Genomic DNA, 576,716 nt, shown 5'->3' on the forward strand with positions numbered 1-576,716 from the left:
GGTGCTGGAATTGCACTAGTTCCATGTGTCACGGATGTTGGCCCATTATCCTGTCATGCATGAGGACAGTGCAACACCCCCATTCAGTCCCGGCATCAGCGCTTAGTCTCTCAAACAGAGAATTCCACCCTCCATCTGAGGAACTTCAGGGTGCTTTCTGCTCCGAAGGATGAAAGGCATGTCTTCCCAGGGCATTCACTGACCCATCACAATGACCCACAGCCGAAGAGCTGCTGAGTCATGGTCACCTTTGTGACTTACAGCTCCTAATGCACAGGAACAGATGGCAATGTACAACATTGTCGGAGAAATAGGTGCGCAGAGTGAGGGAAGGGTCCAGCAGGAGAAAGTGTGCCTTACTTTTACTGGATTACCTCAAGAGGGAAAGTAGCAATGGGGATACCAGAATAATGGAAGAAGGGGTATTCTGTCCTGTCAAAACTGGAGCTCTTTCTGAAACTAGGAACAAGATTAAACCATTCAGTCCCCGGAGCCTGCTCCACCATTGAACTCGACATCAATGCCATTTTCCAGCACTACCCCATATCTCTTGATATCTTTAGTATCTAGAAATCTATCAATCGCTATGTTGAATATACTCAATGACTGAACATTCACAATCCTCTGGGGTAGATTATTCCAAAGATTCACCACCCTCTGACTGAAGAAACCCCTTCTCATCTCAGTCCTAAATGACCAGCCAAGGTCAAGACTGTGTTCTCAACCCCAGCCAAGGGAACATCTTTCCTACATCAAGCCCGTTAAGAGTTTTCTATGTTTCAATGAGATCGCCTCTCATGCTTCTAAACTCGAGAGAATAAAGGCCCAGTCTCCTGAATCTCTCCTCATAGGACAATCATGTCATCCCAGGAATCAATCTGGTGAACTTTGTTTGCATTCCATCTGTGGCAAGTATTTCCAACCTTAGGTAAGGACAACAAAACAGCACAAAATACTCGAGGTGAGGTTTCACCAAAGCATTATACAATTGTTGCAAACCTATTGATTCCTGTGCTCAGATCCTCTTGCATTAAAGGCCAAGATACCATTTGCCTTCCCAAATGCTTGCTGCAGCTGCATATTAAATTGAAATAACTCATAAACAAGGACAACTTCTACGCCACGGGTTCTTTAGAGTCGCTGAGTGGGGACCTGTCCAGCATCTCCCAGACATCGGCGCACAAGTGCATCCGTGCCTTGACGGACGCCCTGTATGCACTTGTGGACCGGTACATCCAGTGCCCAGTGGACTGTGCTCATCAGGTAACCGGGCAGCAGAGTTTGCTGCCATCGCCAGGATGCCCCGGATCCAGGGGGTACTAGTGGTGTGCCTCAGGGGTCTGTGCTGGGACCACAACTTTTTACAATATACATTAATGATCTGGAAGAAGGTACTGAAGGCACTGTTGCTAAGTTTGCAGATGATACAAAGATCTGTAGAGGGACAGGTAGTATTGAGGAAGCAAGGGGGCTGCAGAAGGACTTGGACAAGCTAGGAGAGGGGGCAATGAAGTGGCAAATGAAATACAATGTGGAAAAGTGTGAGGTTATGCACTTTGGAAGGAGGAATTTAGACATAGACTATTTTCTAAATGGGGAAATGCTTCGGAAAGCAGAAGCACAAAGGGACTTGGAGTCCTTGTTCATGATTCTCTTAATGCTAACGTGCAGGTTCAGTAGGCAGTTAAGAAGGCAAATGCAATATTAGCATTCATGTCAAGAGGGCTAGAATACAAGACCAGGGATGTACTTTTGAGGCTGTATAAGGCTCTGCTCAGACCCCATTTGGAGTATTGTGAGCAGTTTTGGGCTCCGTATCTAAGGAAGGATGTGCTGGCCTTGGAAAGGGTCCAGAGGAGGTTCACAAGAATGATCCCTCGAATGAAGAACTTGTCATATGAGGAAGGTTTGAGGACTCTGGGTCTGTACCCATTGGAGTTTAGAAGGATGAGGAGGGTATCTTATTGAAACTTACAGGATACTGCGAGGCATGGACAGAGTGGATGTGGAGACGATGTTTCCACTTGCAGGAAAAACTAGAAGCAGAGGACACCATCTCAGATTAAAGGGACGATCCTTTAAAACAGGGATGAGGAGGAATTTTTTCAGCCAGACGGTGGTGAATCTGTGGAACTCTTTGCCGCAGAAGACTGTGGAGACCAATTCACTGAGTGTCTTTAAGACAGAGATAGATAGGTTTTTGATTAATAAAGGGATCAGGGGATATGGGGAGAAAGCAGGAGAATGGGGATGAGAAATATCAGCCATGATTGAATGGCGGAGCAGACTCGATAGGCTAAGTGCTCTAATTCTGCTCCTATGTCTTCTGGTCTTATGCCCATGGCACCAACCCCCCAACCCCCTCCACACATGTGGCACTGCGTCCCCCCACTCCGCATGATGGGCGGTACAGGGCTGCACCCACCCATGCACGTTGCATTGGCAGGATGGCCTCTGAACCTATGCCAACATACACCCAGCCGCTGGACTACAAGTATATGTCCGCCTAATAATGATCTTTCTCTCCTCACCACCCCCCACCTCCCCAGGAGAAGCGCATCTATAACAACCGGGAGCGTGCCAGGACCGGAGGGGATCCACCTGAATTGCGAACGCTCATCATTCATGAAGAGAGGGCCCTGGACCCCGCAGGCAGACCTGAGGACCAGGACGTTGTGGATGCAGAGATCGGGGGCGCACCACCAAGTGAGATACCCCCTTCCCCCCTGCCCTCATCCCCTCTTCCCCCCTGCCCTCATTGGCACTGCCCTCATCCCTTCATCCCCACTGCCCTCATCCCCCTTCCCCCCTGCCCTCATCCCCCTTCTCCCCTGCCCTCATCCCCACTGCCCTCATCCCCCTTCCCCCCTGCACTCATCCCCCCTGCCTTCACCCCCCCCTTCCGCCAGTGGGTATAAAGAGCAGAGCAGAGCGAGACCAGACGCAGGCACACAATGAGGGCAGCGAGTGTAAAGAGCATATTGAGACCAGCAGCAGGAACACAATGAGTGCTGTGGGTATAAAGAACAGAGTGAGACCAGCAGCAGGAACACAATGAGGGCTGTGGGTATAAAGAGCAGAGTGAGACCAGCAGTCAGAACACAATGAGAGCTGTGGGTACAAAGAGTAGAGCACAGTGAGACCAGCAGCAGGAACACAATGAGTGCTGTGGGTATAAAGAGCAGAGTGAGACCAGCAGTCAGAACACAATGAGAGCTGTGGGTACAAAGAGTACAGCACAGTGAGACCAGCAGCAGGAACACAATGAGAGCTGTGGGTACAAAGAATAGAGAGAGACCAGCAGCAGGAACACAATGAGAGCAGTGGGTATAAAGAGTAGAGCAGAGTGAGACCAGCAGCAGGAACACAATGAGAGCTGTGGGTATAAAGAGCAGAGAGAGACCAGCATCAGGAACACAATGAGAGCTGTGGGTATAAAGAGTGTCGTGTTGGGTGTTCCGATACACAAACGAACGAACATGGTTGTAGATGGTACAACTCTGTTTTATTATTCTGTACAATAATAACTATTAACTTCTGGCTGTGGTTCGTACTTCACCAGTTAACCTGTGGACCCAGCCCTAGCACTATCTTAGAGAGGCACTCAGCACATAGTGTATGTCTGAGTGGCACGCTGTGAGCTCTGTGCTCTGAGCTCTCTCCTGGTGGAATGAGCGGGAACTGTGGTGTCCCTGTTTTATAGTGCGTGTGCTCTCACTGGTGATTGGCTGTGATGTGTGTGTGTTGATTGGTCAATCTACCTGTCCATCAGTGTGTGCGTGTGATTGCACCATGATATGTTAATATGGATATCATGACAACCCCCCTTTTCACAAGGATATGTGCCGACATGGTAATAAATATTGGTGTGTACTGAGTGCGGCTGAGCATGTGTGTGCAATATTTACAACATGTACATGAGGCTAAACTATATACATAGGAAGGTGTCAGGTGCAACATAGCAACGAGGTTGTACCATAAACAAAACAAGTGCAATCACCAAATATCGAAAGAGAACTCCTGGAACGACAAAAAAAGACACACGTTAACATTATTGCATATGTTTTAATGCAAGAAGTATTACGGGTAAGGCAGATTAACTTAGAGCTTGGATTAGTATTTGGAACTATGATGTTGTTGCCATTACAGAGACCTGGTTGAGGGAAGGGCAGGATTGGCAGCTAAACGTTCCAGGATTTAGATGTTTCAGGCGGGTTAGAGGGGGATGTAAAAGGGGTGGCGGAGTTGCGCTACTGGTTAGGGATAATATCACAGCTGTACTGCGGGAGGACATCTCAGAGGGCAGTGAGGCTATATGGGTAGAGATCAGGAATAAGAAGGGTGCAGTCACAATGTTGGGGGTTTACTACAGGCCTCCCAACAGCCAGCGGGAGATAGAGGAGCAGATAGGTAGACAGATTTTGGAAAAGAGCAAAAACAACAGAGTTGTGGTGATGGGAGACTTCAACTTCCTGAACTGAAGAACATAGATTGGGGGCGGATGTTTGAGGCCAAATCTGACATGTGGGAGGCTTTCAAGTGTCAGTTGAAAGGAATTCAGGACCGGCATGTTCCTGTGAGGAAGAAGGATAAATACGGCAATTTTCGGGAACCTTGGAGAACAAGAGATATTGTAGGCCTCGTCAAAAAGAAAAAGGAGGCATTTGTCAGGGCTAAAAGGCTGGGAACAGACGAAGCCTGTGTGGAATATAAGGAAAGTAGGAAGGAACTTAAGCAAGGAGTCAGGAGGGCTAGAAGGGGTCACGAAAAGTCATTGGTAAATAGGGTTAAGGAAAATCCCAAGGCTTTTTACATGTACATAAAAAGCAAGAGGGTAGCCAGGGAAAGGGTTGGCCCACTGAAGGATAGGCAAGGGAATCTATGTGTGGAGCCAGAGGAAATGGGCGAGGTACTAAATGAATACTTTGCATCAGTATTCACCAAAGAGAAGAAATTGGTAGATGTTGAGTCTGGAGAAGGGTGTGTAGATAGCCTGGGTCACATTGAGATCCAAAAAGACGAGGTGTTGGGTGTCTTAAAAAATATTAAGGTAGATAAGTCCCCAGGGCCTGATGGGATCTACCCCAGAATACTGAAGGAGGCTGGAGAGGAAATTGCTGAGGCCTTGACAGAAATCTTTGGATCCTCACTGTCTTCAGGTGATGTCCCGGAGGACTGGAGAATAGCCAATGTTGTTCCTCTGTTTAAGAAGGGTAGCAAGGATAATCCAGGGAACTACAGGCCGGTGAGCCTTACTTCAGTGGTAGGGAAATTACTGGAGAGAATTCTTCGAGACAGGATCTACTCCCATTTGGAAGCAAATGGACGTATTAGTGAGAGGCAGCATGGTTTTGTGAAGGGGAGGTCGTGTCTCACTAACTTGATAGAGTTTTTCGAGGAGGTCACTAAGATGATTGATGCAGGTAGGGCAGTGGATGTTGTCTATATGGACTTCAGTAAGGCCTTTGACAAGGTCCCTCATGGTAGACTAGTACAAAAGGTGAAGTCACACGGGATCAGGGGTGAGCTGGCAAGGTGGATACAGAACTGGCTAGGTCATAGAAGGCAGAGAGTAGCAATGGAAGGATGCTTTTCTAATTGGAGGGCTGTGACCAGTGGTGTTCCACAGGGATCAGTGCTGGGACCTTTGCTGTTTGTAGTATATATAAATGATTTGGAGGAAAATGTAACTGGTCTGATTAGTAAGTTTGCAGACGATACAAAGGTTGGTGGAATTGCGGATAGCGATGAGGACTGTCAGAGGATACAGCAGGATTTAGATTGTTTGGAGACTTTGGCGGAGAGATGGCAGATGGAATTTAATCCGGACAAATGTGAGGTAATGCATTTTGGAATGTCTAATGCAGGTAGGGAATATACAGTGAATGGTAGAACCCTCAAGAGTATTGAAAGTCAACGAGATCTAGGAGTACAGGTCCACAGGTCATTGAAAGGGGCAACACAGGTGGAGAAGGTAGTCAAGAAGGCATACGGCATGCTTGCCTTCATTGGCTGGGGCATTGAGTATAAGAATTGGCAAGTCATGTTGCAGCTGTACAGAACCTTAGTTAGGCCACACTTGGAGTATAGTGTTCAATTCTGGTCGCCACACTACCAGAAGGATGTGGAGGCTTTAGAGAGGGTGCAGAAGAGATTTACCAGAATGTTGCCTGGTATGGAGGGCATTAGCTATGAGGAGCGGTTGAATAAACTCGGTTTGTTCTCACTGGAACGAAGGAGGTTGAGGGGAGACCTGATAGAGGTCTACAAAATTATGAGGGGCATAGACAGAGTGGATAGTCAGAGGCTTTTCCCCAGGTTAGAGGGGTCAATTACTAGGGGGCATAGGTTTAAGGTGAGAGGGGCAAAGTTTAGAGTAGATGTACGAGGCAAGTTTTTTACGCAGAGGGTAGTGGGTGCCTGAACTCTCTACCGGAGGGGGTGGTGGAAGCAGGGACGATAGTGACATTTAAGGGGCATCTTGACAAATACATGAATAGGATGGGAATAGAGGGATACGTACCCAGGAAGTGTAGAAGATTGTAGTTTAGTCGGGCAGCATGGTCGGCACGGGCTTGGAGGGCCGAAGGGCCTGTTCCTGTGCTGTACATTTCTTTGTTCTTTGTTCTTTGCACAACAATTCAGTGAGTCCAATGTGCAAACAGGCTCATAAGTCCAGTCTAGTAGGTGGGCGATGAATTCGGGTTGACCGCCTCAAGGGTGGGTCAGGATCCACAGGCTGAGGAATGGGCCTGGCCACGGGTGATAGAGGAATAGGCAGAGTGGCAGGAAGCTCCATGAAGTCGACATCAGGGACAACAGGAGGGCGTGGCATGGTGCTTGATCACGTAGCGAGCGTGGAAGCAGCCGAAGGGCCTGCCGATTACGCCGGCGAATGGAGCCAATAGGCATGCGAACCAGGAACGAGCGGGGAGCCATGCGGCGGAGAACCTCGGCAGTTGCCGACCAGCCACCCTCTGGTAGGTGTATGCGGATGTTGTCTCCAGGCGCCAGGGCAGGAAGATCAGTTGCCCGAGTGTCATGTGCCACCTTCTGCTGAGCACGCTGCTGTCGCATCCTTTGCAGTACTGGAGCGTGGTCGGGTTTAGGAACATGAATGGAGGGCACAGTGGTCCTGAGGGTGCAACCCATCAACAGCTGGGCTGGTGAGAAGCCTGTGGACAGTGGGGCCGAGCGATAGGCCAGCAGGTCTAAACAGAAGTCAGATCCGGCATCAGCAGCCTTGCAGAGGAGCCGCTTCACGATATCGACGCGTATTTCTGCCTTGCCATTCGACTGGGGATGCAAAGGGCTGGACGTCACGTGTGTGAAGCCATATGAAGCGGCAAAAGAAGACCATTCCTGGCTCGCAAAACAGGGCCCATTGTCCAACATGACGGTAAGCGGAATGCCATGGCGAGCGAAGGTTTCTTTACATGCTCTGATTACAGCTGATGATGTCAAGTCGTGCAGGCGTATGACCTCCGGATAATTGGAAAAATAGTCAATTATAATGACGTAGTCCCTGCCGAACGCATGAAAAAGGTCCACACCCACATTTGCCCAGATGGACATTACCAACTCATGGGGCAGAAATGTCTCAGGGGGTTGCGCCGGCTGAAACCTTTGGCAGGTGGGGCAGTTGAGCACCATGTTGGCGATGTCGTCGCTGATGTCCGGCCAGTACACAGCTTCTCGGGCCCTCCGCCTGCACTTTTCAACCCCGAGATGGCCTTCGTGCAATTGTTTGAGGACAAGCCGGTGCATGCTGTGTGGGATCACAATCCAGTCCAACTTTAGGAGGATGCCATCAATGACGACCAAGTCGTCCCGGACATTGTAGAATTGTGGGCACTGCCCCTTGAGCCACCCTTCTGTCATGTGGTGCATCACACGTTGTAGAAAGGGGTCAGCCGCAGTCTCACGGCGAATGTGGGCCAGACGTGCATCAGTATCGGCTTATTGGCCGATGTGAAGGCTACTTGTGCGTTGACCTGACAAACGAACCCCCCCGATTCGGGCGGTGTGCTCACTGCTCTGGACAGGGCATCCACGATGATGAGGTCCTTTCCCGGGGTGTAGACAAGTTGGAAGTCGTACCTCCGGAGCTTGAGCAGAATGCGCTGGAGGTGACGAGTCATCTCGTTGAGGTCCTTGTGTATGATGCCGACCAGGGGGCGATGGTCGGTCTCCACGGTGAACTGCGGAAGACCATACACATAGTCGTGGAATATATCGATGCCGGTTAACAAAACCAGGCACTCCTTTTCAACCTGCGCATAGCGCTGTTCTGTGGGGGTCATGGCCCGCGAGGCATAGGCGACCGGGGCCCATGATGCAGTGTTGTCCCGTTGCAGGAGTACCGCCCCAATGTCGGATTGGCTGGTATCAGTCGAGATCTTTGTGTCTCGAGTAGTGTCGAAGAACGCTAATACTGGGGCGGTGGTGAGCTTGATCTTGAGCTCCTCCCATTCCTTCTGGTGTGCGGGCAGCCACTGGAATTCCATAGTCTTCTTTAACAGGTGGCGAAGAGCCGTTGTGTGCGAGGCAAGGTTGGGAATAAACTTCCCCAGGAAGTTGACCATCCCGAGAAAGCGTAGCACTGCCTTCTTGTCTGCCGGCTGCAGCATGGCTGCAATAGCTGCCACATTGTCGGCATCCGGACGCACCCCTGACCGGGATATGTGGCCCCCCCAGAAACTTTAGCTCAGATTGGCCAAAAGAACACATGGCTCGGTTGAGGCGCAGGCCGTGATCTCGTATCCGTGCAAAGACACGCTGGAGACGACTGATGTTCTTCTGTGGTGTGGTGGACCAGATGATGTCGTCATCAACATAGACGCGCACCCCTTCGATGCCCTCCATCATCTGTTCCATGATTCGATGAAACACCTCGGATGCCGAGATGATGCCAAACGGCATCCTATTGTAGCAGTACCTGCCAAAGGGAGTGTTGAAGGTGCACAGCTTCCTGCTGGACTGATCCAGCTGAATCTGCCAAAAACCCTTTGAGGCATCAAGCTTGTTATAAATTTTAGCCCGGGCCATTTCGATCGTGATCTCTTCCCGTTTGGGTATGGGGTAGTGTTCCCTCATGATGTTATTGTTCAGGTCTTTCAGGTCGATGCAGATCCGGAGCTCGCCAGAGGGCTTTTTTACGCACACCATGGAGCTGACCCATGGCGTTGGCACCATGACCCGGGAAAGCACTCCTTGGTCCTGCAGATCCTGCAGCTGCTGCTTGAGGCAGTCCTTGAGTGGTGCTGGGACTCTACGACGTGCGTGAATGACCGGGGTGGCGTCCGGTTTGAGCCGTGTTCTCTAAGTGTAGGGCAGTGTGCCCATGCCCTCGAAAACCTCCTGGTTGTGGGCGAGGAATGAGTGGAGCTGCGCCCTAAAGTCTGCATCCGGGAAATCGGACGTGCCTTCTGGAGACAGAGTGTGTACCCGCTGAACGAGGTGGAGGATCTTGCACGCCTGTGCGCCTAACAGAGAGTCCTTCGAGGATCCAACTATCTCAAAAGACAGTGTGGCTGTGTATGAATTGTGTGCAACTTCGAGCTGGCAGGACCCCATGGCCGGGATAACATTACCGTTGTAATCGATCAACTGACAGTGGGATGGCCGAATCGGTGGTTTGACCTTCAAGGTGTGGAAGGCTGACCATGCAGTGAAATTGGCGGAGGCACCAGTGTCTAAGCGGAATGTGATTGGTGATCGGTTGACCGTTAGGGTGGCACACCATTCATCGCCCGGATTAACGCTGTGCACTGGCATCGGCTGGTGGGTCCTACTTGGGGACATCCGATTTCTGTCTATTACCGCAACGCGGAAGGGTTCCCGGTCGTCGGTATCACCGGTCTGTACGTCGTCAGGGTATGACTCGGTGTATGGAGGCTGAATGGCCCGCATGTCCCTGCGAGGCTGGCGGAATTGCGGAGCGTTGGCAGGTTGAGCTGCACGACAGCAGGCAGCGTAGTGGCCCATCCTGCCACAGCGGAGGCATTGTCGAGTTTTGGCTGGACATTGCCGCTTTAAGTGTGCGGATCCACAGTTGCCGCACGTCGTGACGTCATGGCATTCTTTGCGCCACCGCGCATGCGTGGTGCGGTCCGGCGTAGAGCGGCCTGCGCATCACGTCCCTCTGCGTCGACGTCCCCTCTTTTGGCGCGTACAAGCGCGGGAGGCCTCGGAAAGCGCGCGAAATGGCCGCCCTTGTCCGTGCTGCGGGCTGGGAGGAACTCGATCGACTGGACCCGCTTGGCCTCGTAGGACCCCTGCCATGCCGATTCGGCCGCCTGGAATTGGGAGTACGGGGTTGGTCGCGTTTTCGTGGAGGACGCAGGTTTCGATGGCGGTGGCTAGGGTGAGTAGCTTTATTTTGAGGTGCTGCTGGCGTAGGGTGTCCGAGGTGACCCCAAAAACTGTCTGATCCCGAATCATGGAATCGGAGATGGCCTCATAGCCGCAGGATTGCGCGAGGATACGGAGGTGTGTCAAATAAGATTGAAAAGGCTCATCCTTACCCTGCAGGCGCTCCTGGAAGAGGTACCTCTCGAAGCTCTCATTCACTTTGATGCTGAAGTGTTCCTCAAATTTTAGAAGGACCGTCTTGTACTTTGTCTTGTCCTCGCCTTCCGCGAATGCCAGGGATTTGTAGATGAGGATGGCGTGTTGCCCTGCCGTGGAGAGGAGGAGGGCGATCTTCCTGATGCATTCTCCCTGTCTGTTGCTTCTAAAAAGAGCTGGAAGCGCTGTTTAAACAGCTTCCGGTTGACGCCGAGATTTCCAGCGATTTGGAGCGGCTACGGCGGGCTGATGGTGTCCATGGCGCAGGATGGCGGATCTCTGAAGAGGTGCAGGCAGGTCTTACAGTCGCTGGTGAGTTTCCAGACCTGGTATCATGTCGTGTTGGGTGTTCCGATACACAAACGAACCAACACGGTTGTAGATGGTACAACTCTGTTTTATTATTCTGTACAATAATAACTATTAACTTTTGGCTGTGGTTCGCACTTCACCAGTTAACCTGTGGACCCAGCCCTAGCACTATCTTAGAGAGGCACTCAGCACATGGTGTATGTCTGAGTGGCACGCTGTGAGCTCTGAGCTATCTCCTGGTAGAATGAGCGGGAACTGTGGTGTTCCCTGTTTTATAGTGCGTGTGCTCTCACTGGTGATTGGCTGTGATGTGTGTGTTGATTGGTCCATCTACCTGTCCATCGGTGTATTTGTGATTGCACCATGATATGTTAATATGGATATCATGACAAAGAGCAGAGCAGAGTGAGACCAGAATCAGGAACACAATGAGGTCAGTGAGTGTAAAGAGCAGAGCGAGAATAGCAGCAGGAACATAAAGAAGATAGTGGGTATAAAGCACAGAGCGAGACCAGCATTAGGAAGACGATGAGCTCAGTGGGTATAAAGAGCAGAGGGAGACCACAGCAGGAACACAATGAGATCAGTGAGTGTAAAGAGCAGAGAGAGACCAGCAGCAGGGACATAATGAGAGCAGTGGGTATAAACAGCAGAGCAGAGCGAGACCAGCACCAGGAACACAATGAGTGCTGTCGGTATAAAGAGCAGAGCGAGACCAGCACCAGGAACACAATGAGAGCTGTGGGTATAAAAAACAGAGTGAGACCTGCAGCAGGGACACCTGTCACTGGCAACCCAGCTTGTTGCGACGCAGGTGTATATAGAATAGAGGGGTGATATGCATGCGGGTGGTTCGGTGGTGGGAGAGGTGAGTGTGTTTGGTCGTGTGGGAAGTGAAGGTGGTCGGTGATGAGGGGGTGCGGTTTTGTGGTGTCCGTGCCCCCCCCCCCCCAGTTGGTGAAACGTGTGTCAACAAAGGCGTCCCATGCCCGTTGGTCCTGCCAGTGGCGTAGTGCAGGCTCCCGTGCATGTACAGCCCCCATGTCCCGCCCATATTCCCTCTCCCCCTCCTCATCTGACGAGGCCTGCTCTTGCTCCTCATCCTCCTCCAGCACATCGCCCCTCTGCTGTGCGATGTTGTGGAGGACGCAGCAGACCACAACGATGTGGCCGATCCTCCTGGCCTTGTACTGGAGGGCCCCTCCAGAGCGGTCCAGGCTCCTGTTCGTGAACATCGGCCTCTGATCCACCGCTGCCCTTAGGGGACATGCACCTCATCGATGACCCTGTGGACCAGGGGCATCCTGGAGATGGCAGCGAACCCCGCTGCCCGGGCATCGGTCCACAGGGAACTGAATGTACCGATCTACAAGGGCATACAGGGCATCAGTGTTGGCGCTGATGCACCTGCGCACTGATGCCTGCGAGATGCCGGACAGGTCCCCACTCGGTGACTGGAAATACCCCGTAGTGTAGACGTTGAGGGTGACCGTCACCTTGACGGCCACCGGTAGCATGTGTCCTCCCTCACTTCCACGCGGTGCCAGGTGTGCCATCAGGTGGCATCTATGGGAGACGGTTTTCCGGCTCATCCGCAGCCTCCTCCTGCATGCCCAGTCTGGGAGGTCCTCGAAGGACATGCGGCGCCGGTACACACGAGGCCTCATCGGGCGCCTCCTTGGCAGCACCACCTGATCCTCGTCTAGTTCCTCCTCCTCGGCCTGTCAGGAAGGCGACCCTCCAGCCTGAGCGGCTGCCACCTGCCCCTCTGCAGCCCGTTCCCCTGCTGCAGCCTCCGCCTCCTCTCTGAGCCTCCCGCGCTGATGCTGCCACAGTGCTGCATGCAGGGCAGCGGCCCCTGCCACGGCGGCCAGCATCGCTGGATGGTTCCCAAACATTATGATCTGCAGGGGGTGAGGGGACACAATGTTATCATGGCGCATACACCCGTGCACAACCAGGTACCATGGGCTACATGGTGGCTCAGTTGGCACTGCGCACCCCGGCCACGCATATCCCCCACCCGCGCCCTGTTGGTGTCCCCGCTCCTGGCGCCCGTCCCTGCTGTCAGGGCCACTGTTTGATGGCACTGGGGGCTGCCGTCAGTGTGGCCCTGGGTGGTCCCTGGTGGGTGTCGCCAGTTGGGTGGGGTGGCCGTGGAGGGGGTCGGCAACCACCCATATGGCTGTTAACCCTGCGTTGACCCAGCACCCGATGTGGGTGGCCAACAAGATGGCTGCCGTAATGGCACCTGTTACGTGAGCACCGCCCTATCATGTCTGGGGCTCCCGACTGCCCGGCCTGGTTCCCCCCTCACCCCCCGCAGACAGCATGGCCAGTGTCCGTTTCGGGAGCCCGCAGTCACTCATGCCAACCCATAACTCCTCCCGCAGCTGCTTCAGCCAGCACGCCAGTATCACGATTTTTTAATAGGTGGTTAGCACCATGCCGACGGGACTTCGGCCCATCCAGGTCGCAGAGGCACTCATGCATCGGAGAATCGGGCACCTAATGTGATTTTCCGGGCCGCGGGGCGGGCGCCGCAATTCTGTTGTGTTGGGGGTCCAGAGAATCGGAAATCGGCACGAAACCGGCGTCAAAGCCGATTTTGGCATCGGAGCCGATTCTCCGGCCGACCGCCGATTTCGGCATCGGAGCCAATTCTCCGGCCGACCGCCGATTTCGGCATCGGAGCTGCGGAGAATCCAGTCCAATATGTTGAAAGGGGAAACGGAGATAAACAACTTTAACTAATTTGTCAACTATGATTTTCTTTTCACAAAACCATGCCAGAGATTGCCTAGGGAGCTTTGGGCCAAGTACCGGCAAATGGGATTAGGTAAATCAGGTATTTTTCATGTGTCGGTGCAGACTTAATGGGTTTAAAGGCCTCTTCTGCACTGTATTTTCTGTGATTCTGTGATCCATCTGTCAAGTCACCATTTTGACTGGGCGTCCCGTTAGAGAGGTCCCACCCCTTCCTGCTACACAATTCTGCCCCCCACCCCCATGTTTTGTGGGTTTCCCCCTGCAGGGGTCCCTTTATTTAGAGGGTCTCTGGGAGGGGTCTCTTTTTTGGGGGGGGTTCTGAGGGGTTCCCTTTATCATAGAATTTACAGTGCAGGAGGAGGCCATTTGGCCCATCGAGTCTGCACTGGCCCTCGGAAAGAGCACCCTACCCAAGCCCACACCTCCACCCCATCCGCACACCTCCTCCCTATCCCCATAACCCCACCTGCCCTTTCTTGGACACTAAGGGCAATTTAGCATGGCCAATCCACCTAACCTGCACATCGTTGGACTGTGGGAGGAAACTGGAGCACCCGGAGGAAACCCATGCAATCACGGGGAGAACGTGCAGACTCCACACAGACAGTGACCCAAGCCGGGAATCGACCTTGGGACCTTGGAGCTGTGAAGCAACTGTTCTAACCACTGTGCTACCATGCTGCCTACAATGGGGGTGGGGGGTGGGGCAGCACGGTAGCACAATACTCTCAGGGGGTCCCTTTGGGGTGGGAGTGGAAGTTAGGTGGTGAGAGCTGGTTGGGTCTGGAGTAGTGGGAGTTGGATGGTCAAGGGAGGAATCGGAGGGTTGTGTGATCAGCTGGTGGGGGATAATCTGGTCAGTTGGGGGATTCGGAAGGAGTTGGAGGGTGGGTGTTGTGAGGGGGAGTTGGTACGTGCTAGACGAGGTTTCAATCAGATTAGCATTTCCTGGATAAGTTAGTAAGTTGAAACCGTCCAAAGTTTCCAACTCAAAATAGAAAATCGTGGGAGCAGGGGGATTGGCCATCAAAAATTCAAAATTCCCAGAACATTCCCACAGGGTCATTGCATTGGGACTTCTGAGGGGCCCCAATGTGAATCTCGGGACTGGTATATCTTATCTCCGATTATGCAAAGACTGGAGATTCTGGGTTAATGTTTTCCTTAGTCACCACACCGCCCTTCTTCCTACCAACACCTGCAGCATCTTGCTCTAGAATATTGGTCGCAATGCTGAGTTTCTCTTTTAGAAAACCAACATTGAATTCAATCGTATTATGGTCACTTTCAGGTCAATGTTTCCTTACTGTTAAACAATTAACTAAGTCCAGCTCATTAGTCATTAATAAATCTAGTCTGACTGGCTCTCTTGTTTCTTCTGGAACATATTGCTCCAAAAAAAATCATCCTTCAAAGAACTGCCATTGCACCAATGGACCAATGGCATCCTTCTGGCATGGATCATCCTCTGATTCTCCAACTGCTACAAATTACTTAATTATTAATCTCACCTTCTGTGTCTATTCGCTCAGGGATTTGAATTTACCAGTTCCACTGTGAACTGATTATTTGTGCTTAGGTGCTGTCTTGGCCAGCAGTTCTGTAGAGAGGAAAACAATCTGTCCCTCATAGTGACATGTCTATGTAGTCACAATAAACCAGTGACATCGCCTCAAAAAGCCCCGTTTTCGAATCTTCAGAATTAATTCATGTGTAACAAAAAATTATGAAATATTTTCAGCTATAATTGGCTTAATTTTTCCAATTGCATGATTTATAAAGGATTAAAACACATTTACTATTAGGTTGCTGCATTTCTCTTCAGAAGAAAGAAAGTGAACTCCTCAAGAGCCCTGGAATGCTTCACAACTCCTCTGGAGAGCGTAGTATTACTGTCGAAAGATTGCAGGTTCTGTCAGAGTTGTTCAGGCTATATGATCTTAGCTTTGACCTGGTGGGTTGTGGTGGAACAAAGAGATGGGTACATGAGACATCCGATACAGGGAAACGGGGCAAGGACAAAGCAATGCTCCAAGATCCTGAAACTGCCCTCACATTGTTGTCAGATCCCTGGCCGAGAAATGGGAGAAAGATTCAACATATATTTTGGTCTGTCTTCACAAAAAAGGGCACAAATAACCTCCCAGAAATGTTAGGGAGCCACGGGTCTAGTGATAAAGTAGAATTGAAGGAAATCAATATTACTAAGAAAATGTGGGACAAGAATGCTGCAAAATTAGGCTAACAAATCACCTGTCAATCTATATCCTAGAGTATTAGAGCAAGTGTCCCAGAAAACATTGGATGGATTAGTGGGCATCGTCCAAAATTCAATAGACTCTGGAGCAATCCCTACAGATTGGAGGATGGCAAATGTAGGGCGGGATTCTCCGTCCCGGAACGCCCAGATTGGGTTCCCGGATGGGATGGAAAATGGGGCGTTGAGAAAAAAAATCGGGATTGAGGCCGGGCGCCCACCCCGATTGTGATGCTCCAACAACCGCCCCACCCCCACGCTGGCGGCAGGAACGAGGTTCACACTGCAAGCCAGCGGGGATCATGGCCGATTTGCATCCATAGGCCCAGCGCCCTATGCTTTGGACTTCCAGAATTCTCTGATCCCGGGAATCACGTGGGCACAGATCACTTGTGTCTCTCCCAGCATGACCCTGGCGTGGTGGACCTCACAGTGGGTCAAGGGGGAAACAGTTGCCCCATTGGCCCACCGTGAAGTGCACCATGCCAGGGCCTGGTTGATAGAGACCATCCAAGCCCATCCGAGGGCAAATCCCCCCAACTGCCTGCCCACCCCTCCTCGACCAGACTGCCCCCCCCGAACCCCCCCCCCCCACTGGGACTTCTGCGAACCCCTATAATAGGGAGACTGCCCACAGGGACCCCTGTAATAGGGGGGCCCTTAAAAGGGACCCCTGTAATAGGGGGACCCCCCCACAGGGACCAATGTAATAGGGAGACTCCCCCACAAATATCCCCCCACCGACTCTACCCCCCCCACACAGACCTCCCCCTCCACCCCCTGCAAAAAGGAGACACCCAGTCCCCTGTCTACAAGCTAGAGAGCAGTCCAGACAGGGCAGTATGAGGAAGTACAGCTGTAATACTTACCTTGCAGCACCACATGTCCATTCCACAGGGAGAGCAACTGTGACCTCTGCCTGGTTCCCACAGATCCATTAGCTGCAAGCCATTCGGGCCGCATGGGTGGGTTGGTACTGGACCCCCCCTCCACAAGAATGCGCCTGGCACCTCCCTCTTCGCCCCCCCCCACAAGAATCTGGCCCACCCATGTCCATGCTGCCACCCACTTCCCATTTCCCCCACAAATGGCCCATCACCCCAACCCCCCTGCCAAAACCCCCCCTCCACCCCCATGATGAATGACGCATGTGGCCCACGAGAGAAGATGGCCCACAACAGATGGAGGGAGCCCAGACGGGCAGTGGGGTGCCGGACATCAGAGTCTTCACCCCCTAGGAAGAACGGGCCTGGAGGTCGCGGGGGTGGCCAAGGGCAGATCAGTCACCAAGGGAGAGGTCGGTGTACGGCACAGAGGGGAAGATCCACCTGCCCCCATCCAGATGACCTGTCATGAGTTGTTAATGCCATACAGAAGGACTCATCCCTCCCACTGACCACATGTCCATTCACCCGCAGAAACCTCATCCGTCAATGCTGAACAATCCAGGCTGATCCCTCCGACTGCCTCGCATAAGAACACCTCACAGGAGAGCTTCAAGAATGTCACCATCCATGCGCACAGCTATCATCCCCACTCTCCACCAGCGTAGAGGCACATACATCTAGTGGACCTGCAGTGGACAGGCTTCTGGGGCAGATTCTGGTGAGCACCACACAGTTGCTGGTGCACATCAGGTGGAGGCAGAATGCCCAGGTAAGACAGCAGTTAGAGGTTTGCTGGATCCCGGAACCATTTGGATCCCAGACAGATGCTGAGCCTCTGAACCAGGTTTACTCACGGCTGATGCAGCCATGTGATTCTCCAGCATCCAGATTAGCGACCCTCCAGCAGGTCCATAGCTGACTGGAGGAGTCCCAGAGGCTATGGGCACGGAAAATGCCGATGGCAATGTATGGAACCGAGGCTAAAACTGTTGGAATGGCGACCGCAGTGGAGAGCCTGGTGCACAATGTCAGCAGCATGAGTGAGGTGTCCAAGGCCAGGCTCAGTCAGTGACGACCATGGCTGAGCTCCTCGACAGCATGTCCCAGTCACTGGGGGACTTGACCCAGTACCAGCTGGACCTTGATAAGGCACTGCATGACCCAGTCTCAGGTCGGCATTGCCAAGACCCTCCAGAGCACACTCCGGTTGCATGTGGGCATAGCTGAAGCGCTGCGGGTCATGTCACAGTCTCTGGTCTTGGTCGAGGCACTGCAGAGCGTGTCCTGGTTGCTGGGGAATGTGTCCCAGTCACAGGTGGACATTATCAGGGACTCTAGAGCATATCCCAGTCACTGAGGCGCATTGCTGAGGGTGTCGACACTGAGGTGCAGACATTGGTTGGGGAGCCGCCAGGGCTGGCAGAGCTAGATATCGCAGGGGAAACCGGAGCTCGATCCAGCTGCCCCTGCATCCCGAGGTAAACCCCTGGGCCCTATGGGATCTGACTGGGAGGAGGGGGCGCTGAGTGCAAACCTGGAGCCACCTGACAGAGTGGTGATGGTGGCTACATGCTCCCCCAAGACCCACCCCACTGACAATGGCATGTCTTGGAGTCAGCACCCGAAACAGGATGGCACTGCGAGGCATGTGCTGCCGGCAAATGCACAAGGGCCCTCCAGCCCCAGATGCTAGTTGCATCGAAGGCCACAGAAAGCGATGGGCAGCAGGCTGCTTCCACCTCTGATGTGCATTCTGGGGACACAGTTAGACGCAGTGGTTGAGCACGGAAGGCTCAGCACATCGGGGATCACCTAGAGGGCACTGGGGGTGGGGGGTGGGGGTGGGGGTGGAGGGGTAAGATAGGTTTGGGAATGTTGTGGAGGGGGATAGGGGTGGGGCGAGGGTCTGGGAGTTGTGGGGAGAGTGGCGTGGCATCATAAGGGGATTGGGACAGTTGTGGACATGTGTAAATTATTAAAAATTGTTGACCACAACCAATATGACACCTCTGGCACTCGCTTTCCTCCGCAATGCGGGCTGAGGACTAATCCCATGCCCATATCCCCGGACAAGGAGTTCCTGGTCCCCCCATTCCACCCCCCCCCCCACACCATGTGCAGCAGTTGGGTGTAAGCGAGCACTCAGGGGTAAGACTATGGCATTAAATTACGAGTACCAGTGCTCAGGTCTCAGCGGGTTATCAATCCCGCTGCCCTCGATAATGACCCTCTGACAGTGCCGACACAGTCCCATCATCATGGAGTGATGGTACACAGATCCTTGGAGGGTGAGGAATGATGGGGGAAGGTGAAGGGGGAGTGGGCAATAGGGGAGGAGGAGGAAGGTTGAGGGATAGGGGTGGGGAGTGAGAAGGAGGGGTTGGGGAGAGAGGGAGTGACGAATGAGGTCACGTCCTATGTGAAATGGGTGAGGATGAGGAGTTCCCTGGCACTCCGGGCTTGCTGGACCCTCACCGCTGTCGCCTGTCCTCCATCCTCTGGCTGATCCTGCGCGCCCACCCTGGCCTTGTCCTCCATCCCCTCCTGGTCCGGCACCTTCTCATTCTCCTGGGAGTGGCCACATGTTCCTCCCCCTCCACCTCCAGTACGTTGCCCCACTGCAATGCCAGGTTGTGGAGGACACATCAGACCAGCCCAAAGCAGGCGACCCTCTGGGGGGTGTACTGCAGTGCACCACCAGGGTGGAACCGCATCTTGAGGAGTCCGATGCACCGCCTCATGACACATCCGATGCACTGCCTCATGACACACTATGTGGCCTCATGGGCCTTGCTGTATTGGGTCTCCGCTTTGGTCACTGGGCTCCATACTGGCGTCATTCGCCAGGTCCTCAGCAGATACCCCTTATCCACCATGAGCCGACTGGCCATCTTGGGATGGTCCTCGAAGAGGCCGGGGATGTCCAACTACCCCAGGATGTAGCTGTCGTGCACACTACCTGGGAATCGATGACACATGTGCATGATCTTCATGTGGTGGTCACACACAAGCTGAATGTTCAGGGTGTGGAATCTCTTCCTGTTAATGTTGGGCCCTACCTGACGGTCTGGTGCGCGCAAAGCGTCTTGCTTGCCATCTATTAGCCCCATGACCTGGGGCATCCTGTTAATGGAGGAGAATCCTGCTTTCCGGGCATCTTGTTGGGCTTGGTCCAGGCCAAAGTTTATATAGTCTGCTGCCCAGGTAAACAAGGCATCCATGACTTCACAGATGCACTTGTGAGCTGTAGCTCGTGAGATGCCGCACAAGTCCTCGCTTGAGCCCTTGAATGACCCTGAGGCGTAGACGTTCAGGGCTTGCCAGCCCTCAGGAGCGGGTATTCTTCTCCTCCATGTGGTGCCAAGTTCACAAGGACATGGCCCAGGTGCCGCACCATTCCCTTGTTGAGGCGGAGCCTTCTGCAGCACATAGGTCTTCCCGGCAGTCTTAACTTCTCATCAGATCTGGGTAGATCTCGCGAGGCATTGGAATCAGAATCCTGCCCAAAATGGGCATGACCCAAGTACAAGGGTGCCTGGGTGGCATTGCCTTGGGTCAGGGCCCTAGGTGGCACAGGGTAGGTAAGAAGGGGCCTCTGGGAGTTTGAGGGAGGCGGCGACGGGTTGGGGTCCTGGATGGGAGGGTCTGAAGAGGGGGGGGGACTCCCAGGGACATAGCAGAGGCGCCGCACTGTCTCCTCGTGGAAACCCAGCTGGTTTCACACATCTTTTCTCGCCTGATTTTGGGAGAATTGCACCCTTTGATAGTAACCCCCGAAGTAACCCCCAGGATATTGGCAATGGGGGATTCAGCAATGGCAAAGCTATCAAATGTCACTCTCTCATGTTGGAGATGGTCATTACCTGGCACTTATGTGGTGCAAATTCACACAACGCTGCAAAGACTAAAACCGTAGCCATTTCAGGGCGGCATGTGGCACAGTGGTTAGCACTGCTGCTTATAGCGGTGAGGACCCGGGTTGGAGAATCCCGGCCCTGGGTTACTGTCCGTGTGGAGTTTGCACATTCGCCTCGAGTCTGCATGGGTTTCACCCCCACAACCCAAAGATGTGCAGGGTAAGTAGATTGGCCAAGCTAATTTGCCCTTTAATTGGAAAAGAAATAATTGGGTATTCTAAATTTATTTTTAAAAAACCTCAGCCAATGTTTTCCCAAGCTCAGTGAGATAACCAACACTAGTCAATTGTGTAAAGATTAGCCCGGCGAAGGATCTTGCTAATGTGGAAGGAGGCGAAGCCCCCCAGCCTGGGGAGGCCTGGATAAATTATATAGCTGGGTTCACAAAGTTGGAGAGGATTAAGTTCGCCTTGAGAGGGTCTGCGCAGGGGTTCTACAGGCGGTGGCAACCGTTCCTAGACTATCTCGCGGAGCGTTAGAGGAAGGTCGGTCAGCAGCAGCAGCAACCTTGGGGTGGTGGGGGGGGGGGGTGGGGGGGGGGGGTGGAGGGGACGTCCTGGGAGGGGGGGGGAGGGGGGAAAGGGGGGACTGCCTGGGAGGGTGGATGAGCAAGAGATAACATGAAGGGTTGGGGAAACTGGCACGTACGGGTGAGGGCCAGTGTACAAATTTGTGTAAATATATCATTTTGCCATGTATATATCTTGCTCTGCGCGATTTCTCGTTTTTTTTTTGTTACGAGGGGGGGGGGGGGGGTTATTGTTTGTAAGGGAGAAAAATTGTGTTAAAAAACTTTAATAAATATATATTTTTTAAAAATTGTTTAAAGATTTAACATTTTATTAAATTAAACAAATAGAAGGACATATCAATGGCACTGCAGCATCCAAGCTGTCATCTTTATTTATTGAACTGCTAAAAATTACATTATAATGTACACAAATGAGTAAGTAAACCAGTCTCTCAAAGCATAAAATAACTTTACCTTTCTTCCAATCACATGATCAGTATAATGCACTTGCTTATATTATGAAGACACTTTATATGCACTATATCTGATATCATTCTGCAAGGATCTGAGGCAGTTGTTAATACGGGTAAGGCACCCAGGCTTACATATACAATACTCATTATTAGGCCTTCTGATCAAAAGAACTGTTTATACAACATAGTTAACAGAAGTAAAGGATTTAACACAAGCTCTGGGTTCAGGTAACCTGCATAAGACTCTTCAGCCAAGGATAGCACAATGAATCAGCAATTACCCGTTCAGCCCTGGGTCTGGATTTGAATTTAATCCAGATAACAGCTAGGAGAGGTTCATGTAAAATAATTTTAGGCTGTTTCACTTCCAACTCTGAGTAGATTCCAGGTTCCTGCGTGTGATTTCTCATAATTTCACCTTGATCATCACACTAAATTGTTCACCTGACTCAAAAAGAGAACAAAAGATATGTTTGGGAATAGAAAATGTCAAAAGCTGCGCTAAAATCAGGTTTAAGGCATATTGTTAAGACAGTGTAGTGTGAGCTTTACCCTGCATCTACCCCTCGCCAGTGCCTCACCTCAGAATGGGAACTTTGAATACCAATTTTGAATCTGAAAAAACAGGACATTTTTCCATTTTCTAACATTGGTTTCTCTAATGAGTACAACATTTTCCAAATTTAAGCAATAGTATTTGGGAAACAAACCATTTAAATTTCACTCTGATTTGTCACTGCTTGGTAACTGGTCCCTATTTTTTTATTCAAAGCATGTTATTCAGTTATGATTTTGCAAGAAACTTTGTGGAATCTTTTCAAAGTAATATTTTTGAATTTTGAAGTCTGGATTCAAACATATGGGGTGGGATTCTCCACGAACCGGCGGAGCGGACATCCGGCGCCGAGGAGTGGCGTGAACCACTCCGGTTTCAGGCCGCCCCAATGGTGCGGATTCGTCTGGATCTTCAGGAGCTAGGCCGGCGCCGGAGTGCTTGGCGTCACGCCAGCCAGCGGGGAAGGGTTTGGCGCCACCCCAACGGGCGCCGAAGCGCCTCTGCCGGCCGGCGCGAGTTGGCGCATGCACGTGTGCTGGCGTCATCCCAGCTCATGCGCAGGGGGGTTCAGTGGGCCCCGATCGCGGGCCAGGCGAATGTGGGGGCACCCCCCGGGGCCAGATCCCCTACGCCCCGCTGAGGACTCTGCACACTGCCCGTGGAGCCAGCTCATGCGCAGGGGGGTTCTTCTCCGCACCAGCCATGGCGGAGGTTGACAGCGGCCGGTGCGGAGGGAAAGAGTGCCCCACGGCACAGGCCCGCCCGCGGGTCGTTGGCCCTGATCGCAGGCCAGGCCACCGTGGGGGCAACCCCCGGGGCCAGATCCCCCGCGCCCCCCTGAGGACTCTGCCCACCGCCTGTGGAGCCAGGTCCCGCCGGTAAGGACCTGTTATGATTTACGCCGGCAGAACACGCTGAAAACGGGCAGCCACTCAGCCCATCGCGGGTCGGAGAATCGCCAGGGAGGCCGCTGCTAGCGGCCGCCGACTGGCGCGGCGCGATTCCCGCCTCCGCCAAAACCCCGGCACCGGAGAATTCGGCAGCCGGCGGGGGCGGGATTCACGCCAGCCCCCTGCGATTCTCCGACCTGGCGGGGGGTCGGAGAATCCAGCCCATTACTTTTAAGTAAGGTATTTTGGCAATGTATTTTTGAAAGCTATTAATTGCAGTACACATGAAATACATTTGCATAAATTATTAAGCTACAAACAAAAATCAACTGACATTCAATGTCTTAAAAATATATATTTATATATATATTACAGTAGCAATCAAGTAAGCACCATATCAAAAGTGCATGCATTTTATAAAAGTATTTTAAATATATTACATTTATTTACCCTGTATATTTGTTTGATCTTACAGCACAAATGTAGGAATAACCATTGCCCAGTCATTAGGTTGTGAGGAATATATTTTCATACTGTTGTTACCCTCATTACTACCTCAGCAGAACTGTTGTCATCATACTCCTCGTCATGTGGTCTGAATCGTGTGAGTAAATGTAACAAAGTGTAGCTGCAGTGAAATCCTTCAGACATTAACCGTGTAGAACCAACAGATCTTTGTGTTCTGAATTGATTCAGAGAGGCCCAAAAGGTCGGAATGGCAGAGCTTCCAGCATTGCCGCTATTGATTTCTACATCCTTTGCTTTGTCATAATTTAAAACGGTCCAGTGTAGATTAACAGCTCTCCAGCGTTTAAATACTCGATATATTGCTGCTCCTTCATGAACAATTAAGCCTGTTAAAAGAGTATGAAGTAAAAAGTATGAAATTATCATCAGGAATGTGATTACAGTTCATCTTTGCTTTACAAGTGTAGCACCACGGCTCTATTAATAACGAACACCCTCATTTACCTAAATGGAAATTATCTGTAGAGCACCTCTAATCAAATAAATAAATGTGAACATTACAGAGAGATACCAAGATCTATATAGCACATTGTGGTTACCTGCAATTCAATCAGCAAATGAGCAGATTGTGTAACAAAAACAGAAAATTCTGGACAATCTCAGCAGATCTGACAGCATCTGTGGGGAGACAACAGTTTTTAAAAAAATTTAGAATACCCAATTATTTTTTTCCAATTAAGGGGCAATTTAACATGGCCAATTAACCTACCCTGCACATCTTTGGTTTGTGGGGGTGAGACCCACGCAAACACGGGGAGAATGTGAAAACTCCACACGGACAGTGACCCAGAACCGGGATCGAACCTGGGACGTCGGCGCCGTGAGACAGCAATGCTAACCACTGCACCACCGTGCTGTCCAGGGAGACAACAGAGTTAACAAAGAACAAAGAACAAAGAAATGTACAGCACAGGAACAGGCCCTTCGGCCCTCCAAGCCCGTGCCGACCATACTGCCCGACTAAACTACAATCTTCTACACTTCCTGGGTCCGTATCCTTCTATTCCCATCCTATTCATATATTTGTCAAGATGCCCCTTAAATGTCCCTATCGTCCCTGCTTCCACTACCTCCTCCGGTAGCGAGTTCCAGGCACCCACTACCCTCTGCGTAAAAAACTTGCCTCGTACATCCACTCTAAACCTTGCCCCTCTCACCTTAAACCTATGCCCCCTAGTAATTGACCCCTCTACCCTGGGGAAAAGCCTCTGACTATTCACTCTGTCTATGCCCCTCATAATTTTGTATACCTCTATCAGGTCGCCCCTCAACCTCCTTCGTTCCAGTGAGAACAAACCGAGTTTATTCAATCGCTCCTCATAGCTTATGCCCTCCATACCAGGCAACATTCTGGTAAATCTCTTCTGCACCCTCTCTAAAGCCTCCACATCCTTCTGATAGTGTGGCGACCAGAATTGAACACTATACTCCAAGTGTGGCCTAACTAAGGTTCTATACAGCTGCAACATGACTTGCCAATTCTTATACTCAATGCCCCGGCCAATGAAGGCAAGCATGCCGTATGCCTTCTTGACTACCTTCTCCACCTGTGTTGCCCCTTTCAATGACTTGTGGACCTGTACTCCTAGATCTCTTTGACTTTCAATACTCTTGAGGGTTCTACCATTCACTGTATATTCCCTACCTGCATTAGCCCTTCCAAAATGCATTACCTCACATTTGTCCGGATTAAACTCCATCTGCCATCTCTCCACCCAAGTCTTCAGACAATCTAAATCCTGCTGTATCCTCAGACAGTCCTCATCGCTATCCGCAATTCCACCAACCTTTGTGTCGTCTGCAAACTTACTAATCAGACCAGTTACATTTTCCTCCAAATCATTTATATATACTACAAACAGCAAAGGTCCCAACACTGATCCCTGTAGAACACCACTGGTCACAGCCCTCCAATTAGAAAAGCATCCCTCCATTGCTAACGATTCGAGTCTGGATGACTCTTTGTCAAAGCAAGAGATAACTGAAAATAAGATGAGATTTATACTATTGTGGTGGTGGGGGCGGGGGGGGGGGGGGGGGGGGGGGGGGGGGGGGGGAGTTGGATTGAGGGCCAGCGATAGGTGAAGATTGCAAAAAAAACAAAGGGAATATAAATTAGTGGTGGTAATTACCAAGAAGAGAGCTGATAATAGCACATTAAGAGATCAGAATGTGTTAATGGAAGAACAGGGGTAAGCAGTGTGTCAAAAGACAACTTGGAACAGGAGATTGATGGCCTAAGTGGAGTGGGGTTGGGGGAGGGGAGACAATGGTGAGGGACAAAATTCACAAAAACAAAAATGGGGTGAAGGTGGAGGACAGTTCACAGTCTGGAGTTGTAGAGCTCAATGTTATGTCCGGAAGGCTGTAACGTGCCCAATCGGATGATGAGTTGCTGTTCCTTCAGTCTGCGCAGGCTTCACTGCAACATTGCAGCAGGCCAAGGACGGACATGTGGACAGGAGAGCAGGACAGTGAGCTGAAATGGCAAACGACAGGAACGTCTAGGTCCTGTTTGCAGACTGATGGTGTTGGGCAAATCGGTCACCCAGTCTGCGTTTAGTCTCTCCAATATAGAGTTGACCGCATTGGGAGCAGTAAATGTAATAGACTAGATTGAAGGAGATGCACCTGAAATGCTGCCTCACTTGAAAAGAGTGTTTAGGTCCTTGGATGGTGAGCAGCGAGGAGGTAAAGGTGCAGGTGCTGCACCTTCTGCGACTGCAATGGAAGGTGCCATGGGAAGAGGGTGAGGAGTGAACCAGGGTATTCGAGAGGGAACGGTCCCTGTGGAATTCTGAAAGGGGGAGTGAGGGGAAGATGTTTTGGTGGTGGAATCATGCTGGAGTTGTCGGAACTAATGAGAGGATGATCCTTTGAATGCGGAGGCTGGTGGGGTGAAACGTGAGGACAAGTGGGACCCTATCCTGGATCTGGGAAGGAGGGGAAGGGGTGAGAGCAGAGGTACGGGAGATGGGTTGGACACGGTTGAGATCCCTGTCAATCACAGTGGGTGGGAAACCAGAAATTAAGGAAGAAGGAAAACATGTCAGTAGCACCTTTTTGGAAAGTGGCATCATCAGAACAGATGCGACGGAGGCAAAGGAACTGGGAGAATGGGATGGAGTCCTTACAAGATGTGGGGTGTGAAGAGCTGCAGTCGAGGTAGCTGTGGGAGTCGGTGGATACTAGTGGACAGTCTATCCCCAGAAATGGAGATAGAGAGGTCAAGGAAGGGAAGGGCAGTGTCAGGCATGGAACATGTGAAGGTGATAGAGGGGTAGGAATTGGAAGCAAAATTGATAAATTTTTCCAGATCCAAGTGGGAACATGAAGTGGCACCGAAATAATTTGATGTACCGATAAAAGAGTTGTGGGATGGGGTCGGAGTAGGACTGGAAAAAGAAATGTTCTACATACCCTGTAAAGAGACAGGAAAAAGTGAGACCCATACGCGTACCATAGCCATGCATTTTGTTTGGAGGAAGTGAGACAACTTGACAGATTGTGGAAGTGGATGTGCGACAAATTGTGAAAACTGAATCTGCAATCTCTCAGTCTATCGGTTACACATCAATAAGAACATCATTCTGTCTATCTGATCCTTTTAATAATCTAAATATACTGGTTCCAATTACTTTTCACAGAAGAATGTAGTTAAGTATTCTTATTTTTATCAACGTCAATCTGTATATTACTTTCCCCAAGCAGTCACCTTATCACCGTATCACATTATTGATGACTTCCCCAATTGGTCATTCCTGTAACCTTTTAAACGGAGCAGAAAAATGCACCAAATTGGGACGACACAGATTTTATCAAAAATGTGTTGGCAACCATCCCTGATCTGGACTCACATCAGTTGATTATAGAATGAGATTTCAATTGTGTATTAGACCCAAGGAATGGCAGGTCAAATCCCAGGTCTCAGGTTACTTCTGGTAAGGCAAAAGAGTTGGCTGTGTTCGTGGAACAGATGGAGGGCAGGAATGGATCCATGGAGATTTAGTCACTCAAGGGAGAGGGAGTTTTCCTTCTTCTCTCATGTGCACCAGGCCCACTCCAGAATAGATTTTTTAATAGTGGGAAAGGTGTTACTCCCAGAGGTGGTGGGAGCTGGGCACTTGGCGATAGTAACATCAGACCATGCTCCACACTATGTGGATTTGCAATTAGAGATGGGCCGAGCAAGGTGCCCACCATGGACATTGAACACATCACTCCTGGCAGATAAGGGGTTTTGTGAAAGGGTGACTTCGGCCATAGGGAATTACGTAGATTCCAACCAGAATGGGGAGGTCTGGCCTTCCACGTTCTGGGAAGTGTTGAAGGCGGTGATCAGAGGAGAAATAATTTTGTAGAGGGCCCACAAGGTTAAGGCTGGCAGGGCTGAAAGACAAAGGTTGGTAGACTTAATCTTGGAGTTGGATCAATAATACTCCACGGTCCCTACGGCAGAGTTGTTGGCAGAGAGAATGAGGCTACAAATGATGGTTGAGCTTGAATCGATGGGGAATGCGGTGAGCCAGCTTCGCCGTTTGTAAGGGACATTTATGAGTACAAGGATACAGCTAGTTGATATTGGCCCACCAATTGAGACGGCAGGAAGCCACATAGGAAATAGCTCAGGTTAAAGATGAGGGAGGGAGAGCTGGTTACTGCACTGGATAAGATTAATGGAACTTTTGAGGTTTTTTATCGAGGGCTGTACAAGTCTGAGCTGCCGGAGGATTTGGACAGATTGGACTTCTCAGTGGTAGAAAGGGTGAACAAGGAGGGGTTAGAGGCACCGTTGGGGTTGGAGGAAGTTATACACTGCATTGGTTCCATGCAATCGTGGAAAACACTGGGGCCAGATGGTTTTCTGCCCGGATTTTACAAACAGTTCGCGGCCTTGTTGGCATCGCACTTACTGGGAATGTTCAACAACTCTCTGTCGAGAGGTTTTAGAATTATAGAATTTACAGTGCAGTGCAGGTGTGCTGTCTGCCATGCTAACGCAGGCCTCGATTTCTCTAACCCCCAAAAAAGATAAAGATCTCCTTGAGTGTGGGTCTGATAGGACTATTTCATTATTAAACACTGACGTGAAAATACTAGCTAAGGTTCTGGTGAAATGTTTTGGGGGGTGCCAACCAGAAGTGATCTCTGAGGACCAGACAGGATTTGTCAGGATTTGTCCAACTGGGTTGGACAGTTGTCATCCAACATCAGGAGGCTTTTGAATGTGGTCATGTCACCCTCTGTGGAGCAGGTGCGGGAGGTAATCATCTCCATGGATGCAGAGAAGGCATTTGACCGTGTGGAATGGAGCTACCGCTTCGAGATCTTGGGGTGATTTGGGTTTGGTCCCACTTTTATTTCCTGGGTGAAACTGCCATATAATGCCCCCTCGGCTAGTGACCGGCCAATGCTGCGAGCTCAGGATATTTCTGGCTACACAGGGGCACGAGACAGGAATGCCCGCTGTCTCCACTATTGTTCGCGCTAATGATTTGTACCATTGGCCAATGCGCTTAGATCATGAAATGAAATGAAAATCGCTTATTGTCACAAGGAGGCTTCAATGAAGCTACTGTGAAAAGCCCCTAGTCGCCACATTCCGACGCCTGTTCGGGAAGGCTGGCACGGGAATTGAACCGTGTTGCTGGTCTGCCTTGGTCGTCTTTAAAAGCCAGCGATTTAGCTCAGTGTGCTAAACCAGCCTCATCAGAGGAATGGAAGGGTATTGAGAGAGGGAGGGGAACATAGAGTGTCCCTTTTCGTGGATGATTTGTTGTTGTATTTTTCTGATCCTCTAACAGGTATGGGAGAAATTATGGAACTGTCGAAAAAATTTGGATCCTTTTCAGGGTATAGATTGAACATGAGCAAGAACAAGATGTTTTCGGTAAATTCCCTGGGGAAGAGGACAGATCTGGGGAGGTTGACTTTTAAGCTGGCCAAGGCGAAGATTAGGTATTTAGGGATTCAGGTGGCTCATGATTGGACACTGTTACATGAATTGAGCTTGACCAGTCTGGTGGAGGAGGTGAAGGGGGACCTGAGGAGATGGGATGCCCTCCCACTAACCTTGGCTGGGAGAGTACACATGGTCTAAATTAATGTTTTACCGAGGTTTCTATTTGTGTTCCAGAGTCTTCCGATCTTCCTCCCTAAATCTTTTCTCACATAGAGTAATCTCTCCTTTTGTTTGGACGGGAAAGACTCCTAGGATTAGAAGAGCTTTCCTGCAGAGAGGGTGACAATCAAGTGGATTGGCGCTGCCGAACCTGATGCTCTATTACTGGGCAGTGAACATTAGGAAATTGCGAAGGTAGTTTGAGGAGTCTGGTGCGAGGTGGGGTCGGATGAGGAGGCCTCTTGCATAGGGTCGTGTCTAAGGGCGTTGGTTATGGCCCCTCTTCTATTCTCCCTGGCCAAATTCTCGATGAGCCCGGCAGTAGTGGCATCTTTAAGAATTTGGAACCAGTTTAGACAACATTTTGGACTGGGGGACATGTCTTTATTGTCGACAATCTGTGATAATCATGGGTTTGCACCATCAAGGCTGGATGCAATGTACAGGATATGGAGGAGAAGAGGGGTTGAGAGGTTCAGGGATTTATTTGTGGAAGGTAGGTTTGCAAATCTAGAGGAGATGGAGGATAAGTTTCAACTCCAAAGGCGAGTTGCAGGTAAGGCCCTTCATTCATAAAGAGTTGCTCTCAGTCCCCCAGTTTCTGAGACCCACACTGATAGATAGGATGCTGTCACAGGATGAGATGGAGCAAGGGAAGGTCTCCGATATATATGACTGTTTGCTGGAGACAGGGAAACCATCACGAGAAGAGGTGAGGGAGAAGTGGGAATTAGAGCTGGGCCTCAGGATAGAGGAAGGGGTATGGAGTGAGATCCTGCATAGCGTGAACTTTACCTCCTCCTGCGCGCGGTTGATCCTGCCCAAGTTAGTTGGGTTCTGGGTCTCATTTTTTAAAATCATGTCGGAGATCGTTGGGGTCAAACTAGAGCCATGTCCACTGGTGGCGATCTTTAGGGTGTCCAGATTCCCCGGAGCTCCTTGAGGGAGAGGAAAGGCTGACGTCTTGGCCTTTGTCTCCTTGGTGGCTTGGAGGCGGGTCCTGCTTGGGTGGAGATCGAAGGCACCACCAAGGGCCTCGGCATGGTTGAGTGACCTGGCAGAATTCCTGCGATTGTAAAAGATTAAATATACCCTGAGAGGGTCGGAGGAAAAGTTCTATTCCAGGTGAATGCTGTTCATCACTTTCTTTAAGGACCTGCCCGTGGCCAGCAGTTAGAGGGTTAGGAAGAGAGGGGATAATGGAGAGAGGCCAGTGGGGCTGAGGGGGGATAGGAGATTTAGGGTTGATACTGTTACTTTGTTGAAATAAAAATGACCAATTGTTTGTATGATATAGCTAAGCCTTTTTCTGCGAATCTTTTTGTGAATCTTTTTCTGCTCTACTTTGTTTTAAAGATATATTTTATTGAAAACATTAAAAAATTCTTACATACAAAGGCTTAGCTATATCATCATAGAATTATTCTATGATAATTCTATGATGATATAGCTAAGCCTTTGTATGTAAGAATTTTTTAATGTTTTCAATAAAATATATCTTTAAAACAAAGTAGAGCAGAAAAAGATTCACAATATCTACATTATTTTCAGTTTAAGTCAGACGAAATCCCATTTTAAAAACTTGATCACAAATAACTACTTTTTAAATTACTCAGAAGGAGATAAATGGTGCTTAAATAATATTGTATACAGAAGAAAAGCTGGGTAAAATCAGTATATACTGTGAGTGATCGGTTTGCACATCTAACATTTAATGGTACAGCTAAAGGTACAAATAATTAATGTTAATAATATAGATCTGTCAGTTCAAGTTCCAAATTATTTATACAGGTACAGTACTTTAAATCTAGAAAATCAGACATTTTCATAAACTGCCTTGCATCAATTTTAATTGTTATTAAATGAGTAAAATAACTTTCCAGCACAATTTGGCTAGGTGCTGCATGCAAATGGTGGCGCGATGAACTAGTTATGCATGCTGGGTTTTTCTGAATGGGCTGAACAACTCTTGACCCCCAACTCAATCACCTCGACCTGATCCGCCCGACCTGACTCAGCCCAAACTGCCCAATTTGGCCACCATGGTTAATTAAACAGATAAGTCTTGATAGTGAAAGTAATGCACTGTATTTTGAACTCCGCACAGCCTGCAAATCAGTCTTACTTACCTCATTATTAAAAAAAATTTCAGGTGTTATTTCTTCACTTTTATGTATTTTTCTCAAACTTTAATAAAAAGAAACTTATTACTTATTATCTCCTATTTAATTAAGGTTCTAATTTTATTCCCCTAAAACTGGCAAGATCCAAAATCCAGCACAGACTAGGTCCCAAGGTTGTACCTGTACAAGTTTGAAGGCCTCAACAGAGCTGAGGGATTTTCAAAAGCTAACAGAAACGAGTATTATAATAATCAAGGAAGCTGACAAGAGAACATCTAGGCACACATACAAGGAAGGAGACCATCAAGAAAATGAGTAAAATTACCAAACAGTCAGGTGCAACAAGTGGATCGTGCAAGAGCCCCAAATCGCACTCCGCGCCAGGTGCTGGGCCAATCGCGAGTCACCCAACTCACTCCGCTTGGTGAACCATAAAGCTCATTTGGCACCAGGGAGTCAACGGCCAGGGCACCGTTTAGTACTGGTCTACACAAACCTGAAGCAGGCTGAATGGCACCGTGGAGGGTCTCGCAGGGCATTAGAGACCCCAAGGTGGTCGGGGAAAGGGCAGGGTGGTATGCTAGCACTCCTCCTGGCACCCAGGCACCTTGACACTGCCAGCCAGGCACCCTGGCAGTGCCACCTGGACATCCTGGCAGTGTCACCTGGCAGAGTTTTGGATTAGCTTAAGTTTATGTAAGATACAAAATGGAAGGCTGGTCAGTAGAGCATTAGAATAGTCATGTCCAGAAGCAATAAAGGCATGGTTGAGGTTTACAGCAGATGAGCTGAGGCTGGAGTGGAAATATGCGACTTCTCGGAAGTGAAAGTGGTAGGTGACTGAGAGGGTATGGGGTGTGAGTTTAGCTCTGAGTCAAATAGAATATGAAGGCCTAGATTTTTGCAAAGTCATGGAGATTCTGGGCACCTTCCAAATTGGCGGAGGTACCCAGATCTGGAAGTCCCATCCCTATTTCTGATAGATCCTCTTTTCGTCAGGGGCAACATAGGACATGGGAGCAACTCGTGGACCATCCGACCCTTCAACCTACTCTGCCATTCGATAAGATCATGATTGATCCGGTCGTGGTCTCAACTCTATTTTCCTGTATTCCCCATAACCCCCAACTCCTTTATCAAAAATATGTCTAACTGAGCCTTGAATAAATTCAATAATTCTCCTCATCGCTGTCTTCAAAGGGGGTCATCTTATTATTAAACTGTGTTCCCTAGTTTTAGTCTTTCCCATAAGGGGAACCATCCTCTCAGCATCTACCCTGTCAAGTTTCCTTAAGATCTTAAATATTTCAATAAGATCACCTCTCTTTTTCCAAACTCCAAGGAGCATAAGCCCAAACTGTTCAAGCTTTCTCCTTAAGGCCAACTTTTCATCCCAGGAATGAATCAAGTGAACCTTCTCTAAACTGTTCTAAAACAATAGCACGCAAACGGTGACATGGACGCAAAATATCTCAAGACTCAAAAAACGAGATTCTCGCCGGAGAGATTGCAATTTCATATCCCCCCACCAGTGATGTAATGGGATAACTGCTCAGGAAGGTCAGGAATCTCATTTTAATGTATTAATATCGTACAGCAGTCCAGCTGTGATCTCACCCCTGATTTCATATTCGAGCCTCGCCAGCATGATGTCACAATGGCACAATTTATAACTGGTTTATGGGAGAGTTCGGTGGTGAGCATGCAGGTCACCATTATCCACCAGAAAATTCCATGAGAGGGAGGGCACCGGAGAGCACAGGGGTAGGGGATCCAGTTAAGAGGGTTGCGGGTCCAGGGGGTCTTGCCGAAGCAGCGGCCTGAGAGGCCAAGGCCTTTCCAGAGGAGTTGAGTGGAGGTCTGAGGGGGATTCCCATCCCTGGGGAGGATTTCTGGTTCCGGGATTGGCACCTACAGGGCAGTAGAGAGGGTGAAGGCTATGTTGCTAGGTGAAGGTGGGAGGAAATTTTGGCAGGGGTGGGGTTGCACTTTAGGCATGACTTTGAGGGGTCTGGCCCCACAAGGGAGGAAGGATATTTTCAATGAAAGGGCAACAAAACAACTAACAGGTCTTACCCATCCTGAGGCTGGAATCCATAGCTGAAGGGCCTGTGTAATCTCGAGGGGCCCTGGCATTGGGCCGAGTAACCTGGGAAGAACTGATAGAAATCAGTATTAGTAAGGAAATGGTGTTGGGGAAATTAATGGGATTAAAGGCCGATAAATCTTTACGGCCTGATAATCTGCATCCCAGAATACTTAAGGAAGTGGCCCTAGAAATAGTGGATGCATTGAAGGTAATCTTTCAAGATTCTATAGGCTGTAGGTCAGATTGGAGAGTAGCTAATGTAACCGTACAATTTAAAAAGGGAGGTAGAGGGAAAACAAGGAATAGACCAGTAAACCTGATGTTGGTAGTGTGAAAAATGCCAGAGTCCAATATAAAAGATTTAATTGCAGAGCACTTGGAAAACAGTGGCAGGATTGGACAGAGTCAGCATGGATTTATGAAAGGAATTAATTAATGACAAGTCTACTGGAATTCTTCAAGGATGTAATTCGTAGAGTCAACAAGGGGGAACCAGTGGATGTGGTTTATGTGGACTTTCAGAAGGCTTTCAACAAAGTTCGACGTAAGAGATTAACGTGTAAAATTAAAGCGCATGGGATGGGTGGTGTGTTGAGTTGGATAGAACACTGGTTGGCAGAAAGGAAACAAAGAACATAAGGACGTAAGAACTAGGAGCCGGAGTAGGCCATCCGGCCCCTCTTGCCTGCTCCACCATTCAATGAGATCATGGATGATCTTTTGTGGACTCAGCTCCACTTTCCGGCCCGAACACCATAACCCTTAATCGCTTTATTCTTCAAAAAACTATCTATCTTTATCTTAAAAACATTTAATGAAGGAGCCTCAATTGCTTCACAGGGCAAGGAATTCCATAGATTCACAACCCTTTGGGTGAAGAAGTTCCTCCTAAGCTCAGTCCTAAATCTACTTCCCCTTATTTTGAGGCTATGCCCCCTGGTTCTGCTTTCACCCACCAGTGGAAACAACCTGCCCACATCTATTCTATCTATTCCCTTCATATTTTATATGTTTCTATAAGATCCCCCCCCCCGCATCCTTCTAAATTCCAACGAGTACAGTCCCAGTCTACTCAACCTCTCCTCATAATCCAACCCCTTCAGCTCTGGGATTAACCTAGTGAATTTCCTCTGAACATAGAACATAGAGTGCAGAAGGAGGCCATTCGGCCCATCGAGTCTGTACCGACCCATTTAAGTCCTCACTTCCACCCAATCCCCGTAACCCAGTAACCCTTCCTAACCTTTTTGGTCACTAAGGGCAATTTATCATGGCCAATCCACCTAACCTGCACGTCTTTGGACTGTGGGAGGAAACCGGAGCACCCGGAGGAAACCCACGCAGACACGGGGAGAACGTGCAGACTCCGCACAGACAGTGACCCAGCAGGGAATTGAAACTGGGACCCTGGCGCTGTGAAGCCACAGTGTTAATCACTTGTGCTACCGTGCTGCCCTCTGCACACCCTCCAGCACCAGTACGTCCTTTCTCAGGTAAGGAGACCAAAACTGAACACAATACTCCAGGTGTGGCCTCACTAACACCTTATCCAATTGCAGCATAACCGCCCTAATCTTAAACTCCATCCCTCTAGCAATGAAGGACAAAACTCCATTTGCCTTCTTAATCACCTGTTGCACCTGTAAACCAACTTTTTGTGACTCATGCACTAGCACACCCAGGTCTCTCTGCACAGCGGCATGTTTTAATATTTTATCATTTAAATAATAATCCCTTTTGCTGTTATTTCTACCAAAATGGATAACCTCACATTTATCAAAATTGTATTCCATCTGCCAGGCCCTAGTCCATTCACTTAACCTATCCAAATCCCACTGCAAACTTTCGATACCCTCTGCACTTTTTGCTTTACCACTCATCTTAGTGTCATCTGCAAACTTGAACACATTGTACTTGGTCCCCAACTCCAAATCATCTATGTAAATTGTGAACAATTGTGGGCCCAACACTGATCCCTGAGGGACACCACTAGTTACTGATTGCCTACCAGAGAAACACCCATTAATCCCCACTCTTTGCTTTCTATTAATTAACCAATCCTCTATCCATGCTACTACTTTACCCTTAATGCCATGCATCTTTATCTTATGCAGCAACCTTTGTGTGGTACCTTGTCAAAAGCTTTCTGGAAATCCAGATATACCACATCAATTGGCTCCCCGTTATTTACTGCACTGGTAATGTCCTCAAAAGATTCCACTAAATTAGTTGGCACGACCTGCCCTTTATGAACCCATGCTGCGACTGCCCAATGGGACAATTTCCATCCAGATGCCTCGCTATTTCTTTCTTGATGATAGATTCCAACATCTTCCCGACTACCGAAGTTAAGCTAACTGGCCTATAATTACCCGCTTTCTACCAACCTACTTTTTAAAACAGTGGTGTCACGTTTGCTAATTTCCAATCCGCCGGGACAACCCCAGAGTCTAGTGAATTTTGGTTAATTATCACTAGTGCATTTGCAATTTCCCTAGCCATTTCTTTTAGCACTCTGGGATGCATTCCATCAGGGCCAGGAGACTTGTCTCCCTTTAGCCCCATTAGCTTGCCCATCACTACCTCCTTAGTGATAACAACCATCTCAAGGTCCTCATCTGTCATAGCCTCATTTCCATCAGTCACTGGCATGTTATTTGTGTCTTCCACTGTGAAGACCGACCCAAAAAACCTGTTCAGTTCCTCAGCCATTTCCTCATCTCCCATTATTAAATCTCCCTTCTCATCCTCTAAAGGGCCAATATTTACCTTAGCCACTCTTTTTTGTTTTATATATTTGTAGAAACTTTTACTATCTGTTTTCATATTCTGAGCAAGTTTACTCTCATAATCTATAATCTAAAGAGTAGAAAGAAATTAGGTTTTTTTCCTGAGTGGCAGGCAGTGACTAATGGGGTACCGCAGGGATCAATGCTAGGACCCCAGCTATTCACAATATATATTCATGATTTGGATGAGGGATCACAAAGTAATATCTTCAAATTTGCAGATGACACAAAACTGAGTGTGAAGATGAATTATGAGGAATATTCAGAGATGCTTCAGTGTGATTTGGACTAGTTGATTGTGTGGGGAGATGCAGTATAATGTGGATAAATGTGAGGTTATCCACTTTGGTAGCAAAAACAGGAAGGCAGATTATTATCTGAACGGATATAGATTAAGAAAGGGGAATATGCAAAGAGACCTGGGTGTCCATGTACACCAGTTTCTGAAAGTGCAGCAGGTGGTAAAGAAGGCAAATGGTATGTTGGCCTTCATAGCAGGAGGATTCAACTACAGGAGCAGGGGTGTCTTGCTGCAATTATACAGGGCCTTGGTGAGAGCACACCTGCACTTTTGTGTGCAGTTTTGGTCTCCTTATCTGAGGTAGGATGTTTTTGCTCCAGAGGGAGTGCAACGCACGTTTACCAGACTGATTCCTGGGATGGTCACACTGACATGAGGATGGCTTGAGTTGGTTAGGATTATACTCGCTAGAGTTTAGAAGAATGAGGGGGGATCTCATAGAAATCTATAAAATTCTAACAGAACTAGACACGGTAGATGCAAAGAACAAAGAAAGGTACAGCACAGGAACAGGCCCTTTGGCCCTCCAAGCCTGCATCCACCAGGCTGCCCATCTAACCTGGTTTAGCACACTGGGCTAAATAGCTGGCTTTTAAAGCAAACCAAGGCAGGCCAGCAACACGGTTCAATTCCCATACCAGCCTCCCGAACAGGCGCTGTAAAGTGGCGACTAGGTGCTTTTTACAGTAACTTCATTGAAGCCTACTTGTGCCAATAAGCGATTTTCATTTCATCTAACCTAAACCTTCTACACTTCCGGGGTCCATATCCCACTGTACCCATCCTATTCATGTATTTGTCAAGATGCCGCTTAAGCGTCACCACCGTACCTGCTTCCACCACCTCCTCCGGCAGTAAGTTCCAGGCACCCACTAACCTCTGTGTAAAAAACTTCCCTCGCACATCTTCTTTAAACCTTGCCCCTAGCACCTTAAACCTGTGTCTCCTAATAATTGACTCTTCCACCCTGGGAAAAAGCTTCTGACTATCCACTTTGTCCATGCCCCTCATAGTTTTGCAGGAAGGATGTTTGAGGTCGCAGGGAAGTCCGGAACCAGGGCTCACAGTCTAAGGATACAGGGTAATCCATTTAGGACTGAGATGAGGGGAAATCTCTTCATCCAGAGAGTGGTGGGCCTGTGGAATTCACTACCACAGAAAGCGGTTTGAGGCCAAAACACAATGGGCGGGATTTAACAGAAAAATGGACACGTTTGTATTTCTTGATGGCCGCGTTGCTGAAATCGAGGCCCATATTCAATGGCACTTAGTGCCAAAAATGAGCCACCACGAGATTCTCGACATTGCTGGCTCCCTTGCCATCTGATTTGCTTGACTCTCGCCTCAGTGTATTGCCGCTAACACGGGGTAGCTGCTTTTAAACGCTCACTCATTGCTCACTCCCAGTCAACACACAAACATGGCAGCATACAGGCCTGCTCCTCGCTTTGGCTCCTGGCCAGGCTTCTCAACACTGTGGATGAGAGATGGGCCAACCTGTCCCCACATGGGAGTCGGAGGACGAGCAGCAGGGTCAGCAATGCAGCCTGGGAAGCAGTGGCAGCAACTGTCAGTTCCGCAGCATGACAAGGACTGCCGTCCAATGTCGGAAGAAGACCAACTACCTGCACAAGAGCTGCAAGGGTAAGTTACCACCTCTCTTCTGGCATCAGTTCCATCTGCCACCCAACAAATTTCCAAACCGCTCCCTTCCCAAATCACTGGCTGATACCTCGCACCCTCCCCACATCCAATCTTCTTGTTTGTTCCTCAGCACCCGCTGGAACCACCAACAAGCACAACCCATTCATGTACAGGTGTGGTGCCCACACATGCCATCTGCTACACACCCCCTGATTCACCAAAGGTGCAGTTCACAATACCCTCTCTTTGTCCCCGCAGGTGAAGATAGCCCATAATAAATGGAAAAGGGCCAGACAGGGGACAGAATCCCAGAGATTCGGACTCCTCACCCCTCATGAGGAACGGGCCCTGGAAATTGTGGGGTTGTCCGAGGAGAAAGTAGTCACTGACATGAGGCTGGCCTTTGCCGCAGAGGTAAGGATCCACTGCCCCTTCATCCAGATGACCTGTCTCAAGTATGTTGGTCATGTCAGACAAAATTATCCTTCCCTCTCACTGACCACATGTCCGTTGTTTTGCAGGAGCTACATCTGGTGAGGCCGCACCATCTGGAGCCGTTACTCCCCCCCCGGGGCAACCAAAAGACCACCTTGGAGGAGAGCTCTGAGGAGACCACCATTGAGGCGTCACAGCTATCACCTGCATATTCCACCAGCGTAGAGACGCACACCTCGGTGGGCGATATCAGAGCAAAGGCTTTTGGGGCACAATCTGGTGAGCAGCACTCAGCTGCTGATGCACATCAGGAAGAGGTAGGAACATCCAAGGGAGACACCAGTCGGTGGCTTCTGGATGCCAGAACTCAGCTGGATCCAAGTCAGATGACGAGGCTCTGAACAAGATTATGCCGGAGCTGATGCAGACGATAGGCCAGAGCCATGAGATTCAGGAGGGGATGTCAGTGGCATTCTAGTGAGTACATAGCCATTTGGAGGACTGCAGGAGATGGTGCCGGCAATGCATGGCATCTAGACCAACACTACTAGGGTAGCGACTGCAGTGGAAAACTAGAACACGATGTTCACATCGAGTGGTAGTGCCCAATGTGACCATGGCTGAGGGCCTGGACATCATGTTCCAGTCGATGAGGGAGATCTCCCAGACGCAGGTGGACATTGTTGAGGCACTGCAGAGCATGGCCCAATCACTGAGGACCATCGCTGAGGGTGTCGAAACCATGGTGCAGACAATGGGGAGCCTCCAGGATTGGCACACCAGATGATTCAGAGATCTTTGGAGCTCACTCCAGCTCCCCGTCATCTCATGGAGTGTCCTAGGGCTCTAAGGGCACCGTCAGGGAGGAGGAAGTGTTGGAGGCCACCACAGGGCCTGCCACCAAGGAGGCGAAGGCGGTCTCCAGTTCTTCTGAAATCCCCCCTCCTGATACTGGTGCATCTCAAGGGCTGCGGATAGAATAGGGTGGCACGGCGACGCCTGTGAAACCAATATGTCGGCTGGGGCACTCCGGCCCCAGGCCCTCCAGAGGATGTCCGCCAAGGACATTAAATGCCACAGGGCACGGAAACCAACAGGCTGCCTAAACCTCTGATATCCATTTTGGGGACCTAGACGTAGCACTGGACCACAAAAGATCAAGACGATGAGTGGGCTCTGGGGGTTCACTATCTTAGCTAGGGAGAATGGAAATGTAAAAATGTTCACTATTAAAACATGTAACACCTGATACATGTGAAGCCTCCGTAGCGTTAGTCTTCAAAGCAGACCTGCCTGTACCCCCACCTCTTGATGACCTTCGCTCCCTCACCCACGCCCCCCGCCCGATACCGTTCAGAGGATGGGTGTGAGTCCGCTGTCAGCAGGAAGACAGGAGTCAGACATTTGCAGAAACAAGAGGAGCACCAGAGCTTTCATCACAGCGAGTTATTATCACTCTCCTGTCTTGTCCAGCGACCTGCTGGCAATGCCATCACAGGCCCATTGGGGAGAGGGAGGGAAATGGGGGTGGAAGGGTTTTGGAGGGAGGGAGGGATATGGGTGGGTGGAAATGGGGGGCTGGGGGGGGGGTTTGAGCTGATGGACCCAACTTCGTCCCATGGGAATATGGAGACAACAAAGGCCTCCCTGGTCCTGGCATGTCGGAATCTTGCCGCCGCCTGTCCTCCATCTCCGGCTTATCCTCCAGCTCCTCTTAATCCGGCTCCTCCTTCTCCTCCTCAGATCAGGCCACATGTTCCTCCTCCTCCAGCATGTTGCCCCTCTGTTGTGCCAAGTTTGGAGGGCACAGCAGATCACTACAAAGCGGGAGACCCTTGTAGGCTGTGGTGCAGGGCACCACCAGAGTGATCCAGGCACCTGTTGGACTTTAACCTGGTATTGTAAGACTTCTTCCGGTTTTAAAACCGGCATTGATCAATCCACAAAATGCAGGGCCTGATGATACCCCTGATAATATCCAGTCGACTAAGTTCAGTTTCTACTTTTTCCAACAATGCATATAAACACTGAGGCTGGGCTCCAAAATTGACATGAATGCGAACTATGGCCTCTTTTATCTTCGGGGTACTCGCTTAAGTCCCAGACCTCATCTGGAGGACAATGTGCCAATTTAGCTGTAAATGGCTCAACCAATCATGGCCCAATAAGCTGAGGCCTTGTCGCCTGACCGCGACAGGCAGGAGGCACTCCGACTGGTGACCAGAAACCATCAGAGTCATGGTGGTACCTGCAATGTCCAATGGCTCAAGAGTGTAGGGGGCCTTGGTATTGTTATGTCCAAATTCTGTATGACCTGTTTAATGCATTCAAACTTACTCTGTCCCACAAGGGAAACCGCCATGCCAGTGTCCAGTTCCATGTCCATGTCCAGCAAATGACTGTTTACCTTCACCGCAATCGTTATGAGGGCCACCTGGGGCACCGCCACGCAATTTAACTGCACGCAGTCATCTCCTTCAGCCTCTTCCAGGTGGAAGGTACGGGCTCTAGGATTACACCTATCTCTACTGGGCCACCTAGTTCTCTGGTTGGTCTGCAGTCTGCACTCTCGCCTGGCTGGTGACTACATGCCCTGCAATGATCCGGCTCACAGTGGATTTCGGGGAAGTTTCCCATTGGGACAGAACAAAAAATTGCATGGACAATTCACCCCCCAAACCCAAATGCAATTTCATGCCTGGGTAGGCAGTGTCTCAGGCAGGAAACCCACCCTTTCACCTATTCAGGACCTTAAGTGGCCACCTATTTGCCATTTAAGAGCCTTAACCCACCCAGCCTCAATTTGTAGGTGGGAGCATGTGGGAGGGAGGGGGGGGTGGGGAAGAGTGACATTAAATCGTTTCCCCAACTCGGGTGGGGTGAGTGCCTCATTCTTAAGGCCTCCTCAATGTCGGGGCATCCTCCCACTGGGATTTTGGAGCTCTGGGACACCTTTGCTGGCCTACCCTCAGATGTTGAAATCGCCCCTCTCCCAAGGTATCTTGGGTTCAGGCAGAGGGCCGCAGTACCACTTCAGACCACTGCCGCGCGGTTCCTGGCCAGGTTGTAGAGCTGTCCAAAAAATCGGATTGGCCAACAGTTTTCATGGGCGGGACTTCCTTCCAGGGACCTTTCAAGTGAGTGTCAAATGGAAGTGGGAGTTCGAATGTCTGGCTGCATTTTAGGTGACGAGTTTTGGGATGGAGAGCACCGATCGCTCGCCATCCAGAAAGCTTTTGACAAGGTGCCACACAAAAGGTTGCTGCATAAACTAAAGATGCATGGCATTGAGGGTAAAGTGGTGGCATGGGTAGAGGATTGGTTAACAAACAGAAAGCAGAGAGTGGGGATAAATGGGTGTTTCTCTGGTTGGCAACCTGTAACTAGTGGGGTCCCTCAAGGATCAGTGTTGGGCCTGCAGTTGTTCACAATTTACATAGACGATTTGGAGTTGGGGACCAAGTGTAATGTGTCAAAGTTTGCAGACGACACTAAGATGAGTGGTAAAGCAAAAAGGGCAGAGGATACCGGAAGTCTGCAGAAGGATTTGGATAGGTTAGGTGAATGGGCTAGGGTCCGGCAGATGGAATTCAATGTTGCCAAGTGTGAGGCTATCCATTTTGGGAGGAATAACAGCAGAATGGATTATTATTTAAACGGTAAGATGTTAAAACATGCTGCTGTGCAGAGGGACCTGGGTGTGCTGGTGCACGAGTCGCAAAAAGTTGGTGTGCAGGTGCAACAGGTGATTAAGAAGGCTAATCGAGTTTTGTCTTTCATTGCTAGAGGGATGGAGTTCAAGACTAGTGAGGTTGTGCTGCAATTGTATAGGGTGTTGGTGAGGCCGCATCTGGAGTATTGTGTTCAGTTTTGGTCTCCTTACCTGAAAAAGGACATATTGGCACTGGAGGGAGTGCAGAGGAGATTCACTAGGTTGATCCCAGAGTTGAGGGGATTAGATTATGACGAGAGGTTGAGTAGACTGGGACTGTACTCATTGGAGTTTAGAAGGATGCGGGGGGATCTTATTGAGACATATAAAATTATGAAGGGAATAGATAGGATAGATGCGGGCAGGTTGTTTCCACTGGTCGGGGAAAGCAGAACTAGGGGGCATAGCCTCAAAATAAGGGGAGGTAGATTTAGGATGGAGTGTAGGAGGAACTTCTTCACCCAAAGGGTTGTGAATCTCTGGAATTCCTTGCCCAGTGAAGCAGTTGAGGCTCCTTCTTTAAATGTTTTTAAGAAAAAGATAGATGCCTTTCTAAAGAATAAAGGGATTCGGGGATATGGTGTACGGGCCGGAGAGTGGAGCTGAGTCCACAAAGATCAGCCATGATCTCATTAAATGGCGGAGCAGGCTCGAGGGGCCAGATGGCCTACTCCTGTTCCTAGTTCTTATGTTCTTAAAATCTTACCTACTGGGGAAGAGTGATTGTAATATAAGAATTGTACATTAAGCTGAGAGTGGTGAACAATAGCTCAAAACTGGAGTACTTTTGATTTGATTTTTTAAAATTTGATTTGATTTATTGTCACATGTACCGAAGTACAGTGAAAAGTACTTTTCTGCGACCGAGGGAACGTACACAGTACATACATGAAAAATGAAAATCACTTATTGTCACAAGTAGGCTTCAAATGAAGTTACTGTGAAAAGCCCCTAGTCGCCACATTCCGGCGCCTGTTCGGGGAGGCTGTTACGGGAATTGAACCGTGCTGCTGGCCTGCCTTGGTCTGCTTTCAAAACCAGCGATTTAGCCCTGTGCTAAACAGCCCCTGGTACATAGTAGACAAAAAGAATAATCAACAGAGTACATTGACAAATGGTACATCAACAAACAGTGATTGGTTACAGTGTGGAACAAGGGGCCAAACAAAGCAAATACACGAGCAAGAGCAGCATAGAGGGCGTGGTGAATAGTGTTTTTACAGGGAACAGATCAGTCCGAGGGGGAGTTGTTGAGGAGTCTTGTAGCTGTGGGGAAGAAGCTGTTCCTATGTCTGGATGTGCGGGTCTTCAGACTTCTGTACCTTCTGCCTGATGGAAGGGTCTGGAAGAAGGCAATGCCTGGGTGGGAGGGGTCTCTGATAATGCTGTCTGCCTTCCTCAGGCAGCAGGAGGTGTATACAGAATCAATGTGAGGGTGGCATGCTTGTGTGATGCGTTAGGCTGAGTTCACCACTCTGCAGTTTCTTGCGATCTTAGACCGAGCAGTTGCCATACCAAGCTGTGATGCAGCCAGATAGGATGCTCTCTATCGCATATCTGTAGAAGTTTGTGAGAGTCGATGCAGACATGCCGAATTTCTTTAGCTTCCGTAGGAAGGAGAGACGTTGTTGGGATTTCTTGACTGTTGCATCAATGTGAGTGGACCAGGACAGACTGTTGGTGATGGTGACCCCCAGGAACTTAAAGCTATCGACCATCTCCACTTCGGAGCCATTGATGCAGACGGGAGTGTGTGTCCGCCTACCTAACTTAAATAAAACCAATTGCAAAGGTTGAGTTGGCCACGGTAGATTTGACAGATTACAAATTATAATGGTAGATGAGAAATTAACTTTTTATTGAGAAATGAACATTCTATGGGAGAAGAGATCTCTCTGTGGTTAACAGAAGAGTCTAAGGGTAGTATTAAATTAAAAATGAGAATTATAATATTGCTAGGATTTGGTAAGCTGGGGATTTGGTAAGTTTTAGCTACTAGCAAAAGATGACCAATAAAGTTGATAGAGGTAGAAAATAGAATATAAGAGTAAACTAGCCAAAAATATCAAAATAGACAGCTAGAGTTCCAGGCGTGTGTAAAAAGGGAGAAATAGCAAAAATAAATACTGGTATCTTAGAGGCTGAGACAAGAGATTATAAAGGATAATAAGGAAATGACAGGGACGTCTTACAAATATTATGGGATGAATTTTCAGAGCCCCTGAAATCAGGAATGGATGCATGGAAGCTATAAAAACAACACCAGGCTGTTGCAGGACTCCATTCCCAGCACTGAAAATTTTGAAAGGGAAGAGTTCAAAGTCTGGAAAGGTCACTATTCCCCACAAATGGGGCAAAAATTAGGCTCATTAAGAATCTTGTTAAAGATGAGTTTAGGAGGCCAACTTCGATTTTCCATTTGACCTTGGGATTCCCGCACAGTGGGGGGCAGGTGTAAGATCCATTGTCTGGAGATTGGCATCCAACAGCAGGTGAGAGTGTCAGTGCTCCACGCAGGGCTACAGGCCCTCCCTGCCTGCTTAGATGGAGGTGCAACAAAAGCCACCCTTTAGAAAGGTTTCCATAGACCCCCCCACTCCATTCTTCCCCGGTGATTGCCTGGTTGATTTCTCTATTTTTATTGATGTTTTTAAATGGCTAGGATGGCATCTTCTTGTTCGTACATTGGACTGCAGCCAGATGCTCTTCTGAAGCGGGGAGGTCTCTCATTGGTCCTCCAGCTTCAAGAGGTTGCCAGCTATCCTTAATTGGTCAGGAAACCGCGCTCCATGCAAATAGGGGCTCACCCATGTGAAAATATTGAATTTAAACAGGTTGCCCCTGGCAGGTTTCTGACCTGAAAACAAACCCAGCTGCTGATTCCTACCTCTGTGGTGAAAATTCAGCCCTTAATGTCTATCTTCATAGTAGAGACATAAATAACAAAGCAGAAATAGTGCAGAGTGAAGAACTTAAAATAATTATTATCAACAAAGAGTGTTTACTGGAGTGTAAGGATCCTTCTTGTTGATTTCTTATTTCCTCTTTCTTTGTTTTTGCCGTTATCTTTTTTGATCCATGGATGCTGAATGGACACATATCTTTAAGTCAAGAAGCAGAAAGAATGAAGAATTCAAGAAGTTGCAACATAGTATATGGTGCTGCTAGCTTTGGACAATAGAACTCGACTTTGTGGCACCCAAGAGATGGGGTGGGACTGAGTTCCATTGGTTGGCTGGTGGCCAATGAATTAAACAAAAGGCCATATTCTGCCTGGTAACAGGTGGTAATTGGATCCTGTCTAAGTGGGATGATTTCCAGAGACCTACAGAAAGCAGATTTGAGACCTGGCCACACAGGAAGAAGGACTTTCTCGCTTTATTTTTTTCCCTCTCTCTCTCTCTCTCCAGAAAGGCTGTGAGCCTCACCTCAATCATCGAACATCCATTGTTATAGAAGTGAAAACAGAGCATTGAGGAAATCGCAACAGGATTAGCTTTCTGAAAGAGAAATCATTTAAATTAGTTTTCTGAGAATGTAACTAGTAGGGTAGATTTAGGGGAAGCGATGTTCATAGTATTCATAGAGTCAGTAGTGCAGAGAAGAAAAGTCCATGCTGTAGAGCAATCTCGTCAGTCCCATTCCCCTGTATCCCTGAAACTTCATTTCACTCAAGTTCCCATCTAATTTTCTTTTGAAATTATAAATCATCTCCGGTTCCACCACCCTCGTAGGCAGCAGGTTCCATGCCATTCACACTCCTTTCTTGCCCAAAACCATAAAGGGCAGCATTGTAACACAGTAGTTAGCTGCTTCGCAGCACCAGGGACCCGGGTTCGATTCCCGGCTTGGGTCACTGTGCAGAGTCTGCACATTCTCCCCATGTCTGCATGGGTTTCCTCCGGGTGCCCTGGTTTCCTCCCACAAGTCCCAAAAGATGTGCTGTTAGCTGAATTGGACATTCTGAATTCTCCCTCAGTGTACCCGAACAGGCGCCGGAGTATGGCGACGCGGGATTTTCGGAGAACTTCACTGGAGTGTTAATGTAAGCCTACTTGTTACACTAATAAAGATTTAAAAAAAGATAAAATCTGTGTCACCCAGTCCTTGTATAATCAGTTAATGGGAATAGCTTCTCTTTGACCACCATACCTAAATATTTTGTTGTTGAGTACACCTATAAAATCAACTTCAGTTTTCTTTGCTTAAGAGAAGCAGTAGCGACTCCTTCATTAAATGTTTTTAAGATAAAGATAGATAGTTTTTTGAAGAATAAAGGGATTAAGGGTTATGGTGTTCGGGCCGGAAAGTGGAGCTGAGTCCACAAAAGATCAGCCATGATCTCATTGAATGGTGGACAGGCTCGAGGGGCCAGATGGCCTACTCCTGCTCCTAGTTCTTATGTTCTTATTAACAGGAGCAAAACACCAGCTTTCCCAATCTAACCTTGTAACTAAGGGGCGGGATTCACACCTACCCAGTGGGGCGGGAGGTCCTGGCAGGATGGAGTGGCGTGAACCACTCCGACGTCGGGCCGCCCCAAAGGTGCGGATTCCTCAGCACCTTTAGGGGCTAGGCCTGCCCCGGAGTGGTTGGCGCCCCGCTGGCTGGCGTGGAAGGCCTTTGGCACCACGCCAGCTGGCGGGAGTCCGCGCATGCGCGGGAGCGTCAGCGGCTGCTGGCATCATCCCCGCGCATGCGCATGCACAGGGGGGGGGGGGGGTCACCTACGCGTCGACCATTGCGGAGACCTACACGGCCTACGCACAGTAAAAGACTGCCCCCATGGCACAGGCTCGCCCGCGGATCGGTGGGCCCCATTCAAAAGTCTGATGGCAGTGGGGAAGAAGCTGTTCTTGAGTCGGTTGGTGTGTGACCTCAAACTTTTGTATCTTTTTCCTGATGGAAGAAGGTGGAAGAGAGTATATCCAGGATGCATGGGGTCCTTAATTATGCTGGTTGCCTTTCTGAACCAGCAGGAATTGTAGACAGAGTCAATGGATGGGAGGCTGGTTTGCGTGATGTACTGAGTTACATTCACCACCTTTTGTAGTTTCCTATGGTCTTGGGCAGAGCAGGAACCATACCAAGCTGTGATACAACCAGAAAGAATGCTTGGTACATCTGTAAAAGTTGGTGAGAGTCGTAGCTGACATGCCAAATTTCCTTAATCTTCTGAGAAAGTAGTCGTTGGTGGGCTTTCTTAACTACAGTGTCGGCATGGGGGACAGGACAGGTTGTTGGTAATCTGGACACCTAAAAACTTGAAGCTTTCGACCCTTTCTACTTTGTTCCTATTGATGTAGACAGGGCATGTTCTCCTCTATGCCTACTGAAGTCGATGACAATCTCCTTCAATTTGTTGACATTGAGGGAGAGATTATTGTCGTTGCACCAGTTCACCAGATTCTCTATCTCATTCCTGTACTCTGTCTCGTCATTGTTTGAGATCCAACCCACTACTGTGGTGTCATCAGCAAATTTGAAAATCGAGTTGGAGGGGAATTGTGCCACACAGTCATATGTGTATAAGGAGTATAGTAGGGGGCTGAGGACACAGCCTTGTGGGGCACCGGTGTTGAGGATGATCGTGGAGGAGGTGTTGTTGCCTATCCTTACTAATTGTGGTCTGTAGGTTAGGAAGTTCAGGATCCAGTCGCAGAGGGAGGAGCCGAGGCCCAGGCCACTGAGTTTGGAGATGAGTTTCGTAGGGATAATGGTGTTGACGGCTGAGCTGTAGTCAATAAATAGGAGTCTGACATAGGTGTCTTTGTTATCTAGGAGTTTCAGTGTTGAGTGCAGGGTCAGGGAGTTGGCGTCTGCTGTGGACCTGTTGCAGCGGTAAGTGAACTGCAGTGGATCAAGACAATCCGTCAGGCTGGAGTTGATTCGTGCCATGTCTAACCTTTCGAAGCACTTCATAATGATGGATGTCAGAGCCACTGGACAATTGTCATTGAGGCACGCTGCTTGGCTTTTCTTTGGTACAGGGTTAATGGTTGCCTTCTTGAAGCAGATAGGGACCTCAGATTATTGTAAAGAGAGGTTGAAGATGTCTGCGAATACCCCGCCAGCTGATCCGCACAAGACCTGAGTGCTCTTCCGGATACCCCATCTGGGCCAGTGGCTATCCGTGGGTTGACCTTCGAGAAGGCTGCTCTGACATCTGCAATGGTGACTTCAGATACAAGTTCAGCTGAGGCTTCCAGGGTGGAGGGCGTGCTGTCGCTGACCTCTTGCTCAAAGGGGGCATAGAATGTATTGAGCTCATCAGGGAGGGGTGCGTTGGTGATTTTACATGCCTTCATTTTGTAGCCCATTATGTCTTGCAGACCTTGCAATAGACGGCGGGGGTCCTTGTGGCTAGCCTGGGACTCGATTGGGAACAATACCCTAATTTGTGGCCTAACCAGAGCTTTTTAAAGGTTTATCATAGCTTCCCTCCTTTTGTACACAATACCTTTATTTGTGAAGCCCCAAATCACATATACTTTGCTAATTATGTCCTGTCACCTTCAACAATCAATGCCTATGACTTCCCAGATGCCTCTGTCCGTCTGTGGAACACATTATTACATATATATTGCCTGTACCAATCCTTCTGCCAAAATGTATTAAATTTCACCTGCCACTTGTCGGCTAGTTTATCGCTGTCTTGGTTGCAGTCTATTGGTATCATCCTCACCGTTTGTCACACCTCCAAGGTTAGTATCATTAGCAAATATTTAAATTTTAGGGAAATGCAACTATCTATGTTTTCTGTCCTCCAGCCATTGTTTTTATCCACTATTGATCCTCCTATTCCATAAGCCCCTGTTTGGTACTTTGACAAATGATTCTTCAAATCCATTTAGACAACAATCATCACCTTCATCAGAATTCTCCACTACTTAATCAAAACATTTAATTAAATTAGCTGCCTTTTACAAATCCCTAATTAATCCCAGCATGGGCTCTCCCTAATTAACTCAAACCTCTCCAAATGTCTGCTAATTTGATTCTTTTCCCATTCTTCTCTTTACTTTAACATTATCCAATCAATGTTTAGGTAATTAAACTTCCCCAATATCATTATACTTCAGTTCTTGCACATGTTTGTTACTTGTCTGCAGATTTGCTCCTATCTCTCTCTCACCATCTGGAGGTCTATGATAACACCTTTCTTGCTTCTCAACTCTAACCAAATTGATTCTGTCCTTCCTTGCCTCTTCAAGGACATACTCTCTTTCCAAAACTACAATCTCTTCCCTCACCCCTCCCTGATGAGCTCAATGCATTTTATGCCCCCTTTGAGCAAGAGGTCAGCGACAGCACGTCCTCCACCCTGGAAGCCTCAGATGAACTTGTATCTGAGGTCACCATTGCAGAGCAGCCTTCTCGAAGGTCAACCCACGGAAAGCCACTGGCCCAGATGGGGTACCGGAAGAGCACTCAGTTCTTGCGCGGATCAGCTGGCGGGGGTATTCGCAGACATCTCATCCACCATCTTTGCTTCCTATCTTTACTGAACACTTTGTATCCTTGAATATTAAGTAGCCAGTTCTCACCATTTTTTTTCACTTTTATTTTATTAAAATTTATCATACAAAATTTAATAACAGATTTCCATAGCAATCACTGAATCTCGCCACTCTGCAAGGTAAAAGGGAAATCAGATTGGAAAGGGGAGAAAACCCACCGAGAGTTAGGAATGAATAAAACGGTTCACAAAATAAAAATAAATTCATCACACCTTTCTCCCAGCTTTGGAAAGCAGCAAAGAAGCTCTTTTCACTCACTCACACACGTACACGTGAAAAGAAAAATCTTCAGACTGAGTTGTGCACTGGGTATTAAACAGTGTACAATAAACAGATCGGAGATGAGGGTGGAACTGGGGCATGTTCCCTTTCTAAGGTGGGATGGTGGGGTGTCTCGAATGCAATTAGCCAGACTCCTCGTTGCAGTAAAAATGAGAAGCTCACCAGTTTATTCAACATAGGCTCATTTATGCAAAGCTTTTCATCTTGGGGAAGGGGCTCAGAGTGTACTCAAGAATGGGTGGGGGGGGGGGGGGCTGCGTGAGAGGGCTGAAATTAAATACAGTTAATGCCACAAGAAAAAAGCTAGTCTCATTCATCTCAACAAGCCTGTAGTGCGGCAGGGTCATGGAAATCAATTCACCATCTCCTCTCCCTCTCAGGAATTTGATCACAATCTCAGCAACCAGAGAGAGTGAAAGGAAGAGAAAAGAACAACTCTGAGGGTGAATCTTATGGAAGTCAAGCACATCAGTTTTAATGCACTCTTCTGTCACTGCCACTACATTGTATTCCGTAATGGCAATTTACACTTCTAACTCACCAACCATATTCACCACATCTGTGCATTACATGCATTCAGAACATGTGTTTGTATTCCTTACAATCCTTCTTAGTCTGCTCTTATCCAATATATTACTTGTTTCTTTAGTACTATCAAGTAGATGTGCTATGCAAAAGGTTGCTGCACCAAATGTACATTGGAGCTGATACAAAGAAATAAAGAGTTGCAATTATATCGCACTTTTCATGACCAGAGAGGGTGTTTCACGACTGTAGTCACTGTTGTACTGTACGTAAAATATCTGTCAAGCAGAATAGTAAAGTATCACAAACAGCAACGTGATAAGGAGCAGATCATCTGTTCACTTATTGGACACGATGTATTGACCGCATTACACCTAAAAGGCAGCGCGGCGAGGAGCGACTCAACGCAGCCGGTAGATGCCGGGAGATCCGTCTTCCAGGATCTGCCGGCTCGCCACGCCTCGCGAGACCTAACGTGATTGGCCACACTAAATTGTCCCTTAGTGTCCAAAAGGTTAGGTGGGGTTACTGGGTTATCGGGATAGGATGGGGGCCTAGATAGGGTGCCCTTTCTGAGGGTCAGTGAGACTCGATAGGTCGGATAACCTCCTTCTGCACTGTAAGGATTCTATTCTATTCTATTCTATTGTTCTGACATAAAGACTGTTCATTTAGGTAAGGCATTTGACATTATTTGTCAACTAAGATTAGGCAGTACTGTCAGAGATTTGAACATCGACTATTCCCTCATCAACAATCCAGGAGTAACTGCTTTTAAATCTCAGGAGGAGGAAGTAGAAAATGAGTTTGAGCTCAGTTTTTGAGTAAGCACACACACACGTGTATCATCTGCATACTGAAACTCATGGCTTAGCTTGGAATAGCTTTGGTTTTTGATTGAAGGCCAAGTAGGTTGAACAGTTCCCCATCTGTTCTGGAGATGGATACGGACCCAGGAAGTGTAGAAGATTGTAGTTTAGTTGGGCAGCATGGTCAGCACGGGCTTGGAGGGCCGAAGGGCCTGTTCCTGTGCTGTGCATTTCTTTGTTCTTTGTTCTTAACCCCTGCACATGCACTGTCGGAGGAAACTCGAGCACCTGCAGGAAACCCATGCAGACTCTGGTTTCCTCCTGCAAGTCCCGAAAGAATGTACAAACTCCACACAAATCACCCAAGACTGGAATTAAACCCGGGTCCCTGGTGCTGCGAGGCAGCAGTGCTAACCGTGCTGAACAAACTCATCTGTAATGGGTCCTCGCACGCACCCTCTCCCCCCTGCAGCACCCCGCTATTGCGCAGGGCATCCCCAGGCCCGACCCCGTCACGTACAAATTGCCTGCCTGGCACCTTGGCAGTGCCGGCCTGCTACCCTGGCAGTACCCCTGCCAGCTGGCAGTGCCACCTGGGCATTGCCAGGCTGACAGCCAGATGCAAGTGCCAGGTTGCCAGGCTGGCAGTGCCAGGTGGCATCAGCTATGCCAGGATGCCACCCTGCCTAGAGGGCAAGCACCTGGGGGCCTCTGATCCCCTGGGAGACCCCCACAAGTGCCAGTCCATATGATCCCTGTTTGTGGAGACCAGCACTGAATGGTGCTCTCCCGAGGTATCCAAGGCCTCGATAGTCAGCGTTTGATCATTGGAAAGACAAACCTAATATTTGTTGTCCTCATCCAGTGTCCACAAACACATCCATATAATAATCTTTATTAGTGTCACCAATAGGCTTACATTAACACTGTAATTAAGTTACTGTGAAAAGTCCCTAGTTGCCACACTCTGGCGCCTGTTCGGGTACACAGAGGGAGAATTTAGAATGTCCAATTCACCTAACAGCATGTCTTTCGGGACTTGTTGGAAGAAACCGGAGTACCTGGAGGAAACCCACGTAGACACGGGGAGAATGTGCAGACTCCACACAGATAATAACCCAAGCTGGGAATCAAACCCAGATCCCTGGCGCTATGAAGCAACAGTGCTAACCACTGTGCTACCATGCCGCCATATACCTAGGAATCAGTAGGAGAATGTTTGGTTGTTTTCTCCCCTTGCTAGCCCAGGACACTGAGACTAATTATAATATTCTCTCAACAAACACAGCGCAAGTCAGTGTGAAAATCTGGGGGTCATACAGTTTTGGTTTGCTTTACAAACAGTTCCTGCTAGCAAGGTTGAGCCATTCGGGTAGTCTCAATTAACGCTGTTATTCATTTATACTGATGAAGCTTGGAAACTAGTGAGCATGGTAGGTGGTTTGTAGATACCATGTAGAGGCCATCCTTTAAGAAGTATTTCCAAAACTGTTGGAAACACAATGCAATTTACAGTTTGAAACAATTGTTTACCTATAGTAATGTGGTTCTATCTTCAACTTGTACAATAGTACAAATGGATTAAATGGGTGCAAACAAAGGGATAAACCCTGGTTCAACTCTTAATTTTTAAGAAAAGAACGATGGAAATATCGCAGGCCCAGCATTAATATTTCGTCACCATCTTCCTAAGGGCTCATTTAAATATGTTGATCTGGGTCATGCCCAATGAGGGCGAGATCCAGGACGCAACTTCTCACGAGACCGTTTAATCTGGCGAGGTGTTTCGAGCGTCGCAAATCTCACCGGAGGCCTTTCGCGAGCTTCAATGGCCTCATCCCAATACCAAGTCAGGTGCGATGAGGCCGTTAAATTGCACCCATTTTTCAGTTTTAAGATGATGTAGTTAAGGGAGGGAGTCGGGGGTTGAAGCAGTCAGGTGTTAAGGTTTTCAGTTTTAGTTTTTTGGTTGGAAGGCAAGCTGAGAGGGTTTCTGAAAAAATACAGCCAACTATTCGGCATTATTCTGACAGGGTGTCAGATCTTCTTCTTTAAGCACTCTCTTTCCCAAAGTGGAGTATTCAAGACATCTCTATACAGCAAGTATTCCTGTGTGCTAACTGTATTTAAAGTGGGTTGAGATCCAAGATGGTTTTGTTGTTTGAGTGGAAATAAAGATAGCAGTTAAGGGTTAATTATCATTGTTTAAGGGGTAAGTTATTTTCTTGTGGATGTTAAAGATATTTTAATACTTTGTTAGTAATAAAGTTTGTTTTAATACACCACATTCCAATTTTGTGTGAAATTGCTCCTGGAGTGATGTACCCTTTCTTTACCGTCTTACAAAATTAAAATAAAATACTGGGGTTTCTGTCCAGTATCCTAGCCACTTTTGGGGTCTGGTTCAGGATCGTAATAGTACCTTTTCATGGCATTTTTGCGATCTATGTACCTGGAGCCCAAGTCTCTTTGGGCTTCCACTATTTATAACTTTTTACCATTTATTAAGCACTCCTTTTTCGGTCCAAAGTGGATGACCTCACATTTGCCTTCACTGAAATCCATTTACCACAATCTTGTCTATTCTGTTAATATATAGATATTTTTTGTAATTCTATGCTTTCATTTACGCGGCTTACAATTTTGGCTATCTTTGTGACATTACCAAATTTATATGTATGATTTTCTATTCTATTATCCAAGTCATTAATAAATATAGAAGGGTGGCACGGTGGTGCAGTGGTTAGCACTGCTGCCTCATGGCACCGAGGACCCAAGTTCAATCCCGGCCCCGGGTCACTGTCCATGTGGAGTTTGCACATTCTCCCTGTGTCTGCGTGGATCTCACCCCCACAACCCAAAGATGTGCAGGGTAGGTGGATTAGCCATGTTAAATTGCCCCTTCATTGGAAAAAGAGAATTGGGTACTCTAAATTTATATTTTAAAAAATTAATAAGTATGTTGAATAGTTGAGGCCCCAGTACAGATCCTTGCGGGCGTCAATCATCACATCCTACCAATTAGAAGGCTGCCCACTCTTACTATTCTCTGTCTCTTATCGTTCAGCCAATTCCTAAGCAGGTCTATAAATTGTCTCCAGTTCCAGGAGCTTTCACTTCAGCTCACAATTCTTTTGGGGGACTTTATCAAACATCTTCGGGAAGCACATATAAAACAACATCCAAAAACACTGCCCTGTTCACTACCTTAATCACCTCCGCAAAATATTGTAAAACATCTCAAATTTTTGACATTAATAAATCTGCTGTAGAGGCAACTTAAAATATCTTATATCCAATAAATTATTAGTTAACAGGACAGGACTCCCACTGTGTCAATTTAATGCCACACAATAAAAATATTTTTAAAATTCCATCCAGGTTTATACCATCCTACACTGTTTTTCCACATTTCAGAGAGGAATGCTCTGGCAGAAAGCATACTGATATACTACGTGTGCCTTTCTAATGAGACAGAAAATGGCTACTGTGAACTATAACTACTTTCACAAACATGGAGCCCTATTGCCCACCGATCTCAAAATTTGGTCTCTCGTACTCAACAAAACCAGTTAATACCTCATACTGAGAAACTGATGCTTATGCCTTTAATGGATGAATGCCTAATATGCTTGACATTTCACTGTTATTTTAAAACAAACATTAATCCATTTACCACATATACCTAAATAAAAGTCAATCTCATTTAAAAGTTGACCTTTGTTTTTCAGGGATCAAAGTTCCTTGGCTGCCCCACTCCCCTTCCTGCTGCCCTGGGACCCCTTCACATACATTACAAAAGAAAGACGGCAGTTAGTATGCGCAGTCCAGGAAGTTCTGGTGCTGGTCTGCTTGCCCACAGAGTTGCTTGGACATTTTCTCTGCTAACACTGGCAAAATCACAGCACTTGACGTGGAATCACACCTGCGACCAAACAAAGCGCCATTCTCACCCTGTTGCACTGGGGCTCAGAACTAAACAGCACAATCTGTCCAACATGTATCATCATAAGAGACTAATCAGTGGGCTAATCTAGATAGGCCAGTCAATCCATGTACAGGATGCTGCGTGGGCCCAAATCAAGCATGCATGGCAACCCCTTGAAAATATTATTCATGTAAAAGGCAACTCTTACATTTTTGCCTGAAAGGATTGGTTTCAAAAATGTGACTTTTATGTGGGTACATATGGTATCTTGAACAGATTAACAATTCTCATCCTATCATCATCAGAAATGTTATGGCTTTAATGTGTTAACAGAAATAGAAATTTGACTCATGCATTCAACATACCTATGCAAACAAGGTCCATAAAGCCATACATTCCATAGCAGATTTGAAATAAGATGTCTCTTCGCTGCCAAATTGCAGCAGGACTGAAGGCTGACCATAAGAGCCAGGTCACACTTGCTATCAGAAAAAGGCAACCAAGGATCACTGCTATTATTTGAACCTTCTCAACCAAGGTCACTGTGATAGGTTCCCACTGCAGGAGGAAAAAATAATAATTTAAACTAGAGAATATTAATAATTTTTTTTTGTAGAGAATGTCAGTAAATACTTTTTTACAAAGCAAACAGTTCGCACCATTCATACAGATTGTTTTCTGGAAAAACAATATTACTTTGCATTTGCAACAAATTGCAAACTTATGCTTTCTACAGTGCTGTGCAGATTATTGTGTGGATATGGTAAGCACTATCCCCCACAAAGAAAGACAAATTATTGTCAACATTCTTCCTTCCCCCACCCACCGTCCCCCACCACCCAATACCACTTAGTTTGTGACTTGAATTGTTGTTTCCCCTCAATAGTGATATATTACAAGTAAGTCTGGTGATGTTCAGCAGTAGCAGCAGGTCCTCCTGCTTCCAAAGCAAATCAGGCCGGAATGCATTCTAAAGTCCAAAACTTTGATAACGCCAGATTTATTTTTAATTTTATTTCCATTGCTTCATTGGTACTTTTAAAGCTTAGAAGCTTTTTTAAAAAATGAGATTAAACAATTTCATTGATCATAGAATGGTTGCAGCACAGAAGAAAGTAATTCAGCCCATGGAGTCTGTGATTGCACTCTGGAGGAACAATTCACTTATTTCAATTCCCCTCCCTCTCCCCAGAGCCCTATATATTCTTCCTTTTCAGATAATAATCCAATTTTCTCTTGAATGCCTCGATTGAACCTGCCTCCACCACGCTCTCAGGCAGTGCATTCCAGATTCAAACTCGTCTCTGTATAAAAAGGCCTTTTCTCAGATCGTTATTAACTTAAGTCTATGCCATCTGGTTCTCAATGCTTCCACCATAGGGAACAGTTTCAGACTATTCATTCTTTCCAGGCCCCTCGTCAGTTTAAGTGCCTCTATTAAATCTAACTTTCTTGCAAATAGGAAATTATATATTTTTATTATTCATTAATTTCAGTTGCACTTGTAGACTGCATTGTGCCAGGTACTTCCATTGTTAAAGGTGTAAAGCTTTGTTACAGCTTGTATTATACACAATAGCTTTTTATAATTGTGAGAACATTTTCCCCTTTTATTAGACAATCTGGTCACAGAATTTTCCCACAAATCATTCAAAATGCTTCTGTAAAATGTTTTTAACCTGTATTTTTTCCTCAAGAACTAAAATTTCAATTGGCTGAAATAAGAATTTGGACAAAAACAAAAAATAAAATCGAAAATATCACAAAATCATGATTATTTTATCCTTTGTAATATATTTTGCATCCTTTGATGCATTCAACACCTAAAACATTTAAAGGAAAAGCCTAGGATCGGACCTCAAAGTATTTTTGCAGACTCTGGAGGCATTTAAACATGGCAGGCAGGACCCAATTCCAGCAATCACAGAACTGACAATGTTCATCAGCGCAGGATAAGGGTGCAGTTTGCGCACTCCCAACCTGACTGGTTCCATTGAAAGATAGGTATCCCAGACACACACCCTACCCACTCTTCCCATACCTCTATCCCTACCCATCATGTTCTGCCGATTCTGCATGCGTCTGGGAAACATCTCCTCCATGCATGCTAATACTCTCACCCAGCTTCTTCCCCGCTAATACCAGACTCCTGAATTACTCTTATGGACTGAACTGATCTCTTTACAAATCTTCTCTACTGAGTAGTATAGCACTCCATATACTCACCTGTTGCTTGTGCTTATGTATTTACTTGTATATTTATGTGTGTCCTTTTTTTTCATGTATGGAATGATCTGTCTGGACTGTACGCAGAACAATACTTTTCACAACCTCGGCACGTGTGACAATAAAACAAATCCAATCCAATCCAAATGCCGTACAGTGTGGTCAGTATCAGAAGCATGCTGGTACACTTCAGAGACCATTTTGAAGGTTACGTGTGCCATTGCACTGAAAAACGTGGGCGCTACACATGGAATCTGGTGGCTATAGAGTCGAAACCAAGATGTTTGAAGTAGGAAATAACAATTAGCTTCACATGTTGTGCAAAAAGTGAAACAAAATTTGGAAAAGACAGATTGGATTAAGGAAGAGAGATAAAAGAGACAGACGTGAACAGAAAAGAAAATGTAATTCTCCATTAATAATCTCTCTCTGCGGTAATGAGAATCCAGACTTGAAGCGTTATCAAACAAATTTGACATCAAGTCGCAAAAGGCAATATTGTGGCAGATGAGCAAAAGGTTGGTAAAAGACAGAGAGGTAGATACAAAGAGGTAGAGACAGAGAGGTAGAGACAGAGACAGAAAGATAGAGACAGAGAGATAGAGACAGATAGATAGTGACAGAGAGATAGAGACAGACTCAGAGAGGTGGAGATAGATTCAGAGAGGTAGAGAGAGAGGAAGAGACAGAGACATAGAGACAGAGAGACAGAGACAGAGAGGTAGAGACAGAGACAGAGCGGTAGAGACAGAGAGGTAGAGGTAGAGACAGAGACAGAGAGACAGAAATAGAGAGACACAGACAGAGAGGTAGAGACAGAGAGGTAGAGACGGAGACACAGAGACAGAGATGTAGAGACAGAGACAGAGAGATAGAGACAGAGACAGAGAGGTAGAGACAGAGACAGAGAGATAGAGACAGAGAGGTAGAGACGGAGTCAGAGAGACAGAGACAGAGATGTAGCGACAGCGATATAGAGATAGAGACAGAGACAGAGAGGTAGAGACAGAGACAGAGAGATAGAGACAGAGACACAGAGATAGAGACAGAGAGGTAGAGACAGAGACAGAAGTAGAGATAGAGACAGAGAGGTAGCAACAGAGACAGTGAGGTAGAGACAGGGACAGAGAGGTAGAGACAGGGACAGAGAGGTAGCAACAGAGACAGAGGTAGAGACAGAGAGATTTGGGAGGTGAATTTCAGAGCATGGGGTCTCAGCAGCTGAAGGGACAGCCACCAATGGTGGAGCAATTAAAATCAGGAATGTACAAGAAGTCAGTTGAGAAGAGTAGAGATAACACTTTACTGTCGGATTTGAAAACAGGAGTGAGAATTTTAAAATTAAGGCGATACTTAACTAGGAGCCAATATAGTTAAGTAAGTAGAGAGATTATGTGTGAGCAGGATGGTGTATGAGTTAGGATATGGGTAGCAGAGTTTTGTATGACCTAAAGTTTATGAGGATGGGAATGTCGTTGAGGGTAACAAAGGTGTGGTGACACCAGCAGATGAGTTGAGTCGGGGTAGGGTTAGGCAATGTACAGAGGTAGGAGTTAGTCTTAGTGACGGAGCAGATATGTATTCAAAAGCTCATCTCAGAAGCAGTTTTGCCACCAAGATTGTGAATTGTTTGTTTCAGCCTCTGAAAATTACCAGTGAAAGTAACAGTAATGGGGGCTAAGGAATGGAGTTTATGACTGGAGCCAAAGACAATGGATTCTTTCTGCCCAATTTTAGTTCTATTTGAAGATATGGCTATCTCGCAGCTTTTGGTACAGCAGGGTTCCTGCTTCCTCATTTCACGCTTAACTCTGCATGTTTGGAAGCTGCTATCCAATTTCCACATAAATAATGATTAACACTATTAACCTGTTGCCTTTTTTCCAGCTATAAATATGGCAATCAATAAGGTTGCCCTTCTTTCTTTAGATATCGATATTATATTGCTTTCAAAGTCGCCAGATATCAAATGATACCACCACAAGGTTCAACCGGGTATCGATCAAAGAGCCAAACACCAGTTAGTTAGTTCAAGATCAATGGTACTTTATTTACACACAAGATTAACTTACACATGCAACATAAACACTACGAGTTAAACTACACCTAACAACTATGACAACTTGTACTTAACTACAGGCACCCGGCTTAGGTCAGAGGAACAGTGGCCTTTGTTTGAATCTGGATCTGCTGGGTCTGGAGAAGTAACTGCTGCTCAGCTGGGCTCATCCGTCTGGTAGCGGGCGTTGAACTTGAATTTGCTTCTGGCAGTGCTACGATTGTAGATGGACGTTGCCGGAGCACCAGGTCCAAAAGAGATCGAACACATGGCAGTGTCTCTCTTTATCCTTGGGGACTGTCGCGCTCTTTTGGGCTGTCCTTAGGTTTGGACCCCATTAATTGGGCAGTTCTCGATCACTGTCTTCGATCTGAGCCAATAAAGGGGCGGGTGCTTTGATGGCTGGGCATGGCTGGGCGTGTCCTAAGCAGTCATTGACCCTGTTGTTTATGCTTCCTGAGTAAAGGGAGTGGCGCCGAAATGTCTGGACTTGTATCGGTTACGAGTATCAATCCTTTGTCTTACGGAGATGGGCCATCAAAATACTAATCAGTTGGGATGCTGTCTGGATTCTTTGCTCACAAATATACATTCAGGCTCTGTGCCTGTCTGAATCTTACATTGTCCACATTTCCCTTTAGGCTTTGCAAACATCCATGTTTCTTGTTGTAAGTGGCCATCCCAGATGGCTACAGTCCGTCCTCTTGATCCTAAACGCGAAGCGTGATGGAGTACACTACTGAATCTTCTCCTGTTCTCTGGTATGCCGGGTACCCTCAATCAAGGACAGGTTCTATCCTACTCTGTCCTATCGGTCGGAACATTTACCTAAGTTTTCCTTAATACAACACACATCTATAGAAATTCTAAGGGGGCACTATAACATTCAATCATGCATTTCAATTTCTTTACACAAAAAGTGAGACCTCTAACTGTCCTTATCTAAACTACACTTATGCTGCTATCTAATAAGCAAAGGAACTTATGCTGCATCAATGCTGATGCTGCATCACATTTCTCCTGAACACTTATGTCAATTTACAGAGAAAGTAATTTTATTTTAAAAAACACGGCATTTATTAGGAAGAAAAGGGTTCAAAAAGAGTGTGGTGTCTGTTGAAGTCTGAGAAAAGGGGCTCTGAGTGTGTATACTGGAGGGCGGGGGGCTCTCCTTCGCCATTTCCGAAGTCTGAGTGTCTGGGTAACATTGCAAAGTATAGCTATAATCAATAGGGCTTCTATTGTGTACGAAAGGGAATACCACTTTATGATATTATCACACCATGTGGGGTATCAGTGGCTGTGTCTATGTGTGGTGTAGTGTCCGGGCTAGGGGTATCAAGTTGGGTGGTCATGCTTGGGGCCTGTATGGCGAGGGGTATAGGGGCAGATAACCCGCGCAAATGTAGTGACCCAACGACGATCATGATTCAGGTCATCAGGTCCGTCTTCATTTTGTCTTTGTCTCCTGGTATATTCGTATCTTCCTGGGGGTACAAGCATAATATCTGTTATTATCTTGTTGTTTAATATCTCGTTTGTCTGTCTGTTTTTCCTTAACATCAATTTCCCGTTTAGAATTGTCACCATATGTGACTCCCTCATTTTTTCTTTTTTTTAACCAACCATTTGGGAGACAAGACATCCGAGAAAAGAGTTCTGTCGCAGTGCGAGCACTCTCGCAACCTGTGTTTGATGGGCTAAGTGGGCGGGCAATTTCTCCGTCCAGTGCAAATTTGTTTCAACCAAGTGTTTTCACATGTAAATAGCAGGTGGGGATTAGCAACCGAAGGGTCGGCGGAAAGGAAACAAAAGTTGTGGCAAAGTGCATTCTTTAAACCACATTTTTAAAAGAACAGTAAAAGAGTTTCGAAAAGAACTTTCCGAATGGGGTGTGTATGAATGCGGCAGGGCAACAATGGGTGGAATCCTCGGGTAGGGTGGTGATCAGTGTCGTTGCTCCACTACCCGAGCTTGGCTGACCAAATACATAGGGGGTTCTCAGGCAGGGCGGGGATAAGAGCCGTTACTCCACTGCCTGAGTGACCTTACAAGAACGGTAAGATTTTGAGTATTTATGGACTTTCGACAAACTTGTTCCTTTAACTATCATGTGGCGTCAAAGGAGTAGTCATAACTGTATCAAGAAATTTTGCATGAGATTGTCACACAAAGTCGTGCAAGAGAGAAATATTCAACATTAAAAAAACAAACTAAAGAAGAAGCGGGCAGGCTCCATCAGGGAATAGGACACCGTAAATCTCAATCGGTTCCTTTCTCTCATCATCTGGACACCTCAGGGTTCCATTCCAAAAAGGGTCATAAAGGGGTTAGCATGGTGGGAGTCAGACTCTGAGTCATCACCATCTCCCGGTTGCCAAACTCGTGACTGGAGTTTCTGTGCCAAAGCGGCGTGGGCCGATGTGGGATCCATCTCGTTGTTTCTTATCAGTCGATAAGAATTGTCGCGGTACCATTGTTTCTTATCCTGTAGGGCGGTAGGGGCAAGGTGGTGTCGCTATCGTTGGGCGGTGGGTCACGTTCTGGTAATGGCAACAAAATGGTCTCTGAAGGGGCCGAACATATCGTGGTCGGTGTCATTGGGGCTGTAGTGACTTGGGCCTGGTCTGTTTTTCCATTGGTCGGGAATATCATGGGCATTCGTCGTGCTTTCGCTGTCGCTATCGCTCGCAGCCGAATCAAGTGTGAGGGTGAAATTCGACTCTGGGGGCGGAGTCAAGGTCGTGTCTGTGGACGTGCTGTCCTGGTTGGGGGAGGGCTCGATTGGGTTGCCAGTGGGCGGGTCTTCGTTGTCTGCCATTACCAGTGAAATGTGGTGTGAGTGGCTGTACTGCGTTCCATAAACCTTAAGCTGGTTTATATGGAACCATCCTGATTTTCCATTTGGATACGTAATCTTGTAAACTGCGGGGCTTACTTTTTTTTAAAATAATATTTTATTGAAAATTTTTGGTCAACCAACACAGTACATTGTGCATCCTTTACACAACATTGTAACAATACAGATAATAATGACCTTTTTTAAATTTAAACAAAAACAACAACAAATAAATAAATATTAAATAACAAAAAATAAAAACTAGCCCTAATTGGCAACTGCCTTGTCTCAGGCCACCCCCCCCCCATCCCTCCCCCCCCCCCCAAGTCCTGGGCCGCTGCTGCTGCCTTCTTTGTTCTCCCCTATCTATCTTTCCGCAAGATATTCGACGAACGGTTGCCACCGCCGAGTAAACCCTTGAGCCGACCCCCTTAGGACGAACTTAATCCGCTCTAACTTTATGAACCCCGCCATATCATTTATCCAGGTCTCCACCCCCGGGGGCTTGGCTTCTTTCCACATTAGCAATATTCTGCGCCGGGCTACTAGGGACGCAAAGGCCAAAACATCGGCCTCTTTCGCCTCCTGCACTCCCGGCTCTTGTGCAACCCCAAATATAGCCAACCCCCAGCTTGGTTCGACCCGGACTCCTACTACTTTCGAAAGCACCTTTGTCACCCCCATCCAAAACCCCTGTAGTGCCGGGCATGACCAAAACATATGGGTATGATTCGCTGGGCTTCTCGAGCACCTCGCACACCTATCCTCCACCCCAAAAAATTTACTGAGCCGTGTTCCAGTCATATGTGCCCTGTGTAATACCTTAAATTGAATCAGGCTTAGCCTGGCGCACGAGGACGACGAGTTTACCCTGTTTAGGGCATCTGCCCACATCCCCTCCTCAATCTCCTCCCCTAGCTCTTCTTCCCATTTCCCTTTTAGTTCGTCCATCATAGTCTCCCCTTCGTCTCTCATTTCCCTATATATATCCGACACCTTACCGTCCCCCACCCATTTCTTTGAGATGACTCTGTCCTGCACCTCTTGTGTCGGGAGCTGCGGGAATTCCCTCACCTGCTGCCTCGCAAAAGCCCTCAATTGCATGTACCTGAATGCATTCCCTTGGGGCAACCCATATTTCTCGGTCAGCGCTCCCAGACTCGCAAACTTCCCATCCACAAATAGATCTTTCAATTGCGTTATACCTGCTCTTTGCCACATTCCATATCCCCCATCCATTCCCCCCGGGGCAAACCTATGGTTGTTTCTTATCGGGGACCCCCCCAGTGCTCCGGTCTTTCCCCTATGTCGTCTCCACTGTCCCCAAATCTTCAGTGTAGCTACCACCACCGGACTCGTGGTATAGTTCCTTGGTGAGAACGGCAATGGGGCTGTCACCATAGCCTGCAGGCTGGTCCCCCTACAGGACGCCCTCTCTAATCTCTTCCACGCCGCTCCTTCCTCCTCTCCCATCCACTTACTCACCATTGAAATATTAGCGGCCCAATAATACTCACTTAGGCTCGGTAGTGCCAGCCCCCCCCTATCCCTACTACGCTGTAAGAATCCCTTCCTCACTCTCGGAGTCTTCCCGGCCCAAACAAAACCCATAATACTCTTTTCTATCCTTTTGAAAAAAGCCTTCGTGATCACCACCGGGAGACACTGAAACACCAAAAGGAATCTCGGGAGGACCACCATCTTAACTGCCTGCACCCTCCCTGCCATTGACAATGCTACCATGTCCCATCTCTTGAAATCTTCCTCCATCTGTTCCACCAACCGCGTCAAATTTAGCCTGTGCAATGTGCCCCAATTCTTAGCTATCTGGATCCCCAGGTAACGAAAGTCTCTTGTTACCTTCCTCAACGGTAGGTCTTCTATTTCTCTACTCTGCTCCCCTGGATGCACCACAAACAGCTCACTCTTTCCCATATTCAATTTATACCCTGAAAAATCCCCAAACTCCCCAAGTATCCGCATTATTTCTGGCATCCCCTCCGCTGGATCTGCCACATATAGTAGCAGATCATCCGCATATAAAGATACCCGGTGTTCTTCTCCTCCCCTAAGTATTCCCCTCCATCCCTTGGAACCTCTCAGCGCTATCGCCAGGGGCTCAATCGCCAGTGCAAACAGTAATGGGGACAGAGGACATCCCTGCCTTGTCCCTCTATGGAGCCGAAAATATGCCGATCCCCGTCCATTCGTGACCACACTCGCCACTGGGGCCCTATACAACAGCTGCACCCATCTAACATACCCCTCTCCGAACCCAAATCTCCTCAACACCTCCCACAGATAATCCCACTCCACTCTATCAAATGCTTTCTCGGCATCCATCGCCACTACTATCTCCGTTTCACCCTCTGGTGGGGCCGTCATCATTACCCCTAACAACCTCCGTATGTTCGTGTTCAGCTGTCTCCCCTTCACAAACCCAGTTTGGTCCTCATGAACCACCCCCGGGACACATTCCTCTATTCTCATTGCCATTACCTTGGCCAAGACCTTGGCATCTACATTGAGGAGGGAGATTGGTCTGTAGGACCCGCATTGTAGCGGATCCTTTTCCTTCTTTAAAAGAAGCGATATCGTTGCTTCTGACATAGTCGGGGGCAGTTGTCCCCTTTCCTTTGCCTCGTTGAAGGTCCTCGTCAGTAGCGGGGCGAGCAAGTCCAAATATTTTCTGTAAAATTCAACTGGGAATCCGTCCGGTCCCGGGGCCTTTCCCGTCTGCATGTTCCTAATTCCTTTCACCACTTCTTCTACCGTGATCTGTGCTCCCAATCCCATCCTTTCCTGCTCTTCCACCTTGGGAATTTCCAGCCGATCCAAAAACTCCATCATTCTCTCCCTCCCATCCGGGGGTTGAGCTTCATACAATTTTTTATAAAATGTCTTAAACACTTCATTCACTCTCTCCGCTCCCCGCTCCGTCTCTCCATCTTCGTCTCTCACCCCCCCTATTTCCCTCGCTGCTCCCCTTTTCCTCAATTGGTGTGCCAGCAATCTGCTCGCCTTCTCTCCATATTCATACTGTACACCCTGCGCCTTCCTCCATTGTGCCTCTGCAGTGCCTGTGGTCAGCAAGTCAAATTCCACATGCAGCCTTTGCCTTTCCCTATACAGTCCCTCCTCCGGTGCTTCCGCATACTGTCTGTCCACCCTCAAAAGTTCTTGCAACAACATCTCCCGTTCCTTACTCTCCTGCTTCCCTTTATGTGTCCTTATTGATATCAGCTCCCCCCTAACCACCGCCTTCAACGCCTCCCAGACCACTCCCACCTGAACCTCCCCATTGTCATTGAGTTCCAAGTACTTTTCAATGCATCCCCTCACCCTTAAGCACACCCCCTCATCCGCCATTAGTCCCATATCCATTCTCCAGCGTGGACGCCCTCTTGTTTCCTCCCCTATCTCCAAGTCTACCCAGTGTGGGGCATGATCCGAAATGGCTATAGCCGTATATTCCGTTCCCCTCACCCTCGGGATCAATGCCCTACCCAACACAAAAAAGTCTATGCGTGAATAGACTTTATGGACATAGGAGAAAAACGAGAACTCCTTACTCCTAGGTCTACTGAATCTCCACGGGTCCACCCCTCCCATCTGCTCCATAAAATCCTTAAGCACCTTGGCTGCTGCCGGCCTCCTACCAGTCCTGGACTTCGACCTATCCAGCCTTGGTTCCAACACCGTGTTAAAGTCTCCCCCCATTATCAGCTTTCCGGTCTCTAGGTCTGGGATGCGTCCTAGCATTCGCCTCATAAAATTGGCATCGTCCCAATTCGGGGCATACACGTTTACCAACACCACCATCTCTCCCTGTAATTTGCCACTCACCATCACGTATCTGCCCCCGTTATCCGCCACTATAGTCTTTGCCTCGAACATTACCCGCTTCCCCACTAATATAGCCACCCCCCTGTTTTTCGCATCCAGCCCCGAATGGAACACCTGCCCTACCCATCCTTTGCGCAACCTAACCTGATCTATCAGTTTCAGGTGCGTTTCCTGTAACATGACCACATCTGCTTTAAGTTTCTTAAGGTGTGCGAGTACTCGTGCCCTCTTTATCGGCCCGTGAAGCCCCCTCACGTTCCACGTGATCAGCCGAGTTGGGGGGCTTCCCACCCCCCCCCCCCCCCCTTGCCGGTTAGCCATCATCTTTTTCCAGCTTCTCGCCCAGTTCCCACGCGGCTGTATTTCTCCCAGACGGTGCCCCCCCGCCCATCCTTTCCCGCACCCACTCCCCCCTTTCCCCAGCAGCAGCAACCCAGTAATTCCCCCCTCCCCCCCCCCCCCCCCCGCTAGACCCCCCGCTAGCGTAATTACTCCCCCCATGTTGCTCCCAGAAGTCAGCAAACTCTGGCTGACCTCGGCTTCCCCCCGTGATCACGGCTCGCCCCGTGCGGCGCCCCCTCCTTCCTGCTTCTCTATTCCCGCCATAATTATCATAGCGCGGGAACCAAGCCCGCGCCTCTCCCTCGGCCCCGCCTCCCATGGCCAACGCCCCATCTCCTCTCCCTCCCCACCTCCCCCATCACCACCTGTGGGAGAAAGAAAAGTTACCATACCGCAGGATTAATCATACAATCCCTCTTCGCCCCCCCCCCCCCACCACTCGTCCCACCACTTTGTCCAAACGTTCATTTTCGTAGTCCAATCATTCCAATTTTTCTTCTACAATAAAAGTCCACGCTTCATCCGCCGTCTCAAAGTAGTGGTGCCTCCCTTGATATGTGACCCACAGTCTTGCCGGTTGCAGCATTCCAAACTTTATCTTTTTTTTGTGAAGTACCGCTTTGGCCCGATTAAAGCTCGCCCTCCTTCTCGCCACCTCCGCACTCCAATCTTGATAGACGCGGATCACCGCGTTCTCCCATTTACTACACCGAGTTTTCTTCGCCCATCTAAGGACCATTTCTCTATCCTTAAAACGGAGAAATCTCACCACTATGGCTCTGGGAGATTCTCCTGCTCTCGGTCCTCGCACCATAACTCGGTATGCTCCCTCCACCTCCAACGGACCCGTCGGGGCCTCCACTCCCATTAACGAGTGCAGCATCGTGCTCACATATGCCCCGACGTCCGCCCCCTCCACACCTTCAGGAAGGCCAAGAATCCTCAAGTTGTTCCTCCTTGCGTTATTTTCCAGTGCCTCCAACCTCTCCACAGATCGTTTCTGGTGTGCCTCCTGTATCTCCGACTTCACCACCAGGCCCTGTATGTCGTTTTCATTCTCTGCTGCTTTCGCCTTCACGACCCGAAGCTCCTGCTCCTGGGTCTTTTGTTCCTCTTTCAGCCCTTCAATCGCCTGTAGTATCGGGGCCAACAACTCTTTCTTCATTTCCTTTTTTATCTCCTCCACGCAGCGTTTCAAAAACTCTTGTTGTTCAGGGCCCCATATGAAACTGCCACCTTCCGACGCCATCTTGGTTTCTGCTTGCCTTCCTTGCCGTTGTTCCAAAGGATCCGCTGCAATCCGGCCACTTTCCTCTCCTTTTTCCATCCGTGTCCAGGGGGAACACCCTTCTGGTTTACCGCACGGTGTTTTCAGCCGTTAAAATTGCCGTTGGGGCTCCTATCAAGAGCCCAAAAGTCCGTTTCACAGGGAGCTGCCGAAACGTGCGACTCAGCTGGTCATCGCCGCACCCGAAAGTCCAACTGCGGGGCTTACTTTATCGGAAATTGAGTAGGGTCCTGCAAATTTGGGGGAGAGGAATGCACTAGGAATGTACAAGGAGACCATGACTTGCTATCCGACTGTATATTCTATCGGGTGTACAGTTTTATCAAAGCAGCCCTTACTCTGCTTTTTCCTAGTGTCTCGTCAAACAGTTGCAGCGAGCTGTGCTGCTTTAATATTCGCCAATATTTGTTGGACCGCTTTTTCGTGGGTAAGGGAGGTGACTGTGGGGCTGGCCAAATCAAGTCCAAATAAATACTCGGTACCCTTCATGGGTCGTCCGGTCATGAGGGTGTGGGGGGTGTATCCTGTCGAACTCGACAGATGTGCGAATGGGAGCACTGTGTCCCATGTCGTATTGTGCTGTTGTACCATCTTCCTCAGTGTTGCCTTTAGGGTTCTGTTCATGCGTTCCACAATGCCGCTGGACTGTGGGTGATAGGCAATGTGAAACTTCTGTTTAATTCCAAAAATTGTTGGGACGCTTTTCAGTATTCTGCCTGTGAAGTGCGAACCTTGGTCTGACTCAATACTACGGGGTAGTCCCCATCTAGTAAAAATCTGCTGGGTTAGAATTTTTGCTGTTGCTTTGGCTGTGTTTGTTCAGGAAGGGACTGCTTCCACCCATTTTATGAAGGTGTCAGATGACGACCAACACGTATTTAAATCAATTTCTGCAGGGGGATAGGGGACCAATGTAATCTAACTGCAAGTTCGTCCATGGGCCATTAACAGGACGGGAGTGTCTTAGCTGACCTTTCTTTGCATATCTGTCTGGGTTGTTCTGGGCGCAAATCAAACAATTCTCAATGTAGTGGGTTACGTCAGTTTTCAAATCAGGCCACCAGCAGAGAGGTCTGAGGTGGGCAAGGGTGGATTCTATCCCTTGGTGTCCGTGTCCGTCATGGAATTGACAAATAATCTGGTTCCTGTCGTGGGTGGGGACCACATAAATACCATCCTTTAATATGATTCCCTCGTGTATCGTTAAAGTGTCTTTGAGCCTATCATAGGGAGCTGGGAAGTCTCCTTTTAAAATTTCCTTTAGCGTGTCGTCTTCCTTTTGTGCCTGCGCCAAATCTTGAATATTGGTCTGTGAGACCTGGACCTTGTGTGCTGGGGCACTCTCGGGGGGTTGCCAAAAGTGGCCATGTTGTGAGCCTGCTTTTGCTCGGGCGTCTGCTTTTACGCTACCGGGTGGGGAGGAACAGTGGTGGCTTCTAACTTTTATGATTCCATATTTGCGACCTTTAGCTTCTTTGAGAATGTGTTTTAGTAATGGCGCTGAGGGTAGGGGTTTTCCGTCGGCGGATATAAATCCTCTAGATTCCCACAGGGGCAGGAATTCTGTCAAGCTGTTGCAAACATACAAACTGTCCGAATATATGTCTGCTGGGGACGGGAACGAATCTGGGTGCTGCACAATGTATGCAATGGCTGCTAACTCGGCTGCCTGCGAACCTAAATGTCCAGGCAACTTTAACGAGATTTCCTCTAATGCGCGTCCCTGCGCCTCCTCTACATAAATGCCACATCCTGTAATCCTTTTTCCATTCAGAATTGTGGAGGAGCCATCTACATAAATTTTTAGCGAATTATCTGTGGGCTGGGTTCTCTGTGGTGGGCTGCCTATCTTTTTCGGCACCGATTTGGGAACAAAGGGTCCTGTGTTGTGCTTGGCTTCAATGATTTCACATGTGGGGTTCCTGCATATTGTAAATTGTCGGCCAGAAACGTGTGCGTCTTTGTCCTCTTTACCGTAATGTCGCGTCCTTGTAGGAGTAGGGTCCAGCGCGCTGCTCAGATTTGGCTTACGGTGCCGTCTTTTAGCCTACCGTCTAACAGTAGCTGTGTTGGGGTGTGCTCGGTCAAAATGGTTACAGGGTTGAGTCCTGTTATGTACGAGAAGTACTGAACAGCCAAAAAAACTGCGAGCAAGTGCCTTTCGCAGGCTGAAAATCCTTGCTCTACGGGATCTAAAACTCGTGAGGCATAGGCTACGGGTCCTAAACGATTGTGCCTTTCCTGGAGAAGTACGGCCGAAAGGGTTCGGTCGGTGGTTGCTACCTCTATTGCATATGGGGAGTGTGGGTCTGGTGCCTGCAAAGCGGGGGCTGTACTTAGGGCGTGTTTCAATGTATCTACGGCACCCGTGTGCTGTGGAAGCCAGTTCCATGGGACCTGTTTCTTAAGGAGCTCGGAAAGTGGGGCCGCTTTCATGGCGAAACTGTCTATATGTTCCTGCAGTAACCGACCAGTCCTAAAATGACTGTAACATTATGGGGCAAGGGAAATTTTACAACTGAATCGATCCGTTTCTGTTCTATCTCACGCTCACCATGCGTTATGACTGTACCTAAATAAGTGACCTTTTCTTGGAGAATTTGGGCTTTCTTTGGGGTTGATTGTACATCCAATTTCTTTTAGGAGTCCTAATAGTTCAGAAAGAAGCAAAATGTGCTCTTCCCTGGTGTCAGTCTGTGGGAGCAAGTCGTCCACATACTGAATGAGGCATTCGGGTCGGGGAAATTTTGGCAATTGTCTGTGAAAAATGGAGGGGGAGTTGTGGAAGCCTTGTGGAAGGCATGTCCATGTGTACTGCTGTCCCTGGAAGGTGAACGCAAATTTGTACTGGCACGTTTTGTCCAATGGAATGGACCAAAAGACATGGGTAATGTCCAGAACCGTGAAAAGTTTTGACTGTGATCCCTGCTTTAACATGGTCTCGGGACTCGTGGCAACGATGGGGGCTGCTAATGGAGTTACTTTGTTTAATTCTCTATAATCGATGGTCAGTCACCATGAACCATCTGGTTTTCTTACGGGCCAAATCGAGGCATTGTTCGTTGAGGCTACAGGCCGAATTACGCCTTGGTCCAATAAACTCTGAATTACTTTACTATCTCTCCCTTGGCTTGCTGTGGAAAACCGTATTGTTTCTGGGGCTTAGGATCGGGACCTGTAATGGTGACCATTCCTGGAATTTTACCGCAATCGTGTTTGTGCTGGGCAAACGATGCTTTGCGTTTCTTCAAGACTTTCCTAACTGTTTTGTCCATGGTAATGGTTTGTGGATCAAACCAGTACTCTCCCACTGAGCTAATCCTGTGTGCGTAGTCTCCTACTGTGAGCTGTGCTGGGGGCTTGTGCTTGTGCTGCTCCTGCCATTTTCCACACACACATATTTACGGGGTCGAAAGAAAGGTTCTGTGAGCTCATAAAATCTATCCCCAAGAGGTGTTATGCTGTCTGGGGTAAATCCACCAAAACGACTGAGTGCTTGGTTTTAATGTTACCGATCTGGATATCCATAGGGGCCGTAATGTGTCCCTGCTGGAGGTGTCCTGTTAAGCCACTAAGAGCGATAGTGTCTATAGTGGGCCATATATCTCGCTGGTACATCGTGGACGGGTTTAACGTGGTTCGGGACCCTCCCAAAGGAACTCTACGGGGTGTCCCCGGACTGTGCCTGCAACTACCAGTCTTCCGGACTTGTCCCAAAGAGTGTCGCAGACCCAAGTTGGGGAGTCCGAACACCGTCAATCAGTGCCATTTATGGCCAAATTATCTGCACGGGCACTAACGCTGTGGATAGGTCTGGCATTGTTCCGAGGTGGTGCGTTTGTGGGCTGATTCGTTGCTGTTTTGGGGGGGCATTGCATTCTCGGGCGTAATGTCCCTCGTGTCCACAATTGTAGCATCCCTGCGCTTTAGGGTGCTGCGTGTTATTTCTACCTTCATTTACCCATGCGGGGTCTTGGTGTATCCTTACGGGGTTCATGTTGGCATCTACTTTCTCCTGCTCTGCCTTTTTCTGTAGGGATTGTTCCCAAGCTCTAGATAGTCGCTTCAGTACCCACACTTCATTGTGTGCCGGGTCTGAGGGGTTGTAATTCGCACATGCCTTTTGTCCTGCCTCCGTGGCGTGGGAGACTAAAATACGGGTCCATTTGGCCGTATTGTCTGCAGATAGATGGGCACGTGTTAAATCACCAAATACTGCTGTGAAGTGTATCCAGAGGCGTCCAGCAAATGTTGTTGGATGCTCTCCTTTTTTCTGCCTACATCGGTTGAGTCCTTTCTACTGGATCTCCTCTGTTATAGCCAATTGCATCTAGAATGGCTGTTTTCATATCTTGGAGGCTACCGCCTCTTACATTTTGTGGGTCGGGAAGGGCTGAACTAACAGATGGGTCAAGGCTCATTACAATGAGTTTTACTTCTTCCTGCTCGTCCAGACCGTACACGACGGTCTGTTGCCTAACTCGCTCAAAAAAGTGGTGTGGGTCTGATGTGGGGTGAAAAGTCTCAATTTTATCACGGGCAACCCTTAACTGGGTGATGGTTAGTGGGGTGGTATACACAAAATCGGGTTGGTCTTCTTTCAGTACTCTGCGCTGCATGGTGACTGGATTCATAGGGTTGGGTGCTACCTGTGCAGTTGGCGGTGCGGGTGCTTTCCTTTTCGGGGTCTGGGGGGCTCTATTCTGACTTTCTGTTTCGTTTACATATTATCGATGGGCCGTTTCATTAAGTACCTGCCAATCGGGGCCATCTTCCTGATCTAACTGTGGGCCAAAGGTATCTCTGAACCCATTCTGAACGGATAGCAGTGATTGCAATCTTGCAATTTGCTGCCTGCACTTGGCATGGTCTGCCAAACTCTGCCTCTATTCTGTGGTGGAACTGTGGAGTGCTCGTAGAGCTGCCTTTAAGTCCTCGCATTTTGTTTTTTCAACTGTTCTGCTTGGTGTTCTGTTTCCTCTCTTACCAAAACCGCATGTTGCGTGTCTTGGTAGGCCTTATCATATTGGATCTGAAAGCTACTTAGGTGAGCGAGACAAGATTGGTGTGCCTGTTTGACATCAGCCATCTCCTTGTCCTTCGCCGCTAGCTGCTCTCGGAGTTGCTCATTTACTTTCTCACACTCGCTAACATTTCCCTCACTACTCTTCTCTTTCTCCTCAAGCTGTCTGCAGAGCATCCTCACGACCTCCTCTGTGCCTCGCAGGAGTGCCAAGCAGGACACGATTGCCATCGGCTTACGAACTCTACTTAAATTCGTCTTATGGATCTCGGTCAGGTTATCCTACCAAGTTTGTCCTATATGAACAGGACCTGTTTCCTCATTCGCACAAAATTCAGACCATAGGGGCCATCCTTTACCCTTTCGGTACTTCCTAATTTCCTCTTCCCATATGGGACACTGTTCTGCTCTGTTGGTCGCTGCGACCTTGGGTTCTTGTGGGTGCATAAGGCGTTCCATTGCCTTCATTGCCATCTCTACGATTATCTCTGTATCTCTACCGGGAATTTGGAACAAGAGGGAATAAAGCAGTGGTGCAAACAGTGGGTACGGCTCAAGCTATTTTCCGGTTTACACAACTCCGGAAAGTTTCCGCAACAAAATCTATCGAGGTTACCTGATATCCCTTGTTAGTACGCATGCAAATTACACACTTGCGAATCTTGGCGGTTTGATCGATACTGATCTTACACTTGTGGTTTGTTTAACTTTTCCAATTTGGATTTCTAATTCAACCATTTTATGGGTTCTCTCGGAGTGACACTTCTGGGTCGAGTCCCGTCAGATGTCGCCAATAACTGTTGCCTTTTTTACCTGCTATAAATATGGCAATCAATAAGGTTGCCCTTCTTTCTTTAGATATCGATATTATATTGCTTTCAGAGTCGCCAGGTATCAAATGATACCGCCACAAGGTTCAACCGGGTATCGATCAAAGAGCCAAACACCAGTAGTTAGTTCAAGATAAATGGTACTTTATTTACACACAAGATTAACTTACACATGCAACATAAACACTACGAGCTAAACTACACCTAACAACTATGACAACATGTACTTAACTTCAGGCACCCGGCTTAGGTCAGAGGAACAGTGGCCTTTGTTCGAATCTGGATCTACTGGGGCAGGAGAAGTAACTGCTGCTCAGCTGGGCTCATCCGTTTGGTAGCGGGCGTTGAACTTGAACTTGCTTCTGGCGGTGCTCCGATTGGAGATGGACATTGCCGGAGCACCAGGTCCAAAAGAGATCGAACACATGGCAGTGTCTCTCTTTATCCTTGGGGAGTTTTGTGCTCTTTTGGGCGGTCCTTAGGTTTGGACCCCATTAATTGGGCAGTTCTCGATCACTGTCTTCGATCTGAGCCAATAAAGGGGCGGGTTCCTTGATGGCTGGGCGTGTCCTAAGCCGTCAGTGACCCTGTTGTTTATGCTTCCTGAGTAAAGGGAGTGGCGCCGAAATGTCTGGACTTGTATCGGTTACCTGAGTATCAATCCTTTGTCTTACGGAGCTGGGCCATCAAAATGCTCATCGGTTGGGGTTTTGATGCAGTCTGCATTCTTTGCTCACAAATATACATTCAAGCTCTGTGCCTGCCTGAATCTTACATTGTCCACATTTCCCTTTAGGCTTTGCAAACGCCATGTTTCTTGTTGTAAGTGGCCATCCCAGATGGCTACAAACCATACAACAGATCTCAGCAATGGACTTCTTGAGTGTATAATTCCTCATCTCAATTTGTAAGGCTTCTATCTTGCCTGTACTGAATTTGGATTTACCTATTCCCCTCAAAATCAAAATTTTACTTCACATAAAATTTGTAAAACAAATCAGATGCAACTGAATGGAGAAACTGTCCTTCCCCTATAATTAAATATCCCCTGTTATTCCATCTGGAACTTATGCGCATATCATGTTGGTAGAATTAGCCAAGTACCCAAATTATTATCTTAAAACTGCAAGAAGTAATTTTGAGGTATCCCAAGTAAACCAACCCTTAAACCCTTTGGATTATATATTAAAACAGCATTCTTCATTTATATCTCGCAATCAAAGTAGAACACAGAACAAGCATTACATTCATGATAATAGGGGAACCAAATGCTCAGTTACAACTTTTCAAACAATAGCATACTCTGACATTATCAGTTTCAATTTCAATTGTAACAACTCATTGCAATATTGTTATATTACTTATTCATGTATTATTATTCAAACCTGAACAGATGTGAATATCAAAAAAGTCAATATCACTTGTATCCATACAGATATATTAATAAATACACAGTTGCGTTGAGAAAAAGACAAGTTACACCATTTTATCTATTGTGCAAAGGTGATGTCATAACAAATGTTTAGCATGAATGAAGCTACTACTTGAATATTCCTTGTGTGAATTTCAGTTTGTGCAACTGAATGTTTTCAGTTTTTATGAAAGTTTATTTCATTATGAGAGAATCTTAATCAAGGAAGTTCATCATTATATAACATGATGGGGCGGCACGTGGCACAATGGTTAGCATTGCTGCCTAAGGCACTGAGGAAGCGGGTTCGAATCCCGCCCCTGGGTCACTGTCGGTGCAGAGTTTGCACATTCTCCCGTGGCTGCGTGGGTTTCACTTCCACAACCCAAAGATGTGCAGGTTAGGTGGATTGGCCATGCTAAATTATGCCTTAATTGGAAAAAAATATAATTGGGTACTCTAAATTTATTTTTAAAAAATTATATAACATGATGGAATTACTCACACAGATTTTTGTAATAACAAAAACATCCAATTTCAGTATGTAAATCTAAAAGCAACCAACCAATGTGTTACCAATATTGAAATATCATTGTTAGCGTATTTGTTAAAATAATAGACAAAGGTTATGAATCTGTTCACACTCTTCTATTAATGTCAAACACTGCAGTTTTAATATATTTTTAATATTCTATAAAAAGCAGCATTTGTTTCTTGTCTAAAAAGAAAGCTATCATTGCAAAGGGGATAAATGTTACAGCAGTACATAGTGAAGTATTTATCACATTCCTTTTGGATCGAATGGTCACATTCTCATGCTGAGATCTTACTGTGTCTGGGCATTAAAGCATGCATTAGTTTGAGGCGTAACTGCAAACTTACTCTCAATTGGCACGATTCTCCGGCCTCGTTCTGCTCTCGATTGAGCGCAACGCGGCTGGAGAATGCCGTGAGAGGCTCCCGACAGGCTCTGCGCCTCCCGGGATTCTCCGAAATCCCGTGAGATGTCGGATCAGAGCCCCGCCCCAAAGGGGCAGGACCAAATGCCGCTCGTGGAATTAGGTTGTAAACCTGCATATGACCTACCTGACCAGGATCCACTGGCCTCCCTCGAATCTTCGGTCTCCCCAAGGAGGCTTCAGCCGGGCGCCGATCAGTGCTGGTCTACACAAATGTGGACCAGGTGGAATTCCACCCGGGGGTCTCCTGGGCCACCGGAGACCCCAGGGTGGTCAGGGTAAGTGGAGGGGGATCCCAGGCTCTCCCCCTGGAATGTGGGCACCTTGGCACTACCCAGCTGGCACCTTGGCACTGCCACTCTGGCATTGCCAAGGTGCCCAAATGGCACTGCCAGGCCAGCAGGAGCACTGCCTGGGTTTCAGGGTGGCAGTGCAAGGGTGCCAGGGTGGCAGAGCCAAGGGCCAGGGGGCAAGGGGAGCTATGCCCATGAAATGAGGGGGGTGTTGAAAGTGGGGGGAGGGGGTGAAGTGCTGGAGTGCAGGGCAGGTAAGTAGAGACGTCTGGGATGTTGGGTGGGTATCCTAGAAGGAATAGGGTGTTTTAAGACAGGATAGGGGGCCTGAAAAGGGGGGAACCTGAGGGACCCCATAACGGGGTGTCTTCACTTGGGGCTGAGATGTTTACACCTCAGGAAGGCTTTTATATTACAATGATAGACTTTGGGCGCGATGTGGGTGTGGGATAGTGTCCATGTGTGTAGGGGGGGATGTCATTGCCCATGGGTGTGGGGAACCCATAAACTCACTTAGAGACCAGGGCACCCTTTCAAAATGGCAGCCCGATCTCGGAGTTCAGCTCCCCAGTGTTAAAAATAATTCTCAGTGTGGGCTAAACCGGTGAGAAACGCCCCAGGGCCCAAAAAAGTGACAAAACGTCATCGAATAGCGGTTGGGAATTCACCGGCAGAGCCAGCGGGAAACTCCCTGAAAAACTCACCACAAATTAACTTTGACATTTTTGGGGAGATCGCGCCCAAAGTCTATCATTGTAATATAAAAGCCTTCCTGAGGTGTAAACATCTCAGCCTGTAGTTTCAAATAGACTTTCTTAATGGATAATTCATATAATGATTCTTTACCTGGCATGGTTTTTTCATCCTTATTGCCACAACATGGTATCTGTAACAGCAAATCTCACAGCTCCATGACCCTCTTTCACTAATCCACTTCAAAAGACATGGCTGGTGTGAGTAGCGTACTGAGCCATCACATCGACAAGGACTCAGCAATTCACCCTTGAGGAGGCACAAAGGGAGAGCAAAATACAAAAGATTTAACAAACTGCATGACAGTTACCACAAGCTTGTGCAAATGTGCTTAGTTCAGATATTCTCTCATGAAACACATCCTCAAGTACCATATGATTCTCAAAGTATTCAAGTTAATATGGTGCATTTTAAAACCTTCTATAATTGATCTGGCAATTTCATTGCGTTCCCTTTTCACTCGTCTTAAAGGAAAAGTTGGGGCTGGATTCTCCGCCCCGCCACGCCACATTTCTGCCCCGACCCACTGGCGGGATTCTCCGTTACGCCGGCCGGTCAATGGGGTTTCCCATTGTGGGGAAGCCCCACGCCGTCGGGAAACCCCCAGGCGCGGGCAAAACGGAGAATCACGCCGGCGGAGAATCCCGCCCCTAATAATTGATTAGAAAGCCTCTAACCTGAAGTTTAGATAAATCCGTCCAAATATAATGCTTTCAGAAGCCTCTTTTCTTTGACACACAAATCTGAAGTACTTTTTGAGTTCCTGATCTCAAACATGCAGTTAGTAAAGATCTTGGGACTTCCGGGTACGGCTATGTGGAGCTGAGCCGCACGATTCGGCAGCTCCCGCTACCACGGACTTTCGGGCTCGCTAGAAGAGCCCCAACGGAACTTTATTTGATACTAACCCGTGGGGAAGGTAAGAGGGAGGTCCCCCTCCAACTTGTATGAAACGGACTCGAAGCGTAACGGCCACAAAAGTGGCATTGGAGCGACGGGAAAAACTGGGGAAAAAAGACAAAATGGCGGCGGCCAGAGACAAAGTGGAGCTGCAGGAGTTTATCAAGTACTGCTTCGAGGAGCAGTGCGAGGAGATGCCTAAGGAAATGCTGGCGCCTATGCTTTCGGCAATCGAAGGACTAGGGATCACCCAGAAGGCCCACGAGGTTCAGATCCAGGAGGTACAAAAAAGAGTTGGTCAGAACGAGGACGAGATCTCGGGCCTGGTGGTGAGAGTGGAGCAGAACGAGGAGCTACACAGGAGGTGGGCAGGAAGACTCAAAGACCTGGAGAACAGGTCGAGGAGAAAGAATCTGCGGATCCTGGGTCTCCCTGAAGGAGCGGAGGGGGCCGATGCCGGGGCATACGTGTGCATGATGCTCGGGGCGATGATGGGCAAGAAGGCCCCTTCGCGGCCGCTGGAGTTGGACGGGGCACACCGGGTGCTGGCGAGGAGGCCCCGGGCAAATGAGCCGCCAAGGGCGATGGTGGTGAGGTTCCACCGGTTCACGGACAGAGAGTGGGTCCTGAAATTGGCCAAGAAGGAGCGGAGCAGTAAGTGGGACAATGCAGAGATCCGAATATACCCGGACTGGAGCACGGAGGTTGCAAAGCGGAGAGCGGGTTTCAACCGGGCCAAAGCAGTGTTGCACCGGAAAGAAGTGAAATTTGGAATGATGCAGCCAGCGCGACTGTGGGTCACATACAAGGGCCAACACTACTACTTTGAAACGCCTGAAGAGGCGTGGACATTTATACAAACCGAAAAGTTGGACTCTAACTGAGGGTTTGTGAGGGTGGGTGGGATATTTGAGGTTTGATGTGTGATGGTTGTTGTGTATAGGGGGTCAATCACAATCACGTGCAGGAAATGTTACATGGGCTGGGGGAGAGAGACAAGGCCACGACAGGAGCTGCGCCAGAGGGAGCGGAGCGGGCTTTGGAAAGCGCGGGGTTTCTTGTTTTTCCCACGTGCGGGAAGAAAGGTGGGAGGGGAACTCCCACACGGGGAGGTCAATGGGATAGCGGGGGTAGCCGGGGTCAGCAGGTGTCAGCTGACTTACGGGAGTGACATGGGGGGAGCAAAAAAGCTAGACAGGGATCTAGCGGGGGGGAGGGAAGGGGGGGGGGGTGGGGGGGAAAGGGTTGCTGCTGCACTGGCCGAAAGGGAATGGGACATAGAAGAGGTGGTCGGGACGGGGGTCCCCCGTCTGGGGGACTGGAGGGTGAGGGAGGCGTGGACACGGGACTGGCCCAGAAAAGGAGATGGCTAGTCGGCAGGGGGTGGCGGGGTGAGAGCCCCTCCAATCCGGCTGATAACGTGGAACGTGAGGGGCCTGAATGGGCCGGTGAAGAGGGCTCGAGTGTTCACGCACTTAAAGGGACTGATGGCAGACGTGGTCATGCTCCAAGAGACACACCTGAAGGTGGCGGACCAGGTCAGGTTAAGAAAGGGATGGGTGAGACTGAAGGCGGACGTAGTCATGCTCCAGGAGATGCACCTGAAGGTGGCGGATCAGGCTAGATTAAGAAAAGGATGGGTGGGACAGGTATTCCACTCAGGGTTGGACTCGAAAAACAGAGGGGTGGCAATATTGGTGGGGAAACGTGTATCATTCGAGGCTAAGAATATAGTGGTGGACAGTGGGGGCAGATATGTGATGGCGAGTGGCAGACTGCAGGGAGAGGCGTTTGTGCTGGTGAATGTATATGCCCCGAACTGGGATGACGCGGGATTCATGAAGCGAATGCTGGGACCTATCCCGGACCTGGAGGTGGGAAGCTTGGTAATGGGGGGGGGATTTTAACACCGTGCTGGATCCAGGGCTAGACCGGTCCAGATCCAGGACCGGGAGAAGGCCGGCAGCGGCCAAGGTGCTTAAGGGATTTATGGAACAAATGGGGGGAGTGAATCCGTGGAGATTCGCCAGGCCGATGGCTAAAGAGTTCTCTTTCTTCTCCCACGTCCATAAGGTATGCTCCCGGATAGACTTTTTCGTTTTGGGAAGGGCACTGATCCCGAAAGTGGCAGGAACGGAGGAGTACTCGGCCATAGCTGTTTCAGACCACGCCCCGCATTGGGTGGATTTGGAACTAGGAGAGGAAAGGGAGCAGTGCCCACTCTGGCGACTAGATATGGGACTATTGGCGGACGAGGGGTCTGCGGAAGGGTGAGGGGGTGTATTGAGCGATACCTGGAGGTCAACGACGATGGGGAGGTTCAGGTGGGGGTAGTATGGGAAGCGCTGAAGGCGGTGGTTAGAGGAGAGCTGATCTCCATCAGAGCCCACAAGGGGAAACAAGAGGGCAAAGAAAGAGAGATATGAGTGGGGGAAATTTTGAGGGTGGATAAAAAATATGCGGAGGCCCCAGACGAAGGGCTATACAGAGAAAGACGAAGACTACAGACGGAGTTTGACCTGTTGACCACGGGAAAGGCAGAGGCACAGTGGAGGAAGGCACAGGGGATGCAATATGAGTATGGGGAAAAGGCGAGCCGGCAGTTGGCCCACCAACTTCGGAAGAGGATGGTGGCGAGAGAGATCGGGGGAGTTAGGGACGAAACGGGAAATATGGAGCAGAGAGCAGGGAAAGTGAACGAGGTGTTCAAGACCTTTTATGAGAGGCTATATAAGTCCCAACCTCTTTTTTTTTTTTTTTTTTTTTTTTTTTTTTTTTTTTTTAAAGTACTGGTGGACAAGGATAAGAGTGGTCCGAGGATGAATGTGCTAAATTGGGGGAAGGCTAATTATAACAATATTAGGCGGGACCTGAAGAACATAGATTGGGGGCGGATGTTTGAGGGCAAATCAACATCTGACATGTGGGAGGCTTTCAAGTGTCAGTTGAAAGGAATACAGGACAGGCATGTTCCTGTGAGGAAGAAAGATAAATACGGCAATTTTCGGGAACCTTGGATGACGAATGATATTGTAGGCCTCGTCAAAAAGAAAAAGGAGGCATTTGTCAGGGCTAAAAGGCTGGGAACAGACGAAGCCTGTGTGGCATATAAGGAAAGTAGGAAGGAACTTAAGCAAGGAGTCAGGAGGGCTAGAAGGGGTCATGAAAAGTCATTGGCAAATAGGGTTAAGGAAAATCCCAAGGCTTTTTACACTTACATAAAAAGCAAGAGGGTAGCCAGGGAAAGGGTTGGCCCACTGAAGGATAGGCAAGGGAATCTATGTGTGGAGCCAGAGGAAATGGGCGAGGTACTAAATGAATACTTTGCATCAGTATTCACCAAAGAGAAGGAATTGGTAGATGTTGAGTCTGGAGAAGGGGGTGTAGATAGCCTGGGTCACATTGTGATCCAAAAAGACGAGGTGTTGGGTGTCTTAAAAAATATTAAGGTAGATAAGTCCCCAGGGCCGGATGGGATCTACCCCAGAATACTGAAGGAGGCTGGAGAGGAAATTGCTGAGGCCTTGACAGAAATCTTTGGATCCTCGCTGTCTTCAGGGGATGTCCCGGAGGACTGGAGAATAGCCAATGTTGTTCCTCTGTTTAAGAAGGGTGGCAGGGATAATCCCGGGAACTACAGGCCGGTGAGCCTTACTTCAGTGGTAGGGAAATTACTGGAGAGAATTCTTCGAGACAGGATCTACTCCCATTTGGAAGCAAATGGACGTATTAGTGAGAGGCAGCACGGTTTTGTGAAGGGGAGGTCGTGTCTCACTAACTTGATCGAGTTTTTCGAGGAGGTCACTAAGATGATTGATGCAGGTAGGGCAGTAGATGTTGTCTATATGGACTTCAGTAAGGCCTTTGACAAGGTCCCTCATGGTAGACTAGTACAAAAGGTGAAGTCACACGGGATCAGGGGTGAACTGGCAAGGTGGATACAGAACTGGCTAGGCCATAGAAGGCAGAGGGTAGCAATGGAGGGATGCTTTTCTAATTGGAGGGCTGTGACCAGTGGTGTTCCACAGGGATCAGTGCTGGGACCTTTGCTCTTTGTAGTATATATAAATGATTTGGAGGAAAATGTAACTGGTCTGATTAGTAAGTTTGCAGACGACACAAAGGTTGGTGGAATTGCGGATAGCGATGAGGACTGTCTGAGGATACAGCAGGATTTAGATTGTCTGGAGACTTGGGCGGAGAGATGGCAGATGGAGTTTAACCTGGACAAATGTGAGGTAATGCATTTTGGAAGGGCTAATGCAGGTAGGGAATATACAGTGAATGGTAGAACCCTCAGGAGTATTGAAAGTCAAAGAGATCTAGGAGTACAGGTCCACAGATCACTGAAAGGGGCTACACAGGTGGAGAAGGTAGTCAAGAAGGCATACGGCATGCTTGCCTTCATTGGCCGGGGCATTGAGTATAAGAATTGGCAAGTCATGTTGCAGCTGTATAGAACCTTAGTTAGGCCACACTTGGAGTATAGTGTTCAATTCTGGTCGCCACACTACCAGAAGGATGTGGAGGCTTTAGAGAGGGTGCAGAAGAGATTTACCAGAATGTTGCCTGGTATGGAGGGCATAAGCTATGAGGAGCGATTGAATAAACTCGGTTTGTTCTCACTGGAACGAAGGAGGTTGAGGGGCGACCTGATAGAGGTATACAAAATTATGAGGGGCATAGACAGAGTGGATAGTCAGAGGCTTTTCCCCAGGGTAGAGGGGTCAATTACTAGGGGGCATAGGTTTAAGGTGAGAGGGGCAAAGTTTAGAGTAGATGTACGAGGCAAGTTTTTTACGCAGAGGGTAGTGGGTGCCTGGAACTCACTACCGGAGGAGGTAGTGGAGGCAGGGACGATAGGGACATTTAAGGGGCATCTTGACAAATATATGAATAGGATGGGAATAGAAGGATACGGACCCAGGAAGTGTAGAAGATTGTAGTTTAGTCGGGCAGTATGGTCGGCACGGGCTTGGAGGGCCGAAGGGCCTGTTCCTGTGCTGTACAGTTCTTTGTTCTTTGTTCTTTGTTCAACCCCCGGGGGGAAAAGAAGGAATGTTACACTTTCTGGACCAGCTAAGGTTCCCGAAGGTGAAGGGGCAGGAGGTGGCAGGTCTGGGGGAGCCAATCGAGGTGGATGAGGTGATTAAAGGACTGGGGAACATGCAGGCAGGGAAGGCCCTGGGACCAGACGGGTTTCCGGTGGAATTCTACAGGAAGTATGTGGATCTGTTGGCCTCGCTCTTGGCAAGAACCTTTAATGAGGCTAAGGAAAGGGGGATGCTACCCCCGACAATGTCGGAGGCAACGATATCGCTAATCCTGAAACGAGATAAAGACCCGCTGCAATGCGGGTCATACAGGCCTATCTCACTCCTAAATGTAGATGGCAAACTGCTGGCAAAAGTGATGGCAGCAAGGATAGAGGATTGCGTCCCAGGGGTGGTGCATGACGACCAGACAGGGTTTGTAAAGGGGAGACAACTGAATGTTAATGTACGAAGGTTGCTGGGGGTGATGATGACGCCCCCACCGGAGGGGGAGGCAGAGATAGTGGCGGCGATGGGTGCAGAGAAGGCATTCGATAGGGTGGAGTGGGACTATCTGTGCTGAAGAGGTTTGGGTTCGTTGAGGGGTTTATTAGATGGGTCAGACTCTTATATGGGGCCCCGGTGGCAAACGTAGTCACAAACCGGCAAAGATTGGGGTATTTTCGGCTACATAGGGGTACAAGACAGGGGTGTCCCCTGTCCCCGTTACTGTTCGCGTTGGCAATTGAACCACTGGCCATAGCACTGAGGGATTCTAAGAAGTGGAGGGGGGTGCTTAGAGGGGGAGAGGAGCACCGAGTGTCGCTCTACGCAGATGATCTACTGCTATACGTTGCGGACCCCGTAGAGGGGATGCCAGAAGTATTGCAGATACTTAGGGAGTTTGGAGAGTTCTCGGGATACAAGCTAAATTTGGGGAAGAGCGAGCTTTTTGTAATGCACCCCGGGGAACAGGGAAGGGGGATAGATGCTCTGCCGCTGAGGAGAGTGGAAAGGAACTTCCGATACCTGGGGACCCAGGTGGCCAGGAACTGGGGAACCCTGCATAGACTTGACCTGACGCGACTGGTGGAGCAGATGGAGGAGGACTTTAAGAGGTGGGATATGGTGCCGCTATCGCTGGCGGGCAGAGTGCAGGCAGTTAAAATGGTGGTCCTCCTGAGGTTTCTTTTCGTGTTTCAGTGCCTCCCCATTCTGATCACAAAGGCCTTTTTAAAAAAAATAGACAGGAGCATTACGAGCTTTGTGTGGGCAGGAAAGACACCGAGAGTAAAGAGGGGGTTCTTGCAGCGTAGTAGGGACAGAGGGGGACTGGCGCTGCCGGGTTTGAGCGACTACTACTGGGCCGCCAATGTGTCGATGGTCTGTAAGTGGGTGAGGGAGGAAGAGGGAGCAGCGTGGAAGAAGCTGGAGATGGCATCCCGTAAGTGAACGAGCCTAAAAGCGCTGGTGACGGCGCCGCTGCCGTTCTCCCCGAAAAGGTACACCACAAACCCAGTGGTGGTGGCAACCTTGAGGATCTGGGGGCAGTGGAGGCGACACAGGGGAGTGACGGGTGCCTCGGTGTGGTCCCCGATAAGGAATAACCACAGGTTTGTCCCAGGGAGGATGGATGGGGGGGTTCCAGTGTTGGCAACGAGCAGGAATTAGGAAGCTGAGGGACCTGTTTATAGACGGGACGTTTGCAAGTCTGGGAGCACTAGAAGAAAAATATAAGTTGCCTCCGGGGAACGCCTTCCGGTATATGCAAGTGAGGGCATTTGCGAGGCAACAGGTGAGGGAATTTCCGCAGCTCCCGACGCAGGGGATCCAAGATAGAGTGATTTCTGGGGCATGGGTCGGAGAGGGCAAAGTGTCCGAAATATACCGGGAGATGAGGGACGATGATAGAGGAGCTGAAGGGAAAATGGAAAGAAGAGCTGGGGGAAGAGATTGAGGAGGGGCTATGGGCTGATGCCCTAAGTAGGGTAAATTCCTCGTCCTCGTGTGCCAGGCTTAGCCTGATTCAATTTAAGGTTCTACATAGAGCACACATGACCGGAGCAAGACTGAGCAGGTTTTTCGGGGTGGAGGACAGGTGTAGGAGGTGCTCGGGAAGCTCGGCGAACCACACACACATGTTCTGGTCGTGTCCGGCACTGCGTGAGTTCTGGGGGGGGCGTGGCAAGGGTAATTTCAAAGGTGGTGAAGGTCCGGGTCAAACCAGGCTGGGGGTTGGCTATATTTGGGGTTGCGGAAGAGCCGGGAGTGCGGGAGGCAAAAGAGGCCGATATTTTGGCCTTTGCGTCCCTAGTAGCCCGGCGTAGGATTCTACTCATGTGGAAGGAAGCGAAACCCCCAGGCATGGAGGCCTGGATAAACGACATGGCAGGGTTCATAAGATTGGAACGAATAAAATTTGCGTTGAGAGGATCGGCTCAGGGGTTCTCCAGGCGGTGGCAACCGTTCCTTGACTATGTCGCGGAACGATAATGAAAAGATAGAAATGACAGCAGCAGCAACACGGGGGGGTGGGGGGGGGGGGGGGGGGCACTATTTTGTGTTTTTGCTGTTTGTTTTTTCTTTTTTTTAATTTAGATGTTGTTGTTAGTTCACTATATTATTTAAATAATGTTATTTACCAGTTAATGCATAATCCCTTGTTGAGTTGTAAAAACGGAAAAAATTTTGTTTGAAAAATTTTAATAAAATATATTTTTTTTTAAAAGAAAGGGATGGGTAGGACAGATATTCCACTCGGGACTGGACGCGAAGAATAGAGGGGTGGCAATATTGGTGGGAAAACGGGTGTTATTTGAGGCCAAGACTATTGTAGTGGACAATGGAGGGCGATATGTAATGGTGAATGGTAGGTTGCAAGGGACGCGGGTGGTGTTGGTAAACGTATACACCCCGAACTGGGATGATGCAGGATTCATGAAGCGCATGTTGAGGCGCATTCCGGACCTGGAGATAGGAGGCCTGATAATGGGAGGGGACTTCAATACAGTGTTGAATCCAGCACTGGACTGCTCCAAATCAAGGACTGGGAAGAGGCCAAGGTGCTCAGGGGGTTTATGGATCAGATGGGGGGAGTGGACCCATGGCGGTTTGCAAGGCCACAGGCCAGGGAATTTTCTTTCTTCTCCCATGTACACAAAGCCTACTCCCGGATAGATTTTTTTGTTCTGGGCAGGGCGCTCATCCCGAGGGTGGAGGGGACGGAGTATTCAGACATAGCCGTTTCGGACCATGCCCCGCACTGGGTGGAACTGGCGCTGGGAGAGGAGAGGGACCAATGCCCGCTGTGGTGGCTGGATGTGGGACTGCTGGCGGACGAGGTGGTGTGTGGGAAGGTGAGGGGGTGTATCGAAAGGTACTTGGAGGCCAATGACAACCGGGAGGTGCGGGTGGGGGTGGTATGGGAGGCGTTGAAGGCGGTGATCAGGGGAGAGCTAATCTCCATTAGGGCTCATAGGGAGAAGATAGAGGGCATGGAAAGGGAGAGGTTAGTGGGGGAGATTTTGAGAGTGGACAGGAGATACGCAGAGGCCCCGGAGGAAAGATTACTTGGGGAAAGACGACGGCTACAGAAGGAGTTTGACCTGTTGACCACAGGGAAGGCGGAGGCACAGTGGAGGAAAATGCAGGGGGCGATCTACGAGCATGGGGAAAAGGCTAGTCGGATGCTGGCACACCAGCTCCGTAAGAGGATGGCAGCGAGGGAAATAGGGGGAGTCAAGGATGGAAGGGGAGCCATGGTTCGGAGTGCGATGAAAATAAACGAGGTATTTAAGGCCTTCTATGAAGAGCTGTACAGATCCCAGCCCCCAGCGGGGGAAGAGGGGATGAGACGATTCCTAGACCAACTGAGATTCCCGAGGGTGGAAGAGCAGGAGGTGGCTGGCTTGGGGGCACCAATTGGGTTGGAGGAGCTGAGCAAGGGTTTGGGGAGTATGCAGGCGGGGAAGGCCCCGGGACCGGACGGGTTCCTGGTGGAGTTCTACAGGAAGTATGTAGACCTGTTGGCCCCGTTACTAGTGAGGACCTTTAACGAGGCAAGAGAGGAGGGGACCCTGCCCCCGACAATGTCGGAAGCGACAATTTATTTGATCTTAAAGCGGGACAATGACCCACTGCAATGTGGATCGTACAGGCCGATCTCGCTCCTCAATGTGGATGCAAAGTTGCTGGAAAAAGTGCTGGCCACGAGGATCGAGGACTGTGTCCCGGGGGTGATCCACGAGGACCAGACGGGATTTGTAAAGGGCAGGCAATTAAACACAAACGTGCGGAGGCTTTTAAACGTGATGATGATGCCATCGGAGGAGGGGGAGGCGGAGATAGTGGCAGCTATGGTCGCGGAGAAGGCCTTTGACCGAGTAGAGTGGGAGTACCTCTGGGAGGCGCTGCGTAGGTTTGGGTTCGGGGGAGGGTTTATTAGTTGGGTTAAGCTCCTTTACAGAGCCCCGGTGGCGAGTGTAGTGACGAACCGGCGGAGGTCGGAGTACTTTCGACTGTACCGAGGGACGAAACAGGGGTGCCCCCTGTCCCCCCTGCTGTTCGCATTGCCGATCAAACCATTGGCCATGTCATTGAGGGAGTCTAATAAATGGAGGGGGGTGGTCCGAGGGGGAGAAGAGCATCGGGTGTCGCTATATGCGGATTACCTGTTGCTGTACGTGGTGGAACCAATGAAGGGGATGGTGGAGGTCATGCAGGCTCTGAGGGAGTTTGGGGAGTTTTCGGGCAATAAGCTCAATGTAGGGAAGAGTGAGCTCTTCGTATTACAGGCAGGGGACCAGGAAAGAGGGATAGGGGGCCTACTGCTGAGGAGGGCGGAGGGGAGCTTTCGGTACCTGGGGATCCAGATAGCCAGGAGTTGCGGGGCCCTACATAAACTGAACCTGACGAGATTGGTGGAGCAAATGGAGGGGGACTTCAAAAGATGGGACATGTTACCGCTCTCGCTGGCGGGTAGAGTGAAGTCGGTCAAAATGGTGGTCCTCCCGAGGTTTCTGTTTGTGTTTCAGTGCGTTCCCATCGTGATCACCAAGTCCATTTTTTAAGAGAGTAGGTAGGAGTATTATGGGGTTTGTGTGGGCGAATAAGACTCCGAGGGTAAGGAGAAGGTTCCTGGAACGCAGTAGGGACTGAGGAGGGTTGGCGCTGCCAAATCTAGGGAGCTACTACTGGGCAGCAAATGTGGCGATGATCCGCAAATGGGTTATGGAGGGAGAGGGGGCGGCATAGAAGAGGATGGAGATTGCGTCCTGCAAAGGGACGAGCCTGGGGGCGTTGGTGACGGCACCGCTGCCGCTCTCGCCGACAAAGTATACCATGAGCCCGGTGGTGGCTGCAACGATAAGGATCTGGGGCCAGTGGAGACGGCACCGGGGCACAATGGGAGCATCGGTATGGTCCCCAATCAGCGGTAACCACCGTTTTGCTCCGGGGAAGATGGACGGGGGGTTCCAGAGCTGGCATCGGGCGGGGATTAGAAGAATGGGGGACCTGTTCATTGACGGGACAAGAACAAAGAGCAAAGAAATGTACAGCACAGGAACAGGCCCTCCAAGCCCGTGCCGACCATGCTGCCTGACTAAACTACAATCTTCTACACTTCCTGGGACGGTATCCCTCTAATCCCATCCTATTCATGTATTTGTCAAGATGCCCCTTAAATGTCACTATTGTCCCTGCTTCCATCACCTCCTCCGGTAGCGAGTTCCAGGCACCCACTACCCTCTGCGTAAAAAACTTGCCTCGTACATCTACTCTAAACCTTGCCCCTCTCACCTTAAACCTATGCCCCCTAGTAATTGACCCCTCTACCCCGGGGAAAAGCCTCTGACTGTCCACTCTGTCTATGCCCCTCATAATTTTGTAGACCTCTATCAGGTCGCCCCTCAACCTCCTTCGTTCCAGTGAGAACAAACCGAGTTTATTCAACCGCTCCTCATAGCTAATGCCCTCCATACCAGGCAACATTCTGGTAAATCTCTTCTGCACCCTCTCTAAAGCCTCCACATCCTTCTGGTAGTGTGGCGACCAGAATTGAACACTATACTCCAAGTGTGGCCTAACTAAGGTTCTATACAGCTGCAACATGACTTGCCAATTCTTATACTCAATGCCCCGGCCAATGAAGGCAAGCATGCCGTATGCCTTCTTGACTACCTTCTCCACCTCTGTTGCCCCTTTCAGTGACCTGTCGACCTGTACTCCTAGATCTCTTTGACTTTCAATACTCTTGAGGGTTCTACCATTCACTGTATATTCCCTACCTGCATTTGACCTTCCAAAATGCATTACCTCACATTTGTCCGGATTAAGCTCCATCTGCCATCTCTCCGCCCAAGTCTCCAAACAATCTAAATCCTGCTGTATCCTCTGACAGTCCTCATCGCTATCCGCAATTCCACCAACCTTTGTGTCGTCTGCAAACTTACTAATCAGACCAGTTACATTTTCCTCCAAATCATTTATATATACTACAAACAGCAAAGGTCCCAGCACTGATCCCTGTGGAATACCACTGGTCACAGCCCTCCAATTAGAAAAGCATCCTTCCATTGCTACTCTCTGCCTTCTATGACCTAGCCAGTTCTGTATCCACCTTGCCAGCTCACCCCTGATCCCGTGTGACTTCACCTTTTGTACTAGTCTCCCATGAGGGACCTTGTCAAAGGCCTTACTGAAGTCCATATAGACAACATCCACTGCCCTACCTGCATCAATCATCTTAGTGATCTCCTCGAAAAACTCTATCAAGTTAGTGAGCCAGGACCTCCCCTTCACAAAACCATGCTGCCTCTCACGAATACGTCCATTTGCTTCCAAGTGAGAGTATGAAATTAGATCCTGTCTCGAAGAATTCTCTCCAGTAATTTCTCTACCACTGAAGTAAGGCTCACCGGCCTGTAGTTCCCGGGATTATCCTTGCTACCCTTCTTAAACAGAGGAACAACATTGGCTATTCTCCAGTCCTCCGGGACATCACCTGAAGATAGTGAGGATCCAAAGATTTCTGTCAAGGCCTCAGCAATTTCCTCTCCAGCCTCCTTTAGTATTCTGGGGTAGATCCCATCAGGCCCTGGGGACTTATCTACCTTAATATTTTTTAAGACACCCAACACCTCGTCTTTTTGGATCTCAATGTGACCCAGGCTATCGACACACCCTTCTCCAGACTCAACATCTACCAATTTCTTCTCTTTGGTGAATACTGATGCAAAGTATTCATTTAGTACCGTGCCCATTTCCTCTGGCTCCACACATAGATTCCCTTGCCTATCCTTCAGTGGGCCAACCCTTTCCCTGGCAATCCTCTTGCTTTTTATGTACATGTAAAAAGCCTTGGGATTTTCCTTAACCCTATTTGCCAATGGCTTTTCGTGACCCCTTCTAGCCCTCCTGACTCCTTGCTTAAGTTCCTTCCTACTTTCCTTATATTGCACACAGGCTTCGTCTGTTCCCAGCCTTTTAGCCCTGACAAATGCCTCCTTTTTCTTTTTGACGAGGCCTACAATATCTCTCGTTATCCAAGGTTCCCGAAAATTGCCGTATTTATCCTTCTTCCTCACAGGAACATGCCGGTCCTGAATTCCTTTCAACTGACACTTGAAAGCCTCCCACATGTCAGATGTTGATTTGCCCTCAAACATCCGCCCCCAATCTATGTTCTTCAGTTCCCGCCTAATATTGTTATAATTAGCCTTCCCCCAATTTAGCACATTCATCCTAGGACCACTCTTATCCTTGTCCACCAGTACTTTAAAACTTACTGAATTGTGGTCACTGTTCCCGAAATGCTCCCCTACTGAAACATCTACCACCTGGCCAGGCTCATTCCCCAATACCAGGTCCAGTACCTCCCCTTCCCTAGTTGGACTGTCTACATATTGTTTTAAGAAGCCCTCCTTACAAACTCCGCCCCGTCTAAGCCCCTGGCACTAAGTGAGTCCCAGTCAATATTGGGGAAGTTGAAGTCTCCCATCACCACAACCCTGTTGTTTTTACTCTTTTCCAAAATCTGTCTACCTATCTGCTCCTCTATCTCCCGCTGGCTGTTGGGAGGCCTGTAGTAAACCCCCAACATTGTGACTGCACCCTTCTTATTCCTGATCTCTACCCATATAGCCTCACTGCCCTCGGAGGTGTCCTCCTATAGTACAGCTGTGATATTCTCCCTAACCAGTAGGGCAACTCCGCCTCCCCTTTTACATCCCCCTCTATCCTGCCTGAAACATCTAAATCCTGGAACGTTTAGCTGCCAATCCTGCCCTTCCCTCAACCAGATCTCTGTAATGGCAACAACATCATAGTTTCAAGTACTAATCCAAGCTCTAAGTTCATCTGCCTTACCCGTAATACTTCTTGCATTAAAACATATGCACTTCAGGCAACCAGACCCGCTGTGTTCAGCAATTTCTCCCTGTCTGCTCTGCCTCAGAGCCCCACTGTCCCTATTCCCTAGTTCTCCCTCAATGCACTCACCTTCTGACCTATTGCTCCCGTGCCCACCCCCCTGCCATACTAGTTTAAACCCTCCCGTGTGACACTAGCAAACCTCGCGGCAAGGATATTTATGCCTCTCCAGTTTAGATGCAACCCGTCCTTCTTATATAGGTCACACCTGCCCCGGAAGAGCTCCCAGTGGTCCAGATAACGGAAACCCTCCCTCCTACACCAGCTGTTTAGCCACGTGTTTAGCTGCTCCATCTTCCTATTTCTAGCCTCACAGGCACGTGGCACAGGGAGTAATCCCGAGATTACAACCCTAGAGGTCCTGTCTTTTAACTTTCTGCCTAGCTCCCTGAACTCGTGCTGCAGGACCTCATGCCCCTTCCTGCCTATGTCGTTAGTACCAATATGTACAACGACCTCTGCCTGTTTGCCCTCCCCCTTCAGGATGCCCTCTACCCATTCGGAGACATCCTGGACCCTGGCACCAGGGAGGCAACATACCATCCTGGAGTCTCACGTGCACAGAAGCGCCTATCTGTGCCCTTGACTATAGAGTCCCCTATTACGATTGCTCTTCTGCGCTTTGATCCTCCCTTCTGAACATCAGAGCCAGCCGTGGTGCCGCTGCTCTGGCTGCTGCTGGGACGTTTGCGAGCTTAGGGGCACTGGAGGAGAAGTTCGAGTTACCCCCGGGAAATGCCTTTAGATATATGCAGGTGAGGGCTATTGTGAGGAGACAGGTGAGGGAATTCCCGTTGCTCCCGGCACAAGAAATTCAAGATAGGGTGATCTCGGGTGCATGGGTCGGGGAGGGCAAGGTTTCGGCAATACACCAGGAGATGAAAGAAGAGGGGGAAGCGCTGGTAGAAGAGTTGAAGGGTAAATGGGAGGAGGAGCTGGGGGAGGAGATCGAGGAAGGTCTGTGGGCTGATGCCCTGGGTAGGGTTGATTCCTCCTCCTCGTGTGCCAGGCTCAGCCTGATACAATTTAAGGTGGTTCACAGAGCTCACTTGACGGGGCGAGGTTGAGCAGGTTCTTTGGGGTAGAGGACAGATGTGGAAGGTGCTCAGGGATCCTGGCGAACCATGTCCATATGTTTTGCTCATGCCCGGCACTGGAGAGGTGCTGGAGAGGAGTGGCGGGAGCAATATCTCAGGTGGTGAAAGTCCGGGTCAAGCCAAGCTGGGGGCTAGCAATATTCGGAGTAGTGGACGAACCGGGAGTGCAGGAGGCGAAAGAGGCCGGTATTCTGGCCTTTGCGTCTCTAGTAGCGCGGTGAAGGATCTTGCTAATGTGGAAGGAGGCGAAGCCCCCCAGCGTGGAGGCCTGGATAAACGATATGGCTGGGTTCATAAAGTTGGAGAGGATTAAGTTCGCCTTGAGAGGGTCTGCGCAGGGGTTCTACAGGCGGTGGCAACCGTTCCTAGACTATCTCGTGGAGCGTTAGAGGAAGGTCGGTCAGCAGCAGCAACCTGGGGGGGGGGGGGGGGGGGGGGGGGGGGGGGGGCATGACGACCGGGGAGGGGGGGAGGGGGAGCTGCCTGGGGGGGTGGATGAGCAAGAGATAACATGAAGAGTCGGGGAAACTGGCACATACGGGAGAGAGCCAGTGTACAAAGCTATGTAAATATACTATTTTGCCATGTGTACTGCGCTGTATCGTTCTATATATCTTGCTCCGCGCAATTTCTCGTTTCTTTTTTTTTGTTATGGGGGGGGGGGGGTTATTGTTTGTAAGGGAGAAAAACTGTGTTAAAAACTTTAATAAATATATTTTTTTTTAAAAGTAAAGATCTTGGACTAGATCACAAAGAAGAAGAAAATAATAGGGACAGACGCCATACCTGACTCCACCATCACCATCCATCATTTAGAGTAGATGTACGAGGCAAGTTTTTTACGCAGAGGGTAGTGGGTGCCTGGAACTCGCTACCGGAGGAGGTGGTGGAAGCAGGGATGATAGTGACATTTAAGGGGCATCTTGACAAATGCATGAATAGGATGGGAATAGAGGGATACGGACCCAGGAAGTGTAGAAGATTGTAGTTTAGTCGGGCAGCATGGTCGGCACGGGCTTGGAGGACCGAAGGGCCTGTTCCTGTGCTGTACATTTCTTTCTTCTTTGTCCTTTGTTTATCACCTGCCAAATAGTCTCTGAATAACATTGGCTGAGGCTTCGGAACAAATCGCCTATTCTGTTGGTCATGGATCATGTATAATGTGCATTAAACAAATGAGCATGAAATTAGTTTCTTGAAAATATGAGCCTCATTCATTCATAACAAGGAAAAATCCCAGCTACAAACAAAGGCTTTCAAGTTAGGTAGCTGCCTGGCTAGAACATAAAAGTGAGCAATTAACAATTTGCAATTGATTGGATATATATCAGTGGCAAACTTCACTGGATCTTGAATACATTATGCCAAAACCAAGTCCAGAATGTCTACCATCCTAACAAGATCATTGATATAAAATACGTAGGCCTGCTACTCAAAGGCAAAAAAGCACTACAAAATCAAACAGTCTTATACCTTAATCTTGTTTCACCACACAATGCATTAGGTATGCACCAAATGTCATATACCTCAGTAGAAGATGTCTTTGTGTGGTTCTTCATTCTCCTTGCTGTCATTTTCTTCAGAATCACTTATGCCAATTACCTCAATTTCAACTTCTCAAAATGACTCTTACTCTTCAACCATACTTTCTACAGCCACAGCTCATTCCTTTTTGCGGATCACAATATGCTGTGTTGTGAATGGATGGTTGCTTTCATAGAATCTCTGCAGTGCAGAAGGAGGCCATTCAGCCCATAAAGTCTGCACTGACCCTTCGAAAGACCACACTACCTAGACCCTACTCCCACCCTATTCCTGCAACTCCATCCTAAGGGGCAATTTAGCATGGCCAATCCACCGGGCATCTTTGGACTGTGGGAGGAAACTGGAAGCACCCAGAGGAACCCCATGTAGACACGGGGAGAACATACAAATTCCACACGTACAGTTACCCAAGGTCGGAATCGAACCCGGGTCCCTGGCATGTGAGGTAGCAGTGCTAACCACTGTGCCACCTACTCATAACTTTTCACCCAAGATTTTATTTGTTTCCTTTCTTTATCTCTAACCTTTAAATGCTGTTTCATCTGTCCACCTTTTTTCTTCATTCATTTTTTACGGGATGTGGGCTTTGCTGGCGAAGCCAACATTTGTTACCCATCCTTAATTGCCCTCGAGTAAGCTGCCTTTTTGAACCGCTGCAGTCCATGTGGTGTAGGTACACCCATTGTGCTATTAGGAAGGGAGTTCCAGGATTTTGACACAGTGGCAGTGAAGGATTGGCAACATATTTCCAAGTCAGGATGGTGAGTGCTTTGGAGGGAAACTTCCAGGTGGTGGGTGATCCCATGCATCTGCTGCCCTTGTCCTTCTAGATGGGTTTGGAAAGTGCTGCCTAAGGAACCTTGGCGAGTTCCTGCAGTGCATCTTGTAGATGGTATACACCGCTGCTACTGTGCATCAGTGGTAGAGGGTGTTAATGTTTGTCGAAGGGGTAGCAATCAAGCGATCTGCTTTGGCCTGGATGGTGTCAAGCTTGAGTGTTGTTGGAGCTGCACTCTTCCAGGCAAGTGGAGAGTATTCATCACACGCCTGACTTGTGCCTTGTAGGTGGTGGACAGGCTTTGGGGAGTCAGCAGGTGAGTTACTTGCCGCAGGATGCCTAGCTTGTGAACTGCTCTTGTAGCCATTGTATTAATGTGGCTAGTCCAGTTCAGTTTCTAATCAATGGTAACCCCCCAGGATGTTTATTGTGGGGGTTCAGTGATGGTAATACCATTCAATAATCATAAGCTTTATTAGTGTCACAAGTAAGCTTACATTAACACTGCAATGAAGTTACTGTAAAAATCCCCTAGTCGCCACACTACAGCGCCTGTTCAGATACTCTGAGGGAGAATTCAGAATGTACAATTCACCTAACAAGCACGTCTTTCAGGACTTGTGGGAGGAAACCAGAGCGCCCAGAGGAAACCCACGCAAACACGGGAGAACATGCAGATTCCGTAGTGACCCAAGCTGGGAATCGAACCCAGGTCCCTGGCGCTGTGAAGCAACATTGCTAACCACTGTGCTACACTGCCGCCCATTTCAAGAGGGTGATGGTTTGATTCCTTTTATTTGAGTTGGTCATTACCTGGCACTTTTGTGGCACGAATGTAACTTGCCACTTGTCAGCCCAAGCCTGAATATTGTTCAGGTCTTGTTATATTTGCACATCATAGATCATAGTTAATCATAGAATTTACAATGCAGAAGGAGGCCATTCGGCCCACCGAGTCTGCACCGGCCCTTACAAAGCGCACCCTACTCAAGTCCACGTATATACCCTATCTCCGTAACCCAGTAATCCTCACTTAAACTTTTCTGGACACTAAGGGCAATTTAGCATGGCCAATCCACCTTACCTGCACATCTTTGGACTGTGGGAGGAAACCGGAGCACCCGGAGGAAACCCACGCAGTCACAGGGAGGACATGCAGACGCCACACAGACAGTGACCCAGCCGGGAATTAAACCTGGAATCCTGGAGCTGTGAAGCAACTATGCTAACCACTATGCCACTGTGCTGCCCTCTATGCTACCGTGCTGCCCTGACATGGACTGCTTCATTATTTCAGGAGTCGCAAATGGTGCTGAACATTGTGCAGTCATCCGCAAACATCCCCATTTCTGACCTTATGTTGGAAGGAAGGTCATTTATGAGGCAGCTGAAGATGGTTGAGCATAGGAAACTGCTCTGAGGAACTCCTACAGTGATATCCTGGGACTGAGGTGACTGACCTCCAATAACCATCTTCCTTTGTGCTAGGTATGACTCCAACCAGTGGAGAGTTTTCCCCGATTCCCATTGACTCCAGTTTTACTTGGGCTCCGTGATTCTATACTCAATCAAATGCTGCCTTGATGTCAAAGGCAGTCACTCTCACCGCACCTCTGGAGTTCAGCTCTTCTGTCCATGTTTGAACCAAGGCTGAAATTAGGTCAGGAGCTGAGTGGCCCTGGCAGAACTTAAATTAAGCATCAATATGCAGGTTATCGCTGAGCAAGTGCCGCACTGTTGATGATCCCTTCCATCACTTTACTGATGATGGAGAGTAAACTGATAGGGTGGTAATTGGCTGGGTTGGATTTGACCTGCTTTTTGTGTACAGGACATACCTGGGAAATTTCCCACATTGCCGGGTAGATGGTAGTGTTGTAGTTGTACTTGAACAGCTTGGCTAGGGGTGTTGCAACTTCTGGAGCACAAGTCTTCAGTACTATTGCCAGAATATTGTCATGGCCCATAGCCTTTGCAGTATCCAATGACCTCAGCTATGATACCACATGGGGTGAATTGAATTGGCTGAAGACTGGCCTCTGTGATGCTGGGAACCTCTGGAGGAGACCAAGGTGGATCATCCACTCAGCACTTCTGGCTGAAGATCATTGCGAATGTCTTGTCTTTTGCACAGATTTGCATCATTGAGGATGGGAATATTTGTGGAGCCTCCTCCTCCAGTGAGATGTTTAATTGTCCACCCCCATTCATGACTGAATGTGACAGGACTGCCTAGCCTAGATCTGATCCATTGGTTGTGGTGTCACTTAGCCCCATCTCGCACTTGCTGCTAATGCTGTTTGGCACACAAGTAGTCCTGTGTTGTAGCTGATCCTGGCATGCTCTCCTGCACTGTTCATTGAACCAGGGTTGAACTCTGGCTTGGTGGTAATGGTAGAGAGGGGAATATGAGTTTACAGATTATGGCTGAGTCCAATTTTGCTGCTGCTGGCCAGTCTTGAGTTGCTAGGTCTGTTCTGAATCTATCCCATTTAGCATGATGGTAGTCTTTATCACTCGGTCAGCTCAGTTAGTAGTGGTGCTACTGAGCGACTCTTGGTGATGCCTAGAGTACACCCTCCGTGCTTCCACCAAGCGGTGTTCAACATGGAGCATGGATTTATCAGCTCAGGGTGGACATTATGTGGTGATCAGCAGGAGGTTTTCACATTTAACCTGAAGCCAAGAGCCTTCATGGGTTCCAGAGTCGATGTTCAGGACTCCCTTCCGACTGTATACCAGTGTGTTGCCAGTGCAGACTGTCGATGTGCCCAGGGATGGTATGGGACGTTATAAGGTAAGATTCTTTGAGTATGACTATGTCAGACTGTGGCTTGGCACTAGCCCCCGATGTTAGTAAGGAGGACTTTGCAGGGTCGACATGTAGGTAAGGACTGCAGATTTTCTTGTCTAAACCAGCTGGGTTTTTTACGACAATGGTTTCATGGTCATTATTAGACAGGGGTCCCCAGAGTATTACCCTAAGTCTCTGGATCACCAGTCCAGTGACAATACCATTATCCCACCACCTGCCTGACTGAATCACATCATTCTGCTTTATTATGCTCATATGTATTGATGTGCTCTACATTTTTTGATTCAATAAGGCAGTTGCAGATGATTTATGTGTGTTCTCTTGAGAGTGGCAATCATAGTTTCTCATAAATTTATTCAAATCTTAAGCTCTGAAATTGTGTTTGTTAAATCCCATAAAGCTTCCTATTTTTCCATCATCATTTCTGTGTGTATCAAGATGAAGGATTGTAGTGCTGAAGAAACACTTTCCGTTTCAGCTAACATTGTCAGTATCAATCACTCTTAAATCTACTTTAGCATAGTCCAGTGTTGTCCTTTAGAAATTGCATTGGTGAAAGTTTTAGCTACGCAGATTATTTTAGTCAAAATTATTTAAATATTCTCAACACTGCACTTTGTATGTTCATTTTTACTTCAAACATCAACTATCCTTCAATATTCAAGAAACTAAAGAACTCACAATGATCAAATAATACTCATATACTCTGATTTTTGTCATACGATTTCACCAATAAATGCACAAAAAGGTTAACAACATAGACATCTGGCATGCTATTAAATAAGTTTTCAACAACACTGTTATTCATTTTTATTCAATAATCATAAATGCAATAAGCCACAAGTGGTTAGTAGTCAACATATTGGCAACACTGAGATAAAAAAAAGCAAAGTATAGCTCCGTTTGTTTTGCCAATGTACATCAGCCTATCTTCAATGCGCCAATGTAACATTTTCTCCCATGTATGACCATGCATGTGCCCATGTTGTAGAATCAGAGAATCCCATTCGGCCTATTGAGTCTGCACCGATCCTCTGGGAGAGCACCCTACCTAGGCCCATGCCCCTACCCTATCTCCGTAACCTTGACGAATGAGATATAAAACTTTAGAGATATTAGTTACTGTAATGTAGATATAGGCCGGTCTAATTCTGTTAGTTCACAGACAAAGGATTTCAGAACGCATGGCAAGAAAAGGGGGACGGGGTCCAGTCGATGAGGAGAAAAGGATGCTGGGTAATCGGAGGCCAGAGGAAGGGATGAGAAGTGAGCCAATTAGGATGTATGGCCAGGTCAGGAGGGGTATAGGATGACCTATAGGAATCGTGTATGTGAAACTTGATGCCATTTGAATGTATTGGTAGAGATTTCTTTGTTCCACAGACTCACTCGATTCGGGGACTCGGGAGGCAGCTGGTCTCCTGTGTTTGTGTGAAACGAGTCAGACTTGCAAGTCAAATAAAATTAACTAATGCTATGCCTGCAAATCCATATCGAGTTTTATTGAGGCCAGACTGACGGGTAAAGAATTAAGATTTCTCATTTGGTGCCGGAAACCCGGGATTTCTCCAGATGGTCATCGGCCAGCTGCGAAATCAGAATTAGACTGATTTTGGACAAAGGTGAGTGGAAAAAGGGCCCACAATGTATAGCTGGAAAATTACCGCGCATTGATTTTCCCCCTCTTCCTATCGTCTGATTAGTCTGGTCACTCGCGGTTGGTACGGAAAGATCGTCTCGGCAAAATCAAAGGTCAGTCTGGGGATTAGAAATTTAATTGATGGGATTTCATAATTGTTGATTCGGTTTTGGGTGAGGTTTTCGGATTGATGAGACATCTAAAAAAGATGGTTTAATTCCATGTGTGAGTGTTTTAAATCTATAGTTGATTAAGCTAAAATTGTACCCTTGGACTGAAGTGGCGAAAAACGCAGTCTTGAGGACTAGTTGAGATAAGACCATAAGACATAGGAGCGGAAGTAAGGCCATTCGGCCCATCGAGTCCACTCCACCATTCAATCATGGCTAATTTCAACTCCATTCACCCGCTCTCTCTCCATAGCCCTTAATTCCTTAGAAATCAAGAATTTATCAACTTCTGTCTTAAAGACACTCAACGTCCCGGCCTCCACTGCCCTCTGTGGCAATGAATTCCACAGACCCACCACTCTCTGGCTAGAAATTTCTCCTCATCTCTGTTCTAAAGCCTTTTATTCTAAGGCTGTGCCCCCGGGTCCTAGTCTCCCCTGCTAATGGAAACAACTTCCCTACGTCCACCCTATCTAAGCCATTCATTATCTTGTAAGTTTCTATTAGATCTCCCCTCAATCTTAAACTCCAATGAATATAATCCCAGGATCCTCAGACGTTCATCGTATGTTAGGCCTACCTTTCCTGGGATCATCCGTGTGAATCTCCGCTGGACCCGCTCCAGTGCCAGTATGTCCTTCCTGAGGTGTGTGGCCCAAAATTGCTCACAGTATTCTAAATGGGGCCTAACTAAAGCTTTATAAAGCTTCAGAAGTACATCCCTGCTTTTATATTCCAAGCCTCTTGAGATGAATGACAACATTGCATTTGCTTTCTTAATTACGGACTCAACCTGCAAGTTTACCTTTAGAGAATCCTGGACTAGGACTCCCAAGTCCCTTTGCACTTCAGCATTATGAATTTTGTCACCGTTTAGAAAATAGTCCATGCCTCTATTCTTTTTTCCAAAGTGCAAGACCTCGTACTTGCCCACGTTGAATTTCAACAGCCATTTCTTGGACCACTCTCCTAAACTGTCTAAATCTTTCTGCAGCCTCCCCACCTCCTCCATACTACCTGCCCCTCCACCTATCTTTGTATCATCGGCAAACCTAGCCAGAATGCCCCCAGTCCCGTCATCTAGATCGTTAATATAGAACATAGAACGATACAGCGTAGTACAGGCCCTTCGGCCCACGATGTTGCACCGAAACAAAAGCCATCTAACCTACACTATGCCATTATCATCCATATGCTTATCCAATAAACTTTTAAATGCCCTCAATGTTGGCGAGTTCACTACTATTGCAGGCAGGGCATTCCACGGCCTCACCACTCTTTGCGTAAACAACCTACCTCTGACCTCTGTCCGATATCTATTACCCCCTCAGTTTAAAGCTATGTCCCCTCGTGCTAGCCATTTCCATCCGCGGGAGAAGGCTCTCACTGTCCACCCTATCTAACCCCCTGATCATTTTGTATGCCTCTATTAAGTCTCCTCTTAACCTTCTTCTCTCTAACGAAAACAAAATATATAAAGAGAACAGCTTTCAATGTGGCCCTAACATTGAACCCTGCGGGACACCACTCGTCACCGGTTGCTATTCCGAAAAAGAACCTTTTATCCCAACTCTCTGCCTTCTGCCTGACAGCCAATCGTCAATCCATGTTAGTACCTTGCCTCGAATACCATGGGCCCTTATTTTCCTCAGCAGTCTCCCGTGAGGCACTTTATCAAAGGCCTTTTGGAAGTCAAGATAGGTAACATCCATTGGCTCTCCTTGGTCTAACCTATTTGTTATCTCTTCAAAGAACTCTAACAGGTTTGTCAGGCACGACCTCCCCTTACTAAATCCATGCTGACTTGTCCTAATCCGACCCTGCACTTCCAGGAATTTAGAAATCTCATCCTTAACAATGGATTCTAGAATCTTGCCAACAACCGAGGTTAGGCTAATTGGCCTATAATTTTCCATCTTTTTCCTTGTTCCCTTCTTGAACAGGGGGGTTACAACAGCGATTTTCCAATCCTCTGGGACTTTCCCTGACTCCAGTGACTTTTGAAAGATCATAACTAACGCCTCCACTATTTCTTCAGCTATCTCCTTTAGAACTCTAGGATGTAGCCCATCTGGGCCTGGAGATTTATCAATTTTTAGACCTCTTAGTTTCTCTAGCACTTTCTCCTTTGTGATGGCTACCATATTCAACTCTGCCCCCTGACTCTCCTGAATTGTTGGGATATTACTCATGTCTTCTACTGTGAAGACTGACGCAAAGTACTTATTTAGTTCCTCAGCTATTTCCTTGTCTCCCATCACTAGATTACCAGCGTCATTTTGGAGCGACCCAATGTCTACTTTTGCCTCCCGTTTGTTTTTAATGTATTCAAAGAAACTTTTACTATCATTCCTAATGTTACTGGCTAGCCTACTTTCATATTTGATCCTCTCTTTCCTTATTTCTCTCTTTGTTATCCTCTGTTTGTTTTTGTAGCCTTCCCAATCTTCTGACTTCCCACTACTCTTTGCCACATTATAGGCTTTCTCTTTTGCTTTGATGCATTCCCTAACTTCCTTTGTCAGCCATGGCTGCCTAATCCCCCCTCTGATAACCTTTCTTTTCTTTGGGATGAACCTCTGCACTGTGTCCTCAATTACTCCCAGAAACTCCTGCCATTGCTGTTCTACTGTCCTTCCCACTAGGCTCTGCTCCCAGTCAATTTTCGTCAGTTCCTCCCTCATGCCCCTGTAGTTACCTTTATTTAACTGTAACACCTTTACATCTGATTCTACCTTCTTTCTTTCAAATTGGAGATTGAATTCTACCATATTATGATCACTACCTCCTAAGTGCTCCCTTACTTTAAGATCTTTAATCAAGTCTGGCTCATTACATAACACTAAGTCCAGAATGGCCTGTTCCCTCGTGGGCTCCATCACAAGCTGTTCCAAAAAGCCCTCCTGTAAACATTCAATGAATTCCCTTTCCTTGGGTCCACTGGCAGCATTATTTACCCAGTCCACCTGCATATTGAAGTCCCCCATGATCACTGTGACCTTGCCTTTCTGACATTCACTTTCTATTTTGTGGTGCATTTTGTGCCCCCGGTCCTGACCACTGTTCGGAGGCCTGTACATAACTCCCATTATGGTTTTTTTGCCTTTGTGGTTCCTCAACTCTACCCACACAGACTCCACATCATCTGACCCTATGTCATTTAGTGCTATTGATTTAATTTCATTCCTAATTAACAAGGCAACCTCGCCCCCTCTGCCCACCTCTCTGTCTTTTCGATAGGTTGTGAATCCCTGGATGTTTAAATGCCAGTCCTGAACCCCCTGCAACCACGTCTCTGTGATGCCTACCACATCATACCTGCCAGTCACAATCTGGGCCACAAGCTTATCTACCTTGTTCCGTACACTGCGCGCATTTAAATATAGCACCTTTAATTCTCTATTGACCGTCCCTTTTTGTTTTCTTAGTGTGGTGGACCTTGGTTTACTGAACCTTTCCATACACTGTGTCATATTTTGTGGGATTGGGACTATCGTAACCTCTCCTGAGTTTTGTCTCTCTGTGCTTTTTTGTATTCCTAAGCAGCTACGCTTCCCACTGATTACTTCACCTATTGGTTCCCTGACTTTCCCTTCCCCCCCAATCTCTAGTTTAAAGTCCGATTGACCACCCTATTTACTCTTTTCGCCAGAACACTGGTCCCAGCTCGGTTCAGGTGGAGACCATCCCAACGGTATAGGTCCCCCCTGTCCCAAAACTGATGCCAGTGTCCCATGAAAAGGAACCCCTCTTTCCCACACCACTCTTTCAGCCACGTGTTAACTTCCCTTATTCTTGCCTCCCTATGCCAATTTGCACGTGGCTCGGGCAGTAATCTGGAGATTATGACCCTTGAGGACCTGTTTTTTTAATTTGAATCCTAGCTCTTTATAATCTCTAAACAGGTCCTCTTTTCTAGACTTGCCTATGTTGTTGGTACCGACATGGACCACAACAACTGGATCCTCCCCCTCCCTCTCCAGTATCCTTTCAAGCTGGTCAGAGATGTCCCGCACCCTAGCACCGGGCAGGCAACATACCATGCGGGACTCTTTATCCTGCTCACAAAGGATACTATCTATCCCCCTGAAAATAAATCCCCTAAAACTACAACTTTCCTATTTACTCCCTCCCCTTGAATGGCCTGCTGAACCATGGTGCCTTGGTCAGCTGACTCATCCTTCCTGCAGCCCTGTTCACCATCCACACAGGGAGCAAGTGCCTCATACCTGTTGGACAGGGTCAAGGGCTGAGGCTCCTGAGTTCCTGACTGCTGGTTCCCTTTACCTGCCTGACTTGCAGTCACACCCTGCTGTCCCTGGCCACTGGCAGGATTTAAACTACTTACTCTGACAGGTGTGACTGCCTCCTGAAACACAGTGTCCAGGTAAGTCTCCCCCTCCAGGATGTGCCTCAGTGTTTGAAGCTCAGACTCCAGCTCACCAACTCTGAGCTGGAGCTCTTCGAGCAGCCAACACTTACTGCAGATGTGGTCGCTGCAGCTCGCAATGGGATCTGCCAGCTCCCACATCAAGCAGCTCAAGCACATCACCTGACCAGCCATCACTAATTAATTAATTCGTTTAATTTAAGTTTACGAGTTTAGCTGTGTTTTTTTTAAATTTGGGGCAGATTTGCTATCAACCAATCAGATCACAGCTTCCCTCTGATGTCACTTTTGGGGGAAAAAACTGGAAAACGAAGTTACCGTTAGGTTTTTATACTCACAGAGACTGCTCCTCCTCCTCCGATTATGGGGAATTGCTTGGATAACACAAATGATCCAGGCATGCTACTGCAAATATTATGTGATATTTCTCCAGATAAAGCGAAAGATTTTAGGAAAATGTCAGCAACCTTAAGGAACAAATTGGGTGATGAATGGCCACTAGGGGGCACCAAAGACCTTGACATCATTAAGAAAATTCAGGGAAAAATCTGGAAAAAGAGCCAAAGTATGAAAGCAAAAGAATTAATTGGATGATGGAGACAATATTGTCAAGAGGAAAGAGATAAGATCATGTTATCAAGTTGGCAAGACAAAGCCCTTAAAATGGGAATTCCAATTAGTGAAGGGGGAAACTAGAAAACGTTAGAGGTCTTGAAAAAGGAGTGTGCATTCAAAAAACGCGCAAGTAAAGACAGGGAAGGCTCGGGCCAAATAAAAAATGGGCTACGTAGTTCAATGGCTGGCCTTGCATTGACAGAAGGTGAAGAATTAGACAATTTGACCAGGTCGGCTAGGGGTCCGACTGCACCTGTAGCATTGTCTGCACTAATTCCGGAACCACCAGAGTATCATAATTTATATCCAGTCACTGTTCCCCAGATTCAAATCATCCCAGTCTCTCCAGCCCCTTCGGTTGATAGCGTGGGTCCTATTTTACCATCTTCACTATCTAAGAGAGAAGGGGAGATCTGTTCCACAAGCCCAGTTAGCTCTAGGACCCGATCTCGGACAGCGAGAGAAGGACCTGATCCTATCCAGAAACAATCATGCATACCACCTAAATCCCTTCAGACCGATAAGGGGGGACAGAAAAGTCCGAGAACAAAGGGAGAGGAAAGGGATGGTTCTGAGGAGAAGGAGCTCCCTCTAGTGACAGGGAGGGACGTCGAAGTCTTGGAAGAGCCAGAGGAAATAGCTAGAGTGCCCCCTGGTGAGACTCGGAGACAGTTGCCGATTAGGAAAATACCAAACCCTGTCGCTGTGACGGCGGCGGCCCAGCCCACGATAGATGTTTATTTCCCATGGAGACCCAGTGAGATGATGGCTATTATGGCTGCAATGCCAGACAGAAAAAAATCTCCTGCTGCTTTCGTGGATCATCAGAGAACTACCATCTCAGTTTATCAAGCTGATTCTAGGGACCTCTGAGCCCTAGTCCAGCAGGTTTTAACCCTAGCAGAGTACCGCAATCATCTCAATCACTTGAATTATGCTAGCCACGATGCACTCCAGCAGGCCCATGCGTTGGACGATGATAGACGGACACAAATCCTGAATGTGTTGAATAACACATTTCAAAAGTCCATAAATATTTCTGCTATCATAGACCTCAAACCTAAAAAGACTGAAGAGCCATAGGAATTTCTGGAACGTTTTAATGAAATCTACCGTGGGCAGTCAGGTGACTTGCCATATCAAAATGGTCAGAGAATTCCCCTCAATATTGTGCTATGTTAATGCATTGCCTACCACCTTCCGCGGCTACTGCCATGAAATGTAACAACATGAATTGGACAGAGAACGGCCCTTCCCAGATGGCCAGGGCAGTCAAATTTTATTGGAAGGAGGGTGCAGGCCAGGAAGGAGGCTCAATTACAAAGATTAAGACTGAGTATGTAATGAAAAAGGATGATCTGAGACCCCAACCAGCGGCCGAAACGGTGGCTTACCAGCTGGAACCCCAATATTGTGACTTTGGGTGGGTGGATCAGCGAGGGGGAGGATATCAAACCCACCCAAATGGACCCTCAGCTCCTCTTTATGGCCCACCGTATGTACCAACAGCTTTACAACCGCCGCTCCCTCTACTGGGAGAAGAGGACAGGGCAGATATAGAGGGAACAATGCATGTTTTAATTGCGGCCGTGCAGATCACTGGCAACAGGAATGCCCCTTTAAAAGACAGGCAGCAGAAGGAGACTACCCGACTCAAAGGAGGGGGTACCCACCAAGGGGAGGACAGATGAGATACACTGACTTCTCCCAGGCAAACCCTTTCAGAACACAGAATTGACTGGCTAATTTAGTCATAAGGACTCTCCAATTGGACAGGGAACCTATTATTTCTCTGCAGATAGGAGATCAACATCACCCATTTGTAATCGACACTGGAGCAGCCATGTCTTCAGTGCAATCAGAACTTCGACTACCACTATCTGACCACACGCAGCATTTGTCGGGGTTCCAAGGACAGGTGTGTGAGTATCCTATTTTTGAACCTGTGACAGTCACTTACGAGAATAAGTCTGCAGATCATCAGTTTGTAGTGACTACTGGATTGGACTGTAACTTGTTGGCCCGGGATTTACTGTGTATCTTCCAGCTACAGCTAGAGTGCGGAGACAAAGGGGTAACGGTTCAATCATGGAGGATGAGACAACAGTGCTATATTTCTATCACCCCCCTAGTGGTGGACGTTAGACATTGAACATTCACTGCATCACGTTACCCTGGCCTGTGACAGAACCGGACAAAACAGGGAGTTGGAGGACAAATACCGGCCGTTAATTGGGACCGAATGGCCAGTCAAGGTTACAGCCACAGTCACGGGAAAAGAAGCTGTGGAGCATGATGGGGTGGCTACGCACCGCCTGTGTGATCTTTGGCCTCACCTCGCTTGGAGTGTTATCGGCGACGGACATGGAAAAGGGAAATATTATCTACATTTGTAACCCCAACCAAACTACAAGGACATTTCGTTTATGCAGAGGTGATGTTCTTCGCTGCCCCCATATACGAGGACATGGTATCGACTCATGGAAGGTCATCAAATTAACGGACAATGCAGGACTCATGAAGCAATTGCACCGGCCCCGGCGATGGGAAGGGAACATTACATGGACAATGCCTTGTTTTTGGAGTACATGTAAATTTGATTTTGGATGTGTTAAGATCGGTGCGATAAAGGTAAAATCAGACCGTCAGGAGAGAGTAGGAAGAGGTTGTGGAAGAGACAGGGGGACTAGAGAGGACGGGGCGTGTAAGGAGGTGAGTACAACTAGAACGTAGGTTATCAGGAGATACACTTAATTCATTTAGAGGCCAAACTGAGAAAAACCCGGGTAGTATGAATCTCTTCTCCCAGATTTACCACCGCTTGTATGGCCAGGGACGGGTTGTCTGCTACCCGAACCCCGCAGCGGTGTCTAGGTTATTTTCTGTTTCACCGCTTTGGGGCACTCCTCAAACGATGGTTCATTGTCAGCGTTCCGAGCCACCGCCCGAGCAAGTCACGCTTCCTTACGATCCGGGTTCAGCACCACCGGCTATTTGCCTTCCCCTTCCTCGGGATAATTCCCACTCACAGTATGATAGGCTGCAACGGTGGAGGGCGTACATACCTAGCCACTTCACTCCCAATAGGGACTCCCAGTCGTACGAGAATTGTTTCAGCAGTGAAGGATACAGCTGTTTGCTGGTAGAGGTGGAAACGAATATAACATGTCTGTTCCCCACCTGTACGGACAGGAGGTGTCATATCACCCAGGCGTCTGGCCAATGCGTTTGTTACAACACCACCTGTGTTCCATTGAACGGCAGCCTCCAGCTCCTTTCTGGTTGGGCGAATGTCTCTCATATCACTGTTGGGACTAGGGCTTTCCGCATTGCTAGGCAGCCCGAATGGGCGTTTCAAAGCTGGATAAACTGGGCTACTGGGGGATCCCTACGCAACCGATATACTGATGTGATGCTAGCCTGTACACGGAGCAAGGATACTACTTTTTATTTAATGGCACAGCGACCAATGTTTTGACACCCCCATTTCCCCGCCAAATTGCTATTGGGACTCTAGTCCCTACCACAGTCCCCTGCCCCTCGGCGTGGATGCTGCATAATCAGTTAGCACGCCGGGCAGTCTCAGCTGAATTCTGCGAGAACTGGAAAAAACCTCAGGTTCTCGCACCCAACCGGGGCCACTCAGCCGGGTGGGGAATTCTGAGCGTCTTGACACTGAGAGGTGTGGGGGGTTCCTTAGCGGTCAGCGATAGGAATTATTTTATTTGTGGCCTTACCATCTTGGCAATGAAACCTTGGGAGCCCATGGGGCAATAACCAAGGAATTGTCTCAGCTGCGGCTGTTTGCAATGCAGAACCGGTATGCTCTTGACTATCTTCTGGCCCGTGAGGGTGGGGTATGTGCCATAGTACAGGGCAAGTGTATCATGGGAGTTCAAGACTTAACCGCTAACATCACTAAATTTATGGATCGCATACAGGATCACCTGGACGGAATGCAGGATCCTGGCTCTTGGGGTAACTGGGGATTTGGAGGTTGGAAGGATTGGTTGATAAATATGGCCATGTATTTAGCGGTGGGTATTGGCTGCATCTTTGTGGGCCTGGCCATCCTTAAATGCGTGATGGGTAGAATGCGGGGTGCACTGGAACAGATCAACACCCCTAGAATCTTGGCTGTTAAAATCCACGAGGGTGCAGCGGATGGGGGGGGCCTACTACAGGAATTGGAAATGCAGCGACAAATCTTTTTAGATGAGGGACCGTAGCTATGGATTGAATAGTTCGGTTATCATGAAATGATAAAAGGAGGGAATGACAAATGTGATATAAAATAGTTACTTTAGAGATATTAGTTACTGTAATGTAGATAGAGGCCGGTCTAATTCTGTTAGTTCACAGACAAAGGATTTCAGAACGCATGGCAAGGGAAGGGGGAGGGGTGTCCAGTCGATGAGGAGAAAAGGATGCTGGGTAATAGGAGGCCAGAGGAAGGGATGAGAAGTGAGCCAATTAGGATGTATGGCCAGGTCAGGAGGGGTATAGGATGCCCTATAGGAATTGTGTGTGTGAAACTTGATGCCATTTGAATGTATTGGTAGAAATGTCTTTGTTCTACAGACTCACTCGATTCGGGGACTCGGGAGGCAGCTGGTCTCCTGTGTTTGTGTGAAACAAGTCAGACTTGCAAGTCAAATAAAATTAACTAATGCTATGCCTGCAAATCCACCTCGAGTTTTATTGAGGCCAGACTGACGGGTAAAGAATTAAGATTTCTTAACCTCACCTATCTTTTTGACACGAAGGGGCAATTTAGCATGTCCAATCCACTTAACCTGCATATCTTTGGACGGGGGAGGAATCCGGAGGACCCGGCGGAAACCCACACAGACATGAGGAGAACATACAAACAACCTTGGACATGCCCAGAACACGCGGAACATTCGTGAGCCTCCTCACACACCGCCCACACCTACCCTCAATCCCCTCAAAGAACCTACTCATGCTTGCTACCGTCATAAGCGCCCTATGTATTACTTTAAACTGGATGAGGCTTAATCTCGCACACGACGAGGACGAGTTCACCCTCCGCAGGGCCTCTGCCTATGTCTCCCCTCCCAGCTCCTCATTCCACTTGCGTTTTATGTCCCCCACCAGGACCCCCTCCCAGTCCATCAACTCCCTGTAGACATCGGACACCTTCCCCTCTCCATCTCGTCTCTCGACAGCACCTTGTCTTGTAACCCCAGGGGCGGCAGCCCAGGAAAGGACGGCACTTTTCTCCTTACAAAATCCCGGACCGGCAGACACCTAAAACCGTTTGCCGTGGGCACCTCATACACTTCTTCCAGTTCCTCTAAGCTCAAATCGTTGCCCCCGATGAACAGATCCCCAATTCGTTCAGTCCCTGCTTACCACCACTCCCAAAACCTTGCATCCAAACCCTCGGCACAAACCTATGGTTGTCGCAGATTGGTGCCCATACCAAGGCACCCTCCAATCCCAAATGCTGCCTTAACTGCCCCCACACCCTTAAGGCCAACACAACCTTTGGGCTCACAGAGTATCTGGCCGGCAAGAATGGCAAAGGCGCTGACAAAAAAGTCCTCAAACTTGTTCCCCTACACGATGCTGCCTCCATCCGACCTCACGCCGACCCCTCCCCCACAGCCCATTTCTTAACCTACCAATATTTGCCACCCAGTAGAAGTTCATCACCCTGCCCATGCAAACCCAGAAATCAGTCCATTAACTTTCTTAAAACATGACTTTGGGATGAGAATTGGGAGGTTCTGAAACACAAACAGAAACCTTGGCAGCACTGTCATTTTTACTGTCTGTACCGCCCCGCCAGCGACAGCACATCCCACCTCTTGAAATCCACTTTCAGTTGCTCCATCTGCTGAGCCAGGTTCAACTTGTGCAGCTGCACCCAGCCCCGAGTAACCTGGATGCCCAAGTATCTAAAACCCACTCCCACCACCCTAAACGACAATTCCCCTAACTTCCTCTCCTGTCCTCTAGTTTCAATCGGGAACACCTCACTCTTTCCCATATTCAACTTGTACCCCGAAAACCGGCCAAATTCCTCTAAAATCCTTACGTTGTTCCCGATACTGCCCAATGGGTCTGAAATATACAACAGGTCGTCCGCATACACTGAGACCCTGTGCTCGATGCCCCCCCCGCCCTCGCCTCTCTAGTCTCTCGACACCCTAAGCGGCTCTATTGCCAAAGCGAAAAGCACCCCTGCTTCATCCCCCGATGCAGCCCAAAATACCACAAACTCACTTGGTTCGTCTGCACACTTGCAATCGACGCCTTCTACAGCACCTGGACCCAGTCCTCAAACCCCTGTCCAAACCCAAACCGCCCCTACACCTCCAGGAGATACTCCCCTTCCAACCAGTCAAACGCCTTCTCCCTGTCCATCGCCAACATTACCAGCTCCTCCGGAGGCGTCATGATTACATTAAGTAGCCTCCTCACGCTCGCTGTCAATTGCCGCCCCTTAAAAGACCAATTTGTTCCTCGCCTATCAGCCCTTGAACACAGTCCTCAATTCACGAGGCCAACACCTTCGCCAACAACTTGCCGTCTACATTCAGCAATGATATCGGGCGGTACGAACCATTCTGCTCCGGGTCCTTATCCTTTTGTAATATCTGGGAGATGGAAACCTGCAACAATGTAGGGGGGTGTTTCCCTCTCTCCCTTGCCTCATTATATGCTCTCACCAGCAGTGGCCACATGTCTGCCCCAAACGTTTTATAAAACTCCCCTGAGAACTCATTCAGTCCCAGGGTCTTCCCTGCCTGGATCGCCCCCATACTGTCCATCACATCCCTCAACTCAATTGGGGCCCCCAGTCCCTGCACCAGTTCCTCCTCTACTTTGGGAAACTCCAGTCTGTCAAAAACTGCCGCATACCCTCCCCCCAGCCGGGGACTAAAGACTCGTTTGGTCTTCTTTAGAATGCCTCAAACACGCCATTCACCCCCTCTGGGTCCATCACCACCTTACCCTTATTGTCCCTCACTCTGCCAATCTCCCTCACCACCTCTTGATTCCTTAACTGAAGGGCCAATATCCTGTTTGTCTTCTCCCTGTACTCCATATATTGGCCCTTCGTAATTACACCACCGCCTTCCCCATAGACACTAGCCCAAACTCCATCTGGAGCCTCTGCCTCTCCTTCAGCAGGCCTTCCTTTGGGGCATCCGAATACCTCCGTCTACCCTAAAAATCTCATCTACCAGCTTTGCTATCTCCACCCGCTCTGCTTTCTCCCTGTGCGCCCAAATTGAGATAAATGCCTCCCTAACCACCGTTTTGAGTGCCTCCCACAACGTGGCGGTTGTGACTTCCCCCGTGTCATTTAGCTCCACGTAGCCCCAAATGGCAGCCCTCACCCACTCACATGCTTCCCGTCAGCAACGCCTTGCCTAACACAATAAAATCAATCCGGAAGTACATCCGTTGCATGTGGGAGAAGTATGAAAATTCCTTCGTTCATGACCTCCCAAATCTCAACGGCCACGCCCCCCCACACTCCTGTGCTCCATAAGCCCCTTCAGCTCTTTCGCCACTGCCAACACCTTCGATACAGTAAGGAGTCTTACAACACCAGGTTAAAGTCCAACAGGTTTGTTTCGATGTCACTAGCTTTCGGAGCGCTGTTCCTTCCTCAGGTGAATTCACCTGAGGAAGGGGCAGCGCTCCGAAAGCTAGTAACATCGAAACAAACCTGTTGGACTTTAACCTGGTGTTGTAAGAATTCTTACTGTGCTCACCCCAGTCCAACGCCGGCGCCTCCACATCATGGACACCTTCGATGACTTAGGACTCGACTGGTCCAAGGTCTGTTTTATAACCGTATTAAACCCCACCCACAAAATAAACCAGTGCGAGTCCAAGTCAGTAATCCTCCCCAGCACCTGCCTCATAAAATCTGCATTATCCCAATTTGGGGCATGAACATTTACTAGAACCCTCCAACTTTCCACTAACCATTACAAATCATCCTCCTGAATTGGCACAATGTTCCCCACCTCGAACGCCACCCCCTTGTCTTCATATCCAGTCCCTAAAGAAACACCTGCCCCACTCATCCTTTCCTCAACCTTGTCTGGTCCCCTATCTTTAAGTGTGTCTCCTGCAAAAAGGCCATGTCCACCTTCAGACTCAAATGCGCATAAACATGTGACTGACTGGCCCATTCAGCCCCCTCACGTTCCACGTGATCAGCCTGGTCGGGCGGCTCCCCGCCACCCCTGCCTCCCTGCCGATCAGCCATATCCCTTCTTGGGCTTGCCCTGGTCCATGTCACGCGACCCTCCAGGCCCACCCTCAGATGTCCACCGTCACTGATCCTTTTCCATCTGTGTCACACCAACCACAACCTTGTCAGCAACCCTTTCCCCCCTCCCCCTCGATCGAAACACCAACCCCCCTCCCGCCTGCCTCCTGGTAACTCACCACTTCAATCCCGTTAACTAGCCCGCCCAGTTAACATGGTGCCTCCACCCAAGGCCTCCAACATCCCCCAGTTCCCCTTCTCCCCCAACCACACACTATCGTTGTTCCCCCATGAAAAACCTACCCCCCAAAGAACCCACCTCTCAAACATTAAAGAATACACCAACTGCTCGGACGTTCAATGTCCTCACTCTCCTCCCACTCCATTGTCCCTCATACACTCCATCGCCTCTTTGGCATGCCAAAATAGTACTCTAGCTTCTGGAAAGTCGCCCACAGGTTGGCCGGGTACAATACTGCAAACTTCACCCCCCTTTTAAGGAGGGAAGCCTTGACTCAGTTCTGCTCCCAGGTATACTTCCTGGTCTGCTTCGCCCATCGAAAATCTTCTTGTCCAGAAAGTGCTGAAACTGTACCACCATCGTCATACACCTCCTCATCAGCGGCCTGTGGGCCCGGTCGACCTTCAGCGGCCGGTCAAGCCCCCCTTCCGCATCGGTTTCTCCAGCATCTTACCCACATACACACTGGCCTCCACATCTTCGGGCATCCCAACAATCCAGAGGTTTTGTCTTCTGAAACGCTTCTCCAGATCCTCCACCTTCTCTCTCAGCCTCTTTTGGGTCTCCCGCATCACTCCCATCTCAGCCACCAACGAGGCCAACTGCTCCTCATGCTCCCCCACCACCTCCTCCACTTTCTGGGTCGTCCGGCCCTGAGACTCCAGCCTCTGCTCCACTCTCTCAATCCCTGACTTGATTGGCTCCACCACCTTGGCTCGGTCTTCCGGGGCCTCTTTCTTCTGCTAGCAAAACGTTTCATTAAGGAACTCAATTAACTGCTCTGTTAACCAGTGGGCAGGCAAAACAGCCCCCTTGCCCTCCGCCATCTTATCATGTGGCACACCACCAAGACGTTCATTCTGTAGCAGCTCTTTCCTTCTTGTCCCACTCCTAGCCCATGGATCCATCCACTGGCCACACCAGAGGAGTAAAACCTTCCCCTGGCACTTTTGCACCTGTTGCACTCATATGCTTCGCTCTTCGGATGAGAAAAAAGACCAAAACAATCCATCTTGAGCGGGAGCCACCAAATATGCTACCGCGCACTCCATGGCTGCCACCTGAAGTGTGACAGGAGTTAAACCAGCAGAAACTGAGGAGCACGAGAGCTTTCTTCACAGTGGGTTATCATCACTCTCTTGCCTTGTATATTTATCCGCTGACAGTGCCAACACAAGCCCATCACCCTGGAGTGATGTTACACAGACCATTGGAGGGGGAACAGGGTGATGGGGAAGAGGGAAGTTTGTGGGGGAGGTGGTTTATGAGCTGACAGACACATCCTCATCCTTGGATATTCTGGACATGATGAAGACCTCCTGGTCATCCTGGCATGTCGGACCCTTTCTGCCACCTGTCCATTCTTTGGCTCCTTCTTGGGCTTGTCCTCCAGCCCCTCGTGGTCTGCCTTATCCTCCTCCTCAGATGAGGCCGCAAGACCTTCTGCCTATTCCTGACCATCCTCCTCCTTCAGCATGTTACCCGTGCTGTGCCAAATTGTGGAGGGCACAGCAGACCACCATGAAGTGGGAGACCCTTTGGGGGGGAGGGGGGTACTGTAAGGCACTGCCAGAGCAATCAAGGCATCAGAAGTGCATTTTGAGCAGCCCGATACATCGCTCAATGACAGCATGGGTGGTGGCGTGGCGTTCGTTATAATGGGTATCCGCCTCGGTCTCAGGCCTTCGCACCGGCGTCATCAGCCATGACCCCAGCAGATATTCCTTGTCCCACACGAGCCAACCTGTCATCCTGGGGTGTTCCTCGAAGACACCGGGGATCTTCAAGTGCCCCAGGATGTAGCTGTTATGCAAGCTCCTAAGGCAGTGGTTGCATACAATCTGAACATTCAGAGAGTGGAACCCCTTCCTGTTAATATAGGGTACTCTCTGATGCCCCGGTGCTCACAAGGTGACATGCATGCCATCTATCGCTCTCTGGACCTGGTGTAAGGATCCTTCCTGGTTTTTCCCTTATTTCCCCTTTCTTTTATTTTTGCAGTTACATTTTTGATTCATGGATGATTTATAGACATATGTCTTTAAGGCAACCAGTGTTTTCAGTTCAAGCAGAAGCCTGTGCTGCTTTGGACTGGAGCTGTAGACTGACCGGCACCAATGACAGAGATTGGCTGGGTCTCGGTTTGATTGATTTGGCTGGTGGCCAATGAATTGGCCCAAAAGGCTGTGCTCTGTCCTGTAGTAGGTGATGGTTGGATCTGATCCCACTGGAATGTTTTCAGAGTCACAACATTTTCATTTTAGTTTCAGTCTGACTCCTGGTACCTTAGTGAGAAGACCCATTCCGTTCTTCTCCAGAAATGCTGTGTTTCTGAACTGGCAGAAAGGCTGAATGAATCGCTTTACAGGAAAACCATTACAGGCTGTGGAGGCAAAGTCCAGAATTTGCTAACTCCCCAAGAAAAGCTGGTGTGAATCGACTATCTTTCTCCACTATCTTTTTACACTACAGAAGCCTGAAGATAAACCACAAACCGAAATCAAGGCTTGAGGAAACAACGTATCTGCCTCCAGGAAAGGTGTGAATAAGGTGCTTTTAAAAAGTGAAAGAAAACTAGAATGTGCATCACACACTGTAATCTACAAGCTTACTGTAAAGAATACATGCAAGGAACCATCATCTGAAGCAAAGACTTTTTTCTCTTTCACTTACCGTTTCACCCTTTTCCACTCCTTTGTGTTTATCTCTCTTATGTGTGTGTGCAAAGAACAAAGAACAATACAGCACAACTTACCAGCTCTCCTCTGATCCCATGTGACCTCACCTTTTGTACCAGTGAGGTACATTGTCAAAGGCTTTACTGAAGTCCATATAGACAACATTTACTGCTTTTCCCTCAGCTATCATCTTTGTCACTTACTCAAAAAACCTGATCAAATTAATGAGGCACAACCTCCCCTTCACAAAACTATGCTGTCCACCACTAATAAGTCCATTTGTTTCCAAATCTGAGTAAATCCTATCTCTAAGAATCTTTTCTAATAATTTCCCTACCACTGACGTAAGACTCGCCGGCCTATAATTTCCTGGATTATCCCTGCTGCCCTTCTTAAACAATGGAACAACATTGGCTACTCTCCAGTCCTCTGGAACATCACCTGTAGCCAATGAGGATACAAAGATTACTGTCAAGGCCCCAGCAATTTCCTCCCTTGCCTCCCGCAGTATTCTGGGGTAGATCCCATTAGGCCCTGGAGACTTATCTATTTTAATGCTTTTTAAGATGCGCAATACCTCCTCTTTATTAACATCAACATGACTCAGAATATCTACACACTCTACCCTATACTCCTCATCCACCAAGTCCTCTTTGGTGAATAGTGAGGAAAAGTATTAATTTAGTATCTCGCCCATTTCCTCTCGTACCATACATAGAGTCCCTCCAATATCCTTGAATGGACCAACCCTTTCTCTGGCTACCCTCTTGCTCTTTACATATGAATAAAATGCCTTTGGATTTCCCTGTTTGCCAACGATATTTCATGACCCCATTTAGCCTTCTTAATGGGGTCCTTCTTACGTTCCTTCCTATTTTCTTTTTATTGTTCACGGGTTTCATCTGTCCTAAGCCTTTTAGACCTTACGAATGCTTCCTTTTTCTTTTTGACAAGGTTCATAATATCCCTCGTTATCCAGGGTTCTCTATACATGCCACCCTTATCTTTCGTCCTCAAAGGTACTTGCCGGTCCAGAATTCTAATCAACTGACATTTGAAAGCCTCCTACATGCCTGATGTTGATTTTCCCTCAAACAGCCTCGCCCAGTCAACACTCGCCAGATCCTGCTAATGCTGTTGGAATTAGCCTTTCCCCAGTCTAACACTTTCACCTGAGGACCACTCTTGTCCTTATCCATAAGCAGCTCTGGAATGACCCAGTAGCGGAAAGGTTTAGGGCTGCGGCGACCTTCATGGCCACCAGCGATGCTGGCTTCCTCCTCCACGGGATGCCATGTCCGCGAGGAGGTGCCGCATTGTATCTTTGTTGAAACAAAATCTTCTGTGGCATATGGACCGGATTCTCCGATCCCACAGCGGAGAATCGCCAGGGGAGTATGTGAATCCTGCCACACCGCTCCAACTCCGGGCTGCTGATTCTCCGACGACCGGAGAATCGGCGGCAATTGTGCCGTCGCTGTCACCGCAGCGCCGATCGGGGGCCGTTGAAAGCGGCCCCTCGGGGATTCTTCGCGCTCAAATGGCCGAGTGCCCGCCGAGTTCCGCCAGCGTCGTTTGCGTATGGTCCTACCCGGCAGGACCTTGGCGTTCTGGCTGCGGGGGCCATCCTGGTGAGGGCGGCAGGTGGAGCCAACTCCGGGAGGGGGAGGGGGGCCTCCACGGTGGCCGGGCCCGATCGGCCCAGTCGGGGCAACCGATCGGCAGGCGGGCTCATTCCGGGGGGTCTATATTCCTCCGCGCCGGGCCCCTGTAGGGCTCCGCCATATTGCCTGGGGGCCGGAGCGGAGACGGCCGTGGTGCGCATGCGCGGACCCGTGCCGGCTGTGGTGAGCGCATCCAGCGCTGAAGCAGCGCACAGCACTCCGCCGCCGCTCTAGCCCCCGAGGAAGGGGTGAATGCCTGGGCCCGGAGGCCCGTTGACCCTGGCGTTGCTCACGCCGGTTTTGACGCTGGCGTCAACACTTGGCCGGGATTTCGGAGAATCCCGGCCATGGTGTCTGTCAGCTCATGGAATGACCAACGATACCTGTACACATTGGGCTGTCACTGGCCTCCCCTTCTGAGTCCCTCCTCAGCCTGATGAGTGGCCAGGTCTTCAGGATGCACAGCTTCCCCCTGAACATGGGGTGTCGCCTGCAGCCTGAGTTGGCGTTGCTGCCTTCTACAGCGTCTGCCCCTCTCAGCTGCCACAAGCAACATGAGGGCAGCCTCTATGGGATCAACACCAGGAAACATTGTTCTATCTGGAAGGGATTGACGAACAGAGACCAACAATCAGTTAGGGCTTCCATCCCGCGACACTCAAATTCTCCCTTACCGTAATTGTTCCATCTTCTCTCAGAGTACCATCCAGTGAGCCAGCTGTGCTTGCAAACCTTGCTCTGCATACTCATCCATGGCCACATCATGAGCCCCTAGACCCCAGGCCTCTATCGGGAACATTAGAGAGGCCGTGCTCAACTACCCTCCACTCAATGACACACTTACCTTTTGGTCGCTAGAGGATCCTCAATGGTGAAGCCTGCTCTTTAGTGTTTGATTGTTGGCAGCTGCTTTCATGGTGCTGACGCTCCTAGAGTTCAAACATCCTGTTTAGGCATCAACGCTTGCTGGACATGCATTGCGCTAATCATCCTCTGAAGCATGGCACATGCCCTCGTGGAGGCACTTGAGAGTGAGAATACTTTGTTTATTAAATGGCCCACAGTAACAAAGATGTGAAAATCAACTACGAAACATGTCACGTCACACTAACCATTAAACAACAAGGAAAGATGCCAACACAAACAGTTAATTTTCACAAAAAAAACAAACACACGGAATCACTCCTTACAGGTTCCTCAACAGAAATGGAGGATAAAGCCTGAGAATGTGTTACCATGTCCAGTAGAAATGATCTGTCCATTAATGTGTTACTTGTTCCACGTATCAGTGCCATTCTCTGTCCAGGAGATGCAGTTGTGCAGGCCCTCCCACAAAGCCCAATCTCACCGGAATCAAATCCACTGGCGTCCAAGGTGCAGTTGAACATTCTTCACTTCCAGCATGTTTAACCCGCAGTAATAGAACAGTACAGCACAGAACAGGCCCTTCGGCCCTCGATGTTGTGCCAAGCATTGTCCGAAACTAAGATCAAGCTATCCCATTCCCGGTCATTCTGGTGTGCTCCATGTGCCTATCCAATAACCACTTGAAAGTTCCTCAAGTGTCCGACTCCACTATCACAGCAGGCAGTCCATTTCACACCCTAACCACTCGCTGAATAAAGAACCTACCTCGGATATCCCTCCTATATCTATGAATCTTATAGTTATGTCCCCTTGTAACAGCTACATCCACCCGAGGAAATAGTCTGTGAACGTCCACTCTATCTATCCTCCTCATTATCTTATAAACCTTTGTGCCAGTTATATGCAACACTCACCACACCAGCAACAAAAGCATCAGCAATCTGTAAAAGCATTTCTTCAACGGCGTCACCAGGTGGCCCATTTGGATTAATGTCGTGCACCAGATCCCACAGCGCCTTCTTGCTTCAAGCTGGATTGTCTTCTGGGCTCATGCTTCCCCCTGAACCCTCTGTTCCAGGTCCCAGTTTTCTTAGAAAAAAATGTCCTTCTTTTCGGCTACAGAAAAGGAAGGAAACAGCAACAGCAGCCTCCAGGAATTGCATCCACCGGCAGGAGCAAGCAGCTATGAAGTTCTCTCACAACTAATCAGGCTACTCCCTCATTTCAAATAGCCTTCAGTTGAGAAGCCAGAGGCTGCTCACAGTCAAAGGGAGTGAAATTGACTTTCAGGACAGAAGCTTCAGCATGGCTCTATCCTGGGAGAGTTTGGTAGAACAGACAGTCTTTTAGCCATCTCAGATGCCCACCTGCAAATGACCATGGGAATTATGGCCAACCGAGGACTCAGACACACTCAGAGCTTGTGTGTGTATTTGCATCCCAGATAGCTAGACGCGATCGAAACCCCGCTCGTTTGCATTCTAATGGCCCAATTCCCCAGAACAAAAGCACTGTACTCAGGTAACCGACACAGATGCAGACTAACCGGCGCCACTCCCTTTGCGAAAAAAGTCCAAACAGCCAATGACCGCTCAGGACACACCCAGCCATCAAGGCACCCGCCCCTTTATTGGCCAAAATGGAAGGCAGTGATCAAAACCTGTCAAATTATTGGGTCCAAAGCTAAGGACCGCCCCAAAGAGCGCAAAATCCCAGAGGGATAAAATGAGACACAGCCATGTGTTCGGTCTCTCTTGGCCCCGGCCTACGCCTAAAAGAGTAGCATTACGACCAGAAGACAAGTTCAAGGCCAACTATCGCTACCAGACGGATGAGCCCAGCAGAAACGAAGCCACTTCTTCTGCCCAGCCACGCAAGATCTGAACAAAGGCCTTGTTCATCTCCAAAGAGCCGGTTGCAATGAAGATAAGTATAGATTATTGTAGTTGTTAGGTGTAGTTTAACTTGTAGTGTTTTATGTTGCACGTCAAAGTAATCCTTGTGTGTAAATAAACTATCTTTGAACTTGAACTGACTAACTGGTTGTTTGGTCTTTGATCGATATCCAGTCAAGCCTTGTGGTGGTATCATTTGATACCTGGCGACTCTGAAAAGCAATATTATCATTAATAACTGCCGTTGGCAACATTATTGGTGACACTGGTGGGATAGTATTCCACTCATTAAAAAGAGCAACATTATTGGTGACTCTGGTACCGATTGGCAATAGTCTGCAGCTGTGGTATCCCTTGTTAGGAGTGTAGCCATCTGGGATAGCCACGTCCCGACTACAAAATGGACACCTGCAAAGAATGCAGGGAAAATTGGACAATGCTAAGAAACAAGCAGATGCAAGCTCTGTCTGTTGATTAGAACCTTAAACGCTCAGACAGGACAGAAACTACCAATACTAATGAGCCATCTCCGGGGACAAAAGGGAAACATTTAGATACACAATGTTAGGACAGACTCCCCGGCGCCAGAAGAAGCTAGGACAAAACGGACTGACAGTCACCAGGACACGCCCAGCGACCAGGGAACCACCCCTCTATTGGAGGAAAATCGATACAACTGATTGAGAAAGACCCAATTATTTGAGGCCAAGTTCAAGGCCCGCCCAAAAGAGCGCAAAGCCCTTTTCAGTGTAAGAGGTATCACCCAAGGGAGAATCTTCCTCCTTTGGCTTTGGCTCTCACCGAAGAGAGAGACCTGCCTAGCAACTGCATCAGACCAAGTAAGTCCCAAGTCAACGCCGCTACGAGATAGACGCTCCTAGTTGCTACCCTGTAAACAACTCAACCCAGCCGCCTCAGAAACGAGCAACTGCCATTGTTCCTCTGACTGAGTGGGCGCCCGAAGCTAAGTATAGGCTTTAGTAATAGTGGTAGTTTAGTTTGTAGAGTTTATGCATGAGCAGATTTGACTGTGTGTAAATAAACGAGCATTGCTTTTGAACTTACTAACTGGTGTATCGAGTCATTGATCAGTATTCGGTTCTGAACGTTGTGGCGGTGTCGAAAGATACCTGCCGACTCTTGAGCAAACATGATTAAATAGAGCCAAATTAAGAAGTTTTGTGAGGGCCACGAAGAATCCAGCACGAGTTTCAAGGATACAAGAAATAACATTTATTTACATTAACATATATACATAGCAGCAGCAACCTCACTTGCTGCTTACTCCTTCCTGCTAGTTCCAAACTGGCCAGCTTTATTTATACAGGGAGTCTGCTAATGATTTCTCCGCCCCCCTCATTGGGGAAGCTCATACTCCCACAGGATTGTGGGATTGGCATTAGTCCCCAGCCAATGGTAAGCAGGCAGGTTATAACATCCCTCCCCCCGCCGAAGTCCAAGGAATCCACCGAAGACCCTGGCGAAGGAGGGCGTCGGATTCATTTTGCCGCAGGCCGGACACCATTTGCACGAGGCGCTGGATCGGGCGGTGTGTAACGAGATGGAGACCGGCGCTTCCGTGATGAACGGCGTAACGGTTGTACATCCACGGCCCGTGGGCCCGAGGATTCCCCCTCTGATGCGTCCTGTGTCTCCATCTCGGAGTCAGAGTCTGCTGCCTCTGTCATCTCGGCATCTCTATCTCCGCGTGGTTCTGTAACCAGAGGAAGATTGTGAGGACTACTTTCCATGGTCTCTGGTCTCTGCGGCTGTAGAAATGATCTCCGGGGGCGGGGAATCTTTGGAAGGGATAGCCTTCTGGACCGAACGTGGTCTACATGTTTGCGCTGGAGATGACCCTGGGCTTGCACTGGTAAGATATAGGGCCCGTTTGGCGAAAGATTACGCCAGGGACCCACTGGGCACCCCCAGCAAAATTTTGAACGACCACTGGGTCACCGGGTGCAAACTGCCGAATTGGCCGATGCAGAGAAAAACACTGTCCCTGCCGTTCTTGTGTGCGGCGTACTTTTGCGCCAATGTCCGGGAAAACCATACTAAGGCGGGTGCGAAGTCTCCCGCCCATTAGGAGTTCTGTGGGAGCTACCCCAGTCACCGCATGGGGGGTGGTTCTACACGAACACAAAAAGCGAGCCAGTCTTGTGTCCATTGACCCGGAAGACTGCTTTTTTAGGCCTCGTTTGAATGTCTGCACTGCACGCTCCGGCAACCCATTTGAAGCCGGGTGGTACGGGGCAGTGCGGATATGGCGTATGTCGTTCATCTTCATGAACCTCGCAAACTCCTCACTGGTGAATGGAGTGCCGTTATCCATGACCAGCACCTCGGGGAGGCCATGTGTACTAAAAGACAAACGCATCTTCTCAATTGTTGCGCAGGACGTTGTGCCTAGCATCTTATGCACCTCTAGCCATTTAGACTGGGTGCGATTAATAAAAGGAACATGGATCCTTGAAAAGGGCCGGCGAAATCCGCATGCAAGCACGCCCAAGGCCGCCCTGGCCATTCCCAGTGATGTAGGGGCGCGGCCGGCGGAAGCTTCTGATGCTCCTGACAAATGGAGCAGCTTTGGGCCACCTTCTCAATGTTGGCGTCGTGGCCTGGCCACCAAACATAATTCCGGGCCAACATTTTCATTTTGGGCATACCTGGATGCCCATTGTGCAAGTCTCTTAGTATTAGCTCCTGTCCTTTTTCCGGGACAATCACACGCGTCCCCCATAAGAGGATGCAGTCTTCCACGCTGAATTCTGACAGCTTGGAGGAAAATGCCCGCAACTCGCCTGGGAGCTGTCTATGCTGCCCACCATACAGGACTATGTGTCGAACCTTTGACAGGACTGGCTCCGTCTGGGTCCACGCACGGATCTGTGATGCCGTGACAGGCAAAATGTCCATAAAATTTAGGGTTGCAACCACCTCACCGGTCGTGGGGGTCGACTTGGGGCCGGTCGATAAAGGCAATCGGCTCAGTGCGTCGGCATTCGCTATCTGCGTTCCTGATTTGTGCTCCAGAGAATACTCGTATGCAGCGAGCAACAAAGCCCAGCGCTGGATCCGTGCGGAAGCAAAGGGCGGTATTGGCTTATCCTCTCTGAAAAGTCCCAGCAGAGGCTTATGATCAGTCACGATAGTGAAGTGGCGGCCATACATGTACTGGTGGAAACGTTTCACCGCAAAGACCACTGCCAGGCCCTCCTTCTCGATTTGCGCGTACTTTTTTCCCGCTGCAGTCAATGTGCGGGAGGCGAAAGTTATCGGCCGCTCGGCCCCGTTCTCACCTTGTGGGACAGGACGGCCCCAATACCATACGGGGATGCATCACATAGAACATAGAACGATACAGCGCAGTACAGGCCCTTCGGCCCACGATGTTGCACCGACATGGGAAGTCAAAAAACAAAAGCAATCTAACCTACACTATGCCATTATCATCCATATGCTTATCCAATAAACTTTTAAATGCCCTCAATGTTGGCGAGTTCACTACTGTTGCAGGTAGGGCATTCCACGGCCTCACCACTCTTGGCGTAAAGAACCTACCTCTGACCTCCATACCAGGCAACGTCCTGGTAAATCTCCTCTGCACCCGCTCCAAAGCTTCCACGTCCTTCCGATAATGCGGTGACCAGAACTGTACGCAATACTCCAAATGCGGCCGTACCAGAGTTTTGTACAGCTGCAACATGACCTCATGACTCCGGAACTCAATCCCTCTACCAATAAAGGCCAACATTCCATAGGCCTTCTTCACAACCCTATCAACCTGGGTGGCAACTTTCAGGGATCTATGTACATGGACACCTAGATCCCTCTGCTCATCCACACTTCCAAGAACTTTACAATTTGCCAATTATTCCGCGTTCCTGTTATTCCTTCCAAAGTGAATCACCTCACACTTCTCTACATTAAACTCCATTTGCCACCTCTCAGCCCAGCTCTGCAGCTTATCTATGTCCGTCTGTAACCTGCTACATCCTTCTGCACTGTCGACAACACCACCGACTTTAGTGTCGTCTGCAAATTTACTCACCCACCCTTCTGCGCCCTCCTCTAGGTCATTGATAAAAATGACAAACAGCAACGGCACCAGAACAGATCCTTGTGGTACGCCACTTGTAACTGAACTCCATTCTGAACATTTCCCATCAACCACCACCCTCTGTCTTCTTTCAGCTAGCCAATTTCTGATCCACATCTCTAAATCACCCTCAATCCCCAGCCTCCGTATTTTCTGCAATAGCCTACCGTGGGGAACCTTATCAAACGCTTTACTGAAATCCATATACACCACATCAACTGCTCTACCCTCGTCTACCTGTTCAGTCACCTTCTCAAAGAACTCGATAAGGTTTGTGAGGCATGAGCTACCCTTCACAAAGCCATGCTGACTATCCCTAATCATATTATTCCTATCTAAATGATTATAAATCTTGTCTCTTATAATCCCCTCCAAGACTTTACCCACAACAGACGTGAGGCTCATCGGTCTATAGTTGCCGGGGTTGTCTCTACCCCCCTTCTTGAACAAAGGGACCACATTTGCTATCCTCCAGTCCTCTGGCACTATTCCTGTAGCCAATGATGACATAAAAATCAAAGCCAAAGGCTCAGCAATCTCTTCCCTGGCTTCCCAGAGAATCCTAGGATAAATCCCACCAGGCCCCGGGGACTTATCTATTTTCAGCCTGTCCAGAATTGCCAACACCTCTTCCCTACATACCTCAATGCCATCTATTCTAATAGCCTGGGTCTCAGCATTCTCCTCCACAACATTCTCTTTTTCCTGAGTGAATACTGATGAAAAATATTCATTTAGTATCTCGCCTATCTCTTCAGACTCCACACACAACTTCCCATCCCTGTCCTTGACTGGCCATACTCTTACCCTAGTCATTCTTTTATTACTGACATACCTATAGAAAGCTTTTGGGTTTTCCTTGATCCTACCTGCCAAATACTTCTCATGTCCCCTCCTTGCTCGTCTTAGCTCTCTCTTTAGATCCTTCCTCGTTACCTTGTAACTATCAAGCGCCCCAACTGAAACTTCACACCTCATCTTCACATACGCATCCTTCTTCCTCTTAACAAGAGATTCCACTTCTTTGGTAAACCACGGTTCCCTCGCTCGACGCCTTCCTCCCTGCCTGACCGGTACGTACTTATCAAGAACACGCAGTAGCTGTTCCTTGAACAAGCTCCACATATCCAGTGTGCCCAACACTTGCAGCCTACCTCTCCAACCTATCCCCCCCAAGTCATGTCTAATGGCATCATAATTGCCCTTCCCCCAGCTATAACTCTTGCCCTGCGGGGTACACTTATCCCTTTCCATCACTAACGTAAACGTCACCGAATTGTGGTCACTGTCCCCAAAGTGCTCACCTACCTCCAAATCTAACACCTGGCCTGGTTCATTACCCATAACCAAATCCAATGTGGCCTCTCCTCTTGTTGGCCTGTCAACATATTGTGTCAGGAAACTCTCCTGCACACATTGTACAAAAAACGACCCATCTAATGTACTCGAACTATATCTTTTCCAGTCAATATTTGGAAAGTAAAAGTCTCCCAGAATAACTACCCTGTTACTTTCGCTCTTATCCAGAATCATCTTCGCCATCCTTTCCTCTACATCCCTAGAACTATTTGGAGGCCTATAGAAAACTCCCAATAGGGTGACCTCTCCTTTCCTGTTTCTAACCTCAGTCCATACTATCTCGGAAGAAGAGTCCCCATTTGGCATCCTCTCCGCCACCGTAATACTGTTTTTGACTAGCAGCGCCACACCTCCCCCTCTTTTGCCTCCTTCTCTGAGCTTACTAAAACACCTAAACCCCGGAACCTGCAACATCCATTCCTGTCCCTGCTCTATCCATGTCTCCGAAATGGCCACAACATCGAAGTCCCAGGTACCAACCCATGCTGCCAGTTCCCCTACCTTATTTCGTATACTCGGCATTGAAGTAGACACACTTCAAACCACCTACCTGAACACTGGCCCCCTCCTGCGAAGTCAAATCTGTGCTCCTGACCTCTATACTCTCAATCTCTCGTACCCTAAAACTACAATCCAGGTTCCCATGCATTAGTTTAAACCCCCCCAAAGAGCACTAACAAATCTCCGCATGTGGCGAGCAAAGGCTTTCCAGGATCATAGTGGGTTAGTAACCCAGACGACGACAATTGTTGTTTTACCCGCCGGAAAGCGGTTTCTTGAGGCTGACCCCAAACCCAGGTGTGATTTTTCTTTAGCAGAAGATGCAACGGGGCCAGCGTAGTTGCCAGATTGGGGAGGAACTTCCCGTAATAGTTTACGAGGCCAAGAAACGAACGAAGATGCGAAGTGTCAGTCAGGGCAGGGGCCCGTTGAATCGCGGGCACCTTCTCTGCGACAGGGTGCAAACGTTTGCGGTCCACCCGATAACCCAGGTAGACTACTTCCTTCGCCTGAAAGACGGACTTTGTGCGACGTAAACGGACTCCAGCCGCCGAAAAGCGTTTAAGGACAGCCTCCAGGCTTTCCAAATGTTCCTGCTCCGACGTCCCTGTGATCAAAACGTCATCTAAGTAGACAGCGACACATGGTAAACTTTTCAAAATGCCCTCCATAACACGCTGAAAAACAGCGCAGGCAGCGGATACTCCAAAGGGCAAACGTATATATTCATACAGGCCCCGGTGTGTATTAATCATTACATATTGTCGGGAGGCAGGGTCCAGCTCCAACTGTAGGTAGGCGTGACTCATATCTAATTTTGTGAATGAGAGTCCACCTGCAAGTTTTGCGTAGAGATCATCTATGCGAGGCATTGGATATCGGTCGAGTCGGAAAGCCGTATTCACTGTAAGTTTATAGTCGCCGCAAAAGCAAACTGTGGCATCTGGCTTCATTACAGGTACAATTGGTGCTGCCCAGTCAGCAAAGCGGGCGGGCCTGATAATACACAAAGTTTCCAAACGAGTGAGCTCCCCTTCTACCTTCTCAAGCAAGGCGTAAGGCACCGGGCGCGCCCGGAAATAGCGCGGCGTGGCTCCTGGTTCGACTTGGATACGGGCTATGGCCCCTTTTATTTTCCCCAAACCGGGCTGAAATACATCTGGGTATCGTCCTAGCACCTCAGTCAACCCTCCAGAAACTGTTTGGAGGATGTGCTGCCACTGCAAGCGCAAATGGCGCAACCAGTCCCGACCCAACAAGCTGTGCCCATGGCCGCGCACCACAATAAGTGGGAAACACCCCTCCTGGCGTCCATAAATAACAGGGGTCATCGTAGTTCCTGCGATGTCCAATAGTTCCCACGTGTAGGTGGCCAACCTGGCCTGTGAGTCGGTTAATGTAAGGGTCTGTATACCCTGCTTGATGCGGTCGAATGTCCTCTGGGCGATCACGGAGACCGCTGCGCCAGTGTCCAACTCCATCTCAAGCGGGTGGCCATTGACCCGTACTGTCACCTTAATGGGGGCCACACAGGGAGCTGCCATACAATGCAGCTGCAGGCAGTCGTCCTCCGTCTCCACGTCCTCAGGAGTAGTTGCCGTAGGTTCATCCACATGGTAGGTACGGCCCCTGGGCTGGTCCCAGTTTCGGTCGGAGCGACGGTGCCTCTGGCGGCTCCAGGACCGGCGTCCGCGACGGGCTCGGCGCCTACAAGTCTGACATGGACATGGCTCCTCATCCATTAGTTCTGGAGAAGGCTCCCTTCGGGGAGGAATGTCCGATGGCCACTGGCGTCGATCCGGACTTCGTCTCGCCCAAGGTACCGCAGGAATGTGGGGGGACATTTTCGGACAGAAGGGGTTGCGCCCCAAGGCATGCCCTTCCCTGTATCTCCTGCATTCTTCGTTCTGCACTCTCTTGGGACAATACTATTTGAATGGCCTGTTGAAAAGTCAATGTTAGCTCAGCTAACAACTTTCTCTGGGTGGCCGCATTGTTAATACCGCTAACCAAACGGTCGCTTAACATTTCTGACAAGGTCTCACCATAGGCACAGTACTCCGCAATCCTGCGTAGCCTGGATAGAAAATCCACAAGGGATTCTCCTGGAATCCTCTCAGCGGTATTAAACTGGTAATGTTGGACTATCGTGGACGGGGCTGGGTTAAAATGCTGCCCCACTAAATTCTCAAGTTCCTCAAACGTTTTGGTGTCCGGCGCAGCTGGGTACGTAAGGCTCCTAATCACCCCAAACGTATGCGGGCCGCAGGCGGTGAGCAATATGACCACCTGCCGCTCGTTTTCAGTGATATTGTTTGCCCAGAAATAGTAACGCATCCGTTGTGCATACTGGTTCCAGCTTTCCAGCGCAGCATCAAAAACATCCAAACGTCCGTACAGAGGCATGGTGTAATAGAAAACAACTTCCAACCTGTATCCAACAAAAATCCAGGGAGGTGGCTTCAGCAGTGTAGACAGCTATTCACTTTAACCCTCGTCGCCAGTTTTGTGAGTGCCACGAAGAATCCAGCACGAGTTTCAAGGATACAAGAAATAACATTTATTTACAATAACATGTATATACAATACAGTAGCAACCTCACTTGCTGCTTACTCCTTCCTGCTAGTTCCAAGCTGGCCAGCTGTATTTATACAGGGAATCTGCTAATGATTTCTCCGCCCCCCTCATTGGGGAAGCTCATACTCCCACAGGATTGTGGGATTGTCATTAGTCCCCAGCCAATGGTAAGCAGGCAGGTTATTACAAGAACCAACCAAACGTTCGCAACATTTACTGACGACCCAGATGGGACTCGATTTAGAAGTGGCTAAAACACTCCGAGCGAACCCAAAATTTGAATTGAGAATCCAATTGGGAACAGAAAGAAAAACCACAAGCGTCAAAACAGTACTGATTAAGCTTCTGAGATTTGGAAGTGTGTTAATGCATGCGTATTAACAGGGATATAAGGTGGCTTCCGGGTGCGGCTATGCAGAGCTAGGTCGCATATTCGGCAGCTCCTGCTTGGAACGGACTTTTGGGCTCTTTTACAGGGCCCCCACGGCATTTGTTTGACATTTCCCGGTGTGGGAAGAAGGCTGCAATATTCCCCTGACAGTGTCCCCCAGGAAGGGTATGTCTCTGGGTTGCCAGACACGGCAGAAACAGTAAAAGATTTGGCTGCAACTGCAGGATAAACAAGGCCTCTTCCAGCATGCAGGAAGAAGGGCAAAGGGAAGAAGGGGGAAGGGCAAGCTTAAAGCTGCAAGCTGACCTGAGGGCCTGTATCAAAGGTGAATTCTAGCAGCACAGGGAACAACTGTGAAAAGACCTCATCAAGGCCACTGAACGGACTTCCGGTTGCGGTGATGCCGAGCTAGCCGCACGCTTCGGCGGCTCCAGCTCCGACAGACCTTCGGGCTCTTTTAAGAGCCCCAACGGGGAATTTTTCGACGACGCAACCCGGTGTGGGGTGTGTGAGAAGGGAGTCCCCCCCAAACGAAGGAGGAGAAAACCGGCGGCGGCGGCTGCAGCGCGAGGAATCGTCGACCAAAGGGTCAGAAAGAGAGAAGTACAAGATGGCGGCGGAGAAAGCGCAGGCGACATGGGGGCCTGAGCAGGATGAAATTGTGAGACGGTGCGTGGAGCTGCTGAAGAGGGAGGTGCTGACCCCGTTGCTACAGGCAATTGAGGGGCTCAAGGAGACATTAAAGACCCAGGAGACAGAGCTCCGCTGGTGGAGCAGAAGGTGACAGATATTGAGGACGAGATCCTGGGCCTGGCGGTTAAGACACAGACGCACGAGGCACTTCATAAAAAGTGCACTGAAAGGATCGAAGCCCTAGAAAATGGAGCGCGAAGGAAGAACCTTCGGATACTGGGTCTCCCTGAGGGTGTGGAAGGAGTGGACTGTGGAGCGTACGCAAGTACGATGCTGAGCTCACTGATGGGTGCTGAGGCCCCTACGGGCCCCTTGGAGGTGGAGTGGGCAAATCGGATTCCGGCGAGAAGACCAAAAGCGGGAGAACCACCCAGGGCGATAATCGTGCGATTTTAGCGCCTTAAGGATAGAGAAGAGGTCCTGAGATGGGCTAAAAAGGTGCGGAGTAGCAGATGGGAGAATGCAGTGGTACGGGTATACCAGGATTGGAGTGCGGAGGTGGCGAGAAGGAGGGCGAGCTTCAACCGAGCCAAAGAGGTGTTGCATAAAAGGAAGGTGAAGTTCGGGATGCTGCAGCCAGCAAGACTATGGGTCACGTATCAGGAGAGACACCATTATTTCGAGACGGCGGAGGAAGCATGGACCTTCATCAAAGAAGAGAAATTGGATCGGAGCTGAGGGACTGATGCTGCAGGAAATGTTATTGTTAATGTTATGGTTGAAGTTAATTGAGAAGTAAAAAAAAAAGTAAATTGGCAAGGGGGGAGACATTGGGGAAATGTGGGCGCCGGTGAGGGGGGAAAGACGGGACATAGTTGGAGAATGGGGAAGGGGAGTGGGAGGGGAAAGGGAGCTGCGCCATAAGAGGCGGGTCAGGTAAAGGGATGTTCCCGCGCCAGAAAGAATAAGGCGGGAAGACAGGCGCAAGGCGGATGGGAGTTCCCCACACGGGGGGGTCGAGGAGTGAGCAGGAGTAGCCGGGGTCAGTTGAAGTCAGCTGACTTACGGAAGTAATATGGGGGGAGCAGTCATGCTAGAAAGAGATCTAGCGGGGAGGGGGGGAGGGAGGGGGAGGGGGGAGGTTGGGGGGACAACTGGGTTGCTGCTGCGGAAATCCAAAAGAAAATGGCTAAAGAGTGGGTGGGCGGGGATGGTGTGCGACGCTGGGGGAGCGAGCGGGAGCGCGGAGGCGGGATATGGGACTGGCCTAGAGAAGGTAATGGCTAGTCGACACGGGAGCCCCCTAGTGAGGCTGATCACGTGGAACGTGAGAGGCCTGAACGGACTGATAAAAAGGGCCCGAGTGCTCGCGCATTTGAAAGGACTAAGGGCAGACGTGGTTATGCTCCAAGAGACGCACCTAAAGGTGGCGGACCAAGTTAGGCTAAGGAAAGGATGGGTGGGACAGGTGTTCCACTCAGGACTGGACGCAAAGAATAGAGGGGTGGCCATTTTGGTGGGGAAACGGGTAGCATTTGAAGCAAAGAACATCGTAGCAGATAGCGGAGGTAGATATGTAATGGTGAGTGGCAGGCTGGAGGGAATGGAGGTCGTGTTGGTTAATGTGTATGCCCCAAACTGGGACGATGCGGGATTTATGAGACGGATGCAGGGGCGTATACCGGACCTGGAGGTAGGAAACTTGATTTTAGGAGGGGACTTTAATACGGTGCTGGACCCGGGGCTAGATAGATCCAGCTCAAGGACCGGAAGACGGCCGGCAGCGGCCGAGGTACTTAAGGGGTTTATGGACCAAATGGAGGGAGTGGATCCATGGCGATTTCTTAGACCTAGGGCTAGGGAGTTTTTCTTCTTCTCCCATGTCCATAATGTGTACTCCCGGATAGATTTTTTTGTTTTGGGAAGGTCGTTGATCTCTAGGGTGGAAGAAGCTGAGTACTCAGCCATAGCGGTTTCGGATCATGCCCCACATTGGGTGGACCTGGAATTAGGAGAGGAAAGGGAGCAGAGAACACTCTGGCGATTAGATGTGGGACTGATGGCGGATGAGGGAGTGTGTGCAAGAGTGCGGGGGTGTATTGAGAGATACCTGGAGGTCAATGACGACGGCGAGGTCCCTGTGGGAGTGGTATGGGAAGCACTAAAAGCGGTGGTCAGAGGAGAGCTGATCTCCATTGGGGCCCACAAAAGGAAAACAGAGGCCAAGGAAAGGGAAAGATTACTGGGGGAGATTTTAAGGGTGGATAGGGAATTTGCAGAGACCCCGGAGGAGGAATTGTACAGGGAGAAGAGACGACTCCAGACGGAATTTGACCTTCTGACCACCAGAAAGGCGGAGGTACTGTGGAGGAAGGCACAGGGGAGGAGGTATGAATATGGGGAAAAGGCTAGTCGCCTGTTGGCTCATCAATTGCGAAAGAGGGCAGCAGCGAGGGAGATAGGAGGAATTAGAGACGAAAGGGGAGACACGGTGCGAAGGGCAGGAAAGATAAATGAGGTGTTCAAGACCTTCTATGAGGAACTGTATAGGTCTCAACCCCCAGAAGGAGAGGAGGGGATGTGGCAGTTCCTGGACCAATTGAGGTTCCCGAAAGTGGAGGAGCGGGGGGTGGTAGGCCTGGGGGCACCGATTGGGGTGGACGAGGTTATTAAGGGACTGGGAAGCATGCAAGCAGGGAAGGCCCCAGGACCAGACGGGTTCCCGGTGGAGTATTACAGAAAATCTGTGGACTTGTTGGCCCCGTTGATGGTGAGGACGTTCAATGAGGCCAGGAAAGGGGGGACTCTACCCCCGACGATGTCGGAGGCGACGATATCGTTAATTTTGAAGAGGGATAAAGATCCGTTGCAGTGCGGGTCCTATAGACCCATTTCATTATTGAACGCGGACGCCAAATTGTTGGCAAAGGTACTGGCATCGAGGATAGAGGACTGTGTCCCAGGGGTGGTGCACGAAGACCAGACAGGGTTCGTAAAAGGGAGACAACTGAATGTTAACGTGCGACGACTATTAGGGGTGATAAGGATGCCCCCAGTGGAGGGGGAGGCAGAGATAGTGGAGGCAATGGACGCAGAGAAGGCATTTGATAGGGTGGAGTGGGAGTATTTATGGGAAGTGTTAAGGAGGTTTGGGTTTGGGAACGGGTTTATTAGCTGGGTTAGACTTCTTTATGGGGCTCCAACGGCAAGCGTAGTTACAGGTCGACATAGATCGGAGTATTTCCGACTATATAGGGGAACAAGACAGGGATGCCCGCTGTCTCCATTGTTGTTCGCGTTGGCAATTGAACCTCTGGCCATGGCGTTGAGAGACTCCAGGAAATGGAGAGGGGTGATTAGAGGGGGAGAAGAACACCGAGTCTCGTTATACGCAGATGACCTATTGTTATACGTGTCGGACCCAGCAGGGGGATGATAGAGGTTATGCGAATTTTGAGGGGGTTCCGGGATTTCTCGGGGTATAGGCTAAACATGGGGAAGAGTGAATTATTTGTGATACATCCAGGGGACCAGAGTAGAGAGATAGAAGGCTTGCCTCTAAGGAAAGTGGAAAGAAACTTCAGATACCTGGGGATTCAGATCGTTAGGAGCTGGGGAACCTTGCACAGACTTAATCTGACACGGTTGGTAGAACAAATGGAGGAGGACTTCAAGAGATGGGACATGCAGCCTCTATCGCTGGCGGGCAGGGTGCAAGCAATGAAGATGATGGTCCTCCCGAGGTTCTTATTTGTATTTCAATGTCTCCCTATACTAATCACCAAGACCTTTTTTAATAAAATAGACAGGAGCATCACGAGCTTCGTGTGGGCAGGGAAAGTTCCGAGAGTAAGGAGGGGGTTCCTTCAGCGTAGTAGGGACAGAGGAGGATTGGCACTACCGAACTTGGGCGATTACTATTGGGCCGCCAATGTGGCAATGATACGTAAATGGATGATGGAGGGTGAGGGAGCGGCGTGGAAAAGACTGGAGAGAAAGTCCTGTAAAGGGACGAGTTTAGAGGCGCTGGTGACGGCGCCGCTACCGATCTCACCTAAAAAGTTTACCACGAACCCGGTGGTGGCGGCAACATTGAATATCTGGGGACAGTGGAGGCGACAGAGAGGGGTGCGGGGAGCCCTGGTGGGGTCCCCAATCAGGAACAACCATAGGTTCGCCCCAGGAAGAATGGATGGAGGATTTCAGAGCTGGTACCAGTTGGGAATTAGGAGGGTGGGAGATTTATTTATAGATGGGACTTTTGCGAGCTTGGGAGCATTGGAGGAAAAGTATAAGTTGCCCCGGGGAAATTTCTTGAGATATATGCAGGTGAGGGCGTTTACTAGACAACAGGTGAGGGAATTTCCGTTGCTCCCGACACAGGGGATACAGGACAGGGTGCTTTCAGGGGTGTGGGTCGGAGAGGGCAAGGTGTCAGAGATTTACCGAGAGATGAGGGAAGAGGGGGAGGAGTCGGTGGGCGAACTAAAAGGAAAGTGGGAAGAAGAACTAGGGGAGGAGATAGAGGAGGGTATGTGGGCTGATGCCCTAAGCAGGGTAAATTCCTCTTCCTCATGCGCCAGGCTTAGCCTGATTCAATTTAAGGTGCTACATAGAGCACACATAACGGGAGCAAGATTGAGCAGGTTCTTTGGAGTGGAGGACAAATGTGGGAGGTGTGGCGGGAGCCCGGCAAACCACGCACATATGTTTTGGGCGTGCCCGGCACTGGAAGGGTATTGGAAGGGAGTGACGGGAGTGATTTCGCGGGTGGTGAAGGCCCGGGTCAAACCAGGCTGGGGGTTAGCTCTATTTGGAGTTGCGGAAGAGCCAGGAGTGCAGGAGGCGAAAGAGGCCGACGTTGTGGCCTTTGCGTCCCTAGTAGCCCGGCGCAGGATCCTACTCATGTGGAAGGAGGCGAAACCCCCCGGACTGGAGGCCTGGGTAAATGATATGGCGGGGTTCATTAAACTGGAGCAGATAAAGTTTGCCCTGAGAGGATCGGCTCAAGGGTTCACCAGGCGGTGGCAGCCATTTCTCGACTACCTAGGGGAACGTTAGAGGGAAGACAGATGACCAGCAGCAGCAACCCAGGGGGAAGGGGGGGGGGGGGGGGGAGTGTTTAGTTTAGTTTAGGTCAAAGATAAAGGGGTTTTGTTACTTGTGTATTGTTAAAAATTTCTGTATTGTTATTGCTGCGTTTGCTTTGTAAGAGGGGAAAAATTGTTGTTTGGGAAAAAAATTTCAATAAAACATATTTAAAAAAACAAAAACAAAACAGGGATATAAGGTAAACATGAGGGATTTTGTTGAGTAAAACTGTCGGGAGTTTTGTAGGCGGAAAATAGCGTAAGCTGTACCATGTTTACATCACTGCTTTATCACCCACTGTTCCAAATTCGGTAGAGATCCTTGCAGAGAGAATGGCAATGAAGGCAATGGAACGCCTTATGAACCCCCAGGAATTCGAGGTCACAGCGACCAGTAGAGTAGGACAGTGTCCCGTTTGGGAAGAAGAGATCAGAAAATGTCTCAAAGGGAAAGGATGGCCGTTTTGGAGTGAGTTCTGTGATAATGAGGAAACAGACCCGGGAGTATAGGACCTACTTGGTGGGAGAACCTGTCAGAGATCCACAAGAAGAGCTTGGGAAAAGCTTGCAAGCCGATGGCAATCGTGTCCTGTTTGGCACAATTGTGAGGCACAGAGGAAGTCATTAGGACGCTCCGTAGAGAGATAGAGGAGAGAGACAGAACCAGTGAGATAGACGTGAGTGAGCGCAACGTGCGGTCTTGGTAAGACAAGAAACAGAACAGCAAGTTGAGAAATTGCCGAAACAGTGCAACGATTTAAAAGCAGCCCTACAAGCTCTCCATACTTCCACAACGGAACAAAGGCAGTGCACAGTAGACCATGCAAAGTGCCAGAAGCAAATTGCAGAATTGCAATCTCTGCTGTCCTTGCAAAATGGATTTCAGAGTACATTCGGACCCCAATTAGATCAAGAAAACGGCCCCGATTGGCAGGAAGTGAACGAGACTGCCCATAGATATGTACATAGGACATGTACGCAGGAAAAACCCAGAAAAGGAAAGCGCCCCAACCCCCAACCGAACAGGCAGAACATGAATCCTGTGACCACACACCGCAGGGCCGCAGGAGAAGGAGAAGCAGATTTCCTTTACACAACACCGTTAACTGTGACCCAATTACGGGACGCGTATGGAAAAATTACGCCGTTCCTTCCCACTTCAGACCCCCACCAATTTTTCGCGAAAGTCAGACAACAGGCAACCATGTACAGCCTGGACGAAAAGGAGCAAGTGAAGCTCACAGTTTTAAGCCTCGACCCTTCAGTTGTAACAGCCCATCCCGACCCATAGAATGTAGCAGGAGACACACTCCAAGAGATGCACACAGCGATCCTTGATGCGATCAGCTTTAACAGAGGAGACCCCATAGAAGGCCTAAATAAGTGTAGGCAGAAGAAGACAGAGCACCCCACAGCGTTTGCTGGACGGTTGTGGATTCACTTTACAGCAGTTTTCAGAGTTAGCCCATGCCCATTTGTCCCCAGATAATATGGCTAAATGGACCAGAATTCTAGTCTCCCATGCCACAGAAGCAGGATGAAAAGCTTGCGCAAATTATGACCCCTCAGATGAGGCCCACAATGAAAAATGGGTTTTGAAGAGATTGTCCCATGCTTGGGAGCAATCAATTGCAGGCAAAACCACATTTATAACCCCCGATGAAGAGCAGGCAGAAATGAACCCAGTTAAAGCACACCAGAACCCCGCATGGGTAAATGAGGGCAGGAACAGGCAACCCCAGCCAAAACCTCAAGAATGTTATAGTTGTGGACAGCTAGGACACTTTGCACGAGAGTGCAATGCGCCCCAGAAGCAGCAGAGAAACCAACAGACAGGCACCCTAAACAAGAATAGGGCAAAGCCGATCCATAGCGTTAGCGCCCGTTCAGAGAGTACACACATGAACGGCACCGACTGACGGTGTTCCGGCTCCCCAACTTGGGTCTGCGACACCCTTTGGGACAAGTCCGGTAGACCGGTAGTAGCAGGCAAAGTCCGGGGACAACCCGTGGAATTTCTTTGGGACACAGGAGGGTCCCGCATCACACTCAATTCCTCCACGATGTTCCAGCAAGACACGTGGCCCACAACAGACAGCATTACACTCAGCGGCTTTACAGGCCATTTACAACAGGGACACATCACAGACCCTATAGCAATACAGATAGGGAACATCGCAACCAAGCACCCCGTAGTTTTAGTTGATCTGCCCCAGACAGCAGAAAATATCCTTGGGATCGATTTCATGAGCTCCCATAACCTTTCCTTTGATCCAGTTAACTAGTGTGTATGGAAAATGGCAAAGGCAGCACGAGCCCCCACCACACTCACAGTAGGAGAATACGTAAATAGGATTAGCTCAGTCGGAGACTTCTGGTTCGACCCTCGAGCTATTAGTGCAGACAAACAGGTTAGGGCAGTCCTGCAGGAACATAAAGCAGCATTTGCACAGCACAAGCACGACTGTGGCAGTTTGGCTGGCTTTGTGAACATTACAGGTCCCGACCCTAAACCCCAGAAGCAGTACGGATTTCCCCAGGAAGCAGAGGGAGAAATCTCCAAAGTAATAGAGAGTTTGTTGGATCAAGGCGTACTCAGATCAGTAGCCTCCACAAACAACGCACCGATTTGGCCCATCAGGAAACCGGATGGATCATGGCGACTGACCATTGATTACCGGGAACTGAACAAAGTAACCCCACCAGCAGCCCCCACCGTAGCCACGAGTCCCGAGACCATGCTCAAACAGGGACTCCAGTCAAAATCTTTTGCGGTTTTGCACATTAGTAATGGCTTCTGGTCCATTCCATTGGCAAAAGCGTGCCAGTACAAATTCGCCGTTACATTCCAAGGGCAACAGTACACGTGGACGTGCCTTCCACAAGGCTTCCACAACTCCCCCTCCATTTTCCACCGACAGCTGGCAAATGGATTAGCAAAACTTTCTTGCCCCGATTGTCTGGCCAAGTATGTAGACAACTTGTTACTACAGACAGACACAAAGGGAGAGCCCATTTCGCTTCTCGCCCAACTCCTAGCACTCCTAAAAGAAATTGGTTGTAAAGTCAACCCCAAGAAGGCCCAAATTCTGAAAGAAAAAGTGATTTACTTGGGAACAGTGATCACTCATGGTAAACGCGAGATCGAGTACAAGAGAATTGACTCGATCGTCAAATTGCACCTTCCGCACAATGTCTCAGCCCTCCGGTCATTTTTAGGACTGGTTGGCTACTGTCGAAACCATATTGACGGTTTTGCCACTAAATCAGTGCCCCTTTCCGAACTTCTCAAGAAGCAGGCACCTTGGGAATGGCTTCCACAGCATACAGATGCTGTGGACGCTTTAAAAAGAGCACTCAGCACAGCCCCCGCACTACAGGTCCCAGATCCACATTCCCCGTACGCTATCGAGGTAGCAAGCACCGACCGAACCCTTTCGGCCGTGCGCCTCCAGGAACGCCACGACCCGTAGCATATGCCTCACGCATGTTAGACCCCGTAGAGCAAGGATTTTCTGCCTGTGAAAGGCACCTGCTCGCAGTTTTTTGGGCAGTCCAATACTTCGCCTACATTACAGGCCTCAACCCCATCACCATCCTCACAGAACATACAGCGACACAGCTATTGTTAGACGGCCGACTTAAAGATGGCACAGTCAGCCAAATTCACGCAGCCCGTTGGACCCTTCTTTTACAGGGACGGGACATCACGGTAAAGAGAACCAAAACCCACACATTCCTTGCCGATAATTTGCAATATGCAGGCACCCCTCATGAATGTGAGATCATCACCACTAAACAGAACACAGGCCCATTTATTCCCAAAACACCCCCCAAGAAAACAGGTAGTACACCCCAGAGACCCCAGCCCACAGACACATGCGCACCCCTGAAAATATATGTGGATGGTTCATCCACAGTGTGAAATGGAGAGAGAATTACCGGTTGCGGTATATATGTAGAGGACACGCAGGGACGCGCCCTAGATGAAATTTCTTTAAAGTTGCCAGGACACTTAGGCTCCAGGCGCAGAGCTGGCAGCAATTGCATATATTGTAGACCACCCAGATTTGTTCCCGACCCTAGCAGACATCTACTCAGACAGCTTGTATGTCTGCAATAGTTTGACAGAGTTCCTACCACTCTGGGAAACAAGAGGATTTGTTTCCGCGGACGGTAAACCCCTACCCTCAGCCCCATTACTCCGCCATATCTTAGAGACACATAGAGACACATAAGGGCAGCATGGTAGCATTGTGGATAGCACAATTGCTTCACAGCTCCAGGGTCCCAGGTTCGATTCCGGCTTGGGTCACTGTCTGTGCGGAGTCTGCACATCCTCCCCGTGTGTGCGTGGGTTTCCTCCGGGTGCTCCGGTTTCCTCCCACAGTCCAAAGATGTGCAGGTTAGGTGGATTGGGCATGATAAATTGCCCTTAGTGTCCAAAATTGCCCTTAGTGTTGGGTGGGGTTACTGGGTTATGGGGATAGGGTGGAGTTGTCGACCTTGGGTGGGGTGCTCTTTCCAAGAGCCGGTGCAGACTCGAAGGGCCGAATGGCCTCCTTCTGCACTGTAAATTCTGTAAATAATAATTAAGGTTTGCAGTCATCATCGTTCTTCCCCCCCCCCCCTGGTAACGTTAAAGCAGACGCCCTAGCGAAGACAGGCTTGAGGCATGGTTATTTTTGGAACCCTCCGAAAGCACCCCAGTACACGCAGTTCAGGTCTCACAGACCAACATTCAGGATTTAGCGAAGGTCCAGAAAGAGGACGAGAAACTTAGGGAAGTTCTAAAGGGAACCTTCCCAGCCCCGTGCGACAAGTTTAAAAACGCAATCACCACACACGACAGTGTGATTTTAAAGAATGGCCTTTATATAGTTCCCAGCCAGGACAGGAACCAGATCATTTGTCAGTTTCATGACAATCATGGAGACCAAGGAATTGAACCCACCCTAGCCCACTTCGGATCGCTTTGCTGGTGGCCTGATTTAAAAATCGATGTCACACACTACGTAGAGAATTGTTTAATCTGTGCCCAGAACAATCCGGACAGATATGCTAAACAGGCTCAACTTAGCCATACCCGCCCCCTTAATGGACCCTGGACAAATCTCCAGATACATTGCATAGGACCCCTACCCCCGTGCAGAAATGGTTACAAGTATGTGTTGGTGGTCATAGACACCTTCTCAAAATGGGAGAAGCATTTCCGTCAAGAGCTAATACAATCATTAAGGCAACGGCCGAAATATTAACACACCACATCTTTACAAGATGGGGCCTCCCACGCAGTATAGAGTCCGACCAAGGCTCCCATTTCACCGGACTTGTAATGACAAACGTCCTCACGATTTTCGGCATTAGACAAAAGTTTCACATTGCATACCACCCAGTCAAATGGTATTGTAGAACGAATGAATAGGACATTGAAAGCCACCCTCAGGAAAATGGTACAGCAGAATAACAGTACCTGGGATTCAGTACTCCCATTTGCTTTAATGTTTTTAAGAAACACGGTATCTACATCCACCGGATACACCCCCCACACCCTCATGACCGGACGCCCCATGAAAGGCACTGAGTACTTATTAGGACTGGATTTGGCCAGCCTCGCAGTTACAGCCCTCACGCATGAAAATGCAGTTACACAACTAGTACAGAACATAAAGGCAGCCCAACTCGCCGCAGCTGTGAGACTTGGAACCAGGAAGAAACAGAGCAAGGCTTGTTTCGACAAAACAGTACACACCACTGAGTTTACAGTAGGGCAACAAGTTATGCTTTCCCTTTACAACCCCAGTTCATTCCTCTCCCCAAAAGTTTCCGGACCGTACTCCATTTCGGACAAAGTCAGCCCCTCAGTATACAAAATAACCCGTCCCAATTGGTAAGTCTGCGTGGTTTCATATAAACCAGCTCAAGGCTTACGGCTCACAGAATAGCCACACACACCACATCCTGCTCACAGCAGCAGACGAGCACGCCCCGCCCACAGATGACGTATTCCTACCCTCCCCCAACCACTCCAGCCCGTCTCCCAGCGAATCTGAGCATGATTCTACCGACCCATTTGAGATCACTTACATCAAAGCCCCTGACCCAGACCCACCGCTTGACGATTATAGATTGAAGCATAGTGGCTCCAACCTCGACACATGATTCTGGCACCGAGACAATTCGTTCAGGCTCATCCGGAATGATGAGATGGACCCCAATTCGCCCCAAGCAGCTTTAGCACAGTTACTACAGACAAGAGTTTGGCAGCCGGGAGAAGATGATGACTTTGAGTCTGACCCCGACCAATGGACAATTGTCAATTGTCCATTGACAATTGCGACCCTGTTCGCTATTGAGCAGTGAGGTGTCCAGATGATGGAGAAAAAAGGAACCGATGAAGAGATACGGTGTCCTTTCTGATGGAACCTGCACCATGTTTGTTGAATGTTTGTTCGTTAGTGTTATCGTTAAGTGTTGTGTGTAAATTTCACGGCCCTACGGCACCACTCGTTTAACGCCCCCCCCGGCTGTTAATGGAACAAGTTTGTTCCAGACAATAGTTCAGAGGAACTAGTTTGTCTACAGAACACGACTCATAGTTGCTCTCCTAATTCGAGAGGCAACCCCCCCACGACGACCACATTCTTGCCCGTTGTTGCCGGTTGTTCAGGCAGTGGGGAAACGGCATTGGTCCCCGCCCTGCCTGAGGACCCCTCATCTGGTCAGCTACCCTCGGGTAGAGCACAGATGGCATTGATTACCGTCCTACCCGGGGATTCCACCCATTTCCTACCCGCCCATACGCACCCCATTTTGGCTCGTTATGTTCAAAATTCTTTTGTTTGGTTTTGGCAACCCTTAGGTTGCTTCCCTATGCTATTTACATCCTCAAACACTGGGATGGTACAGCACACATGCTGCGAGATGGCTCGCAGTATGGCAGTATTTTTCTTAGATGTCTTGTCCAAATATTCGGTATGAAAAAAAAAATGAGGGAGTCACAGATGGTGACCAATTATAAAGGGAAATTGACAATAAAGGACAGACAGACAGACATACGAGATCTTAAGCAAGATAATAACAGAAATTATGCTTGTGTTAACAGAACTCCAGAACCCCAGAGGAAGACAAAGAAGAAGTCCGACAAAGGTGAAGACAGCCTTCGTGTTCACATGGATCTTAGCGGGATCCCTTCAGTTGCGCGCGGACGCTACCCCCCCTGACCCCTCCCACACAAACCGTAAATGACTGCAATATCCCTGCAATACACGGAACCCCGAGATAACTAGCCCGGCGACAGCTCGCAATACCCAGACCTGGTGTGATAAGTTTATCACCTGGTACTCACTCTCATATGTAGTCGAAGCACTCTTTGTGCTGGCAATACTTTGCAGTGTCGTGCAAACGTTTAGAGTCAGGAAATGGCGAAACAGAGCATATCGCTCTCGCACCCCGGTATACAGATTTAGGCCCCCCATTTTCGGATTTCACCAGACCCCCGAACCCATTGGGACGGGTTAAAGAACATCCATTTTGTTTAATGTATTCTATGGAATAAAGAGATGTAAACCTCTGTGTCTGACTGCCAGGCCAGAGAAATTTGTGTGCTGCTATTTTGTACAGTTTACGATATATAGATTATTTTTGGATTGTTTGTATTTTTGGATTGTTTAAATGAGGATAGTTTATTGAGAATAGTTAGAGGTTCCAGTTTTTTTATTTTTCTGTAATGCATGTATTAATGTCATAGCGCCCCGTAGAATTTTATGATAATGAATGTATTTAAAATGGTTTTGGTAAAATTGTGTTGCATAGGATAGGACAGTGTAGAGCCTAAGCATGGGTGCCCCGGGGATCAGAGGATGAAGACGCCATAGTAATGTGATTCTTCACGCTTCGCGTTGAGGATCACAAGGAGGGTGTGTAGCCATCTGAGCTGGCCACGTCCCAACTACAAAATGGACACCCGCAAAGAATGCAGGGAAAATTGGGCAATGCTCTGTCTGTTGATTAGAACCTTAAACGCTCAGACAGGACAGAAACTACCAAACGATCTACATACTAATGAGCCATCTCCGGGGACAAAAGGAAAACATTTAGATACACAATGTTAGGACAGACCTCCGGCGCTAGAAGCTAAGACAAAGCAGATTGACAGTCTGGACACGCCCAGCGATCAGGGAACCACCCCTCTATTGGAAGAAAATCGATACAACTGATTGAGAAAGACCCAATTAGTTGAGGCCAAGTTCAAGGCCCGCCCAAAAGAGCGTGAAGCCCTTTTCAGTATAAGAGGTATTACCCAAGGGAGAATCTTCCTCCTTTGGCTTTGACCAAAGAGAGAGACCTGCCTAGCAACTGCATCAGACCAAGTAAGTCCCAAGTCAACGCACGATACGAGATAGACGCTCCTAGTTGCTACCCTGTAAAAAGCTCAACCCAGCAGCCTCAGAACCGAGCAACGGCCATTGTTCCTCTGACTGCGTGGGCGCCTGAAGCTAAGTATAGGCTTTAGTAATAGTGGTAGTTTGGTTTGCAGAGTTTATGCATGAGTAGATTTGACTGTGTGTAAATAAATGAGCATTGCTTTTGAACTTACTAACTGGTGTATCGTGTCATTGATCAGTATTTGGTTCTGAACTTTGTGGCGGTGTCGAAAGATACCTGGTGACTCTTGAGCAAACGTGATCAAATAGAGCCAAATTAAGAACCAACCAAAAGTTAGCAACAGGAGTCGCCATATTTAAAGATGGCTTGAAGGCCTCACAGACGCAAAGCCCCATACACCACCACCTCCCGACCAAGGGGTGAACCACAATCTGGAATGCTTCAGCCCCCTGATTAAGCCCAACCATGCCCCTATCCACCCCTCACCCCCCGCCCTCCCTCCCACCCTCACAAGCACTCGGCCAATAGCTCCGATGCCCTTGAGCTGCATGCCTCTAAATGACGACTGAACTCCTCAGCAGCCATTGCACCAGTTTCACGTTTTTAAAAAGCACTAGACGATGCCCACGTGACCTCCCGCTGGTAAGTCGGGTAATTCCCGGGAGGCAGCTGCATTCGAGTTCAATCGCGTCAATAATATTTAAATGCATGCAAATTAGGGTCAATGATACTGTCACTATCTTTGGGCGAGATACGGAACTCGTCATCGGGAGCGGGCCAGATGAATTGCAAAATGGTTTGTGCCCGGATCGCACTCAATTTTGCTCTATCCCTCTATTCACTCGATCCATGCCAGGCCCAATGCGATCGCTGAATTTCACCCAGTGTGTCAAATTTTCACTATTGTGTCTAATTTTCAGTATTGACAGTATCTTGATCGCCCACCTAATATAGAACGCAACAGATTTTGAAAACATTAATTTGAATAGAATGAAGATTGGACTTGTAGGCAATGTATTCTTAACAGATTACTGTCCATTTTGCAACGGGAGAAAGTGCCCTATTGTGTATTACTTAAAATTAGACTTTAATTATGTAGAATACAAGTACCTTTGGAACATAGCTATTCATCCAGCTTGATTGCATGGATAAAAAAGCTTCTCTTGGAAGGATCCATAAGTCATAAAAAATGCATTTAGTAAGCCTAAAAATCATTTCCAGATAAATGAGAATACACAACAAAAGCTGGTGATAATTTAACACTTAATTATTAGAAATTGCCTTGGAAAAAGTATTAGAAAGGTCCTTTAATGAGTTTGTCCTCCCAACAAAAGCTGCATGCAAAAGCAAAATGCTGAGAATCGGAAACAAAAAGCAGGAAATGCTGAGAATGTTCAGCAGATCTAATAGTACTTGCGGAGAGAGAAACAGAGATAACGTTTCAAGTCAATGTAAGGTCATCATAAGATCACAAGATTATATGAAATAGGGGCAGGAGTTGGCCATTTGGCTCCATGAGCTGGCTCTGCCATTCAATTTGATCATGGCAAAGATGCACTCAGTGGAATGGTTTAAAGTGTGTTTGTTTCAATGCAAGGAGCGTCAGGAATAAGGGAGATGAGCTTAGAGCATGGATCAGTACTTGGAAGTACGATGCTGTGGCCACTACGGAGACATGGATTTCACAGGGGCAGGAATGGTTGTTAGATGTTCCGGTTCCGGAAGAAGGAAGCTTAAATAAGGTTGAGGAAGCAAAGATCTGGCATGGTTCTAGAGGGTTACAAGGTAGCCAGGAAGGAACTCAAAAATGGACTGAGGAGAGCTAGAAGGGAGCATGAAAAAGCCCTGGTGGGAAGGATTAGGGAAAACCCCAAGGCGTTCTACACTTTTGTGAGAAATAAGAGGATGAGGGACTGCAGCGAAGGATTCCCAGGCTGATTCCAGGGATGGCGGGACTGTGATATGAGGAGAGATTGACTAGGTTGAGATTGTTCTCGCTGGAGTTCAGAAGAATGAGGGGGGATCTCATAGAGACTTATAAAATTCTAACAGGACTAGACAGGGTAGATGCAGGGAAGATGTTACCAATGATAGGTGTGTCCAGAACCAGGGGTCACAGCCTGAGGATTCAGGGTAAACTATTTTGGACAGAGATGAGGAGACACTTCTTCACACAAAGAGTGGTGAGCCTGTGGAATTCATTACCACAGGAAGTAATTGATGCTAAAACTTTGAATATATTCAAGATGCGGCTGGATATAGCACTTGGGGAGAATGGGATCAAAGGCTATGGGGAGAAAGCAGGATTAGGCTATTGAGTTGGATGATCAGCCTTGATCGTGATGAATGGCGGAGCAGGCTCAAAGGGCCAAAAGACCATAAGATCATAGGACATAGGAGCGGAAGTAAGGCCATTCAGCCCATCGAGTCCACTCCACCATTCAATCATGGCTGATTGAAGGCCTCCTCCTGCTCCTATCTTCTATGTATCGATATATATCATAATGAGAGTAGGGCCGATCAGGGATAGTGGAGGGAACTTGTGCCTAGAGTTTGAGGAGGTAGGGGAGGCCCAAAATGAATATTTTGCTTCAGTATTCACTAGAGAGAGAGGGACCGTGTTGCTCGTGAGAACAGCGTGAACCAGGTTGATAGATTCGAACAGGTTGATATTAAGAAGGAGGATGTGCTGGAAATATTGAAAAGCATCAGGATAGATAATTCCCCTGGGCCTGACGGGATATACCCAAGGTTACTACGGGAAGCGAGCGAGGAGATTGCTGCGCCGTTGGTGATGATCTTTGCGTCCTCACTCTCCACTGGAGTAGTGCCAGATGATTCGAGGGAGGCGAATGTTGTTCCCCTGTTCAAGAAAGGCAATAGGGAAATCTCTGGGAATTACAGACCCATCAATCTTATAGTTGTGGTGAGCAAAATATTGGAAAGGATTCTGAGAGATAGGATTTATGATTATTTCGAAAAACATAGTTTGATTAAAGATAGTCAGCATGGTTTTGTGAGGGGCAGGTCATGTCTCACAAGCCTCATTGAATTCTTTGAGGATGTGACGAGACACATTGATGAAGGTCAGGCAATGGATGTGGTGTATATGGATTTCAGTAAGGCATTTGATAAGGTTCCCCGTGGTAGGCTCATTCAGAAAGTTAGGGGGCATGGGATACAGGGAAATCTGGCTGTCTGGATACAGAATTGGCTGGCTGAAAGAAGACAGCAAGTGGTAGTGAATGGAAAGTAATCTGCCTGGAGGTCAGTGACCAGTGGTGACCCACAGGGATCTGTTCTGGGACTTCTGCTCTTTGTGGTTTTTATAAATGACTTGGATGAGGAAATGGAAGGGTGGGTTAGTAAGTTTGCCGATGACACAAAAGTTGGTGGAGTTGTAGATAGTGTTGAGGGTTGTTGCAGGTTACAACAGGGCATTGACAGCATGCAGAGCTGGGCTGAGAAGTGGCAGATGGAGTTCAACCCAGATAAATGTGAAGTGATTCATTTTGGAAGGTCGAATTTGAATGCTGAATACAGGATAAAAGGCAGGATTCTTGGAAGTGTGGAGGAACAGAGGAATCTTGGGGTCCACGTACTTAGATCCCTCAAAGTTGCCACCCAGGTTGATAGGGTTGTTAAGAAGGCATATGGTGCTTTGGCTTTCATTAACAGGGGGATTGAGTTTAAGAGCCGCGAGGTTTTGCTGCAGCTTTATAAAACCCTGGTTAGACCACACTTGGTATATTGTGTCCAGTTCTGGTCGCCTCATTTTTGGAAAGATGGGGATGCTTTGGAGAGGGTACAGAGGAGATTTATCAGGATGCTGCCTGGACTGGAGGGCATGTCTTATGAAGAAAGGTTGAGGGAGCTAGGACTTTTCTCACTGGTGCGAAGAAGGAAGAGAGGTGACATGATAGAGGTGTACAAGGTGATGAGAGGCAGGGATAGAGTGGATAGCCAAAGACTTTTCCCCAGGGTGGAAATGGCTGTCACGAGGGCACAATTCTAAGGGGTTGGAGGAAGGTATAGGGGAGCTATCAGAGGTAAGTTCTTTACACAGAGAGTGGTGGGTGCGTGGAATGCACTGCCAGCGGAGGTTGTGGAGTCAGAGTTATTAGGGACATTTAAGCGAATCTTGGACAGCACATGGACAGCAGTAAATTGAAGGGGTGTAGTTTAGGTTGATCTTAGATTAGGATAAATGGTTGGCACAACATTGTTTGCCGAAGGGCCTGTACTGTGCTGTAATGTTCTATGGCTGATCTGATTGTGGCCTTAGCTCCACCTTTCTGCCTGCCCTCCATAATTCGGACTCCCTTCAAGACCAAACATCTTTCTAACTCAGCCTTGAATTACCCAGCCTCCACTCCACTGACCCACAAAGGGAGCAATCCACTCAGCATTTACCCTGCCAACCCCCTCAGAGGCTTATGGCTGGAATTTTCCCACTGTTCCCTCCTTCATCCGATTACAAGTAATTGAAGCACCAGCACTGATCCCTGTGGCAGTGAATTAAAATCCATACAATCCCCATAGCACAGAAGGAAGCCACTCATTCCATCGAGTCTGCACCAAACTTCTGAAAGAGCACCACGCTACCTAGGCCCAAATCCACACCCTATCCCCATAATCCCACCTAACCTGAACATCGTTGGACACTAAGAAGCAATTTCAGCATGGCCAACCCACCTCACCTTTAGTTACATACATTAGCTACGATTAGCGGCGATTCTCCGTGCGCGATGGGCCAAGTGGTCGCCGAGATAGGCTGAGTCCCGCCAGCTCCATTCACGCGTGGTCCTACCCGGCGGGACCTCGGCGTTTATCCTGCGGGGGGTGGCCTGGTTGGGGGGGGAGGGGGGGGAAGAGGGGATCCGATGCCGGGAGGGGCCTCCACCATAACCTGGCCCATGATCGGGGCCTACCGATCGGCGTGCAGGCTTCTCTTGGTGGGGGCCTATGTTCCTCTGTGCCGGGCCCCTGTAGCTCTCTGCCATGTTGCGTCGAGGCCGGTGTGGAGAAGACAACTAGCGTACAAGCACGAGTTCGTATCTGCCGTAGCGCGTACGCGCAGACCCGCGGCTCCTGTTCTGACGCCGGTATCGGCAGCTGGAGCTGCGTGAAGCGTTCCAGTGCCGTGCTGGCTCCTGTTGCTCTTATTAACCTTAGTTTTATAAGCTCTAATTCTGTCACCTTTGCTCACAAGTCGCCAGGTATCTTTCTGATACCGCCACGTAGTTCAAGCTCAAGTAATGATTAATAATGCAGCACACCGCTTAGTAAAAGTTAAATCAACGATCATTTATTATATACAGCAATAAATACTTATACAATAATCCTACTTCTAGACTATTACCTACCACTAAAGGCCAATACTTAACTTTGGTGATGGCCCACCAGGTCAGGGAAACGAATGGTCTATTGAATTGGGTCTGGCCTGCGGGATTCAAAAAGGCTGGTATGGGTCGATAGTCTGGAGCACCTATCTGGTAGCAATCGCTGGAGTAAGACTTGCTTGGTTCTTCGTCGCAGGGTCTCGAAGGTTGCGAGCAGGAGAAGAAGGGTCGATCTGAACTTGGCCCCTATTTTTATAGTCCCTAGGGGCTTTCCGCCTCTCGGGGCGGACCTTGACCCTGGTTCCAAGTGATTGGACTTGGTCCCAATCACTGGGTTCGATATGTTCCAATAATGGGGCGATTCCTTGATCGGAGGGTGGTCGTCCACCTTTCTTTGTCTCAGCCACTGCTGGCGCCGAAAAGTCTGGATCGGCTTTATGTTGCTAATGTGTAGCAATTGTTCCCGGGGATGGCTGCTTAGTATGCAGATGGCTGGGTTGTTGTGCTGTTAATGGTTGCAGGTATCGGTCTGGGCCGACTTCCTCAGAGCCGAATACACTATTTTGCCTGCAGCCGTCCGTTTGAGTCCTGTTGGCTGATTTTCCCATCAGCCTCTTTCATTCGCCATTTTAGATCGGGGTTTGACCATTTTACTCGGGAATCAGCCATTTTAGGTGGCTACACTCCGTATGCGACACAGGATCGCTGCTCCTAGGGGCCTGTTGGCGCCGTCGTAAAACACAACGCCGTTTACGACGTCGTCAACACTTAGCCTCAGGATCAGAGAATCCCACCCCTGACCTTTGGCAGGGTCTTCCAGAGCCTTTGCCGATTGACTGAGTCAAAAACTTTGGTCAGATCGATGAAGGTCATGTGGAGTGGTTGATGTTACTCTTGGCATTTCTCTTGAAGTTGCCAAGGAGTGAAGATCATGTGCACTGTTCCACAGTTTGGTCGGAAGCCACACTGGCTTTCCAGAAGAATATCTTCAGAGACTGGGAGAAGGCGACTAGCGAAGATTCAGGTGATGATCTTTCCAGTAATGGAGAGTAGGGAGATTCCTTGGTATTCCCACAGCCTGCTTTGTCTCCTTTCTTGAAGATGATGGTGATGCCAGCATCCCTGAGATCAGCAGGAATTTCTTCTCTGTCCCAGATTTTCAGCAATAGCTGATGGAGATGATGGATGATCTCTTCTCCTCCAAGTTTGAACATCTGGGATCCATCCACTACTGCAGTTTTTACATTCTTCATGTGTTTAAAGGCGGCTTCGACTTCGTCCACACTTGGTGGGGATTTGGGGGATCTCCTCAAACATGTACTCATCTATTGTTGTATCACAGTTTAGAAATTCTTTTAAGTATTTTCCTCATCGAAAGCCGATAATTTCTGTCTCAAAAGAGGGTTCATTTGGCCCTTACTCTGCACTGGTTTAAGGCCTAGAATATTGGGTCCATATATTGCCCTGATGGCACTGAAGAAGCCACAGGTGTTATGCTTGTCAGTGAGGAGTTGCAGCTCCTTAGCTTCCTCAGTCCACCATTGGTTCTTGATTTCCTTAGTTCTTCTTTGGTACCTCCACCTTGGCTCATTGATGAGCTCTCCACTTTGTCTTGCTAGTTATGTTGTTTTGCCACACTTGGAAATCTTTCCTCTTCTTGTCGATGAGATCTTGGATGGTGTGGTTGTTCTCGTCGAACTAGTCTTGTAGCCGATGGTTTCATCACAGCTTTGAGATGGTGGCTGTCTTCAGCTCTTTCCACTTTTACTCAATTCCAGTAGAATGGACATTTTGGAGATTTCTACTCCAGTAGAATGGATATTTTGGAGAAGGCCTTGTTGAAAATTCATTAGCATGTTTGGCTCTTGAAACATTGATCTTTTTTCTGAGCTATTTCTTCATCTTCCACTGCTTCTGGTGGAGGTTGATAGGCACAGAGGAGTGGATGAGCTGGTGGTCTGTTCAGCAGTCATCTGCTTTGGGCATCGCTTTGGTGATGAGAGCATCCTTTTGGTCTTGGGATCGGATGATGACGAAGTAGATCATGTGCCAGTGCTTTGACTGTGGACATCTCCAAGAAGTCTTGAACTTGTCTTTTTGGCAGAACGTGTTTGTGATGACAAGCAGGTGTTCTGCGCATTTGGCAAGCTGGAGAACTCCATTGGAGTTGCAATTCCCAACTCCTCCCTTTCCGATAGTTCCTTTCCAGATTTGGGAGTCATTTGCAACCCTGGCATTGAAGTCCCCAAGGAGGATAATCATATCTTCCTTATGAATGTTGGAGAGTATGGTTGGAGTAGAAGTCTTATTTGGACTCATCATTGGCATCAAGGGTTGTGGTATAGGCACTCACGACTGTTGCCTGCCGGTTCTTGGCAAGTTATAGATGGGGAGTCATGAGGCGCGCATTGATGCCGTCAGGAAGCTCCGAGAGTCGTTTGACGAGTTTGATCTTGATGGCGAAACCAATTTGATGCATCCTGGGCTGATGGTTTTCCTCTCCAGAAGAAGGTGTAACCACCGTCATTTTCCCTCAGCTGCCCTTTGCCTGCTCTTTGGGTGTCTTGTAGGGCAACGACGTCAACGTTGAAATGCCTGTGTTCACGGGCAGCAAGGGCAGTTCTCCGTTCCGGTCGATTATTTTGCTCATTATCCATGAGGGTTCGTAAATTCCAGGTTCCAAAATACAGTCTAACTTTGATTTTCTGACTGCAGGTAGATGAGCCTACAGGGTGAGCAGAATGGATCTTCAAGAGGGCTGCTCAGTTGTGAAGAAAGCTGCTGAAACACTCTCCTGTTCCTATTCCAAGAGTGAGACAACTGAATCAAACTGCACTACCTATGTACTAGTTCAACGAGAACAACCACGCCATCCAGATCTCAAGGTCCTGTCCCTGTCTCCTCTCGCTGATCGCCACAGAGCTTGTCTGTGTGGGGGTTGTGCTGGTTTCCTCTAGGTAAACATCTGGTGCAGGACATCTTTTAACGTGAACATGCCGTTGCACATCAGCTGACACACGGTCCTTGATAGAGGGGAGATGCAGTCCCTGTGGTAAGGGAACCTCAATGACTGGGAGCTCCATACTCCAACAGAATAAGGATCAGCTGGCTTGGGGGACCAATTGGGATTCAGAGCGGGTAATCACCCCGGGGGGTGGAGTCCCCTCTTAGACAGGAGATACGTTGGGAGCTAGGTGCAGCCACAATGCTGCTGTTTTCTTCTTAATTAATCCTTTTTTTATTCACAAAGTCTGTGAAAGTGCATCTTTACACAGTCCATTAATTTTAGTGGGATAAAGTTTCCATCCAACTCTCATCTCCATCCTCTCCAAGTCACAATCACCAATGGAAATTTCACTGCCAATGTCTCTCAAGTCTCTGTTGGCTCTTCGAAGCAACATCATTGTTTTTGATGAGCAGGGTATAGAGGTGAGTTTGTCCACTTATTTCACTGAACCCACCAATGGCATACATCAGCAATTGCTTGCAGTCAGCAGAAAGACATCCAAGGAGAATGAGATGCGTAACTCCAAGTTGGATCAAACCAATAGAGGAAGTTCAGAGCTTATTCATTTGTCTGAACGTAAGTCGTAGCTCACACTTGGATTTCACCAGCATGTCATCTTCTTTCGGTAAAGAAGCAGAGGCCCAAACTACAGAGCTTCTACAGCGCAAGAATATTACGCAGGAATTTCATCCAGGTCCAGAGATTTATTCCATTGCTGAAGATCTGTAGTCAAAAACAATGATGTTGCTTAGAAGAGACAACAGAGACTTGAGAGACATTGGCAGTGGAATCAAAGACTGTAGTAAGATCTAGGACCTTTTCTTCCAACAGATCTTTTGCTTCTGCGATAACTTCTTTCTCTTGAACTGTGCCTGGACAGAACCAACGAAGGTCAAGAAGCACCTCTAGCAAATGACCACAGTTTTGTATCATGCTTCCTATTTCCCTCTCTTCTAATCTATCTTCAAAGAGAAATCAGAGATCTGGGTCGGGATTCTCTGAAGCCCAATGCCAAAATCGTGATCGGCAATTGGGTGGAGAATGGATTGCAATGCCAGAATTGGGGCTGGCGCCATGCTCCGCTCCCTCCAAACAGGCGTCATCATGACCAGTGCCGCTTCGACGCCATTAGTGAGTCATCGGCTGGCCCACTGGCGATGCTCCGCCCCAAATGGGCCGGGTTCCCAACGGCGCAGGCCACGTGTGGTCCCTAGCGTGCGGGATCCTGGCGTGCCGGCTGCGGACTGTGTCCAATGGCGCCACACTCGGCTGGGATCGTGCCGCTGGCCGTTGGGGCTTCTGCTAGGGTTGGTTGGGGGTAGCCAGCGGATGGGCTGTGGGGTTGCAATTGGCGAGTTTGGTTCGCACACGGCCAGCGCCATGTTGCACGGTGAAGGTCGTCAGCCATGCATATGCGCAGCCCGTGACCTGCCCATTCTCCTGCCATTTTTGGCATGGTCCGAGTTTCAGTCGCCGCCAGTACTAGCCCCTCACCGAAATCGGTAAGGGTTTTGTGCCGATTTTTCAGTCGTGGAAGTCCGCACATGCACCGATGGCTCCAGCACTTAATCTTCCAAATGGAGAATCCAGTCCCTGGTATCTCCTCTTGTGGTCCAATGGATGGCATCTCACTGCTCACTTCCATTCCCGGTCCTTTCAACAACTTTGTAAATTCATCCCTGAGTGTTGCTCTGCTAATCTGTACTTTGACCTCATTGATATGTTGTGGAAAATACAAAGAATTTAAATAATTTATTTATCTTAATCCTAAGGATTGTAGTGAACTGACCCTTCATTTTGAGGTCTGTGGCTCCAGGCCTTTTAAGTTAGATGGTTTTGAAGCCAGTCCAACTTGTCCGATAAGACTGTAACTCCTGCCCCGCGGTCCACTTTAAATTTTGTTCTGTATCTTTTGGACTTGCAAATATAAGACCAGAATTGCTTCTTAGAATCTTTCATTTCTCTTCGGAAATCTTGAGGTTGGAATCCTGAATTTCCTATTTCCTGGATTTGAAAATGTTTGGAGGCAGGTTCCAGCTTCCTTCCTGTTAACTGTGTTTTAGATTTGCAAAATTGTTTAAAATCTCCAGGTTTGCCACAGTGAAAGCATTCGGCTCCTCTTGCTAGGCAATTTTCATGGCGGTGTGGTCTTCTGGCGCAACATCTGGAATATTTAACATAAGTGGGAGGGTTTTCCCAACCCCTTTGGTGATTTTGACAGGCTTTTTTTAACAACGATTTCAAGATTTTTGGGCCTACATACTGGATCAACCTCTCCTGGGTCTCTAAGTCTCCCTGAAGTATACCCTGATTCTACTGTCATAGCTTTGCCTGCCTTGCAAACTGTTCTGCCTTCTTTCCGGTAAAGTTCTTTTTGGGCAGCATAAAGTCTAATAGTGCGTTATTGAGCACACTGGCTATAACGTTGTCACAATTTAACTCTTGTTTTAAAGCTCGGTATGTGTCACTGCTGGCCAATCAATATAAGTCATGAATGAATCAATCAATGGATTCACCTGGGCTTTGGGCCATGTGGTTGAAACTGGCACATTCTTAGTGTTAATGTACTTAGCGAAGGCCCTCATAACCTCTTTGTAGGACACCAAGGTCTTCTCAACCCCTTGTCATGCCAGGTCAACATCAGCTACGGCTCAAATTGCATTTAAAAGCACACTGATCTACAGTTTTTTCTGAGGCTGGACAATACCTTCCAAATGCTCTCCTCCAGAGTTCCCATCATTGTTCTTGCTGTGAACCCACAATATGTTTAAAGGGCTTTGGAAGGGGTAGTGGCTATTCTTTTTTATTTAGAAAATATTTTATTGAAGCATTTGTAATTTTCACAGTTTAACACATTAACATTTCTTAAACAACCGCGCGGACCGACACATGTAAAAAAAAACACAGGGGGCGATTCACCGAGTCCCGTGCCAGGCCGGAGAATCGGAGCAACCGCACCATGATGCCAGCGCGTGATTCTCTTTGTAATATATATAAATGATTTGGAGGAAAATGTAACTGGTCTGATTAGTAAGTTTGCAGATGACACAAAGGTTGGTGGAATTGCGAACAGTGGCAAGGATTGTCAGAGGATACAGCAGGATATAGATTGGTTGTAGACTTGGACGGAGAGATGGCAGATGGAGTTTAATTCGAACAAATGTGAGGTAATGCATTTTGGAAGGTCTACTACAGGTGGGAAATGTACAGAAAATGGCAGAACCTTTAAGAGCATTGACAGATAGAGGGACTGCATGTACAGGTCCACAGGTCACTGAAAGTGGCAATGCAGATGGAGAAGGTAGTCACGAAGGCAAACAACATGCTTGCTTTCATCTGCCAGGGCACTGAGTATGAAAATTGGCAAGTCATGCTGCAGCTGAATAGAACCTTAGTTAGCCCGCACTTGGAATATAATATTCAATTCTGGCCACCACACTACCAGAAGGATGTGGAGATTTTGAGAAGGAATACACAACACCACAGCCAATCACAGGCAAGAGCATACACACTATAAAACGGGGATTGGGGCGGTACTCCTACAGCGGGATGACACTGCGTCATGGGCCCCGGTCGCCTATGCCTAGCTTCGCCCGGCCATGACCCCCACAGAACAGTGCTACGTGCAGATCGAAAAGGAGTGCCTGGGTTTGCGAACCAGAATAGACAAGTTCCATGACTACGTGTATGGTCTCCCCCAGTTTACCATTGAGACTGACCATCGACCCCTGGTCAGCATCATGCATAAGGACCTGAACGAGATGACCCCTCGCCTCCAGCGCATCCTACTCAAACTCAGGAGGTACGGCTTCCAACTGGTCTACTCCCCGGGAAAGGACCTTATCATTGCGGATGCACTATCTAGCAGTGAGCACACCGCCTGACTCAGAGGGGTTTGTCTGTCAGGTCGAAGCGCAGGTGGCCTTCACATCGGCAAATCTGCCAGCCGATGACTCCAGTCTGGCCCGTGTTCGCCGGGAGACTGCGGCTGACCCCCTTCTACAACGTGTGATGCGCCACATGACGGGAGGGTGGCCCAAAGGACAACGTCCGAAGTTCTACAATGTCCGGGACGACTTGGCCGTCATTGATGGTGTCCTCCTAAAGCTGGACCGGATTGTGATTCCACACAGCATGCACAAGCTGGTCCTCGACCAACTACACGAAGGCCATCTGGGGGTCAAGAAGTGCAGACGGAGGGCCCGAGAGGCGGTATAATGGCCGGGCATCAGTGATGACATTGCCAATCTGGTGCTCAACTGCCCCACCTGCCAAAGGTTTCAGCCGGCGCAACCTCCTGAGACCCTTCAGCCCCATGAGCTGGTGACGTCCCCCTGGGCGAAGGTGGGTGTGGACCTTTTTCACACGCTCGGCAGGGACTATGTAATCGTCATAGATTACTTTTCAAACTATCCAGAGGTCATACGCCTGCACGATTTGACATCATCCGCTGTCATAAGGGCCTGCAAAGACACCTTCGCACGCCACGGCATTCCGATTACTGTCATGTCGGACAATGGGCCCTATTTTGCCAGCCAGACATGGTCTTCCTTTGCTGCTTCGTATGGCTTCACACACGTGACGTCCAGCCCTCTGCATCCCCAGTCCAATGGAAAGGCGGAGAAGGGTGTTCACATCGTCAAGCGGCTCCTCTGCAAGGCTGCTGCTGCCGGATCGGACTTCTGCTTAGCCCTGCTAGCCTATCGCTCGACCCCACTAGCCACTGGCCTCTTACCAGCCCAGCTGTTGATGGGTCGCGCCTTCAGGACCATTGTGCCATCCATTCTGGTCCCCACAACCAACCATGCTCCAGTACTGCACAGGATGCGACAGCAGCGCGTTCGCCAGAAGGTGGCACATGACACACGGGCAACTGATCTTCCCGCCCTGGCGCCTGGGGGCGATGTCCGCATCCACCTACCAGACGCTGGCTGGTCAGCACCTGCCGAAGTTCTCCGACGCGTGGCTCCCAGCTCGTTCCTGGTTCGCATGCCTGATGGCTCCACTCGCAGGCGCAATTGCCGGGCTCTACGCCTGCTTCCACGCTCGCTACGGGAAATTACACCGGTGCCACGCCCTCCTGTTGTTCCTGATGTCGACTTTGTGGAGCTTCCTGCCACCATGCCCATTCCGTCGTCGCCCGTGGCCAGGCCCATTCCTCAGCCGGTGAATCCTGACCCACCCTTGAGGCGGTCAACCCGAATTCGTCGCCCACCTACTAGGCTGGACTTATGAGCCTGTTTGAACGTTGAACTCACTGATGTATCATACCACTGTGTTAATATGTTTCTCTTTTTCCTTGTCGTTACAGGAGTTCGTTTTGACGTTTAACATTTCCACGTGTTTTGTTTATGGTACAACCTCATTGCTATGTCGCACCTGACATCGCCCCATGTATATAGTTTAGCCTCATGTACATGCTGTAGATATTGCACACACACACACACATTCAGCTGCACTCAGTACACATCTCTATTTATAACCACATAGGCACATGTTCTTGTAAAAAAGGGGGGATGTCATGATATTCAGGTAAACATCATGGTGCAAACATACATACATACTGATGGACAGATCAATGGACCAATCAATACACACACAATACCACAGCCAATCACAGGCAAGAGCATACACACTATAAAACGGGAAACACGACACTTCCCGTTCATTCCAGCGGGAGACAGCTCAGGGCACAGAGCTCACAGCAAGCCACTCAGACTTCCACCATGTGCTGAGTGCCACTCCAAGATAGTGTTGGGGATAGGTCCACAGATTCAAGGGTAATGAATGAACCACAGTAACCAGTTTACCATTGTAAATATTGTTAGCAATAAAACTGATTTGTACCATCCGCAACCGTGTTGGCTCGTCTGTGTAGCAGAGCACCCAACACGACATAGAAGAGGTTTAACAGATTTTGCCTGGTAATGGAGAGCATTAGCTATAAGGAGAGGTTGGATAAACGTGGTTTGTTCTCACTGCAACGATGGAGGTTGACCTGATAAAAGTCTACAAAATCATGAGGACAGAGTGGATAGTCAGAACCTTTTTCCCAGAGCAGAGGAGTCAATTACTGGGGGACACAGTGTGAGGGAAGTTTTTTTTACACAGAGGATAGTGGGTCCTGGAACTCACTGCCAGAGGAAGTGGTGGAAGTAGGTACGATAGTGATGTTTAAGGGGCATCTTGACAAATACATGAATAGGATGGGAATAGAGGAATATAAACCTCATAAGTGTACAAGGTTTTAGATTAATTGGGCAGCACGGTCATCACAGGTTTGGAGGCCGAAGAGCCTGTGTTGTACTTTTTTTGTTCTTTCTATTATTTGAGATACCTGAAACATGAAGAGCGGGATTTTGAAAATGGCATTAAGATCCACAAATAGGTGTATTTGTTTTCTGCTTGAATGCGTTGATTTGTTCAGTGTGCCGATGCTTCCATCCTTTCATGAAAGAAATGGAGGTGTCAAGTGGATGATGTGCACAGGACTTGGCTGGTTCTGAACAGGGAGAGAACATTAAGGTGGCGCTGGCCAGCGTGCTGAAACTTAACACCCGCCAAGAATGTCTCCATCCAGTTTGTGGTGCAATGTGCATCCAGTCGGACAGCAAATATTTAAATACCAAAGTTGTGATAGTTGCACATGTTTCTTTTTAGGATATAAGAGGATAGGATATATGTAGTGAGTTGAGTGTTGGAGGAGCAGTTAGTGCTGTGTGTGTTCTTACCTGTTCTGAGCCCTGGAAGCAAATTCTGCAGGTGGGGGTGATGCCGCCATTGTGGAAGCTGTTGCTGCCGCTGCTGCTGACAGACTCGCCGTCGTTGGAGCAGGACAGCGGCCCGCTCTGGTAACCTTCCTGCTCGGGGGACCGCCTCTCGAGCTTGCCCGGGGGACCCGGGCCACCGCCGCCGCCTCTCCTGCCCGAGATCAGCCTGTCTCTCTCCCCGGCCTCCGCCTCCTCCTCCTCCCGGGGCCTTCTGTCAGCGGGCGCCAGCGGTCCTCCGCCCAGAGCGCCCCCGTCCGGGATCCCGCCGCCACTGCCTGCCGGGGCCCCGCCACTGCCGCCGCCGCCGCTCTCCCTCAGCGCGTCCTGGCGCGGCAGCAGCTGCCGCTCGCTCATCGCGCCGGGCTGAGGAGGAGGGCGGGGGGAGACTGACCGGGGAGGGGGGACAGCAGGAGGAACGGGTGAGGGGGGGGAAAGCGGTTAAAATGCAGTGAGAAAGAGACAGAGCATTTAAAACAGCATGGCGGGTGGGGGTGAAGAGAGCCCCCCTCCCTCAGGGCAGTGGCAGCTGGAAGGTAGTGAGGGATGAGCCACTCCAGCACACTCACCCTCACTCACTCAGAGAGCAGGAGCCGTTTGACAGGACAGTTCGGTTCACCGGGAAACACCCGATTCAGATCATCACAGCTCTGGAAGGCGGAATCGGAGACTCGCCGCCGCCCCGCGACCTCGAACCCGGCACCACAAATAATCAGAAAACTGCCCCAGGCCGCCCGGCGACCATTGTTCCCTCACAGAGCAGCGGGACGGGGCTGCAGAGCGGGAGGCACCTTTACAACTGGCACATCCCCCCACACACAACAGCAGCAGCAGCGCTCCCTCCTCTCACTGAGGGAGGGGATGGCGGGCATTTATTCATTTCTCTCCTCTCTGTCCTGCTCCTTCACCCTCCGGTCCCCCGCTGCCAGCCGCACAGTGCAGACAGCATCATTATACTGGCATCAGAAAAGATTAGGACATCAACGGGATTAATGCGAGAACATGTTGATCCTTCTTACTCCTGCATAATTACAGGGATTATTCTTCTCTTCATGAATGGGATGGTCATTAATCCTGGGGGAATGGAACGTGTTTTCCATTTCACTCTCAGATGTTCATGTGGCGGACGGAGTGTTCGGCTCTCCCCTGCCCCAACATTGTGCCCCAGTCCCAAACCTCACTATATGCCCTGCACCGCGTGAGTTTTCCATCATCTTTAAAGCTTTGGTGAGTAACTTTGCCAGCAGCACAAAATTTGAACCGACCCAGTTTCCAGGGATTAAAGTAGTGTCGTGCCCGCTGCAACACCAGAAAGGTATATCCTGTGCAAAATTATAATTAACGAATTTAAAGGATTCTTTTTACCACAGTAACTGGCACTGATATTTAACAGAAAAAAAACGGAAGCATAATTACAAACTTGAATATCAAAGGCGATGTTAGGAAGGATGGCTTAAAGGTTAGTCAAAGATTTGGGTTTAAGGAGGATTGGAGAGGAAAGGACAGGTGTAGAGAGGCTGAAGAATTACATTTTAGAGCTGAGAGCCTAAATGGTTAAATGAATGGATTGCGGAAAGTGCAAGAGGCCAGAGTCTGAATTCTCTTATTAGGGCTGGAGGAGATTACAGAGATAGGAGGGAGCCATTTCAATGTGAGGCTGAGAATTTTAAATTGAAGATGATCTCTTTCTACACACAATGCCAAGTCTGCTGGATAGTTCCAGCATTTTCTGTTTTCATTTCAGATTTTCAGCATCTGCAGTATTTTATTTTTGTTTCAGTAATAATGATGAACCTTTCTTTAAAAAAAAAAGTGTTTTTATAGGTGTTTCATTATTTACATTAGTGTAGACAGAAAATCACCAGAAAATTGTAAAACACATGAAATAAGTTAACAACGAACTCACATACCAATACAAATACTACAGAAAAAACCTGAGGAAGGAGCAGCGCTCCGAAAGCAAGTGACATCGAAACAAACCTGTTGGACTTTAACCTGGTGTTGTAAAACTTCTTACTGTGCTCACCCCAGTCCAACGCCGGCATCTCCACATCACAGAAAAAGTAACCAGTGGTCTATTTACATTGCATCGATTGGCTTCAGTGCAAGTGTAGCAGATAGCTTTATTCTCTGAGCCCCCTTTCATTTCTTTGTGTTTCCTGGGCCTACTTACAATTTACATGTTGCCTGGGCCTTGCATGTGCGGGCACCTGCGCCCAACAGTATGTCGGGCCTTTTTCCCTTTTTCCTCTCTATGGTGTAGGTAATCCCTCCTCCCCCCCTCCCTTTCTCTGGTTTCTGATCCCCCCCACCTCCTGTGAGGGCAGCCATACTTACTTTGTGGATGTGCCCCTGCACGTTTCCCTTTGTTCATGGGGCACCCAAGATGTCCACTGTTACCTTCCTCTTTCCAGCCATCTCTACCTGTGACTTGTGGTAACCAGCATTCTGCCCTCCTCTCTCCCAAACTCCCTTGAGCCCTTTTACCCATGTACTTCCCTTTCCCCATTACCCCCTTGCCTTCCGCCTCCTTCCTCCCCCCCCCCCCCAGTCCCTCTTGCCTGTCATCTTTGTCACCTTGGTTTATTGCTCTACCATCCCACCCCCTTGCCAGTTGCTCCCTCACTCCTTTTACTTCCGCACACCAGCTTGTTCACTAGTCATGCGGCTCCCCTCCGAATTGAATTTCCATTTTCACCTTACGCCTGGTCCACCTCTAGGGGCTTGGTGAAACTTTCCTCCCTGACCAACGTTCCGAATATCAACGCTATGTACTCTGTTGGGTTCCTCCCCTCTGAGCCCTCTGGTAGCCCAACGATCCGCAGATTCTGCCAGCGGGACATGTTCTCTTGGTCGTTGACCATTCCTCTCAGTACCTTCTCGGTCATGACCTAGCCTCACCACCTTGGCTTTGAGTGAGGCAATCTGCTCTCCCTGGACCGAAGCGGCTTTTTCGAGGTCCTGCACGGTTGCCTCTTGGGCCTCCAGTCTCCGCTCCACTTTGCCCAATGCCTCCTTTATGCAGGCCATCACTGCCTCTACTGCTGACCCCACCACCACCATGAGATCCTCTTTCATCGCTTTCATGTGACTCAGGAGTTCCGTTGTGATGAATTGTGGTAATGTGGCAGATGAGATTTAACACAGAGAAGTCTGAGGTCATACATTTAAGAAGGTCAAACAGTTATAGGGAGTACACAATAAATGGGAATATACTAAGAGGGGTAGATGAAATGAGAGATCTTAGCGTACAAATATATAGGTCCCTAAAGGCAGCAGTTCAAAAAGACAAGGTTGTTAAAAAAGCATATGGAATGCTCTTCATTGACAGAGGTATAGAACATAAAAGTAAGGATATAATGTTGGAATTGTTTAAAGCACTGGTGAGGCCACATCGAATACTGTGTGCCGTTCTGTTCGCCACATTACAGGTGGGACGTTATTCCTCTGGAGAGAGTGCAGAGGAGGTTTACAAGAATGCTGCCAGGGCTAGAAAAGTGTACCTACGAGGAGAGATTGGATAGGTTGGGGTTATTTTCCTTGAAACAAAGGCAGCTGAGGAGTGACTTAATTGAAGTGTGCAAAATTATGAAGGGAAGAGATAGGGTGGACAGGATTGTAAAAAATTCCTTGGTGGAGAATTCTAGAACCAGGGGACATAGATTCAAGATAAGTCGCAGAAGGTGTAGAGGGAACATGAGGAAGAACTTTTATACGCAGAGGGTAGTGGGATCTGGAATTCACTGCTCGATTTGGTGGTGGAGGCAGAGACCTGAAACTCTTGTAAAAAGTACTTGGATCTGCTGTAAGATAAGGGCTATGGACCGGGTGCAGCAAGGTGGGATTAGAAAAGGCACCTAAAACCATAAGACATAGGAGCAGAATTAGGTCATTCAGCCCATCGATTCTTCTCTGCTATTCAATCATGGCTGATATGTTTCTCATCCCCATTCTCCTACCTTCTTCCCAAAACCACTGATCCCCTTATTAATCAAGAACCTATCTATCTATGTCTTAAAGACACTCAGTGATTTGGCCTCCACAGCCTTCTGCTCTTTCGGCAAAGAGTTCCACAAATTCACCACCCTCTGGCTGAAGAAATTGGAGCAGTAGTGATGAAAATGGGAGCTTGGCTGGTAGGAAAATGGGGAGTTGTAAGTCGAAAGGTGTCCTCTCGGGATGTGCTTGTCATGCTAAAAGCAATCTTCACATGAATCAGCTGTGCATCGTCATGATGTCAGTGAATGGGTGGAGTTTAAGGCATTCAGCCTGTGTAATGTATGATTCATAATGACATCGATTTGACAGTTCAATGAAAATGCTGATAATCAATTCCATTATTTTGTATGGAACAAAAGTTAAATTAATGTTTGTTGCTTTTGAAGTCAGTCACCCACACCCTCCAGGGTGTTAAATACTCAGGGTGCATCAGAGAGGACGTGAGGGATACTGATAGGTTCAATTCAGGATGGGGGTGGGGTTCAGGCTGTCAACCTCTGGAGGAGCAGTTGCTCACAGACCTAATTTTCCCTTCATTTCGGGGAGCCCGTTGCATTAGGGGGGCCGGAAGGCTGATATGCAGTCATCATTTCCCGTGCCATCCATGTTGTGCTTGTGACCAAATCACGATTGAGGGAGTGCCCTTCCTGAGTGGGAGCTGAAAAGTTGGTGAGAAGCGGTGAATACAGAGGATCAGCTCTGGGGTGACTGTGCGGTACCTTGGTGGGGTTCCATGAGAGACTGTTGCTCTTTTTAACCTTAGTCTATTTGCTCTGATTACATCACCTTTGCTCATGAGTTGCCAGGTATCTTTATGATACCGCCACGTGGTTCAAGTTCAGGTTATGATTAATAATACAGCACACTGCTTAGTAAGGATTAAAACAACGGTCATTTATTATATACAAGCAATATTAATACCCTAATACTACTATCTATAGAATAAACCTATCACTACTGGCCAATACTTAACTTAGGAAGAGCCCACCAGGCCAGGGAAACGAATGGCTTGTCCAATCAGATCTGGCCCGCGGGATTCAAAAAGCTGCTACAGGTCGGTGGCTAGGTGTCTTTACCGGATAGCGATCGCTGGATTCAAACTTACTGTTGCCGGTTGCTGTTCTTGCGAAGGTCTCGAGCAGGCGAAGAGGAGAGAGAGAGAGAGATTTGAACTTGGCCCCTCACTTTTATAGGGCCCAGGGGCTTCCCGCCTCCCGGGGCGGCCCTTGACCCTGAGTCCCCAGTGATTGGATTTGTTCCCAATCCCTGGGGTCGATGTGTCCAATGGTGAGGCGATTCCTCGATGGGGGGGGTGGTCGCTCACCTGTCTTTGTTTCGGCCACTGCAGGCGCCGACAGGTCTGGCCCGGTATTCAATTGCTAATATGTTGCAATTGTTCCCGGGGATAGCCGATTTAACTGTGGATGTCTGAATAGATGGGCTGCAAACAGTCCTGAATGCAACTGCAAATACCTGGGTTGATGGGCTGTTGATAGCCCTGAGTATTGATCTGGGCTAACTTCCCAGAGCCGAATATGCAATACTGTCTGCAGCTGCCTGCTTGTGTCTTCTTCGCTGCTTTTCCCAGCAGTCTTTCGGGTTAGCCATTTTAAACTGGGTTTTGGCCAGATTAATCAGAACGCAGCCATTTTACGTGGCTACAAGACCCAGCAGTAAGGGCACAGTGGGGGAATCAGGAATGGGTTGAATTCTTGCCTCATGAGGCCTGAAGACCCTATCACTGGGGGAAGATGATTGCAGTGTGAGTTGAACCCCACACTCAGGCAGCAGTGTGAGGATAAAGGAGAAAAGCTGCCTGGAAATTCAAATCCATTTGTCAGGGAGATTTAAGTGAGTTGCCTGATCAACCCCTCACTCTTCCTTGACTGGTCAATTGTGCCAATTAAATCAGGAGAGCAAAACATGAGTGCCAGTGATTGAAGCCAAGTTCTTAACCCTTTGGAAACATTCATAGAATAAGAGAATCCCTAGTGCAGAAGGAGGCCATTCAGCCCATCGCATCTGCACCAACCCTCTGAAAGAGCACTCTGCACCAGCCCACTCCCCCATTCTATCACCAAAACCCTAGACATTAAGGGCAATTTTAGCATGGCCAATCCATCTAATCTTTGGACTGTGGGAGGAAACTGGAGCACCAGGATGAAACCCACACTTTTGGGGAGAATGTGCAAACTCCACACAGTCACCCAAGGCCAGAATTGAACCCGGATCCCTGGCACAGTGAGGCAGCAGTGCTAACCACTGTGCTACATTGCCACCCGAAACATTAACCCCAAGAATTGAACTCCAAAGCTCATGCAAGCATTAATGGGATACAGATAACACTGATATGTATCCCTATGCAAGCTGATAGAGTATTGATTTAGGGGCTGGTTTAGCACAGTGGGCTAAATAGCTGGCTTGTAATGCAGAACAATGCCAGCAGCACGGGTTCAATTCCTGTACCCGCCTCCCCGAACAGGCGCCAGAATGTGGCGACTAGGGGCTTTTCACGGTAACTTCATTGAAGCCGACTTGTGAAAATAAGTGATTATTATTATTCCGTTTTATTCATGTAGGTGCTAGTTGAATGCATGTGGCTGAGAGGTAAAATTATTAAAAGTGTCTTGACTGTGGAAATCCAGTTATTGTTTCACATAATGAATTAACCATTGCATTCCAGTGTATTCAGCACTAAGAATGTATTGTTCTCGGTCTAATCAACTAATCAGTTCCAGCAAGGTCTTTGCCGAGCTGTGTAACATGGCAAGTGTGGGAAACATATCCAGTAATTTTCCTAAGTCTGCACACACAGACCTGAGTGAGTTTTGACAGATACCAGTCAATCTTAAGTAATGTCCAATGTTTGATTGACGTTTATGTTTTGTTTCTATTCTAACACTTTCAGCTTGTTTCTGCATTTAGTATATTAGACACAGTGAAATCTTGCTGCTTTCCTTTTGCTGGATTTGTAGAAATCATTTTTCTTCGCCAATCACTTGTTAATACACTGGAGTCAGATATATTTAGCTTGAGTTGTTGATTTTTGGTATGTTTTACTCTTGCATACTCAGCATTATACTTTAAAGCTCTTCAAATTGTCATTGACATGTTGTTGAACAATTGCCAACAATCTATTTCTTTTATTTACTTTCAACAATTTTTATAAATTCTGTACTTGACTCTTTGTCTGAAATATTTCTGGATCCTAGATCATATTAAAATTCCATTGAAGGAGATTCACAGAATTTGAGGTTCATCTTCACAATTCAAATACACGTGTTCTACTCCATCACTCTTCATTTGCATGCAGGACTTTTGGACATCATCAATAAATCTATAGAATTCTTGGCATGGAGGGTGATTTGGGATAAATGGAGTCTCTCCTTTCCAATGTTTCCCTTTCAATGAAATTATTTGACCTTCTGATTAAACGTACTGCTTGCGAATTCAGCTCAATCTTGGTATAACTAAATGAAGGAGACAAAATCTTCCCAATTAAATAATCTAGGTAAATAGTATGTGCCTCCTTTTAGGAGCTAAACTGGAGTAAAAGCAATTTGTAGGAATATTGTGCGGGATTCTCTGTTTATAAGACTCTGTGTTGACTCAACACAGAATCAGTGGATTTTTACGACAGAAAAACTGCCGCCGCACCTGGACCGATTCCGCCAAGGTTACGGGACTAGCACTGGTGCCGTGTGGAACACAATCGATTCCAATGGAAAATGTTGTTGGATTCACCGGGTCCGTGATTGACACTCGGGAGGTTGATAAGCTTCAGCCGCATATGCAGATTACACTCCCCACACACATTCATCCCAGTCAACAAGATGGGACTAGTTGTGCTGGAGTGCACCCAAACAGCTGATAGGTCGGCTGGGGCCAGAGGACACCTACTGGGGTGGCCTGAGTGGACACCTATGTTTACGTTTGGCATTCAGCGGTGTGAGCAGCTGCATGGCCATTTTGCTGGCTGCGGCAATGGTGTTCCGTGTCCGTCCACCCCAACCCCACAGACCACCTTCTGGCCACCCCCTGCTACTTCCCCCGGCCCTGGCAGAAGCCACCTGGCCAGCAGCACAACAGCCAGGAAACTATGGTGATGTTGGACAATTTCTATACCCCCACCCACTCCCTCAGCAGCCACCATGCCGGTTTCACGATTTTTAAAAGCACAAGTGAACTCAGCCCATCAGAGGTGGAGCATCTCGGAGCCCCTAAAGAATACCGGGTCAGGTCCGCTAATGATATGCAAACGGTGTTTACTGTACATGTGTTCCGGTACGCATTGATGCTGCTGTTAAGGTGATGGAGAATTGCGATTTGGCATCAAATCGGCACCCACCGAGATTTTGCTGTCGGAACCTATTCTCTGCCCAATCGCGTTTTGCGATTTTGGCGTCAGCAAATGGAGAATCCCGCCCCATGTCTCTGCACCATATAGGAGGGTGGCTATTACTACTGCTCTGTAGACCATGAGCTTGATACAGGGTCATTCAAACACTCTCTTCCTCAGGCAACTAAAGGCTGAGCTGGCACACTGAAAGCAGTGTTGACCCTTCCATCAATGTCTGCCTTTGTTGACAGTAGGCTCCTAAGTTATGGAAAATGGTCCACATTGTCCAAGGATTTTGAGAACTGGGGACAGTGCTGTGTGGTGGCGGAAGGTTGGAAGAGGACATTTGTCTTACTGATGGTCTGTGTAAGGCTTATGCTCTCATATCCTCGGTGAAGTGATTGACAAGGGTTGGAGCTCAGCCTCTGTTATGGGCCAGGGTTTAGAGAACCCCAAAGTGTGTCATGGAATTCACCTGACCCACAACTTTTAATAGATTGTGGTATGGGGAGCGCATTGCCCACTCTACAGGTGTGGTACAGCAGAAATGGAAAAGTAATTTTTAAAGCAAAACAATGTTTATTCTATGACCTCAAGTTAACCTTTTTGAAACATACAGTGAACACCTTAGCAACCATCAATTCAAATAGAACCCCCAAATAATACAACACTAAGTAATCCTTAATAACTTCCCAAACAACATCCAGAAGACAGAAGAAACACCTTTTAACAGAAGCACATCAGGTTTACATTCACTACTGAGAACATTTATAATTCTGAATCCACCAAATGGTCAAGAGATAGTCTTTTCATGGCAGAGAGATCAACAGTACACCTGCTCTAATAAAAGCAAATTACTGCGGATGCTGGAATCTGAAACGAAAGAGTAAATGCTGGAAAATCTCAGCAAGTCTGGCAGCATCTGTAGGGAGAGAGAAGAGCTAACGTTTCTGTTATAACCTGCCTACTTACCATTGGCTGGGGACTAATGACTATCCCACAATCCTGTGGGAGTATGAGCTTCCCCAATGAGGTGGGCGGAGAAACCACTAGTAAACTCCTAGTATAACTCCCTGGGGGGGGGAGATTTGTTAGTGCTCTTTGGGGGGGTTTAAACTAATGCAGCAGGGGCATGGGAACCTGGATTGCAGTTTTAGGGTAAGGGAGAATGAGAGTATAAGGTCAGGAGCACAGATTTGACGTCGCAGGAGGGGGCCAGTGTTCAGGTAGGTGGTTTGAAGTGTGTCAACTTCAATGCCAGGAGTATACGAAATAAGGTAGGGGAACTGGCAGCATGGGTTGGTACCTGGGACTTCGATGTTGTGGCCATTTCGGAGACATGGATAGAGCAGGGACAGGAATGGATGGTGCAGGTTCCGGGGTTTAGGTGTTTTAGTAAGCTCAGAGAAGGAGGCAAAAGAGGGGGAGGTGTGGCGCTGCTAGTCAAGAGCAGTATTACGGTGGCGGAGAGGATGCTAGATGGGGACTCATCTTCCGAGGTAGTATGGGCTGAGGTTAGAAACATGAAAGGAGAGGTCACACTGTTGGGAGTCTTCCATAGGCCTCCAAATAGTTCTAGGGATGTAGAGGAAAGGATGGCGAAGATGATCCTGGATAAGAGCGAAAGTAACAGGGTAGTTATTATGGGAGACTTTAACTTTCCAAATATTGACTGGAAAAGATATAGTTCGAGTACATTAGATGGGTTGTTTTTTGTACAGTGTGTGCAGGAGGGTTTCCTGACACAATATGTTGACAGGCCAACAAGAGGCGAGGCCACGTTGGATTTGGTTTTGGGTAATGAACCAGGCCAGGTGTTGGATTTGGAGGTAGGAGAGCACTTTGGGGACAGTGACCACAATTCGGTGACGTTTACGTTAATGATGGAAAGGGATACACCGCAGGGCAAGAGTTATAGCTGGGGGAAGGGCAATTATGATGCCATTAGACGTGACTTGGGGGGGGATAAGGTGGAGAAGTAGGCTGCAAGTGTTGGGCACACTGGATAAGTGGAGCTTGTTCAAGGATCAGCTACTGCGTGTTCTTGATAAGTATGTACCGGTCAGGCAGGGAGGAAGGCGCCGAGCGAGGGAACCGTGGTTTACCAAAGAAGTGGAATCTCTTGTTAAGAGGAAGAAGGAGGCCGATGTGAAGATGAGGTGTGAAGTTTCAGTTGGGGCGATGGATAGTTACAAGGTAGCGAGGAAGGATCTAAAGAGAGAGCGAAGACGAGCAAGGAGGGGACATGAGAAGTATTTGGCAGGTAGGATCAAGGAAAAACCAAAAGCTTTCTATAGGTATGTCAGGAATAAGCGAATGACTAGGGAAAGAGTAGGACCAATCAAGGACAGGGATGGGAAGTTGTGTGTGGAGTCTGAAGAGATAGGCGAGATACTAAATGAATATTTTTCGTCAGTATTCACTCAGGAAAAAGATAATGTTGTGGAGGAGAATGCGGAGACCCAGGCTAATAGAATAGATGGCATTGAGGTACGTAGGGAAGAGGTGTTGGCAATTCTGGACAGGCTGAAAATAGATAAGTCCCCGGGTCCTGATGGGATTTATCCTAGGATTCTCTGGGAGGCCAGGGAAGAGATTGCTGGGCCTTTGGCTTTGATTTTTATGTCATCATTGGCTACAGAAATAGTGCCAGTGGACTGGAGGATAGCAAATGTGGTCCCTTTGTTCAAAAAGGGGAGCAGAGACAACCCCGGCAACTATAGACCGGTGAGCCTCACGTCTGTAGTGGGTAAAGTCTTGGAGGGGATTATAAGAGACAAGATTTATAATCATCTAGATAGGAATAATATGATCAGGGATAGTCAGCATGGCTTTGTGAAGGGTAGGTCATGCCTCACAAACCTTATTGAGTTCTTTGAGAAGGTGACTGAACAGGTAGGCGAGGGTAGAGCAGTTGATGTGGTGTATATGGATTTCAGCAAAGCGTTTGATAAGGTTCCCCACGGTAGGCTATTGCAGAAAATACGGAGGCTGGGGATTGAGGGCGATTTAGAGATGTGGATCAGAAATTGGCTAGCTGAAAGAAGACAGAGGGTGGTGGTTGATGGGAAATGTTCAGAATGGAGTTCAGTTCAGTTGTTCGCAGCACGGTAGCATTGTGGTTAGCACAATTGCTTCACGGCTCCAGGGTCCCAGGTTCGATTCCGGCTTGGGTCACTGTCTGTGCGGAGTCTGCACATCCTCCCCGTGTGTGCGTGGGTTTCCTCCGGGTGCTCCGGTTTCCTCCCACAGTCCAAAGATGTGCAAGTTAGGTGGATTGGCCATGATAAATTGCCCTTAGTGTCCAAAGTTGCCCTTAGTATTGGGTGGGGATACTGGGTTATGGGGATAGGGTGGAGGTGTTGACCTTGGGTAGGGTGCTCTTTCCAAGAGCCGGTGCAGACTCGATGGGCCGAATGGCCTCCTTCTGCACTGTGAATTCAGGGGCAGCACGGTAGCCTTGTGGATAGCACAATTGCTTCACAGCTCCAGGGTCCCAGGTTCAATTCTGGCTTGAGTCACTGTCTGTGCGGAGTCTGCACATCTTCCCCGTGTGTGCGTGGGTTTCCTCCGGGTGCTCCGGTTTCCTCCCACAGTCCAAAGATGTGCGGGTTAGGTGGATTGGCCATGATAAATTGCCCTTAGTGTCCAAAATTGCCCTTAGTGTTGGGTGGGGTTACTGGGTTATGGGGATAAGGTGGCGGTGTTGACCTTCGGTAGGGTGCTCTTTCCAAGAGCCGGTGCAGACTCGATGGGCTGAATGGCCTCTTTCTGCTCTGTAAATTCTATGATAATAAAAAGTTACAAGTGGAGTACCACAAGGATCTGTTCTGGGGCCGTTGCTGTTTGTCATTTTTATCAATGACCTAGAGGAAGGCGCAGAAGGGTGGGTGAGTAAATTTGCAGACGATACTAAAGTCGGTGGTGTTGTCGATAGTGTGGAAGGATGTAGCAGGTTACAGAGGGGTATAGATAGGCTGCAGAGCTGGGCTGAGAGGTGGCAAATGGAGTTTAATGTAGAGAAGTGCGAGGTGATTCACTTTGGAAGGAATAACAGGAATGCGGAATATTTGGCTAATGGTAAAGTTCTTGGAAGTGTGGATGAGCAGAGGGATCTAGGTGTCCATGTACATAGATCCCTGAAAGTTGCCACCCAGGTTGATAGGGTTGTGAAGAAGGCCTATGGAGTGTTGGCCTTTATTGGTAGAGGGATTGAGTTCCGGAGTCAGGAGGTCATGTTGCAGCTGTACAGAACTCTGGTACGGCCGCATTTGGAGTATTGCGTACAGTTCTGGTCACCGCATTATAGGAAGGACGTGGAGGCTTTGGAGCGGGTGCAGAGGAGATTTACCAGGATGTTGCCTGGTATGGAGGGAAAATCTTATGAGGAAAGGCTGATGGACTTGAGGTTGTTTTCGTTGGAGAGAAGAAGGTTAAGAGGAGACTTAATAGAGGCATACAAAATGATCAGGGGGTTGGATAGGGTGGACAGTGAGAGCCTTCTCCCGCGGATGGAAATGGCTGGCACGAGGGGACATAACTTTAAACTGAGGGGTAATAGATATAAGACAGAGGTCAGAGGTAGGTTCTTTACTCAAAGAGTAGTGAGGCCGTGGAATGCCCTACCTGCTACAGTAGTGAACTCGCCAACATTGAGGGCATTTAAAAGTTTATTGGATAAACATATGGATGATAATGGCATAGTGTAGGTTAGATGGCTTTTGTTTCGGTGCAACATCGTGGGCCGAAGGGCCTGTACTGTGCTGTATCGTTCTATGTTCTATAAATAAAGCTGGCCAGTTCAGGAACCAGCAGGAAGGAGTATGTAGCAAGGGAAGTTACTGCTACTGTTATGTATATATGTTATAGTAAATAAATGTTATTACTTTGTATCCTTAAAACTCGTGCTGGATTCTTCGTGGCCCTTACAAAACTGGCGACGAAGGTTAAAGTGAATAGCTGTCTACACTGCTGAAGCCACCTCCCTGGATTTTTGTTGGATACAGGTTGGAAGTTGTTTTCTCTTATACCATGCCTCTGTACGGACGTTTGGATGTTTTTGATGCTGCGCTGGAAAGCTGGAACCAGTACACACAACTGATGCGTTACTATTTCCGGGCAAACGATATCACCGAAAACGAGCGCCAGGTGGTCATATTGCTCACCGCCTGCGGCCCGCATATGTTTGGGGTGATTAGGAGCCTTACGTACCCAGCTGCGCCGGACACCAAAACGTTTGATGAACTTGTGAATATAGTGGGGCAACATTTTTACCCAACCCCGTCCACGATAGTCCAGCGTTACCGGTTTAATACCGCTGAGAGGACCCCTGGAGAATCCCTTGCCGATTTTCTATCCAGGCTACGCAGGATTGCGGAGTACTGTGACTATGGTGAGACCTTGTCAGAAATGTTACGCGACCGTTTGGTTTGCGGTATTAACAATGCGGCCACCCAGAGAAAGTTGTTAGCGGAGCCAACATTGACTTTTCAACAGGCCATTCAAATAGTATTGTCCCGAGAGAGCGCAGAGCGAGGAGTACAGGAGCTACAGGGAATGGAAGTGCATGCCTTGGGGCACAACCCCTTCCGTCCGAAAACGCCCCCCCGCACTCCTGCGGTACCTTGGGCGAGGCAACGTCCGGACCGACGCCAGTGGCCGTCGGACATTCCTCCCCGAAGGGAGCCTTCTCCAGAGCCAATGGATGAGGAGCCGTGTCCGTGTCAGACTTGTAGGCGCCGACCCCGTCGCGGACGGCGGTCCTGGGGCGCCAGAGGCGCCGTCGTTCCGACCGAAACTGGGACCAGCCCAGGGGCCGTAACTGGGACCAGCCCAGGGGCCGTACCTTCCATGTGGATGAACCTGCGGCGACTACCCTGAGGAACCTTAGTTAGGCCACACTTGGAGTATAGTGTTCAATTCTGGTCGCCACACTACCAGAAGGATGTGGAGGCTTTAGAGAGGGTGCAGAAGAGATTTACCAGAATGTTGCCTGGTATGGAGGGCATAAGCTATGAGGAGCGATTGAATAAACTCGGTTTGTTCTCACTGGAACGAAGGAGGTTGAGGGGCGACCTGATAGAGGTATACAAAATTATGAGGGGCATAGACAGAGTCGATAGTCAGAGGCTTTTCTCCAGGGTAGAGGGGTCAATTACTAGGGGGCATAGGTTTAAGGTGAGAGGGGCAAGGTTTAGAGTAGATGTACGAGGCAAGTTTTTTACGCAGAGGGTAGTGGGTGCCTGGAACTCACTACCGGAGGAGGTAGTGGAAGCAGGGAAGATAGGGACATTTAAGGGGCATCTTGACAAATATATGAATAGGATGGGAATAGAAGGATACGGACCCAGGAAGTGTAGAAGATTGTAGTTTAGTCGGGCAGTATGGTCGGCACGGGCTTGGAGGGCCGAAGGGCCTGTTCCTGTGCTGTACATTTCTTTGTTCTTTGTTTGTTGACGTGGAGACGGAGGACGACTGCCTGCAGCTGCATTGTGTGGCAGCTCCCCGTGTGGCCCCCATTAAGGTGACAGTATGGGTCAGTGGCCACCCGCTTGAGATGGAGTTGGATACTGGCGCAGCGGTCTCCGTGATCGCCCAGAGGACATTCGACCGCATCAAGCAGGGTATACAGACCCTTACATTAATTGACTCACAGGCCAGGTTGGCCACCTACACGGGGGAACCACTGGACACTGCAGGAACTACAATGACCCCTGTTGTCTATGGACGCCAGGAGGGGAGTTTCCCACTTATCGTGGTGCGCGGCCATGGGCCCAGCCTGTTGGGTCGGAACTGGTTGCGCCGTTTGCGGTTGCAATGGCAGCACATCCTCCAAACAGTTTCTGAAGGGTTGACTGAGGTGCTAGGATGATACCCAGATGTATTCCAGCCTGGTTTGGGGAAAATAAAAGGGGCCGTAGCCCATATCCAAGTTGAACCAGGAGCCACGCCGCGCTATTTCCGGGCCCGCCCAGTGCCTTACGCCTTGCTTGAGAAGGTAGAAGGGGAGCTCACTTGTTTGGAGAATTTGGGTATTATCAGGCCCATCCGTTTTGCTGACTGGGCAGCACCAATTGTCCTGTAATGAAGCCAGATGCCACAGTTTGCTTTTGCGGCGACTATAAACTTACAGTGAATACGGTTTCCCGACTCGACCGATATCCAATGCCTCGCATACAGGATCTCTACGCGAAACTTGCAGGTGGACTCTCGTTCACAAAATTAGATATGAATCACGCCTATCTGCAGTTCGAGCTGGACCCTGCCTCCCGACCATATGTAACGATTAATACACACCGGGACCTGTATGAATATACACGGTTGCCCTTTGGAGTATCCTCTGCCTGCGCAATTTTTCAACGTGTTATGGAGGGCATTTTGAGAGGTTTACCACGTGTGGCTGTCTACCTAGATGACGTTTTGATTACAGGGACGTCGGAGCAGGAACAGTTGGAAAATCTGGAGGCTGTCCTTAGACGCCTTTCGGAGGCTGGAGTCCGTTTACGTCGCACAAAGTGCGTACTTCAGGCAAAGGAATTAGTCTGCCTAGTTTATCGGGTGGACCGCGAAGGTCTGCACCCCGTCGCAGAGAAGGTGCGTGCAATTCAACATGCCCCCGCCCCGACTGACACTTCGCATCTTCGTTCTTTTCTCGGTCTCGTAAACTATTACGGGAAGTTCCTCCCCAATCTGGCAACTACGCTGGCACCTTTGCACCTTCTGCTAAAGAAAAATCACACCTGGGTTTGGGATCAGCCGCAAGAAACCGCTTTCCGGCGGGTAAAGCAACAATTGTCGTCGTCTGGGTTACTAACCCACTATGATCCTGGAAAGCCTTTGCTCGTCACATGTGATGCATCCCCGTATGGTATTGGGGCTGTCCTGTCCCACAAGATGGAGAACAGGGCCGAACGACCGATAGCTTTCGCCTCCCGCACATTGACTGCAGCGGAGAAAAAGTACGCGCAGATCGAGAAGGAGGGCCTGTCAGTGGTTTTTGCGGTGAAACGCTTCCACCAGTACGTGTACGGCCACCATTTCACTGTCGTGACTGATCATAAGCCCCTGTTGGGACCTTTCAGAGAGGATAAGCCAATACCGCCCATTGCTTCTGCACAGATCCAGCGCTGGGCTTTGTTGCTTGCTGCATACGAGTATTCTCCGGAGCACAAACCAGGTACGCAGATAGCAAATGCCGACGCACTGAGCTGATTGCCTTTATCGACCGGCCCCATGTCGACCCCCACGACCGGTGAGGTGATTGCAACCCTAAATTTTATGGACACCTTGCCTGTCACGGCATCGCAGATCCGTGAGTGGACCCAGACGGAGCCAGTCCTGTCAAAGGTTCGGCACATAGTCCTGTATGGTGGGCAGCATAGACAGCTCCCAGGCGAGTTGCGGGCATTTTCCTCCAAGCTGTCAGAATTCAGCGTGGAAGACGGCATCCTCTTGTGGGGGACGCGTGTGATTGTCCCGGAAAAAGGCCAGGAGCTGATACTATCAGACTTGCACAATGGGCATCCAGGTGTGACCAAAATGAAAATGTTGGCCCGGAGTTATGTCTGGTGGCCAGGCCTCGACACCGACATTGAGAAGGTGGCCCAAAACTGCTCCATTTGCCAGGAACATCAGAAGCTTCCGCTGGCCGCGCCCCTACATCACTGGGAATGGCCAGGGCGGCCTTGGGCACGCTTGCATGCAGATTTCGCAGGCCCTTTTCAAGGATCCATGTTCCTTCTACTAATTGACGCCCAGTCCAAATGGCTAGAGGTGCATAAGATGCAGGGGACAACGTCCTGCGCAACAATTGAAAAGATGCGTTTATCGTTTAGTACGCATGGCCTCCCTGAGGTGCTGGTCATGGATAACGGCACTCCATTCACGAGTGAGGAGTTTGAGAGGTTCACGAAGATGAACGGCATCCGCCATATCCGCACTGCCCCTTACCACCCGGCTTCAAATGGGTTGGCAGAGCGCGCAGTGCAGACATTCAAAAGAGGCCTAAAGAAGCAGTCTTCCGGATCAATGGACACGAGACTGGCTCGCTTTTTGTTTACGTACAGGACCACCCCCCATGCAGTGACTGGGGTAGCTCCCGCAGAACTCCTAATGGGCCGGAGACTTCGCACCCGCCTTAGTATGGTTTTCCCGGACATTGGCGCAAAAGTACGCCGCACATAAGAACGGCAGGGAAGGGATTTTCTTGGCATCGGCCGATTCGGCAGTTTGCGCCCGGTGACCCAGTGTTCATTCGGAATTTTGCTGGTGGTGTTCAATGGGTTCCTGGTATAATCTTTCGCCAAACGGGCCCTATATCTTACTAAGTGCAAGCCCAGGGTCGTCTCCAGCGAAAACATGTAGACCACATTCGGTCCAGAAGTCCATCCCCTCAAAAGATTCCCCGCCCCCGGAGTTCATTTCAACAGCCGCAGAGACCAGAGACAAGGGAAGGTAGTCCTCACAATCTTCCACTGGTGCCTCTCTCGAAGCCTGCGCAGGTCGTTACAGGACCGAATGGAGATAGAGACGCTGACATGACGGAGGCAGCAGACTCTGACTCAGAGATGGAGACACAGGATGCATCAGAGGGGGAATCCTCGGGTCCACGGGCCGTGGATGTACAACTGCGCCGTTCATCACGGAAGCGCCGGTCTCCGTCTCGTTACACGCCGCCTGATCCAGCGCCGCATGCAAATGGTGTCCGGCCTGCGGCCAAATGAGTCCAACGCCCTCCTTCGCCAGGGTCTTCGGTGGATTCCTTGGACTTTGGGGGGGAGGGATGTTATAACCTGCCTACTTACCATTGGCTGGGGACTAATGACTATCCCACAATCCTGTGGGAGTATGAGCTTCCCCAATGAGGGGGGCGGAGAAACCACGAGTAAACTCTTAGTATAAATAAAGCTGGCCAGTTCAGGAACCAGCAGGAAGGAGTATGTAGCAAGGGAAGTTACTGCTACTGTTATTGTATATATGTTACAGTAAATAAATGTTATTACTTTGTATCCTTAAAACTCGTGCTGGATTCTTCGTGGCCCTTACAAAAGTTTCATAAGAACATAAAAACTAGGAGCAGGAGTAGGCCATCTGCCCCTCGAGCCTGCTCCGCCATTCAATGAGATCATGGCTGATCTTTTGTGGACTCAGCGCCACTTTCCGGCCCAAACACCATAACCCTTAATTCCTTTATTCTTCAAAAAACTATCTATCTTTATCTTGAAAACATTTAATGAAGGAGCCTCAACTGCTTCATTGGGCAAGGAATTCCATAGATTCACAACCTTTTGGGTGAAGAAGTTCCTCCTAAACTCAGTCCTAAATGTACTTCCCCTTATTATGAGGCTATGCCACCTAGTTCTGCTTTCACTCGCCAGTGGAAACAACCTGCCCGCATCTATCCTATCTATTCCCTTCATAATCTTATATGTTTCTATAAGATCCCCCCATATCCTTCTAAATTCCAATGAGTACTGTCCCAGTCTACTCAACTTCTCCTCGTAATCCAACCCCTTCAGCTCTGGGATTAACCTCGTGAATCTCCTCTGCATACCCTCCAGCGCCAATACGTCCTTTCTCAGGTACGGAGACCAAAACTGAACACAATACTCCATGTGTGGCCTCACTAACACCTTATACAATTGCAGCATAACCTCCCTAGTCTTAAACTACATCCCTCTAGCAATGAAGGACAAAATTCCATTTGCCTTCTTAATCACCTGTTGCACCTGTAAACCAAGTTTTTGCGACTCATGCACTAGCACACCCAGGTCTCTCTGCACAGCAGCATGTTTTAATATTTTATCATTTAAATAATAATCCCTTTTGCTGTTATTCCTACCTCACATTTGTCAACATTATATTCCATCTGCCAGACCCTAGCCCATTCACTTAACCTATCCAAATCCTCTTCAGAATTCCAGTATCCTCTGCACTCTTTGCTTTACCACTCATCTTAGTGTCGTCTGCAAACTTGGACAAATTGCCCTTGGTCCCCAACTCCAAATCATCTATGTAAATTGTGAACAATTGTGGGCCCAACACTGATCCCTGAGGGACACCACTAGCTACTGATTGCCAACCAGAGAAACACCCATTAATCCCCACTCTTTGCTTTCTATTAATTGACCAATCTTCTATCCATGTTACTACTTTACCCTTAATGCCATGCATCTTTATCTTATGCAGCAACCTTTTGTGAGGCACCTTGTCAAAGGCTTTCTGGAAATTCAGATATACCACATCCATTGGCTCCCCGTTATCTACCACACTGGTAATGTCCTCAAAAAATTCCACTGAATTAGTTAGGCACGACCTGCCCTTTATGAACCCATGCTGCGTCTGCCCAATGGGACAATTTCTATCCAGATGCCTCGCTATTTCTTCCTTGATGATAGATTCCAGCATCTTCCCTACTACCGAAGTTAAGCTCACTGGCCTCTAATTATCCGCTTTCTGCCTACCTCCGTTTTTAAACAGTGGTGTCACGTTTGCAAATTTCCAATCCGCCGGGACCACCCCAGAGTCTAGTGAATTTTGGTACATTATCACTAGTGCATTTGCAATTTCCCCAGCCATCTCTTTTAGCACTCTGGGATGCATTCCATCAGGGCCAGGAGACTTGTCTACCTTTAGCCCCATTAGCTTGCCCATCACTTCCTCCTTGGTGATAACAATCATCTCAAGATCCTCACCTGTCATAGCCTCATTTCTATCAGTCACCGGCATGTTATTTGTGTCTTCCACTGCAAAGACCGACCCAAAAAACCTGTTCAGTTCCTCAGCCATTTCCTCATCTCCCATTATTAAATCTCCCTTCTCATCCTCTAAAGGACCAAAGCTGGACCAAAGAGCTTTGACAAAGAGTCATCGGACTCGAAACGTTAGCTCTTTTCTCTCCCTACAGATGCTGCCAGACTTGCTGAGATTTTCCAACATTTTCTCTTTCGTTTCAGTACACCTGCTCTGTCTGGCTTCAGCTCCAACAATGAAAACAAAACTAAAACACACCCTGCAGCAAACAGCCTAAAACAAAAGTAAAAAGCTGACAAACAGCCCAGCTCCACCTACACTCTGACATCACTGAGAAACACACATTCCTTAAAGGTACGTTTCTTAAACACCCATTTCACATTACTCTCACATTACACCTCCCTCCAAGAAAAAAATTAATAAACCATCAACGTCAAGATGGTTTCATTTTTCACCTTATCACTATCCCTCAAGAAATGCGCACAGTAAATATACTTTTTCGCTTCAAAAAACAACACACGCAAACAGGTATAATAATATAGTCCATTTTTTTTTTGTTCTTCATCCTCCAACTGAAATCCGTCTCGATTGACAGTCTCTTTGAACAAGAAGGTCTCTGTACGATCCATCCATTTCTCTGCACCTCGGCATGTCTCTTTAAAGTCAGATACTTTAGTTCAATCTGACCACAAAGTCCCTTGTAATTCTACAACACATGAGCATTGATTATCACAGCTTTCAGGCAGTCAGATGCCTGTTGAAACTTCGTTGTCCATGGAAATGTTCGACATTTCTTCAGCAAGTCCATCAGTGGAGCAATCACGCTACAAAACCTTTGCACAAATGTTCGATCAAATCCACTCATGCCAAGAAATCGCATAATTTCCCTTCATCTTGAGGATATTGAAAACTCCTCAATAACTGTTGCTTTCACATCACATTCGACCCTGTCCGACTGTATGGCCAAGGAAAGTGACTTGGGCTTTTCCAAATTCACTTTTGGCTAGGTTTATCACCAGACCCGCCTCCTGAAGTCGATCGAATAACTCCATCAGATGTTTTAAATGTTCTTTCCATGTCTGGCTGAAAATTACCAGTTCGTCAATGTATACCGCACAATTGGGTAACCCTGAAACAACTTTGTTAGTTAACCGTTGAAATGTGGCTGGGGTGTTTTTCATGCCAAATGGCATAACTTTGAATTGGTATCTACCATCTGGAGTCACAAAAGCTGAAATCTCCTTCGCCCTTTCGGATCAAGGTACCTGCCAGTAACCTTTAAGTAAATCCAGTTTAGAAATAAAAGCTGATTGTCCCACTTTCTCAATGCAATCCTCCAAACATGGGATAGTATAAGAGTCTGTTCTTGTAACTGCATTAACCTTTCTATAGTCCATTCACAACCGTTGGGTACCATCTGGTTTTGTTACCATCACTATGGGTGAGCTCCATTGGCTGCAACCCACTTCAATTATGCCATTTTTAAGCATACTCTCAATCTCTTTGTTAACCTTTGCCAATTTTAAAGGGTTAAGTCTAAATGGATGTTGTTTGATTGGAACTGCCTTTCCCACATCTACATCATGTATAGCCATTTTAGTACTTCCCAATTTATCTCCTCAAACTTGCCCATGTGATATCAATACTCTTTCAGGTCAGTCCGTTTTTCCTCTGGAAGGTAACTCAACAATTTATCCTAATTTTTAAGAACATCCTCGTTTTCCAATATAATTTGAGGTATGTCAAATTCACAGTCATCTGGATTTGGTTCGTCACTTTGAGGTAGAATCATTAAAACCGCCTCCTTTTTCTCTCCTTCCCTTTCAAAGTACGTTTTAAGCATATTGACATGGCACACTCGATGAGTCTTCCTTCTATCTGATGTTTTGAACCACATAATTCACCTCACTTAATTTCCTTTCAATCTGATAAGGTCCACAAAACCTTGATTTTAAAGGCTCAACTACCACTGGTAACAACACTAAAACTTTATCTCCACAGGCAAAACTACGAACTTTAGATTTCTTGTCCGCTACCCGTTTCATCACATTTTGTGCAACTTTTAAATGTTGTCGAGCAAATTCACCTGCTCTATTTAATCGTTCCCTAAAATTTGACATGTAATCCAATAATGTAATTTCCGATTTCTCAGTCACCAATTTTTCCTTCATCAATTTAAGCGGTCCTCTTACCTCATGACCAAATATTAGTTCAAAAGGACTGAATTTACTTGACTCATCAGGTGCAACCCTAATTGCATCAGTACGAATGGAATTCCTTTATCCCAATCCTCTGGATAATCATGACAATAAGCCATCAACATTGTCTTTAATGTCTGATGCCACCTTTCTAACACTCCCTGCGATTCTGGATATTACACAGTTGATTTAAATTGTTTTATTCCTAAGTTATCCATAACTTCTTTGAATAACCTTGAGGTAAAATTTGATCCTTGATCCAATTGTATTTCTGTGGGTAGTCCATATCTAGTAAAGAATTTAAGTAACCCCTCCACAATCTTTTTCGCTGTAATATTACGTACTGGAATGGCATCTGGAAACCTAGTAGACACATCCATTATCGTCAAAAGATATTGATTCGCACTCTTCATTTTCGGAAGTGATCCTATGCAATCAATTAGGACCCTTGTAAAAGGTTCCTCAAATGCTGGAATGGGTATTAAGGGCGCTGGTTTATCACTGCTTGAGGTTTCCCTATCATTTGATATGTGTGACATGATTGACAGAATTTAACTACATCTTTATGTAGTCCAGGCCAATAAAAATATTTTTGGATTTCAGCTTGAGTTTTCCTTATTCCTAAATGACCTCCCACTGGTACCTCATGTGCAACTCGCAACACCTCCTTTCTATACCCTACCGGCAATACTACTTGATGAATTTCTGCCCACTTTTCTTCCGCCTGCATATGTAAAGGTCTCCATTTTCTCAGCAAAACATCACTTTAATGATAATAACACTCTGGTATACACTCAGATTCCTCTTCCGTACATGCTTTCTGATACATCTGTTTTATTTCTATATCTTTCTGTTGTAACTCCGCCAATTTTCCTGAAATAAAAATATCCGCCTCATCCTCCACCTGTTCTTGTTCTTTTTCAACCATCTGATCAAAAATTGTTTCTGATAAATGCACTTCAACGTCATCTTCACTCTTTGATTTCTCCTCTTGTCTTAACCTATGACTTTGTGACCTTGTTACGACACAATCCAGAAAAATCTCAGGATATTCGTCCTTCAACACTTCAGTTGTCTGATTTTCCACTGGCTTATCAACCACAGTAGGCATCACCCCCACCTGCGATCCAGCTATATCATTACCCAAGATAAACTGTATTCCTGGACAAGATACTTTCTCTATTACTCCTACTACCACTTCACCACCCTTCAATGGACTTTCCAACCTTACCTTATATAATGGAACACTACTCCTCTCACCCTGAATTCCACATATTACCACCTTTTCTGGCAACATTCTTCCCATACTACATAACTCCTCATCTCTTACCATTCAAGATTGACTAGCTCCCGTATCTCTTAAAATTGTGACTGCTTTACCTGCTCCTCCTGATACAAAGAACAAAGAAAAGTACAGCACAAGAACAGGCCCTACGGCCCTCCAAGCCTGCACCGACCATGCTGTCCATCTAAACTAAAATCGTCTACACTTCTGGGGTCCCTATCCCTCGATTCCAATCCTATTCATGTATTTGTCAAGATGCCCCTTGAACGTCACTGTCGTCCCTGCTTCCACCACCTCCTCCGGCAGCGAGTTCCAGGCACCCACTACCCTCCGTGTAAAAAACTTGCCTCGCACATGAGTAAACTTTACCCACAAAAGTAAATTCTTCAAAGAGATCTGGCACCTTCTTGTCAATCACCTCTAGACCAGGCTGTACAATCTTTTGCACCTCCTTCGCTTCACTTGGGCTTTCCTTTACCACTTTAACAAACCCCACTGTCTTATCCTGTTTTACCACATCAGCCTTCCCAGTGCTTTTCTTCAACCACCAACACTATAACTTTACATGGCCTAGTTTATTACAGTGAAAACATTTGAAACTTCATGTCTCTTCAACCCTATTGGATTTCTTTTTTAATCTGAGGTACACGCTCCTTATTATCTCCCATCAAATCACCTTTACTTTTACCACTTGAGTATTTCTCATGTCCCCAGTTTCTATCCCTCACAGGCTGAAACTGATGTCTGAAACCAAGCTTTGATTTATGAACTAATTCATAATCATCTGCCATTTCTGCTGCTAACCTTGCAGTTTTAACCCTCTGCTCTTCCACATGAGTTCTCACTATATCAGGAATTGAATTTTTAAACTCCTCCAATACCATAATTTCTCTGAGAGCTTCATACATTTGGTCTATTTTCAAAGCCCTTGTCCACCTATCAAAATTACTCTGTTTGAGCCTTTCAATCTCCATGTATGTTTGACCAAATTCTTCCCTTAAATTTCTAAATCTTTGTAGGCTTCAGGCACTCGTTCATATGCACCTCAGATAGATTTTTTCACCTCCTCACATGTCCCAGCTACCTCCTCCGGTAGTGATGCAAACACTTCACTAGCCCTACCTATCAGCTTTGTTTGAATCAGTAATACCCACATGTCCCGTGGCCATTTCATTTGTTTAGCTACCTTCTCAAAATGAAATGAAAAAGGCTTCTACCTCCTTCTCGTCAAACCTTGGCAATGCTTGGACATATTTAAATAGATTCCCACCAAGCCGTCGACTTTGACGCCCTTTCTCACTATCTTCATCACTATCATCGAATTGTACGTTTTCCTTTACGTCTGCCAATTTTAACTGACTGTCATGTTTCATGACCATTTTCTGAAGTTCAAACTCTCTCTCTTTATCTTTTTCCCTGATCTGTATCTCCCTTTCTCTTTCTTTTGTTCTGCTAGGGCTAGTGGTTCTTTTCTTCTTTCTTCTCTCTGTCTTTCGTATTCAAGCTGCTTTAATTCTGTCTCATGTTCCATTTGTTTAATTTGTAACTGAATTTTTGCCATTTCCAATGAATCAAACTGTATCTCAGGCAACTTTAAATGCTTAGCCACTGTCATAATTACCACATCTTTTCGCATTTTGTCAGGTAATGTTAACTGCAATGTTTTTGCCAAATCTAACAGTCTGCTTTTAGTCTCTGTCCGTAAGGTAGTGTGTGTGACCATCTCCACCCCCAAAAACTTCAGAGCCTCTGAAAGGGCCATTGTCCACAACACACTCTCCACTTAAACTAAAATACCACACCTGAAAAGCAACCACAATATGCTCACCCCTCACTGTCTTTAAGTTCACAAAGCCAATCCAATAGATAGACTTTTATCCCCCTCGAGCCCCCAATTTGTTAGGGACCAGGGTTTAGAGAACCCCAAAGTGTATCATGGAGTTCACCTGACCCACAACTTTTAATAGATTGTCGTATGGGGAGCACACGGCCCACTCTACAGTAGTGGTACAGCAGAAATGGAAAAATAATTTTTAAAGCAGAACAATGTTTATTCTATGAACTGAAGTTAACCTTTTTGAAACATACAGTGAACATCTTACCAACCATCAATTCAAATACAACCCCCAAAGAATACAACAGTAAGTAATCCTTAATAACTTCCCAAACAACATCCAGAAGACAGAAGAAACACCTTTTAACAGAAGCACATCAGGTTTACATTCACTACTGAGAACATTTATAATTCTGAATTCACCAAATGATTAAGAGATAGTCTTTTCATGGCAGAGAGATCAACAGTACACCTGCTCTGTCTGGCTTCAGCTCCAACACTGAAAATGAAACTAAAACACACCCTGCAGCAAACAGCCTAAAACGAAAGTACAAAGCTGGCAGACAGCTCAGCTCCACCCACACTCTGACATCACTGATAAACACCCATTTCTTAAAGGTACATTTCTTAAACACCCATTTCTTAAAGGTACTCTCACATGACACCTCTGAGTTTGCGCAGATGCAAGCATCATCTGCATACATTAATTCAATGACAGCGGCTGGGATAACGTTGGGTCTGGCCTGTAGGCTGCGGAGGTTGAACAGATTCCCGTTTGTTCTATAATTTAGCTGCATTTGTTAGGACCAGCCCAAGGTGAGGTTCCCCAAAAATTGATGACTCACGAGATCACTCGATTTGTCGTCATCCACCTCGGATCCCCCAGATTGTATGGGTTAAGAGGGATGACGGGCTTTGTGGGGGCGATTTTGAGCCCACATTTTCCACGCATGAGAAACTCGGCATGGGCTCAAAATTCAGAGAGAAACAAAAAACCTAATTCTCTCCAGGGTGTTTGGGTTTTGGAATTTTCGTTAGCGAGCACTCATTCCAGACCATCCCCCTCATGGAATATTCATGCCTACGTCATTTACAACAGGTCTACAAAAGGGTCAATCTGGCGGCCTTACCTCTAAGGGTGACCGGAGATGAGCGCTCAGGCAGCCATGGTTCTCCAGACTCTCCACTGCTCTAGGTGCACCGGAGAAAATCTTTTAAAAAATAAATTTAGAATACCCAATTCAGTTTTTCCAATTAAGGGGCAATGTAGCATGGCCAATCCACCTACCCTGCACATCTTTGGGTTGTGGGGGCGAAATCCACGTAAACACGGTGAGAATGTGCAAACTCCACACAGACAGTGACCCAGAGCCGGGATCAAACCTGGGACCTCGGCGCCGTGAGGCAGCAATGCCAACCACTGCGTCACCGTGCTGCCCTGTGCACCGGAGAAAACCTGGACGGCAAAGGTAAGTTCAATGTGGGGCCAGGGCTGGGGTTCAGTCACTCAATCTCGGGATGCGGGGTCGTGAGCTGGCCTTACCTTCCATTCACTTCGGGGCATCCCTTGATGTAAGGGGGTCTGGCGGCTAGCATGCAGGTATCACTTCTTGTGTCCTCCTTTCTGGCCTTGTGACCAAATGACTGCTGAGGGAGTGACCATCCTTAGTGGGAGCTGGAAATGGGGTGGAAGCAGGTGATTACTGAAGATCAACAGGCAGTACTGAGGTCACTGGTGGGGTCCCATGAGAGGCCAGACTGCAATGGCAGAGTGGGATTCTCAGGAATGGTTGCATCCCTGCCTAATGAGGAATGAAGACCTTCTCACTTGGGGAAGAACAAATGAACTGTGAGTAGAACTCCACACTCAGGCAGATCTCTGAAGACCACGGCGCTATGCTCTATTAAATATCAACGTTGCTTGTCTCGGAGGTTTGTCTCCAGGGAATATGTGTGTCAGGCTGTGAAATGGGAGAATGAGGGGCCCTCTAGATGTGTGCTTGTCATGTCCATTCTGGATGAGATGGAAGCTGTTTTTGTCTCTACTTAGATCTGTTTGTTGTCAGCGGGTAAAGGGAGGGGGGTTGGGGAGATCGGATTCAGGGGAGGGAAAAAGGGAAAGGTTTAATGGAAATAAGAGAAAAAATCTCAAATTAGGAGAATTGTATTTTGTTATTTATTGATTGTTTATATATTGTTAGGTGTATCCTAATTTGAATATGAAGTTATTTTTTAAAGTTTTAAAGTTCCTCCTCCGGAGGAATGCTTCCGTGTCCTAAACAAGCCTGTTCCTGAATAGGTTTGCTTTGACCCTATTAAACCCGGCCTGCTGCTTGGCCAGCTCCACTCCCTCGTCTTGGGAAAGACGGACTGTATGGTTGTATGCCTTCCCAGATGCACTCATGCTCCTCCTTCACTCACCTCACGATCTTCTCCTTGTCCAAGTACTGAGGCAGCCTCACGATGATTGCCCTCAACAGCTCCCTCGCTTTCGGCTTCCTCCTCAACGACCTGTGCGCCTGATCCGCTTCAGGAGGACGGTCAAAGATCTCCCCTCCCCCCACCAACCTCTCCAACATCTTAGACACGTATTCCGTGGCCTGCGCTCCCGCAATCCCTTCAGGCAGTCCATGATCTCAGGTTCTGCCTCCTCGAATGGTTCTCCAAGTCATTGATCTTCTCCCTCAACGCTTTCTCACCCTCCGCCATCATCAGAATTTCTGCCTCCAATGAGGCAATCCGATCCTAATGGTCAGCCACCAACCTCTCCACCTTCTGGATCGACACATTCTGCGTCTCCAGCCTCTGCTCCACTCTCTTCTGGGCAGCCCAAATCGGTTCTTCCACCTTTGCCAGATCCTTTTCTGCTTAAACTCTGCTCTAAGGAATGCAACCAACATCTCCCTCGACCATTGTGGAGCAATGACGCCTTGGTCCCTCCACCACCTTTTCCCCTACTGTAGCACACGAGTCCTCTTGGTCCGAATGTTGCCCTTTGTTCATCACACTCCTCGTCTGATAATTCTTCAACATTATCCACCAAAGGAGAATAACGTATTCTTTAATATTCCCTCTTTTCCCACTTGCAAAAACCCTGCAAAACGAGTAGAAGGGGCCAAAGAATCCAACCTCAGACAGGAGCCACCTTTTGTGCGACTACTCACTTCATAGCTGCCACTGGAAGTCACCGACACCCCACAAGTTGACGTATTGCGCGGCAGTGGATATCCAGCTCAAGGCTAATGCCATCCATGACATCAAAATGGTCATGCTTGGACCCAATGGCACTCGTGACCTTTAGGAGGCGCAAGTGTGCGGTGGTCTCCTATCCAATTGGACCCCTGCTCGGGCGGAATTTCACTTTGGCCCCAAGCCCTGAACCCCCTCTCGGGAACCGAAGTCCCGCAGCCTGAGCCGCCTCTCAGAAATACCCTCTGTGTCTTTCTGCACAGTGTGGAAGAGTTTCCTGTATAGGCTGCTGCTGCACACCTTGAACCCATCACCTGGACAAGACTTGACGTCCCTTGTTGTCCGGTGGTGGAAGCCCCCAATGGAGGGCCCTCTACGGAGGAGTCCTCCCTCTTAACATTGGGTACCTGGGGTGGAGGATGTTGCGTGCAGCAGTCCCATACAACCGTAGGCTGAATCCTATCCTGCTCAGGGTCAGAGGAGGGCAATACATCTGACATGTACCAGCGAAGAACGAGGGAGAAGCCGAGTTCGATGGGGGGGTGAAGGCGAAATGGGTGGAGGAGTTGGGGCCTATACTGGAGGAAGCAATGTGGAATGAGGAGGAATGCAACATCATTTTGTGCAAGACTGAGCCTTATTCAGTTGAAGGTGGTATTTTGGGCGCACCTCACTAACGCAAGGATGGACTGCGTTTTCCAAGGGGTGGAAGACTAGTGTGAACGCTGCTTGAGGGGCTCCAGACTCCACACATACATATTCTGGTCATGTCCCAATCTGGTGGGGTTCTGGAGGTCTGTTTTTTAAATGTTTTTATTGAGGACTTTTCATATTATACAGAATAAATGTGAGAGTGAACACACATCGAAAACAAAAATATATATACATCGTGTTGCCTTCCATTGTTTACATTGGTTGTCTTTCGTTATTTCCAATGATTACAGCTTCTTGTTTTTAATAATCTTTATTGTCACAAGTAGGTTTACATTAACACTGAAATGAAGTTACTGTAGGCATTTCATTCTAGCTGGTTCCCCTGCTTCACTCTTCCCCTTTTCTTCCTGACCCCCATCCCCTTCTGGTCATCTCCCCTCATCTGTTCTTTTATCCTGTTCCTATTGGGTTGACGAGAGGCCGTGTATTTTGTTATGTGTTGGGCATGGTTGGGCTCCATCTTCTTTTACTCCCACCCCTTCTTTGTTTTGGGTTTGTTGTTTTACCGAGGCTTCCCCCTCCCTTCCTTTGGCTTATTTGCTGTTGGCTACAAACAGGTCTTGGGTGAATGGCTCCCATGTTTTGTGGAAGCCCTCTTCTGACCACCGGATGTTGAATTTAATTTTCTCCATCTGGAGAAATTCCGATAAGTCGGACAGCCAGTCTGCAGCTTTGGTTGGTGCTGCTGATCGCCAGCCGAGCAGGATTCTCCGGCGGGCGATTAGGGAGGCAAAGGCAAGGGTGCCGGCCTTCCTCCCCATAAAGATATCTGGCTGTTCTGATACACTGAAGACATGTCATGGCTCCACCGTCATCTCCACAACCTTGACATCGCCTCGAAGAAGGCTGTCCAGTACCCGACTAGTCTGGGGTAAGACCAGAAGATGTGGGTGGCTGGGCCCCCTTGGCATCATTTGCATTTGTCCTCTACCTCCGGGAAGAACCTGCTCATTCGGATTCTGGTTAAGTGGGCTCTGTGTACCACATTCAGCTGCATTAGGCTCAGCCTTGCGCATGTGGAGGTGGAGTTGACCCTGTGCAGTGCTTCACTCCAGAATCCCCACTCTATTTCAAACCTTAGGTTTTCCTCCCACTTTTCTCTTGTCTCGTCCAGTGGTGTGCATGTCCTTTCTAGTGGTCGCCCATAAAGGTTGCCGTAGTTCCCCCTCCCTAAGATGTCATGTCCAGTAGGTCCTCTAACAGTGATTGCTGCAGTGGTCATGGGAACATCTTTGTTTCCCTACATAAGAAGTTTTTGACCTGCATTTATCTTAGCTCATTTCCCCCTGCACCCCCCCCCCCCCATTGTTCTCATTCTCTGCAGGACCTTTTGGGAGATCCTAGGGTTTTTCCTCCCTCACACAAACAAAGAACAACAAAGAACAAAGAAATGTACAGCACAGGAACAGGCCCTTCGGCCCTCCAAGCCCGCGCCGACCATACTGCCCGACTAAACTACAATCTTCTACACTTCCTGGGTCCGTATCCTTCTATTCCCATCCTATTCATATATTTGTCAAGATGCCCCTTAAATGTCCCTATCGTCCCTGCTTCCACTACCTCCTCCGGTAGCGAGTTCCAGGCACCCACTACCCTCTGCGTAAAAAACTTGCCTCGTACATCTACTCTAAACCTTGCCCCTCTCACCTTAAACCTATGCCCCCTAGTAATTGACCCCTCTACCCTGGGGAAAAGCCTCTGACTATCCACTCTGTCTATGCCCCTCATAATTTTGTAGACCTCTATCAGGTCGCCCCTCAACCTCCTTCGTTCCAGAGAGAACAAACCGAGTTTATTCAATCGCTCCTCATAGCTTATGCCCTCCATACCAGGCAACATTCTGGTAAATCTAATTAAATAAAACACCATGATCAGTTTTTCTAATGAGTTGAAAAAGGCGTTGGGGATGTTGTAGATCGGTATGGATCTGAACAGGAAGAGGAACCTGGGCATCTTGAGCGTCTGCACTCTCCCTGCCAGGGAGAGTGGGAGTGTATCCCAACTCTGCAGGTCCTGTTTAACTTCCTCCGTCAGACTGGTCAGGTTCCATTTGTGGAACCGTGTCCAGCCATGGACGATTTGAATCCCCAGATACCCGACTTTGTGTCGGGCCTGTTTAAATGGCAGTCCCTCGAGCTCTGCCCCTCCCCCTTGCAGGTTCACCGGGAAGATCTTAGTTTTGCTCAGGTTGAGTTTGTAGCTCGAGAAGGTTCCAAACTCTTTCAAGAGCACCATGATTCCTTCCATTCTGCTTTGCGGATCCGAGATGTAGAGGAGCAGGTCATCAATACAGAGCGAGACTCTGTGCTCTCTGTTTCCTCTCCAGACCCCTTCCAATTCTTTGCCACCCTGAGTGCGATCGCTAGTGGTTCGATCGCTAGGACGAACAGCAGCGGGGACAACGGGCATCATTGCTTTGTGCTTCTGTGCAGCTGGAAGTAATTAGAGCTGGTGGTATTTGTCCGTATGCTCGTTGAGAGCACTTTACAGGAGTTTCGCCTGAACCCTGGTCCAAGCCCAAACTGCTCCAGTACCTCTATGCGGTTCCAGTGACTACCCTGATAGGGCTTTTTGTCTCCACTCCCCCCTCGTGCAGGATCAACCATAATTAACTGGTGGATGTGCCCCTGCACTCCGGGGTTTTCCTTTGTTAGGGGGCCGTCCAAAATAGCCGTGGTCACCGTTCTCGCCACGAGGCCGGGCCCCTCCGCTCCGGGGTTTCACTTTGTTCAGGGACCCTCCAAAGTAGTTGCTTGCAGTGCCTTTGTGTTCCAAGTCACCACATATGGCCTGTTATAGACAGTCTAATGTTCCTATATTTCCCTTCAGATACTTCTCCCCCACCCCTCCCCTGTACTACTCCCTTCCTGTTGATGTCCCCCTCCCATGTTTCCTTTCCCCCTTTTCTTCCCCTGGTTGTCCCCGTTACTGATGTGTACCTCATACCCTTTACCAGGTGCTCTCTCCCTTGCTGGAGATGCGCCGCGGCCCCACTCTCGCTCATGCTTCCTAGCGCAAGCTTTCCAGGTAGTGTGGTGACCCCCCTCCCATGGTTTTGTGTCCACGTGTCAGCCGCTATCTGTCCTCCCTAACTGCCATTCTCCACACCCTTTCCTGCGCTCCGCTACACACGTTATTTCCTCAATCTGTTGCAACTCCCATCCTCAGAATGAGGCAATGCTGTCCCACGCAGAGTATCCTTCAAGTCGGTTAAATAAATTAATCAAGTCTCTTCGGGTTCGCTTTTCATCGCTGTCCGTGCTGCCGTTTCTCCAGTCCATTCTCCAGGACAAATTTATCTGTGTCCGCAGGGGCTGTGAAGAAATGCTCCCTACCCTGGAATATGACCCAGTGTTTGGCCGGGTGCGCCATCCCTAATTTTACGTAGTTTTTGACAGGGTTGCCTTCCCGCTGTTGAACTCTGCCCGACATTTGGCCAAGTCAGCCCCAATGTCCTGGTACATCCTGATCCGGTGACCTTCCCAGTTACAGTTTCTTGTCTGTCTTGCCCAGCGCAGGATTCTTTCCCGGTCTTGATACCGATGCAGTTTGACGATTATCGCCCTCGGCTGACCTCCAGGTCTTCTGTCTTGCGCAGAGCGACCAGTGGGCTCTGTCTATTTCTGGTGGGTTGGGGAAGCTATCCCTTCCCATCAGATTGCCGAGCATTTGGGCCACATAGTCTGTGGGGTCCCTGCCTTCAATCCCCTCCGGCTGGCCCACAATCCGCAGGTTTTGGTGCCATGATCGGTTTTCCTGGTCTTCTATCTTTCCTCTCAGACTCCCCTGCGTCGTGACCAACCATATTACTTCCATTTCCACGGCGGCGATCCAGTCACTCTGGTCAGTTGAGACCTTTTCTAGCTCCATTATGGTGTTCCCCTGGGTCTCCAATCGCCTCTCCGCCTTGTCCAGAGCCATCTGCATGGTTTCCAGAGGGTCCTCGGCCGCCACCCTGACCGCAGCCTGAATACCGGTCTTAATCTCCTCGCTATGATCTCTTAGTTACCTTGAGAGAAACATCCTCTGTAGCCATGTAAAATGGCTGATTCCCGATTAAAATGGTCAAACCCGGATCTAAAATGGCGAGCGAAAAAGGCTGATGGGAAAATCAGCCAACAGGACCTCAAACGGACAGCTGCAGGTAAAACAGTGTATTCGCCTCTGGGGAAGACGGCTCAGACCGATACCTGCAGCCATCAACATCACAACAACCCAGCCATCTGCATATTAAGCAGCCATCCCCGGGAACAATTGCTACACATTAGCAACATAAAGCCGATCCAGACCTTTCGGCGCCAGCAGCGGCTGTGACAAAGGAATGTAGACAACCACCCCCCGATCAAGGAATCGCCCCATTATTGGAGCATATCGAACCAAGTGATTGGGTCCAAGTCCAATCACTTGGAACCAGGTACGAGGTTCGCTCCGAGAGGCGGGAAAGCCCCTGGGGACGAGAAGAATAGGGGCCAAGTTCAGCTTGACCCTTCTCTTCCTGATCGCAACCTTCGAGACCCTTCGACAAAGAAAACAGTAAGTCTTACTCCAGCGATCGCTACCAGATAGGTGCTCCTGACTATCGACTTGTACCAGCCTTTGATTCCCGCAGGCTCAGACCCAATTCGAAAGACCATTCATTTCCCTGACCTGGTGGGCCATTTCCAAAGTTAAGTATTGGCCTTTAGTGGTAGGTAGTAGTCTAGAAGTAGGATTATTGTATAAGTATTAATTGCTGTATATAATAAATGAGCGTTGATTTAACTCTTACTAAGCGTTGTGTTGCATTATTAATCATTACTTGAGCTTGAACCACGTGGCGGTATCAGAAAGATACCTGGTGACTCGTGAGCAAAGGTGACAGAATTAGAGCTAATAAAACATTTTGGCGACTCCGCCGGGACCCGATCTAGAAGTGGAAAACTACTCCGGGAGAACCCAAGAAATTTTGAATTAGAATCCAATTGGAAACAAAAAACCACAAGTGTTCAAGCAGTTCTGATTAATAAGTCATAATTCGGAAGTGTGTGTATGCATGCGTAACTAACAGGGCTATAAGGTAAAACTGATAGATTTTGTTGCGCCAAAACTGTCGGAAGTCTGTATTTTGGAAATTAGCGCAAGCCGTACCCGCATCTACGACACCACCTTAGCCCCCTGTTCCAAATTTAAACGAAGCAAGCGGATAGGAAAGATGGCCATGCAGGCAATGCAATGCCTCATGAACCCCGAGGAATTTGCGGTCGCAGCGACCAGCAGCAGTAGAGTGGGACAGTGTCCCACTTGGGAAGAGGAAATTCGGAAATATCTCAAGGGCAAAGGATGGCCCATGTGGAATGATTTCTGCAATAATGACGAATCAGGTCCCGGAACTATAGGGCATACTTGGTGGGAGAACATGAGTGAGATCCATAAAAAGAACTTAGCAAAAGCTCGCAAGCCGATGGCAATCGTGTCCTGTCTGGCACAATTGCGAGGCACAGAGGAGGTCGTCAAGACGCTCCGCAAAGAAGTAGAGGGCATACATCGTATGAGTAAAGTCGATGTATGCGAGGTTGAGAAAGAGAATCTGGAATTAAGGAGGAAATTAGCAGCAAAGGACGAAGAGGTGGCTGACGCCAAACGGGGTCACCAGTTTTGTCTGGCGCATTTGAGTAGTTTCCAGTCCCAGTATGAAAAGGCTTATCAGGACACGCAGCGTGCAGTCCAGGTAAGGAAAGAAACAGAGAAGCAGGTGGAGACGCTACAGAAACAATGTAGTGATCTCAAGGCAGCCTTGAGAGCGCTCCACGTCGCAACCACAGAACAAAGACAGAGCACCATAGACCATGCAAAGTGCCGGAAGCAAATTGCAGACCTGCAGTCACTGCTTTCTGTCCAGAAGGGATTTCAAGAAACCTTTGGGGAAAAGTTAAACCAGGAAGACGGCCCTGATTGGGAAGAATTACGGGAAACAGCACAGAGATATGTTCAGGGAACATGTGCGCAGGGAAAGCCCCAAAGGAGAAAAGCACCCTCACCCCCCACACAGCAGGTAGTTCAGGCTCCAATGAACCCTGTAACAACCCACCGCACAGCCACATCGGACGAGGCGGAATTCCTATATTCCACCCCCCTAACAGTGACCCAATTACGGGACGTATGCAAAAATCACACCGTTCCTCCCCGCCGCAGACACCCACCATTTCTTTGCCACCGTCAAACATCAGGCGACCATGTACGGCCTGGATGAGAGAGAGCATGTAAAGCTCATGGTTCTAAGTTTGGATCCATCGGTAGCAGCAGCCCTTCCCGACCCACAGAATGTAGGAGGAGGCACCCTTGCAGAAATGCATACCGCGATCCTGGATGCGATCGGGTATAACCGGGGTGACCCCATAGATGACCTAAATAAGTGTAGGCAGAAGAAGTTTGAGCACCCCACAGCGTTTGCAGGACGCCTGTGGATTCACTTTGAAGCCGTTTTTGGAGACGTAGACCGTGCCCATTTGTCCCCAGACAATATGGCCAAATAGACACGTACCCTTATCTCCCATGCCACAGACGCAGGACAGAATGCCTGTCATAGTTATGATCCCTCAGAAGAGGCCCACAACGAGAAGTGGGTGGTTAAAAGATTGTCCCGCGTTTGGGAGCAGTCTGTTCACAATAAACCCGCCGCTAAAACCACCGAGGAAAAGCAAGCCGCCGCAGACATGCAGGCAGTAAAAGCCACACCTCACAACCCCGCCTGGGTAAATGAGGGAAAGAACAGCCCCCCACCCAAATCACAAGAATGTTACAAGTGTGGACAGTTGGGACATTTTGCAAAAGAGTGCAATGGCCCCAAAAAGCCACAGAAAGCCCAACAGACAGGCACTCTGATTAAGAAAAAGGCAGAGCCCATCCATAGCGTTAGCGCCCGTTCGGATCAGACGGACTTGACCGAAACAGACTGACGGTGTACGGGCTCCCCCAGTTGGGTCTGCGATACCCTTTGGGACAGGTCAGGACGACCCGTAGTCGCAGCGAAAATTCGGGGACAGCCTATCGAGTTTCTTTGGGACACAGGAGGGTCCCGCACCACCATAAATTCCTCCACCCTTTTTCAAAAGGACACGTGGCCCACTACAGCCACTATCAACCCTCAGCGGCTTTACAGGCCACTCACAGCAGGGACACATCACAGCCCCTGTACCCATTCAAATCGGAACCATAACCACAAAACACCCCGTAGTTTTAGTAAACCTGCCCCACACAGCAGAACACATCCTAGAGATTGATTTTATGAATTCCCACCACCTATCCTTCGATCCAGTCAACCAGTGTGTCTGGAAGGTGGTGAAATCCGCTAGAGCCCCCGCAACGCTCAACATAGGGGACTACATGAACAAAATTAGCGCAGTAGGCGAGTTTTGGTTCAACCCCACCACGCTTAGCACGGACAAGCAGGTTAGGGCAGTCCTGCAAAAGAACAGGGCAGCATTCGCGACCCACAAGCACGACTGTGGATGGATGACTGGCTCCGTACAAGTAACAGGACCGGACCCTAGACCCCCAAAACAGTACAGATTCCCCTTGGAAGCAGAGGGAGAAATCCTAAAAGTTATAGAGAGCTTATTAGAGCAGGGCGTACTAAGATTGGTAGCCTCTACTAATAATGTCCCGATTTGGCCAGTGAGAAAGCCCGACGGATCATGGCGCCTGACCATTGATTATCGGGCACTCAATAAAGTCACCCCCGCAGCAGCCCCCACCATAGCAACAAGTCCCGAGATCATGCTCAAACAGGGACTCAATTCCCGCTATTTCACAGTTTTGGACATCAGTAATGGATTCTGGTCCATTCCATTGGCAAAGGCGTGCCAGTATAAATTTGCCTTCACTTTTAAAGCGCAGCAGTACACGTGGACATGCCTGCCACAAGGCTTCCACAACTCCCCCTCCTTTTTCCACCGACAGCTGGCAAATGGACTAGCAAAATTTTCTCGCCCCGAATGTCTTGTACAGTATGTAGATGACCTACTACTGCAGACAGACACGAAGGAAGAGCACATTGAGCTTCTGTCCGAACTCCTGGAATTATTACATTCCATTGGCTGTAAAGTCAATCCCAAAAAGGCCCAGATATTGGAAGAAAAAGTGGTATATTTGGGTACAATTATCACACACGGCAAACGCGAGATCGAGCATAAAGAATTGACTTGATCGTTAAATTGCCCCTTCCCCAGAACGTTTCAGCCCTCCGGTCGTTTTTAGGACTGGTTGGCTACTGCCGAAACCACATTGACGGTTTCGCCAGCAAGGCAGCGCCCCTCTCAGACCTCCTAAAGAAGGGAGCCCCCTGGAATGGCTTCCGCAGCATACGGATGCTGTGGAATCATTAAAACAGGCGCTCATAGCCGCCCCCGCACTACAAGTTCCAGACCCGCTTTCCCCTTACGCAATAGAGGTAGAGACCACAGACCGCACCCTTTCAGCCGTGCTCCTGCAGGAACGGCACGACCAGTTAAGACCCGTAGCATATGCTTCCCGACTTTTAGATGCTGTGGAGCAGGGATTTTCAGCCTGTGAGAGGCACATGCTCGCAGTTTTCTGGGCAGTCCAGTACTTTTCATACATTACCGGATTGAACCCCATCACCATTCTGACCGAGCACACCCCCACCCAACTTTTACTGGACGGACGACTTAAAGACGGTACCGTCAGCCAAATACGCGCAGCTAGGTGGACCCTTCTCTTGCAAGGACGGGACATCACAGTAAAACGGACAAAGACTCACACATACTCAGCGCACAATTTGCAGTACCCCGGAACCCCCCATGAATGTGAAATCATCTCTCCACATCATAACACAGGCCCCTTTATAGCAAAAACACCCCCCAGAAAAATAGGAAATTCATTTCAGAGCCCCCCTCACCCGGACACATGTGAACCCATTAAGATCTATGTGGATGGATCTTCCACAGTCTTAGATGGGCAACGCATAACAGGTTGCGGGATTTATGTTGAGGACGCGCAGGGACGCGCCCTCGTGGAAATAGCATTAAAACTCCCCGGGCACTTGGGTGCGCAGGTAGCAGAGCTTGCGGCCATCGCGTACAGAGTAGACCACCCAGATTCCTTCCCCAGCCCAGCAGACATATACTCAGACAGTCTCTATGTCTGTAACAGCCTTACAGAATTTCTGCCCCTGTGGGAAGCAAGAGGATTTGTTTCCGCGGATGGGAAACCTCAGCCCCATTACTCCGTCATATTTTACAAAAAGCCCAGAACAGGACTTTTGGCATCATAAAAGTCCGCAGCCACCATCGTTCCTCTCCCCCCTGGCAATGTAAAAGCCGACGCACTGGCTAAGGCAGGATCCAGGCATGGGTACTTTTGGAAACCCCCCGAAAGCGCACCAGTGAGTGCAGTTCAGGTCACGCAGACTAGGATTGAGGATCTAGTAGAGGCCCAGAAGCAGGATAGCGCTCTCACTGAGATTGTGAAAGGGAAGTTTCCAGCCTCCTACGAGAGGTTCAGAAATACACTAACCACACATGATGGTGTGGTGTTAAAGGACACCCTTTATGTAGTTCCTGAGCAGGATAGGAACCAATTCATTTGTTTATTCCATGATGGTCATGGACACCAGGGAATTGATTCCACTACAGCCCACCTCAAACAGCTTTGTTGGTGGCCAAATCTCAAGGAAGATGTAAGCCATTACATTGAGAATTGCCTTATCTGTGCAACCCCGATAGATATGCCAAAAAGGTCCAACTCAGCCACACCCGACCCGTTAACGGCCCCTGGACTAACCTCCAGATTGATTTTATAGGTCCATTGCCCCCTTGCAGGAATGGCTATAAATATGTTCTGGTGGTCATAGACACTTTTACAAAGTGGGTGGAAGCATTTCCAGCCCGCACCAACACCGCGAAAACCACAGCCAAGATCCTAACCCACCACATCTTTACAAGATGGGGACTCCCCCGCAGTATTGAATCGGACCAAGGTTCTCACTTTACGGGACGGGTCATGCAGAACGTCCTCACGATATTTGGCATCACCCAAAAATTCCACATTGCGTACCACCCACAGTCGAGTGGTATAGTGGAGCGCATGAATCGGACCCTAAAAACCACCCTCAGAAAAATGGTCCACCAGAACAACACCACTTGGGACTCAGTCCTCCCTTTTGCGCTGATATTTTTGTGTAACACTGTTTCCACCTCCACAGGTTACACCCCACACATTCTCATGACCGGACGCCCCATGAAAGGGACAGAATACTTGTTAGGTTTAGACCTGACCAGCCCTGAAGTAACGGCCCTCACCCACGAGAAAGCTGTGGAGCAATTAGTTGCTAATGTAAAAACGGCTCAGTTAGCAGCCGCTGTAAAACTGGGCACCAAAAAGAAACAGAGCAAGGCCTGTTTCGATAAGGCAGTGCATGCAACGAAGTATGATATCGGACAGCAAGTGATGTTGTCTGTATATAACCCCAGCACATTCCTGTTTCCAAAATACTCGGGTCCGTACTCCATTTCGGATAAAGTAAGCCCATCAGTTTACAAAATAAAATACCCAAATGGTAAGACTGCGTGGTTTCATATAAACCATGTTGTGGAGATGCCGGCGTTGCACTGGGGTGAGCACAGTACGAAGTCTTACAACACCAGGTTAAAGTCCAACAGGTTTGTTTCGATGTCACTAGCTTTCAGAGCGCTGCTCCTTCCTCAGGTGAATGAACCTGAGGAAGGAGCAGCGCTCCGAAAGCTAGTGACATCAAAACAAACCTGTTGGACTTTAACCTGGTGTTGTAAGACTTCGTACTGTCATATAAACCAGTTAAAGGCTTATGGAACACAGTCAAACCACACACACCACGTCATGCTTGACGCAGCAGACCACACCCCGCCCACAGCCAACGTAACCCGACCAACCCCCACCACGTCCAGCCCAGCCACGGACTCGACCTCGACTCCACCCCCAAAATACACACTCCGCCCTGGAACGCCCAGAGACTGCAGCAGCAGAGACAGCGACTGTGACTCGGACGATAGCCACAGCACGCCTACCTACTATCCCCATGCAATCGGACCCACACCCAGCGACTCCGACTCCGATCCCAGTGATCCCTTCTTGATCACTTTTCTAAATAAATCCCACCACCGACCACCGAACCACACGGACGACCCCGACTTTGTCCCCACACAACTCGACACAACTCATTGGCACCGCGACAACTCCTACAGACTCGTCCGCAACGACGAGAGCAACCCCAACTCACACCAAGCAGCCCTTTCAGCCCTAATTCACTCCAGAGTTTGGCACCCGGGAGAAGGGGATGACCTCGAGTCTGACTCCCAAGCCGCCAACCCCTTTGCGACCCTGTTCGCAACAGAGAACTGAGGTGTCCACATGATGTTTCAAGGAAACGCTTGGGAGAAGTGTTGTCCTTCCTGATGGAACCTGATGGATGTTTTATGTTGTTCGTACGTTTGTTTTGTGTTGTTCGTCCGACAGGATAATTTTTTTCCAGACGCTTGTTCAACGGAACTAGCTTATCTGCAGATACCTGGTCAACAGACCACACGCTTGTTCAGAGGAACTAGCTTTTCAGCTGATACTTGTTCGGGTATCAGATGCCCGATCGTAACTGCCCTTCTGATTCACGGATAGAATCACAATGACTACATTTTTGCCCGTTCTTGTCGGTTGCTCAGGCAGTGGAGAAACGGCGTGAGACCCGCCCTGCCTGGGGACCCCCCCCCGTTGGTCAAACACACTCGGGTAGGGGAGATACGGCATTGGTAGCCGTCCTACCCGGGGACTCCATCCAAATCTTACCCGTCGCGGCCCTTACGGACCTCATTTGACATTCTTTCATTTCAAAAAGTTTTTATTTGTTTAGGCGACCTTTAGGTTGCTGCCATCTGGTATTTATATCCTGGAACATTTGGATGGTAAATAAGCACTGGTCCGTCATTGGGAAGTGTGCCGTGTCCGAACATTTGTTTTGAAAAAAAAATGAGGGAGTCACACATAGTGACCAATTATAAGGGAATAATTGGCCCCAAAGGACAGACACACTAACATACCGGATATTAAACCAAGGTAGTTACAGATACTATGCTTGTTTTTACAGAACTCCAGAAGCTCCAGGACCGGAGAAAATACAAGAGAACACACAGAAAGAAAAGGAAAGAGGACAGCCATGAGGACCCCCTTCATCGTGCTCAACATGATTTTTGTGGACATTTGGTTGCGCGGGAATGCGAACCCCATTACTTCAAACCTCCCTGCCGTTAATGTTTCACTGCCCCGCAGTACCCAGAGCCCAGTCACCAGCGACACTGCATCTTCCTGGTGTGCCAGGTTCATAACCTGGTACTCCCTGTCCTACGTGATCGAAGCACTGCTAACGTTGGTGATACTCTGCTGTGTAGTGCAGACTATGTGCCTACGTAAATGGAGAAGGAGAGCGTACCGCGCTCGAACCCCGGTATATCGGATCCGATCCCCTATATTCGGTTATGACCAGACCCCCGACCCCCGCAACCTATAACACAATAATAAAGAGCATTCACTTGCGTTATTACTGTGAATAAAGAAATGTACAAATTTTTCATGAAAAACACTGTATGATCCTGAGCTTGACTGCCAAGCCAGGAAAGATTATGGAATAATGTGATTTTTGTTGTGTGTTTTAGGAAGATAGGATAATGCAATGTTTAGTGAGTATAGTGTAATAAGGTTAAAATAGAGGTTCCAAGTTTGTTATTTTGTAAATGCATGTCCCTGTCTGACATAGCGCCCTTAGAATTGGTAGGTAAAAATTTTTGTGCATAGCTAGGGTCAGAGCAGAGACCATGTAGGAGGTGTCCCCCCCGGTCAGGGAATGGAAAGAACAAAATTTATGTGATCCTTCACGCTTCGCGTCAGGATCACAAGGAGGGGGTGCAGCCTCCTAAAATGGCTGATTCCCGATTAGAATGGTCAAACCCCGATCTAAAATGGCGAACGAAAGAGGCTGATGGGAAAATCAGCCAACAGGACTCAAACGGACAGCTGCAGGTAAAACAGTGTATTCGCCTCTGGGGAAGTCGGCCCAGACCGATACCTGCAGCCATCAACATCACAACAACCCAGCCATCTGCATATTAAGCAGCCATCCCCGGGAACAATTGCTACACATTAGCAACATAAAGCCGATCCAGACTTTTCGGCGCCAGCAGGGGCTGTGACAAAGGAAGGTAGACGACCACCCCCCCCGATCAAGGAATCGCCCCATTATTGGAGCATATCGAACCAAGTGATTGGGACCCAGTCCAATCACTTGGAACCAGGTACGAGGTCCGCCCCGAGAGCGGGAAGCCCCTGGGGACTATAAGAATAGGGGCCAAGTTCAGCTCGACCCTTCTCTTCCTGCTCGCAACCTTCGAGACCCTTCAACAAAGAAAACAGTAAGTCTTACTCCAGCGATCGCTACCAGATAGGTGCTCCTGACTATCGACTTGTACCAGCCTTTGAATCCCGCAGGCTCAGACCCAATACGAAAGACCATTCGTTTCCCTGACCTGGTGGGCCATTTCCAAAGTTAAGTATTGGCCTTTAGTGGTAGGTAGTAGTCTAGAAGTAGGATTATTGTATAAGTATTAATTGCTGTATATAATAAATGAGCGTTGATTTAACTCTTACTAAGCGTTGTGTTGCATTATTAATCATTACTTGAGCTTGAACCACGTGGCGGTATCAGAAAGATACCTGGCGACTCGTGAGCAAAGGTGACAGAATTAGAGCTAATAAAACTAAGGCTAATAAGAGCAACACCTCCATCCACCCTCTCATGAGGGGAGGCTCCTCGTCCTTCTCGTTCTGGCGTGGCCCGAGCTTCGTTGCCTCGTACGTCCGTTGGCTCAGCCACTTGCTCCTCCTGGCTTTTCCCTTTCTTTGTCTCTTTGCAGCCTCTGGAGTTTCTGTTGCTCAGTATCTCCGTTCATGTTGATATTAGTTGGGGTGCGGCAACACCTTTTTCCCTGTATTAGGGGTGATTTTCAGTAAAGGAGCCTATTTTCTGGTTTGTAGGAAGAGAGCCACCTGATATGCAACTACTCCGCATAGCTCCAGCATTGGAAGTTCCAGGATGTCCTTTTTTTGACACCATATCAGCGAATTGGAATGTGGAGTTGGACACCCGCCCAGCGGTGGCAATATTTGGGGTCTCTGATGTGCCAGAACTGTGGGCGATGCAGGGGCAGATGTTCTGGCCTTCGCTTCATTGGCGGCACAGAGGTGGATCCTATTGAGCTGGAGGTCGGCGACACCGCCAAGTGCCTCGGCATGGCTAGGAGACTTGAGGGGTTTTGACCTTGAAGGTTAAATACACCATGACGGGGTCAGTTGTGGAGCTCTATCGAAGATGGCAGCCGTTTATATTGTACTTTAGAGAATTGGTCACTGTATTCTGTTGGGGAGGGGGCAGTTATTTGCCTTTTGTGGGGTCAGTTTTGTTGGTTTGGGGAGAGGGGTGGGGGGAGTGGGGTTGGGGTTGGTATTTTGTAAAAAGTGTGAAAAAATTTAATAAAAATCATTTCCAAACAAATGGAATTTGACAGACTGTGTGCAAGGCTGCAAAAATTCAGTCTAGAAATTCCTCAATCCGTGCTGGCATTCAAGATATTGGACTGTGCTAAAGTTACAAATATGGATTGCTTCTGGTTTTGACACGAGTTAAATTTACAGAGACATACCTTGTTAGAATAAATGTCTGAGGCTCTAAAAAAGCTTCTTCCTTCTCAGCAGCCTTCTGGGGTGATCGGCAATCAGACAGATTATGGAAGACACAATGGTGAGGGCTCCACGGTGGCGCAGTGGGTTAGCCCTGCTGCCTCATGGCGCCGAGATCCCAGGTTCGATCCCGGCTCTGGGTCATTGTCCGTGTGGACTTTGCACATTCTCCCCGTGTTTGCGTGGGTTTCACCCCCACAACCCAAAGATGTGCAGGATAGGTGGATTAACCATGATGAATTGCACCTTAATTGGAGAAAAAAAATGAATTGGTACACTAAACCTTTAAGAAAAAAAAAATGGAAGACACAATGTTAATGGGATGGCGAGGTGCTCTAGGAACAGGCTCCATGCATCAATATGAAATAAGATTTCTGACAAAAAAAATAATAAGAACAGAAACACTTTTAACAATTATTGCAGCAGGAATGAATTGGGCATTGAGCCGCTGAGGGGCCCCCTTTTCAGGCCTTCCCACACCTCCTTTTGGGCTCCTCCCTGGAACTTTCCAGAGGCCAGTTCATATCTGCTCTTCATACTCATATACCCCCTTCAACCCTCCTTTCATGGACATGGCCTTCTCAGGCCCTGACTCTTGGCAGTGCCACTCTGGCACTGAGAACCCTGGCACTGTCACTCTGGCACCCTAGCAGTGCCTGGGTGCCAGTGTGCCACCCCACGCTGTCCTTGACCCCCCCAGGTGCTGTTCCGCCTGGACCAGTACTAATCGGGGCCCGGCTGAGGTCTCCTTGGGGAGGTTGATAGTTGCCGTGAGCCGGATAGATCCAGCATCAGCACAGTTAAGTGGACTGTGCAAGACTGGGTCTCACCCATTGTGGACGGAACCCAGATCTCGCGAGATCTGGTTACATCTCACGAGGCGTAATGGCCATTGGGAATCCTGGGGGACGCCTCTCCCAGCATTTACCAGTCATGTTCGCCTTGGATTACAGCAGGACATGGCCAGTAGATCACGCCCCATATCTTTTGGTTTTAGGGAGAAATGCCAAAATTCCTTCAGTCATGAATGATCATCCTCCAGCTTGGAAAAGGGTTACAATTAGCTCTAACTTTTCTAAGCATTATGTTACGGGCCATATAGAGTCATAGAGAAAGAACCCCAAAGTGTATCATGGAGTTCACCTGACCCACAACTTTTAATAGATTGTGATATGGGGAGTACACGGCCCACTCTACAAGTGTGGTACAGCAGAAATCGAAAAGTATTTTTTAAAGCAAAACAATGTTTATTCTATGAACTCAAGTTAACCTTTTTAAAATATACAGTGAACATCTTCGCAACTATTAATTCAAATACAACCCCCAAAGAATACAACACCAAGTAATCCTTTAAACTTTCCTTTAAACATCCATAAGACTTAAAGCACCTTTCACCATCAGCACATCAGGTTAAAGTCACTACTGTTATTAGTTTTAAATCACCAGGATCAATTTAGTCTTTAGATTACAGAGAGAAATGCATACACCTTCTGGCTATGACTGCAGCTATCCAGCTCTGAAAACGAAACGAAAACACACCCTGCAGCAAACAGCCTAAAACGAAAGTAAAAATCTGACAGACAGCCCAGCTCCGCCCACTCTCTTACATCACTGCAGTAATAAACACCCATTTCTTAAAGGTACTCTCACATGACACCTCCCCCCAAGAAAAGAAAATGAACCATCAATTTCAAAATGGTTTCATTTTTCACCTTTTCACTATCCTTTAAGAAATGCACACAGTAAATATACTTTTTCGTTTCAAAAAACAACACACGCAAACAGGTATAATGATATAGTCCATTTCTTTTTTTTTCTTGTTCCTCCAACTGAAATTGTTTTCGTTCATCACATTCGAGACAAAGCATCGGCTATCACGTTTTCTCATCCTGCCACATGTATTATTATTAAATGAAATGGCTGTAACAATAAACTCCAGCGAAGCTACCTTGCATTGTCATTCCGGAATCGCTCCAAAAACGTCAACAGATTATGATCAGTATATATAATGGTGTCAGACGGATTGCTGGTCACATAAATGTGAAAATGTTGCAAAGCCAGCACCAAACTCAACGTCTCCTTCTCAATCGTTGAATACTTTTTCAAGTGAGAATTCAATTTGTTTGAAAAATAACCAATAGGCCGCTCTAGCCCTTCATCGTCGTCTTATAGAAGCACCTCACCTACACCCACATCACTCGCATCAACCACCACTTTGAATGGTTTCGTATAATTTGGGATGGCTAACACAGGAGCAGTGGTTAACACAGCCTTCAGGCCGTTAAATGCCTGTTGACACTCTGCTGTCCACTGGAATTTGTTACGCTTCTTGAGCAAGTCCGTCAGTGGAGCGACCACACTGCTGAAATCCGGTACACATTTCCTGTAAAATCCACTCATGCAAAGAAATCGCATTATTTCCCGTCGTATCGAGGGTATCGGAAACTCCCCACTAACTTTTGTTTTCACATCCCATGGGACCATTTGACCCTGTCCAATTGTATGGCCAAAGAAAGTGACTTGGGCTTTTCCAAATTCACTTTTGGCTAGGTTTATCACCAGACCCGCCTCCTGAAGTCGATCATATAACTCCATCAGATGTTTTAAATGTTCTTTCTACGTCTGGCTGAAAATTACCAGATCGTCAATGTATACCGCACAATTGGGTAATCCTGAAACAACTTTGTTAGTTAACCGTTGAAATGTGGCTGGGGCGTTTTTCATGCCAAATGGCATAACTTTGAATTGGTATATACCATCTGGAGTCACAAAAGCTGAAATCTCCTTCGCCCTTTCGGATAAAGGTACCTGCCAGTAACCTTTAAGTAAATCCAGTTTGGAAATAAAAGCTGATTGTCCCACTTTCTCAATGCAATCCTCCAAACGTGGGATAGGATAAGAGTCCATTCTTGTAACTGCATTCATCTTTCTGTAGTCCACACACAACCGTTGGGTACCGTCTGGTTTAGGTACCATCACTATGGGTGAGTTCCATTGGCTGCAACCCACTTCAATTATGCCATTTTTAAGCATACTCTCAATCTCTTTGTTAACCTGTGCCAATTTTAAAGGGTTAAGTCTGTATGGATGTTGTTTGATTGGAACAGCTTTCCCACATCTACATCGTGTATAGCCATTTTAGTACTTCCCAATTTATCTCCACAAACTTGCCCATGTGATATCAATAACTCTTTCAGATCAGTCCGATTTTCCGCTGGAAGGTAACTCAACAATTTATCCCAATTTTTAAGAACATCCTAATTTTCCAATTTAATTTGAGGTATGCCAAATGCACAGTCATCTGGGTTTGGTTCGTCACTTTGAGTTAGAATCATTAAAACGGCCTCCGTTTTCTCTCCTTCCCTTTCAAAGTGCCTTTCAAGCATATTCACATGGCACACTCGGTGAGTCTTCCTTCTATCTGGTGTTTTTACCACATAATTCACCTCACTTAATTTCCTTTCAATCTGATACGGTCCACAAAACCAGCTTTTAAAGGCTCCCCTACCACTGGCAACAACACTAAAACTTTATCCCCACTGGCAAACTACGACCTTTGGATTTCTTGTCTGCTACCCGTTTCATCACATTTTGTGCAACCTTCAAATGTTGTCTAGCCAATTAACCTGCTCTATTTAATCGTTCCCTAAAATTTGACATGTAATCCAATAGTGTAATTTCCGATTTCTCACTCACCAATTTTTCCTTCATCAATTTAAGTGGTCCTCTTACCTCATATGACCAAAAATTAGTTCAAAAGGACTGAATTTGGTTGATTCATTAGGTGCATCCCTAATTGCAAACAGTACGAATGGAATTCCTTTATCCCAATCCTCTGGATAATCTTGACAAAAAGCCCTCAACATTGTCTTTAATGTCTGGTGCCATCTTTCTAACGCTCCCTGCGGTTCTGGATGGTGTGCAGTTGATTTAAATTGTTTTATTCCTAAGCTATCCATAATTTCTTTGAATAACCTTGAGGTAAAATGTTATCCTTGATCCGATTGTATTTCTGTGGGTAGTCCATATCTAGTAAAGAATTTAAGTAACTCCTCTACAATCTTTTTAGCTATAATATTACATACTGGAATGGCCTCTGGAAACCTAGTAGACACATCCATTAGAGTCATAAGATATTGATTCCCACTTTTTGTTTTAGGAAACGGTCCGACGCAATCAATTAGGACCCTTGTAAAAGGTTCCTCAAATGCTGGAATGGGTATTAAGGGCACTGGTTTTATCACTGCTTGAGGTTTCCCTATCACTTGACATGTGTGACATGATTCACAAAATTTAACAACATCTTTATATGTAGGGCAGCACGGTAGCATTGTGGATAGCACAATTGCTTCACAGCTCCAGGGTCCCAATTTCGATTCCGGCTCGGGTCACTATCTGTGCGGAGTCTGCACATCCTCCCCGTGTGTGCGTGGGTTTCCTCCGGGTGCTCCGGTTTCCCCCCACAGTCCAAAGATGTGCAGGTTAGGTGGATTGGCTATGATAAATTGCCCGTAGTGTCCAAAATTGCCCTTAGTGTTGGGTGGGGTTACTGGGTTATGGGGATAGGGTGCAGGTGTTGACCTTGGGTAGGGTGCTCTTTCCAAGAGCCGGTGCAGACTCGATGGGCCGAATGGCCTCCTTCTGCACTGTAAATTCTGTGAAATATACTCCAGGCCAATAAAAATGTTTCTGGATTTTAGTTTGAGTTTTCCTTATTCCCAAATGACCTCCCACTGGTACCTCATGTCCAGCTTACAACACCTCCTTTCTCTACCCTACCGGCAATACTACTTGATGAACTTCTGCCCACTTTTCATCCGCCTGCATATGTAAAGGTCTCCATTTTCTCAGCAAGATATCACTTTTACGGTAATAACACTCTGGTATATGCTCAGATTCCTCTTCCGTGTATGCTTTCTGATACAACAAAAAGATATAGAAATAAAACGGATGTAACTCCGTCAATTTTCCTGAACTAAAAATATCCACCTCATCCTCCACCTGTTCCTGTTCTTTTTCAACCATCTGATCAAAAATCGTTTCTGATAATTGCACTTCAACGTCATCTTCACTCTGTGATTTCTCCTCTTGTCTTAACCTATGACTTTGTGACCTTGTTACTACACAATCCGGAAAAATCCCAGGATACTCGTCCTTCAACACTTCAGTTGTCTGATTTTCCACTGGCTTATCAACCACAGCAGGCATCATTCCCACCTGTGATCCAGCTATATCATTACCCAAGATAAACTGTATTCCTGGACAAGATAGTTTCTTTATTACTCCTACTACCACTTCACCACTCTTCACTGGACTTTCCAACCTTACCTTTTATAATTGAACACTACTCCTCTCACCCTGAATTCCACATAGTACCACCTTTTCTGGCAACATTCTTCCCAAACTACATAACTCCTCATCTCTTACCATTAAAGATTGACTAGCTCCCGTTTCTCTTCAAATTGTAACTTCTTTACCTGCTCCTCCTGATGCACATGAGTAAACTTTACCCACACAAGTAAATTCTTTAAAGAGATCTGGCACCTTCTTATCAATCACCTCTTGATCAGGCTGTACAGTTTTTTGCACCTCCTTCGCTTCACTTGGGCTTTCCTTTACCACTTTAACAAACCCTGCTGTCTTGTCCTGTTTTACCACATCAGCCTTCCCAGTGCTTTTCTTCAACCATCAACACTGTGACTTTACATGGCCTAGTTTATTACAGTGAAAACATTTGAAATTTATCATGTCTCTTCCACCCTCCTGGATTTCTTTTTTAATCTGAGGTACACTCTCCTTATTATCTCCCATCAGATCACCTTTACCACTTGAGTATTTCTCATGTCCCCAGTTTCTGTCCCTCACAGGTTGCAACTGATGTCGGAAACCAAGCTTTGATTTATGAACTAATTCATAATCATCGGCCATTTCTGCTGCTAATCTCGCAGTTTTAACCCTCTGCTCTTCCACATGAATTCTCACTACATCAGAAATTGAATTTTTAAACTCCTCCAAAAGTATAATTTCTCTGAGAGCTTCATACGTTTGGTCTATTTTCAAAGCCCTTAACCACCTATCAAAATTACTCTGTTTGATCCTTTCAAACTCCATGTATGTTTGACCAAATTCTTTCCTTAAATTTCTAAACTTTTGTCTGTAGGCTTCAGGCACTAGTTCATATGCACATAAGATGGATTTTTTTCACCTCCTCATATGTCTCAGATACCTCCTCCGGTAGTGATGCAAACACTTCACTAGCCCTACCTACCAGCTTTGTTTGAATCAGTAATACCCACATGTCCTGTGGCCATTTCATTTGTTTAGCTACCTTCTCAAATGAAACGAAAAAGGCTTCTACCTCCTTCTCGTCAAACCTTGGCAATACTTGGACATATTTAAATAGATTCCCACCAAGCCTTCGACTATGACGCTCTTTCTCATTATCCTCATCACTATCAACCAACCGTACATTTCACTTTTCGTCTGCCAATTTTAATTGACTGTCATGTTTCATGGCCATTTTCTGAAGTTCAAACTCTCTCTCTTTATCTTGTTCCCTGATCTGTATCTCCCGTTCTTTTTCTGTTTTTTCTGCTCGGGCTATTCTTTCTGATTTCCTTTCCTCTCTCTCTTTTTCCTTTCTCTCTCTTTCTATTTCCTCTCTCTCTCTTTCATATTAAAGCTGCTTTAATTCTTTCTCATGTTCCATTTTTTAAATTTACAACTGAATTTCCAATGAATCAAACTGTATCTCAGGCAACTTTAAATGCTTAGCCACCGCCATAATTTCCTCATCTTTTTGCATTGTCAGGTAATGTTAACTGCAATGTTTTTGCCAAATCTAACAGTCTGCTTTTAGTCTCTGTCCATAAGGTACTGCGTGTGACCGTCTCCACCCCCAAAAACTTCAGAGCATCTGATAGAGATATTGTCCACAACACACTCCCCACTTAAACTAGAATACCACACCTGATAAGCAACCACAATATGCTCACCCCTCACTGTCTTTAAGTTCATTAAGCCAATCCAATAGATAGATTTTTATCCCAGACCAGCCCCCAATTTGTTATGGGCCAGGGTTAGAAAACCCCAAAGTGTATCATGGAGTTCACCTGACCCACAACTTTTAATAGATTGTGGTATGGGGAGCACACGGCCCACTCTGCAGGTGTGGTACAGCAGAAATTGAAAAGTATTTTTTAAAGCAAAAAATGTTTATTCTATGAACTCAAGTTAACCCCCGAAGAATACAACGCTAAGTAATCCTTTAAGCTTTCCTTTTAACATCCAGAAGACTTAAAACACCTTTGACCAGAAGCACATCAGGTTAAAGTCACTACTATTATTAGTTTTAAATCACCAGGATCGATTTACAGTCTTTAGATTACAGAGAGAGATTCATACACCTTCTGGCTGTGACTGCAGCTATCCAGCTCTGAAAACGAAACTGAAACACACCCTGCAGCAAACAGCCTAAAACCAAAGTAAAAAGCTGACAGACAGCCCAGCTCCACCCACTCTCTGACATCACTGCAGTAATATACACCCATTTCTTAAAGGTACTCTCACTACAGATATTTATATACACACTCATTTACAAACACCCATTTCTTAAAGGTACTCTGACATGACAATTAGAATGTGCGGTATGCGGGCAGAGAGAATTCCATAAAGCAGAAATCTCAGAAATAATTCGGAGAGCTATGAGGCACAATGTACGGCCATCGGAAACTATTTTCAAACAGGGAGACATGGCATATTACTTAAGAGATGGATTTAACAAGTGGAAAGATTATAGGTATAGGTGGTAAAACAATCATTTTGCAGCATGGAAACCAGACTGTTCGGATACACTCATCAAGATTATTGGGCACAGATTACAAGTTTGCAGATTCAAAAGGGGTTATTGAATGTGCTAAGGAATGAGGTACATCTCATACACATATGTTACAGAATTATAAAGACCAGATCACGGAAATTGACAGGGTATCTGAAGAGGGACATAGTAATTCTGATGAACCAGATGAGGATATTTTCCCCAAAGGACAACTGTCAAAAGTTGGCATTAAAGTGACATACTTGGCAGAAGGAGCTAGTCAGTGGAAGGACGCAACTAACATTGATACAGTAGGGGAAGGCCACCGGAAAATATAAAAACTGGTTGAATGTACAAGATAAAGGGGAGGAGGTTAGGTCCATGGATTGGGAACATGAAGTACAAAAATAGAGAGCACAGAAACTTAGTGTCAGTTCGGTCACAGGAAGTGATCAAAAACTGTTGAACGAACATCTCATAATAGGAAGGGGAGATCACTCAGTCCGGAACAAGATATAAGGCAGGATCGAGGGTGAAACTTAACAAGGTCAAGAAATATGGTACAGACTAGGAATGCTACAAGGAGCAGAAGCCCTTATGATCAAGAGGTTTTAATAGTTTCCAATGACTTGAGATGATAAATTAATAAAAGATACAAAACAGCAAGAACTACAAAGTTGGAAAGAACTTGGGTGTACAAAAGTCCCAGATAGGGGACAACGAGTTCTATCTCATAGATGGATATGCACGGAAAAGGTGTCAAAGTCAGGCTGGTGGCAGGAAGTTTCGAAGAAAACCTGGGTGACCAAGATGTGAGGGTAGATTCACTGATGGCAGGAAAGATTATTTTGAAGATCTTTTTAACTCTGTTAGCCACAAATGCTTGGGACTGCCAGTCGACAGATATTAAAGCTGCTTTCTTACAGGAAAATCAGCTTGAAAGATATATCTTTCTTCGTCCTCCGAGAGAAGCACCAATCACAGAAAGCATACTCTGAAAGTTAAATAAATGTGGATAGGGGTTGAATGATGCCTTCAGAGTTTGGTATTTCTCAATGAGGTCAGTTTTGTTAAAGTTTGGCAGTCTTCAGTTGAAAGCAGATCCTGTGATGTTTAATTGACATCATGGAGAGAAACCTTCGGGCATCTTCAAGATGTATGTAGATGATTTTTGTGGGGTGATAATAGCGAATTTGAAAATTATTAATGGGCTTAGAACGGAGTACAAGATTGGTAGTCAGGCCGCTGGTGCATTCAAATACATTGCGTTAGAAATTGGGCAGAGAGATTTGTATGTCACTGTACATCAGCAGCCTTATTTGGACAATTTTAACCCCACAGCAACTACTGGTGACAGGGCCTCGCAAAAGGATTTGCCGCCTTCTAAAATGGAAAAAGAGGAATCCAATGTTTAATCGGGCAGCTGAATTGGTTAGCTAAACAAACACGTCTGGTTGCCAGTTTTGATGTTTCAGATCTGAGCACTAAACTGAAAGATCCTAAGGTTGCAGAAATTGTTCGAGCAAACAAAACATTGGCAAAATAAACATTTCGGAATTTAGGAGATATTAGACAACTGAAACTGATTGTTTATAGTCACACATGTTGTGCTAACCTCTGCAATGGCTTTTCAAGTGTGAGAGGATTTATCTGAACAGCCGCCAGAATGTGGCGACTAGGGGCTTTTCACAGTAACTTCATTGCAGTGTTAATGTAAGCCTACTTGTTGACAATAAAGATTATTGGGTGGGATTCTCTGATCCTGAGGCTAAGTGTTGACGCCGTCATAAATGCCGTTGCGTTTCTCGACGGCGTCAACATGGCCTCAGGAGCAGTAATTCTGACCCCTACAGCACGGCATTGGAGCGACCCACGCCGCAGTGGCTCCCTTCTCCGCGCCGGCCCCGACGCAACATGGCGTAGGGCTACAGGAGACGGCGTGGAACAAAAGAGGCCCGCAGCCCGAGAGGCCGGCCCGCCGATCGGTGGGCCCCGATTGCAGGCCAGGCCACAGCGGAGGACCCCTCTGGGGTCGGACCCCCCTCGCCCACCACTAGGCCGCCCCCGGATGCATCCACGCCGAGGCCCCGCCGGGCAAGAGCAGGTGTCAACGGCGCCGGCGGGACGCTGCTTTTTAGCGCAGCCACTCAGCCCATCCCGGGCCGAGAATCGCCGGGGGGGGGGGGGGGGGCGTAGAGCAGCCCCCGACCAGCGCCGTGCCGGCGCCCGGCACTGGGTGTAAAAGATAAATGTTGCCTTTTGACATGGAAAACGAAAGAATTAAAAATAGTGGTAAAATGCACATTTGCAGCGGAGACACTTGCCCTAGTGGAGGCAGTAGATATGGCATTTTTTATATCCATGATCCTGATTAAAATTTTGAATGGAACAGGTCATTCGGGAATAGAAACTAAAGAGTGTCACATAGATGTTCAGTGGGATTCTCCCTTCTGGGGACTAAGTCCCCACGCCGGCGGGAGAACCAGCGCCAACCACTCAGCGTTAACAGCCCCGAAAGTGCGGAATTCTCCGCAATTTTGGGGGCTAGATGGACACCGGAGGGGTTGGCGCCGCTCCAGCAGGCGCCCAAGGGACGGCGAGATCACGCATGCGCCAAAGGGCCGGCGTGATCTCGCGCATGCGCAGAACCGCCGACGTGGTTCTGCGCATGTGCAGACTGGCCACTGCATTTTGGCGCATATGCAGGGGAATCTGTTCTCCGCGCCGTCCATGGTGGAGCCCTACAGGGGCCGGCGCGGAAGGAAGAAGTGCCCCCATGGAACATGCCCGCCCGCAGGTCGGTGGGCCCCGACCGCGGGCCAGGCCACTGTGGGGGCCCCCACCCCGGGGTCGGACCCCCCACGCACCACCACCCCCCCAAGGACCGCCCTCGCCGACTTACCTGCCAGGTCCCGCCATGTGGGACCATGCGTAACCCATGCCAGCGGGTCTGACCAAACAAGGACGGCCGCTCGGCCCATTGGAGCCTGGAGAATTGCCAGGGGGTTGCTGCCAACGGCCCCTGGCCCGTGTGGCATGAATCCCGCCCGAAAAACAGCACCGGAGAATACGGCAGCCAGCGTCGGGGCGGGATTCGCGCCGCCTCCCCGGGGATTCTCCGATCTTTGGGAGAATGTCCACACCACAAAAAGCCTCCATGAAAAGAGACTGCGGATTGACATAGTGAGCCTGAAACAAATGCTAGAGAACAGGGAGATTCATACATTGTGGTGAATGTATTCACCATAATATAAGTAGTCTGTATAGTACTGTAGCCTATGGCCAGGAAATGGTAATATGATCTCCTTCCATGTATTGTACTGCAACCCTGGTGGGCTCCGCCTCTGGCTCTGCCCCCCCCCCCCCCCCGGGTGGTATATAGACCTGTTTAGACCTCATTGTTACAGCAGTCACAGGCAGGCAAGTTCTTGGATAATAAAGCCTATGTTCACTCGTTCTCATCGTCTCGCAGTAAATTGATGGTACATCATACATTAAGTGAGTTGATGGCATTCAACCCATCGAGTCTGCTCCACCATTTAATAAGATCATGACTGGACTGATAGGAAAATCCTCAACTACAAACCTACTCATCCTCTGCTCATAAGAAAATCCTTCCCTAGCTGGGATTAACCTAGTGAACTTTCTCTGGACTGCCCTCAGTGCCAATCTATCTTTCCTTAGATAAGGGGGCCAAACTGTTCACAATATTCCAGGTGTGGGCTAACAAGCGCCTTTTATAGTTTCAGCAAGACTTCTCTATTTTTATAGTCCATTCCCATTGAAATAAAGGCCAACATTCCATTTGCCTTCCCAATTACCTGCTGAATATGCATGTGATTTATGTACTTTTTGTGATTTATGCACGAGGCCCCCAAATCCCTCTTTGCTGCAGCTTTCTGCAGTCTTTCTCCATTTGAATAACATTCAGTTCCTTTATTCTTCCTCTCAAAGTACATAACTTCACAGTTTCCTACATTATATTACATCTGCCAAGTTTTGCCCACTCACGTAACCTGTCTATATCCCTCTGCAGACTGTGTCATCCTCACCACATGCCTTCCCACCTATGCTGTTAGAGGGGTGCAGAAAAAATTCATGAGAATGATTTCAGAGATGGGAAACCTCAGTTCATAGAATCATAGAATAGAATCATAGAATCCCTACAGTACAGAAGGAGGCTATTCGGCCCATGATGTCTGCACCGACCCTCTGAAACAGCACCCTAACCAGGCCCAATCCCCCACCCTTTCCCTGTAACCCCACCTAGGGACAATTTAGAATATCCAATCCACCTAACCAGCACATCTTTGGACTGTGGGAGGAAACCAGAGCACCCGGAGGAAACCCACGCAGACACAGGGAGAACGTGCAAACTCCACACAGTCACTGAGGTCGCAATCAAATCCAGGTCCCTGACGCTGCGAGGCAGCAGTGCTAACGACTGAGCCACTGTGCCTTTATCAGGATAGATGAGAACATTTGAGACTGTGCTCCTTGAAGAGAATATTGAGAGGATATCTGGGTGGCACAGTGGTTAGCACTGCTGCCTCGCAGTGCCAGGAACCCGAGTTTGATTCCGGCCTTGTGTAACTGTCTGTGTGGAGTTTGCCTGTTCTCCCCGTGTCTCAGTGGGGTTCCTCCAGATGCTCTGGTTTCCTCGCACAATCCAAAGATGTACAGTCTGTCCTGGTCCACTCACGTTGATGCAACAGTCAAGAAAGCCCAACAACGTCTCTACTTCCTATGGAAGGTAAAGAATTTTGGCATGTCTGCATCGACTCTCACAAACTTCTACAGACGTGCGATAGAGGGCATCCTATCCGGCTGCATCACAGCTTGGTATGGCAACTGCTCAGTCCAAGATTGCAAGAAACTGCTAAGTGTGGTGAACTCAGCCCAACGCATCACACAAGCTCGCCACCCGCACATTGATTCTGTATACACCTCCCGCTGCCTCAGGAAGGCAGACAGCATTGTCAGAGACCCCTCCCACCCAGGCATTGCTTTCTTCCAGACCCTTCCATCAGGCAGAAGGTACAGAAGTCTGAAGCCCCGCACATCCAGACATAGGAACAGCTTCTTCACAATAGCTACAAGACTCCTCAACGACTCCCCCTCGGACTGATCTGTTCCCTGTAAGAACACTATTCACGACATTCTATGCTGCTCTTGCTCGTGTATTTGCTTTGTTTGGCCCCTTGTTCCGCATTGTACCAATCACTGTTTGTCGATGTACCATTTGTCAATGTTCTTTGTTGATTATTCTTTTGTCTACTGTGTACGTACTGTGTACGTTCCCTCGGCTGCAGAAAAATACTTTTCACTGTACTTCGGTACATGTGACAATAAATCAAATCAAATCAAATCAAAATCAAGAGATGGATTGGACATGAAAAATGCGGGGGTTACGGGGAAAGAGTGGGCGAGTGGGCCTAGGTAGAGTGCTTTTTCAGATGGTCAGTGTGGATACAATGAGCCAAATGGCCTCCTTCTGCATTGTAAGGATTCTATGGATTCTATGATTTGATAGAGGTACTCAAAAGTCATGAGGGGGATGAATAGAGAAATAGAGTCATAGAGTCATAGATGTTTACAGCATGAAAACAGTCCCTTCGGTCCAGCTTATCCATGCCGCCCAGTTACCATCACTAAGCTAGTCCCATTTGCCTGTATTTGGCCCATATCCCTCTATACCACCCTGTCCATGTAACTGTCTAACTGCCTCTGGCAGCCCGTTCCAGATGCTCACCACACTCGGTGTGAAGCAATCTCCTCTCTGGTCTCTTTTGTATCTCTCTCCTCTCACCTTAAACCTATGCCCTCTAGTTCTAGACTCCTCTACCTTTGGGAAAAGATGTTGACTATCTACCTTATCTATGTTCCTCATTATTTGATAGACCTCTATAAGATCACCCCTAAACCTCCTACGCTCCAGGGAAAAAGGTCCCAGCCTCTCCTTATAACTCAGACCATTAAGTCCTGATAGCATCCTCGGAAATCTCTTCTGCACTCTTTCTAGTAAGAAGTCTTACAACACCAGGTTAAAGTCCAACAGGTTTGTTTGTCCCAACAAACCTATTGGACTTTAACCTGGTGTTGTAAGACTTCTTACTGTGCTCACCACAGTCCAACACCGGCATCTCCACATCATGGCACTCATTCTAGTGTAACAATATCCTTCCTATAATAGGGTGACCAGAACTGAACAGTGTTCCATGTGTGGTCTTACCAATGTGTTTTACAACTTCAACAAGACGTCCCAACTCCTGTATTCAATATTCTGACCAGTACACCACCCCAACACCGACCTCTACACCACCCCAACACCACCCCGACACCAACGCCTACACCATTCCAACACCCACCCCTACATCCACCCCAACCGCCCCAACACCCACCCATTCATCCCCCTACACCACCCCAACACCCATCCCTACATCACTCCAACAGCCACCCCTACATCCCCCCAACACCCACCCCTACACCACACCTGCACCCACCCCTAGACCGCCCTGAGACCACCTCTACACCAACCCCAACCACCCCAACACCCAGCCATTCATCCCCCTACACCCACCCCCACACCACCCCAACACCCATCCCTACATCACTCCAACAGCCACTCCTACACCACCCCAAGACCCACCCCTACATCCCCAACACCCACCCCTACATCACTCCAACACCCACCCCTACACCACCCCAACACCACCCCTACCACAACCCAACACCCACCCCCATACCACCCCAACCCCGACGCCCCTACACCAGCCAACTCCCCACCCTACACCACGCCAACACCACCACTAGGCCACCCCAACACCACCCCAACACACACCCCTACATCCACCCCAGCATCCCCCCCAACACCCACGCCTACACCATCCCAACGCCCACCCCAACGCCCATCCCCAAACCCCCACAATACCACCTCTACACCACCCCAACACCCCCCCAACACCACCCGTACACACACCCCCAACACCCATTCCAACACCACCCCTATATCCACCACGACACCACCCTAACACCCACCACTACACCACCCCTACACCCACCACTACACCACCCCTACACCCACCACTACACAACCCCAACACCACCCCCACACACCACCCCTACACCACTCCTACACCCACCCCTACACCAACCCAACACCCCCTACACCATCCCAACACGCACCCCTACACCCACCCCTACATTACCCCTACACCCACCCCAACACCCCCACAACTTCCACCCCAACCCCCACCCCAACGCAACCCCAACATCACCCCTACCCCACCCCAACATCCACCCCTACACACCCCTATGCCACTCCCACAGCACCCAAAACCCACCCCTCCACCACCCCCAACACCCCCCCACCATCCACCCCAACCCAGCACCTACCCATTCATTCCCCTACATTCACCCCAACACCCACCCCTACACCACCCCAACACCCACCCCTACACCACTCCAACACCCCTACACCACACCTACACCCACCCCAACACCACCCCAACATCACCCCTACCCCACCCCAACACCCACCCCTACGCCAGCCCTAAACCACTCCCACAGCACCCCAACACCAACCCCTCTACCACCCCAACACCACCCCGACACCCCCCGAACATCCACCCCAACACCCACCCATTCATTCCCCTACACCCACCCCTACACCACCCCCACATCACTCCAACACCCACCCCTACATCATCCAACAACACCCACCCCTACCCCAACCCAACACCCACCACTACACCACCCCAACACCCACCCCTACACCACCCCAACCCCAACCCAACACCCACCCCTACATCACCCCTATACCCACCCCGACACCCACACCAACACCCTACCAACACCACCCCAATCCCCGCCCCAACACCCAGCAACACCCACCCCTACACCGCCCCAACACCCACCCCTACTCCACGCCAACACCCCCTACACCCACCTCTACACCACCCCTACCCAACACCCACCCGAACACCCACCAACACCCACCCCAACCCCCACCCAAACCCCAACCCAACACCCACCCCTATACCACCCCAACCCCCACTGCAACCCCCACCCCTACACGACCCCTACACCAGCCAACTCCCCCCTACACCACCCCAACACCCCTACACCACCCCAACACACACCCCTACACCACCCCAACGCGCACCCCTACACCCACCACAACATCCCGCCCAACACCCACGCCTACACCATCACTACACCCACCCCCAACACCCCCCCAACACCACCCGTACACACACCCCCAACACCCATTCCAACACCACCCCTACACCCACCACGACACCACCCTAACACCCACCACTACACCACCCCTACACCCACCACTACACCACCCCTACACCCACCACTACACAACCCCAACACCACCCCCACACACCACCCCTACACCACTCCTACACCACCCCAACTCCCACCCCACACCACGCCTACACCACGCCTACACCACCCCTACACCCACCCCTACACCCACCCCTACACCAACCCAACACCCCCTACACCATCCCAACACGCACCCCTACACCCACCCCTACATTACCCCTACGCCCACCCCAACACCCCCACAACTTCCACCTCAACCCCCACCCCAACACAACCCCAACATCACCCCTACCCCACCCCAACATCCACCCCTACACACCCCTATACCACTCCCACAGCACCCAACACCCACCCCTCCACCACCCCCAACAACCCCCCACCATCCACCCCAACCCAGCACCTACCCATTCATTCCCCTACATTCACCCCAACACCCACCCCTACACCACCCCAACACCCACCCCTACACCACCCCAACACCCCTACACCACACCTACACCCACCCCAACACCACCCCAACATCACCCCTACCCCACCCCAACACCCACCCCTACGCCAGCCCTAAACCACTCCCACAGCACCCCAACACCAACCCCTCTACCACCCCAACACCACCCCCGACACCCCCCGAACATCCACCCCAACACCCACCCATTCATTCCCCTACACCCACCCCTACACCACCCCCACACCACCCCAACAGCCACCCCTACATCACTCCAACACCCACCCCTACATCATCCAACAACACCCACCCCTACCCCAACCCAACACCCACCACTACACCACCCCAACACCCACCCCTACACCACCCCAACCCCAACCCAACACCCACCCCTACATCACCCCTATACCCACCCCTACACCCACACCAACACCCTACCAACACCACCCCAATCCCCACCCCAACACCCAGCAACACCCACCACTACACCGCCCCTACAGCACCCCAACACCCACCCCTACACCGCCCCAACACCCACCCCTACTCCACGCCAACACCCCCTACACCCACCTCTACACCACCCCTACCCAACACCCACCCAAACCCCAACCCAACACCCACCCCTATACCACCCCAACCCCCACTGCAACCCCCACCCCTACACGACCCCTACACCAGCCAACACCCCCCCTACACCACCCCAACACCCCTACACCACCCCAACACACACCCCTACACCACCCCAACGCGCACCCCTACACCCACCACAACATCCCGCCCAACACCCACGCCTACACCATCACTACACCCACCCCCAACACTCACCCCAACACCACCCCTACACCACCCCAAATCACCCCTACACCACCCCCAACACGCAACCCTACACCCACGCGTAACATCCCCCCCAACACGACACCATCGCAACACCCACCAAACACCCACCCCAACACCCATCATCACCTCTACACCCACCCCAACACCACGTCTACATCATCCCAACACCACCCATACACCCACCCCAAAACCACCCCAACCCCTGCACCACCTCAACACCCCAACACCACCCCTACACCACCCCTCTACTACCCCAACACTCCCCCAACACCCACCCCTACACCACCCCAAACCCCACCCCTACACCACCCCAACACACACCCCTACACAACCCCAACACCACCCCTACACCACTACAAAACCCACCCCAACCCCCGCCCCAACACCCACCCCTACATCCACCTCAACCCCCCAAATTCATCCCCCTACACCCACCCCTGCACCAGCCCACCACCCCAACACACACCTCTACATCACTCCAACACCCACCCCTACACCACCCCTACACCACCCAAACATAACCCCTGCACCCACCCCTAGACCACCAGTACACCACCACAACACGCCTACATCACCCCTACACCCACCCCTACACACACCGCAACACCCACCCAACACCCCTAGACCACCCCTACACCCACCCCAACATCACGCCTACACCACCCCAACACCACTCCTGCACCACCACAACGCCACCCATACACCACCCCACACCCACCCCAACACCCACCCCACACCCACCCCAACATCACCCTTAGACCACCCCACACCCAACCCAACACCACCCCACACCCAACCCAACACCACCCCACATCCACCCCAACAACCACCCCAACACCACCCGGCACCCACCCCAACACCGCCCGACATCTACCCCTACACCACCCCACACCCACCCCAACACCACACCACATACACCCCAACAGTCAACCCAACACCACACCACACCCACCCCAACACCACCCCAAAATCACCCCAACACCACCCCTACACCACCCCACTCCCACCCCAACACAACCCCAACACCACCCTTACATCACCCCAACACCACCCCTATACCCACCACAACACCACCCCAACACCACCCCTACACCCACCCCAACACCACCCCTACATCACTCCAACACCACCCCAACATCAACCCAGCACCCACCCCAACACCACCCTACACCCACCCCAAAACCACCACTACACCACCGCTACATCACCCCAACACCACCACAACATCACACGAACACCACCCCACACCCACCCCAACACCACCCCTACACCACACCAACACCACCCCAACAGCACCCCTACACCACCCTACACCCACCCCAAAACCACGACTACACCACCCCTACATCACCCCAACACCACCACAACACCACACGAACACCACCCCACACCCACCCCAACACCACCCATAAACCCACCCCACATCCACCCCAACACCACCCCACATCCACCCAACCCATACACCACCCCATCACCCCAACACCACCCATACACCCACCCCTACACCACCCCAACACCCACCCCAACACCACCCATACACCCACCCCACATCCACCCCAACACCACCCCACATCCACCCAACCCATACACCACCCCAACATCACCCCAACACCACCCCTAAACCACCCCACACCCACCCCAACACCACCCCTACATCCACCGCAACACCACCCCAACACCCACACCAACACCACCCTAACACCACCCCTACACCACCCCCACACCCCCAACACCACCCCAACACCACGCCTACACCCCCCCAACACCACCCCCACACACCCCCAACAACACCCCTACACAACCCCTACACCACCCCAACACAACCCCGACACAACCCTAACACCAGCCCCACCCCCGCAACACCACCTCTACACCACCCCAACACCACCCCAACACCAGCCCAACACCATCACAACACCACCCCAACACCGCCCGACATCCACCCCAACACCACCCCAACACCACCCTTACATCACCCCAACACCACCCCTATACCCACCACAACACCACCCCAACACCACCCCTACACCCACCCCAACACCACCCCTACATCACTCCAACACCACCCAACATCAACCCAGCACCCACCCCAACACCACCCAAACACCACCCTACACCCACCCCAAAACCACCACTACACCACCGCTACATCACCCCAACACCACCACAACATCACACGAACACCACCCCACACCCACCCCAACGCCACCCCTACACCACACCAACACCACCCCAACAGCACCCCTACACCACCCTACACCCACCCCAAAACCACGACTACACCACCCCTACATCACCCCAACACCACCACAACACCACACGAACACCACCCCACACCCACCCCAACACCACCCCTACACCACCCCAACACCACCCATAAACCCACCCCACATCCACCCCAACACCACCCCACATCCACCCAACCCATACACCACCCCAACATCACCCCAACACCACCCATACACCCACCCCTACACCACCCCAACACCCACCCCAACACCACCCATACACCCACCCCACATCCACCCCAACACCACCCCACATCCACCCAACCCATACACCACCCCAACATCACCCCAACACCACCCCTACACCACCCCACACCCACCCCAACACCACCCCTACATCCACCGCAACACCACCCCAACACCCACACCAACACCACCCTAACACCACCCCTACACCACCCCCACACCCCCAACACCACGCCTACACCCCCCCAACACCACCCCCACAGACCCCCAACAACACCCCTACACAACCCCGACACAACCCCGACACAACCCCGACACAACCCTAACACCAGCCCCACCCCCGCAACACCACCCCTACACCAGCCCAACACCATCACAACACCACCCCAACACCGCCCGACATCCACCCCTACACCACCCCACACCCACCCCAACACCACACCACATCCACCCCAACACCACCCCACACCCACCCCAACACAACCCCAACACCACCCCTATACCCACCACAACACCACCCCAACACCACCCCTACACCCACCCCAACACCACCCCTACATCACTCCAACACCACCCCAACATCAACCCAGCACCCACCCCAACACCACCCTACACCCACCCCAAAACCACCACTACACCACCGCTACATCACCCCAACACCACCACAACATCACACGAACACCACACCACACCCACCCCAACACCACCCCTACACCACACCAACACCACCCCAACAGCACCCCTACACCACTCTACACCCACCCCAAAACCACGACTACACCACCCCTACATCACCCCAACACCACCACAACACCACACGAACACCACCCCACACCCACCCCAACACCACCCCTACACCACCCCAACACCACCCATAAACCCACCCCACATCCACCCCAACACCACCCCACATCCACCCAACCCATACACCACCCCATCACCCCAACACCACCCATACACCCACCCCTACACCACCCCAACACCCACCCCAACACCACCCATACACCCACCCCACATCCACCCCAACACCACCCCACATCCACCCAACCCATACACCACCCCAACATCACCCCAACACCACCCCTAAACCACCCCACACCCACCCCAACACCACCCCTACATCCACCGCAACACCACCCCAACACCCACACCAACACCACCCTAACACCACCCCTACACCACCCCCACACCCCCAACACCACCCCAACACCACGCCTACACCCCCCCAACACCACCCCCACACACCCCCAACAACACCCCTACACAACCCCTACACCACCCCAACACAACCCCGACACAACCCTAACACCAGCCCCACCCCCGCAACACCACCTCTACACCACCCCAACACCAGCCCAACACCATCACAACACCACCCCAACACCGCCCGACATCCACCCCAACACCACCCTTACATCACCCCAACACCACCCCTATACCCACCACAACACCACCCCAACACCACCCCTACACCCACCCCAACACCACCCCTACATCACTCCAACACCACCCAACATCAACCCAGCACCCACCCCAACACCACCCAAACACCACCCTACACCCACCCCAAAACCACCACTACACCACCGCTACATCACCCCAACACCACCACAACATCACACGAACACCACCCCACACCCACCCCAACACCACCCCTACACCACACCAACACCACCCCAACAGCACCCCTACACCACCCTACACCCACCCCAAAACCACGACTACACCACCCCTACATCACCCCAACACCACCACAACACCACACGAACACCACCCCACACCCACCCCAACACCACCCCTACACCACCTCAACACCACCCCAACACCACCCATAAACCCACCCCACATCCACCCCAACACCACCCCACATCCACCCAACCCATACACCACCCCAACATCACCCCAACACCACCCATACACCCACCCCTACACCACCCCAACACCCACCCCAACACCACCCATACACCCACCCCACATCCACCCCAACACCACCCCACATCCACCCAACCCATACACCACCCCAACATCACCCCAACACCACCCCTACACCACCCCACACCCACCCCAACACCACCCCTACATCCACCGCAACACCACCCCAACACCCACACCAACACCACCCTAACACCACCCCTACACCACCCCCACACCCCCAACACCACCCCAACACCACGCCTACACCCCCCCGACACCACCCCCACAGACCCCCAACAACACCCCTACACAACCCCTACACCACCCCAACACAACCCCGACACAACCCCGACACAACCCCGACACAACCCTAACACCAGCCCCACCCCCGCAACACCACCTCTACACCACCTCAACACCACCCCTACACCAGCCCAACACCATCACAACACCACCCCAACACCGCCCGACATCCACCCCTACACCACCCCACACCCACCCCAACACCACACCACATCCACCCCAACACCACCCCACACCCACACCAACACAACCCCAACACCACCCCTATACCCACCACAACACCACCCCAACACCACCCTACACCCACCCCAAGACCACCCCAACACCACCCCTACATCACTCCAACACCACCCCAACATCACCCCAGCACCCACCCCAACACCACCCCACACCCACCCCAACACCACCCCCCATCCAGCCCAAAACCCACCCCAACACCACCCCACACCCAACCCAACACCACCCCCATCCACCCCAAAACTCACCACAACACCACCCCACACCCAACCCAACACCACCCCACATCCACCCCACCCATACACCACCCCAACATCACCCCTACACCACCCCACACCCACCCCAACACCACCCCTACACCCACCCGAACACCACCCTCACACCACCCCTACATACCCCCAACACCACCCCTACACACCCCCAACACCACCCCTACACCACCCCAACACCACCCCTACACCCACCTCAACACCACCCCTACAGCCCCCCAACACCACCCCCACACCCCCCCAACACCACCCCTACACCACCCTAACACCAGCCCCACCCCCGCAACACCACCTCTACACCACCCCTACACCCACCCGAACACCACCCCTACACCACCACAACACCACTCCTGAACCACCACAGCGCCACCCATACACCACCCCAACATCACCCCTGCACTACCCCACACCCACCCCAACACCCATCCCAACACCACCCCACACCCACCCCACATCCCACCCCAACACTCACCCGAACACCACCCCACACCCACCCCAACACCACCCCCCCATCCACCCCAACACCACCCCAACACCACCCCACATCCACCCCACCACCCATACAACACCCCAACATCACCCCAACACCACCCCACACCACCCCACATCCACCCCAACACCACCCATACACCACCCATACACCACCCCAACGTCACCCCTACACCACCCTAACACCACACCACACCCACCCCAACATCACCCCTACACCACACGAACACCACCCCACACCCAACTCAACACCACCCCACGCCCATCCCACCACCACATCACACCCACCCCAACACCACCCAAACACCACCCTACACCCACCCCACAACCATCACTACACCACACGAACACCACCCCACACCCACCCCAACACCACCCCTACACCCACCCCAACACCACCCCAACACCCACCACTACACGACCCCAACACCCACCCAACACCACCCCTACACCCACCTCTGCACCACCCCAACACCCACCCAACACCACCCCTACACCTCCCCAACACCCACCCATTCATCCCTCTACACCCACCCCTACACCAACCCCACACCACCCCAACACCACCCCTGCACCCACCCCTACACCACACCAACACACCCCTACAACACCCCAACATCACCCCTACACCCACCCCAACAACACCCCTACATCACTGCAACACCACCCCAACATCACCCCAGCACCCACCCCAACACCACCCAAACACCACCCTACACCCACCCCAAAACCACCCGTACATCACCCCTACACCCACCACAACACACCTACACCACCCCACACCCACCCCAACACCACCCCTACACCACCCCTACACTCCCCCAACACCACCCCAACACCACCCCTACACCAGACCAAAACCCACCCCAACACAACCCCCACACCCACACCAACACCACCCCTACACCCCCCAACACCACCCCACACCAACCCAACACCTCCCCAACACCACCCTAACACCATCCCTACACCACAATCACACCCCCTCAACACCACCCCTACACCACCTCTACTCAACCCCAACACCACCCCTACACCACCCCAACACCCACCCCTACACCACCCCAACATCTCCCCAACACCACCCAGACACCCACCCCTACACCACCCCAACACCCACCCCAACACCACACGAACACCACCCCACACCCAACTCAACACCACCCCACGCCCATCCCACCACGCCTACACCCCCTCAACACCACCCCCACCCCCCCCAACAACACCCCTACACAACCCCTATACTACCCCAACGCAACCCCGACACAACCCTAACACCAGCCCCACCCCCGCAACACCACCTCTACACCACCCCAACACCACCACAACACCACCCATGCACCACCCCAACGTCACCCCTACACCACACCACATCCACCCCAACACCCACCCCAACACCACCCCACACCCACCCCAACATCGCCCCTACACCACACCAACACCACCCCACACCCAACCCAATAACACCCCACACCCATCCCAACACCACCCCACATCCACAACACCACCCCACACCCACCCCAACACCACCCCCCATCCAGCCCAAAACCCACCCCAACACCACCCCACACCCAACCCAACACCACCCCCATCCACCCCAAAACTCACCACAACACCACCCCACACCCAACCCAACACCACCCCACATCCACCCCACCCATACACCACCCCAACATCACCCCTACACCACCCCACACCCACCCCAACACCACCCCTACACCCACCCCAACACCACCCTAACACCACCCCTACACACCCCCAACACCACCCCTACACCACCCCAACACCACCCCTACACCCACCTCAACACCACCCCTGCAGCCCCCCAACACCACCCCCATACCCCCCCAACAACACCCCTACACCTCCCCAACACCACCTCAACACCACCCCTACACCACCCTAACACCAGCCCCACCCCCGCAACACCACCTCTACACCACCCCTACACCCACCCGAACACCACCCCGACACCACCACAACACCACTCCTGAACATAGCGCCACCCATACACCACCCCAACATCACCCCTACACTACCCCACACCCACCCCAACACCCATCGCAACACCACCCCACACCCACCCCACATCCCACCCCAACACTCACCCCAACACCACCCCACACCCACCCCAAAACCACCCCTAAAGCAACCCACACCCACCTCAACACCACCCCCCCATCCACCCCAACACCACCCCACATCCACCCCAACACCACCCCAACGTCACCCCTACACCACCCTAACACCACACCACACCCACCCCAACACCCATCCCAACACCACCCCACACCCACCCCACATCCCACCCCAACACTCACCCCAACACCACCCCACACCCACCCCAAAACCACCCCTAAACCAACCCACACCCACCCCAACACCACCCCCCCATCCACCCCAACACCACCCCACATCCACCCCACCACCCATACAAAACCCCAACATCACCCCAACACCACCCACCACCCCACATCCACCCCAACACCAACCATACACCACCCCACACCCACACCACCCCACATCCACCCCAACACCACCCATACACCACCCCAACATCACCCCTACACCACACCACACCCAACCCAACACCATCCCCATCCACCCCAAATCTCACAACACCACCCCACACCCACCCCAACACCACCCCACCCATCCACCCCACCCCTACACCTCCCCAACACCACCCCTGCACCCACCCCTAAACCACCCCAACACCACCCAACATACACCCCTACACCACCCCAACACCCACCCCTACATGACCCCTACACACACCTCAACACCCACCCAACACCACCACTACACCCACCCCACACCCACCCCAACATCACGCCTACACCACCCCAACACCACTCCTGCACCACCACAACGCCACCCATACACGACCCCACACCCACCCCAACACCCACCCCACACCCACCCCAACATCACCCTTACACCACCCCACACCCAACCCAACACCACCCCACACCCAACACAACACCACCCCACACCCACTCCAACACCACCCCACACCCACCCCAACACCCACCCACCCCAACATCACACTTACACCACCCCTACACCACCCCACACCCACCCCAACACCAACCGACATCCACCCCAACAGTCACCCCAACACCACCCAACACCCACTCCAACACCACCCATACACCACCCCAAAATCACCCCAACACCACCCCAACATCACTCCAACAACACCCCAACATCACCCGAGCACCCACCCCAACACCACCCAAACACCACCCTACACCCATCCCAAAACCACCACTACACAACCCCTACATCACCCCAACACCACACGAACACCACCCCACACCCACCCCAACACCACCCCAACACCCCACGGCTCCAACACCACCCCCAACACACACCCAACACCACCCCTACACCACCCCAACACCCACCTCTGCACCACCCCAACACCACCCCCAACACCACCCCTACACCACCCCAGCACCCACCTTAACACCACCCCAGCACCACCCCCCAACACCCACCCCTACATCCACCCCAACCCCCCCAACACACACCCATTCATCCCCCTGCACCCACCCCTACACCACACCAACACACACCCCTACAACACCCCAATACCCCTACATCACCCCTACACCCACCCCAACACCACCCTTACATCACTGCAACACCACCCCAACATCACCCCAGCACCCACCCCTACACCACCCTACACCCACCCCAAAACCACCCCTACACCCACCCGAAAACCACCCCTACACCACCCCACACCCACCCCAACACCACCCCAACACCAGACCAAAACCCACCCCAACACCACCCCTACCCCACGCCAACACCACTCCCGCACCACCACATCGCCACCCATACACCACAACAACACCACCCCTACACCACCCCACACCCACCCCAACACCACCCCAACACCAGACCAAAACCCACCCCAACACCACCCCTCCCCCACGCCAACACCACTCCTACACCACCACATCACCACCCATACACCACCCCAACATCACCCCAACACCACCCCAACACCACCCCACACCCACCCCAACACAACCCTAACACCAGCCCCACCCCCGCAACACCACCTCTACACCACCCCAACACCAGCCCTACACCCACCCCAACGTCGCCCCTACACCACCCAACACCCACCCCACACCCACCCCAACATCACCCCTACACCACACCAACACCACCCCACACCCAACCCACCCCACGCCCATCCCAACACCACCCCACATCCACCCCAGCACCACCCCACACCCACCCCAACACCACCCAACATCCAGCCCAAAACCCACCCCAACACCACCCCACACCCAACTCAACACCACCCCCCATCCACCCCAAAACTCACCACAACACCACCCCACACCCAACCCAACACCACCCCACATATACACCACCCCCACGCCACCCCACACCCACCCCAACACCACCCCAACACCACCCTAACACCACCCCACACACCCCCAACACCACCCCTACACGACCCCAACACCACCCCTACACCCACCCCAACACCACCCCTATACCTCCCCAACACCACCCCCACACACCCACAACACCCCTACACCTCCCTAAAACCACCCCAACACCACCCTAACACCAGACCAACCCCCGCAACACCACCTCTACACCACCCCTACAACCACCCGAACACCACCCCGACACCACTCCTGAACAACCACAGCGCCACCCATACACCACCCCAACATCACCCCTACACCACCCCACACCCACCTCAACACCACCCCACACCCACCCCAAAATCACCCCTACACCACCCCAACACCACCCCACACCTAACCCAACACCACCCCACACCCACCCCAAATCCAACCCCAACACCAATCCACACCCACCCCAACACCACCCCCCATCCACCCCAACACCACCCCATATCCACCCCACCACCCATACACCACCCCAACATCACCCCAACACCACCCCACACCCACCCCACCCCACATCCACCCCAACACCACCCCGTCACCCCTACACCACCCCAACACCACCCCACACCCACCCCAACATCACCCCTACTCCACACCAACACCACCCCACACCCACCCCAACACCACTCCCCATCCACCCCAAAACCCACCCCAACACCACCCCACACCCAACCCAACACCACCCCCAACCACCCAAATCTCACCACAACACCACCCCACACCCACCCCAACACCACCCCACCCATCCACCCCACCCCTACACCTCCCCAACACCACCGCTGCACCCACCTCAACACCACCCAACATACACCCCTACACCACCCCAACACCCTCCCCTACATGACCTCTACACACACCGCAACACCCACCCAACACCCCAACACCACCCCACACCCAACCCAACACCACCCCACACCCACCCCAAATCCCACCCGAACACCAACCCACACCCACCCCAACACCACACCACACCCACCCCAACACCAACCCCATCCACCCCAATACCACCCCATATCCACCCCACCACCCATACACCACCCCAACATCACCCCAACACCACCCCACACCCACCCCAACACCACCCCAACGTCACCCCTACACCACCCCAACACCCACCCCAACACCCACCCCACACCCACCCCAACATCACCCCTACTCCACACCAACACCACCCCACACCCAATCCAACACCACCCCACGTCCATCCCAACACCACCCCACCTCCACCCCAACACCACCCCACACCCACCCCTACACCCACTCCTCCACCAACCCCACACCACCCCAACACCACCCCTGCACCCACCCCTACACCACACAAACACACACCCCGACAACACCCCAACACCCCTACATCACCCCTACACCCACCCCAACACCACCCCTACATCACTGCAACACCACCCCAACATCACCCCAGCACCCACCCCAACACCACCCTACACCCACACCAAAACCACCCGTACACCACCCCTACATCACCCCTACACCCACCCCAAAACCAACCCTACACCACCCCACACCCACCCCAACACCACCCCTACACCAGACCAAAACCCACCCCAACACCACCCCTACCCCACGCCAACACCACTCCCGCACCACCACATCGCCACCCATACACCACCCCTACACCACCCCAACACCACCCCTACACCACCCCTACACCTCCCCAACACCACCTCACACCACCCTAACACCACCCCTACATCACCCTTACCCCACACCAACACCACTCCTGCACCACCACATCGCCACCCATACACCACCCCAACATCACCCCAACATCACCCCAACATCACCCTAACACCACCCCTACATCACCCATACACCCACCCCAACACCACCCATACACCCACCCCTACACCCACCCCAACACCACCCATACACCCACCCCAACACCACCACACATCCACCCCGCCCATACACCACCCCAACATCACCCCAACACCACCCCTACACCACCCCACACCCACCCCAACACCACCCCTACATCCACCCCAACACCCACCCCAACACCACGCCTACACCCCCCCCAACACCACCCCCACACACCCACAACACCCCTACACAACCCTAACACCAGCCCCAGCCCCGCAACACCACCTCTACACCACCCCAACACCACCCTTACACCAGCCCAACACCCACCCCAACGTCACCCCTACACCACCCCACACCCACCCCAACACCCACCCCACACCCACCCCAACATCACCCCTACACCACACCTACACCCACCCCAACACCCACCCCTACACCACACCTACAGCACCCCAACACCCACCCCTACACCACCCCAACACACTCCTACACCCACCCCTACCGCAACCCAACACCACCTCTACACCACCCCAACACCACACCTGCACCACCCCAACACCCACCCCAACACCACGCCTACACCACCCCAACACCACCCCTACACCTCCCCAACACCACCTCACACCACCCTAACACCACCCCTACATCACCCATACACCCACCCCAACACCACCCATACACCCACCCCAACTCCACCCATACACCCACCCCTACACCCACCCCAACACCACCCATACACCCACCCCACATCCACCCCAACACCACCCCACATCCACCCCGCCCATACACCGCCCCAACATCACCCCAACACCACCCCTACACCACCCCACACCCACCCCTACATCCACCTCCACACACCCACAACACCCCTACACAACCACTACACCACCCCACACCCAACCCAACACCACCCCACGCCCATCCCAACACCACCCCACATCCACCCCAGCACCACCCCACACCCACCCCAACACCACCCAGCCCAAAACCCACCCCAACACCACCCCACACCCAACCCAACACCACCCCCCATCCACCCCAAAACTCACCACAACACCACCCTACACCCAACCCAACACCACCCCACATCCACCCCACCCATACACCACCCCTATACCACCCCACACCCACCCCAACACCACCCCAACACCACCCCAACACCACCCCAACACCACCCCAACACCACCCCAACACCACCCCAACACCACCCCAACACCACCCCAACACCACCCCAACACCACCCCAACACCACCCCAACACCACCCCAACACCACCCCAACACCACCCCAACACCACCCCAACACCACCCCAACACCACCCCAACACCACCCCAACACCACCCCAACACCACCCCAACACCACCCCAACACCACCCCAACACCACCCCAACACACCCCCAACACACCCCCAACACACCCCCAACACACCCCCAACACACCCCCAACACACCCCCAACATACCCCCAACACCACCCCTACACGACCCCAACACCACCCCTACACCCACCCCAACACCACCCCTATACCCCCCCAACACCACCCCCACGCACCCCCAACAACAGCCCTACACCTCCCCAGCACCACCCCTACACAACCCTAACACCAGACCAACCCCCGCGACACCACCTCTACACCATCCCTACACCCACCCCAACACCCACCCCTACACCACCCCAACACACTCCTACACCCACCCCTACCGCAACCCAACACCACCTCTACACCACCCCAACACCACACCTGCACCACCCCAACACCCACCCCAACACTACGCCTACACCACCCCAACACCACCCCTACACCTCCCCAACACCACCTCACACCACCCTAACACCACCCCTACATCACCCATACACCCACCCCAACACCACCCATACACCCACCCCAACTCCACCCATACACCCACCCCTACACCCACCCCAACACCACCCATACACCCACCCCACATCCACCCCAACACCACCCCACATCCACCCCGCCCATACACCGCCCCAACATCACCCCAACACCACCCCTACACCACCCCACACCCACCCCTACATCCACCTCCACACACCCACAACACCCCTACACAACCACTACACCACCCCACACCCAACCCAACACCACCCCACGCCCATCCCAACACCACCCCACATCCACCCCAGCACCACCCCACACCCACCCCAACACCACCCAGCCCAAAACCCACCCCAACACCACCCCACACCCAACCCAACACCACCCCCCATCCACCCCAAAACTCACCACAACACCACCCTACACCCAACCCAACACCACCCCACATCCACCCCACCCATACACCACCCCTATACCACCCCTATACCACCCCAACACCACCCCAACACCACCCCAACACCACCCCAACACCACCCCAACACCACCCCAACACCACCCCAACACCACCCCAACACCACCCCAACACCACCCCAACACCACCCCAACACCACCCCAACACCACCCCAACACCACCCCAACACCACCCCAACACCACCCCAACACCACCCCAACACCACCCCAACACCACCCCAACACCACCCCAACACCACCCCAACACCACCCCAACACCACCCCAACACCACCCCAACACACCCCCAACACACCCCCAACACACCCCCAACACACCCCCAACACACCCCCAACACACCCCCAACATACCCCCAACACCACCCCTACACGACCCCAACACCACCCCTACACCCACCCCAACACCACCCCTATACCCCCCCAACACCACCCCCACGCACCCCCAACAACAGCCCTACACCTCCCCAGCACCACCCCTACACCACCCTAACACCAGACCAACCCCCGCGACACCACCTCTACACCATCCCTACACCCACCCGAACACCACCCCTACACCACCCCAACACCACTCCTGAACCAATAGGCTGCTCTAGCCCTTCATCGTCGTCTTATAGAAGCACCTCACCTACACCCACATCACTCGCATCAACCACCACTTTGAATGGTTTCGTATAATTTGGGATGGCTAACACAGGAGCAGTGGTTAACACAGCCTTCAGGCCGTTAAATGCCTGTTGACACTCTGCTGTCCACTGGAATTTGTTACGCTTCTTGAGCAAGTCCGTCAGTGGAGCGACCACACTGCTGAAATCCGGTACACATTTCCAGCGAGTGAGCATTGTCAGCGACTGAGCATTGTCAGGGAGTGAGCATTGTCAGGGACTGAGCATTGTCAGGGACTGAGCATTGTCAGGGACTGAGCATTGTCAGGGAGTGAGTATTGGCAGGGAGTGAATATTTCCAGGGACTGAGCATTGTCAGGGAGAGAGCATTGTCAGGGAGTGAGCATTGTCAGGGAGTGAGCATTGTCAGGGAGTGAGCATTGTCAGGGAGTGAGCATTGTCAGGGAGTGAGCATTGTCAGGGAGTGAGCATTGTCAGGGGGTGAGCATTGTCGGGGGGGTGAGCATTGTCGGGGGGGTGAGCATTGTCGGGGGGTGAGCATTGTCAGGGAGTGAGTATTGGCAGGGAGTGAGTATTTCCAGGGACTGAGCATTGTCAGGGAGTGAGTATTGGCAGGGAGTGAGTATTGGCAGGGAGTGAGTATTGGCAGGGAGGGAGCATTGGCAGGGAGTGAGCATTGGCAGGGAGGGAGCATTGGAAGGGAGGGAGCATTGTAATGGAGTGAGTATTGTCAGGGGGTGAGCATTATAAGGGAGTGAGTATTGGCAGGGGGCGAGCATTGGCAGGGAGTGAGTATTATCAGGGATGAGCATTGTCAGGGAGTGAGTATTGTCAGGGGGTGAGCATTGTCAGGGAGTGAGTATTGGCAGGGAGTGAGCATTGTCAGGGAGTGAGTATTGTCAGGGGGTGAGCATTGTCAGGGAGTGAGCATTGTCAGGGGATGAGCATTGTCAGGGAGTGAGCATTGTCAGGGGGTGAGCATTGTCAGGGGGTGAGTATTGTCAGGGGGTGAGTATTGTCAGGGGGTGAGTATTGTCAGGGGGTGAGTATTGTCAGGGACTGAGCATTGTCAGGGACTGAGCATTGTCAGGGAGTGAGTATTGGCAGGGAGTGAATATTTCCAGGGACTGAGCATTGTCAGGGAGAGAGCATTGTCAGGTAGTGAGAATTGTCAGGGAGTGAGCATTGTCAGGGAGTGAGCATTGTCAGGGAGTGAGCATTGTCAGCGAGTGAGCATTGTCAGGGAGTGAGCATTGTCAGGGAGTGAGCATTGTCAGGGAGTGAGTACTGTCAGGGGGTGAGCATTGTCAGGGAGTGAGCATTGTCAGGGGGTGAGCATTGTCGGGGGGGGGTGAGCATTGTCGGGGGGTGTGCATTGTCAGGGAGTGAGTATTGGCAGGGAGTGAATATTTCCAGGGAGTGAGTATTGGCAGGGAGTGAGTATTGGCAGGGAGTGAGTATTGGCAGGGAGGGAGCATTGGCAGGGAGTGAGCATTGGCAGGGAGTGAGCATTGGCAGGGAGGGAGCATTGGCAGGGAGTGAGCATTGTAATGGAGTGAGTATTGTCAGGGGGTGAGCATTATAAGGGAGTGAGTATTGGCAGGGGGCGAGCATTGGCAGGGAGTGAGTATTATCAGGAATGAGCATTGTCAGGGAGTGAGTATTGTCAGGGGGTGAGCATTGTCAGGGAGTGAGTATTGGCAGGGAGTGAGCATTGTCAGGGAGTGAGTATTGTCAGGGGGTGAGCATTGTCAGGGAGTGAGCATTGTCAGGGGGTGAGCATTGTCAGGGAGTGAGCATTGTCAGGGGGTGAGCATTGTCAGGGGGTGAGTATTGTCAGGGGGTGAGTATTGTCAGGGGGTGAGTATTGTCAGGGGGTGAGTATTGTCAGGGGGTGAGTATTGTCAGGGGGTGAGTATTGTCAGGGGGTGAGTATTGTCAGGGAGTAAGTATTGTCAGGGGGTGAGTATTGTCAGGGGGTGAGTATTGTCAGGGGGTGAGTATTGTCAGGGGGTGAGTATTGTCAGGGGTTGAGCATTGTCAGGGAGTGAGCATTGGCAGTGAGTGAGCATTGTCAGGGAGTGAGGATTGTCAGGGGGTGAGCATTGTCAGGGAGTGAGCATTGTCAGGGGGTGAGCATTGTCAGGGGGTGAGTATTGTCAGGGGGTGAGTATTGTCAGGGGTTGAGTATTGTCAGGAGGTGAGTATTGTCAGGGAGTGAGTATTGTCAGGGGGTGAGTACTGTCAGGGGGTGAGTATTGTCAGAGGTTGAGCATTGTCAGGGAGTGAGCATTGTCAGTGGGTGAGCATTGTCAGGGGGTGAGCATTGTCAGGGGGTGAGTATTGTCAGGGGGTGAGTATTGTCAGGGGGTGAGTATTGTCAGGGAGTGAGTATTGTCAGGGAGTGAGTATTGTCAGGGAGTGAGTATTGTCAGGGAGTGAGTATTGTCAGGGGATGAGTATTGTCAGGGAGTGAGCATTGTCAGGGGGTGAGCATTGTCAGGGATGAGCATTGTCAGGGAGTGAGTATTGTCAGGGGGTGAGCATTGTCAGGGAGTGAGTATTGGCAGGGAGGGAGCATTGGCAGGGAGTGAGCATTGGCAGGGAGGGAGCATTGGCAGGGAGTGAGCATAGTAATGGAGTGAGTATTGTCAGGGGGTGAGCATTATAAGGGAGTGAGTATTGGCAGGGGGCGAGCATTGTCAGGGAGTGAGCATTGTCAGGGATGAGCATTGTCAGGGAGTGAGTATTGTCAGGGGGTGAGCATTGTCAGGGAGTGAGTATTGGCAGTGAGTGAGCATTGTCAGGGAGTGAGCATTGTCAGGGAGTGAGCATTGTCAGGGGGTGAGCATTGTCAGGGAGTGAGCATTGTCAGGGAGTGAGCATTGTCAGGGGGTGAGTATTGTCAGGGGGTGAGTATTGTCAGGGGGTGAGTATTGCCAGGAGGTGAGTATTGTCAGGGAGTGAGTATTGTCAGGGGGTGAGTACTGTCAGGGGGTGAGTATTTTCAGAGGTTGAGCATTGTCAGGGAGTGAGCATTGTCAGTGGGTGAGCATTGTCAGGGGGTGAGTATTGTCAGGGGGTGAGTATTGTCGGGGGTGAGCATTGTCAGGGGGTGAGCATTGTCAGGGGGTGAGTATTGTCAGGGGGTGAGTATTGTCAGGGGGTGAGTATTGTCAGGGGGTGAGTATTGTCAGGGGGTGAGTATTGTCAGGGGGTGAGTATTGTCAGGGGTTGAGCATTGTCAGGGAGTGAGCATTGTCAGTGGGTGAGCATTGTCAGGGGGTGAGTATTGTCAGGGGGTGAGCATTGTCAGGGGGTGAGCATTGTCAGGGTGTGAGTATTGTCAGGGGGTGAGTATTGTCAGGGGGGGAGCATTGTCAGGGAGTGAGTATTGTCAGGGAGTGAGTATTGTCAGGGGGTGAGTATTGTCAGGGAGTGAGCATTGTCAGGGGGTGAGCATTGTCAGGGATGAGCATTGTCAGGGAGTGAGTATTGTCAGGGGGTGAGCATTGTCAGGGAGTGAGTATTGGCAGGGAGGGAGCATTGGCAGGGAGTGAGCATTGGCAGGGAGTGAGCATTGGCAGGGAGGGAGCATTGGCAGGGAGTGAGCATAGTAATGGAGGGAGTATTGTCAGGGGGTGAGCATTATAAGGGAGTGAGTATTGTCAGGGCGTGAGTATTGTCAGGGAGTGAGCATTGTCAGCGGGGTGAGCATTGTCAAGGGTTGAGCATTGTCAGGGTGTGAGCATTGTCAGGGACTGAGCATTGTCAGGGGGTGAGCATTGTCAGGGGGTGAGCATTGTCAGGGGGTGAGCATTGTCAGGGGTGAGCATTGTCAGGGGGTGAGCATTGTCAGGGGGTGAGCATTGTCAGGGGGTGAGCATTGTCAGGGGGTGAGCATTGTCAGGGGGTGAGCATTGTCAGGGGGTGAGCATTGTCAGGGAGTGAGCATTGTAAGCGGGTGAGCATTGTCAGGGGGTGAGTATTGTCAGGGGGTGAGTATTGTCAGGGGGTGAGAATTGTCAGGGGGTGAGTATTGTCAGGGGGTGAGTATTGTCAGGGGTTGAGCATTGTCAGGGAGTGAGCATTGACAGGGGGTGAGTATTGTCAGGGGGTGAGCATTATCTGGGTGGGGAGCAATGTCAGGGAGTGAGTATTGTCAGGGAGTGAGTATTGTCAGGGGGTGAGTGTTGGCAGGGAGTGAATATTTCCAGGGACTGAGCATCGTCAGGGAGTGAGCGTTGTCAGGGAGTGAGCGTTGTCAGGGGGTGAGTGTTGGCAGGGAGTGAATATTTCCAGTGACTGAGCATCGTCAGGGGGTGAGCATTGTCAGGGAGTGAGTATTGGCAGGGAGTGAGCATTGTCAGGGAGTGAGTATTGTCAGGGGGTGAGCATTGTCAGGGAGTGAGCATTGTCAGGGGATGAGCATTGTCAGGGAGTGAGCATTGTCAGGGGGTGAGCATTGTCAGGGGGTGAGCATTGTCAGGGGGTGAGCATTGTCAGGGGGTGAGTATTGTCAGGGGGTGAGTATTGTCAGGGGGTGAGTATTGTCAGGGGGTGAGTATTGTCAGGGGGTGAGTATTGTCAGGGAGTGAGTATTGTCAGGGGGCGAGTATTGTCAGGGGGTGAGTATTGTCAGGGGGTGAGTATTGTCAGGGGGTGAGTATTGTCAGGGGTTGAGCATTGTCAGGGAGTGAGCATTGGCAGTGAGTGAGCATTGTTAGGGAGTGAGGATTGTCAGGGGGTGAGCATTGTCAGGGAGTGAGCATTGTCAGGGGGTGAGCATTGTCAGGGGGTGAGTATTGTCAGGGGGTGAGTATTGTCAGGGGGTGAGTATTGTCAGGAGGTGAGTATTGTCAGGGAGTGAGTATTGTCAGGGGGTGAGTATTGTCAGAGGTTGAGCATTGTCAGGGAGTGAGCATTGTCAGTGGGTGAGCATGGTCAGGGGGTGAGTATTGTCAGGGGGTGAGTATTGTCAGGGGGTGAGTATTGTCAGGGGGTGAGTATTGTCAGGGAGTGAGTATTGTCAGGGAGTGAGTATTGTCAGGGAGTGAGTATTGTCAGGGAGTGAGTATTGTCAGGGAGTGAGTATTGTCAGGGAGTGAGTATTGTCAGGGAGTGAGTATTGTCAGGGGATGAGTATTGTCAGGGAGCGAGCATTGTCAGGGGGTGAGCATTGTCAGGGATGAGCATTGTCAGGGAGTGAGTATTGTCAGGGGGTGAGCATTGTCAGGGAGTGAGTATTGGCAGGGAGGGAGCATTGGCAGGGAGGGAGCATTGGCAGGGAGGGAGCATTGGCAGGGAGTGAGCATAGTAATGGAGTGAGTATTGTCAGGGGGTGAGCATTATAAGGGAGTGAGTATTGGCAGGGGGCGAGCATTGTCAGGCAGTGAGTATTGTCAGGGATGAGCATTGTCAGGGAGTGAGTATTGTCAGGGGGTGAGCATTGTCAGGGAGTGAGTATTGGCAGTGAGTGAGCATTGTCAGGGAGTGAGGATTGTCAGGGGATGAGCATTGTCAGGGAGTGAGCATTGTCAGGGGGTGAGCATTGTCAGGGGGTGAGCATTGTCAGGGGGTGAGTATTGTCAGGGGGTGAGTATTGTCAGGGGGTGAGTATTGTCAGGGAGTGAGTATTGTCAGGGAGTAAGTATTGTCAGGGGGTGAGTATTGTCAGGGGGTGAGTATTGTCAGGGGTTGAGTATTGTCAGGGGGTGAGTATTGTCAGGGGGTGAGTATTGTCAGGGGTTGAGCATTGTCAGGGAGTGAGCATTGGCAGTGAGTGAGCATTGTCAGGGAGTGAGGATTGTCAGGGGGTGAGCATTGTCAGGGAGTGAGCATTGTCAGGGGGTGAGCATTGTCAGGGGGTGAGTATTGTCAGGGGGTGAGTATTGTCAGGGGTTGAGTATTGTCAGGAGGTGAGTATTGTCAGGGAGTGAGTATTGTCAGGGGGTGAGTACTGTCAGGGGGTGAGTAATGTCAGAGGTTGAGCATTGTCAGGGAGTGAGCATTGTCAGTGGGTGAGCATTGTCAGGGGGTGAGCATTGTCAGGGGGTGAGTATTGTCAGGGGGTGAGTATTGTCAGGGGGTGAGTATTGTCAGGGAGTGAGTATTGTCAGGGAGTGAGTATTGTCAGGGAGTGAGTATTGTCAGGGAGTGAGTATTGTCAGGGAGTGAGTATTGTCAGGGAGTGAGTATTGTCAGGGAGTGAGTATTGTCAGGGGATGAGTATTGTCAGGGAGTGAGCATTGTCAGGGGGTGAGCATTGTTAGGGAGTGAGTATTGTCAGGGGGTGAGCATTGTCAGGGAGTGAGTATTGGCAGGGAGGGAGCATTGGCAGGGAGTGAGCATTGGCAGGGAGGGAGCATTGGCAGGGAGGGAGCATAGTAATGGAGTGAGTATTGTCAGGGGGTGAGCATTGTAAAGGAGTGAGTATTGGCAGGGGGCGCGCATTGTCAGGGAGTGAGCATTGTCAGGGATGAGCATTGTCAGGGAGTGAGTATTGTCAGGGGGTGAGCATTGTCAGGGAGTGAGTATTGGCAGTGAGTGAGCATTGTCAGGGAGTGAGGATTGTCAGGGGGTGAGCATTGTCAGGGAGTGAGCATTGTCAGGGGGTGAGCATTGTCAGGGAGTGAGCATTGTCAGGGGGTGAGTATTGTCAGGGGGTGAGTATTGTCAGGGGGTGAGTATTGCCAGGAGGTGAGTATTGTCAGGGAGTGAGTATTGTCAGGGGGTGTGTACTGTCAGGGGGTGAGTATTGTCAGAGGTTGAGCATTGTCAGGGAGTGAGCATTGTCAGTGGGTGAGCATTGTCAGGGGGTGAGTATTGTCAGGGGGTGAGTATTGTCGGGGGTGAGCATTGTCAGGGGGTGAGCATTGTCAGGGGGTGAGTATTGTCAGGGGGTGAGTATTGTCAGGGAGTGAGTATTGTCAGGGAGTGAGTATTGTCAGGGAGTGAGTATTGTCAGGGAGTGAGTATTGTCAGGGGATGAGTATTGTCAGGGAGCGAGCATTGTCAGGGGGTGAGCATTGTCAGGGATGAGCATTGTCAGGGAGTGAGTATTGTCAGGGGGTGAGCATTGTCAGGGAGTGAGTATTGGCAGGGAGGGAGCATTGGCAGGGAGGGAGCATTGGCAGGGAGGGAGCATTGGCAGGGAGTGAGCATAGTAATGGAGTGAGTATTGTCAGGGGGTGAGCATTATAAGGGAGTGAGTATTGGCAGGGGGCGAGCATTGTCAGGGAGTGAGTATTGTCAGGGATGAGCATTGTCAGGGAGTGAGTATTGTCAGGGGGTGAGCATTGTCAGGGAGTGAGTATTGGCAGTGAGTGAGCATTGTCAGGGAGTGAGGATTGTCAGGGGATGAGCATTGTCAGGGAGTGAGCATTGTCAGGGGGTGAGCATTGTCAGGGGGTGAGTATTGTCAGGGGGTGAGTATTGTCAGGGGGTGAGTATTGTCAGGGGGTGAGTATTGTCAGGGAGTGAGTATTGTCAGGGAGTAAGTATTGTCAGGGGGTGAGTATTGTCAGGGGGTGAGTATTGTCAGGGGGTGAGTATTGTCAGGGGGTGAGTATTGTCAGGGGGTGAGTATTGTCAGGGGGTGAGTATTGTCAGGGGTTGAGCATTGTCAGGGAGTGAGCATTGGCAGTGAGTGAGCATTGTCAGGGAGTGAGGATTGTCAGGGGGTGAGCATTGTCAGGGAGTGAGCATTGTCAGGGGGTGAGCATTGTCAGGGGGTGAGTATTGTCAGGGGGTGAGTATTGTCAGGGGTTGAGTATTGTCAGGAGGTGAGTATTGTCAGGGGGTGAGTATTGTCAGGGGTTGAGTATTGTCAGGAGGTGAGTATTGTCAGGGAGTGAGTATTGTCAGGGGGTGAGTACTGTCAGGGGGTGAGTATTGTCAGAGGTTGAGCATTGTCAGGGAGTGAGCATTGTCAGTGGGTGAGCATTGTCAGGGGGTGAGCATTGTCAGGGGGTGAGTATTGTCAGGGGGTGAGTATTGTCAGGGGGTGAGTATTGTCAGGGAGTGAGTATTGTCAGGGAGTGAGTATTGTCAGGGAGTGAGTATTGTCAGGGAGTGAGTATTGTCAGGGGATGAGTATTGTCAGGGAGTGAGCATTGTCAGGGGGTGAGCATTGTCAGGGATGAGCATTGTCAGGGAGTGAGTATTGTCAGGGGGTGAGCATTGTCAGGGAGTGAGTATTGGCAGGGAGGGAGCATTGGCAGGGAGTGAGCATTGGCAGGGAGGGAGCATTGGCAGGGAGTGAGCATAGTAATGGAGTGAGTATTGTCAGGGGGTGAGCATTATAAGGGAGTGAGTATTGGCAGGGGGCGAGCATTGTCAGGGAGTGAGCATTGTCAGGGATGAGCATTGTCAGGGAGTGAGTATTGTCAGGGGGTGAGCATTGTCAGGGAGTGAGTATTGGCAGTGAGTGAGCATTGTCAGGGAGTGAGGATTGTCAGGGGGTGAGCATTGTCAGGGGGTGCGCATTGTCAGGGAGTGAGCATTGTCAGGGGGTGAGTATTGTCAGGGGGTGAGTATTGTCAGGGGGTGAGTATTGCCAGGAGGTGAATATTGTCAGGGAGTGAGTATGGTCAGGGGGTGAGTACTGTCAGGGGGTGAGTATTGTCAGAGGTTGAGCATTGTCAGGGAGTGAGCATTGTCAGTGGGTGAGCATTGTCAGGGGGTGAGTATTGTCAGGGGGTGAGTATTGTCGGGGGTGAGCATTGTCAGGGGGTGAGCATTGTCAGGGGGTGAGTATTGTCAGGGGGGGAGCATTGTCAGGGAGTGAGCATTGTCAGGGGGTGAGCATTGTCAGGGAGTGAGCATTGTCAGGGGATGAGCATTGTCAGGGAGTGAGCATTGTCAGGGGGAGAGCATTGTCAGGGGGTGAGTATTGTCAGGGGGTGAGTATTGTCAGGGGGTGAGTATTGTCAGGGGGTGAGTATTGTCAGGGAGTGAGTATTGTCAGGGAGTGAGTATTGTCAATGGGTGAGTATTGTCAGGGGGTGAGTATTGTCAGGGGGTGAGTATTGTCAGGGGGTGAGTATTGTCAGGGGGTGAGTATTGTCAGGGGTTGAGCATTGTCAGGGAGTGAGCATTGTCAGTGGGTGAGCATTGTCAGGGGGTGAGTATTGTCAGGGGGTGAGCATTGTCAGGGGGTGAGCATTGTCAGGGTGTGAGTATTGTCAGGGGGTGAGTATTGTCAGGGGGGGAGCATTGTCAGGGAGTGAGCATTGTCAGGGAGTGAGAATTGTCAGGGAGTGAGAATTGTCAGGGGGTGAGTATTGTCAGGGAGTGAGCATTGTCAGGGGGTGAGCATTGTCAGGGATGAGCATTGTCAGGGGGTGAGCATTGTCAGGGAGTGAGTATTGGCAGGGAGGGAGCATTGGCAGGGAGTGAGCATTGGCAGGGAGGGAGCATTGGCAGGGAGTGAGCATAGTAATGGAGGGAGTATTGTCAGGGGGAGAGCATTATAAGGGAGTGAGTATTGGCAGGGGGCGAGCATTGTCAGGGAGTGAGTATTGTCAGGGATGAGTATTGGCAGGGGGCGAGCATTGTCAGGGAGTGAGTATTGTCAGGGAGTGAGCATTGTCAGCGGGGTGAGCATTGTCAAGGGTTGAGCATTGTCAGGGTGTGAGCATTGTCAGGGACTGAGCATTGTCAGGGGGTGAGCATTGTCAGGGGGTGAGCATTGTCAGGGGGTGAGCATTGTCAGGGGGTGAGCATTGTCAGGGGGTGAGCATTGTCAGGGGGTGAGCATTGTCAGGGGGTGAGCATTGTCAGGGGGTGAGCATTGTTAGGGGGTGAGCATTGTCAGGGAGTGAGCATTGTAAGCGGGTGAGCATTGTCAGGGGGTGAGTATTGTCAGGGGGTGAGTATTGTCAGGGGGTGAGTATTGTCAGGGGGTGAGTATTGTCAGGGGATGAGCATTGTCAGGGAGTGAGCATTGTCAGGGGGTGAGCATTGTCAGGGGGTGAGCATTGTCAGGGGGTGAGCATTGTCAGGGTGTGAGTATTGTCAGGGGGTGAGTATTATCTGGGTGGGGAGCATTGTCAGGGAGTGAGTATTGTCAGGGAGTGAGTATTGTCAGGGGGTGAGTGTTGGCAGGGAGTGAATATTTCCAGGGACTGAGCATCGTCAGGGAGTGAGCGTTGTCAGGGAGTGAGCGTTGTCAGGGGGTGAGTGTTGGCAGGGAGTGAATATTTCCAGTGACTGAGCATCGTCAGGGGGTGAGCATTGTCAGGGAGTGAGTATTGAGAGGGAGTGAGCATTGTCAGGGAGCGAGTATTGTCAGGGAGTGAGCATTGTCAGGGGATGAGCATTGTCAGGGAGTGAGCATTGTCAGGGGGTGAGCATTGTCAGGGGGTGAGCATTGTCAGGGGGTGAGCATTGTCAGGGGGTGAGCATTGTCAGGGGGTGAGTATTGTCAGGGGGTGAGTATTGTCAGGGGGTGAGTATTGTCAGGGAGTGAGTATTGTCAGGGAGTGAGTATTGTCAGGGGGTGAGTATTGTCAGGGGGTGAGTATTGTCAGGGGGTGAGTATTGTCAGGGGGTGAGTATTGTCAGGGGGTGAGTATTGTCAGGGAGTGAGCATTGGCAGTGAGTGAGCATTGTCAGGGAGTGAGGATTGTCAGGGGGTGAGCATTGTCAGGGAGTGAGCATTGTCAGGGGGTGAGCATTGTCAGGGGATGAGCATTGTCAGGGAGTGAGTATTGTCAGGGGGTGAGCATTGTCAGGGAGTGAGTATTGGCAGGGAGGGAGCATTGGCAGGGAGGGAGCATTGGCAGGGAGTGAGCATAGTAATGGAGTGAGCATTGTCAGGGGGTGAGCATTATAAGGGAGTGAGTATTGGCAGGGGGCGAGCATTGTCAGGGAGTGAGTATTGTCAGGGATGAGCATTGTCAGGGAGTGAGTATTGTCAGGGGGTGAGCATTGTCATGGTGTGAGTACTGGCAGTGAGTGAGCATTGTCAGGGAGTGAGGATTGTCAGGGGGTGAGCATTGTCAGGGAGTGAGCATTGTCAGGGGGTGAGCATTGTCAGGGAGTGAGCATTGTCAGGGGGTGAGTATTGTCAGGGGGTGAGTATTGTCAGGGGGTGAGTATTGTCAGGAGGTGAGTATTGTCAGGGAGTGAGTATTGTCAGGGGGTGAGTACTGTCAGGGGGTGAGTATTGTCAGAGGTTGAGCATTGTCAGGGAGTGAGCATTGTGAGTGGGTGAGCATTGTCAGGGGGTGAGTATTGTCAGGGGGTGAGTATTGTCGGGGGTGAGCATTGTCAGGGGGTGAGCATTGTCAGGGGGTGAGCATTGTCAGGGGGTGAGTATTGCAGGGGGTGAGTATTGTCAGGGGGGGAGCATTGTCAGGGAGTGAGCATTGTCAGGGAGTGAGTATTGTCAGGGGGTGAGCATTGTCAGGGAGTGAGCATTGTCAGGGGATGAGCATTGTCAGGGAGTGAGCATTGTCGGGGGAGAGCATTGTCAGGGGGTGAGTATTGTCAGCGGGTGAGTATTGTCAGGGGGTGAGTATTGTCAGGGAGTGAGTATTGTCAGGGGGTGAGTATTGTCAGGGGGTGAGTATTGTCAGGGGGTGAGTATTGTCAGGCGGTGAGTATTGTCAGGGGGTGAGTATTGTCAGGGGGTGAGTATTGTCAGGGGGTGAGTATTGTCAGGGGGTGAGTATTGTCAGTGGGTGAGCATTGTCAGTGGGTGAGCATTGTCAGTGGGTGAGCATTGTCAGGGGGTGAGTATTGTCAGGGGGTGAGCATTGTCAGGGGGTGAGCATTGTCAGGGTGTGAGTATTGTCAGGGGGTGAGTATTGTCAGGGGGGAGCATTGTCAGGGAGTGAGTATTGTCAGGGAGTGAGTATTGTCAGGGGGTGAGTATTGTCAGGGGGTGAGCATTGTCAGGGGGTGAGCATTGTCAGGGATGAGCATTGTCAGGGAGTGAGTATTGTCAGGGGGTGAGCATTGTCAGGGAGTGAGTATTGGCAGGGAGGGAGCATTGGCAGGGAGTGAGCATTGGCAGGGAGGGAGCATTGGCAGGGAGTGAGCATAGTAATGGAGTGAGTATTGTCAGGGGGTGAGCATTATAAGGGAGTGAGTATTGGCAGGGGGCGAGCATTGTCAGGGAGTGAGTATTGTCAGGGATGAGCATTGTCAGGGAGTGAGTATTGTCAGGGGGTGAGGATTGTCAGGGAGTGAGTATTGGCAGTGAGTGAGCATTGTCAGGGGGTGAGCATTGTCAGGGGGTGAGCATTGTCAGGGGGTGAGCATTGTCAGGGGGTGAGCATTGTCAGGGGGTGAGTATTGTCAGGGGGTGAGTATTGTCAGGGGGGGAGCATTGTCAGGGAGTGAGTATTGTCAGGGAGTGAGTATTGTCAGGGCGTGAGTATTGTCAGGGAGTGAGCATTGTCAGCGGGGTGAGCATTGTCAAGGGTTGAGCATTGTCAGGGTGTGAGTATTGTCAGGGGTTGAGCATTGTCAGGGAGTGAGCATTGTCAGTGGGTCAGCATTGTCAGGGGGTGAGTATTGTCAGGGGGTGAGTATTGTCAGGGGGGGAGCATTGTCAGGGAGTGAGTATTGTCAGGGAGTGAGTATTGTCAGGGCGTGAGTATTGTCAGGGAGTGAGCATTGTCAGCGGGGTGAGCATTGTCAAGGGTTGAGCATTGTCAGGGTGTGAGCATTGTCAGGGACTGAGCATTGTCAGGGGGTGAGCATTGTCAGAGGGTGAGCATTGTCAGGGGGTGAGCATTGTCAGGGGGTGAGCATTGTCAGGGGGTGAGCATTGTCAGGGAGTGAGCATTGTAAGCGGGTGAGCATTGTCAGGGGGTGAGTATTGTCAGGGGGTGAGTATTGTCAGGGGGTGAGTATTGTCAGGGGGTGAGTATTGTCACGGGTTGAGCATTGTCAGGGAGTGAGCATTGTCAGTGAGTGAGCATTGTCAGGGGGTGAGCATTGTCAGGGAGTGAGTATTGGCAGGGGGTGAGCATTGTCAGGGGGTGAGTATTGTCAGTGGGTGAGTATTGTCAGGGAGTGAGCATTGTCAGGGAGTGAGCATTGTCAGTGAGTGAGCATTGTCAGGGGGTGAGTATTGTCAGGGGTTGAGCATTGTCAGGGAGTGAGCATTGTGAGTGGGTGAGCATTGTCAGGGGGTGAGTATTGTCAGGGGGTGAGTATTGTCGGGGGTGAGCATTGTCAGGGGGTGAGCATTGTCAGGGGGTGAGCATTGTCAGGGGGTGAGTATTGCAGGGGGTGAGTATTGTCAGGGGGGGAGCATTGTCAGGGAGTGAGCATTGTCAGGGAGTGAGTATTGTCAGGGGGTGAGCATTGTCAGGGAGTGAGCATTGTCAGGGGATGAGCATTGTCAGGGAGTGAGCATTGTCGGGGGAGAGCATTGTCAGGGGGTGAGTATTGTCAGCGGGTGAGTATTGTCAGGGGGTGAGTATTGTCAGGGAGTGAGTATTGTCAGGGGGTGAGTATTGTCAGGGGGTGAGTATTGTCAGGGGATGAGTATTGTCAGGCGGTGAGTATTGTCAGGGGGTGAGTATTGTCAGGGGGTGAGTATTGTCAGGGGGTGAGTATTGTCAGGGGGTGAGTATTGTCAGTGGGTGAGCATTGTCAGTGGGTGAGCATTGTCAGTGGGTGAGCATTGTCAGGGGGTGAGTATTGTCAGGGGGTGAGCATTGTCAGGGGGTGAGCATTGTCAGGGTGTGAGTATTGTCAGGGGGTGAGTATTGTCAGGGGGGAGCATTGTCAGGGAGTGAGTATTGTCAGGGGGTGAGTATTGTCAGGGGGTGAGCATTGTCAGGGGGTGAGCATTGTCAGGGATGAGTATTGTCAGGGAGTGAGTATTGTCAGGGCGTGAGTATTGTCAGGGAGTGAGCATTGTCAGCGGGGTGAGCATTGTCAAGGGTTGAGCATTGTCAGGGTGTGAGTATTGTCAGGGGTTGAGCATTGTCAGGGAGTGAGCATTGTCAGTGGGTCAGCATTGTCAGGGGGTGAGTATTGTCAGGGGGTGAGTATTGTCAGGGGGGGAGCATTGTCAGGGAGTGAGTATTGTCAGGGAGTGAGTATTGTCAGGGCGTGAGTATTGTCAGGGAGTGAGCATTGTCAGCGGGGTGAGCATTGTCAAGGGTTGAGCATTGTCAGGGTGTGAGCATTGTCAGGGACTGAGCATTGTCAGGGGGTGAGCATTGTCAGAGGGTGAGCATTGTCAGGGGGTGAGCATTGTCAGGGGGTGAGCATTGTCAGGGGGTGAGCATTGTCAGGGAGTGAGCATTGTAAGCGGGTGAGCATTGTCAGGGGGTGAGTATTGTCAGGGGGTGAGTATTGTCAGGGGGTGAGTATTGTCAGGGGGTGAGTATTGTCACGGGTTGAGCATTGTCAGGGAGTGAGCATTGTCAGTGAGTGAGCATTGTCAGGGGGTGAGTATTGTCAGGGGGTGAGCATTGTCAGGGGGTGAGCATTGTCAGGGTGTGAGTATTGTCAGGGGGTGAGTATTATCTGGGTGGGGAGCATTGTCAGGGAGTGAGTATTGTCAGGGAGTGAGTATTGTCAGGGGGTGAGTGTTGGCAGGGAGTGAGCATTGTCAGGGGATGAGCATTGTCAGGGAGTGAGCATTGTCGGGGGAGAGCATTGTCAGGGGGTGAGTATTGTCAGCGGGTGAGTATAGTCAGGGGGTGAGTATTGTCAGGGGGTGAGTATTGTCAGGGAGTGAGTATTGTCAGGGGGTGAGTATTGTCAGGGGGTGAGTATTGTCAGGGGGTGAGTATTGTCAGGGGGTGAGTATTGTCAGGGGGTGAGTATTGTCAGGGGGTGAGTATTGTCAGGGGGTGAGTATTGTCAGGGGTTGAGCATTGTCAGGGAGTGAGCATTGTCAGTGGGTGAGCATTGTCAGGGGGTGAGTATTGTCAGGGGGTGAGCATTGTCAGGGGGTGAGCATTGTCAGGGTGTGAGTATTGTCAGGGGGTGAGTATTGTCAGGGGGGGAGCATTGTCAGGGAGTGAGTATTGTCAGGGAGTGAGTATTGTCAGGGGGTGAGTATTGTCAGGGAGTGAGCATTGTCAGGGGGTGAGCATTGTCAGGGATGAGCATTGTCAGGGAGTGAGTATTGTCAGGGGGTGAGCATTGTCAGGGAGGGAGTATTGGAAGGGAGGGAGCATTGGCAGGGAGTGAGCATTGGCAGGGAGGGAGCATTGGCAGGGAGGGAGCATAGTAATGGAGTGAGCATTGTCAGGGAGTGAGCATTGTCAGGGGGTGAGCATTGTCGGGGGGGTGAGCATTGTCGGGGGGTGAGCATTGTCAGGGAGTGAGTATTGGCAGGGAGTGAGTATTTCCAGGGACTGAGCATTGTCAGGGAGTGAGTATTGGCAGGGAGTGAGTATTGGCAGGGAGTGAGTATTGGCAGGGAGGGAGCATTGGCAGGGAGTGAGCATTGGCAGGGAGGGAGCATTGGCAGGGAGGGAGCATTGTAATGGAGTGAGTATTGTCAGGGGGTGAGCATTATAAGGGAGTGAGTATTGGCAGGGGGCGAGCATTGGCAGGGAGTGAGTATTATCAGGGATGAGCATTGTCAGGGAGTGAGTATTGTCAGGGGGTGAGCATTGTCAGGGAGTGAGTATTGGCAGGGAGTGAGCATTGTCAGGGAGTGAGTATTGTCAGGGGGTGAGCATTGTCAGGGAGTGAGCATTGTCAGGGGATGAGCATTGTCAGGGAGTGAGCATTGTCAGGGGGTGAGCATTGTCAGGGGGTGAGTATTGTCAGGGGGTGAGTATTGTCAGGGGGTGAGTATTGTCAGGGGGTGAGTATTGTCAGGGACTGAGCATTGTCAGGGACTGAGCATTGTCAGGGAGTGAGTATTGGCAGGGAGTGAATATTTCCAGGGACTGAGCATTGTCAGGGAGAGAGCATTGTCAGGTAGTGAGAATTGTCAGGGAGTGAGCATTGTCAGGGAGTGAGCATTGTCAGGGAGTGAGCATTGTCAGCGAGTGAGCATTGTCAGGGAGTGAGCATTGTCAGGGAGTGAGCATTGTCAGGGAGTGAGTACTGTCAGGGGGTGAGCATTGTCAGGGAGTGAGCATTGTCAGGGGGTGAGCATTGTCGGGGGGGGGTGAGCATTGTCGGGGGGTGTGCATTGTCAGGGAGTGAGTATTGGCAGGGAGTGAATATTTCCAGGGAGTGAGTATTGGCAGGGAGTGAGTATTGGCAGGGAGTGAGTATTGGCAGGGAGGGAGCATTGGCAGGGAGTGAGCATTGGCAGGGAGTGAGCATTGGCAGGGAGGGAGCATTGTCAGGGAGTGAGTATTGTCAGGGGGTGAGCATTGTCAGGGAGTGAGCATTGTCAGGGGATGAGCATTGTCAGGGAGTGAGCATTGTCGGGGGAGAGCATTGTCAGGGGGTGAGTATTGTCAGCGGGTGAGTATTGTCAGGGGGTGAGTATTGTCAGGGAGTGAGTATTGTCAGGGGGTGAGTATTGTCAGGGGGTGAGTATTGTCAGGGGGTGAGTATTGTCAGGCGGTGAGTATTGTCAGGGGGTGAGTATTGTCAGGGGGTGAGTATTGTCAGGGGGTGAGTATTGTCAGGGGGTGAGTATTGTCAGTGGGTGAGTATTGTCAGTGGGTGAGCATTGTCAGTGGGTGAGCATTGTCAGTGGGTGAGCATTGTCAGGGGGTGAGTATTGTCAGGGGGTGAGCATTGTCAGGGGGTGAGCATTGTCAGGGTGTGAGTATTGTCAGGGGGTGAGTATTGTCAGGGGGGAGCATTGTCAGGGAGTGAGTATTGTCAGGGGGTGAGTATTGTCAGGGGGTGAGCATTGTCAGGGGGTGAGCATTGTCAGGGATGAGTATTGTCAGGGAGTGAGTATTGTCAGGGCGTGAGTATTGTCAGGGAGTGAGCATTGTCAGCGGGGTGAGCATTGTCAAGGGTTGAGCATTGTCAGGGTGTGAGTATTGTCAGGGGTTGAGCATTGTCAGGGAGTGAGCATTGTCAGTGGGTCAGCATTGTCAGGGGGTGAGTATTGTCAGGGGGTGAGTATTGTCAGGGGGGGAGCATTGTCAGGGAGTGAGTATTGTCAGGGAGTGAGTATTGTCAGGGCGTGAGTATTGTCAGGGAGTGAGCATTGTCAGCGGGGTGAGCATTGTCAAGGGTTGAGCATTGTCAGGTTGTGAGCATTGTCAGGGACTGAGCATTGTCAGGGGGTGAGCATTGTCAGAGGGTGAGCATTGTCAGGGGGTGAGCATTGTCAGGGGGTGAGCATTGTCAGGGGGTGAGCATTGTCAGGGAGTGAGCATTGTAAGCGGGTGAGCATTGTCAGGGGGTGAGTATTGTCAGGGGGTGAGTATTGTCAGGGGGTGAGTATTGTCAGGGGGTGAGTATTGTCACGGGTTGAGCATTGTCAGGGAGTGAGCATTGTCAGTGAGTGAGCATTGTCAGGGGGTGAGTATTGTCAGGGGGTGAGCATTGTCAGGGGGTGAGCATTGTCAGGGTGTGAGTATTGTCAGGGGGTGAGTATTATCTGGGTGGGGAGCATTGTCAGGGAGTGAGTATTGTCAGGGAGTGAGTATTGTCAGGGGGTGAGTGTTGGCAGGGAGTGAGCATTGTCAGGGGATGAGCATTGTCAGGGAGTGAGCATTGTCGGGGGAGAGCATTGTCAGGGGGTGAGTATTGTCAGCGGGTGAGTATAGTCAGGGGGTGAGTATTGTCAGGGGGTGAGTATTGTCAGGGAGTGAGTATTGTCAGGGGGTGAGTATTGTCAGGGGGTGAGTATTGTCAGGGGGTGAGTATTGTCAGGGGGTGAGTATTGTCAGGGGGTGAGTATTGTCAGGGGGTGAGTATTGTCAGGGGTTGAGCATTGTCAGGGAGTGAGCATTGTCAGTGGGTGAGCATTGTCAGGGGGTGAGTATTGTCAGGGGGTGAGCATTGTCAGGGGGTGAGCATTGTCAGGGGGTGAGTATTGTCAGGGGGGGAGCATTGTCAGGGAGTGAGTATTGTCAGGGAGTGAGTATTGTCAGGGGGTGAGTATTGTCAGGGAGTGAGCATTGTCAGGGGGTGAGCATTGTCAGGGATGAGCATTGTCAGGGAGTGAGTATTGTCAGGGGGTGAGCATTGTCAGGGAGGGAGTATTGGAAGGGAGGGAGCATTGGCAGGGAGTGAGCATTGGCAGGGAGGGAGCATTGGCAGGGAGGGAGCATAGTAATGGAGTGAGCATTGTCAGGGAGTGAGCATTGTCAGGGGGTGAGCATTGTCGGGGGGGTGAGCATTGTCGGGGGGTGAGCATTGTCAGGGAGTGAGTATTGGCAGGGAGTGAGTATTTCCAGGGACTGAGCATTGTCAGGGAGTGAATATTGGCAGGGAGTGAGTATTGGCAGGGAGTGAGTATTGGCAGGGAGGGAGCATTGGCAGGGAGGGAGCATTGGCAGGGAGTGAGCATTGGCAGGGAGGGAGCATTGGCAGGGAGGGAGCATTGTAATGGAGTGAGTATTGTCAGGGGGTGAGCATTATAAGGGAGTGAGTATTGGCAGGGGGCGAGCATTGGCAGGGAGTGAGTATTATCAGGGATGAGCATTGTCAGGGAGTGAGTATTGTCAGGGGGTGAGCATTGTCAGGGAGTGAGTATTGGCAGGGAGTGAGCATTGTCAGGGAGTGAGTATTGTCAGGGGGTGAGCATTGTCAGGGAGTGAGCATTGTCAGGGGATGAGCATTGTCAGGGAGTGAGCATTGTCAGGGGGTGAGCATTGTCAGGGGGTGAGTATTGTCAGGGGGTGAGTATTGTCAGGGGGTGAGTATTGTCAGGGGGTGAGTATTGTCAGGGACTGAGCATTGTCAGGGACTGAGCATTGTCAGGGAGTGAGTATTGGCAGGGAGTGAATATTTCCAGGGACTGAGCATTGTCAGGGAGAGAGCATTGTCAGGTAGTGAGAATTGTCAGGGAGTGAGCATTGTCAGGGAGTGAGCATTGTCAGGGAGTGAGCATTGTCAGCGAGTGAGCATTGTCAGGGAGTGAGCATTGTCAGGGAGTGAGCATTGTCAGGGAGTGAGTACTGTCAGGGGGTGAGCATTGTCAGGGAGTGAGCATTGTCAGGGGGTGAGCATTGTCGGGGGGGGGTGAGCATTGTCGGGGGGTGTGCATTGTCAGGGAGTGAGTATTGGCAGGGAGTGAATATTTCCAGGGAGTGAGTATTGGCAGGGAGTGAGTATTGGCAGGGAGTGAGTATTGGCAGGGAGGGAGCATTGGCAGGGAGTGAGCATTGGCAGGGAGTGAGCATTGGCAGGGAGGGAGCATTGGCAGGGAGTGAGCATTGTAATGGAGTGAGTATTGTCAGGGGGTGAGCATTATAAGGGAGTGAGTATTGGCAGGGGGCGAGCATTGGCAGGGAGTGAGTATTATCAGGAATGAGCATTGTCAGGGAGTGAGTATTGTCAGGGGGTGAGCATTGTCAGGGAGTGAGTATTGGCAGGGAGTGAGCATTGTCAGGGAGTGAGTATTGTCAGGGGGTGAGCATTGTCAGGGAGTGAGCATTGTCAGGGGGTGAGCATTGTCAGGGAGTGAGCATTGTCAGGGGGTGAGCATTGTCAGGGGGTGAGTATTGTCAGGGGGTGAGTATTGTCAGGGGGTGAGTATTGTCAGGGGGTGAGTATTGTCAGGGGGTGAGTATTGTCAGGGGGTGAGTATTGTCAGGGAGTAAGTATTGTCAGGGGGTGAGTATTGTCAGGGGGTGAGTATTGTCAGGGGGTGAGTATTGTCAGGGGTTGAGCATTGTCAGGGAGTGAGCATTGGCAGTGAGTGAGCATTGTCAGGGAGTGAGGATTGTCAGGGGGTGAGCATTGTCAGGGAGTGAGCATTGTCAGGGGGTGAGCATTGTCAAGGGGTGAGTATTGTCAGGGGGTGAGTATTGTCAGTGGTTGAGTATTGTCAGGAGGTGAGTATTGTCAGGGAGTGAGTATTGTCAGGGGGTGAGTACTGTCAGGGGGTGAGTATTGTCAGAGGTTGAGCATTGTCAGGGAGTGAGCATTGTCAGTGGGTGAGCATTGTCAGGGGGTGAGCATTGTCAGGGGGTGAGTATTGTCAGGGGGTGAGTATTGTCAGGGGGTGAGTATTGTCAGGGAGTGAGTATTGTCAGGGAGTGAGTATTGTCAGGGAGTGAGTATTGTCAGGGAGTGAGTATTGTCAGGGGATGAGTATTGTCAGGGAGTGAGCATTGTCAGGGGGTGAGCATTGTCAGGGATGAGCATTGTCAGGGAGTGAGTATTGTCAGGGGGTGAGCATTGTCAGGGAGTGAGTATTGGCAGGGAGGGAGCATTGGCAGGGAGTGAGCATTGGCAGGGAGGGAGCATTGGCAGGGAGTGAGCATAGTAATGGAGTGAGTATTGTCAGGGGGTGAGCATTATAAGGGAGTGAGTATTGGCAGGGGGCGAGCATTGTCAGGGAGTGAGCATTGTCAGGGATGAGCATTGTCAGGGAGTGAGTATTGTCAGGGGGTGAGCATTGTCAGGGAGTGAGTATTGGCAGTGAGTGAGCATTGTCAGGGAGTGAGCATTGTCAGGGAGTGAGCATTGTCAGGGAGTGAGCATTGTCAGGGGGTGAGCATTGTCAGGGAGTGAGCATTGTCAGGGAGTGAGCATTGTCAGGGAGTGAGCATTGTCAGGGGGTGAGTATTGTCAGGGGGTGAGTATTGTCAGGGGGTGAGTATTGCCAGGAGGTGAGTATTGTCAGGGAGTGAGTATTGTCAGGGGGTGAGTACTGTCAGGGGGTGAGTATTTTCAGAGGTTGAGCATTGTCAGGGAGTGAGCATTGTCAGTGGGTGAGCATTGTCAGGGGGTGAGTATTGTCAGGGGGTGAGTATTGTCGGGGGTGAGCATTGTCAGGGGGTGAGCATTGTCAGGGGGTGAGTATTGTCAGGGGGTGAGTATTGTCAGGGGGTGAGTATTGTCAGGGGGTGAGTATTGTCAGGGGGTGAGTATTGTCAGGGGTTGAGCATTGTCAGGGAGTGAGCATTGTCAGTGGGTGAGCATTGTCAGGGGGTGAGTATTGTCAGGGGGTGAGCATTGTCAGGGGGTGAGCATTGTCAGGGTGTGAGTATTGTCAGGGGGTGAGTATTGTCAGGGGGGGAGCATTGTCAGGGAGTGAGTATTGTCAGGGAGTGAGTATTGTCAGGGGGTGAGTATTGTCAGGGAGTGAGCATTGTCAGGGGGTGAGCATTGTCAGGGATGAGCATTGTCAGGGAGTGAGTATTGTCAGGGGGTGAGCATTGTCAGGGAGTGAGTATTGGCAGGGAGGGAGCATTGGCAGGGAGTGAGCATTGGCAGGGAGTGAGCATTGGCAGGGAGGGAGCATTGGCAGGGAGTGAGCATAGTAATGGAGGGAGTATTGTCAGGGGGTGAGCATTATAAGGGAGTGAGTATTGGCAGGGGGCGAGCATTGTCAGGGAGTGAGTATTGTCAGGGATGAGTATTGGCAGGGGGCGAGCATTGTCAGGGAGTGAGTATTGTCAGGGATGAGCATTGTCAGGGGGTGAGGATTGTCAGGGGGTGAGGATTGTCAGGGAGTGAGCATTGGCAGTGAGTGAGCATTGTCAGGGGGTGAGCATTGTCAGGGGGTGAGCATTGGCAGGGGGTGAGCATTGTCAGGGGGTGAGTATTGTCAGGGGGTGAGTATTGTCAGGGGGGGAGCATTGTCAGGGAGTGAGTATTGTCAGGGAGTGAGTATTGTCAGGGAGTGAGTATTGTCAGGGCGTGAGTATTGTCAGGGAGTGAGCATTGTCAGCGGGGTGAGCATTGTCAAGGGTTGAGCATTGTCAGGGTGTGAGCATTGTCAGGGACTGAGCATTGTCAGGGGGTGAGCATTGTCAGGGGGTGAGCATTGTCAGGGGGTGAGCATTGTCAGGGGTGAGCATTGTCAGGGGGTGAGCATTGTCAGGGGGTGAGCATTGTCAGGGGGTGAGCATTGTCAGGGGGTGAGCATTGTCAGGGGGTGAGCATTGTCAGGGGGTGAGCAGTGTCAGGGAGTGAGCATTGTAAGCGGGTGAGCATTGTCAGGGGGTGAGTATTGTCAGGGGGTGAGTATTGTCAGGGGGTGAGAATTGTCAGGGGGTGAGTATTGTCAGGGGGTGAGTATTGTCAGGGGTTGAGCATTGTCAGGGAGTGAGCATTGACAGGGGGTGAGTATTGTCAGGGGGTGAGCATTATCTGGGTGGGGAGCAATGTCAGGGAGTGAGTATTGTCAGGGAGTGAGTATTGTCAGGGGGTGAGTGTTGGCAGGGAGTGAATATTTCCAGGGACTGAGCATCGTCAGGGAGTGAGCGTTGTTAGGGAGTGAGCGTTGTCAGGGGGTGAGTGTTGGCAGGGAGTGAATATTTCCAGTGACTGAGCATCGTCAGGGGGTGAGCATTGTCAGGGAGTGAGTATTGGCAGGGAGTGAGCATTGTCAGGGAGTGAGTATTGTCAGGGGGTGAGCATTGTCAGGGAGTGAGCATTGTCAGGGGATGAGCATTGTCAGGGAGTGAGCATTGTCAGGGGGTGAGCATTGTCAGGGGGTGAGCATTGTCAGGGGGTGAGCATTGTCAGGGGGTGAGCATTGTCAGGGGGTGAGTATTGTCAGGGGGTGAGTATTGTCAGGGGGTGAGTATTGTCAGGGGGTGAGTATTGTCAGGGGGTGAGTATTGTCAGGGGGTGAGTATTGTCAGGGAGTGAGTATTGTCAGGGGGCGAGTATTGTCAGGGGGTGAGTATTGTCAGGGGGTGAGTATTGTCAGGGGGTGAGTATTGTCAGGGGTTGAGCATTGTCAGGGAGTGAGCATTGGCAGTGAGTGAGCATTGTTAGGGAGTGAGGATTGTCAGGGGGTGAGCATTGTCAGGGAGTGAGCATTGTCAGGGGGTGAGCATTGTCAGGGGGTGAGTATTGTCAGGGGGTGAGTATTGTCAGGGGGTGAGTATTGTCAGGAGGTGAGTATTGTCAGGGAGTGAGTATTGTCAGGGGGTGAGTATTGTCAGAGGTTGAGCATTGTCAGGGAGTGAGCATTGTCAGTGGGTGAGCATGGTCAGGGGGTGAGTATTGTCAGGGGGTGAGTATTGTCAGGGGGTGAGTATTGTCAGGGGGTGAGTATTGTCAGGGAGTGAGTATTGTCAGGGAGTGAGTATTGTCAGGGAGTGAGTATTGTCAGGGAGTGAGTATTGTCAGGGAGTGAGTATTGTCAGGGAGTGAGTATTGTCAGGGAGTGAGTATTGTCAGGGGATGAGTATTGTCAGGGAGCGAGCATTGTCAGGGGGTGAGCATTGTCAGGGATGAGCATTGTCAGGGAGTGAGTATTGTCAGGGGGTGAGCATTGTCAGGGAGTGAGTATTGGCAGGGAGGGAGCATTGGCAGGGAGGGAGCATTGGCAGGGAGGGAGCATTGGCAGGGAGTGAGCATAGTAATGGAGTGAGTATTGTCAGGGGGTGAGCATTATAAGGGAGTGAGTATTGGCAGGGGGCGAGCATTGTCAGGCAGTGAGTATTGTCAGGGATGAGCATTGTCAGGGAGTGAGTATTGTCAGGGGGTGAGCATTGTCAGGGAGTGAGTATTGGCAGTGAGTGAGCATTGTCAGGGAGTGAGGATTGTCAGGGGATGAGCATTGTCAGGGAGTGAGCATTGTCAGGGGGTGAGCATTGTCAGGGGGTGAGCATTGTCAGGGGGTGAGTATTGTCAGGGGGTGAGTATTGTCAGGGGGTGAGTATTGTCAGGGAGTGAGTATTGTCAGGGAGTAAGTATTGTCAGGGGGTGAGTATTGTCAGGGGGTGAGTATTGTCAGGGGTTGAGTATTGTCAGGGGGTGAGTATTGTCAGGGGGTGAGTATTGTCAGGGGTTGAGCATTGTCAGGGAGTGAGCATTGGCAGTGAGTGAGCATTGTCAGGGAGTGAGGATTGTCAGGGGGTGAGCATTGTCAGGGAGTGAGCATTGTCAGGGGGTGAGCATTGTCAGGGGGTGAGTATTGTCAGGGGGTGAGTATTGTCAGGGGTTGAGTATTGTCAGGAGGTGAGTATTGTCAGGGAGTGAGTATTGTCAGGGGGTGAGTATTGTCAGGGGTTGAGCATTGTCAGGGAGTGAGCATTGGCAGTGAGTGAGCATTGTCAGGGAGTGAGGATTGTCAGGGGGTGAGCATTGTCAGGGAGTGAGCATTGTCAGGGGGTGAGCATTGTCAGGGGGTGAGTATTGTCAGGGGGTGAGTATTGTCAGTGGTTGAGTATTGTCAGGAGGTGAGTATTGTCAGGGAGTGAGTATTGTCAGGGGGTGAGTACTGTCAGGGGGTGAGTATTGTCAGAGGTTGAGCATTGTCAGGGAGTGAGCATTGTCAGTGGGTGAGCATTGTCAGGGGGTGAGCATTGTCAGGGGGTGAGTATTGTCAGGGGGTGAGTATTGTCAGGGGGTGAGTATTGTCAGGGAGTGAGTATTGTCAGGGAGTGAGTATTGTCAGGGAGTGAGTATTGTCAGGGAGTGAGTATTGTCAGGGGATGAGTATTGTCAGGAAGTGAGCATTGTCAGGGGGTGAGCATTGTCAGGGATGAGCATTGTCAGGGAGTGAGTATTGTCAGGGGGTGAGCATTGTCAGGGAGTGAGTATTGGCAGGGAGGGAGCATTGGCAGGGAGTGAGCATTGGCAGGGAGGGAGCATTGGCAGGGAGTGAGCATAGTAATGGAGTGAGTATTGTCAGGGGGTGAGCATTATAAGGGAGTGAGTATTGGCAGGGGGCGAGCATTGTCAGGGAGTGAGCATTGTCAGGGATGAGCATTGTCAGGGAGTGAGTATTGTCAGGGGGTGAGCATTGTCAGGGAGTGAGTATTGGCAGTGAGTGAGCATTGTCAGGGAGTGAGCATTGTCAGGGAGTGAGCATTGTCAGGGAGTGAGCATTGTCAGGGGGTGAGCATTGTCAGGGAGTGAGCATTGTCAGGGAGTGAGCATTGTCAGGGGGTGAGTATTGTCAGGGGGTGAGTATTGTCAGGGGGTGAGTATTGCCAGGAGGTGAGTATTGTCAGGGAGTGAGTATTGTCAGGGGGTGAGTACTGTCAGGGGGTGAGTATTTTCAGAGGTTGAGCATTGTCAGGGAGTGAGCATTGTCAGTGGGTGAGCATTGTCAGGGGGTGAGTATTGTCAGGGGGTGAGTATTGTCGGGGGTGAGCATTGTCAGGGGGTGAGCATTGTCAGGGGGTGAGTATTGTCAGGGGGTGAGTATTGTCAGGGGGTGAGTATTGTCAGGGGGTGAGTATTGTCAGGGGGTGAGTATTGTCAGGGGTTGAGCATTGTCAGGGAGTGAGCATTGTCAGTGGGTGAGCATTGTCAGGGGGTGAGTATTGTCAGGGGGTGAGCATTGTCAGGGGGTGAGCATTGTCAGGGTGTGAGTATTGTCAGGGGGTGAGTATTGTCAGGGGGGGAGCATTGTCAGGGAGTGAGTATTGTCAGGGAGTGAGTATTGTCAGGGGGTGAGTATTGTCAGGGAGTGAGCATTGTCAGGGGGTGAGCATTGTCAGGGATGAGCATTGTCAGGGAGTGAGTATTGTCAGGGGGTGAGCATTGTCAGGGAGTGAGTATTGGCAGGGAGGGAGCATTGGCAGGGAGTGAGCATTGGCAGGGAGTGAGCATTGGCAGGGAGGGAGCATTGGCAGGGAGTGAGCATAGTAATGGAGGGAGTATTGTCAGGGGGTGAGCATTATAAGGGAGTGAGTATTGGCAGGGGGCGAGCATTGTCAGGGAGTGAGTATTGTCAGGGATGAGTATTGGCAGGGGGCGAGCATTGTCAGGGAGTGAGTATTGTCAGGGATGAGCATTGTCAGGGGGTGAGGATTGTCAGGGGGTGAGGATTGTCAGGGAGTGAGCATTGGCAGTGAGTGAGCATTGTCAGGGGGTGAGCATTGTCAGGGGGTGAGCATTGTCAGGGGGTGAGCATTGTCAGGGGGTGAGTATTGTCAGGGGGTGAGTATTGTCAGGGGGGGAGTATTGTCAGGGAGTGAGTATTGTCAGGGAGTGAGTATTGTCAGGGCGTGAGTATTGTCAGGGAGTGAGCATTGTCAGCGGGGTGAGCATTGTCAAGGGTTGAGCATTGTCAGGGTGTGAGCATTGTCAGGGACTGAGCATTGTCAGGGGGTGAGCATTGTCAGGGGGTGAGCATTGTCAGGGGGTGAGCATTGTCAGGGGTGAGCATTGTCAGGGGGTGAGCATTGTCAGGGGGTGAGCATTGTCAGGGGGTGAGCATTGTCAGGGGGTGAGCATTGTCAGGGGGTGAGCATTGTCAGGGAGTGAGCATTGTAAGCGGGTGAGCATTGTCAGGGGGTGAGTATTGTCAGGGGGTGAGTATTGTCAGGGGGTGAGAATTGTCAGGGGGTGAGTATTGTCAGGGGGTGAGTATTGTCAGGGGTTGAGCATTGTCAGGGAGTGAGCATTGACAGGGGGTGAGTATTGTCAGGGGGTGAGCATTATCTGGGTGGGGAGCAATGTCAGGGAGTGAGTATTGTCAGGGAGTGAGTATTGTCAGGGGGTGAGTGTTGGCAGGGAGTGAATATTTCCAGGGACTGAGCATCGTCAGGGAGTGAGCGTTGTCAGGGAGTGAGCGTTGTCAGGGGGTGAGTGTTGGCAGGGAGTGAATATTTCCAGTGACTGAGCATCGTCAGGGGGTGAGCATTGTCAGGGAGTGAGTATTGGCAGGGAGTGAGCATTGTCAGGGAGTGAGTATTGTCAGGGGGTGAGCATTGTCAGGGAGTGAGCATTGTCAGGGGATGAGCATTGTCAGGGAGTGAGCATTGTCAGGGGGTGAGCATTGTCAGGGGGTGAGCATTGTCAGGGGGTGAGCATTGTCAGGGGGTGAGCATTGTCAGGGGGTGAGTATTGTCAGGGGGTGAGTATTGTCAGGGGGTGAGTATTGTCAGGGGGTGAGTATTGTCAGGGGGTGAGTATTGTCAGGGAGTGAGTATTGTCAGGGGGCGAGTATTGTCAGGGGGTGAGTATTGTCAGGGGGTGAGTATTGTCAGGGGGTGAGTATTGTCAGGGGTTGAGCATTGTCAGGGAGTGAGCATTGGCAGTGAGTGAGCATTGTTAGGGAGTGAGGATTGTCAGGGGGTGAGCATTGTCAGGGAGTGAGCATTGTCAGGGGGTGAGCATTGTCAGGGGGTGAGTATTGTCAGGGGGTGAGTATTGTCAGGGGGTGAGTATTGTCAGGAGGTGAGTATTGTCAGGGAGTGAGTATTGTCAGGGGGTGAGTATTGTCAGAGGTTGAGCATTGTCAGGGAGTGAGCATTGTCAGTGGGTGAGCATGGTCAGGGGGTGAGTATTGTCAGGGGGTGAGTATTGTCAGGGGGTGAGTATTGTCAGGGGGTGAGTATTGTCAGGGAGTGAGTATTGTCAGGGAGTGAGTATTGTCAGGGAGTGAGTATTGTCAGGGAGTGAGTATTGTCAGGGAGTGAGTATTGTCAGGGAGTGAGTATTGTCAGGGAGTGAGTATTGTCAGGGGATGAGTATTGTCAGGGAGCGAGCATTGTCAGGGGGTGAGCATTGTCAGGGATGAGCATTGTCAGGGAGTGAGTATTGTCAGGGGGTGAGCATTGTCAGGGAGTGAGTATTGGCAGGGAGGGAGCATTGGCAGGGAGGGAGCATTGGCAGGGAGGGAGCATTGGCAGGGAGTGAGCATAGTAATGGAGTGAGTATTGTCAGGGGGTGAGCATTATAAGGGAGTGAGTATTGGCAGGGGGCGAGCATTGTCAGGCAGTGAGTATTGTCAGGGATGAGCATTGTCAGGGAGTGAGTATTGTCAGGGGGTGAGCATTGTCAGGGAGTGAGTATTGGCAGTGAGTGAGCATTGTCAGGGAGTGAGGATTGTCAGGGGATGAGCATTGTCAGGGAGTGAGCATTGTCAGGGGGTGAGCATTGTCAGGGGGTGAGCATTGTCAGGGGGTGAGTATTGTCAGGGGGTGAGTATTGTCAGGGGGTGAGTATTGTCAGGGAGTGAGTATTGTCAGGGAGTAAGTATTGTCAGGGGGTGAGTATTGTCAGGGGGTGAGTATTGTCAGGGGTTGAGTATTGTCAGGGGGTGAGTATTGTCAGGGGGTGAGTATTGTCAGGGGTTGAGCATTGTCAGGGAGTGAGCATTGGCAGTGAGTGAGCATTGTCAGGGAGTGAGGATTGTCAGGGGGTGAGCATTGTCAGGGAGTGAGCATTGTCAGGGGGTGAGCATTGTCAGGGGGTGAGTATTGTCAGGGGGTGAGTATTGTCAGGGGTTGAGTATTGTCAGGAGGTGAGTATTGTCAGGGAGTGAGTATTGTCAGGGGGTGAGTACTGTCAGGGGGTGAGTAATGTCAGAGGTTGAGCATTGTCAGGGAGTGAGCATTGTCAGTGGGTGAGCATTGTCAGGGGGTGAGCATTGTCAGGGGGTGAGTATTGTCAGGGGGTGAGTATTGTCAGGGGGTGAGTATTGTCAGGGAGTGAGTATTGTCAGGGAGTGAGTATTGTCAGGGAGTGAGAATTGTCAGGGAGTGAGTATTGTCAGGGAGTGAGTATTGTCAGGGAGTGAGTATTGTCAGGGGATGAGTATTGTCAGGGAGTGAGCATTGTCAGGGGGTGAGCATTGTTAGGGAGTGAGTATTGTCAGGGGGTGAGCATTGTCAGGGAGTGAGTATTGGCAGGGAGGGAGCATTGGCAGGGAGTGAGCATTGGCAGGGAGGGAGCATTGGCAGGGAGGGAGCATAGTAATGGAGTGAGTATTGTCAGGGGGTGAGCATTGTAAAGGAGTGAGTATTGGCAGGGGGCGCGCATTGTCAGGGAGTGAGCATTGTCAGGGATGAGCATTGTCAGGGAGTGAGTATTGTCAGGGGGTGAGCATTGTCAGGGAGTGAGTATTGGCAGTGAGTGAGCATTGTCAGGGAGTGAGGATTGTCAGGGGGTGAGCATTGTCAGGGAGTGAGCATTGTCAGGGGGTGAGCATTGTCAGGGAGTGAGCATTGTCAGGGGGTGAGTATTGTCAGGGGGTGAGTATTGTCAGGGGGTGAGTATTGCCAGGAGGTGAGTATTGTCAGGGAGTGAGTATTGTCAGGGGGTGTGTACTGTCAGGGGGTGAGTATTGTCAGAGGTTGAGCATTGTCAGGGAGTGAGCATTGTCAGTGGGTGAGCATTGTCAGGGGGTGAGTATTGTCAGGGGGTGAGTATTGTCGGGGGTGAGCATTGTCAGGGGGTGAGCATTGTCAGGGGGTGAGTATTGTCAGGGGGTGAGTATTGTCAGGGAGTGAGTATTGTCAGGGAGTGAGTATTGTCAGGGAGTGAGTATTGTCAGGGAGTGAGTATTGTCAGGGGATGAGTATTGTCAGGGAGCGAGCATTGTCAGGGGGTGAGCATTGTCAGGGATGAGCATTGTCAGGGAGTGAGTATTGTCAGGGGGTGAGCATTGTCAGGGAGTGAGTATTGGCAGGGAGGGAGCATTGGCAGGGAGGGAGCATTGGCAGGGAGGGAGCATTGGCAGGGAGTGAGCATAGTAATGGAGTGAGTATTGTCAGGGGGTGAGCATTATAAGGGAGTGAGTATTGGCAGGGGGCGAGCATTGTCAGGGAGTGAGTATTGTCAGGGATGAGCATTGTCAGGGAGTGAGTATTGTCAGGGGGTGAGCATTGTCAGGGAGTGAGTATTGGCAGTGAGTGAGCATTGTCAGGGAGTGAGGATTGTCAGGGGATGAGCATTGTCAGGGAGTGAGCATTGTCAGGGGGTGAGCATTGTCAGGGGGTGAGTATTGTCAGGGGGTGAGTATTGTCAGGGGGTGAGTATTGTCAGGGGGTGAGTATTGTCAGGGAGTGAGTATTGTCAGGGAGTAAGTATTGTCAGGGGGTGAGTATTGTCAGGGGGTGAGTATTGTCAGGGGGTGAGTATTGTCAGGGGGTGAGTATTGTCAGGGGGTGAGTATTGTCAGGGGGTGAGTATTGTCAGGGGTTGAGCATTGTCAGGGAGTGAGCATTGGCAGTGAGTGAGCATTGTCAGGGAGTGAGGATTGTCAGGGGGTGAGCATTGTCAGGGAGTGAGCATTGTCAGGGGGTGAGCATTGTCAGGGGGTGAGTATTGTCAGGGGGTGAGTATTGTCAGGGGTTGAGTATTGTCAGGAGGTGAGTATTGTCAGGGGGTGAGTATTGTCAGGGGTTGAGTATTGTCAGGAGGTGAGTATTGTCAGGGAGTGAGTATTGTCAGGGGGTGAGTACTGTCAGGGGGTGAGTATTGTCAGAGGTTGAGCATTGTCAGGGAGTGAGCATTGTCAGTGGGTGAGCATTGTCAGGGGGTGAGCATTGTCAGGGGGTGAGTATTGTCAGGGGGTGAGTATTGTCAGGGGGTGAGTATTGTCAGGGAGTGAGTATTGTCAGGGAGTGAGTATTGTCAGGGAGTGAGTATTGTCAGGGAGTGAGTATTGTCAGGGGATGAGTATTGTCAGGGAGTGAGCATTGTCAGGGGGTGAGCATTGTCAGGGATGAGCATTGTCAGGGAGTGAGTATTGTCAGGGGGTGAGCATTGTCAGGGAGTGAGTATTGGCAGGGAGGGAGCATTGGCAGGGAGTGAGCATTGGCAGGGAGGGAGCATTGGCAGGGAGTGAGCATAGTAATGGAGTGAGTATTGTCAGGGGGTGAGCATTATAAGGGAGTGAGTATTGGCAGGGGGCGAGCATTGTCAGGGAGTGAGCATTGTCAGGGATGAGCATTGTCAGGGAGTGAGTATTGTCAGGGGGTGAGCATTGTCAGGGAGTGAGTATTGGCAGTGAGTGAGCATTGTCAGGGAGTGAGGATTGTCAGGGGGTGAGCATTGTCAGGGGGTGCGCATTGTCAGGGAGTGAGCATTGTCAGGGGGTGAGTATTGTCAGGGGGTGAGTATTGTCAGGGGGTGAGTATTGCCACGAGGTGAATATTGTCAGGGAGTGAGTATGGTCAGGGGGTGAGTACTGTCAGGGGGTGAGTATTGTCAGAGGTTGAGCATTGTCAGGGAGTGAGCATTGTCAGTGGGTGAGCATTGTCAGGGGGTGAGTATTGTCAGGGGGTGAGTATTGTCGGGGGTGAGCATTGTCAGGGGGTGAGCATTGTCAGGGGGTGAGTATTGTCAGGGGGGGAGCATTGTCAGGGAGTGAGCATTGTCAGGGGGTGAGCATTGTCAGGGAGTGAGCATTGTCAGGGGATGAGCATTGTCAGGGAGTGAGCATTGTCAGGGGGAGAGCATTGTCAGGGGGTGAGTATTGTCAGGGGGTGAGTATTGTCAGGGGGTGAGTATTGTCAGGGGGTGAGTATTGTCAGGGGGTGAGTATTGTCAGGGAGTGAGTATTGTCAGGGAGTGAGTATTGTCAATGGGTGAGTATTGTCAGGGGGTGAGTATTGTCAGGGGGTGAGTATTGTCAGGGGGTGAGTATTGTCAGGGGGTGAGTATTGTCAGGGGGTGAGTATTGTCAGGGGTTGAGCATTGTCAGGGAGTGAGCATTGTCAGTGGGTGAGCATTGTCAGGGGGTGAGTATTGTCAGGGGGTGAGCATTGTCAGGGGGTGAGCATTGTCAGGGTGTGAGTATTGTCAGGGGGTGAGTATTGTCAGGGGGGGAGCATTGTCAGGGAGTGAGCATTGTCAGGGAGTGAGCATTGTCAGGGAATGAGAATTGTCAGGGGGTGAGTATTGTCAGGGAGTGAGCATTGTCAGGGGGTGAGCATTGTCAGGGATGAGCATTGTCAGGGAGTGAGTATTGTCAGGGGGTGAGCATTGTCAGGGATGAGCATTGGCAGGGAGGGAGCATTGGCAGGGAGTGAGCATTGGCAGGGAGGGAGCATTGGCAGGGAGTGAGCATAGTAATGGAGGGAGTATTGTCAGGGGGTGAGCATTATAAGGGAGTGAGTATTGGCAGGGGGCGAGCATTGTCAGGGAGTGAGTATTGTCAGGGATGAGTATTGGCAGGGGGCGAGCATTGTCAGGGAGTGAGTATTGTCAGGGAGTGAGCATTGTCAGCGGGGTGAGCATTGTCAAGGGTTGAGCATTGTCAGGGTGTGAGCATTGTCAGGGACTGAGCATTGTCAGGGGGTGAGCATTGTCAGGGGGTGAGCATTGTCAGGGGGTGAGCATTGTCAGGGGGTGAGCATTGTCAGGGGGTGAGCATTGTCAGGGGGTGAGCATTGTCAGGGGGTGAGCATTGTCAGGGGGTGAGCATTGTCAGGGGGTGAGCATTGTCAGGGGGTGAGCATTGTTAGGGGGTGAGCATTGTCAGGGAGTGAGCATTGTAAGCGGGTGAGCATTGTCAGGGGGTGAGTATTGTCAGGGGGTGAGTATTGTCAGGGGGTGAGTATTGTCAGGGGGTGAGTATTGTCAGGGGATGAGCATTGTCAGGGAGTGAGCATTGTCAGGGGGTGAGTATTGTCAGGGGGTGAGCATTGTCAGGGGGTGAGCATTGTCAGGGGGTGAGCATTGTCAGGGGGTGAGCATTGTCAGGGTGTGAGTATTGTCAGGGGGTGAGTATTATCTGGGTGGGGAGCATTGTCAGGGAGTGAGTATTGTCAGGGAGTGAGTATTGTCAGGGGGTGAGTGTTGGCAGGGAGTGAATATTTCCAGGGACTGAGCATCGTCAGGGAGTGAGCGTTGTCAGGGAGTGAGCGTTGTCAGGGGGTGAGTGTTGGCAGGGAGTGAATATTTCCAGTGACTGAGCATCGTCAGGGGGTGAGCATCGTCAGGGAGTGAGTATTGGCAGGGAGTGAGCATTGTCAGGGAGCGAGTATTGTCAGGGAGTGAGCATTGTCAGGGGATGAGCATTGTCAGGGAGTGAGCATTGTCAGGGGGTGAGCATTGTCAGGGGGTGAGCATTGTCAGGGGGTGAGCATTGTCAGGGGGTGAGCATTGTCAGGGGGTGAGTATTGTCAGGGGGTGAGTATTGTCAGGGGGTGAGTATTGTCAGGGAGTGAGTATTGTCAGGGAGTGAGTATTGTCAGGGGGTGAGTATTGTCAGGGGGTGAGTATTGTCAGGGGGTGAGTATTGTCAGGGGGTGAGTATTGTCAGGGGGTGAGTATTGTCAGGGGGTGAGTATTGTCAGGGAGTGAGCATTGGCAGTGAGTGAGCATTGTCAGGGAGGGAGGATTGTCAGGGGGTGAGCATTGTCAGGGAGTGAGCATTGTCAGGGGGTGAGCATTGTCAGGGGATGAGCATTGTCAGGGAGTGAGTATTGTCAGGGGGTGAGCATTGTCAGGGAGTGAGTATTGGCAGGGAGGGAGCATTGGCAGGGAGGGAGCATTGGCAGGGAGTGAGCATAGTAATGGAGTGAGCATTGTCAGGGGGTGAGCATTATAAGGGAGTGAGTATTGGCAGGGGGCGAGCATTGTCAGGGAGTGAGTATTGTCAGGGATGAGCATTGTCAGGGAGTGAGTATTGTCAGGGGGTGAGCATTGTCATGGTGTGAGTACTGGCAGTGAGTGAGCATTGTCAGGGAGTGAGGATTGTCAGGGGGTGAGCATTGTCAGGGAGTGAGCATTGTCAGGGGGTGAGCATTGTCAGGGAGTGAGCATTGTCAGGGGGTGAGTATTGTCAGGGGGTGAGTATTGTCAGGGGGTGAGTATTGTCAGGAGGTGAGTATTGTCAGGGAGTGAGTATTGTCAGGGGGTGAGTACTGTCAGGGGGTGAGTATTGTCAGAGGTTGAGCATTGTCAGGGAGTGAGCATTGTGAGTGGGTGAGCATTGTCAGGGGGTGAGTATTGTCAGGGGGTGAGTATTGTCGGGGGTGAGCATTGTCAGGGGGTGAGCATTGTCAGGGGGTGAGCATTGTCAGGGGGTGAGTATTGCAGGGGGTGAGTATTGTCAGGGGGGGAGCATTGTCAGGGAGTGAGCATTGTCAGGGAGTGAGTATTGTCAGGGGGTGAGCATTGTCAGGGAGTGAGCATTGTCAGGGGATGAGCATTGTCAGGGAGTGAGCATTGTCGGGGGAGAGCATTGTCAGGGGGTGAGTATTGTCAGGGGGTGAGTATTGTCAGGGAGTGAGTATTGTCAGGGGGTGAGTATTGTCAGGGGGTGAGTATTGTCAGGGGGTGAGTATTGTCAGGCGGTGAGTATTGTCAGGGGGTGAGTATTGTCAGGGGGTGAGTATTGTCAGGGGGTGAGTATTGTCAGGGGGTGAGTATTGTCAGTGGGTGAGCATTGTCAGTGGGTGAGCATTGTCAGTGGGTGAGCATTGTCAGGGGGTGAGTATTGTCAGGGGGTGAGCATTGTCAGGGGGTGAGCATTGTCAGGGTGTGAGTATTGTCAGGGGGTGAGTATTGTCAGGGGGGAGCATTGTCAGGGAGTGAGTATTGTCAGGGAGTGAGTATTGTCAGGGGGTGAGTATTGTCAGGGGGTGAGCATTGTCAGGGGGTGAGCATTGTCAGGGATGAGCATTGTCAGGGAGTGAGTATTGTCAGGGGGTGAGCATTGTCAGGGAGTGAGTATTGGCAGGGAGGGAGCATTGGCAGGGAGTGAGCATTGGCAGGGAGGGAGCATTGGCAGGGAGTGAGCATAGTAATGGAGTGAGTATTGTCAGGGGGTGAGCATTATAAGGGAGTGAGTATTGGCAGGGGGCGAGCATTGTCAGGGAGTGAGTATTGTCAGGGATGAGCATTGTCAGGGAGTGAGTATTGTCAGGGGGTGAGGATTGTCAGGGAGTGAGTATTGGCAGTGAGTGAGCATTGTCAGGGGGTGAGCATTGTCAGGGGGTGAGCATTGTCAGGGGGTGAGCATTGTCAGGGGGTGAGCATTGTCAGGGGGTGAGTATTGTCAGGGGGTGAGTATTGTCAGGGGGGGAGCATTGTCAGGGAGTGAGTATTGTCAGGGAGTGAGTATTGTCAGGGCGTGAGTATTGTCAGGGAGTGAGCATTGTCAGCGGGGTGAGCATTGTCAAGGGTTGAGCATTGTCAGGGTGTGAGTATTGTCAGGGGTTGAGCATTGTCAGGGAGTGAGCATTGTCAGTGGGTCAGCATTGTCAGGGGGTGAGTATTGTCAGGGGGTGAGTATTGTCAGGGGGGGAGCATTGTCAGGGAGTGAGTATTGTCAGGGAGTGAGTATTGTCAGGGCGTGAGTATTGTCAGGGAGTGAGCATTGTCAGCGGGGTGAGCATTGTCAAGGGTTGAGCATTGTCAGGGTGTGAGCATTGTCAGGGACTGAGCATTGTCAGGGGGTGAGCATTGTCAGAGGGTGAGCATTGTCAGGGGGTGAGCATTGTCAGGGGGTGAGCATTGTCAGGGGGTGAGCATTGTCAGGGAGTGAGCATTGTCAGGGAGTGAGCATTGTAAGCGGGTGAGCATTGTCAGGGGGTGAGTATTGTCAGGGGGTGAGTATTGTCAGGGGGTGAGTATTGTCAGGGGGTGAGTATTGTCACGGGTTGAGCATTGTCAGGGAGTGAGCATTGTCAGTGAGTGAGCATTGTCAGGGGGTGAGCATTGTCAGGGAGTGAGTATTGGCAGGGGGTGAGCATTGTCAGGGGGTGAGTATTGTCAGTGGGTGAGTATTGTCAGGGAGTGAGCATTGTCAGGGAGTGAGCATTGTCAGTGAGTGAGCATTGTCAGGGGGTGAGTATTGTCAGGGGTTGAGCATTGTCAGGGAGTGAGCATTGTGAGTGGGTGAGCATTGTCAGGGGGTGAGTATTGTCAGGGGGTGAGTATTGTCGGGGGTGAGCATTGTCAGGGGGTGAGCATTGTCAGGGGGTGAGCATTGTCAGGGGGTGAGTATTGCAGGGGGTGAGTATTGTCAGGGGGGGAGCATTGTCAGGGAGTGAGCATTGTCAGGGAGTGAGTATTGTCAGGGGGTGAGCATTGTCAGGGAGTGAGCATTGTCAGGGGATGAGCATTGTCAGGGAGTGAGCATTGTCGGGGGAGAGCATTGTCAGGGGGTGAGTATTGTCAGCGGGTGAGTATTGTCAGGGGGTGAGTATTGTCAGGGAGTGAGTATTGTCAGGGGGTGAGTATTGTCAGGGGGTGAGTATTGTCAGGGGGTGAGTATTGTCAGGCGGTGAGTATTGTCAGGGGGTGAGTATTGTCAGGGGGTGAGTATTGTCAGGGGGTGAGTATTGTCAGGGGGTGAGTATTGTCAGTGGGTGAGCATTGTCAGGGGGTGAGTATTGTCAGGGGGTGAGCATTGTCAGGGGGTGAGCATTGTCAGGGTGTGAGTATTGTCAGGGGGTGAGTACTGTCAGGGGGGAGCATTGTCAGGGACTGAGTATTGTCAGGGGGTGAGTATTGTCAGGGGGTGAGCATTGTCAGGGGGTGAGCATTGTCAGGGATGAGTATTGTCAGGGAGTGAGTATTGTCAGGGCGTGAGTATTGTCAGGGAGTGAGCATTGTCAGCGGGGTGAGCATTGTCAAGGGTTGAGCATTGTCAGGGTGTGAGTATTGTCAGGGGTTGAGCATTGTCAGGGAGTGAGCATTGTCAGTGGGTCAGCATTGTCAGGGGGTGAGTATTGTCAGGGGGTGAGTATTGTCAGGGGGGGAGCATTGTCAGGGAGTGAGTATTGTCAGGGAGTGAGTATTGTCAGGGCGTGAGTATTGTCAGGGAGTGAGCATTGTCAGCGGGGTGAGCATTGTCAAGGGTTGAGCATTGTCAGGGTGTGAGCATTGTCAGGGACTGAGCATTGTCAGGGGGTGAGCATTGTCAGAGGGTGAGCATTGTCAGGGGGTGAGCATTGTCAGGGGGTGAGCATTGTCAGGGGGTGAGCATTGTCAGGGAGTGAGCATTGTAAGCGGGTGAGCATTGTCAGGGGGTGAGTATTGTCAGGGGGTGAGTATTGTCAGGGGGTGAGTATTGTCAGGGGGTGAGTATTGTCACGGGTTGAGCATTGTCAGGGAGTGAGCATTGTCAGTGAGTGAGCATTGTCAGGGGGTGAGTATTGTCAGGGGGTGAGCATTGTCAGGGGGTGAGCATTGTCAGGGTGTGAGTATTGTCAGGGGGTGAGTATTATCTGGGTGGGGAGCATTGTCAGGGAGTGAGTATTGTCAGGGAGTGAGTATTGTCAGGGGGTGAGTGTTGGCAGGGAGTGAGCATTGTCAGGGGATGAGCATTGTCAGGGAGTGAGCATTGTCGGGGGAGAGCATTGTCAGGGGGTGAGTATTGTCAGCGGGTGAGTATAGTCAGGGGGTGAGTATTGTCAGGGGGTGAGTATTGTCAGGGAGTGAGTATTGTCAGGGGGTGAGTATTGTCAGGGGGTGAGTATTGTCAGGGGGTGAGTATTGTCAGGGGGTGAGTATTGTCAGGGGGTGAGTATTGTCAGGGGGTGAGTATTGTCAGGGGGTGAGTATTGTCAGGGGTTGAGCATTGTCAGGGAGTGAGCATTGTCAGTGGGTGAGCATTGTCAGGGGGTGAGTATTGTCAGGGGGTGAGCATTGTCAGGGATGAGCATTGTCAGGGGGTGAGCATTGTCAGGGGGTGAGCATTGTCAGGGGGTGAGCATTGTCAGGGGGTGAGCATTGTCAGGGGGTGAGTATTGTCAGGGGGTGAGTATTGTCAGGGGGGGAGCATTGTCAGGGAGTGAGTATTGTCAGGGAGTGAGTATTGTCAGGGCGTGAGTATTGTCAGCGGGGTGAGCATTGTCAAGGGTTGAGCATTGTCAGGGTGTGAGTATTGTCAGGGGATGAGCATTGTCAGGGAGTGAGCATTGTCAGTGGGTGAGCATTGTCAGGGGGTGAGTATTGTCAGGGGGTGAGTATTGTCAGGGGGGGAGCATTGTCAGGGAGTGAGTATTGTCAGGGAGTGAGTATTGTCAGGGCGTGAGTATTGTCAGGGAGTGAGCATTGTCAGCGGGGTGAGCATTGTCAAGGGTTGAGCATTGTCAGGGTGTGAGCATTGTCAGGGACTGAGCATTGTCAGGGGGTGAGCATTGTCAGAGGGTGAGCATTGTCAGGGGGTGAGCATTGTCAGGGGGTGAGCATTGTCAGGGGGTGAGCATTGTCAGGGAGTGAGCATTGTAAGCGGGTGAGCATTGTCAGGGGGTGAGTATTGTCAGGGGGTGAGTATTGTCAGGGGGTGAGTATTGTCAGGGGTTGAGCATTGTCAGGGAGTGAGCATTGTCAGTGAGTGAGCATTGTCAGGGGGTGAGCATTGTCAGGGGGTGAGCATTGTCAGGGGGTGAGCATTGTCAGGGGGTGAGCATTGTCAGGGTGTGAGTATTGTCAGGGGGTGAGTATTATCTGGGTGGGGAGCATTGTCAGGGAGTGAGTATTGTCAGGGAGTGAGTATTGTCAGGGGGTGAGTGTTGGCAGGGAGTGAGCATTGTCAGGGGATGAGCATTGTCAGGGAGTGAGCATTGTCGGGGGAGAGCATTGTCAGGGGGTGAGCATTGTCAGCGGGTGAGTATTGTCAGGGGGTGAGTATTGTCAGGGGGTGAGTATTGTCAGGGAGTGAGTATTGTCAGGGAGTGAGTATTGTCAGGGGGTGAGTATTGTCAGGGGGTGAGTATTGTCAGGGGGTGAGTATTGTCAGGGGGTGAGTATTGTCAGGGGGTGAGTATTGTCAGGGGGTGAGTATTGTCAGGGGGTGAGTATTGTCAGGGGGTGAGTATTGTCAGGGGTTGAGCATTGTCAGGGAGTGAGCATTGTCAGGGAGTGAGCATTGTCAGTGGGTGAGCATTGTCAGGGGGTGAGTATTGTCAGGGGGTGAGCATTGTCAGGGGGTGAGTATTGTCAGGGAGTGAGCATTGTCAGGGGGTGAGCATTGTCAGGGATGAGCATTGTCAGGGAGTGAGTATTGTCAGGGGGTGAGCATTGTCAGGGAGTGAGTATTGGAAGGGAGGGAGCATTGGCAGGGAGTGAGCATTGGCAGGGAGGGAGCATTGGCAGGGAGTGAGCATAGTAATGGAGTGAGTATTGTCAGGGGGTGAGCATTATAAGGGAGTGAGTATTGGCAGGGGGCGAGCATTGTCAGGGAGTGAGTATTGTCAGGGATGAGCATTGTCAGGGAGTGAGTATTGTCAGGGGGTGAGGATTGTCAGGGAGTGAGTATTGGCAGTGAGTGAGCATTGTCAGGGGGTGAGCATTGTCAGGGGGTGAGCATTGTCAGGGGGTGAGCATTGTCAGGGGGTGAGCATTGTCAGGGGGTGAGTATTGTCAGGGGGTGAGTATTGTCAGGGGGGGAGCATTGTCAGGGAGTGAGTATTGTCAGGGAGTGAGTATTGTCAGGGCGTGAGTATTGTCAGGGAGTGAGCATTGTCAGCGGGGTGAGCATTGTCAAGGGTTGAGCATTGTTAGGGTGTGAGCATTGTCAGGGACTGAGCATTGTCAGGGACTGAGCATTGTCAGGGGGTGAGCATTGTCAGGGGGTGAGCATTGTCAGGGGGTGAGCATTGTCAGGGGGTGAGCATTGTCAGGGGGTGAGCATTGTAAGCGGGTGAGCATTGTCAGGGGGTGAGTATTGTCAGGGGGTGAGTATTGTCAGGGGGTGAGTATTGTCAGGGGGTGAGTATTGTCAGGGGTTGAGCATTGTCAGGGAGTGAGCATTGTCAGTGGGTGAGCATTGTCAGGGGGTGAGTATTGTCAGGGGGTGAGCATTGTCAGGGGGTGAGCATTGTCAGGGGGTGAGCATTGTCAGGGTGTGAGTATTGTCAGGGGGTGAGTATTATCTGGGTGGGGAGCATTGTCAGGGAGTGAGTATTGTCAGGGAGTGAGTATTGTCAGGGGGTGAGTGTTGGCAGGGAGTGAATATTTCCAGGGACAGAGCATCGTCAGGGAGTGAGCGTTGTCAGGGAGTGAGCGTTGTCAGGGGGTGAGTGTTGGCAGGGAGTGAATATTTCCAGTGACTGAGCATCGTCAGGGAGTGAGCATTGTCAGGGGGTGAGCATTGTCAGGGAGTGAGCGTTGTCAGGGGGTGAGCATTGTCAGGGGGTGAGCATTGTCAGGGAGTGAGCATTGCCAGGGTGTCAGCATTGCCAGGGGGTGAGCATTGCCAGGGGGTGAGCATTGCCAGGGGGTGAGCATTGTCACAGAGAGAGCATTGTCAGAGAGAGAGCATTGTCAGAGAGAGAGCATTGTCAGGGGGTGTGCATTGGCAGGGAGTGAGCATTGTCAGGGAGTGAGCATTGTTAGGTAGTGAGAATTGTCAGGGGGTGAGTATTGTCAGGGGATGAGCATTGTCAGCGAGTGAGTATTGTCAGGGACTGAGCATTGTCAGGGAGTGAGCATTGTCAGGGGGTGAGTATTGTCAGGGGGTGAGTATTGTCAGGGGGTGAGCATTGTCAGTGGGTGAGCATTGTCAGGGAGAGAGCATTGTCAGGGAGAGAGCATTGTCAGGGGGTGAGTATTGTCAGGGGGTGAGCATTGTCAGGGAGTGAGTATTGTCAGGGAGTGAGCATTGTAAGGGGGTGAGCATTGTGAGGGAGTGAGCATTGTCGGGGGTGAGCATTGTCAGAGAGGGAGCATTGCCAGGGAGTGAGCATTGTCAGGGGGTGAGTATTGTCAGGGGGTGTGTACTGTCAGGGATTGAGCATTGTCAGCAGGGTGAGTTTTGACAGAGGGTGAGCATTGTCAGGGAGAGAGTATTGTCAGGGGGTGAGCATTGTCAGGGGGTGAGTATTGGCAGGGAGGGAGCATTGGCAGGGAGTGAGCATTGGCAGGGAGGGAGCATTGGCAGGGAGGGAGCATTGGCAGGGAGTGAGCATAGTAATGGAGTGAGTATTGTCAGGGGGTGAGCATTATAAGGGAGTGAGTATTGGCAGGGGGCGAGCATTGTCAGGGAGTGAGTATTGTCAGGGATGAGCATTGTCAGGGAGTGAGTATTGTCAGGGGGTGAGGATTGGCAGGGAGTGAGCATTGTCAGGAGGTGAGCATTGTCAGGGAGTGAGCATTGTCAGGGGGGGAGTATTGTCAGGGGGTGAGTATTGTCAGTAGGTGAGTATTGTCAGGGAGTGAGTATTGTCAGGGAGTGAGTATTGTCAGGGGGTGAGTACTGTCAGGGGGTGAGTACTGTCAGGGGGTGAGTATTGTCAGAGGTTGAGCATTGTCAGGGAGTGAGCATTGTCAGTGGGTGAGCATTGTCAGGGGGTGAGCATTGTCAGGGGGTGAGCATATTGTCAGGGGTTGAGCATTGTCAGGGAGTGAGCATTGTCAGTGGGTGAGCATTGTCAGGGGGTGAGTATTGTCAGGGGGTGAGCATTGTCAGGGGGTGAGCATTGTCAGGGGGTGAGCATTGTCAGGGGGTGAGCATTGTCAGGGTGTGAGTATTGTCAGGGGGTGAGTATTATCTGGGTTGGGAGCATTGTCAGGGAGTGAGTATTGTCAGGGAGTGAGTATTGTCAGGGGGTGAGTGTTGGCAGGGGGTGAGTGTTGGCAGGGAGTGAATATTTCCAGGGACTGAGCATCGTCAGGGAGTGAGCGTTGTCAGGGAGTGAGCGTTGTCAGGGGTGAGTGTTGGCAGGGAGTGAATATTTCCAGTGACTGAGCATCGTCAGGAGTGAGCATTGTCAGGGGGTGAGCGTTGTCAGGGAGTGAGCGTTGTCAGGGGGTGAGCATTGTCAGGGAGTGAGCATTGCCAGGGGGTGAGCATTGCCAGGGGGTGAGCATTGTCAGAGGGTGAGCATTGTCAGAGAGAGAGCATTGTCACAGAGAGAGCATTGTCAGAGAGAGAGCATTGTCAGAGAGAGAGCATTGTCAGAGAGAGAGCATTGTCAGAGAGAGAGCATTGTCAGAGAGAGAGCATTGTCAGGGGATGAGCATTGTCAGCGAGTAAGTATTGTTAGGGAGTGAGCATTGTCAGGGAGTGAGCATTGTCAGGGGGTGAGTATTGTCAGGGGGTGAGTATTGTCAGGGGGTGAGTATTGTCAGGGGGTGAGTATTGTCAGGGGTTGAGCATTGTCAGGGAGTGAGCATTGTCAGTGGGTGAGCATTGTCAGGGGGTGAGTATTGTCAGGGGGTGAGCATTGTCAGGGGGTGAGCATTGTCAGGGTGTGAGTATTGTCAGGGGGTGAGTATTGTCAGGGGGGGAGCATTGTCAGGGAGTGAGTATTGTCAGGGAGTGAGTATTGTCAGGGGGTGAGTATTGTCAGGGAGTGAGCATTGTCAGGGGGTGAGCATTGTCAGGGATGAGCATTGTCAGGGAGTGAGTATTGTCAGGGGGTGAGCATTGTCAGGGAGTGAGTATTGGAAGGGAGGGAGCATTGGCAGGGAGTGAGCATTGGCAGGGAGGGAGCATTGGCAGGGAGTGAGCATAGTAATGGAGTGAGTATTGTCAGGGGGTGAGCATTATAAGGGAGTGAGTATTGGCAGGGGGCGAGCATTGTCAGGGAGTGAGTATTGTCAGGGATGAACATTGTCAGGGAGTGAGTATTGTCAGGCGGTGAGGATTGTCAGGGAGTGAGTATTGGCAGTGAGTGAGCATTGTCAGGGGGTGAGCATTGTCAGGGGGTGAGCATTGTCAGGGGGTGAGCATTGTCAGGGGGTGAGCATTGTCAGGGGGTGAGTATTGTCAGGGGGTGAGTATTGTCAGGGGGGGAGCATTGTCAGGGAGTGAGTATTGTCAGGGAGTGAGTATTGTCAGGGCGTGAGTATTGTCAGGGAGTGAGCATTGTCAGCGGGGTGAGCATTGTCAAGGGTTGAGCATTGTTAGGGTGTGAGCATTGTCAGGGACTGAGCATTGTCAGGGGGTGAGCATTGTCAGGGGGTGAGCATTGTCAGGGGGTGAGCATTGTCAGGGGGTGAGCATTGTCAGGGGGTGAGCATTGTCAGGGGGTGAGCATTGTCAGGGAGTGAGCATTGTAAGCGGGTGAGCATTGTCAGGGGGTGAGTATTGTCAGGGGGTGAGTATTGTCAGGGGGTGAGTATTGTCAGGGGGTGAGTATTGTCAGGGGGTGAGTATTGTCAGGGGTTGAGCATTGTCAGGGAGTGAGCATTGTCAGTGGGTGAGCATTGTCAGGGGGTGAGTATTGTCAGGGGGTGAGCATTGTCAGGGGGTGAGCATTGTCAGGGTGTGAGTATTGTCAGGGGGTGAGTATTATCTGGGTGGGGAGCATTGTCAGGGAGTGAGTATTGTCAGGGAGTGAGTATTGTCAGGGGGTGAGTGTTGGCAGGGAGTGAATATTTCCAGGGACAGAGCATCGTCAGGGAGTGAACGTTGTCAGGGAGTGAGCGTTGTCAGGGGGTGAGTGTTGGCAGGGAGTGAATATTTCCAGTGACTGAGCATCGTCAGGGAGTGAGCATTGTCAGGGGGTGAGCATTGTCAGGGAGTGAGCGTTGTCAGGGGGTGAGCATTGTCAGGGGGTGAGCATTGTCAGGGAGTGAGCATTGCCAGGGTGTCAGCATTGCCAGGGGGTGAGCATTGCCAGGGGGTGAGCATTGTCAGAGGGTGAGCATTGTCAGAGAGAGAGCATTGTCAGAGAGAGAGCATTGTCAGAGAGAGAGCATTGTCAGGGGGTGAGCATTGGCAGGGAGTGAGCATTGTCAGGGAGTGAGCATTGTTAGGTAGTGAGAATTGTCAGGGGGTGAGTATTGTCAGGGGATGAGCATTGTCAGCGAGTGAGTATTGTCAGGGAGTGAGCATTGTCAGGGAGTGAGCATTGTCAGGGGGTGAGTATTGTCAGGGGGTGAGTATTGTCAGGGGGTGAGCATTGTCAGTGGGTGAGCATTGTCAGGGAGTGAGCATTGTCAAGGGGGTGAGTATTGTCAGGGGGTGAGCATTGTCAGGGAGTGAGTATTGTTAGGGAGTGAGCATTGTAAGGGGGTGAGCATTGTGAGGGAGTGAGCATTGTCGGGGGTGAGCATTGTCAGAGAGGGAGCATTGCCAGGGAGTGAGCATTGTCAGGCGGTGAGTATTGTCAGGGGGTGTGTACTGTCAGGGAGTGAGCATTGTCAGCAGGGTGAGTTTTGACAGAGGGTGAGCATTGTCAGGGAGAGAGTATTGTCAGGGGGTGAGCATTGTCAGGGGGTGAGTATTGGCAGGGAGGGAGCATTGGCAGGGAGTGAGCATTGGCAGGGAGGGAGCATTGGCAGGGAGGGAGCATTGGCAGGGAGTGAGCATAGTAATGGAGTGAGTATTGTCAGGGGGTGAGCATTATAAGGGAGTGAGTATTGGCAGGGGGCGAGCATTGTCAGGGAGTGAGTATTGTCAGGGATGAGCATTGTCAGGGAGTGAGTATTGTCAGGGGGTGAGGATTGTCAGGGAGTGAGTATTGGCAGTGAGTGAGCATTGTCAGGGAGTGAGTATTGTCAGGGAGTGAGCATTGTCAGGAGGTGAGCATTGTCAGGGAGTGAGCATTGTCAGGGGGTGAGTATTGTCAGGGGGGGAGTATTGTCAGGGGGTGAGTATTGTCAGGAGGTGAGTATTGTCAGGGAGTGAGTATTGTCAGGGAGTGAGTATTGTCAGGGGGTGAGTACTGTCAGGGGGTGAGTACTGTCAGGGGGTGAGTATTGTCAGAGGTTGAGCATTGTCAGGGAGTGAGCATTGTCAGTGGGTGAGCATTGTCAGGGGGTGAGCATTGTCAGGGGGTGAGCATTGTCAGGGGGTGAGCATTGTCAGGGGGTGAGCATTGTCAGGGGGTGAGTATTGTCAGGGGGTGAGTATTGTCAGGGGGTGAGTATTGTCAGGGGGGGAGCATTGTCAGGGAGTGAGTATTGTCAGGGAGTGAGTATTGTCAGGGCGTGAGTATTGTCAGGGAGTGAGCATTGTCAGGGAGTGAGCATTGTCAGCGGGGTGAGCATTGTCAAGGGTTGAGCATTGTCAGGGGGTGAGCATTGTCAGGGGGTGAGCATTGTCAGGGGGTGAGCATTGTCAGGGGGTGAGCATTGTCAGGGGGTGAGCATTGTCAGGGGGTGAGCATTGTCAGGGGGTGAGCATTGTCAGGGGGTGAGCATTGTCAGGGGGTGAGCATTGTCAGGGGGTGAGCATTGTCAGGGGGTGAGCATTGTCAGGGAGTGAGCATTGTCAGGGAGTGAGCATTGTCAGGGGGTGAGTATTGTCAGGGGGTGAGTATTGTCAGGGGGTGAGCATTGTCAGGGGGTGAGCATTGTCAGGGGGTGAGCATTGTCAGGGGGTGAGCATTGTCAGGGTGTGAGTATTGTCAGGGGGTGAGTATTATCTGGGTTGGGAGCATTGTCAGGGAGTGAGTATTGTCAGGGAGTGAGTATTGTCAGGGGGTGAGTGTTGGCAGGGGGTGAGTGTTGGCAGGGAGTGAATATTTCTAGTGACTGAGCATCGTCAGGAGTGAGCATTGTCAGGGGGTGAGCATTGTCAGGGAGTGAGCGTTGTCAGGGGGTGAGCATTGTCAGGGAGTGAGCATTGCCAGGGGGTGAGCATTGCCAGGGGGTGAGCATTGTCAGAGAGAGAGCATTGTCAGAGAGAGAGCATTGTCAGAGAGAGAGCATTGTCAGAGAGAGAGCATTGTCAGAGAGAGAGCATTGTCAGAGAGAGAGCATTGTCAGGGGATGAGCATTGTCAGCGAGTAAGTATTGTTAGGGAGTGAGCATTGTCAGGGAGTGAGCATTGTCAGGGGGTGAGTATTGTCAGGGGGTGAGCATTGTCAGTGGGTGAGCATTGTCAGGGAGTGAGCATTGTCAGGGGGTGAGTATTGTCAGGGGGTGAGCATTGTCAGGGAGTGAGTATTGTCAGGGAGTGAGCATTGTAAGGGGGTGAGCATTGTGAGGGAGTGAGCATTATCGGGGGTGAGCATTGTCAGGGAGGGAGCATTGCCAGGGAGTGAGCATTGTCAGGGGGTGAGTATTGTCAGGGGGTGTGTACTGTCAGGGAGTGAGCATTGTCAGCAGGGTGAGTTTTGACAGAGGGTGAGCATTGTCAGGGAGAGAGTATTGTCAGGGGGTGAGCATTGTCAGGGGGTGAGCATTGACAGGGAGTGAGCATTGACAGGGAGTGAGCATTGTCAGGAGGGTGAGTATTGTCAGGGGGTGAGTTTTGTCAGGGGGTGAGCATTGTCAGGGAGTGAGCATTGTCAGGCAGTGAGTATTGTCAGGTGGTGAGTATTGGCAGGGGGTGAGCATTGTCAGGGAGTGAGCATTGTCAGGGAGTGAGTAGTGGCCGGGGGTTAGTATTCGCAGGAGGGTGAGTCTTGACAGGGGGTGAGCATTGTCAGGGAGTGAGCATTGTCGGGGTTGAGCATTGTCAGGGAGTGAGCATTGTAAGGAGGGTGAGTTTTGACAGGGGGTGGGTACTGGCAGGGAGTGAATATTTCCAGGGACTGAGCAATGTCAGTGGGTGAGCATTAGCGGGGGGTGAGCATTGTCAGGGAGTGAGCATTGTCAGGAGGTAAATATTGTCAGGGAGTGAGCATTGTCAGGGAGTGAGCATTGTCAGGGTGTGAGTATTGTCAGGGAGTGAGTATTGTCAGGGAGAGAGCATTGTCAGGGAGTGAGTATTGGCAGGGGGTGAGCATTGTCAGGAGGTAAATATTGTCAGGGGGTTAGCATTGTCAGGGGGCGAGCATTGTCAGGGAGCGAGCATTGTCACGGAGCGAGCATTGTCAGGGGGTGAGTATTGTCAGGGTTTTGTATTGTCAGGGGGTGAGCATTGTCAGGGGGTGAGTATTGTCAGGGAGTGAGCATTGTCAGGGAGTGAGCATTGTCAAGGAATGAGTATTGGCAGGGAGTGAATATTTCCTTGGACTGAGCATTGTCATTGGGTGAGCATTGTCGGGGTGTGAGCATTGTCAGGGAGTGAGTATTGTCAGGGAGTGAGTATTGTCAGGGAGTGAGTATTGTCAGGGGGTGAGTATTGGCAGGGGGTGAGTATTGGCAGGGAGTGAGTATTGTCAGGGAGTGAGCATTGTCAGGGCGTGAGTATTGTCAGTGGGTGAGTATTGTCAGTGGGTGAGTATTGTCAGGGGGTGAGCATTGTCAGGGGGCGAGTATTGGCAGGGGGCGAGTATTGGCAGGGGGCGAGTATTGGCAGGGGGCGAGTATTGGCAGGGAGTGAATATTTCCAGGGACTGAACATTGTCAGTGGGTGAGCATTGTCGGGGGGTGAGTATTGTCAGGGAGTGAGTATTGTCAGGGGGTGAGCATTGTCAGGGAGTGAGTATTGTCAGGGAGTGAGCATTGTAAGGGGGTGAGCACTGTGAGGGAGTGAGCATTGTCGGGGGTGAGCATTGTCAGGGAGTGAGCATTGCCAGGGAGTGAGCATTGTCAGGGGGTGAGTATTGTCAGGGGGTGTGTACTGTCAGGGAGTGAGCATTGTCAGGAGGGTGAGTTTTGACAGGGAGTGAGCATTGTCAGGGAGAGAGTATTGTCAGGGGGTGAGCATTGTCAGGGGGTGAGCATTGTCAGGGGGCGTGCATTGTCAGGAGGGTGAGTATTGTCAGGGGCTGAGTTTTGTCAGGGGGTGAGCATTGTCAGGGAGTGAGCATTGTCAGGGAGTGAGCATTGTCAGGGAGTGAGCATTGTCAGGGAGTGAGTATTGTCAGGGGGTGAGTATTGGCAGGGGGTGAGCATTGTCAGGGAGTGAGCATTGTCAGGGAGTGAGTATTGGCTGGGGTTAGTATTCGCAGGAGGGTGAGTCTTGACAGGGGGTAAGCATTGTCAGGGAGTGAGTATTGTCAGGGGGTGAGTATTGGCAGGGGGTGAGCATTGTCAGGGGGTGAGCATTGTCAGGGAGTGAGCATTGTCAGGGAGTGAGTATTGGCCGGGGTTAGTATTCGCAGGAGGGTGAGTCTTGACAGGGGGTGAGCATTGTCAGTGGGAGAGCATTGGCGGGGGGTGAGTATTGTCAGGGAGTGAGAATTGTCAGGCAGTGAGCATTGTCAGGGAGTGAGCATTGTCAGGGAGTGAGCATTGTCAGGAGGTGAATATTGTCAGGGAGTGAGTATTGTCAGGGAGTGAGTATTGTCAGGGAGTGAGTATTGGCAGGGGTGAGCATTGTCAGGGCGTGAGTATTGTCAGTGGGTGAGTATTGTCAGTGGGTGAGTATTGTCAGGGGGTGAGTATTGTCAGGGGGTGAGCATTGTCAGGGGGCGAGTATTGGCAGGGGGCGAGTATTGGCAGGGAGTGAATATTTCCAGGGACTGAACATTGTCAGTGGGTGAGCATTGTCGGGGGGTGAGTATTGTCAGGGAGTGAGTATTGTCAGGGAGTGAGTATTGTCAGGGAGTGAGCATTGTAAGGGGGTGAGCACTGTGAGGGAGTGAGCATTGTCGGGGGTGAGCATTGTCAGGGAGTGAGCATTGCCAGGGAGTGAGCAATGTCAGGGGGCGAGTATTGTCAGGGGGTGTGTACTGTCAGGGAGTGAGCATTGTCAGGAGGGCGAGTTTTGACAGGGAGTGAGCATTGTCAGGGAGAGAGTATTGTCAGGGGGTGAGCATTGTCAGGGGGCGTGCATTGTCAGGAGGGTGAGTATTGTCAGGGGCTGAGTTTTGTCAGGCGGTGAGCATTGTCAGGGAGTGAGCATTGTCAGGGAGTGAGTATTGTCAGGGAGTGAGTATTGTCAGGGGGTGAGTATAGGCAGGGGGTGAGCATTGTCAGGGAGTGAGCATTGTCAGGGAGTGAGCATTGTCAGGGAGTGAGTATTGGCCGGGGGTTAGTATTCGCAGGAGGGTGAGTCATGACAGGGGGTGAGCATTGTCAGCGAGTGAGCATTGTCGGGGGTGAGCATTGTCAGGGAGTGAGCATTGTCAGGAGGGTGAGTTTTGACAGGGGGTGAGTACTGGCAGGGAGTGAATATTTCCAGGGACTGAGCATTGTCAGTGGGTGAGCATTGGCGGGGGGTGAGTATTGTCAGGGGGTGAGAATTGTCAGGCAGTGAGCATTGTCAGGGAGTGAGCATTGTCAGGAGGTGAATATTGTCAGGGAGTGAGCATTGTCAGGGAGTGAGCATTGTCAGGGAGTGAGCATTGTCAGGGAGTGAGCATTGTCAGGGAGTGAGTATTGTCAGGGGCTGAGTATTGTCAGGGGCTGAGTATTGTCAGGGAGTGAGCATTGTCAGGGGGTGAGTATTGGCAGGGGGTGAGCATTGTCAGAGGGTGAGTATTGTCAGGGGGTGAGTATTGTCAGTGGGTGAGTATTGTCAGGGGGTTAGCATTGTCAGGGAGCGAGCATTGTCAGGGAGTGAGCATTGTCAGGGGGTGAGTATTGTCAGAGAGTGAGCATTGTCAGGGAGTGAGCATTGTCAAGGAATGAGTATTGGCAGGGAGTGAATATTTCCTTGGACTGAGCATTGTCATTGGGTGAGCATTGTCGGGGGTGAGTATTGTCAGGGAGTGAGTATTATCAGGGAGTGAGTATTGTCAGGGGGTGAGCATTGTAAGGGGGTGAGCTTTGTCAGGGGGTGAGCACTGTGAGGGAGTGAGCATTGTCGGGGGTGAGCATTGTCAGGGAGTGAGCATTGCCAGGGAGTGAGCATTGTCAGGCGGTGAGTATTGTCAGGGGTTGAGTACTGTCAGGGAGTGAGCATTGTCAGGAGGGTGAGTTTTGACAGGGGGTGAGCATTGTCAGGGGTGTGTATTGTCAGGGGGTGAGCATTGTCAGAGGGTGAGTATTGTCAGGGAGTGAGCATTGTCAGGGAGTGAGCATTGTCAAGGAATGAGTATTGGCAGGGAGTGAATATTTCCTTGGACTGAGCATTGTCATTGGGTGAGCATTGTCGGGGTGTGAGCATTGTCGGGGTGTGAGTATTGTCAGGGAGTGAGTATTGTCAGGGAGTGAGTATTGTCAGGGAGTGAGTATTGTCAGGGAGTGAGTATTGTCAGGGAGTGAGTATTGTCAGGGAGTGAGTATTGGCAGGGAGTGAGCATTGTCAGGGTGTGAATATTGTCAGTGGGTGAGTATTGTCAGTGGGTGAGTATTGTCAGTGGGTGAGTATTGTCAGGGGGTGAGCATTGTCATGGGGCGAGTATTGGCAGGGAGCGAATATTTCCAGGGACTGAACATTGTCAGTGGGTGAGCATTGTCGGGGGGTGAGTATTGTCAGGGAGTGAGTATTGTCAGGGGGTGAGCATTGTCAGGGAGTGAGTATAGTCAGGGAGTGAGCATTGTAAGGGGGTCAGCACTGTGAGGGAGTGAGCATTGTCGGGGGTGAGCATTGTCAGGGAGTGAGCATTGCCAGGGAGTGAGCAGTGTCAGGGGGTGAGTATTGTCAAGGGGTGTGTACTGTCAGGGAGTGAGCATTGTCAGGAGGGTGAGTTTTGACAGGGTGTGAGCATTGTCAGGGAGAGAGTATTGTCAGGGGGTGAGCATTGTCAGGGGGCGTGCATTGTCAGGAGGGTGAGTATTGTCAGGGGCTGAGTTTTGTCAGTGGGTGAGCATTGTCAGGGAGTCAGCATTGTCAGGGAGTGAGCATTGTTTGGGAGTGAGTATTGTCAGGGGGTGAGTATTGGCAGGGGGTGAGCATTGTCAGGGAGTGAGCATTGTCAGGGAGTGAGTATTGGCCGGGGGTTAGTATTCGCAGGAGGGTGAGTCTTGACAGGGGGTGAGCATTGTCAGGGAGTGAGCATTGTCGGGGGTGAGCATTGTCAGGGAGTGAGCATTGTCAGGAGGGTGAGTTTTGACAGGGGGTGAGTACTGGCAGGGAGTGAATATTTCCAGGGACTGAGCATTGTCAGTGGGTGAGCATTGGCGAGGGGTGAGTATTGTCAGGGAGTGAGAATTGTGAGGCAGTGAGCATTGTCAGGGAGTGAGCATTGTCAGGAGGTGAGTATTGTGAGGGAGTGAGTATTGTGAGGGAGTGAGTATTGTCAGGGAGTGAGTATTGTCAGGGAGTGAGTATTGTCAGGGAGTGAGTATTGGCAGGGAGTGAGTATTGTCAGGGAGTGAGTATTGTCAGGGAGTGAGTATTGTCAGGGAGTGAGCATTGTCAGGGCGTGAATATTGTCAGTGGGTGAGTATTGTCAGTGGGTGAGTATTGTCAGTGGGTGAGTATTGTCAGGGAGTGAGTATTGTCAGGGAGTGAGTATTGTCAGGGAGTGAGTATTGTCAGGGAGTGAGTATTGTCAGGGAGTGAGTATTGTCAGGGAGTGAGTATTGTCAGGGAGTGAGTATTGGCAGGGGTGAGCATTGTCAGGGCGTGAGTATTGTCAGTGGGTGAATATTATCAGGGAGTGAGTATTGTCAGGGAGTGAGTAGTGTCGGGGGTGAGCATTGTCAGGGAGTGAGCATTGTCAGGGAGTGAGCATTGTCGGAGGTGAGCATTGTCAGGGGTGAGCATTCTCAGGGTGTAAGAAGTGTCAGGGGGTGAGCATTGTCAGGGAGTGAGTATTGTCAGGGAGTGAGTATTGGCAGGGGGTGAGCATTGCCAGGGGGTGAGCATTGTCAGGGGGTGAGTATTGTCAGTGGGTGAGTATTGTCAGTGGGTGAGTATTGTCAGGGGGTGAGCATTGTCAGTGGGCGAGGATTGGCAGGGAGTGAATATTTCCAAGGACTGAGCATTGTCAGTGGGTGAGCATTGTCGGGGGGTGAGTATTGTCAGGGAGTGAGTATTGTCAGGGGGTGAGCATTGTCAGGGAGTGAGTATTGTCAGGGAGTGAGCATTGTAAGGGGGTGAGCTTTGTCAGGGGGTGAGCACTGTGAGGGAGTGAGCATTGTCGGGGGTGAGCATTGTCAGGCAGTGAGCATTGCCAGGGAGTGAGCATTGTCAGGGGGTGAGTATTGTCAGGGGGTGAGTATTGTCAGGGGGTGAGTATTGTCAGAGGGTGTGTACTGTCAGGGAGTGAGCATTGTCAGGAGGGTGAGTTTTGACAGGGGGTGAGCATTGTCAGGGAGAGAGTATTGTCAGGGGATGAGCATTGTCAGGCGGCGAGCATTGACAGGGAGTGAGCATTGTCAGGAGGGTGAGTATTGGCAGGGGGTGAGTTTTGTCAGGGGGTGAGCATTGTCAGGGAGTGAGCATTGTCAGGGAGTGAATATTGGCCAGGGGTTAGTATTCGCAGGAGGGTGAGTCTTGACAGTGGGTGAGCATTGTCAGGGAGTGAGCATTGTCGGGGGTGAGCATTGTCAGGGAGTGAGCATTGTCATGAGGGTGAGTTTTGACAGGGGTGAGTACTGGCAGGGAGTGAAAATTTCCAGGGACTGAGCATTGTCAGTGGGTGAGCATTGGCGGGGGGTGAGTATTGTCAAGGAATGAGAATTGTCAGGCAGTGAGCATTGTCAGGGAGTGAGCATTGTCACGAGGTGAATATTGTCAGGGAGTGAGCATTGTCAGGGAGTGAGCATTGTCAGGGAGTGAGCATTGTCAGGGAGTGAGTATTGTCAGGGAGTGAGTATTGTCAGGGGGTGAGCATTGTCAGTGGGTGAGTATTGTCAGGGGGTTAGCATTGTCAGGGGGTTAGCATTGTCAGGGGGCAAGCATTGTCAGGGAGCGAGCATTGTCAGGGTGTGAGTATTGTCAGGGAGTGAGCATTGTCAGGGAGTGAGCATTGTCAAGGAATGAGTATTGGCAGGGAGTGAATATTTCCTTGGACTGAGCATTGTCATTGGGTGAGCATTGTCGGGGGGTGAGTATTGTCAGGGAGTGAGAATTGTCAGGCAGTGAGCATTGTCAGGGAGTGAGCATTGTCAGGGAGTGAGCATTGTCAGGGAGTGAGCATTGTCAGGAGGTGAATATTGTCAGGGAGTGAGAATTGTCAGGGAGTGAGCATTGTCAGGGAGTGAGCATTGTCAGGGAGTGAGTATTGTCAGGGGGTGAGCATTGTCAGGGAGTGAGTATTGTCAGGGAGTGAGTATTGTCAGGGAGTGAGCATTGTCGGGGGTGAGCATTGTCAGGGAGTGAGCATTGTCAGGAGGGTGAGTTTTGACAGGGGGTGAGTACTGGCAGGGAGTGAATATTTCCAGGGACTGAGCATTGTCAGTGGGTGAGCATTGGCGGGGGGTGAGTATTGTCAGGGGGTGAGAATTGTCAGGCAGTGAGCATTGTCAGGGAGTGAGCATTGTCAGGGAGTGAGCATTGTCAGGAGGTGAATATTGTCAGGGAGTGAGCATTGTCAGGGAGTGAGCATTGTCAGGGAGTGAGCATTGTCAGGGAGTGAGCATTGTCAGGGAGTGAGTATTGTCAGGGGGTGAGTATTGTCAGGGAGTGAGCATTGTCAGGGAGTGAGTATTGGCAGGGGGTGAGCATTGGCAGGGGGTGAGCATTGGCAGGGGGTGAGTATTGTCAGTGGGTGAGTATTGTCAGGGGGTTAGCATTGTCAGGGGGCGAGCATTGTCAGGGAGCGAGATTTGTCAGGGGGTGAGTATTGTCAGGGGTGTGTATTGTCAGGGGGTGAGTATTGTCAGGGAGTGAGCATTGTCAGGGGGTGAGTATTGTCAGGGAGTGAGCATTGTCAGGGAGCGAGCATTGTCAAGGAATGAGTATTGGCAGGGAGTGAATATTTCCTTGGACTGAGCATTGGCATTGGGTGAGCATTGTCGGGGGTGAGTATTGTCAGGGAGTGAGTATTGTCAGGGAGTGAGTATTGTCAGGGAGTGAGTATTGTCAGGGGGTGAGTATTGTCAGGGGGTGAGCATTATCAGGGAGTGAGTATTGTCAGGGGGTCAGCATTGTAAGGGGGTGAGCTTTGTCAGGGGGTGAGCACTGTGAGGGAGTGAGCATTGTCAGGGAGTGAGCATTGCCAGGGAGTGAGCATTGCCAGGGAGTGAGCATTGTCAGGCGGTGAGTATTGTCAGGGGTTGAGTACTGTCAGGGAGTGAGCATTGTCAGGAGGGTGAGTTTTGACAGGGGGTGAGCATTGTCAGGGAGTGAGCATTGTCAGGGGGTGAGCATTGTCAGGGAGAGAGTCTTGTCAGGGGGTGAGCATTGTCAGGGGGTGATCATTGACAGGGAGTGAGCATTGTCAGGAGGGTGAGTTTTGACAGGGGGTGAGGATTGTCAGGCACTGAGCAGTGTCAGGGAGTGGGCATTGTCGGGGGTGAGCATTGTCAGGGGCTGAGCATTGTTAGGCGGTGAGTATTGTCAAAAGGTGAGTTATGGCAGGGGGTGAGCATTCTAAGGAGTGAGCATTGTCAGGGAGCGAGCATTGTCGGGGGTGAGCATTGTCAGGGAGTGAGCATTATCAGGAGGGTGAGTTTTGACAGGGGGTGAGTATTGACAGGGAGTGAATATTTCCAGGGACTGAGCATTGTCAGTGGGTGAGCATTGGAAGGGGGTGAGTATTGTCAGGGAGTGAGAATTGTCAGGCAGTGAGCATTGTCAGTGGGTGAGTATTGTCAGGGGGTGGGCACTGTCAGGGGGTGAGCATTGTCAGGAGGGTGAGTTTTGACAGGGTGTGAGCATTGTCATGGACTGAACATTGTGAGGGGGTGAGCATTGTCAGGGAGTGAGTATTATCAGGGGTTGAGCATTGTCTGGGAGTGAGCATTGTCAGGAGGGTGAGTTTTGACAGGGGGTGAGGATTGTCAGGGATTGAGCATTGTCAGGGAGTGAGCATTGTCAGGGAGTGAGCATTGTCGGGGGTCAGCATTGTCAGGGAGTGAGCATTGTCAGGGACTGAGCATTGTCAGGCAGTGATTATTGGCAGGGAGTGAATATTTCCAGCGACAGATCATTGTCAGGGAGTGAGTATTGTCAGGCCGTGAGCATTGGCCTGGAGTGAGCATTGTCAGGGAGTGAGTATTGGCAGGGAGTGAATATTATCAGGGCGTGAGTATTGTCAGGGAGTGAGTATTGTCGGGGGTGAGCATTGTCAGGGAGTGAGCATTGTCAGGGAGTGAACATTGTCGGAGGTGAGCATTGTCAGGGGTGAGCATTCTCAGGGAGTAAGAAGTGTCAGGGGGTGAGCATTGTCAGGGAGTGAGTATTGTCAGGGAGTGAGTATTGGCAGGGGGTGAGCATTGGCAGGGGGTGAGCATTGTCAGGGGGTGAGTATTGTCAGTGGGTGAGTATTGTCAGTGGGTTAGTATTGTCAGTGGGTGAGTATTGTCAGTGGGCGAGTATTGTCAGGGAGTGAGTATTGCCAGGGAGTGAGCATTGTCAGGGAGTGAGCATTGTCAGGGGGTGAGTATTGTCAGGGGGTGAGTATTGTCAGGGGGTGAGTATTGTCAGGGGGTGAGTATTGTCAGGGGGTGAGTATTGTCAGGGGGTGAGTATTGTCAGGGGGTGTGTACTGTCAGGGAGTGAGCATTGTCAGGAGGGTGAGTTTTGACAGGGGGTGAGCGTTGTCAGGGAGAGAGTATCGTCAGGGGGTGAGCATTGTCAGGCGGCGAGCATTGACAGGGAGTGAGCATTGTCAGGAGGGTGAGTATTGTCAGGGGGTGAGTATTGTCAGGGGGTGAGCATTGTCAGGGAGTTAGCATTGTCAGGGAGTGAGCATTGTCAGGGAGTGAGCATTGGCAGGAGGTGAATATTGTCAGGGAGTGAGCATTGTCAGGGAGTGAGCATTGTTCGGGAGTGAGTATTGTCAGGGGGTGAGTATTGTCAGGGAGTGAGCATTGTCAGGGAGTGAGTATTGGCAGGGGGTGAGCATTGTCAGGGGGTGAGTATTGTCAGTGGGTGAGTATTGTCAGGGAGTGAGCATTGTCAGGGAGTGAGCATTGTCAAGGAATGAGTATTGGCAGGGAGTGAATATTTCCTTGGACTGAGCATTGTCATTGGGTGAGTATTGTCAGGGAGTGAGTATTGTCAGGGGGTGAGTATTGTCAGGGGGTGAGTATTGTCAGGGGGTGAGCATTGTCAGGGGGTGAGCATTGTCAGGGGGTGAGCATTGTCAGGGGGTGAGCATTGTCAGGGGGTGAGCATTGTCAGGGAGTGAGTATTGTCAGGGGGTGAGCATTGTAAGGGGGTGAGCTTTGTCAGGGGGTGAGCTTTGTCAGGGGGTGAGCACTGTGAGGGAGCGAGCATTGTCGGGGGTGAGCATTGTCAGGGGGTGAGCATTGTCAGGGGGTGATCATTGACAGGGAGTGAGCATTGTCAGGAGGGTGAGTTTTGACAGGGGGTGAGGATTGTCAGGGACTGAGCAGTGTCAGGGAGTGGGCATTGTCGGGGGTGAGCATTGTCAGGGGCTGAGCATTGTCAGGCGATGAGTATTGTCAAAAGGTGAGTATTGGCAGGGGGTGAGCATTCTAAGGAGTGAGCATTGTCAGGGAGCGAGCATTGTCGGGGGTGAGCATTGTCAGGGAGTGAGCATTATCAGGAGGGTGAGTTTTGACAGGGGGTGAGTATTGGCAGGGAGTGAATATTTCCAGGGACTGTGCATTGTCAGTTGGTGAGCATTGGCAGGGGGTGAGTATTATCAGGGAATGAGAATTGTCAGGCAGTGAGCATTGTCAGTGGGTGAGTATTGTCAGGGTGTGGGCACTGTCAGGGGGTGAGCATTGTCAGGAGGGTGAGTATTGACAGGGTGTGAGCATTGTCATGGAGTGAACATTGTGAGGGGGTGAGCATTGGCAGTGAGTGAGTATTGGCAGGGGTTGAGCATTGTCTGGGAGTGAGCATTGTCAGGAGGGTGAGTTTTGACAGGGGGTGAGGATTGTCAGGGATTGAGCATTGTCAGGGAGTGAGCATTGTCAGGGAGTGAGCATTGTCAGGGAGTGAGCATTGTCAGGGAGTGAGCATTTTCAGGGAGTGAGCATTGTCAGGGACTGAGCATTGTCAGGCAGTGATTATTGGCAGGGAGTGAATATTTCCAGCGACAGATCATTGTCAGGGAGTGAGTATTGTCAGGCCGTGAGCATTGGCCTGGAGTGAGCATTGTCAGGGAGTGAGTATTGGCAGGGAGTGAATATTATCAGGGAGTGAGTATTGTCAGGGAGTGAGTAGTGTCGGGGGTGAGCATTGTCAGGGAGTGAGCATTGTCAGGGAGTGAGCATTGTCGGAGGTGAGCATTGTCAGGGGTGAGCATTCTCAGGGTGTAAGGAGTGTCAGGGGGTGAGCATTGTCAGGGAGTGAGTATTGTCAGGGAGTGAGTATTGGCAGGGGGTGAGCATTGCCAGGGGGTGAGCATTGTCAGGGGGTGAGTATTGTCAGTGGGTGAGTATTGTCAGTGGGTGAGTATTGTCAGGGGGTGAGCATTGTCAGTGGGCGAGTATTGGCAGGGAGTGAATATTTCCAGGGACTGAGCATTGTCAGTGGGTGAGCATTGTCGGGGGGTGAGTATTGTCAGGGAGTGAGTATTGTCAGGGGGTGAGCATTGTCAGGGAGTGAGTATTGTCAGGGAGTGAGCATTGTAAGGGGGTGAGCTTTGTCAGGGGGTGAGCACTGTGAGGGAGTGAGCATTGTCGGGGGTGAGCATTGTCAGGGAGTGAGCATTGCCAGGGAGTGAGCATTGTCAGGGGGTGAGTATTGTCAGGGGGTGAGTATTGTCAGGGGGTGAGTATTGTCAGGGGGTGAGTATTGTCAGGGGGTGTGTACTGTCAGGGGGTGTGTACTGTCAGGGAGTGAGCATTGTCAGGAGGGTGAGTTTTGACAGGGGGTGAGCATTGTCAGGGAGAGAGTATTGTCAGGGGATGAGCATTGTCAGGCGGCGAGCATTGACAGGGAGTGAGCATTGTCAGGAGGGTGAGTATTGGCAGGGGGTGAGTTTTGTCAGGGGGTGAGCATTGTCAGGGAGTGAGCATTGTCAGGGAGTGAATATTGGCCAGGGGTTAGTATTCGCAGGAGGGTGAGTCTTGACAGTGGGTGAGCATTGTCAGGGAGTGAGCATTGTCGGGGGTGAGCATTGTCAGGGAGTGAGCATTGTCATGAGGGTGAGTTTTGACAGGGGTGAGTACTGGCAGGGAGTGAAAATTTCCAGGGACTGAGCATTGTCAGTGGGTGAGCATTGGCGGGGGGTGAGTATTGTCAAGGAATGAGAATTGTCAGGCAGTGAGCATTGTCAGGGAGTGAGCATTGTCACGAGGTGAATATTGTCAGGGAGTGAGCATTGTCAGGGAGTGAGCATTGTCAGGGAGTGAGCATTGTCAGGGAGTGAGTATTGTCAGGGAGTGAGTATTGTCAGGGGGTGAGCATTGTCAGTGGGTGAGTATTGTCAGGGGGTTAGCATTGTCAGGGGGTTAGCATTGTCAGGGGGCAAGCATTGTCAGGGAGCGAGCATTGTCAGGGTGTGAGTATTGTCAGGGAGTGAGCATTGTCAGGGAGTGAGCATTGTCAAGGAATGAGTATTGGCAGGGAGTGAATATTTCCTTGGACTGAGCATTGTCATTGGGTGAGCATTGTCGGGGGGTGAGTATTGTCAGGGAGTGAGAATTGTCAGGCAGTGAGCATTGTCAGGGAGTGAGCATTGTCAGGGAGTGAGCATTGTCAGGGAGTGAGCATTGTCAGGAGGTGAATATTGTCAGGGAGTGAGAATTGTCAGGGAGTGAGCATTGTCAGGGAGTGAGCATTGTCAGGGAGTGAGTATTGTCAGGGGGTGAGCATTGTCAGGGAGTGAGTATTGTCAGGGAGTGAGTATTGTCAGGGGGTGAGTATTGTAAGGGGGTGAGCATTGTAAGGAGGTGAGCATTGTCAGGGAGTGAGCATTGTCAGGCAGTGAGCATTGTCAGGGAGCGAGCATTGTCAGGAGGTGAATATTGTCAGGAGGTGAATATTGTCAGGCAGTGAGCATTGTCAGGGAGTGAGCATTGTCAGGGAGTGAGTATTGTCAGGGGGTGAGCATTGTCTGTGGGTGAGTATTGTCAGGGGATTAGCATTGTCAGGGGGCGAGCATTGTCAGGGAGCGAGCATTGTCAGGGGGTGAGTATTGTCAGGGAGTGAGCATTGTCAGGGAGTGAGGATTGTCAGGGAGTGAGGATTGTCAGGGAGTGAGCATTGTCAAGGAATGAGTATTGGCAGGGAGTGAATATTTCCTTGGACTGAGCATTGTCATTGGGTGAGCATTGTCGGGGGGTGAGCATTGCCAGGGAGTGAGCATTGCCAGGGAGTGAGCATTGTCAGGGGGTGAGTATTGTCAGCGGGTGTGTACTGTCAGGGAGTGAGCATTGTCAGGAGGGTGAGTTTTGACAGGGGGTGAGCATTGTCAGGGAGAGAGTATTGTCAGGGGGTGAGCATTGTCAGTGGGTGAGCATTGTCAGGGGGTGAGTATTGTCAGGGGGTGAGTATTGTCAGGGGTTGAGCATTGTCAGGGAGTGAGCATTGTCAGGGAGTGAGCATTGTCAGTGGGTGAGCATTGTCAGGGGGTGAGTATTGTCAGGGGGTGAGCATTGTCAGGGGGTGAGCATTGTCAGGGGGTGAGCATTGTCAGGGTGTGAGTATTGTCAGGGGGTGAGTATTATCTGGGTGGGGAGCATTGTCAGGGAGTGAGTATTGTCAGGGAGTGAGTATTGTCAGGGAGTGAGTATTGTCAGGGGGTGAGTGTTGGCAGGGAGTGAATATTTCCAGGGACAGAGCATCGTCAGGGAGTGAGCGTTGTCAGGGAGTGAGCGTTGTCAGGGGGTGAGTGTTGGCAGGGAGTGAATATTTCCAGTGACTGAGCATCGTCAGGGAGTGAGCATTGTCAGGGGGTGAGCATTGTCAGGGAGTGAGCGTTGTCAGGGGGTGAGCATTGTCAGGGGGTGAGCATTGCCAGGGAGTGAGCATTGCCAGGGAGTGAGCATTGCCAGGGGGTGAGCATTGCCAGGGGGTGAGCATTGTCAGAGGGTGAGCATTGTCAGAGAGAGAGCATTGTCAGAGAGAGAGCATTGTCAGAGAGAGAGCATTGTCAGAGAGAGAGTATTGTCAGAGAGAGAGCATTGTCAGAGAGAGAGCATTGTCAGGGGGTGAGCATTGGCAGGGAGTGAGCATTGTCAGGGAGTGAGCATTGTTAGGTAGTGAGAATTGTCAGGGGGTGAGTATTGTCAGGGGATGAGCATTGTCAGCGAGTGAGTATTGTCAGGGAGTGAGCATTGTCAGGGAGTGAGCATTGTCAGGGGGTGAGTATTGTCAGGGGGTGAGCATTGTCAGTGGGTGAGCATTGTCAGGGAGTGAGCATTGTCAGGGAGTGAGCATTGTCAGGGGGTGAGTATTGTCAGGGGGTGAGCATTGTCAGGGAGTGAGTATTGTCAGGGAGTGAGCATTGTAAGGGGGTGAGCATTGTGAGGGAGTGAGCATTGTCGGGGGTGAGCATTGTCAGAGAGGGAGCATTGCCAGGGAGTGAGCATTGTCAGGGGGTGAGTATTGTCAGGGGGTGTGTACTGTCAGGGAGTGAGCATTGTCAGCAGGGTGAGTTTTGACAGAGGGTGAGCATTGTCAGGGAGAGAGTATTGTCAGGGGGTGAGCATTGTCAGGGGGTGAGTATTTTATCAGGGAGGGAGCATTGGCAGGGAGGGAGCATTGGCAGGGAGTGAGCATAGTAATGGAGTGAGTATTGTCAGGGGGTGAGCATTATAAGGGAGTGAGTATTGGCAGGGGGCGAGCATTGTCAGGGAGTGAGTATTGTCAGGGATGAGCATTGTCAGGGAGTGAGTATTGTCAGGGGGTGAGGATTGTCAGGGAGTGAGTATTGGCAGTGAGTGAGCATTGTCAGGGAGTGAGTATTGTCAGGGGGTGAGCATTGTCAGGGAGTGAGCATTGTCAGGAGGTGAGCATTGTCAGGGAGTGAGCATTGTCAGGGGGTGAGTATTGTCAGGGGGGGAGTATTGTCAGGGGGTGAGTATTGTCAGGAGGTGAGTATTGTCAGGGAGTGAGTATTGGCAGGGGGTGAGTACTGTCAGGGGGTGAGTATTGTCAGAGGTTGAGCATTGTCAGGGAGTGGGCATTGTCAGTGGGTGAGCATTGTCAGGGGGTGAGCATTGTCAGGGGGTGAGCATTGTCAGGGGGTGAGCATTGTCAGGGGGTGAGTATTGTCAGGGGGTGAGTATTGTCAGGGGGTGAGTATTGTCAGGGGGGGAGCATTGTCAGGGAGTGAGTATTGTCAGGGAGTGAGTATTGTCAGGGCGTGAGTATTGTCAGGGAGTGAGCATTGTCAGCGGGGTGAGCATTGTCAAGGGTTGAGCATTGTCAGGGTGTGAGCATTGTCAGGGACTGAGCATTGTCAGGGGGTGAGCATTGTCAGGGGGTGAGCATTGTCAGGGGGTGAGCATTGTCAGGGGGTGAGCATTGTCAGGGGGTGAGCATTGTCAGGGGGTGAGCATTGTCAGGGGGTGAGCATTGTCAGGGGGTGAGCATTGTCAGGGGGTGAGCATTGTCAGGGGGTGAGCATTGTCAGGGGGTGAGCATTGTCAGGGGGAGAGCATTGTCAGGGAGTGAGCATTGTCAGGGGGTGAGTATTGTCAGGGGGTGAGTATTGTCAGGGGGTGAGTATTGTCAGGGGGTGAGTATTGTCAGGGGTTGAGCATTGTCAGGGAGTGAGCTTTGTCAGTGGGTGAGCATTGTCAGGGGGTGAGTATTGTCAGGGGGTGAGCATTGTCAGGGGGTGAGCATTGTCAGGGGGTGAGCATTGTCAGGGTGTGAGTATTGTCAGGGGGTGAGTATTATCTGGGTGGGGAGCATTGTCAGGGAGTGAGTATTGTCAGGGAGTGAGTATTGTCAGGGGGTGAGTGTTGGCAGGGAGTGAATATTTCCAGGGACAGAGCATCGTCAGGGAGTGAGCGTTGTCAGGGAGTGAGCGTTGTCAGGGGGTGAGTGTTGGCAGGGAGTGAATATTTCCAGTGACTGAGCATCGTCAGGGAGTGAGCATTGTCAGGGGGTGAGCATTGTCAGGGAGTGAGCGTTGTCAGGGGGTGAGCATTGTCAGGGGGTGAGCATTGCCAGGGAGTGAGCATTGCCAGGGAGTGAGCATTGCCAGGGGGTGAGCATTGCCAGGGGGTGAGCATTGTCAGAGGGTGAGCATTGTCAGAGAGAGAGCATTGTCAGAGAGAGAGCATTGTCAGAGAGAGAGCATTGTCAGAGAGAGAGCATTGTCAGAGAGAGAGCATTGTCAGGGGGTGAGCATTGGCAGGGAGTGAGCATTGTCAGGGAGTGAGCATTGTTAGGTAGTGAGAATTGTCAGGGGGTGAGTATTGTCAGGGGATGAGCATTGTCAGCGAGTGAGTATTGTCAGGGAGTGAGCATTGTCAGGGAGTGAGCATTGTCAGGGGGTGAGTATTGACAGGGGGTGAGCATTGTCAGTGGGTGAGCATTGTCAGGGAGTGAGCATTGTCAGGGGGTGAGTATTGTCAGGGGGTGAGCATTGTCAGGGAGTGAGTATTGTCAGGGAGTGAGCATTGTAAGGGGGTGAGCATTGTGAGGGAGTGAGCATTGTCGGGGGTGAGCATTGTCAGAGAGGGAGCATTGCCAGGGAGTGAGCATTGTCAGGGGGTGAGTATTGTCAGGGGGTGTGTACTGTCAGGGAGTGAGCATTGTCAGCAGGGTGAGTTTTGACAGAGGGTGAGCATTGTCAGGGAGAGAGTATTGTCAGGGGGTGAGCATTGTCAGGGGGTGAGTATTGGCAGGGAGGGAGCATTGGCAGGGAGGGAGCATTGGCAGGGAGGGAGCATTGGCAGGGAGTGAGCATAGTAATGGAGTGAGTATTGTCAGGGGGTGAGCATTATAAGGGAGTGAGTATTGGCAGGGGGCGAGCATTGTCAGGGAGTGAGTATTGTCAGGGATGAGCATTGTCAGGGAGTGAGTATTGTCAGGGGGTGAGGATTGTCAGGGAGTGAGTATTGGCAGTGAGTGAGCATTGTCAGGGAGTGAGTATTGTCAGGGGGTGAGCATTGTCAGGGAGTGAGCATTGTCAGGAGGTGAGCATTGTCAGGGAGTGAGCATTGTCAGGGGGTGAGCATTGTCAGGGGGGGGAGTATTGTCAGGGGGTGAGTATTGTCAGGAGGTGAGTATTGTCAGGGAGTGAGTATTGGCAGGGGGTGAGTACTGTCAGGGGGTGAGTATTGTCAGAGGTTGAGCATTGTCAGGGAGTGGGCATTGTCAGGGGGTGAGCATTGTCAGGGGGTGAGCATTGTCAGGGGGTGAGCATTGTCAGGGGGTGAGCATTGTCAGGGGGTGAGTATTGTCAGGGGGTGAGTATTGTCAGGGGGTGAGTATTGTCAGGGGGTGAGTATTGTCAGGGGGTGAGTATTGTCAGGGGGGGAGCATTGTCAGGGAGTGAGTATTGTCAGGGAGTGAGTATTGTCAGGGCGTGAGTATTGTCAGGGAGTGAGCATTGTCAGCGGGGTGAGCATTGTCAAGGGTTGAGCATTGTCAGGGTGTGAGCATTGTCAGGGACTGAGCATTGTCAGGGGGTGAGCATTGTCAGGGGGTGAGCATTGTCAGGGGGTGAGCATTGTCAGGGGGTGAGCATTGTCAGGGGGTGAGCATTGTCAGGGGGTGAGCATTGTCAGGGGGTGAGCATTGTCAGGGGGTGAGCATTGTCAGGGGGTGAGCATTGTCAGGGAGTGAGCATTGTCAGGGAGTGAGCATTGTCAGGGGGTGAGTATTGTCAGGGGGTGAGTATTGTCAGGGGGTGAGTATTGTCAGGGGGTGAGTATTGTCAGGGGTTGAGCATTGTCAGGGAGTGAGCATTGTCAGTGGGTGAGCATTGTCAGGGGGTGAGTATTGTCAGGGGGTGAGCATTGTCAGGGGGTGAGCATTGTCAGGGTGTGAGTATTGTCAGGGGGTGAGTATTATCTGGGTTGGGAGCATTGTCAGGGAGTGAGTATTGTCAGGGAGTGAGTATTGTCAGGGGGTGAGTGTTGGCAGGGAGTGAATATTTCCAGGGACTGAGCATCGTCAGGGAGTGAGCGTTGTCAGGGAGTGAGCGTTGTCAGGGGTGAGTGTTGGCAGGGAGTGAATATTTCCAGTGACTGATCATCGTCAGGAGTGAGCATTGTCAGGGGGTGAGCATTGTCAGGGAGTGAGCGTTGTCAGGGGGTGAGCATTGTCAGGGGGTGAGCATTGTCAGGGGGTGAGCATTGCCAGGGAGTGAGCATTGCCAGGGGGTGAGCATTGTCAGAGGGTGAGCATTGTCAGAGAGAGAGCATTGTCAGAGAGAGAGCATTGTCAGAGAGAGAGCATTGTCAGAGAGAGAGCATTGTCAGAGAGAGAGCATTGTCAGAGAGAGAGCATTGTCAGAGAGAGAGCATTGTCAGAGAGAGAGCATTGTCAGGGGGTGAGCATTGGCAGGGAGTGAGCATTGTCAGGGAGTGAGCATTGTCAGGTAGTGAGAATTGTCAGGGGGTGAGTATTGTCAGGGAGTGAGCATTGTCAGGGAGTGAGCATTGTCAGGGGGTGAGTATTACATAGATTACATAGAACATACAGTGCAGAAGGAGGCCATTCGGCCCATCGAGTCTGCACCGACCCACATTAATCCCTCACTTCCACCTTATCCCCGTAACCCAATAACCCCTCCCAACCCTTATGGACACTAAGGGCAATTTATCATGGCCAATCCACCTAACCTGCACGTCTTTGGACTGCGGGAGGAAACCGGAGCACCCGGAGGAAACCCACGCGGACACGGGGAGAACGTGCAAACTCCGCACAGACAGTGACCCAGCGGGGAATCGAACCTGGGACCCTGGCGCTGTGAAGCCACAGTGCTAATCACTTGTGCTACCGTGCTGCCCACTTGTGCTACCGTGCTGCCCACTTGTGCTACCGTGCTGCCCAATTGTCAGGGGGTGAGCATTGTCAGGGAGTGAGCATTGTCAGGGGGTGAGTATTGTCAGGGGGTGAGTATTGTCAGGGGGTGAGCATTGTCAGGGAGTGAGTATTGTCAGGGAGTGAGTATTGTCAGGGAGTGAGCATTGTAAGGGGGTGAGCATTGTCAGGGAGGGAGCATTGCCAGGGAGTGATCATTGTCAGGGGGTGAGTATTGTCAGGGGGTGTGTACTGTCAGGGAGTGAGCATTGTCAGCAGGGTGAGTTTTGACAGAGGGTGAGCATTGTCAGGGAGAGAGTATTGTCAGGGGGTGAGCATTGTCAGGGGGTGAGCATTGACAGGGAGTGAGCATTGTCAGGAGGGTGAGTATTGTCAGGGGGTGAGTTTTGTCAGGGGGTGAGCATTGTCAGGGAGTGAGCATTGTCAGGTAGTGAGTATTGTCAGGTGGTGAGTATTGGCAGGGGGTGAGCATTGTCAGGGAGTGAGCATTGTCAGGGAGTGAGTATTGGCCGGGGGTTAGTATTCGCAGGAGGGTGAGTCTTGACAGGGGGTGAGCATTGTCAGGGAGTGAGCATTGTCGGGGTTGAGCATTGTCAGGGAGTGAGCATTGTCAGGGAGTGAGTCTTGTCAGGGAGTGAGTATTGTCAGGGAGTGAGTATTGTCAGGGAGTGAGTATTGTCAGGGAGTGAGTATTGTCAGGGAGTGAGTATTGGCAGGGGTAAGCATTGTCAGGGCGTGAGTATTGTCAGTGGGTGAGTATTGTCAGTGGGTGAGTATTGTCAGTGGGTGAGTATTGTCAGGGGGTGAGCATTGTCAGGGGGCGAGTATTGGCAGGGGGCGAGTATTGGCAGGGGGCGAGTATTGGCAGGGAGTGAATATTTCCAGGGACTGAACATTGTCAGTGGGTGAGCATTGTCGGGGGGTGAGTATTGTCAGGGAGTGAGTATTGTCAGGGGGTGAGCATTGTCAGGGAGTGAGTATTGTCAGGGAGCGAGCATTGTAAGGGGGTGAGCACTGTGAGGGAGTGAGCATTGTCGGGGGGTGAGCATTGTCAGGGAGTGAGCATTGCCAGGGAGTGAGCATTGTCAGGGGGTGAGTATTGTCAGGGGGTGTGTACTGTCAGGGAGTGAGCATTGTCAGGAGGGTGAGTTTTGACAGGGAGTGAGCATTGTCAGGGGGTGAGCATTGTCAGGGGGTGAGCATTGTCAGGGGGCGTGCATTGTCAGGAGGGTGAGTATTGTCAGGAGGGTGAGTATTGTCAGGGGCTGAGTTTTGTCAGGGGGTGAGCATTGTCAGGGAGTGAGCATTGTCAGGGAGTGAGCATTGTCAGGGAGTGAGTATTGTCAGGGAGTGAGTATTGTCAGGGGGTGAGTATTGGCAGGGGGTGAGCATTGTCAGGGAGTGAGCATTGTCAGGGAGTGAGTATTGGCCGGGGTTAGTATTCGCAGGAGGGTGAGTCTTGACAGGGGGTGAGCATTGTCAGGGAGTGAGTATTGGCAGGGGGTGAGTATTGGCAGGGGGTGAGCATTGTCAGGGAGTGAGCATTGTCAGGGAGTGAGTATTGGCCGGGGTTAGTATTCGCAGGAGGGTGAGTCTTGACAGGGGGTGAGCATTGTCAGTGGGTGAGCATTGTCAGGGAGTGAGTATTGTCAGGGAGTGAGCATTGTAAGGGGGTGAGCACTGTGAGGGAGTGAGCATTGTCGGGGGTGAGCATTGTCAGGGAGTGAGCATTGCCAGGGAGTGAGCATTGTCAGGGGGTGAGTATTGTCAGGGGGTGTGTACTGTCAGGGAGTGAGCATTGTCAGGAGGGCGAGTTTTGACAGGGAGTGAGCATTGTCAGGGAGAGAGTATTGTCAGGGGGTGAGCATTGTCAGGGGGCGTGCATTGTCAGGAGGGTGAGTATTGTCAGGGGCTGAGTTTTGTCAGGCGGTGAGCATTGTCAGGGAGTGAGCATTGTCAGGGAGTGAGTATTGTCAGGGAGTGAGTATTGTCAGGGGGTGAGTATAGGCAGGGGGTGAGCATTGTCAGGGAGTGAGCATTGTCAGGGAGTGAGCATTGTCAGGGAGTGAGTATTGGCCGGGGGTTAGTATTCGCAGGAGGGTGAGTCATGACAGGGGGTGAGCATTGTCAGGGAGTGAGCATTGTCGGGGGTGAGCATTGTCAGGGAGTGAGCATTGTCAGGAGGGTGAGTTTTGACAAGGGGTGAGTACTGGCAGGGAGTGAATATTTCCAGGGACTGAGCATTGTCAGTGGGTGAGCATTGTCAGGGGGTGAGCATTGTCAGGGAGAGAGTCTTGTCAGGGGGTGAGCATTGTCAGGGGGTGATCATTGACAGGGAGTGAGCATTGTCAGGAGGGTGAGTTTTGACAGGGGGTGAGGATTGTCAGGGACTGAGCAGTGTCAGGGAGTGGGCATTGTCGGGGGTGAGCATTGTCAGGGGCTGAGCATTGTCAGGCGATGAGTATTGTCAAAAGGTGAGTATTGGCAGGGGGTGAGCATTCTAAGGAGTGAGCATTGTCAGGGAGCGAGCATTGTCGGGGGTGAGCATTGTCAGGGAGTGAGCATTATCAGGAGGGTGAGTTTTGACAGGGGGTGAGTATTGGCAGGGAGTGAATATGTCCAGGGACTGAGCATTGTCAGTTGGTGAGCATTGGCAGGGGGTGAGTATTGTCAGGGAATGAGAATTGTCAGGCAGTGAGCATTGTCAGTGGGTGAGTATTGTCAGGGTGTGGGCATTGTCATGGAGTGAACATTGTGAGGGGGTGAGCATTGGCAGGGAGTGAGTATTGGCAGGGGTTGAGCATTGTCTGGGAGTGAGCATTGTCAGGAGGGTGAGTTTTGACAGGGGGTGAGGATTGTCAGGGATTGAGCATTGTCAGGGAGTGAGCATTGTCAGGGAGTGAGCATTGTCAGGGAGTGAGCATTGTCGGGGGTCAGCATTGTCAGGGAGTGAGCATTGTCAGGGACTGAGCATTGTCAGGCAGTGATTATTGGCAGGGAGTGAATATTTCCAGCGACAGATCATTGTCAGGGAGTGAGTATTGTCAGGCCGTGAGCATTGGCCTGGAGTGAGCATTGTCAGGGAGTGAGTATTGGCAGGGAGTGAATATTATCAGGGAGTGAGTATTGTCAGGGAGTGAGTAGTGTCGGGGGTGAGCATTGTCAGGGAGTGAGCATTGTCAGGGAGTGAGCATTGTCGGAGGTGAGCATTGTCAGGGGTGAGCATTCTCAGGGTGTAAGAAGTGTCAGGGGGTGAGCATTGTCAGGGAGTGAGTATTGTCAGGGAGTGAGTATTGGCAGGGGGTGAGCATTGCCAGGGGGTGAGCATTGTCAGCGGGTGAGTATTGTCAGTGGGTGAGTATTGTCAGTGGGTGAGTATTGTCAGGGGGTGAGCATTGTCAGTGGGCGAGTATTGGCAGGGAGTGAATATTTCCAGGGAATGAGCATTGTCAGTGGGTGAGCATTGTCGGGGGGAGTATTGTCAGGGAGTGAGTATTGTCAGGGAGTGAGTATTGTCAGGGGGTGAGCATTGTCTGTGGGTGAGTATTGTCAGGGGATTAGCATTGTCAGGGGGCGAGCATTGTCAGGGAGTGAGCATTGTCAGGGGGTGAGTATTGTCAGGGAGTGAGCATTGTCAGGGAGTGAGGATTGTCAGGGAGTGAGCATTGTCAAGGAATGAGTATTGGCAGGGAGTGAATATTTCCTTGGACTGAGCATTGTCATTGGGTGGGCATTGTCGGGGGGTGAGTATTGTCAGGGAGTGAGTATTGTCAGGGAGTGAGTATTGTCAGGGGGTGAGCATTGTCAGGGAGTGAGCATTGCCAGGGAGTGAGCATTGCCAGGGAGTGAGCATTGTCAGGGGGTGAGTATTGTCAGGGGGTGTGTACTGTCAGGGAGTGAGCATTGTCAGGAGGGTGGGTTTTGACAGGGGGTGAGCATTGTCAGGGAGAGAGTATTGTCAGGGGGTGAGCATTGTCAGTGGGTGAGCATTGTCAGGGGGTGAGTATTGTCAGGGGGTGAGTATTGTCAGGGGTTGAGCATTGTCAGGGAGTGAGCATTGTCAGTGGGTGAGCATTGTCAGGGGGTGAGTATTGTCAGGGGGTGAGCATTGTCAGGGGGTGAGCATTGTCAGGGGGTGAGTATTGTCAGGGGGTGAGTATTATCTGGGTGGGGTGCATTGTCAGGGAGTGAGTATTGTCAGGGAGTGAGTATTGTCAGGGGGTGAGTGTTGGCAGGGAGTGAATATTTCCAGGGAAAGAGCATCGTCAGGTAGTGAGCGTTGTCAGGGAGTGAGCGTTGTCAGGGGGTGAGTGTTGGCAGGGAGTGAATATTTCCAGTGACTGAGCATCGTCAGGGAGTGAGCATCGTCAAGGGGTGAGCATCATCAGGGAGTGAGCGTTGTCAGGGGGTGAGCATTGTCAGGGGGTGGGCATTGCCAGGGAGTGAGCATTGCCAGGGAGTGAGCATTGCCAGGGGGTGAGCATTGCCAGGGGGTGAGCATTGCCAGGGGGTGAGCATTGTCAGAGGGTGAGCATTGTCAGAGAGAGAGCATTGTCAGAGAGAGAGCATTGTCAGAGAGAGAGCATTGTCAGGGGGTGAGCATTGGCAGGGAGTGAGCATTGTCAGGGAGTGAGCATTGTTAGGTAGTGAGAATTGTCAGGGGGTGAGTATTGTCAGGGGATGAGCATTGTCAGCGAGTGAGTATTGTCAGGGAGTGAGCATTGTCAGGGAGTGAGCATTGTCAGGGGGTGAGTATTGTCAGGGGGTGAGCATTGTCAGTGGGTGAGCATTGTCAGGGAGTGAGCATTGTCAGGGGGTGAGTATTGTCAGGGGGTGAGCATTGTCAGGGAGTGAGTATTGTCAGGGAGTGAGCATTGTAAGGGGGTGAGCATTGTCAGGGAGTGAGCATTTTCAGGGAGTGAGCATTGTCAGGGACTGAGCATTGTCAGGCAGTGATTGTTGGCAGGGAGTGAATATTTCCAGCGACAGATCATTGTCAGGGAGTGAGTATTGTCAGGCCGTGAGCATTGGCCTGGAGTGAGCATTGTCAGGGAGTGAGTATTGGCAGGGAGTGAATATTATCAGGGAGTGAGTATTGTCAGGGAGTGAGTAGTGTCGGGGGTGAGCATTGTCAGGGAGTGAGCATTGTCAGGGAGTGAGCATTGTCGGAGGTGAGCATTGTCAGGGGTGAGCATTCTCAGGGTGTAAGGAGTGTCAGGGGGTGAGCATTGTCAGGGAGTGAGTATTGTCAGGGAGTGAGTATTGGCAGGGGGTGAGCATTGCCAGGGGGTGAGCATTGTCAGGGGGTGAGTATTGTCAGTGGGTGAGTATTGTCAGTGGGTGAGCATTGTCAGGGGGTGAGCATTGTCAGTGGGCGAGTATTGGCAGGGAGTGAATATTTCCAGGGACTGAGCATTGTCAGTGGGTGAGCATTGTCGGGGGGTGAGTATTGTCAGGGAGTGAGTATTGTCAGGGGGTGAGCATTGTCAGGGAGTGAGTATTGTCAGGGAGTGAGCATTGTAAGGGGGTGAGCTTTGTCAGGGGGTGAGCACTGTGAGGGAGTGAGCATTGTCGGGGGTGAGCATTGTCAGGGAGTGAGCATTGCCAGGGAGTGAGCATTGTCAGGGGGTGAGTATTGTCAGGGGGTGAGTATTGTCAGGGGGTGAGTATTGTCAGGGGGTGTGTACTGTCAGGGGGTGTGTACTGTCAGGGAGTGAGCATTGTCAGGAGGGTGAGTTTTGACAGGGGGTGAGCATTGTCAGGGAGAGAGTATTGTCAGGGGATGAGCATTGTCAGGCGGCGAGCATTGACAGGGAGTGAGCATTGTCAGGAGGGTGAGTATTGGCAGGGGGTGAGTTTTGTCAGGGGGTGAGCATTGTCAGGGAGTGAGCATTGTCAGGGAGTGAATATTGGCCAGGGGTTAGTATTCGCAGGAGGGTGAGTCTTGACAGTGGGTGAGCATTGTCAGGGAGTGAGCATTGTCGGGGGTGAGCATTGTCAGGGAGTGAGCATTGTCATGAGGGTGAGTTTTGACAGGGGTGAGTACTGGCAGGGAGTGAAAATTTCCAGGGACTGAGCATTGTCAGTGGGTGAGCATTGGCGGGGGGTGAGTATTGTCAAGGAATGAGAATTGTCAGGCAGTGAGCATTGTCAGGGAGTGAGCATTGTCACGAGGTGAATATTGTCAGGGAGTGAGCATTGTCAGGGAGTGAGCATTGTCAGGGAGTGAGCATTGTCAGGGAGTGAGTATTGTCAGGGAGTGAGTATTGTCAGGGGGTGAGCATTGTCAGTGGGTGAGTATTGTCAGGGGGTTAGCATTGTCAGGGGGTTAGCATTGTCAGGGGGCAAGCATTGTCAGGGAGCGAGCATTGTCAGGGTGTGAGTATTGTCAGGGAGTGAGCATTGTCAGGGAGTGAGCATTGTCAAGGAATGAGTATTGGCAGGGAGTGAATATTTCCTTGGACTGAGCATTGTCATTGGGTGAGCATTGTCGGGGGGTGAGTATTGTCAGGGAGTGAGAATTGTCAGGCAGTGAGCATTGTCAGGGAGTGAGCATTGTCAGGGAGTGAGCATTGTCAGGGAGTGAGCATTGTCAGGAGGTCAATATTGTCAGGGAGTGAGAATTGTCAGGGAGTGAGCATTGTCAGGGAGTGAGCATTGTCAGGGAGTGAGTATTGTCAGGGGGTGAGCATTGTCAGGGAGTGAGTATTGTCAGGGAGTGAGTATTGTCAGGGGGTGAGTATTGTAAGGGGGTGAGCATTGTAAGGAGGTGAGCATTGTCAGGGAGTGAGCATTGTCAGGCAGTGAGCATTGTCAGGGAGCGAGCATTGTCAGGAGGTGAATATTGTCAGGAGGTGAATATTGTCAGGCAGTGAGCATTGTCAGGGAGTGAGCATTGTCAGGGAGTGAGTATTGTCAGGGGGTGAGCATTGTCTGTGGGTGAGTATTGTCAGGGGATTAGCATTGTCAGGGGGCGAGCATTGTCAGGGAGCGAGCATTGTCAGGGGGTGAGTATTGTCAGGGAGTGAGCATTGTCAGGGAGTGAGGATTGTCAGGGAGTGAGGATTGTCAGGGAGTGAGCATTGTCAAGGAATGAGTATTGGCAGGGAGTGAATATTTCCTTGGACTGAGCATTGTCATTGGGTGAGCATTGTCGGGGGGTGAGCATTGCCAGGGAGTGAGCATTGCCAGGGAGTGAGCATTGTCAGGGGGTGAGTATTGTCAGCGGGTGTGTACTGTCAGGGAGTGAGCATTGTCAGGAGGGTGAGTTTTGACAGGGGGTGAGCATTGTCAGGGAGAGAGTATTGTCAGGGGGTGAGCATTGTCAGTGGGTGAGCATTGTCAGGGGGTGAGTATTGTCAGGGGGTGAGTATTGTCAGGGGGTGAGCATTGTCAGGGAGTGAGCATTGTCAGGGAGTGAGCATTGTCAGTGGGTGAGCATTGTCAGGGGGTGAGTATTGTCAGGGGGTGAGCATTGTCAGGGGGTGAGCATTGTCAGGGGGTGAGCATTGTCAGGGTGTGAGTATTGTCAGGGGGTGAGTATTATCTGGGTGGGGAGCATTGTCAGGGAGTGAGTATTGTCAGGGAGTGAGTATTGTCAGGGAGTGAGTATTGTCAGGGGGTGAGTGTTGGCAGGGAGTGAATATTTCCAGGGACAGAGCATCGTCAGGGAGTGAGCGTTGTCAGGGAGTGAGCGTTGTCAGGGGGTGAGTGTTGGCAGGGAGTGAATATTTCCAGTGACTGAGCATCGTCAGGGAGTGAGCATTGTCAGGGGGTGAGCATTGTCAGGGAGTGAGCGTTGTCAGGGGGTGAGCATTGTCAGGGGGTGAGCATTGCCAGGGAGTGAGCATTGCCAGGGAGTGAGCATTGCCAGGGGGTGAGCATTGCCAGGGGGTGAGCATTGTCAGAGGGTGAGCATTGTCAGAGAGAGAGCATTGTCAGAGAGAGAGCATTGTCAGAGAGAGAGCATTGTCAGAGAGAGAGTATTGTCAGAGAGAGAGCATTGTCAGAGAGAGAGCATTGTCAGGGGGTGAGCATTGGCAGGGAGTGAGCATTGTCAGGGAGTGAGCATTGTTAGGTAGTGAGAATTGTCAGGGGGTGAGTATTGTCAGGGGATGAGCATTGTCAGCGAGTGAGTATTGTCAGGGAGTGAGCATTGTCAGGGAGTGAGCATTGTCAGGGGGTGAGTATTGTCAGGGGGTGAGCATTGTCAGTGGGTGAGCATTGTCAGGGAGTGAGCATTGTCAGGGAGTGAGCATTGTCAGGGGGTGAGTATTGTCAGGGGGTGAGCATTGTCAGGGAGTGAGTATTGTCAGGGAGTGAGCATTGTAAGGGGGTGAGCATTGTGAGGGAGTGAGCATTGTCGGGGGTGAGCATTGTCAGAGAGGGAGCATTGCCAGGGAGTGAGCATTGTCAGGGGGTGAGTATTGTCAGGGGGTGTGTACTGTCAGGGAGTGAGCATTGTCAGCAGGGTGAGTTTTGACAGAGGGTGAGCATTGTCAGGGAGAGAGTATTGTCAGGGGGTGAGCATTGTCAGGGGGTGAGTATTTTATCAGGGAGGGAGCATTGGCAGGGAGGGAGCATTGGCAGGGAGTGAGCATAGTAATGGAGTGAGTATTGTCAGGGGGTGAGCATTATAAGGGAGTGAGTATTGGCAGGGGGCGAGCATTGTCAGGGAGTGAGTATTGTCAGGGATGAGCATTGTCAGGGAGTGAGTATTGTCAGGGGGTGAGGATTGTCAGGGAGTGAGTATTGGCAGTGAGTGAGCACTGTCAGGGAGTGAGTATTGTCAGGGGGTGAGCATTGTCAGGGAGTGAGCATTGTCAGGAGGTGAGCATTGTCAGGGAGTGAGCATTGTCAGGGGGTGAGTATTGTCAGGGGGGGAGTATTGTCAGGGGGTGAGTATTGTCAGGAGGTGAGTATTGTCAGGGAGTGAGTATTGGCAGGGGGTGAGTACTGTCAGGGGGTGAGTATTGTCAGAGGTTGAGCATTGTCAGGGAGTGGGCATTGTCAGTGGGTGAGCATTGTCAGGGGGTGAGCATTGTCAGGGGGTGAGCATTGTCAGGGGGTGAGCATTGTCAGGGGGTGAGTATTGTCAGGGGGTGAGTATTGTCAGGGGGTGAGTATTGTCAGGGGGGGAGCATTGTCAGGGAGTGAGTATTGTCAGGGAGTGAGTATTGTCAGGGCGTGAGTATTGTCAGGGAGTGAGCATTGTCAGCGGGGTGAGCATTGTCAAGGGTTGAGCATTGTCAGGGTGTGAGCATTGTCAGGGACTGAGCATTGTCAGGGGGTGAGCATTGTCAGGGGGTGAGCATTGTCAGGGGGTGAGCATTGTCAGGGGGTGAGCATTGTCAGGGGGTGAGCATTGTCAGGGGGTGAGCATTGTCAGGGGGTGAGCATTGTCAGGGGGTGAGCATTGTCAGGGGGTGAGCATTGTCAGGGGGTGAGCATTGTCAGGGGGTGAGCATTGTCAGGGGGTGAGCATTGTCAGGGGGAGAGCATTGTCAGGGAGTGAGCATTGTCAGGGGGTGAGTATTGTCAGGGGGTGAGTATTGTCAGGGGGTGAGTATTGTCAGGGGTTGAGCATTGTCAGGGAGTGAGCTTTGTCAGTGGGTGAGCATTGTCAGGGGGTGAGTATTGTCAGGGGGTGAGCATTGTCAGGGGGTGAGCATTGTCAGGGGGTGAGCATTGTCAGGGTGTGAGTATTGTCAGGGGGTGAGTATTATCTGGGTGGGGAGCATTGTCAGGGAGTGAGTATTGTCAGGGAGTGAGTATTGTCAGGGGGTGAGTGTTGGCACGGAGTGAATATTTCCAGGGACAGAGCATCGTCAGGGAGTGAGCGTTGTCAGGGAGTGAGCGTTGTCAGGGGGTGAGTGTTGGCAGGGAGTGAATATTTCCAGTGACTGAGCATCGTCAGGGAGTGAGCATTGTCAGGGGGTGAGCATTGTCAGGGAGTGAGCGTTGTCAGGGGGTGAGCATTGTCAGGGGGTGAGCATTGCCAGGGAGTGAGCATTGCCAGGGAGTGAGCATTGCCAGGGGGTGAGCATTGCCAGGGGGTGAGCATTGTCAGAGGGTGAGCATTGTCAGAGAGAGAGCATTGTCAGAGAGAGAGCATTGTCAGAGAGAGAGCATTGTCAGAGAGAGAGCATTGTCAGAGAGAGAGCATTGTCAGGGGGTGAGCATTGGCAGGGAGTGAGCATTGTCAGGGAGTGAGCATTGTTAGGTAGTGAGAATTGTCAGGGGGTGAGTATTGTCAGGGGATGAGCATTGTCAGCGAGTGAGTATTGTCAGGGAGTGAGCATTGTCAGGGAGTGAGCATTGTCAGGGGGTGAGTATTGACAGGGGGTGAGCATTGTCAGTGGGTGAGCATTGTCAGGGAGTGAGCATTGTCAGGGGGTGAGTATTGTCAGGGGGTGAGCATTGTCAGGGAGTGAGTATTGTCAGGGAGTGAGCATTGTAAGGGGGTGAGCATTGTGAGGGAGTGAGCATTGTCGGGGGTGAGCATTGTCAGAGAGGGAGCATTGCCAGGGAGTGAGCATTGTCAGGGGGTGAGTATTGTCAGGGGGTGTGTACTGTCAGGGAGTGAGCATTGTCAGCAGGGTGAGTTTTGACAGAGGGTGAGCATTGTCAGGGAGAGAGTATTGTCAGGGGGTGAGCATTGTCAGGGGGTGAGTATTGGCAGGGAGGGAGCATTGGCAGGGAGGGAGCATTGGCAGGGAGGGAGCATTGGCAGGGAGTGAGCATAGTAATGGAGTGAGTATTGTCAGGGGGTGAGCATTATAAGGGAGTGAGTATTGGCAGGGGGCGAGCATTGTCAGGGAGTGAGTATTGTCAGGGATGAGCATTGTCAGGGAGTGAGTATTGTCAGGGGGTGAGGATTGTCAGGGAGTGAGTATTGGCAGTGAGTGAGCATTGTCAGGGAGTGAGTATTGTCAGGGGGTGAGCATTGTCAGGGAGTGAGCATTGTCAGGAGGTGAGCATTGTCAGGGAGTGAGCATTGTCAGGGGGTGAGCATTGTCAGGGGGGGGAGTATTGTCAGGGGGTGAGTATTGTCAGGAGGTGAGTATTGTCAGGGAGTGAGTATTGGCAGGGGGTGAGTACTGTCAGGGGGTGAGTATTGTCAGAGGTTGAGCATTGTCAGGGAGTGGGCATTGTCAGTGGGTGAGCATTGTCAGGGGGTGAGCATTGTCAGGGGGTGAGCATTGTCAGGGGGTGAGCATTGTCAGGGGGTGAGCATTGTCAGGGGGTGAGCATTGTCAGGGGGTGAGTATTGTCAGGGGGTGAGTATTGTCAGGGGGTGAGTATTGTCAGGGGGTGAGTATTGTCAGGGGGTGAGTATTGTCAGGGGGGGAGCATTGTCAGGGAGTGAGTATTGTCAGGGAGTGAGTATTGTCAGGGCGTGAGTATTGTCAGGGAGTGAGCATTGTCAGCGGGGTGAGCATTGTCAGGGGGTGAGCATTGTCAGGGGGTGAGCATTGTCAGGGGGTGAGCATTGTCAGGGGGTGAGCATTGTCAGGGGGTGAGTATTGTCAGGGGGTGAGTATTGTCAGGGGGTGAGTATTGTCAGGGGGTGAGTATTGTCAGGGGGTGAGCATTGTCAGGGGGTGAGCATTGTCAGGGGGTGAGCATTGTCAGGGGGTGAGCATTGTCAGGGGGTGAGCATTGTCAGGGGGTGAGCATTGCCAGGGGGTGAGCATTGTCAGGGGGTGAGCATTGTCAGGGGGTGAGCATTGTCAGGGGGTGAGCATTGTCAGGGAGTGAGCATTGTCAGGGAGTGAGCATTGTCAGGGGGTGAGTATTGTCAGGGGGTGAGTATTGTCAGGGGGTGAGTATTGTCAGGGGGTGAGTATTGTCAGGGGTTGAGCATTGTCAGGGAGTGAGCATTGTCAGTGGGTGAGCATTGTCAGGGGGTGAGTATTGTCAGGGGGTGAGCATTGTCAGGGGGTGAGCATTGTCAGGGTGTGAGTATTGTCAGGGGGTGAGTATTATCTGGGTTGGGAGCATTGTCAGGGAGTGAGTATTGTCAGGGAGTGAGTATTGTCAGGGGGTGAGTGTTGGCAGGGAGTGAATATTTCCAGGGACTGAGCATCGTCAGGGAGTGAGCGTTGTCAGGGAGTGAGCGTTGTCAGGGGTGAGTGTTGGCAGGGAGTGAATATTTCCAGTGACTGATCATCGTCAGGAGTGAGCATTGTCAGGGGGTGAGCATTGTCAGGGAGTGAGCGTTGTCAGGGGGTGAGCATTGTCAGGGGGTGAGCATTGTCAGGGGGTGAGCATTGTCAGGGGGTGAGCATTGCCAGGGAGTGAGCATTGCCAGGGGGTGAGCATTGTCAGAGGGTGAGCATTGTCAGAGAGAGAGCATTGTCAGAGAGAGAGCATTGTCAGAGAGAGAGCATTGTCAGAGAGAGAGCATTGTCAGAGAGAGAGCATTGTCAGAGAGAGAGCATTGTCAGAGAGAGAGCATTGTCAGGGGGTGAGCATTGGCAGGGAGTGAGCATTGTCAGGGAGTGAGCATTGTCAGGTAGTGAGAATTGTCAGGGGGTGAGTATTGTCAGGGGATGAGCATTGTCAGCGAGTGAGTATTGTCAGGGAGTGAGCATTGTCAGGGAGTGAGCATTGTCAGGGGGTGAGTATTACATAGATTACATAGAACATACAGTGCAGAAGGAGGCCATTCGGCCCATCGAGTCTGCACCGACCCACATTAATCCCTCACTTCCACCTTATCCCCGTAACCCAATAACCCCTCCCAACCCTTATGGACACTAAGGGCAATTTATCATGGCCAATCCACCTAACCTGCACGTCTTTGGACTGCGGGAGGAAACCGGAGCACCCGGAGGAAACCCACGCGGACACGGGGAGAACGTGCAAACTCCGCACAGACAGTGACCCAGCGGGGAATCGAACCTGGGACCCTGGCGCTGTGAAGCCACAGTGCTAATCACTTGTGCTACCGTGCTGCCCACTTGTGCTACCGTGCTGCCCACTTGTGCTACCGTGCTGCCCAATTGTCAGGGGGTGAGCATTGTCAGGGAGTGAGCATTGTCAGGGGGTGAGTATTGTCAGGGGGTGAGTATTGTCAGGGGGTGAGCATTGTCAGGGAGTGAGTATTGTCAGGGAGTGAGTATTGTCAGGGAGTGAGCATTGTAAGGGGGTGAGCATTGTCAGGGAGGGAGCATTGCCAGGGAGTGATCATTGTCAGGGGGTGAGTATTGTCAGGGGGTGTGTACTGTCAGGGAGTGAGCATTGTCAGCAGGGTGAGTTTTGACAGAGGGTGAGCATTGTCAGGGAGAGAGTATTGTCAGGGGGTGAGCATTGTCAGGGGGTGAGCATTGACAGGGAGTGAGCATTGTCAGGAGGGTGAGTATTGTCAGGGGGTGAGTTTTGTCAGGGGGTGAGCATTGTCAGGGAGTGAGCATTGTCAGGTAGTGAGTATTGTCAGGTGGTGAGTATTGGCAGGGGGTGAGCATTGTCAGGGAGTGAGCATTGTCAGGGAGTGAGTATTGGCCGGGGGTTAGTATTCGCAGGAGGGTGAGTCTTGACAGGGGGTGAGCATTGTCAGGGAGTGAGCATTGTCGGGGTTGAGCATTGTCAGGGAGTGAGCATTGTCAGGGAGTGAGTATTGTCAGGGAGTGAGTATTGTCAGGGAGTGAGTATTGTCAGGGAGTGAGTATTGTCAGGGAGTGAGTATTGTCAGGGAGTGAGTATTGTCAGGGAGTGAGTATTGGCAGGGGTAAGCATTGTCAGGGCGTGAGTATTGTCAGTGGGTGAGTATTGTCAGTGGGTGAGTATTGTCAGTGGGTGAGTATTGTCAGGGGGTGAGCATTGTCAGGGGGCGAGTATTGGCAGGGGGCGAGTATTGGCAGGGGGCGAGTATTGGCAGGGAGTGAATATTTCCAGGGACTGAACATTGTCAGTGGGTGAGCATTGTCGGGGGGTGAGTATTGTCAGGGAGTGAGTATTGTCAGGGGGTGAGCATTGTCAGGGAGTGAGTATTGTCAGGGAGCGAGCATTGTAAGGGGGTGAGCACTGTGAGGGAGTGAGCATTGTCGGGGGGTGAGCATAGTCAGGGAGTGAGCATTGCCAGGGAGTGAGCATTGTCAGGGGGTGAGTATTGTCAGGGGGTGTGTACTGTCAGGGAGTGAGCATTGTCAGGAGGGTGAGTTTTGACAGGGAGTGAGCATTGTCAGGGAGTGAGCATTGTCAGGGGGTGAGCATTGTCAGGGGGCGTGCATTGTCAGGAGGGTGAGTATTGTCAGGAGGGTGAGTATTGTCAGGGGCTGAGTTTTGTCAGGGGGTGAGCATTGTCAGGGAGTGAGCATTGTCAGGGAGTGAGCATTGTCAGGGAGTGAGTATTGTCAGGGAGTGAGTATTGTCAGGGGGTGAGTATTGGCAGGGGGTGAGCATTGTCAGGGAGTGAGCATTGTCAGGGAGTGAGTATTGGCCGGGGTTAGTATTCGCAGGAGGGTGAGTCTTGACAGGGGGTGAGCATTGTCAGGGAGTGAGTATTGGCAGGGGGTGAGTATTGGCAGGGGGTGAGCATTGTCAGGGAGTGAGCATTGTCAGGGAGTGAGTATTGGCCGGGGTTAGTATTCGCAGGAGGGTGAGTCTTGACAGGGGGTGAGCATTGTCAGTGGGTGAGCATTGTCAGGGAGTGAGTATTGTCAGGGAGTGAGCATTGTAAGGGGGTGAGCACTGTGAGGGAGTGAGCATTGTCGGGGGTGAGCATTGTCAGGGAGTGAGCATTGCCAGGGAGTGAGCATTGTCAGGGGGTGAGTATTGTCAGGGGGTGTGTACTGTCAGGGATTGAGCATTGTCAGGAGGGCGAGTTTTGACAGGGAGTGAGCATTGTCAGGGAGAGAGTATTGTCAGGGGGTGAGCATTGTCAGGGGGCGTGCATTGTCAGGAGGGTGAGTATTGTCAGGGGCTGAGTTTTGTCAGGCGGTGAGCATTGTCAGGGAGTGAGCATTGTCAGGGAGTGAGTATTGTCAGGGAGTGAGTATTGTCAGGGGGTGAGTATAGGTAGGGGGTGAGCATTGTCAGGGAGTGAGCATTGTCAGGGAGTGAGCATTGTCAGGGAGTGAGTATTGGCCGGGGGTTAGTATTCGCAGGAGGGTGAGTCATGACAGGGGGTGAGCATTGTCAGGGAGTGAGCATTGTCGGGGGTGAGCATTGTCAGGGAGTGAGCATTGTCAGGAGGGTGAGTTTTGACAAGGGGTGAGTACTGGCAGGGAGTGAATATTTCCAGGGACTGAGCATTGTCAGTGGGTGAGCATTGTCAGGGGGTGAGCATTGTCAGGGAGAGAGTCTTGTCAGGGGGTGAGCATTGTCAGGGGGTGATCATTGACAGGGAGTGAGCATTGTCAGGAGGGTGAGTTTTGACAGGGGGTGAGGATTGTCAGGGACTGAGCAGTGTCAGGGAGTGGGCATTGTCGGGGGTGAGCATTGTCAGGGGCTGAGCATTGTCAGGCGATGAGTATTGTCAAAAGGTGAGTATTGGCAGGGGGTGAGCATTCTAAGGAGTGAGCATTGTCAGGGAGCGAGCATTGTCGGGGGTGAGCATTGTCAGGGAGTGAGCATTATCAGGAGGGTGAGTTTTGACAGGGGGTGAGTATTGGCAGGGAGTGAATATGTCCAGGGACTGAGCATTGTCAGTTGGTGAGCATTGGCAGGGGGTGAGTATTGTCAGGGAATTAGAATTGTCAGGCAGTGAGCATTGTCAGTGGGTGAGTATTGTCAGGGTGTGGGCATTGTCATGGAGTGAACATTGTGAGGGGGTGAGCATTGGCAGGGAGTGAGTATTGGCAGGGGTTGAGCATTGTCTGGGAGTGAGCATTGTCAGGAGGGTGAGTTTTGACAGGGGGTGAGGATTGTCAGGGATTGAGCATTGTCAGGGAGTGAGCATTGTCAGGGAGTGAGCATTGTCAGGGAGTGAGCATTGTCGGGGGTCAGCATTGTCAGGGAGTGAGCATTGTCAGGGACTGAGCATTGTCAGGCAGTGATTATTGGCAGGGAGTGAATATTTCCAGCGACAGATCATTGTCAGGGAGTGAGTATTGTCAGGCCGTGAGCATTGGCCTGGAGTGAGCATTGTCAGGGAGTGAGTATTGGCAGGGAGTGAATATTATCAGGGAGTGAGTATTGTCAGGGAGTGAGTAGTGTCGGGGGTGAGCATTGTCAGGGAGTGAGCATTGTCAGGGAGTGAGCATTGTCGGAGGTGAGCATTGTCAGGGGTGAGCATTCTCAGGGTGTAAGAAGTGTCAGGGGGTGAGCATTGTCAGGGAGTGAGTATTGTCAGGGAGTGAGTATTGGCAGGGGGTGAGCATTGCCAGGGGGTGAGCATTGTCAGCGGGTGAGTATTGTCAGTGGGTGAGTATTGTCAGTGGGTGAGTATTGTCAGGGGGTGAGCATTGTCAGTGGGCGAGTATTGGCAGGGAGTGAATATTTCCAGGGACTGAGCATTGTCAGTGGGTGAGCATTGTCGGGGGGAGTATTGTCAGGGAGTGAGTATTGTCAGGGAGTGAGTATTGTCAGGGGGTGAGCATTGTCTGTGGGTGAGTATTGTCAGGGGATTAGCATTGTCAGGGGGCGAGCATTGTCAGGGAGTGAGCATTGTCAGGGGGTGAGTATTGTCAGGGAGTGAGCATTGTCAGGGAGTGAGGATTGTCAGGGAGTGAGCATTGTCAAGGAATGAGTATTGGCAGGGAGTGAATATTTCCTTGGACTGAGCATTGTCATTGGGTGGGCATTGTCGGGGGGTGAGTATTGTCAGGGAGTGAGTATTGTCAGGGAGTGAGTATTGTCAGGGGGTGAGCATTGTCAGGGAGTGAGCATTGCCAGGGAGTGAGCATTGCCAGGGAGTGAGCATTGTCAGGGGGTGAGTATTGTCAGGGGGTGTGTACTGTCAGGGAGTGAGCATTGTCAGGAGGGTGGGTTTTGACAGGGGGTGAGCATTGTCAGGGAGAGAGTATTGTCAGGGGGTGAGCATTGTCAGTGGGTGAGCATTGTCAGGGGGTGAGTATTGTCAGGGGGTGAGTATTGTCAGGGGTTGAGCATTGTCAGGGAGTGAGCATTGTCAGTGGGTGAGCATTGTCAGGGGGTGAGTATTGTCAGGGGGTGAGCATTGTCAGGGGGTGAGCATTGTCAGGGGGTGAGTATTGTCAGGGGGTGAGTATTATCTGGGTGGGGTGCATTGTCAGGGAGTGAGTATTGTCAGGGAGTGAGTATTGTCAGGGGGTGAGTGTTGGCAGGGAGTGAATATTTCCAGGGAAAGAGCATCGTCAGGTAGTGAGCGTTGTCAGGGAGTGAGCGTTGTCAGGGGGTGAGTGTTGGCAGGGAGTGAATATTTCCAGTGACTGAGCATCGTCAGGGAGTGAGCATCGTCAAGGGGTGAGCATCATCAGGGAGTGAGCGTTGTCAGGGGGTGAGCATTGTCAGGGGGTGGGCATTGCCAGGGAGTGAGCATTGCCAGGGAGTGAGCATTGCCAGGGGGTGAGCATTGCCAGGGGGTGAGCATTGCCAGGGGGTGAGCATTGTCAGAGGGTGAGCATTGTCAGAGAGAGAGCATTGTCAGAGAGAGAGCATTGTCAGAGAGAGAGCATTGTCAGGGGGTGAGCATTGGCAGGGAGTGAGCATTGTCAGGGAGTGAGCATTGTTAGGTAGTGAGAATTGTCAGGGGGTGAGTATTGTCAGGGGATGAGCATTGTCAGCGAGTGAGTATTGTCAGGGAGTGAGCATTGTCAGGGAGTGAGCATTGTCAGGGGGTGAGTATTGTCAGGGGGTGAGCATTGTCAGTGGGTGAGCATTGTCAGGGAGTGAGCATTGTCAGGGGGTGAGTATTGTCAGGGGGTGAGCATTGTCAGGGAGTGAGTATTGTCAGGGAGTGAGCATTGTAAGGGGGTGAGCATTGTGAGGGAGTGAGCATTGTCGGGGGTGAGCATTGTCAGAGAGGGAGCATTGCCAGGGAGTGAGCATTGTCAGGGGGTGAGTATTGTCAGGGGGTGTGTACTGTCAGGGAGTGAGCATTGTCAGCAGGGTGAGTTTTGACAGAGGGTGAGCATTGTCAGGGAGAGAGTATTGTCAGGGGGTGAGCATTGTCAGGGGGTGAGTATTGGCAGGGAGGGAGCATTGGCAGGGAGGGAGCATTGGCAGGGAGGGAGCATTGGCAGGGAGTGAGCATTGTCAGCAGGGTGAGTTTTGACAGAGGGTGAGCATTGTCAGGGAGAGAGTATTGTCAGGGGGTGAGCATTGTCAGTGGGTGAGCATTGTCAGGGGGTGAGTATTGTCAGAGGGTGAGTATTGTCAGGGGTTGAGCATTGTCAGGGAGTGAGCATTGTCAGTGGGTGAGCATTGTCAGGGGGTGAGTATTGTCAGGGGGTGAGCATTGTCAGGGGGTGAGCATTGTCAGGGGGTGAGTATTGTCAGGGGGTGAGTATTATCTGGGTGGGGTGCATTGTCAGGGAGTGAGTATTGTCAGGGAGTGAGTATTGTCAGGGGGTGAGTGTTGGCAGGGAGTGAATATTTCCAGGGACAGAGCATCGTCAGGGAGTGAGCGTTGTCAGGGAGTGAGCGTTGTCAGGGGGTGAGTGTTGGCAGGGAGTGAATATTTCCAGTGACTGAGCATCGTCAGGGAGTGAGCATCGTCAGGGGGTGAGCATCATCAGGGAGTGAGCGTTGTCAGGGGGTGAGCATTGTCAGGGGGTGAGCATTGCCAGGGAGTGAGCATTGCCAGGGAGTGAGCATTGCCAGGGGGTGAGCATTGCCAGGGGGTGAGCATTGCCAGGGGGTGAGCATTGTCAGAGGGTGAGCATTGTCAGAGAGAGAGCATTGTCAGAGAGAGAGCATTGTCAGAGAGAGAGCATTGTCAGAGAGAGAGCATTGTCAGGGGGTGAGCATTGGCAGGGAGTGAGCATTGTCAGGGAGTGAGCATTGTTAGGTAGTGAGAATTGTCAGGGGGTGAGTATTGTCAGGGGATGAGCATTGTCAGCGAGTGAGTATTGTCAGGGAGTGAGCATTGTCAGGGAGTGAGTATTGTCAGGGGGTGAGCATTGTCAGGGAGTGAGTATTGTCAGGGAGTGAGCATTGTAAGGGGGTGAGCATTGTGAGGGAGTGAGCATTGTCGGGGGTGAGCATTGTCAGAGAGGGAGCATTGCCAGGGAGTGAGCATTGTCAGGGGGTGAGCATTGTCAGGGAGAGAGTATTGTCAGGGGGTGAGCATTGTCAGGGGGTGAGTATTGGCAGGGAGGGAGCATTGGCAGGGAGGGAGCATTGGCAGGGAGGGAGCATTGGCAGGGAGTGAGCATAGTAATGGAGTGAGTATTGTCAGGGGGTGAGCATTATAAGGGAGTGAGTATTGGCAGGGGGCGAGCATTGTCAGGGAGTGAGTATTGTCAGGGATGAGCATTGTCAGGGAGTGAGTATTGTCAGTGGGTGAGGATTGTCAGGGAGTGAGTATTGGCAGTGAGTGAGCATTGTCAGGGAGTGAGTATTGTCAGGGGGTGAGCATTGTCAGGGAGTGAGCATTGTCAGGAGGTGAGCATTGTCAGGGAGTGAGCATTGTCTGGGGGTGAGTATTGTCAGGGGGGGAGTATTGTCAGGGGGTGAGTATTGTCACGAGGTGAGTATTGGCAGGGGGCGAGTATTGGCAGGGGGCGAGTATTGGCAGGGGGCGAGTATTGGCAGGGAGTGAATATTTCCAGGGACTGAACATTGTCAGTGGGTGAGCATTGTCGGGGGGTGAGTATTGTCAAGGAGTGAGTATTGTCAGGGGGTGAGCATTGTCAGGGAGTGAGTATTGTCAGGGAGTGAGCATTGTAAGGGGGTGAGCACTGTGAGGGAGTGAGCATTGTCGGGGGTGAGCATTGTCAGGGAGTGAGCATTGCCAGGGAGTGAGCATTGCCAGGGGGTGAGCATTGTCAGGGTGTGAGCATTGTCAGGGTGTGAGCATTGTCAGGGACTGAGCATTGTCAGGGGGTGAGCATTGTCAGGGGGTGAGCATTGTCAGGGGGTGAGCATTGTCAGGGGGTGAGCATTGTCAGGGGGTGAGCATTGTCAGGGGGTGAGCATTGTCAGGGGGTGAGCATTGTCAGGGGGTGAGCATTGTCAGGGGGTGAGCATTGTCCGGGGGTGAGCATTGTCAGGGGGTGAGCATTGTCAGGGGGTGAGCATTGTCAGGGGGTGAGCATTGTCAGGGGGTGAGCATTGTCAGGGGGTGAGCATTGTCAGGGAGTGAGCATTGTCAGGGAGTGAGCATTGTCAGGGGGTGAGTATTGTCAGGGGGTGAGTATTGTCAGGGGGTGAGTATTGTCAGGGGGTGAGTATCGTCAGGGGTTGAGCATTGTCAGGGAGTGAGCATTGTCAGTGGGTGAGCATTGTCAGGGGGTGAGTATTGTCAGGGGGTGAGCATTGTCAGGGGGTGAGCATTGTCAGGGTGTGAGTATTGTCAGGGGGTGAGTATTATCTGGGTTGGGAGCATTGTCAGGGAGTGAGTATTGTCAGGGAGTGAGTATTGTCAGGGGGTGAGTGTTGGCAGGGAGTGAATATTTCCAGGGACTGAGCATCGTCAGGGAGTGAGCGTTGTCAGGGAGTGAGCGTTGTCAGGGGTGAGTGTTGGCAGGGAGTGAATATTTCCAGTGACTGATCATCGTCAGGAGTGAGCATTGTCAGGGGGTGAGCATTGTCAGGGAGTGAGCGTTGTCAGGGGGTGAGCATTGTCAGGGGGTGAGCATTGTCAGAGGGTGAGCATTGTCAGAGAGAGAGCATTGTCAGAGAGAGAGCATTGTCAGAGAGAGAGCATTGTCAGAGAGAGAGCATTGTCAGAGAGAGAGCATTGTCAGAGGGAGAGCATTGTCAGGGGGTGAGCATTGGCAGGGAGTGAGCATTGTCAGGGAGTGAGCATTGTTAGGTAGTGAGAATTGTCAGGGGGTGAGTATTGTCAGGGGATGAGCATTGTCAGCGAGTGAGTATTGTCAGGGAGTGAGCATTGTCAGGGAGTGAGCATTGTCAGGGGGTGAGTATTGTCAGGGGGTGAGCATTGTGAGGGAGTGAGCATTGTCGGGGGTGAGCATTGTCAGGGAGGGAGCATTGCCAGGGAGTGAGCATTGTCAGGGGGTGAGTATTGTCAGAGGGTGTGTACTGTCAGGGAGTGAGCATTGTCAGCAGGGTGAGTTTTGACAGAGGGTGAGCATTGTCAGGGAGAGAGTATTGTCAGGGGGTGAGCATTGTCAGGGGGTGAGCATTGACAGGGAGTGAGCATTGTCAGGAGGGTGAGTATTGTCAAGGGGTGAGTTTTGTCAGGGGGTGAGCATTGTCAGGGAGTGAGCATTGTCAGGCAGTGAGTATTGTCAGGTGGTGAGTATTGGCAGGGGGTGAGCATTGTCAGGGAGTGAGCATTTTCAGGGAGTGAGTATTGGCCGGGGGTTAGTATTCGCAGGAGGGTGAGTCTTGACAGGGGGTGAGCATTGTCAGGGAGTGAGCATTGTCGGGGTTGAGCATTGTCAGGGAGTGAGCATTGTCAGGGAGTGAGTATTGTCAGGGAGTGAGTATTGTCAGGGAGTGAGCATTGTCAGGGAGTGAGTATTGTCAGGGGGTGAGTATTGGCAGGGAGTGAGTATTGTCAGGGAGTGAGTATTGTCAGGGAGTGAGTATTGTCAGGGAGTGAGTATTGTCAGGGAGTGAGTATTGGCAGGGGTGAACATTGTCAGGGCGTGAGTATTGTCAGTGGGTGAGTATTGTCAGTGGGTGAGTATTGTCAGGGGGTGAGCATTGTCAGGGGGCGAGTATTGGCAGGGGGCGAGTATTGGCAGGGGGGGAGCATTGTCAGGGAGTGAGTATTGTCAGGGCGTGAGTATTGTCAGGGAGTGAGCATTGTCTGCGGGGTGAGCATTGTCAAGGGTTGAGCATTGTCAGGGTGTGAGCATTGTCAGGGACTGAGCATTGTCAGGGGGTGAGCATTGTCAGGGGGTGAGCATTGTCAGGGGGTGAGCATTGTCAGGGGGTGAGCATTGTCAGGGGGTGAGCATTGTCAGGGGGTGAGCATTGTCAGGGGGTGAGCATTGTCAGGGGGTGAGCATTGTCAGGGGGTGAGCATTGTCAGGGGGTGAGCATTGTCAGGGGGTGAGCATTGTCAGGGAGTGAGCATTGTCAGGGAGTGAGCATTGTCAGGGGGTGAGTATTGTCAGGGGGTGAGTATTGTCAGGGGGTGAGTATCGTCAAGGGTTGAGCATTGTCAGGGAGTGAGCATTGTCAGTGGGTGAGCATTGTCAGGGGGTGAGTATTGTCAGGGGGTGAGCATTGTCAGGGGGTGAGCATTGTCAGGGGGTGAGTATTGTCAGGGGGTGAGTATTATCTGGGTTGGGAGCATTGTCAGGGAGTGAGTATTGTCAGGGAGTGAGTATTGTCAGGGGGTGAGTGTTGGCAGGGAGTGAATATTTCCAGGGACTGAGCATCGTCAGGGAGTGAGCGTTGTCAGGGAGTGAGCGTTGTCAGGGGTGAGTGTTGGCAGGGAGTGAATATTTCCAGTGACTGATCATCGTCAGGAGTGAGCATTGTCAGGGGGTGAGCATTGTCAGGGAGTGAGCGTTGTCAGGGGGTGAGCATTGTCAGGGGGTGAGCATTGTCAGAGGGTGAGCATTGTCAGAGAGAGAGAGCATTTCAGAGAGAGAGCATTGTCAGAGAGAGAGCATTGTCAGAGAGAGAGCATTGTCAGAGAGAGAGCATTGTCAGAGAGAGAGCATTGTCAGGGGGTGAGCATTGGCAGGGAGTGAGCATTGTCAGGGAGTGAGCATTGTTAGGTAGTGAGAATTGTCAGGGGGTGAGTATTGTCAGGGGATGAGCATTGTCAGCGAGTGAGTATTGTCAGGGAGTGAGCATTGTCAGGGAGTGAGCATTGTCAGGGGGTGAGTATTGTCAGGGGGTGAGCATTGTCAGTGGGTGAGCATTGTCAGGGAGTGAGCATTGTCAGGGAGTGAGCATTGTCAGGGGGTGAGTATTGTCAGGGGGTGTGCATTGTCAGGGAGTGAGTATTGTCAGGGAGTGAGCATTGTAAGGGGGTGAGCATTGTGAGGGAGTGAGCATTGTCGGGGGTGAGCATTGTCAGGGAGGGAGCATTGCCAGGGAGTGAGCATTGTCAGGGGGTGAGTATTGTCAGAGGGTGTGTACTGTCAGGGAGTGAGCATTGTCAGCAGGGTGAGTTTTGACAGAGCGTGAGCATTGTCAGGGAGAGAGTATTGTCAGGGGGTGAGCATTGTCAGGGGGTGAGCATTGACAGGGAGTGAGCATTGTCAGGAGGGTGAGTATTGTCAGGGGGTGAGTTTTGTCAGGGGGTAAGCATTGTCAGGGAGTGAGCATTGTCAGGCAGTGAGTATTGTCAGGTGGTGAGTATTGGCAGGGGGTGAGCATTGTCAGGGAGTGAGCATTGTCAGGGAGTGAGTATTGGCCGGGGGTTAGTATTCGCAGGAGGGTGAGTCTTGACAGGGGGTGAGCATTGTCAGGGAGTGAGCATTGTCGGGGTTGAGCATTGTCAGGGAGTGAGCATTGTCAGGGAGTGAGTATTGTCAGGGAGTGAGTATTGTCAGGGAGTGAGCATTGTCAGGGAGTGAGTATTGTCAGGGGGTGAGTATTGGCAGGGAGTGAGTATTGTCAGGGAGTGAGTATTGTCAGGGAGTGAGTATTGTCAGGGAGTGAGTATTGGCAGGGGTGAGCATTGTCAGGGCGTGAGTATTGTCAGTGGGTGAGTATTGTCAGTGGGTGAGTATTGTCAGGGGGTGAGCATTGTCAGGGGGCGAGCATTGTCAGGGGGCGAGTATTGGCAGGGGGCGAGTATTGGCAGGGGGAGAGTATTGGCAGGGGGCGAGTATTGGCAGGGAGTGAATATTTCCAGGGACTGAACATTGTCAGTGGGTGATCATTGTCGGGGGGTGAGTATTGTCAAGGAGTGAGTATTGTCAGGGGGTGAGCATTGTCAGGGAGTGAGTATTGTCAGGGAGTGAGCATTGTAAGGGGGTGAGCACTGTGAGGGAGTGAGCATTGTCGGGGGTGAGCATTGTCAGGGAGTGAGCATTGCCAGGGAGTGAGCATTGTCAGGGGGTGAGCATTGTCAGGGTGTGAGCATTGTCAGGGACTGAGCATTGTCAGGGGGTGAGCATTGTCAGGGGGTGAGCATTGTCAGGGGGTGAGCATTGTCAGGGGGTGAGCATTGTCAGGGGGTGAGCATTGTCAGGGGGTGAGCATTGTCAGGGGGTGAGCATTGTCAGGGGGTGAGCATTGTCAGGGGGTGAGCATTGTCAGGGGGTGAGCATTGTCAGGGGGTGAGCATTGTCAGGGGGTGAGCATTGTCAGGGGGTGAGCATTGTCAGGGGGTGAGCATTGTCAGGGGGTGAGCATTGTCAGGGGGTGAGCATTGTCAGGGGGTGAGCATTGTCAGGGAGTGAGCATTGTCAGGGAGTGAGCATTGTCAGGCGGTGAGTATTGTCAGGGGGTGAGTATTGTCAGGGGGTGAGTATCGTCAGGGGTTGAGCATTGTCAGGGAGTGAGCATTGTCAGTGGGTGAGCATTGTCAGGGGGTGAGTATTGTCAGGGGGTGAGCATTGTCAGGGGGTGAGCATTGTCAGGGTGTGAGTATTGTCACGGGGTGAGTATTATCTGGGTTGGGAGCATTGTCAGGGAGTGAGTATTGTCAGGGAGTGAGTATTGTCAGGGGGTGAGTGTTGGCAGGGAGTGGATATTTCCAGGGACTGAGCATCGTCAGGGAGTGAGCGTTGTCAGGGAGTGAGCGTTGTCAGGGGTGAGTGTTGGCAGGGAGTGAATATTTCCAGTGACTGATCATCGTCAGGAGTGAGCATTGTCAGGGGGTGAGCATTGTCAGGGAGTGAGCGTTGTCAGGGGGTGAGCATTGTCAGGGGGTGAGCATTGTCAGAGAGAGAGCATTGTCAGAGAGAGAGCATTGTCAGAGAGAGAGCATTGTCAGAGAGAGAGCATTGTCAGAGAGAGAGCATTGTCAGAGAGAGAGCATTGTCAGAGAGAGAGCATTGTCAGAGAGAGAGCATTGTCAGGGGGTGAGCATTGGCAGGGAGTGAGCATTGTCAGGGAGTGAGCATTGTTAGGTAGTGAGAATTGTCAGGGGGTGAGTATTGTCAGGGGATGAGCATTGTCAGCGAGTGAGTATTGTCAGGGAGTGAGCATTGTCAGGGAGTGAGCATTGTCAGGGGGTGAGTATTGTCAGGGGGTGAGCATTGTCAGTGGGTGAGCATTGTCAGGGAGTGAGCATTGTCAGGGGGTGAGTATTGTCAGGGGGTGAGCATTGTCAGGGAGTGAGTATTGTCAGGGAGTGAGCATTGTAAGGGGGTGAGCATTGTGAGGGAGTGAGCATTGTCGGGGGTGAGCATTGTCAGGGAGGGAGCATTGCCAGGGAGTGAGCATTGTCAGGGGGTGAGTATTGTCAGAGGGTGTGTACTGTCAGGGAGTGAGCATTGTCAGCAGGGTGAGTTTTGACAGAGGGTGAGCATTGTCAGGGAGAGAGTATTGTCAGGGGGTGAGCATTGTCAGGGGGTGAGCATTGACAGGGAGTGAGCATTGTCAGGAGGGTGAGTATTGTCAGGGGGTGAGTTTTGTCAGGGGGTGAGCATTGTCAGGGAGTGAGCATTGTCAGGCAGTGAGTATTGTCAGGTGGTGAGTATTGGCAGGGGGTGAGCATTGTCAGGGAGTGAGCATTGTCAGGGAGTGAGTATTGGCCGGGGGTTAGTATTCGCAGGAGGGTGAGTCTTGACAGGGGGTGAGCATTGTCAGGGAGTGAGCATTGTCGGGGTTGAGCATTGTCAGGGAGTGAGCATTGTCAGGGAGTGAGTATTGTCAGGGAGTGAGTATTGTCAGGGAGTGAGCATTGTCAGGGAGTGAGTATTGTCAGGGGGTGAGTATTGGCAGGGAGTGAGTATTGTCAGGGAGTGAGTATTGTCAGGGAGTGAGTATTGTCAGGGAGTGAGTATTGTCAGGGAGTGAGTATTGGCAGGGGTGAGCATTGTCAGGGCGTGAGTATTGTCAGTGGGTGAGTATTGTCAGTGGGTGAGCATTGTCAGGGAGTGAGTATTGTCAGGGAGTGAGTATTGTCAGGGCGTGAGTATTGTCAGGGAGTGAGCATTGTCTGCGGGGTGAGCATTGTCAAGGGTTGAGCATTGTCAGGGTGTGAGCATTGTCAGGGACTGAGCATTGTCAGGGGGTGAGCATTGTCAGGGGGTGAGCATTGTCAGGGGGTGAGCATTGTCAGGGGGTGAGCATTGTCAGGGGGTGAGCATTGTCAGGGGGTGAGCATTGTCAAGGGGTGAGCATTGTCAGGGGGTGAGCATTGTCAGGGGGTGAGCATTGTCAGGGGGTGAGCATTGTCAAGGGGTGAGCATTGTCAGGGGGTGAGCATTGTCAGGGGGTGAGCATTGTCAGGGGGTGAGCATTGTCAGGGGGTGAGCATTGTCAGGGGGTGAGCATTGTCAGGGGGTGAGCATTGTCAGGGGGTGAGCATTGTCAGGGGGTGAGCATTGTCAGGGGGTGAGCATTGTCAGGGGGTGAGCATTGGCAGGGGGTGAGCATTGTCAGGGAGTGAGCATTGTCAGGGAGTGAGCATTGTCAGGGGGTGAGTATTGTCAGGGGGTGAGTATTGTCAGGGGGTGAGTATCGTCAGGGGTTGAGCATTGTCAGGGAGTGAGCATTGTCAGTGGGTGAGCATTGTCAGGGGGTGAGTATTGTCAGGGGGTGAGCATTGTCAGGGGGTGAGCATTGTCAGGGGGTGAGCATTGTCAGGGTGTGAGTATTGTCAGGGGGTGAGTATTATCTGGGTTGGGAGCATTGTCAGGGAGTGAGTATTGTCAGGGAGTGAGTATTGTCAGGGGGTGAGTGTTGGCAGGGAGTGAATATTTCCAGGGACTGAGCATCGTCAGGGAGTGAGCGTTGTCAGGGAGTGAGCGTTGTCAGGGGTGAGTGTTGGCAGGGAGTGAATATTTCCAGTGACTGATCATCGTCAGGAGTGAGCATTGTCAGGGGGTGAGCATTGTCAGGGGGTGAGCATTGTCAGGGGGTGAGCATTGTCAGAGGGTGAGCATTGTCAGAGAGAGAGCATTGTCAGAGAGAGAGCATTGTCAGAGAGAGAGCATTGTCAGAGAGAGAGCATTGTCAGAGAGAGAGCATTGTCAGAGAGAGAGCATTGTCAGGGGGTGAGCATTGGCAGGGAGTGAGTATTGTCAGGGAGTGAGCATTGTTAGGTAGTGAGAATTGTCAGGGGGTGAGTATTGTCAGGGGATGAGCATTGTCAGCGAGTGAGTATTGTCAGGGAGTGAGCATTGTCAGGGAGTGAGCATTGTCAGGGGGTGAGTATTGTCAGGGGGTGAGCATTGTCAGTGGGTGAGCATTGTCAGGGAGTGAGCATTGTCAGGGGGTGAGTATTGTCAGGGGGTGAGCATTGTCAGGGAGTGAGTATTGTCAGGGAGTGAGCATTGTAAGGGAGTGAGCATTGTAAGGGAGTGAGCATTGTCGGGGGTGAGCATTGTCAGGGAGGGAGCATTGCCAGGGAGTGAGCATTGTCAGGGGGTGAGTATTGTCAGAGGGTGTGTACTGTCAGGGAGTGAGCATTGTCAGCAGGGTGAGTTTTGACAGAGGGTGAGCATTGTCAGGGAGAGAGTATTGTCAGGGGGTGAGCATTGTCAGGGGGTGAGCATTGACAGGGAGTGAGCATTGTCAGGAGGGTGAGTATTGTCAGGGGGTGAGTTTTGTCAGGGGGTGAGCATTGTCAGGGAGTGAGCATTGTCAGGCGGTGAGTATTGTCAGGTGGTGAGTATTGGCAGGGGGTGAGCATTGTCAGGGAGTGAGCATTGTCAGGGAGTGAGTATTGGCCGGGGGTTAGTATTCGCAGGAGGGTGAGTCTTGACAGGGGGTGAGCATTGTCAGGGAGTGAGCATTGTCGGGGTTGAGCATTGTCAGGGAGTGAGCATTGTCAGGGAGTGAGTATTGTCAGGGAGTGAGTATTGTCAGGGAGTGAGCATTGTCAGGGAGTGAGTATTGTCAGGGGGTGAGTATTGGCAGGGAGTGAGTATTGTCAGGGAGTGAGTATTGTCAGGGAGTGAGTATTGTCAGGGAGTGAGTATTGGCAGGGGTGAGCATTGTCAGGGCGTGAGTATTGTCAGTGGGTGAGTATTGTCAGTGGGTGAGTATTGTCAGGGGGTGAGCATTGTCAGGGGGCGAGCATTGTCAGGGGGCGAGTATTGGCAGGGGGCGAGTATTGGCAGGGGGCGAGTATTGGCAGGGGGCGAGTATTGGCAGGGAGTGAATATTTCCAGGGACTGAACATTGTCAGTGGGTGATCATTGTCGGGGGGTGAGTATTGTCAAGGAGTGAGTATTGTCAGGGGGTGAGCATTGTCAGGGAGTGAGTATTGTCAGGGAGTGAGCATTGTAAGGGGGTGAGCACTGTGAGGGAGTGAGCATTGTCGGGGGTGAGCATTGTCAGGGAGTGAGCATTGCCAGGGAGTGAGCATTGTCAGGGGGTGAGCATTGTCAGGGTGTGAGCATTGTCAGGGACTGAGCATTGTCAGGGGGTGAGCATTGTCAGGGGGTGAGCATTGTCAGGGGGTGAGCATTGTCAGGGGGTGAGCATTGTCAGGGGGTGAGCATTGTCAGGGGGTGAGCATTGTCAGGGGGTGAGCATTGTCAGGGGGTGAGCATTGTCAGGGGGTGAGCATTGTCAGGGGGTGAGCATTGTCAGGGGGTGAGCATTGTCAGGGAGTGAGCATTGTCAGGGAGTGAGCATTGTCAGGGGGTGAGTATTGTCAGGGGGTGAGTATTGTCAGGGGGTGAGTATCGTCAGGGGTTGAGCATTGTCAGGGAGTGAGCATTGTCAGTGGGTGAGCATTGTCAGGGGGTGAGTATTGTCAGGGGGTGAGCATTGTCAGGGGGTGAGCATTGTCAGGGTGTGAGTATTGTCAGGGGGTGAGTATTATCTGGGTTGGGAGCATTGTCAGGGAGTGAGTATTGTCAGGGAGTGAGTATTGTCAGGGGGTGAGTGTTGGCAGGGAGTGAATATTTCCAGGGACTGAGCATCGTCAGGGAGTGAGCGTTGTCAGGGAGTGAGCGTTGTCAGGGGTGAGTGTTGGCAGGGAGTGAATATTTCCAGTGACTGATCATCGTCAGGAGTGAGCATTGTCAGGGGGTGAGCATTGTCAGGGAGTGAGCGTTGTCAGGGGGTGAGCATTGTCAGGGGGTGAGCATTGTCAGAGGGTGAGCATTGTCAGAGAGAGAGCATTGTCAGAGAGAGAGCATTGTCAGAGAGAGAGCATTGTCAGAGAGAGAGCATTGTCAGAGAGAGAGCATTGTCAGAGAGAGAGCATTGTCAGGGGGTGAGCATTGGCAGGGAGTGAGCATTGTCAGGGAGTGAGCATTGTTAGGTAGAGAGAATTGTCAGGGGGTGAGTATTGTCAGGGGATGAGCATTGTCAGCGAGTGAGTATTGTCAGGGAGTGAGCATTGTCAGGGAGTGAGCATTGTCAGGGGGTGAGTATTGTCAGGGGGTGAGCATTGTCAGTGGGTGAGCATTGTCAGGGAGTGAGCATTGTCAGGGGGTGAGTATTGTCAGGGGGTGAGCATTGTCAGGGAGTGAGTATTGTCAGGGAGTGAGCATTGTAAGGGGGTGAGCATTGTGAGGGAGTGAGCATTGTCGGGGGTGAGCATTGTCAGGGAGGGAGCATTGCCAGGGAGTGAGCATTGTCAGGGGGTGAGTATTGTCAGAGGGTGTGTACTGTCAGGGAGTGAGCATTGTCAGCAGGGTGAGTTTTGACAGAGGGTGAGCATTGTCAGGGAGAGAGTATTGTCAGGGGGTGAGCATTGTCAGGGGGTGAGCATTGACAGGGAGTGAGCATTGTCAGGAGGGTGAGTATTGTCAGGGGGTGAGTTTTGTCAGGGGGTGAGCATTGTCAGGGAGTGAGCATTGTCAGGCAGTGAGTATTGTCAGGTGGTGAGTATTGGCAGGGGGTGAGCATTGTCAGGGAGTGAGCATTGTCAGGGAGTGAGTATTGGCCGGGGGTTAGTATTCGCAGGAGGGTGAGTCTTGACAGGGGGTGAGCATTGTCAGGGAGTGAGCATTGTCGGGGTTGAGCATTGTCAGGGAGTGAGCATTGTCAGGGAGTGAGTATTGTCAGGGAGTGAGTATTGTCAGGGAGTGAGCATTGTCAGGGAGTGAGTATTGTCAGGGGGTGAGTATTGGCAGGGAGTGAGTATTGTCAGGGAGTGAGTATTGTCAGGGAGTGAGTATTGTCAGGGAGTGAGTATTGGCAGGGGTGAGCATTGTCAGGGCGTGAGTATTGTCAGTGGGTGAGTATTGTCAGTGGGTGAGTATTGTCAGGGGGTGAGCATTGTCAGGGGGTGAGCATTGTCAGGGGGCGAGTATTGGCAGGGGGCGAGTATTGGCAGGGGGCGAGTATTGGCAGGGGGCGAGTATTGGCAGGGGGCGAGTATTGGCAGGGAGTGAATATTTCCAGGGACTGAACATTGTCAGTGGGTGAGCATTGTCGGGGGGTGAGTATTGTCAAGGAGTGAGTATTGTCAGGGGGTGAGCATTGTCAGGGAGTGAGTATTGTCAGGGAGTGAGCATTGTAAGGGGGTGAGCACTGTGAGGGAGTGAGCATTGTCGGGGGTGAGCATTGTCAGGGAGTGAGCATTGCCAGGGAGTGAGCATTGTCAGGGGGTGAGTATTGTCAGGGGGTGTGTACTGTCAGGGAGTGGGCATTGTCAGGAGGGTGAGTTTTGACAGGGAGTTAGCATTGTCAGGGGGTGAGCATTGTCAGGGGGTGAGCATTGTCAGGGGGTGAGCATTGTCAGGGGGCGTGCATTGTCAGGAGGGTGAGTATTGTCAGGAGGGTGAGTATTGTCAGGAGGGTGAGTATTGTCAGGGGCTGAGTTTTGTCAGGGGGTGAGCATTGTCAGGGAGTGAGCATTGTCAGGGAGTGAGCATTGTCAGTGAGTGAGCATTGTCAGGGAGTGAGTATTGTCAGGGTGTGAGTATTGGCAGGGGGTGAGCATTGTCAGGGAGTGAGCATTGTCAGGGAGTGAGTATTGGCCGGGGTTAGTATTCGCAGGAGGGTGAGTCTTGACAGGGGGTGAGCATTGTCAGGGAGTGAGTATTGTCAGGGGGTGAGTATTGGCAGGGGGTGAGCATTGTCAGGGAGTGAGCATTGTCAGGGAGTGAGTATTGGCCAGGGTTAGTATTCGCAGGAGGGTGAGTCTTGACAGGGGGTGAGCATTGTCAGTGGGTGAGCATTGGCGGGGGGTGAGTATTGTCAGAGAGTGAGAATTGTCAGGCAGTGAGCATTGTCAGGGAGTGAGCATTGTCAGGAGGTGAATATTGTCAGGGAGTGAGTATTGTCAGGGAGTGAGTATTGTCAGGGAGTGAGTATTGTCAGGGAGTGAGTATTGGCAGGGGTGAGCATTGTCAGGGCGTGAGTATTGTCAGTGGGTGAGTATTGTCAGTGGGTGAGTATTGTCAGTGGGTGAGTATTGTCAGTGGGTGAGTATTGTCAGGGGGTGAGCATTGTCAGGGGGCGAGTATTGGCAGGGAGTGAATATTTCCAGGGACTGAACATTGTCAGTGGGTGAGCATTGTCGGGGGGTGAGTATTGTCAGGGAGTGAGTATTGTCAGGGAGTGAGTATTGTCAGGGGGTGAGCATTGTCAGGGAGTGAGTATTGTCAGGGAGTGAGCATTGCCAGGGAGTGAGCATTGTCAGGGGGTGAGTATTGTCAGGGGGTGTGTACTGTCAGGGAGTGAGCATTGTCAGGAGGGCGAGTTTTGACAGGGAGTGAGCATTGTCAGGGAGAAAGTATTGTCAGGGGGTGAGCATTGTCAGGGGGCGTGCATTGTCAGGAGGGTGAGTATTGTCAGGGGCTGAGTTTTGTCAGGCGGTGAGCATTGTCAGGGAGTGAGCATTGTCAGGGAGTGAGTATTGTCAGGGAGTGAGTATTGTCAGGGGGTGAGTATAGGCAGGGGGTGAGCATTGTCAGGGAGTGAGCATTGTCAGGGAGTGAGCATTGTCAGGGAGTGAGTATTGGCCGGGGGTTAGTATTCGCAGGAGGGTGAGTCATGACAGGGGGTGAGCATTGTCAGGGAGTGAGCATTGTCGGGGGTGAGCATTGTCAGGGAGTGAGCATTGTCAGGAGGGTGAGTTTTGACAGGGGGTGAGTACTGGCAGGGAGTGAATATTTCCAGGGACTGAGCATTGTCAGTGGGTGAGCATTGGCGGGGGGTGAGTATTGTCAGGGGGTGAGAATTGTCAGGCAGTGAGCATTGTCAGGGAGTGAGCATTGTCAGGGAGTGAGCATTGTCAGGGAGTGAGCATTGTCAGGGAGTGAGTATTGTCAGGGGCTGAGTATTGTCAGGGGCTGAGTATTGTCAGGGAGTGAGCATTATCAGGGGGTGAGTATTGGCAGAGGGTGAGCATTGTCAGGGGGTGAGTATTGTCAGTGGGTGAGTATTGTCAGGGGGTTAGCATTGTCAGGGAGCGAGCATTGTCAGGGAGCGAGATTTGTCAGGGGGTGAGTATTGTCAGGGGTGTGTATTGTCAGGGGGTGAGTATTGTCAGGGAGTGAGCATTGTCAGGGGGTGAGTATTGTCAGAGAGTGAGCATTGTCAGGGAGTGAGCATTGTCAAGGAATGAGTATTGGCAGGGAGTGAATATTTCCTTGGACTGAGCATTGTCATTGGGTGAGCATTGTCGGGGGTGAGTATTGTCAGGGAGTGAGCATTGCCAGGGAGTGAGCATTGTCAGGCGGTGAGTATTGTCAGGGGTTGAGTACTGTCAGGGAGTGAGCATTGTCAGGAGGGTGAGTTTTGACAGGGGGTGAGCATTGTCAGGGGTGTGTATTGTGAGGGGGTGAGCATTGTCAGGGGGTGAGTATTGTCAGTGGGTGAGTATTGTCAGGGGGTGAGCATTGTCATGGGGCGAGTATTGGCAGGGAGCGAATATTTTCAGGGACTGAACATTGTCAGTGGGTGAGCATTGTCGGGGGGTGAGTATTGTCAGGGAGTGAGTATTGTCAGGGAGTGAGCATTGTAAGGGGGTCAGCACTGTGAGGGAGTGAGCATTGTCGGGGGTGAGCATTGTCAGGGAGTGAGCATTGCCAGGGAGTGAGCAGTGTCAGGGGGTGAGTATTGTCAAGGGGTGTGTACTGTCAGGGAGTGAGCATTGTCAGGAGGGTGAGTTTTGACAGGGTGTGAGCATTGTCAGGGAGAGAGTATTGTCAGGGGCTGAGTTTTGTCAGTGGGTGAGCATTGTCAGGGAGTCAGCATTGTCAGGGAGTGAGCATTGTTTGGGAGTGAGTATTGTCAGGGGGTGAGTATTGGCAGGGGGTGAGCATTGTCAGGGAGTGAGCATTGTCAGGGAGTGAGTATTGGCCGGGGGTTAGTATTCGCAGGAGGGTGAGTCTTGACAGGGGGTGAGCATTGTCAGGGAGTGAGCATTGTCGGGGGTGAGCATTGTCAGGGAGTGAGCATTGTCAGGGAGTGAGCATTGTCAGGAGGGTGAGTTTTGACAGGGGGTGAGTACTGGCAGGGAGTGAATATTTCCAGGGACTGAGCATTGTCAGTGGGTGAGCATTGGCGAGGGGTGAGTATTGTCAGGGAGTGAGAATTGTCAGGCAGTGAGCATAGTCAGGGAGTGAGCATTGTCAGGAGGTGAGTGTTGTCAGGGAGTGAGTATGGTCAGGGAGTGAGTATTGTCAGGGAGTGAGTATTGTCAGGGAGTGAGTATTGTCAGGGGGTGAGTATTGGCAGAGAGTGAGTATTGTCAGGGAGTGAGTATTGTCAGGGAGTGAGTATTGTCAGGGAGTGAGCATTGTCAGGGAGTGAATATTGTCAGTGGGTGAGTATTGTCAGTGGGTGAGTATTGTCAGGGGGTGAGCATTGTCATGGGGCGAGTATTGTCAGGGAGTGAGCATTGTCAGGAGGGTGAGTTTTGACAGGGGGTGAGTACTGGCAGGGAGTGAATATTTCCAGGGACTGAGCATTGTCAGTGGGTGAGCATTGGCAGGGGGTGAGTATTGTCAGGGGGTGAGGATTGTCAGGGAGTGAGCATTGTCAGGGAGTGAGTATTGGCAGGGGGTGAGCATTGGCAGGGGGTGAGTATTGTCAGTGGGTGAGTATTGTCAGGGGGTTAGCATTGTCAGGGGGCGAGCATTGTCAGGGAGCGAGATTTGTCAGGGGGTGAGTATTGTCAGGGGTGTGTATTGTCAGGGGGTGAGTATTGTCAGGGAGTGAGCATTGTCAGGGGGTGAGTATTGTCAGGGAGTGAGCATTGTCAGGGAGCGAGCATTGTCAAGGAATGAGTATTGGCAGGGAGTGAATATTTCCTTGGACTGAGCATTGTCATTGGGTGAGCATTGTCGGGGGTGAGTATTGTCAGGGAGTGAGTATTGTCAGGGAGTGAGTATTGTCAGGGGGTGAGTATTGTCAGGGGGTGAGCATTGTCAGGGAGTGAGCATTGTCAGGGAGTGAGCATTGTCAGGGAGTGAGTATTGGCAGGGGGTGAGCATTGGCAGGGGGTGAGTATTGTCAGTGGGTGAGTATTGTCAGGGGGTTAGCATTGTCAGGGGGCGAGCATTGTCAGGGAGCGAGATTTGTCAGGGGGTGAGTATTGTCAGGGGTGTGTATTGTCAGGGGGTGAGTATTGTCAGGGAGTGAGTATTGTCAGGGGGTGAGTATTGGCAGGGGGTGAGCATTGTCAGGGAGTGAGCATTGTCAGGGAGTGAGCATTGTCAGGGAGTGAGTATTGGCCGGGGGTTAGTATTCGCAGGAGGGTGAGTCATGACAGGGGGTGAGCATTGTCAGGGAGTGAGCATTGTCGGGGGTGAGCATTGTCAGGGAGTGAGCATTGTCAGGAGGGTGAGTTTTGACAGGGGGTGAGTACTGGCAGGGAGTGAATATTTCCAGGGACTGAGCATTGTCAGTGGGTGAGCATTGTCGGGGGGTGAGTATTGTCAGGGAGTGAGTATTGTCAGGGGGTGAGCATTGTCAGGGAGTGAGTATTGTCAGGGAGTGAGCATTGTAAGGGGGTCAGCACTGTGAGGGAGTGAGCATTGTCGCGGGTGAGCATTGTCAGGGAGTGAGCATTGCCAGGGAGTGAGCATTGCCAGGGAGTGAACAGTGTCAGGGGGTGAGTATTGTCAAGGGGTGTGTACTGTCAGGGAGTGAGCATTGTCAGGAGGGTGAGTTTTGACAGGGTGTGAGCATTGTCAGGGAGAGAGTATTGTCAGGGGGTGAGCATTGTCAGGGGGCGTGCATTGTCAGGAGGGTGAGTATTGTCAGTTTTGTCAGGGAGTGAGCATTGTCAGGGAGTGAGCATTGTCAGGGAGTGAGCATTGTTTGGGAGTGAGTATTGTCAGGGGGTGAGTATTGGCAGGGGGTGAGCATTGTCAGGGAGTGAGCATTGTCAGGGAGTGAGTATTGGCCGGGGGTTAGTATTCGCAGGAGGGTGAGTCTTGACAGGGGGTGAGCATTGTCAGGGAGTGAGCATTGTCGGGGGTGAGCATTGTCAGGGAGTGAGCATTGTCCGGAGGGTGAGTTTTGACAGGGGGTGAGTACTGGCAGGGAGTGAATATTTCCAGGGACTGAGCATTGTCAGTGGGTGAGCATTGGCGGGGGGTGAGTATTGTCAGGGAGTGAGAATTGTCAGGCAGTGAGCATTGTCAGGGAGTGAGCATTGTCAGGAGGTGAGTATTGTCAGGGAGTGAGTATTGTCAGGGAGTGAGTATTGTCAGGGAGTGAGTATTGTCAGGGAGTGAGTACTGTCAGGGAGTGAGTATTGTCAGGGAGTGAGTATTGGCAGGGGTGAGCATTGTCAGGGCGTGAGTATTGTCAGTGGGTGAGTATTGTCAGTGGGTGAGTATTGTCAGGGGTGAGCATTGTCAGGGGGTGAGCATTGTCAGGGGGCCAGTATTGACAGGGAGTGAATATTTCAAAGGACTGAACATTGTCAGTGGATGAGCATTGTCGGGGGGTGAGTATTGTCAGGGAGTGAGTATTGTCAGGGAGTGAGTATTGTCAGGGAGTGAGTATTGTCAGGGGGTGAGCATTGTCAGGGAGTGAGTATTGTCAGGGAGTGAGTATTGTCAGGGAGTGAGCATTGTAAGGGGTGAGCACTGTGAGGGAGTGAGCATTGTCGGGGGTGAGCATTGTCAGGGAGTGAGCATTGCCAGGGAGTGAGCATTGTCAGGGGTTGAGTACTGTCAGGGAGTGAGCATTGTCAGGAGGGTGAGTTTTGACAGGGGGTGAGCATTGTCAGGGGTGTGTATTGTGAGGGGGTGAGCATTGTCAGGGGGTGAGTATTGTCAGTGGGTGAGTATTGTCAGGGGGTGAGCATTGTCATGGGGCGAGTATTGGCAGGGAGCGAATATTTTCAGGGACTGAACATTGTCAGTGGGTGAGCATTGTCGGGGGGTGAGTATTGTCAGGGAGTGAGTATTGTCAGGGGGTGAGCATTGTCAGGGAGTGAGTATTGTCAGGGAGTGAGCATTGTAAGGGGGTCAGCACTGTGAGGGAGTGAGCATTGTCGGGGGTGAGCATTGTCAGGGAGTGAGCATTGCCAGGGAGTGAGCAGTGTCAGGGGGTGAGTATTGTCAAGGGGTGTGTACTGTCAGGGAGAGAGTATTGTCAGGGGCTGAGTTTTGTCAGTGGGTGAGCATTGTCAGGGAGTCAGCATTGTCAGGGAGTGAGCATTGTTTGGGAGTGAGTATTGTCAGGGGGTGAGTATTGGCAGGGGGTGAGCATTGTCAGGGAGTGAGCATTGTCAGGGAGTGAGTATTGGCCGGGGGTTAGTATTCGCAGGAGGGTGAGTCTTGACAGGGGGTGAGCATTGTCAGGGAGTGAGCATTGTCGGGGGTGAGCATTGTCAGGGAGTGAGCATTGTCAGGGAGTGAGCATTGTCAGGAGGGTGAGTTTTGACAGGGGGTGAGTACTGGCAGGGAGTGAATATTTCCAGGGACTGAGCATTGTCAGTGGGTGAGCATTGGCGAGGGGTGAGTATTGTCAGGGAGTGAGAATTGTCAGGCAGTGAGCATAGTCAGGGAGTGAGCATTGTCAGGAGGTGAGTGTTGTCAGGGAGTGAGTATGGTCAGGGAGTGAGTATTGTCAGGGAGTGAGTATTGTCAGGGAGTGAGTATTGTCAGGGGGTGAGTATTGGCAGAGAGTGAGTATTGTCAGGGAGTGAGTATTGTCAGGGAGTGAGTATTGTCAGGGAGTGAGTATTGTCAGGGAGTGAGCATTGTCAGGGAGTGAGCATTGTCAGGGAGTGAATATTGTCAGTGGGTGAGTATTGTCAGTGGGTGAGTATTGTCAGTGGGTGAGTATTGTCAGGGGGTGAGCCTTGTCATGGGGCGAGTATTGGCAGGGAGTGAATATTTCCAGGGACTGAACATTGTCAGTGGGTGAGCATTGTCGGGGGGTGAGTATTGTCAGGGAGTGAGTATTGTCAGGGTGTGAGCATTGTCAGGGAGAGAGTATTGTCAGGGGGTGAGCATTGTCAGGGGGCGTGCATTGTCAGGAGGGTGAGTATTGTCAGTTTTGTCAGGGAGTGAGCATTGTCAGGGAGTGAGCATTGTCAGGGAGTGAGCATTGTTTGGGAGTGAGTATTGTCAGGGGGTGAGTATTGGCAGGGGGTGAGCATTGTCAGGGAGTGAGCATTGTCAGGGAGTGAGTATTGGCCGGGGGTTAGTATTCGCAGGAGGGTGAGTCTTGACAGGGGGTGAGCATTGTCAGGGAGTGAGCATTGTCGGGGGTGAGCATTGTCAGGGAGTGAGCATTGTCAGGAGGGTGAGTTTTGACAGGGGGTGAGTACTGGCAGGGAGTGAATATTTCCAGGGACTGAGCATTGTCAGTGGGTGAGCATTGGCGGGGGGTGAGTATTGTCAGGGAGTGAGAATTGTCAGGCAGTGAGCATTGTCAGGGAGTGAGCATTGTCAGGAGGTGAGTATTGTCAGGGAGTGAGTATTGTCAGGGAGTGAGTATTGTCAGGGAGTGAGTATTGTCAGGGAGTGAGTATTGTCAGGGAGTGAGTATTGTCAGGGAGTGAGTATTGGCAGGGGTGAGTATTGTCAGTGGGTGAGTATTGTCAGTGGGTGAGTATTGTCAGGGGGTGAGCATTGTCAGGGGGTGAGCATTGTCAGGGGGCCAGTATTGACAGGGAGTGAATATTTCAAGGGACTGAACATTGTCAGTGGGTGAGCATTGTCGGGGGGTGAGTATTGTCAGGGAGTGAGTATTGTCAGGGAGTGAGTATTGACAGGGGGTGAGCATTGTCAGGGAGTGAGTATTGTCAGGGAGTGAGTATTGTCAGGGAGTGAGCATTGTAAGGGGGTGAGCACTGTGAGGGAGTGAGCATTGTCGGGGGTGAGCATTGTCAGGGAGTGAGCATTGCCAGGGAGTGAGCATTGTCAGGGGGTGAGTATTGTCAGGGGGTGTGTACTGTCAGGGAGTGAGCATTGTCAGGAGGGTGAGTTTTGACAGGGAGTGAGCATTGTCAGGGAGAGAGTATTGTCAGGGGGTGAGCATTGTCAGGGGGCGTGCATTGTCAGGAGGGTGAGTATTGTCAGGGGCTGAGTTTTGTCAGGCGGTGAGCATTGTCAGGGAGTGAGCATTGTCAGGGAGTGAGTATTGTCAGGGGGTGAGTATTGGCAGGGGGTGAGTATTGGGAGGGGGTGAGCATTGTCAGGGAGTGAGCATTGTCAGGGAGTGAGCATTGTCAGGGAGTGAGTATTGGCCGGGGGTTAGTATTCGCAGGAGGGTGAGTCATGACAGGGGGTGAGCATTGTCAGGGAGTGAGCATTGTCGGGGGTGAGCATTGTCAGGGAGTGAGCATTGTCAGGAGGGTGAGTTTTGACAGGGGGTGAGTACTGGCAGGGAGTGAATATTTCCAGGGACTGAGCATTGTCAGTGGGTGAGTATTGGCGGGGGGTGAGTATTGTCAGGGGGTGAGAATTGTCAGGCAGTGAGCATTGTCAGGGAGTGAGCATTGTCAGGGAGTGAGCATTGTCAGGAGGTGAATATTGTCAGGGAGTGAGCATTGTCAGGGAGTGAGCATTGTCAGGGAGTGAGCATTGTCAGGGAGTGAGCATTGTCAGGGAGTGAGTATTGGCAGGGGGTGAGCATTGGCAGGGGGTGAGTATTGTCAGTGGGTGAGTATTGTCAGGGGGTTAGCATTGTCAGGGGGTTAGCATTGTCAGGGGGCGAGCATTGTCAGGGAGCGAGATTTGTCAGGGGGTGAGTATTGTCAGGGGTGTGTATTGTCAGGGGGTGAGTATTGTCAGGGGTGTGTATTGTCAGGGGGTGAGTATTGTCAGGGAGTGAGTATTGTCAGGGGGTGAGTATTGGCAGGGGGTGAGCATTGTCAGGGAGTGAGCATTGTCAGGGAGTGAGCATTGTCAGGGAGTGAGTATTGGCCGGGGGTTAGTATTCGCAGGAGGGTGAGTCATGACAGGGGGTGAGCATTGTCAGGGAGTGAGCATTGTCGGGGGTGAGCATTGTCAGGGAGTGAGCATTGTCAGGAGGGTGAGTTTTGACAGGGGGTGAGTACTGGCAGGGAGTGAATATTTCCAGGGACTGAGCATTGTCAGTGGGTGAGCATTGTCGGGGGGTGAGTATTGTCAGGGAGTGAGTATTGTCAGGGGGTGAGCATTGTCAGGGAGTGAGTATTGTCAGGGAGTGAGCATTGTAAGGGGGTCAGCACTGTGAGGGAGTGAGCATTGTCGCGGGTGAGCATTGTCAGGGAGTGAGCATTGCCAGGGAGTGAGCATTGCCAGGGAGTGAACAGTGTCAGGGGGTGAGTATTGTCAAGGGGTGTGTACTGTCAGGGAGTGAGCATTGTCAGGAGGGTGAGTTTTGACAGGGTGTGAACATTGTCAGGGAGAGAGTATTGTCAGGGGGTGAGCATTGTCAGGGGGCGTGCATTGTCAGGAGGGTGAGTATTGTCAGTTTTGTCAGGGAGTGAGCATTGTCAGGGAGTGAGCATTGTCAGGGAGTGAGCATTGTTTGGGAGTGAGTATTGTCAGGGGGTGAGTATTGGCAGGGGGTGAGCATTGTCAGGGAGTGAGCATTGTCAGGGAGTGAGTATTGGCCGGGGGTTAGTATTCGCAGGAGGGTGAGTCTTGACAGGGGGTGAGCATTGTCAGGGAGTGAGCATTGTCGGGGGTGAGCATTGTCAGGGAGTGAGCATTGTCCGGAGGGTGAGTTTTGACAGGGGGTGAGTACTGGCAGGGAGTGAATATTTCCAGGGACTGAGCATTGTCAGTGGGTGAGCATTGGCGGGGGGTGAGTATTGTCAGGGAGTGAGAATTGTCAGGCAGTGAGCATTGTCAGGGAGTGAGCATTGTCAGGAGGTGAGTATTGTCAGGGAGTGAGCATTGTCAGGGAGTGAGCATTGTCAGGGAGTGAGCATTGTCAGGGAGTGAGCATTGTCAGGGAGCGAGCATTGTCAGGGAGTGAGTATTGTCAGGGGGTGAGTATTGTCAGGGAGTGAGCATTGTCAGGGAGTGAGTATTGGCAGGGGGTGAGCATTGGCAGGGGGTGAGTATTGTCAGTGGGTGAGTATTGTCAGGGGGTTAGCATTGTCAGGGGGCGAGCATTGTCAGGGGGTGAGTATTGTCAGGGGGTGAGTATTGTCAGGGGTGTGTATTGTCAGGGGGTGAGTATTGTCAGGGAGTGAGTATTGTCAGGGGGTGAGTATTGGCAGGGGGTGAGTATTGGCAGGGGGTGAGCATTGTCAGGGAGTGAGCATTGTCAGGGAGTGAGCATTGTCAGGGAGTGAGTATTGGCCGGGGGTTAGTATTCGCAGGAGGGTGAGTCATGACAGGGGGTGAGCATTGTCAGGGAGTGAGCATTGTCGGGGGTGAGCATTGTCAGGGAGTGAGCATTGTCAGGAGGGTGAGTTTTGACAGGGGGTGAGTACTGGCAGGGAGTGAATATTTCCAGGGACTGAGCATTGTCAGTGGGTGAGCATTGGCAGGGGGTGAGTATTGTCAGGGGGTGAGGATTGTCAGGGAGTGAGCATTGTCAGGGAGTGAGTATTGGCAGGGGGTGAGCATTGGCAGGGGGTGAGTATTGTCAGTGGGTGAGTATTGTCAGGGGGTTAGCATTGTCAGGGGGCGAGCATTGTCAGGGAGCGAGATTTGTCAGGGGGTGAGTATTGTCAGGGGTGTGTATTGTCAGGGGGTGAGTATTGTCAGGGAGTGAGCATTGTCAGGGGGTGAGTATTGTCAGGGAGTGAGCATTGTCAGGGAGCGAGCATTGTCAAGGAATGAGTATTGGCAGGGAGTGAATATTTCCTTGGACTGAGCATTGTCATTGGGTGAGCATTGTCGGGGGTGAGTATTGTCAGGGAGTGAGTATTGTCAGGGAGTGAGTATTGTCAGGGGGTGAGTATTGTCAGGGGGTGAGCATTGTCAGGGAGTGAGCATTGTCAGGGAGTGAGCATTGTCAGGGAGTGAGTATTGGCAGGGGGTGAGCATTGGCAGGGGGTGAGTATTGTCAGTGGGTGAGTATTGTCAGGGGGTTAGCATTGTCAGGGGGCGAGCATTGTCAGGGAGCGAGATTTGTCAGGGGGTGAGTATTGTCAGGGGTGTGTATTGTCAGGGGGTGAGTATTGTCAGGGAGTGAGTATTGTCAGGGGGTGAGTATTGGCAGGGGGTGAGCATTGTCAGGGAGTGAGCATTGTCAGGGAGTGAGCATTGTCAGGGAGTGAGTATTGGCCGGGGGTTAGTATTCGCAGGAGGGTGAGTCATGACAGGGGGTGAGCATTGTCAGGGAGTGAGCATTGTCGGGGGTGAGCATTGTCAGGGAGTGAGCATTGTCAGGAGGGTGAGTTTTGACAGGGGGTGAGTACTGGCAGGGAGTGAATATTTCCAGGGACTGAGCATTGTCAGTGGGTGAGCATTGTCGGGGGGTGAGTATTGTCAGGGAGTGAGTATTGTCAGGGGGTGAGCATTGTCAGGGAGTGAGTATTGTCAGGGAGTGAGCATTGTAAGGGGGTCAGCACTGTGAGGGAGTGAGCATTGTCGCGGGTGAGCATTGTCAGGGAGTGAGCATTGCCAGGGAGTGAGCATTGCCAGGGAGTGAACAGTGTCAGGGGGTGAGTATTGTCAAGGGGTGTGTACTGTCAGGGAGTGAGCATTGTCAGGAGGGTGAGTTTTGACAGGGTGTGAGCATTGTCAGGGAGAGAGTATTGTCAGGGGGTGAGCATTGTCAGGGGGCGTGCATTGTCAGGAGGGTGAGTATTGTCAGTTTTGTCAGGGAGTGAGCATTGTCAGGGAGTGAGCATTGTCAGGGAGTGAGCATTGTTTGGGAGTGAGTATTGTCAGGGGGTGAGTATTGGCAGGGGGTGAGCATTGTCAGGGAGTGAGCATTGTCAGGGAGTGAGTATTGGCCGGGGGTTAGTATTCGCAGGAGGGTGAGTCTTGACAGGGGGTGAGCATTGTCAGGGAGTGAGCATTGTCGGGGGTGAGCATTGTCAGGGAGTGAGCATTGTCCGGAGGGTGAGTTTTGACAGGGGGTGAGTACTGGCAGGGAGTGAATATTTCCAGGGACTGAGCATTGTCAGTGGGTGAGCATTGGCGGGGGGTGAGTATTGTCAGGGAGTGAGAATTGTCAGGCAGTGAGCATTGTCAGGGAGTGAGCATTGTCAGGAGGTGAGTATTGTCAGGGAGTGAGTATTGTCAGGGAGTGAGTATTGTCAGGGAGTGAGTATTGTCAGGGAGTGAGTACTGTCAGGGAGTGAGTATTGTCAGGGAGTGAGTATTGGCAGGGGTGAGCATTGTCAGGGCGTGAGTATTGTCAGTGGGTGAGTATTGTCAGTGGGTGAGTATTGTCAGGGGTGAGCATTGTCAGGGGGTGAGCATTGTCAGGGGGCCAGTATTGACAGGGAGTGAATATTTCAAAGGACTGAACATTGTCAGTGGATGAGCATTGTCGGGGGGTGAGTATTGTCAGGGAGTGAGTATTGTCAGGGAGTGAGTATTGTCAGGGAGTGAGTATTGTCAGGGGGTGAGCATTGTCAGGGAGTGAGTATTGTCAGGGAGTGAGTATTGTCAGGGAGTGAGCATTGTAAGGGGTGAGCACTGTGAGGGAGTGAGCATTGTCGGGGGTGAGCATTGTCAGGGAGTGAGCATTGCCAGGGAGTGAGCATTGTCAGGGGGTGAGTATTGTCAGGGGGTGTGTACTGTCAGGGAGTGAGCATTGTCAGGAGGGTGAGTTTTGACAGGGAGTGAGCATTGTCAGGGAGAGAGTATTGTCAGGGGGTGAGCATTGTCAGGGGGCGTGCATTGTCAGGAGGGTGAGTATTGTCAGGGGCTGAGTTTTGTCAGGCGGTGAGCATTGTCAGGGAGTGAGCATTGTCAGGGAGTGAGTATTGTCAGGGGGTGAGTATTGGCAGGGGGTGAGTATTGGGAGGGGGTGAGCATTGTCAGGGAGTGAGCATTGTCAGGGAGTGAGCATTGTCAGGGAGTGAGTATTGGCCGGGGGTTAGTATTCGCAGGAGGGTGAGTTTTGACAGGGGGTGAGTACTGGCAGGGAGTGAATATTTCCAGGGACTGAGCATTGTCAGTGGGTGAGTATTGGCGGGGGGTGAGTATTGTCAGGGGGTGAGAATTGTCAGGCAGTGAGCATTGTCAGGGAGTGAGCATTGTCAGGGAGTGAGCATTGTCAGGGAGTGAGCATTGTCAGGAGGTGAATATTGTCAGGGAGTGAGCATTGTCAGGGAGTGAGCATTGTCAGGGAGTGAGCATTGTCAGGGAGTGAGCATTGTCAGGGAGCGAGCATTGTCAGGGAGTGAGTATTGTCAGGGGGTGAGTATTGTCAGGGAGTGAGCATTGTCAGGGAGTGAGTATTGGCAGGGGGTGAGCATTGGCAGGGGGTGAGTATTGTCAGTGGGTGAGTATTGTCAGGGGGTTAGCATTGTCAGGGGGCGAGCATTGTCAGGGGGTGAGTATTGTCAGGGGGTGAGTATTGTCAGGGGTGTGTATTGTCAGGGGGTGAGTATTGTCAGGGAGTGAGTATTGTCAGGGGGTGAGTATTGGCAGGGGGTGAGCATTGTCAGGGAGTGAGCATTGTCAGGGAGTGAGCATTGTCAGGGAGTGAGTATTGGCCGGGGGTTAGTATTCGAAGGAGGGTGAGTCATGACAGGGGGTGAGCATTGTCAGGGAGTGAGCATTGTCGGGGGTGAGCATTGTCAGGGAGTGAGCATTGTCAGGAGGGTGAGTTTTGACAGGGGGTGAGTACTGGCAGGGAGTGAATATTTCCAGGGACTGAGCATTGTCAGTGGGTGAGCATTGGCAGGGGGTGAGTATTGTCAGGGGGTGAGGATTGTCAGGGAGTGAGCATTGTCAGGGAGTGAGTATTGGCAGGGGGTGAGCATTGGCAGGGGGTGAGTATTGTCAGTGGGTGAGTATTGTCAGGGGGTTAGCATTGTCAGGGGGCGAGCATTGTCAGGGAGCGAGATTTGTCAGGGGGTGAGTATTGTCAGGGGTGTGTATTGTCAGGGGGTGAGTATTGTCAGGGAGTGAGCATTGTCAGGGGGTGAGTATTGTCAGGGAGTGAGCATTGTCAGGGAGCGAGCATTGTCAAGGAATGAGTATTGGCAGGGAGTGAATATTTCCTTGGACTGAGCATTGTCATTGGGTGAGCATTGTCGGGGGTGAGTATTGTCAGGGAGTGAGTATTGTCAGGGAGTGAGTATTGTCAGGGGGTGAGTATTGTCAGGGGGTGAGCATTATCAGGGAGTGAGTATTGTCAGGGGGTCAGCATTGTAAGGGGGTGAGCTTTGTCAGGGGGTGAGCACTGTGAGGGAGTGAGCATTGTCAGGGAGTGAGCATTGCCAGGGAGTGAGCATTGCCAGGGAGTGAGCATTGTCAGGCGGTGAGTATTGTCAGGGGTTGAGTACTGTCAGGGAGTGAGCATTGTCAGGAGGGTGAGTTTTGACAGGGGGTGAGCATTGTCAGGGAGTGAGCATTGTCAGGGGGTGAGCATTGTCAGGGAGAGAGTCTTGTCAGGTGGTGAGCATTGTCAGGGGGTGATCATTGACAGGGAGTGAGCATTGTCAGGAGGGTGAGTTTTGACAGGGGGTGAGGATTGTCAGGGACTGAGCAGTGTCAGGGAGTGGGCATTGTCGGGGGTGAGCATTGTCAGGGGCTGAGCATTGTTAGGCACTGAGTATTGTCAAAAGGTGAGTATTGGCAGGGGGTGAGCATTCTAAGGAGTGAGCATTGTCAGGGAGCGAGCATTGTCGGGGGTGAGCATTGTCAGGGAGTGAGCATTATCAGGAGGGTGAGTTTTGACAGGGGGTGAGTATTGGCAGGGAGTGAATATTTCCAGGGACTGAGCATTGTCAGTGGGTGAGCATTGGAAGGGGGTGAGTATTGTCAGGGAGTGAGAATTGTCAGGCAGTGAGCATTGTTAGTGGGTGAGTATTGTCAGGGGGTGGGCACTGTCAGGGGGTGAGCATTGTCAGGAGGGTTAGTTTTGACAGGGTGTGAGCATTGTCATGGACTGAACATTGTGAGGGGGTGAGCATTGTCAGGGAGTGAGTATTATCAGGGGTTGAGCATTGTCTGGGAGTGAGCATTGTCAGGAGGGTGAGTTTTGACAGGGGGTGAGGATTGTCAGGGATTGAGCATTGTCAGGGAGTGAGCATTGTCAGGGAGTGAGCATTGTCGGGGGTCAGCATTGTCAGGGAGTGAGCATTGTCAGGGACTGAGCATTGTCAGGGACTGAGCATTGTCAGGCCGTGAGCATTGGCCTGGAGTGAGCATTGTCAGGGAGTGAGTATTGGCAGGGAGTGAATATTATCAGGGAGAGAGTATTGTCAGGGAGTGAGTATTGTCGGGGGTGAGCATTGTCAGGGAGTGAGCATTGTCAGGGAGTGAACATTGTCGGAGGTGAGCATTGTCAGGGGTGAGCATTCTCAGGGAGTAAGAAGTGTCAGGGGGTGAGCATTGTCAGGGAGTGAGTATTGTCAGGGAGTGAGTATTGGCAGGGGGTGAGCATTGGCAGGGGGTGAGCATTGGCAGGGGGTGAGCATTGTCAGGGGGTGAGTATTGTCAGTGGTTGAGTATTGTCAGTGGGTGAGTATTGTCAGTGGGTGAGTATTGTCAGGGGGTGAGCATTGTCAGTGGGCGAGTATTGGCAGGGAGTGAATATTTCCAGGGACTGAGCATTGTCAGTGGGTGAGCATTGTCGGGGGGTGGGGGTGAGCACTGTGAGGGATTGAGCATTGTCGGGGGTGAGCATTGTCAGGGAGTGAGCATTGCCAGGGAGTGAGCATTGTCAGGGAGTGAGCATTGTCAGGGGGTGAGTATTGTCAGGGGGTGAGTATTGTCAGGGGGTGAGTATTGTCAGGGGGTGAGTATTGTCAGGGGGTGAGTATTGTCAGGGGGTGAGTATTGTCAGGGGGTGTGTACTGTCAGGGAGTGAGCATTGTCAGGAGGGTGAGTTTTGACAGGGGGTGAGCGCTGTCAGGGAGAGAGTATCGTCAGGGGGTGAGCATTGTCAGGCGGCGAGCATTGACAGGGAGTGAGCATTGTCAGGTGGGTGAGTATTGTCAGGGGGTGAGTATTGTCAGGGGGTGAGCATTGTCAGGGAGTTAGCATTGTCAGGGAGTGAGCATTGTCAGGGAGTGAGCATTGTCAGGAGGTGAATATTGTCAGGGAGTGAGCATTGTCAGGGAGTGAGTATTGTCAGGGGGTGAGTATTGTCAGGGAGTGAGCATTGTCAGGGAGTGAGTATTGGCAGGGGGTGAGCATTGTCAGGGGGTGAGTATTGTCAGGGGGTGAGTATTGTCAGTGGGTGAGTATTGTCAGGGGGTTAGCATTGTCAGGGGGCGAGCAATGTCAGGGGGTGAGTATTGTCAGGGAGTGAGCATTGTCAGGGAGTGAGCATTGTCAAGGAATGAGTATTGGCAGGGAGTGAATATTTCCTTGGACTGAGCATTGTCATTGGGTGAGCATTGTCGGGGGTTAGTATTGTCAGGGAGTGAGTATTGTCAGGGGGTGAGTATTGTCAGGGGGTGAGTATTGTCAGGGGGTGAGCATTGTCAGGGGCTGAGCATTGTCAGGGGGTGAGCATTGTCAGGGGGTGAGCATTGTCAGGGGGTGAGCATTGTCAGGGGGTGAGCATTGTCAGGGGGTGAGCATTGTCAAGGGGTGAGCATTGTCAGGGAGTGAGTATTGTCAGGGGGTGAGCATTGTAAGGGGGTGAGCTTTGTCAGGGGGTGAGCTTTGTCAGGGGGTGAGCTTTGTCAGGGGGTGAGCACTGTGAGGGAGGGAGCATTGTCGGGGGTGAGCATTGTCAGGGAGTGAGCATTGCCAGGGAGTGAGCATTGTCAGGGGGTGAGTATTGTCAGGGGGTGAGTATTGTCAGGGGGTGAGTATTGTCAGGGGGTGAGTATTGTCAGGGGGTGAGTATTGTCAGGGGGTGTGTACTGTCAGGGAGTGAGCATTGTCAGGAGGGTGAGTTTTGACAGGGGGTGAGCATTGTCAGGGAGAGAGTATTGTCAGGGGATGAGCATTGTCAGGCGGCGAGCATTGACAGGGAGTGAGCATTGTCAGGAGGGTGAGTATTGGCAGGGGTGAGTTTTGGCAGGGGGTTAGCATTGTCAGGGAGTGAGCATTGTCAGGGAGTGAATATTGGCCAGGGGTTAGTATTCGCAGGAGGGTGAGTCTTGACAGTGGGAGAGCATTGTCAGGGAGTGAGCATTGTCGGGGGTGAGCATTGTCAGGGAGTGAGCATTGTCATGAGGGTGAGTTTTGACAGGGGTGAGTACTGGCAGGGAGTGAAAATTTCCAGGGACTGAGCATTGTCAGTGGGTGAGCATTGGCGGGGGGAGAGTATTGTCAAGGAATGAGAATTGTCAGGCAGTGAGCATTGTCAGGGAGTGAGCATTGTCACGAGGTGAATATTGTCAGGGAGTGAGCATTGTCAGGGAGTGAGCATTGTCAGGCAGTGAGCATTGTCAGGGAGTGAGTATTGTCAGGGAGTGAGTATTGTCAGGGGGTGAGCATTGTCAGTGGGTGAGTATTGTCAGGGGGTTAGCATTGTCAGGGGGTTAGCATTGTCACGGGGCGAGCATTGTCAGGGAGCGAGCATTGTCAGGGTGTGAGTATTGTCAGGGAGTGAGCATTGTCAGGGAGTGAGCATTGTCAAGGAATGAGTATTGGCAGGGAGTGAATATTTCCTTGGACTGAGCATTGTCATTGGGTGAGCATTGTCGGGGGGTGAGTATTGTCAGGGAGTGAGAATTGTCAGGCAGTGAGCATTGTCAGGGAGTGAGCATTGTCAGGGAGTGAGCATTGTCAGGGAGTGAGCATTGTCAGGAGGTGAATACAGGGAGTGAGCATTGTCAGGGAGTGAGCATTGTCAGGGAGTGAGTATTGTCAGGGGGTGAGCATTGTCAGGGAGTGAGTATTGTCAGGGAGTGAGTATTGTCAGGGGGTGAGTATTGTAAGGGGGTGAGCATTGTAAGGGGGTGAGTATTGTCAGGGAGTGAGCATTGTCAGGGAGTGAGCATTGTCAGGGAGTGAGCATTGTCAAGGAATGAGTATTGGCAGGGAGTGAATATTTCCTTGGACTGAGCATTGTCATTGGGTGAGCATTGTCGGGGGGTGAGTATTGTCACGGAGTGAGAATTGTCAGGCAGTGAGCATTGTCAGGGAGCGAGCATTGTCAGGAGGTGAATATTGTCAGGAGGTGAATATTGTCAGGAGTTGAATATTGTCAGGCAGTGAGCATTGTCACGGAGTGAGCATTGTCAGGGAGTGAGTATTGTCAGGGGGTGAGCATTGTCTGTGGGTGAGTATTGTCAGGGGGTTAGCATTGTCAGGGGGCGAGCATTGTCAGGGAGCGAGCATTGTCAGGGGGTGAGTATTGTCAGGGAGTGAGCATTGTCAGGGAGTGAGGATTGTCAGGGAGTGAGCATTGTCAAGGAATGAGTATTGGCAGAGAGTGAATATTTCCTTGGACTGAGCATTGTCATTGGGTGAGCATTGTCGGGAGATGAGTATTGTCAGGGAGTGAGTATTGTCAGGGAGTGAGTATTGTCAGGGGGTGAGCATTGTCAGGGAGTGAGCATTGCCAGGGAGTGAGCATTGCCAGGGAGTGAGCATTGTCAGGGGGTGAGTATTGTCAGGGGGTGTGTACTGTCAGGGAGTGAGCATTGTCAGGAGGGTGAGTTTTGACAGGGGGTGAGCATTGTCAGGGAGAGAGTATTGTCAGGGGGTGAGCATTGTCAGGCGGCGAGCATTGACAGGGAGTGAGCATTGTCGGGAGGGTGAGTATTGTCAGGGGGTGAGTTTTGTCAGGGGGTGAGCATTGTCAGGGTGTGAGCATTGTCAGGGAGTGAGTATTGGCCGGGGGTTAGTATTCGCAGGAGGGTGAGTCTTGACAGTGGGTGAGCATTGTCAGGGAGTGAGCATTGTCGGGGGTGAGCATTGTCAGGGAGTGAGCATTGTCATGAAGGTGAGTTTTGAAAGGGGGTGAGTACTGGCAGGGAGTGAATATTTCCAGGGACTGAGCATTGTCAGTGGGTGAGCATTGGCGGGGGGTGAGTATTGTCAGGGAGTGAGAACTGTCAGGCAGTGAGTATTGTCAGGTGGTGAGTCTTGACAGGGGGTGAGCATTGTCAGGGAGTGAGCATTGTCGGGGTTGAGCATTGTCAGGGAGTGAGCATTGTCAGGGAGTGAGTATTGTCAGGGAGTGAGTATTGTCAGGGAGTGAGCATTGTCAGGGAGTGAGCATTGTCAGGGGGTGAGTATTGGCAGGGAGTGAGTATTGTCAGGGAGTGAGTATTGTCAGGGAGTGAGTATTGTCAGGGAGTGAGTATTGGCAGGGGTGAGCATTGTCAGGGCGTGAGTATTGTCAGTGGGTGAGTATTGTCAGTGGGTGAGTATTGTCAGTGGGTGAGTATTGTCAGGGGGTGAGCATTGTCAGGGGGCGAGTATTGGCAGGGGGCGAGTATTGGCAGGGGGCGAGTATTGGCAGGGGGCGAGTATTGGCAGGGGGCGAGTATTGGCAGGGAGTGAATATTTCCAGGGACTGAACATTGTCAGTGGGTGATCATTGTCGGGGGGGTGAGTATTGTCAAGGAGTGAGTATTGTCAGGGGGTGAGCATTGTCAGGGAGTGAGTATTGTCAGGGAGTGAGCATTGTAAGGGGGTGAGCACTGTGAGGGAGTGAGCATTGTCGGGGGTGAGCATTGTCAGGGAGTGAGCATTGCCAGGGAGTGAGCATTGTCAGGGGGTGAGCATTGTCAGGGTGTGAGCATTGTCAGGGACAGAGCATTGTCAGGGGGTGAGCATTGTCAGGGGGTGAGCATTGTCAGGGGGTGAGCATTGTCAGGGGGTGAGCATTGTCAGGGGGTGAGCATTGTCAGGGGGTGAGCATTGTCAGGGGGTGAGCATTGTCAGGGGGTGAGCATTGTCAGGGGGTGAGCATTGTCAGGGGGTGAGCATTGTCAGGGGGTGAGCATTGTCAGGGGGTGAGCATTGTCAGGGGGTGAGCATTGTCAGGGGGTGAGCATTGTCAGGGGGTGAGCATTGTCATGGGGTGAGCATTGTCAGGGGGTGAGCATTGTCAGGGGGTGAGCATTGTCAGGGGGTGAGCATTGTCAGGGGGTGAGCATTGTCAGGGAGTGAGCATTGTCAGGGAGTGAGCATTGTCAGGGGGTGAGTATTGTCAGGGGGTGAGTATTGTCAGGGGGTGAGTATCGTCAGGGAGTGAGCATTGTCAGGGAGTGAGCATTGTCAGTGGGTGAGCATTGTCAGGGGGTGAGTATTGTCAGGGGGTGAGCATTGTCAGGCGGTGAGCATTGTCAGGGTGTGAGTATTGTCAGGGGGTGAGTATTATCTGGGTTGGGAGCATTGTCAGGGAGTGAGTATTGTCAGGGAGTGAGTATTGTCAGGGGGTGAGTGTTGGCAGGGAGTGAATATTTCCAGGGACTGAGCATCGTCAGGGAGTGAGCGTTGTCAGGGAGTGAGCGTTGTCAGGGGTGAGTGTTGGCAGGGAGTGAATATTTCCAGTGACTGATCATCGTCAGGAGTGAGCATTGTCAGGGGGTGAGCATTGTCAGGGAGTGAGCGTTGTCAGGGGGTGAGCATTGTCAGGGGGTGAGCATTGTCAGAGGGTGAGCATTGTCAGAGGGTGAGCATTGTCAGAGAGAGAGCATTGTCAGAGAGAGAGCATTGTCAGAGAGAGAGCATTGTCAGAGAGAGAGCATTGTCAGAGAGAGAGCATTGTCAGAGAGAGAGCATTGTCAGAGAGAGAGCATTGTCAGGGGGTGAGCATTGGCAGGGAGTGAGCATTGTCAGGGAGTGAGCATTGTTAGGTAGTGAGAATTGTCAGGGGGTGAGTATTGTCAGGGGGTGAGTATTGTCAGCGGATGAGCATTGTCAGCGAGTGAGTATTGTCAGGGAGTGAGCATTGTCAGGGAGTGAGCATTGTCAGGGGGTGAGTATTGTCAGGGGGTGAGCATTGTCAGTGGGTGAGCCTTGTCAGGGAGTGAGCATTGTCAGGGGGTGAGTATTGTCAGGGGGTGAGCATTGTCAGGGAGTGAGTATTGTCAGGGAGTGAGCATTGTAAGGGGGTGAGCATTGTGAGGGAGTGAGCATTGTCGGGGGTGAGCATTGTCAGGGAGGGAGCATTGCCAGGGAGTGAGCATTGTCAGGGGGTGAGTATTGTCAGAGGGTGTGTACTGTCAGGGAGTGAGCATTGTCAGCAGGGTGAGTTTTGACAGAGGGTGAGCATTGTCAGGGAGAGAGTATTGTCAGGGGGTGAGTATTGGCAGGGGGTGAGCATTGTCAGGGAGTGAGCATTGTCAGGGAGTGAGTATTGGCCGGGGGTTAGTATTCGCAGGAGGGTGAGTCTTGACAGGGGGTGAGCATTGTCAGGGAGTGAGCATTGTCGGGGTTGAGCATTGTCAGGGAGTGAGCATTGTCAGGGAGTGAGTATTGTCAGGGAGTGAGTATTGTCAGGGAGTGAGTATTGTCAGGGAGTGAGCATTGTCAGGGAGTGAGCATTGTCAGGGAGTGAGTATTGTCAGGGGGTGAGTATTGTCAGGGAGTGAGTATTGTCAGGGAGTGAGTATTGTCAGGGAGTGAGTATTGGCAGGGGTGAGCATTGTCAGGGCGGGAGTATTGTCAGTGGGTGAGTATTGTCAGTGGGTGAGTATTGTCAGGGGGTGAGCATTGTCAGGGGGCGAGTATTGGCAGGGGGCGAGTATTGGCAGGGGGCGAGTATTGGCAGGGGGGGAGCATTGTCAGGGAGTGAGTATTGTCAGGGAGTGAGTATTGTCAGGGCGTGAGCATTGTCAGGGAGTGAGCATTGTCTGCGGGGTGAGCATTGTCAAGGGTTGAGCATTGTCAGGGTGTGAGCATTGTCAGGGACTGAGCATTGTCAGGGGGTGAGCATTGTCAGGGGGTGAGCATTGTCAGGGGGTGAGCATTGTCAGGGGGTGAGCATTGTCAGGGGGTGAGCATTGTCAGGGGGTGAGCATTGTCAAGGGGTGAGCATTGTCAGGGGGTGAGCATTGTCAGGGGGTGAGCATTGTCAGGGGGTGAGCATTGTCAGGGGGTGAGCATTGTCAGGGGGTGAGCATTGTCAGGGGGTGAGCATTGTCAGGGGGTGAGCATTGTCAGGGGGTGAGCATTGTCAGGGAGTGAGCATTGTCAGGGAGTGAGCATTGTCAGGGGGTGAGTATTGTCAGGGGGTGAGTATTGTCAGGGGGTGAGTATCGTCAGGGGGTGAGTATCGTCAGGGGTTGAGCATTGTCAGGGAGTGAGCATTGTCAGTGGGTGAGCATTGTCAGGGGGTGAGTATTGTCAGGGGGTGAGCATTGTCAGGGGGTGAGCATTGTCAGGGTGTGAGTATTGTCAGGGGGTGAGTATTATCTGGGTTGGGAGCATTGTCAGGGAGTGAGTATTGTCAGGGAGTGAGTATTGTCAGGGGGTGAGTGTTGGCAGGGAGTGAATATTTCCAGGGACTGAGCATCGTCAGGGAGTGAGCGTTGTCAGGGAGTGAGCGTTGTCAGGGGTGAGTGTTGGCAGGGAGTGAATATTTCCAGTGACTGATCATCGTCAGGAGTGAGCATTGTCAGGGGGTGAGCATTGTCAGGGAGTGAGCGTTGTCAGGGGGTGAGCATTGTCAGGGGGTGAGCATTGTCAGAGGGTGAGCATTGTCAGAGAGAGAGCATTGTCAGAGAGAGAGCATTGTCAGAGAGAGAGCATTGTCAGAGAGAGAGCATTGTCAGAGAGAGAGCATTGTCAGAGAGAGAGCATTGTCAGGGGGTGAGCATTGGCAGGGAGTGAGCATTGTCAGGGAGTGAGCATTGTTAGGTAGTGAGAATTGTCAGGGGGTGAGTATTGTCAGGGGATGAGCATTGTCAGCGAGTGAGTATTGTCAGGGAGTGAGCATTGTCAGGGAGTGAGCATTGTCAGGGGGTGAGTATTGTCAGGGGGTGAGCATTGTCAGTGGGTGAGCATTGTCAGGGAGTGAGCATTGTCAGGGGGTGAGTATTGTCAGCGGGTGAGCATTGTCAGGGAGTGAGTATTGTCAGGGAGTGAGCATTGTAAGGGGGTGAGCATTGTGAGGGAGTGAGCATTGTCGGGGGTGAGCATTGTCAGGGAGGGAGGATTGCCAGGGAGTGAGCATTGTCAGGGAGTGAGCATTGTCAGGGAGTGAGTATTGTCAGGGGGTGAGTATTGTCAGGGAGTGAGTATTGTCAGGGAGTGAGTATTGTCAGGGAGTGAGTATTGGCAGGGGTGAGCATTGTCAGGGCGGGAGTATTGTCAGTGGGTGAGTATTGTCAGTGGGTGAGTATTGTCAGGGGGTGAGCATTGTCAGGGGGCGAGTATTGGCAGGGGGCGAGTATTGGCAGGGGGCGAGTATTGGCAGGGGGGGAGCATTGTCAGGGAGTGAGTATTGTCAGGGAGTGAGTATTGTCAGGGCGTGAGCATTGTCAGGGAGTGAGCATTGTCTGCGGGGTGAGCATTGTCAAGGGTTGAGCATTGTCAGGGTGTGAGCATTGTCAGGGACTGAGCATTGTCAGGGGGTGAGCATTGTCAGGGGGTGAGCATTGTCAGGGGGTGAGCATTGTCAGGGGGTGAGCATTGTCAGGGGGTGAGCATTGTCAGGGGGTGAGCATTGTCAGGGGGTGAGCATTGTCAAGGGGTGAGCATTGTCAGGGGGTGAGCATTGTCAGGGGGTGAGCATTGTCAGGGGGTGAGCATTGTCAGGGGGTGAGCATTGTCAGGGGGTGAGCATTGTCAGGGGGTGAGCATTGTCAGGGGGTGAGCATTGTCAGGGGGTGAGCATTGTCAGGGAGTGAGCATTGTCAGGGAGTGAGCATTGTCAGGGGGTGAGTATTGTCAGGGGGTGAGTATTGTCAGGGGGTGAGTATCGTCAGGGGGTGAGTATCGTCAGGGGTTGAGCATTGTCAGGGAGTGAGCATTGTCAGTGGGTGAGCATTGTCAGGGGGTGAGTATTGTCAGGGGGTGAGCATTGTCAGGGGGTGAGCATTGTCAGGGTGTGAGTATTGTCAGGGGGTGAGTATTATCTGGGTTGGGAGCATTGTCAGGGAGTGAGTATTGTCAGGGAGTGAGTATTGTCAGGGGGTGAGTATTGTCAGGGGGTGAGTGTTGGCAGGGAGTGAATATTTCCAGGGACTGAGCATCGTCAGGGAGTGAGCGTTGTCAGGGAGTGAGCGTTGTCAGGGGTGAGTGTTGGCAGGGAGTGAATATTTCCAGTGACTGATCATCGTCAGGAGTGAGCATTGTCAGGGGGTGAGCATTGTCAGGGAGTGAGCGTTGTCAGGGGGTGAGCATTGTCAGGGGGTGAGCATTGTCAGAGGGTGAGCATTGTCAGAGAGAGAGCATTGTCAGAGAGAGAGCATTGTCAGAGAGAGAGCATTGTCAGAGAGAGAGCATTGTCAGAGAGAGAGCATTGTCAGAGAGAGAGCATTGTCAGGGGGTGAGCATTGGCAGGGAGTGAGCATTGTCAGGGAGTGAGCATTGTTAGGTAGTGAGAATTGTCAGGGGGTGAGTATTGTCAGGGGATGAGCATTGTCAGCGAGTGAGTATTGTCAGGGAGTGAGCATTGTCAGGGAGTGAGCATTGTCAGGGGGTGAGTATTGTCAGGGGGTGAGCATTGTCAGTGGGTGAGCATTGTCAGGGAGTGAGCATTGTCAGGGGGTGAGTATTGTCAGCGGGTGAGCATTGTCAGGGAGTGAGTATTGTCAGGGAGTGAGCATTGTAAGGGGGTGAGCATTGTGAGGGAGTGAGCATTGTCGGGGGTGAGCATTGTCAGGGAGGGAGGATTGCCAGGGAGTGAGCATTGTCAGGGGGTGAGTATTGTCAGAGGGTGTGTACTGTCAGGGAGTGAGCATTGTCAGCAGGGTGAGTTTTGACAGAGGGTGAGCATTGTCAGGGAGAGAGTATTGTCAGGGGGTGAGCATTGTCAGGGGGTGAGCATTGACAGGGAGTGAGCATTGTCAGGAGGGTGAGTATTGTCAGGGGGTGAGTTTTGTCAGGGGGTGAGCATTGTCAGGGAGTGAGCATTGTCAGGCAGTGAGTATTGTCAGGTGGTGAGTCTTGGCAGGGGGTGAGCATTGTCAGGGAGTGAGCATTGTCAGGGAGTGAGTATTGGCCGGGGGTTAGTATTCGCAGGAGGGTGAGTCTTGACAGGGGGTGAGCATTGTCAGGGAGTGAGCATTGTCGGGGTTGAGCATTGTCAGGGAGTGAGCATTGTCAGGGAGTGAGTATTGTCAGGGAGTGAGTATTGTCAGGGAGTGAGCATTGTCAGGGAGTGAGTATTGTGAGGGGGTGAGTATTGGCAGGGAGTGAGTATTGTCAGGGAGTGAGTATTGTCAGGGAGTGAGTATTGGCAGGGGTGAGCATTGTCAGGGCGTGAGTATTGTCAGTGGGTGAGTATTGTCAGTGGGTGAGTATTGTCAGGGGGTGAGCATTGTCAGGGGGCGAGTATTGGCAGGGGGCGAGTATTGGCAGGGGGCGAGTATTGGCAGGGGGCGAGTATTGGCAGGGGGCGAGTATTGGCAGGGGGCGAGTATTGGCAGGGGGCGAGTATTGGCAGGGGGCGAGTATTGGCAGGGGGCGAGTATTGGCAGGGAGTGAATATTTCCAGGGACTGAACATTGTCAGTGGGTGAGCATTGTCGGGGGGTGAGTATTGTCAAGGAGTGAGTATTGTCAGGGGGTGAGCATTGTCAGGGGGTGAGCATTGTCAGGGGGTGAGCATTGTCAGGGGGTGAGCATTGTCAGGGGGTGAGCATTGTCAGGGGGTGAGCATTGTCAGGGGGTGAGCATTGTCAGGGGGTGAGCATTGTCAGGGAGTGAGCATTGTCAGGGAGTGAGCATTGTCAGGGAGTGAGCATTGTCAGGGGGTGAGTATTGTCAGGGGGTGAGTATTGTCAGGGGGTGAGTATCGTCAGGGGTTGAGCATTGTCAGGGAGTGAGCATTGTCAGTGGGTGAGCATTGTCAGGGGGTGAGTATTGTCAGGGGGTGAGCATTGTCAGGGGGTGAGCATTGTCCGGGTGTGAGTATTGTCAGGGGGTGAGTATTATCTGGGTTGGGAGCATTGTCAGGGAGTGAGTATTGTCAGGGAGTGAGTATTGTCAGGGGGTGAGTGTTGGCAGGGAGTGAATATTTCCAGGGACTGAGCATCGTCAGGGAGTGAGCGTTGTCAGGGAGTGAGCGTTGTCAGGGGTGAGTGTTGGCAGGGAGTGAATATTTCCAGTGACTGATCATCGTCAGGAGTGAGCATTGTCAGGGGGTGAGCATTGTCAGGGAGTGAGCGTTGTCAGGGGGTGAGCATTGTCAGAGAGAGAGCATTGTCAGAGAGAGAGCATTGTCAGAGAGAGAGAGCATTGTCAGAGAGAGAGCATTGTCAGAGAGAGAGCATTGTCAGGGGGTGAGCATTGGCAGGGAGTGAGCATTGTCAGGGAGTGAGCATTGTTAGGTAGTGAGAATTGTCAGGGGGTGAGTATTGTCAGGGGATGAGCATTGTCAGCGAGTGAGTATTGTCAGGGAGTGAGCATTGTCAGGGAGTGAGCATTGTCAGGGGGTGAGTATTGTCAGGGGGTGAGCATTGACAGGGAGTGAGCATTGTCAGGAGGGTGAGTATTGTCAGGGGGTGAGTTTTGTCAGGGGGTGAGCATTGTCAGGGAGTGAGCATTGTCAGGCAGTGAGTATTGTCAGGTGGTGAGTCTTGGCAGGGGGTGAGCATTGTCAGGGAGTGAGCATTGTCAGGGAGTGAGTATTGGCCGGGGGTTAGTATTCGCAGGAGGGTGAGTCTTGACAGGGGGTGAGCATTGTCAGGGAGTGAGCATTGTCGGGGTTGAGCATTGTCAGGGAGTGAGCATTGTCAGGGAGTGAGTATTGTCAGGGAGTGAGCATTGTCAGGGAGTGAGTATTGTGAGGGGGTGAGTATTGGCAGGGAGTGAGTATTGTCAGGGAGTGAGTATTGTCAGGGAGTGAGTATTGTCAGGGAGTGAGTATTGGCAGGGGTGAGCATTGTCAGGGCGTGAGTATTGTCAGTGGGTGAGTATTGTCAGTGGGTGAGTATTGTCAGGGGGTGAGCATTGTCAGGGGGCGAGTATTGGCAGGGGGCGAGTATTGGCAGGGGGCGAGTATTGGCAGGGGGCGAGTATTGGCAGGGGGCGAGTATTGGCAGGGGGCGAGTATTGGCAGGGGGCGAGTATTGGCAGGGGGCGAGTATTGGCAGGGAGTGAATATTTCCAGGGACTGAACATTGTCAGTGGGTGAGCATTGTCGGGGGGTGAGTATTGTCAAGGAGTGAGTATTGTCAGGGGGTGAGCATTGTCAGGGAGTGAGTATTGTCAGGGAGTGAGCATTGTAAGGGGGTGAGCACTGTGAGGGAGTGAGCATTGTCGGGGGTGAGCATTGTCAGGGAGTGAGCATTGCCAGGGAGTGAGCATTGTCAGGGGGTGAGTATTGTCAGGGGGTGTGTACTGTCAGGGAGTGAGCATTGTCAGGAGGGTGAGTTTTGACAGGGAGTGAGCATTGTCAGGGGGTGAGCATTGTCAGGGGGTGAGCATTGTCAGGGGGCGTGCATTGTCAGGAGGGTGAGTATTGTCAGGAGGGTGAGTATTGTCAGGAGGGTGAGTATTGTCAGGGGCTGAGTTTTGTCAGGGGGTGAGCATTGTCAGGGAGTGAGCATTGTCAGGGAGTGAGCATTGTCAGTGAGTGAGCATTGTCAGGGAGTGAGTATTGTCAGGGGGTGAGTATTGGCAGGGGGTGAGCATTGTCAGGGAGTGAGCATTGTCAGGGAGTGAGTATTGGCCGGGGTTAGTATTCGCAGGAGGGTGAGTCTTGACAGGGGGTGAGCATTGTCAGGGAGTGAGTATTGTCAGGGGGTGAGTATTGGCAGGGGGTGAGCATTGTCAGGGAGTGAGCATTGTCAGGGAGTGAGTATTGGCCGGGGTTAGTATTCGCAGGAGGATGAGTCTTGACAGGGGGTGAGCATTGTCAGTGGGTGAGCATTGGCGGGGGGTGAGTATTGTCAGGGAGTGAGAATTGTCAGGCAGTGAGCATTGTCAGGGAGTGAGCATTGTCAGGGAGTGAGCATTGTCGGGGGTGAGCATTGTCAGGGAGTGAGCATTTCCAGGGAGTGAGCATTGTCAGGGGGTGAGTATTGTCAGGGGGTGTGTACTGTCAGGGAGTGAGCATTGTCAGGAGGGCGAGTTTTGACAGGGAGTGAGCATTGTCAGGGAGAAAGTATTGTCAGGGGGTGAGCATTGTCAGGGGGCGTGCATTGTCAGGAGGGTGAGTATTGTCAGGGGCTGAGTTTTGTCAGGCGGTGAGCATTGTCAGGGAGTGAGCATTGTCAGGGAGTGAGTATTGTCAGGGAGTGAGTATTGTCAGGGGGTGAGTATAGGCAGGGGGTGAGCATTGTCAGGGAGTGAGCATTGTCAGGGAGTGAGCATTGTCAGGGAGTGAGTATTGGCCGGGGGTTAGTATTCGCAGGAGGGTGAGTCATGACAGGGGGTGAGCATTGTCAGGGAGTGAGCATTGTCGGGGGTGAGCATTGTCAGGGAGTGAGCATTGTCAGGATGGTGAGTTTTGACAGGGGGTGAGTACTGGCAGGGAGTGAATATTTCCAGGGACTGAGCATTGTCAGTGGGTGAGCATTGGCGGGGGGTGAGTATTGTCAGGGGGTGAGAATTGTCAGGCAGTGAGCATTGTCAGGGAGTGAGCATTGTCAGGGAGTGAGCATTGTCAGGGGGTGAGCATTGGCAGGGAGTGAGCATTGGCAGGGAGTGAGCATTGTTAGGTAGTGAGAATTGTCAGGGGGTGAGTATTGTCAGGGGATGAGCATTGTCAGCGAGTGAGTATTGTCAGGGAGTGAGCATTGTCAGGGAGTGAGCATTGTCAGGGAGTGAGCATTGTCAGGGGGTGAGTATTGTCAGGGGGTGAGCATTGACAGGGAGTGAGCATTGTCAGGAGGGTGAGTATTGTCAGGGGGTGAGTTTTGTCAGGGGGTGAGCATTGTCAGGGAGTGAGCATTGTCAGGCAGTGAGTATTGTCAGGTGGTGAGTCTTGGCAGGGGGTGAGCATTGTCAGGGAGTGAGCATTGTCAGGGAGTGAGTATTGGCCGGGGGTTAGTATTCGCAGGAGGGTGAGTCTTGACAGGGGGTGAGCATTGTCAGGGAGTGAGCATTGTCGGGGTTGAGCATTGTCAGGGAGTGAGCATTGTCAGGGAGTGAGTATTGTCAGGGAGTGAGCATTGTCAGGGAGTGAGTATTGTGAGGGGGTGAGTATTGGCAGGGAGTGAGTATTGTCAGGGAGTGAGTATTGTCAGGGAGTGAGTATTGTCAGGGAGTGAGTATTGGCAGGGGTGAGCATTGTCAGGGCGTGAGTATTGTCAGTGGGTGAGTATTGTCAGTGGGTGAGTATTGTCAGGGGGTGAGCATTGTCAGGGGGCGAGTATTGGCAGGGGGCGAGTATTGGCAGGGGGCGAGTATTGGCAGGGGGCGAGTATTGGCAGGGGGCGAGTATTGGCAGGGGGCGAGTATTGGCAGGGGGCGAGTATTGGCAGGGAGTGAATATTTCCAGGGACTGAACATTGTCAGTGGGTGAGCATTGTCGGGGGGTGAGTATTGTCAAGGAGTGAGTATTGTCAGGGGGTGAGCATTGTCAGGGAGTGAGTATTGTCAGGGAGTGAGCATTGTAAGGGGGTGAGCACTGTGAGGGAGTGAGCATTGTCGGGGGTGAGCATTGTCAGGGAGTGAGCATTGCCAGGGAGTGAGCATTGTCAGGGGGTGAGTATTGTCAGGGGGTGTGTACTGTCAGGGAGTGAGCATTGTCAGGAGGGTGAGTTTTGACAGGGAGTGAGCATTGTCAGGGGGTGAGCATTGTCAGGGGGTGAGCATTGTCAGGGGGCGTGCATTGTCAGGAGGGTGAGTATTGTCAGGAGGGTGAGTATTGTCAGGAGGATGAGTATTGTCAGGGGCTGAGTTTTGTCAGGGGGTGAGCATTGTCAGGGAGTGAGCATTGTCAGGGAGTGAGCATTGTCAGTGAGTGAGCATTGTCAGGGAGTGAGTATTGTCAGGGAGTGAGTATTGTCAGGGGGTGAGTATTGGCAGGGGGTGAGCATTGTCAGGGAGTGAGCATTGTCAGGGAGTGAGTATTGGCCGGGGTTAGTATTCGCAGGAGGGTGAGTCTTGACAGGGGGTGAGCATTGTCAGGGAGTGAGTATTGTCAGGGGGTGAGTATTGGCAGGGGGTGAGCATTGTCAGGGAGTGAGCATTGTCAGGGAGTGAGTATTGGCCGGGGTTAGTATTCGCAGGAGGATGAGTCTTGACAGGGGGTGAGCATTGTCAGTGGGTGAGCATTGGCGGGGGGTGAGTATTGTCAGGGAGTGAGAATTGTCAGGCAGTGAGCATTGTCAGGGAGTGAGCATTGTCAGGGAGTGAGCATTGTCGGGGGTGAGCATTGTCAGGGAGTGAGCATTGCCAGGGAGTGAGCATTGTCAGGGGGTGAGTATTGTCAGGGGGTGTGTACTGTCAGGGAGAGAGCATTGTCAGGAGGGCGAGTTTTGACAGGGAGTGAGCATTGTCAGGGAGAAAGTATTGTCAGGGGGTGAGCATTGTCAGGGGGCGTGCATTGTCAGGAGGGTGAGTATTGTCAGGGGCTGAGTTTTGTCAGGCGGTGAGCATTGTCAGGGAGTGAGCATTGTCAGGGAGTGAGTATTGTCAGGGAGTGAGTATTGTCAGGGGGTGAGTATAGGCAGGGAGTGAGCATTGTCAGGGAGTGAGCATTGTCAGGGAGTGAGTATTGGCCGGGGGTTAGTATTCGCAGGAGGGTGAGTCATGACAGGGGGTGAGCATTGTCAGGGAGTGAGCATTGTCGGGGGTGAGCATTGTCAGGGAGTGAGCATTGTCAGGATGGTGAGTTTTGACAGGGGGTGAGTACTGGCAGGGAGTGAATATTTCCAGGGACTGAGCATTGTCAGTGGGTGAGCATTGGCGGGGGGTGAGTATTGTCAGGGGGTGAGAATTGTCAGGCAGTGAGCATTGTCAGGGAGTGAGCATTGTCAGGGAGTGAGCATTGTCAGGGAGTGAGCATTGTCAGGGAGTGAGCATTGTCAGGGAGTGAGTATTGTCAGGGGCTGAGTATTGTCAGGGGCTGAGTATTGTCAGGGAGTGAGCATTGTCAGGGGGTGAGTATTGGCAGAGGGTGAGCATTGTCAGGGGGTGAGTATTGTCAGTGGGTGAGTATTGTCAGGGGGTTAGCATTGTCAGGGAGCGAGCATTGTCAGGGAGCGAGATTTGTCAGGGGGTGAGTATTGTCAGGGGTGTGTATTGTCAGGGGGTGAGTATTGTCAGGGAGTGAGCATTGTCAGGGGGTGAGTATTGTCAGAGAGTGAGCATTGTCAGGGAGTGAGCATTGTCAAGGAATGAGTATTGGCAGGGAGTGAATATTTCCTTGGACTGAGCATTGTCATTGGGTGAGCATTGTCGGGGGTGAGTATTGTCAGGGAGTGAGCATTGCCAGGGAGTGAGCATTGTCAGGCGGTGAGTATTGTCAGGGGTTGAGTACTGTCAGGGAGTGAGCATTGTCAGGAGGGTGAGTTTTGACAGGGGGTGAGCATTGTCAGGGGTGTGTATTGTGAGGGGGTGAGCATTGTCAGGGGGTGAGTATTGTCAGTGGGTGAGTATTGTCAGGGGGTGAGCATTGTCATGGGGCGAGTATTGGCAGGGAGCGAATATTTTCAGGGACTGAACATTGTCAGTGGGTGAGCATTGTCGGGGGGTGAGTATTGTCAGGGAGTGAGTATTGTCAGGGGGTGAGCATTGTCAGGGAGTGAGTATTGTCAGGGAGTGAGCATTGTAAGGGGGTCAGCACTGTGAGGGAGTGAGCATTGTCGGGGGTGAGCATTGTCAGGGAGTGAGCATTGCCAGGGAGTGAGCAGTGTCAGGGGGTGAGTATTGTCAAGGGGTGTGTACTGTCAGGGAGTGAGCATTGTCAGGAGGGTGAGTTTTGACAGGGTGTGAGCATTGTCAGGGAGAGAGTATTGTCAGAGGCTGAGTTTTGTCAGTGGGTGAGCATTGTCAGGGAGTCAGCATTGTCAGGGAGTGAGCATTGTTTGGGAGTGAGTATTGTCAGGGGGTGAGTATTGGCAGGGGGTGAGCATTGTCAGGGAGTGAGCATTGTCAGGGAGTGAGTATTGGCCGGGGGTTAGTATTCGCAGGAGGGTGAGTCTTGACAGGGGGTGAGCATTGTCAGGGAGTGAGCATTGTCGGGGGTGAGCATTGTCAGGGAGTGAGCATTGTCAGGAGGTGAGTATTGTCAGGGAGTGAGTATGGTCAGGGAGTGAGTATTGTCAGGGAGTGAGTATTGTCAGGGAGTGAGTATTGTCAGGGGGTGAGTATTGGCAGAGAGTGAGTATTGTCAGGGAGTGAGTATTGTCAGGGAGTGAGTATTGTCAGGGAGTGAGTATTGTCAGGGAGTGAGCATTGTCAGGGCGTGAATATTGTCAGTGGGTGAGTATTGTCAGTGGGTGAGTATTGTCAGTGGGTGAGTATTGTCAGGGGGTGAGCATTGTCATGGGGCGAGTATTGGCAGGGAGTGAATATTTCCAGGGACTGAACATTGTCAGTGGGTGAGCATTGTCGGGGGGTGAGTATTGTCAGGGAGTGAGTATTGTCAGGGGGTGAGCATTGTCAGGGAGTGAGTATTGTCAGGGATTGAGCATTGTAAGGGGGTCATCACTGTGAGGGAGTGAGCATTGTCGCGGGTGAGCATTGTCAGGGAGTGAGCATTGCCAGGGAGTGAGCAGTGTCAGGGGGTGAGTATTGTCAAGGGGTGTGTACTGTCAGGGAGTGAGCATTGTCAGGAGGGTGAGTTTTGACAGGGTGTGAGCATTGTCAGGGAGAGAGTATTGTCAGGGGGTGAGCATTGTCAGGGGGCGTGCATTGTCAGGAGGGTGAGTATTGTCAGTTTTGTCAGGGAGTGAGCATTGTCAGGGAGTGAGCATTGTCAGGGAGTGAGCATTGTTTGGGAGTGAGTATTGTCAGGGGATGAGTATTGGCAGGGGGTGAGCATTGTCAGGGAGTGAGCATTGTCAGGGAGTGAGTATTGGCCGGGGGTTAGTATTCGCAGGAGGGTGAGTCTTGACAGGGGGTGAGCATTGTCAGGGAGTGAGCATTGTCGGGGGTGAGCATTGTCAGGGAGTGAGCGTTGTCAGGAGGGTGAGTTTTGACAGGGGGTGAGTACTGGCAGGGAGTGAATATTTCCAGGGACTGAGCATTGTCAGTGGGTGAGCATTGGCGGGGGGTGAGTATTGTCAGGGGGTGAGAATTGTCAGGCAGTGAGCATTGTCAGGGAGTGAGCATTGTCAGGAGGTGAGTATTGTCAGGGAGTGAGTATTGTCAGGGAGTGAGTATTGTCAGGGAGTGAGTATTGTCAGGGAGTGAGTATTGTCAGGGAGTGAGTATTGGCAGGGGTGAGCATTGTCAGGGCGTGAGTATTGTCAGTGGGTGAGTATTGTCAGTGGGTGAGTATTGTCAGGGGGTGAGCATTGTCAGGGGGTGAGCATTGTCAGGGGGCCAGTATTGACAGGGAGTGAATATTTCAAGGGACTGAACATTGTCAGTGGGTGAGCATTGTCGTGGGGTGAGTATTGTCAGGGAGTGAGTATTGTCAGGGAGTGAGTATTGTCAGGGGGTGAGCATTGTCAGGGAGTGAGTATTGTCAGGGAGTGAGTATTGTCAGGGAGTGAGCATTGTAAGGGGGTGAGCACTGTGAGGGAGTGAGCATTGTCGGGGGTGAGCATTGTCAGGGAGTGAGCATTGCCAGGGAGTGAGCATTGTCAGGGGGTGAGTATTGTCAGGGGGTGTGTACTGTCAGGGAGTGAGCATTGTCAGGAGGGTGAGTTTTGACAGGGAGTGAGCATTGTCAGGGAGAGAGTATTGTCAGGGGGTGAGCATTGTCAGGGGGCGTGCATTGTCAGGAGGGTGAGTATTGTCAGGGGCTGAGTTTTGTCAGGCGGTGAGCATTGTCAGGGAGTGAGCATTGTCAGGGAGTGAGTATTGTCAGGGGGTGAGTATTGGCAGGGGGTGAGTATTGGGAGGGGGTGAGCATTGTCAGGGAGTGAGCATTGTCAGGGAGTGAGCATTGTCAGGGAGTGAGCATTGTCAGGGAGTGAGTATTGGCCGGGGGTTAGTATTCGCAGGAGGGTGAGTCATGACAGGGGGTGAGCATTGTCAGGGAGTGAGCATTGTCGGGGGTGAGCATTGTCAGGGAGTGAGCATTGTCAGGAGGGTGAGTTTTGACAGGGGGTGTGTACTGGCAGGGAGTGAATATTTCCAGGGACTGAGCATTGTCAGTGGGTGAGTATTGGCGGGGGGTGAGTATTGTCAGGGGGTGAGAATTGTCAGGCAGTGAGCATTGTCAGGGAGTGAGCATTGTCAGGGAGTGAGCATTGTCAGGAGGTGAATATTGTCAGGGAGTGAGCATTGTCAGGGAGTGAGCATTGTCAGGGAGTGAGCATTGTCAGGGAGTGAGCATTGTCAGGGAGTGAGTATTGTCAGGGGGTGAGTATTGTCAGGGAGTGAGCATTGTCAGGGAGTGAGTATTGGCAGGGGGTGAGCATTGGCAGGGGGTGAGTATTGTCAGTGGGTGAGTATTGTCAGGGGGTTAGCATTGTCAGGGGGCGAGCATTGTCAGGGAGCGAGATTTGTCAGGGGGTGAGTATTGTCAGGGGTGTGTATTGTCAGGGGGTGAGTATTGTCAGGGAGTGAGTATTGTCAGGGGGTGAGTATTGGCAGGGGGTGAGCATTGTCAGGGAGTGAGCATTGTCAGGGAGTGAGCATTGTCAGGGAGTGAGTATTGGCCGGGGGTTAGTATTCGCAGGAGGGTGAGTCATGACAGGGGGTGAGCATTGTCAGGGAGTGAGCATTGTCGGGGGTGAGCATTGTCAGGGAGTGAGCATTGTCAGGAGGGTGAGTTTTGACAGGGGGTGAGTACTGGCAGGGAGTGAATATTTCCAGGGACTGAGCATTGTCAGTGGGTGAGCATTGTCGGGGGGTGAGTATTGTCAGGGAGTGAGTATTGTCAGGGGGTGAGCATTGTCAGGGAGTGAGTATTGTCAGGGAGTGAGCATTGTAAGGGGGTCAGCACTGTGAGGGAGTGAGCATTGTCGCGGGTGAGCATTGTCAGGGAGTGAGCATTGCCAGGGAGTGAGCAGTGTCAGGGGGTGAGTATTGTCAAGGAGAGAGTATTGTCAGGGGGTGAGCATTGTCAGGGGGCGTGCATTGTCAGGAGGGTGAGTATTGTCAGTTTTGTCAGGGAGTGAGCATTGTCAGGGAGTGAGCATTGTTTGGGAGTGAGTATTGTCAGGGGGTGAGTATTGGCAGGGGGTGAGCATTGGCAGGGGGTGAGCATTTTCAGGGAGTGAGCATTGTCAGGGAGTGAGTATTGGCCGGGGGTTAGTATTCGCAGGAGGGTGAGTCTTGACAGGGGGTGAGCATTGTCAGGGAGTGAGCATTGTCGGGGGTGAGCATTGTCAGGGAGTGAGCATTGTCAGGAGGGTGAGTTTTGACAGGGGGTGAGTACTGGCAGGGAGTGAATATTTCCAGGGACTGAGCATTGTCAGTGGGTGAGCATTGGCGGGGGGTGAGTATTGTCAGGGAGTGAGAATTGTCAGGCAGTGAGCATTGTCAGGGAGTGAGCATTGTCAGGAGGTGAGTATTGTCAGGGAGTGAGTATTGTCAGGGAGTGAGTATTGTCAGGGAGTGAGTATTGTCAGGGAGTGAGTATTGTCAGGGAGTGAGTATTGTCAGGGAGTGAGTATTGGCAGGGGTGAGCATTGTCAGATCGTGAGTATTGTCAGTGGGTGAGTATTGTCAGTGGGTGAGTATTGTCAGGGGTGAGCATTGTCAGGGGTGAGCATTGTCAGGGGGTGAGCATTGTCAGGGGGCCAGTATTGACAGGGAGTGAATATTTCAAGGGACTGAACATTGTCAGTGGGTGAGCATTGTCGGGGGGTGAGTATTGTCAGGGAGTGAGTATTGTCAGGGAGTGAGTATTGTCAGGGGGTGAGCATTGTCAGGGAGTGAGTATTGTCAGGGAGTGAGTATTGTCAGGGAGTGAGCATTGTAAGGGGGTGAGCACTGTGAGGGAGTGAGCATTGTCGGGGGTGAGCATTGTCAGGGAGTGAGCATTGCCAGGGAGTGAGCATTGTCAGGGGGTGAGTATTGTCAGGGGGTGAGTATTGTCAGGGGGTGTGTACTGTCAGGGAGTGAGCATTGTCAGGAGGGTGAGTTTTGACAGGGAGTGAGCATTGTCAGGGAGAGAGTATTGTCAGGGGGTGAGCATTGTCAGGGGGCGTGCATTGTCAGGAGGGTGAGTATTGTCAGGGGCTGAGTTTTGTCAGGCGGTGAGCATTGTCAGGGAGTGAGCATTGTCAGGGAGTGAGTATTGTCAGGGGGTGAGTATTGGCAGGGGGTGAATATTGGGAGGGGGTGAGCATTGTCAGGGAGTGAGCATTGTCAGGGAGTGAGCATTGTCAGGGAGTGAGTATTGGCCGGGGGTTAGTATTCGCAGGAGGGTGAGTCATGACAGGGGGTGAGCATTGTCAGGGAGTGAGCATTGTCGGGGGTGAGCATTGTCAGGGAGTGAGCATTGTCAGGAGGGTGAGTTTTGACAGGGGGTGAGTACTGGCAGGGAGTGAATATTTCCAGGGACTGAGCATTGTCAGTGGGTGAGTATTGGCGGGGGGTGAGTATTGTCAGGGGGTGAGAATTGTCAGGCAGTGAGCATTGTCAGGGAGTGAGCATTGTCAGGGAGTGAGCATTGTCAGGAGGTGAATATTGTCAGGGAGTGAGCATTGTCAGGGAGTGAGCATTGTCAGGGAGTGAGCATTGTCAGGGAGTGAGCATTGTCAGGGAGTGAGCATTGTCAGGGAGTGAGCATTGTCAGGGAGTGAGCATTGTCAGGGAGTGAGCATTGTCAGGGAGTGAGTATTGTCAGGGGGTGAGTATTGTCAGGGAGTGAGCATTGTCAGGGAGTGAGTATTGGCAGGGGGTGAGCATTGGCAGGGGGTGAGTATTGTCAGTGGGTGAGTATTGTCAGGGGGTGAGTATTGTCAGGGGGTTAGCATTGTCAGGGGGCGAGCATTGTCAGGGGGTGAGTATTGTCAGGGGGTGAGTATTGTCAGGGGTGTGTATTGTCAGGGGGTGAGTATTGTCAGGGAGTGAGTATTGTCAGGGGGTGAGTATTGGCAGGGGGTGAGCATTGTCAGGGAGTGAGCATTGTCAGGGAGTGAGCATTGTCAGGGAGTGAGTATTGGCCGGGGGTTAGTATTCGCAGGAGGGTGAGTCATGACAGGGGGTGAGCATTGTCAGGGAGTGAGCATTGTCGGGGGTGAGCATTGTCAGGGAGTGAGCATTGTCAGGAGGGTGAGTTTTGACAGGGGGTGAGTACTGGCAGGGAGTGAATATTTCCAGGGACTGAGCATTGTCAGTGGGTGAGCATTGGCGGGGGGTGAGTATTGTCAGGGGGTGAGAATTGTCAGGCAGTGAGCATTGTCAGGGAGTGAGCATTGTCAGGGAGTGAGCATTGTCAGGAGGTGAATATTGTCAGGGAGTGAGCATTGTCAGGGAGTGAGCATTGTCAGGGAGTGAGCATTGTCAGGGAGTGAGTATTGTCAGGGGGTGAGGATTGTCAGGGGGTGAGGATTGTCAGGGAGTGAGCATTGTCAGGGAGTGAGTATTGGCAGGGGGTGAGCATTGGCAGGGGGTGAGTATTGTCAGTGGGTGAGTATTGTCAGGGGGTTAGCATTGTCAGGGGGCGAGCATTGTCAGGGAGCGAGATTTGTCAGGGGGTGAGTATTGTCAGGGGTGTGTATTGTCAGGGGGTGAGTATTGTCAGGGAGTGAGCATTGTCAGGGGGTGAGTATTGTCAGGGAGTGAGCATTGTCAGTGAGCGAGCATTGTCAAGGAATGAGTATTGGCAGGGAGTGAATATTTCCTTGGACTGAGCATTGTCATTGGGTGAGCATTGTCGGGGGTGAGTATTGTCAGGGAGTGAGTATTGTCAGGGAGTGAGTATTGTCAGGGGGTGAGTATTGTCAGGGGGTGAGCATTGTCAGGGAGTGAGTATTGTCAGGGGGTCAGCATTGTAAGGGGGTGAGCTTTGTCAGGGGGTGAGCACTGTGAGGGAGTGAGCACTGTCAGGGAGTGAGCATTGCCAGGGAGTGAGCATTGCCAGGGAGTGAGCATTGCCAGGGAGTGAGCATTGCCAGGGAGTGAGCATTGTCAGGCGGTGAGTATTGTCAGGGGTTGAGTACTGTCAGGGAGTGAGCATTGTCAGGAGGGTGAGTTTTGACAGGGGGTGAGCATTGTCAGGGAGTGAGCATTGTCAGGGGGTGAGCATTGTCAGGGAGAGAGTCTTGTCAGGTGGTGAGCATTGTCAGGGGGTGATCATTGACAGGGAGTGAGCATTGTCAGGAGGGTGAGTTTTAACAGGGGGTGAGGATTGTCAGGGACTGAGCAGTGTCAGGGAGTGGGCATTGTCGGGGGTGAGCATTGTCAGGGGCTGAGCATTGTTAGGCAGTGAGTATTGTCAAAAGGTGAGTCTTGGCAGGGGGTGAGCATTCTAAGGAGTGAGCATTGTCAGGGAGCGAGCATTGTCGGGGGTGAGCATTGTCAGGGAGTGAGCATTATCAGGAGGGTGAGTTTTGACAGGGGGTGAGTATTGGCAGGGAGTGAATATTTCCAGGGACTGAGCATTGTCAGTGGGTGAGCATTGGAAGGGGTGAGTATTGTCAGGGAGTGAGAATTGTCAGGCAGTGAGCATTGTTAGTGGGTGAGTATTGTCAGGGGGTGGGCACTGTCAGGGGGTGAGCATTGTCAGGAGGGTGAGTTTTGACAGGGTGTGAGCATTGTCATGGACTGAACATTGTGAGGGGGTGAGCATTGTCAGGGAGTGAGTATTATCAGGGGTTGAGCATTGTCTGGGAGTGAGCATTGTCAGGAGGGTGAGTTTTGACAGGGGGTGAGGATTGTCAGGGATTGAGCATTGTCAGGGAGTGAGCATTGTCAGGGAGTGAGCATTGTCGGGGGTCAGCATTGTCAGGGAGTGAGCATTGTCAGGGACTGAGCATTGTCAGGCCGTGAGCATTGGCCTGGAGTGAGCATTGTCAGGGAGTGAGTATTGGCAGGGAGTGAATATTATCAGGGAGTGAGTATTGTCAGGGAGTGAGTATTGTCGGGGGTCAGCATTGTCAGGGAGTGAGCATTGTCAGGGAGTGAACATTGTCGGAGGTGAGCATTGTCAGGGGTGAGCATTCTCAGGGAGTAAGAAGTGTCAGGGGGTGAGCATTGTCAGGGAGTGAGTATTGTCAGGGAGTGAGTATTGGCAGGGGGTGAGCATTGGCAGGGGGTGAGCATTGGCAGGGGGTGAGTATTGTCAGTGGGTGAGTATTGTCAGTGGGTGAGTATTGTCAGTGGGTGAGTATTGTCAGGGGGTGAGCATTGTCAGTGGGCGAGTATTGGCAGGGAGTGAATATTTCCAGGGGCTGAGCATTGACAGTGGGTGAGCATTGTCGGGGGGTGGGGGTGAGCACTGTGAGGGATTGAGCATTGTCGGGGGTGAGCATTGTCAGGGAGTGAGCATTGCCAGGGAGTGAGCATTGTCAGGGAGTGAGCATTGTCAGGGGGTGAGTATTGTCAGGGGGTGAGTATTGTCAGGGGGTGAGTATTGTCAGGGGGTGAGTATTGTCAGGGGTGAGTATTGTCAGGGGGTGAGTATTGTCAGGGGGTGTGTACTGTCAGGGAGTGAGCATTGTCAGGAGGGTGAGTTTTGACAGGGGGTGAGCGTTGTCAGGGAGAGAGTATCGTCATCGGGTGAGCATTGTCAGGCGGCGAGCATTGACAGGGAGTGAGCATTGTCAGGTGGGTGAGTATTGTCAGGGGGTGAGTATTGTCAGGGGGTGAGCATTGTCAGGGAGTTAGCATTGTCAGGGAGTGAGCATTGTCAGGGAGTGAGCATTGTCAGGAGGTGAATATTGTCAGGGAGTGAGCATTGTCAGGGAGTGAGTATTGTCAGGGGGTGAGTATTGTCAGGGAGTGAGCATTGTCAGGGAGTGAGTATTGGCAGGGGGTGAGCATTGTCAGGGGGTGAGTATTGTCAGGGGGTGAGTATTGTCAGTGGGTGAGTATTGTCAGGGGGTTAGCATTGTCAGGGGGCGAGCAATGTCAGGGGGTGAGTATTGTCAGGGAGTGAGCATTGTCAGGGAGTGAGCATTGTCAAGGAATGAGTATTGGAAGGGAGTGAATATTTCCTTGGACTGAGCATTGTCATTGGGTGAGCATTGTCGGGGGTTAGTATTGTCAGGGAGTGAGTATTGTCAGGGAGTGAGTATTGTCAGGGGGTGAGTATTGTCAGGGGGTGAGTATTGTCAGGGGGTGAGCATTGTCAGGGGGTGAGCATTGTCAGGGGGTGAGCATTGTCAGGGGGTGAGCATTGTCAGGGGGTGAGCATTGTCAGGGGGTGAGCATTGTCAGGGGGTGAGCATTGTCAGGGAGTGAGTATTGTCAGGGGGTGAGCATTGTAAGGGGGTGAGCTTTGTCAGGGGGTGAGCTTTGTCAGGGGGTGAGCTTTGTCAGGGGGTGAGCTTTGTCAGGGGGTGAGCACTGTGAGGGAGTGAGCATTGTCGGGGGTGAGCATTGTCAGGGAGTGAGCATTGCCAGGGATTGAGCATTGTCAGGGGGTGAGTATTGTCAGGGGGTGAGTATTGTCAGGGGGTGAGTATTGTCAGGGGGTGAGTATTGTCAGGGGGTGAGTATTGTCAGGGGGTGTGTACTGTCAGGGAGTGAGCATTGTCAGGAGGGTGAGTTTTGACAGGGGGTGAGCATTGTCAGGGAGAGAGTATTGTCAGGGGATGAGCATTGTCAGGCGGCGAGCATTGACAGGGAGTGAGCATTGTCAGGAGGGTGAGTATTGGCAGGGGGTGAGTTTTGTCAGGGGGTGAGCATTGTCAGGGAGTGAGCATTGTCAGGGAGTGAATATTGGCCAGGGGTTAGTATTCGCAGGAGGGTGAGACTTGACAGTGGGAGAGCATTGTCAGGGAGTGAGCATTGTCGGGGGTGAGCATTGTCAGGGAGTGAGCATTGTCATGAGGGTGAGTTTTGACAGGGGTGAGTACTGGCAGGGAGTGAAAATTTCCAGGGACTGAGCATTGTCAGTGGGTGAGCATTGGCGGGGGGTGAGTATTGTCAAGGAATGAGAATTGTCAGGCAGTGAGCATTGTCAGGGAGTGAGCATTGTCACGAGGTGAATATTGTCAGGGAGTGAGCATTGTCAGGGAGTGAGCATTGTCAGGCAGTGAGCATTGTCAGGGAGTGAGTATTGTCAGGGAGTGAGTATTGTCAGGGGGTGAGCATTGTCAGTGGGTGAGTATTGTCAGGGGGTTAGCATTGTCAGGGGGTTAGCATTGTCACGGGGCGAGCATTGTCTGTGGGTGAGTATTGTCAGGGAGTGAGCATTGTCAGGGAGTGAGGATTGTCAGGGAGTGAGCATTGTCAAGGAATGAGTATTGGCAGGGAGTGAATATTTCCTTGGACTGAGCATTGTCATTGGGTGAGCATTGTCGGGAGGTGAGTATTGTCAGGGAGTGAGTATTGTCAGGGAGTGAGTATTGTCAGGGGGTGAGCATTGTCAGGGGGTGAGCATTGTCAGGGAGTGAGTATTGTCAGGGAGTGAGTATTGTCAGGGGGTGAGAATTGTAAGGGGGTGAGCATTGTAAGGGGGTGAGTATTGTCAGGGAGTGAGCATTGTCAGGGAATGAGCATTGTCAGGGAGTGAGCATTGTCAAGGAATGAGTATTGGCAGGGAGTGAATATTTCCTTGGACTGAGCATTGTCATTGGGTGAGCATTGTCGGGGGGTGAGTATTGTCACGGAGTGAGAATTGTCAGGCAGTGAGCATTGTCAGGGAGCGAGCATTGTCAGGAGGTGAATATTGTCAGGAGGTGAATATTGTCAGGCAGTGAGCATTGTCACGGAGTGAGCATTGTCAGGGAGTGAGTATTGTCAGGGGGTGAGCATTGTCTGTGGGTGAGTATTGTCAGGGAGTGAGCATTGTCAGGGAGTGAGGATTGTCAGGGAGTGAGCATTGTCAAGGAATGAGTATTGGCAGGGAGTGAATATTTCCTTGGACTGAGCATTGTCATTGGGTGAGCATTGTCGGGAGGTGAGTATTGTCAGGGAGTGAGTATTGTCAGGGAGTGAGTATTGTCAGGGGGTGAGCATTGTCAGGGAGTGAGCATTGCCAGGGAGTGAGCATTGCCAGGGAGTGAGCATTGTCAGGGGGTGAGTATTGTCAGGGGGTGTGTACTGTCAGGGAGTGAGCATTGTCAGGAGGGTGAGTTTTGACAGGGGGTGAGCATTGTCAGGGAGAGAGTATTGTCAGGGGGTGAGCATTGTCAGGCGGCGAGCATTGACAGGGAGTGAGCATTGTCGGGAGGGTGAGTATTGTCAGGGGGTGAGTTTTGTCAGGGGGTGAGCATTGTCAGGGTGTGAGCATTGTCAGGGAGTGAGTATTGGCCGGGGGTTAGTATTCGCAGGAGGGTGAGTCTTGACAGTGGGTGAGCATTGTCAGGGAGTGAGCATTGTCGGGGGTGAGCATTGTCAGGGAGTGAGCATTGTCATGAAGGTGAGTTTTGAAAGGGGGTGAGTACTGGCAGGGAGTGAATATTTCCAGGGACTGAGCATTGTCAGTGGGTGAGCATTGGCGGGGGGTGAGTATTGTCAGGGAGTGAGAATTGTCAGGCAGTGAGCATTGTCAGGGAGTGAGCATTGTCAGGAGGTGAATATTGTCAGGGAGTGAGCATTGTCAGGGAGTGAGCATTGTCAGGGGGTGAGCATTGTCAGTGGTGAGTATTGTCAGTGGTGAGTATTGTCAGGGGGTTAGCATTGTCAGGGGGCGAGCATTGTCAGGGAGCGAGCATTGTCAGGGAGCGAGCATTGTCAGGGGGTGAGTATTGTCAGGGGGTGAGTATTGTCAGGGAGTGAGCATTGTCAGGGAGTGAGCATTGTCAAGGAATGAGTATTGGCAGGGAGTGAATATTTCCTTGCACTGAGCATTGTCATTGGGTGAGCATTGTCGGGGGGTGAGTATTGTCAGGGAGTCAGTATTGTCAGGGAGTGAGTATTGTCAGGGGGTGAGTATTGTCAGGGAGTGAGCATTGTCAGGGAGTGAGCATTGTCAGGGAGTGAGTATTGTCAGGGAGTGAGTATTCTCAGGGGGTGAGCATTGTAAGGGGGTGAGCATTGTAAGGGGTTGAGCATTGTAAGGGGGTGAGCATTGTCAGGGGGTGAGCACTGTGAGGGAGTGAGCATTGTCGGGGGTGAGTATTGTCAGGGGGTTAGCATTGTCAGGGGGCGAGCATTATCAGGTGGCGAGCCTTGTCAGGGGGTGAGTATTGTCAGGGAGTGAGCATTGTCAGGGAGTGAGCATTGTCAGTGGGTGAGCATTGTCAGGCAGTGTGCATTGTCAGGGACTGAGCATTGTCAGGGAGTGAGCATTGTCAGGGGGTGAACATTGTCAGGTAGTGTGTATTGTCAGGTGGTGAGTATTGTCAGAGGGTGAGTATTGTCAGGGGGTGAGCATTGTCAGGGACTGAGCATTGGCAGGCAGTGATTATTGGCAGGGAGTGAATATTTCCAGCGACAGATCATTGTCAGGGAGTAAGTATTGTCAGTGGGTGAGCATTGGCCTGGAGTGAGCATTGTCAGGGAGTGAGTATTGGCAGGGAGTGAATATTATCAGGGAGTGAGTATTGTCAGGGAGTATTGTCGGGGGTGAGCATTGTCAGGGAGTGAGCATTGTCAGTGAGTGAGCATTGTCAGGGGGTGAGCATTGTCAGGGGGTGAGCATTGTCAGGGGGTGAGCATTGTCAGGGGGTGAGTATTGTCGGAGGTGAGCATTGTCAGGGGTGAGCATTCTCAGGGAGTAAGAATTGTCAGGGGGTGAGCATTGTCAGGGAGTGAGCATTGTCAGGGAGTGAGCATTGTCAGGGTGTGAGCATTCTCAGGGAGTAAGGATTGTCAGGGGGTGAGCATTGTCAGGGAGAGAGCATTGTCAGGGAGTGAGCATTGTCAGGAAGTGAGTATTGGCAGGGGGTGAGCATTGTCAGGGAGTGAGCATTGTCAAGGAATGAGTATTGGCAGGGAGTGAATATTTCCTTGGACTGAGCATTGTCATTGAGTGAGCATTGTCGGGGGGTGAGTATTGTCAGGGAGTGAGTATTGTCAGGGAGTGAATATTGTCAGGGGGTGAGTACTGTCAGGGAGTGAGCATTGTCAGGGAGTGAGTATTGTCAGGGGGTGAGCATTGTAAGGGGGTGAGCATTGTAAGGGGGTGAGCATTGTCAGGGGGTGAGCATTGTCAGGGGGTGAGCACTGTGAGGGAGTGAGCATTGTCGGGGGTGAGTATTGTCAGGGGGTTAGCATTGTCAGGGGGCGAGCATTATCAGGGGGTGAGTATTGTTAAAAGGTGAGCATTGGCAGGGGGTGAGCATTCTCAGGGAGTGAGCATTGTCAGGGAGCGAGCATTGTCGGGGGTGAGCATTGTCAGGGAGTGAGCATTATCAGGAGGGTGAGTTTTGACAGGGGGTGAGTATTGTCAGGGAGTGCGAATTGTCTGGCAGTGAGCATTGTCAGTGGGTGAGTATTGTCAGGGGGTGAGCATTGTCAGGGGGTGAGCATTGTCAGGAGGGTGAGTTTTGACAGGGTGTGAGCATTGTCATGGAGTGAACATTGTGAGGGGGTGAGCATTGTCAGGGAGTGAGTATTGGCAGGGGTTGAGCATTGTCTGGGAGTGAGCATTGTCAGGAGGGTGAGTTTTGACAGGGGGTGAGGATTGTCAGGGATTGAGAATTGTCAGGGAGTGAGCATTGTCGGGGGGTCAGCATTGTCAGGGAGTGAGCATTGTCAGGGACTGAGCACTGGCAGGGAATGAATATTTCCAGCGACAGATCATTGTCAGGGAGTGAGTATTGTCAGGGGGTGAGCATTGGCCTGGAGTGAGCATTGTCAGGGAGTGAGTATTGGCAGGGAGTGAATATTATCAGGGAGTGAGTATTGTCAGGGAGTATTGTCGGGGGCGAGCATTGTCAGGGAGTGAGCATTGTCAGTGAGTGAGCATTGTCAGTGAGTGAGCATTGTCAGGGGGTGAGCATTGTCAGGGAGTGAGTATTGTCGGAGGTGAGCATTGTCAGGGGTGAGCATTCTCAGGGAGTAAGAATTGTCAGGGGGTGAGCATTGTCAGGGAGTGAGCATTGTCAGGGAGTGAGCATTGTCAGGGAGTGAGCATTCTCAGGGAGTAAGCATTGTCAGGGGGTGAGCATTGTCAGGGGGTGAGCATTGTCAGGGGGTGAGCATTGTCAGGGGGTGAGCATTGTCAGGGAGAGAGCATTGTCAGGGAGTGAGCATTGTCAGGGAGTGAGCATTGTCAGGAAGTGAGTATTGGCAGGGGGTGAGCATTGTCAGGGGGAGAGCATTGTCAGGTCGTGAGCATTGTCAGGGGGTGAGCATTGTCAGGGGGTGAGTATTGTCAGGGGGTGAGCATTGTCAGGGAGCGAGCATTGTCAGGGAGCGAGCATTGTCAGGGAGCGAGCATTGTCAGGGAGCGAGCATTGTCAGGGAGCGAGCATTGTCAGGGAGCGAGCATTGTCAGGGAGCGAGCATTGTCAGGGGGTGAGTATTGTATGGGGGTGAGTATTGTCAAGGAGTGAGCATTGTCAGGGACTGAGCATTGTCAGTGGGTGAGCATTGTCAGGCAGTGAGCATTGTCAGGGACTGAGCATTGTCAGGGAGTGAGCATTGTCAGGGGGTGAACATTGTCAGGTAGTGTGTATTGTCAGGTGGTGAGTATTGTCAGAGGGTGAGTATTGTCAGGGGGTGAGCATTGTCAGTGAGTGAGCATTGTCAGGGACTGAGCATTGTCAGGGAGTGAGTATTGGCAGGGAGTGAATATTTCCAGGGACTGAACATTGTCAGTGGGTGAGCATTGTCGGGGTGTGAGGTTTGTCAGGGATTGAGCATTGTCAGGGGTCAGCATTGTCAGGGAGTGAGCATTGTCAGGGACTGAGCATTGTCAGGGAGTGATTATTGGCAGGAAGTGAATATTTCCAGCGACAGAACATTGTCAGGGAGTGAGTATTGTCAGGGGGTGAGCATTGGCCGGGAGTGAGCATTGTCAGGGAGTGAGTATTGGCAAGGAGTGAATATTATCAGGGAGTGAGCATTGTCAGGGAGTGAGTATTGTCGGGGGTGAGCATTGTCAGGGACTGGGCATTGTCAGGGAGTGAGCATTGTCAGGGAGTGAGCATTGTCAGGGAGTGAGTATTGTCGGAGGTGAGCATTGTCAGGGACTGAGCATTGTAAGGGAGTGAGCATTGTCAGGTGGTGAGCATTGTCAGGGAGTGAGTATTGTCGGAGGTGAGCATTGTCAGGGGGTGAGCATTGTCAGGGGGTGAGCATTGTCAGGGAGTGAGCATTCTCAGGGAGTGAGCATTCTCAGGGAGTGAGCATTCTCAGGGAGTGAGCATTCTCAGGGAGTGAGCATTCTCAGGGAGTGAGCATTGTCAGGCGGTGAGCATTGTCAGGGAGTGAGCATTGTCAGGGAGTGATCATTGTCAGGGCATGAGCATTGTCAGGGCATGAGCATTGTCAGGGAGTGAGCATTGTCAGGGAGCGAGCATTGTCAGGGAGCAAGCATTGTCAGGGAGCGAGCATTGTCAGGGAGCGAGCATTGTCAGGGGGTGAGTATTGTCAAAGAACAAAGAACAAAGAACAAAGAAATGTACAGCACAGGAACAGGCCCTTCGGCCCTCCAAGCCCGTGCCGACCATACTGCCCGACTAAACTACAATCTTTTACACTTCCTGGGCCCGTATCCTTCTATTCCCATCCTATTCATATATTTGTCAAGATGCCCCTTAAATGTCCCTATCGTCCCTGCCTCCACTACCTCCTCCGGTAGTGAGTTCCAGGCACCCACTACCCTCTGCGTAAAAAACTTGCCTCGTACATCTACTCTAAACTTTGCCCCTCTCACCTTAAACCTATGCCCCCTAGTAATTGACCCCTCTACCCTGGGGAAAAGCCTCTGACTATCCACTCTGTCTATGCCCCTCATAATTTTGTATACCTCTATCAGGTCGCCCCTCAACCTCCTTCGTTCCAGTGAGAACAAACCGAGTTTATTCAATCGCTCCTCATAGCTTATGCCCTCCATACCAGGCAACATTCTGGTAAATCTCTTCTGCACCCTCTCTAAAGCCTCCACATCCTTCTGGTAGTGTGGCGACCAGAATTGAACACTATACTCCAAGTGTGGCCTAACTAAGGTTCTATACAGCTGCAACATGACTTGCCAATTCTTATACTCAATGCCCCGGCCAATGAAGGCAAGCATGCCGTATGCCTTCTTGACTACCTTCTCCACCTGTGTAGCCCCTTTCAGTGATCTGTGGACCTGTACTCCTAGATCTCTTTGACTTTCAATACTCTTGAGGGTTCTACCATTCACTGTATATTCCCTACCTGCATTAGCCCTTCCAAAATGCATTACCTCACATTTGTCCAGGTTAAACTCCATCTGCCATCTCTCCGCCCAAGTCTCCAGACAATCTAAATCCTGCTGTATCCTCAGACAGTCCTCATCGCTATCCGCAATTCCACCAACCTTTGTGTCGTCTGCAAACTTACTAATCAGACCAGTTACATTTTCCTCCAAATCATTTATATATACTACAAAGAGCAAAGGTCCCAGCACTGATCCCTGTGGAACACCACTGGTCACAGCCCTCCAATTAGAAAAGCATCCCTCCATTGCTACCCTCTGCCTTCTATGGCCTAGCCAGTTCTGTATCCACCTTGCCAGTTCACCCCTGATCCCGTGTGACTTCACCTTTTGTACTAGTCTACCATGAGGGACCTTGTCAAAGGCCTTACTGAAGTCCATATAGACAACATCTACTGCCCTACCTGCATCAATCATCTTAGTGACCTCCTCGAAAAACTCTATCAAGTTAGTGAGACACGACCTCCCCTTCACAAAACCGTGCTGCCTCTCACTAATACGTCCATTTGCTTCCAAATGGGAGTAGATCCTGTCTCGAAGAATTCTCTCCAGTAATTTCCCTACCACTGAAGTAAGGCTCACCGGCCTGTAGTTCCCGGGATTATCCCTGCCACCCTTCTTAAACAGAGGAACAACATTGGCTATTCTCCAGTCCTCCGGGACATCCCCTGAAGACAGCGAGGATCCAAAGATTTCTGTCAAGGCCTCAGCAATTTCCTCTCCAGCCTCCTTCAGTATTCTGGGGTAGATCCCATCCGGCCCTGGGGACTTATCTACCTTAATATTTTTTAAGACACCCAACACCTCGTCTTTTTAGATCACAATGTGACCCAGGCTATCTACACCCCCTTCTCCAGACTCAACATCTACCAATTCCTTCTCTTTGGTGAATACTGATGCAAAGTATTCATTTAGTACCTCGCCCATTTCCTCTGGCTCCACACATAGATTCCCTTGCCTATCCTTCAGTGGGCCAACCCTTTCCCTGGCTACCCTCTTACTTTTTATGTAAGTGTAAAAAGCCTTGGGATTTTCCTTAACCCTATTTGCCAATGCCTTTTCATGACCCCTTCTAGCCCTCCTGACTCCTTGCTTAAGTTCCTTCCTACTTTCCTTATATGCCACACAGGCTTCGTCTGTTCCCAGCCTTTTAGCCCTGACAAATGCCTCCTTTTTCTTTTTGACGAGGCCTACAATATCACTCGTCATCCAAGGTTCCCGAAAATTGCCGTATTTATCTTTCTTCCTCACAGGAACATGCCTGTCCTGTATTCCTTTCAACTGACACTTGAAAGCCTCCCACATGTCAGATGTTGATTTGCCCTCAAACATCCGCCCCCAATCTATGTTCTTCAGTTCCCGCCTAATATTGTTATAATTAGCCTTCCCCCAATTTAGCACATTCATCCTCGGACCACTCTTATCCTTGTCCACCAGTACTTTAAAACTTACTGAATTGTGGTCACTGTTACCGAAATGCTCCCCTACTGAAACATCTACCACCTGGCCGGGCTCATTCCCCAATACCAGGTCCAGTACCGCCCCTTCCCTAGTTGGACTGTTTACATATTGTTTTAAGAAGCCCTCCTGGATGCTCCTTACAAACTCTGCCCCGTCTAAGCCCCTGGCACTAAGTGAGTCCCAGTCAATATTGGGGAAGTTGAAGTCTCCCATCACCACAACCCTGTTGTTTTTACTCTTTTCCAAAATCTGTCTACCTATCTGCTCCTCTATCTCCCGCTGGCTGTTGGGAGGCCTGTAGTATACCCCCAACATTGTGACTGCACCCTTCTTATTCCTGATCTCTACCCATATAGCCTCACTGCCCTCTGAGGTGTCCTCTCGCTGTATAGCTGTGATACTCTCCTGAACAAGTAGCGCAACTCCGCCTCCCCTTTTACATCCCCCTCTATCCCGCCTGAAACATCTAAATCCTGGAACGTTTAGCTGCCAATCCTGCCCTTCCCTCAACCAGGTCTCTGTAATGGCAACAACATCATAGTTCCAAGTAGTAATCCAAGCTCTAAGTTCATCTGCCTTACCCGTAATGCTCCTTGCATTAAAACATATGCACTTCAGGCCACCAGACCCGCTGTGTTCAGCAACTTCTCCCCGTCTGCGCTGCCTCAGAGCCACACTGTCCCTATTCCCTAGTTCTCCCTCAATGCTCTCACCTTCTGACCTATTGCTCCCGTGCCCACCCCCCTGCCATACTAGTTTAAACCCTCCCGTGTGACACTAGCAAACCTCGCGGCCAGGATATTTATGCCTCTCCGGTTTAGATGCAACCCGTCCATCTTATACAGGTCACACCTGCCCCGGAAGAGCTCCCAGTGGTCCAGATAACAGAAACCCTCCCTCCTACACCAGCTGTTTAGCCACGTGTTTGTCTGCTCTATCTTCCTATTTCTAGCCTCACTGGCACGTGGCACAGGGAGTAATCCCGAGATTACAACCCTCGAGGTCCTGTCTTTTAACTTTCTGCCTAGCTCCCTGAACTCCTGCTGCAGGACCTCATGCCCCTTCCTGCCTATGTCATTAGTACCAATATGTACAACGACCTCTGCCTGTTTGCCCTCCCCCTTCAGGATTCCCTCTACCCGTTCGGAGACATCCTGGACCCTGGCACCAGGGAGGCAACATACCATCCTGGAGTCTCTTTCACGTCCACAGAAGCGCCTATCTGTGCCCCTGACTATAGAGTCCCCTATAACTATTACTCTTCTGCGCTTTGACCCTCCCTTCTGAACATCAGAGCCAGCCGTGGTGCCACTGCTCTGGCTGCTGCTGTTTTCCCCTGATAGGCTATCCCCCCCGACAGTATCCAAAGGGGTATATCTGTTCGAGAGGGGGACAACCACAGGGGATTCCTGCACTGACTGCCTGCCTGCGACCAGCCGGCGTATTTCAGGGGGTGAGCATTGTCAGGGGGTGAGCATTGTCAGGGGGTGAGCATTGTCAGGGGGTGAGCATTGTCAGGGGGTGAGCATTGTCAGGGGGTGAGCATTGTCAGGGGGTGAGTATTGTCAGGGGGTGAGTATTGTCAAGGAGTGAGCATTGTCAGGGACTGAGCATTGTCATAGTCATAGAATCATTTAATTTACAGTGCAGAAGGAGGCCATTCAGCCCATCGAGCCTGCACCGTCCCCTGGAAAGAGCACCCTACCCAAGGTCAACACCTCCACCCCATCCCCACAACCCAGCAACCCCACCCAACACCAAGGGCAATGTTGGACACTAAGGGCAATTTATCATGGCCAATCCACCTAACCTGCACATCTTTGGACTGTGGGAGGAAACCGGAGCACCCGGAGGAAACCCACGCACACACGGGGAGGATGTGCAGACTCCGCACAGGCAGTGACCCAAGCCGGAATCGAACCTGGGACCCTGGAGCTGTGAAGCAATTGTGCTATCCACAATGCTACTGTGCTGCCCTTTAATGAGCATTGTCAGGGACTGAGCATTGTCAGGGAGTGAGCATTGTCAGGCACTGAGCATTGTCAGGGAGTGAGCATTGTCAGGGGGTGAGCATTGTCAGGGGGTGAGCATTGTCAGGGGGTGAGCATTGTCAGGGGGTGAGCATTGTCAGGGGGTGAGCATTGTCAGGGGGTGAGCATTGTCAGGGGGTGAGCATTGTCAGGGGGTGAGTATTGTCAGGGGGTGAGTATTGTCAGGGGGTGAGTACTGTCAGGGGGTGAGCATTGTCAGTGAGTGAGCATTGTCAGGGACTGAGCATTGTCAGGGACTGAGCAGTGTCAGGGAGTGGGCATTGTCGGGGGTGAGCATTGTCAGGGGGTGATCATTGTCAGGGGGTGAGCATTGACAGGGGGTGAGCATTGTCCTTAATGTCCAAAATTGCCCTTAGTATTGGGTTGGGTTACTGGGTTATGGGGATAGGGTGGAGGTGTGGGATTGGGTAGGGCGCTCTTTCAAAGAGCCGGTGCAGACTCGATGGCCTGAATGGCCTCCTTCTGCACTGTAAATTCTATGAACAGAAGGTTGGGAAAAGGAGATATTGACAAATTTGTCATGAACATAAGACAAAGGTGCCATTAAGGGATGAAGAATGGTAATGGTTGCAATAGGTGAGATAGCAGAATGTGTTAATGGGAGCAACTAGAACAGCTAGGGATAGGTGACTAAGTGGAGGAGGAGCGGGGTTGCTTTGCGGCATGCCACGCAGCTGAAAAACAACTGACAACAAACGACAAAAGGGGAGACGTGGGGTTAAGATCGGGGGGGGGGGGGCAGGATATTTTACAATCTAAAGTTGTTTAACTCAATGTTGAGTCCAGAAGTAATGTGCCTAATCGGAAGATGAGGGGTGGAATTCTCTGAAAATGGGGCTATGTCCCCACGCCAGAGGGAAAACCGGCGCCAACCACTCCGGCGTCAACAGCCCCCGGAAGTGAGAAATTCTCCAATTTCTCGGGGGCTAGGTTGACGCCAGAGAGGTTGGCGCCCCTCCAGATGGCGCCAAAGGGAGTTCCCGCATGTGTGGAACGGCTAGTGTGATCTCGCGCATGCGCGGACCGGCCGGCATATTTCCGCACATGCACAGACCAGCCGGCGTATTTCCGCGCATGCGCGGGGGTTCTCTTCTCCGCGCCGCCCCCCGGGCAATATGGCAGAGCACTACAGGGGCACGGAGGAAAGAAGGCCCCCATGGAACCAGCCCGCCTGCAGGGTCAGTAGGCCCCGATCGCAGGACAGGCCATCGTGGGGGCCCCTCCCACCGGGGTTGGATCCCCCCGCACCACACCCAAGACCGCACCTGCACACTTACCTGCGAGGTCCCGCCATGCGCGAGACGAGTAATTCACGACCCGGCGCAGGGTCGGAGAATCCCGGCCGAGGTGTTGTTCTTCCAGTTAGGTTTGGGCATCACTGGAACATGGGATCCTGTGATGTCACTGTTGGTTTTTGCAATACCTAAGCTGCTGTTGGTGAACAGCCAACCAATTTCCCTAAGATATGCAATCTATTGATTTGTCAACGTTTCTATATTATGAATCAGTACGGTTTGTTAAAATTTTATCTGAAATCCACTTCTCCAAAAGCATGGTTGTAAAATTGAAGCTGGTGCCCGCTGCAAAGGAACTTAAAGCCGCTTCCAAAATTAAGTTTTTGATGAATTACATCATTTAAAGTTACAAAACTATAACAGGTAACATATAATTAACATGAGCAGAAATTGTTTAATTGTTCCTTTAGTTCTTTAAAATGCCAAGAAGTGTTTGACAATCTAACAACGCTCAAAATGACATGTCCAGCATGCTTTATACTACATGCCCCTTAAAACATGCAGCAAAGGAAAATTGTTAACATAACAAAATATGATTTTTTTTCTATGGGTGGCCTTCCTACTTCTAATTTTTCAAGTAATGCAGCATGAGGAAAGTAAAATGATCATAAGGTGCTCAATCAGCCAAGAAATTAATGAGAACCAACAATAACCCTTTATATAGATAGATGAAACAGTTATAACACGTCCTATCGCAATGTAACGTTGGGAGCAGCATTAATGCAGGTGAGACTCGTGCTCCTATCTCAGGGAGGGCTGTGTGTGTACTACTTTTATGTGTGTGTTGGGGGGGGGGATCCTACTTCAGAGAGCTGCTGGCCAGTTGGATGCCTAGGTTGTCCGAAGCCAAGGAGCCCAGGCAATCATGGGTGCCTGTAAAGGGGGCCAGGTTCAAGAGGCATCCAAAGGGCCCAGGAGATGCACAATGGAGGCACCCCCCAACCACCCACTCCATCGCCCCACCCCTCTAACGTTGTCCAACACCAGCCCATCCAGGTAAAGCTGCTGGGTTTCCCATATACGTATATGCCTTCCCACCTTGGATACAATGCAGTGGAGTGGAATGGGGCCCTTCAGTGAGGCCATTATTTGGCCGCTGAAGGGCTTCAATAGGCCCAAGGGCAGAGATGGTCCCTGCGCCCCCCCCTCCCCTCCATAAAATTTAATACAGGTCAGAGGCTTGTGGATAGGCAGTAGGAAGGCCACCCATAGGATGTTATGGGCCCCCCTGCCTTCAAACCCACCAGTGTGGGGGAGCGTAATATCTAGACCTTATTGTAACTGCAGCATATTTGAAGTATGAAAGGCTCCAGATGTGATGTGGCATAGTTGCCCCTGTAATTTGCAATTGTAAATAGAAGATGGAAATCTATTTATGCCGTTAACTTAAGCCCTTCAACATGAGTATTGTACCCTCAATAACGACACTTAGAGAGTGAAACGGTAAAGAAGGCTTTAATAAGCTAAGAACTAGCCTGGTGCCAAGACGGGTGCTAACTGGGTGCCGCCCACAAGGCAGCCCCTTATATATGGCTCCCAAGTGGTCGGAGCCAGAGACGGAGTCCCCCAGGGTTCCAAGCCCGGTCTTAAAGGGGACATCATCTTACATGTCCAAAGATGTGCGGGTTAGGTGGATTGGCCGTGATAAATTGCCCTTAGTGTTGGGTGGGGTTGCTGGGTTGTGGGGATAGGGTGGAGGTGTTGACCTTGGGTGGGATGCTCTTTCCAGGAGCCGGTGCAGACTCGATGGGCCGAATGGCCTCCTTCTGCACTGTAAATTCTATGATCTATGATGACAAGGGTACAGTAGTACAGTAACCGTTCATCACAATGAGTACCCTGTCATTCTGAATCTGCCACTGGAACATTGGAGCTTCTGTCAAAGGGAAGAAAAGGAAGACAATCCTGCACTCTGATCCTACCATCCCGTGGGTAACTGCCCAAGGATCAGCTGGTCGAGAATCCATCATGACCGAAACTCTGAATGGACTTCATCCTGGAATGGAGTAACAGGCACGACGACATCGCTTTTTCGGCACTAACGTAACTCCTAATTCAATCTTTTACATCTAGTCGGTTTTATTTTCGGGTTCGGTTATATCAACTGAGGTTTTTTGCTAATTATCAGTGTCTGTGTGATTTCGCTGGACATGGGTCTTTATCCTCTGCACCAGCTGCCTCTGGGCGGCTGGAGGACAAGATGTCCCAGATTACCCCGCGCGAACTGAGGAACCGCTTCAGGCTGCAGCTCTGCGCATGCGCCGAAAGTCGCCCGGCCGCGAGGGAAGATGGCGGTTGACTGGGTTGGTTTCGGATATGCGGGGCTGGTGGCGTCAGGAGGTCTTCTCGGTTACGTCAAAGCTGGTGAGAAGTTTAGATGTTCGCGAGCAAAGGTGCTCTACGTTCTGTTTGTGTCTTGATGAAGTCTCCTTCCGCCCTTTTGATGTCTTCGAGTGAGAGGTTGAATGAACCCCTGAAACATTTAATAAACGCATAACGTGCAAAAAGGTAGCTAGGTAAAACGTGTTGCCTGTTAAAGATCTAAAGGGAAATCCTCATGGTTAAAATCGAAATGAACGATTTTCGTGTGTTTTCAAAAGGAAGTGAATGTGATGATGAAAAGGGTGGAGGTAGAAATAATAGGCAGCATCTTCCAATCTCAATATTGCTAATAAACCATCGTTAAAGGGAAGAGGGATAGACCAGGAAACTACCGCAATCGGTCCTAAATGTATTAGTGGTAGGAAAGTAATTAAAAACCGTAATGAAGACAAAACAATTTATTAAATTATGTCTGACTAATGTGTTCAAAGTAAGAAGTGACCTCGATCAGTCCTCTTCCACTTTCAGTGCCATTTGGAGGAAGCACAGAGGGTGGCCCATGCCAAAGTGCTTTCCAGTCATGGAATTTATTTGAAAGTATATTTGCTATTGTTGTATAGGCGACATTGTTTTCAGAGAATTGCAATGTTATCTTGGTGGTTGCTTGGTGGTGATTCGTGTAAGTTTCTTTTGCATTCAGGTAGCGTGCCTTCTCTGGCAGCTGGCCTGTTATTTGGAACTGTAGCTGGGTTTGGCGCCTATCAGATCACTCAAGATCCCAAGAACGTATGGTTGTCTCTGAGTGAGTATTCTGACCATATTGTAATAAACATATTTGTGTATTGTATATTGAGCTTTCATTTAGTTGTAAAAAATATAATTTATGTTGTTTTGTAGTAAATAAAATGATGGTGTGAACCAAGAGTGTACAACTTACAATCCTAGGATCTTGAGCCCTATTTTTATATTATATTCTTGTATCACCTTGTCTTGGCTTCTTTGGTTTCCATTTGGCAAGCCTGGTGATATGGAAAAATAAGTTTTCTCATTTGTGGATAGATCCTAAATTAGTATAAGACACGTTAATATCAGCAACTTAAAATATATATAAAAGAATGACAATATGATATATGTGGCCTTCAGTAATCATGATATCAAATGGAATTTTCACTGTTAATTTGTCCTCTTAAATGCCGCAATGTCATTATTGCTCATAATGTAACATTGACGGTTGTTGATACTTTTATTTGCTTTCTGTTTTAATTGCTGCAGAATGAGCAAAAAAATAATTCCTAAACTGGTTACACAAGTGAAAGCTAGGAAAACTTTGAATATCCCTGTGTGCTTATGCCTATATCCCAAGTGGTGAGCTACAGGACTAAAGAAGTTATTAGTGAATTACCTCCCAGAATTAAGTTAATTTATCATGCATTTGGGCTAATAAAGTGATATTTGCTCTGTTTTGATGTATCTATTACTACTGTCCGGGATTTATTTAATGCAACATAATATAACTGCAACACAGCAGCAGAGGCTGAGACAAATTGGTCAATTTTACGCCGAGTCATATTACTTGGAGCATGCTGGCTCTCTAGAACAATCCAGTCAGTCCCATTCCCAAATTCCGTCCTCGTAGCTGTGTAAGTTGTATTTTTCTCAAATGCCCATCCAATTTCCTTTTGAAATCATTATCTCCATGTCCATCACATTTGTAGGCAGAGAGTTCCAGGTCATTACCCTTGCTGCATTGAGAAGTTCTTCCTTGCATTACCTCTGCATATCTTTCCCAAAAAGATAAATCAGTGGCCTCTGGTTCTTGCTATTGGGAACTGCTTTTGAGTCTATCTTATTTAAACTTGTCTTCTACAATCCTTCAAATCTCTCTAAATCTCCTTTGCTCCCAGGAGAACATACCCAGCCTCTGATCTAACCTTGTAGCTAAGATCCCACATCCCTGAAACTATTCTAGCAAATCTCCTCTGCACACTCTCAAGGATACTGCCATTATTTCTAATGTGTGGTGACCAAAACTGGTTGCAACACTAGTTGTGGCCGAAGGTTCAGAAGAACTCTTGCTTTTATATTCAGTACATCTATTTACTAAGCCCAAGATCCCATATACTTTGCTAACTACTTTCTCGATATGAACTACCACCATCAAAGATCAACACACATGCATCCCAAGTCCCTTTCTTACTATACACTTTTTAGAATTATACCATTTAAGTTTATATTATGCTTCTCTAACCTGCTGAATTGCATCATCTACACTTATTTGTAGTTCCATGATTCTTCTAAGTTCCATCTGTCCTCTCTGCTCGACCAGCCCAGTTGCAGTCAATTGATAGCGTTCTTTGTGTTTGCCACACCTCAATGTTAGGCATTATCAGCAAATTTGACATTTTAATCTGCATTCCAGTATTCAGGACATATGCATCCAAAAAACACAATTTTTTTGGTACAGCATCGTCCAGTCTGAAAATTAACCGTGTACCACGACTCGTTGTTTTTGATATGTAAGGCAGTTTTTTTAATCCAAGCTGGTATTGAGCCTTCTATTGCAGAGTCCCATTTTCTTAACCAGCTTTTAAATGATACTTTGTCAAGGCTTTCTTAAAATCCATACAGACAACATCTATTGCATTCCCTTCAGCAACCTGCTCCGTTCCTTCCTCCAAACCTAAATCAGATTAGGCAGGCATAATCCACCTTCACATATCCATGCTGCCTTTCATAATAAACTCAAATCACTCCCAAGTGCCTGTTGATTGCTCTTCTCTCTGATTATGACTAAAACCTTACCCACCATTGATGTTAAACTTATTGCTGAGTAATCTTTTGTGTCTTTTTATATTTTAAAGTTGCTTCAGGAGCACTGACTGGAATAATGGGAATGAGATTTTACAATTCAGGAAAGTTCATGCCAGCTGGTTTAGTTGCAGGAGCAAGGTAATAACAGGGAATTTTTATTGCTGAGGAGTAAAAATAACCATATTTAAATATGGCTTGAAAAGTCTTTTGACTACAGCTCTAATTTCAAAAGCTTGCCTCTTTTGATAGACTTGCAGCTACCTGTCGCGGTAATCCTGAATCGCTTCCATAACTCGTGTCTTATCTTTTTAACATTTTGTCTGTTTCATTTGTCTCTCTCACATAATTTATTCAACAATACAAATGTACCATAGTTCAAAATGGCCAAGTTTTTCTAAGAGAGTCAGTGGGGATTGCTGCTTCCCCGATCACTGATTTTCTCCCAGCCTGCCTGGGGGAGGAGGGAAGTGAGGAGTGGGAAGAAGAGAGCCCCGGTTGTCTCCCAGCCTACCTGTCTGCCTGGGGTAGGAAGAGAAGAGAGGAGTGAAAGGAAGAGAGCCCTGCCCACAGAAGAGAGGAAGAGGGCTCGGCACCTGTTTTCATCGACCGGCATTTACTTTGAGGTCAGGGTGGGAGTGGGACTGTACTGACTGGGCCCATCCTGGGCCGAAGGCTCTGCCCCACCCTCCCACCCAATACCCGGGTGGGAATGGGGCAGATGTGGTTCTGCATGGCCCTCCCCAGATGGAAGACTTTTCCTTTTTCCACTGGCCTCTCACCGCCAGTTGCGGTGTCCTGCCCTGCTGTGCCATGTCCTCTTCCTCCTTCTGTATCCATCGTTTACTTCCCCGCTCTTCCATTTACCTTTCAGGGTAGGGGGGGGGGGGGGGGGGGGGTGACATTTGTCAACTCGCCCGTCCCACCCTTCATGACTGTTCCCACACTGCTGCCACGCCAGAGGCTATACTCGGGTGAGCGTAGCAACTGCCCGGATGGCGACACCACCTTCGCCAGTCGCGGGGCCCTCCAAGGCCACCTGTAGAGACATAGAAAAGAGAAGCAGGAGGAGGCCATTTGACCCTGCTCTGCCATTCATTATGATCATTGCTGATCATCGCGTTCAGTACCCTCATCCCGCCTTCCCCATCCCCATATACCTTGATCCCTTTAGCCCCAAGAGCTATAAATAATTTTTCAAAAATTACACAATGTATAATCCTCAACTCTTTTCTGTGGTAGCACATTCCACAGATTCACCACTCTGTGGGTGAAGAAACCTGTCCTCACCTCAGTCCTAAAAGGTTTACCCCTTATCCTCAAACTATGACCCCTAGTTCTGTACTCACCCACCATCGGGAACATTCTTCCTGAATCTGCCCTGTCTAATTCTGTTAGAATTTTGCAAGTTTCTATGAGATCTGCTCTCGCTCTTCTAAACTCCAATGGATATAATCCTAACCGACGTAGTCTCTCCTCATATGACAGTCCCACCCTCTCAGGAATCAGCCTGGCAAACTTTTGCTGAGCAAGAACATCCTTCTTCAGATAAGGACACCAAAACTGCATACACTACTCCAGTTGTGGCATCACCAATGCCCTATACAATTGCAGTAAAACATCGCTATTTCTATACTCAAATCCTCTCGGTATTAAGGCCATCATACCATTTGCCTTCTTTACTGCCTGCTGTACCTGCGCGCTTTCAGCGCCTGATCCATCTCTCTCAATTTACACCCATTCAGATAATAATCTGCCTTCCTATTTTTCCATCAAAGCATATAAAATCATATATGTCCACATTATACTGCATCTGCCATGTATGTGCCCACTTACTCAGCCTGTCCAAATACTACTGAAGCATCTCTGTATCCTCCTCACAGCTCACCCCCCCCCCCCCCCCCCCAACTCTGCATCATCTGCAAATTTGGGGATAATACATTTAGTTCCCTCGTCCAAATCATTAATATACAATGTAAACAATTGGGGTCCTGGCACAGATTCCTGCGGTACCTCGCTAGTCACTGTCTGCCAATCAGAAAAAGACCCATATATTCCAACTTTTTGCTTCCTATCTGCTAACCAACTGTCTATCCATCTTAAGACACTGCCCATAATCCCATGCACTTTAACTTTACATATTAATCTGCTATGTGAGACCTTGTCGAACGCCTTCTGAAAGTCTAAATAGACCACATCCACCGGTTCTCCCTGATCATTTCTACTAATTACATCTTCAAAGAATTCTAATAGATTTGTCAAGCATGATTTTCCTTTGTAAATCCATGCTGACTTTGTCTGATTACACCACTGCTTTCCAAGTGCTGTGCTATGGAATCCTTGAAAATTGACTCCAGCAACCCCTACTAACGACGTTAGGTTCAATGGTCTATAGTTCCCTGTTTTCTCTCCACCTCCTTTTTGAGGGTTACATTCGCATCCCTCAAATCTGCAGGAACCATTCCAGAGTCCAAAGTGTTTTGGAAAATGACCATCAATGGATCTACTATTTCTAGGGCCACTTAAGTACTCTGGGATGATGATTATCAGGCCCTGGAGATTTGTCCACCTTAAATCCTATTAATTTTCCCAAAACCATTTGTTTCCTAATACTAATGTGTTTCTCAGAACTTCCGGTAAATTATTCATGTCTTCCTTTTTGTAGACAAGCAAAATACGAATTTAGTTCCTCAGCCATTTCTTTGTTCCCTTTTATGAATTCTCCCATTTCTGGGGAAAAACATTAGTTTTTCTTTTTTTTTCTCTTTACATACCTATAGAAACCTTTCCAATCCAGTCAGTTATTATGTTCCCTGCTAGTTTACTGTAAAATTGACCAATCCCTTATTCTGCCTTTGCTGAATTTTAAACTGTTCCCAATCCTCGTATCTATTGCTTTTTCCTGCTAATGTGTGTCTCTTCTTTGAATCTAATACTGTCTCTAATTTCCATGGTTTGGCCACACTTCCCTTTCTACTCTTGCGCCAAATAGGAATAAAGAATTTTTGGAGTTCACCTATTCGTTCATTGAATGCCTAGCATTGCCTGTCTGCTGTCCTTCCTTTCAATAATGTTTCCCAGTCTGTCATAGCCAGCTCATGCCTCATATCATCATAGATACCTTTATTGAGGTTCAGGACCCTGGTCTCGGAGTCAGCTACCTCACTACTCACCTTGATAAAAAATTCTACCATATGGTCACTCATCCCAAGGGTTCTCTCACAACTAGATTACCAACTAATCCTTTCTCATTGCGCAACACCCAATAAAATGTGGCCTGTTCCCTTCTGGACATACTGGTCCAGAAAACCATCCCGTATACATTCCAGAAATTCCTTCTCTCTTGTACTGTGACTAAGTCACCCAATTTATATGCAAATTAAAGTCACCCAGAATCACAGATGTTCCTTTATCAGATGCATCTCTGATTTCCTGCCTAATGCTATTCCCAACATTACCACTGCAGTTTGGTGGTCTGTATACTACTCCTGCAAATGTTTTTTGCCCCTTGGTGTTTCTTATCTCTACCTAGACCGATTCCACATCATCTGTACTAATATCTTTCCTCAATATTGTATTAATATCTTCTTTAATCAACAATGCAACTCCACCACCTTTTCCTTTCTGTCTGCCCTTTCTAAAAGCTGAATAGCCCTGAATGTTTAGTTCCCATCCTTGGTCGCCTTGGAGCCATGTCTCTGTAATCTCAACTATATCATATCCCTTTACATCTATCTGCGCAACTGATTCATCCCAATTTTATTTTGGATGCTCCGTGCGTTCAGGTACAAAACCTTAAGGCTAGTTATTTTAACGTTCCTTGTCCCATCCCTATTATTTTTACAGTGCCATTATCTGATATGGGCCCTTGTTTTCTCTGCCTATCACTTTTCTTATTCTCCTTTTTGTCTTTTTATCATCTTGATTCCCCCTGCTCCGTATCCTTGCATTGTTCCCATCCCCTTGCCATATTAGTTTAAACCCTCCCCAACCACTCTAGCAAGTACTTCCCCAAGGACATCAGTCCTGGTCCTGCCCAGGTGTAACGCGTCCAGTTTTTACAGGTTCCTCCCCACCCCGAACTGGTTCCAATGCCATAGGAATCTCAAACCCCCCCCCCCTCAAACCATCTATTCAGCTACGTGTTCATCTGATGCATCCTACTATTTCTACTCTGACTGGCACGTGGCACTGGTAATAATTCTGAGATCACTACCTTTGAGGTCCGACTTCTCACCTTTATTCCCAACTCCCTATATTCTGTTTTCGGGACCTCGTCCCTTTTTTTTTTAACCTATGTCATTGGTACTGATGCGCACTATGACAATTGGCTGTTCACCCTCCCCCTCCAGAATGTTCTGTAACTGCTCAGTCACATCTTTCACACTAGCACCAGGGAGGCTACATACTATCCTGGTGTCTCGTTTGTGGGCACAGAAATGCCGATCTATACCCCTTACAATTGAATCCCCTTAACTATTGCATTCCCATAATTTTTATTCCTGCCCTTTGTAACAGAACCGTGGTGTAGGTATACTCACCATGTTGTTAGGAAAGGAGTTCCAGGACTTTGACCCAGTGACCCGGTGAAGGAATGATGATATATTTCCAAGTTGTGATGGTGAATGACTTGGAGGGGAACCTCCAGGGATCTGCTGCTCTTGTCCTTCTAGATGGTAGTGTTCATGGGTTTGGAAGGTGAGGCCTAAGGAACCATGGCGAGTTCCTGCAGTACATCTTGTAGATGGTACACACGGCTGTCACTGTCCATTGGTGGTGCAGGAATTGAATGTTTGTGGAAGCAATCAAGCGGGCTGCTTTGTCCTGGATGGTGTCGAGCTCCTTGCGTGTCGTTGGAGCAGCACGCACCCAGGCAAGTTAGAGTATTCCATTACACTCCTGACTTGTGCCTTGTAGCTGGTGGAAAGGGTTTTGGGGGGGGGGGGGGTCAGGAGATGAGTTACTCGCCAAAGGATTCCTAGCCTCTAACCTGTTCTGATAGCCACAGTATTAATATGGCTTGTCCAGTTCAGTTTCTGATCAATGGTTACCCCCAGGATGTTGATTGTGGGGGATTCAGTGATGGCATTGAATGTTATGGGGCGATGATTAGATCCTCTCTTGCAGGAGATGGTCATTTCCTACCAGTTGTGTGGTGCAAATGTAACTTGCCAAATGTCAGCCCAAGCCTGGATATCGTCCAGGTCTTGCTGCATTTGTATATGGGCTGCTTCAATATCTGAGGTGTCGTGAATGGTACAGAACAAACATTCCCACTTCTGATCTAATGATGGAAGGGAGGTCATTGATGAAGCAACTGAAGATGGCTGCGCATAGGGCACTACCCTGAGGAACTCCTGCAGTGATTTAGATTTATTGACACGTGTCCCGAGGTACAGTATTGATCTGCATACAGTCCAGGCAGATCGTTCCATGCATATAAAAACATAGGACATACGATAGAATCATAGAATTTACAGTGCAGAAGAATGCCATTCAGCTCATCGAGTATGCACTGGCCCTTGAAAAGAGCACCCTACTTAAGCCCACACCTCCACCCTATCCCTTTAACCCAACCTAACCTTTGTGGATACTAAAGGCAATTTATCATGGCCAATCCACCTAACCTGCACATCTTTGGGCTGTGGGAGGAAAGCGGAGCACCCGGCGGAAACCCACACGGGCACTGGGAGAAAGCGCAAACTCCACACAGTCACCCGAGGCTGGAATTGAACCTGGGTCCCTGGAGCTGTGAGGCAGCAGTGCTAACCACTGTGCCACCATGCCACCCATAAATATACAGAGTAAATACATAGGCGTAGTCATCAGGTGAAGCATACGGAGTATAGTGCTAACAACAGTAGAGAAGATGCATTCAGTTCAAAAGAGGGTAATTTCAGGAGTCTGGTAACAGAGGGAAAGAAACTGTTTTTTGAATCTGTTAGTGCATGTTCTCAGTGATGTCCTGGAACTGAAATGATTGACCTCTAACCACCGCAACCATCTTCTTTTGTGCCAGGTATGACTCCAACCAGCGGAAAGTTTCCCCTTGATTCCCATTGACTAGTTTTGCAAGGGCCACTTGATGCCATACTCGGTCAAATGCTGCCTTGATGTCAAGGGCAGTCACTCGCACCTCACATCTGGCATTCAACTCTCTTGTCCATGTTTGAATCAAGGCTGTAATGAGGTCAGGAGCTGAGTGAATGGCGTAACCCAAACTGAGCGTCCGTGAGCAGGTTATTGCTAAGGGAGTGCCACTTGATAGCACAGTTGATGACTCCTTTGTTGATGATGGAGGCTGATAGGACGGTAATTGACCGGGTTGGATTTTTCCTGTTTCTTGTGTCCAGGACACACCTGGACAATTTTCCACATTGTCGGGTAGATGCCAGTGTTGTTGTTGTACTGGAACAGCTTGGTTAGAGGTGTGGCATATTCTGAAGCACAAGTCTTCAGTACTGTTGCCGGAATATTGTCAGGGCGCATAGCCTTTGCAGTATCCAGTGCCTTCAGCCATTATCACGTGGAGTCAGTTGTATTGGCTGAAGACTGACATCTGTGATTCTGTGGACCTCCAGAGGAGACAGATGGATCATTCACTCAGCACTTCTGGCTGAAGGTTGTTGCGAATGCTTCAGCCTTGTCTTTTGCACGGATGTGCTGGGCTTCTCCATCATTGAGGATGGGGATATTTGTGGAGACACCTCCTCCAATTAGTTGTTTAATTGTTCACCACTATTCACGGCTGGATTTGCCAGGACTGCAGAGCTTCGATCTGATGCGTTTGTTGTGGAATCACTTAACTCTGTCTATTATTTACTGCTTCTGCTGTTTGGACGACAAGGTTGACACCTCATTTTTAGGTATGCCTGGTGTTGCTCCTGGCATGCTCTCCTGCACTCTTCATTGAACCAGGGTTGATCCCCTGGCTTGGTGGTAATGGTAGAGTGGGGGATATGCCGGGCCATGAAGTTGCAGATTGTGGTCAAGTGCAATTCTGCTGCTGCCGATGGCCCACATACGGGTGCCAGTCTTGAGTTGCTAGATCTTTTCGAAGTCTATCCCGTTTAGCACAATGGGAGTGCCACACAACATGATGGAGGGTATCTCAATGTGAAGACGGGACTTTGTCTCCACAAGGACTATGCAGTGGTCACTTCTACTGATACTGTCATGGACAGATATATCTGCAGCAGGCAGATTGGTGAGGATGAGGTCAAGTATGATTTTCTTGTTGGTTCCCTCACCATCTGCTGCAGTCCCAGTCGAGCAACTATGTCCTTTAGGACCCGACCAGCTCAGCCTGTGGTGGTACTACCGAGCCACTCTTGGTGATGGACATTGAAGTACTCCCCCCAGAGTTTATTCCGCGCCCTTGTCACCCTCCGTGCTTCCTCCAAGTGGTTTTCAACATGGAGGAGTACAGATTCATCAGCTGATGGTGGACAGTACATGGTAGAACACTGTTCCTGGCCAAAGCTTTGGCCGCTAGCAACCAATTGAACCAAATCCCTACAATCTGCTGGGTGCAAGAAACCCTTGGATTTCCTTTCCCAAATACAAAACTTGAGGAAACAGTGATCCAGCTGTAACTTTGAATTACATAGAAAATAGGAGCAGAAGTACCCTTCATACCTGCTCTGCCACTCATTATAATCATGGCTGATCATCCAACTCAATAGTCTAATCCCACTTCTCTCCTCCACCCCCCCCCCCCCCCCCCCAGTATTCAATATCCTTTGATCCCTTTTGCCCTGAGTGCTATATCTAACTGCTTCTTGAAAACATACAATGTTTTGGCCTCCACTACTTCATGCGGTAACAAATTCCACAGGCCAACCACACTCTGGGTGAAGAAATTTCTTCTCATTTCTGTCCTCAGTGGTCTACTGTGTATCCTCAGACTGTGACCCCTGCTTCTGGATACAACCACCATCGGGAACATCCTTCCTGCATCTACCCTGCCTAGTCCTGTTGGAATTTTATAGGTTTCTATGAAATTCCCTCCCATTCTTCTGAATTCGAGCAAATACAATCCAAACCAATTCAATCTCTCCTCGTATGTCAGTCCTGTCATACCAGGATTCAGTCTGGCAAACCTTCGCTGCACTCCCTCTATAGCAAGTACATTCTTCCTCAGACAAGGAGACCAAAATTGCACACAATATTCCAGGTGTGGCCTCACCAAGGCCCTGTATAATTGCAGCAAGACATCTCTGCCCCTGTACTCTAACCCTCTCGCTATGGAGGCCAATATACCATTTGCCTTCTTTATCACCTGCAATACCTGCATGCTTACCTTCAGTGACTGGTGTACGAGGACGCCCAGTGCTTGTTGCATATTCCCCTCTTCTAATTTATGGCCATTCAGATAATAGTCTGCCTTCTCGTTTTTGCTACCAAGTGGATAACCTCGCATTTCTCCAAATTATACTGCATCTGCCATTCATTTTCCCACTCACTCAACTTGTCCAAATCACACTAAAGGATCTCTGCATTCTCCTCACAACCACCCTCCCACCCAACTTGGTGTCATCTGCAAATTTGGAGATATGACATTTTGTTCCCTCATCTAAATCATTAATATATATTGTGAATAGGTGGGGTCCTAAAACCGATCCGTGCGGCACCCCACTAGCCACTGCCTGCCAATTTGAAAAAGACCACATTAATCCCTACTCCTTGTTTCCTGTCTGCCAACCAGTTTTCTATCCAAGTCTGCACTTCCTCCGCTTGACTTAAGGTATATCTCAATGAACGATCCCTGGACCCAAAAAAATAAATATAGAATATACAGTGCAGAAGGAGGCCATTCGGCCCATCGAGTATGCACCGACCCACTTAAGCACTCACTTCCACCCTATCCCCGTAAACCAATAACCCCTCCTAACCTTTTTGGACACTAAGGGCAATTTAGAATGGCCAATCCACCTAAACTGCACATCTTTGGACTGTGGGAGGAAAACGGAGCACCCGGAGGAAACCCACGCAGACATAGAACATAGAACAGTACAGGCCCTTCAGCCCACAATGTTGTGCCGACCATTTATCCTAATCTAAGATCAACCTAACCTACACCCCTTCAATTTACTGCTGTCCATGTGCCTATATAAGAGTCGCTTAAATGTCCCTAATGGCTCTGACTCCACCACCTCTGCTGGTAGTGCATTCCACACACCCACCACTCTCGGTGTAAAGAACCTACCTCTGACATCTCCCCTATACCTTCCTCCAATCACCTTAAAATTATATCCCCTTGTGCCAGCCATTTCCACTCTGGGGACAAGTCTCTGGCTATCCACTCTATCCATGCCTCTCATCACCTTGTACACCTCTATCAAGTCACCTCTCTGCCTTCTACGCTCCAGTGAGAAAAGCCCTAGCTCCCTCAACCTTTCTTCAGCATCCTGTTAAATCTCCTCTGTACCCTCTCCAAAGCATCCACATCCTTCCTTTAATGAGGCGACCAGAACTGGACACAATATTCCAAGTGTGGTCTAACTATAGTTTTATAAAGCTGCAGCAAAACCTCACGGGCTCTTAAACTCAACCCCCCTGTTAATGAAAGCCAACACACCATTAGCCTTCTTAACAACCCTATCAACCTGGGTGGCAACTGAGGGATCTATGTACGTGGACCCCAAGATCCATCTGTTCCTCCGCACTGCCAAGAATCCTGCCTTTAACCCTGTATTCAGCATTCAAATTCGACCTTCCAAAATGAATCACTTCACATTTATCTCGGTTGAACTCCATCTGCCACTTCTCAGCCCAGCTCTGCATCCTGTCAATGTCCTGTTGTAACCGGCAACAACCCTCAACACTTATCTACAACTCCCCCAACCTTCATGTCATCGGCAAACTTACTAACCCATCCTTCCACTTCGTCATCCGTCATTTATAAAAATCACAAAGAGCAGAGGTCCCAGAACAGATCCTTGCGGGACACCACTGGTCACCGACCTCCAGGTGGGATACTTTCCATCCATGACCACTTGCTGTCTTCTTTCGGCCAGCCAATTCTGTATCCAGACAGCAAAATTTCCCTGTATCCCATGCCCCCAGCTTTCTGAATGAGCCTACCATGGGAATCTTATCAAATGCCTTACTGAAATCCATATACACCACACCCACTGCCTGACCTTCATCAATGTGTCTCGTCACATCCTCAAAGAATTCAATGAGGCTTGTGAGGCATGACCTGCCCCTCATAAAGCCATGCACGAAACTATGTTTTTCTAAATAATCATAAATCCTATCTCCGAATCCTTTCCAATATTTTGCTCACTGCCGACGTAAGACTGATGGGTCTGTAATTCCCAGGGATTTCTCTATTCCCTTTCTTGAACAGGGGAACAATATTCGCCTCCCTCCAATCATCCGGTACTACTCCAGTGGAGAGTGAGGACGCAAAGGCCAACGGTGCAGCAATCTCCTCCCTCGCTTCCCGTAGTAACCTTGGGTATATCCCGTCAGGCCCAGGGGACTTATCTATCCTGATGCTTTTCAAAATTTCCAGCACATCCTTCTTCTTAATATCAACCTGTTTGAGTCTATTAATCTGGTTCATACTGTTCTCATGAGCAACAACGTCCCTCTTCTCTAGTGAATACTGAAGCAAAGAATTTATTTAGGGCCTCCCCCATCTCGTCAGACTCGAGGCACAAGTTCCCTCCACTATCCCTGATCTCACTGTGATCATCCTCTTATTTCTCACATTAGTGTAGAATGCCTTGGGATTTTCCCTAATCCTTCCCGCCAGGGCTTTTTCATATCCCCTTCTAGCTCTCCTCAGTCAATTTTTGAGTTCCTTCCTGACTACCTTGTAACCCTCTAGAGCCGAGTCAGATCCTTGCTTCCTCAACCTTACGTAAGCTTCCTTCTTCCTCTTGACTAGAAGCTCCACTTCTCTTGTCATCCAAGGCTCCTTCACCTTACCATTCCTTACTCGTCTCAGTGGGACAAAACTATTCAGCACTCGCAGCACGTGCTCCTTCAACAATCCCCACATTACTGTTGTGCATTTCCCCAAGAACAATTGTTCCCACTTTATGCTCCTCAGGTCCTGTCTAATAGCAATTAAATGCCTTCCCATACCGTGTGTTCATATCCCTCTCCATGACTATGGTAGAGGTCAAGGAGTAGTGGTCACTGTCACCGAAATGCTCTCCCACCGAGATATCTGACACCTGGCCTGGTTCGTTGCCGAGCACTAAGTCCAATATGGCCTCCACCCTAGTCGGCCTATCTACATATTGAGTCAGGAATCCTTCCTGTACACACCTGACAAAATCTGCTCCATCTAAACTATTTGCACTAAGGAGGTTCCAGTCAATTTTCGGGAAGTTGAAGTCACCCATGACAACATCTCAGTTACTTCTGCACTTTTCCAAGATCTGCCGCCCAATCTGTTCCTCTATCTCTCTGCTGCTATTGGGGGGTCTATAGAAAACTCCCAATAAAGTGATTGCTCCTTTCTTGTTTCTGACTTCCACCCATACTGACTCAGTAGACAACCCTCCTCAACTACTTCCTTTTCTGCAACTGTGGTGCACTTCCTAATTAACTGTGCCACTCCCCGTACTCTTTTACCTCTTCCTATTCTTCTGAAAACTTCTAAATCCCGGAACATCTAACAACCATTCCTGCCCCTGTGAAATCCATGTCTCCGTAATGGCCACAACATCGTAGTTCCAAGTACTGATCCATGCTCCAAGTTCATCTCCCTTATTCCTGACACTCCTTGCATTGAAACAGACACACTTTAACCCATTCCAGAGTGAAACTTTGCCCTATCAACTGTCTATCCTTCCTCACAGACTTGCTGCATACTATTTCTGCCTGTTCAACAGCTACCCTATCATTTGATCCACAGCTCTGGTTCCCATCCCTCTGCCAAACTAGTTTAAACCCTCTTGAAGAGCTCTAGCAAACCTCCCACCCAGGATATTGGTGCCCCTCCATTTTAGGTGCAATCCATCCTTCATGTACAGGTCCCACCTTCCCCAGAAGATATCCCAATGATCCACATATCTGAAGCCTTCCCTCCTGAACCAGCCCTGTAGCCACATGTTCAGCTGCACTCGCTCTCTGTTCCTTGCCTCACTTGTACGTGGCACCGGTAGCAATCCTGAGATCGCTACTCTGCTTGTCCTGCTCTTTAGCTTCCAACCTAACTCCCAAAAATTACTTTGTAGATCCTCATCCCTTTTCTTAGCTATGTCGTTGGTGCCTATGTGCACCACGACTTCTGGCTGCTCCCCCTCTCCCTTCAGAATCCTGTAGACTCGATCCGAGACAACCCTGGCCCTGGCACCCGGGAGGCAACATACCTTCTGGGAGTCTCGCTCGTGACCACAGAATCTCCTGTCCTATCCCCTAACCATGGAGTCTCCTATCACTATTGCTTTTCTATTCTCCCCCCTTCCCTTCAGAGCCACAGAGCCAGACTCAGTGCCAGAGACCTGGCCGCTAGGGCCTTCCCTCGGTAGGTCATCCCCCCCCCCTCCCCCAACAGCATCCAAAACGGTATACTTATTTGAAGGGGAACGGCTATGAGGGATCCCTGCACTGTCTGCCTGTTCGTTTTCCTTCCCCTGACTGTAACTATTGTCCTGTACCTTGGATGTCGCTACCTCCCTGTAACTCTTCTATATCACCCCCTCTGCCTCTAGGATGATCCAAAGTTCATCCAGCTCCAGCGACGGAGAGAACGTGCAGATTCCATACAGACAGTGACCCAGCGGGGAATCGATCCTGGGACCCTGGCGCTGTGAAGCCACAGTGCTAGCCACTTGTGCTACTCGTGCTTCATTTAAAGATAAATAAAATGTGAAGAAAGGGAAATCAAGGAGGAGTTTAGCAAATACAGAAAATAGGAGCAAGAGTAGGCCCTTTGGGCCTGCTCTGCCATTCATTAAGATAATGGCAGATCATACAACTCAGCAACCTGACCCCGCTATCCCCCCATATCCTTTGACCCCTTTAGCACCAAGACCTATCTAACATACAATGTTTTGGCTAGAACTGCTTTCTGTGGTAGAGAATTCTACAGATTCACCACTTTGTGGGTGAAGAAATTTATCCTCATCTCAGTCCTAAATGGTTTACTCTGTATCCTTTGGCTGTGACCCCTGGTTCTGGACCTCCCCACCATCGAGAACATCCATTATGTCTCTACCTTGTCTCGTCCTGTTAGAATTTTATAGGTTTCTGTAAGATTGCCCCATCAATTTTCTAAACTCCTGCGAAGATAATCCTGACCAACTCATTCTCTCCTCCGATATCAGTCCTGCCATCGCAGGAATCAGCCTGGTAAACCTTCGCTGCACTCTCCATAGCAAGAACATCTTTCCTCAGATAAGGAGACCAAAATATCACACACTATTCCAGATATGGTCTCACCAAGACCCTGTATAACTGCAGCAAGACATCCCTGCCCCTGTACTCTATATCTCTCGCCTTGAAGGCCGACATACCATTTGCCTTGATCACCTCCTGCTGCACCTGCATGCTTATGCACCTTATTCCTTTAATGTACTTCTGTATGCTGATGCTCCTCTCTAGGCAGATGTTGTTGCAATAATTTTAAAGAAACTGTCCTCTTTCAATAAATGTTCTGTAGTTTACACTCTGCATCTTTGAATACGTTGTGTATTATATTCTCCTATGTGGAATAATGCTTGTTTTTTTCTTCCCGCAGCATTCTAATGCTTGGAAGACTTGGTCTAAAATTATTTGAAAAACCCCACAAATCATGAACCAATATCTTTTCATCAAGGGAGTTTTGTATCCATGTGTTTTGAATCACTGATTAAATTTCCCCCTTTTATCATGTAGACTTACAAAGTGAAACTTTATTGACCTGAATCTGAGCAGAATTTGTTCCAATAAACCACCTGAATCAAAATGCTTTTGCAGTTTAGCTTTGTTGCACAGAAATGTTCTACTAATCCTATAAGCAGCTGTACCGTCAACTCATAAACATCTTCTTTCCCTTCTTCCTTGTCTGAGGAGACACTTGCCTCCTCCATCTCCCTGTCTGCACATTCCTCATCCTGTTGCTACATGAGGTTGTGTAGCGCACAAGCAGGCGACTGATTCTGGAGACTGGCATATACTGCAATGTACTCCCAGGTGCTCCCCATTTCCTCCAATGTCATCAAAGTTGAACTCTTGGTGACGAGGGCTAACCATGAAAATGACAGCAGCTGACTCCAGTGATGAACCATTGGATGGAACATAAGAACTAGAAGCAGGAGTAGGCCATCTGGCCCCTCGAGCCGGCCCCACCATTCAATGAGATCATGGCTGATCTTTTGTGGACTCAGCTCCACTTTCCGGCCCAAACACCATGACCCTTAATCCCTTTATTCTTCAAAAAACTATCTATCTTTATCTTAAAAAAGTTGCCATGTGGTGACCAAAGCCATTTTTGCACAGACAAATGGTGATCTGCTACAACCTGGCATGGCAGCGGGAGGCAAGGCCCTGGTCAGTGTGAATTTGTGGAGTGCAAGACATCTTCAGGCAAACTGACCACCTGGAGCATCCTGAAAGGCATGAGGGGCTGTCTGGAGAGCACAGTAACACTGGCATAATGGTGGCTTGGATGGCATGTTTCAAATGACCATTCACACCAAAGGTTTGTTTACCTCCATTGTGAGCCCAGGTTATGGACCTAGTGTCACCTAGCACCTTTTTTAATAAATATTTTAATTCAAATTTTCAGCTTACAGTCATCTGAAATATTCAACCAGATACTGTTAGGATATTCTTGAAAAACCTTTTGTTTGTCCTTTGTCCCCTTTTCATCGCCGTTCTGCTGCCTGCTTTGATCTACAGTCTTCTGGTGAGCTGCTACGTTACTGCAGCCATTGGGATTTATGTTTGGGCAGAGCTGAACCAGGTGTGACAGAACCTATGATGTTGATCTGATCGAATTGGCAAGCAGCCAATCGTTGGTGTAGAATTTTCAGTCATCTCCTATTGTTGCCTGTGATTGGTAGAGCTATTCAGAGTCTTCCGGGGAGGAAGGCAGGCCTTCTGCAGAGATCCATCTTTTCAGTTCTGAGAAGGTTTTAACCAGATCGCTACTGAAGGCACACTCTGCTGCTCTTTCTTTTGGCCCTGCGATATTTAAAACCTCCAAGCCAATTCTGTGAAGGCTCTCGTAGTGAGAAGGCAGAAAGCACTCAAGCTGGTGAAAGGCTTCTGGAGTAAGAAAACAAGCGGTCACTCACCAGGTCTGTAATCTTTTATAATCATCTTTATTAGTGTCACAAGTAGGCTTACATTAGCAATGAAAAGTCTGACAACACCAAGTTAAAGTCCAACAGGTTTGTTTCAAATCACCAGCTTTCGGAGCACTGCTCCTTCCTCAGGTGAGGAAACAAACCTGTTGGACTTTAACCTGGTGTTGTAAGACTTCTTACTGTGCTCACCCCAGTCCAACGCCGGCATCTCCACATCATTATCAATGAAGTTACTGTGAAAATCCCCCAGTTGCCACATTCCGGTGCCTGTTTGGGTACACAGAGGGAGAATTCTGAATGTCCAATTCACCTAACAAGCACGTGTTTCGGGACTTGTTGGGAAACCGGAGCACCCGGAGGAAACTCACTCAGACACGGGGAGAACGTGCAGACTCCGCACAGTCACTGACCCAAGCCTAAAATCGAACCTGGGACCCTGGTGCTGTGAAGCAACAGTGCTAACCACTGTGTTACCGTGCCGCTTTTAATCCTCTCTAGACTGAGAGCATTCTTTAAAATTCCACCAGCATCTGTGCACAGAAATCAGGCACGCGAAGGCCTCCAAGCTCTCAATTTCAGTAGGGCAGCACGGTTGCACAGTGGTTAGCACTGTTACCTCATGCTGCCAAGGTCCCAGGTTCGATTCCGGTCCTGGGTCACTCTGTGAAGTTTGCTTGGGCCCCACCCTCACAACCCAAAAGATGTGCAGGATAGGTGAATTGGCCATGCTAAATTACCCCTTAATTGGTGAAAAAAATAATTGGATAGTCTAAATTTATTTTAAAAAAATTTAAAGCCCAGTAATATCTCAAGAGGCAGAAGCTCCATCTGGTGGTAGACGAGTGGACGTGCATCGACCTGAATTCTGTGTAAAGTTCCATCTGGTGGTGGAACGGCAGAATTGCACTGACTGGAACTCTTGGGCAAAACGCCACTCGGTGGTCAAAGGACGAAATTGCGCCAACCTGAACATCTTGAATAAATCTATTTACCAGAGACCGCAACCGTAGCAACGAAGAGTCATCTCAAGCCTTTCCCTTTAATCCCCGTTTTAAAAAAAAATTCTCTTACCTTGTGTGTCTGGGTGGAGGGTGGGTAGGGGTTTGGGAATAGGTAGATTGGTAAACCTTTGCTCTGTTATCTTATTTTGTTATTAATAAAATTTGTTACTTTTTACTTATAAATCTGGTATTGGTTAATTCACTTGTGTTGGGACTCCGGGGTTTGTGGGGCTTGAATTGACCGTGCATTCGCCCAGCGTGTCATAACAATATCCCCCGCCTCAATCCGTCCCTCCAATTTAAAAAATATATATATTTAGTTAACAATTTTCCGGAATAACACCAATACAACCATTTATGTACAATAGTTGACAGTACTTCAATCTTTTCATCCACCACCCTGCAAACCCAAAATAAACAGCCAGTCCCAAATGTCCTCTCTCTTTTCCCTCCCACCCGCCTAACATCTGATGGTGATCCACTCTCTGAAAAAAGAAATAAACGGCTGTTCGTAGAATCCTCCAGCTTGTCTAAGTGTAAAATTTAATCAGGTCCCCTGCTGCACTGGATGGAGACTAGGACCTCGAGCCATAAGATTCACCTTGCAGGCTATCAAGTAAGCAAAGGCAAGAGCATCTACCTTCGACCCTGTCTAACTCCGACAAGTTTCAGATTCCAAAAGTGGCCACCAAAGGACATCGTTCCAAGTCGACACAAGAATGCCTCATATGGTGCTGAATAAGGAAACCCAAAAGTTCACACGTCCAAGGCAGGACTAGAACATGTGTGTGCAGGGCTCCAAGAACACCGCTAGCACCTATTCCCTACGTCAGCAAACTGCGCACTCATTCGGCCCTGGTCAAATGCACCCTATGCAGCACCTTGAATTGTATCAGGCTGAGCCGAACGCACAAAGAGAATTAGTGCAATAGTGAGGAAGGATATTTGCTCTGACAATGTGGAGTCTGTATGGGTAGAGCTGAGAAACATCAAGGGGCAAAAAACATTAGTGGGTGTTGTATATAGACTCCCAAACAGCAGTGCTGATGTTCAAACAGCAGTGCTGATGTTGGGAATGGCATTAAACAGGAAATTACAGACTCGTGCAATAAAGAAACATCTGTACTTGAGGGTGATTTTAATCTAATAATAATAACTTATTGTCACAAGTAGGCTTCAATGACGTTACTGTGAAAAGCCCGTAGTCGCCACATTCCGGTGCCTGTTCAGGGAGGCTGGTACGGGAATTGAACCCGCGCTGCTGGTCTTGTTCTGCATTACAAGTCAGCTGTTTATCCCACTGTGTGAAACCAGCCCAGAACCTGCATATAGATTGGGCAAATCAATTAGCCACAATGCCGTGGAGGAGGAATTCCTAGTGGGATGATTTTCTTGACCAATATGTTGAGGAACCAACTAGAGAGCAGGCATCCTAGACTGGGTACTGTGAAATGAGAATGGAATCATTGGCAATCTAGTTGATCAAGACCCCTTGAAAATGAGCGACCATAATATAGATGGAGGGTGAAATAGTTGATTCTGAGACTAGGGTTCTAAATCTTACTGTAGGAAACTACGAAGGCATGAGGATGCAAGTTGGCTATGATTGATTGGGAAATATTACTTAAAGGGATGACAGTGGATAGGCAATGGCAAACATTCAAGGAGCGCATAGGGGAACTACAACATTTGTTCATTCATATCTGGCACAAAACGAAAACGGGAAAGGTGGCCAATCCATGGCTTCCAAGGGAAATTAGAGATCGTATTTGATCCAAGGAAGAAGCATACAAATTGGCCAAGAAAAACAACAGGTCTGAGCATTGGGAGCATTTAGAATTCAGCAAAGAAGGATCAAGAAGGGGAAAGTAGAAAGTGTAAGAGGAAGCTTGCAGGGAACATAAAAACTGACTGAAAGTTTCTATAGGCACATGAGGAGAAAAAGATTAGTGAAGACAAATGTTTGCTCCCTTACAGTCAGAAACAAGGGAATTATAATAAAGGGACAAATAAATGGCTGAGCAACTAACCGCATACTTTGGTTCTGCCTTCACAAATGAGGACACAAATCAGATATCAGAAATGTTGGGGAACGCAGTGAGTGTTTAGTGAGGAGGAAGAATGGAAGGAGATCAATATTAGTAGAGAAATGGTGTAGGGAAAATTGATGGGATTGAAGGCTGATAAATCCCCAGGACCTGATAATCTACATCCCAGAGTGCTTAAGGAAATGGCTCTAGAAATAGTGGATGCATTGCTGGTCATCTTCCAAGATTCTATACATTCTGGAACAGTTCCTGCAGATTGGAGGGTAGCTAATATAACTCCACTATTTAAAAAGGGAGGTAGTGAGAAAACAGGGAATTATGGACCAGTAAGCCTGACGTCAGTAGTGGGGAAAATTCTAAAATCTATTATCAAAGATTTTATAGCAGAGCATTTGGAAAACAGTAGCAGGGTCGGACAGAGTCAGCATGGATTTATGAAGGGGAAATAATGCTTGACCAATCTACTTGAATTGTTCGAGGATGTAATCAGTAGAGTTGACCTTTCCTGTTTTACTTTTGTGCCAGACAGGAATAAACGTGTTGCAGTTCGCCCATGCACTTCTTAATGTTTGCCATTGCCTATCCACTGTCATCCCTTTAAGTAATGTTTCCCAATCAATCATAGCCAACTTGCACCTCATGCCTTTGTCGTTTCCTACAGTGGATGTTGTATATTTGGACTTTCAGAAGGCTTTTGACAAAGTCCTGCATAAGAGGGTAGTGTGTAAAATTAAAGTGCATGGGATTAGGGGTAGTTGAGATGGATAGAAAACTGGCTGACAGACAGGAAACAAAGAGTAGGAATTAACGGGTCTTTTTCATATTGGCAGGCAGTGATTAGTGGGGTACCGCAGGGATCGGTGCTCGGTCCCCAGAAATTCACAATATATATTCATGATTTAGATGGAACAAAATATAATATCTCCAAATTTGCAGATGTCACCAAGTTGGTAATAGTTACTTCACTTTATACTGTGATGGTTCATAGTCCCACTGCAATCTATCTAGTCTGTAGGTAGAGAGGCACTGTGGGTTCCTGTCCATCCACATGGACTTTTGTCTGCAGCAGGGAGGTGGTAAGGTCAACCAAGTTCACCCACACTGAGGGCTGCTGGGGAAGAGGCATCTGCAATGTCCAAGTTGGATGACGAGACTCTGGGATGGCCTGTCCACTCGATGCTGGGAAAGCTGAAAGAGGCAGGGGAACATCAGGCAGGGGTGTCGGAGACCCTCAGCAGAGGAGTCCACCCACCTGCTTTCTGATGAAGTGCCGATATGTGCATGCATGATGGACTCCAGGGGGAGGGTGACGAACGCCTGGTCCAACAAAATGCCCAGTTTCTGCTGGAGATGCAGACCTACACTCCATTGCAGTAGCCACAGGTGAGCGTTTGCAGTGGCTACACGAGAGGGGATCGGGGCATCTGAATCTCTTGCAAGCAATCTGGCAGGAGCCTTCAGGCATTCAAAGGGAGGAGGAGCGGCTATTGCTCACCGCTGGGACCTGCACTCTGAGCTCTCTGAGGATGTCCAGCCCTTTTGAGTCTCCCCTGCCTGTGACCCCTTCAACTTTGTCTTGTGTGAACACAGATCTGGAGAGTACACGTGCCACGGTCGTCCAAAACAACAGTACAAATTGGGCAGCGGGCTGTCTCCACCTACTGCTGCAGATGTTGGGACAGCACCAACATTAATGTTGCGGGAAAAAAATAGTGTTGGTTGCACGGGTGCATTATGATTGTTGATCTCATGACCGTTTAGTAAATATAGTCTACTTGCAATTTTAATGAGGTCCAATATGGTTTATTTCCAAGTAGTTCTTAAATGTGTAATTCACCCTCCTGATACCTGCCCTTACACAATCTTCCGTGGACCTCCAGAGTGGCTCTATGTCCCTTGAATCATGCATGTGCAGGGAGGCAAAGGTGTCTGCCAGGGCCCTTGCAAAACATACATAGAAATATATATAGAAAATAGAAGCTTTGCCATTCATTAAGATCATGGATGATGCCAAGTTTTCCCCCTCCTCCCCCCCCCCCCCCCCCCCCCCAAATCTCCCTTGATCCCTTTAGCCCCAAGATATATAATACCTTCTTGAAATTGCACAATGTTTTCGTCTCAACTATTTTTTTGTGGTAGTGAATTCCACAGATTCACCACTTACTGGGTGAAGAAATTTCTCCTCATCTCAGTCCTAAAAGGTTTCCCCCTTATCTTCAAACTATGACCCCTAGTTCTGGACTCACCCACCATTGGGAACATTCTTTCTGAATCTACCCTGTCTAATCCTGTTAGAAATTCATACGTTTCTATGAGATTCCTTCTCACTCTTCTAAACTCCAATGAATATAATCCTAACCGATGTAAGTCTCTCCTCACATGACAGTCCTGCCATCCCAGGAATCAGCCTGGTAAACCTTCGCTGCGCTCTCTCGATAGCAAGAACACCCTTCCTCAGATAACAACACCAAAACTGCACACACTGCTCCAGGTGTGGCCTTACCAATGCCGTGTACAATTGCAGGAAAACATCCTTATTCCTATACTCAAATACTCTCGCTATGAAGCAACATACCATTTGCTTTCTTTCCTGCCTGCTGTACCTGTGCGCTTATTTCAGCAACTGATGCACAAAGATACCAAGATCTCGCTGAGTATCCACCTCTCAATTTACATCCAATCAAATAATAATCTGCCTTCCTATTGATGCCAAGGTAGCTAACCTCACATTTATCCACGTTATACTGCATCTGCCATGCATATGCCCACTCGCTCAGCCTGTCCAAATCCCACTGAAGCATCTCTGCATCCTCACAGTTTACCCTCCCACCCAACTTTGTATCATTGCAAATTTGCATGTACTACATTTAGTTCCCTCGTCCAAATCATTAATATATAATGTGAATAGTTGAGATTCTAGCACAGATCCCTGCCATATCCCACTAGTCACTGCCTACCAATTAGAAAAAGACCCTATAATTCCAACTTTTTGCTTCCTGTCTGCTAACCAGCTTTCTACCCATCTCAAGACACTACCTGCAATCCCATGCGCTTTTACTTTACACAGTAATCTGCTCTGTGAGACCTTGTCGAAAGCCTTCTGAAAGTCTAAACTCCCTGGTCAACTCTCGTTGTTACATCTTCAAAGAATTCTTGTAGACATGAGCAAGAAGTCTCCCAGACACAGGCTCGTCTATTCCAGTGCCCTTACATTGCAAGTAGTACATGTTGGAGTTTTCCTTCAGTTGTCCAGTTGAGCTGAATGGCATCTAAACCAATCCCCCAATGATCAAACTCCTATGCAGCACCTGCAGATCTTCATCACAAAGCTCTGCATAGTTTGGAGGAGCCATGGTTATCCTGATCTTCAGTGTGGAATCCCTCCCTATAACATTGACCCCGTCCCCAGATGCAACATTTAGCCCTCTGACAGTTACCCTCCTACCCTCCCCGATCACTCTCCATCCCGTACAGACAAATGTCCACGTCCTCTCCCTTCCTGAGGAGTCCACCCCAACAAATAGATCTGCCCCCCCTCATTCTGCCGAACTCCAGAATCCACTCCTCCTGTATCCCCTTGAACAACCCTCGGCGTCCCATGTCCCTTGGCTGTGGCCAAACCCTACCCCCCTCTACCCTTTAGACCTGTTGCATGAAGGGCTGGACCTGTGCGGGGCATTGGAAAATTCCACCCTGCATTATATGTAAGTAACAACTCCCTGGTGTGCTGCAAGCTGATGGCATAGTTCAGGTGACTCCAATGCATATGCTAGATTTCATCTGCGGAAATTTACCCTCTTTTTTGGTGGAATGTTCAAATTCCTGAAATTTTGCCTTCAACGTAGAAAATCCGAGCAGGAGTAGGTCATTTGGCTCTTGAGCCTGATCTACAATTCATGTGATTATGGCTCTATCTCAACACCATACAATACCAATTGTGGTGAAATTGTCTTTTAATGAGCATTCAGGGCATGTTAATCTGAAAATGCTACAATTAAATTTGCATCCCCGTAAAAAGTGTTCACGAATGCTATCAGGAAGCATAGTTCACCCTCTGTTTACTGCTCACTTAATACCCAACTCATTCCACCATCGGGAAGATGACATTTTGCCCCCTGTTCAATAAGGTTTTCCCACCATAGTTTATATTTATAAATTGCTTTCATCGTCTTAACCACATCAGTCAGATCTTCTATATTCATATGAATGTAACTCTAGTATCTACACTCTTGATGATTGCGCTGTATTCAGGGAACTAAACACCTTAAAAAAACATTTTGTTAAGGCATTTATGGTTTTATAATAACAAAAGACAAGTACAGATATAAACATGGTTCAATGCATAACACACCCCTCCATCTCCCATAGTTCTTGTCTAAGCTGGACCGACATAGTCTAACTCCCTCCCCCCTATATTGAATCTGCCGTTGGTTCAATTTTCTCCAAAGAAGCCGAGAAACGGCTGCCACCTCCGAACGAACCCTAATGATGAACCTCTCAGAGCGAACTTGATTTTCTCAAGCCTGAGAAACCCAGCCATGTCGCTAACCCAAACCCCTGCTTTCGAGGGCTTCGAGTCCCTCCACGCTAGTAAGATCAGTCTCCGGGCTACCAAGGAGGCAAAGGCCAAAAGATCAGCCTCTCTCGCCCCCTGGACTCCCGTGTCTTCCGACACTCTGGACTCGGTGCCACGCTCACCTTTAACACCCTGGACGTGACATCTGCAAATCCCTGCCAGAATCCCCTGAGCATCGGGCATACCCAAAACATGTGGACATCTTCCACACCTGACCACTACCACTACCACCAAAAAACCTGCTCATCCTGGCCACTGTCATGTGTGTCCGGTGGACCAGAGCCTGGCACATGATGAGGACTTATTGACTCTGCTCAGGGCATCCTCCCACAGACCCGCCTCTTAACTCTTTTCCCAACTCATCATCCCATTTACGTTTTGTCTCCCCTATCCGGGTTTCCTCCCACTCCATGAGTTCTTTATAAATTTCCGATACCTTCCCCATACCCCACGCCTGTTCTAGAAACTACATTGTCCTGTATCCCCTGTGGTGGAAGGAGCGGGAAGGTAAAAACCTGCCTTCGCACAAAATCCCTTACCTGGAGATATCGGAACCCATTCCCTCCCAGCAATTTAAACTTCACTTCCTGATCCTCCAGGTCGGGAAAGCTCCCATCAATAAACGGGAGCCCCCAGTAGTCTCTCAATAGCCACTCTCTGCCACCTCCAAAACCCCCATCCATCTTCCCGGGCATTACCACAGATTGGAGCCCACACCTACGCTCTCGTATGCTTCCACCATTGCCCCCTGATTCTCGGGGCCGCCACTACCACTGGGCTTGTGGAGTACCGGGCTGGCGAGAATGGCAGAGGTGCCGTTACCAATGCTCCCAAACCTGTGCCCTTACATGATGCCGCCTCCACCCGCTCCCACAACGACCCCTCCCCAACTACCCACTTCCTAATCATGGCTATATTCGCCACCCTGTATTTCCTAAAGTTTGGCGGTGCCAACCCTCCCTCCCTTCGGCTCTGATCCAGCAACACTTTCTTTATCCGTCCACGCAAACCCAGATATCGTTCACCCCGCTTAAAAAGGCCTTTGGAATAAAAGTAGGGAGACACTGAAAAAGAAACAAAAACCTTGGGAGAACCGTCATTTTTACGGTCTGTACCCTCCCCACCAGTGACAACGGGAGCATGTCCCACCTCTGGACGTCCTCTTTCATTTGTTCCACTAATCGGCCCAGATTTAATTTGTGTCACTGCTTCCATCCCCGTGCCACCTGATTACCCAGGTAACGAAAACTACCTCCCACCACCTTAAACGGCAACTCCTCCAGCCTCCTCTCCTGCCCCTTCGCTTGGATCACACAAACCTCACTTTTACTCATATTCATTTTGTACCCCGAGAACCGGCCAAATTCCCCTAAGATCCGCAAAATCTCCCCCATTTCCCCAAACAGGTCGGAAATGTATAGGATACGCCCCCCCCCCCCCCCCCCCCCGGACTAGCCCCTTCCAGTCCTTTGAAGCTATCTGCACCATCGCCAATGGCGCTATGGCCAAGGCAAACAACAGTGGGGAGAGGGGACATCCTTGCCTCATCCCTCGGTGCAATCTAAAATAATCCGAGCTCACCCGGTTCGTCCGCACGCTTGCCATCGGTGCCTGGTACAGCAACCGAACCCAGTCAATGAAGCCCTGCCCAAACCCAAACCGATCCAGGGCCTCCCACAAATAATTCCATTCCACCTGGTCGAAGGCCTTCTCCGCGTCCATAACGACCACCACCTCCGCCTCGGAAGGCATCATGATCACATTCAGGAGCCTTCTAACATTGGCTGTTAACTGCCTACCTTTAACAAACCCCGTCTGGTCTTCCCCTATCACCCCCGGAACACAGTCCTCTATCCTCGAGGCCAGGATTTTGGCCAGCAATTTGGCATCAACATTTAATAGGGAGATTGGTCTGTATGACCCACATTACTCTGGGTCCTTCTCCCGCTTCAGGATCAATGAAATCAAGGCTTGTGACATTGTTGGGGGAAGGACACCCCACTCCCTTGCCTCATTAAATGCCCTCACCAGCAGCAGTGTCAGCATCCCAGAGAACTTCTTGTAAAATTCCACTGGGTAGTCATCCAGTCCTCTCACCTCCTCATCTGCTAACAGTCTAACATCCAGTCTCCACTCGTAAGTTCACCCAGTGTGGGGCATGGTCTGACGCAATGATCGCCGAATACTCGGCATCTACCACCGCTGCCAGCAAAGCCTTGTTCAAAACAAAACAATCAATCCGGGAGTACACTTTGTGAACCTGGGAGAAAAAAGAAAACTCCTTTGCTCTTGGCCGTCCAAACCTCCACGGATCCCCCCCCCTCCCCCCTCACAAACAAAACAACAATCTCAACCCCCCATAACAAACAAGTCAGCTGCTTGCCCCCCATTGCGCTTCCGTGAGCTAGCCCACCCAGCTAGCCCCGCCTATGGCGCCAAGCATTCTACCCTCACTGATCTCCCTCTTTCTCTCCCCCCCCCCCCCCCCCGCTCGAACATACATGTACAAATTTCAATCCCCAACAAACACAAAGAAGAAAATTCCACCCACCATCCCCCAATTTGAACAAAGCTAACCCCATACAACACTGAGCATGGCCCAAAACTTGGTTCAAAACCAATACATAGAAAACCCAAGAAGAAAATAAATTAAGCAGGACAAGTACAGAATTACCCAACCCCAAGTTCAATGTCCTCCAGCACTTGCCAGTCCCCTGTTTTTCACAAAGTTCATCGCCTCCTCTGACAATGCGAAATAGAGTTCCTGACCTTCATAGGTGATTCACAAACGAGCTGGGTACAGCATGCCGAACTTCACCCCCTTCCCAAAGAGGGCCAATATGACTTTGTTGAAGCTTGTCCTTCTCTTAGTCAGTTCCGCACCCAAGTCCTTGTAAATGTGCAGCTCATTGCCTTCCCATTTGCAGCTCCTTGTCTGCCTGGCCTACCTGAAGATCTGCTCCTTGTCCAGGAACCGGTGCAATCGCACCACCATTGCCCTCGGTGGCTCATTTATCCGCGGCTTCCTCGCAAGCGCTCTGTGCACCCTGTCCACCTCCAAGGGCCGAGTAAACGCACCTTCTCCCATCAGCTCCATGAGCATACGCGCCACGTATGCCACTGCGTCCGATTCCTCAATACACTCAGGGAGGCCCGCGATCCTCGTGTTCTGCTTGCGCGACCTGTTCTCCAAATCCTCCACCTTCTCTTGCAGCTTTTTCTGGTGGTCCCTCATCATCTCCATCTCCGCCTCCACCGCAGTTAGCTGGTCCTCGTGCTCAGCCACCGCCTCTTCCACCTTCTTGATAGCCTGTCCCTGGGATTCCAATCGTTGCTTCACCTGGTCAATCCCCGTCTTAATCGGATCCACGTACTTTTGCCTTTGCTTGGCATAGCTCTCCTGGAGGAAGTTCACCAGCTGCTCCGTTGCCCACTAGGCCGACAATTCCAGTCACTGAGCCTCCGCCATGTTTTCCTGTGCAGCTGACTCCACTCCCTTCTTTGTCGAACAATCTCTTCTTTGCAGACCACTTCTGGTCCAGGATTCCATAAACTGGTCGGGCATTCTTCTTCTCTTCTTCACCAGCGTCCAATTTTACCACTCAAATTCCCCATACGTCGGGGGGAAAAGGTCCCAAAAGTCCACCACGAGCGGAAGCTACCAAATAAGCGACCTCTCACTCCATAGCCGCTACCGGAAGTGGAACTGAACACCTTTATGAAGCAGGTGGGGAGGGGAGTGCAGGTGAACGCATGGAGGTTCACACCTTCGTCTCCAAGGTACACAATGTTTACACCCAAAATTGGTGCTTTCAGGGGTGGTAGTGGCGGAATACTCTGCAATAGTCATCTCCGACCACGCTGCACACTACGTGGATCTGTGGCTGGACACGGGCTGGGCCCAATGCCCCCATGGAGGTTGAATGCAGCCCTTATTGCCAATAAGGGGGTCTGTGAAAGAATGTCACAAGGCATCAACGGATACATATCCTGCAACCAGAACAGGGAGGTCTCACCCTCCACAGTCTGGGAGGCACTGAAGATGGTAATAAGGAGGGAAATAATTGCATACAGGGCACGCAGGGACAGGAAGGAGAGGGCGGCTAGACAGCAGCTGGTCGACTCCATACTGGATGTGGATCAGCAGTACTCCCCGGCTGTGGCCGAGGGGGAAAAAAAAATCACAAATGGAATTGCGGGAAAGCAGTGAAATCTCAGCGGGAAAGCAGTGAACCAACTCCATCAGACACGGGGAACCTTCTATGAACATGAGGACATGGCCAGCCGGCTACTGGCTCACCAGATGAGAAGGCAAGCAGCCACAAGGGAAATAGCACAGGTGAGGGACGAGAGCGGAAGCTAGTTGCAATGCCACACGGGATCAATAAGGTCTTTGTGACACTACCAAGAGCTGAACCCCTCCGAGTCCCCTGCAAGACACAAGACAATATGCTTATTGCATCGCGGGTGTGGGGTGGTGGGGCTGTGTTGGGTAGGGGTTGTGTTGAGGGGAGTTTAGGGATGGTGGTAGTAGAGCAGGGGCGGTGTTGAGGTGGGGGTGTGATTGTGTTGTGGGGGTGGGTGACACATACCATGGGGTACCACAACTCAGCGGGGTCTCACTTCGCCCTATGTTGACCTGCGCCCGGCGACTTGCCTTTCTTCAGGCCTGAGACCATGTCCAGTGCGCACTCCTCTACTATGCTGAGAGGCCGCAGGCCGGCAGCTTCCCCTCCAGTCTTCTCTGACCACCCACGCTGCCATATGGGTGCTCCCCCCGCCCCCCCCCCCCCCGGCCCGAACACCCTGCCCAACCGGCAAACACACATCGGGGGCTCACCCAAGGCAGCCCCCAGTGAGGGCATTGCCAGCCAATGGTGCCTAAGGCAGCAGGGACGGGTGCCAGGACTGGGGGCATCGACGGGGCGGGGGGGAGGAAGCGTGCGGGCAGAGCCTGCTGGGCCACCATGTAGCCCATGGTACATGGATGGGCATGGGAGTATACGCCATGCTAACACGTTGGCCTTTCAACCCCTGCAGAGAATGCGATTCGAACACCAACCCGCAATGCTGGTCGCTGTGATGGCCACAGCCCTGCGCGATAACCTGCGGCCGCGTGAGAGAGGGAAGCTGCAGCAGAGGACCGGGCTGCAGAGCGGCAGGTGGCGGCCGCACAGGCTGGAGGGCCAGCCGCCCAACAGCTCGAGGAGGAGGAAGTGCCAGGGAGGTGCATGTCATTCAAGGACCTGCCGGACCGGGAATGCAGACGGAGACTGCGGATGAGTAGAGGGACTGAGAGACACATCTGCCAGATGATGGCACACCTGGCACCGCAGGGGTATGGGGGAGGACACTCGTTACTGGTGACCGTCAAGGTGACGATCACCCTGAACTTTTATGCGACGAGGTCCTTCCAGGTGCTGAGTGGAGACATGTCCGGGATCTAGCAGGTCTCCGTACAGGTGTATCCGTGCCATCACGGACGCCCTACATGCACGTGCGGACTTGTAATACATTCCATGTGGACTGCCCCCACCAGGATGCCCGGGCAGTGGGGTTCGCTGCCATCGCCGGGATGCCCCAGGTCCAGGGGGTGATTGACGGGATGCATGTCGCCCTATGGGCATCAGCGGTTAATAGGCCACTGTACACCAACAGAAAGGGGTTTCACTCCGTGAACATACAGCTGGTCGTGCGATGAACAAATGTGTTGCATGCACGTCTGCGCCCGATACCCAGTCAGCGTGAACGACTGATTCATCTTGGCACACTCGGTGATCCCTGACATATTTGAGGGGCACCCCCCCCCCCTCCCTGACATATTTGAGGGGCACCCCCCCCCCCCCCCCCCACCGGCTGCGGAGTTGGCTGCTCGGTGATGGGCTACCCGCTGTGGTCGTGGCAGATGATGCCTATCCGGAAGCCACAGACGGGCGCGGAGCCCTGATACAATGACGCCCTTACAATGACCAGGGGTGTGGTTGAGCGTGCTTTGGCACCCTCAAGGTGCACCTGGACCACTCTACGAGGCTGAGAAGGTCGCCCGCACCATGGTGGTCTGCTGCGTACTCCACAATATAGCACAGCAGAGGGGCGATGTGCTGGTGGAGGAGGTTGAGGAGGAAGGGCAGGCCTCGTCCGATGTGGGGGAAGGGGTCGATGTGCAAGACATGGGGCCCAGGCAGGCAAGGGAGGCTGCACAATGCCATTGCTAGGGCCAGCGCGCACAGAACGCCCTCATCGCACCAGATAGTGTCCCAGGAGCCTTTTCACTAATGTGCCCACCAAGGTGATAGTCTCTGAGATAGTGGCTGTTGGAGACAGCTGTGACGGAAAGTCAGTCTCCTCCGACCCGAGCTCCGGGGTGTCCTGAGTCTCGGGCAGAGGGCTGGTGTTCGGGCTGCTCTCCCCGTCAGTGCTCAGCAGTCTGTGGGGCACTGGCTCTGGCACTGGCTGGGGGCGAGGGGCTCTGGATGGACCGGCCCCATCTCCGTAAGACACAAGACGACATGTATAGTTGGGGAGCTGGCCGGGGGCGGGGGGGGTTGGCGGGGGTGGAAACGGTACGGGTGAATGGGGTGAGGAGGGGTGAATAGGCTGAGGGGGGTGGGGGAGGGCAGTCCACACATGTGGGGATCTGCGACTAAGCAGGGTCTCACTTTCTCGCCCGCCGCCGACCTCCACCTCGGTGACCTCCCTTTCCTCCGGGCCACCGACCACGTCCAGTGCCCTCTGCTCAGGCATGGTGAGGGATCGCAGGTCCGGTGGTTCTCCTGCCCCCGCTGGGGGTGAGGGGGGGGCCAACACAAACAAAGAGACTGTTAGACATTCTAACGCATGCAGTCCAGAGATTGGGTAGATGATGGCATCAGTGGCCAGGCCATCTGGCCATTGCGGCTGGCACGGATGCTGGCATGTAGGGCAGGTGGGGGCTCGGCCGTCCTCTGGGGGGGGGGGGAAGAGGCATGGTTGCTCGTATGTGGGGGGGGGGGGGTCGGGGTTAGTGCCAGAGGCATACCGCTGCCGGCTCACCCTGACCATCCTGAGGAGATCATGCAGTTTCTTCCTGCATTGCATGCCAGGTGGACGATGTTTCCCACGGCGCTGACCACATCTGCCACCTGCACCCAGACACGGCAAACGGTGGTGCCTGGTGGCCTTCCTCCCGGGCCGGGTTACAGGGTCATCCGCCTCTCCACGGATTCCAGGAGGGTGTCCCGCTCAGAGTCCCTGAACTGTGGCGCTGCTCTCCTTCCAGCTATCCTGTTGACTGGGACGGTGTGTGTGGGGAATGTATCATTTCAGTGTGGCTGCGGCTTGTGAGCCTCATGTGCGCCAATCACGGACCCGGCGAATCCAGCGCCGTTTTGCATGGAAGCGGTTGTGTTCCACGGTGCGATGGTGTTAGCCCATTTAGAGTTGCTGAATCGGTGCAGCTGCTGCGCCGTTTTTCCTGTCGTAAAACCTGTTCCCATGCCGGCGTTGGCACTTAGTCTCAGAAACGGAGAATCCAGCCCTTCGTCTCAGGAAGGGAGAATCCGGCCCAAAAGCTTTCATTGAACTATCTGGAGTGAAAAACAAATCCTTCTTCAGTAAGAAAGTTTGCATAGCACCTGTGTCCCTTAATATAGTTATAGGTTTGGCTACATAAATTGATGAAAATGGGGTGATCTTCCCCAATACAAAACTGCGACCCACGCCGCTCCAGCTGACGATACTATCGTCAAATGGGCAGCACGGGTCAGTGCATGCGCGCTGCGACCGGTGTGAATGTGCGCATGCGCGGTAGCTCCCTTCTCCGCGCCGGCCCCAACACAAATGGCGTAGGGCTACAGGGGCTGGCGCGGAGAAAAGGAGGCCCCCACCAGGAGAGGCCGGCCCACCGATTGGTAGGCCCTGATCGCGGGCCAGGCCACGGTGGAGGCCTCCACCCGGGGTCGGACCCCCCCCCCCACCCAACCAGGCCGCCCCCGACAGGATGGACGCTGAGGTCCCACCGGGTAAGACCAGGTGTGAACGGCGCTGGCGGGACTTGGGCTTTTTTGGCAGCCACTCGGCTCATCCCAGGTGGAGAATCGCCGGGGGGGGGGGGGGGGGGGCTGCGTCCCGACCGGCGCCAATGGCGCCGATTCTCCGGTCACTGGAAAATTGGAGGACCGGCGTCGGGGTGGCGTCATGCGAATCCCGCCCGGCCGGTGATGTGGGCTGAGAGAATTCCGCCCCCTGTATATCATTTACCTCATTCATCATACCTGCTACCTAAGTCCAGTTAGGGCTGCAGTTTGCCTTGTCGTATTCTTCACTTGTGTTATCTTTTCCGAATGCTCCTTTTGAACATCAACAAGTCCCCTGGGCTTGCTCACAACTCCCAACATCCTGAATGAACGTGTCCTATTTTATTACACTGGTAAAACCTTGGCTTTCAAGTCTCACCTTCATCCTCAGTACTTTCCTTCTGGGTCTGAGGCGGGGACCTTGGAACATTCCCAGCTATCCAATCCTTACCTTGGCTACCTTTCACCATCCCACTTCCTAACCTTTTCAAAATTTATATGGATGATGGAACAAAGGTTTTAATTTGCGGATCAACTCATAATCCTCAGCCGTTATTGGATTGGATTGGATTTATTGTCACGTGTACCGAGGTACAGTGAAAAGTATTGCTCTGCATACAGTACAGACAAATCATTCCATACATGAAACAAAAAAACATAGGACATACATGAATACATAATGTAAATACATAGACATAGGTATCGGGGGAAGCATAGAGAAGATAGATGAAGAGATCAGATCAGTCCATGAGAGAGTCATTCAGGAGTCTGGTAGCAGCGGGGAAGAAGCTGTTTTTAATAATAATAATCTTTATTAGTGTCATAAGTAGGCTTACATTAACACTGCAATTAAGTTACTGTGAAAAGCCCCTAGTTGTCACACTCTGGTGTCTGTTCGGGTCCACAGAGGGAGAATTCAGAATGTCCAATTCACCTAACAAGCACATCTTTCAGGACTTGTGGGAGGAACCGGTGCACCTGAAGGAAGCCCACGCAGACACAAGGAGAATGTGCAGACTCCACACAATCAGTGACCCAAGCCAGGAATCGAACCTGGGTCCCTGGCGCTGTGAAACAATAGTGCTAACCACTGGGCTACCGTGTGTGTTCTCAGACCTTTGTATCTGCTGCCCGATGGAAGAAGTTGGAAGAGTGAGCAAGCCGGGTGGGAGGGGTCTTTGATTATGCTGCCCATTTTCCCAATGCAGTGGGAGGCGTAAACAGAGTTAATGGATGGAAGGCGGGTTTGCGTGATGGACTGGGCCTTGTTCACGATTCTCTGTAGTTTCTTATGGTCTTGGGCCGAACAGTTGCCATACCAGGCTGTGATGCAGCCAGGTAGGATGCTTTCAATGGTGCATCTGTAAAAATTGGTGAGAGTCAATGTGGACATTGGGATATCCCTTAGTTTCCTAAGGAATTACAGGCACTGTTGTGCTTTCTTGGACGTAGCGTCGGCGTGGGTGGACCAGGACAGATTGTTGGTGATGTTATGCTACCATGCCGCCCAGTTTGCTGACAATGGGGGAAAGATTGTTGTCGTTATACCACTCCACTAGGTTCTCTATATTCCTCCTGTTCGAGATCCGGCCCATTACGGTCGTGTCATCAGCAAATGTGTAGATGGAGTTGGAGCCAAATTTTGCCAAGCATTCATGTGTGGATAGGGCGTATAGTTGCGACTAAGCACAAAGCCTTGCGGGACCCCGATATTGAGGACTATCACGTAGGAGGTGTTGTTGTTTATTCTTACTCATTGTGGTCTATGGGTCAGAAAGTCGAGAATCCAGTTGTAGAGTGAGGAGCCAAGTCCTAGGTTTTGGAGCTTTGAAATGAGCTTGGCTGGGATATGGTGTTGAATGCGGAGCTGTAGCCAATGAATGTGCAGCACGGTAGCATAGTGGTTAGCACTGTGGCTTCACAGCGCCAGGGTCCCAGGTTCGATTCCCGACTGGGTCACTGTCTGCGGAGTCTACACGTTCTCGTATCTGCGTGGATTTCCTCTGGGTGCTCCGGTTTCCTCCCACAGTCCAAAGATGTGTAGGTTAGATGGGTTGGCCATGCTAAATTGTGTCCAGAAAGGTTCAGAGGGGTTATTGGGTTACGGGGATAGGGTGAAAGTGCGGGCTTAAGTGGGTCGATGCAGATTCGATGGGCCGAATGGCCTCCTGCTGCACTGTATGTTCTAATAGGAGTCTGATGTAGGAGTCTTTGTTGTTGAAATGCTCCAGGGATGAGTGTCGGGTCAGGGAGATGCTGTCTGCTGTGGACTGGCATTCTGCGAGAATGGAGTTGATGTGTCTCATGACCAACCTCTTGAAACACTTCATAATCGTTGATGTCAAGGCCATCTGAAGATAGTCGTTGAGGTATGGTGCCTGGTTCTTTGGCACCGGCATGGTGGGGACCTCGGAACGGAGTAGGGAGAGATTGAAGATTTGATTTGATTTATTTATTATTGTCACATGTATCAGTACACAGTGAAAAGTATTGTTTCTTGCATGCTGTACAAACAATGCATACCGTACATAGGGACGGAAGGAGAGACTGCAGAGTATAATGTTACAGTTATAGCAAGGTGTAGAGAAAAGATCAACTTAATACGAGGTAGGTCTATTCAAAAGTCTGATGGCAGCAGGGAAGAAGCTGTTTTTGAGTCGGTTGGTACGTGATCTCAAACTTTGGTATCTTTTTCCTGACGGAAGAAGGTGGAAGAGAGTATGTCCAGGGTGCGTAGGGTCCTTAATTATGCTGGCTGCCTTTTCGAGGCAGCGGGAATTGTAGACAGAGTCGATGGATGGGATGCTGGTTTGCGTGATGGACTGGGCTACATTCACAACCTTTTGTAGTTTCCTGCGGCCTTGGGCAGAGCAGGATCCATACCAAGCTGTGATACAACCAGAAAGAATGCTTTCAATGGTGCATCTATAGAAGTTGGTGAGTGTCGTAGATGACATGTCAAATTTCCTTAGTCTTCTGAGAAAGTAGAGTCGATGGTGGGCTTTCTTAACTATAGTGTCGGCATGGGGGGGGACCAGGATAGGTTGTTGGTGATCTGGACACCTAAAAACCTGAAGCTCTCGACCCTTTCTACTTCGTTCCCATCGATGTAGACAGGGGCATGTTCTCCACTACGCTTCCTGAAGTCGATGACAATCTCCTTTGTTTTGTTGACATTGAGGGAGAGATTATTGTCGTCGCAACAGTTCACCAGATTCTCTATCTCATTCCTGTACTCTGTCTCATCATTGTTTGAAATCCGACCCACTACGGTGGTGTCTTCAGCAAATTTGAAAATCGAGTTGGAGGGGAATCTGGCCACACAGTCATAGGTGTACAAGGAGTATAGTAGGGGGCTGAGGACACAGCCTTGTGGGACACGGTATTGAGGATGATCGTGGAGGAGGTGTTGTTGCCTATCCTTACGGATTGTGGCCTGTGGGTTAGAAAGTTCAGGATCCAGTCGTAGAGGGAGGAGCCGAGGCCAAGGCCACGGAGTTTGGAGATGAGTTTCGTAGGAATGTTGATGTTGAAGGCTGAGCTGTAGTCGACAAATAGGAGTCTGACGTAGGTGTCTTTGTTATCTAGGTGTCCCAGGGTAGAGTGCAGGGCCATGGAGATGGTGTCTACTGTGGACATGTTGCAGCGGTAGATGAACTGTAGTGGATCAAGGCAACCCGGGAGGCTGGTGTTGATTCGTGCCATGACTAACCTTTCGAAACGCTTCATGATGATGGATGTCAGAGCCACTGGACGATAGTCATTAAGGCACGCTGCTTGGCTTTTTTTTGGTACAGGGATGATGGTCGTCTTCTTGAAGCAGATAGGGACCTCAGATTGTTGTAAAGAGAGGTTGAAGATGTCTGCGAATACCCCCGCCAGCTGATCCGCGCAACACCTGAGTGCTCGTCCGGGTACCCCATCTGGGCCAGTGGCTTTCCGTGGGTTGACCTTCAAGAAGGCTGCTCTGACGTCTGCAATGGAGATCTCAGATACAAGTTCATCCCAGGCTTCTGGGGTGGAGGGCTTGCTCTCGCTGACCTCTTGCTCAAAGTGTGCATAGAATGCATTGAGCTCCACAGGGAGGGGGCTGGTTTAGCACACTCGGCTAAATCGCTGGCTTTTAAAGCAGACCAAGGCAGGCCAGCAGCACGGTTCGATTCCCGTACCAGCCCCCCCCGAACAGGCGCCGGAATGTGGCGACTAGGGGCTTTTCCCAGTAACTTCATTTGAAGCCTACTTGTGACAATAAGCGATTTTCATTTCATTTCATTTTTTTGGAGCCGGTGATTTTACATGCCTTCATCTTGTAGCCCGTTATGTCTTGCAGACCTTGCCATAGTCGGCGGGGGTCCGTGTGGCTAGCCTGGGACTCGAGCTTGGTCCGGTACTGTCTTTTGGCATCTTTGATGAATCTCCTTAGATTATATCTGGCTTTCTTGTATAGGTCAGGTTCGCCTGACTTGATGCCTGAGACCTAGACTTCAGCAAGCAGTGGATATCAAGGGTTTCCGGTTGGGAAACACGCAGATTTGCTTATTTCGCACACAGTCTTCCACACACTTACTAATGAAGTCAGTTACTGTAGTGGCATACTCGTCGGGCAGGTCGCAGAGTTTTTAAATACAAAGAACAAAGAAATGTACAGCACAGGAACAGGCCCTTCGGCCCTCCAAGCCCGTGCCGACCATGCTGCCCGACTAAACTACAATCTTCTACACTTCCTGGGTCCGTATCCTTCTATTCCCATCCTATTCATATATTTGTCAAGATGCCCCTTAAATGTCCCTATCGTCCCTGCTTCCACTACCTCCTCCGGTAGAGAGTTCCAGGCACCCACTACCCTCTGCGTAAAAAACTTGCCTCGTACATCTACTCTAAACCTTGCCCCTCTCACCTTAAACCTATGCCCCCTAGTAATTGACCCCTCTACCCTGGGGAAAAGCCTCTGACTATCCACTCTGTCTATGCCCCTCATAATTTTGTATACCTCTATCAGGTCTCCCCTCAACCTCCTTCGTTCCAGTGAGAACAAACCGAGTTTATTCAACGGCTCCTCATAGCTAATGCCTTCCATACCAGGCAACATTCTGGTAAATCTCTTCTGCACCCTCTCTAAAGCCTCCACATCCTTCTGGTAGTGTGGCGACCAGAATTGAACACTATACTCCAAGTGTGGCCTAACTAAGGTTCTATACAGCTGCAACATGACTTGCCAATTTTTATACTCAATGCCCCGGCCAATGAAGGCAAGCATGCCGTATGCCTTCTTGACTACCTTCTCCACCTGTGTTGCCCCTTTCAATGACCTGTGGACCTGTACTCCTAGATCTCTTTGACTTTCAATACTCTTGAGGATTCTACCATTCACTGTATATTCCCTACCTGCATTAGACCTTCCAAAATGCATTACCTCACATTTGTCCGGATTAAACTCCATCTGCCATCTCTCCGCCCAAGTCTCCAGACAATCTAAATCCTGCTGTATCCTCCGACAGTCCTCATCGCTATCCGCAATTCCACCAACCTTTGTGTCGTCTGCAAACTTACTAATCAGACCAGTTACATTTTCCTCCAAATCATTTATATATACTACAAAGAGCAAAGGTCCCAGCACTGATCCCTGTGGAACACCACTGGTCACAGCCCTCCAATTAGAAAAGCATCCCTCCATTGCTACTCTCTGCCTTCTATGGCCTAGCCAGTTCTGTATCCACCTTGCCAGCTCACCCCTGATCCCGTGTGACTTCACCTTTTGTACTAGTCTACCATGAGGGACCTTGTCAAAGGCCTTACTGAAGTCCATATAGACAACATCTACTGCCCTACCTGCATCAATCATCTTAGTGACCTCCTCGAAAAACTCTGACCAGTCCACTGACTCTAAGCAGATGTCCACCCACATCTGCCAGTTGGTCCGCGTAGGATTTGAGCGCAAAACCAGGGACCCCGTCAGACTTGTCGCTTTCCGAGGGTTCACTTTCAAGAAGGCCGATTTGACTTCGGAAGCTGTGACAATAGATATGGGTGTTTCCGAGGCTGCTGGGGAAGTTGACAACAGCTGGATGGTTTCCTACTTTAACCAAGCGCAGAATGCATTGAGTTCATCGGGGATGGGTATGCTGCTGCCGGAGATTCTACTTGGCTTTGATTTGTAGCCTGTTATGTTGTTTAAGCCTTGCCACAATCGACGAGAGTTCATGACGTTAGTCTGTGACTCTAGCTTACTCTGGTATTGTCTCTTGGCATCCCTGATGACTTTGTGGAGGTCGTACCTACATTTCTTGTATAAGTCAGTGTCACCTGTCTTGAATGCCTCAGACCTGGCCTTCAGTAAGGAGTGAATCTCCCGAATAAACCATGATTGCTGTTTGAGGTACTACCTTCTTTGCCACGCAGTCTTCTACACACTTGCTGATAAAGTCTGTGACGGTGGTGGATTCGCATTTAGGTTGATTGCTGAGTTCTTGAATATGGACCAGTTCACTGACAAGCAGTCACATAGGAGCTCATCTGTTGACTCGAACCAGTACTGCATTACCTTCTTAACCAGATACTCTTGCTTAAGTTTCTGCTTGTATGTCAAGAGAAGGAGCAGCATCTTATGCTCCGATTTTCCAAAGTGCGGCCGGGGGATGGACCAGTAGGCACCCTTGATGTTTGTGTAGCAGTGATCGAGAATGTTGGTGCTCCTAGTGAGACAGGAGATGTGTTGGTGGAATTTTGTCAGTATGCTCTTGAGGTTGGCCTGGTTGAAGCCCCCGGCCACAATAAACAAGGCATCCAGGTATTCTGTTTCACTGTTATTTATAGCGGTGTACAATTCATCAAGTGCCTTCTTCGCTGCTATTGCTGCTTGTCTAGCAGTCGTCATCCTCTTGTCTTCAACATGGGTCTAGAACTAGGGTCATAGTTTGAAGATAAGGGGTGAACGTTTTAGGACTGAGGTGAGGAGAAATTTCTTCACCCAGAGAATGATGAATCTGTGGTATTCGCTACCACAGTTGAGGCCAAAACATTGTGTAATTTCAAGAAGGAATAGATATAGCTCTTGGGGCTATCATCAGGTTTGTAAATTTGAACACAATTAATTTTATTAATAGAAATATCTATTATTAAATATACTGCAAATATAACAGGTTAACTATTATCTAATTCCGAACTGTCCCTCCTCTAAAATTCCCCCCCCCCCCCCCCCCCCCGCACACACAAGACAGACAAACACAGAGGGGGGTAAAATAATGATAAAATAAAATAAATAAGTCTTTTTCTTCAGTTGGTTGTCTTCTAGCACACACTCCTTCGATTTAAGCTTTCAGTTTGAGGTTTTTGTTTTCAATTGGCAATGAGTTTCATTGTAGACTCATTCTGGACTCTGGACAGCTATGCAGCTTTTTGGAGAAAAATAAGACGAAAAGAGAGAGAGCAGGACCTTTCCTCTCAGCATCCAGGGCACAACTGTCTTTCCTTCCATCTCTGAAGAATATCCCATTCGGGCAGGATCCAATCACTGTTACTGGGCAGAAAGACGTCCTTTTGGGCAATTCGTTGGCCACCAGTCAACCAGTCGAACTGAGTCCCACCGATCTCGGGTGCCGAAAAGTCTGAGTTCTGCTGTCTGAAGGCTAACACAGTGGTCTCTTTTATAACTTTTGAGTTCCTCACTCTCCCTGCCCGACTTAAAGAGATATGTTCATTAAGCATCCATGGATCAAAATGGTAACAGCAAAATGAAGAAAGGGAATCAACAGGAAGGGTCCTTACACAATAAACAAGTAAATGCTTCTCAAATCTATCTGCAGAATACTCCCCTTGCAACATCAAGGATTACCTAATTTTTACGACCCCTTAATCACAGCTTCAGCAGATATACTCGCTGTTTGCATCTTAAACCCATTTTTCATAACGTTATTGCAGCAAATATAAAATATAACAATGTTTTACACTTATTACACTATTAATTGTAATTAATGCCTCTAGAACTTTTCTGTGCTAATAATTTCATTAATTGACTTGCTGTCATCCTTACCCTGTTTGAAATTTTTAACTTTCCATCTCCTAATTTGAATGAATGCCTTGGGTTAGAGAAGGAAAAAGAGAAATACTCCGCATCAATCATTTATTACATTCCTGTAACATTGCACTTTGACTTTTTAAAAATATGGTCCCTTAGCTCCGGACCCATCGAGCCACAAAGAATAAATATAAATTATTTTATAATGGGATTTAGTGATACAGCACTCTTGTCTGTATAAAAAGGAATTTCATTTTCTCAGGATACTGCAAAATTCCCTGCAACCAATTAACTGTCGTTGCTGTTACGTAATGGGAATCTTAGCAGCCAATTTGCGCACACAGTCCCACAAACAGCAATTAAATCATTTACCGATTTATTTGGCCTTCATTTCACCAGTTTAGTTATAAACCTGCCACTACCCGATATCTAATTTTATGATTACGTATTGTTAGCAAAGGACATGGCGAGGACTTGTCCACTTTGGAAAATGATGTGCTCACTTGGCAGGGAGCTTGGGAGGGTGGGGTGGTGCAATTATGTGGCATCTGCAGTTCTTTACTACAAGAAATCATTACCCCAATGCCCCAGCATAAATCACTTTTCAGAAATAACAAATGTGGAGAAAAATCAGGGGAAGAATTGAAGGTGGTGAAGGTTTGTTGTCATTTTTTCCTCCACCATCTTGTAATAATGTTGCAAAATGCACAATAATGTATTGCTTCCTATTGAATTAGTAATTTCAAAGTGTTTGACATAACATTCTAAAAAACAACTCCTGATATTGTATTAATACTGAAAGGATGCACTTCAGTAAAGTAGCGTGCACCTGTGCGCAAGCAATCAGAGTTTCATAGACGCACTTATTTCATTCCGAGTCGCTTCTGCTTCCCTTTGTATGTTCAATGTTATTGAAAAAGGAAGGAAACAATAATCCTTTGTTCTCCTATAAAGAACAATGCTGAAATAAATATGTTTAAGGAACACTACAATGCTCTTCAGAAATTATAAAGGAAGGTCAATATTTTTAACATCTAACATTGGTGTTGTAGACAAAGCATCTATGATTAAATGACGTTTTTAACAATAGGGCACCATCTTTGAAGTCTGGTAATCTAGATTTAAGGTTTGAAATAATATGGAATTATCACTTAAAGAGCAAAAATGTATATATATATATTTAGGTATTAAAATAATGAGATGAAATTCATTTACGTTTGATGCTTATTTTTAAGCATTTAAAAAAAACCACTTGTAAATGCCTGTGGAATGTTCTCAGGTCAGTTAATGATTATGAGTATTGGAAAAATCAACTTTACAAGATGGAATTAAAAGCAATCTCAGAAACTCGGTCTGTATGGTAATAAAATAGGATATCACATATTATATGGTAAATAAAAATCTAAATGGGATAGAAGAGCAAAATATGAAAATGAAAATCGCTTATTGTCACGAGTAGGCTTCAATGAAGTTACTGTGAAAAGCCCCTAGTCGCCACATTCCGGCGCCTGTTCGGGGAGGCTGGTACGGGAATTGAACCGTGCTGCTGGCCTGCCTTGGTCTGCTTTAAAAGCCAGCGATTTAGCCCAGTGAGCTAAACCAGCCCCTAAAATCGCTTATTGTCACAAGTAGGCTTCAAATGAAGTTACTGTGAAAAGCCCCTAGTGGCCACATTCCGGCGCCTGTTCGGGGAGGCTGTTACGGGAATCGAAACGTGCTGCTGGCCTGCCTTGGTCTGCTTTCAAAGCCAGCGATTTAGCCCTGTGCTAAACAGCCAGCCCTGTGCTAAACAATATAAATGCTTCCGAGGCGGCACAGTGAAGGTTCACTAGTTTGGTTCCTGGTCAGTTGCATGATGAGCAGCTGAGTAAGTTTGGCAGAGACTCTCTGGAGTTTACAAGTATGAGAACACACCTCATTGAAACATACACAATTCTGAAGGGATGTTAATCTATACAATCACCTTAACACAGGGTCAAGAAAAAGGGGCTCCAGATGTGCCAAACACCATGGGGCCCAGTGGCTGCAGGAGACAGGATTCATTGCTCTAAATGGAGTTTTATGTTGTCCCCCAGCCCAGGCAGCCAGAGGCAGAGCTACAAACTGAATTGAAAAAAAAACCTTAATCCTTTGATTTTTTTAAAGCTGGTCTGTCAGTGTCGAGTCAATTCCACTGATTTGCTGCACTGTTTCTGACCTTTGAACATCTTTGTGATTCCAGTTGATTTTGAAAAGCCCATTGAAAACAAATCAGACCAAAGTTCAACAGCAGAGCAGCAACTGAGTTTTCTTGCTTGAAAAATGGTAATTGCAATCTCTATTTTAGAGAAGTGTGTCTGTGGGGAGCTAACGAAGGGGTGGGGGTATATTGGAGAGCTGGGGAGGTTGGGGGCATATTGTAGCTGTCAGGGGTAGTTGGATGGATGTTTGACGAATGGGCGATGTTGGTTGGGTCGCAGTTGTTGGAGGGGTGGAATAGGTTGGCGGGTGTTGGAGGGGTAAGGGGAGGTTGGGGATGATTTTACAGGGAAGGGTTGGAAAGGGTGAAGATCAGTGGTGGAAGAATTTTTCTTTGTTCATGGGATGTGGGCTTTGCTGGCTAGGCTAGCATTCATTGCCCATCGCTAATTGCCCTTGAGAAGGTGGTGGTGAACTGCCTTGAACCAGTGCATTCCATGTGGTATAGGTACACCTACAGTGCCATTTGGGAAGGAGTTCCAGAACTTCGACCCAGCCACAGATAAGGAACTTCGATACATTTCCAAATCAAGTGGCTTGGAGGGGAACTTCTAGGTGGCGGTGTTCCCATGTATCTGCTACCCTTGATAACTTTGGTGGCGACCATGGAGTGAGTGGTCGGACACATGGCGGCTCCTGCTTGAACGCGTTGTTTTAGTCCCTTTTATTGAACTTTGGGCAATTACAGCAGAAATATTGTGCAGAGAGCGGAGGGGGTTCAGTTCTCCCCCGGATGGGCATGTCTGCGAGCTATCAAACTTGAAAGAAGACAGTTAGAGCCCTGGCTAAAGAATTGGAGGAGACTCGTGGCACAGATTTAATTGGAAAAATGGTGGCGGAGGAAGGGTCGTCATTGACTGGAAAGCTGCCACTGGAGCAGTTGATGAGCTTCCTTGAAGACAAATTTCAGCAGTTTAAAAAAATGTAGAGGGGTATCCTGAGGGGTATTAACAGGGTAGATGAAGAGAGGATATTTCCTCTTGTCGGAGAATCTCGAATGAGGGGACACGATTTAAAGATAAGGGGTCGCTCATTAAAGATAAAAATGAGGAGAATTATTTTCTTTTAGAGGGCCGTGATTCCTCAAAAGACAGCGGAACTATTTTTAGGCAGAGCTAGATAGATTCTTGATTAACAAGGTGATGAAAGATTTTAGTCACCAAAAGAACTGGAACTTCACTTAAAAATCCGACAGAAGAAACCTTGGAGAGAAGCCCGCCACATTATCCACAAAAAAGGAACTCAGTAGCCATGGGTAGCAAGTATCCTGCAACAATAAGTTTAGAGCTGAGGGCGTTACAAAAGAATATAAGAACTAGGAAAGGATTTGACATTTCAGCCCTTTGAGCCTGCTCTGCTATTCAATACGATCATGGCTGATCTGATCCGGAAATACAAAGAGAAACAGGCTGAGCTTGGTTTGTGCCTCGTTTTGGGGAGAAAGGAAGCAAAATAGTACGGAAAGTTCATGGCACATTGTGCACAAACTGGTCCTTCCATAGAGAAAAATGGCTTTTAGTGTTGTGGCGCCATTTGATGAGAATGGTGATTACTGATGATGGTTCAGGCCTACAAAGAAACCAAAGGGCATTACTAAAAGTGCAACGGCCTTTCGTGCTGAATTCAGTGGATACAATCCCAAACTTGCGGAAGACACAGAACACCCAACAGAGCCAATGATCAACGACGCATTTGCAGCAATGAATGTGGAACGAGCAGGAAAACCGGCAACAGATGAAGGTGGGACACATTCGCTGATTCAGCCATTACTCAGGAGGTCGACCAGATTATGGCGCAAGCCTGACAGACTGAACTTATAACAAAATGCATACAACATATGTTTAAAACTATCATTCATATCACGTTGCTTAAAGAACAGTTATGTTTGTCAATATCAATGCCTTCAAAGGAAGGGGGATGTGGTGATATGCATGCACACATAAATGTATATAGTTGTGTGAATGTATATAGTTGCACATCTGTGCAGGCAACTATCGGTATGACCTCCGGCTAGCGGCTGGTGCCAGACATCCATCACGTGACTGGGGTGACTCGCCATTTGGTAGTAGGATGTTCAACAGATTAGTCGCACTTAGAGTAGCTCCCGAGAAATTCGAATAACTTTGTACAGTAATCTGTTAGTTATCTTTTCCACGTGTTTGCCAATGAATCATCATTCCAGTTAAACACCTATATGTTCTGTGTGTGTCATTCTGTGGGACCACAGAACACAACACTATTGAGTTAATCGCAGTGGTGCAATTTGATCCTGTGTGTTTTAATGATGGTGCATTGCATGCTCATGCATTAAAAGAAGGTTCCTGCCACTTGCTGTCAAGAACCATGATCCACAATCCATTACCAACTTAATTTCCAAGTTTCGACTTGCCATCTGGAATCTAATATTTCACTTCCCGCAGCGTTAAGTGTCCTCACTCACCACATTTCTCACTCCTGGAAGAAGCATTAAATTCTGCCCAATGTGAAATCAGAAACAGAAGGAAAAATAAAGCAAGGAAGAATGATAAAGAGAAAAAAAGAGGCAGAAAGGCAAAGCAGGAAAGAAAGTTTAAAACACAGCAGATCTCACAAAACAATTCACAACCTGCAGAAATTACACATCACATTTATGATTGTTCACTTTCTGGTCTAAAGAGGTTGATTGCAAGTAATTCACTAGTATTCTGTTATTACTTGGGACCAGGGTCATTACTTATCATTACTAGGCTTAACTTTTTATGACATACTTAATGAGAAATTAATATGGAAATACAGTAAATTCATACACATCACAGGGAGGTTAAGACTATTTTCAAGAGGTCAATGGCAAATTGGAGCAAATCAGTAAACAACTAGAGATTCATAATTCATAGAGTGTCCCTTTATCACTATAAATTGCTGCCCAATTTGCACATGAAAATACTTTGCTTCAGTCAGAATTTTTTTTCCAGAAAAATCTATCTCATAGATCCATACAGTCCAGAAAGCGGTCATTCGGCCAATCCTCCGAACGAGCTCCCTACCTAGGCCCACTCCCCCACCCTGTCCCTGTAACCCCACCGAACCTGCACATTTTTGGACTGTGGGAGGAAACTGGAGCAGCCGGAGGAAACCCACGCAGACACAGAACGTACAAACTCCACACAAACATTCACCCAAGGCCAGAATCGAACCCAGGTCCCTGCGAGGCAGTAGTGCTAACCACTGTGCCACTTTAGTTCCATTTGATCTGTGCCAATTCTGTGACAGATACAACACTTCAAATCTTCCATTTATTTAGAAATCATTGTTAGGAGAGAAATAATTCTCCCAACATTAATGGCCGTTGTGACAATATGTATATTGTAAGGTAAGGTAAATGAAGGGTTAACAATTTAATGCAAATGCATTCAACCACTAGATGGTGATCAAGAGCATGTACGTCGATCACGTGATACCCTTGATTCTGGGAGTAGGTGGAATGAAGAGTAGTCGTGTTTTCAGAAGCTCTAGATAGAATCATAGTTTTAGTTTATTTGGAGTGTTTATATCTCAGTAAGCAATTCTTATATAGAATTTACAGTGCAGAAGGAGGCCATTCGGCCCATCGAGTCTGCACTGGCTCTTGGAAAGAGCACCCTACCCAAGGTATCTTAGTAATCTATTTAGTTGTAGTGTTAATAAATCAGCTTTGTTCAAAACATAACTTGATGTTCTTTGTGAGACACTACATTTCGAAGCCATTCTCATCAAGAAGGCAAAAAACATCACAGACGTTCCAATTTTCGAGAAGTAAATATGACTGTAGTGTTGACGACTTGTGAAATTCTCAGATGGGTTGCAAAACTCTGATTGATCTGACTTCATTATTTGTAGTAAACATGAAAACCAGGTTTTTGTCAGATCTTTTTCTGTCTGTTCTATCATTGCTTTAAATCCCACAGCACAAGTTTCATAACATGTGGGTATTTGCAAAATAGAACAATCATACGAAACATTCAGTAATTGATAGCACACAAGCTGGAAGAAATCATGACATTACAGTAAACTCCATTTATCGCAAAATTTCAACACAGCATGTTAATTTCTTGCTTGTTAGATGGCTCAAAACCTAAAACTCTTGACTATAATAGCTGCTAAATAATGAAAGGTACTGCCAACTTAATCAAACTTAACATATATAAAACATGCATGTTGCATAATTAAAAAAAATTGTTGAACATGATTTTACAGTCAGCAGCAAACATTTGTTACACTGCTTACGCACATGCTTGTTATGGGACTTCACACTGCAGTCAATCAACTATTTTTTAAAAATGCAATACAGAGCATGGAGAAGCTGAGGAAACAGGGCAAGCAACTGTCTGTCTCCTTATCTAATTAGACATAGAAAGCGAAACAAGGGGAGGTAAAGGTGCTTTGGTTAACTAAGAGGTAAAAGAAGCAAATAAAAAGTTTTAATTTTTTTGTTGCTCAAGTTAATAATTAAAATTCACAAGAATGAAATGAATCACAAGTAGGCTTCAATGAAGTTACTGTGAAAAGCCCCTATTCGCCACATTCCAGCACCTGTTCGGGAAGGCTGGTACGGGAATTGAACCGTGTTGCCGGCCTGCCTTGGTCGTCTTTAAAAGCCAGTGATTTAGCCCAGTGTGCTAAACCAGCCCCACCCTCAAGACAGACTCCACGCTTTATCACTGCCAGAGAGTTTGTTTACAGTAATTAACTCTTAGCCACCATTAGTAGGGTGTGTGCACTGGAATGGTCAACCCCGAACTATTTCCTGTAATTTTAGTGCATGTATATCAACTAAACACACCATCGTCACACTGTTCAATGTGTTGAAATAGAACGTTAGATGGCAAAATACCATTATTATACACTGTTTGGAGAGCAGGGCATGATGGGCAACAACATTCATTTATTCATTTAATTGCTAATGTGTGGCCACTGGAAGTTGCTGTCCAATTCACCTTTAATAACGAAAAGTCTTTGACAAACAGAATTAAGGAAAATCCCAATGCTTTCTATATGTATGTAAAGAGGAAGAAGTTGACCAGGAAAAGGGTTGGCCCACTCAAGGACAGGGGAGGGAATCTATGCATGGAGCGTGAGAAAATGGGTGAGGTACTAAATGAATACTTTGCATCAGTATTCACCAAAGAGAAGGACTTGGTGGATGATGAGTCTGGGGAAGGGTGTGTAGATAGTCAGGGGCACATTGAGATCAAAATGGAGGAGGTGTTGGGCGTCTTGAAAAACATTAAGGTAGATAAGTCTCCAGGGCCTGATGAGATCTATCCCAGAATACTGAGGGAGGCAAGGGAGGAAATTGCTGGGGCCTTGACAGAAATCTTTGTATTCTCACTAACTAAAGGTGAAGTCTCATAGGACTGGAGACTAGCCAATGTTGTTCCTTTGTTTAAGAAGGATAGCAAGGATAATCCAGGAAATTACAATTATACACCAGTGAGCCTTACGTTAGTGGTAGGGAAATTATTGGAGAGGCATCCTGGAGACAGGGTTCACCCCCATTTGCAAGCAAGTGATGCAAGTGGGCGTTGCGATTACATAGTGGTTAGCACTGTTGCTTCACAGAGCCAGGGACCTGGGTTCAGTTCCCGGCTTGGGTCACTGCGGAGTCTGAACGTTCTCTCCGTATCTGCGTGGATTTCCTCCGGATACGTTTGTTAGGTGAATTGGACATTCTGAATTCTACCTCAGTGTGCGCGAACAGGCGCTGGAGGTGGCGTCTAGGGGATTTTCACAGTAACTTCAGTGCAGTGTAGATGTAAGCCTACTGGTGACACTAATAAACATTATTAGCGAGAGGTAGCATGGTTTTGTGAAGGGGAGGTTGTGTCTCACTATCTTGATTGAGTTTTTCAAGGAAGTGACAGAGCTGATTGATGAATTAGGGCAGTGGATGTTGTCTACATGGACTTCAGTAAGGCCTTTGACAAGGTCCCTCATGGCAGACTGGCACAGAAGGAGAAGTCACATGGGATCAGAAGTCAGTTGGCAAGATGGATACAGAACTGGCTTGGTCATCGAAGACAGGATAGCAGTGGAAGGGTGCTTTTCTGAATGGAAGGCTGTGACTGGTGTTCCAAAGGGATCAGTGGCTGGGACCTTTGCTGTTTATGGTATATATAAATGATTTGGTGGAAAATGTAACTCGTCTGATTAGTAATTTATGGACATCGCAAAGGTTGGATGAATTGTGGATAGTGATGAGGACCATCAGAGGATACAGCAAGACATAGATCGGTTGGAGACTTGGGTGGAGAGATGGCAGATGGAGTTTAATCTGGACAAATGTGAGGTAATGCATTTTGAAAGGTCTAATACAGGTGGGAAATATACAATAAATAACACAACCCTTAAGGGTATTGACAGGCAGAGGGGCATCTAGACAAATATATGAATCGGGTGGGAATGGAAGGATACAGGCTCCGTAAGTGCAGACGGTCTTAGTTTAGGCAGGTACCATGGTCAGCGCAGGCTTGGAGGGCTGAAGGGCCTGTTCCTGTGCTGTATTGTTCTTTGTTCTTTGTGTGTCAAGACTCCCCTTGAATATCATTATCGTATCTGCTTCCACAACCTCCCCCAGCAGCGAGTTCCAGGCACCCACTATCCTCTGTGTAAAAGACTTACCTCGCACATCTCCTCTGGCCCACTAAAATGGCAACGAGGTGGAGGAAGGTAGTCAAGAAGGCATACGGCATGCTTGCCTTCATTGGCCGGGGCATTGAGTATAAGAATTGGCAAGCCATGTTGCAGCTGTATAGAACCTTGGTTAGGCCACATTTGGAATATAGTGTTCAATTCTGGTCCTCCCACTACCAGAAGGATGTGGAGGCTTTAGAGAGGGTGCAGAAGAGATTTACTTGGTATGCTTGGTATGGAGGGCATTAGCTATAGAACATAGAAAAATACAGCACAGAACAGGCCCTTCGGCCCACGATGTTGTGCCAAACCTTTGTCCTAGATTAATGAGGAGAGGTTGGATAAACTCGGTTTGTCCTCACTGGAACGAAGGAGGTTGAGGGGCGACCCGATAGAAGTCTGCAAAATTATGAGGGGCATGAACAGAGTGGATATTCAAAAGCTTTTTCCCAGGGTAGAAGAGCCAATTACTAGGGGACATAGGTTTAAGGTGCAAGAAGGTAAAGTTTTGAGGAGAGGTGAGATTCCACAGGTACTTGGACAAGGAACATATTCTAAGGTGGGCCAGGCAGATACGGAGTTGTAAATGGGAGAACAGTATCCTGCGGATCTATCAGGATCTGAGTGCGGAGGTGGCCAGGAGAAGAGTGGGATTTAATCAGATAAAGTTGACCCTTTTAAAGAAAAAGGTAAAGTTTGGACTGCTGGATCCGGCCCGTCTCTGGGTCACGTATGAGGAGCAACATTTTTACTTTGAGTCGCCCGAGGAAGCGATGGACTTCACTAGAAGGAAAGGACTGGTGGTGGACTGAGGTCTTTGAACTTTGCTGCAGCGCTCACGTTATAAAAGTTTCTTGTTTTTCTCTTTTTTTGGGGGGACGTTATTTGTAATGCCTTCTGTATTGATTTGGGGCCTGTTGCAGAGCTGAGTGAGTTAAAGTTTACATTTGCACTGATAGGGGATGGAGGTGTGTTTCTTGGATGCTGGATCTTCTGTTTGATCTTTTCTTTGTTTTTCGTGTTTTCATTTTCCGGGCAATTGTGTTGATTGCTTTTCTTTTGAATATGTGTGTCCGAGTGGGAGGGGGAGGGAGCAATAGGTGGGAGAATGTCTTGCGCCATGGGCGGGGGTCACCAAGCTAGCTGGGCAGGCTAGCTCACAGAAGAGCAGTGGGGGGTGAGCAGATGTTATGCTTGTCGAAGGGGTCGGTTTACATAATGCTGTTACTAGGGGGGGAGGGGGTAAATGTTCTGCTGATGGGGAAGGGACTTTTGCTGTGGGACAGAAAGGAGGTCGGGGCGGAGGCTGCCTGGGGGCGGGCTGGCGGATGCGTATATATTATGGATTCGCATAAGTTGGTCATGGGAGAGGACTTTAACACAGTTATTGACCCTGGGTTAGACCGGTCGAGCTCAAGGACGGGCAGGGTGGCAGCAATGGCAAAGGAGCTGAAGGGGTTTATCGAGCAAATGGGGGGGGGTGGACCCATGGAGATTCGGGCGGCCGCGCGTAAAGGAGTTCTCCTTCTACTCTCACGTGCATAAAGTGTACTCCTGGATTAATTTTTAAATTTTGAACAGGGCTCTACTGACAGGGGCTATTCGGCGATTACAATCTCAGATCATGCCCCGCACTGGGTTGACCTACAGGTTAGTAAAGACAGTAACCAGCGCCCGCATTGGAGGCTGGACGTGGGACTTTTAGCTGATGAAGAGGTGTGCCGGTGGCTGAGGAAATGTCTCCAGAACTACCTGGAAGTCAACAACACGGGTGAAGTTTCGTCGGCGGTGGTCCTGGAGGCATTGAAGGCGGTGGTTAGAGGGGAGCTGATCTCGATACGGGCCCAAAGGGAGAAGGCATGGACAGACCGACTGATGAAGGAGATATTGCAGGTCGACAGGAGGTGTGCGGAGACCCCAGAGGCAGGGCTTTTAAGGAATCGACGGAGGCTACAGGTGGAGTTTGGCTTGTTAATTACAGGGAGGGCAGTGGAGCAGCTGAGGAAGGCGAGGGGGGCGATCTATGGGGAGAAGGCCAGCAGAATGCTTGCGCAGCAGCTTAGAAAGAGGGAGGCGGCCATGGAGATAGGAAAAGTAAAGGATGGGGACGGGAACCTGGTTGGAGACTCAGCAGGGGTGAATAAGGCGTTCAAGGAGTTTTACGGTAGGCTGTATGGGTTGGAACCCCCAGCTAGGCCGGAGGGGATGAGGCACTTTTTAGGGGGGTTGAATTTCCCGAAGGTGGACGGGGGCTTGGCAGAAGGGCTGGGGACCCCGATCGGGTTGGAAGAGATAGCAGAGCGTCTGAAGGCCATGCAGTCGGGTAAGGCACCGGGGCCGGGTGGATATACAATGGAGTTTTATGAAAGGTTCTCTGGGATATTGGGGCCACTGTTGATGAGGACATTCAATGAGGCAAAGGAGCGTGGGGTGCTTCCCCCGACGTGTCACAGGCCACTATCTCATTGATCCTGAAGCGGGACAAGGACCCGGAGCTATGTGGGTCCTACAGGCCGATATCCCTATTGAATGTGGCCGCCAAACTGCTGACCAAATTCTTGTCCTCTAGGATTGAAGACTGTGTTCCAGACATGATTGGGGAGGACCAGATGGGGTTTGTTAAGGTTAGGCAGTTGGTGGCCAATTTAAAAAGGTTATTAAATGTGATCATGATGCCCCCAGAAGGTAGGGATGTGGAGGTAGTGGTTGCAATGGACGCAGAGAAGGCGTTTGATCGGGTGGAATGGGAATATCTGTGGGAGGTACTGGGATTGTTCGGATTTGGGCGGGGCTTTATTGATTGGGTCAGGTTGTTGTAATCAGGCTCCTGTTGCGAGCGAATTCGTACGGACGAATAGGACATCGGACAATTTCAGGCTGCATCGGGGGATGAGTTCGCGTTAGCCATAGAGCCACTGGCAATTGCGCTGAGAGCCTCAAGGGGCTGGAAGTGATTGGCCCGGGGAGGGGGGGGAGTGGAACACAGAGCCTCGCTTTATGCAGACGACCTGCTCCTGTATGTATCGGTATGTATCGGACCCACTGGAGGGGATGGAAGAAATTATGAGGATTCTGGGGGAATTTGGCCGTTTTTTGGGGTATAAACTAAATATGGGGAAACGTGAGATGTTGCGGTCCGAGGCGATTGGGGGAGCTGCCATTTAGGATGGTAGGGGGAAACTTTCAGTACCTCGGCATCCAGGTGGCACGGGAATGGGAACAGCTACACAAGTTAAATTTGACCTGATTAGTAGACCAAATGAAGGACAATTTTCGGAGATGGGACGGGCTTCCGTTGTCACTAGCGGGGAGGGTGCAGACAGTGAAAATGATGGTCGTCCCGAGATTCCTGTTTGTGTTTCAGTGTCTCCCCATCTTTATTCCACAGTCCTTCTTTAAACGGGTCAATAAGGTGATCACTGGCTTTGTATGGGCGGGTAAGACCCCGCGAGTAAAAAAGGGGATGCTTGAGCGGAGCCGATGGGAGGGCGGGCTGGCGCCGCCGAACTTTAGTAATTATTATTGGGTGGCAAATATAGGAAGTTGGTGGTGGGGGGAGGGTCGGTATGGGAGTGTGTCGAGGCAGCTTCATGCAAGGGCACCAGTTTGGGGGCGTTGGTAACGGCGCCTGTGCCGTTTCCACCGGCACGGTACTCCACCAGGTGGTGGCGGCCCTGAGGGTCTGGAGGCAATGGAGGAGGCATGTGGGAGCAGAGGGAGCATTGGTGTGGTCTCCAATCTGTAATAATCACCTGCTTGCCCCGGGAAGGCTGGATGGAGGGTTCCGGAGATGGCAGAGAGCAGGGATTGAGAGGATGGGGATATGTTTATGGAGGGGAGCTTTTCTAGCCTGAGGGAACTGGAGGAGAAATTTGGATTGGCAAGGGGAAACAAATTCAGGTACCTGCAGGCACGGGACTTCCTACGCAGACAGGTCTCAACCTTCCCGCTCCTACCACCGAGGGGGATACAGGACAGGGTAGGTTCTAGAGTGTAGGTGGGAGAAGAGTGGGGGAAGACCCCATGAGTAAAAAAGGGGATTCATGAGCGGAGCCGGGGTCTCATGGGGGTCAGAGGAGACGCAGACCGAGGAGCTGAAGCGCAAGTGGAAAGAGGAGCTGGGAGGAGATATAGAGGATGGTCTCTGGGCGGACGCGTTGAGTAGAATCAACGCGTCCACAACATGTGCCAGGCTCGGCCTGATACAATTCAAGGTCGTTCACCGGGCCCACATGACAGTGGCCCGGATGAGCAGGTTCTTTGGGGTAGAAGATAGATGCGCAAGGTGTGCGGGAGGGCCAGCGAACCATGTCCATATGTTCTGGGCATGCCCGAAGCTTAGGGGATCCTGGCAGGGGTTTGCTGGTGTCATGTCCAAGGTGTTAAAAATAAGGGTGGCACCGAGGCCAGAGGTGGCGATTTTCGGAGTGTCGGAAGACCCGGGAATCCAGGTGGAGAAAGAGAAAGAGCCTTTTCTTCCCTGGGAACCCGGAGAAGGATTCTATTAGATTGGAGGGACCCAAAATCCCTGACGACGGAGACTTGGCTATCTGACATGGCCAGCTTTCTCTGTTTGGAGAAAATCAAGTTCGCCATGAGAGGGTCAATGTTAGGTTTCGCCCGGAGGTGACAGCCGTTCGTCGACTTCTTTGCAGAAAATTAACCGTCAGCAGAAGTTGCTGGGGGTTGCTGTGGTTAGATTAGTTTAGAATAGGGGGTTAGTAAAGGTGGGACCTGACCTGTAAGGGAGGAAGACAGCTTTTGCACTATGTTTCTAAATTCATGTACATTGTTTATTTTGTTGTTGTTGGAAAACCATAAATACCTCAATAAAATGTTTATTAAAAACAAAATATTTACAACCCTCTCTGTAAAAAAAAAACTTGTCTCGCACATCTGTTCTAAACTTTTCCCCACGCACTTTAAACCTATGTCCCCTAGTACTACTCTCCTACCATAGGAAAGAGCATCTGATGATCCACTGGATAAAAGCAAATTACTGCGGATGCTGGAATCTGAAACCAAAGAGAAAATGCTGGAAAATCTCAGAAGGTCTGGCAGCATCTGTAGGGAGAGAAAAGAGCTTTGACAAAGAGTCATTGGACTCAAAACGTTAGCACTTTTCTCTCCCTACAGATGCTGCCAGACCTGCTGAGATTTTCCACCATTTTCTCTTTTGTATCTGACTATCCACTCTGTCCATGCCACTCATAATCTTGTAGACCTCTATCAGGTCACCTCTCAACCTCCATCGTTCCAGTGAGAACTCTCCTCATAGCTCACACACATGAATAGGATGGGAGTAAAGAGATACGGACCCCGGAAGTGTAGAAAGCTTTAGGTTAGACGGGCAGCATGGTCGACGCAGGCTTGGAGGGCCAAAGGGCCTGTTCCTGTGCTGTACTTTTCTTTGTTCTGACAGTAAGCACAGTTAGCCTCACCATTAGCTTTGCTGCAAAATCTGGCCCATCGTTGTTATCTTTATGTTTCATAATTTTGCAACAGAGCTGATTTCGATTTGAGTCTAAAGTTTGGTTATTTGCTAATGTGTGGCATATCACGTGACAGATGATGAAATGATTCACTCATTTATTTGATCTCCAGTGTGAAAATAATCATATGAGTAACCTGTGGTATTTGATTTTGATGTTATGCTGATAAATTCTGAGATAAAAGCAATAACTGTCTAGGCATGAAGAAATATGAATGATATTTTAATGATGGCCAGCACAGACATGATGGGCCAAGGGCCTCTTTCTGTGCTGGAAATCTCTGTGACTCTTCAAGTGTCTTTCACACAACTGATAAGACCCAAATCTCTACCAGTATTCGGAAGATTGACAATAAAATCCAGTTATAAGAATATTTAAATGGTACCTTAATTTTTCTATTCAGACATTTTTTTGAAATCAGATCTTTGTGTTAATCTCCTAATGGATTAACAATACAGTGATGCCAAGTAAACTGTAACTTCCTGCATGCATGCTCAAGATGTTGTTTCCCCTTCAGGATTATGTTTGGAAAGAATCTAAATGAACTTGTCTCCAGGATGACAAGAATTACTCAAACACATGAGCCTGGATTTTCTTACATCTGCAAAATCTGTGGGCATAAACCACTGGTTTGTTAAATTTGGCAGAGGTCCATGGCAGTAAATCCCTGTGCACTTTTATGCCTTTCCATTTTCACTGATTGTAGGAACGATCTACTCACTTTTAGGTGGGCCAATGCAAATTGTGTCATGTACAGTCACTTACACCCCATGCATGTCATGTCTATGGAAAATGGTTGTCCAAATTTGCTATCTGTTGGGAAAAGGCATGGTATAAACCTTATATACATTTGTTCCTTGGGTCTTTTTGGTGATGGCAGCTTTCCGATCTAGTTGTGTGCCAATTTTCAGTTTGGCTCCCATTTTGCAAACAATGTACTTTTCAAAGAGTAGCAACAGAGAGATGCCAGTCTGGGCATGTGTTACTGGAACTAGACTGCTCTTACCTGCCAGGCAGTCTGTACAAATCTCTTTATGTCCAAGAAACAAAGTTTTCAGCCATTTTTCATTCAACAATTCCATTCACAGTTCCATTCAACAATTCCTCAGATAATGAAGCAGTCAATGCCCATTTGCACCAAGAACTGGGCAGTATCCAAGTTTGGTCTGGCAAGTGGCAAGTAACATTTGTCCCACGTAGGTGCTGGACAATGATCATCTCCAACAAGACTCTAAACAAGTCCCGTTGACGGACAGTGGTTTTAACATCCAAAACTCCTTTACATGTTGTGGGTTGGTATTGGCCACAAAAATAACCGGACCATCATCATAATCAAGCAGGTCAGAAGCTTGATATTCTACAGCAAATGACTCACATTCTGACTCTACAAAGGTTTCCCTTACCACAAGGCACTGATCAGATCAATGCAGCTACAGCGTCCATTTGCCTGGATGGAAGAATTTCTGACAACACTCAAACTCAACCCCAACCAGAACAAAAGCAGCCTGCTTGATTGAATCCATCCGGCACCTTAGTTATTCACTTCTTCACCACCGGTGTAACAAGACTGCATGCAGTACGTACCATCCACAAAGTGTACCTGCAGCAATTCACCATGACCTCTTTGACAACACCTCCAAAACCCACACCACGACCACCTGAAAGGGCAAGCAGGCCCATGACACTGCTATCACTTCCAACTTCCTCCCAAATCACACTCCATTAGCCCTCCCCAACCCGCTCTTAGCCCCCAAACCCTCCCTTCACCCCCTATCCCTTCACCCCCTCTCTTCACCCCCTCCCTTTATCCCCCTTCACTCACCCGCTCCCTTCACCCCCTCCCTTCACCCTCCCGTTCACCCACACCCTCCCTTCACCCCCTCCCTTTATCCCCCCATCCCTTTATCTCCCTGTTCACTCACCCCTTCCCTTCACCGCCCCCCCCCCCCCCAATTCACCAGCCCCCTCCCTTCACACCGGCCCCCACCCCCCAACACTGAAAGCCACACACGCGGCTTTGTGTCTCTGCAGGAGAAGCTGTCCCACAATCATTGGGAGAGGGCCCAGACTGGCGGAGGGGTGCCGTACATAAGAATCCTCACGACCTTCCATGAATGGGCCCTGGAGATGATGGGGGTGGCCAAGGACAGTGCAGTCACAAATGCAGAGGTCAGCGCAGGCTGCAGAGTTGAGGATCCATCGGTCCCCACCCGGTGAGTTATTGCCATATCGGCTGACCCATCCCTGTCCATTCTATCAAAGGATCTCCAGCCGACGGCGATGGCCCATCTGGGATTGTTTCCCCCCAAGCCCCGCCATCTCCCAGTAGAACACCTTGGGGGAGAGCTTTGAGGATGCAACCATCGATGCATCACAACATATATCCCCACCCTCCACCAGGGCTAAAGTGGTGATTATTGGTTTCGCCGGGATCCGGATTTCGCCTACTGAAGTTGCATCGCAAACGGTTTGGCACCGGGCATGGTTCTCGTTTTTGTCCTCTCCCTCTATTTGCCAGCCTCATCGTGCTCTCACTCGAGCAAAACAAAGCCACTGAATCGCTTCCATATTGCTCATTCAGCTGGGTCAAAATCTCAAATTTCTGCCCAACAGGACTGTGAGAGTATCTTCACCAGATAGGTTGCAGTGGTTCAAGAAAGTGCAATACTTTCTTGAGGGCAATTAGGGACAGGGCATAAATTCTGGAAATGCCAGAACCACTCATATCTCATAAATGAATCATATTTTTTGAAAAGAAAATGCTACACCTGGCACTATGGGCACGATTTAACGTAAATGAGTCCCAACTTGAGCATGATTAGCCATTTAGCTCGTAGCACCCTGAAAGACTCCGCTATCTAACTGGACCCTGTTTCAATTTGGGACCTCAACGCGGAACGCCCTGCTGAGGATGCACTTAGTCCCATTTCCTGCCCCAAACTCGAGACCCCAACACAAATTGTTCCCCTCCAACTCACCTATAAGGGGGTCCTCAAGTCCCCCATACCCCACGGTAGCTCAGGCCTGATCCACAGCATGGCAAAATATCACCAGCCCACCTTGGTACTGCCAGCCTTGCAGTGCCCCTGCCAGCCTGGCACCAAGGTGGCACTGCCTGCGTGCACAGTTGGCACTGCCAGGGTGCCAGGTTGGAAGTGCCATGGTGTCCGGAAGGCATTGCGTGTGTTAGGGTACCACTCTTCCCAGACCCCAGCCACCCAGGGGCCCTCGATCCCCTGGGAGACCCCCCTACCCACCAAGTGCCAGTACGCCTGGTCCCCATTTGTGGAGACCAGTGCTAATCTGCACTTGCTCGGGGTCTCCGAGGCGAGGGGGTTAGATCCCGCACCTTGAGTAATTGCATTGAGTGCATATCAAAGTTCTGCTTACTGCAGCACTTTAATACACAAATTAACCAGATCTGGATCCCACCCATTGTGGGCGGGATCCAGGTTGCGACGTCTCACGAGATTCCATTTGATCTCACGAGGTGTGACGAGCCGGGTAAATCCCATGAAAGGCCTCTCGAGAGATTTACCGGCCGTGTCACTCCCTGGTCAGGTACAGCGCGGCGCGGCCATTAAGTTTTTCCCTATATACTGCTCCACCAGAATTAAGAAGACTGCCAATGAGTGCTAACTCACTGCTGCCCTTAACTTTTTGTTACGAGAGATAAAAGCAACTTTAGCTAAATAGCTGTGTGCAGCTGCACTGTTTCCCTTTGGTCAAATAACACAGTGAAGAACTAATTTTCACAAAGTGGGTAGATTCAGAATGGTTGAAGGATTAATAGATTAGACCATGTGGCCAAACATCTTTGGGTCAATGCTATCCAGTGCTGTAAAAGAGCCGAGAATGACATAAGGAGATTTTGTTTTAATACCGTGAACAATCGTGATCTCGGAGCAGATTTAATAGTAACTTTACAAAGAAAATGTAAAAGCTTTTTGGAGGGGGGAAAGTTATACGACCGTGGGGAAAGAGCAAGGGGATGGAACTGATTGGATAGCTCTCTATGAATCAGAACTGGTGTGAGTGGCCAAATGAGCTCTTCCTGTGCTGTAAGATTCCATGTCAACAGGAAAATATTGATTCACTGACCCAAAGGATAGAATTGTTGAAGTGTAACTTTGCTAGAATGCTAATTTTAAAATTTTCTATTTTGCCAAGAATTTTTCATGCAGAATGACAAGTCCATGGATGCCTTCAGTACAAAGTTGACCGATAGCACTTGTGCTGGTTGCCAGGATACGAGCTGGTCGCTGGTAATTTTGGGTCCACTCATGCGGCAAAGTAATAATAGAGCATACCACTGCATAGAATCTCAAACTAACATATTTACAGCCTAGAATAAAGATCAATGCTTCAAGTTAATTGAATAAATTAAATTATTTTGTTATTATGTTTGATTTTATGTGTTTTTTGTTCGTGTTTCAGGGGTTCTAGTTTATCATAGATTATCATAGAATTTACAGTGCAGAAGGAGGCCATTCGGCCCATCGAGTCTGCACCGGCTCTTGGAAAGAGCACCCTCCCCAAGGTCAACACCTCCACCCAATCCCCATAACCCAGTAACCCCACCCAACACTAGGGCAATTTTGGACACTAAGGGCAATTTATCATGGCCAATCCACCTAACCTGCACATCTTTGGACTGTAGGAGGAAACCGGAGCACCCGGAGGAAACCCACGCACACACGGGGAGGATGTGCAGACTCCTCACAGACAGTGACCCAAGCCGGAATCGAACATGGGACCCTGGAGCTGTGAAGCAATTGTGCTATCCACAATGCTACCGTGCTGCCCCTAGTTGCTGCTGTCTACAGTATGAAAATTTACCACCTTCCTGGGGAACATTCTTCATGAGTACACCAACAAAACAAGCATGGTGGCTTCACAAAGCCCTTATGTGAGGGCTTTCCACCATGGATACTGCTGAGGTTAATTTTATCTGAATTGTCTCCTTCACCATGACCTCCAACTGCTCAAGGGAGAGATTGTCATTTATCAGTTATTCCGATATTTTCTTCATTAAAGGGCTCACAGACACAGCCACATCGAATCGAACAGTATGAAAACATCACAGAGATGTGCTACTCAGCCATAATATTCCCAATGTCTACATGAGATGCATCCAAAACTTTGTGACTGTCATTGTCACTGTGTAATGCCAAGAGTTAGTTGGCATCGATGTGACCATGAACCGGTGTGTCTTCTATCTGCCAGAATGGCCTAACCAATGATAGGCTGGCAGTTTATCACCGATTAAAGCATTAACCCAACCTTAAAAGGCCGATTCTCCATCTTCACTTTAAATTTAAGGCTGTCACTCAGCAAAGAAGCTACCAAAATGGGAGAAAATGGCTTTCCACAAATACTAAAAAAAAACAGGCCATCTTTGTTGTTTGACTGCTTGCCAGCTACTCACCTCTGAACCTGACAGCCAAAAGGTTTCTTTTGAAGACATCTTCTGCAGCCCCATCCTCTGTATTCAGGAAAGAGACATATATGAAATTTGTGCTGTATTCACACTTTCAAAAACTGGCATTCATGTTTTTTTTCAAATATTTTTATTTATTTTTATTCACATATATGCAAAGATATCAGAAGAACAACACATCAGCCTAAACCAACAACCATCAATCCCCAACCTGCCCTGATACCAACACCCTACCACATCCCGCCGTCTTGATTTTTATCCCCTTATCCCCCACCCCCTTGCTGAGCCCTCAATCCTCTTTGAAGAAATCAATGAATGGTTTCCGCCTCCGGGTGAACCCTCTACCGACCCCCACAAAGTGAGCTTGACCTTCTCCAACCGCAGGAATTCTGCGAGGTTACTCACCCATACCCCGCCTTCGGCAGCTCAGAGTCCCACCAACACAACCAAATCCATTTCCGGGCTACCCAAAGGTCAATACATCAGCCCCTCTTCCCTCTCCCCCTGGACTCCTGGATCTTCCAACACCCCAAATATCGCCACCTCCAGAATGGGGCAACCCTCACACCCAGAACTTCGGACGACATTCAAGAATCTCTGCGAGAACCTCCTCAGTCTTGGACACGGCCAGAACATGTGGATGTGATTTGTAGCGCCCCACACCTCGCACACTGCCCACACCTGTCATCCTTGCCAGCGTCATGTGGGCTCTATGAACCACTTCAAACTAGATGAGGCTTAATCTTGCACACGACGAGGACGCGTTCACCCTTCACAAGACCTCCACCCACATCCCGACCTGGAACTCCCTCCCAGCTCCTCTTCCCACTTGCACTTGATCTCCTCCATTGGAGTGCCCGCCCTTTCCATCAATTCCTTGTATATATATCTGACACCCTCCCCATTCCGTTCTCCGACAACAAATATCCTGCAAGACCGGAGGCTGTAGCCCTGGGAAGAATGGCACCTCACTTCTCACAAAATCCCTCACCTGCAATTACTTTAACCATTCCACTTGGGCAACTCATTCAATTCCTCCAACTCCTCCAGCCCGTGAATTTGCCGCCTATAAACAAGTCCTTAAAATACTTGATCTCCACCTGCTGCCAATCCCGGAACCTCACATCCAGTCCCGCCAATACAAACGACATGCCCTCCAGCCCAAAATGTTGCCTACACTGGCTCCATACCTGTAACGCCGAAACCATCACTGGGCTGACAGAGTACCTGACCGGCGAGAATGTTGCAGATACCAACAACAGAACCCTCAAACTCGTGCCCCTACACAACGCCATTTCCATCCGCCCCCAAACCGACCTCTTCTTCACAGCCCATTTTCTCACCATCGCAATATTCGCCACCAAATAGTAATTTTTTAAAAAAATGTTAATACATTTTTTTTCCGAGTACCCAATTCATTTTTTCCAATTAAGGGGCAATATTTAACATGGCCAATCCACCTACCCTGCACATCTTTGGGTTGTGGGGGCAAAACCCACGCAAACATGGGGAGAATGCACAAACTCCACATGGACAGTGAATCAGAGCCACATCGAACCTGGGTCCTCGGCGCCGTGAGGCAGCAATGCTAACCACTGTGCCACCGTGCTGCGCCCACCCAATAAGTAAGTTAGTAAGTTTGCGGACGACACAGAGGTTGGTGGAATTGCGGATAGCGATGAGGACTGTCAGAGGATACAGCAAGATTTAGATCGTTTGGAGACTTGGGCGGAGAGATGGCAGATGGAGTTTAATCCGGACAAATGTGAGGTAATGCATTTTGGACGGTCTAATGCAGGTAGGGAATATACAGTGAATGGTAGAATCGTCAAGAGTAGTGACAGTAAGAGAGAGCTAGGTGTACAGGTCCACAGGTCACTGAAACGGGCAACACAGGTGGAGAAGGCAGCCAAGAAGGCATACGGCATGCTTGCCTTCATTGGCCGGGGCATTGAGTATAAAAATTGGCAAGTCATGTTGCAGCTGTAGAGAACCTTAGTTAGGCCACACTTGGAGTATAGTGTTCAATTCTGGCGGCTACACTACCAGAAGGATGTGGAGGCTTTAGAGAGGGTACAGAAGACATTTACCAGGATGTTGCCTGGTATAGAGGGCATTAGCTATGAGGAGAGGTTGAATAAACTTGGTTTGTTCTCACTGGAATAAGAAGGTTGAGGGGTGACCTGATAGAGGTCTACAAAATTATGAGGGGCATAGACAGGGTGGATAGTCAGAGATGTTTTCCCAGGATAGAGGGGTCAATTACTAGGGGACATAGGTTTAAGGTGCGAGAGGCAAGGTTTAGAGGAGATGTACAAGGCACGTTTTTTACACAGAGGGTAGTGGGTGCCTGGAACTCGCTGCAGGAGGAGGTGGTGGAAGCAGGGACGATAGTGACGTTGAAGGGGCATCTTGACAAATACATGAATAGGATGGGAATAGAGGGATACGGACCCCGGAAGTAGAAGATTTTAGTTTAGACGGGCAGCATGGTCGGCGAAGGCTTGGAGGGCTGAAGGGCCTGTTCCTGTGCTGTATTTTTCTTTGTTCTTTGTTCTAATAGTAATTGATCAGATTCAGCAATGGCAGTCCCCATCTCCTCTCGCCCCCTCTCCAAGAACACCCGCCTCACCTGTGGGGTCTTCCCCACCCACACAAACCCCAAAATTATCCGGTTAACCTTCCTGAAAAAGGACTTGGGGTCAAAGATAGGGAAGTTCTGGAACACGCACAGAAAACTGGGCAGGACCGTCATTTTCACTGACTGCATGCGACCAGCCAGCAACAGCAGCAACACATCCTACTTCTTAAAATCCACCTTCATGCCCTCTACCAGTCGTGCCAAATTCAATTTGTGTAGCTAGGCCCAGCTCTGCACCACCTGGATTCCTATATACCGAATGTTTTCCCCACCACCCCAAATGGCAATTCCCCTAATCTCTTCTCTTGCCCTCGGGCATGATCGGGAACACCTCCCTCTTTCCTGTGTTCAACTTATACCCCAAAAACCAGCCAAATTCCCCCAAAATTTCCATAATCCCTCCAATGTTGTCCACCGGGCCTGAGATATATAATAACAAATCATCCACATATAGTGAAACCCTATGCTCGGCACCCCCTCCGCTCAATCCCTTCACAATCTCTCGAAAGCCTAAGCGAAATTGGCAACGGCTATATCACCAAGGCGAAAAGCAACAGGGAAAGCAGGCATCCCTGTCTTGTTCCACGATGAAACCCAAAGTACCCCAAACTGATCCGATTTGTTCGAACACTCGCCATCGGTGCCTAGGACATCAGCTGGACCCAATCCACAAATCCCTACCCAAACCGCCCAGCACCTCCAACAAAGACGCCCTCTCCACCCGATCAAAAGCCTTCTCTGCGTCCATTGTCACCATTACTTCTACCTCCTGCCCCTCCAAGGACATCATTTTAACATTAATTAGTCTCTGCACATTTGCCGACAACTGCCTTCCGTTCACAATTCCCTTTCGGTCCTCCCCTATCATCCCCAGCACGCAGTCCTCTATTCGCGATGCCAGCACCTTCGCCAACAGCTTTGCATCAATGTTCAGCAGCAATATTGGATGATATGACCTACACTGCTCTGGGTCCTCATAGAATAGAATTTACAGTGCAGAAGGAGGCCATTCGGCCCATCGAGTCTACACTGGCTCTTTTGAAAGAGCACCCTACCCAAGCCCACATCTCCACCCTATTCCCATAACCCAGTAACCCCAGCCAACACTAAGGGCAATTTTGAACACTTAGGGCAATTTATCATGGCCAATCCATCTTTGGACTGTGGGAGGAAACCGGAGCACCCGGAGGAAACCCACGCACGCACGGGGAGAACGTGCAGACTCCGCACAGACAGTGAACCAAGCGGGAATCGAACCTGGAACCCTGGAGCTGTGAAGCAATTGTGCTAACCACCATGCTACCGTGCTGCCCATCTTTCTTTATAATCAGGGAGATGGAAGCCTGCGACAATTTAGGGGGAGTTACCCCTCTCCTCCGCCTCGCTACACGTCCTCTCCAGCAGCGACCCCATCTCTGCACCAAACATTTTCTAATACTCTACTGGGATTCCGTCCGGGACCGGGGCCTTCTCTGTCTTTTCCGCACCCATGCCATCCATCACCTCCCTCAGCCGAATTTGGGCCCCCAGCCCCTACACCCTCTCCACCTCTACCCTAGGGAACTCCAACCCATCAGGAACCCCACATTCCCTCCTCCCCCGTCAGGGGCTCCGACTCATACAACCTCCTGTAGACAGGGTTGAGAAAAGTCTGAAGTATATCATGGAGTTCACCTGACATACAACTGTTTATTAATTTTGGTTATGGGCAGCACAAGGGCTAACTTTCAGGTGTTATTCAACAGAGCCCTTAAGCACTTTTAATCAAAAACAAAGTTTATTCCACGAATTTAGTTAACATTTTTAGAAACACACACAGTAAGCATTTTTACAACTACAAACATAAATACCCCACACAGCTACAGAACTTTATGTATAACCTTTATAAATTCCCCCTTTTTAAACTGTCCGAATTTAATAACACGATCCCATAAACCAGAAACCCCTTTTCCAAGGCACTCAAGACCTGGTATGGATACTTCTTGTTTCATTTCCAAAACAGCAAGTTTGAATTCCTTCCAGAAAACAGTTATCATTTTTATGTTATCAAGTAATCTGGAAACAGCTTTAAAACTGAAGGTAGAGAGAGAGAGAGAGACTCCAAGATCCTTGTCTGAATCCAGCAGCCAAATGGGAAAACAAGCAAAAAACTCAGAGCCACACAACAGCTCCCAGCTCAAAATGAAAGTAAAACTCAGAGCCACAGCCCAGCTCCACCCACACAATGACATCACTGCAGCCATTTGATAAGACAAAACATTTCTTAAAGGGACACTCCCATGACAAAGGCCTCAAATGCCCTATTCACTCCCTCTGGGTCTGCCACCACCTTACCGTTCTCATCCCTCACCCTACCAATCTCCCTAGCCGCTGCCTGCTTCCTCAACTGGTGGGCCAGCATCCTGCTCGCCTTCTCCCTGTACTCATACACTGCCCCTCTGGCCCTCTGCAACTCACACATCTTCTCTGTGGACACCAATCCAAACTCTATCTGGAACTTCTGCCTCTCCCTTAACAGTCCCTCCTCCGGCATCACCGTGTACCTCCGATCCACCCTCAGAATCTTAGCTACCAGCCTTGCTCTCTCCTCCCCCTCCACCCTCTTCCTATGCACCCAAGTCAAAATAAATTCCCCCCTGACTACCGCTTTGAGTGTCTCCAACAGCATGGTGGATGTGACTTCCCCTGTGTCGTTCACCTCCATATCGCCCCGACTAGCAGCCCTCACTCACTCACAGACCTCCTCATCCGCCAACAGACCCACATCTAACAGCCGCACATATAACCATCACTGCGGCCGTTAGGCCTCCCCAGAACCACCCGCAAATCCACCCAAAGCAGCACATGGTAAAAATCACAATTGCAGTGTACTCCGAGTCAGCCATTCCCGGCATCACAAAAGAATCGATCCGGGAGTACACCCGGTGCACATGTGAGAAGTATGAAAAACATCTTCGCCCTCGGCCTCCCATGCGCTTCATACACCTTCTCAACTCTCTCGCCACTGCCGACACCCTCAAAGAGTTAGGACTTGACCAATCCAGACTTGGGTCCAGGACCGTATTGAAATCATCCCTCTTGATCCCCCAAGACCTTCCCTAACATCCGCCTCGTAAAGTCCACGTTGCCCCAATTCGAGGCATACACATTCACCAGGACCACCGGCATTCCTCCAACTTCCCACTGACCATCACATACCTACCCCCTGGATCTGCCACAATTCGCCACACCTCAAACGCCACCTGCTTTTTAAAAAAAAAAAAATTTTGAGTACTCAATTCATTTTTTCCAATTAAGGGGCAATTTAGCATGGCCAATCCACCTACCCTGCATATTTTTGGGTTGTGGGGGCAAAACCCATGCAAATACGGGGAGAATGTGCAAACTCCACTTGGACAGTGACCCAGAGCCGGGATCGAACCTGGGACCTCAGCGCTGTGATGCAGCAGTGCTATCCACTGCGCCACCGTGCTGCCCTAAACACCACCGTCTTATTAACCAACACCGCCACTCCTCTCATCTTCATGTTCATCCTCAAGTGGAACACCTGCCCCACCATCCCTTCCTCAGCCTCATCTGATCCCCCAGCTGCGTCTCCTGCAAAACACAACATCTGCCTTCAAACTCCTCAGATGCCTCAAAACACGTGACCATTTAACCAGCCCATTCATCCCTCTCATATTCCAAATGACCATCCTAATCGGGGGGCTCCCCACCCCCCTCCCCTGCTGATCAGCCATACCCCTTTTTAGGTCAGCCCCTGACCCGTGTCACATGCCCCACCAGGCCCACCCTCGGATGTCCACCGCCATCTATCCCTTCCCAACTATGCCACACCAACCACACCCAAGTCAGCAACCCCCCCCCCCACCACCAAACAAAAAACAGACCCCCCCCCCAACCCCCACACCTTCCACCTGGCAACCCCCCACTTCACTCCTGGTAACTAGCCGGGCCAGATAGCATGCTGGTCCCGCCCACTACCTCTGACTCCTCTTCACCCCTCCAGTCCATCCCTCCCTCCCCAATCCTCCCAACCACCAATAAAGATAAACAAAGACTTCCGCTTGTGACCATGGCGCGATTGGTCACATAAAGGGCTGTTCCTGTTCAAAGTCACAGAAAAGGACTCTTTTTACCCAAATCCGGGTGGAATTTTGGTGAAAAGGCATAGGTGAATGTTAGAGGAGTAGTTTACCCCTGGAATGGAATGTCTTCTGATCACCGGACCCGGCAGAAAACAGTGAGAGGTTGGCTGGAAAGTTGAAACAGTCTTGTGCTTCACAGACAGTTTCTTCCAGCATGCGGGCGGGGGAGGGGCAAGCTGTAAGGCCCCAGATACAGGAGCTGCTCACTTTTATTAAGGAGGAATTCCATAAACAGAGGAAAGAAATACATGAGGATCATGAAAAGGCCATTGCAGAAGCTGTGACACCCCTGAAGAGTATTTTGGAGTGGAAGGAGAGGTGTTTGGAGGATTGGGGAGATTGAAGGAGTGACCTCGGACCACAGTGATCGTGTGGTGGCTCTGGAGGCGAAGGTGGGGCTCCTAGGAGACCTTTGTAAAACTTTGAGGGCAAAGGTTGAGGAGCAGGAGAATACCTTGAGAAGACAGAACCTGCGAATAGTGGGCCTGCCTGAAGGAGTGGAAGGTGTGAGTGCCACGAGGTACGTCTCAAAGATGCTGGCGGGGCTGGTGGCAGAAGGCACCTGAAGTGGACCGAGCGCATAGGTCTCTGAGGCAGAAGCCTAGAGCTGGGGAGCCGCCGCGGGCGGTGATCGTGAGACTCCATAAATTTATGGAGAAAGAGAAAATTCTACGGTGGGCCAGGGAGAAGCGTAGCTGCGACTGGGAGGGAAATAACGTCCAGATTTATCAGGACATCGGAGCTGAGTTGGAAAAACGGTGCGCAGCTTTCAACAAGGCCAAGGCGGTGCTGTACCGGCGGCAGATCAGCTTTGGGGTGCTCTACCCGGCAAAATTATGGGTGACGTTCGGAGGCCGGGAGTATTATTTTGAGACCCCAGAAGCAGCCGAAGACTTCATTAAGGAGCATAAACTGGGGGAGAACTGAGTGGACAATGCTTGGGAACCGGGGTGCTGGCACTATGTAATGGTCGGGAGCATGTTTGAAGTGGGTGTAGGGATTGGGGGATTTTCACCTTTTTTTGTGGGGGGGGGGGGGTTGAGATTGTAAGGAGTTGTAGGGGTGAAATGTTTATGTGTGGGTGGATGTTCCCATCCCCCCTCCTGTTTTATGGGACTGTGTTTAACATCTGTTTGTTTGCATTTGGAGAAGGCTACCTGGAGTTCAGAAGAAGTCCTTGTTTGGGTGGGGGAGGGTGGGGGAAGCTGAGGAGTGGGGGAGGAGAGGGAGGGGGAGGTCATTAGGATGTGCCTTTGGGCAGGAGCAGCCGCGCTAGCAGGTTATGCCGGTGAATGGAAGTGAAGGTGGTGGGGGAGAAGGCCAAGAGAGATGGCCGGGGGGAGGGGGGAAACGGGAACATAGAACATACAGTGCAGAAGGAGGCCATTCGGCCCATCGAGTCTGCACCGACCCACTTAAGCCCTCACTTAAGCACCCGGCGGAAACCCACGTAGACACGGGGAGAACGTGCAGACTCCGCACAGACAGTGACCCAGCAGGGAATCGAACCTGGGACCCTGGCGCTGTGAAGCCTCAGTGCTAATCACTTGTGCTGCCGTGCTGCCCATGGGAAGTGTGTGTGTGTGTGTGGGGTGTGGGGGGGTGGGGGGAAGAAGGGGAAGGGGAAAAGCGGGGAGGAAGGGTTTCTGCCACGCGGCAGGGGGTGAGAGATGACATGGTCAAGGGCGAAGAAAGGGGCCATCTGGGATGGGCTAGGTACAGAGTGGAATTAAAGGGGCAGGAGTTAAGTGGGGAGGATGACGGATGGTAGAGGGGATTGGAGGCACAAGCCTCCGGTAAGGTTGGTAACGTGGAACGTCCGGGGACTGAATGGGCCAGTTAAAAGGTCGCGGGTGTTCACACACCTCAGGAGCTTGAAAGCGGGAGTTGTCTTTTTGCAGGAGACACATCTCCGTGTGAAGGACTAGGTTAGGTTAAGGAAGGGGTGGGTCGGGCAGGTTTTTCACTCGGGGTTTGATTTGAAATCGAGGGGTATGGCGATTTTAATGAGCAAAAAAATGGGATTCGCGAGTGCGAAGGAGGTGAGGGATCCAGGTGGGAGATATGGGATTGTGAGTGGGGTATTGGAAGGGGCACGGGTAGTGTTGGTAAATGTGTATGCCCCAAATTGGGATGATGTGGATTTTATGAAGGGGTTACTGGCAGCAATCCCGGATTTGGCCACGTACCAGTTGATCATGGGAGGAGATTTTAACTGTGACCTGGAGCCGAGGGTGGATAGATCGAGCCCCAGGTCGATGGGTAGGGTATGAATGGCAAGGGAGCTGGGTGGGTTTATGGAGTGGATGGATATGGTAGATCCATGGCGCTTTCAGAACCCATGGGAAAGGGAGTATTCCTTCTTTTCGCACGTCTATAAGGTGTATTCGAGGATTGTAGCGAGTCGGGAGATTTTGGTTGGGGTGGAGGGGGCAGAGTATGCGGGGATAGTTATCTCGGACCAAGCACCCCCCTGGCTGGATATTCGGTTCAGTACAGGACGGGAGCAGAGGCCGGGGCGGAGGTTTGACTCGGGGTTGTTGGCGGATGAAGGTTTTTGTGATAAGGTGCGGTTGCCGATTAGGGATTATGTTGAGTTCAATCAGAATGGGGAGGTGTCGGCTGGCATTCTTTGGGAAGCACTGAAGGCAGTGGTCCGGGAGAAATTATCTAATTTATGGTTCGTGCAAATAAGGAAAGGAGGGCGGAACATGACCGTCTAGTGAGCGAGATAGTGGAGGTGGACAGGGAATATTTGAGGGTGCCCACCGTGGAGGGATTGGCGAGGAGGAAAAAGTTGCAGGGGCAATTTGACAGGCTGACAACGGGAAGGGTGGTAGGGCAACTGCGTAGGGCAAGAGGAGTGCAATACGAGTATGGGGAGAAGGCGAGCCACATGCTGGCGCACCAGCTGCGGAGGCACGCTGCGTCCAGGGAAATATTGAAGATCCGGACTGGGGCTGGGGATGTGGTGTCAGAGCCAGGGAAGATAAATGAGGCATTTAGAGAGTATTACCAGGGACTTTATGAGGCAGACCCAGGAGGAGAGTAGGGGGACATAGGGTGGTTTCTGAACGAGCTGGAATTTCCCCAGGTGGAGAAGGCAAAGAGGCAAGCGTTGGAGGAGCCCCTGGGGCTGAGGGAGGTGCTGGATAGTATCAGTGGTATGAAGTCAGGGAAGGCCCCTGGGCTGGATGGTTACCCGGCAGAATTTTATAAGGAATTTGCAGCGGACCTGGCACCACATCTGTTGGGAGCGTTTAATGAAGCACTGGAGAAGGGGGAGTTGCCGGAGACGATGAAGCAGGCGGTAATCACACAAATCCCAAAAGAAGGGAGGGATCCGGTGGAATGTGGGTCGTACAGACCCATATCACTATTGAACACGGATGTGAAAGTATTGGCTAAGTTGTTGGCGGGGAGAATGGAGGATTGTGTCCCGGGGGTGATTACAGAAGATCAAACATGCTTCGTGAAGGGCAGGCAGCTCGCGAGTAATATAAGACGGCTGTTGAATGTGGTGATGAATCCATCGAGAGCTCTGGTACCGGAGATGGTGGTGCCCATGGGCGGGGAGAAAAGATTTAATCAGGTGGAGTGGCGGTACTCGTTCGAAGGTTTGGGTTTGGGCCGAGATTTGCGGCATGGGTGCAGTTGCCGTATGTGGCACCAAGAGCGAGGGTGAGGACGAATGATATGAGCTCACAAAGCTTTGACTTACACAGGGGTACGAAGCAGGGGTGCCCGCTGTCACCGCTACTGTTTGCGCTGGCCATAGAGCCATTGGCGATGGCTCTCAGGGGGTCGGCAGAGTGGCAGGGGATAATGAGGGGACAGAGGGAGCATCAGGTGTCGCTCTATGCCGATGACCTCTTGCTGTCTGTTTCGGATCCATTGGAGAGTATGGGAAGGATTATGGGCCTGTTGGGGAGGTTTGGAGGGTTCTCGGGATACAAGCTGAATGTAAGAAAAAGCGAGGTATTCCCGTGAATGAGCTGGCACAGCGGGTTAATTTAGGGGGGATGCCATTACGGTAGCGAGGGATAGGTTTAGGTATTTGGGGATTCAGGTAGCGAGGGAATGGACGGGGCTCCATAAGTGGAACTTAACGAAGCTGGTGGAGGAGGCCAGGGAGCATCTTAAGAGGTGGGATACACTGCACTTAACATTGGCGGGGAGGGTCCAAGTGGCAAAAATGAATATTCTGCTGAGGTTCTTGTTTATCTTTCAGGCTCTCCCGATCTTCATACCAAAGGCCTTTTTTCAGAAAGTGGACTTTGTGTGGGCGGGGAAGGTGCTGAGGGTGGGGTGGACCCTGCTACAAAGGCAGAGGCAGTAGCGGGTTGGCGTTGCCAGACTTGCTTCATTACTATTGGCCGGCGAATGTGGACAAGGTGCGGGGTTGGTGGGAAGGAGAAGGGGTAGAGTGGGTTCGGATGGAGGAGGAATCTTGTAAGTGGTCTAGATTGAGGGCTATGGTGACAGCAGCATTGCCAATGGCTCCGAGTAGGTATTCAGGGAGCCCAGTGGTGCAGTCCACGGTGAAGATATGGAATCAGCTGAGGAGGCATTTTAGGATGGAAGGGATGTCGGTTCTAATGCCACTGTGCGAGAATCATGGGTTTGAGCCGGGGGGCGGGGGGATGGATAGTGTATTCAGAAGGTGAAGGGAAGTGCCTGGTCAAGGTGAGGGATTTGTATTTGGATGAAGGATTTGCCAGTTTGGAGGAGCTAAGGGAGAGGGTAGAGCTGCCGAGGGGTAGTGAGTTCAGGTATCTACAGGTTAGGAACTTTACACAAAAGGTCTGGAAGGGGTTCCCTAGATTGCCGGGATACACCCTGCTGGAGCGACTGCTGCTTCCGGATGTGGAAGGGGAGGGAAGAATTGGGGATATATATAAGTGGCTGGGGGAGCAGGGAGGCGAGCGGGTGGTGAAGATCAAGAAGAAATGGGAAGCGGAGTTGGGAATGGAGATCAATTGGGGAGTATGGAGTGAGGCACTGCGAAGGGTAAACGGGACCTCCTCTTGTGCAAGGATGAGCCTGATACAGTTTAAGGTGGTGCACAGGGTGCATATGACTCGGGCGAGAATGAGTGGGTTCTTTCAGGGGGTAGCAGATGAGTGTGGGAGGTGTGGGCGGGGGCCAGCGAATCATGCGCACATGTTATGGGGTTGTGAAAAATTGGGAAGATTCTGGGCAGGAGTGTTCACGGTCTTAGCTGGGATAGTGGAGGAGGGAGTGGACCCGGACCCTTTGGTGGCGATATTTGGGGTTTCAGAGAAGGCGGAGCTCATGGAGAGGAGGAAGGCTGATGTCTTGGCCTTCGCCTCCCTGATTGCATGGCGGCGCATTTTGCTGGAGTGGCGGTCGGCATCGCCACCGGGGGGTAGCAGCATGGTTGGGTAACCTGTATGACTTCCTGTGGTTAGAGAAGATAAAGTATGAGTTAAGGGGAGTTTGAGAAAAGGTGGGAAATGTTTGTGACTGTGTTTGAGGAGCTGTTCGTGTGTGTGTGTGTGTGTGGGGGGGGGGGGGGGTGAAAAGGGAGAAAAATCTGTACAAACTGTATAGTTGATTGTTGGGAAGAATGTTTCCCGGGGTGTTTATTTGCCGTAACCTACTTTGATTCAAGTTTGAATAAAATGCGTTTTAAAAAACCCCCAAAAGAACCAAAGATAAACAAAAGGCACACTCACCATCGCCGCTGCCCCGTCGAAACCCACCCCAAATTGTCCACCTCATGTGCCCCACAATGAACACAAAGCTTCTCTCCAAAGTCCAATATCCTCACACTCCTCCCAGTCGATGGTCCCTCATAAAGTCCATTGCCTCCTCTGGTGAGTCAAAATAAAATTCCTGATTTTGAGCGTCACCCACAAGCGAGTAGGGTACAAAACTCTGAATTTCACACCCTTCTTAAAGAGGGCCGCATTTATCCGGTTGTACCCGGCTCTCCGCTTTGCCAGCTCCTACCCAGGTTCTGGTAAATCCGCAGCTCACTCCCTTCCCAGGTGCATCTCTTTGTCTGCCTCACCTACTTCAGAACTTTTTCTTTATCCAGAAATTGATGCAGCCTCACCACCATCGTCCTCAGTGGTACCCCCATCTGCGGCCTCCTCCTCAGCACCCTGTGTGCCAGATCCACCTTGAGGGGCCGGTCAAAGGCACATCCCCCATCAACTTCTCCAGCATACTTGACACAAACTTGGCGGCCTCCGCTCCCTCGATGCCCTCAGGCACCAGACAATTCTCAAATTCTGCCTGCAGGAACGGTTCTCGAAGTTCTCCAATTTCTCTCTCAGCTGCAAATGGCTCCTCAACACCATCCCCAGCTTCATCTCCAGCGAGGGCAGACGATTTTCATGCTCCCCCAACGACTCCTCCACCTTCTGGATCGCCTGGCCCTGAGCTTCCTGCCACCTGCCTCTACCACCACATGCTCAATCACTGCCCTGAGCATTTCCACCACCTTGGCCAAATCCTCCAAAACCACCTTCCTCTGCTGCTGGAATTTATTATTCAAAAACTCCACCAGCTGCTCTGTCGGCCACTTGGTGGCCAGCGCTGCCCCCTTGCCCTCCGCTATCTTCACCTGTGGTGCACCATGAAAACCTTCCTGCTTCAGCTGCTCTCTCTCGTGGCACTTCTCAGCCGCCTCACCAGAGGAATATTACCTTCCCTGGGCACTCGTACACCTTTTGCCCTTAAATACCACACCATTCCCATGGGGAAGGATCGAAAATATCTACCTTGAGCGAGAGCCACCAAATGTGTGACCACTCATTCCATGGCCACCACCGGAAGTCCACTGACACTCATATGTTGATGGCACCTGTCCAGTTTCACATCCCTTCATCATTGTTGGTAGCACAGTGGTTGTGTTGCCTTTTCTTTCCTATACTCTTTTCTCTGTCCTTTCTGTGGCTCTGTTACAATTACAGCAATCAGTGAGTTTGTCCTTCTTTCTATGTTATTTATGTCCTAATGCTTGGAGTCGCCAGGTATCAAATGATACCACCACAAGTTTCAACCGGATATCGATCAAAGAGCCAAACACCAGTTAGTTAGTTCAAGGTCAAGGGTACTTTATTTACACACACAATTAATCATGCAACATAGACACTACTAGTTAATTACACCTATTGACTAAGACAACCTGGACTTCACTTCGGGCACCCGGATTAGGTCAGAAAACAGTGGCCACTGTTCGATTCTGGATCTATCGAGTCCGAAGGAGTAACTGCTGCTCAGCTGGACTCATCCGTCTGGTAACAAGTGTTGAACTTGTACTTGCTTCTGGTGTTGCTGCACTTGGAGATGGCCGTGACCGGGGTACCAGGACCAAGAGAGAGCGAACATATGGCGGATTCTTCTTCTTATAATTAGGGGTTTTCATGCTCTTTTGGGCGGTCCTCCGGTTTGGGAAACAATTTTCAAACATTGGAAATGATTTTTAGCTGGTGTAACAATTGGGTGATCCCTGATCACTCCGTTCGATTCCTTAACCAATAAGTGGGCGGGGATCTGGATGGCTGGACATGTCCCAAGCGGTCACTGACCCCATTGTTTGCGTTTCCCTTGAACAGGGAGTGGCGCCGAAATGTCTGGGACTGTCCCGGTTGCTCGAGTACCAGTCCTTTGTCTCGATGAAGATGGGCCATCAAATGCTAATCGGCCCCATCAAAATGCTAAGTGGTTGGAGTTTCGATACCGTCTGGACATCTTGCTTGCAAATATGCATTTCAGGCTCTGAGCCTGCCTGAGTCTTGGCTTGTCCATTTTACCCGCTAGGCTTTGCGAGTTTCTCTGTACCTAGTTGTAAGTGGCGATCCCAAATAGCTACACTTGGAATTCATGGTAGCACAGTGGTTAGCACAGTTTCTTCACAGCTCCAGGGTCCCAGGTTCGATTCCCGGCTTGGGTCACTGTCTGTGCGGAGTTTGCACGTTCTCCCCATGTGTGCGTGGGTTTCCACCAGGTGGTCCAGTTTTCTCCCACAGTCCAAAGATGTGCAGGTTAGGTGGATTGTCCATGGTAAATTACCCATAGTGTCCAAAAAGGTTAGGTGGGGTTACTAGGTATGGAGATAAGTTGGAAGTGTGGACTTAAATGGGGTGCTCTTTCCAAGGGCCGGTGCAGACTCGATGGGCCGAATGGCCTCCTTCAGCACTGTAAATTCTATGATTGCCAACATTAAAAATATTTCCTGATGGGGCTGGCTGCAAAATTGACTAAAGTGTTTGCTGGTCCCAATAACCCCATTACAGTAACTCCTTTCACTCTGGTTTTATGCAATTCATCAAGTTCACTCTTGCCAGGTTTCCATTTTTAAAAAAATGAGCAGTTTCCTCACTTCTCACACGAATGGAATGAATAGAAGCTGAAAAGCTGAAATTTGTGCAAAAAAACAAAGAACAAAAGAACAAAGAAATGTACAGCACAGGAACAGGCCCTTCGGCCCTCCAAGCCCGTGCCGACCATGCTGCCCGACTAAACTACAATCTTCTACACTTCCTGGGTCCGTATCCCTCTATTCCCATCCTATTCATGTATTTGTCAAGATGCCCCTGAAATGTCACTATCGTCCCTGCTTCCACCACCTCCTCCGGTAGCAAGTTCCAGGCACCCACTACCCTCTGTGTAAAAAACTTGCCTCGTACATCTACTCTAAACCTTGCCCCACTCACCTTAAACCTATGCCCCCTAGTAATTGACCCCTCTACCCTGGGGAAAAGCCTCTGACTATCCACTCTGTCTATGCCCTTCATAATTTTGTAGACCTCTATCAGGTCTCCCCTCAACCTCCTTTGTTCCAGTGAGAACAAACCGAGTTTATTCAACCGCTCCTCATAGCTAATGCCCTCCATACCAGGCAACATTCTGGTAAATCTCTTCTGCACCGTCTCTAAAGACTCCACATCCTTCTGGTAGTGTGGCGACCAGAATTGAACACTGTACTCCAAGTGTGGCCTAACTAAGGTTCTATACAGCTGCAACATGACTTGCCAATTCTTATGCTCAATGCCCCGGCCAATGAAGGCAAGCATGCCGTATGCCTTCTTGACTACCTTCTCCACCTGTGTTGCCCCTTTCAATGACCTGTGGACCTGTACTCCTAGATCTCTTTGACTTTCAATACTCTTGAGGGTTCTACCATTCACTGTATATTCCCTACCTGCATTAGACCTTCCAAAATGCATTACCTCACAATTTTTAGTAGCTACTAATCATCGGTGCGATTCTCTGGAAAAATTTCCACATGTGGTAGCGAGCGGGAATTGCCGCGAGCTTCCCGGCGCTCGGCCCATCGAGGCCGACAACGCTATTCAATGGTAATTGGTCCACTTAATGAGGCCTCACGGGCTTCTCGTCACAAATGAAGGCTCGGCATCTGATTTGCCAGGACCGTGCTCAACAGCACCCCGCTAACAAAGTCGAGCAGCACTTAAGCAGCACTTGCTCAGCCAATCCCAGACAGCTCATAACAATGGCACCCAGGAGACTGGCCCCAAGATTCGGTGATGCTGACCTGGGGAGGCTCCTGGGCGTGGTGGATGCAAGGAATGATGTCCTGTTCCCCGAGGGTCCCGGGGGAGAGTCAGCCACAAGATAGTCAGTGCTGCCTGGGATGTGGTGGCGGCAGCTGTCAGCTCGGAGTGTGTGACCAGGAGGACCGGCCTCCTTTGCCGAAAAAGGTCAACGACCTACACCAGACAGCATGAATGAATAGACACCAAACCCGCTCGCTCCCAATCCTCCCCCCACCCCCAATCCTCCCCACACCCCCTCCAAGGGATGATCCACCCCCAACTCTCCATGCTTCCCCCAGCTCTTCCTCCACCCCCTCAACCACCCACAACCCCTCCTTCACACTCCCCTTCCCACCACTGTGAACCACGTGTGGGTAATGATGCCCTCTGTGTCTCCTCAGGAAAAGCTCTCCAAAAATCGTTGGGAGAGGGCCCAGACTGGCAGAGGGGTGCCGGACATAAGAATCCTCACCTCCTTTGAGGAGCATGCCCTGGAGGTGACCGGTGTAGCAGGGGACAGATTGGCCAGCCACAAGAAAGCTGGAGGATGCCGCAGAGGTGAGGGACCACCAGGCCCCACCCAGAGGATCTGTCAAACGTGAGTTGTTACTGCCTTACTGACTGACCCATCCCTCCCACTGACCACATGTCCATTCTCCAGCAGGTTCTCCAGCCGACGGCGCCGGCCCATCCTGGATTGCCCCCTCTCTTGGCTCCGAGGAGAACATCTCGGAGGTAAGCTCCGAGGATGCAACCATTATAGTCGCGACACAGCTGTCATCCCCACTCTCCACCAGCGCAGATACACGCACCTCGGTGGGAAACATTAGTTGTCAGGTGTCTGGGGCACAATCTGGTGAGCACCACAGTGCTGCTGATGAACATCAAGTGGAGGCAGGACCCCGAGGCAAGACAGCAGTCGGAGGGCTGCTGGATCCCAGGCCCAGCTGGGTTCCAGCCTGATGCTGAGCCTGTGGTACAGGGGTAGCCGGAGCTGATACAGATGATAGGGACTAACCTGGGAGTTCAGAGGGAGATGTCAGCGTCACTCCAGCAGATCCATAGCCACTTGGAGGAGTCACAGAAGCTAGGCGTACAGGAGATGTCACCGGCAATGAGTGGCACCGAAGCCAACACTGCTCGGGTGGCCACTGCAGTGGAGAGCCTGGTGCACGACATCGGCACCATTAGTGAAGGTGTCCAAGGAATCGCGCAGTCGGTGACGGCCATAGCTGAGGGTCTTGGCAGAATGTCCGACTCGGGAGATTTGACCCAGTACCAGCTGACCTTGATGAGGGAATGGCCGAGGTGCTGCGGAGCTTGTCCCAGTTGCAGGTGGGCATGGCTGAGGTGCTGCAGAGCATGGCCCGGTCACTGAGGAGCATCGCTGAGGATGCCACACAATGGAACAGACCATGGGGATCGCCAGGGCTGGTAGAGCCCGATGATGCATGAGCAGCTGGGGGTGGGGAGTGTGGGTGGGGTTAGGGTGTAGAGGCCGGCACCTTCTGGAGTGCCGTTTGTACAACACATTAAACACCTTTTCGCACAACCATTATGATGCCTCTGTCACTTCCTTTCGCAATGCAGGCTGACCCCCGGACCATTTGCCCATCTCTCCAGGCATCCCAACACCCTGCTCCATGGTGCTCTCCCACACCATTGATATGTCCCCGGAGCTGTATCCCATCCCCTGTGTTCGGATGTTGGCAGTTGAGTCTGTGATGTTGCCGCAGTGTTCAGGCACAGTGTCCAGGCATCATGGTCTGATTGGGATGCTAGGCATTGACTCCCACATGATACATGGCCGACCCACCCACGGGAATCCACCTGGGATGTGTGAAGTGCTCACTTAACCACGATTGCCAATTCCCTATTAGCAAGAGCCTTCAGCCGCGCAGCAGAGGCCTCGGCAGTCGGTGGGGTATATGGGTGGTCGTCGGGGCAGAAGGGCAGTGACAGGGTATGTCCCCAGAAAAGGTACGCATGATCCAGGGTTTGGCATTGGTGGTGCCGTGAGTGGTTGCCCCCCCCAGTTGCCCCCTCAGAGCTCTTTGCCTGTGAACAAAGATGACTATTCACGTCCTCGGCTCCCCACAGAAGCCCTTTCGCCAGGTTCATGTTTTTCAAAAGGAGTACTAATCAGCGCCAGCGTGACCACTTGCTGGGGAGGCCACTGAATGACGGGAGGCCGTTGGATATGGGGTGGCTCTCGTTAATTGTATGGAAATTGGGCTTAAGTGGTGATAATTGGTTTCTCGCTTCGCTACTGTGAGATCCCGATTTCGTCTACGGCAGCGGGCCGGTTGCATCACAAACTGTTTGGCGCCTGGCATGAATCTCGTTTTTTGCCTCTCCCGCTATTCGCTGGCCCCATTACACTTGGGCGAGAGCGTAACAAGGCCGGAGAATCGCACCCCCTGTTTCTGTTGTCAAAATGACCTGGGACCATCAGAAAATATAGCCCAGCCGCAGTCTTAAGGACTGGTATTCTTTCCCTTACTTAGAAGCCTCAGCATGGAGGGCCTAAAAGAGCAAGGTTGCAATGAACACCAAAAGCTTGACGAGAATGGTGTATGTTTGTTGGTTTGTTATTTACAGCACAGAAGGAGGCCATTCAGCCCACTGTGTTTGCACCAGCTTCCAAAAGAGCAACCGAGCTAGTCCCATCTCCATCCCTATCCCCTCAGCCTCTAAATTCATCATTTTCAAATATATATCTCTTTTGAAACCTCCTATAGAATCCGCCTCCACCACTCTCCCAGGCAGCGCATTCCAAACCCCAACAACGCTCTGAGTAAAGAAGTTTCTCCTCATCTAACTCCTAGCTCGCATGATGGCCATCTTGAAATTGTGACCCCTAGTCACTGACATACCAACTATTGGAAACAGAATAATCTTCTTCACCCTGTCAAAATGGTACAGAATTTTGAACACCTCAATAAGGTTGTTTCATAACCTTCTCTGCTCCAAGGAGAACAAGCCCAATTTCTCCATTCTTTCCTTGTCTCTAAATGCCACATTCCTGGTATCATTCTAGTATATCTCCTCTGCATTCTCTCCAGGGCTTTAACATCCTTCCTTAAATAAGGTGCCCAGGGGAGGTGGTGGCATTGTGGTATTGTCACTGGACTAGTAATTCAGAGACCCAGAATAATGCTCCGGGGACCCAGGCTCAAATCCCGCCACTGCAGATGGTGAAATTTGAATTCAAGAAAAATCTGGAATTAAAAATCTCATGATGACCATGAAACCATTGTCGATTTTTGGAAAAAACCATCTGGTTCACTAACCTTTAGGGAAAGAAATCTGCCGTCTGGCCTGACCTATATGTGGCTCCAGTCCCACAGCAATGTGGTTGACTCTTACCTGCCCCCTCAAGAGCAATTATGGATGGGCAATAAATGCTGGCACAGCCTGCAGCACCCAGGTCCCATGAACGAATTTTAAAAAATGAACTGAACACAATTCTCAAAATGTGGTCTGACCAATTATTTGGAGAGGTGTCGGACCACGTCCTTGCTTTTATACTCTATGGGCATGATTCTCCAGCCGTATTGCACTCAAGCGAGAGCACAACACGGCTGGAGAATCCCGGGAGATACCTTCAGCTGATCTCCTGACAGCCTCCACGCCTTGCGGGATTCACTCAAGTCCCATGAGATGTCGGAGTCAGAAACCCCGCCCCAAATGGGCAGGACCCAATGACGCTCGTGAAAGTAGGTTGGAAACCTACTTACGATCTACCTGCTTCGGATCCACCGGCCTCCATCGATTCTCTGGCCTCCCCAGGGAGGCTGCAGCTGGGTGCCAATCAGTGCTGGTCCACTCAAACATCGACCAGGTAGAACAGCACCCGGGGGGGGGGGGGGGGGGGTGTCTCCCGGGACACCGGCGAATCAGAGTGGTCAGGATAAGTGCAGGGGGGCTCCCAGGCCCTCCCCCTGGAACACAGGAATATTTGCACTGCCAGCTGGCACCTTGGCACTGCCACCCTGTCATTGCCAAGGTGTCTGGGTGGCACTGCCAAGCCAGCATGAATACTGCCTGTGTGCCAGCATGGCAGTGCAAGGGGCCTGAGTGCCAGGGTGGCACTGTTAAGGGTGAGGGGCCAAGGGGGGCCATGCCCATGAAATGAGGGTGGAGGGCAGGTTTGAATGGTGAGGGGAGTACAGGGCAGGTAAATAGGGGCCTCAGGGAGGTTGGAGGGGTGATGGGTGGGGGTTCTGGGAGGGAGGGGATGCTGTCAGGGTGCTTGGGTGGGCCTGAAGAGGGGGGACCCCCAGGGACCCCATAGCGGAGTATCCTCACTTGGGGTGGTGTGGGATAGTGTCCATGGGGGGGTGACATTGCCCATGGGTTGGGGGGGGGGGGGGTGACCCACAGGCTCACTTCGAGATCGGGGCACCCTTTCAAAATGGCAGCCCGATCTCCTCAATGCTGAAAAAAATTCTATGCTGGATTGTTCTGCCCAGCCCACCACAAGATCGCCATGGGTGAGACGCAGACAATGGAAATGTCCATTGACCTCGAGCAGGATCCTCCGGTCGCTGGGTGGGTGCGGCCCTTGAATTGCACCCTTTAAGTGTGCGCTAAACCGGTGAGAAACTCCCCAGGGCCCCAAAAAGTGACTAAGTGTCATTGAATAACGGTGGGGAACCCGCCAGCATAACTGGCGGGAAACTCCCTGAAAAACCCGCCACAAGTTAATTTAGAAATTCTTTGGGAGAATCGCGCCGTATGTCTCTGTTTATAAACCCACAATTCACTATTCTCCCTAGCTTAGTATCATCTGCAAATTTAGAGATTTTCCCCTCAACACCCACTTCTAAATCATTTATATAAATCAGAAAAAGCAAGGGTCCCAACACTGAGCCACTTTCAACTCGTCTCCAGTCTGAGAAATGCCCATCTATATCTATCCTCTGTTTCCTAATTCTTAGCCAACTTCTAACTTGTGGATACAGAACTGGCTAGGTCATAGAAGGCAGAGAGTAGCAATGGAAGGATGCTTTTCTAATTGGAGGGCTGTGACCAGTGGTGTTCCACAGGGATCAGTGCTGGGACCTTTGCTGTTTGTAGTATATATAAATGATTTGGGGGAAAATGTAACTGGTCTGATTAGTAAGTTTGCAGACGACACAAAGGTTGGTGGAATTGCGGATAGTGATGAGGACTGTCAGAGGATACAGCAGGATTTAGATTGTTTAGAGACTTGGGCGGAGAGATAGCAGATGGAGTTTAATCCGGACAAATGTGAGGTCATGCATTTTGGAAGGTCTAATGCTGGTAGGGAATATACAGTGAATGGTAGAACCCTCAAGAGTATTGAAAGTCAAAGAGATCTAGGAGTACAGGTCCACAGGTCACTAAAAGGGGCAACACAGGTGGAGAAGGTAGTCAAGAAGGCATACTTGCCTTCATTGGCCGGGGCATTGAGTATAAGAATTGGCAAGTCATGTTGCAGCTGTATAGAACCTTAGTTAGGCCACACTTGGAGTATAGTGTTCAATTCTGGTCGCCACACTACCAGAAGGATGTGGAGGCTTTAGAGAGGGTGCAGAAGAGATTTACCAGAATGTTGCATGGTATGGAGGGCATTAGCTATGAGGAGCGGTTGAATAAACTCGGTTTGTTCTCACTGGAACAAAGGAGGTTGAGGGACGACCTGATAGAGGTCTACAAAATTATGAGGGGCATAGACAGAGTGGATAGTCAGAGGCTTTTCCCCGGGGTAGAGGGGTCAATTACTAGGGGGCATAGGTTTAAGGTGAGAGGGGCAAGGTTTAGAGTAGATGTACGAGGCAAGTTTTTTATACAGAGGGTAGTGGGTGCCTGGAACTCGCTACCAGAGGAGGTGGTGGAAGCAAGGACAATAGTGACATTTAAGGGGCATCTTGACAAATACATGAATAGGATGGGAATAGAGGGATACGGACCCAGGAAGTGTAGAAGATTGTAGTTTAGTCGGGCAGCATGGTCGGCACGAGCTTGGAGGGCCGAAGGGCCTGTTCCTGTGCTGTACATTTCTTTGTTCTTTGTCTTTGTTCTTTGTTCCATGCTGCCAAGGACCCATCAATCCCAAACATTCTTAATTTGCGAACCAACCTGCCACTTGGCTCAACATTAAATGCTGAAAGTCCAAATATACATCAATGGCACTACCTCAATCCATTGCCTGTGTCGCCTCATCAAATAGCTCAATTAAATTTGTCAGACATGACCTGCCCTTGATATAGCCATGTTGACTGTCTAGTGTTATGGGCCAGGGTTTAGAGAGCCCCAAATGGAGCTCACCTGACCCACAACTTTGAATAGATTGTGGTTATGGGGAGCACACGGCCCTACTCTGCAGGTCTGATGCAACAGAAACCTACAGTACTTTTAAATTAAAATACTGTTTATTTATGAAACCAGTTAACACTTTATAAACCCACAGTAAACACCTTAACAACTATCAACACCAATAAATCCCCCAAAGAATAAAGAATACAGTACTCTCTAAGTAACTTTTAATCTTTCCTTGCAACATGCATAAGACAAAAAGAACCCTCTTTACAGAAAGACATCAGGTTTAACTTCACTACTGAGAACAGTTACCACTTTGAAATCACCAAATGAACATTCATAAGCTTGCAGAGATTGATACACATCTCGCTGTGTTTGCAGCTTTTCCAAATCTAAAACAAAACTAAACACGCCCTGTAGCAAACAGCCTAAAGCGAAAGTAAAAGCAGACAGACAGCCCAGCTCCACCCACACTCTGACATCACTGATAAACACGCATTTCTTAAAGGTACATCCACTACAGATATTTTTATAGACACCCATTTCTTCAAGGTACATCCACTACAGATATTTTTCTAAACACTCATTTCTTAAAGGTACACTCATATGACACTAGTATTAACTTATTTCTTTCTAAGTGTATATTTATCTTGTCCCGTATTATGGTCTCCATCATTTTTACCACTATTTATGTCAAACTGACAGGTCTGTACCTTCCTGGGTTATCCTTTGCCCCTTTCTGAAACAACGACTCGCATTTTCAATCCTTCAGTCCCCCAGGACTAATCCTGTATTCAGAGAGACCTGGAAAATTTCTGTCAACTGCTCCCTTACCTCTCTAAGCAATCTAGGATGCAACCCACCTGGGCATGGCGACTTCTCTACCTGGAGTGCTGCCAGCCATTTTAGCACCTTTTCTTTATCACATTTTCTTTTTTTTTAAATAATATTTTATTGAAAATTTTTGGTCAACCAACACAGTACATTGTGCATCCTTTACACAACATTGTAACAATACAGATAATAATGACCTTTTTTTAAATTCAAACAAAAACAACAACAAATAAATAAATATTAAATAACAAAAAATAAAAACTAGCCCTAATTGGCAACTGCCTTGTCTCAGGCCACACACCACCCCCCCCCCCCCCCCCCATCCCCCCCCCCCCCCCCCCCCAAGTCCTGGGCCGCTGCTGCTGCCTTCTTTGTTCTCCCCTATCTATCTTTCCGCAAGATATTCGACGAACGGTTGCCACCGCCTAGTAAACCCTTGAGCCGACCCCCTTAGGACGAACTTAATCCGCTCTAACTTTATGAACCCCGCCATATCATTTATCCAGGTCTCCACCCCCGGGGGCTTGGCTTCTTTCCACATTAGCAATATTCTGCGCCGGGCTACTAGGGACGCAAAGGCCAAAACATCGGCCTCTTTCGCCTCCTGCACTCCCGGCTCTTGTGCAACCCCAAATATAGCCAACCCCCAGCTTGGTTCGACCCGGACTCCTACTACTTTCGAAAGCACCTTTGTCACCCCCATCCAAAACCCCTGTAGTGCCGGGCATGACCAAAACATATGGGTATGATTCGCTGGGCTTCTCGAGCACCTCGCACACCTATCCTCCACCCCAAAAAATTTACTGAGCCGTGTTCCAGTCATATGTGCCCTGTGTAATACCTTAAACTGAATCAGGCTTAGTCTGGCGCACGAGGACGACGAGTTTACCCTGTTCAGGGCATCTGCCCACATCCCCTCCTCAATCTCCTCCCCTAGCTCTTCTTCCCATTTCCCTTTTAGTTCGTCCATCATAGTCTCCCCTTCGTCTCTCATTTCCCTATATATATCCGACACCTTACCGTCCCCCACCCATTTCTTTGAAATGACTCTGTCCTGCACCTCTTGTGTCGGGAGCTGCGGGAATTCCCTCACCTGTTGCCTCGCAAAAGCCCTCAATTGCATGTACCTGAATGCATTCCCTTGGGGCAACCCATATTTCTCGGTCAGCGCTCCCAGACTCGCAAACTTCCCATCCACAAATAGATCTTTCAATTGCGTTATACCTGCTCTTTGCCACATTCCATATCCCCCATCCATTCCCCCCGGGGCAAACCTATGGTTGTTTCTTATCGGGGACCCCCCCAGTGCTCCGGTCTTTCCCCTATGTCGTCTCCACTGTCCCCAAATCTTCAGTGTAGCTACCACCACCGGACTTGTGGTGTAGTTCCTTGGTGAGAACGGCAATGGGGCTGTCACCATAGCCTGCAGGCTGGTCCCCCTACAGGACGCCCTCTCTAATCTCTTCCACGCCGCTCCTTCCTCCTCTCCCATCCACTTACTCACCATTGAAATATTAGCGGCCCAATAATACTCACTTAGGCTCGGTAGTGCCAGCCCCCCCCCCTATCCCTACTACGCTGTAAGAATCCCTTCCTCACTCTCGGAGTCTTCCCGGCCCAAACAAAACCCATGATACTCTTTTCTATCCTTTTGAAAAAAGCCTTCGTGATCACCACCGGGAGACACTGAAACACAAAAAGGAATCTCGGGAGGACCACCATCTTAACCGCCTGCACCCTCCCTGCCATTGACAATGCTACCATATCCCATCTCTTGAAATCTTCCTCCATCTGTTCCACCAACCGCGTCAAATTTAGCCTGTGCAATGTGCCCCAATTCTTAGCTATCTGGATCCCCAGGTAACGAAAGTCTCTTGTTACCTTCCTCAACGGTAGGTCTTCTATTTCTCTACTCTGCTCCCCTGGATGCACCACAAACAGCTCACTCTTTCCCATGTTCAATTTATACCCTGAAAAATCCCCAAACTCCCCAAGTATCCGCATTATTTCTGGCATCCCCTCCGCTGGATCCGCCACATATAGTAGCAGATCATCCGCATATAAAGATACCCGGTGTTCTTCTCCTCCCCTAAGTATTCCCCTCCATCCCTTGGAACCTCTCAGCGCTATCGCCAGGGGCTCAATCGCCAGTGCAAACAGTAATGGGGACAGAGGACATCCCTGCCTTGTCCCTCTATGGAGCTGAAAATATGCCGATCCCCGTCCATTCGTGACCACACTCGCCACTGGGGCCCTATACAACAGCTGCACCCATCTAACATACCCCTCTCCGAACCCAAATCTCCTCAACACCTCCCACAGATAATCCCACTCCACTCTATCAAATGCTTTCTCGGCATCCATCGCCACTACTATCTCCGTTTCACCCTCTGGTGGGGCCATCATCATTACCCCTAACAACCTCCGTATGTTCGTGTTCAGCTGTCTCCCCTTCACAAACCCAGTTTGGTCCTCATGAACCACCCCCCGGGACACATTCCTCTATTCTCATTGCCATTACCTTGGCCAAGACCTTGGCATCTACATTGAGGAGGGAGATTGGTCTGTAGGACCCGCATTGTAGCGGATCCTTTTCCTTCTTTAAAAGAAGCGATATCGTTGCTTCTGACATAGTCGGGGGCAGTTGTCCCCTTTCCTTTGCCTCGTTGAAGGTCCTCGTCAGTAGCAGGGCGAGCAAGTCCAAATATTTTCTGTAAAATTCAACTGGGAATCCGTCCGGTCCCGGGGCCTTTCCCGTCTGCATGTTCCTAATTCCTTTCACCACTTCTTCTACCGTGATCTGTGCTCCCAATCCCATCCTTTCCTGCTCTTCCACCTTGGGAATTTCCAGCCGATCCAAAAACTCCATCATTCTCTCCCTCCCATCCGGGGGTTGAGCTTCATACAATTTTTTATAAAATGTCTTAAACACTTCATTCACTCTCTCCGCTCCCCGCTCCATCTCTCCATCTTCGTCTCTCACCCCCCCTATTTCCCTCGCTGCTCCCCTTTTCCTCAATTGGTGTGCCAGCAATCTGCTCGCCTTCTCTCCATATTCATACTGTACACCCTGCGCCTTCCTCCATTGTGCCTCTGCAGTGCCTGTGGTCAGCAAGTCAAATTCCACATGCAGCCTTTGCCTTTCCCTATACAGTCCCTCCTCCGGTGCTTCCGCATACTGTCTGTCCACCCTCAAAAGTTCTTGCAACAACCGCTCCCGTTCCTTACTCTCCTGCTTCCCTTTATGTGTCCTTATTGATATCAGCTCCCCCCTAACCACCGCCTTCAACGCCTCCCAGACCACTCCCACCTGAACCTCCCCATTGTCATTGAGTTCCAAGTACTTTTCAATGCATCCCCTCACCCTTAAGCACACCCCCTCATCCGCCATTAGTCCCATGTCCATTCTCCAGGGTGGACGCCCTCTTGTTTCCTCCCCTATCTCCAAGTCTACCCAGTGTGGGGCATGATCCGAAATGGCTATAGCCGTATATTCCGTTCCCCTCACCCTCGGGATCAATGCCCTACCCAACACAAAAAAGTCTATGCGTGAATAGACTTTATGGACATAGGAGAAAAACGAGAACTCCTTACTCCTAGGTCTACTGAATCTCCACGGGTCCACCCCTCCCATCTGCTCCATAAAATCCTTAAGCACCTTGGCTGCTGCCGGCCTCCTACCAGTCCTGGACTTCGACCTATCCTGCCTTGGTTCCAACACCGTGTTAAAGTCTCCCCCCATTATCAGCTTTCCGGTCTCTAGGTCTGGGATGCGTCCTAGCATTCGCCTCATAAAATTGGCATCATCCCAATTCGGGGCATACACGTTTACCAACACCACCATCTCTCCCTGTAATTTGCCACTCACCATCACGTATCTGCCCCCGTTATCCGCCACTATAGTCTTTGCCTCGAACATTGCCCGCTTCCCCACTAATATAGCCACCCCCCTGTTTTTCGCATCCAGCCCCGAATGGAACACCTGCCCTACCCATCCTTTGCGCAACCTAACCTGATCTATCAGTTTCAGGTGCGTTTCCTGTAACATGACCACATCTGCTTTAAGTTTCTTAAGGTGTACGAGTACTCGTGCCCTCTTTATCGGCCCGTTAAGCCCCCTCACGTTCCACGTGATCAGCCGAGTTGGGGGGCTTCCCACCCCCCCCCTTGCCGGTTAGCCATCATCTTTTTCCAGCTTCTCGCCCAGTTCCCACGCGGCTGTATTTCTCCCAGACGGTGCCCCCCCCGCCCATCCTTTCCCGCACCCACTCCCCCCTTTCCCCAGCAGCAACCCAGTAATTCCCCCCTCCCCCCCCCCCCCGCTAGACCCCCCGCTAGCGTAATTACTCCCCCCATGTTGCTCCCAGAAGTCAGCAAACTCTGGCTGACTTCGGCTTCCCCCCGTGATCACGGCTCGCCCCGTGCGGCGCCCCCTCCTTCCTGCTTCTCTATTCCCGCCATAATTATCATAGCGCGGGAACCAAGCCCGGGCCTCTCCCTCGGCCCCGCCTCCCATGGCCAACGCCCCATCTCCTCTCCCTCCCCACCTCCCCCATCACCACCTGTGGGAGAAAGAAAAGTTACCATACCGCAGGATTAATCGTACAATCCCTCTTCGCCCCCCCCCCCCACTCGTCCCACCACTTTGTCCAAACGTTCATTTTCGTAGTCCAATCATTCCAATTTTTCTTCTACAATAAAAGTCCACGCTTCATCCGCCGTCTAAAAGTAGTGGTGCCTCCCTTGATATGTGACCCACAGTCTTGCCGGTTGCAGCATTCCAAACTTTATCTTTTTTTTGTGAAGTACCGCTTTGGCCCGATTAAAGCTCGCCCTCCTTCTCGCCACCTCCGCACTCCAATCTTGATAGACGCGGATCACCGCGTTCTCCCATTTACTACACCGAGTTTTCTTCGCCCATCTAAGGACCATTTCTCTATCCTTAAAACGGAGAAATCTCACCACTATGGCTCTGGGAGCTTCTCCTGCTCTCGATCCTCGCACCATAACTCGGTATGCTCCCTCCACCTCCAACGGACCCGTCGGGGCCTCCACTCCCATTAACGAGTGCAGCATCGTGCTCACATATGCCCCGACGTCCGCCCCCTCCACACCTTCAGGAAGGCCAAGAATCCTCAAGTTGTTCCTCCTTGCGTTATTTTCCAGTGCCTCCAACCTCTCCACAGATCGTTTCTGGTGTGCCTCCTGTATCTCCGACTTCACCACCAGGCCCTGTATGTCGTTTTCATTCTCTGCTGCTTTCGCCTTCACGACCCGAAGCTCCTGCTCCTGGGTCTTTTGTTCCTCTTTCAGCCCTTCAATCGCCTGTAATATCGGGGACAACAACTCTTTCTTCATTTCCTTTTTTATCTCCTCCACGCAGCGTTTCAAAAACTCTTGTTGTTCAGGGCCCCATATGAAACTGCCACCTTCCGACGCCATCTTGGTTTCTGCTTGCCTTCCTTGCCGTTGTTCCAAAGGATCCGCTGCAATCCGGCCACTTTCCTCTCCTTTTTCCATCCGTGTCCAGGGGGAACACCCTTCTGGTTTACCGCACGGTGTTTTCAGCCGTTAAAATTGCCGTTGGGGCTCCTATCAAGAGCCCAAAAGTCCGTTTCACAGGGAGCTGCCGAAACGTGCGACTCAGCTGGTCATCGCCGCACCCGGAAGCCCTTTATCACATTTTCAACAGGGCCATTGTCACCAACTTGTAATTTGGTAAAGACAGAAGCAAAGTACTCATTTAGTACCACTACCATACCCTCCGCTTCAGTGAGCAGTCTACCATGCCTGTCCCTTAAGGGCCCCACTAATCTTTTACCATTAATATGCTTGAAGAACATGGATGTAGGTGTACATATGTGTGGATTGGCATATACTTATATGTGGGCTGATATTTATCTGTTTAAGTATGTGTGCTTATGTGTATATTTACATGCATGTGGGTTGATATGTGTATGTTTATGAATGTGTGCCTTGGTTTTGATTATTATTGTAACATGTATAAAGTATACACTGAAAAGTATAGTGTGTTGCATGCTGTACAAACAATGCATACCGTACATAGGGAAGGACGGAGAGGCTGCAGAATATAATGTCCCAGTTATAGCAAGGTGTAGAGAAAAGATCAACTTAATACGCGGTAGGTCCATTCAAAAGTCTGATGGCAGTAGGGAAGAAACTGTTCTTGAATCGGTTGGTACGTGACCTCAAACTTTGGTATCTTTTTCCTGACGGAAGAAGGTGGAAGAGAGTATGTCCGGGGTGCGTGGGGTCCTTAATTATACTGGCTGCCTTTCTGAGGCAGCGGGAATTATAGATAGAGTCAATGGATGGGAGGCTGGTTTGCGTGATGGACTGGGCTACATTCACAACCTTTTGTAGTTTCCTGCGGTCTTGGTCAGAGCAAGCTCCATACCAAGCTGTGATACAACCAGAAAGAATGCTTTCAATGGTGCATCTGTAGAAGTTGGCGAGGGTCGTAGCTGACATGCCAAATTTCCTTAGTCTTCTGAGAAAGTAGCTTTCGTGGGCTTTCTTAACTATAGTGTCGGCATGGGGGGACCAGGACAGGCTGTTGGTGATCTGGACACCTAAAAACACGAAGCTCTCGACCCTTTCTATTTCGTTCCCATTGATGAAGACAAGGGCATGTTCTCCACTACGGTTCCTGAAGTCGATGACAATCTCCTTTGTTTTGTTGACATTGAGGGAGAGATTCTTGTCGTCGCACCAGTTCACCAGATTCTCTATCTCATTCCTGTACTCTGTCTTGTCATTGTTTGAAATCCGACCCACTACGGTGGTGTCTTCAGTTGGAGGGGAATCTGGCCACACAGTCATAGGTGTAGAAGGAGAATAGTAGAGGGCTGAGGACACAGCCTTGTGGGGCACCGATGTTGAGGATGATCGTGGAGGAGGTGTTGTTGCCTATCTTTACTGATTGCGGCCTGTGGGTTCGACAGTTCAGGATCCAGTCACAGAGGGAGGAGCCGAGGCCAAGGCCATGGAGTTTGGAGATGAGTTTCATAGGAATGATGGTGTTGGAAGGCGGAGCTGTAGTTGATAAATAGGAGTCTGACAGAGGTGTCTTTGTTATCTAGGTGTTCCAAGGTAGAGTGCAGGACCTGGAGGAGGGCGTAGAAGGATGGGTGAGTAAATTTGCAGATGACACTAAAGTCGGTAGAGTTGTGGACAGTGTGGAAGGAAGAAAAGTGTGAGGTGATTCATTTTGGAAGGAATAACAGGAAGACAGAGTACTGGGCTAATGGTAAGATTCTTGGCAGTGTGGATGAGATCTCGGTGTCCATGTACATAGATCCCTGAAAGTTGCCACTCAGGTTAGAACATAGAACATAGAACTATACAGCGCAGTACAGGCCCTTCGTCCCACGATGTTGCACCGAAACAAAAGCCATCTAACCTACACTATGCCATTATCATCCATATGTTTATCCAATAAACCTTTAAATGCCCTCAATGTTGGCGAGTTCACGACTGTAGCAGGTAGGGCATTCCACGGCCTCACTACTCTTTGCGTAAAGAACCTACCTCTGACCTCTGTCCTATATCTATTACCCCTCAGTTTAAAGCTATGTTCCCTCGTGCCAGCCATTTCCATCCGCGGAAGAAGGCTCTCACTGTCCACCCTATCTAACCCCCTGATCATTTTGTATGCCTCTATTAAGTCTACTCTTAACCTTCTTCTCTCCAACGAAAACAACCTCAAGTCCATCAGCCTTTCCTCATAAGATTTTCCCTCCATACCAGGCAACATCCTGGTAAATCTCCTCTGCACCCGCTCCAAAGCCTCCACGTCCTTCCTATAATGCGGTGACCAGAACTGTACGCAATACTCCAAATGCGGCCGTACCAGAGTTCTGTACAGCTGCAACATGACCTCCTGACTCCGGAACGCAATCCCTCTACCAATAAAGGCCAACACTCCATAGGCCTTCTTCACAACCCTATCAACCTGGGTGGCAACTTTCAGGGATCTATGTACATGGACACCTAGATCCCTCTGCTCATCCACACTTCCAAGAACTTTACCATTAGCCAAATATTCCGCATTCCTGTTATTCCTTCCAAAGTGAATCACCTCACACTTCTCTACATTAAACTCCATTTACCACCTCTCAGCCCAGCTCTGCAGCTTATCTATATCCCTCTGTAACCTGCTACATCCTTTCACACTATCGACAACACCACCGACTTTAGTATCGTTTGCAAATTTACTCACCCACCCTTCTGCGCCTTACTCTAGGTCATTGATAAAAATTACAAACAGCAACGGCCCCAGAACAGATCCTTGTGGCACTCCACTTGTAACTGAACTCCATTCTGAACATTTCCCATCAACCACCACCCTCTGTCTTCTTTCAGCTAGCCAATTTCTGATCCACATCTCTAAATCACCCTCAATCCCCAGCCTCCATATTTTCTGCAATAGCCTACCGTGGGGAACCTTATCAAACGCTTTGCTGAAATCCATATACACCATATCAACTGCTCTACCCTCGTCTACCTGTTCAGTCACCTTCTCAAAGAACTCGATAAGGTTTGTGAGGCATGACCTACCCTTCACAAAGCCATGCTGACTATTCCTGATCATATTATTCCTATCTAGATGATTATAAATCTTGTCTCTTATAATCCCCTCCAAGACTTTACCCACTACAGACGTGAGGCTCACCGGTCTATAGTTGCCGGGGTTGTCTCTGCTCCCCTTTTTGAACAAAGGGACCACATTTGCTATCCTCCAGTCCTCTGGCACTATTCCTGTAGCCAATGATGACATAAAAATCAAAGCCAAAGGTCCAGCAATCTCTTCCCTGGCCTCCCAGAGAATCCTAGGATAAATCACATCAGGACCCGGGGACTTATCTATTTTCAGCCTGTCCAGAATTGCCAACACCTCTTCCCTACGTACCTCAATGCCATCTATTCTATTAGCCTGGGTCTCAGCATTCTCCTCCACAACATTATCTTTTTCCTGAGTGAATACTGAAGAAAAATATTCATTTAGTATCTCGCCTATCTCTTCAGACTCCACACACAACTTCCCATCCCTGTCCTTGACTGGTCCTACTCTTTCCCTAGTCATTCGCTTATTCCTGACATACCTATAGAAAGCTTTTGGGTTTTCCATGATCCTACCCGCCAAAGACTTTTCATGTCCCCTCCTGGCTCTTCTTAGCTCTCTCTTAAGGTCCTTCCTCGCTACCTTGTAACTATCCATCGCCCCAACTGAAACTTCACACCTCATCTTCACATAGGCCTCCTTCTTCCTCTTAACAAGAGATTCCACTTCTTTGGTAAACCATGGTTCCCTCGCTCGACGCCTTCCTCCCTGCCTGACATACTTATCAAGAACACGCAGTAGCTGATCCTTGAACAAGCTCCACTTATCCAGTGTGCCCAACACTTGCAGCCTACTTCTCCACCTTATCCCCCCCCCAAGTCACGTCTAATGGCATCATAATTGCCCTTCCCCCAGCTATAACTCTTGCCCTGCGGTGTATACTTATCCCTTTCCAACATTAACGTAAACGTCACCGAATTGTGGTCACTGTCCCCAAAGTGCTCTCCTACCTCCAAATCCAACACCTGGCCTGGTTCATTACCCAAAACCAAATCCAACGTGGCCTCGCCTCTTGTTGGCCTGTCAACATATTGTGTCAGGAAACCCTCCTGCACACACTGTACAAAAAACGACCCATATAATGTACTCGAACTATATCTTTTCCAGTCAATATTTGGAAAGTTAAAGTCTCCCATAATAACTACCCTGTTACTTTCGCTCTTATCCAGGATCATCCTCGCCATCCTTTCCTCTACATCCCTAGAACTATTTGGAGGCCTATAGAAGACTCCCAACAGTGTGACCTCTCCTTTCACGTTTCTAACCTCAGCCCATACTACCTCGGAAGATGAGTCCCCATCTAGCATCCTCTCCACCACCGTAATACTGCTCTTGACTAGCAGCGCCACACCTCCCCCTCTTTTGCCTCCTTCTCTGAGCTTACTAAAACACCTAAACCCCGGAACCTGCAACATCCATTCCTGTCCCTGCTCTATCCATGTCTCCGAAATGGCTACAACATCGAAGTCCCAGGTACCAACCCATGCTGCCAGTTCCCCTACCTTATTTCGTATACTCCTGGCATTGAAGTAGACACACTTCAAACCACCTACCTGAACACTGGCCCCCTCCTGCGACGTCAAATCTGTGCTCCTGACCTCTATACTCTCATTCTCCCTTACCCTAAAACGACAATCCAGGTTCCCATGCCCCTGCTGCATTAGTTTAAACCCCCCCAAAGAGCACTAACAAATCTCCCCCCCCCAGGATATTTGTGCCCCTCAGGTTCAGATGTAGACCATCCTGTCTGTAGAGGTCCCACCTTCCCCAGAAAGAGCCCCAGTTATCCAGAAATCTGAATCCCTCCCGCCTGCACCATCCCTGTAGCCACGTGTTTAATTGCTCTCTCTCCCTATTCCTCATCTCACTATCACGTGGCACGGGCAACAACCCAGAGATAACAACTCTGTTTGTTCTAGTTCTGAGCTTCCATCCTAGCTCCCTGAAAGCCTGCCTGACATCCTTGTCCCCTTTCCTACCTATGTCGTTAGAGCCAATGTGGACCACGACTTGGGGCTGCACCCCCTCCCCCCTAAGGACCCGGAAAACACGATCCGAGACATCACGTACCCTTGCACCTGGGAGGCAACATACCAAATGTGAGTCTCTCACGCTCCCACAAAATCTCCTATCTGTGCCCCTGACTATCGAGTCCCCAATTACTAAAGCTCTGCTCCTCTCCCCCCTTCCCTTCTGAGCAACAGGGACAGACTCCGTGCCAGAGGCCCGTACCCCATGGCTTACCCCTGGTAAGTCCCCCCCCCCACAAGTATCCAAAGCGGTATACTTGTTTCTCAGGGGAACGACCGCAGGGGATCCCTGCACTGACTGCTTCTTCCCAGTCCCTCTTACAGTTACCCATCTATCTCCAATCTTTGGTGTAACTAATTCCCTGAAGCTGCTATCTATGACCCCCTCTGCCTCCCGAATGATCCGAAGTTCTTCCAACTCCAGCTCCAGTTCTCTAACTCGGTCTTGGAGGAGCTGGAGATGGCAGCACTTCCTGCAGGTAAAATCAGCAGGGACACTAACGGCATCCCTCACCTCAAACATCCTGCAGGAGGAACATTGCACTCCCTTCCCTGCCATCCCTCTAACTTTCTACCAAGATCTGGCTAACAACTAAATTAAATTGTTAAAAAATTAATAATAATAATAAAATATGGTTGAGAGGGTTGTTAAGAAGGCGTACGGTGTGTTAGCTTTTATTGGTAGAGGGATTGAGTTTCGGAGCCATGAGGTCATGTTGCAGCTGTACAAAACTCTGGTGCGGCCGCAGAGTATTGCGTGCAATTCTGGTTGGCGTATTATAGGAAGGATGTGGAAGCATTGGAAAGGGTGCAGAGGAGATTTACCAGAATGTTGCCTGGTATGGAGGGAAGATCTTATGAGGAAAGGCTGAGGGACTTGAGGCTGTTTTCGTTAGAGAGAAGGTGGTTAAGAGGTGACTTAATTGAGGCATACAAGATGATCAGAGGATTGGATAGGGTGGACAGTGAGAGCCTTTTTCCTCAGATGGTGATGTCTAGCACGAGGGGACATAGCGTTAAATTGAGGGGAGATAGATATAAGACAGATGTCAGAGGTAGGTTCTTTATTCAGAGAGTAGTAAGGGTGTGGAATGTCCTGCCTGCAACAGTAGTGGACTCGCCAACACTAAGGGCATTCAAATGGTCATTGGATAGACAAATGGACGATAAGGGAATAGTGTAAATGGGCTTTAGAGTGGATTCACAGGTCGGCGCAACACCGAGGGCTGAAGGGCCTGTACTGCGCTGTAATGTTCTATGTTCTGTGCTGTGGATCTGTTGCAGCGGTAGGCGAACTGTAGTGGATCAAAGTAATCCGGGAGGCTGGAGTTGATTCGTGCCATGACTAACCTTTCGAAGCACTTCATGATGATGGATGTCAGAGCCACTGGACGATAGTCATTAAGGCACGCTGCTTGGTACAGGGATGATGGTCGTCTTATTGAAGCAGATAGGGACCTCAGATGGATGTGTATTTACATGTTTCTTTGCACTCAATTATAATGTTTCCCAATCTTCTGAGTTTTTATACAAATCAATTAATCGTGTTTTTATTCACCATGTCTGGTTTTCACTTCATGTTAAGGGTTCTAGTTGCTTTTAAATGACCCCTATTAATCCAGGGTTTGGGCCTTCAATTAAGAGGTCCATTATGTAACCCAATGTGCTTTGATGACTTCTGTAGATAAGGTTTAAAGAAGACACCTTTTCGTGAGAATCCTTATCTGCCCATGAAACTCCAGCCAAAAATGTAGTATATATATCTTTTAAGTAAGCATGAAGCTGCTGGTCCAGCCATTGCTTCAGTTGTTACTCACTCACTTTGATATTGATCTCATGACCAGGATATTGTTTTTGATAAGCAATCTGCCAGCTGCTTTGCTGCAGATTCCAACCTGCTTGCTGTTTTTAATTTGTTCATGTCCAAGTGCCATTAGTGAAAAAAATAAGTCATCAGCTGTGGAGAAAGAAGCATGGCTTTGCATCTCTGAAAGAAGTGAAGATAGTGGTATGAACAGAGTAGGGCAGACATTTGATATTAGATCCTATTACTGCTAGATTGAAATATAGGAAATCTGCTGTGAAGGCAGATTGAACGATTAGCTGATTCCTTTCAACAGCACTGAGGTAAAGATAAGACAAGTCAAACAATCCATGTTTTGTAATTTATCCACTGTAGATGGTTTAAAAAGATAAGGCACAGTTCCACAAAGTGAAAAGCCTCGACCAATTTACCAGCTGAACAGTCTTTGAAATTTGTACTTAACTCTTTTTAGAGGCTGTTCTCACTGTTAAAATTATACTGACAATTGATTTGATATATTCATTAAATAGGCACATTTACTGCTATACCATAAAATGCATATCTGTTTCACTTTATTTTTAATATGTATACCATGTGGACAGAAATTACAATTCAGGAGGCAATTTGCCCCAATGTGCCAATGTGGATGTCAGTTACCCTAATCTTTGAGAAAATTACGGTTCAATAAAATAGATTGGGCAGATTTTTTTTCCATCTGATACGCATCCTATAAAATATATCAGAATTGTTACAGTACAGAGTGCACTTTATCTGTTTGTACTGCAGTTTCTGACATTGTTAAAAATTCAGGAGCTCAATCGGAATCAGGATCTCGGATTTATTCTCACATTTTGACAGTGACAAATATCGGCCCAGATTTTGCATCAAACTAAAAGGCCACTAGTGCGAACTCTTATTTGTGAGTAAATCGGACAGCATGCTCTGGCATCTGCACAGATGGAGTTAAACACAGAAAGTTGCGATCCGAGTTGCCCTGCTCCTCCAGAAGCTTTGTTATAAAAGTTTCTTGCTGAGTGACTCAGCATTCACATACATGAAGGATGTGTAGCTGCAATACTTACCTATAAAATATGCTGGAAAGCAGTTTGGCCTTCTCAATTAAAGTGTAAGTGATTTTTTTATGGTGTGGTAAGTTTTAATTAGTAATTAAGACTTACCACACCATTAAAAAATAGTAATTAAGACTTACTACCAAACAACCTCTTTAGGACTAAATATTTTGTTAATGTGACATTTCCGTCCTTCAGGCTTCAACCACTGCTGTGCATTTTAAAAATGAAGAAAATATTATTTTTTAACTTTATTTTGGGTCACTTTTATATCTCTTTCTCTCATTTCCTTTTCTCTTTGTTTCTCTCTTCGGGTGAAATTTTCTACTCCGGAAACTTAAGTGTGGTGGCGTTTCCGTTCTGGAATGTCTGTTTTTCAACTCATTATTTGTGCATGAATGTGTACATATTGTCTCATGGCAGGTGGGCTGGGATTCCTCTGCTTCACCGTTACCTCACCTACTCATATTTTCGGATGCCATATTTAAATGACACACATTCACTCTCTGCCTTGTTGTGGCAAGCATTGGAATTTGCCCCAGGAAATAAGAAGCCGACTGCCCTGAAGTTCAGTGACAATGCATGAAGCACTCCTCGGGGCAGGCAAAGGCCAGCAGGAGGTACTTTTCCCCAGTGATGGGAGCCATTAGAGGACAGCCTTCTGGGGCACAATCTGTTGAGCACCATGCAATTGCTGATGGACAGTGTGGGGGGGGGGGGGGAGGGGCGCGAATCACGTTCATATGTTTTGGTCCTGTCCAAAGCTGGAGGATTACTGGAAGGAGGTGTTTAGGGTAATCTCTAAAGTGGTGCATGTGAAACTGGACCCGGGCCCTCGGGAGGCCATATTTTGGGTGTCGGACCAGCCGGGGTTGGAAATGGGCGCGGAAGCAGATGTTGTAGCCTTCGCCTCGTTGATCGCCCAAAGGCAGATCCTGTTAGGGTGGAGATCAACCTCTCCACCCTGTGCGCTGGCGTGGCGGGGGGATCTGCTGGAATTCTTGACGCTTGAAAAGGTCAAATTTGAACTGAGGGGAAGGATGGAGGGGTTCTACAATTCATGGGTGTTATTCATTATGTACTTTCAAGAACTGGATAACATCGAACATTAGTTGGAGGGGAGGGGGACTGTATGTGTTAATGATGACTATGGATGATTCTGGATTCCTTTTTGTCATTTGTTTATGTGAACATGCAGGCTAATGTTTGGGGTTTGGTGGGAGGATGGGATCATTATTATTGATATCAAGATTGACATATTTGTTGCTGATTATTGTTTATTGTTGGTGGGTGCAAATTTGAGAGAAAATGTGAAAAAGGAGGGGAATAAAAATATTTTTTAAAAGGTCCGCAAGAATGTGGCACAAGTGCCGCACTGTCTTCCTGCTGAGACGTCATCTTCTGCGGCACATGGTGTTCGTCAGCTCATTGAATGACTAACAACACCTGTACACCTTGGGCCATCGCTGGCCTCCCCTTCTGGGTCCCTCCTCAGATTGATTGGCGGCCGGGTCTTCAGGGTGTGCGGTGGCCCCTGCATATGTGGCACCGCCTCCAGCCTGTGTTGGCGTTGCTGCCGTCTCCAGCATCTGCCCACCTCAGCTGCCACAAGCAACGCGAGAGCAGCCTCCGCTCAATGGACACCAGCTAACATCATTTTATTCAGAAGGAATTGGAGGAGAGACACCAACAATCAGTTCGGATTCCACCCAAGGATCCTCAACTCCCCTAAGCCTCCCCCACTCTTACATGTCCCACCTTCTCTCAGAGTGCCATTTAGTGAGTCAGTTGTGCTGGCAAAAGTTGCTCTGCACACTCACCCCCAGCCACATCAGGAGTCCCTAGACCCCTACCTCTATTGGATACATTAGGGGGACCGTGCTCAGCTGCCCTCCGCTCATCCACATACCCTTTGGTCACGAGAGGTTCCCTAGTGCTGAAGCCCTGCTCTTTATGTTTGAGTGTTGGCAGCTGCCTCTGTGGTGCTGATGCTCCTAGAGTGCAGGCATAATGTTCAGGCATCAATGTTTGCTGGACATTCAATGCACTAATCATTGTCTGAGACATGACACGTGTGCCCTCGATGAGGCACTTGAGAGCTGAGGAGTGTGAAGTACTCTCACAACGAACAAGGCTAATTACTCACTTGAAATAGCCTTCAGCTGTGAAGCTAGAGGCTGCTCACAGTCAAAGAGAGTGAAATTGAATTTCAGGATAGAAGCAGCAGCAGGGCTGTGTTCTGGAAGTGTTTGGTAGTTCAGAACACCACCCTGGGCAAGTGAGCGGTCAATTTCAGCTGCATGTGCCCCAAATTAAGTAACAAATACTTCTTATAAAATATCCCAAAGTCTTTGCCCCATGGCTGCCCAATAATTACAGTCACCAGGTTTGTAAGTTGAAACACAATTACTGGTTAAGATAATGATGAAATAAGCAGTAAATGCAATTGAATAACAACAAGCTAACCTACTACCCTCTTTAACCGCCCCATCCTCGACCTACTTGCACACAATACAGACCAACAAAGAGAGGGGGTGGAAAAGGGCAAAAATAATAAGAGTCAAGGTCAAAAGTCTTTGCTTCAAAGGGTGGTTTGCAGCATCCTTTCTTCAGTGGATTTGCGGGTTAAATTTCTGTTTTACAGTCTGCAATGATCTTCCTTGTGTGGTGATATGCATCACTGTACATACACAAGTGGTTAATGTAAATACACTACAACTAAGTAACCACTAGAGGGAGCACCAGAGATGTTATGACATGCAGACATCCAGCCAATGGGTCATTACAACAGGACACAACCAATGGGTAATCAGGACACCCAGAGATGGCATTATCACAAGGGGGCACTTCACAACCCATATAAAAGGACAGGGCACACATGCTCTGCTGCTTCCACAGACAGACATCTAGAGAGTACATTAGGGTTGATCAACAGCATCACACCCAGCACGTGGCTTAGAGCAGGCTGGTAAATATAGACTGAGTTACTACAGCTGGATTAGCAGAGAGTCAAACTCATTTAAGAACTGTGTTAATAGTTCAATAAACAAGTTGAACTAATTTCATAGTCTGGAGCTTCCTTTGTCAAAGCATACATCAAGGAAGCAGCTTATGCTACACGAAGCAGCGTAACACAACATGATACCAGGAGTGCCTGTTACATCTATTTAGTTTAACTCAGCAAAACCCGTGACAACCAGCAACCGAACCCAGGCACGATGATCGAGAACCCCATTTTGTATAAGCGATACCACCAATGTGCTTCTTCTACCTCCTTCTCTGTCAGGGATAATGCCTGAGGCACCTATGATTCACAAAGCAGCTGGTCACAGAACTGTGTCACATAGTGATGATGGCTTTCAGGCAACATTGATCTCAACCTCCAGGTGGGAACAGGCTGCATCACAAATATTTCCAAGTTCACCATGCACCCCTGTGTCCTAGAGTCGATGCTGTCCCAGTATGCAAGAAGAGGAGACTTTGTTTACGAGAAGTAGGAGGAGCAGGCACGTGGTTGGTAGTTGGTTTCCCAATAGTACAGGGAGCCATTGGCTGTACCCACATGGCTTTGGTGTCACACGCATAAAAGGGAGATATATTATAACTAAATCCACTTTACGAACATGCAGTTCGTTTGCCTGACTATCATGTTAGTGAATTCCTTGCAAGATAGCCTTGAACAGCACTGTACCATTATGGATCAACTATCTACTCCATCACCTCAGCATAAAATGGTAGTCATCTGTGTTGGCTGGCTGAGAGGTGACAGGAGAGCCGTTTGTGCACAGCCACACGCCCATGGACCTCAGCCATTCTAGTTATCTGTTGGAAGACAGATTGCTGGACTGCTGAGAGAGACTGCATGCTTCTTTGAGTAGTGAGATCTGTAAACATGATGCCAGCAGCCTGAGTCTGCCTGACAGCAAACATGGATCTCATGATAAACGTCTGAGCGCCCACTGCAACCCTGAGTTCTCTGGTGTCTTCCATCTGTGTTGCCATGGAAGTTGAAGCCTTAGTCATGAAATGGTGCATCACAGCTAGACTGGCAACGGCTGTCATGGGGTTGACCATATGCAAAAAGCTGGGATGCAAATTCTGAATGAAGCGCTGGCAAGTCAGACCACAGCACCAAATATTTCAATGTACATTGTCATGGTTGATGTCGTAGATGGAAGCAAAGTCTCCACATGAGGCCAGGCTGACAGGGTACAACTCTTTATTCCACGTTGGTGACAACAATCACTCCTCTCCACTCCCGCCGGGTCTCCTTCCCTGAACTGGTTCCAGGTCAGGATTCATATCCTGTGGAGAGCTTGTCTAATTGGGAGGAAGCTCCACCCTCTAGTCACCTGAGTAGCTCACACTCTGAGGTGTAGGAGGGGAACAGGATGTTATACAAGTTCTATCCCTGTAGGGGGTCATAACACTAGAGATGTGAAAGAAACCGTATATATAGTCACCAGCTAGACTATTTTATAAAGTAAATTTTTGTGCTTTTTAAAATGGACAATTGCTGAGCTGACAAGATGGTGTTACAATCGCAGTTGATGTTATAACTGGACAGGAAGGGGGCAGCACGGTGGTGCAGTGGTTAGCACTGCTGCCTCAAGGCGTCGAGGTCCCAGGTTCGATCCCGACCCTGGGTCACTGGCTGTGTGGAGTTTGCATATTCTCCCCGTGTTTGCGTGGGTTTCACACCCACAACCAAAGATGTGCAGAGTCGGTGAATAGGCCACGCTAAATTGCCCCTTAATTAGAAAAAATGATAACTGGACAGGAAGATCCTAGAATGGAACCCTGGCTCAAAACACTAATGTTTACTTTTTTTTAATCAAGCATGGAGGAACAGAGTCACAGGACTGCTAATTAGTTTTAACAACAAGAACAAAAACATTTCTTAAACATGAAAAGACGAATTATAATACAATACTCCTTTACTTACCCCAGTTTGAAAATAACACACAGGATTTAAGATTAACACGAATGACACTACTGGGCTGGATTCTCTGTTGCGCCGGCAGCGCACCCACACCTGGGTATTTCCCGATGGCATGAGGCTGCCCTCAATGGGAAATTCCATTGGCCGGCTGGCGGGATGGAGAATCCCGCCATCGGCGGGGCTGCACCACACCAGAAAACTGGTGCAGCAAGACAGAGAAACCCGCCCAGTACATTTGAAGCTGCAATGGTCTTATTGCCACACAAAGTGACTTTTTTTAAGGCACACCAATTGGCTGTGATCAAATACACACTCCGCTCTGAAACCAAGTTGGTGTCTCGTGGATTTCTCCTCAGAATCCCCCCAGATGACTGTCATACAAGAGTTTCCAAATTCCAATCCCAAAACATGCTTTAAAACCTCTCATAATCCACATCTTCTAAAAGACTCTTGTGAGCAGAGCTTCCACTCCACTTCTACCAGCGAATTCGCTCCAGGTTTTACACCAACCCCTTGTAAGATTTCTTTGTCTTGACTGCTATTACACCACCAATTCTGATAACCAGGCACCGATTCCTCCAAGTATTTCAAATAGCATCTCACAAATTGTAGTAAGTTATTACAAACCATAGAACCACTTCAAATATCATCCTGGCTTCTTACCAGCCAGCTCCTTTACAATTCTGCAACTTGAAATGAACAGTACACTGTTCTACTCCAAGTTCCACTTTGTTCAATTAACTTCAATCCCCCAGGAAACTTATGTAGCTGCCCTTTTGATTTCTGGCACTGGCTTTCTTCACCATTACTCCACAGTATGGACTTTCTTCTCGCAAAGCTGAGAGAGATGTTCCCTCTCTAGCTGCCTGTCACCAATTGCCGTAGCTTCCACCTAAAACTAAAGAACAAAGGGAATCTCTTTTCATTACAAGGGCCTCTCGCAGCTAAGCAACCATATTTACTCTTCACGCCGTAGCTCACACTTTCACAGTTGGAACTTAACCAACTTCCCAGACAGACAAACACCCTTTGTGCAGAATGAACCTAACTGCACAGGAACATTAAATTAAACCCATCTAAAACAATACCTTATTTCTAATGTTTATCATAGAATCGTGGAATTTACAGTGCAGAAGAAGGCCATTCGGCCCATTGAGTCTGCAGCGGTTCTTGGAAAGAGCAACCCACCCAAGCCCATACCTCCACCCCATCCTCGTAACCCCACTAAGGACAATTTTAGCTTAGTCAATCTACCTAACCTGCACATCTCTGGACTGTGGGAGGAAACCGGAGCACCCGGAGGAAACCCACGCAGACACGGGGAGAACATGCAGACTCCACACAGACAGTAAGCCGGGAATCGAACCTGGGACCCTGGAGCTGTGAAATAAGAACATAAGAACTAGGAACAGGAGTAGGCCATCTGGCCCCTCGAGCCTGCTCCGCCATTTAATGAGATCATGGCTGATTTTTGTGGACTCAGCTCCACTCTTCGGCCCGTACACCATATCCCCGAATCCCTTTATTCTTTAGAAAGGCATCTGTCTTTTTCTTAAAAACGTTTAAAGAAGGAGCCTCAACTGCTTCACTGGGCAAGGAATTCCAGAGATTCACAACCCTTGTGAAAATAACTGTGATAACTACCATGCTGCCCACCAATACAAATATAAATCCTTTAAAACTACCTTTGTTTTCCTAACAATGGCTCCAGCTAGTCACATGCTGGCTTCCAGCAGTTTGAAAGTTAACAAAGGCTGACATCGCAAACATCTGAAATGTAAAACACCTTGAGTAGCATAAACATTCCAACCCAGCTGACACAATTTCCCAGCAGATGGTTAGTCTGCTCCAGCCAACTTCTAACAAAGACAACCCTTTTCAAATCCTAATCTCCAATGATTGTTCGAATAGCCTAAACATGAACTGATCTAATCCAATGGTTTCAACAAGAGAACCTTCATTTAGTTAACCCAAAACCAATGGCTTCAAGAACAAAGGGAATCCTGACTCCAGTTAAACACTTCAAGAATCAAGCCACCCTTTGCCCAACATTGAGGAGTGGTAGGAGATATGTCACTTGACCCCAAGCTGCACTGTCCAATGGAACTGAATTCAGGCAGTTCCAGTTTTGATCTCCACGAGAACAGAACACCTGGCAACATCTGTCTATCACAAAAAGGTGGCAGCAAAAAAAACTGGCCCTCATCAAAACTTCAAATTGTTGGAAACTTGGACCTCGTGCCTCCCAGAAGAATTCACCCCACACAACCTTCTTCCATTGTGGAAGTCTCGTTCTGGAAAGACATATCACAGTACAGTCAGTCAACCTCCCCTCAAAAGAAACCTTGCATTAATTTGGATTTGAGGAAAAACGTTTACCCAGAGGGTGATGACGGTCTGGAATGCACTGCCTGGGAGGGTGGTCGAGGCGGGTTGCCTCACATCCTTTAAAAAGTACCTGGATGAGCAATTGGCACGAAATAACATTCAAGGCTATGGGCCAAGTGTGAGCAAATGGGATTAGGTAGGCAGGTCAGGTGTTTTTCATGCGCCAGTGCAGACATGATGGGCTGAAGGGCCTCTTCTGTGCTAAATTATTCTGGGGTTCTGTGATTCTGATTAGACTTCTGATTCTGGACTCCAGACAGATTTTACTGGCAAATATTTTATTGTGATCATGTCCTGAACCCACTTCTGTTTCCGTATCCCCCGTGTGAGTGCAAAAGGAAGGATGCTGCAAAACCCCTCTCTGGTATGTGTATGTATGTAAACATAAACAGGGCCTTTTTATTTTATCTTATCTTGAGTTTGCTGTGCAAGTTATTCAGAATGGATTGAAACACTCCAAATTTAAGGATTGGGGAAAATGCAACCCATTTATGAAAATACATTTATAATTCATGGAATCATAGAATCCCTACAGTACAGAAAGAGGCCATTCGGCCCATCAACCCTGCACCGACCCTATGAAAGACCACCCGACCGAGGTTCTCTCCCCCGCCCTCTACCTCACTCTAAGGGACAATGCAGCATGTCCAATCCTCCTAACCTGCATATCTTTGGACTTGTGACAGGAACTGGAGCACCCGGGGGGAACCCACGCAGACACGGGGAGAATGTACAAATTCCACACAGTCACCCAAGGTGGGAATCGAATCCGGGTCCCTGGCGCTGTGAGGCAGCAGAGCTAACCAATGTTGCGACCATGTTGCGTGTGAAAATACATGTATAAATACATTTCTACATAATACATAAATTCATTTATAAAGGCAAAACCAGAATAAAAAAACACCTTTCTGTTTACGGATGGCGAGAGAGCAGGAAAATCAGGGCAGTTTAAATTGCCCCCACCCCTCGCCCTTCTCACACTTCTCACCTGAGCCCCTTATTTCATAACTTGTCTGCAGGGAGCTGACAAACAAATTGTCATATCTCCCTGGTCTGGTTCTAACCTATTCATGCCCGGTGACTTATTAAGTGTTGATACGGCCTCTCTACTCTCAAGTTTGAGCTGAGAGTGTCAGATTATGTGATGGTGCTTCTTCATCAGAGCTGTGGTGAAGCTCTCACCCAACCTCTCGAAGTTAGCTAGGTAATAGCTTTGGATATCTGAAAGTGCAAAGTCCGGAAGGTTCTGATGAATGAATGGGAGTTGAGGTGGAAAGCAAGTGAACCATGGTCTCAGAATCTGCTGTTTGCAATGATAGTAAGCTGGGAAATGACTCAATATTAAACTATAAAGTGAAAATATTTTCAACACAGTATTAAAGATGTTTCATGTACTCTGTCTTTACATCAAAGTAGGCTCTTTACGCCAAAATTATAATTTTGGATTAAGTTGTACTTGTTGGATGACATCATGGGCGCGATTTTCCGACCCCCCACCGTCGGGGGCGGGAATCGCGCCGCGCCGGTCAGCAGGGGCGGGAATCGCGCCACGCCGGTCGGCGGATCCACCCCCGGCGATTCTCCGGCCCACGATGGGCCGAAGTCCCGCCGCTGTCAACCCTCTCCCGCCGGCGTGGATTAAACCACCTTTTGAACAGTGGGACAAGGCGGCGCGGGCAGGCTCCGGGGTCCTGGGGGGGGGGGGGGGGGGGGCGATCTGGCCCCGGGGGGTGCCGCCACGGTGGCCTGGCCCACGATCGGGGCCCACCGATCCGCAGGCAGGCTTGTACCATGGGGCACTCTTTTTCTTCCGCCTTCGCCATGGTCTTCACTATGGCGGAGGCGGAAGAGACCGCTGACGCTCCCGCGCATGCGTCGGCGAAGACCTTTCGGTGCCAGTTGGCATGACGCGAAAGGCCTTTCACGCCAGCCGGCGGAGCGGAAACCACTCCGGCGCGGGCCTAGCCCCTCGAGGTGAGGGCTTGGCCCCTAAAGGTGCGGAGACTTCTGCACCTTTGGGATGGCCCGACGCCGGAGTGGTTCCCGCCACTCCATTACGCCAGATCCCCCTGCCCTGCCGGGTAGGGGAGAATCGTCCCCCATATCTGTACCAGTCAACAAAGATCTGGGCCGGGATTCTCCGAGCCCGCACTGGGATGGAGAATCGGCGGTGACGCCAGATTGCCGCGACGCCGCTCCAACGCCAGGATGTGATTCTCTAGCGACCGGAGAATCGGCGGCAGTCGCAGTCGACGCGGCACCGGTTGGGATCCTTGGGAAACGGCCCCCGTGGTGATTCTCTGCGATCGACCAGCCGAGTTCCGCTGGCGTCGTTCCAACCTGGTTCCACCCGGCAGGAGCTCGGACCCGTGGCCGCGTTGGCCATCCTGGTGTGGGGGGAGGGCGGCGGGGGGGGGGGGGGGGGGGGGGTGGTCGGGCTCCAGGAGTGGCCTCCACGACGGCCAGGACCGCGTTCGGAGGCTACCGATCAGCGGGCGCACGCGATCCGGGGGGGGGGGGGTGGGCCTACATTATTCCACGCCGGGCTGCTGTGCCGCCAAGCCATGTTGCGCGGTGCCAGCGTGGAAATAGCCACCACGTGCATGCGCTGCCATGGAAACAGCCACCACATGCATGCGCCGGCGCGGAACGTCAGCCGTGCGCATGTGCGGACCTGCGCCGGCAGTGCGCGGCCACGTATTGCCGCCGGAGCTGTGTGCAGCACTCCACCGCCATGCAACACATAGCCGGGATTTTGGAGAATCCCGGCCCTGACTACACTAATTCTATTTTCCAGCGCTTGGCCCATAACCCTGGAGGTTATGACAGTGCGACTGTATGTCTAATTCCTTCTTCAATGTTACAAGAGTTTCTGACTAAGCTACCCTTTCAGGCAGCGAATTCCAGACTCCCATGAATGACACTCTGGGTGAAAAGGTTTCTCCTCAACTCCCCTCTTAGCCTTCTACCTATTGCCTGAAATCTATTGAATATTTTAGAACCATAGAATCCCTACAGTGCAGAAGGAGGCCATTCGGCCCAGCAAGTCTTCACCGACGCTCTGAAAGAGCACTCTACCTAAGCCCACTCCTGCATCCTATGCCTTTAGGCCCATCTAACCTACACATCCCCGGACACTAAGGGGCAATTTTTTTATCATGCCCAAACCACCTAACTTGCACACCTTTGAACTGTGGGAGGAAACCGGAGCACCCAGCTGATATCCACGCAAACACGTGGAGAAAGTGGAAACTCCATCACCCGAGGCCGGAATTGAACCTGGGTCCTTGGTGCTGTGAGGGAGCAGTGCTAATCACTGTGCCACCATGCCACCTCTTATTGACCCCTCTACTAATGGAAAAAGTGCCTTCCTATCCACCCCATCTATGCCCCTCATAATCTTATACACATCTATCAGGTCCCCTCTTAACCTTCGCTGCTCCAAGGAAAACAGCCCCAACCTATCCAAGCTTTGCTCATAGCTCAGAAACTCCAACCCAGGCAGCATCCTGGTAAATCTCCTCTGCACTTTTCCAAGTGCAATCACATCCTTCCGTGAACTCCTTGATCATGCCCCCTACATTTAAGTGTTCAGTTTATGTAGTTTCTTCATATCTCTCTTGACAGTCAAGTTGTATAAACTTTGCATGCATATTCATGATTCTCTACTTTGCTCACATTCCTTTCTTCCATCAGCATGCTTTGAATTTCAAGTAACTGGAACTCAGAAAACAAATATCTATTCATCCTCAAATCCTGTGAAGCGACAATAGATAGCCTGACACAGCCTTTTTCTGAACATTCAACCTTGAAATATTATTTCTGGAGGAAAGAATGTTAAGGAAAAGATCTGATAGAGGTGTTCAAAATTAGAAGAGCTTTTGATAATGCTTTCCATTGGTCATTAACATAGAACTGGAGGAGAAAACTTTTTAAAAAAGGAAAAATGAGGAGACTTACTTTAACACACATTTTGACTTATATTGTGAACAGCTGGATCCAAATACTGATCCTTACAGTACCCCACTAGCCATAGCCTGCCAATGTGAGAATGGCACGTTTATTCCTACTCTGTTTTCTGCCTGTTAGCTAATCTTGAATCCATACCAGTTTATTTCAACCCATGTGCTTTTATTTTGCTAATTAACCTCCGGTGGGGAATTTTATCAAAAGCCCCAATTATATCCAATTATATTACGTCCATCAATCTTTTCATTCAATTTTGTTGGTAACATCTTTAAATAACTCCAAGTTTGTCAAACATGATTTCCCATTCGTAAATCCATGCTGACTGCGCCCAATCAGATCATGATTATCCGAGTGTCTATTTATCACATCCTTTATTATAGATTGCAACATTTTCCCCACCACTGTTGCAAGGCTAACAGGTCATAGAATCCCTACAGTGCAGGAAGAGGCCATTCGGTCCATGGAGTCTGCACCAGTCCTCTGAAAGGCCACCCTACCAAGCCCACTCCTATACACTATCCTTGTAATCCCATCTAACCTACATATCTTTGGGTGCCAAGGGGAAATTTAGCACGGCCAATCTACCTAACTTGCACATCTGTGGACTGTGGGAGGAAGCTGGAGCACCCGGAGGTAACCCATGCAGCCACAGGGAGAACGTGCAAACTCCACACTGACAGTCATCAGAGGCCGGAATTGAACCAGGGTCCCTGACACAGTGAGGCAACACTGTTAACCATAGGTCTGTAGTTTCCTGTTTTCTCTCTCCTCTTCTTAAATAATAGGGTTACATTTGCTGCCTTCCAATCTTCAGGAACCATTCCAGAATCTAGAGCTTTGGAAGATGATCACCAATGCATCAATGCATCCATTATCTCAATGGCAATGAGGTAACGTCAGGATTCAAAAGTAATGCAGGGACAACTGAAAGCAGCTGTTCAGGTGAGTATAGTTGGGTAAGTATTTACTACTTTTATCGCTTAGAATTTTATGGTTTATAGTTTGTAAGAGCTATATTCTGTAACAACAATGACCAGGAAGTAAGGACCCTGGAGTAATTGATATTATTTGATTTTAAGTTTCTTCCAAAAGTTTGAAGGATGGTTTACTGGACCAATACATTGAGGAACAAATTATAGCACAGACTATCCTAGACTGAGTATTGTGTAATGAGGAAGGAATAATTGGCAACAGGAAATTAGAGATGCATGCAGTAAGGGTACAGTAGTTATTATGGATGACTTCAATCTGCATATTGATTGGGTTAATCAAACTGATAGCAATGCGATGGAGGAGGACTTCCTGGAATGTACAAGGATGGTTTTCTCGCCAATATGTTGAGGAACCAACTCGAGAGCAGGCCATCCTAGATTGGGGATTGTGCAATGAGAGAGGATTAATTAGCAACATTGTGGTGCGAGATCCTTTAGGGAAGAGTGACCATAATATGGTAGAATTTTTCATTAAGATGGAAAGTGACACAGTTAAGTCTGAGACTAGGGTCTTGAAGTGAAAGAAAGCTACCTTTGATGGTATGAGACATGCATTGGCTAGGATAAGCTGGCAAATGAAGGGGTTGACAGTGGATAGGCAATGGCAGACATTTAAAGAACACATGAATGAACTTCAACAATTGTACATCCCTGAATGACGCAAGAGTAAGATGGGAAATGTGGCTCAATCATGGCTAACAAGAGAAATCGGGGATAGTGTTAAAGATAGTGTGCTTACTTTCAGGAACTGATGCACGAGGACACCACTTCCCTCAATTTACACCTATTCAAATAATAGTCTGCCTTCCTATGTTTGTTACCGAAGTGGATAACCTCACATTTATCCACATTATACTGCATCTGCCATGCATGTGCCCACTCACTCAGCCTGTCCAAATCCCGCTGAAGCATCTCTGCATCCTCCTCACAGCTCACTCTCCCACCCAACTTTGTATCATCTGCAAATTTGGAGATAATACATTTAGTTCCCTCGTCCAAATCATTTAAAAAAATATATATATTTTATTGAAGTTTTTCAAACAAAGATTTTCCGTTTTTACAACTTAATAAAGGAATATACATTAAACGTTATTTAAATAATATATTAAACTAACAACAGGTGGAAAAAGAAATAAACAAAAAGCAAATATCAACAACTAACTAAGAAAAACAAGAACACGGAATAATCCTCCCCACCACCCCCCCTCCTGGATTGCTGCTGCTGTCTTTTCTGTTTTTCCATTATCGTTCCGCGAGATAGTCAAGGAACGGTTGCCACCGCCTGGTGCCTCGTAGAAATCATTAATATACAATGTGAACAGTTGGGGTCCTAGCACAGATCCCTGCGGTACCCCACTAGTCACTGCCTGTCATTCAGAAAAAGACACATTTATTCCAATGTTTTGCTTCCTGTCTGCTTCCTTCTTTTCTATCCATCTCAAGACACTACCCACAATCCCATGCGGTTTAACTTTACATATTAATCTGCTTTGTGAGACCTTGTCAAAAGCCTTCTGAAAGTCTAAATAAACCAAATCCACCAGTTCTCCTTGGTCAAATCCACTAGCTACATCTTCAAAGAATTCTAGTAGATTTGTCAAGGATGATTTTCCTTTTGTTAATCCATGCCGACTAATTATACCACTGCTTTCCAAATGCTGGGTTATGAAATCGTTCATAATGGTCTCCAGCAAATTCCCTACTAATGACATTAAGCTTACTGGTCTATAGTTTCCTGTTTACTCTCCACTTTCCTTTTTGAATAGCGGGGTTACATTCGCTATCCCCCAATCTGTAGGAATCATTCCAGAGTCCAAAGAAATTTGGAAAATGACCACCAATGGATCTACTATTTCTAGGGCAAGTACTTTGGGATGAAGAATTTTAAGCCCTGGAGATTTGTCTGCCTTCAATCCCATTAATTTACCAAAAAACATTTCTTTACTAATACTAAATACCTCAGCTCCTCACTAAAACTTGTGTTTCTGAGAACTTCCGCTACATTATTCATGTCTTCCTTTGAGAAAACAGAAGTTTCTCAGCCAAATCCTGGATTCCACAGATTCCACTGTTTCTCACGGTGCAGTTGAACATTTTTGACTTCTAGCGTGTTTAACCCACGTTAAATGCAGCATTCACCACACCAGCAACAAAAGCATGATCAATCTGCAAAAGCATTGCTTCAACAGTGTCATCAGGTAGCCAATTTGGATCAATGTCGCGCATCAGGTCCCACAGCGTCTTCCTGCTTCAAACCGGATTACCTTCTGGATTTGTACATTCCCCTGAGACCAATGTTCTAGCACCCAGGTATCGTAGAACAAATTGTTCTTCTTTCCAGCTACAGAAATGGAAGGAAACAGCAACAGCAGCCTGCAGGCATCTGCAGCCACCAACAGGAGCAAACAGCAAACACAACCTGCAGCTGTGAAGTGCTCCCACAACTAACAAGGCTAATTCCTAATTTGAAATAGCTTACAGCTGTGAAGTTAGAGGCTGATCATAGTCAAAGGGAGTGAAATTGACTTTCAGGATAGAAGCCAGAGCTGGGCTCTGTTCTGGGAGAGTTTGATAGGACAGACAGGCTGCAGTTGTGGTCGCCTTCTGTTATAGGTCTCCATAAAATGTAAAGGTGGATTTAAGGCCTCACAGATGCAAATCCCCTCATCTCCCCAGCCCAGTGACAACCCCCAGGCCTAGAACACTTCAGCCCCCTGACCAGGCCCAACCCCGAGTGGTACCCAAACCCCACCAATCCTGCCGAGCCCCGGTGCCCTTGGGCTGCATGCTGGAAAATAGAAATGCCTACTCACCGGCTCACTTCCCCATAATAGCCATTGCGCCAGCGTCACATTTTTGAAAAGGAATACTAAACAACATCCACGTGACGTCCCGCTGGGGAGTCGGGTAATTCTCGGGAGGCCGCTGCATTCAACTTCAATCTTGTTAATGCGAATGTAAGTGAAGGTTAATGATATTTTTGGGTAAGATCCGGAACTCGCCATCAGTAGCGGATTGGGTGAATCACAAAATAGTTCGATCCCAGCACAAGTCTCGATATTGGCCTTTCCTGCTATTCACCCGGATCCGTACCAGGCACAATGCGATCACTGAATCACACCCTATGTTTCTATATATCTTTTCTGCTATTACTCTATTCCGCATTTTGAATCGTCCTGGCTCTACCTATAATGGATCCACGCGTGTCTGATCCAAACACTTCCTTTTTACGTACCCATAGAAGCTTTAATAGTCCATTTTAATGTTTTTTTTCTTTCATATTCTGTTGTCCCTTTTGTCGTGTTATTCACCCTGGGGTAACATGGACTGCAACACGATGCAGATAAACGATAAAGCATACACCAAATGTGGGCGTTGGTTCAATTAGATTTATTGAACTTCTGTAACAATGCACACAGCTGCCTGTGGGTTGACTCTCTACTACTCTAAGTAAACTAACTCTAACTATCTAGACCAGGCTTTCTCTGACCCACGTGTATAAGATGTGGACTGATATGTACACCCTGACTGTCACCACAGTTGTCACCAGTGGAAAGAGGTGGAGTGCTGATGCCTCGTGTGTTTCATAGTTGGAAGCCCCCCTCTGGTGTTCTGTCTGGTGATTGGTTGTGTTCTGTCCTGTATGTTGATTGGCTCACCTGGGTGTCTGTCACTGCCTGCTTTTACCTCATGAGGTGCATATTTTGACATCCCCCTTTTTAAAAAAGATTGCGGTTGCTTAGAGCATATACGACATATTTACAGAGATGACTATTTACAGCAATTGGTGAGTGAATGCATATGTACATGTCAGGTGTCTAGCGTGCATAAACATAACAATATATATATATATACAACGGAACTATTTATAAGTCCAGTCGCTGGGGCTGGCGTTGGATTCTTGTTGACCGCTTGAGAGTTGGAGGTGTGAATGATGGCGCCTTGACAGGCGGGTATGCAGCCAAATTGGTGGCCTCGTGGAGCGAGGGGTCCGGATAAGGCATAATGATATCTGGGAATGTGAGATCCGGTGGTGGGCAGGCAAGTTTACATAGTGCCCTTCTGTTGCGCCTGACAATGGATTCATCAGCCATGCGAACCACAAACAAAAGCCTGTCGAACAACAACAGCTGGAGCTGATCAGCCTCCACCAGGCAACTTGATGCGAACAGCATCTTCCGGAGAGAGCACGGGCAAATCAGTAGCAGTAGCATCGTATGTCAGCTTCTGCCGGGTCCTGATTTGTTGCATCTTTTGCAGCACTGGAAGGTGATCCAGGTCAGGTAAATGAATGGCTGTAACAGTCGTCCGCAGGTTACGATTCATAAGGAGCTGTGCCGGAGACATACTGTTGGACAGAGGGGTTGCTCTGTACGCCAGGAGAGCAAGGTTAAAGTCTGAAGCTGAGTCAGCAGCCTTGCAGAGCAGTTGCTTCACGATATTGACACTTTTTTCGACCTTCCCGTTAGATTGCGGGTAATGTGGGCTCGAGATGATGTGCTGGAACTGGCATTGCTTTGCGAAGTTGGACCATTCTTGGCTCGAGAAACAGGGCCCGTTGTCACTCATAACCATGAGCGGAATACCATGCCTGGCAAATGTCTCCTTGCAGGCTTTTATGACAGTCTTTGATGTTAAGTCGGACGGTTTCACCACCTCGGAGTAACTCGAGAAGTAGTCAATTGTAAGGACTTTTTCACGCCCATTGGCGTGAAAAAGGTCAATTCCCACCTTAGACCACGGAGTGGTCATGATCTCGTGCTGCTGGAGTGTTTCTTTGGGCTGAGCAGGCTGGAAATGCTGGCATATCACGCAATTGAGGACCATGTTTGATATGTCCACATTGATGCCGGGCCAATAGACAGCCCGCCAGGCCCTGTGCCTGCACTTCTCAATACCGAGGTGTCCCTCGTGGATCTGCGTGAGCACTAAGCGCTGGAGGCTGCGAGGAATGACGATGCGATCCAACTGAAGGAGGATCCCCTCGACAACTGGTTGGTCATCCTTTACATTAAAGAACTGGGGGCATTGCCCTTTCTGCCAGCCATTTGTGAGGTGATGTATGATCCGCTGCAGAAGAGGGTCCTTGGTGGTCTCTTCTCGAATGTTGACGAGTCATTCGTCGGATGCCGGGAGGGTGCTGGCACACAGTTGCACCTGTGCCTCAATTTGGCGGATGAAGTCTACCTGCTCACAGGGCGAGGTGATGGCGTGCGACAGGGCATCCGCAATGATTAGCTCCTTTCCAGGTGTGTAAACCAGTTCGAAATCATACCTGCGGAGTCGAAGTAGAATGCGCTGGAGCCTGGGCGTCATGTCATTCAAGTCCTTGTGAATGATATGAACGAGGGGTCTGTGGTCTGTGAAGGTGGGCAGACCATAGATATAATTGCGGAATTTTATAATGCCAGTGAGAAGGCCCAGGCATTCTTTCTCTATCTGAGCATATCTTTGCCTTTTATGCATGTATGTATTAGAACAGTATGTAATGGAACCTTTGAGGGAACAAGCGGTCCTAGATCTGGTCCTGTGTAATGAGACAGGATTGATTAATGATCTCATAGTGAAGGATCCTCTCGGAAGGAACGATCAGAATATGGTAGAATTTAAAATACAGATGGAGGGTGAGAAGGTAAAATCAACACTAGTGTTTTGTGCTTAAACAAAGGAGATTACAATGGGATGAGAGAAGAACTAGCTAAGGTAGACTGGGAGCAAAGATTTTATGGTGGAACAGTGGAGAACCGTCCTGTGGTAGTCTGTGTAGAGGTATTACGGTACCTGGTAATGCTGGAACACTATTGGTAGATATTGTATGTTTCCTATTGGCCAAGCTGTATGGTAGCTCCACCCTGCAAAGCGGGGTATAAGAGCCCGTGCCGCCCCAGCAGCCTTCATTCAGTACCTGAGCTGCTGGGGGAAACATCTAGCTTATTAAAGCCTTCAGTTGGACTACAACCTCGCTTTAATGGTCGTTGATCGTGCATCACTTCCAAGCGATTTTTCACAGTGCTCAGCAAAGGTTCATACCAACAAAAAGGAAAGACGATAGAAAGACGGAAAATCAACCGTGGATATCTAAGGAAATAAGGAAGAGTATCAAATTGAAGGAAAAAGCATACAAAGTGGCAAAGATTAGTGGGAGACTAGTGGACTGGGAAATCTTTAGGGGGCAACAGAAAGCTACTAAAAAAGCTATAAAGAGTCAGATAGATTATGAGAGTAAACTTGCTCAGAATATAAAAACAGATAATAAACTTTTCTACAAATATATAAAACAAAAAAGAGTGGCTAAGGTAAATATTGGTCCTTTAGAGGATGAGAAGGGAGATTTAACAATGGGAGGTGAAGAAATGGCTGAGGAACTGAACAGGTTTTTTGGGTCGGTCTTCACAGTGGAAGACACAAATAACATGCCAGTGACTGATAGAAATGAGGCTATGACAGGTGAGGACCTTGAGGTGATTGTTATCACCAAGGAGGTAGTGATGGGCAAGCTAATGGGGCAAAAGGTAGACAAGTCTCCTGGCCCTGATGGAATGCATCCCAGAGTGCTTAAAGACATGGCTAGGGAAATTGCAAATGCACTAGTGATAATTTAACAAAATTCACTAGACTCTGGGGTGGTCCAAACGGATTAGAAATTAGCAAACGTGACACCACTGTTTAAAAAAGGAGGTAGACAGAAAGCGGGTAATTATAGGCCAGTGAGCGTAACTTCGGTAGTAGGGAAGATGCTGGAATCTATCATCAGGGAAGAAATAGCGAGGCATCTGGATGAAATTGTGCCATTGGGCAGACGCAGCACGAGTTCATAAACGGCAGGTCGTGCCTAACTAATTTAGTGGAATTTTTTGAGGACATTACCAGAGCGGTAGATAACGGGGAGCTAATGGATGTGGTATATCTGGATTTCCAGAAAGCCTTTGACAAGGTGCCACACAAAAGGTTGCTGCATAAGATAAAGATGCATGGCATTAAGGGTAAAATAGTAGCATGGATAGAGGATTAGTTAATTAATAGAAAGCAAAGAGTGGGGATTAATGGGCGTTTCTCTGGTTGGCAATCAGTAGCTAGTGGTGTCCCTGAGGGATCAGTGTTGGGCCCTCAATTGTTCACAATTTACATAGATGATTTGGAGTTGGGGACCAAGTGCAATGTGTCCAAGTTTGCAGACGACACTAAGATGAGTGGTAAAGCAAAAGGTGCAGATGATACCGGAAGTCTGCAGAGGGATTTGGATTGGTTAAGTGAATGGGCTAGGGTCTGGCAGATGGAATACAATGTTGACAAATATGAGGTTATCCATTTTGGTAGGAATAACAGCAAAAGGGATTATTATTTAAATGATAAAATATTAAAACATGCTGCTGTGCAGAGAGACCTGGGTGTGCTCGTGCATGAGTCGCAAAAAGTTGGTTTACAGGTGCAACAGGTGATTAAGGAGGCAAATGGAATTTTGTTCTTCATTGCTAGAGGGATGGAGTTTAAGACTAAGGAGGTTATGCTGCAATTGTATAAGGTGTTAGTGAGGCCACACCTGGAGTATTGTGTTCAGTTTTGGTCTCCTTACCTGAGAAAGGACGTACTGGCGCTGGAGGGTGTGCAGAGGAGATTCACTAGGTTAATCCCAGAGTTGAAGGGGTTGAGTAGACTGGGACTGTACTCGTTGGAATTTAGAAGGATGAGGGGGGATCTAATAGAAACATAAAAAATTATGAATGGAAAAGATAGGATAGATGCAGGCAGGTTGTTTCCACTGGCGGGTGAAAGCAGAACTAGGGGGCAGAGCCTCAAAATAAGGGGAAGTAGATTTAGGACTGAGTTTAGGAGGAACTTCTTCACCCAAAGGGTTGTGAATCTATGGAATTCCTTGCCAGTGAAGCTCCTTCATTCAATGTTTTTAAAATAAAGATAGACAGTTTTTTGAAGAATAAAGGGATTAAGGGTTATGGTGTTCGGGCCGGAAAGTGGAGCTGAGTCCCACAAAAGATCCGCCATGATCTCATTGAACGGCGGAGCAGGCTCGAGGGGCCATATGGCCTACTCCTGCTCCTAGTTGTTATGTTCTTATAGGCCACTGGAGCCCAGGACGAGGAGTCGTCCTTCTGGAGGAGCACCGCACCAATGCCTGGCTTGCGTCTGTGGAGATTTTCATCTCTCGCTCTGGGTCAAAAAAAGCTAGAACAGGAGCGGTGGTTAACTTCGCTTTTAACTCAAGCCACTCTGGTTGATGTGCTGGTAGCCACTGGAAAATGGTGGACTTCTTCATCAGATGCCTGAGGGCCGTGGTGTGTGACGCAAGGTTGGGAATGAACTTCCCCAAAAATTTACCACACCCAGGAAGCAGAGGATCGCCTTTTTGTCTTCTGGGGTCTTCGTTGTGTTGATAGCCTTGACTTTGTCCGAATCCGGTTGCACGCCCTGCTGGGATATTTGTTCATCCAAAAACTTTATTGATGACATGCCAAAGGAGCATTTGGCTTTGTTCAACTTCAGGCCGTTGGCATGTATGCATCTGAAGACTTGTTGCAGACGAGAAATATGTTCCTCCGGGCCGTGGACCATATGATGACATCATCAACATAAACCCCCACACCCTCAATGCCCTCTAGCATTTGTTCCATTATCCTATGAAAGATTTCAGAGGCCGAAACAATACCAAACGGCATATGGTTGTAACAATAACTTCCGAAAGGTGTATTAAACGTGCAGAGCTTCCCGCTGGACTCGTCCAGTTGTATCTGCCAGAAGCCACGCGATGCATCCAGCTTTGTAAAGAATTTGGCATGTGCCATCTCACTTGTCAGCTCCTCCCACTTCGGGATCGGGTAGTGTTCCCTCATAATGTTACAGTCCAGATCCTTGGGATCGATACAAATGTGCAGTTCTCCTGAGGGCTTCTTCACACAGACCATCGAGCTGACCCAGTCAGTTGGTTCCTGAGATATTATACCCTGATCTTGGAGCTCCTGCAGCTGGGCGTTTAAGCGGTCCTTCAGTGGAGCTGGCACCCGGCGTGGTGCATGGATCACAGGCGTAGCATCAGGCCTGAGCAAAAGTTTGTAGCGGTAGGGCAGCGTGCCCATCCCACTGAACACATCCGGGTATTGCAATAGCAGCTCGTCAATGTTGGCCTGAAGAGTCATGTTGGCAGAGGACATGGCTGGACGAGATGGAGTATCTTGCATGCCTGGGCACCAGGGAGGGAAGCCTTGTCGGGATTGACGATTTCAAACTGCAATGTGGCCTTGATGGCCTTGTTGGAGACATGCAGGTGACAGGATCCTAATGCAGTGGTGATATTGTCATTATAGTCAAGCAGCTGGCATGCCAGCAGAAGAATTTCTGGCTGCCTTTGGATACGAGCAAGATCTGCCTGAGATATGAGATTGGCTGAAGCACCGGTGTCCAGCTTGAACCGGATGCTGCAATGGTTAACTTGTACAATTGCACGCCACTCGTCCGCAGAATCCACATTGAGGATGGGTGTGTGTGTTACTGAATGTGAGGAGACCTTGTCATACATGGTAATGATGCCCACTCGATATGGGCGCTCCGGGCAGTCATCCTCTGGATCCGTGGCGGGATCAGGTTCCGAATCCAGCAGCCCTTGCTGCACACTCCGAACACGTCTGCGTTGGAACTAGGATCGCTGGCCCACTATCGGAGGTGCAGACCTGCACAAGGCTGCAGAATGGCCAAGCTTCTTACAATTCAGACATCGCCTGCCTCTTGCAGGGTATTGCCGCTTTAAATGGGCGGTGCCACCGTTCGGGCACGTCATCACGTCGACGTCGTAACGCTCCGTGCGTCGTCGCACATGCGCAATGCGGTCAGCCGTCGCTCGCACCTGCGCAGTGTGGTCTTTGGCCGCTTCATTCTCCCGACCGTGGTGCGCATGCGTGGGATCCCGGGAAAAGCACGCAAAATGGCCGCCTTCATCGATGCTCAGGCGCCGCATTCGGGCGATGGCCTGTACACTCTCAGCCTCGTGGGAGGCAAGTTGGTCCTGCTCTGCCGACTTAAGGTGGGAGTAGCGACTTTTCGCCTGTTCATGGACTTTCACGTCTCGATGGGTACTGGCAGGGTCATATTTTTTATTTTTAGGAGCTGCTCCTGCAGGACGTCGGAGTGGATGCCAAACACGATCTGATCCCAAAATGAGGGAATCAGCGGTGTCACCGTAATTGCAGGATTGCGCTAATATGCAAAGATGAGTGAGAAAAGATTGGAAGGCTCATCCTTACCCTTAAGGCGCTGCTGGAAGACATAGCGCTCAAAGCTCTCGTTTGTTTCGACTTCACAGTGACTGTTGAATTTGGCTAATACGGTCTAGAACTTGGTCTTGTCCTCACCGTTGACAAAAGTGAGCGAATTGAAGATTTGGATGGCCTGGTCTCCCGCAGTCAATAGTAGCAGCGCAATTTTTCTGGCATCGGACGCACTTTCGAGGCCCGAGGCCTCAATGTATAGACTGAATTTCTGCTTGAAGACCTGCCAGTTGGCGCCAAGGTTTCCGGAGATCCGGAGCTGTGGCGGTGCCTGGATCTTCTCCATGCCACTGGAAGGCACTTGCAGGTCGTCAGTGAATTTTTGAAGGTAAATTACTTAGATGAAGTAGCCACTCCTGGTATCATGTCGTGTTATTCACCCTAGGGTAACACGGACTGCAACACAATGCAGATAAACAATAAAGCACACAGCAAACATGGGCATTGGTTCAATACGATTTATTGAACTTCTGTAACAATGCACACAGCTGCCTGTGGGTTGACTCTCTAGTACTCTAAGTAAACTAACAGTAACTATCTAGACCAGGCTAGCTCTGACCCACGTGTAGAAGGTGTGGACTGATATGTACACCCTGACTGTCACTACAGTTGTCACCAGGGGAAAGAGGCGGAGTGCTGATGCCTCGTGTGTTTTATAGTTGGAAGCCCCCCCCTTGGGTGTTCTGTCTGGTGATTGGTTGTGTTCTGTCCTGTATGTTGACTGGCTCACTTGGGTGTCTGTCACTGCCTGCTTTTACCTCATGATGTGCATGGGTGCATATTATGACACCTTTCTTTATCAGTTTCTTGGTCTTCCTTCGCTGTGTTCTAAAAAATTCCTAATCCTCAAGTTTCTGGCAACTTCACAAGCCTTTTCTTTTAACCGATACAATCCTTAGATGAATTTTCCCAATCCACCTCAGCCAATTTGTTCCTCACAAATTATTTTATTCAACTTTAACTGTCTCGGATCGTGTTTTCCGGGTCCTTAGGGGGGAGGGGAGCAGCCCCAAGTCGTGGTCCACATTGGCACTAACGACATAGGTAGGAAAGGGGACAAGGATGTCAGGCAGGCTTTCAGGGAGCTAGGATGGAAGCTCAGAACTAGAACAAACAGAGTTGTTATCTCTGGGTTGTTGCCCGTGCCACGTGATAGTGAGATGAGGAATAGGGAGAGAGGGCATTTAAACACGTGGCTACAGGGATGGTGCAGGCGGGAGGGATTCAGATTTCTGGATAACTGGGGCTCTTTCTGGGGAAGGTGGGACCTCTACAGACAGGATGGTCTACATCTGAACCTGAGGGGCACAAATATCCTGGGGGGGAGATTTGTTAGTGCTCTTTGGGGGGGGGTTTAAACTAATGCAGCAGGGGCATGGGAACCTGGATTGTAGTTTTAGGGTAAGGGAGAATGAGAGTATAGAGGTCAGGAGCACAGATTTGACGTCACAGGAGGGGGCCAGTGTTCAGGTAGGTGGTTTGAAGTGTGTCTACTTCAATGCCAGGAGTATACGAAACAAGGTAGGGGAACTGGCAGCATGGGTTGGTACCTGGGACTTCGATGTTGTGGCCATTTCGGAGACATGGATAGAGCAGGGACAGGAATGGATGTTGCAGGTTCCGGGGTTTAGGTGTTTTAGTAAGCTCAGAGAAGGAGGCAAAAGAGGGGGAGGTGTGGCACTGCTAGTCAAGAGCAGTATTACGGTGGCGGAGAGGATGCTAGATGGGGACTCTTCTTCCGAGGTAGTATGGGCTGAAGTTAGAAACAGGAAAGGAGAGGTCACCCTGTTGGGAGTTTTTTATAGGCCTCCTAATAGTTCTAGGGATGTAGAGGAAAGGATGGCGAAGATGATTCTGGATAAGAGCGAAAGTAACAGGGTAGTTATTATGGGAGACTTTAACTTTCCAAATATTGACTGGAAAAGATATAGTTCGAGTACAATAGATGGGTCGTTTTTTGTACAGTGTGTGCAGGAGGGTTTCCTGAAACAATATGTTGACAGGCCAACTAGAGGCGAGGCCACGTTGGATTTGGTTTTGGGTAATGAACCAGGCCAGGTGTTGGATTTGGAGGTAGGAGAGCACTTTGGGGACAGTGACCACAATTCGGTGACGTTTACGTTAATGATGGAAAGGGATAAGTATACACCGCAGGGCAAGAGTTATAGCTGGGGGAAGGGCAATTATGATGCCATTAGACGTGACTTGGGGGGGATAAGGTGGAGAAGTAGGCTGCAAGGGTTGGGCACACTGGATAAGTGGGGCTTGTTCAAGGATCAGCTACTGCGTGTTCTTGATAAGTATGTACCGGTCAGACAGGGAGGAAGGCGTCGAGCGAGGGAACCGTGGTTTACCAAGGAAGTGGAATCTCTTGTTAAGAGGAAGAAGGAGGCCTATGTGAAGATGAGGTGTGAAGTTTCGGTTGGGGCGATGGATAGTTACAAGGTAGCGAGGAAGGATCTAAAGAGAGAGCTAAGACGAGCAAGGAGGGGACATGAGAAGTATTTGGCAGGAAGGATCAAGGAAAACCCAAAAGCTTTCTATAGGTATGTCAGGAATAAGCGAATGACTAGGGAAAGAGTAGGACCAGTCAAGGACAGGGATGGGAAATTGTGTGTGGAGTCTGAAGAGATAGGCGAGATACTAAATGAATATTTTTCGTCAGTATTCACTCAGGAAAAAGATAATGTTGTGGAGGAGAATGCTGAGCCCCAGGCTAATAGAATAGATGGCATTGAGGTACGTAGGGAAGAGGTGTTGGCAATTCTGGACAGGCTGAAAATAGATAAGTCCCCGGGGCCTGATGGGATTTATCCTAGGATTCTCTGGGAGGCCAGGGAAGAGATTGCTGGACCTTTGGCTTTGATTTTTATGTCATCATTGGCTACAGGAATAGTGCCAGAGGACTGGAGGACAGCAAATGTGGTCCCTTTGTTCAAAAAGGGGAGCAGAGACAACCCCGGCAACTATAGACCGGTGAGCCTCACGTCTGTAGTGGGTAAAGTCTTGGAGGGGATTATAAGAGACAAGATTTATAATCATCTAGATAGGAATAATATGATCAGGGATAGTCAGCATGGCTTTGTGAAGGGTAGGTCATGCCTCACAAATCTTATTGAGTTATTTGAGAAGGTGACTGAACAGGTAGACGAGGGTAGAGCAGTTGATGTGGTGTATATGGATTTCAGCAAAGCGTTTGATAAGGTTCCCCACGGTCGGCTATTGCAAAAAATACGGAGGCTGGGGATTGAGGGTGATTTAGAGATGTGGATCAGAAATTGGCTAGCTGAAAGAAGACAGAGGGTGGTGGTTGATGGGAAATGTTCAGAATGGAGTACAGTCACAAGTGGAGTACCACAAGGATCTGTTCTGGGGCCGTTGCTGTTTGTCATTTTTATCAATGACCTAGAGGAAGGCGCAGAAGGGTGGGTGAGTAAATTTGCAGACGATACTAAAGTCGGTGGTGTTGTCGATAGTGTGGAAGGATGTAGCAGGTTACAGAGGGATATAGATAAGCTGCAGAACTGGGCTGAGAGGTGGCAAATGGAGTTTAATGTAGAGAAGTGTGAGGTGATTCACTTTGGAAGGAATAACAGGAATGCGGAATATTTGGCTAATGGTAAAGTTCTTGAAAGTGTGGATGAGCAGAGGGATCTAGGTGTCCATGTACATAGATCCCTGAAAGTTGCCACCCAGGTTGATAGGGTTGTGAAGAAGGCCTATGGAGTGTTGGCCTTTATTGGTAGAGGGATTGAGTTCCGGAGTCGGGAGGTCATGTTGCAGCTGTACAGAACTCTGGTACGGCCGCATTTGGAGTATTGCGTACAGTTCTGGTCACCGCATTATAGGAAGGACGTGGAGGCTTTGGAGCGGGTGCAGAGGAGATTTACCAGGATGTTGCCTGGTATGGAGGGAAATTCTTATGAGGAAAGGCTGATGGACTTGAGGTTGTTTTCGTTGGAGAGAAGAAGGTTAAGAGGAGGCTTAATAGAGGCATACAAAATGATCAGGGGGTTGGATAGGGTGGACAGTGAGAGCCTTCTCCCGCGGATGGATATGGCTGGCACGAGGGGACATAACTTTAAACTGAGGGGTAATAGATATAGGACAGATGTCAGAGGTAGGTTCTTTACGCAAAGAGTAGTGAGGCCGTCGAATGCCCTACCTGCTACAGTAGTGAACTCACCAACATTGAGGGCATTTAAAAGTTTATTGGATAAACATATGGATGATAATGGCATAGTGTAGGTTAGATGGCTTTTGTTTCGGTGCAACATCGTGGGCCGAAGGGCCTGTACTGCACTGTATTGTTCTATGTTCTATGTTTAACACCTTGGTTTCAGACTGAACTTCCTCACTTTCAAATACAATGTAAATTTCTATCATATTTTGGTCACTCATTCCTAAAGGTTCTTTTACAACTAATATTATTAATTAGTCCTTTTTCATTTCATAATACATGATCTACAATAGCCTGTTCTCGAGCTGACTCCTCAACAGACTGCTCTAGAAATCCACCCCTAACACACTCCAGAAACTCTTCTTCCTCGTTATTAGTGCTCACATAGTTTAACCAGTTTATGTGTAGATTGCAGTCACCCATGATCACCGTATTGCCCATGCTTCATGCTTCTCTCGTCTCCTGAAAAATAATATGACCCACATTACCATTACTATTTGGTGACCTATAAACAACTCCAATCAATGCCCGGTGCGCTTTGCAGTTTCTTAGCTCCATCCAAACAGATAACATACATTGTTCTTCCGATCTGAGATCCTCCTTTATAATCCAATTATCCCATTCCTTATGATCAGCCCAAACCCACCTCCTTTCCTTTAATATCTGTCCTTCCCTTGGTTGGAGAGTCTAGAACCAGGGGGCACATGTTCAATATAAGAGGGATGCCACTTAGGACTGAGCTAAGGAGAAATTTCTTTTTCCAGAGGGTTGTTATTCTTTGGAATTTTCTACTCCAGAGGGCTGTGAAAGCTCATTCATTGAGTAAGTTTAAAGCAGAGATTGATAGATTTCTGACTAACAATGGCATAAAGCGTTATGGGCATCGTGGGTTGAAAACCACTGAAGTGTCCAATCAGCCATAGTTGTGTTGAGAGGCGGAGCAGGCTCGTTGGGCTGAATAGCCAACTTGTATCGATGATTCTGTCCACATGGCACTGGATTCTCCATTTTTGGGACTATGTCCTTACGCCGTCGGGAAAACTGGGATTCTCCGTGAATCGGCACGATGGCCCGAACCCGGTGCCAGAAACGGCGCGAATCACTCCGGCGTCGGAACCCCCGAAATGTCGCAAGTTCTCCGGCCCGGAATAGGATAGTAGTGGTGTGATGTCATTCGCGACGGCATCACCCGTCACGGACACGCACGGCGTCACTGCACAAAAGACCCCCCCGAGATCGGCAAAATGTCCGCCCGCCGCACAGCACCAACTGAGACCCCCCCCACTGCCTGCCCCCCTTTATAGGGCGAAGAGGGATATGGGGGAGGGGGGATTTGGGGGGAGGGTGATATGGGGTAAGGGGGAACAGACGCGGCCCATCAGGTATACGACACCCCCAGACGTTCCAGGGCAGCCATGAGCCAGGGACAGACCCGGAGCACCAGGATCACGCCGCCCACATCTAGTGTGAGTGCGGCGACGCCGGCACGCCACACCCAGCGACGAGGAGGGCAGCCACAGCAACAGGCCCCCGTTGCAGCCGACCCAGGACACTGACACCCAGGACACTGACACACAGGACACCGACACACAGGGCCCTAACACACAGGACACCGATGCCCAGGACACTGACGCACAGGACACCGACACACAGGACACCGACATACAGGGCCCTAACACACAGGACACTGACGCCAGGACATTGACGTACACGACACCGACACACAGGACACCAACACACAGGACCCTAACAAACAGGACACTGACACACAGGACACTGCCGCACAGGACACTAACACACAGGGCCCTAACACACAGGACACTGACGCACAAGACACTGACGCACAGGACACCGACACACAGGACACCGACACACAGGACACCAACACACAGGACCCTAACAAACAGGACACTGACACACAGGACACTGACACACAGGACACCGACGCCCAGGACACCCATACACAGGGGACAGATGGACAGGAATCACCACTCTCGGGGACCCCGGACTTCGGGTCGGATGAGGAGCACGCCATTACGCCACTGCTATCTCCTACACCCTCCACCATCGTAGAGACACTCACCTTGGTTGGACACTTTAGCGATGAGGCATCTGGGACACTAACTGGTGCGCACAACACAGCCATCCCGGTACAGCAGGCGGAGGCAGGAGCAGCCGAGTGGCTGGGCGGTCGGAGGGCAGCCCGGCGCAGGCAACCATCTGCTGTCCAGACGGGTCCCGGGTTCCTGGAGTTACCACACCCACCCATAGACCCGATGCAGGCACGAAGGGGGTGACGGCTGGCTTGCGGCAGCTGCAGACGAAGGTGGAGGAGTGCACCCGCGTGCAGGAGCAGGTAGTGGGGCCGGTCATGCATGACCACCCAGGCTGACACCGCACGGGTGGCATCCACGGTGGAGGCAATGGGTGCGATGGTGTCAAACATGGGTCGCAGTGTGCAAGATGCCGGACAGGTCCCCACTCGGCGCCTGGAATGACCCCGTGGCGTAGAGGTTCAGGGCCACCGTAACTTTGACAGCCACGGGGAGAGAGTGTCCTCCCCCAGTGCCACGCGGTGCCAGGTGCGCCATCAGGTGGCAGATGTGTGCCACGGTTTCCCGGCTCATCCGGAGTCTCCTTCTGCATGCCCGGTCCGTGAGATCCTGGTATTCCTGGTATGAGCGCCGCTGGTACACACGGGGCCTCATCAGGCGTCTCCGTTGCTGTGGCACCACCTCCTCCTCCTCCTCGTCCTGTCATGTGGGCGGCCCTCCTGCCTGGGCGGCTGCCACATGCCTGCCTGCGGCACGCTCCCCTGCGGCAGCCTCCGCCGTCTCCCTGGTATGCTCCTGCTCCCTCAGGGCAACATGTAGAAGTGCGGCTCCCGCCACGGCGGCCAACATCGCCGGGTGATGACCAAACATAACGGCCTGCAGGAGGTGGGGGGTTAGATTACATGTCACCATTGCCCATACCGGCCCCCCCTCCACCCGCAGCCAGGTGCCGTGGACTGCATGATCGTGACTGTTGCCAGTTGGCACATGGCCAGGCGTACAACCCCCCCCCTCTCTCCGGCACGCACCGTCCCCAAACCTCGCCACCCCCCCCCCCCCCCCCCGCACCCACCTCTCCTCCCCGGCATGCACCCTTTCCATCACTCGCCCTCCCCGACCCCCCCTCTCTCCTCCCCGGCACGCACCCTCCCCAACACCCCCCCCCCCATCTCCCCGGCACGCACCCTCCCCAACCCCCCCTCCCCCTCCTCCCTGACACGCACCCTCCCCAACCCCCCCCCCCCCTCCCCGGCACACACCCTTCCCAACCCCCCCTCTCCCTCCTCCCCGGCACGCACCCTCCCCACCCCACCACCCCCTCCCCGGCACACACCCTCCCCAACCCCATGCCCCTCTCCTCCCCAGCAAGCACCCTCCCCAACCCCCGCCCCTCCTCCCCAGCACGCACCCTCCCCAACACCGCCCCCCTCCTCCCCGGCACGCACGCTCCCCAACCCCACCCCCCTCCCCACCACGCACCCTCCCCAACGCTTCCCCCCCCCCCCTCCCCGGCACGCACCCTCCCCAACCCCCTCCCCCTCTCCTCCCCGGCCACACCCTCTCCATCACTCGCCCTCGCCAACCCTCCCCCTCCCCTCTCCTCCCCGGCCGCACCCTCTCCATCACGCACCCTCTCCAACCCCTCCTCCCCTCCCCCAAACCCTCTGCCCAGTACCTACCTCCTCCCCAGCCCCTCTCCCCCCCCCACCCCTCCTTCCTCCCAGCCACCGCCCCCCCCCCCAGGCCCTCCGCCCCCCCCCAAGCCACCACGCGGCATGAACACTCCAACAGCTCCTGCGACCCCCCCCCCCCTACCACCTGCGGCTGTGCCGTCACTTCTCTGGCGGCAGCCCCACGCCGATCCCTACCTCCTCTCTGGCTGACGTCAACCATCACGACTGGTTGACGCCGTTAAATAGGTGGTTTGATTCACGTAGGCGTGACCCATGGTCATGCCGGCGGGACTTCGGCCCATCCGGCCCGGAGAATTGGGGCGGCCCCAGGCCCGTTGCGTCGCGCCGGTCCTCGACATTCCCCGAGGCGCACGCTGCGATTCACGACACCAGGATTTTTGGGGGGCTGGAGAATATTGAGGGGCGGCCGGACGGGATTTACACCGCCCCCCAGCGATTCTCCGATCCGCCGGGTGGTATTTTACACCAGGAAAACTGGCGTCAAAAGGCCACAGATTCCCTGTTCTGCTGGGGGCTAGCAGGCAGCTGTCATCGAGTTCCAGTGGCTGCACCGTGCTCCATGGCGGACTCAGCCTGCGGACCTGGACCGGCAAAATAGTGCCCCGCATCAGCCGCTCGCGCTCCGGACGGCCTGCACACATTGCCCCCAGGCCCGAATGAAGCCCCCTCCGCCCGCCGATCAGCCCTCTGCCGACTGTGACGGCCCGTGAATGATTCCGCAGCCGCCATGCGATGATCACAGATGGTGGGACCATGTTAGAACTATGCCGTCGGGAATTCGGCCGGTCGACAATGGAGCATCGCGGGGCAGGCCTCAGGCAGCGGCCTGAGGCGGTGGATAATCGGCGCGGTGTACTCCACGAGTCTGCTGATTTTTGCGGGGCAGAGAATAGCGAAACAGCTGCCGGCCCTGATTCCGTGCGCCAAAACGGATTCTTCACCCTGTTGCTGAATGCGATTTTCGCTTCAGGGGGCGGAGAATCTAGCCCATGATTCTCAGAATGGTCCACTGGAAAGAATAATGAAATAGAATCCAACATTGGTTCTTAAAAAGAAGTGAATAGATATTTGAAAAAGAAAATCGATGGAAATAGGCAGGAGAATGTTACAAATTAGTTTTGGAAATATCTGCAGGTGTGGTGGTTGAACTTTTTCTTCTTTACTGTAAAATTAATGCACTGGTTATCTCAAAGCCTTTTACAAACAACTTTTTGAAATATAGTGTTCCGACACCCAGGGCTAGTGCGCAGTCAATTCCAGACCCACGTGCCCTGGAGTCACAACACAAGTAAATTAACCAATAATTCCTATAAAAATACCTGGGCCGGGATTCTGCAATATAGTGGCTGAGTGTTGACGCCGGCGTAAACACCGGAGCGTTTCACACCGGCGTCAACGGGCCTCCTGGCCCAGCAATTCCATGGCCCACAGGGGGCCAGCACAGCACCGGAGTGCTCCACGCAGCGCCGGCGCCGATATGTGGCTCTGCACTGCCGGCCACGGGTCCGAGCATGTGCGCGTCGGCTGCTTCCGCGGCGGGCCCGCGCAACATGGCGGAGCCACACAGCAGGCCGGCACAGAAGAAGGTAGCCCCCCCCCCCCCCCCAGAGTCTGATCCCCCCGCCCTCCCACTAGGACGGCCACCGCGGCCGTGGGTCCAAGCTCCCGCCGGGTGGAACCATGTTAGAACCACGCCGGCGAGAACTCGGCTGGTCGACCATGGAGAATTGCCGAGGGGGCCTCTTTCAACTGCCCCTGACCGGCACCGCGGCGATCGCGTGTGGCTGGCGGCGATTCTCCGGTCGCCAGAAAATCGCATTCCGGCGTCGGACTGGCAGCATTGGAGACCAAGGTGGCGGGCCTGATCAAGACCCAGAAGGGCTTAAGAGAGAAATCTGATGACCAGGAAATCAGGTCTCGTCTCCAGAACCTAAGAATCGTGGGGCTGCCGAATTTGATTTGTTTTGATTTGATTTGATTTATTGTCACATGTACCGAAGTACAGTGAAAAGTATTTTTCTGCGGCCGAGGAAACGTATGTACATAGTAGACAAAAAGAATAATCAACAGAGAACATTGACAAATGGTACATCGACAAACTGTGATTGGTTACAGCGCGGAACAAGGGGCCAAACAAAGCAAATACGTGAGCAAGAGTAGCACAGGGCGTCGTGAATAGTGTTCTTACAGGGAACAGATCAGTCCGAGGGGGAGTCATTGATGAGTCTAGTAACTGTCGGGAAGAAGCTGTTCCTATGTCTGGATGTGCGGGTCTTCAGACTTCAAACTTACTTGCCTTGCAGGTCAGCTGTTGAGTTCGGGAGTGAGAGCTGGGACCTTAGAATCAGCGCGGGAATTTGAAAAAGCACGGGGGCTGCGAGGCAGAGGGGACCATTTAAAAGGTCGCTGCCTGTGGTGAGGTAAGTACAGATTAACTTACTTGCCTTGCAGGCCAAGTCGATTTCAGCAGGAGCGGAGCAGGCTAGTCCATTTCAGCGGGGGCAGTGCGGAAGTGATTTCTGGGAGGTAAGTTTCTCCTTTAAATTTTTTTAAAAATTCTAGTGTTTAAGGTGGGAACAGGAAGTCGACCCGTGGACTTCTGGGAAGACCCTCACCAATAAATTCTGGTGGAGAGGAAACCCGAGACACTACACGTGTAGTGTCTCCCACCCGCCCTCCTCCTCTAACCTAATAATTAAACCCTTTGGTGTGAGGTAAGTGCCATATTTTATTATTGTTATTAATTTTTTTTTAATATAAAATTTTTTAATTTAGTTGTTACCCAGATCTTGGTAGAAAGTTAGAGGAATGGCAGGGAAGGGAGTGCAATGTTCCTCCTGCAGGATGTTTGAGGTGCGGGATGCCGTTAGTGTCCCTGCTGATTTTACCTGCAGGAAGTGCTGCCATCTCCAGCTCCTCCAAGACCGAGTTAGGGAACTGGAGCTGGAGTTGGAAGAACTTCGGATCATTCGGGAGGCAGAGGGGGTCATAGATAGCAGCTTCAGGGAATTAGTTACACCAAAGATTGGAGATAGATGGGTAACTGTAAGAGGGACTGGGAAAAAACAGTCAGTGCAGGGATCCCCTGCGGTCGTTCCCCTGAGAAACAAGTATACCGCTTTGGATACTTGTGGGGGGGGGGACTTACCAGGGGTAAGCCATGGGGTATGATCCTCTGGCACGGAGTCTGTCCCTGTTGCTCAGAAGGGAAGGGGGGAGAGGAGCAGAGCTTTAGTAATCGGGGACTCTATAGTCAGGGGCACAGATAGGAGATTTTGTGGGAGCGTGAGAGACTCACGTTTGGTATGTTGCCTCCCAGGTGCAAGGGTACGTGATGTCTCGGATCGTGTTTTCCGGGTCCTTAAGGGGGAGGGGGAGCAGCCCCAAGTCGTGGTCCACATTGGCACTAACGACATAGGTAGGAAAGGGGATAAGGATGTCAGGCAGGCTTTCAGGGAGCTACGATGGAAGCTCAGAACTAGAACAAACAGAGTTGTTATCTCTGGGTTGTTGCCCGTGCCACGTGATAGTGAGATGAGGAATAGGGAGAGAGAGCAATTAAACACGTGGCTACAGGGATGGTGCAGGCGGGAGGGATTCAGATTTCTGGATAACTGGGGCTCTTTCTGGGGAAGGTGGGACCTCTACAGACAGGATGGTCTACATCTGAACCTGCGGGGCACAAATATCCTGGGGGGGAGATTTGTTAGTGCTCTTTGGGGGGGTTTAAACTAATGCAGCAGGGGCATGGGAACCTGGATTGTAGTTTTAGGGTAAGGGAGAATGAGAATATAGAGGTCAGGAGCACAGATTTGACGTCGCAGGAGGGGGCCAGTGTTCAGGTAGGTGGTTTGAAGTGTGTCTACTTCAATGCCAGGAGTATACGAAATAAGGTAGGGGAACTGGCAGCATGGGTTGGTACCTGAGACTTCGATGTTGTGGCCATTTCGGAGACATGGATAGAGCAGGGACAGGAATGGATGGTGCAGGTTCCGGGGTTTAGGTGTTTTAGTAAGCTCAGAGAAGGAGGCAAAAGAGGGGGAGGTGTGGCGCTGCTAGTCAAGAGCAGTATTACGGTGGCGGAGAGGATGCTAGATGGGGACTCATCTTCCGAGGTAGTATGGGCTGAGGTTAGAAACATGAAAGGAGAGGTCACACTGATGGGAGTCTTCTATAGGCCTCCAAATAGTTCTAGGGATGTAGAGGAAAGGATGGCGAGGATGATCCTGGATAAGAGCGAAAGTAACAGGGTAGTTATTATGGGAGACTGTAACTTTCCAAATATTGACTGGAAAAGATATAGTTTGAGTACATTAGATGGGTCGTTTTTTGTACAGTGTGTGCAGGAGGGTTTCCTGACACAGTTTGTTGACAGGCCAACAAGAGGCGAGGCCACATTGGATTTGGTTTTGGGTAATGAACCAGGCCAGGTGTTGGATTTGGAGGTAGGTGAGCACTTTGGGGACAGTGACCACAATTCGGTGACGTTTACGTTAAGGATGGAAAGGGATAAGTATACACCGCAGGGCAAGAGTTATAGCTGGGGGAAGGGAAATTATGATGCCATTAGACGTGACTTGGGGGGGATAAGGTGGAGAAGTAGGCTGCAAGTGTTGGACACACTGGATAAGTGGAGCTTGTTCAAGGATCAGCTACTGCGTGTTCTTGATAAGTATGTACCGGTCAGGCAGGGAGGAAGGTGCCGAGCGAGGGAACCGTGGTTTACCAAAGAAGTGGAATCTCTTGTTAAGAGGAAGAAGGAGGCCTATGTGAAGATGAGGTGTGAGGTTTCAGTTGGGGCGATGGATAGTTACAAGGTAGCGAGGAAGGATCTAAAGAGAGAGCTATGACGAGCAAGGAGGGGACATAAGAAGTATTTGGCAGGAAGGATCAAGGAAAACCCAAAAGCTTTCTATAGGTATGTCAGGAATAAGCGAATGACTAGGGAAAGAGTAGGACCAGTCAAGGACAGGGATGGGAAGTTGTATGTAGAGTCTGAAGAGATAGGCGAGATACTAAATGAATATTTTTCGTCAGTATTCACTCAGGAAAAAGATAATGTTGTGGAGGAGAATGCTGAGCTCCAGGTAAATAGATTAGATGGCATTGATGTATGTAGGGAAGAGGTGTTGGCAATTCTGGACAGGCTGAAAATAGATAAGTCCCCGGGACCTGATGGGATTTATCCTAGGATTCTCTGGGAGGCCAGGGAAGAGATTGCTGGACCATTGGCGTTGATTTTTATGTCATCATTGGCTACAGGAATAGTGCCAGAGGACTGGAGGATAGCAAATGTGGTCCCTTTGTTCAAAAAGGGGAGCAGAGACAACCCCGGCAACTATAGACCGGTGAGCCTCACGTCTGTAGTGGGTAAAGTCTTGGAGGGGATTATAAGAGACAAGATTTATAATCATCTAGATAGGAATAATATGATCAGGGATAGTCAGCATGGCTTTGTGAAGGGTAGGTCATGCCTCACAAACCTTATCGAGTTCTTTGAGAAGGTGACTGAACAGGTAGACGAGGGTAGAGCAGTTGATGTGGTGTATATGGATTTCAGCAAAGCGTTTGATAAGGTTTCCCACGGTAGGCTATTGCAGAAAATACGGAGGCTGGGGATTGAGGGTGATTTAGAGATGTGGATCAGAAATTGGCTAGCTGAAAGAAGACAGAGGGTGGTGGTTGATGGGAAATGTTCAGAATGGAGTTCTGTCACAAGTGGAGTACCACAAGGATCTGTTCTGGGGCCGTTGCTGTTTGTCATTTTTATCAATGACCTAGAGGAAGGCGCAGAAGGGTGGGTGAGTAAATTTGCAGACGATACTAAAGTCGGTGGTGTTGTCGATAGTGTGGAAAGAAGAAGCAGGTTACAGAGGGATATAGATAAGCTGCAGTGCTGGGCTGAGAGGTGGCAAATGGAGTTTAATGTAGAGAAGTGTGAGGTGATTCACTTTGGAAGGAATAACAGGAATGTGGAATATTTGGCTAATGGAAAAGTTCTTGAAAGTGTGGATGAGCAGAGGGATCTAGGTGTCCATGTACATAGATCCCTGAAAGTTGCCACCCAGGTTGATAGGGTGGTGAAGAAGGCCTATGGAGTGTTGGCCTTTGTTGGTAGAGGGATTGAGTTCCGGAGTCAGGAGATCATGTTGCAGCTGTACAGAACTCTGGTACGGCCGCATTTGGAGTATTGCGTACAGTTCAGGTCACCGCATTATAGGAAGGACGTGGAGGCTTTGGAACGGGTGCAGAGGAGATTTACCAGGATGTTGCCTAGTATGGAGGGAAAATCTTATGAGGAAAGGCTGATGGACTTGAGGTTGTTTTCGTTAGAGAGAAGAAGGTTAAGAGGAGACTTAATAGAGGCATACAAAATGATCAGAGGGTTAGATAGGGTGGACAGTGAGAGCCTTCTCCCGCGGATGGAAATGGCTAGCACGAGTGGACATAGCCTTAAACTGAGGGGTAATAGATATAGGACAGAGGTCAGAGGTAGGTTCTTTACGCAAAGAGTAGTGAGGCCGTGGAATGCCCTACCTGCTACAGTAGTGAACTCGCCAACATTGAGGGCATTTAAAAGTTTATTGGATAAACATATGGATGATAATGGTATAGTGTAGGTTAGATGGCTTTTGTTTCGGTGCAACATCGTGGGCCGAAGGGCCTGTACTGCGCTGTATTGTTCTATGTTCTATGTTCTGTACCTTCTGCCTGATGGAAGGGTCTGGAAGAGAGCAAAGCCTGGGTGTGAGGGGTCTCTGATAATGCTGTCTGCCTTCTGAGGCAGCGGGAGGTGTATACAGAATCAATGTGAGGGTGGAAAGCTTGTGTGATACGTTAGGCTGAGTTCACCACACTCTGCAATGTGGAAGGGATGGAGGGAAGAAACCCCACAGAATATGTCTCAGAGATGATTGTGAAACTGGTCAGGAAAGAGGGCTTTGCCACTCCCCTGGAGGTGGACCGCAGCCCAGGTCACTTCGACAGTGGACAGAGTCGGGGAACCACCACAGGCCATAATCGTGAAGTTCCATAAATATCAGGATAAGGAGCGGATCCTGAGATGGGCGAAAGGGTGTATTTGGGAAGGACATTCCATCCACTTGTACCAAGACATTGGGCGGTCCTGGCCAAGCGCCGCGCCAAGTTTAACAGTGCCAAATCCGCTCTCTACTCGAGCAAGGTGTGGTTTGGCATGCTCTAATAATAATAATAATAATTCCCCACCCAGGGGAAAAGGAATTCTCCTTCTTCTCCCACGTGCAAAAGGCCTACTCAAGACAGACGTTTTTGTTCCCCAGAAAGAGGGGCTTCCAAGGGTCACAAAGCCGGAATACTCCACCATTTTAATCCCCGACCATGCGCTGCATTACATTGATGTTTGGTTGGAGAAGTGATGGGCCCAACGCCCCCCCCCCCCCCCCCCCCCCCAACCCCCAATGGAGCTGGATACAGCTCTCATTGCCGATAAGGAATACAATGCTAAAATATCCCAAGCCATCAATGATTATGTATCCTGCAACCAGAATGGGGAGGTCTCACCCTCCAAGTTCTGGGAGGCACTGAAGGCGGTGATCATAGCTTTTTGGGCTCTTCGGGACAGGAGGAGAGGGAAACCAAACAGCGAATAATCAACTCAATACTGAAGGTGGATCGGCAGTACTACCGCAGTGAATATTGAGTACAGACTCAATCATGTACTGTTAAAAGTTAAGAATTGCATTGTTAACCTGCTACTCTGTAATTATGATATTATGATATTTGACATGATATTGTACATGATATGTATAAACGCATTCTCGTATATGGATATATCAAATGTTCTATATCTACCCGGGTGACCTGCTTCTCTACATGTCGGCCCCTAGCCAGCATGGGAAAAATAATCAGACTCCTCAGAGGTTCGGCGCCTTCTCAGGTTACAAACTAAACCGGGGAAGAGCAAAATCTTCCCAGTAAACCCCCGAGAGGGAGGAGCAGAGCTGGAGGAGCTACCGTTAAAAGTGACCCAAACCAAGTTCAGGTTCCAGGGGATCCAAGTGGCCCACACCTAGAAGAGGCTCCACAAATGGAAGGTCTCCAGCCTGATGGAGGAGGTGCAGAGGGACCTGCAAAGATGACCCGCTCCCTCTTTCACTAGCCAGAAGGGTACACATGATCAAAATGAACGTGCTGTCTAGGTTCCTTTTCGTATTTAGATCGCTCCCGATCTTCATTCCCAAATCCTTCTTCACCAAGGTTGACATATTAATCATGGCCTTCGTCAGGGAGGGAAGAGTGCCTAGAATACGGAAATCTCTTTTACAACGAGGGCTGCACGTGGGAGGCCTGGCCCTACCCAATCTTCTGTTCTACCACTTGATGCACTATCAATTACGACGAGACGAGAGTAGAGAGTAATCGAGGCTTTATTGCACAAAGATGTGTGGCCTCCTACAGCTGCTGCAGAAATGGTTGCCGTTCTGAGAGCACACACATTTATACTCCGCCTACTGGGCGGAGCCAGCAGGCAGGGATCTACCCCCGTACCTGTAGTACAGGGGCCTTACCGTAATACCCTCGTATGCAGTGCAGTATATACAATATAATGCAACAGTGGTGACTACCACATTCACCCCCTGTTAAAAATGAGTCCAGCGAGGCTGGTGGAAAACTATTTACATACAGGTTGTCATTAAAATTTCAGAGAAGGTTACAAGTTTAGACAGTCGGGCACCTTGATCCGTCGTTGAGAGCGCCGCAGTGCTGGTGGCGAGTCAGGTGTCGGCTCGGTCATCGGTGACTCCGGGAGCGTGTCGACATCCTCTTCATCCCCGGGTGGGACCAAGGGGAGGACGGATTGTCCTGGAGCGGGGGCTGTGGCGGTGTGCGTGGGGGAAGGGAGGGTGGCGCTGGGGCAGAGGGAGGGGGTGTGTGGGGACCCAGCTGGTGCCAGGTCCCTGAGGGAGACTGTGTCTCGGCGGCCATCGGGGTACGCTTCGTAGGCATACTGCGGGTTTGCGTGGAGTAGTTGTACCCTCTCAACCAACGGGTCCACCTTGTGGAGCCGCACGTGCTTGCGGAGGAGAACGGGCCCTGGAGCTGCCAGCCACATTGGGAGCGAAACCCCGGAGGTGGACTTCCTGGGGAGGTTTCGTTAGTCACCGTGCACAGGAGCGACCGAATGGAGTGAAGTGAGTTTGGGAGGACCTCCTCCCATCGGGAGGCTGGGAGATTTCTGGACTGTAGGGCCAGCTGGATGGCCTTCCAGATCGTCCCATTCTCCCGCTCCACCTGCCCGTTTCCCCGGAGGTTGTAGCTGGTCGTCCTGCTCGAGGCAATGCCCCTGTTGAGCAGGTACTGGCGCAGCTCATCGCTCATAAATGAGGATCCCCGGTCGCTGTGGACGTAGGCGGGGAAACCGAACAGAGCGAAAGTGGTGTTGAAGGCTTTGATGATGGTGGCAGACGTCATATCGGGGCATGGAATGGCGAAGGGGAATCTGGAATATTCGTCGACCACATTGATAAAATACGTGTTGTGGTCGGTGGAGGGGAGGGCCCCTTTGAAGTCCACGCCTTCACCAGGCGCGCACGGTCTGGCCGGTAGAAGTGCGGTTTACACTCCGCACAGACCTGGCAGTCTCTGGTGACAGCCCTGACTTCCTCGATGGAGTAGGGCAGATTGCAGGCCTTAATGAAGTGATAAAAGCGGGTGACCCCTGGGTGACAGAGATCGTTGTGCAGGGTCCAGAGTCGGTCTACTTGTGCGCTGGCACATGTACCTCGGGACAGGGCATCGGGGAGCTCGTTGAGCTTACCGGGGCGATACAAAATCTCGTAATTAAAGGCGGAGAGCCCGATCCTACAGCTTAAGATCTTATCATTTTTGATCTTACCCCGCTGTGTGTTGTTAAACATGAAGGCAACCGACCGTTGGTCTGTGAGGAGAGTGAATCTCCTGCCAGCCAGATAATGCCTCCAGTGCCGCACAGCTTCAACGATGGCTTGGGCCTCTTTTTTGACGGAGGAGTGCCGAATTTCGGAGGCATGGAGGGTGTGGGAAAAGAATGCCACGGGCCTGCCTGCCTGGTTGAGGGTGGCGGCCAGAGCGACGTCTGATGCATCGCTCTTGACTTGGAAGGGGAGCGTCTCTCGACCGCGTGCATCGCGGCCTTGGCGATGTCGGCCTTGATACGGTTAAATGCCTGGTGGGCCTTGGCCGTCAGTGGGAAACTGGTGGCGTGGATGAGTGGGCGGGCCTTGTCCGCATAGTTAGAGAGCCACTGGGTGTAGTACGAAAAGAACCCCAGGCATCGTTTGAGAGCCTTGGGGCAGTGGGGAAGGGGGAGATCCACAAGGGGGCGCATGCGATCTGGGTCGGGCCCTCGAACTCCGTTCTGAACCACATAGCCGAGGATGGCTAATGGGTTCGTGCTGAACACACACTTCTCCTTGTTGTAGGTTAGGTTGAGGAGTTTGGTAGTGTGGAGAAATTTGGAAAGGTTAGCGTTGTGGTCCTGCTGGTCGTGGCCGCAGATGGTGACGTTATCCAGGTACGGGAAAGTGGCCCGCAGTCTGTACCGGTCAACCATTCGGTCCATCTCCCGTTTGAAGACCGAGACCCCGTTAGTGACCCCGAAGGGAACCCTAAGGTAATGGTAAAGGCGGCCGTCCACTTCAAACGCGGTGTACGGGCGGTTCGCCTTGAGAATGGGGAGCTGGTGGTAGGCAGATTTCAGGACCACTGTCGAGAAGACCCAGTACTGTGCAATCTGATTGACCATATCAGATATGCGTAGGAGGGGGTACGCGTCGAGCTGCGTGTACCGATTGATGGTCTGACTATAGTCAACGACCCTCCTGTTTTTCTCCCCCATTTTCACCACTACCACTTGGGCTCTCCAGGGGCTGTTGCTGACCTCGATGATACCTTCTCGCAGCAGCCGCTGGACCTCAGACCTGATGAAGGTCCTGGCCTGGGCGCTGTACCTTCTGCTCCTGGTGGCGACGGGTTTGCAATCCGGGGTGAGGTTTGCAAACAGCCAAGGCGGGTCGACCTTAAGGGTCGTGAGGCCGCATACAGTAAGGGGTGGTAGGGGCCCGCCAAATTTCAGGGTTAGGTTCTGGAGGTTGCACTGGAAGTCCAGGCTGAGTAGCAAGGCAGCGCAGAGGTTGGGGAGGACATAGAGCCGGAAGCCGCTGAACTCTACGCCCTGGATGGTGAGGGTGGCGATGCAGTACCCGCGGATCACCACGGAGTGGAATCTGGAGGCCAAGGAGATTCTTTGGTTAATGGGGTGTACCGCGCGGGAGCAGCGCCTTACCGTATCGGGGTGAATGAAGCTCTCAGTGCTCCTGGAGTCCAGAAGGCAGGATATCTCATGCCCGTCGACCTTCACCTTTGTCGACACGGTCGCGAGGTTGTGCGGTCGGAACTGGTCGATCATGACGGAGGCAAGACGCGACTGGTCATCGGCTGTTGCAGGCGATGATTGGCCCGATGAGGTGCCCGATGGGCAGGGGCCCTGAGGCTGGGAAGGTGGCCGCGCCCACGGGCTGCACGTGTCCTGAGGCAGGCCAGATGGCAGCGCCCTCGGGCCGCAGGTGTCCTGGGTCAGGCAAGGTGGCTCCGCCCATTGGTTGTGAGGCAAGCAAGATGGTGGTGCCCACGGGCCACAGTGTTGTGAGGGGAGCAAGATGGTGGCGCCCACGGGCCGCACGTGGTCTGAGGCGAGGAAGATGACGGCGCCCACTGGCCGGTGCACGGTCAATAGCGGCGATTGAGTGGGCCTGGCACACTGCAGCAAAATGTCCTTTCTTGCCGCAGGCCTTGCAGAGCGCGCTCCGCGCCGGGCAGCGCTGCCGGGGGTGTTTTGTCTGTCCGCTGAAGTAGCACTTGGGTCCCCCGGGGTTGGTTGGCTGCCGCGTGGCGCAGGCATGGGGTTGGCTGGGGGCGGTCGCTGATGGGGTCCACGATGGGATGGCCTCTGGCGGGGTCCACGACGCCCAGGAGGGGCGGTCGGGGGCATATGCCTGTACGTTGCGTGAGGCGACTGTGAGCGAGAGCGCTAGTTTCTTGGTCGCCGCGAGGTCAAGCGTAGTCCCTTCTAAGAGGCGCTGGCAGATGTAGGCCGGCCCTATGCCCATAATGAATGCGTCTCTCATTAGCAGATTTAGAATGTTCAGCGGCCGAAACGGCCTGGCAATCACAGTCTCTCACCAGTGCGAGCAGGGCACGCCAGAAATCTTCCACAGACTCACCGGGAAGTTGGTGCCGTGTGGACATGAGGTGCCTGGCATAGATCTTGTAGGTCTGCTGAGCTTTGTTCTCCCTGAGTAGCGCCATGGCCTCTGCGTAGGTAGGTGTGTCCTGGATGAGGGGAAAGTCATCGGAGCTCAGCCGCGTGTACAGAATCTGGAGCTTCTGTGCTTCTGGGATTGGGTCTGTTGCAGATCCGATGTATGCTTCAAAGCAAGCTAGCAAATGTGCAAAGTCCTCTTTGGCGTTGTCTACTTGAGGATGCAGCTGCAGGTGATCCAGCTTGATGCGGACATCCATCTCTGAAAAATCTCTGTGTAATAAATCAATTACGACGAGACGAGAGTAGAGAGTAATCAAGGCTTTATTACACAGAGATGTGTGGCCTCCTACAGCTGCTGCCGAAATGGCTGCAGTTCTGAGTAGTACAGGGGCCTTACCATAATACCCTGAGATGCAGTGCAGTATATACAATATAATACAACAGTGGTGACTACCACACCACTGGCCATTCAACACGGAGAGGATGAGGATGTGTCTAAGGGAGCCGGAGGCAGACTGGGTCTGAACTCCTGCATAGGGACCTCTTTCCGAGCGCTGACCACCGTGCTACCCCCGGGCCCCCCACACACACACACACATACTCCAGAAGCCCAGTGGTTAGTAGCCACCCTCAGGAAGTGGAAATAGTTTAGGCGCCATTTTGAACTGTGCAAGATGTCCTTTGGGGCCCCCATCTGCAATACCCACAGGTTCACAGCAGCAGGGATGGAAATTACATTTGAGACTTGGGAGAGTGATGGAGGGATGTCGATGGTAGAGGACATGCATGTGGAAGACAGACTTGGACTAGAGATGGAGCCATGCCTGTCTGTGGTGGTCTTCGGGGTGTTAGTGCACCAGAGCTCTGGACAGGAAAAGAGGCAGAAGCCCTGGCCTTCGCCACTCTGATCCCCAGCCAGAGAATTCTGCTGGGGTGGAAGTCGGCAGCACTGCCCGGGCCTCAGATCTGGCCGAATTCCTAAGGCGAGAAAAGAAAATCAAATTTGAACTAAGAGGGTCCGAGCAGAGATTCCACACCACATGGAGCAAATTCACAAGCCTATTTACAGACCTGCTTACAACCAACAGCCAGCCTGGACAGGGGGAGGGGGAGGGTGGGTGGGAGAGGGGGGAAGGGGTGGGGGGGAGAGCTAGCTATGGGGGGAGGGGGAGAGGGGAAACAAGGGAGTGTGGGGAACAGAAAAGGGGGGGATAGAGGTAGCTAACTAGAGAGAGAAGAGCTTGAGGGGAACAGGAATGGAATGGGGAAGAGGGCCTCCAACTCGAGGAAGCACAGGCCTCCCTGTACAGGGAGAAACGTGGTAACAAGCAGATCCACCCACCCTGAAAGACCAAGGTCTTCGGCCAACGGAGAATCCCACCAATTTTATTTCAGAAGTCTTTTGATGCATAGGGATACAGGCTTATTTAATTAATGGTATTGTAATGACTGCTGCTCATGATGACCGCCCACAGTGCACTCACTTCCCACTTTCTTGCATTATTGCACAGTGTTGCATCATTCGGGAATAGCTCTTGCATTTGTAAAATGGTTCTTCATTGGCTTCTTAATTGGTGACACCTTCCACCCATGGGGATTTCTGACCTTACTTGATAATCTGTCGCTGGGATATCCAGAGGGAGGTAATATGATTATTGGGTGGTTACTAGCCCAAAGCACCTTTTCCCCATTTTCATTGCTCTGCCACCTTTGAACCCACCTCCAAATCCTGGGAAAACACTCTCCATGATATCCAAGCTCGACTGCCTAAGAAACGGGTTATAGCCCTCACTCCTTCCAATCTGTCATGACCATGTTTATATCGTCAATGCACTTTGACAAATTACTGAATAACGATACCAAATAAAGCATGAACAGATCACATTAAACATTGATACTGAAGATAAATAATCTGTTATCAGGCAGCCTAATCAAGTGCTGGGATACATCCCAAGGTCATTTGGCTGTAAATTAAAACAGGTTTCTCGAACCTTGTCTAGGTCACTACTACATGAGTCTGTCTGCGTACATATGTCAACCACGTTTCTGTATTATAGTCTCTAAATGGAGGAGCAGAATTTTTCTATATTATTTTAGCTATAATGAAGAGATGTTCTGTACTCTATCCATTATTTAAGAAGGCCAGGAGAAAGAAATTAAAGAAATTGCAGGGCTAACATCTTACTGTGTGGGAGTTTGCGTCCAGCGATGCTGGAATCATAAAACACGATTGGGTGGAGAATCGTGAGTGAGGCGAAAATCGTAGCCGGGCAGCAGGCGTCCGACGGAATGCCATGCTCCGGTGACTCGATAACAGCATCAATGCATTCTACGAGTAAACTCCATTAGCATATCATTAACGGGACTGACCCGGTATTCCACGGGACTCCCATGATGCGCTGCCTTTGCCAGGGGGAATTACCGAAGGCGGATTTCACTTGTGGTTTTACAAATCGGGAAACCGGCATTGTGGCTCCTAAGAACAAAGAAATGTACAGCACAGGAACAGGCCCTTCGGCCCTCCAAGCCTGTGCCGACCATGTTGCCCGTCTAAACTAAAATCTTCTACACTTTCTGGGTGCGTATCCCTCTATTCCCATCCTATTCATGTATTTGTCAAGATGCCCCTTAAATGTCACTATTGTCCCTGCTTCCACCACCTCCTCCGGCAGCAAGTTCCAGGCACCCACCAACCTCTGTATAAAAAACTTGCCCCGTACATCTCCTCTAAACGTTGTCCCTCGCACCTTAAACCTATGCCCCCTAGTAATTGACCCCTGGGAAAAAGCCTCTGACTATCCACTCTGTCTATGCCCCTCATAATTTTGTAGACCTCTATCAGGTCGCCCCTCAACCTCCGTAGTTCCAGTGAGAACAAATCATGTTTATTCAACCGCTCCTCAAAGCTATTGCCCTCCATACCAGGCAACATCCTGGTAAATCTCTTCTGCACCCTCTCTAAAGCCTACACATCCTTCTGGTAGTGTGGCGACCAGAATTGAACACTGTACTCCAAGTGAGGCCTAACTAAGGTTCTATACAGCTGCAGCATGACTTGCCAATTCTTATACTCAATGCCCCGGCCAATGAAGGCAAGCATGCCGTATGCCTTCTTGACTACTGTTATAACCTGCCTACTTACCATTGGCTGGGGACTAATGACAATCCCACAATCCTGTGGGAGTATGAGCTTCCCCAATGAGGGGGGCGGAGAAACCATTAGTAAACTCCAAGTATAAATAAAGCTGGCCAGTTTGGAAATGGTAGGAAGGAGTGTGCAGCAAGGGAAGTTGCTGCTGCTGTTATATATATATGTTATTGTAAATAAATGTTATTACTTTGTATCCTTAAAACTCGTGCTGGATTCTTCGTGGCCCTCACAGAAACTACCTTCTCCACCTGTGTTGCCCCTTTCAGTGACCTGTGGACCTGTACACCTAGATCTCTCTGACTGTCAATACTCTTGAGGGTTCTACCATTCACTGTATATTCCCTACCTATATTAGACCTTCCAAAATGCATTACCTCACATTTGTCCGGATTAAACTCCATTTGCCATCTCTCCGTCCAAGTCTCCAGACGATCTAAATCCTGCTGTATCCTCTGATAGTCCTCATCGTTATCCGCAATTCCACCAATCTTTGTGTCGTCCACAAACTTAATAATCAGACCAGTTACATTTTCCTCCAAATCATTTATATATACCATGAACAGCAAAGAAAACAAAAAATAATGAAACCAGACAGACCACCCAGCATCGACCGAGGTCCTGGAAATGACAACGGAAAACCTTTGACAAAGGGTTAGCCCTCAGCCCTTGACCCTGTCCAACAGGTATGAGGCACTTGCTTCAAGTGTGGATGGCGAACAAGGCTGCAGGAAGGATGAGTCAGCTGACCAAGGCACCATGGTTCAGCAGGCCATTCAAGGGGAGGGAGTAAATAGGCAAGTTGCAGTTGTAGGGGATTCTATTATCAGGGGGATAGATAGTATCCTTTGTGAGCAGGATAAAGAGTCCCGCATGGTATGTTGCCTGCCCGGTGCTGGGGTGTGGGACATCTTTGACCGGCTTGAAAGGATACTGGAGAGGGAGGGGGAGGATCCAGTTGTTGTGGTCCATGTCGGTACCAACAACATAGGCAAGTCTAGAAAAGAGGACCTGTTTAGAGATTATAAAGAGCTAGGATTCAAATTTAAAAACAGGTCCTCAAGGGTCATAATCTCCGGATTACTGCCCGAGCCACGTGCGAATTGGCATAGGGAGGCAAGAATAAGGGAAGTTAACCCGTGGCTGAGAGTGGTGTGGGAAAGAGGGGTTCCTTTTCATGGGACACTAGCATCAGTTTTGGGACAGGGGGGACCTATACCGTTGGGATGGTCTCCACCTGAACCGAGCTGCGACCAGTGTTCTGGCGAAAAGAGTAAATAGGGTGGTCAATAGGACTTTAAACTAGAGATTGGGGGGAAGGGAAAGTCAGGGAACCAAGAGGTGAAGTAATCAGTGGGAAGCGTAGCTGCTTAGGAATACAAAAAAGCACAAAAAGACAGAACTCAGGAGAGGTTACGATAGTTCCCATCCCACAAAATATGACACAGTGTATGGAAAGGCTCAGTAAACCAAGGTCCACAACACGAAGAAAACAAAAAGGGACGGCCAATAGAGAATTAAAGGTGCTATATTTAAATGCGCGCAGTGTATGGAACAAGGTAGATGAGCTTGTGGCCCAGATTGTGCCTGGCAGGTATGATGTGGTAGGCATCACAGAGACGTGGTTGCAGGGGATTCAGGACTGGCATTTAAACATCCAGGGATTCACAACCTATCGAAAAGACAGAGAGGTGGGCAGAGGGGGCAGGGTTGCCTTGTTAATTAGGAATGAAATTAAATCAATAGCACTAAATGACATAGGGTCAGATGATGTGGAGTCTGTGTGGGTAGAGCTGAGGAACCACAAAGGCAAAAAAACCATAATGGGAGTTATGTACAGGCCTCCTAACAGTGGTCAGGACCAGGGGCACAAAATGCACCACGAAATAGAAAGTGCATGTCAGAAAGGCAAGGTCACAGTGATTATGGGGGACTTCAATATGCAGGTGGACTGGGCAAATAATGCTGCCATTGGACCCAAGGAAAGGGAATTCATTGAATGTTTACAGGAGGGCTTTTTGGAACAGCTTGTGATGGAGCCCACGAGGGAACAGGCCATTCTGGACTTAGTGTTATGTAACATAACAGGCATAAATATCCTGGCCGCGAGATTTGCTAGTGTCACACGGGAGGGTTTAAACTAGTATGGCAGGGGGGTGGGCACGGGAGCAATAGGTCAGAAGGTGAGAGCGTTGAGGGAGAACTGGGGAATATGGACAGTGTGGCTCTGAGGCAGAGCAGACGGGGAGAAGTTGCTGAACACAGCGGGTCTGGTGGCCTGAAGTGCATATGTTTTAATGCAAGGAGCATTACGGGTAAGGCAGATGAACTTAGAGCTTGGATTACTACTTGGAACTATGATGTTGTTGCCATTACAGAGACCTGGTTGAGGGAAGGGCAGGATTGGCAGCTAAACGTTCCAGGTTTTAGATGTTTCAGGCGGGATAGAGGGGGATGTAAAAGGGGAGGCGGAGTTGCGCTACTTGTTCAGGAGAGTATCACAGCTATACAGCGAGAGGACACCTCAGAGGGCAGTGAGGCTATATGGGTAGAGATCAGGAATAAGAAGGGTGCAGTCACAATGTTGGGGGTATACTACAGGCCTCCCAACAGCCAGCGGGAGATAGAGGAACAGATAGGTAGACAGATTTTGGAAAAGAGTAAAAACAACAGGGTTGTGGTGATGGGAGACTTCAACTTCCCCAATATTGACTGGGACTCACTTAGTGCCAGGGGCTTAGACGGGGCAGAGTTTGTAAGGAGCATCCAGGAGGGCTTCTTAAAACAATATGTAAACAGTCCAACTAGGGAAGAGGCGGTACTGGACCTGGTATTGGGGAATGAGCCCGGCCAGGTGGTAGATGTTTCAGTAGGGGAGCATTTCGGTAACAGTGACCACAATTCAGTAAGTTTTAAAGTACTGGTGGACAAGGATAAGAGTGGTCCGAGGATGAATGTGCTAAATTGGGGGAAGGCTAATTATAACAATATTAGGCGGGAACTGAAGAGCATAGATTGGGGGCGGATGTTTGAGGGCAAATCAACATCTGACATGTGGGAGGCTTTCAAGTGTCAGTTGATAGGAATACAGGACAGGCATGTTCCTGTGAGGAAGAAAGACAAATACGGCAATTTTCGGGAACCTTGGATGACGAATGATATTGTAGGCCTCGTCAAAAAGAAAAAGGAGGCATTTGTCAGGGCTAAAAGGCTGGGAACAGACGAAGCCTGTGTGGCATATAAGGAAAGTAGGAAGGAACTTAAGCAGGGAGTCAGGAGGGCTAGAAGGGGTCATGAAAAGTCATTGGCAAATAGGGTTAAGGAAAATCCCAAGGCTTTTTACACTTACATAAAAAGCAAGAGGGTAGCCAGGGAAAGGGTTGGCCCACTGAAGGATAGGCAAGGGAATCTATGTGTGGAGCCAGAGGAAATGGGCGAGGTACTAAATGAATACTTTGCATCAGTATTCACCAAAGAGAAGGAATTGGTAGATGTTGAGTCTGGAGAAGGGGGTGTAGATAGCCTGGGTCACATTGTGATCCAAAAAGACGAGGTGTTGGGTGTCTTAAAGAATATTAAGGTAGATAAGTCCCCAGGGCCGGATGGGATCTACCCCAGAATACTGAAGGAGGCTGGAGAGGAAATTGCTGAGGCCTTGACAGAAATCTTTGGATCCTCGCTGTCTTCAGGGGATGTCCCGGAGGACTGGAGAATAGCCAATGTTGTTCCTCTGTTTAAGAAGGGTGGCAGGGATAATCCCGGGAACTACAGGCCGGTGAGCCTTACTTCAGTGGTAGGGAAATTACTGGAGAGAATTCTTCGAGACAGGATCTACTCCCATTTGGAAGCAAATGGACGTATTAGTGAGAGGCAGCACGGTTTTGTGAAGGGGAGGTCGTGTCTCACTAACTTGATAGAGTTTTTCGAGGAGGTCACTAAGATGATTGATGCAGGTAGGGCAGTAGATGTTGTCTATATGGACTTCAGTAAGGCCTTTGACAAGGTCCCTCATGGTAGACTAGTACAAAAGGTGAAGTCACACGGGATCAGGGGTGAACTGGCAAGGTGGATACAGAACTGGCTAGGCCATAGAAGGCAGAGGGTAGCAATGGAGGGATGCTTTTCTAATTGGAGGGCTGTGACCAGTGGTGTTCCACAGGGATCAGTGCTGGGACCTTTGCTCTTTGTAGTATATATAAATGATTTGGAGGAAAATGTAACTGGTCTGATTAGTAAGTTTGCAGACGACACATAGGTTGGTGGAATTGCGGATAGCGATGAGGACTGTCTGAGGATACAGCAGGATTTAGATTGTCTGGAGACTTGGGCGGAGAGATGGCAGATGGAGTTTAACCTGGACAAATGTGAGGTAATGCATTTTGGAAGGGCTAATGCAGGTAGGGAATATACAGTGAATGGTAGAACCCTCAAGAGTATTGAAAGTCAAAGAGATCTAGGAGTACAGGTCCACAGATCACTGAAAGGGGCTACACAGGTGGAGAAGGTAGTCAAGAAGGCATACGGCATGCTTGCCTTCATTGGCCGGGGCATTGAGTATAAGAATTGGCAAGTCATGTTGCAGCTGTATAGAACCTTAGTTAGGCCACACTTGGAGTATAGTGTTCAATTCTGGTCGCCACACTACCAGAAGGATGTGGAGGCTTTAGAGAGGGTGCAGAAGAGATTTACCAGAATGTTGCCTGGTATGGAGGGCATAAGCTATGAGGAGCGATTGAATAAACTCGGTTTGTTCTCACTGGAACGAAGGAGGTTGAGGGGCGACCTGATAGAGGTATACAAAATTATGAGGGGCATAGACAGAGTGGATAGTCAGAGGCTTTTCCCCAGGGTAGAGGGGTCAATTACTAGGGGGCATAGGTTTAAGGTGAGAGGGGCAAAGTTTAGAGTAGATGTACGAGGCAAGTTTTTTACGCAGAGGGTAGTGGGTGCCTGGAACTCACTACCGGAGGAGGTAGTGGAGGCAGGGACGATAGGGACATTTAAGGGGCATCTTGACAAATATATGAATAGGATGGGAATAGAAGGATACGGACCCAGGAAGTGTAGAAGATTGTAGTTTAGTCAGGCAGTATGGTCGGCACGGGCTTGGAGGGCCGAAGGGCCTGTTCCTGTGCTGTACATTTCTTTGTTCTTTGTTCTTTGTTTGTAATGAGCCAGACTTGATTAAAGATCTTAAAGTAAGGGAACACTTAGGAGGCAGTGATCATAATATGGTAGAATTCAATCTCCAATTTGAAAGAAAGAAGGTAGAATCAGATGTAAAGGTGTACAGTTAAATAAAGGGAACTACAGGGGCATGAGGGAGGAACTGACGAAAATCGACTGGCAGCAGAGCCTAGTGGGAAAGACAGTAGAACAGCAATGGCAGGAGTTTCTGGGAGTAATTGAGGACACAGTACAGAGGCTCATCCCAAAGAAAAGAAAGGTTATCAGAGGGGGGATTAGGCAGCCTTGGCTGACAAAGGAAGTTAGGGAATGCATCAAAGCAAAAGAGAAAGCCTATAATGTGGCAAAGAGTAGTGGGAAGTCAGAAGATTGGGAAGGCTACAAAAACAAACAGAGGATAACAAAGAGAGAAATAAGGAAAGAGAGGATCAAATATGAAGGTAGGCTAGCCAGTAACATTAGGAATGTTAGTAAAAATTTCTTTAAATACATTAAAAACAAACGGGAGGCAAAAGTAGACATTGGGCCGCTCCAAAATGATGCTGGTAATCTAGTGATGGGAGACAAGGAAATAGCTGAGGAACTAAATAAGTACTTTGCGTCAGTCTTCACAGTAGAAGACATGAGTAATATCCCAACAATTCATGAGAGTCAGGGGGCAGAGTTGAATATGGTAGCCATCACAAAGGAGAAAGTGCTAGAGAAACTAAGAGGTCTAAAAATTGATAAATCTCCGGGCCCAGATGGGCTACATCCTAGAGTTCTAAAGGAGATAGCTGAAGAAATAGTGGAGGCGTTAGTTATGATCTTTCAAAAGTCACTGGAATCAGGGAAAGTCCCAGAGGATTGGAAAATCGCTGTTGTAACCCCCCAGTTCAAGAAGGGAACAAGGAAAAAGATGGAAAATTATAGGCCAATTAGCCTAACCTCGGTTGTTGGCAAGATTCTAGAATCCATTGTTAAGGATGAGATTTCTAAATTCTTGGAAGTGCAGGGTCAGATTAGGACAAGTCAGCATGGATTTAGTAAGGGGAGGTCGTGCCTGACAAACCTGTTAGAGTTCTTTGAAGAGATAACAAATAGGTTAGACCAAGGAGAGCCAATGGATGTTATCTATCTTGACTTCCAAAAGGCATTTGATAAGGTGCCTCACGGGAGACTGCTGAGTAAAATAAGGGCCCATGGTATTCGAGGCAAGGTAGTAACATGGATTGATGATTGGCTGTCAGGCAGAAGGCAGAGAGTTGGGATAAAAGGTTCTTTTTCGGAATGGCAACCAGTGACGAGTGGTGTCCCGCAGGGTTCAGTGTTGGGGAGAACAGTTGTTCTCTTTATATATTAACGATCTAGATGACGGGACTGGGGGCATTCTGGCTAAGTTTGCCGATGATACAAAGATAGGTGGAGGGGCAGGTAGTATGGAGGAGGTGGGGAGGCTGCAGAAAGATTTAGACAGTTTAGGAGAGTGGTCCAAGAAATGGCTGATCAAATTCAACATGGGCAAGTGCGAGGTCTTGCACTTTGGAAAAAAGAATAGAGGCATGGACTATTTTCTAAACGGTGACAAAATTCATAATGCTGAAGTGCAAAGGGACTTGGGAGTCCTTGTCCAGGATTCTCTAAAGGTAAACTTGCAGGTTGAGTCCGTAATTAAGAAAGCAAATGCAATGTTGTCATTTATCTCAAGAGGCTTGGAATATAAAAGCAGGGATGTACTTCTGAAGCTTTATAAAGCATTAGTTAGGCCCCATTTAGAATACTGTGAGCAATTTTGGGCCCCACACCTCAGGAAGGACATACTGGCACTGGAGCGGGTCCAGCGGAGATTCACACGGATGATCCCAGGAATGGTAGGCCAAACATACGATGAACGTCTGAGGATCCTGGGATTATATTCATTGGAGTTTAGGAGGTTGAGGGGAGATCTAATAGAAACTTACAAGATAATGAATGGCTTAGATAGAGTGGACGTAGGGAAGTTGTTTCCATTAGCAGGGGAGACTAGGACCCGGGGGCACAGCCTTAGAATAAAAGGGAGTCACTTTAGAACAGAGATGAGGAGAAATTTCTTCAGCCAAGAGTGGTGGGTCTGTGGAATTCATTGCCACAGAGGGCGGTGGAGGCCGGGACGTTGAGTGTCTTTAAGACAGAAGTTGATAAATTCTTGATTTCTCGAGGAATTAAGGGCTATGGAGAGAGAGCGGGTAAATGGAGTTGAAATCAGCCATGATTGAATGGTGGAGTGGATTCTATGGGCCGAATGGCCTTACTTCCGCTCCTATGTCTTATGGTTAGCTCTTTTCTCTCCTTACAGATGCTGCCAGACCTGCTGAGATTTTCTCTCATTTTCTCTTTTGGCTTCAGATTCCAGCATTTGCAGTAATTTGCTTTTATTTAACGGAAAACCTAGGTCTGTCGACCCTGCAAAGTCCTCCTTACTAACATCTGGAGGTTTATGCCAAAATTGGGGGAGTTGTCTTACAGACTAGTCAAGCAACACTCTGTGGGAATTATACCTTACAGATAATGTCCCAGACATCGCTATCACCATTCTCCTCTACTGTGCCACCATCAGGACAGGACCAGCAAAGTGGTGGCACAGGGGTCTACAATTAGGAGGGAGTTGCCCTGAGAATCTTCAATATTGACTCTAGACCCCCTGAAGTCTATGGATTCAGGTAAAACACGGATAAGGAAACTTCCTGCTGATTACCACCTCCCATCCTCCCTCTGCTGATGAATCAGTACTCCTCCATGTTGAACACCACTTGTTGGAAGCAATGAGGGTGGCAAGGGCACAGAATGTACTCTGTGTGGAGGATTTCAATGTCCATCACCAAGAGTGGTTTAGTAGTACCACCACAGATGGGGCTGGCCGCATCACAAAGGATATGACTACTAAACTGGGACTGCAGCAGATCGTAAGGGAAGCAACAAGAGGGAAAAATGTACTTGACCTAATCATGCTGCATTTCACAAATGTATCTGTGCATGACAGTAATGGTAGGAGTGACCACCACACAATTCTTGTGGAGACAAAGTCCCTTCTTCACATTGGGGATATCCAGGGGCTGTTTAGCACAGGGCTAAATCGCTGGCTTTGAAAGCAGACCAAGGCAGGCCAGCAGCATGGTTCAATTCCCGTAACAGCCTCCCCGAACAGGCGCCGGAATGTGGCGACTAGGGGCTTTTCACAGTAACTTAATTTGAAGCCTACTTGTGACAATAAGCGAATTTCATTTCATTTCTTGTTGTGTGGCACTACCACCATGCTAAATGGGACAGACTTCGAACAGATCTAGCAACTCAAGACGCTGTGGACCATCAGCAGCAGAATTGTATTCAACCACAATCTGTAGCCTCATGGCCCGGCATACCCCCACTGTATCATTACCACCAAGCCAGGGGATAAACCCTGGTTCAATGAAGAGTGCAGGAGGGCATGCCAGCAGCAACACCAAGCCTAAAAATTAGATGCAGACCTGGTAAGGTTTGCTTGCCAAACAGCATAAGCAGCAAGTAATAGACAGAGCTAAGCAATTTCACAACTAATGGATAGGATCTAAGCTCTGCAGGCCTGCAACATCCAGCTATGAATGGTGGTGAACAATTAAACAACTCATTGGAAAAGGAAGTTCCACAAGTATCCACAAGTAGGCTGGTTTAGCACACGAGGCTAAATCGCTGGATTTTAAAGCAGACCAAGGCAGGCCAGCAACACGGTTTGATTCCCGTACCAGCCTCCCCGAACAGGCGCCGGAATGTGGCGACTAGGGGCTTTTCACAGTAACTTCATTGAAGCCTACTCGTGACAATAAGCGATTTTCATTTCATTCATTTTCATATCCCCGTTCTCAGTGATGGAGGAGCTCAGCACATCAGTGCAAAAGACAAGGCTGAGGCATTCTCAACAATCTTCAGCCAGAAGTGTTTAGCAGATGATCCATCTTGGCCTCCGCCAGTGGTCCCCTGAATCACAGATGTCAGGCTTCAGCCAATTCACTCCACGTCGTATCAGGAAATGGTTGAAGACAATGACAATATTCTGCCAATAGTAGTGAAGAAACATGGAGAAAAGTGCTGAATTACAGAGATGAGGGACCCCCCAGAGGGTCGGAGAATGGCCGTTGGCCGCCGTGAATCCCGCCCCCGCCGGTTGCCGAAGTCTCCGAAGGGAGAAAAGTCGGCGGGGCGTTAATGTCGCCGCTGCCGCGGAGAATGTCACGGGTCTGCGCAAGGCAGCCGATTTTCGGCCTGCCGATATTCTCCCTTCCGGATGGGCCGAAGTCCCGTCGACGTGATGACCGTTCACGTCGACGTAAATTAAACCTCCTTTTCATCGGCGTGACCCGGTGCTCCAGACTCACACCGACCAGTGTGGAGGTGAGTGACGGCCTGGGGGGTTGGCTCTGGGCAGGCAATGGCGTGACCGCAGTCTGAATGCGTGAGGAGAGGTGTGTCTCGGCTTGTGTGTGTGTGTGTGCGGCGGGGGGGGGGGGGGCGGTGGTTAGAGTAGGCTGGGCTCAGGGGGAGTGCCGGGAGGGTGTCCGTGCCGGGGAGGTGGATGAGGGGTCCGTGCCGTGCCGGGGTGGAGGTTGGGGGAGGGAGTCCGTGCCGGGGTGGAGGTTGGGGGGGGGGTCCGTGCTGGGGTGGAGGTTGGGGGGGGGGTCCGTGCCGGGGTGGAGGTTTGGGTGGGGTCCGTGCCGGGGTGGAGGTTGGGGGGGGTCCGTGCCGTGCCGGGGTGGAGGTTGGGGGGGGGGTCCGTGCCGTGCCGGGGTGAGGTTGCGGGGGGGGGGTCCGTGCCGGGGTGGAGGTTGGGGGGGGGGGGTCCGTGCCGGGGTGGAGGTTGGGGGGGGGTCCGTGCCGGGGTGGAGGTTGGGGGTCCGTGCTGGGGTGGAGGTTGGGGGGCTGGTCCGTGCCGGGGATGAGGTTGGGGGGGGGTCCGTGCCGGGGTGGAGGTTGGGGGGGTTCCGTGCCGTGCCGGGGTGGAGGTTGGGGGGAGGGTCCGTGCCGGGGTGGAGGTTGGGGAGCGGGGGGTCCGTGCCGGGGTGGAGGTTGGGGGTCCGTGCTGGGGTGGAGGTTGGGGGGGGGGGTCCGTGCCGGGGTGGAGGTTTGGGGGGGGTCTGTGCCGGGGTGGAGGTTGGGGGGGGGGGGTCCGTGCCGTGCCGGGGTGGAGGTTGGGGGGGGGGGGGGTCCATGCCGAGGAGGGGGATGGGAGGGCAAGTGAGTTGGTCCACCTGGCTAGGTGCCAGCCTCCAACAGTTGGACCCATGCGGCCCATGCCACCTGGCTGGGGGGAGGAGGGGATATGGGCAATGATGACATGTCGTTGTTCCCCTCCCCCCCCACCAGGCCGTCATGTTTTCAGATCATCCAGCGATGTTGGCCGCCGTGGTGGCAGCCGCTCATGTCTATGTTGCCCTGGATGAGGAGGAGGAGGAGGAGGAGCGTGCCGGAGAGGCGGCGCAGGCTGCCGCAGAGGGGCAGGAGGCAGCCGCCCAGGCTGGAGGGACACCTGACCGACAGGACGAGGAGGGGGAGGAGGACGTCGCGGCCCCACGGCAACGGAGGCACCCGAGGGCGCCCCGGGTGTACCGGCCCCAGCAGTCATACCAGCACCTCACGGACCGGGAATGCAGGAGGAGACTCCGGATGAGCCGGGAAACCGTGGCACACATCTGCCACCTGCTGGCACACCTGTCACCGCATGGCACTGGCGGGGGGCACCCTCTCCCCGTGTCCGTCAAGGTTACGGTGGCCCTGAACGGGGTCATTCCAGGCACCGAGTAGGGACCTGTCCGGCATATCGCAGACTTCGGTGCACCGGTGCATCCGGGCAGTGAATGATGCCCTATATGCCATGGCGCACCGCTACATCCGCTTCCCCGTGGACCGGGCCAGCCAAGATGCCCGGGCCGTGGGCTTCTCTGCCGTGGCCGGGTTCCCCATGGTCCAGGGCGCAATCGATGGGATGCACGTCGCCGTGCGGCCACCTGCAGATAACAGGGCCGTGTTCACTAATAGGAAGGGGACCTATTCGATGAACGGACAGGTGGTCTGCGACCACCGCATGATGATCCTGCACGTCTGCGCCCGTCACCCAGGCAGTGTACACGATTCATTCGTGTTGTCGCGGTCATCCATCCCCGGCATGTACGAGGGACGCCATCCCTGGCTGAGGGGCTGGTTGCTGGGCGACAGGGGCTACCCATTGCGATCGTGGCTGATGACGCCTATACGGAGGCCACGCAATGAGGCGGAGAACCGCTACAATGATGCCCATGTAGCGACAAGGGGAGTGATCGAGAGGTGCTTTGGCGTGCTGAAGATGCGTTTCAGGTGCCTGGACCTCTCTGGGGGCGCCCTCCAGTATCGGTCAGATAGGGTCGGCCGCATCATTGTGGTGTGCTGCGTCCTGCACAACATAGCCCAGCAGAGGGGCGATGTGCCGCAGGCAGAGGAGGGCGGAGTGGAGGAGCAGCAGGAAGAGGCCCAGTCCTCCCCAGATGAGGGGGATGGGGGCAATGTTCAGGGCAGACGGGGTAGACACAGGCGGGTGGCTGTCCACCGTTACCGGCTGGCCCAGCGGGCACGGGACAGACTGATAGACGCCCGCTTCACTGACTAGATGGGCGTGGGAATCGGGTAGTATGGCCACAGACCGCACACCATGGCAACAGCCGACCACCCACACCCCCCACACATCCACCCACCCAGCACCCTCACCCCCCTCCCCAACCCCACCCACCCCACCCGCATGCACACCACCCCCCCCCCATTGCCGATCCACCTGCGGCACAACGGGCCGGGGTCACACAGTTGCGGGTGGACGCGTGTCTATCGCAGGCCATGGAGGATGATGACAACCCGCCCTGTGATGAGCTCCTGGCTCTACATCGTTGGACTATGTCTAACCCATGGCCACAGTACCACCATCCACCCGGACCATCCCTGCATGCGGCTGTGACACTGCAGCGCACGGTCCCGTCCTCTGCCCGGGGGATGTTGATGGCGGCCCAGGGGGAAGGGGGCAGACTCACCTGGGGCTGAGGTAAGACCACCCCTCACACACACTTGCGCTCAACGTACATGACACCCCCGCACACTTTGGACAGAGCACAAAGGCAGCTTCGGTAGGTGTAACATTGACTTTAATAACCAAAGGAGTTCATGCACGTGCCCTAGCCCTTAAAACTCATCTGTGCCCTGCACCCGTACCAACTTACTCAGTGTCTAATTGTTTGGCCCTTTGACTACGTCTACGTGGTTCCCCAGACGGTACAGCAGAACTGGAGGTGGACTCCTGTGATTCCTGCCCTCTGACACTGGATCCCTTTGGCGGCCGTTTCCTGGGGCGTCCTGGCCTAGATGGGCCTGGCTGCGGCCCGGGTGACTGGGATGGCGAGCTGCCAGCCTGTCCTGCCCGTTGCCCACCCGATGCACCTGGGACGGAAGGGGGGGGGGAGTCCGAGGTGTCGCGGTGTACCGGGACCTCCCCTACAGAGGGAGCCGGGACGGACCACACCACCTCCTCCTCCCTCGGGGTGCCTGATGGCCCCCAGGCCTCCACATGGGTGGGGGATGCGAACGGACTGGCCATCCGACCCCCCCCCCCCCCCCCCGACATCTGGCGCTGCCAGTCCTGGAGGCCCGTGCTGGTATCGACAGGGGTCTGCAGGTTTGCAGCCATGGAGCCCAGTGGGTTGGCAAACCCTGTCTGTGACAGTGCGACGCCGGCTCGCACATGGCCACTGGCGCCGATGCCCTCAGCGATGGCCTGCAGAGACTGGGCCATGGCCTGCTGAGACTGGGCCATGGCCTGCAGAGACTGGGCTATGGCGTTGAGCGCCTCTGCCATCTGGCGCTGGCACTGGCTCATGGCCTCCTGTGAGAGGGCAGCCATTTCCTGGGCCACAGACGCCGCCTGCACGGAAGGCCCCAGGCCTCGCAAACCGTTCCCCATGTCTGACACCGTCGCACCCATTGCCTCCACCGCGGACGCCACCCGTGCGGTGTCGGCCTGGGTGGCACGCATGACCGGCACCACTCCCAGCTCCTGGACGCAGGTGGACTCCTCCACCTGCGACCGCAGCCGCCGCAAGCCGCCCGTCACCCTCTTCGCTCGTCTCCGGGTCGGTGGTTGCATCGGATCTATGTGTGGGTGTGGTAACTGCAGGAACCCGGGATCCATCTGGGCGGCAGATGTTCGCTTGGGCTGGGCTGCCCTCCGACCGCCCGGTCTCTCTGCTGCTCCTACCTCCACCTGCTGTACCGGGACGGCTGTGTTGTGCGCACCAGTGAGTGTACCAGACGCCTCATCACGAAAGTGCCCAACCGTGGTGAGTGTTTCTGCGATGGTGGAGGGTGTTGGTGACAGCTGTGGTGTTGTGTCGTGCTCTTCGTCCCACTCTGAGTCCATGGCACTTTGGGGTGGGGGTTCGTCTCCACCCATCCACTCTGAGTCACTGTCCGGTATTTCGTCTTCCTGGGTAGTGCTGTCCCGGGTAGGGGTGTCCTGGGTAGTGGCGTCCTGGGTAGTGGTGTCCTGGGTCGTGGTGTCCTGGCTCGGATGTGATGGGGGCCTGTGGCTGCCCCCCTATCGCTGGGTGGTCGCTCCCGCACGTGACGGGGGTGTCGTCTCCCTGTTGCTCCAGGTCTCTCCGTCTCCCGTGGTGTGCGAGGGGCATCCTGCGGGCGTCGCATGCTGGAGGGTCCGGGTCTCTCCGTCTCCCGTGGTCTCCGAGGGGAATCCTGCGGGCGTCGCATGCTGGAGGGTGCGGGTCTCTCCGTCTCCTGTGGTCTCCGAGGGGCATCCTGCGGGCGGTCTGCATCTGCGGGGATGGGTGCCTGGACGTTTGGTCCTGCGATACACAATGAAGCATGCATGGTTAGACATCAGGCAGTGATCAGGTGATACGGGGGAGGGGGATATAGGGGCGGGGGGATATGGGGACGGGCTGTCGGTGGCTCACTCGCTAGTACGCCCCCGACCTCTGCATCAGCAACCTCCCGGTCCTCAGGTCCGCCAGCCAGTTCCAGGGCCCTTTCCTTGTGTACGGTCAGTGGCCTCTCATCAGCGGGCCCTCCTCCAGTCCTCACATGCTCCCTATTGTTGTGTGCGCGCTTCTCCTGTGGGGGGGGGGGCAGGGGTAAAAGGCAACAGTGTTAGGCAGGTATATGAATGCACGCCATCGGTTGCGCGTGCATTGCAGAGGTTAAGGTTAGGGCTGGATTCACTTGGTGATATGGGGGAGGGGGGATATGGGGGAAGGGGGATATGGGGAGGGGGGGAAATGGGGGAGGGGGGATATGGGGGAGGGGGGATATGGGGGAGGGGGATTTGGGGGATATGGGGAGGGGGGATGTGGGGGATATGGGGGAGGGGGGATATGGTTGGAGGGGGATATGGGGGAGGGGGGATATGGGGAGGGGAGGATATGGGGAGGGGAGGATATGGGGGCGGGGGGATATGGGGAGGGGGGATATGGGGGAGGGGGGATATGGGGGAGGGGGGGATATGGGGGAGGGGGGATATGGGGGAGGGGGGATATGGGGAGGGGGGATATGGGGGAGCGGGATATGGGGGAGGGGGGATATGGGGGAGGGGGGATTTGGGGGATATGGGGGAGGGGGGATGTGGGGGATATGGGGGAGGGGGGATGTGGGGGATATGGGGAGGGGGATATGGGGGAGGGGGGATATGGGGGTGGGGGGGGATATGGGGAGGGGGGATTTGGGGGATATGGGGGAGGGGGGGATATGGGGGAGGGGGGATATGGGGGAGGGGGGATATGGGGGAGGGGGGATACGGGGGAGGGGGGATATGGGGAGGGGGGATATGGGGAGGGGGGATATGGGGAGGGGCGATATGGGGAGGGGGGATATGGGGAGGGGGCTATGGGGGAGGGGGGATATGGCGATATGGGGAGGGGGGATATGGGGGAGGGGGATATGGGGGAGGGGGGATATGGGGGAGGGGGGATATGGGGGAGGAGGGATATGGGGGAGGGGGGATATGGGGAGGGGGGGAAATGGGGGAGGGGGGATATGGGGGGAGGGGGGATATGGGGGAGGGGGATTTGGGGGATATGGGGAGGGGGGATGTGGGGGATATGGGGGAGGGGGGATATGGTTGGAGGGGGATATGGGGGAGGGGGGATATGGGGAGGGGAGGATATGGGGGCGGGGGGATATGGGGAGGGGGGATATGGGGGAGGGGGGATATGGGGGAGGGGGGGATATGGGGGAGGGGGGATATGGGGGAGGGGGGATATGGGGAGGGGGGATATGGGGGAGGGGGATATGGGGGAGGGGGGATTCGGGGGATATGGGGGAGGGGGGATGTGGGGGATATGGGGGAGGGGGGATGTGGGGGATATGGGGAGGGGGATATGGGGGAGGGGGGATATGGGGGTGGGGGGGGATATGGGGAGGGGGGATTTGGGGGATATGGGGGAGGGGGGATATGGGGGAGGGGGGATATGGGGGAGGGGGGATACGGGGGAGGGGGGATATGGGGAGGGGGGATATTGGGGAGGGGGGATATGGGGAGGGGGGATATGGGGGAGGGGGGGATATGGGGAGGGGGCTATGGGGGAGGGGGGATATGGCGATATGGGGAGGGGGGATATGGGGGAGGGGGGATATGGGGGATATGGGGGAGGGGGGATATGGGGAGGAGGGATATGGGGGAGGGGGGATATGGGGGAGGGGGGGATATGGGGGAGGGGGGATATGGGGAGGGGGGATATGGGGGATTTGGGGGATATGGGGAGGGGGGATGTGGGTGATATGGGGGAGGGGGGATATGGGGAGGGGGGATATGGGGGAGGGGGGATATGGTGAGGGGGGGATATGTGGGAGGGGGATATGGGGGAGGGGGATATGGGGGAGGGGCGATATGGGGGAGGGGCGATATGGGGAGGGGGGATATGGGGAGGGGGGATATGGGGGAGGGGGGATATGGGGGAGGGGGGATATGGGGGAGGGGGGATATGGGGGAGGGGGGCTATGGGGGAGGGGGGCTATGGGGGAGGGGGGCTATGGGGGAGGGGGGCTATGGGGGAGGGGGGATATGGGGGAGGGGGGATATGGGGGAGGGGGGATATGGGGGAGGGGGGATATGGGGAGAGGGATATGGGGGAGGGGGGGAAATGGGGGAGGCTCACCCTGCCTGCTCTGACGAGGTCGTTCACCTTCTTGTGGCACTGGGTGCCTGTCCGTGGTGTTAGGGCCACAGCGGTGACGGCCTCTGCCACTTCCCTCCACAGACGCCGGCTGTGGCGTGGGGCAACTCTGCGGCCGTGCCCGGGATACAGGGCGTCCCTCCTCTGCTCCACCGCGTCCAGGAGCGCCTCCACATCGCGTGACTCGAACCTCGGGGCTGAAACGGCCAGCCATCCATTCGGGTGTTGCAGTCGGGTGTTCCGGTCGGGTGGGAGGGAGCAGCGCGGCCTTATGAGCCGTCACGCCGTGCAGCGCGTATGACGCTGCACGGCGTGAACCACTGCGCAAGCGCGGATCCCGTTACGTCGCTGCTAGCCCATTTCGGGCCGGAGACTATCGACCCATTTTTCCGACGTGACGCAAGTCGGATTTGCGCTGTTTTTTGCGCCGATCGGCGGACTTTCCACCGATAACGGATAATTTCGCCCGAGGTGAGAGTGACTGCCCTTGAATTCAAGGCAGCACTTGACTGACTGTGGCATCAAGGAACCCTTGCAAAACTAGAGTCAGAGGGAATCAGGGGCGATCCCTCGACTGGTTGGAATCATACCTGGCACAAATAAAGATGGCTGTAGTTGTTGGAGGTCAATCATCTTTTATTTTAATTTTTTTATTCATTTACGGGGTGTGGGCGTCGCTGGTTAGGCCAGAATTTATTGCCCATCCCTAGTTGCCCTTCAGAAGTTGGTTGTCTTCTTGAACTGCTGCAGTACCTGAGGTGTAGGTACACACACTGTGCTGTTAGGGAAGGAGTTCCAAGATGTTGCCCCAGTGAAAGTGAAGTAACGGCGATATATTTCCAAGTCAGGATGGTGAGTGACTTGGATGGGAACCTCCAGGTGCCGGAGTTCCCAAGTATCTGCTGCTCTTGTCCTTCTCGATGGTATGGCAGCATGTTAGCACAAGGGTGGCACGGTAGCATAGCGGTTAGCACTGTGGTTTCACAGAGTTAGAGATCCGGGTTTGATTCCCGGCTTGAGTCACTCTCTGTGCAGAGTCTGCACGTTCTCCCCGTGTCTGCATGGATTTCCTCCAGGTGCTCCGGTTTCCCCCCACAAGTCCCAAAAGACATGCTTGTTAGGTGAATTAGACATTCTGAATTCTCCCTCGGTGTACCCGAACAGACGTCGGAATGTGGCGGCCAGGGGATTTTCACAGTAATTTCATTGCAGTGTTAATGTAAGTCTACTTGTGACGCCAATATTATTATTATTATTATTACTGGTCGTGGTTTTGGAAGGTGCTGTCTAAGGAACCTTGGTGAGTTACTGCATATTGCAGTGCTACACACGGCTGCCACTGTTCATCGGTGGTGGAGGGTTTGAATGTGTGTGGGAGGAGGAGCAATCAAGTCGCTCTCTTTCCCCTTGGTGTCTGTGGCCATTGGCACCCGGTTTCCCTGGGTTTCTGTGCCTATGACTCATCTTTCATTCTCACTCCACAGTATAAATATTTCCCACTTTCTCTGTGTTAGCTTTGACAAAGAGTCATCGGACTCGAAACGTTAGCTCTTTTCTCTCCCTACAGATGCTGCCAGACCTGAGATTTTCCAGAATTTTCTCTTTCGAGCAATCAAGTAGTCTGCTTTGCCCTGGATGATGTTGAGCTTCTTGAGTGTTGTTGGAGCTGCACTCATCCAGGCAAGTGGAGAGTATTCCATTACACTCCTGACTTGTGCCTTGTAGATGGCGGACAGGCTTTGGAGGGGTTGGGAGCTGAGTTATCCGCCGTAGGATTCCCTGTCTTTGTCCTGCCCTGGTAGTCACAACATTTATATGGCAAGTCCAGTTCAGTTTTTGATCAATGGTAACCCCAGGATGTTGCTTGATGGGGATTCAGTGATAGTGATGCCATTGAAAGTCAAGGAGTGATGCTTAGATCCTCTCTGGTAGGAGATGGTCATTGCCTGGCACTTGTGTTGCATAAATGTAACTTGCCACTTGTCAGCCCAAGCCTGGATATTGCACAGGTCTTGCTGCATTTAGACTTGGACTGCTTCAATAGCTGAGGATTCTGAGGAGTCTAGGCTCCCGCACATCGCTGCAGGAGTTCCTCAGCTTAGTGTCTGAGGCCCAACCACCTTAGCTGCTTCATCAATGACCTCCCTTCCATCATAAGGTCAGAAATGGGATGTTCATTGATGACTGCACAATGATTAGCACCATTCATGACTCCTTAGATACTGCAATGACCATCTCCAATTAGAGAGAATCAAGCCATCACCTCTTGACATTCAATGACATTACCATCACTGAATCCTCCACTACAAACATCTTGGGGGATTATCATGGACAAGAAACTAAACTGGACTAGCCATATAAATACTGTGGCTACAAGAGCAGGTCAAAGGCTAGGAATCCTGTGGCGAGTAACTCACCTCCTGACTCCTCAAAACCTGTCCACAAGCTTTGGCACTTCCGTGCCTATTGGTCCACGATACACATTCAGAACCAATGAACCTTGCAGTGACAGTAGGGTGTATAAGAAAAAGCTTTGGAAAAAAGCAAATCATTCATAATTCTTCCCATGTTGAAAAGAAAATCAGTTCACTCCAAACTATCCAGAACCATGAAAGTATCAGTAACAAAATCACAAACCCTTGAACCACTTAACATTCATAGAATTCGTTCAGTGCAGTAGGAGATCATTCAGCCCATCAAATCTGCACTGACCCTCTGAAAGAGCAACCTACCTCAGGAAAGGCCCCCACTCTAAACCCGTATCCCAGTAACCCCACCCAACCTTTTGTCACTAAGGGGCAATTTAGCCTAGCCAGTTTACCTAACCAACACATCTTTGGACTGTGGGAGGAAACCGGAGCACCCGGAGGAAACCCACGCAGACACGGGGAGAAAGTGCAGTCTCCGCACAGACAGTGACCCGAGGCTGGAATTGAACCTGGGCCCCTGGTGCTGTGAGGCAGCAGTGCTAACCACTGTGCCACCATGCTGCCTTGTTGTGTAAACATTGTGTGAAATTCACAGCAGAGGTCAAAGATCCTGACTGCAAATCAGACAAGGTTTTCTCTGAGGTTTTGCTGTTTCAATAAGCTTAATGGATGTCTGGGGTGGGATTCTCTGATCCCGCGCCGGGTCGGAGAATGGGCGGGTGGGAGGCAAATCACACGATGCCGTTCTGACACTGGACCAACGAGACGGCGGTGGTTGGGGGCCACGCCCGGCAATTCTCCACGCTCGACGGGCCGAATGCCCGCCGAGTTCGGCCGAGTCCCGCCGGCACCGTTCGCATCTGGTCCTACCCGGCGGGACCTCGGCGTTCATGCTGCGGGGGGCCATCCTGATGTGGGGGAGGGAGGAATACGACTCCGGGGGGGCCTCCACGGTGGCCTGGCCTGCGATCGGGGACTACCGATCGGCGGGCGGGCTTATCCCGGGGGGGGGGGTGGGGGGGGGCTTATGTTCCTCCGGGCCGGGCTCCTGTAGGGCACCGCCATGTTGCCTGGGGGCCGGTATGGAGAAGGCAACCCACAAGCATGCGGGAACCCGCGCCAGCCGAGGCGCCCATGTGCGGACCTTCGCCGCCCGTGCTGACGCCCGTATCGGCAGCTGGAGCGTGAGGCTCTCCGGTGCCATGCTGGCCCCCAGTGCGGTGCAGGATCGCTGCTCCTAGGGGCCAGATGATGCCATCGTAAACGCTCCGGCCTTTTCAACAGCGTCAACACATAGCCCCAGGATCGGAGAATCCCGCCCCTGAGCTCTCTGCAATGCTTCATTCTGTACGCTTAGCTGAGAGTCCAGACAACCATTAGAGTACTATATTTTATGTATTAATTCTAAGAATGATTCATAGGAACTAGTGATTGATGGGTTCCAATTTTGGAGACTTCTGATTATGCTGACATGTGGAAATCTCTGGGAAATATATGTTAAAAGGTCAACAGTTTACACTTATGTGGTACCTTTAATGTAATAAACATAATCATAAAACATTTGCCAATGAGCCAAAAATGTAGACATTAGGAACAGTTGATCAGATGTTTAGTCAAAGATATAGGGCGGGATTCTCCGAGCCTACGCCAGGTCGGAAAATCGGTGGGGAGGTGGGAAATTCCCGCCACGCCGCTCCAACACCGGGACGCGATTTTCCGGTGACTGGAGATTGGGCGCCAATTGTGCCCGCGCGGTCGCCACGGCGCCCATGACCCCCGCGGCGATTCTCCGCGGCCGACCGGCCGAACTCCCGGCGAATTCCACCGAGTCCCGCCGGCGTGGTTCCAACCTGGTACCAACTGGCGGGAGCTCGCACACGCAGCCGCGGTGAACGTCCTGGTGGGGCGGCGGGGGGATCTGACTCCGGGGGGGCCTCCACGTGGTCCAGACCCGCGATCGGGGCAACCGATCGGCGGGCGCCTGCGATCTTCCGCGCTGGTTCGCTGTAGGTCTCCGCCTTGTTGCTCGGCGCCGGCACGGAGACGGCCGTCATTTGCATGCGCGGACCTGCTCCGGCCATGCAGGGCCGCCTTTTGGCGCTAGAGCAGCGCGTAGCACTCCGGCGCTGCGCTGGCCCCCTGAAGACCGCTGAATTGCTGGGCCAGGAGGCCCGTTGACGCCAGTGTACATCACTCCAGTGTTGACGCCGGCGTCAACACTTGGCCAGGATTTTGGAGAATCCCAGCCATAGGGTTTAAACGGAGACTTAAAGGAAGAGAGATATGCAGACTTTGGGGAGGCAATTCTAGATTCAGGGCCTAGGTAACTGAAGGAATGGCTGTCAAACGGTCGAAGAAATAAACTGGAAAATGCACAATATGCTCAGAGCTCGAAGAACACTTTCATAAACAGTTAAAATGGTGGAATTTTTCAAAGGTACAGAGGAGTGTGGCCAAGGAGGAATTTAAAAACAATGTACCATTCTGCTGCAACAGTGAATTGAAGGCAGAGAATCATAAGAATAAATGGACAGTGTCATTCAAGATAAACGGCAAAGTGATGACAGTCAAACCCGACACTGGTGCACTAGCCAACCTCATCAACCTGTCCAATGTAAAAAAGCTGCGGGTTGCACCAAAAATAGTTATCCAACTGGTATTACTCAGAGATTACAATAGTCATGAAATCTCATCGTTCGGAGCTTGTGAGCTAGATGTTGAGGTAAAGAACAAAATTTACAAGTTGAAATTTTCTGTGGTAGCGGTGGACTTTAATTGGAGTTGAGGTGTGTGAGGAGCCACTATTCTTCCGACAAGTCTATAGTGCAGACAATGCTGCAACAGGCCCTCATCCCTCAGGAGGCTCCATACTGAATGATTTCCCTGAAATACTCCAAGGTCTTAGTACATTGCCATACACCTTACAAGATTCAATTAAAGGAAGAGGGAAAGCCTTTACTTCATGCGCCGAAATGTATGCTGGCGCCATTAAGGGATAAACTAAAGACAGAGTTTGATAGAATGACTGCCACACCAAATCCAACCACCCCCTCACCAACCTCTCACCACCCCCACTACCCCCTCACCACCCCCATCACCCACAGATGGTTGATCTCCACCTTAACAGGATACACTTTCGGGCGATCAACAAGGTGAAGGCGACAACATCTGCCTCCGCGCCCGTTTCCAACCCCGGCTGGCCTGACACCCCGAATATGGCTCGGGTTCAGTTTCATGTGCACCACTTTAGAGATTACCCTAAAAACCTCCCCAGTAATCCTCCAGCTTTGGACATGACCAAAACATATGGACGTGTTTTGTGGGGGCCCCCCCGCAATGTTAACATACATCTTCTACCCCCTCAAAGAGCAGGCTCATCCTCGCCCTTGTGATGTGCGCTCTATACACCAGCCCCAACCTTGCACACGAGGTGGAGGCGTTCACTCTCTGGTGCACCTCACATCAGTACCCCTCCTCCATACCCTTTCCCAACTCTTCCTCCCATTTTGCCATGATCCTTTCCAGCAGCGCCTTCTCTTCCTCCAAAATAACCCCATAAACCACCGATACTACTCCCTTCTCCAGTCCCCTGTCGTCAGCACTTCCTCCAGCAATGTGGAAGCTGGCTCTACTGGGAAGCTCTCCTTTCTGGCAAAGTCTCGAACCTGCATGTATCTAAATATTTCCTCCTGCTCCAGCCCATATTTCGCTCCCAACTCCTTCAATCCGCAAACCGACCCCCAAGAACCAAATCTTTTAGTGTCCTAAGTCCTTTCTCCTCACATCTCCGAAAATGTCCATCCCACTTCCCTGGCACAAATCTATGGTTCCCCCGAATCAGCATTTCCCTTGACCCTGCCCTCAACCCGAAGTGCTGGCGAAACTGCCTCCAAATCCTCAACGAAGTTATTACTATCGGACTCCCTGACTATTGCTAGGGCATTTTAATGGGCCTTTAATGGTCTGCAGTCACAGGTAAAACAGGCCGGGTAAGGACAGCAGGTTCCTTTCCCTAAAAGACATTGATGAACCAGGTGGGCTTTTACCACAATCGAGAATAGTTTCATTTTTTATTCTTTAATCTAAGCTTTTTAATTCCGGATGTTTTATTGAATTCAAATTCCACCATCTGCCATGCTGGGAGTCAAACCCGGGTGCCCAGTGCAATACCCTGGTGTCATAATATACACCAGTATATCATGGTGCAGCCATACACACTGATGGACACACAGCTGGACCAATCAACACACACAACACCGCAGCCAATCACTAGTTAGAGCACACTCACTATATAGACAGAGGGCATCAGAGTTCCCGCTCATTCGGATGCAGCCTCTCAGAAGGACAGAGCTTACAGCTTACTGCATAGACTGGTTAGGACAGGTATAGGTCTTTAGTTCAATCTAACATCGTGTTAACCCACAGTGAAAGTATGTTCAACAGTTTCTAACTTAATAAAATAGTGTTGTACTATTTTAAGTGTTGGTGGCCTGTATGTGTTCCACGGATCCAGAGCACCCAACACATCACCAGGGTCTCTGGAATCCTAGTCCAGTAACAATACTACCTCCCTACTTGAAATGTTTTAATTATTCACAAATTAGTACTTATTAGCAATTCAACACGGGTGAGGATCACTTGTAAAACCTGACATTGAGCAAAGTCTCATCCCGTTTGTCTTTTTATAATATTCTCTCTTGCAGCAATCAGACTTGTTGAAACGACTTCATGAAATGTTGATCTAATGGTTGCAAATTCACACAAGTTGCTCTAACATTCTGCACGTAGGCCCTTTTCCACAATAGGATTCTAGCCAAAATTGAAGAGATGGTTGTGAATGCTGGTAGCTTTGATATATAGTATCAGTTTCTTTACATCAAGTAAACAACTTCATGGCAGATGCATCAATGATGTCTGGAGATTACAGAGTGCAACTGTACATATTATTCACACACATAAAATGGCATGCCCAGATTTTCTTTCTCTATTCCATTTTTATTCTATCCTATTTTTATGAGCACTTTATGTTTGTAGATTTAACTGATCTTTACTTCAAACATTAATAACCAGAAAGAACCAAAGGCAACAGGAGGAACAATCTTTTAATGCAATGATTGGTTAGGACGTGGAATGCACTGCCTGAGAGTTTGGTAGATGCAGATGCAATCGTGGCTTTCATTGATTATTACCTTAAGAAAATATGCAGGGCTACAAGGAAAAGAAAACTGATTATTAAGGTTGATTTTGTGAAGTTGCTGCTGGCAAAGAGGTTTTCCAGTGTCCTATAAAAAGATTTATGGTGCTGACTGACATCTGTGCTTGAATTCCAGATGTGCATTCCCCAACTGAAAATCTTGTATTTAGCATCGGAGCTGGTCACAGAGATACATCTAGTTGTCTTCATGCGTTCTTTTACTGTTAATAGTTTTGTTTGTGGCAATTACCAGAAAGAACATTGTCTAATAAATCTGCTTGATGTGATCTCAGCAGTAAGCCGAAGCCAACTGAAAAAAGATTTTCAGTTCCATATAGAACGCATTTACTTAGATATCTAGGTCAGTGAATCGCTCTTGTGTAAGTGCTTTGAGACAATGGCCAAAAAATTCCTCAGAGCTGTTCTCAGTCTGCTGCTATCACTTCACTTGAATTGTGTTAGAGACCACATTTATATAATTTTTTTTCAGTGCAGAAGGAGGCCAGTCAACCCATCGAGTTTGCATTGGCCCTTAGAAAGAGCACCCTACCCAAACCCACACCTCCACCCTATCCCCGTAACCCCACCCAGGGGTGTCCACTAAGTACAATTGATAATGGCCAATCCACCTAACCTGCACGTCTTTCGGGACTTGTGGGAGGAAACCGGAGCACCCGGAGGAAACCCACGCAGACACAGGGAGAACGTGCAGACTCCGCACAGACAGTGACCCAAGCCGGGAATCGGACCTGACGCTGTGAGGCAGCAGTGCCAAGGTGGGCGTAAGAAACAGAGGGGCTGAATGGTCCCTCTGCCTGTTCCTTAGGGGGAGGGGGGAGACCCCATCAGCTGTCACGATGAAGGACAAGATCAGCTTTGGTCCCACAAAGAGCAAACCAAAACTGGGCTGACGGGTCACCACCGCGCACCCGGTTCGAGTTAACGCATATGACCGCTGGACAAACTCTCAGCTTCCTGCGAACCCCACTATAATCAGAGGTCGAGTAAACATGTACAAAACATGCTCATACTCCTTTGTAAATCTGATATCAAACTAGAGGCGACTTTACTGAAATCGGCAAAAGCTGATGATGGGTGGGAAAAGCTGCATTGAGTCTGCCAATGGCAATGGTGACTTTTTGTACCTTATAGTGCTGGAACTTAGTGGCAAACACTTTCAGCCACGCGTTCCAGGCTGTATCGTTGAGGGGACAGCGTCTGGTTGGCCCGCCCCACCATCACCTCAGCGATGTGCCACATTTAATGGCCACCCCAGCACACACCAGCCACACGTTGCAAATCACTGGGATGTGATGGCTGCTAGGCAATCTGCCCCAAGTCTCCCACAGCTCCCCGGGGAGTCTACTCGATGCTGTTGTGGCCCACTGTGATATACTCCGCCCACGCTCAGAGTGGAAACCTACCAGCAAAGTCACAAACCTAGATTTAATTTTTTGGTTGTCATCTTCCAAAATTATATAAATTCTGGAATAGCCCCGGCAGATCGGAGTGTGAATGGAGGGATGGAGAAGACAGGGAAACTTATGAGCGTAATATCGGTAGTAGGGTATGGCATTTTGAAAGGTTAGGCCACAAAGGTACAAACAAACACAAGCTTCATTGAAAATATGTTTACTTGGCAGGTTGTTAGGGTAGACAGCTCGTTTGCCCGCCCCAATGGCTGCCGATGTCATCAATGCGTCACGTGATCGGACTCTTAAAATTACCTTGTTCCAACTCGGAACAAACATGAATGCACAAACCCAACCTCTGGTGGTGACCATGGCACAGGCGCTTGCGGACTTGGTGCCTCCCACACGTGGAAGCACTTTTTGGTCCCGAGCACCCGCACATGCGGACAAACGACAAAGAAGAGGCAATGGAACAGTGAGGGGTGGAGATCCTCTCTACCGGGGTATGTCTGCTTCTTACCTGACCAGAACAACTTCAAAAGAAAGGCGGCAACAAACAGACAGATTTTTTTCCGAGCGTGGCTGGAGGTGCGCGAGCGGCGGGCTCCGGGACAGCACTTCCGGCCGCACTGGTTGACCAATCAACTGGTCGACGTTTTGCCACAAAAATCTCAGAAAGAGAGGCTTGAAACCTCAGAATATCTTGGCGGGGTAACTGACAAGTAATCCGAGCGGCTGTTGAAAGGTTGGAATCCCAGGCAGCATCACTTCAGAAAATGGAGGAGTCGGTGGCCGTCCAGGAGGACCAAGCTTGTTGGAGGCGGAGATCACCTTGGTAGCGGAGAGCCAGAAGAAGCTATGTGAGAAGGTAGACCAGCTCAAGTATCGTGAGAGACGCCAAAGTCTCAGTGTGATAAACCCCAGAAGGGATCGCGGGTTCGCAGGCCGCAGATTATGTTGCGCGTATGTTTGATAAGATGATGGGAGTGGGCCTTTGATCAACCCCTCGAGGTGGACCAAGCGCACAGAGCGCTGAGGAAGAAGCCGAAGGTGGGAGAGCAGCCGAGGGTGATGGTGGTGCGCCTGCATTGATTCCTGGATAAGGAGAAAATTCTGCGCAGAAAAGGCAGAGGAAGAAATGCACTTGGGACGGGAACCTGGTCCAAATTTACATGGATTGAGGCGCGGAGCTGGCTCAGTGATGGGCTGGATTTAGCAGGGTTAAGGTGGCACTACACAAGGAAGGTGTGAAATTTGGGGTATTGTAACCAGCTGGACTGTGGATCACGTACCAGAACCAGGAGTTCTACATGGACAGTCTGGAGGAAGCGAGCACGTTTTTGCTTGATCATGAGATCGGGAGATGGTAAATATGTTGAACTGTGTTGTTGCCAATTTGGTTGTTGCTTCTTTACTTTTTTCCCCCTCTTCCTTTATTATTCTCTTCCCTATTTCTCTAACGTTGGGGGTTGTTAGTTCTGGGTTCGGGTTTACGGGGAGCGGATGTGGAGGGGGAGGCAGGGTTCTGATGCGTCAGGTTCGAGGGTTCCGAGGGAGCACTGGGATGGGTGAGGGCCTTGGATGGGGGCCACCATTCCAGCAGGGAGGCTATTAAATGGAAGCAATGTGGCGACAACATGGCGATGGAGTGAGGGGAACGTAGTTTTAGTTATTTTCTTACGTAGGCTTAGATTGGGAGGGGAGGGGTGGGAGGGAGCGAGAAGCTAGTGTGGAGGGTGTTGTGGCACAGATGTATGCGATTCGATGGCAGTGGGTGCCTTGTGGGGCCCCTTTGGGCGTGAAACGATGACCTGGGGAAGGTAGCTAATACAGAGGTATGGCTGGTTTGAGGGGGGCGGGGATGTGGGTGCCCCCCAACCAGGTTGATGACAGGGAATGTTTGGGAATTAAATGGACCTGTTAGAAGGTCATGTGTGTTCACGCATTTGTGGGGTGGGATTCTCCGACCCGCCGCCGGGTGGGAGAATCCCCGGGGGGGGGCCCGAATACCGCCCCACGCCAGCTGCCGCATTCACCAGCGCCGTGTTTTGAGCGGGGACGGGTTCCCCCCCATGCCGGTCGGGGGCCGTTGGCAGCGCCCCCGGCAATGGGCCGAGCATCCGTCCATTTTTGGCCATTCCCGCCGGCGTGGGTTACTCAGGTCCCACACGGCGGGACCTGGCATATGAGTATGTGTGGGTGGTCCTGGGGGGGGGGGGGGGGGCTGGGAGATCCGATCCCCGGGGGGGGGGGGGGGGGGCATCCACGGGGGCCCATCAATCTGCGGGTGGGATTGTTCCGTAGGGGCACTTCTTCCTTCCGCGCTGGGGCCTTGTAGGGCTTCGCCATATTGCCTGGGGGCCGGCGCAGAGAAGAGAACCCCCATGCATGCACAAAAATATGCCGGACGGTCTGCGCATGGGCGGAATCACGCCGGCGGTTCCGCACATGCGCGAACTCGCGATGGCCCTTTGGCGTCGGCTGGAGTGGCGGCAACGATTCCGGGGTCGATCCAGCCCCCGAGAAAGTGAGAATTCCTCGTCTTGGAATTTTTTTGACGCCGGAGTTGTTGGCACCGGTTTTCCGGCCGGCGTGGGGACTTAGTCCCCAGAAGGGAGAATCCTGGCCGAGGAGTCTAAAGGCGGACATAATATTCCTGCAAGAAACCCATTTGAAAGTGCTGGATCAGACTAGGGAAAGGTTGGGTCAGCCAGAACTTCTACTGAGGGCTAGATATGAAAACGAGAGGAGTGGCATTGCTGATGAGTAAGAGGGTGGCCTTCACAGCGGAGAAGATTGTGGCTTACCCGGGTGGTAGATTTGTGATGGTGAGCGGGAAGCTGGAAGGTACCCTGGTGGTGTTGGGCAACATTTATGCCCCAAACTGGGATGATGTGGAGTTTATGAGGCGGGTTCTGGCAAAGATTCCGGACTTGGACACACACACACTGATCCTTGCGGGGGGGGTTCTTCAGTATGGTGCTGGACCCTCAATTGGACGAGTCATGGCCCAGACCCAGGAAGCTGTTGTCGATGGCTAAGGAGCTTTCATGCTTTATGATGCAAATTGGTGGGGCGGACCCATGGTGGCTAGAGAGGTCAAGAACGAGTGAATTCTCTTTTTTTCTCACATGTGCAGAAGGGGTATTCTCAGATCGACTTTTTTGTCATGGATGCAGCATTGTTGACGAGAGTGGTTGAGTCGGAATACTTGCAATCGTAGTGTCAAACCACGCGCTGCATTGGGTGGATTTACGTGCGGAGAGGGCCCCCCCCCCCCCAGAGGCCCCAGTGTATGATGGACATAGGACTTCTGGTTGAAAAAGGGAGTTGCGAGAGAATAGAGAGGGCCATTTGGAATTATGTGGACCAGAATAACGTGGGCGAGGTCTCCGCCGGTGTGGTGTGGGAGGCACTGAAGCCTGTGATTAGGCAAGAGCTTACCACGATCCGTGCGCACATGGAGAGGGTGGAGCAGCCAGAAAGGTGAAGGCTGATTTGAGGCCATTTTGACCATAAACCGAAAATTCTCTGTGTCGCCTGAGGAGACACTGCTTAAGAACAAAGAACAGAGAAAAGTACAGCACAACAACATGCCCTTCGGCTCTCCAAGCCTGTGCCGACCATGCTGTCCGTCTAAACTAAAATCTTCTACACTTCCTGGGTCCGTATCCCTCTATGCCCATCCTATTCATGTATTTGTCAAGATGCCCCTGTTGCTCTTTTTAACCTTAGTCTATTTGCTCTGTTTACGTCACCTTTGCTCATGAGTCGCCAGGTATCTTTATGATACCGCCACATGGTTCAAGTTCAGGTTATGATTAATAACACAGCACACCGCTTAGTAAGGATTAAAACAACGGTCATTTATTATATACAACAAGCAATATTAATACCCTAATACTACTTTCTATATAATAAACCTATCACTACTGGCCAATACTTAACTTAGGAAGAGCCCACCAGGTAAGGAAACGAATGGCTTGCCCAATCAAATCTGGCCCGCGGGATTCAAAAGGCTGCTACAGGTCGGTGGCTAGGTGTCTCTACCGGATAGCGATCGTTGGATTCAAACTTACAGTTGCCGGTGGATGGTCTTGCGAAGGTCTCGAGCAGGCGCAGATGAGAGAGATCTGAACTTGGACCTTCACTTTTATAGGGCCCAGGGGCTTCCCGCCTCCCGGGGCGGCCCTTGACCCTGAGTCCCAAGTGATTGGATGTGTTCCCAATCCCTGGGGTCGATGTGTCCAATGGTGAGGCGATTCCTCGATCGGGGGGTGGTCGCTCACCTGTCTTTTGTTTCGGCCACTGCAGGCGCCGTCAGGTCTGGCCCGGTATTCAATTGCTAATATGTTGCAATTGTTCCCGGGGATAGCCGATTTAACTGTGGATGTCTGAATAGATTGGCTGCAAACAGTCCTGAATGCAACTGCGAATACCTGGGTTGATGGGCTGTTGATAGCCCTGTGTATCGATCTGGGCTACCTTCCCAGAGCCGAATATGCAAAACTGTCTGCAGCTGCCTGCTTGTGTCTTCTTGGCTGCTTTTCCCAGCAGTCTTTCGGGTTAGCCGTTTTAAACTGGGTTTTGGCCAGATTAATCGGAACGCAGCCATTTTACATGGCTACACACCCGCCATGTGATCCTAACGCGAAGCGTGAGGGATCACATAAATTTTGTCCTAATCGTTTCCTGACTGGGGGGACACCTCCCACATGGCACTACTCTGACCCTAGCTATGCACAAAAATTTACCTAAACAATTCTTGAGGGCGCTATGTCAGGCAGGGGCATGTGTCTGGAAAAAAATAAACTGGGAACTTTGTCCCTGCTTCCACCACCTCCTCCGGCAGCGAGTTCCAGGCACCCACTACCCTCTGTGTAAAAAAACTTGCCTCGCACATCTCCTCTAAACCTTGCCCCTCGCACCTTAAATCTATGCCCCCTAGTAATTGACCCCTCTACCCTGGGAAAAAGTCTCTGACTATCCACTCTGTCAATGCCCCCCATAATTTTGTAGACCTCTATCAGGTCGCCCCTCAACGTTCTTTGTTCCAGTGAGAACAAACCGAGTTTATTCAACCGCTCCTCATAGCTAATGCCCTCCATACCAGGCAACATCCTGGTAAATCTCTTCTGCATCTTCTCTAAAGTCTCCACATCCTTCTGGTAGTGTGGCGACTAGAATTGAACACTATACTCCAAGTGTGGCCTAACTAAGGGTCTATACAGCTGCAACATGACTTGCCAATTCTTATACTCAATGCCCCGGCCAATGAAGGCAAGCATGCCGTATGCCTTCTTGACTACCTTCTCCACCTGTGTTGCTCCTTTCAGTGACCCGTGGACCTGTACACCAAGATCTCTCTGACTGTCAATACACTTGAGGGTTCTACCATTCAATGTATATTCCCTACCTGTATTAGACATTCCAAAATGCATTACCTCACATTTGTCCGAATTAAACTCCATCTGCCATCTCGCCGCCCAAGTCTCCAAACGATCTAAACCGTGCTGTATCCTCTGACAGTCCTCATCGCTATCCGCAATTCCACCAACCTTTGTGTCGTCTGCAAACTTACTAATCAGACCAGTTACATTTTCCTCCAAATCATTTATATATACTACGAACAGCAAAGGTCCCAGCACTGATCCCTGCAGAACACCACTAGTCGCATCCCTCCAATCAGAAAAGCACCCTTCCATTGCTACTCTCTGCCTTCTATGACCTAGCTAGTTCTGTATCCATCTTGCCAGCTCACGTCTGATCCCGTGTGACTTCATCTTTTATACCAGTCTACCATGAGGGACCTTGTCAAAGGCCTTACTGAAGTCCATATAGACAACATCCACTGCCCTACCTGCATCAATGATCTTTGTGACCTCCTCGAAAAACTCGATGAAGTTAGTGAGACATGACCTCCCCTTTCCAAAACAGTGCTGCCTCTCGCTAATACAACCCCCTTGCTTCCAAATGGGAGTAGATCCTGTCTCGACGAATTCCCTCCAATAATTTCCCTACCACTGACGTAAGGCTCACCGGTCTGTAGTTCCCTGGATTATCCTTGCTACCCTTCTTAAACAAAGGAACAACATTGGCTATTCTCCAGTCCTCTGGGACATCACCTGAAGACAGTGAGGATCCAAAGATTTCTGTCAAGGCCTCCGCAATTTCCTCTCTTGCCTCCTTCAGTATTCTGGGGTAGATCCCATCAGGCCCTGGGGACATTTCCACCTTAATATTTATCAAGACGCCCAACACCTCGTCTTTTTGGATCTCAATGTGACCCAGGCTATCTACACACCCTTCGCCAGACTAAACATCCACCAATTGCTTCTATTTGGTGAATACTGATGCAAAATATTCATTTGGTACTTCGCCCATTTCCTCTGGCTCCACACATAGATCCCCTCTCCTGTCCTTCAGCGGGCCAACCCTTTCCCTGGATACCCTCTTGCTTTTTATGTACGTGTAAAAAGCCTTGGGATTTTCCTTAACCCTATTTGCCAATGACTTTTCGTGACCCCTTTTAGCTCTCCTGACTCCTTGCTTAAGTTCCTTCCTACTTTCCTTATATTCCACACAGGCTTCGTCTGTTCCCAGCCTTCTAGCCCTGAGGCTAGAAGTAGCCCTTCGAGGCCAACACTATCCCTCATTATTCAAGGATCGCCAAATTTGCCACATTTATCCTTCTTCCTCACAGGAACATGCCGGTCCTGAATTCCTTTCAACTGACATTTGAAAGCCTCCCACATGTCAGATGTTGATTTACCCTCAAACATCTGCCCCCAATCAATGTTCTTCAGTTCCCGCCTTATATTTTTATAATTAGCCTTTCCCCAATTTAGCACATTCACCCGAGGACAACTCTTATCCTTGTCCACCAGCACTTTAAAACTTACTGAATTGTGGTCACTGTTCCTGAAATACTCCCCGACTGAAACTTCTACCACCTGGCCGGGCTCATTCCCCAATACCAGGTCCAGTACAGCCCCTTCCCTGGTTGGACTATCTACATATTGTTTTAAGGAGCCCTCCTGGATACTCCTTACAAACTCAGCCCCGTCTAAGCCCCCAGCACTAAGTGAGTCCCAGTCAATATTGGGGAAGTTAAAGTCTCCCATCACAACAACCCTGTTGCTTTTACTCCTTTCCAAAATTTGTCTACCTATCTGCTCCTCTCTCTCTCGCTGGCTGTTGGGTGGCCTGTAGTATACCCCCAACATTGTGACTGCACCCTTCTTCTTCCTGATCTCTACCCATATAGCCTTGCTGCCCTCTGCGGTGTCCTCCCACAGTACAGCTGTGATATTCTCCCTAACCAGTTGCGCGACTCCTCCGCCCCTTTTACCACCCCCTCTCTCCCACCTGAAACATCTAAATCCTGGAACGTTTAGCTGCCAATCCTGTCCTTCCCTCAACCAGGTCTCTGTAATGGCAACAACATCATAGTTCCAAGTACTAATCGAAGCTCTAAGTTCATCTGCCTTACCCGTAATACTTCTTGTATTAAAACATATGCACTTCAGGCCATCAGTCTCGCTGTTTTCAGCAACATCTCCCTGTCTGCTCTTCCTCAGAGCCATAGTGGCCCTATTTCCTCATTCTCCCTCAATTCTTTCACCTTCTGACCTATTGCTCCAGTGCCCACCCCCCTGCCATACTAGTTTAAACCCCCTCGTGTGACAATAGCAAACCTCGCGGCCAGGATATTTGTGCCGCTCCAGTTTAGATGCAACCCGTCCTTCTTATACAGGTCACACCTGCCCCGGACGAGCTCCCAGTGGTCCAGATAACTGAAACCCACCCTCGTACACCAGCTGTTTAGCCACGTGTTTAGCTAATTGCCTATTTATAGCCTCACTGGCACGTGGCACAGGGAGTAATCCTGAGATTAAAACCCTTGAGGTCCTGTCTTTTAACTTTCTGCCTAGCTCCCTGAACCCCTGCTGCAGAACCTCATTCCCCTTCCTGCCTATGTCATTAGTACCAATATGTACCACGACCTCTGCCTGTTTGCCCTCCCCCTTCAGGATGCCTGCTACCCGTTCTGAGGCACCCTGGACTCTGGCACCAGGGAGGCAACATATCATCCTGGAGTCTCTTTCACATCCACAGAAGCGCCTATCTGTGCCCCTGACTATAGAGTCCCCTATGACCATTGCTCTTTTGCGCTTTGAGCCTCCCTGCTGATCATCAGAGCCAGCCATGATGCCTCTGCTCTGGATGCTGCTGTTTTCCCCTGATAGGCTATTCCCCCCGACAGTATCCAAAGGGGTATACTTGTTCGAGAGGGGGACAGCCACAGGGGATTCCTGCACTGACTGCCTGCCCCTTCTGGTGGTCACCTATTTCTCTGCCTGCACCTTGCGTGTGACCACATTTATATAACTGCTATCTATGACGCTTTCCGCCACCTGCATGCTCCTAAGTGCATCCAACTGCTGCTCCAACTGAACCATGCGGTCTGTGAGGAGTTTCAATTGGGTGCACTTTCTGCAGATGACCTGCCACATCTCACAGTCAGAGCACTGCACCCCTCTAATTGACATTGTGTGAGTTAATTAGTAAATTAAATTTAAAATTAAAAAAAAAAAGTTACTGTTAAGTATATGTTTCCTAGCACTAGATTTCTACTATAAATGTGAAAGCTAAATACAGTACTCTCCAATCTCTGGCTTAGATACCCCTCCACATTATGATTAAGTAATTAATTAGTTATGTTTAATTAGTTTAACAATGTTTAATTTTTAAATTTAGTGCAGATTCCCTATCAGCCAATCAGGTCACAGCTTTTCTGTGACGTCACTTTTCAGTTTTTTCCCCAGAGACTCCAAATGGAGTTTAGACTTGTGTCAGCTGAGAAGGCGATGTGGCAACTGTGTAAAGCTAGAGGGGCGATGTATGAATATGGAGAGAAAGCCAGCTGGCCCACCATCTGAGGAGACGGGTGGCAGCGAGGGAGATTGGTTGGTTGAGAGATGAGGAGAATGAAGTGACAATGGAACCAGAGGGGATTAACAGAGTATTTGAGGCCTTTTACCGGAAAGTGGGTGGAGGAATTTGGGGGAGGGGGGGCGCGATACTGGATTTGGAAGGCTGCCCTATGCAGGATTAACGCATCCTTGTCATACACAAGATAACGTTTAAGGTGGTGCATAGGGCACATAATAATAATCTTTATTGACACAAGTAGACTTACATTAACACTGCAATGAAGTTATTGTGAAAAGCCCCTAGTCACCACATTCCGGCGCCTGTTCGGGTACATAGAGGGAGAATTCAAAATGTCCAACAGCACGTCTTTCAGGACTTCTGGGAGAAAACCGGAGTACCCGGAGGAAACCCACGCCGACACGGAGAGAACTTGCAGACTTCTCACAGACAGTGACCCAAGCCAGGAATCGAACCTGGGACCCTGGAGCTGTGAAGCAACAGTGCTAACCATTGTGCTGCCGTGCCGCCCATAAGATGATGTCCAGGATGAGTTGATTCTTCCCAGGGGTAGAGGACCATTGCGAGCGGTGTGCGGGATAGCGGCAAAACATACCCACACGTTCTGAGCATGTCTGAGGCTGGTGGGGTTCGGGAAGGGGGATCACAGAAATATTGTCAAAGGTTTTGGGAGTGGAGGTAACACCGGGCCCATGGGTTGCAATTTTTGAATGTCAGATGATCCGGGTGCTCAGGTGGAGAAAGCGTCTCACGCAATGTCCTTCGCCTCCCTGCTAGCTCGGAGGAGGGTCTTGCTGAGTTGGCGGGATTCAGAGCCACCAGCGTAGTGTCACGGGTGTGTGACCTGGTGGAATTTTTCCACTTCAAAAAGATTAAGTTCTCCATTAGGGGGATGGACGAGAGGTTCTCCACAAGGCGGAAGCTGTTAATCGACTTCTTTAAAGCCTACTAAAACGACAGTGGAAGTGGGCGGGCCGGGGGGGGGGGGGGGGGGGGGGCTCTTGCCTTCTCTTTTTTTTTCATTCATCCTTTTCTTTGTCAAGGGAGAAGAACGGAGATTGAGAGTTACACTGGATGAAGGGGGAGAGGTAGGAGAGACTGTGTAAAGTTCATGTTAGGCACGTTGTTACATTGTTGTTCGTTTGTTATAGTTCTTTGCATCTTTCTGTTTTTTGAATATATTTGAAAATATTCCCAATAAAATATCTTTAAAAAAATTCATGCGCAAAACCTTCCTCCCCTTTACATTAGAGGTTCCTGCCATGAAACACAATATAACGTTAACAATCAAAATTTATAATATGAACATTTAACAAAAACAACTGTGAATGAGATAGACGTTTCAGTGGATGTCGATTTCGATACGATTGTCAGCAAACCTGCTCATTCGTGTTGACTGCAACCTCTGGTGATTTTGGTTCAATTTGTACATTGCCCATCTTTGTGTCAACTAGAGTCAACTTAGTGTTCGGGGGTTGACTCGGTGTTGAACTGGGGTACTGTCTACCACAGTTGTTTCTGGGATTGTCAGGGTCTCAGGAATGTCTTGGTCTTCACTTGGCAGTTTTTTTGAGGACTCTCGGTTGACTCTGTCTCTGGCAAACTAGGTCTAGTTGCTATAAGTTGATCAGCATGTCTCCTCCACACTACATTGCCCCGAGTTCGAACGGTGTAGGAAACTGGTCCTGTCTGTGCAGATAATGGCAGGTATAAGAATCATATGTAGAATCATAAAATCCCTAAAGGAGGCCATTTGGCCCATTAAGTCTGCACCAACCCTCTAAAAGAGTATCCCACCCAGGCACATTCCCCCACACTATCCTGTAACCCTACCTAACTTTTGGACACTGAGGGACAATTTAGCGAAGGCCAATCCATCTAACCTGCACATCTTTGGATTATGGGAGGAAGCCACAGAACCAAGAGGGAACCCAGGCAGACACTGGGTGAATGTGCAAACTCGACACAGACAGTCACCCATGGCCGGAACCAAACCCGGGTCCCTGGCGCTGTGGGACAGCTGTGCTAACTACTGTGCTGCCAGGGTGGCACGGCGGCACAGTGGTTAGCACTGCTGCCTCACAGCGCTGAGATCCCAGGTTTAATCCCGGCCCTGGGCCACTATCCGTGAGGAGTTTGCACATTCTTCCCGCGTCTGCGTGGGTCTCACCCCCACAATCCAAAAAGGTATGCAGGGTAGGATGGATTGGCCACTATAAGTTGCCCCTTAATTGGAAAAAAAAATGAATTGGGTACTTTAAATTTATATTTTAAAAAACTGCTGTACTGCCCCACTCTTCACTGGTGGTATAGTTCCTTGTTAATACTTCCTGACTTTTCTGAAAAACATGGCGTTCATCCCTGTTCTCATGTTGCAAAATCTAACTTTGCTGTTTCCTCTCAACAATTTCTCTTGTCTTAAGCAGCTTCAGCAAATTAAGTACTGTGCATAACTGATGTTTTACCATGAGGCATGCCAGAGAACTTTGGGTTGTCAAATGTGTTGTATTCCTGTATGTCATCCGGAATTGGCCTTCTCATTTAGACAATAATCCTTGCTCATAAGTTACCTTAAATGAATGCTTCATTGCCAGCCCATTTGTGGCAGGATGGTAAAGAGTGAATCGGATGTGCTGGATTCAATTTTCCTTTGGGTAATTTGTGAATACTTGCCCATTGCCGTGCACAAGTTTTTCAGGGCAGCACGGGAGCACAAGTGGCTTCACAGTGCCAGGGTCCCAGGTTCGATTCCCTGCTGGGTCACTGTCTGTGCGGAGTCTGCACGTTCTCCCCATGTCTGCGTGGGTTTCCTCCGGGTGCACCAGTTTCCTCCCACAGTCCAAAGACGTGCAGATTACGTGGATTGGCCATGCTAAATTGCCCTTAGTGTCCAAAAAAAAAGGTTAGGAGGGGTTATTGGGTTGCGGGGATAGGGTGGAAGTGAGGGCTTAAGTGGGTCGGTGCAGACTCAATGGGCCGAATGGCCTCCTTCTGCACTGTATGTTCTATAGAAAAATAATCTCAGCCAGTCTTTCTATTGTTATCTCTGAGGGCATAGTCTTCATAATGGCGACTTCAGGCTACTTGAAATGCACAACCAACACAATGAAAAACATTCATCCTTCAAATGGTCTGGCATAATTTACATGAACTATTTTCCATGAATCCTCTGCCCATTGCCATGGGTGTAATGGCTCTAATGGCAGCAGGTTTCAAACCTTTGTATAAGCCGTACACATGCCACCCTTCTCCTCAATTTTGCTATCGAGCTTGGCCACCAAAAGTAGCTTTTGGCTACCTCTTTCATCCTTACTATCACACAATGGCCTTTGTGAAGCTGTGATGTGGACATGCCGGCGTTGGACTGGGGTGGGCACAGTAAGAAGTCTTACAACACCAGATTAAAGTGCCAGGGTTTGTTTCGAATCACTAGCTTTCGGAGCACAGCTCCTTCATCAGGTGAGGAACGAGCTGCGCTCCGAAAGCTAGTGATTCGAAACATACCTGTTTGAAGAGGGACGTCACAGGAGGGCTGTGATTTGATTGGCCAAGAGAGGACTTGCTGGGAAGTTGTGGTGACTGGTAAGTAGTTTTCTTTTCATTGTCTATTTTTTTGTTTGTTTTTCATTTGTTTTTTGGGCTTCGTAGTTGTATAAGTTAACCTAAGGTTTAAGACATGTCAGGAGATCCCAGACCCATGTCATTCTCCTCTGTTCAGGGACACGTCCACTGACCCTGGCTCCTTCGCGTGCAAGACGTGTGTCCAGCTGCAGCTCCTGTTAGACCACTTGACGGCTCTGCAGCTCCAGGTGGACTCACTTTGGAGCATCCGCCATGCTGAGGATGTCATGGATAGCACGTTTAGTGAGTTGTCACACCGCAGGTAAAAATTACTGAGGGAGATAGAAAATGGGTGACCAAAAGACAGAGTAAGAGTAGGAAGGCAGTGCAGGTGTCCCCTGTGGTCATCTCCCTGCAAAACAGGTATACCGTTTTGGATACTGTTGAGGGAGATGGCTCACCAGGGGAAGGCAGCAGCAGCCAGGTTCATGGCACCATGGCTGGCTCTGCTGCGCAGGATGAAGAATGGCAGGGCTATAGTGATAGGGGACTCAATCGCAAGGGGAATAGACAGGCGGTTCTGTGGACGCAATCGAGACTCCAGGATGGTATGTTGCCTCCCTGGTGCAAGGGTCAAGGATGTTTCGGAGCGGCTGCAGGACATTCTTGTGGGGGGGAGGGTGAACAGCCAGCTGTTGTGGTGCATATAGGTAAAAAACAATATAGGTAGAAAACGGGATGAGGTCCTACAAGCAGAATTCAGGGAGTTAGAAGTTAAACTAAAAAGTAGGACCTCAAGGTAGTAATCTCAAGATTGCTATCAGTGCCACGAGCTAGTCAGAGTAGGAATGTCAGGATAGATAGGATGAATGAGCTTTTTGCGCACATTGAAATTGGCCGGTACGATGTTGTGGACATCACAGAGATGTGGCTGCAAGGGGATCAGGGCTAGGATCTAAATATCCACAGATACATGTCCTATCGAAAGATCAGGCAGATGGGCAAAAGGGGCGGGGTTGCATTGTTAAATCGATAGCAAGGAGCGATATAGGATCAGAAGGCATAGAATCTCTGTGGGCAGAGTTGAGGAATCGCAAAGGTAAAAAGACCCTGATGGGAGTTATGTACAGGCCCTCTAGCAGTAGTCAGGATGTGGGGCAGAAAATAAATCAGGAGATAGAAACGGCTGACTGCCTGCCCTTTCTAGCAGTCACCCATCTGTCATCACAGATGGGTGCTTGGTTCGGTCATGGGGAATTATCCGATTCGGCCCTCTGGTGCCATTTTGGATAGGCCAGTCACCCTCTCCGTTCTGGCAACAATTCACGTCTCCGGTTCTAATTTTCTTACATCTCATACGTGGAGGAAAACTTTCACTGATGTTAATTACTCAGTTCTTTTCAGAGAGGTTGTCACGGCAATTGTTTTTGCTATTATTCTGTTCTACATGTCAATTGATTTGTAAGATAAACTATAGTCAAGAGCCATACAATAGTATGTGATATGTTGCAGAAATCATTGTGCAGAATGCAATCTCATTATTGTTTATTGCAAGTATTGGCAAAAATAGGCACCATCTGGATCTTTGGGTATATGATCATTGTTTATGAGAGTGGTCATTGATCCTGAAACTGAGAAAATATCAAGTGTAAATCCCCAAAATGTGACCGATCCAAGTATTTCGGTCTGTTGGCTTGATTGTCGTCAAGTTGTCAAATGCTGATTACGCATACTGGGAAAGCATGGGTGAACTTTATTTGATACCAGAAGCCAAAGGTTCCAGGTGGCAACACAGTGGCACAGTGGTTAGCACTGCTGCCTCAGAGCGCCAGGGACCCAGGTTCAATTCCCGGCCTTCGCTAACTGCTTGTGTGGAGTTTTCACTTTCTCCTCGTGTCTGCATGGGTTTCCACCAGGTGCTCTGGTTTCCTCCCACAGTCCAAAGGTGTGCAGTCAGGTGGGTTGACCGTGCTAAATTGCCCCTTTGTGTTGAAAGATCATAGAACCCCTACAGTGCAGAAGGAGGCCATTCAGCCCACCGAGTCTGCACCGGCCCTTGGAAAGAGCACCCTACTAAGGACTACGCTTCCACCCTATCCCCATAGCCCAGTAACCCCACCTTACATTTTGGACACTCAGGGGCAATTTAGCAAGGCCAGCCCACCTAACCTGCATATCTTTGGAATGTGGGAGAAAACCAGAGCATCCGGAGGAAACCCGCGTACGCACGGGGAGAAGGTGCAAACTCCACACAGTCACCCGAGGCTGGTATTGAATCCAGGTCCCTGGAGCTGTGAGGCAGCAATTCTAACCACTGTGTCACCCCTGTATAGGTTAGATGGTGTTATAGGGATAGGGGGTGCGGATGTGGGCCTAATTAGGGTGTTCGTTCAGAGGGTCTGTGCAGACTCGATGGGCCGAATGACCTCCTTCTGCGCTGTAAGTAATCTATGATTCTGTGGCAGTCTGTACCTAGCCTACCAGTATCAGAATGAACCTGCATACACTAATATCTTATGAATCTTACCAGGTAATCTTTGTCACACACTTGTTGGTTGAAGATCAAGATCGAGAATCCGACTCAGCCCTTAATTCCGAATAATGATCTTTTATTCGGCTTACACTAACACTGCAATTAAGTTACTGTAAAAATCCCCTGGTCGCCACACTACAGCGGGTGCACTACGGGACAATTTAGCATGGCTAAGGGGAGAGAGAATTCAGAATGTCCAATTCACCTAACAAACACATCTTTCGGGACTTGTGGGAAGAAACCAGAGCACCCGGAGGAAATCGATGCAGACACGGGGAGAATGTGCAGACTCAGCACAGACAATGAGCCAAGCCAGAATCGAACTCGGGTGCTTGGCGCTGTGAACCAACAGTACTAACCGCTGTGCTACCGTGCCGCCAATAGAGTATCAGCTGACATTTCAGGATCATCAGTCAGTATGGCCAGGAAGTGATCTGTTTTGCAATGTTGCATATATCCTCTGAGTTTTGAAGATAGCTAAACTTGAGGGCAGCATGGTAGCACAAGTAGATAGCACTGTTGCTTCACAGCGCCAGGGTCCCAGGTTCAATTCCCCGCTGGGTCACTGTCTGCGCGGAGTCTGCGCGTTCTCCCCGTGTCTGCGTGGGTTTCCTCCAGGTGCTCCGGTTTCCTCCCACAGTCCAAAGACGTGCAGGATAGGTGGATTGGCCATGATAAATTGCCCTTCGTGACCAAAAAGGTTAGGAGGGGTTATTGGGTTACGGGGATGGGGTGGAAGTGAGGGCTTAAGTGGGTCGGTGCGGACTGGATGGGCCGAATGGCCTCCTTCTGCACTGTATGTTCTATGTTCCATGAGAATTTTTCTGAAGGAAGATTGCATCTGGTCTTCAATCTATTAATTTAACGTTAATACACAGGTTTTTTGGAAACGATTACAGGCATAGCGCTACAGAGATAGATGGACAAGAAGCTTATGAATACAGAGTTTGATAGTATTATGTTAAGTAATTTGGAATAACACAAGCTGCCACTCTATGCAGATTTGAGTAAAAGATGCTCCAGACTTTGATGTGAGTTCAATGTGTTTTATTGAACTATTAGCACGGTTCTCAATGAGTTCGACTCTCTGCTAATCTAAATGTAGTAACTCAGTCTAACTGAACCAACCTTGCTCTAAGCCACGTGCTGGGGTGTGATGCTGAGGATACACCCTGTCTCACTCTGTAGATGTTGGTCTGTGGAAAGAGGTGGGGGTGTGAGTGCCTCATCCCTTTTATAGTTAGATACCACCCCTGAGTGTCCTGACTGCTCATTGGTCGTGTCCTATTCTATGTGTTCATTAGCTGTATGTTTTCATATCATGACATCTCCCCTTTTTTTATGTTTTGTTGGCGTATGTGAATGTATTTACATGTGAATGAGTCTGTCTAACGTGACTGACGGAGGGCAACAGAACAGAGCAAACAATACAACGTTCACAAGTCCAGTCTCTGAGGCTTGCGTCTGATCCTGGTCGCCTGCCGGAGAGGTGGCGGAGGGGACGACGGCGCCTTGACAGGCGGGATGGAAGCCTGACTAGTGGCCTCGTAGTGCGAGGTATCAGGAGGTGGCAATTCTCATATGGAAATGGAGGAGAAAGTGGTTGCGGGCAGGCAACTTTGCGCAGTGCCCGTCGATTTCTTTGCACGATGGAGCCATCAACCATACGTACAACATAAGAGCGGGGCGCTCCTGTCGAACAATGACAGCTGGGGCAGACCACCCACCATCCGGTATCTAGATCCTGACAGTGTCTGCCGGGGATAGCACGGCCAGATCGGTGGCATGGGCAAAATAGCCCTGCTTTTGACGGTCTCTGAGCAGCTGCATCTTCTGCAGCACCGGGAGGTTATCCAGGTTGGGCAGGTGTATGGCTGGAAGCGTTGTCCGTAGGTCCCTGTTCATCAGGAGTTGAGCCAGCGACATGCCAGTGGACAATGGAGTTGCCCTGTACGCGAGCAGTGCAAGGTGTATGTCGGAAGCAGAGTCCGTGTCCTTGCAGATGAGCTGTTTCACAATGCGCACCCCTTTCTCGACTTTTCCATTGGACTGCAGATAGTGCGGATTGGAGGTGACATGCTGGAAATTGTATGACCTGGCAAACGTGAATCATTCTCGACTGCTAAAGCACGGGCCATTGTCGCTCATGACGGTGATTGGGATGCCATGCCTTGAGACCGTCTCCTTACAGGCTTTGATGACGGTCCGAGAGGTGAGGTCCAGGAGCTTCAGCACCTCAGGGTAATTCGAGAAATACTCGATGATCAATATGTAGTCGCGACCATCCGCATGAAAGAGGTCGATGCCAACCTTGGACCACGGAGAGGTCACTACCTCATGCTGTTGGAGAGTCTCCTTGCTCTGCCCTGGCTGGAACTGCTTACAGGTAGCACAGTTCAGGACCATGTTTGTGATGTCCAGGCTGATGCCGGGTCAGTAGACAGCTTGCCAGGCTCTGCGTCTGCACTTCTCGACGCCCAGGAGTCCCTCATGAATCTGGCGCAGCACCAAGCTCTGGAGACTGAGAGGAATGACAATCCTGTCCAGCTTGAGGAGGATACCATCAATCACTGTCAGGTCATCCTTCACATTGTAAAATTGTGGGCACTGCCCTTTTTGCCAGCCATTGGTAAGGTTGTGGATGACGCGCTGCAAGAGGGGGTCTTTGGCTGTCTCATCACGGATGAGAACTACCTTCTCATCTGTCGCCTGGAGAGTGCTAGCTGCACCTGCGATTCGATGTGCTGGATGATCTCCAGCAGCTCACTGGGCGAGGTGACGGAGCGGGACAATGTATCAGCTATGATGAGCTCCTTGCCAGGTGCGTACACAAAGTTGAAGTCATACCTCTTAAGTTTAAGCAGGATTCTCTGCAACCGAGGCGTCATGTCGTTCAGGTCCTTGTGGATGATATGGACCAGAGGCCTATGATGCGCCTCGACAGTGAATGTTGGAAGGCCGTAGACAAAGTCATGAAATTTGAGGATGCCGGTGAGAAGACACGAGCACTCCTTCTCAATCTGTGCATATCTGGTTTCAGTGGGCGTCATCGCCCTTGAAGCGTAGGCTACTGGTGCCCAGGATGATGTGTCATCTCGTTGAAGCAACACCGCACCGATGCCATCCTGACTCGCATCTGTGGATATCTTTGTCTCCCGGTCCGGGTCGAAGAATGCCAGGACTGGTGCAGTGGCTTTCAGCTCCAGCCACTCTGTCTGGTGTGCCGCCTTCCACTCAAAGGCAGTTGACTTTTTCACCAGGTTGCGTAGGGCCGTGGTGTGTGTGGCCATGTTTGGAATTAACTTGCCCAGAAAATTGACCATACCCAAGAAGCGCAGCACCGCCATTTTGTCCTCGAGGACCTTCATCGCCTTGATGGCCTTGATTTACATAGAACATAGAACAATACAGCGCAGTACAGGCCCTTCGGCCCACGATGTTGCACCGAAACAAAAGCCATCTAACCTACACTATGCCATTATCATCCATATGTTTATCCAATAAACTTTTAAATGCCCTCAATGTTGGCGAGTTCACTACTGTAGCAGGTAGGGCATTCCACGGCCTCACTACTCTTTGCGTAAAGAACCTACCTCTGACCTCTGTCCTATATCTATTACCCCTCAGTTTAAAGTTATGTCCCCTCGTGCCAGCCATATCCATCCGCGGGAGAAGGCTCTCACTGTCCACCCTATCCAACCCCCTGATCATTTTGTATGCCTCTATTAAGTCTCCTCTTAACCTTCTTCTCTCCAACGAAAACAACCTCAAGTCCGTCAGCCTTTCCTCATAAGATTTTCCCTCCATACCAGGCACCATCCTGGTAAATCTCCTCTGCACCCGCTCCAAAGCCTCCACGTCCTTCCTATAATGCGGTGACCAGAACTGTACGCAATACTCCAAATGCGGCCGGACCAGAGTTCTGTACAGCTGCAACATGACCTCCCGACTCCGGAACTCAATCCCTCTACCAATAAAGGCCAACACTCCATAGGCCTTCTTCACAACCCTATCAACCTGGGTGGCAACTTTCAGGGATCTATGTACATGGACACCTAGATCCCTCTGCTCAGCCACACTTTCAAGAACTTTACCATTAGCCAAATATTCCGCATTCCTGTTATTCCTTCCAAAGTGAATCACCTCACACTTCTCTACATTAAACTCCATTTGCCACCTCTCAGCCCAGCTCTGCAGCTTATCTATATCCCTCTGTAACCTGCTACATCCTTCCACACTATCGACAACACCACCGACTTTAGTATCATCTGCAAATTTACTCACCCACCCTTCTGTGCCTTCCTCTAGGTCATTGATAAAAATGACAAACAGCAACGGCCCCAGAACAGATCCTTGTGGTACTCCACTTGTGACTGTACTCCATTCTGAACATTTCCCATCAACCACCACCCTCTGTCTTCTTTCAGCTAGCCAATTTCTGATCCACATCTCTAAATCACCCTTAATCCCCAGCCTCCGTATTTTTTGCAATAGCCTACCGTGGGGAACCTTATCAAACACTTTGCTGAAATCCATATACACCACATCAACTGCTCTACCCTCGTCTACCTGTTCAGTCACCTTCTCAAAGAACTCAATAAGGTTTGTGAGGCATGACCTACCCTTCACAAAGCCATGCTGACTATCCCTGATCATATCATTCCTATCTAGATGATTATAAATCTTGTCCCTTATAATCCCCTCCAAGACTTTACCCACTACAGACGTGAGGCTCACCGGTCTATAGTTGCCGGGGTTGTCTCTGCTCCCCTTTTTGAACAAAGGGACCACATTTGCTGTCCTCCAGTCCTCTGGCACTATTCCTGTAGCCAATGATGACATAAAAATCAAAGCCAAAGGTCCAGCAATCTCTTCCCTGGCCTCCCATAGAATCCTAGGATAAATCCCATCAGGTCCCGGGGACTTATCTATTTTCAGCCTGTCCAGAATTGCCAACACCTCTTCCCTACGTACCTCAATGCCATCTATTCTATTAGCCTGGGGCTCAGCATTCTCCTCCACAACATTATCTTTTTCCTGAGTGAATACTGACGAAAAATATTCATTTAGTATCTCGCCTATCTCTTCAGACTCCACACACAATTTCCCATCCCTGTCCTTGACTGGTCCTACTCTTTCCCTAGTCATTCGCTTATTCCTGACATACCTATAGAAAGCTTTTGGGTTTTCCTTGATCCTTCCTGCCAAATACTTCTCATGTCCCCTCCTTGCTCGTCTTAGCTCTCTCTTTAGATCCTTCCTCGCTACCTTGTAACTATCCATCGCCCCAACCGAAACTTCACACTTCATCTTCACATAGGCCTCCTTCTTCCTCTTAACAAGAGATTCCACTACCCTGGTAAACCACGGTTCCCTCACTCGACGCCTTCCTCCCTGTCTGACCGGTACATACTTATCAAGAACACGCAGTAGCTGATCCTTGAACAAGCCCCACTTATCCAGTGTGCCCAACACTTGCAGCCTACTTCTCCACCTTATCCCCCCCAAGTCACGTCTAATGGCATCATAATTGCCCTTCCCCCAGCTATAACTCTTGCCCTGCGGTGTATACTTATCCCTTTCCATCATTAACGTAAACGTCACCGAATTGTGATCACTGTCCCCAAAGTGCTCTCCTACCTCCAAATCCAACACCTGGCCTGGTTCATTACCCAAAACCAAATCCAACGTGGCCTCGCCTCTTGTTGGCCTGTCAACATATTGTTTCAGGAAACCCTCCTGCACACACTGTACAAAAAACGACCCATCTATTGTACTCGAACTATATCTTTTCCAGTCAATATTTGGAAAGTTAAAGTCTCCCATAATAACTACCCTGTTACTTTCGCTCATATCCAGAATCATCTTCGCCATCCTTTCCTCTACATCCCGAGAACTATTAGGAGGCCTATAAAAAACTCCCAACAGGGTGACCTCTCCTTTCCTGTTTCTAACTTCAGCCAATACTACCTCGGAAGAAGAGTCCCCATCTAGCATCCTCTCCGCCACCGTAATACTGCTCTTGACTAGCAGCGCCACACCTCCCCCTCTTTTGCCTCCTTCTCTGAGCTTACTAAAACACCTAAACCCCGGAACCTGCAACATCCATTCCTGTCCCTGCTCTATCCATGTCTCCGAAATGGCCACAACATCGAAGTCCCAGGTACCAACCCACGCTGCCAGTTCCCCTACCTTGTTTCGTATACTCCTGGCATTGAAGTAGACACACTTCAAACCACCTACCTGAACGCTGGCCCCCTCCTGCGACGTCAAATCTGTGCTCCTGACCTCTATACTCTCATTCTCCCTTACCCTAAAACTACAATCCAGGTTCCCATGCCCCTGCTGCATTAGTTTAAACCCCCCCAAAGAGCACTAACAAATCTCCCCCCCAGGATATTTGTGCCCCTCAGGTTCAGATGTAGACCATCCTGTCTGTAGAGGTCCCACCTTCCCCAGAAAGAGCCCCAGTTATCCAAAAATCTGAAACCCTCCCGCCTGCACCATCCCTGTAGCCACGTGTTTAAATGCTCTCTCTCCCTATTCCTCATCTCACTATCACGTGGCACGGGCAACAACCCAGAGATAACAACTCTGTTTGTTCTAGTTCTGAGCTTCCATCCTAGCTCCCTGAAAGCCTGCCTGACATCCTTGTCCCCTTTCCTACCTATGTCGTTGGTGCCAATGTGGACCACGACTTGGGGCTGCTCCCCCTCCCCCCTAAGGACCCGGAAAACACGATCCGAGACATCA

General features: G+C 50.3%; 2 protein-coding genes across 4 annotated transcripts; one reads left to right on the forward strand and one right to left on the reverse strand.

Moving 5' to 3' along the window:
* Nucleotides 1-21,579: 21,579 nt before the first annotated feature.
* Nucleotides 21,580-384,888, reverse strand: LOC140425352 (E3 ubiquitin-protein ligase MARCHF11-like). 3 transcript variants are annotated; one of them, XM_072509532.1, is made up of 5 exons: nucleotides 158,956-159,963; nucleotides 77,910-78,065; nucleotides 56,313-56,505; nucleotides 33,990-34,072; nucleotides 23,842-23,995 (listed from the first exon to the last, which is right to left on the reverse strand). In XM_072509532.1, exons 1-5 carry the CDS (start codon nucleotides 159,346-159,348, stop codon nucleotides 23,990-23,992), a joined length of 831 nt encoding a protein of 276 aa, XP_072365633.1. In that variant the 5' UTR covers nucleotides 159,349-159,963; the 3' UTR covers nucleotides 23,842-23,989. The 3 variants fall into 3 exon arrangements, with proteins under 3 accessions (XP_072365634.1, XP_072365632.1, XP_072365633.1); XM_072509533.1 differs by lacking the exons at nucleotides 33,990-34,072; nucleotides 158,956-159,963 and adding an exon at nucleotides 384,615-384,888 and having other exon boundaries at nucleotides 21,580-23,995; XM_072509531.1 differs by lacking the exon at nucleotides 33,990-34,072 and having other exon boundaries at nucleotides 21,580-23,995; nucleotides 158,956-159,952.
* A 34-nt stretch (nucleotides 384,889-384,922) lies between these two features.
* Nucleotides 384,923-401,734, forward strand: LOC140425354 (transmembrane protein 14C-like). The gene is made up of 4 exons (XM_072509534.1): nucleotides 384,923-385,056; nucleotides 385,715-385,816; nucleotides 387,876-387,963; nucleotides 401,528-401,734. The coding sequence occupies exons 1-4, from the start codon at nucleotides 384,981-384,983 to the stop codon at nucleotides 401,583-401,585; spliced, it is 324 nt and encodes a 107-aa protein (XP_072365635.1). The 5' UTR covers nucleotides 384,923-384,980; the 3' UTR covers nucleotides 401,586-401,734.
* Nucleotides 401,735-576,716: the final 174,982 nt, after the last annotated feature.

The sequence above is a fragment of the Scyliorhinus torazame genome, chromosome 6, assembly GCF_047496885.1.
Source record: "Scyliorhinus torazame isolate Kashiwa2021f chromosome 6, sScyTor2.1, whole genome shotgun sequence".
Taxonomy (NCBI): domain Eukaryota; kingdom Metazoa; phylum Chordata; class Chondrichthyes; order Carcharhiniformes; family Scyliorhinidae; genus Scyliorhinus; species Scyliorhinus torazame.

Excerpts from the sequence above, each read along its gene's own strand:
- LOC140425352 (XM_072509531.1), bottom strand. The coding sequence starts at position 159,348 with ATGAGCGAGCGGCAGCTGCTGCCGCGCCAGGACGCGCTGAGGGAGAGC. Across the intron at positions 78,066-158,955 it reads GCTTCCAGGGCTCAGAACAG|GGTGAATTGCTGAGTCCTTG; the intron begins GTAAGAACACAC and ends TGCCTCCTCAAG. Across the intron at positions 23,996-56,312 it reads TATGGACCTTGTTTGCATAG|GCTTAATTGTTCATGAAGGA; the intron begins GTATGTTGAATG and ends CTCTTTTAACAG.
- LOC140425354 (XM_072509534.1), top strand. The coding sequence starts at position 384,981 with ATGGCGGTTGACTGGGTTGGTTTCGGATATGCGGGGCTGGTGGCGTCA. Across the intron at positions 385,817-387,875 it reads GAACGTATGGTTGTCTCTGA|TTGCTTCAGGAGCACTGACT; the intron begins GTGAGTATTCTG and ends TATATTTTAAAG. Across the intron at positions 387,964-401,527 it reads GGTTTAGTTGCAGGAGCAAG|CATTCTAATGCTTGGAAGAC; the intron begins GTAATAACAGGG and ends TTCTTCCCGCAG.